Source organism: Artibeus jamaicensis, unplaced genomic scaffold (assembly GCF_021234435.1).
Source record: "Artibeus jamaicensis isolate MK-2021 breed Jamaican fruit bat unplaced genomic scaffold, CSHL_Jam_final contig_685, whole genome shotgun sequence".
NCBI classification, from domain to species: domain Eukaryota; kingdom Metazoa; phylum Chordata; class Mammalia; order Chiroptera; family Phyllostomidae; genus Artibeus; species Artibeus jamaicensis.
The window spans coordinates 22,376,174-22,952,889 of NW_026521924.1; the positions used below are offsets into that span (position 1 = coordinate 22,376,174).

At 46.7% G+C, this 576,716-nt stretch overlaps 7 protein-coding genes, 1 long non-coding RNA gene and 2 pseudogenes across 23 annotated transcripts; 4 read left to right on the plus strand and 6 right to left on the minus strand.

Annotated features, from left to right (window-relative positions):
* Positions 1-64,364: 64,364 nt before the first annotated feature.
* TOP1 (DNA topoisomerase I) lies at positions 64,365-150,317 on the plus strand. The gene is made up of 21 exons (XM_053671322.1): positions 64,365-64,656; positions 64,947-64,971; positions 95,628-95,730; positions 106,668-106,791; positions 107,831-107,886; positions 110,505-110,600; positions 111,574-111,649; positions 114,790-114,902; positions 121,346-121,461; positions 125,208-125,329; positions 125,897-126,019; positions 127,684-127,871; positions 128,154-128,298; positions 139,307-139,450; positions 140,546-140,731; positions 141,754-141,822; positions 142,365-142,479; positions 143,419-143,546; positions 146,892-146,986; positions 147,215-147,364; positions 148,433-150,317. Exons 1-21 carry the CDS (start codon positions 64,624-64,626, stop codon positions 148,533-148,535), a joined length of 2,310 nt encoding a protein of 769 aa, XP_053527297.1. The 5' UTR covers positions 64,365-64,623; the 3' UTR covers positions 148,536-150,317.
* Positions 143,542-159,944, minus strand: LOC119063201 (uncharacterized). Its single transcript, XR_005085115.2, has 5 exons — positions 159,642-159,944; positions 158,178-158,293; positions 156,178-156,302; positions 154,463-154,670; positions 143,542-143,611 (listed from the first exon to the last, which is right to left on the minus strand). It is a non-coding gene; the product is annotated as an uncharacterized LOC119063201 (long non-coding RNA).
* On the plus strand, positions 159,525-198,157 carry PLCG1 (phospholipase C gamma 1). Of its 5 annotated transcripts, none has more exons than XM_053671319.1 (33): positions 159,525-159,594; positions 160,068-160,410; positions 178,725-178,877; positions 178,975-179,068; positions 179,189-179,236; positions 181,194-181,278; positions 181,375-181,458; positions 181,686-181,720; positions 181,902-181,974; positions 182,070-182,171; positions 182,390-182,508; positions 182,593-182,678; positions 182,751-182,871; positions 183,585-183,753; positions 183,867-183,989; positions 184,066-184,167; positions 184,259-184,446; positions 184,641-184,841; positions 184,916-185,035; positions 185,116-185,296; positions 185,918-185,995; positions 186,808-186,911; positions 187,073-187,169; positions 187,372-187,441; positions 187,824-187,981; positions 189,208-189,304; positions 189,466-189,690; positions 189,769-189,917; positions 190,655-190,769; positions 190,868-191,029; positions 191,117-191,205; positions 191,295-191,482; positions 196,931-198,157. In XM_053671319.1, exons 2-33 carry the CDS (start codon positions 160,194-160,196, stop codon positions 196,998-197,000), a joined length of 3,903 nt encoding a protein of 1,300 aa, XP_053527294.1. In that variant the 5' UTR covers positions 159,525-159,594; positions 160,068-160,193; the 3' UTR covers positions 197,001-198,157. The 5 variants fall into 5 exon arrangements, with proteins under 5 accessions (XP_053527294.1, XP_053527296.1, XP_037020319.2 ...); XM_053671321.1 differs by having other exon boundaries at positions 191,298-191,482; XM_037164424.2 differs by lacking the exon at positions 196,931-198,157 and adding an exon at positions 191,679-193,972.
* A 6,230-nt stretch (positions 198,158-204,387) lies between these two features.
* ZHX3 (zinc fingers and homeoboxes 3) lies at positions 204,388-301,496 on the minus strand. 5 transcript variants are annotated; one of them, XM_037164510.2, is made up of 4 exons: positions 301,183-301,496; positions 260,011-260,116; positions 206,376-209,381; positions 204,388-204,505 (listed from the first exon to the last, which is right to left on the minus strand). In XM_037164510.2, the coding sequence occupies exons 3-4, from the start codon at positions 209,230-209,232 to the stop codon at positions 204,495-204,497; spliced, it is 2,868 nt and encodes a 955-aa protein (XP_037020405.2). In that variant the 5' UTR covers positions 209,233-209,381; positions 260,011-260,116; positions 301,183-301,496; the 3' UTR covers positions 204,388-204,494. The 5 variants fall into 5 exon arrangements, with proteins under 5 accessions (XP_037020405.2, XP_037020400.2, XP_037020403.2 ...); XM_037164505.2 differs by having other exon boundaries at positions 259,998-260,116; XM_037164508.2 differs by lacking the exon at positions 301,183-301,496 and adding an exon at positions 300,762-300,925 and having other exon boundaries at positions 259,998-260,116.
* LOC119063255 (N-acetylgalactosaminyltransferase 7-like) lies at positions 213,832-214,336 on the minus strand (annotated as a pseudogene).
* Positions 214,295-215,599, minus strand: LOC119063207 (N-acetylgalactosaminyltransferase 7-like; annotated as a pseudogene).
* Positions 221,874-222,338, plus strand: LOC119063254 (60S ribosomal protein L23a-like). Its single transcript, XM_053671323.1, has one exon. The coding sequence runs from the start codon at positions 221,874-221,876 to the stop codon at positions 222,336-222,338; it is 465 nt and encodes a 154-aa protein (XP_053527298.1).
* A 13,459-nt stretch (positions 301,497-314,955) lies between the features above and the next one.
* On the plus strand, positions 314,956-334,353 carry LPIN3 (lipin 3). Of its 6 annotated transcripts, none has more exons than XM_053671325.1 (21): positions 314,956-315,126; positions 322,809-322,951; positions 323,048-323,247; positions 324,299-324,394; positions 325,451-325,731; positions 325,914-325,997; positions 326,523-326,643; positions 326,815-327,091; positions 327,855-327,954; positions 328,105-328,265; positions 328,609-328,702; positions 328,805-328,874; positions 330,393-330,485; positions 330,564-330,607; positions 331,292-331,430; positions 332,369-332,517; positions 332,688-332,774; positions 333,188-333,340; positions 333,492-333,606; positions 333,683-333,786; positions 333,969-334,353. In XM_053671325.1, exons 3-21 carry the CDS (start codon positions 323,056-323,058, stop codon positions 334,111-334,113), a joined length of 2,505 nt encoding a protein of 834 aa, XP_053527300.1. In that variant the 5' UTR covers positions 314,956-315,126; positions 322,809-322,951; positions 323,048-323,055; the 3' UTR covers positions 334,114-334,353. The 6 variants fall into 6 exon arrangements, with proteins under 6 accessions (XP_053527300.1, XP_037020475.2, XP_037020473.2 ...); XM_037164580.2 differs by lacking the exon at positions 314,956-315,126 and adding an exon at positions 319,094-319,250; XM_037164578.2 differs by lacking the exon at positions 314,956-315,126 and adding an exon at positions 319,094-319,222.
* A 490-nt stretch (positions 334,354-334,843) lies between these two features.
* On the minus strand, positions 334,844-340,821 carry EMILIN3 (elastin microfibril interfacer 3). The gene is made up of 4 exons (XM_037164337.2): positions 340,655-340,821; positions 339,231-339,353; positions 338,045-338,268; positions 334,844-337,761 (listed from the first exon to the last, which is right to left on the minus strand). Exons 1-4 carry the CDS (start codon positions 340,819-340,821, stop codon positions 335,975-335,977), a joined length of 2,301 nt encoding a protein of 766 aa, XP_037020232.2. The 3' UTR covers positions 334,844-335,974.
* Positions 340,822-369,692: 28,871 nt separating this feature from the next.
* Positions 369,693-542,061, minus strand: CHD6 (chromodomain helicase DNA binding protein 6). Of its 3 annotated transcripts, XM_053671404.1 has the most exons (38): positions 541,945-542,061; positions 520,522-520,619; positions 490,622-490,677; positions 481,372-481,892; positions 467,285-467,432; positions 465,326-465,475; positions 457,562-457,624; positions 457,181-457,239; positions 456,332-456,449; positions 453,793-453,879; positions 453,407-453,541; positions 452,741-452,862; positions 451,271-451,514; positions 449,916-450,092; positions 448,943-449,086; positions 445,797-446,052; positions 444,790-445,000; positions 434,958-435,153; positions 425,527-425,691; positions 424,144-424,323; positions 423,109-423,219; positions 421,240-421,442; positions 420,377-420,576; positions 419,642-419,801; positions 414,501-414,590; positions 412,312-412,415; positions 407,862-407,991; positions 406,168-406,228; positions 392,813-392,873; positions 391,958-392,174; positions 390,306-390,514; positions 387,601-389,184; positions 384,349-384,500; positions 383,746-383,952; positions 382,286-382,738; positions 380,460-380,651; positions 379,393-379,512; positions 369,693-373,003 (listed from the first exon to the last, which is right to left on the minus strand). In XM_053671404.1, the coding sequence occupies exons 3-38, from the start codon at positions 490,652-490,654 to the stop codon at positions 372,107-372,109; spliced, it is 8,160 nt and encodes a 2,719-aa protein (XP_053527379.1). In that variant the 5' UTR covers positions 490,655-490,677; positions 520,522-520,619; positions 541,945-542,061; the 3' UTR covers positions 369,693-372,106. The 3 variants fall into 3 exon arrangements, with proteins under 3 accessions (XP_053527379.1, XP_037020446.2, XP_053527378.1); XM_037164551.2 differs by lacking the exon at positions 520,522-520,619; XM_053671403.1 differs by lacking the exons at positions 520,522-520,619; positions 541,945-542,061 and adding an exon at positions 520,487-520,509.
* Positions 542,062-576,716: the final 34,655 nt, after the last annotated feature.

Below are 576,716 nucleotides of genomic sequence, written 5' to 3' on the forward strand. Positions count from 1 at the left end.
CCCCAGTCTTTCTGTCCAAGAGGCCTCATTGCTTGCCCTGGAGCTTCAGCCTGAGGCAGGCTTTGCGTTTAGCACAGATCTAGAGGCCTACAGGTGTCAGATTATATTACAAAGCTACAGTAATCAGAATGGTATGATATTGGCATAAAAACAAGCATACAGATCAATGGGATAGAATAGAGAGCCCAGAAATAAACCCATGCCTATAAATTCAATTAACTTATAACAAAGATACAAAGAATATACAATGGGAATGGGAGGGTCTCTTCAATAAATGATGTTGACAAAACTGGATAATCTCTTCAAAACGTGGTGTCAGGAAAACTGGACACATGCAAAAGAATGAACCTGGGCCCCTATTTTACACCATACACAAAAATTAACTCAAAATGGATTAAAGACTTGAATGTAAGACCTGAAACCATAAAGTCCCTAGAAGAAAATATAGGTAGTAAGCTCTTTGACATTGTTCTTGACTATTCTTTTTTGGATTTGATACCAAAAGCAAAGGCAACCCAAGTAAAAATCAACAAGTGAAACTGTATCAAATGAAAGAGCTTTGCCACTGCAAGGAAAGCCATCCACAAAAAGAAAAGTCAACCTCTGGCTGGTGGATTGAGGCACGAGCCTGTGAACCAAAAGATCAAGGTTCAATTCCCAGTCAAGGCACATGCCTGGGTTGCAGGTCAATTCCCAGCAGGGGCCAGTTCCCAGCAGGGCACGCATGAAAAGCAACCATACATTGACATTTCTCTCCCTCTTTCCTTCCCTTCCCTTCTAAAGATAAATAAATAAAAATTTTAAAAGGTCAAGCTAATAAATAAGAGAAAGTATTTGCAAGTCATTTATCTGAAAAGAGATTAATATACAAATATCTAAAGAACTCACAATTCAATATCAATAAAAAATGGGCAAAGTATATGAAGAGACACTGTTCCAAAAACAGACATACCGATGGCCAAAAAGAACAGGAAAAGGTGCTCACCACCACTAATCACCAGGACAATGCAGATTAAAAGTTTAGGAGCTATCCATTCTAAAATAAAAGGCATTCCCACTGGTCATAAATCACTACACTTTACAAAACTTCATATTTAATGCTATCTATTACCCTCCATGTCTATGCCTATATTATTCATGTTTTGCAAACTAGTTTTACACTCAAGATAAATACAGAATTTTTTTATACTTTTAAACCCAATTTGCATGCACACTCTACTTTGTCATTCTCTTAAAGATATGGTGAGAATTGTTTAAAGTGGAAATAAAGGTTTCTCCTACGAAAAACCAGTCCCACTAAATTCACCAATTAAAAAAAAAGAGTGACCAAAATAAAAAAAAAAATTTAAAACAGTGACACCACCAAATAATGGCAAAGATGTGGAGATACTGGATGCCTCTTATATTACTGGTGGGGAGGTAAAATGGTACAGCCACCCTGAAAAGCTTTTGGCCGTTTGTTATAAAACTAAATACACAATTACCATATGACCCAGCAATTTGCACTCTTGAGTATTTATCCCAGAGAAATGACAGTTTATGCTCACACGTAAGTGAAACTGTCTGAAGACCTGTACGTGAATGTTCATAACAGCTTTATGGGTAATAGCTGGAAATTGGAAACAACCCGGATGTCTCTCAATGGATGAGCAGTTGGACACACTCTAGCACACCCACACCAAGGAGCACTACTTAGCAATAAAAAGGAAGGGATTATTGGTACCTGCAACCGCAATGAATCTCCAGGGAATTATGCTGAATTTTTTTAAAAGCCAAGCTCAAAAGGTTGCATCCTGTGTCATTTCATTTGTATAAGATTTTTGAAAAGACAGGGCTTAGAAATAACAGATCAGGGGTTGCCAGGAGTGGGAGACCGCAGTTGGAGGGAGGCAGGTTATTCAAGGGCAACAAAAAGGATCCCTGTGGTCAGAAACTATTTGTCTGCCTTGACTATGGTGGTGAAACATGAGCCTACATATGCAGTAAAATGGTATAGAACTAAATAAACACAAACACACACACAAGCACAAGTAAAAGTGGGGAAATATTAGTAACATCTATCTGTAGATTGTACCAACGTCAACACCCTGGTTGTGATATTGCACTATAGTTTACTGGCTAAAAGATACACAGATCTCTCTCTATCTCTCTCTCTCTCTCTTTCTCTCTCTCTATTGTGTCTTACAACTTCATGTGAATTAATCATTATCTCAAAATGAAAAGTTCCATTTTTTAAAAAAACACCCTATTCGATGTGTTGAGAGGAAAGGAGGAAGCCTGGGGGAGAAAGGGAAGAAAAGTAATGTTTGGTTGGATTTACCATGTTCTAGAATCTAGGCTCTTTTTCATGCCTGGCTGGAGGTAAATATTAGCATCCCCATTTTATGGATGAGGAAACTGAAGCTCAGGGGAAAACTATCCCCTTCTCAAAGACACACTTTGAGGAGCCAGGGGTCAAGCCCTGCTCTGACTCTCCCTCTACCCACCTCCACCCTTTGGGCAGACACAGCCATCCATCACACGTAGCCGATGACTGCCTTACTCCAGAGGAGATTGAAGCCAGACTGCAAGATGCAGTCCACAAAACTCATGATTTCCTCCCCCACCCCCACTCCTTCCCTCTGGTCCCTTTCTCATATGGGTGGGGGCTTTATTTCTGCATTTATTACACACACAAATTACACATGAGAGCTTCGACTACACAAGTCATTACTCAGAGTAGCATCTCCCCAACTGCCACCGGATTAGGACGGAACAGCTTGTGGTTAATTTGCTATATAATCACTGCCTGTGACAGGGGGGCAGGGCTGTTCCTGTGCTAATATTAGGTGACAGAGTGGGGGGCAGGGCTGTGTCTGTGCTAATATTAGGAGAGGGGAAGCTGAGCAGAGAGGCATGCGGAGAGCTCCTGGGACGTGGGGAAGTAGGGTAGAATTAGACCAGAAAGAAAAGAATCCTGGTAGGGAGCAGGGGGAGGGGACTCTGCCCCAGTCAGAGGCTTCTGGAAGGGTCTGTTCCTCTGCCAAGGAGTAGAATTGCTCGATTAGCCGTGTCTCCATGGGAGAGCTATTCCGAATCCCCACTCTTCCAACCTCCACCATTCCTGGTCACTGTCACTGCCGCCTCAGCCAGAGATGAGATATTTGCACGCACATGTTGTAACCACTGTAACATGCTTCCTCTATGGGCCGAAGGAAATTTACCAAGAGGCAAGAGTTAAATCACTGTACTAGTGTTGTAACAATTCAATAAGAAAAAAGGCCAATGAGACCTGACTGGTGTGGCTCAGTGGGTTAGGCATCGTCCTGCAAAGAAAAAGGTTGGGGCACATGCCTGGGTTGCAGGCCAGGTCCCTGAATGGGAGCGTGAGAGGCAACCAATCGATGTTTCTCTCCCTCTCTTTCTCTCTCCCTTCTCCTCTCTCTAAAATAAATAAATAAAATATTTTTTACAAAAAGAAGAAAGGCCAACGAAGCAATAAAAAATGGGCAAAGGATATGAACAAGCAGTTCTCAAATTAGAAAATTCGGCCTCTACACATAAAAAAGATGCTCCACCTTAGTCTTCATAAAGAGGAAACGTAGAGGAAAATGACGATGAGCTAGCCTTTCTTACCTATTGGACTGACAGAGATCAGAATGCTTGTTCACACACCCTGAACTCGTCGCCCTCTCAAAGGTAGGGGAGGGTGTAACTTGGCACAGCCTCCATGCATGGCAGTCCGACACTCTGTCTGGCACACATGCCCGTTGACCCGTAAAGTCTCCTGCTCTAGCATGTAATCCACAGATACCCTTGCACATATGTATGCAGGGTTGGGTGTACAAGGCTGTTCACTACAGCGCGCTTCATAATAACGGAAGATTGGAGACAGCCGGAACGTCCATCAACAGGGGACTGCTTAAATAAATTGCCGTACATGCATACAATGGAAATCTTTATGGCTGTTAAAAAAGAATGAGGCAGCTCTTTATGTGTGGATATGAAACCATCTCTAAGATATATTGTTAAGAGAAAAATAGCAAAGTGCTGAACAGTGCGATTAGAATGTTGCTATTCGGGAGGGTTTTTTAAGGATAGAGACATATACATCTATACTCTTAGGCACAGAGAATCTCTCTGGAGGGCTGAAAATCTGTAATATTTGGTTCTGTAGAGGGGAAAAGGATCTGGAAACTGGGAGCAAATTAGGAAGGAGGCTTATTGTCCACTGTTTGCTGTGTGCATGTATAACCCATTCTAACTGATTAGTGACCATTTTTTAAAGCCTCTGTTGGTTCCTCTTGCCCAGGAAGCAAACCTCATGGCCTGACACTCAAGGCTCCTCATCATCTGACTTGAGCTTGTGTCCCTTTGTTTCCTGACACATCACCCCCAGGACACTTCTTTTGAAGCACACTGAAATCATCACTTCTCCCTAGAACACCATGTTCTTTCATACCTTGGGCCCCTTGCACTTGCTGCTTTCTGTGTCCAGGATGCTCTCCAAGCCCTCATTGGCCTCATACAAGCATACTCAAGGTGAAGGCCCTGAACAAACCTGACTCCCTAAGTGTGGTTTTCCTGGACCTCCCCAGGGGGAGCTGACCCCTGCCCCTCTGTGCTCTCACAGCACCGTGAGCAGGCCTCTGTCCTGGTACAACTGGGATTGCACTTGGATAAGAATGAGCCTGCTTCTGGCCCATTTTCAAAAGGAGGCTGCTAATCTGTTCTGTCCCCACTGGACTCCAGGGTCTGCCAGCAAGGGTCCACCCCATGTGGATGCCCATCTCCCCAAAGAGTGGCCAACAACACAGAGCCCCCCAGTGGGGTCCAGGAAGAGAAAAGGTCCCATGAGCCCCAGAAGTGGAGACCTCAATGCATACTCACAGGTCAGTGCCACTGAGCAGTACTGCAAATATAAACCTGATTAAACCTACTTAACCAGCATGTCCATCACTGTTTAACCACAGAACTTGTCTCATTTAGAACACCAATTAACATCCTACAGCATTCTATGCTAGAAATCCTAAGCATGCTATGGCCGAAGAAAACATCATGAAACATTGACCTATAGCAATGCCTAGAGGTGTTTTTAAATTCAGAACTTTAAAGGACAATAAAGGAACATGAGGACCTATCTGAATAAGATCTCCATGAAGTCTGCCAACCAGTTAAATTATGAATTCTACAACTCTAATGAATCTTCAGATCACTTCTGGTTTTGTTGCCCAATTGCTCCTTGCTAAGGACTTGCTGACTTCCCAGTAAGTAGAGGAAAAAGTGTCTATCCTGCTTAAGGATTTCACCTGCACCTCAAGCACCATCATGGGGTCACCTGCACCTCAGGTGCCATCATGGGGTCACGTGTTCCTTGGATTTGTTTCAACCTTGTATGAAATCTTTTAACATCAACTGCACAAAATTCTCAGACTCAGTTGCAAATGCTCATTGTTCCCACTCTTCGAAGAGCCTTCATCACTATCTGCAGTTCCAGTCATTTCTACTGTCAATGGTAAAGAATCAAGAACAACCTTCTTTTCCATCAGATGATGAAACAGGAATTGCCTTCACTTACTTCTGCCCAAGAATGAGGTCTCTCTTCCTCTTTCCCACTGATCCATTCCCTGTGTCCACCAGCTGAGCTGTCACCAAGGGAAAAGGCTTGGTGTTCCAACCCTTGGGTGTTGGGGCAGATTAACCTCCAAACTGGATCCAACTTGAAAAGGATTCCTCACCATGCAGAGGGTGTGGACCTTTAGTGCTTCAAAGGTGTCTCTCACTATATACATACCTCTGACCTCGGCCTCCGCCAAGAACCACTCACCCAAACTACAATAAATGCAGCTGGATCTAGAAAATATTGTGCTGAGTGAAGGAAGTCAAATGCAAGAGAGTATATTCTATATGACTCAATTTACATGAAACTCAAGAACAGGCACAAGTAATCTGTGGAGATAAGAGTCAGAATGAATAGTTGGGGAGAGGTATTGTCTGGAAAATGGCAGAAGAGTACTTTCTGAGATGACAGAAACTTTCTGTTATGTTGATCAGAGATACACACATATAAAAATTATCAGTCTGGGAAGATATGTGATAAAGCAAATCAACAAATTATATGTAGTTGTAGAATGATGTCCCCTGTGCACTTCTCTCTTCCACATTTTAGGGATTTGACACAATAAATGTTTATTTTCTACTCTTATAAGAGCCCAGTGCAGGTTTCACTGGTCAATGGGCAGGGTTTGACCCCACGATGAATCATGGACCTGAGCTCCTTCCATCTCGTGGCCCCACCATCCTCTCCTACAGCAGGTCTCAACTGGAAGAGATTTTGTTCCCCCCACCCTAACCCCCAGGGACAGTTCCAATGCCAGAGAGACTTTGGGTTGTCACAACAAGGGAAGGTGGTGCTACTGGAGTCTAATGGGTAGAGGACAGAGACTCTGCTCAACATCCTACAATACATAGAACAGCTCCCAACAGCAAACATATATTCAGTCCAAAGATGAGTATTAGAGCTGCACAGAAACCCTGTTCTAGCCACCTGAACTTGGGGTCCACAAACCCCAAGGAGTCCTTAAAGAAAACCCTATTTCAATATCATTGAAGAGATCCAGCTAGAAAAAGTCATCACTACCTTCACTCTCAGTGGTCTCCTCTTCCAACAGCAAGAAACCACCAAATCATGGTTGTAACTATATATTTGTCCCTCTTTCTATAACTTATATCAGGGGAATGACTGCTGGGCCCATGTGTTCAAAGACCTGAATGCAAGTGGAGGTTTGGATTTATAATCAAAAGCAAGAGCTGGTCCCCATTTCTGAGTTCTCTGGGCCAGTGGTACCTGAAAATGTTATCCTTTTTTTACAGATGGAGGAACTAAGATCTGACTATGTTAAGTCAAGACCATGCAGTTAGGAAGCTGGGAGAGGTGGCTGAGCTCTTGATGGAGGTTCTCAAAGGACTTTGTGTGGATGTCCTGGGCTTCCTGCTCAGACCTATTGGGTACAGGAGCAACAACCCAGCCCTGGGCCTGGAGCCCTCTCCAGGCTGAGCCAGGGAAGCAGGGGAGTGGTCTGTAACCTAGAAGCAGCTGCACAGGCAACAGATGGCAACGGCTGCCTCTCAGATGTTTTGTTTTGCTTTTTTTAATCACATAGCTTTTTTTCTTTCACATTATGATTTTTTTCCCTAAAATCCTCTAAAAACATGAGTTTTATAGCAACGAAGGTGTTTGAGTGTTTCTGAGAGATCCAGAACCCAGGCTCAATCTGTCAGCCTGCTGGGGTCTTGGTTTCTGTGACACATGAATAGAATAAGTTCAAGTTCATTGCCTAGAAATGATCCCTGGAGGTGGGCTGCCTCCTCTTTGCCTGTAGCTAAGGCAGCCCTGGGATTCTGGAGAATCACGCCTCGTGACCGTCTTATCCCAAGCTGCAAGGATAGTGGGCAGCAAACCCAAGAGAACAAGGACTCAGGGCAACCAGCCCCTAGTGTGGGTGAGAGTTCTGGTCTCCAAACGTGTCAGTCTCCGTAGGAAGAAACCAAGAGCAGCATAACACAAAAAAAGTGACTTAACCTCTCTGAACCTCCTCTGTAACCTCAGTTTCCTCCTCTGTAAAATGGAGATAATAAAGCTGTCTACCTCCTGAGGCTCCTAGGAGAATTCAACTAGGCCTATAAAAGGGCCTAGCCCAGGGTGGGGACCCAAATACATTCCCAGTGCAAGTTAGCTTTGATGATTATTTTCAAGCCCCAGGAAAAAGAAAACATCATCAGTGGTGCAAAGGCCAGAGAAGATGGGACCTTGAAACCCAGACGGATGGGTCAGAGATGGACAGGCTGGGTCAGAGAGCCCCTTGACCTCACACAGCAGGAAGGAGGGGGCTAGCTAGGGCATACTCTCACGGCGACAGCTGACAGATAAGAGAACTAGCCTCATTGTGTAAGCATATTTCAAATTCCTCCTTATATCATGACTACTCACATTCCACTGGCCAAAGCAATGCGCACATTGGCCGAAACTCACAGATGGGAGGGACTACAGGATTACATGGTCAAGTCTCAATATGAGAGGGGCGGGGAATATGGGCCAACCATTCAACCTACCCTATATCTTTTCCTTAATCATGTTGAACAAGTAATCATGATTTATTTCATTATTTGGTTATTTGTTAGTTGTTTGTCTCCCCTAGGCTGTGTGCCCCGGGTAAGCAGGGCACTGCCTGGCCCATTGGCAGGTTGTGTGCCTCAGTGCCTGGCACCATTCCTGGCACTTATTGGGCGCTCAATTTTGCTCCTTCCGCAGGTGAGGCACAAGGTGTGCTTCCTGGTGCCTGAGGATGGGGTGTGCTGGGCCCGTGGAGGCAAGGCTGCCTGGATCAGGATGGGACCCTCAGTTGGAGATGGACCTTGAACTACCAAATCCTAAGGACCTCCCAGATGACAAAGCCTCACTTAAATGGAATCCTTCCTACAACTCAGTGACCTGAACATTACGATCCCCAGTTTACAGGTAAGGAAACGAAGCTGACATGAATGAAGTTGCTTCACTTATTACTATAACCTGTCAGGCGTCGCAAGAAGACAGTCTCCAGGGGAGATATACAAAGAGCCAATAAGCCCATGGAAAGATGCTCAACATCATTAGTCATCAGGAAAATGCAATTTAAAAGCACAATCAGAGGCCATTTTATACCCGCTAGGTAACTATGTCCAAAAAGATAAAGAATAGCAATTGTTGGTGAGGAAACTTAAAACATTTGGGAACCTCACACATTACTGGTAAATCTGCTTTGAAAAACAGCTTGGAAGTTCCTCGAAAAGTTAATAGCTCGGTTTGATGGATGTCATCCCGCAAAGAAAAAGGTCACCAGTCCGATGTGCAGTCAGGGCCCAGCCCTGGGTGTCAGGCATTGTCCCCAGTTGGGCCTTGTGTGAGGGGCAACCAATCGATGTTTCTCACATGGATGTTCCTCACCCTCTCTCCCCACCATTCTCCTCTTCCTAAAAATAAATAAATAAAATCTTGAAAATAAAAAAATAAACATATAGTTACCATATGACCCAGTAATTCTGTTCCTCGGTGTATATACACGAGAACAAACTAGTGACTCCTCACAAAAACTTGTGTGCGATGACTTATAATGGCATTATTTGTAACAGCCGAAACACGGGAAAAGCCCAAGCATTCACCGACTGATGGATGAGTAAACAAAACGTGGCACATCCATACAATGGAACGTGAGCAATAAAAAATGAAGTGTTGACACGCGACAACATGAATGAGCCCTGGGAAAATTATGCTGGGTAAAAGGAGCCAGTCACAAAAGACCACATATTACATGACTCCATTTATATGAAATGCCCAAAAGAGGAAAATTCATGCACAGAGAGTGGGTTAGTGGTTTCCCGGGCCTCGGGAAAGAGAGGGAATGGGAAGTGACTGCTAATGAGTATGAGATCTCTTTTCGGGGATAATGAAAATGTTCTGGAATTGGAAAGTGGTGATCACAAAACCCTGAATTTTCCACAACCCACTAAATTGTTGAGCACTGAACATGGGGGAATTGTATTTTGTTGAAATTTTATTTCCATAAAGCTGTTAACAAAAATAGAGAGAGAGAGAACTAAAACCAAAAACTATTAAGCTTCAGAAGAAAATATAAGAAAAAATCCCTGAACTTTGGAATTCGGCAAATATTTCTTATAAACGATACTAAAAGTATGAGTCATACAAGAAAAACAATTGACCAATTGTACCTTATTAAAACAAAAGTCTTTTGCTCTTTGAAAGACGCTGTTAAGAGAATGAAAAGACAAGCTACAAATTGGGGGGAGGGGATATTTGCAAATGACATATTTGATAAAGATTTTATATTACAAATATACTAAAGCCACCAAAATTCAGTTAAAATGGGGGGAAATTTGTGAACAGACACTACACCAAACAAGATATACAGAGCAAATAAGCACGTGGAAAAATAAGATCAATATTGTTACTCATTAGGGGAATGCAGATTAAAACCCCATGATATGCCATCCACTCCTGTCAACAGGGCTAACACTTAAACGGCTACCATATCGAACAGGGGCAAGGACGTGGAGTCACGAGACCTCTCATACAATTCTGGGCAAGTGTAAGACGATAGTGCCACTCGGGGAGAGTTTAACAGCTGCGTAAAAAGTTAAACATATGCCGAGATGCAGTCCAACTTTTCACTCCTATGCACTGAACCACGGAAACGAAAGCCCATGTCCATGCAAACACTTGTTCGGGGATGTGCACGGCAGCAGCCGAAACCTAGAAACGACCAAAATCTCCATCCACAGGTAAGTGAGTAAATAAAAATCGTGGCCCTGGCCAGGTGGCTCAATTGGTTATAACATCATCTCATACGTCAAAAGGTTGTGAATTCAATCCCCAGTCAGGGCACATACCTAGGTTTCAGGTTCAATTCCCTGTCTGGGCGTCCAGGTGTGGCATCCAATAGATGTCTCTCTCTCCCTCTCTCAAATCAATATACGCATCCTCAGGTGAGGAATTTCAAAAAATAAAATAAAAGTCGTGGCATATTCACACTATGGAATGCTGGTCAGCAATAAAAAGGCATGAATTATAACATGTGCAACAACATGAATGAATCTCCAAATAATTCATCTAAATGAAAAAAGTCAGAAAAAAGAAATGTGCCATGTGGTTCCTTGTATATAAAGTTCTAGAAAAGCAAAGCAATCTACAGTGGCAGAAAGCAGATCAGTGGCTGGCTGGGGGCAGAGGGGGAAGGGAGGGAGGAAGGGGCAGGAGGGAGGATGGCAAAGGAGCAATAAACTTTGGGGAGAGATGGATATGTTCCCGGTCTTATTGTGGTCATGGTTTCCCACGTGTGTACATATGTGAAAACTTTTCAAATTGTACACTTCAAATAAGAGCAGTTTATTGTATGTCAATTATGTCTCAAAAACAGTAAAAAATTTTAACAGGATGTGTGGATGAGTTGGATGTGGCAGGTGAAGGAGAGAGAACCGTCAAGCATGACCCCCAAGTTTTTGGCTGGGGCCACTGATGGAGGGAGGTGCCATTCTCTGACATGCGCTGCGGATACTCAAGAGAAAATGACTGGGGTGGGCAGGTCAGAGAAAATGAGGTCCAGAGCTCGGTTTTTGACATGTTAAAATTGATGTCACAGTGAGAATATAGAGAAGTTGGTTGTATACAAGAGTCTATAATTGAAAGAGAGGTCACAGTTCATGAGGGGAAAGGGTAGGCACTCCATGCAGGGAGAACAGTGAGCCAAGTATGGAGGATGGGAGCAAGAAGAGGAGAATCCTGGGACAAGAATCCTTCTGTGCTGGGGGAGGAAGGGCTGGGCAGGGCCGATGATGGCAGGGGCGGGGCCTTGCAGGCAGATGCAGAAAAGGGCAGACCAGTGGAGTGGAAAAGCAAGGTGGAGGTCACCTGAGGGAGAGACTTCTGCAAGGCAGGTTGGTGGGTGAGCCGGATTCACAGGCAAGGCAGGAAAGATGACAAAAATCAGGAGCCCTAGAGAAAAAACGGATTTGGGGTGTTAGGACAGGAGAAAATGGGGCAGCCAGCTTCAGAGCTGCTGCACCTGGTGGAGACGCGCCACGGCAGCTGGGTCCTTGGATCTGGATGGTGGGGTCTGAGCTGGACAGAGAGATTTAGCACTTTCTGGAGATTGAGTGCTTCTGCCCAGAGGGAGACTGTTAGGAGGGGCAGAGAGAGGGGGAGAAGGCCTTGGAGATAGCCCCCAGAGAGCAAGTAAGGATGGAGACAGCGTCAAGTAAGTCCCCAGTGGCCCTACAGGAGCATCTCAGGCTAAAGGTCCAGGGAGTGCCCAGGGCTGGCCACCAGGCCTGAAAAGGGAGACGTCCTTGGAAGGACACAGGATGGGAGGGAATGTCCTGCCCCTCCCAAGGACATGGCATACCTATCTGTACATTGAATGCTCACAATTCCCTCAGGAGATCAGTGTCATTGTCCCATGGGACAGACAAGAAAACTGAGGGTCAGAGAAGCTAGGAGATGTCTCCCGAGGTCACAGAGCTCATTTCTAACCCAGGTCTGGGGACTCAAGCACTCCTTTGGACTCGAGAGCAAACTTTGAACCAAGCACCCACGGATGCCCCCCAGGGCAGGAGCACATCGAAGACAGCAAGGAGGAGGGAGCGCAGCTAATTGCCTGTACAAATTAACTCTAATGTGGTTGGCATCGATGTACTTATCTTTCTTTAATTACATTAATCAATTAATGAAGAAGATGGCTTCCTCTCGTTATGATTTCCAAAGCCCATATGGTCTCTGGAGTCTAGCTGGAGAATGGGTTTCCCCTCTAGCCCTGGCTGCAACAGAGGACAGGACAGGTATCAATAGCAGAAACTGGCCCCAAACCTTCTCTGCCCTGAAGCTGAGCTCCAATAGGACAGCTCAAAAAGGCAATGATTCTAGAAGAGGTAAGCAGGGGAAGAAGTTCAAACTCCTAACCCCGGCATTCGAGGCCCGTCCAGCACTGTCCCCTCCTCCCTCGACCCAAGTTTATCAGCCTGAGCTAACTGATGTTCTAGGGGCTACCCTTGCATGCTGCAGCCTCCACACCCACAGAAAGTACCATCTCCTCCACCGGGAAGGCCAGCTCCCATTGGTCAGGAATCCAGGGCAGGCCAGTGGATTCCCCAGCACCCTATGGAAGGCTTGCCTATGACAGCCTGCTCTATTCATTCATTTTTAAGTCAACAAATATTTACAGTCCCTTTGGGACAGACAGACATTATTATTGGGAGCTTTGATTACATAGAACAATCGCTCTCATTCTTGGTCCATTAGAATCCCCAGGAGAGCTTTTAAAAGGATGATGCCCAAGGCTGCACCCCAGGCTCACAAAAGTGGAATCTCTGAGGATGAGGCCTGAGCATCTATTTTTTTTTAATTTCCCAGGTGATATTATGTGCAGGCCAGGCAGAGACCGTACCTGCAATACTGCTACCAGGGGCTGCTTTCCCTGGAGGTTTTTGAGAGTATGATCAGCCCATGTGCTTTTTATGGTTCTTTGTTTAAATGCGATGAGTTGCCGTCACTACTCTGTTTCCTGTGCGTAAAGAATCACACTCTTGGCAGAGAGAAAGAGAGCTCTGGTCTGTTCATCCCCTTATAAGGGCACTGATCTCACTCACGAGGGCTGCACCCTCATGGCCCAATTACCCCCAGAGGCCTCACCTCCTAACACCATCACGTTGGGGGTGTAGACATTGATAAATTTGGAGAGGTGGCAGGAGAGACACAAGCATTCAGTTCATAGCAGGGTACTTGGGGACAGACAGAAAACCAAGCAGTGACCTTGTCCCCTCCCTCAGATAAACTCAAGGAGAGATTTTCCTGGGATGACTCCGGGGCAGGAGCTCCACCGCAGGCCCAGGTGCCCTCTCTGAGTGTCAGTTTTCTCATCTGAAAAGTGAAAAGCAGAATCATCTCAACTGCAAAGAACCGTGGTGAGCAGTAAATGGAACTGGGACCCGGCATTGTCATTAAGTAGTAATCAGTGTCATTACTGTCATCCTCCCGGGCACCCAGCAAAGGCCAGGATGGCCCCGCCTCCTCCCTCAGCCGTGAAGCAGGAGACCCGAGTTTCGAATCCTACCTCTTCGTCCTCAGAACCAGCGCTGACTTCTCCACTGGGCTCGGGAGCACTGTGCCTAAGGCCAAATGTATTTTAGGGATGCCCCCCAAAGTCTTGATTTCTCCTTATCTTATTGGATTTTGGTAAGAACACTTAACAAGTGATCTAGCCTCTTAACAGGTGTTTAACTACACAGTACAGTATCCTTGACTAGAGGTACAATGCCGTGCCACGGATCTTTAGAGCTTATTCATCTCACTTCATTAAAACTTCTTATTGAAATAATAGTTGACATATAACATTGTGTACGTTTAAGGTATATTCAACTGAGATTTTATACTTGTTGGTCAGTAACTCCTCGCTCTCCCCCCAGCTGCTGACCCCCCCACCCCGTTCCACTCGTTCATTCTGTGAACTTGACTCTTTTCGATGCTTCATGCAAGTGCAATCACGCAGTGTTTGCGGTTCCACTTAGCACAATGTCCTTGAAGGTGGTCTGTGCTGTCTCATGTTGCAGAATTTCTTTTTTAAGGTTGAATAGTATTCTGTTGTGTATCTATGCCATACTTGTTATTTCTTTTAAAATCAGGGAAAAAAAAACTTTTAGAGTAGGCAAAAATGTTTGGATTTTTTTCTCTCATCAGAACAAATGAGATATTTAGGATCCACGACAATCTATTGTAGGGGGAGGGCTCACAAAGGCGGAGTGTGTGAGGTCCCCGGAAACCGCAAGGCAGCTTTGCTCAAACTCCCCTGGGCTGGCCTTTTTGCAGCCCGTGCTCATCCTGTTTGGGGCCACGTTCACCGCTCTCACAGACAGTGGGGTAAGTCTCCCATCAGGACTCCCAGCCTGCCATCTCCAATCCTCATACAAATCCTCCATAGACATCTATACCTGCAGACTGCACGATCCGTCCGAATCACAAATCTGACCGTGTGTCCCCCCTGTTGAAAGCCTTCCCTGGTTCCCCAGGCGCTCTGGACCGAGTCCAAACTGCCCGCCACCACACACCAGGCCTCGATCGGCAGTCACGTGCGCCCCTCCAGCACTCCCTCCGTGCACCCAGCTCTCCTGCCGTCACACCTCCACACCTTTGCACTCTCCCCAGGATGCCCTTTCCCCATCTGTTAAGGGTGCACTGACTGGGCTCAAGCCTCTACAGAAAGCATTTCCAACTCCAGCTGCAAACGCTGTTCCAGGGCCTCCCATCAGCCCGGGGCCTGGTTACCAACACAGAGGGAAGAGTGCCACCTACTGAGCCCCAGGCTCCCTCCAGAACACCCAGCCACCAGAGGAATCACCAGCAAAGCAGGCAAGTTGCAACGTGACCAATCGTCTGCTTTCTCTCTTCGCTTAGCCACAGCCCCTGCCCCTGTGCGGGGCTGAGGGGCACCCCTTCCAGCCTGGCCAAGGGGTTTTAGCTGCACTGCCCCGCACTGTCGCCGAGCCCCAAGGCCCAGGAAAGTCAGGAGCTCTGGTGCCATCCTGCCCCCACGCCAGGCCCAGTGCCAGGGCGGCCTGCAGCTGCCAGCCCCTCTCACACGGGCCGGCGGCTGGAGGTGGAGAACAATGACCCCTATTGTGACTAAATTTCCCCCTGAAGATCTCATTCAAGATGTTAGAGTGAGCGATCATAAAAGGAATTAATAGTTGATTCGCTGTATAATTTCCTAGTTCAATATACTTTAGTGCAGCGACTAAATGAGCCGTCCCGGCCGTTCGGAGGGGCCAGATAGCGGCTTTATCACTGGGATCTCAGGCTGAGGAATAAAAGCAATTCTTCTGAAGTAATTGCGTCTAATTAAAAGAAACATTTAAAAAGTGTAACCAAAAGGAATTCATTTCAAATGGAAAATTAATGCTGAAAAATAGCCCTGAGCTCTCTTGTCGCAGCTAATAGCCAGGCAGCCGCAGAATAATTAAACTGTTTTTGAAATGTCGATACCATCTTCCCCGGGAGATGGGCACGGCTGAACACGTCCCGGGCGTCAGTGACGGGGGCAGCTTCCAGTGTGGCGGCCAGCACTGGGACTCGGGGTGACATCCCGGCCACCTGGGACCAGGCTGGCAGAGGCTGGGGCCGTGGCACTTGTGAGAGGCATGCTGCTTAGTCACACGTCTCGAGAGCCCGAGTGTCCCATTGCATCCTCGGGACAGCCCTGTGAGTCAAATCGGATCGTTAATTATTACTAATATTACCACCTTCAGTTCATAAGGGGATTCCCAGTGACCAGATACCTTGGCTAGAGAATCGTGTCCCAGTACTAATATGTAGCAGAACCAACATGCGAACCCAGGTCCACCTGCTCTGGTGTCCACTGCACTATCGGTTAGGACTCAGCATCGGGAGAGAGGCCCTATGCTGGCTGATGCTGTGGTTCTCAGCTGACTCCCCCACAGCTGAAAGATTTGAAAAACCCTCCCAGGCTCTACTCCCAGAGTTGGTCTGGGGGCGGCCTGGGCATCAGCACTTTTTTAAGCTGCCCATGTGGCCCTACTGTGCATCCAGTAGGGCCTGACCCCCAGTTATTGGCACACTTCACCCTGTAGACATGCCCTGAAACCTTCCTGCCTGCTTTCCCTGGGGGGAGGGGGGACTACAGAATTACAGAGCACATAACTTTCTTTGCAAGGTTGCAGACAGGGTGAGATGGGCCATCGGACTATGTCAGAGCTGGGCACATAATAGATGCTAAATAAGTGTTAGCTTCCAAAGAGAGGACCGCAGGGAGTGAGAACCCAAGATGAGATGTCCAGCAAGCCTGAACAACAGCTTCTGACTCGGTTAAAATCTGGGAAGGAAACTGAGTCTGAACAGCTTCGCAGTAAAGACAACCTGGCCCCAAGTGCTGTCTGTGTTCCAACTTGAATTCAGAACGGAGAGGTCATGCTGGCTTGAGAAACAAACCTCCGTTATCGAACATACACAAAAACCCTCTTTTTTCTCAAGTGCTTATACTCCAACGAAGCTAGGGTTTGCCTGGGATCAGTGATTAGGGGACATGCTTTAATGAAGTAGAAGAATAATTTGTAATCCATGAGTTGTTTACGTGCTGACAAGCATTTCTAAAGACCTTGGGAACACTCGCAAAGTAGGTTTATAGAGGCACCTAAACTTTTTTTACACCTTGAAGATTCTCAGAAGACACCTTCCTTATACATATGCAAAGATCCCCAGCCCCTCCCACCCCGCTCTCTAAATTGCAAATAGATTTCAATTTTCAAAGATTATCAGCAAAGCACGCAACAGCTTTGTTAATAGCTAAACCTCTTAAAAGCAACCTGGGGTCTCTAAGCATGATGTCAGAAGCAGGAAGAGAGAAGCACCACCTCATCTTCTGAGGAAAGGAGGTCAGCTATGGTGACCCAGGATCTTTGCAAGTGTGAGGGACTTCCACGAGGTTTTGCTTTTGCTTGGCCTGAGGACTTGCAGTGGCCCTTGAGTCTACTTTGTCCATCTGCATGATAGGCCACAAGGGCCACCCACACGCTCAGAGCAGCTCTTAACCAAGCAACGGTGGGCAGTGAGCATTGGTGAACAGACACCCCAGCTCCCGCCCCCCTTGGGGGAAATGACTCCGTGGTGTCCTATGCAGGCTCCCACGGTCTCCTAGGGAATTAAGCCTCAGTCACCCTATGGGAACTAGCGCGATCACGCACCCTCTCTGACCTGCCTCTCCTCCCTATCTCACGTTCCAACTCCCATTGTCTTCAATTCCCAAATGAATGACTTGCATTTGATCATGTCTACTAAGTCAGAGAGGGAGAACAGCATCTTTAGGGGGATCAAGTTAGCAGTCGTAATGAAGATCCACCCCAGACCGGCCCCTGTGACTTAGGTGACTTAGGAGAGGCCGGTTTGCTGAGCCTCTCTCTCCTTTACTCTGAAGTGGGAATAACACTGGGCCCAGTACAGAGCGTTGCTGAGAAGAATCACTGACGTCCTACAGGTTAAGCCCTTGGCACTGGCAGATGTTGATCTGACCAGTGTTGAGGGGGGCTTAGCACCAGTGCGGGGTATGCAAAGTTGCTCCCAGGAAGACCAAAGCTGTAAGAGAACAGCTCAGCCTGACGTCTCCAGTCACAGGAACGCCACGGCCTGGGGCAGCTGCAGGGACGCACCAGCAGCTCCAAGGTGCAGCCCTGTGTCATCTGATCCAGTGGCCACCGAGCATGGGCTGTTTAAATTTACATTACTTAAAGTTAAACACAACTAAATTTACTTCCTCGGTCACACCAGCCACGGGTCAAGTGCTCAAGAGCCCCTCGTGGCTGGTGACTACCTGCTGTAGATTAAATGTTTGTATCCCCCCTACTGAAAAGTTCATATGTTGAAACCGAACCCCCAGTGTAGTGGTATGTGGAGCGGGGTGTTTGGGGGCCGTTGGGTCACAAAGGTGGGGCCCTCATGAGTGAGATTAGTGCCCTCATTGTAGAGGCCTCGGAGAGCTCCCTCGTCCTTCTGCCATGTGAGGGCACTAAGAAGGTGTCTGTCTGTGAGCCAGGAAGCGGGTCTTCATCACACAAGACCCACACCTGGATCTTGGACTTCTCAGCCTCCAGAACTGTGACCAAAAAAAAAAAAAAACATTCTGCTGTTCACAAGCCACTCAGTTCACGGTATTTTGTTACTGTAGCCCAAACAGACTACGACCACTACCACGCTGAGTGGCACGGGTACAAAATACTTCTATCATCACAGAAAATGCTGCCCCGGCCTGGAGTCAGACAGACCTGGGTCAACTTGGCACTGCCCTTGCTGCTGTGAGATTGGACAGGGCACCTGGCCTCCCGGAGCCTCAGGTTCTTCTCTTGCGAAATGGGCTGTATTAATTAACTCACCCTGGGCAGCAGGGTTATGCGAAGCACCAAATTAAAAGTTACCTGTGAAACCGCCCAGACCAGCATCGCGTCTGGCGGACCCCAGAAGCACAGGCCACGTTGTCCAGCACTTAGTCTGCCTTTCTTCCTCTCGGAGCCGTGGGCCCTGGCTACAGCCCATCCCCCCACCGGTCTGTCCTCCGTGATCTCTGCCACCTCTCTGCCCACACCTTCAAGCAATCCCAGGCGCCTGCAGAAACGTAACCAAGAACTCAGACATATGGGGGGGTCAGGTCTCAGAGAGAATAACTTTGCTGGGTTCTGGGGGGCGAGCCTGAAGAAGGAGTGGACTTAAGCGCATATTACTAAGTGAAAGAAGCCAGTCTGAAATGACTGCAGTCTGTATGACTCCAGCAATGCGACGTTCTAGAGACAGTAAAAAGATCAGTGGTTGCCCGGGGTTGGGGGGAAAGAGTGATGAGTACCTGGGGCGCAGGGGAATTTGAGGGCAGGGAGGTTCCTCCCTATGATACCGGGTGGGCCGAAACGTTCGTTCGGTTTATCTCTGTAAGATGGCCCTAGTCGTGCTTAGTTGTCTTTAACGACATTCAAAAAAAATTTGTTACATTGTATTGTGATAGCTGTCCTATCAGCATGCCTTTAAAAACTAATCAAAATCGGTGAATTCCTGTATAGCCATTTTAATATAGATGATGGAAAAATACGCAACATTTTCAGCACATTATGCTTTATTATTTCGAGAAGAGTAAAAATGCAACTGAAAAGCAAAAAGCAAAAAAAAATTTTGCACAATGTATGGAGAAGGTGCTGTGACTGATCAAACGTCAAAAGTGGTTCGTGAAGTTTTGTGCTGGAGATTTCTCGCTGGACGATGCCCCACAGGCCGGTGGACAGCAATCAAATCGAGACATTCACTGAGAACAACCAGTGTCCTACTGTGAGGGAGATAGCCCACATACTCAAATTTTCCAAATCAATAAAGTTATTGGTGAAAATGAAAAATGTGTCTTTTATTTCATGGAAAATACCATACAGACTTTGGGGCCAGCCCAACACTATAGTGATGGATACAAGTCATGACACATTTACCCAAACCCATAGAACGCAAACAGGGAGTCCACCTGAATGGGAACTGCAGACTCCCGGCGATAATGAAGTGTCCATGCTGGTTCATGAATTGCAACCAGCGTCCCACCCTGGTGGGGATGGTGACAGTGAGAGAGGCTCTTCTGGGCAGCGGATATGGGAATGCTGGACGTTCCACTCAATTTTGCCACGAGCCCAAAACCGCTCTTTAAAAAAAAAATTTACTTAAGGATGAAACAATCTTTTAGTGCCTCAGTCCAGACCAGATGCTGATAGCAAGAACCGGTTTAGAGGAAGGGCCACCATGTGATGGGGCCAAAGAAAAAGACACATTCCAAGGTTCCATCATAAAAAAATAAGGATGGAACAGAAAGTGTCCGGCCAGACCATGAAGAGAGCAGCACTTGGCTTACATGCATGGGCCCAGCCTGCCCTGAGGATTTTCTGTCCTTAGCCCCGGCCAGCCCTGGCTCAGGAGAGTCAAGCCTTTCAGGATGGGACATTCCTGATTGCCAGCCACCGCCCCCCCTCCCCGCCTCTGACCAACACCTTCATTTCTCTTTATTTGCTTTTTCTTTCCCTTTCACCACAATATAGTCAAATCACCCAAAACTTTCCCATCATCCCTGAGCCTCCCTCATTAAGCTAACGTTATTAGAAGGCTGGAAAAAAAGAGAGAGAAAAACCTCCCAAATTCTCTTTGCGTTTCACTAGCTCTTTAATATGCGAGGCAAGGAGAGATGAACTGCTCCTAATTGCCAGTCCCTGGAGTAGCCAGTCAGAAAATGAATTGATGTGTTTTTTTTTCCTTATGAACAATGCATGTAGCGCAAATTGCAGTGGCCGTCACCAGAGATTTAATTACAAAATATCATTACTTTCACACATCATTTCAGATTTGGCCTGATCAAATCAAAGTGAGGGCGAGAGGGAGGGAAAACTGCACTCTTAGCAGGGTCATTCATTCGGGGTGGCTGGAACTGGCGCTGTCGAGACGTCCCCCGGGCCACTGCTGGGAGAAGAGCTGCCGGAGACACGCACGAGAAGGGAGCTTCCCTGGGTTCAGCGATTCTGCAAAATGGAGGGTATGGGCCACAGGAGGGCCACCAGGGCACGAAAAGGACCCCCACAGGGCGGAATCAGGAACCGAGTTTCAGAGAGTGCGGGACCCTGCCACGTGTCTCCAGGTCATTCATTCTACAAATATTTGTCCAGCACCTACTGTGTACCAGACGCTGTGCTCTCCCCAAGGCTGCAGAATAATGAGAAAAATTGTGGTCCCGCCTGCATGGGGTTCGCACTGTGGTCCCCACAGAGTGAGAGAGACAGGAGGGGGAGGGGAGTCAGCCTTCCTGAGTTCGAGTCCCTGCTCACCTCTTAATCTCTGGGTGACCTTGGCCAAGTCATTCAACCTCGTCATGCCTGAGCTTCAGCGTCTGTCATACAGGGATGACACTAACACTTAACTCATAGTCGTGGTGAGGGTGAGATGATTTAGTATTTATAATGCCCTTGGCACAGAGCCTGGGACATGGCGATCCCCATGGAAGTGTGAAATAAATACAAATGTAAAACCGCAGCTGTAAGAAGCAGAGTGTATAATATTCCGAAAGCCTGTAATAGGAGGATTCAGCAGAGTCAGGAAAGTCAGGGAGGGCTTGAGCTGACAAGCAAAGGAAGGGGAGGCATTAATTAAGGGAAACACTGAAGCAAATGGTCTTAGCAAAGAAAGTGGCATGTGCGAAGGCCCTGTGGCAGGAGGAAGCGTTTTAAGGGCAAAGCACTCAACAAAAGCCATGTGGCCAGAGCGTAGTGCAAGATAAGGATGAGGAAGTTGGCAGGCCCAGTCCTTGCAGGTCCTGGTCAAGAGTTTGGACTATAAAAATCACCCACCTGCACAGGAGTCTTTGAAACATTCCTCTCTCCACTGGCTTCAGCTGTGATTGATTTATTGCAAAGGTGACCCCCATTTTTCTCCTCCCTGTTATCCACATCCCTTGCAATGTGAGTTGGCAGCTCCTCTCATCAACAGATGAAGTGTATTTCACCATCCCTTGAATGGAAGTCGGCCTTGCAACTTGTTTTGCCCAATAGAATGGGCTGGAAGAGATGTTGCACCAGTTCTGAGCCCAGGCCTCGAACAGCCTGGCATGTTCCTGCTTGTCCTCTTGGGACACTGCTCAGCCACCACTAAAACCAGTTTGGCCCGGCCTGCTGGGGGGTGAGACCACAGAGAGCAGAACTGAGTCATCCCGGCCCAGGCCATTCTAGACCCGCCAACCAGCAGTGGACGTGGGAGGGAGCCCCAACCCAGAGGAGTGGAACTGCTCAGCCAGGCCTGACCACCATCAGCAGAACCTTTCGCCAAGCCACAGAACTATGGGTCAGGCAGAGTGTTGTTGTTGTTTTAAGCCACTAAGTTGTGGAATGGTGTGTTACCCAGCAGTAGCTAACTGATACACAGCCTGGGCGGAGTCAGGGGGAGCATGGTGAGAAAGGAGGGGACCGCACACACTATACCACACAGTGATGCTGACGCATCCAAGATGTGCACAGAGGGATGACAGCACCGAGGAAAGAGGACGCATTCTGCAGGAGGAAAGAGGAGCCACGCTCAGAGGAGGCTTTCCAGAAGAGAGGAGATGAGCACCTGTTCCTCAGGCAAAGCAGGTGGGAGGAGCCCACCAGATGGAAGAAAGAACAGGGCAAAGGCATCAAGTCGTGGAAAGAGAGCGGGCTTGGTCAAGGGCAGGGAGCTCCAGGCTTCTCCAGCACATTGGAGGGGGCAGAGCTAGAGGTGGAGCTCCAGCTAAGGAGCACCTGCTAGGAGGAGACCAGGAGCCGAGGATGAACACCTAGGGTGGCTGCAGAGGATGAGCAAGGGGCTTGGACGGGGCGGGGCTCCTGGACAGATGGGGTGAAGGCAGGGGGGCCATGAAGGAAACAAAGTTCCTCCACTTGACCCTCCCGCCTTATGGAAGTGAGGTAGGTCCCAAAGGTGTCCTGGACCAACCACGGGACAAGACCATTTCCCAGGCAGGTCTGTCCTCTCTGAACCTGGCTCCTCCACAGCCAGGTGGGTGTAAGAGTCTCACCCTGGCTTCCCAGAGCTTCTAGCACAGAGATCATGAGAGAAGTCTGGGACGGTTCTCTGGGAGCTAGGGAGCCCAGGCAGGCACTCGAACGGGAGGGTGTTATTCTCATTCCTCCTTCTGTCTGTTTTCTCCAGTTTTCTGCAGGAAAGGGAGTTTTCCCAGCAAACCACACATCTGTTGGAATCCCACAGGAGACAGATGGCAATTGAGGAGCGTGTACATTTTTTTAAGTGATATAGGAAAACCCACCAGGACGAGGCTGCGTGCGCCCCAGGGATAGCTGCGGTGGGGGGCCTCACTACAATGAAGCCTGAGGGACAAAAAGAGAGGGGAACAGGTATGGGGACACGGGAAGAGACGGTCACTGACCGCAGCGGTGGCTCTGGTCGGTCACCAACCTCGTGGGCAGGGAGTTGGAGAAATCAGGGTCCCCAGTGTCACTCTCCTCCCAGCCTCCAGCCGTCAGCAAGGAATTCCCGCTGGCGAAGCGCATCCAGAAGGTGGAAGGCAGCGAAGTCCAAAGCCCACAGCACAGTCCTTCCAGGTCGGCCGCCCAAGGTCAGAGCAGCTCGGAGGGGAGACATCCAGTGCCACCTCCAGAGAGCACAGTGGGCTTCAGGAGGCGAGAGCGGATTCTCCAAGACCTGCCCCGATGTAGGCCAGAGTCTGGACCACCGGGCTGCATCCCAGCCCTTCTCTACATAGGTGTCCTTCCAGGGATTCTCCAGGTGTGGCTTGGGGTCCTTGCAGGGGGTCAAATGTCCAAACTATTGTCACAATAATACTGAGAAGCTATTTGCTCGTTTATTCGCCTGCTCTCGCAGGGAGTGCGCAGGGGGGAGGGGGGTTCGCAGGCTGCAGGAGAGGCCACAGTTACTTGAAAAGGCTACTAAAATGCTCCTCCTTCTTCCCACTGCCTGCCCACCCGAGCAAGGCCGGACTCCCGCATAGTTTGCACCAAAACACACCCACCCCCCCACAGTAGATCGACTGCAGACGCAGAGAGAAGCCAGCAGTCTCCCACGAAGCCAGAAATGTAAAAAGATTTGGGGAAATGTACAGCAATGCCATTCTTCTCCCGTTTTTCTTGTCTTGGAAAATATGGATACTTCCTGTTTCGGTAAAAGTGCTTTACATCGACCTGAGGTATATGTATTATTGTTATTTTAAATGAATTCATATTTCTTTTACTTTCTGTGTTAATTCCTCATACGATAAATAAATATTATGTGTGGCTAGAGCCCACATAAACCAAAGCTCTTTGGGGATCCTCAGTCATTTTCAGGTGTGGAAAGGGGTTCTAAGACGGGGAAGTTGGGCACCCAACTCTCTACCAGGCGCCCAGAGCAACTAGCTAGGAAGGTGCTTCCGTCTGCGTCCCGCGAGGGAGGAAGATGCTGAGGCTCCGACACAGGACGACAGCCCTCCAGGCTCACACGGCCGGCCAGCGGCACAGCTGGGATTCGATCTGGCCTGTCTGGCATCAGGGCACACTCACTGTCTCCCCCCACCGCCTGTGCAGCCAGAAGAAGCCAGGGCAGCATCGGATGATGGAGCAGCACCTGGCTCCTGCCACCTCCTCCAAGGAGGCAAAATGACAGGGATTGATTGATCTCAATGATCAGCTACAAATGGTCCCTACATGTGGCCATGTTAATCAGCTCCTACCAGCCAGGATCTGACCGGTTTGAAAGGTTTATAGCAACAATGTGATGCTGATTTATTTCTCCTTAATAAAAAAGTGATCAAGTGAAACCCACATCTATCATTCTATTTATCACTACGGGTGATTTATTAACTAATTACACTTGCAGCGGCCGCTGGTTCTAAGTAGGGGGAGGTGGGGTCGATGTGGTCGTCCGGAGGCTGCCCTGGACACGCCCACCGCCCTCCCCTTCCAGCCCTAGCCACTCCTGGAGGAGCAGGACCAAGCTCTCTGCGAGTGGGGGTCAAGGATCTCAGGGAGGGGGGAGGGGGGAGAAACAGAGGGGCTGCCCAGCCATCCCCGCCTTCCCCCTCCCCCACCACCTTGTCCCTGAAGCAAACAGTGCAGGGAGCCACTCTGCTTCCCCCAACTTCCTCCCAGTTCTCTGGAGGGAAAGGGGGCCTCAGGGCAAGATCAGAAAGATGTGGGTGGTTTGGGGAGAGGAAAGGTGAAGAGCCAACGGAGAACCTGCCAGAGGGCTCCCTCTTCTTCCTTGCTGCTGTGGGCTGAGTTGTGGTCAAACTGGTCACCCAGTTAAGTTTGAATCTCAGACCAACTACGAATAAATTCTTCATGTGACAATGTTCCAGATACTGCATGGGTCTCCTGCAGAATCTGGCAACCTCAGCCCGAGGACGGTGAGGGATCTGGGGGGTATTCAGCCACAGGCTGTCCTGGCCGTCCCGCAGCTCCCCCCTCCCCCCCATGAAGGTCGGGTTCCCTTTAGTCTTCTTGGAGACATAACACTCACAACTCCAAACTGTTTCTCACATTTCCTGACACCTTGGGTTCGTGGCGGGAAAAGTCAGGAGGGGAGCTGGCACCACCTTTGCAGGATGCGGGATGCAGGGTCTATTGAAATTGACAGTGAGTGTGCACTGAGCTTAAAATAGTGCCCAGCACACAGAGCCACTGGTCAATCAGCGGACCCACGACCCCCACTTCGATGCAGGGATCCCACTCCGGGGGTCATTGGAGGGAACCCTGGGGCTCCCACACCTGCTGTGGGATGAGGGTGTTCCCCAAAGTGCCTTTTCCATTAATCCAAAAAATCTGAAGCAACTTGAAATCTATTAAGAAAGAATTAGGTCAGTAGTTTGGGTTGCAATCAAAGTATACTTAAGTAAAAGGAATGGGGCAAAGATGTCTACTAACCTGCCAAGATTTTGAAGGTACATTTAAGGAAGTGAGTTGAGGAACATTCTAGACCGGGGTCTCTCAGCCTCTGCACTACTGACAATCTGGGCCCGATGAGCCTGTGTTGTGGGGATGTCCTGGGCACTGAAGGCTGTTTAGCCGGATCCCGGCCTCTCCCCACCGGATGCCAACAACGCCCCCCCCCACAGGTCCTGGTGACCGAAGGTGTGTCCGTCCAGGCATCGCCCAAAGTCCCTGAGGGGCAAAGTGGCCCCTGAGCGAGGACTGGTCTGGGCAGCCTCAGCGTGTTTCCATGAACACAAACAAACAGCAGAAGGAGTGTTTCTACAGGCACCTGGCTGAGTTTGGGCCTGCAGAAAAACAGTCTGGAAGACAGGAGGCCCTGGGGAGCTGTGGTGGCCTCTGGGAAGAGGGTGCGAGTCCAGAAAAGGTGGGAGGGGACAAGGGAGACTGTGGCCTGAAGGGTGTGATCTGCATGTTTGCCGGGGAAAATGACTGTGTCCGTGTAACAAGAAAGGGAAGAGCGGGAAGAGGAAAGAAACGGGAGGAGAGAAGGGAGAAGAGGGGCGCAGGGGAGGGCAGGGGAGAGGTGGGAGGGAAGCAGCAGCGAGAGGAGATGGGGAGAGTGGGAGGGGCAAGAGGAGGCGGGGGGGGGGGGGGGGCGGGTTGAGGGAGGGAGCCCAGCGGCCAAGTCTGGGCTGAGCCGCGGTGGGACCGCCCCGCTGCCTTCTCCCCTCTGAGCCCCGGTAACTGCAAACCCCTCCTGCCCTGTCCTCTGCCCAGGCGAGTCCCAAGGTGCCCCGGCCCCCTCGTCCATGGCCCCTCCCACCCAGCCCAGTTGTGACACAGAGAAGCCGGGCTGGGGCCCTTTGCACCCCCTCCCAGCTCTGACTGATTACTCCTCCTGGGGGGAGGGAGGCCGGGGCTGGTCAGCCGCCCGGCTCCACGCAGAGGATGTGGTCGGGCTGATTAAATAATTACACGGCACCTACTGAGTAATCACGCTGTCTCGAGAAGCCAGGAGCACCTTCAGAGGGAGGCCCCATTAGAGATTTGGGGGCGTGTGACTGAGTGTGTCTGTCTCCTGCCCGTGATAAAATTATCATCCTTAGGCTTCATTAGCATAACACATTCATCACCCCCATCCCATTCCATGCCTCCCTAACCTGGGTGGGGAACGCGATCCTCATTCTACAGCTGAGGAAACTGAGGCTCAGACAGGCTTGGGGCTGGTTCAAGGACCCAGCAGCGGGGTGGGGGCGAGTCCATCCCGGTCTGCCACCCCCAGGGCCTGGTGCAGAAGGTGGGCTCAGGACCGAAAGGCCCTAACAGAGATGTCTCCTTTTTCGCTTGCTGTTTTGGGGGGTTTGTTTCCCCACTGCGATGATTTCTTTTCCCTTTTGGAAAAGAAATCGAAAACTGGCCACATGAGCCTCCTTCCTAAGATCTGTTTCCTCCAAGAGAACAGCGCAGGGTGTGGGGTTCGAAGTGGAACCCACTGCCTTGTTCCCACGCCTCCCCCCGAGGCCCAGGGGGCTGCTGGAGGGTGGTGGATGCAGGCAGTCCCAGGGCAGGGGGGAGGGCTCTGCCCCAGGCTGGGGCCACCTGGTCTTCGGGGAGCTGGCCCCTCTCCGGGGAAAAGGCCACCAGCCTGGCCACAGAAGAACAGGAAGACTCCACACCCCTTCAAGCTGCACGTCTGGTTGAACTGGGAAGAGAAATAAACAGCGGACGAGAAGCTGTGGCTGGCTGTCTGTGGCCCAAAGGGAGCGAGAGGCCGCCGCCTGCTCCCTGCTCCGCCAGCTGCCCACCGGCAGGCCCCATTGGCTCATTTACACTGGAAGAGCCCAAATTCATTAATTATGATTAGTCTCTCCTTGAGAAGAGGTGTGCAATCAAGGGGCCATTAAAATTAAGTGCCAGAGGGGGCGGCGGGGCGAGGAGGGGGTGGGAGAGGGAGGGGAGGACACAGGATGGGCAGGCAGAGCCGGGGGCAATTCTGCCTGCCCCAGGGGACTCAGGCACTCCCTTGACTCAGGACCGTGGGTGAGTCACATCCGGTCCTGTTGCTGAGGCTCAGTGGCCCCATCTCTGAAATGGACGGGCAGGTGTGACTCCAGTGTCCGTGACAGTGTGCGTGGAAGCACCCAGACATGAGGAATAAGTGTACAGTGGCCCTCATATGCAGCTCTGGCAGTGTGGCCCTGGTGGGGAGTAAGTGGAAGGGGGTGACTTCTCAGGGCCCAGCTGCCCCCCTTTGGTCCCTGGGCACCCCACACTGCCCACCTCCCCCAGTCCCAGCACCCCACGGGCAGGGACACCGCTCTGCCCCCTGCTGGTCTCCAGGCAGGAACAGCGTGGGAAGGGGAGAAAAGGGCACCTCGGGAGAGGCCGGGCCAGGCAGGGCTGCCCAGCCATCGGCTCCCACCTGCCACCTGAGGTCTCTCAGGACACTCGAGCCAGAGAGGAAGGCCCAGGACCCCCACACCCATCAAATGACCCTCCAACTGCCCGAGGTGACAAAAGACCAAGACGTAGCCCTCTGCCTGGCCCCAGGACATCCCACACACAGAAAACTGTGAACGGCTTCCCCCCTTCCTCAAAGAACAAAATGCGAACAGGAACAAAGAAGGGAAGCAGAACAAGAAAACAGAATCCTGCAGCCTGCGGGGACCCCGCCTTCCTTGGAGAAGGGGAGACGCCCAAGGCCAGGTGTGCCGACCTCTGGGTTTTTGCAACCGTCGGACTCCTCTGGAGGACAGAAAATGAAATTCTACAAGGCCCCCTGTCATGTGCCAAGATCTCAACCAGGTTCCTTCCTCTACCAGGCCCAAGCACACCACGACATTGCTATTAGTCATTCCCATTTTCCAGGAAAAAAAAAAACAGTGAGGCCAGACGGCTTGCCTGAAACAGTCACAGTACCCAGCAAGATTCAGGGCCAGACGTGCCGGATGGATTTGCCTCTTGCCGGCCTCTCCCACTTGGCAGCCAGGCACCTGGCTCCCGGAGATCGGACGTCTGGACCCAGTGGGTCGGAAGGACCTTCCCAGGCCCAGCTCCGGCTCTCCGCAGGTCAGATCGATCACACCCATTTCCTGATGGAGATACTGAGGCACAGCCAAGTGCAGTGACTTGTCCTAGGTCACGAGATAAGGACGGGAGAGCCAGGGCCTCACCTGACGGACTGTCAATTCCACAGGGACCCGGCACAGTCCAGCCTGGCTCCCCACGGGCTCCTGCTGGCACAGTGCTTGGGACAGAGCGACTGAAGTGACTAAGTGTTGGACTGAAGTGGGGACTGGTAGAGAATGGTTAAAGAATGGTCAAAGGTGGTGTCCAGAGCCAAACCCCCGGGTTCAGCCCTCAGCTTTGCCACGTTTCACGTGCTAGCTTCTTAATTTGTCTCCGTGCCAATTGTCTTATCTGAACAATGGTTCTCATTCTAGAGCTTACCTACTGGGTCACTCCGGAGGAACCAGTGAGTACTGTCAGGCGCCAGGTGAGCACTCTCCACCTTGTGCACGAGTGGAAGGCTGGCAGCCCTGAAGCTTCGGACAAGCCCACAGCCTGGCCCCACGAGTCCCTCTCTGAGGCCACTCCCAGAGGCAGAGCCTTCACTTTTGCACCCTGGGCATCTCGTTTGCCTTACTGACCCTCTTATGCACACTGCTTTCCCTCTGGGTCCCCCTGGGGTCCTGCTGCCCCCACCCAAAGACTGGGGGCTCTCAGGCCAGCCCTGCACGGGTCTCCGGGCTTGGAACTGGGAGATCCCCGAGTGGGAGGGAGGCTGGAAATCACTTGGAAGTGATTTCAGCGAGTTAATGGGCAAAACCTCGCTCTTGCGAATGATTATAGCGCCACCTAGTGGCAATATGGGAGATGGCCCAGTTGGCCCCGGAGACCAGCCAGGTGCTTCTCTCGACAGGGGTATTTATTCATTTATTTATTTTTAATGCTTTTAAATCTTAAGTATAGTTATTATGTAACATTAGTTTCAAGTGCTACAATATAGTGGTTCAGCATTTATACACCTTTAGACATTCAGTAAAGATTAATGGAGGTCTTGATACCAAGTACTTTGATGGGTTATTTCATACGTTACATCACCGAATTCTAACAATACTCTGAAGAAGGTATCATTACCCTTCCTACAGACGAGGACACTGAGGCTCAGAGACACAAAGTTACTCGCCCAAGATCACACCATTAGCAAATGGCAGAGCCAGAACTTGAGCTCTGATGCCACAGCCTTCCCTCCAAACCGCTACCTAAGTCTCGGGGGGATTCCGTGAGGAAGACAACAGTCCCACCTTCATCCCTGTGAAGCTTACAGCCTCCCTGGGGAACAGAAATCACAGGTTCATTGGTCAGGCACTGCAGTTGCTGTGGTGAACGAGGTGGCCCCAATGGAGCCTGTGAGAGAAACAGACATGAATCAAACAACCAAAAAACACACAATCGTGACAAGAGACACCAAGGAAAGGTACGGGTTCTGAGGCAGCCTGCCTGGGGGCCTACCTGGCCTGGGGGTCAGGGACTCCCTGAAAAAGTGACAGACTGAGCTGAGGTCTGAAAGGTGGCCAGATCTTACCCAGGCAAGGAGGCGTTCGTCCACCAATGAAAACCATGCATCTGCCATCCCTGGTTTCACTTTTTGTTACAAAGATATAAATCCATAAACAATATACTGAGTATCTGCTCCTGTGACTTGCTTTCTAACAATACACTGTGCCTCGGATCGACCCCTGGCACCATGTGCTTTAACTAGAGAGCCCACGACACTGCCTCTCCCACCTGCACGCAGTGTGTTTATCCGCCGCCCTGCTGAAGGTGCTCGGGCCATTTACAGCTCTTCGCTCCTACACACAGGGCTGCAGCCCACACCCTCCAAACACAGGCACCTCACACAGGCACCTCAGAGTGTGTGCGTGCTCTAATTTCCCTGGGGCGTGTGCCACAGTCTTCTAAATCTTTTTTAACATCATTGTGGTGGGGGTGAGGAGAAAACAAGTTTCTACTTTAAAATGTATACAGAAACAACTTCATTTCCTTGTCCATTTACCCCTGGCTGAAGCCACATTAAGGCTGTAGAACATATTTGCCAAAATGTTTCCCACATTTCTGTGGACCTTGTTCTTTATTCCCTTTTCTTTTATAATTTTTCCAAGATGGTGGACTTCTCAGGACACATACTTAAAGGTTTTTTTTCTTTTAATCACTTGTTTCATAAACGGGACTACCTGTGCAAGCCTGATTTCGGGATTGCAGCTGAGTGAGTGCTCTGTGGCCTTCAGGTGGCTGGTCTCAGCCAGGCGGCAAACCCTGGTCCCCTACCCTGCCACCCTGGGAAGCTGCACCACGAGACTCACAGGTGCATAAAATCTAGAGAGGGCAGTCACCTGTCTGCACATGGTCCAGTCTGTGCCGCAAACCTGAGTGAGCCAGCTGCCCGCTCCCTGCGGGTCCTCATCACCCGGCACGTGGCCCCACACCCGGCTCTGGGTGCTGCGTAAACTCCACCTACATTCAAGGTTACCAGAGTGTCAGGTCTGAGGGAGACACCATGGACACGGACACTGAGGCCCATGAGGGTCCCTGTGTGTGTGTGTGTGTGTGTGTGTGTGTGTGTAGTGAGGGGTGACATCCTACTTCTCAGCAGTCCCTTTTCTGAAACGTTCCCTGACTTTCAGAACTATGGCGAAGCCTGGGAGATGCGAGAATAGTGAAGGGTGAAAGGGACTCTATGGCCAGGCCTTACCACTTTCGCTCTCAGACTCATTCGCTGGGCACTCTCCTTGGACAGCTCTGTCAGGGGCTGAGCTGATCCTAACAGGGCTTAACAGAAAATCACGCCCCAACAGACAGGACAGCCTATCTAACAGCAGTTCCAAAATATAGCACAGGCTCCGGACCTGGTCTCTCACCGGGTTGGCGGTCCACTCGGACTCCGAGATATGCATCCAGATCCCTGCTTGTGGTTCCTCTGCCTGGCTCAGCTTTGTGATTCCTTCTGGGCCCCCCTTCCGCAATCAGAAAACCCCTCCAGCTGGCTAGTGCAGTCAGCTGAGGCACAGAGAATCTTGTATTACCCAAAGAGCCCGTTGGTTCCATCACACTGGAGGCATAGGTCGGGGCTGCCAGACAGCCCTGGAGGCCAGTGTGCATCACAGAGAGGATTTCCAGAACCCAGTAAAGTAGCCGTTCTCCCTGTCCTAGCTTCTGTCCCTTCCCCACTGTGGCCCCAAGACTCTGAACCCAGATTCAGCTCCACTCCCTGAAGCTATGGTATCGGTTGGGCCCAGCCTGGCCTGGGGAGGTAGATGGAAGCCAGGGGCCAGTGGTCTGTGGCCACTTTCCAAGCTCTGACTTCTCTGCCCACCATTCCAGGTGGCTCCGACTTCCCTGGCCTCAGACCCCTGTGCCCTATGCACCAGCACAGGGGGTCCCCTGGGATACCCCAGATCACTGGACCAGCACCGATCCATAGGTTGTCTCCAGGATGCTGCTCTGACCTGGCCTCCAGCCCTCGGCTCCCCACTTTCTGGTCGGGACAGACCAGCTTATGTGGGAAAGTGAGCCATGACCTGGAGACACTGCCTGGCCTGGGCTCCGAAGCCTGACCTCCGAAGCCTGAGGCCGGGCAGGGTCCCAGCTCCACATACAATCCCTATGTCACAGGCATGGTGGCGATGTTTCCGTGTGCATGCATGTGTGACCTTTGAATGTCCTGCCACCGCCCCCTGCAACTGTAAATCTCATAAAAGAAGAGAGCATGTTCACCCCCATACCCCTTGCACTGAGCACAGTGCCTGGCTCATTGGAGGTGCTCTGAAAATAACCGTGCTGTCATCTTCCCGGAAGAGTCCTCAAAACACCTGTAAACTGTTTCATAGGGGACAAGGCACTGCTCACAGTGAGCTCATTTCGTTCTCCCGCCAACCTACACATTGCCCCCATTACTAATACACGTGGTGTATTAATTTCCCACCACCACAGCAGCAAATTACATAGTGCCTAAGTCAACAGAGCCGGCTTATCTTACAGTTCCAGAGGTCAGAACTCCAACACAGGTCCCACTGCCAACATCAGGGTGTCAGCAGGGTTGCACTCCTTCTGGGGCCTCTTCAGGAGAAACCATTTCCTTGCCTTCCCCTGGCGCCCCCAGAGGCTGATCACAGTCCTTGGCTCATGGCCTCTTCCTCCATCTTCAATGCTGGCAATGTCCCAGAGCTCCACCTACAGCCAGGAAGGGTTCTCTGCTTTCAAGGACTCGTGTGATTAGCCTGGGCTCACCGGGATAATCCAGGATAATCCCCCTATCTCAAGGTCTGTGACTTTAATCACATCTCCAATGTGTTCAGAGGTTCCAGGGACCGGGACATGGGCATCTTTGGGGGTGGGTGGTATCAAGCCAATACAGATTCGAAAGCAGAGGTGAATTTACTTGCCCACCCCTCCCCGCCTGCGGTTGGTGAAGGGGCTTCAATTCAAACCCAAGTCTTTCAAGCTGCAGAAACTGGGCTCCTTCTCCCCTCATTGTCCTTATGTGTAAATTCCCAGGTCGTGGGACCCCTTTACAGGAAACCAAAGGGCAGGACACACCAGCCTAGCCCCCTTAAATGAATTAACTTTTATTTAGCTTTTAAAGTTGTGCCTTATTGTCATTGTGTTAACATAAATACATCTTTCTCAACTAGGGGGAAAAAGGATTAACCCACCTCACTGGCTTGGGAGTGAAGGAAGTGGGCAGGCTTCTGCCCTCACTGAACGTAGTGCCGCTCCTCTATGTAATTAAATAAATGGCCAGCAGGTGGCGCGGCAGGCTCAGGGCCGGCTTTTCAGCCTCCTGGCAGTGCAGAGGTGACTAGTGTCAGGGTCTTTCCCTTCACTTCTTCAAAACCGGCTCTCCGAGGAAATGCCCTGAGGGTTCCCAGTCAGGGAAGGCAAGGGCATAAAGTCCAGCGGGTCACCCAGCCTCAAAGCAACCAGTCTGGGGACCTACACCACTGCATACCCCATCCTGAGCCAGGCCTAAGGACCGGAGGTCAAACCCGCCCGAGTTGAATGAAAAGGTCAGGCCTGGTTGCAGGGCATTTACCCGCATTTAGTGTTTCATCTCATCCTCCCAGTGGTTCAGAATGAGACCTGGCATCAGAAATAGTGACCTGGCTGGGCAGGTGGTAGCAAAGCATCATTTTTTAATCTCTCCCAATTTCCACATAAAAATAAGCTGGTAAAATGAGAAGAAGCAAAACCACAGACATTTGCTTCAAAATTAGGCAACACAGCCCTGACCGATGTGACTCAGCCGGTTGGGTGTCATCCCACAAAGCAAAAGCCTTGCCGGTTCAATTTCCAGATGCAACAGAAATCAGGAGGGGTCTTGCCCCGTCCCATAGTCCCATAGCCGGTGAGGTCACGAGTCCTGGGAAGAACTGAGGGGCTGGAGCACTCCAGCCTGGCAGCCTCTCCACACGGACCTGGCTGGGCTCCCTTCCAGGACAGCGCCCCCTACTGACTAAGGAGGAACTGCTTGGAGCTGGAGCGGGGTCAGAATGGGGGAGGCCGGTCAAGCCAATCAAGTGGAAGGAGGGAGAAGATCCAAATCAAAGTGGCAGGAGGAGGGGGAGTCGGCAGTCAGAAGACAGGCCACCACGTTGGTGCGAACCTCAGGAAAACAAGGGGAGAGAGCGCTTATGAGGCTGGAAAAGCCTTCCCAGACAGGTAACTCCAGCAACAGTAACTTCACACAAAAACCAGCCGCCGAGAAGTCTTCAAGTCAAATCCCATAGAGCAGGGGTGTCGAACTCATATTCACTGGGGGCCACATCAGCCTTGCGGTTGCCTTCCAAAGGCCGCATGTAATTTCAACTCCTTAACAGCTAAGGAGTCATTACATTTATTTATACAGTCCTAAAATCATTTCGGCCCTTCAAAGGCAACCGCGAGGCTGATGTGGCCCCTGGTGAAAATGAGTTTGACACACCTCTGGTCTACGACAGCAGAAAAGTCAACAGGCCAAGCAGCTGGGTCCTTCAACACACAGCTAGTGAGGAAAGAAAGGGCCGAGGGGGCCTATTGGTTAAAAGTGACTTTAAAGAGGTGTCTTTTTTTTTTTTTTAAGGAGCAAGTCTAAACCATAGTCGCTAGAGATACCTGCTTAGGTGATAAAGTGTTGCTAGAAAATGATTACAGTCGATTGCTGGGGCGGCGAGAGGGCTCAGATTGGAATGGGGCGCTTGCAGAAAGCTGGGGCGAGGCGTGCTGGGCAAGGTCTGTTTTATTAACTCCGGTCATGGTTACAAAAGTGGTTTGCCTTAAGATAGCTCATTAAAACACCCATTCGTCTCATGTGGTTTTCCGTTTCTGGTCACTTTGTAGCCAAGGTTTAAAAAATAAAAGGCTGAGATGACTGAATGGGTGAACAGCCCTGCTAGATCTCGCTTGGTCTCTTCTGACAGATGGGAAAGGGAAAGCTCAGAGAGAAAAGCAGTTCACCCGAGGCCACACAGCTGCTGAGCTGCCCAGCTGGGCTCAAAACCAGAGTGAGGCTCATCTGGTCATTTGACGGTTGCTGACACCTGCTGAGTTGATTGCAAACAGCTGAGATAAAACAGCCTGGCTTAGACCCACCTGCCCGGCCGGGGCATGGGGGTGGGGCGTGTGTCAGAGGCGTTTCTCGGTCTCGGTACCCAGCTGAGTTCAGCTGCAGCGGGGCCCCGGGCCCTTGTGCAGGGCGGGTATGGTGCTCTCAGAAGCTGTGCCCACACCCTCGTCCCCGACTCTGGACACGGAAATTCATTTGATGAAGTTTCACTTTTGTTTCTCGACACCTCCCATATTGTTCCGGAGGGAGGATCTGGGAAAGGGTCCTGTTCGGAGACTAAGAGGTCAGTTGACATCCACCTTGCAACCCCACCTGGGTTTGGGGGCACCAATGAGTTGGGCAAATGGGGAGAAGGCGAAACTGCGCCATCAGCCCTGCAGGCCGGGGCCCCTCTCTTACCTGCTGGGGTCTCTGGTATCCCCTCATCAAGAATTTGATCTCATAGAAAGCAGGGGCCCAATCCATGTTTATTAAATGAATGAATGAATTCTATATAGTGCTATATTTCACACAGAGTCCAAGGCTCCAACAATACTTTTAAAATATGTCATCTTCCACTCTAACACAGGAGTCATACTAATGTCTGCCCCTGGGGCACTAGGAGGATCGAACCCATTAATGAGTGTAACACCCTTAGACTAGTGTCTGGCACACCCTGCACCCTGAGTGAGTTATTCCTGGAAACTGAGAGAAGTTTGTCCAAAGTTAGGACTCAGTCAGTGTGGGATCAGGGGTCAGTCTGAGGTCAGGGTCAGAGGTCAGGCAGTGGAGAGAGCTAGTTTAGCGTAAGGTTAGGATGAGAGGACCAATTTGTGGCCAGTCCGCAGTCAGATATTTAAATCAACCCTCTGTTTGTTACTGTATTCCTGCATTGTTCCAGAAGGCAGATTTTAGTAATACCAACTGCAGAAACCAAAGAGGCAGATGGCACCCCGGGACCTCTCGGCACAGAGCCACCATTAAGGGACCAAGTTCCAGGGTCTGATGGCCACTCTGAGGCTCACGCTGACGGCCCAGGTGCGAGCAGAGCCAGCCTCACAGGGTCCTGGTGAGAATGTCGTGATCGAACCCACTAAATGTTGGCTGTTGTCACAGGACACGGGGCTGAGGTGGACCCACGGGGCTGTTCGGGACGTGCAGAGAGCGGTGGGCACCAGCATTCTCTCCACGGCCCAATCGGCACTCCCTTTCCCCGTGAGCAGAACCAGGGACGTGGGGGTTCGGGGGCATCAGGCTGGGGTGGCTGGACCCACTCCACTGGGGCTGCCTGACCGGCAGCTCCCAGGAACCTGAAATCCACTGGCTCCGACCCCCGTCCTCAGGACGTGTCTGACGGGCTCTGCCAGCCCAGCCCCAGCCCCCCGACACCTCTTTTCTTCCTGTTGCTGAATATGTTTGCCGGGTGAGGGAAAGTCCACAAGGCCTGTTTCAAATGAGGAATGTGTGTGTGTGTGTGTGTGTGTGTGTGTGTGTGTGTGTGTGTGTGTGTGTGTTGGGGGCTGTGTTAAATTCCTGTTGTTGCTGTAACAACAGAACCACTTCAGCAATGCATGGTATCTTATAGGTCGGGGTCAGCAGAGCTGTGCTCCTTCCAGAGGCTCCAAGGCAGAGTCTGTCCCCTGCCTCTTCCGGTGTCTAGTGTCCGCCTGCCTTCCAGGGCTCCTGACCCTTGTCCGTCAGCAACTGGGTCACAAGACTCTGCTGCTCCTTTTTCTTTTAGATTCAATTTCATTAGTTTCCAACATGATTTTATTGCTTTCTTTCTTCTATTCACTCTGAATTTGTGTGTTTTTTAGTTCCTTAAGTTGTAAGGTGAGGTTGTTTATGAGAAACTGGTTTTTTTTTTTTTTTTTTGCTTTTTGAGACAGGCCAGTATTGCTATGAATTTCTCTCTCAGAGCTCCTTTTGCTGCATCCCATAGATTTGGTGTTGTTGCATCTCCTTTTCTTGCTGATTTTGAGAGAGAAGAAGGAAGAGAAAGAGAGAGAGAACCACTGATTTGTTTTTCCACTTATTTACACATTCATTGGTTGATTCTTGTAGGTGCCCTGACCTGGGATCAAACCTGCAACCTTGACATGTCAGGACAACACTCTACCCAACTGAGCTACCCATCCAGGGCTGATGACTCTGCTTCTTATCACCCTATCTCTTTCTCTGACTCCGCCCCTGCTTCTCTCTTATCAGGACATTGGACCCACACTGATAATCCAGAATAATCTTCCCGTCTCAAGAGCCTTAACCTCACCAAATCTGGAAAGTCCCTTTTGCATGTGAGGGAACGAACTCAGGGTTCCTGGGATTAAAATGCAGACACCCCTGGGAGACCTGGTGCTGCCCAGCACGGGGGCCTGGCCTTGTAAACTCCCCGGTGCTGTGAGCGCCCTGCCCTCTGCTCCGCTGAGAGAAGAGCTCGTGAACCTGGGAAACAGCCCCGCCTCTCAGGACATAAAGACAAGAAGTAAAGCATCCCTTTCATTCCTTCTAACGTGTGCACAGGACATCATGCCCATCTCCCTGTGGTCCCAAGGGGCAGTGACCAGGATAAAGCTTGGCCTGCTGGGGGTAATGCAGGTTGTTAAAGACTTTGCTGGACCTTGTTACTCACTTAGGATTAAAAAGACCATTTTTTTAATCCACTGAGGTGGCCAGAGGATGCAATGGCCACCAGCTCTGCAGAACTTATTAAACAGACCGAAGGAGAAAAGCAATGGTGTCCTCGGGGACCCAGATCCATGTCCCCCACCCGGCCCTGCTTTATTTGAATATCTGGCTCGGGGTCCGGACTCCCGGCCACGGAGACCGTGCAGGAAGGACAAGGCAAAGCAACTCAGGAAACCTTCCCACCCCCAATCCATGGAAGCCTCCACAGCTAGTATTCCTCTAAAAAAAAGGGTTCTTTTAGCTGAAAGTCATAAATCTCCTCTTGTCTAACTGACAGGTTGATTGTTGCCTTTGATTGCAGGAGACACAATACATAGGGAGCAGTCAGCCTTCACAGTGGAAAGGGGAAGTCAGTCAAATACCAAGATCAGAACCTGATCTGTCAATCATCGGGCAGGAGAGCCAAGGGGGCAGCGTGTTGGGGGACAGAGAGCCTGTCAGGGACCTCACAAGCCCAGATTGTCCAGGAGCTGTCCTGTCCCCACCTGGAGTCTTTGCATGTCTCTGTTGCAACAGACTGGGCCGACTCCCTGCATTTAACTCTCAAAGGTGCCCTGTTTCTCGTTTTCATGTTCCTGAGGTGGCCACCTTACTGCAACCCCCAAAAAACTGACAATTCAAGAGTAAAAGTTTTAAAAAAAAGAAGGTGAAGAAATAGGGACAAGATTGAAACGGGAGAAGGAAAGCCAAGGGCAACCAGGAGTGATATTAGTGTAGGCAACACAGCTTCACAGAGTCCGAGGCACATGGGCCACAAACCTACCTCTGCGCTCCCCGGTAGCCATTGCAAAAAGGGAAACAGTGTCCACCACATGATTCATAAGGCCTGCCAGGTAAAAGCAAAACCATTCCTTCCCCACAAGGAAAACATCAGTTCCTGTTAGTAAAATGTGGAAGGAATTATTCTGGGGTTCTCATGGAGAGCCACTGTGGGCAGAAGAAATAGACCAGTCCTCAGCAAGATCCTCACAGTGACTCCCACAGCTGGCTTTCGGGGGCTGTATCCTACGACTGTTCCCGATGAAGGCCCAAAGCTTGTCACTGAAGCCCAGTTTGGTAAAAACAGCTCCCTCCTGGTGAGTCCTCTGTGGCTAAGTGCTGCAGAAGGACCCGCTCAGGTGAGGGTTACCATGGATAAGAAGGCGGGTGATCAAAGTCATCCTTTATGAGTTTTGGGGTTTGGGAGATGTATACATTTCTGCCTCTGTGCTTCCTGCAAGTTGGCAGCTGGATCCAGAGACTTGATCAAAGTCGAGTTCAACTCCTTTGCACAGATTCTCCATGAGCTGGTGGAAACACTAGACACCAGTGAACACTGGACACCAGTGAGTGTGAACTGTCCATAACTACACATGGAAGTATGGATAAATTTCACCAACACAGTGCAAAAGAAACCCGACACCAGAAGGTATGCACCGTATGATGTAAAATGAATAGAAGCAGACAAAACTAATATATTCTGCTAAGCAGTCAGGATAGCAGTTAACCTTCGAGGTTATGACCGTAAGAAAGAGTGAATGGGCCCTGAGTGCTGTGGCTCAGTTCATTGGGTGTCATCCCACAAATGAAAAGGTCACCAGTTCAATTCCCAGTCAGGGTAAATGCCTGGGTTTCGGGTCAGGGTGCTCACCCTGGTCGGGGTGTGGGTGAGAGGCAACCAATCAATGTTTCTCTCTCACATCCATGTCTCTCTCCCTCTCTGTCTCCCTCCCTTCCCCTCTCTCTAAAAATCTATAAATATTTTTTTAATAAAAAGAAAGTGTGGGAGGGCTTCTGGGGCGCTGGACATGAGTGTTGATGGTGTGATGTGCTCAGTTTGTGGGAAGTCTGGTGATACAGGCGCTTTTCTTGATGTGTGCTGCATTTGAATACAAAGGTTTTGAAACTGGTGTCGGGTCACTGTGATGCAGATTTTAAATTAGGCTGCTGTCTGAGGAGGCAGGACCTCGGTCTGTGACCGGAACTGGAGCTTATTCTAGGGCTGAAATCTGGGCTCAGCCAAGATCAGGGTCCGTGTGGACCCATCTGTGACATGAGGGTTATTGCAGTTTGACCACTGCCATTCCAGGGTCTGGCCACTTGATGTCTCCACTCAACAAATTGCTAAGCGAGGAACTGCCTGGACCATCCAAGGCCCTGCACTGGGAGAGGTGGGAGCTCACAGCTCACAGCCTGGGAAACTCCAGGACTGAAACTGAGTGGAGCAGAGCTGGCCAGTCTGGGTTTCAGGGTCCAGGCTCCGTGGTACAGTGGGCAGCAGAGGGGACCACAGAAGCAAGGCCAGCTCAGAAGCCCTCGGCCTTGGCCCCTATCTCAGTCAGCATTATTTTATTCATTCATCTTCATTCATTCATCCATTCATCCACTCACTATTTAATGAGCTCCTGCTCTGGGCTGGAAATTGAGGATTCAAGGGCGGCAAACGGGCCAGAGTCCCCATCTTCATGAGGCTCGAGTCATAGTCCCACCTCCTCGGTTCTCTCTACGCCCGCCCCCAGGCCTGCCATCCTCAGTGCCCTGCAAGCCCAGAAGAACCTCCAACATTCAAATCTACCTCCCAACCTCAGGCAAGACCCCCTTTTCCTTGTTTCTTATCTGTCTTTCCCACTAGGATGGGTGTCCAAAGGGAAGGGGTCTCATCTGTCCTCTAGACCCCGGTGTTCTCCAGGCTCCAAGGTAGATGACCAAAAAGTACTTGCTGAGTGGAAATGGGGTGATAGCAAGGTGGCCACGTCACCCCTGCAGAACCAAGAGAAACGAAGCAGGGGGACTGCCTCTGGGTCTGGAGCACCGGGTTCCCCAGACCTTGCGATTTGGGGGGAAGCCCCTGTTGGGGCTGTTGGTGAGGCGGGTATGTGTGGGCACCTGAGCAGGACTGAGCACCGGAAGTTTCAGGGCTCCGGGGCTGCTGCCAGCCCAGCTCGCAGACCCTGGGGCAGACCCACTTCCCCTTTTTCAAAAGTAAACACGGTGGGGGTTAGGAAGGACAGGGCAGGCTTCCGACCACAGCGACAGGCCCAGGGACCTGGCCACAGGAACAGGAAATAGGAGGCAGCAGAGATTAAGTAGGAACCAGCTGGGGCTGCCCTGCCTGGCTCCGCCAGCAGCTCCCTCAGTCCAACCTTGGCAGATGATGAAGGGCAAACAGAACAGCTGGGGTGAGAACTGCTAGGATCCTGGGAAAGAGACCTGGGCGTGACTTTGGGGGAAACAGGCGGGAGAGGAGGGGACAGAGAACCCCTTAGAGGAGGGAGAAGAGAGTAAGTGCCTGAGACATGGACTTGGATGGACACGTGGATGTGGGCAGCTACCCTGAACCTTCAGAGGCCCAGTTTGTCCCATTTCCTTGGACACCAGACATGGGGGACGAGGGTGGGCCTCCAGCACCAGGGTCTGCATTCTGCTGCCCCATGCATGTCCAGTCAACATCTCCATGTATGCTGGCCCATGGAGGGTTAGAGCAGCCCAGCCCTGCCCACTAGAACTTTCTGCAAGAATGACAAGGTTCTAGAGCAAGGCGTTCCAGTAAGACAGTCATTAGCCACGCAGGCCAGTAGCTGCCATACTGAGAGCACAGCTCTAGACCCGTGTGTCAGCTGATGGGCAAAGCCACCTGCCCTCCTTCCGGCCTCTCACATCCTCCTCTTCTTCGTGCGGCTCAAACTACCAGTCACAAACTATGTTGCAATGGTGTGAATTTCACAAGCCATAAACTCCAGTGAAACGAATCTATGAAATGCTTGATTTTTCTATAGTTGAGTATCATGTCTATCTCAGGTGCCCATCCCGACTACTGACAGAGATTTACTCCAAATAAGTTCAGGTTAAGAGCAGTCACGTGAGGATTTCCTCCTTCCTCTTCCTCAGAGTGCATCTAAGTCTCAGGCCAGGTCAGCCTACGTAGGCGGCACCCAAGCATTGGGAGGGGGGCATTCGGGGCCTGAGGGGCTACTGTCCACACTGGTGTCCACCTGTTAGTCCATGTCCTACCTATTCATTCTCTTCTTTTTTTCTTTATTGTTTTTTTTAAACTTATTTAGAGAGGGGGGGAGGGAGGAAGAAAGAGAGGGAGAGAAACATCAGTGTGAAAGAGAAACATCGATCGGTTGCTTCTCATATGTGCCCCAACTGGGGACCAAACCCACGACCCAGGCATGTGCCCTGACCAAGAATCAAACCAGTGACCTCTCACTTTGTGGGATGACATCCGACCAACTGAGCCACACCAGTCAGGGCTCAGTCTCTCCTTCAATCTCCAAACTTCATCTCTGGCTCCTCCTATTCCTACCACCCTGCAGGGTAGAAGGGGCAGGTACTGAAGCCTTTCTCAAAGACCCATCCCAGCATCTAACTCTATTGTCCCCACCTGCCACATACTACGGTATTGCCCACACCCCGCATACTCGTCAACGTCGTTAAACACATCCTACGTACCAGGCGTCTTCTGAACCCATTTAGTCTCCCCAACAACTCTCTGATATAAATACTATTTTGCAGATGAGAAACTGAGGCATAGAGATGTAGTGTGAATAAATTCACACAGAAAATATTCCTGGGTTAGGACTTTAAAAACCAATATTAAATATGCATCGCCCAGCGATACCATGTCTAGTAATCCATCCCCAAAACATGCTGGCAAAAGTCTGAGAGTAATTATGGCAACACCATTTGTTTTGGGTTGGGTTTTCTTTAAGACTTTATTTATTTATTTTAGACAAAGGGCAAGGGAGAGAGAAAGAGAAGGAGAGAAACATCAGTGTGTGGTGGCCTCTTACATACCCCCTATTGGGGCCCTGGCCTGCAACCCAGGCATGCGCCCTGACTGGGAATCAAACTGGCGACCCTTTGGTTTGCAGGTTGACACTCAACTCACTGAACCACACCAGCCAGGGTGACAATACCATTTGTTACAGGACTCTTTGTAGCAGCAAATGGCTAGAAACTATTCAACTGTCCACCAATAGGGCATTAAGTGAATAAATCATGGTACCTTCAGGGGTGTCCAGCCTTTTGTCATTTCTGGGCCACACTGGAAGAAGAGTCATCTGGGGCCACATGTTAAATACACAAACACTAATGAAAACTGATGAGCAAAAAAAAAAAGGTAAATTTATGATTTTGCATTGGGCCGCGTTCATAGCCGTCCTGGGATGCATGCGGCCCACAGGCCACAGGGTAGACGGCCCTGAATGGAGTACTATGCAGCCATAAAAAGGAATAGGTACTATCTCTCTAGACACTGTAATAGAGTGAACTTTGGACATAGTGTTAATGAAAAAAGTGTATGTGGCATGCTACCCTTTACGTAAGAAAAGGGGATATAAACACTATAAATATACATATATGGTTATATTTTTAATTTAAAAAAACTTATTAAAAATGATTACCTATTAGAGAGAAAGAGACTAAAGCAGAGGGAACAGGTATAGAAAGTACACTTACCTGAAAATACTTTATTTTGAAGATTTGACTAAGGAGCGATATAAAAGTTCTACATAATTATTAAAGCAAAATTGAATTTTAAATAAAGTAATTCTTAAAACCTGATAGCAAAATGAAACAGATCTATCAAGCTATGAATTAAATTGATAGTGTAACCATTCAGAGAAGAATTCTTTGAAATGACATTAGACACAGTAATTTGATTATATATTCCCATCAGGATATACTCAAAGGACAAGAGGAACAGAAAAAAAAAAAGGATTTTTAATCTTAAAGTGTTTTTGCTAATTTTATTTTATTTTTAAAATTATTTTATTATTGTTCAATTATAGTTGTCTGCATTTACCCCCCCCCATTCCCCTCACCCCAGCCAAACCCACCTCTCTCTCTTGCTTCCACCCTCCCCCTTGGTTTTGTCCATGTGTCCTTTATAGTTGTTCCTGATGGTAATTCTACTATTGGTAAAAATCATTATTTTATACATTATAGAATAAAGCAAATATATCTAAAGTTGTTTAATTGAGTTTATTGGGGTGACATTGGTTAACAAAACTACATGGGTTTCAGGTGCACAATTCCAAAAACAAATAAATCCAATGTTATTGTCATTAGACTCTTGGCCTCAGAGAAAAGAAATAAAAATATAAAACCAAAGAATTGAAAACTCTGTAACCTAAATTGAAGGTGAAAATATCAGTGTGAACTGAAGGCCTCGGGTCTTTTGATCTCTACCTGTTGGAAAGGCCTAGAAACAATTATCAGTGCAGTAGCTATGGGCACCCTAGAGATAAGATTTCGAAAGAGCTAAATACCATTTCCCATGATGCAATCAGGGCTCCTTGGAGAAATGGCTGATTCAAGATCTGGAGCAAAAAAATATCTGCTAGACAAACCTAGAACATCTTGCCATTCTAGAAAATAAGAAAGGTACAGAGTCAGCCCTAAAGGCTCAAAAGCGATTTGGAAGAGGCTGTAGTTGGCCAAAGATGAGACAATTTGAGCATCAGTAAGGTTTAAAATCAAACAGGTTTAAAATCCATAAGTTTATAATGATACTTAAAAAGAAAGGGAAAAAGAGAAAACCTCATTGGATTCCCTCTGAGCCTGTTAGGAAAGTGACTCAACATCTTGAAAATTGCTCAATAAAGAAAGAATTGCCCATTTTTTCCTGCTCGTTCTATATGAACTGGGTCTTGTAACTAAATAATTGGATAGAGAAAGTTTCTCGTGGTAAAGTATTTCTGCTAATAAATGAAAAAAAGACAAAAAGATCTTGCATTTTGTATTTTTATAACCTCTAACAAAACAATAAATTTAAGCCATGATCATCCATAGCTCCGAAAGAGAAATAAATATACATGATACGCCTCCCAGTACAGATGTACAGAGTTGCCTGGGAAACATTCTTGCTAAAAAAAAGTTTAACCTGACTATGAAGATACGAGTCACATAAAATAAAGCAGTAGGGGGCATATGTTAAATGACACCACAGAGATGCAATCAGCAGATCCAGGGGGCAGGAACCCCTACAAGACAGACGCTTCCTTTCTCAATAGAAAGGTTGAGGACAGTAAGGGAGACTCACTCCAGGTCCCGTCTGTTTCACCTCCATGCTCAGAAAGAGAGGGCAACAGAGGGAAAAACCTATAGATTACAAGAGGCTTCGGAGACATTAATCAGTGCAAAATATGGACCTTGTTTGGCTCTTCACTTAAAAAAAAACACAAATATGCATTTAAATTATGTAAAAATTGGGCATGTTCCAATACTGGATATGTGATAATATTAAGAATGTGTTGTTGCCCTGGCTGGTGTAGCTCAGTGGATTGAGCATGAGCCTGTGAACCAAAAGATCGCGGTTCGATTCACATGCCTAGGTTACAGGCCAGTTCCCAGCAGGGGATGTGCGAAAAGCAACCGCACACCTATATTTCTCCTCCTCTCGCCTTCCCTTCCCTTCTAAAGATTAATTAATTAATTAATTAATTTTAAGAAAAGAATTTGTTGTTGATTTGTTTTTACACAAAATAGTGGTATTGGGGTTACATGTTTAAAATTCTTATCTTTTAGAGAGACCTGAGGAAGTGTTTGCAGTTTAAATGGTATGATGCCTGATAATTGGGTCAGAATAACCCCACAGAGGAGGGAGAAACGTGGGCACATGAAAACTGAGTGATGGGCTTATGCAGGCTTGTTATACTATGCTCTCTACTTTTGTATATACTTAAAATGTTCTATAATAAAAAGTTTTAAGGGAAAAAAGCTAATAATTTTTTCTATATTTCTGGTATGAAAACTACCTCTGAGGCCAAAGGTGCTAGTCTAAACCCGAGAGAAATGATGGGATAAAAGTCTTCTTTTTTTTTTAAGATTTTATTTGTTTATTTTTTTAGGGAGGGGAAGGGAAGGAGAAAGAGAGGGAGAGAAACATCAGTATGTGGTTGCCTCTCATATGCCCCAGATCGAGGAACTGGCCCGCAACCCGGGCGTGTGCCCTGACTGGGAATTGAACTGGCTACCCTTTGGTTTACAGGCCCACGCTCAATCCACTGAGCTATACCAGCCAGGGTGGGATTAAAGCCTTCATACTGAAAAGGAAACACTACGAAGTATTTTGTAGTTGAGGCAACGCTCCCATAGTATGAAACCAACCATTTTAAAGGATACAGTTCAGTGGTGTTACATAGGTTCACAATTTTGTACAACCCCCACCATTCTCAAGGTCCAAAACGTTTTCATCCCCCCCAAAAGGAGACTCTGTGCCTATTAAGAAGTCACTCCTCATTCCCCCTCTCCCCAGCCTGTGACGACCACCTCTCTGCTTTCTCTTTGCATTTACTTGTTCTCGAGATTCCCTATAATAGCGCCATGCATGTGTGATCTTTTATTTCAAACTATCCCAACCATGGACTGACTGGACTCTGTTTTGAACCCGGCACTCGCTAAGTGGCAGAGATAAGATGGTGAAAAAGACAGACAGAATCACTGCCTTTATGGGCTTCTAAGACAGCCAATTATGCAAGCCAATACACGCAATTAACTGTCTAATTACAGGTGTGCAATGCTGCGGCGTTGAAGAACAGAATCTACAGGGAAGGGAAAAAAGGTAGGGTCTGGTCTACTTTAGGGACTGAGGCAAGGCTTCTCTAAAGAGGGGGTTTAAGCCAACCTTTAGAGAATGACTGGGGGGCGCAGCCACAGGAAGGAGGGACAACGCTTCCCAGCCAAGTTGGGTCCAGGGTATTGAAAGGTCTAAGCAGAGGACTCATGAAATTTGATCTGCTGTCGTTAGGGGTTTTTGGTTTTGATTTTGATTGTCTAAGGTCCATAGTTTACATTAGGGCTCATTTGTGTTGCATAGTTCATTGGGTGTTGAAAATACGTAATGACATGAATTCACCATTAGAGTGTCATACAGAATAATTTCACTGCCCTAAAGACACCCAGGGCTTCACCTCTTCTCCCACATCCCTTGACTGCTGGCAACCACTGATCTTTTTACTGTCTCCCATGATTTTGCCCATCCCAAAATGTCATATAGTTGGAAGCATTCAGTATGTAGCCTCTTCAGACTGGTTTTGCTCACTTAGCAATATGCATTTAAGGTTCTTCTGTGTCTTTAAGTCTTTTCATGCCTTATAGCTCATTCTTTGTGTGTGGGATAACATACATTTTATCTCTTTTACCAATATTGAATGTACGTTTCGGTGGAATTAAGTATGTTCGCACTGTTGGGCATCCACTGCCACCGTCCATCTTCGGAACTTAGCTCGGTTCTTTTTATTGCTGAATAATATTCCATTGTATGGATATACCATAGTTGCTTTACCCCTTCACTTCTCGAGAGATTATTTGTTTTTAAGTAAGAACATGGGCTGCCTTGACAGTGACTTCAAATGGGGTGGCCTGAGCGCAAGTGGAGGGAAGAGGACAAATGTGAGAGAGTGAGTGGGGGGGGCCTGGCGGAAAGTGAGGAGGGACTGAGTGTGGAGGGTGGGGGAGGGAGGAGTTAAGGTGAGGTCCGGCTTTGTGGTTTGGGTGACTAGGTAGGTAAATGGTCATGTCACTGATGGAGAGGGAGAAATAAAGAGGGAAGGACAGGTTTTGCAGAAGACCACAAGCTCAGCTTCGGATCTGATGTTTTGAGTTTCAAGTGTCTGAGAGACATCCAGTTGGAAATGTGAAGTACCCCATGGAACATACAGGTCTTTCCCCTCCCTTGCAAACAGTCCAGCCCTCTGACCTTAATTCTATCCTTGAATAGGCCAACTTTCTTCCAGCTCAGGTCTATGACATTGCTGTTCCCTCTGCCTGGAACACTTTCCACTCCAGGTGACCACAGAACTAGCTACGTTCAGATCTCAGGTCAAATATCGCTGAATCAGAGACTCCTTCCTGAGATCCAAACTAAAGACAGCATAAGGAGTGAGCTAGGGACCCGCTGTACATAGTTAAGTGTTTAATAATGTTAACAAGTATGTGGGATTTGAGCAATACGGTAGTATGTGGCAGGTAGGGACAATAGAGTTAGATGCTGGGATGGGTCTTTGAGAAAGGCTCCGGTACCTGCCCCTTCCGCCCTGCAGGAGTGGTAGGAATAGGAGGAGCCAGAGATGAAGTCTGGAGATTGAAGGAGAGACTGAGCCCTGAGTGGTGTGGCTCAGACTTTGCTGTGATAATGCTGCTCTTTAAAAAAAAACCACTCTTGGAAACAGTGTTTACAACAGTAAACATTCATTTCTCACCCAGAGGTCAGCGGGTCATCGAGGGTTCACCAGGGCTGGGCCGGGCTGCGCTCGGCTCCCGGCGCTGGGTGGAGTGCAAGGCTGCCTCCAGTGTCTTCCACTCTTGAGTCCAGGAACAAGTGGTTCTTGTGGCCGGGGACGGTTGCTCAAGAAGGATGAATAGAAACCGTCGGTGTCTTGGGACTGGCTTCTGTCGCTTCCAGCTTCCACACATATTCTTACAGCCAATTACATGGCTAAGTCCGGTGTGAACAAATTAGAGAAGTATATTCCTCCCACTATAACAAGGAGGGCTGGGGGAAGTAAACCTTTGCTGAACAATCTACCACAGCGCCCGACTCTTCCTAGATGTCCATATCAAGTAATCCCTGTCCACTCTTAGAGGATACTACCTTGTATGAATGAATGAATGAACGAATGAATGAATGAATGAATGATGTACCTGTCTTTTTAAAAGATTTTATTTATTTGTTTTTAGACAGAAGGGAAGGGAAGCAGAGAGGGAGAGAAACATCAATGGATGGTTGCCTCTCAGACACCCCCTACTAGGCACCTGGCCTGCAACCCAGGCATGTGCTCTCACTGGGAATTGAACCGCAACCCTCTGGTTTGCAGGCCAGCACTCAATCCACTGAGCCACACCAGCCAGGGCAGGGGTATGTACCTTTCAAGGCTGGAAGATACTCCTCACTTTTCAAATGAGGAACCTGAGGCTCAGAGAAGGGAAGTGACTCACCCAAGGTCACAGAAACCACCTGTGCTGAGCCCAGCCTGTCTGGTTCCTTTGGCTCAGTTCCCCACACACAGTGAGTGAGGTAGGAAAATGCCATTCTCTGGGAAGGGGGGGCTGTATCACCCATTGTGCCCTCTCTCTGAGGCTTGGTTGCCAGGCACATCATCAGGGAGCAAGGACACCAGAGGGTTTCCCCACTGATTCAATCTCAGGTCTCCCTCCTAAGCCAGGTAGGTCCTTGACGTGTCATTTCCGGGTCCCGAACCCAGAATGTTAAGTGCGTGCTGAGCAAATGAGTCACCGGTGCTATGGTGACTTTAACTGCTGACTCAGTATTTCCTGAAATTCTGCGTCCCAGCCCAACTGTGCCCGCCCCTAAGGCACAGACAGTCACCTCTGTGTCTGCAGAGGCTCTACATTGTCTAACACAGAGAGGAGCGCGTGGCAGAGCGCAAGGACTAGGGACAGGCACAGGGAAAGTCTGGAAGGACATGCTGCAGATAAACAGGGGCACTTCCTTCGAAACAGGCTTACTTAGGACTTCCGCTCTCCACTTTAAATCTCTGCGTAACTTTGGAACTGTTGGCAAGGAGCATAAGTTGCTTCTGTAGTCAGGGAGGAAAAAGCAGTCTGCAAACATCTCAACGTCTGCACTAGCGTGCAAAACGCAATCACTTGCCCGTTGATTGGGAAACTCCTGAAAATTATCTTCCTTCAGAATCCTACTCCCACGCGTTGTTAGAAGCCTGTTTTCAGGAACTGAGTCAATTCCCAGCCATCCCCGTGGTCAGCCAGCCAGTAAGCACCTACCGTGCGTCAGGGCTAAGAGAGCCGCCCTGGTGAGGAGTGTGACAGGCTGGGGAACAGGTGGCAATCAGAGTCAGTGAGGTCTGCGTTCACGGCATTGCTGACATGAATAGGGCTGGCCCCCGGGCCAGACACCGTGCTAAGTGTTCCACATGGATTAACACATTTAATCCGCGCAGCAAGTCGATGTGGTAGGAGCTAAAATTATCCTACTTTACAGCTGTGGACACTGAAGTGCAGAGAAGCGAAGGAACTTGCCCAAGGTCACAGACGAGCAGATGGTAGAACTGACATCGATCCCAGAGCGTGTTTTCTTCACCAGGGCCCCACACTGCCTCCCACGAGGAGTCTGCCGGAATTCCACAGGCAGGAAGTGGCAGAATCAGAATCCAGACCCATCAGCCTCCAGAGAGTATGCTCTTCACTGATGAGAGAGATGTCCTTTCATTTCTACCCCTCCCCATTTCTGGCTCCAACACCGAGATGCTGGGAGATTTGGGTCACCTCCCTGAGCCTCAGTTTCCATGGCTGAAAACACAAAGTACATTGCTTACCCCAGGGAGCTGAAGGGGCTTGTGTGAGAGGACTGTGACTCCCGTGGAATGAGACACTCAGTTGAGATACATGTGTTCTTCCTGCCTTCCAGGAGTCCGGTGCGGTTGGCCAAGTGGACGCAGGAGCAGTCCCATCTGGGAGCTCTGGCCTGAGGGGTGCCTTTGGTGGGGCCAGTGGCCGGGTGCAGGATGAAAAGTCAAGGTTTACTGTATATCCAGAAAGCTCAGCTGAGGGCCCACGGGAATAAACAACTCCTAGAAGTGGAGGGGGAGTTGGGTTTGTCATCTTTCCTGTTTTCCCAGCCTGGCCTCGTCCCAAAGCTCTTCTTAATCTTGTCAGGATTTTGGCCTTCTGCCCCAGGAAGGAGCCGCCAGGAGGCCCACAGTGAGCCAAGTCTTCAAGGAAGCGATGTCTTCTGTGGGTCAAGAGAAGGCAAGAGGCTTTCTGGGAGAAAGGAGAAGGCAGACACAGAACAAGGGGAGGGCCCAGCTGGCAGGCCCCTCCTCGAACCAGTGGAGGAACTGAGGCTTAGACCAGGCAAGGTTTATTAATTTGCTGATGGCAGGGGCGGGGCGAGTAGCCTACAGCGGGCCCTCAAATAACTTCATTTCAGGCAAAGTCTCTCGTTATCATGTCGATGAGATGCCCCAGGAACTCAACTCTTGTTTCTATCAGTCAGCATATGGTAAAATTGGTTTGTTCTAGGTCATTTTGCCACAGTTCCAAGAGCCCGTGGGAATATTAAGGGAGGACATACATGTACTCCTGCGTCCTCATCCTGAGCCTTCTCCAGGACGCAGAACCAAGTGCTCGCTCCCTTCCTACTCCAGGGCCACCCAGGTGGGCGGAGCTGCCGTCCCTCCCTTTCTTCCACAGATCTTCCCAGCGACTCCTCCCCATCACTGCAGGGGACACTAGTAAACACAGGTGTGGGGCCTGCAGGGACTGTGAAGATCTTGTTGGCTTTGACCACCTAGAAAATGGGGATGATTGACCCTCTGGAACAAAGAACCGATGCTTCCCGAGTGCCTGCGGTGTGCCTACACAGTGCCAGCCACATTCAGCCGCTACATCCTCCAACCATCTCACTGACTGGGGAAGCAGATCACGTCCCCATTTTGCATGTGAGGAACCCCTGGGCTGATAGGAGAGATGTTTTCTGCCAACTCTACCTTCTTCCTGCGACTCTCTTCTGAGCTCCAGACTCGGCTATCTACTTTGCCTAGCACCTCCCCATTTGTATACCCCAATACACTTCTCAAACTCAACTTGAATGAGGCCCTGTCCAGGTAGCTCAGTTGGTTAGAACATTGTTCCAACACACCAAGGTTGTGGATCTGATCCCCGGTCAGGACACATACAAGTATCAGCCAGTGAATGCACAAGTCAACATGTCTCTCTCTCTCTCTCTCTCTCTTTCTCTTTCTCTGCTTCTTCTCTCTAAAATAAATAAATTAATTAAGTTACAAGAACACTTAACTTGAATGAGCCTAAACTCATCACTTCCTTCTAACCACTGACCTCTGCTTTCCCATCACAGGCTCACTACTCAGCAACCAGGACATCAACCTTGACTCCACCCTCTCCCCTGGTCCCATCTCAGAGTAGCAGCCTGGACCAGTGGTCCCGCCTGGGACACTATTTCCTAGACAAGGGCTTTCCTTAATTCCAGGGTTTGGAGCGTGTCCAGACTTTCATTGTCTCACTTCTAGATGACTCCCATAGCTTTTTTTTTTCTTTTAGATTTTATTTATTTATTTTTAGAGGGAGGGGGAATGGAGAGAAGAAGAGAGAGAAACCTTTATGTGCAAGAGATATGCTGATCAGTTGCCTCTTGCACACCCCCAAGTGGGGCCCTGGCCTGCAACCCAGACATATGCCCTGACTGGGAATCGAACCGGCGACCTTTCACTTTGGGGGCAGTCACCCAATCCACTGAGCCACACCATCCAGAGGGCCCAGAACTTCTGAATAGGCCATTCTGACTCCAGATTAGCCCTATCCCCATCTAGCCCCACCCAAATGTTAGGGTAATTTTTTCTAAAATGCCCATCTTCCTGGTCTCACCCAACTGAAAATGTCTCAGTGGCTTCTCAGTGCCCCTAAGAGAAACCCCTTACCCGAGCTTAACAGTTCCCCCAAATCTTGGCCCTTGGTCTCAGGTTGGGTCCCTCCCTACTCCCTGTGCCTGCCTTTCCCAGCCTCAGATGTCCTGGATGCTCCCAGCTCCTCTTTGGCTTCAGGGCCTTGTCACATGCTGTGGTCTCTGCCTTCCCTGGTGAACTCCTTCTCATCTTTCAGGTCCCAGCTTAGTCAACGCTTCCTGACCACCCTCTGGTAGGCTTCCTGAGCTACCACTCCAGTGAATTCCCACAGTGCCCCTGCACCTCCTCCTGCCCCCTTTCTCTCACATGCCCCTGTATGGGCCAACAAAGCCTTCACAACCAGCACCAAATGTTGGGGCAACACTCGTCAAAGGAAAAGGAATGCATGCCACATGTGTGACCATAAAATTTCCAGCAGCCACGTTTTAAATAGTGAAAAGAAATAGATGAGGCCCTGGCCAGGTAGCTCAGTTGGTTAGAGCACTGCCCCAACACGTCAAGGGTGTAAGTTCAATCCCAGGTCTGGGCACATAACGAATCAATCAATGAATACGTAACTAAGTGGAGCAACAAATCGATGCTTCTCTGTCTCTCTCCCTTCCTCTCTCTTTCTAAAAGTTAATCAATAAAAATTACTTTTTAAAGAAATAGATGAAATGAATTTTAATAACATGTTTCCACCCAACATTAAAAATAGCATTACTTCAATACATGATCAATATAAAAATTCTTCATATTTTATTTTCTTCTTGTACTGAGACATCAAAACCTGGTGCCTGTTTTACAGTCACAGCACATCCCAGCTTGGACCCGCCACATGTGAGGGGTCAGTATCACCACGTGCGAGCACCTGTCAGAGGGGACAGTGTAGTTGCAGACGATGCTGAAAGCCCACTGGTCTGTATCCTGTTCTGGGAGACAGTAATTCTGAGAAATATCCATAGGCATTCTGTAGGAAAAAAGGGGTCCTGAGTCAGATCAGTCTTACAAACACTGACAACATGAAGCAAGGTTTTTATGCTTGAGAACCTCCCAGAGTTTTATCTGTGCTAATATACGATGTGATACTAGAAACTGACCACGGAACATGTGGCATTTACATAACTCATCTGAGCTCAGATTTCCCTTTTTATAAAGCATTGCTGGGGATTAGTGTCCAGTGGAATGTCCCCTGGTAAATGCTGGTTTAGCCCTGGCTGGGGTGGCTCAGTGGATTGAGTTGCCGGCCTGTGAACCAAAGGGTCACTGGTTCGATTCCCAGTCAGGGTACATGCCTGGGTTGCAGGCCAGGTCCCCAGCCAGGGGACACATGAGAGGCAACCACACACTGATGTTTCTCTCCTTCTCTTTCTCCCTCCCTTCCCCCCTCTCTAAAAATAAATAAATAAAATCTTTAAAAATAATAAATGCTGGTTTAGACACATCCCTCACTCAGTCCATCAGGGATGGACCCCCAGAGAAAGAATGTGGGGGTCGTGCAGCCTACCGTGCGTGCCTCTGAGCCCGGCACAGAGGAAGCACCCAAAACCTACTGAGTCCACTAATTCTGGGAGGATGCAGAGGGCAGGCCTGGAAGCAGCAAGTAAAAAGTGCAGCATATGTGAGTTCAAACAAGAAAGTGTTTTGGCCCTGGCTGGTATGGCTCAGTTGGTTGGAATGTTGCTCCTTAAAGTGAAAGGTCACGGGTTCAATTCTAGGTCAGGGCACATGCTTAGGTTGTGGATTCAGTCCTCGTTCGGGCCACGGATGAGAGCCAACCGATCAACGTTCGTCTCACATGCTGATGTTTCTCTCCTTCTCTCTCTCCCTCCCTTCCCCTCTTTCTGAAATCAATAAGCATGTCTTTGGGTGAGGATTAAAAAAGAAGAAGAAAGTTTTGGGGGTTTTGTGTGAGTTTTTAACAGTTTAAAGTAAACTTGCCAGATCTACCTGGAAAATGCAATTGGTAGCCCTATGAGATAATGATTTCTCCATCACTAGGAGTGATTAAGGCTGGAGTTCTGGGGGATGGAGGTGGGAAGCATCTTCCCCAGAGTCTCAAATTTCCTTTCTTCAGAACAAAAAGAAAGAAAGGAAAAAGCAAGCAGTGGGCATGAGAACTTGAACTTTAGAGGAAAGAGATCATTAAGAACACACTTTGGGATTCTGAGGGCCCAGCAGAGGGTCAGTTTATAGCCAAAGCCTCTCTGAGGCTACAGGTCCTTGGTTCAATTCAGAAGATTTTTAAAATCTATTTTATAAAAAGTCCACATCTGGTCAATGACTAATTGAATCCATTAATCATCAACCAATCAAAATGTATGTATATCTGGGCAGTGGACAAGAGAATGGTCTGCTTTAAAATTGTTTTTGTGGGACAAAGACAGACAAGACCAGTCTGTGCTGTTAGAGTCATCAGGACAGCGGTTACCCTGGGGGTAATGACAGGAAGGAAGCGGGGGGGGGGTTCAGGGGGGCTGGCAAATTCTGATTCTTGATTAGGTGCAGGTGACACAGATGTGTTCAGTTGGTGGAAATTCATAATCTGCAAATCTGCATGCTTTTGATATGCGCACACTTCTGTGTGTATATACCACTTCAGTGAACACATTTAGAAGTTGCTTTTGTAACGATTTATGACTTTATCACACCAAGAGCAAAAGCGAGATTGTGATTAACCCGACGAAAACTATCGGGCTGTTCTGAGATTTGAGCTGAGGAGGAAGAGGTTAACCAACCCCCAGGTGTTTCTCATCTGAGCAGGGTCTGAGCAGCAGTTTTGCTGGCTCAGGGGACAGCCGAAGGTTAGCCATGCCACAGAGAGCCCCCTAAGCATCCACGGACAGGCGATACATGACCTTGGATCCAATGTCTTAAAGCCTCCAGGTGCCTGCCCATCAGTAGCAAACTTGGAAGTATCTGGAAGCAGGAGACTTTAAAGGTTGGGTTCTGTGTCCCCATGCCATGCATGGGGCCTGGCACAAAGTAGGTGCTCAACTAGGTGTCCCCTCCCTTCCTCTTATCTGGATTTCGGGCATGGCAGTCCCAGAAGCACCAAAGCCTTCTGTCAGAAGAGGCTGGAGTACCCCATTTAGAGTTGGCAACAATCTCAGAGGCGGGCGCAGCTGGGCTGACAGTGGAAGGGGAAATGAAACCTTGCCTGGCCCACATGCGCTCAAGTAACTGCAAAGAAGCCACCTGTGGTCAGTTGAAGTCATGGATGGGGGCGAAAGAGGGGGCCTCAGAGAAGTGGAGGAGGTGATGAAGGGGGTGCATTTCAGGAGATAGAGAGTGGGGGAGGTTTAAAAAAAGCACAGTTAAGAATAACAGAAAACATACTATGGGTTTGGGGGCGGGAGGTTTCAGGGGGGAAACATCAAAGGAAACAGCAATTTGTAACAGGCAACACACCATGGTGCCGAGGAAAGAGACCCCGGACCGAGAGCCATGTGGTGTTGGCAAAACACCCAACAGAGCAGTTGTTTCATCCATGGAAATGGGACAATAGCAGTTCCACCTTCCGGAGGTTGTTGAGAGGGTGCGGTCTGTCGATGCGTGTGAAAAATGGTACAAATCTCGTAGCTACCGTTCATGACAAGGGCTCCGGCAACAACATGGTAGGGAGAAGCTCCTGCTTCTGAAAGACTGACCCGGGAATCAGAAACAACCAGAAGTCTAGAGGGGGGCAGAGAAGGAGAAGAAAGACCGCCAAGGGGAGAAGCTCTTAGTGCAGGTGCCCCTGAATTTCAATGCAAACTGCTGTGTTTATGAGCCTGTGGTTTTTTTGGAGGGAGAGAGCCTATAGCCCACATCAGTTTCTGAAAGGGGTCTATGACACTCCCCACACCCCAGCTGTTTGAGAATTATTGACCTAAAAATATTTTTTAAAAAGAAAGAAAGAAATTTAAAAATATATATATTTAAAAACAATTATTGATGTAGAGAAATGAAGGGCCAAGAGAGGGAAGCAGATGAGGCAAGAGGCCTGCTGTCATCCGTGGCGGGATGATGGGAGCCACCTCCGTGAACCGAAGACATGGGTTTGGGGGATGGAGGAGAGTCTGGAAAGGAGAGGCAAAGGAGAGACTGTTGGGATGAAGACTCAGAGAACCAAGCCCACTCACAGTGGGGCCGCGAGGGTGAGGGTGGGGGTTCATTTCAGTGACCACTGTGGCCCAGAGAAGGCTGGGTGAGTGGACGGATGGGTGGGCAGCCCAGCCCAGTAGCTGGGGATCGGGGAACTAGTGGGGTCAATTGCAGATGGGGAGGATGGGGGAAATTAAGAGACCTGGACTGTGTGTCTGGGGAACTGTGAAGGGACTGAGTGGCAAATTCTTTCCATTTGCCTGGTGCGATGGGGAAAAAAACTGTCAGCCGGTACACAGAGTTCTCCACCTGGAACACTTCTGGCTATGCGGGTGAGGACGTGCAGGAAGGCATTCTGCCTGGGGGAGAAACTCCTAACTGTTGTTCTGCAGCTGTCTCAGGAACACCTCGGGCGGAGTGGGGGGAGGTAGAGACTTTGCTCTTCAAGGATTGTGAGTTTGTGTCCTGATTTGACCATTTCATTCATTTTTTTTAAAGCAGCAAATATTTCTCAAGCACCAACTATGTGCCCAGCTTTCTATTGGGTGATGGAGATGCCACATGAGTAAGAGATGGTTCTTGAGCTGAAAAGTCTTGCATTTAGTTGAGGAAGTGGATGACGACGGTGCAGCGTGATAAGGACTGCACTGGTTGCTGTGGGAACAGAGAGGAAGGACACTCATACTTCTGCAATCTTCATTGTCATCTATAGTGTCACTCACTCTAAGGAGTTTCCTGGCACATCACAGGCCTCTGCTAACCCCTGCTAACACAGGCCCCTGCTAACACAGTGAGGAGCTCACTGCAGTCCATTACTATATTCAGAAAGTATTCTTTGAGCATCTGTGTGTGCTGGGCACTGCTACAGATGCTGAAAATTCAGCATTAAGCTAAACAGATTTTTTTTTTAAATCCCTACCTTTATCAAGCTTGTATTCTGGCATGAGGAATATAAACCACAAACAAGTACAATGTCCAGTAGTTTGTGACTGAATACTGAGGAGGTCTTCGGAAACCAGGCAAGCAGGGAGGAAAGGTGGGGAATTGATGAGGGAGGCGATTGTGATCTTAAATAGAGTGGTCAGAAACAGTCTCCCTGAGAGGGAGATATTTTAGGAAGGATCTGAAAGAAGTGAGAAAGTAGGCCATGGAGATGGGGCAGGCTGAGGACGTTCTAGGTAGAAAGGCCCTGAAAGGCAAAAGCACTGAGGCTGGAGGGTGAGTGATGCCTGGTGGCTGGAGTGGACTGAGTGCATTAGCAGATGAAGCTGGGGAACCAGAGACTGGGGGTGGGGGGAAAAGGTGGAGCCTGGGGGACTATTGTGAGGACTTCAACTTTTACTCTGGGTGAGATGGGAACCACGAGAGAAGTTTGAGCAGAGGAATGACCAGGTCTCACATTTTCAAAGGATCCCTTGTTCTGAGGATGCCCCATGGGAAGACAGCATGAAAACGGGGTGGCGGTGTCCATTGGGAGGCTCCTACGTTAAGCCAGGTGAAGAGGACGGAGACTTGGGCTAAAGTGGAAGCAGAGGGAATGTAAGAAATGTTTAGCATCTGGATATTTGAAGATGCTGTCCCCAGGATTTGCTGACAGACTGGATATGAGGGTAGGAAGGTGAGAGAAAAAGTCAAGGGTCACTCTAAAAAAAAATAAAGGATGACCCTGAGGCTTCACCTGAGCTATTTAATTGTGACACAGAACACCAAGGGTAAGGTGGGCAGGTTGGGAAAAAAGACAGAGGACTTGGTTTGAGGCTGTGGGTTTAAGAAACGCATTTGAAATCCAAATAGCTATGTTGGGGAGGTGGCTGGATATACAAGTCTGAGGCGAGGGGGCAAGGTACTGATTTACAGATATAAACTTAGGACTCCTCAGTGTGCAACGGGTATTTAAAGCAACGAGAGTGGATGAGATACTGAATTAAGAGAACAAACAGAAGAGATCTGAGATGGGCCCTGAGGCTCTCCACCAACCAGCAATGGTGGCCTCACCTGCTTTTCACTGGAGGATCCAAGGCTAGGTGTGGACATTCTGCCAGGTTTTGTGCAGATATTTTTTTTTTCAGTTTTCTGTCACCCAGTTCTGAACACACATGCTCACCAGGAAGGAAAGTCCCCAGAAGGGAAAAAAAAATCCATTTTAAATAGACCGTGCTGCCATTATCCCAAAATAACAGGAGGGCCAAGCTCTGGGTCTTGAGGAGGATTTGCAGCCTGCAGCTTTCTGCCAGCAAACTCTCGAGGCTGGGCTCCGGTGGACGAGACTGCCCAGTTTGCCAGGCCATGTCTTGTTATTGATGGTTTTCTTGCCTATCTGTTGCCTGGGACTGTGGGCTCCTCCAGGTGGAAGCCCTGTGTAACTCCTCAGAGTGCTACTACCAGGGCCTGGCACCAAACAGGCATCAGAACGTGTTAGTGGAACTTAACCACACTGAAGAATCTGAGAAGGGACACCCACCCACCGGGTTCTGCATGTGCTCTGGCTCATCGTCAGAGCTGGTGTCTGTTCTGAATTCCTTCCCAGGCACCCGAAGCTGAATCCTGAATCCTGCAAAGGTAGAGACAATTTCTGCAGGAGTGGGCTCTGCTCTTCGGGAGAATATCCCGGGATACGCCAGCCTGCAAACTGAGTTCTCTGCGTCGGTCCTCACCCTGAAGGCTTGAAGCAGCCTGTGGCCACTTAAAGGCCAGGAGGGCTGTCTCCTCCAAAGAGATCTCTCACCTTATCTGGAATTCCTGATACATTAGCCCGTTGTACTAGCACTTTGTCAGTGGTGTTGAGGTGATCCCAAAGGCCCTGAACTAGAGATTAACAGGCTCTCTTACTAGCATGTCCTGTCCATCATAGAACAAACAAGTAAGCAAGAAAGCAAACAAAAACTCTCTTGCCCCCAGGGTGCTCCAGTGACTGCTTCACGTTCTTCCCCTTGTTTATAGCTAAACCTTTGAACAGCTTGTCTAAACTTGCTATCCTCCACTTCCTCACTCAGGCCTATCCCTGAAATAAGGTCTTCTTTCCAAGCCTTCCCATGACCTCATCGAGTCTAATTACTTCAGGTGCCACTGGGTGCCAACAACTTCCAGTCGCTCTCCTGGGCTCCAAACACATGTATACAACTGCCAACTAGATCTCTTGACCTGGCTAATCCACACAGACACTTCAAACTGAAATACACAGAGCCGAACTTGCCTTTCTCCCAAAGCAGGGCAGGTCATCCAAAAGCAGGTTCCCTCCTTTGTGAATGACTTTCCATCCACATCCTTGATTCTTCCCATCTTCCTTTCTCTGACATATATAATCAATCACTAACACATTACCCACACCCCCATATCATGAATATCCCTCAAATGCATACACTGTTCTCCACCCTCACGGTTTTTGTGCCAATCAGGGCCATTGCCACCATCATTTTTGCCTAGATGACAACCTTCTTCGCTGTGCTCTAGCAAGCCTATAGTCTTGACCACTTCAAATTTATAGGTATAAATTCTACACTATAGGTAACATTTACCAAAAGGTGTATCATGTTCCTCCATTGCTCAAAACTCATGGGTTGCGCCCCATTGGTCTCAGGATGAATTCCAAATTCCGTGACCAGAAGACCCTGCATGAATTGGGGCTTGCTTACCCTCCCAGCCTCATCTCTCATCACCCCTTCTCACACCCTAACCCTCAGCCATACTGAATTACTAGTAGTTCCCCCAATGAACCACACTCTACCCAATTTCCAAGTCTTTGCCCTCGGCCTCTAGGGCTCTCCTTCGCTTGCCTTCTTCACCTGGCTAAGTTCTTGTTCCCACTTTCAGGCCTCAGTTTAAGTGTTATTTCTACTTGGAAGGCCTTGTCGGACTCCTTAATTCTGGCACCTCCTCTAAAAGGATCCTATAGCAAACACACTGTGCTTTATTCCCAAAACACTTATCATAATAAATGGCAATTACTTATTCTTGTGTCTGTCCCCCCTACTAGGTCCTTGAGGGCAGGCACCTTGTCTGTTGAGTTCACAGCTGAATCCTTAGCACCAGGCATGGCATCTGGCTCACAGGTGGTGCAGTGAGGACCCTGGGGAGAGATCATTACAGAAGAAGGTCTTGGCAAACTCTCAGAGGCAGTAGCCACAATGGGATGTGGAGGACAGGGTCAGCTGAAGAGGCTCCTAGGCACTGAGCCTGCATGACTGGAAGTAAGTAGAGCTATTTACCAAGCAGGGACTATAGAAGGGAAGGGTAGGTTCAGGGAAAAAGTTGAACTTTGGAGCAGAGGACTGTGGGGGGGTCATCAAATGGATACATACAATAGGCTGATTCTATAGCTCCAAAAGGAAGTCAAGGATAGAGACATCCACTTGAGAAGCTATCTACAGAAGTCAATATAAAATCTATAAAGCTTCCAAGGGGAGAGTGTGGAGAGAGAAGACTGATGACAGAAGCTTTGGGAATATTTCTATTCTGCTGGGAGAAGAGGAGGAGGCAGAAAAATGGCATTTGTGGAAGTAGAAGAAAAACCACGAGTATTTACCGTCATTTGGGTCCAGTGGAAAGCACCCAAAGAATGTGCCATCCACACCTGTAGTGCCTCCCCTTGTCTACCTCGGGCCCCTCCCTCCTCATCGTTCAACGTGCTGCAGAAAGGCTCAGGAAATATGGCTGCTCTCTTTGGAAACTGGGCAGTCTCTGATTAGCACGGAAGTCACATCAACAGCGTTCAAAAGGTGGGACATAAGGCCGAAAAGGTAGCAAGCATGAACTATCCTTTCCAAATATTTCAAACAAGGTAAGGGGGACTGACCTAAGGACAGTCTGGGAGGCAGCAGGGGGACGCAGAGACTGGGCTCCATAGTCAGACTACTTGGTTTCAAATCATAGCCCTGCCACTCAATAGCTGTGTAACTTTGGGTAAGTGAACTTAACCTTCTTAAGCCTCGGGTTTCAGGTCTGTCGAATGGTAGGATAACTAGCACCTGCTTCCTATGGTTAGTGAGAAATAATGTAGGTGAAGCACTTAGCACAGGGCAGAGCACATGGGCAAGACATCAGTTAATGTGAGATGTTATTTTTAACAAGGTCAAGGGGGGACACTGGGAGAGGAAGCACATGAAGTTGCTATGCAGGAGGAAGAGAAGATGCTGGGGTGAGTCAGGTTCTGAGAGGTGGTGGGGATAGGATTGGGGACTTGGTGGGGCTTGTTTGCGGCATGAGAAGGTAGATATTTTTAAAACTTGATCTTAGCTAAGCTGTCACCCGCTGGTTATTAAGTGAGGCTGCCACTTCTGTTCTATTTTCTTGGAGAGTCATGCTGAGTCAGCTTGGGGTTTCTCTCACTCTCAGAATTTTCCAGTATTTCCTGGAGCCTCAGTTCCTGCCTCTTTGTCTCTCCTGCCCACTGGTCTCGAAGTGGAGGTAGCTGGATCTGAGCAGTAACACAGCGTCCCAGCAGCATATACTGTGAGAGGGAGATTTAGAGAAAGCAGCTGTCTCCTTGGGCTGTACCCTGAACATAGGCCAATATCCTATGTCCTATCCCTTCACAGTCTGCATCCTCACAGTCATTCCATGGTTAACGATGCTTCTGAAACACTTTCAGTGGTCTCCATGGGCCTCCTGAGTGATTAATCTCCCATCTCCAGTGTCAGCTCTGCAGAACTGTCCCCATCCTCTGGATATTCTCAAGCGTGCTCAAAACCCTGGCATAGCTCACCCTACAGAATCTTGCTGACACTGGGGAGGAGTCTCCACCTTCCCAGCCTCCGGGAATTTCCCTCTGCTCTCTTCTGACCAAGGCTATTCATGACCCTGACTCTGCCTTCACATAGGATGCTCTTCTTGCTGCAATGCCTTCCCTCCTCTTCCAAGACCAGCCCCTCCTCATCTTTCAAGAATGACATCAAACTGCAAGCCTTTCCTAATATTGCCCACTGTCACCACTGGTGTGTTGGATGTGCCTACCTCACCCCAGTGTTCTCATAGCAACTGGTGGCTGGCCACCCTCTTGCCTGTTATTCCTTGCACCATATGGTAACAGTTGGGGAATGTCTCTCATTATCAGACCAGGAACTCCTCCAAAATGATGGTTAGGTCTCATTAATATCTGTATCCCCAGGGTAGCAGAGCAGGAGAGGCCCAAGGGACCAAAGGGAAAATAGAGACCTTGAGAGAGCCCAGGAATCAAGCCCAGGTTAGGACTGTATCACTTAGAGCTCTTGGTCTTAGTGACCCACCAGAGCTCCATCAAACAAAAGCAGGGGGGTGGGATTTATTTAGAGGTACAAGAACAGGAGTGAAGTAGGGCCTCAGGGGATATATGGTAAGAACCTGGGTCCTGAACTCTATCAGGCTCTTCTTTTCATTCATTTGTTGATTATACTTCTACATGCTCTGTTGCTGGGTGCTAAAGATTGAGTGCTAAGCAAGATAGGTCCCCACCCTTCGACAGGGAAGACAGACATAAAACCATTAACTGTCCCCTCTCGGTAACTTATTAACAATTGTGATAAATGTTGCAAATGAAAAGGACACCACCACAAGAGGCACTTGAGCTGGCTGGGGAAGAGGGAGTCAGAGAGTACTGTGAGTGTGGGGGTCACTTTGAGAACATGATAAGGTTGAGCTTTGAAGCATTCACAAGAATTAATCCCAAAGTATTTACCACTAGATGTGATAGAGATGATTTCAATGGTTCACAGATGAACACTTTTTGTATTTATTTGTAAATGATTTCATAGAAAATACTATTTTTTAGGACGAAGAGTATCATTTTAAATATTAAGTAATAATTGTGGAAGTGGTAATAGATATGACAAAATTCACAAAGGTCACACTTGAATTAAGTGGGTTATGCAGGGTCTTGCCAGCTACTTTAAGAATTTCGAGCTTTATATTAGGAGTGATGGAAAGTACTATGGGAAGGGGATGATCATTAAGTCTCTGAATGAAAACATTACTTCTGCTACTGTTGGTGAGCAGTTTGTGAGAGACCCAGGAATGAGGCAGGCACTGCTGTTAGGAGTCTATTTTAATAATACAAGCAAGAGATAATGCCCACTGGGCAGGTGTGTGGGAAGGGGAAAGAAATAGGTGGATTAAAGAAATGCAATCAGCGGGACTAATGAGAAATGAGGGACAGGATGGTGTCCAGGGTGGAGCTTTTCTAGCTGGGTGGAGGAGACAGATGGTGAGTTCAACCCTGGAGAAGCTTGCGAGGTGCCCAAGTGTAGATGTTAGGGAGGTCACTTATCTCTAACATAGTTTAACTTAAGTAAGATAAGCGATTTCACAGAGCTAGTCTGCATATTCAGAGCGGAGTACACAGTAAATGTTCCATAAACGGCAGCTCTGCTTGCTTCTGCCCTATAGTGAGCTAGTGATTCAGCGCCGGTCAGAGCCCGGTCGTGTTTACCCCAGGTCTAGTTCCCTCTGGTCTTTTGCGCCCGCCACCCCCTTTCTCAGCACAATTCCTGGCTCACAGTGTTTGTTCAAGTGTATGCAGAATGAACGAATGAAATTAGGTCTCTTGTGACCCAACGCTACATGTACCCGGCTGAAAACTGGACCTGAACCAGACCTTTGGCTGGTTGTAAAATTAAATTTTAAGAAGTGGGCATGAAATAATATACAAGTTGGAAAGCCTGGACAAAGGCTGGGGCGGGGGCTCCTCCCGCCAAGCGGCCTCGGGGTCTGGTTAGAGAGCGAGGAAGCAGCGGTGGGAGCTCTGGGGACCCCTGCCGCCGAGACACCCGCAGTTCTGGGAAGATGCAGAAGCGATGTCCAGCTCCGCCGGGGCTTGGCGCGGTCCCGCCGCGGTCTTTAAAGGCCCACCACGTGGCCCCGCTGCCGGCTTGGGTCCGGAGGCGGTGTCCAGGCTGCGCCTGCGCAATGCTTAGCAAGAGGGGCCCCAGGTTCCGAGAAAAAAAAGCGCTGGGAGAGGAAGGGTAGGTTGTTCGGAGTGGGCGGCCGTGGGAGGAGTCGGCTGCTCATGCAAATCACAGCGTCGCGCGTGGGCTGGGGCGGGGCTTGAGATGCAAAGCCCGGTCCTCTTTGGGTAGCGCGAGGGGGCGGGCCCCACAACCCCCGGCCTCTTTCCGCGAGTCTCTGACGTCGCCGACGTCTCGTTTAAAAGCGGCCGCGCAGGCGCAGTGAGCCGAAATGCGAACTTAGGCTGTTACACAACTGCTCGGGTCTGCTCTCTTCGCCTGCTCAGCAGCCCGTGAGCATCGCAGCCGCTGTTGCCGCCTCAGCGGTTCCGGGGGTGTAGACCCGCCGCCACCCCGCTGCCGCTTACCCGCGCCTTCGGGAGCCACTGAGAGCACCCGTCCGTCCGCACAGGCCGGCCCCGACCGTCTGTGTCTACTCGGCGCCCCTTGCCGCACGCCGCGCTCCGCCACTCCGGCCGAAATGAGTGGGGACCATCTGCACAATGATTCCCAGGTACAGCCCGACCTTCCGGTCTCGCGTCGGACCCCGCAGCCCCGGCTCTGACCCCGCCGCTTTGACAGGCCGGAGCTCCCCGGCCAGGGGCAGCCGGCCGGAGGGAATAGGATTTTTAGACCCCGGACGAAAGCCCCGAAGTTATAGTTTGGGGGAATGGTTGCCCTTTCGGGCCGTTCCCGGGGCCCCAATCCCTGGGGGCGCGCGGTGGGTTAGGCCCCTGGCCGCGCGCGGTCACCCGCGGGGTTCATGTGCCTCTTGTTTCATATTCCCTCCTTTTCTCTCTCCAGATCGAAGCGGATTTCCGATTGAATGGTGAGTGTAACCCCCGCCCCGACCTCGGGCCCCCCAGTCGCCCGCCGGCTACCCCCGCGCCGGGCCAGAGGACAGACATGGCGTCCCAGAGACTAAGTCCCGGCTCCTCGCTCACCGGCCCCATTGTTCCCATCGGGCCGCCTCTAAACCCCCTTTCCGGGGATCCCAGCCCCCCCACATCGCGGCCCTCCCAAGAGGGGGCAACGGAGACCCCGTGTCGCCTAACGCCGGCCCTGGGACAGCCTTTCCGCGCCCGGATTTCTCCCGGGAAAGTCGCCTTGTCGACAGTCGGGACTTAGTCTCTGCGCCATTTTCTTTTTCTCTCTCCTCTCCTTTCTGTGCCTGTGTCTCTTTCTCTTCCCTCCCTCGGCTCCTTCCTTGAGCTGCCCAGAAAGCTTTCTGCAGAGCAAAGCCATATAAATCACAGACCTCACCAGAGAGGGAAGGGTGGGAGACTGAATTGTTACTATTTTTTCCAAAGAGAACTTTATTTTGCCGGTTATTCCCTTTCTGCTTCGTTTGTTTCCTTTTCTGTTTCCAGAATGAAAGCTCTCCTTTGGCAACTGTTGATTTTTTTTTTTTTTTTGGTAAGATGTTTATGATAGGAATTACGGCTCTAAAATTAAAGTCACCCTTTGTAGAGTTCTTCATATTTTGGGATTGTTTTTCCCAAGTTGTGTTGTTTGCAAAGGTGGTAATACCTCCCTTCAGAAAGTTTGCAAGTTCTCTGTGGGGCATCCAGTGTAAATGTTGGACTCCAGCATACTGATTTATTTTAAAAAATTATAAAGTGTTATTGACTAGAACTTTTGGATGTGGCTAAGGTTCCTAAGGGCAGGGTTTTTTTTTTGTTTTTGTTTTTAAGAATTGCAGTTTAGTGTACTTGTCAGGGGGAAAAGGTTGTTGAGCATCTCATCATGGTCCTGGTGTATTGGCATTTTCTTTTGGACTGTGGAGAAGATTTTATTTATTGAAACAAAGAGTGGCCATTACCCATCCCTGCTTCCTGTTCATTCTTTTTCAAAAGCCGCTGTTTTTCAGGAATCCAGAGCGACTTACTTTTTCCAGATCTTTATGTTTTTGAACCTGGTTCAGCCAAATTAAGGCATTTATTCTTTGAATATTTCCACTTTAGTTATCCAGTGAAGATTCCTCCCCAATAAAAGGCTCACTCTTTGGGCTTTTCAACAATCCTAGTGAGAGAAGCACATCATAGGGAGAGAAGGTTCTCTCTCTGTGATGTGCTGGGAATTCCCACTGATTCTGTTGGTACATAATCCTGCTCGATTGAGTTTGGGTTCCGGGAACCTGTCCAGTGGAAGAAGCTGATGAGTAGCTTTTCTGATGTTGCAATCAGCAGTCCATCATGTTAGCCTGCTCTACTGAGAGCGGCCTTATGTTCAGATTTTGAAGTGGGGACATCCAGCAAGAGATGGTACTCTGCCAGGAGATATTCTGGTTAAGTTAAAGTATAGCATTTCTTGAGCACCTACTAGGTCAAGCACTGTGCTTACTGCTAGCAGCTGAACCTTTTGCCACAATGCTGCTCTTGCCCTCAATCCAGTCTATTGGGGGAGATGTAATTAGTTAATTATAAGGTAGATGCTAGGGTATATTATACCCAAATGCTCTGGGAAACTAGGGGACTTAATTTTGTCTGGGGGTGGGGAAAGTTTCTCAGGAGGTGACTTCTGAGCTGGGTCTTAGGCAAGACTAGATGGATGCTGAATGTCAGGGGCCAGAGTATTTCTTAACTGTTTAGCCAAAACCTATCAGGATTTTAAAAAGAGGGTATTGAGGCCCCTGCAGTTCAGAAAACTGCAAAGAATATAAATGTTTCTTTGGGATGTGGGAGCACAGAAAGGATGTGATGGGTGTAAGAGGTCCTTTTAACTTCTCTTGGAGGAAGGTAGGATCTTAATACAGAAAAAGTGTGTTCTTTTAACTTTCAGACTGGGTTGAGTGGGTAATATATTTAGTAGTGAAACAGGTTAGTCCCTTCTCAGAAAGTTAGTATGGTTCTCACCTAACTTATACAAAGGAAATATTGAGTATGTGAATGATTGTGGGCTGGGTAGGTTATTGATTTTTAGTGCCATTTTTGTACAGGCTGAAGTAAACTGAGTATATTAACTTACAGAGTGTGTTTGCTCACTTGTAATAACAGTTGTTGCTAGTATTTATTGAATACATCCTGTCTGCCAGGCATGAATAACAGCTCTTTCCATGGATCATCTAACTTAGTCCTCAGGAGGGCCCTTATGATTTAGGTACTGTCATCTCCGTTTAACAGATGAGGAAATCGAGGCTTAGGTTTATTTACCAGCTTGCCCGAGGGCAGTGATTTGGGGGCTTCAGAGGTCACAGGTTTAGCCACTGTGCTGTATATGGAATTCTGGTATGATTCTGCTAGAAGCGGCACGGCTCTACTTTCTTACAGAACAGAAAAGGGCAAGAGGGCAGAATTGGATAGTTGGTCATTTACTTACTTTCTAATCTGAACCTGCTCCTTCAAGGGAAAAAGCACCTCAGCTGCCCTCACACCAACCTGAGGGGCTGGCACTGGAGTGATTATCTTTGTAAGTAGTGCGTAGAAGTGAGATGTAGAATTAGTGACTGTGTGTTTGCTCTTGTAAGTAACACGCTGGTAATTAGAGATTGATTTATGTAACTCTTAGTAGTTCCAAGAAAGTAAAAGTCAATGTTTGATTATGCCCAAGACATGTCATTATTGAACTTTGTATTAAGAGTTTGCTTAAGTTTGATTTTAAGGGGACCTAACTTAAACCCATCTTACAGATTAATTGTGCAAGTTCATCATATTAAAACAAGCATCCCTCATTTTGCCTGACCCCATCCCTGAAGATCTAAAACATTTTTGCCCCTTGGAGCTCATTCTTTACAATAGTTAAAACTGTTGCCTGCGCTTAGTAGAATGTAGAACATCCTGACTGACATTCAGCTGCTGGGAAAATTTATTATCTGTGAAATGTATTTGTATTTAAAATATTGACTGAGCTGGGAGTTCAGGAGCAGAAACTATAACCTCTTTTCCCTAAATGAGAAAACTTCCTAAGTACTGGTAGCCCTAGTTGTAGTGGGGCCGAGTCATTGTCACAGTAGTGTGCAGACTGCCCAGCTGTCTGTAGAGTTGATCATGGTATCGTCAGGTTGGGGGTGTAGTGATCCTTTAGCTGGTTCAAGGACTTGAAGTTTTGCCTATCTATTTTGTAGAGTTGTGGGGTTCTTCCCTCCCCAGCTGAGCAAAGTATAATGCAGGATTCCATCAGTGATTCTGAGAGATGTTGTATGGGATCATCATTTGAAACCATCTTGTGTTGATTCTACTGAGTTTAATGGATTCAGATTGGATGGAGGAATGAAATATAAGTTGTTCCTGATGTTAACAGATAAGTTGTACTTTGGTACTGTTGGGTGTGGATTGGGGTGGGGGATGGGACGGCTAATGATGCAGCTATCTGAAAAGGCCCTTCACATTTTAAAAAAACTGCAAAAATGAGATTGGGCTCAATTTTTTCCTACATCTTCCTTCTTCAGTCCAAAAACACTGGAGCATGGGCTCCATTGTTGCCTTTCCTCGCACTGTAGCCCGCCAGACTTCTCAGGGCACCTCTACAGGTTTAGCAAGCTGCTGTAGAATCTTACACCTCACTTAGATATAAAGCAGAATTGCCTGCCTACATGTGTTTTTTGTATTACTAGCATATCAGAACTCAAACAAATTTCTGATTTCTGTATTCCCGGTAAAACAAGAAAATCCAGGAGAGTTAGTAAAGGAATCCGAAACACATCCTGGTTTGAAAGGTGAGCACTAGGTAATGCTGCTGTCTCTGATGCTTGCTTTTGTTTGGTAAGTAAAGTAAAAATGGAAAAGATGAACCCAGGGTCAGTCCCCAAATCTCATTTGAACCAGTAGCAGCAAAAAAAAAAAAAAAAAAGAATTGAGTCTGACTTTTTTCTTTAACATCAGCATAAAAATGGGGAATTGTGAGTTTGAAAAGGGATTTGTTAATTTGTTCTGGGTCTTAGTGAATTGTGAATTAGTATTCATTTATATGTTATACAGTGCCAGAGAGTCTTAACATGTCTTAAAGCTTATATTCCAAAATTAAGCTGTTGGGTTTTATTGTTTGTTTTTGGTATGTGGAGGAGTGTGTGTGTGCAAAAAGGTCTGCTTTTTGAGTCTGTAAATGTATTAGAGAAGGCTCTGTGCTGTGTATTATAATAACAGTTATCCTTTACTGTTATTGGTATGGGAAAGGATTCTGCTGTGCTGTCTAGATGTTATTATTTCATGTTAGGAGCCTTCGGGTTGTACTGAAATTATTTCATATTAGTTGGGTGTGAAATGAGTGTGTGTGTGTGTGTGTGTGTGTGAGAGAGAGAGAGAGAGAGAGAGACAGGTCTCTTAACAACTTCTGCCCCACTTTCAGTGCACGATAAAACTGGTTTGCCTCAAACCTATTTGTTTCCCCAAAAGTGTGTTTTGTGAGGGATTGCATCCTTTCCATATGAATCTATCTTGAAAGCTTTAGGTTCCCTTAGAAAAGTAGATGCAATTGTAATTATTTACATTTGAATGGGACTATGGAAAGGATTGAAATGAGTATTTGATGCGGGACCCTGGGTTAAAAAACCCTCTTGAAAGGTAGAGTCACTCATTGCATTTGGAGGTGGAAGAGAGCGAGTTGAGTGACTTTTCTGTGCCTTCTGTCTTAGATTATCTAGCTGCCCCTTAATTATCACAATAAAGGCATTGGGCAACAGTTGAGAATTTGGCTTCTTAAGGTAAAGAGTTTGGGATGGGAGACGTTCCTAACTGGTCCTTAAGAAGTGACTGAGGTATTGTGTTTAAAGGAAGCTTTCGATTGTGTTTAAACTTTGAGCAGTAATAATTGGAACAGGTCTTTCTATTTCCATGCCTAGTAAATCTGAACTTTGAGAAGCAGCCTTCCATCGCCATGGCTCCAAGTCAGTAGCTGCAGTAGGAAATCTGAAATAGAGGCAAATGGCATGGAATGATAAAGCAGTTTGCCAGCCCCAGCCCTTCCCTCACAACCTGCCTGTCTAGCTAAGGTGTGGGCAGTGTGCTCTGTTTTGAGAGCATGGGACGTGGGAACAGTGGAGCGGGATACAGAAGGGGGAGCAGGGAGTGCGGCGGCCTCGAGTATATTGGGTGGTAAAAGCTTTATTGCTTATAGTGGAGTATCTATCTATTCGATACTAATGGTATTTTTGGTAGTGTTACAGGAAGTGCCTGGTAGCTTGCTGAAATGATTTAATAGTAAATATTGTTTAACATGATATTTATTCTGTACGTTCAAGAGATTCTAATTTTTCAAACTGGGAGAGGAGTGACTTGGCTCATTATCTCAAGCATATTTCTATGGTTTCTAGGTTGTCATATTACCAAGCTCAACCAGCCATTATCAAAAATCTGTATCAGGTGTCTTTATCTGTCATTTAGGTCTCTAAATTTTAGTAAAGAAATAAACTCCAAGGAAGCTAGGCAGTTTAAGTTTTAAATTTCTTTTTGGGAGGTATTCATTTTTAATTCGTTGTCTTAAGTTTTTAGATCCACTCAGTTATCTCCCCGTCACCTTTACCTTATACCCTGTTCTTGAAGAACTTCTGAAATGTATTGCAGATACTTGTATTTACATTTCCTTTGGCCCTTCCCATTAGATTTGGGTTAAGGTGCATCTCTACTAGGCTGTTAATTCCTCTCTGAGCCTTTGAAGTTGACTAACTTTGTTTCTGTGGATTTAAGGGACCAAAGACCTCAGCTCATTAGCATTTCTGAGACACACCTAGATAAGCAACAACAGAGGGTGTTAACAAAAGCAATGAACAGTATTGGGGGCTTTACTCCTTTTTGTTGTTGAGAACAAGTTTAATAGATTCCTGGGTATTCTGATGCTTTCCAATATGCAATTTAAGAGCAAAAATCTGCCAACCCTTGAACCCAGTATTTGTACTTTTAGCACAGCCTAGCAAAGTTAGATGCTCGGGAGATTTATTGGAGGAGGTAACTGACTGTTTAGAATTTACCAAAACAATAAAATAAAATAAAACAAAATGTAAGTTGAAAGTATTACAGCAGAGTACACTAGAAATACACCTTTCTGCGGCTTAGTAAAATTCCAGATTTTAAGCTTACTACCATATATGAATGCCTAAACACATAGGCAAAGCTTCATAGACAAAATACTAGTTGGACAGAAGACTTATCAGCAGATGTGAGAATTGATGGATTAGGGGATCTCATTGGCTAAGATCCCTTACTGTACCCAAGTCCTATAACCCCTTTATTTCTTTGTACAATAGTTAGCTGTCTGGATGAAAAATAGCTGTCTGAGCTCTTGTATAGCAGCAGAGGGGGACGTGAGAGGAAGGGAACTAAGTTTGAGAGCTTAGTAAGCTCTACATTTTTGTATTCATTAAATCTGAATGTAATGCAAACAGTACAGATTGTATAGGTTTGTGGCAGAACCAGAGACAAAAGGAAATTTTTCATCTTCTATACCTTTTCCCCACCCCCTTTTTTAAAAAAATATTTTCTTTATTTATTTTTCGAGAGAGGGGAAGGGAAGGAGAAAGAGTGGGAGAGAAACATCAATGTGTGGTTGCCTTTCATGCATCCCCTGCCGGGAACTGGCCTGCAACCCAGGCATGTGCCCTGACTGGGAATCGAACCACAATACTCTGGTTCGCAGGCCCGCGCTCAATCCATGAGCTACGGCCAGCCAGGGCTCCCCACCCCTTTTTGGAAGTATACTGCCTTTCAGATTCCAGAAACCCCCACCCAGGCTGTAATTTGTCAGCATGTCGTAATTGCAGCTTGCCCTTAATTACCTGCTGGTAGAGAGAGCTCAGACCCCTCGCACCTGGAATGTTAGGTCTTCAAGAGATGCTTTGGTTTTAAGGCTGGAACTGGATTGATATTGAAGGGGGTAAGTGATGAAGAGAGAGCCTATTACACTCTGGAGTGGCTGTGGTAAAATAGAAAATTGGATTAGAAATCAGAAAAACCTCGATAAATCAGTCCTTCTTCTTACAATGAAACTTGCCCTGGCCACTATAGCTTGTTTTGTCGTGTATAAACAAGGATAATATTTCTATTTTCACAAACTATTGACAATTGAATGAGTATATGAACGTGCCTTTCTGCTCACATTTTAAAATTTAAGCTTTGGTCAGACAGCTTCTACATTCTCTGAAATGGACCTGTATTTGGAATGTTGGGTTTGAAGTGGTGATGTTGGTGGCTCCTTCCTTCACTGGTGTTCCCTGTTAATGCTTTCAGCCTTTCTGACCTACCTGTACAGAGTTAACAGTGGCATGCAGTGGGAGGTGGGTGACTCGACCTAACCGAACTGCGTGGCCTGAACTAATAATCGCTTCCAAGTAGGTGGTGTATATAATGGATTGGCCAACAGTCCGTATAGTTTTTTTCCATAGAATAAAGGACACATTTTTCATTTTTACCAATAACTTTATTGATTTGGATATTTTGTGTATATCAGCTATCTCCCGCTATTGGCTTCTAGTGGATAGAGGCCAGGGGTGCTGCTAAACATCTTCCAATGCATAGACAGCCCTACAGCAAAGAATTATTTGGCTAAAATGTCCGTAGTACCAAGAAACTTTGCAAATCGCATTTGACACATACAATCAATCACAGCACAAATCTTTTTTTGTGATTCACTTGCGTTTTTACCTTTCTTGAAATGATAAAGCATAATTCACCAAAAACGTTGCGTATTTTCTTTCATCTTCAATATTAAAATGCCTGCCCCCAAATTCACCAATTTTGGTTTTTATTTTAATGCACATTGATGTGACAGCTGTCATGATACAGTCTAACAAAATTGTTTTGAATGAAATTGAAGACAACTAAGCAGTACTAGAGCCATTGTATGGAAAAACCAAACTGACTTTTTAGCCATCCCAATATATCAGGTTCTTGTCTAAGACCAAGTCTGGGGCAAGATGGTTATTGCTAGAACTTCTTTCAGCTATAGAGAAGACAGGCTTAGAAATAAAAGAAGTATATTGATGTGGCTAATTTCTCAGTTCTTTAATAGAACTATAGATTTTCTATGAAGGGTACCCAGAGCTTTACCTTTTAGATGCATTTAATAAATGAACTGCCAAGATCGTTATTTGTGATTTTGTTTTTTAACCACAGAGCTCAATGTGTCTTGTGTTAGCATGTTTTTTTCCAAGGCCACTATTTTACTTCTCCCCAAAACATTTTTTTAATGCTCACCTGAGAACATACTGATTTTAGAGGGAGGGAGAGAGGGGAAGAGACAGAGAGAAACATCAGTCAGCTGCCTCTCAGTGTGCCTGATAGGGGACCGAACCCGTAGCCTAGGCATGTGCCCTGACAGGGGGCTGAACCCACAACATTTTCACTTATGGGACAACGCTCCAGTCAGTGGAGCCACACTGACCGGGGCGTCCCTAAACATTTTTAAACTGAGAAGACGTAAAGCACCTGAGTGACCTTAATTTTTCATTTATTCAGATGGTTGCTTAAAGTGACCAACTCAGCTATCTGTGAACTAGTCATGCTTGGGAACAAGAACCCCTTAGGTAATAAAGCTTAGGCAGGTATGCAGATTTAGTAGTAAACTCCATGTTAACACTTGTGTACGAGTCTAAGCATATGAGAGATGCCATGAAGAAGTTCTGTCTAGTCAGAGATTTCAGTAATGACTCTCTAAGTCTAGCTGGTGTTCATTATTGAATTGCCTTGAATTCGTTATTGTAGAAGTGCTACTTAAAGAAAATAAACTGCAGTCAGTTATGGGTGTGTTCACTAAGGTCCATTAGATTAAGCCAAATGAATCTTAGTCTCTTCTGAGAGTCATCAGAGGGTTATCGGGAAAGCATCACAGCAGAACAGACTTCAGAATTAATTAACATGCAGTTATAGGTAGGCCAGAGAAATGAACACTGCAGGATAGAAACTACAGAGTAGGGTCTAATTTTAAAGAGTCTTCAAAGGTAAAGTCTTCAAAAGGTAATCATCTTAGAAACGTGTGGTTCTTAAAGTCTATGGAAAAAACCTGTAGGAAAGTGATAGTTTATTAATGCCACATGGCTTGATTATTTATTAGTACTATATGGCTATATTGCCCTCAGTATGTGAGTGTCCAAGGTAGGATTGGACTCAAAAGTCTTAAGAACTTGGGCCTCTTTTGTTTTATATTATTTTTCTCTGATATGGAATGTGAATAGTTTGGAGGGGTACAGTGGAAGGGTGTCTGTCTCCTCTGTGCCCCAAATCAGGCAGCCATGACAGTGGAAAAAACAGAGCCTCTGAGTCAAGGGGAAGTTCATCTCTGAGCTTTAGTGCTTTGCCTGTGAACTAGGTCTAATAATCTCATAAGGTTGAAGGTTACAGACCATGCGAGGATCACTTTAGGAAAGGTAGAGTCTGGGAGAAAATTTTTAGTTCCTTGCCAGTCCTTTAAAAAAAAAAAAAAAAAAACCTTTCAGAGATTGTTTCATTAGTCTTTTGTATAAAGGGAACTTATTTAATTTCTTCAAATTTAGGTATTGTGAAATTTTACCCAAGTGGGAAGGTCACTAGGGAGCCTTGAATCTGATACTGTTGCTGTGAATCGGAGACAGGCTGGCGCAGGGGGGTGCAGGCTTGCTTGGCTTTGTGGCCGTGAAGAAACCACTTTTTACAAGTTAAATTAGTTTAAGAATCTTTGTCAGTGAATAACTTTCTCCCCTTTGCATTTGGGGTGGTGTGACATTTATATCTTACTTAGGAAGCTAAGAATTTCACATTTCATTGCAAGTGGAAAGTTGAAGTTGCCATATTCATTAATTAAAACATTCAAAAAATAAATACCAGTAACGACTAGACACAGATAAACGAGAGAAACCCATGTGGCTCTCTGAACACTTTGAAGTTGGTACGCTGTAGGTCTGTACAGGCACTGCCTCCATTGAGATTTCCATAGTTTTCTTTGGACTGCAGTGCAAAGGTCCATCATACCAGGGTGAATGGGGTAGAAGGTATCATACTTCCGACAGTTCATGCTCCACCATTAGTGAGAATGGTATCTCTGTGTACTTCCAATTCTAGGAGGGCTTTTTCCTTTTAAAAAAAATGGACACCTAAGTTCTTAATTTCCAAAGATGTTAAAACTTGTAGCTGTTCTAGAAAATGTTAGGGTTTTTTTTTTTTTTAAGATACCCGTAAACTTACTAAACCTTTTCACCTATAATAGAATAGTGTGAAGTTCTGTACTTATTTCTCAGTATCTTTTTGTGTCAAACACCCATGTTGAGTAAATTTTAGCATAGTTTTCAGGTTTCCCTGAACAGGTACATTTGTCAGTGACCAGAAATGTAATAAAGAGTGTGAAATCACTGTCTTTGTAAATTTGAGGAACTAGCTTAGAGATTAGACTCAGTACTTAAACTCCTGGGAAATTAATTTTATGAAACAGTTTGAATATTGTTACTCCTTCCGAATTATACAGTACCGGCAATACACTAAAGCCGTTGAACTCAGAGGAAGGATCATAGTACATAGTGATATTAGTGATATGAATAATGCGATTGTGACTGATTGTTAGACTTACTGTACCTATTCTTATCATCAGTGTGTTTTTGCAGGAATGAATGCAGTGCCCATAGTTCTTCCTATTTGACATCAGAAATAAAGAAACCAGAGCCTCTTGGGGATGCGCATACCTCAGGATCTGTTTCTTAATTTTTTGTGGTTCCAGTTAACCTGGAAAAAAACCACAAGGAGAGGATAAGCACAGATTGACTAGTCTTTGTAACCTCCAGCTTGTTACACTTCCAAACAAGAAGCTCTCCAAGGCCAGGTACCCCAGCTCTGCGCAGTCCCCCAGGGAGCTCCCTCAGCAGCACAGGAGTCCTGGGCACCTGCAGTGGGATCAGTGGGGGCGGGGCTTGTGATAGTTTCATGATGGTATTACTTTTTCCCCCTTAAAGATCAGGTTGCCTTCTTCCTCCCTTGAAGGCAGTATGATGCAAAAGCAGGCACTGCAGCAGAACTTCATGACCCTTTACCAATGTTAGCACCACCCAAATCTCAGGATGCCTGGGAAGTGGTCTGTTGGCAAAGGATGCTTGTTTTTTCTGTGGCAGAATGGATTCTAGTTGGATGAACAAGAAGTTCAAAATACTCTCCTTAGAGTCCTGAAAATGTTATAGAGCTCCGTCAAGACTGTAGCTACCCTCCAGAATTTAGATGTCAGATAGTGTGTGTTGAGCTTGTGTTTTTTGGGGAAGCAGTTTTAAAGTTATAATACAGTGTGATGAGATGTGTCCAAAAGTGACTGAAACAGTAAAATGTTTGCCTAAGTAAGACTAGAAGAATACCAATCAGGATCCATAATGATCGCACATATCTAACTAAGCATGCATGCCAGTGGGTGCTGTAGTGCAAAAGCGAAGGTACTTTGCTCAGTACTTTTATTGAAAACGTGACTTTTTCAAAAAAGGCCTTCTCCAGCAACCTTATTTTCTGGAAGTAAAGTTCAGTGTTTATTCTTTCACAACTCTGTGAGCCTGTTCTGTTCTGTTCAGGTGTTTCCAAACCCTGGAAATGACTCTTGGGTTTAAACAAGTACACCCCAAACTTCTCCATTTTACTACCTGTTTTTTAGGAAGGCAGTAGGTATCCTAAGCTCCTTGAGGGTTAGAAACATCTCAGAGCCTGTTTTGGTATTAAGCCATCATCAGAGATACTGTTTCCTTTCCAGCGAAGTCTATCTGTGGTCGCCACTGACCCCCCCAACCCCCAAGACAGAAGTGATCACTGTTCTCTCTGGCACTGAGCCCATGTCCTGTTCCAATTTGTCATTGTAGGCTGGAGAAATTTACATGTTTGCTTACTTTACTAGGAAGTGGCAAGAGGGCTGTCTCGTCCTATAGGGTCAATACAGGTGCTTCCAACGAATGTTACGAAATGGGAACCCCTTCCTCTCCTAGCTCACCAGCTGCTTGAAGATAAAGTGGGAAGCCCTGGCTGGTGTAGCTCAGTGGATTGAGCACGGGCCTGCGAACCAGAGTATCGCGGTTCGATTCCCAGTTGGGGCACATGCCTGGGTTGCAGGCCAGGTCCCCACTGGGGGACACATGAGTGGCAACCACACATTGATGTTTCTTTCCCACTCTTTCTCCTTCCCTTCCCCTCTCTCTAAAAATAAATAAATAAATAAAATATTTAAAAAAAAAAAAAGATAAAGTGGGAAACATTGAGAACTTTCCACCAAATTTTCCCCGTTCTCCAGCTAACATGTGTAAGAATCACCTGGGAATGGTTGGTAAAAATACATATTCCTAGTTCTGTGCCTCCGAGTTGGTTCTGTACTGAAGTGTACTGAGAAATCTGCATTTTAAAGATATCGTTAACAGTCCCAAATGATTCTGGTTAATGCAAGTGACCCATAAATCACCTTTGGGGATGTTTAACTGGACTCTATTGTCATAATGGCTAAGACATGTGTTTTGCCTCATTGATTAAGGTATTCCATTGGTTGAGCTATTAAGCTTAAGGGAATTTTTTTTATGAAGTAGCTGAAATTCTAATTTTTTTTAAAGATTTTATTTATTTATCTTTAGAGGGGAGGGGAAGAAGAGAGGAAGAGAAACATCAATGTATGGTTGCCTTTTGTGCGTCCCCTGCTGGGAACTGGCCTGCAGGGAACCAGCCTGCAACCCAGGCACGTGCCCTGACTGGGAATCGAACCACGATTGTCTGGTTCGCAGGCCCGAGCTCAATCCACTGAGCTACACCATGCAGGGCTGGAATTTTTTAAAAGGATCAGAACAGTGTTTTCCAAAATATGTTTAGTAAACTTGATCCTTATCTCACTCTAAATAAATATCTTCCATCTTTCAATGAGTATTTACTTTGCAGTTGTTTTAGTATGAGTCTTGTCAGAATCCTAATCCTTTAACAAGCCATTATTTGATTCTGAGGTCATCTTTTAGGATCCGCTGACTAAAGCAGCACGAAGTGAGAGGTTGTTTTCATGCTAATGTTCTTAGGGTGGTTAAGGCAGGGCTTTAGAAGGTAAGAGGAGGGGGATGGCATAGTGTAGTGGAATGCTGAGTATCTGATCTTTGAAGGTCACTACCTTTACATTAAATTAGGGGTCTTTAAGCTGCTGATGACAGTGATTGAAACAGTAGGCTTGGAATAGAGCACAGCTTCTTAAAGTGTGGTTTCCTTATCAGTAGCTCATTAGCATCGTCTGAGAATTTGTTGGAAATGCAAACAACTGAGCATCACCCAGACCTAGTGGCTCAAATTCTGGGAGTGGGAGGCCCAGCCATCTGGGTTTGAAGAGTCTGGCAGGTGACCTGATGCACACTAATGTTCCAGAACCAGTGGAACTGTAAGATGTGAAGTTCACTTTCTCTAGTCGAGCCTCACACTTTAGGAGGCATGAGAGACAGTTGCCAAAGTCCACATGCTTACCAGTGAAACACAGACTTTGGAGTTAGATAAACTTGGGTTCAGCTCTTGTTAGCTGGGTGGCCTTGAGCAAGTCACAGTTCTGATCTTAGTTTTGTCATCTGTCAAAGTGTAGGGGTAGCAGCTACCTCAGAGTCATATGAAAGAGCACTTAGTACCCGGTGCTGCTGTTTCCCCGAAGTCAGATAAGTGACACGAATAAGATAAGTTGACTGATTAAAATAAACTTCCGGTCAGATTCCTAGTCACGACATTTACATGACGCCTAAAACGAGTTTTATAGTGATTCAACCTCTTAAGCAGTGTTCCTTGTTTTTTTATAAGACTGATGGCTGAGGCATAGTTGTCCAGTACTTGTACTTCCTTATAATTGTGAAGTTGGAATCATTCATAATGGGAGGATTCTCTGGAGCATAAAAAGGAGCCAGTTACTAACAGCACCAGGAAGGCTTCTGAAGAATATGCATGTGTTCATGCGCAGTCTTGCTACACAGCTGGTCACCCAGAGACTGTCCTGTGCATTTCATTTCAAGCACCATCAATAGTGGGACGACCAGGGGTGTCCAGCCCGCAGCCCTTGGGCCTCATGTGGCTCAACACAAAATCATAAATTTACGTAAAACCTTTTTTTTGCTCATCAGTTTTCATTAGTCTGTATATTTAATGCGTGGCCCAAGGCAACTCCTCTTCTTCCAGTGTGGCCCAGAGACCCCCAAAACCCTGCCAGATGATGAAGGCCCAGTGATTGAATTGGTAGCAATAGGATGTATGAAGCAAGACATCAGTGGAACCTGCCACCTTCACAGCCAGACAAATTGTGGATGTGGGGGCATTTTGAGGCCCGGGCTGAGCTGTGGATTCCTGTGTAGTGTAGGCAGAAGGTTTGTACTCATTTCCACTACTTCACAGACGTTACAGGCTTACTTAATAGAAGCAAAGGAACACAGCCAGAAGGAATGGACTTGTCCCAATTGAGCTGGCCCGAGAAGGTACATTTTTCAGGTTAAACAAGTCCTTTTTCCTCTTCAAGTTCTGCCTCCTGGGAAGGAGAAGCATTTCAGTGCAGGGATGCCCTTTGACTCATTGCAGAGGAGTATATGACATGCAAAGTTACCTCGTGGGGGTCTTGTACTGGTTGATTACTTTTGGGGGCAATAGTAAAAAATTCCAACTTTGTCTTGTATTAGAGAACAAAGGTGAGTTAGTAAAAGGGGATTTGTTTGCCCTACTCCTGAAGCTTAAAGCACTCGCCCTGTCTGGGTTTGACTTCTGCCTTGGCGGACTAAGACCTTCATTGAAATGTTCTCTGGGCAGCACAGGACTCCATGCAGCAGTGGCCTGCTTTTGAGGTGGCCACTTTAATCAGGCAAACTTTTCTTTAAGTTTATTGGGGTGACATTGGTTAGTAGGATCACATAGGTTTCAAGTGTACATTTCTATGATATGTGTCTATACCTGATACTGTGTGCCTGACACCCAAAGTTAAACCATCTTCTGATAGCCAGGCAAAGTTCTGGCTGGCGCTAAGGGACTGCCCAGCATGCTGTGCCTTGCCATGTAGGCAGAAGGCCTCTGACTGGGTTCCAGCAGGGCGGTTGGGTCTGGAATGGAGAATGCAGGGCAAGGAGTTCAGGACAAGGGAGGTCTCAGTCTGACTTTGTCAGCTGTGTCCAGAGCAAATTATACTGCCTTATACCTCATCCTTCCTACCAGTGAAAGGAAGGTGTTGACCTGGACCCAAGATAACTTGTCTTTCTTTTTTTTGTTTTAAGTCTTCACCTGAGGATATGTCGATTTTAGAGAGAGGGCAAAGGGTGGGGAACAGAGAAAGAATGATCAGTTTGAGAGAGAAGCCTCGATTGGTTGCCTCCCAAATGCACCCTGACCAGGAATAGAACCTGCAACCTTTTTGGTGTATGGGACGAGGCGCCACCCAGTCAGGTCAAGATGCTTTTCACTCAGCACTGATTGAACTAGAACTGTCACTGAAGATGGAACTTTCTATTGTGATGGAAATGTTCTGATCTGTGGGATGTCCCATATGGTAGCGGATAGCCATGTGAGACTGTTGAGCCCTTGAAATGTGGCTAGTGTGGCCAAGGAGCTTAATGTTTAAATTGTATTTTACTTAAGATTAAAAAGCTACATGTAGGTAGCTAGTGGCTACCGTATTGCACAGCACAGGTCTAGATAAAATCTAGGTAGGAGCAAAGAGATTCTTTGGGCTTAGATTTTGCATGGAATATGGTAGCTGGGGCTCTTGGAATTTAAAAATTCAAAACAGGTGTAAATTGGGTGTGTTTTGAGTTTGAATAAGTCTTCCTTTTGTATGCATACATTGCCTTAGCCTGAGTGATATTCTAAGAGGACTTATGACTAGTAAGTGATGTTATGTTTACTAAAGCAGTTGGAATCTCAGTCCATTTTTAAAAATGAACTGACCCCTTTAGTAAAGTACTGACTCCTTTAAAGTACTACACAAGGTGTGAATATTTAAGGCCCTTTGGAGTGAATAAATTCTAATTTATCTCCAACTCTGTGAGGTAGGTCGTGTCTTTTGTGGGTGACAAAACAGATTAGGTTATATTTACATGCACCTTTAGCCTTTAAAATGGTTGATGTTAGTTAGCCTACAACTTCATTTGAAATTGCAAGTTTTAATATGTTGCTATAGTAAGAAGTTAAATATGTATTTGTTAAATTGTACTCAGTAGTAGGTGAATGACCATAGGGATAGAGAATCGAAGGTTGTACAGGCAACTCCCAGGGTGTTGCTGACAGTAAGACCAGGTCAGACCTCTGCTTTTATCCCCAAGGTTCGGTGGGGAGTCTTCCTCTCATTTGCATAGTCACAGTGAGGGTTAGGCTGCATGTCACTTACAGGTAATCGGGCCCACAGTTAGCTACACATAGTGGTCTGAAGGAACAAAACGAGACTGTATCCTTGGCCACTCACTGTGTCAGGGAGGACCACCGACACAGTGGACATACGAGGTCTCAGCACCTTGAGTAGATTGCTTAAATACCAGGAACAGATTCCGTTTCCTCCAGCTTTAACTTCAGATTATGATCAGTTATTTGAGGGGGTGGAAGAAGAAATGGAATAGGGATGAAGTAACCAATAATTTGAACATTTACTATCTTTACTTTATCTTTGAAGAATCGGAGGCTCAAGGCTGTGTAGTGTGTGAGGAACCCACAGAGCTGCAAGGCCAACCTAGGCCTGTCTGATGCCACAGCCTGAGTTCTTAAATGGGGCACAAAACAAGGGGAGGGGAGTCGAGGGGACTCAGTTGCTCCCTGGGAATTCCGGGCATTAGTGGAGCTGCTGCTCGTGTAGTGACAGACAAAAGGCTCTCGTTTCCTAGAGCACTTGCTTTATTTACAGTGGATTCTTACCAGATGACTGTCATTGACTAGTAGGCTCTGCTGCTCCTTAACGTGTAATCCTTTCCCTCTTAAGGGAGGCTCGCCTGCCTGTGTAGCAGAGACTGCTGAATAATTTATATTTTTAGCAGTTCAGCTTGTGCTTAGAGCCAGTTATTCCAGAAATCAGTAAAACTTTATCTGAGTACTCAAGAAAAAGGATCTTTTTGTTAAGCAAGGATTAACTAGAACCAGCCCACCTCCCCCATTTGAGAAGGATCTCCGAGGCCTATATATTTACTGAGGAATTTCTTTGGAGGTGGGTCACAGTATGTGAACAAGTGTGATGTTGTTTCTACCTCAAGGGGGGTAAGTAACAAACCTAACCCGCTTGCTGCTTAAGAAGCAGAATTAGTAGTGGGCTCGGCGTTGGCCTCCCCTTCAGAGTTCTCATTCATATGACTTATTTTCTCCAGTTTTGCAGAGCAGTAGAGTTTTAACCTTGTAGGTATAGCTGGTAGGATGTTTCTCCCTTGCACTGAGCTGAGAAAGGCACCTCTGTCCACAGGGTGTGGGGGATAGTTTCTAGTCACTACTAATTAGTGGAGCGTTCAGTAAACAATGCCTTCTTTTGTGTGGCCCACAAACTAAGAATGGTTTTTGTGTTTTTTAGTGGTTTGGGGGAATCAAAAAAGGATACTATTAAATATACCTGAAACTAATATAATGTTAATATGTCAGATATACCTCAGTTTTAAAAAAGAATATTATTTCCTGATACAGGACAGTTATGTGAAATTCAGATTCCAGTGCCCACAGATAATAGTGGAGTGGAGTACAGCCATGCTCATTCATTTCCACGTAACCCGGGGCCACCGTGGTGCCCCACTGGTGGAGTGGAGAGCCTGCGGAGGGGTTCAGATAGCCCACAGAGCCTGAGCTGTGGATTGTCCGGCCCTGTACAGCAGACCCTGCTGGCCCTGGGACCGGTCACTGGTGTCATTGCTCACCTGACCAGCAGTGCTTGTGTGCCTCACGGGAAGCGCACAGGACTCCTCGTGTTGCCTGGTAGCCTCTGGCTCCCAAAACAGTCTGTAGGCCAAGTGTCACAGTTTACTGTGAGCTCGCAGCTTCGTTAAGCCTGAATCCATCTTTTTTCTAGTCATTTTCCCAACTGAGTTACACTGGCAAGACTCACACTCACTGTTTCTAAGCGTGGCTCTACCCTCTGATGCCTGAACAACAAACATGATTTCTCTTCTAGGGAGCCTGACTACCCTATTCCTTAGCTCAGTTGGGGTGGCTATGTCACCCACCCCTCATGTGGCTCTTGATTCTCTTAAACAGGGGCTTCCAGAGTAGCAGGTGAAAATAGCCTCTTTTTCTCAAGAGTCTCAGCTGCAAATTAAAGATAAAATCCTCAAACTGACTCAGCACCTTGTGCCTGCCTTTTAAAGAACAGAGAGATATAATTGAACTAGAAGCATTAAAATAAAACCAGTAGCACATTTATTGTTGCAGGCAGCTGGTGTTTGATGTTACTTACTGGTCAGAGGATCAAGAAACAATCGGGCAAGGTTTTTCAAAATATGATTCTGGACCATGTGAACTCTAGTGACCTGGGGAACTTGTAGGAAAACACATACCTGGTAAGTCCCAGGTCTCATACACAGAAATGTTTGAGAACCACTGCTCTTAAGCATGAAACATTTTTCTTTTTACCGTAGTCCATTTGAACTAAAACAGTTTTTAAAGGCCATAGAATTCTTGTGATTGGAAGTGTCAAGGGCCTATAAGAGGTCATTTGATAGACTAGAAAACTGAGACCAGAGCAAAGAAATGCATAACCTAGGGTCTCCTCAGAATATCACATAAGAGACTTGGAGTTGCTTGCTCCGGGGATGCTGTCTTACTGTTAGACAGTGGAATTGACTTTTGAAATATGTCATTTAGTTCTTGGTAAAATTATATTGACAGTGAGCAGTTTGTTCTGACCTCTGATGGTGTCTAGAAACTTCAGCTCAGAAGACCTTACGGTTAATTATATTTTTGAAGACAGTTTGGTGGTCCCATCATTTGAATCTGAATTTTTAAAAACAAAACTTATTAGGTCCCTGGGAATAAGAAGCAAAGGAGGAGTGGAAGATGCACTTGAATTAAAGGAGAATAATGGAAGGAGTGGGATGGGAGAAAAAAAGGTTGTAAAGTAAGGTACACAGACCCAAAGGGGCCAAAAGGAAAGATTAAGGTACTTGCAGTGTTGTAAAAGTATAAAAGGGGCTAAAGAAATTTCAGTGTGGAAGTGGAATGGAAGTGAAAACACCCTCTGACCATTTAACCAGCCATTTAGCCCCCTTTTTGTGTGTGGGACTGGGGCCTGGAGCAAACCAGTTGGCTGCTTCACGTTGGGTCTAGCAGGGCAGGGCCCTCAGGAATACATCTGGCAGTTCGTCTCATAGAGCTGCAGGTGTTGAAGAACGAAGGTAGGTTCTTGAGTATTTTTAAGGCAGCTGGTGGCATTTCTTCTGAATATGTAGACACTTAGGAAAAGGTAACAGGTTTGAGAAATTTGAAGTTGTGCTGCAGAGCTGATAAAAACAAAATTGAACATGCTGGGCATGTTTTTGAGCAACTCTGAGTCCCTGTAATGTTGCAGTGTACTTCTAAATTTCTGGTGTTGAAATTTTACCAAGCATTGAGTATGGGGGAGAAAGACTTAAGGACTTTGCAAAATAAATGGCAACATTTATGTGCTTAAGTTTGACCCTTTCTTTGATTTTGAAAGTTCTTTTGAAGGTCTTTTCTAACTGTAACATTAAGTCTAATTCAGGTGCTTAATTGGGACCAGCTCCAAGGAAACGTGAGCAGTTATGGGAGACTCTCCCCCCTTTCCTCTCTTTTCCAAGGTCCTCACTGGACAGCTGCCGCCGAAGCCGGGGCTTCCGTGCCCACTGTGGGCCTTCTGAGGGTGCAGGCCTGGCGCTCAGCAAATATTTGAGTGAATGTTGCGAACCCCAACTTCCTTAAGGAGAGAAGAAATAGTTATAGTTCCAGTTGTCATCTTCTCAGCCAGAGGCTTTTGTTTGCTTTGTTTTATTAAGAGTACTGGGTCCCTGTGGGTGAAGCCCATTGGTTTCAGTGATGAACAAGTTGGTCCACGACAGAAGTCTTGTTACTGTACAGTGCACGTTTGGGAGAACGTGATCATTTAGACTAAAAATTAGAAATGTTACTAGTTCTTTCTCTCATTCTTGAGTTTGAAGATTTTTGTTTGCCAGTTTTAAGAGCTGAGTTCTCCCAGCATTTTTGTTTTAAATTCTAGAGCTCTTTGAGCTTTTAATAAAAACTGCCTGTCTTGCTTCTGGAAATGTTCTCATTGAAAATCGCTGTAAATTAGTGATAAGGGCTCTTACTCAGCTGCGGGTTACACGTTAAATTAAAGTCAGCCACCATTATGAGGGATCGCAGACTGGGTTTCCTGGATTCAACGTGGACCAGCATTGGTGAAGTCTGAGTTTAGACAGCTGTATAGGGGGAGAGGGAAGGGTAGAATTCTTCCTCAACCCATCCCCCTCCCAGTTAAGGGCTTTTAGGCTTCCTGGCTGCTTTTAGTTCGGCATTAAGTTCCTGGGGAGATTTGCACACCCCTGATACTGACCACACTCCGGGTGCCAGTCTTTATCACCAAGACCAGCTTGTTATCTGTCCTAGACAAAAACAGTCTTCTTTTAAGTGTGCAGCGTTGAGTAGAAATGGTGATTTTGTTTAAACTCCAGCTTCTGGGGATGTGTTAGCCGAGGGTTTGGAGGCTGGGGAAAGGAGGAGATGCAAGCATTTGTCCCAGGAGACGTGACTTAATAATGAGCAGGTATTGTCCTCTTTAGAACATCAGTTCCTTTACCCAGTGTTTTCACCCACATGGTCCCACTATTCACTTTCTAACGCACTGGTTGTGTATTTGTGGGTCAGATCAGCAGCAGATACCTCCTACAGAGTGGCATTGAGGACCTCTTTGAGAGAGGCAGCTGGGGTTGAATAATTCTGTTCTCGTCCCCCACACACGACTTGATGCCTGTCTTTGGGGGAGGAGCCCAGCCTGGCTGCTTTCAGTCTCAAAACCTGTGGACAAGAGTCAGTGTGGCGAGGTCCTTTACCCGCCGAAAACTCTCTCTCTCCTGGCATTTGTAAGAAAGCAAAGGACCTCTCTCGCTCTGATCTGATTGCCCCTAAACATTTAGAAGAATGGTGGAGTGGCAAAATGCCTTAAGATCATAGAATAGTTGGTAAAATAATCAGTAATCTTTGTCATTCCTTAGCCTTTCACTCTTAAGAAAATGTGAACGTTTATACTTGGGTTGAATTGTGATTGCATTAGAGACCCTGGGTGGAATAGGTTTGGCAACTTGTTAGCCACCTACTGATTGCAGCTAAACTAATGGAAGCGTGTCTCTACCTGGGGGGTGTAAACTGGTCATTGTGCTTCCCTAAAAACCTGTAGGTGTGTTAGGCTTCTGGGTGTAGGATTGTTAGGGCAGGCTAAAATTTTCTTGTACTGTCTTTGTCGTAGGTTGGTTGGGTGGGGTGAATTGGCGTGGTTGCTGCTTTAAATGCATGCATATAACTGGCCCCCATGTTATTTGGAGTGTTCAGGCAGGCTCCGTTTGGTCCTGTGTGCATTAACCATGAAGAGGGTTCAGTAATAATCACACTTCACTGACAGTTGTCAACACGTTTATCATTTTGTGGAGGTCAGTCAGGAATTGTGCAATGGTACACAAAGAATTTGACTTGAAGTAAAAATTTTTAAAGTCACTTAAATATTTGGAGCTCATTTCTTTATCTGTAGGAGAGGTCACAGCTATCAAATCAGTGAGCAGAGATTAGGAGATTAATCACTGATCTGTGCTGCCTTCTTATAGACCCAGTAGCTAAGTGACTTTTACCGAGGTCACACAGTAAGGGGTGAAACAAGGGTTTGAGTCAGGTGTTTTTCACTCTGGTGAACCGGTGGGCTCCCTTCAGAAGTCCCTTCGAGTCTCCTGTACTATTCCGTGATGTCTCTGATCGGCATTAGAGTTTAGCTGTAGTTTCTGTGCTAAACCACATCATTCTTGAACATACTTAATGAAGTGTTTTATGGACTTGACTTCCTGTATTTATGTGTCTGGTTCCCCTGTAGGGAGTGAACTCTCCATCTGATGCCTGATTTGACACTGAGTTTGGTGGCAACTTGAGGCCAAGTGTGCACCTGGTTTCCAAGCCTGCAGCTTCATGGTCATACTGGGATTATGCCAGCTTTCAGAGACTTTATCACGGTTGGATCAGATTTTACTGGGCTTATTTGATACTGAAGTTTCTTTTTCCTAGGTGTTTTATTTCTCTTCTCTCAAAGCAGAGGATTGGACTCCAAACTACAAAAAACATGAATTTATTTGTATTTTTTAAGGAACTGCTTTGGGGGTACATGCCTTTAGAGAGGTAAATATGATAAAACTCTGGGATTTCATTTTTTTGATATGCTGCCGACAAAAATTAACTCGACCATTTCCTAGCTGACAGGAAGTCGATCTCACTTAATTTTGCTCAATCATGACAAGATCAAATTTTCATCAACAATAGTAATAATAGGTAGTTGATTTTTATGGCTCATGTGCCAAGAATTCCTTCTTCTGTATTGCTGACTCCTTCTTAACCTCTAATAAGATGCAGCCCAAACACTGCCTCCTCCAAGGAGCCGATGTTGGCCCCTCACTGGCCTCTTAGATCCAGGCACTTTATTTTTTGTTCTCTGGTGGAATCAAGCTGTTTTCCCTTATTATATTACATTTCACTTGGAAACAAAGGAAGCAGTTAATCCAGATTAATTTTTTTACTCTTAAAGACTTTTTTTTCCCAAACTGCCCATAAATTAAGTAATCCTGCTACCTTCCTACTCTTACTGAGAAATAGCAGGGCAGGAAATTCTGCCATCTTGTAAGAGATGGAGGTAATGATACCCACATGTTCCATGTATAGAAATTTGTGAGAATGTCGATTACCTCCATAAAAAGTTTTTCATAGCTTCTAAATATAGGAGCATCAAGATGCAATAAAAACACTGTTACTTTAATGTCAGTCACTTGACATTTGAGATTTTGGGGGTAGGAAAGGAATTTTAATTCACTCCAGCAAGTCTAAAATTAAAGAAAGATTTCTTCTTCTGACTTAATTTCTCTGCTTTATGGATACATTAACCAGCTTAAATTTTCTGCCTTTGGAAGTGTATCTTCAACTTCAATGCCTACATATGAATTGCTGGGTCAAAAGAGAGTAATTTACATTTGTTTTTTTAAGATCTTGTTAAATTCCTCCTCCATTGGGGATTATATGAACTACATGGGCCTCTTCAGAGATGTTAAGGGGCGAAGATGTGTTACAGGTTTGATGAAATGGTGCCACCTGGAGAGGGGTAAAAGACCACCACCCAGACCGTCCACTCAGGGAGGAGTGGCTCTTAGTGTTACTTGGGTGAAATGGGGATGACATTTCTTCACCATTCGAGCAGGAAGAAAATGGAATGGGACAGTGTTTACTCAGTATTCCAGCGCGATTCTGGCACCACCCACGGAGTGCCCTTTTTATCTCCATGCCTTAATTATGACCTTCTGGGGCTGTAAATTCCTTAAGGGTCGAGTCAGTGTCTCATAAGTCTTCAGCAGGGTGCTTTGGATTTAGGAATATATTTTAAGTGTTTGTAAATGAATGAGACCTCCGAATATAATTCTGAGTCCAGTGTAGAAGGGTTCCTTTTCTTGCGCATGTTAATCATCAAGTCCTTGCATAATGCCAGCCAGCAACTATTTCGACAGTGAGGGAAAGGCACTGATACTGCCCTTTTATCATTTGGAAGTCTTTTTATTTCAAATTTTTGTTAACCTCAAGGAACACTCCAGTTAACAGTAACAGAAGATGCTGACTGCTATGCTGCCTGTTTAATTACTGATCTATTCTATGGTGTAACTTAAGTTAGAGTGGAAGGAATTGGTTGTTACCTGTCTCTGTCTTCTCAAAGCTGCCTTATTCCTCTCCCATGTCTTCATCTCAAATTGTTTAATCCTAGGATTTGAAACAGTTGTCGTCAGGTAATAGGTGACCTGAAATCACAATGAATGAGGTTTTCTGGTATAGATTTAACCAAGAATCTTGAAGTGGCAAGATTCTTCCTCCAAAACATTTGAACAGTAGCTATTGTTAGATGGATTGCAGTTAAGGGGGAAGGGTATGTACTAAAAGTAATCTTCAAGGCCATTAGTAAGCTGTCTATATTTTCACCATGAGGGATATAGATCAATATGCCTTTATTGGCTTCACTTTTTCACTTACTGGGTACTTTTCTGACCCTCATCTTTAGTCCGATATCTGACTGTTACCTGAAATACAATATGGCTTCAGTTGGTGTCGTCACTTCACCAGTCTTTCCTTCTTCCCACCTTTGTTTGCACAGCTTTGCTGTGTCTTCAGAGCCACTTCATTCTCCTAGGTGGGGGACCCAAAGTCTTTGAGTCTTCGACTCCCCTCAATACGTATTAATTATTATCACACACAGCCTGTGAGTTCCTGGAGCTGAGTTCTAATTCCACTCATCAGTGTGCTTTTATGTCTCTTCCTTTCTTTGCAGACCTGCTACGGTTCCTTTTTTCTGGACTGCTCTTTGTAGACTGGCTGGTTACTCTGCCTTTGCCTTTCTACACTGTCCTTCAGTTCATCTTAAGCACGGCTTTCCTTCTGTTCCTTTCCTGCTCAAAATGGCTCCCTGTTATGCTCACAGCAGGGCACCCTGACTCTTGGCTTAATTTTATCTCTTACTGCTCCTTAATACAAATACTCTCTTGGGTTCAGCTACTCCTCTTCTTGTTGTTCCATTATATAATAAGAAAAAATAAGGGATTGGAAGGGAAGAAGCTTAAACTTTTTATTATGAAAAGTTTCAAGCAAACAAGGCCTATGCAGAAGGTGTCCAGCTATGTAATATGAAAAAGAGACATTTACTGAGGAAGATACAAGAAACATTGTACATAGGACAATGATGCCTCAGTCCCCTTCAAAGAAGGCACTTTGAGACCTCACACAGTTCTCCCAATCACCATCAGCTGCCTCATCGTATTTTCCTGAATCTCATTGACAGTCTCAAATCTCCACCCTTTCAAAGGTGATTTTAGTTTTGGGAAAAGCCAGAAGTCCTAGGGCACCAAATGTGGGCTGTAGTGTGGCTGAGTCACCTGGGTAATTTGATGTTTTGACAAAAAAAACTCTGCACAAGACGTGATGCATAAGCAGGTGTGTTGTCGTGATGAAGCTGCCAATAACCAGTTGCCCAGAGCTGCAGCCTCTGAATCATGCAAATAGTTTCCGCAGAGGAATGTTTAAGCTTAATGCAAACTTTGATGCAGATCACTGCTCTGCTTGCTCAGTCATTTTCAGTGTGATGGCCACATAGTACACATGTTCACTCAATGGCTTCTGCCTCCCCCTATTGACTAGTAAGTACAGTGAAGTTGTCATTGTTCACACATTCGCATTCCAGTCCACACTCCTTGGCTGCAAGATTATATCAGTGTTGTGCAAATGGTTTTCATTATATTAACAATGGCTGGACTTTGACCTCCTATATAGTGGTAGAGGGAGCAGTATAATGAATGCTGCCATATCTGTCCACTTCAGTAACGCTCAGCCTTTTGCCAGTCTTGTTTTATCCATCTCCATATCTCTCCCCCACTCCTTTTTAAATTTTTTAATCCGAGGGCATTTTTTTCATTGCTTTTAGAGAAGAAAGAAGGTAGGTAGGGAGGGGTGTGGGGGGGGGAGGCATGTCCATGTGAGAGAGAAACATCAGTTGCTTGCCTCTTGTATGCCCCCAGCAGGGGATCGAACCCACGGCCTTTTTGGCGTGCTGGCAGCGCTCTAATCAAGCCAAAGCAGCCAGGCCTCCCCCACCTTGTTTTTTTACTTGAGGGTGTTTTAAAGCAAATTCCAGGCATCACTTACCTGGAAGTAGTTCATATACATCTTCAAAGATTATTTACCTGTCAGTTTACTAGTGCAGATCGTCTTTACAGTTTCCCTGTCAGTTGATAATTGCATTTGTTTACACATTACAATTTTTCTTGTAAGTGTCTGACAACCTTGGTGTATCAGGATGACCCTATGCCCCATTCAGCTACCCAGCCAGGGCCTCTCTACACACTTGGATTTCAGGAGGCACCCCATTTATTCTGTGTTGCCCCCCCCCCTCGTTTATCCTGAGAAGGCCCAACCTGACGTGTGGAGCTGTACCAGGGCCATTCAGACAACTGAAGGAGGTGTGTATTTCTGGTGTCTGTCAGAGCACATATATCACAGTTCGAACGTGTAGTAGACATGTAGTAACTTCTTTTAAAATTAGGCACACTTGGGGTTTAGATCTTTGACCTAGGTCTTACTTGCATCAATGGATTATAAAGCCTTAAGTTTCTTATTATGTACTTTGACTTTGCATTTTTAGATTAGCAGTTGTTTTAAAAGACTTGAAACCTGGCTTTAAAGTCAGTTTTGAAGTTTTGTGCATTCAGAGAGAGAATGTTATTGGCAGACCGGCTGTCTGAAATCTACCTGAATTACTTTCAATTTATCTTTTACATAGTTTTTTATTCTTTAAATTTAGTGCTTTTTAGTGAATCGAACTCCCCTTTTCCTTGTGTACACCAATACTTGTCAATGTAAATTCTTAAAGCATGGTAATTAAAAAAATAACATTTTTATTACAGAAGTGATTCACATGGGAAAAGATGGTGAAAGACGACGAAATACATACACAAGAAATCCAGTTGTGCATAAGTTCACCACCCGGAAATGACTACTTTTAACATTTTGGTTTCTGTCTCTAGTCTTTTTTGTAGCTGTTTGTTTTTGCATTTGTTGAATTATACACAAGAGTAATTAAAAAAAAAAAGTCCCTGCCATACTCTTGGACCACAATAACAGATCATAATGTTCTGTTTCTTTTTTGTTAAATACAGCCTGTAAACAACAAAAAAAACACTTCATTCCAGGTGGAATGTACTGCTGGTGGTGTATTTTGCCATTAAGATTTTAACCACAAGTGCTTAGTTTGGAGAAGTAATTGGAGGGTTTTATTACTGTCAAGTAATCTGGGGCCACCAACTTTGTACATTAGATTTACTCAGCATTTTAAAGTTTTAGACTTTAGACTTCTAGAAGTTGGACTCTGCATCTTCATGGAAGATTGGGTTCAAGTTCTACTTCCGATGCCTTATGATTTTATTTTTCCCATCTCCGTGGGATCAGAAATTCTTGTAGGTAGGGGTATGGTCATGTAAACTTCTGTTCCCATAGAGTTTGGCACAGAATAGATCATTTTAGTGGATTATGCCAAATGTGGCTTTACCGCATTTTGCGAGGAATGGGATGAACACATACACACCACCTATACATTATTACTAGTTACCTATTCCTATGAAATGTTACTTCAAAATGTAGTAGCTGCAAACAACAAACACTTGTTTTCTCATACAGTTTCTGTGAGCTGGGAATCCAGGAGCAGCTTAGCTGGGTGTTTTCAGCTCAGGGTCTCTGGGAGGTTGCAGTTATATGCAGGCCTGAGACTGGGGCCTGCTCCACCATGGTTGACCCCCGTGGCTGTTGTCAGTAAGTTTCAGTTCCCTGCCACATGGCTCCTCCAAAGGGCTGCTTAAGCTCCTGAGATTGTGGCAGGTGGCCTCTCTCAGAGCACGGAGAAACATCCAGTGCCTTCCATGACCTGGTGTCAGAAGTTACATACCAACATTTGCACTGTTTTTTTAGGAGTAAATCTCTAAGTCCAGTCCATAGTCAAGAAGGAAATGAATGAGGCCATCTCTCTTGAAAAGAGTAGTATCAGAGAATCTGCTGGACAGATTTTAAAATCACCACACTTGTTGCATACATAAACTTCCAATTGATGAATATTCAACTTTGGGATGACCTGATCCCATTGAACCTCATTTTTAATGGGCCCTTAGTGAATTCTTATACACCCTAAAATTTTGAGATTCACTAACTTAAATAAGTGGAGAAAGATAACTGTGTTCATGGATTAAAAGAAATGAGAATGTTTCCAAATTGTCCTATGAACATAATTCCCAGCTGACCTTTTTTCTTTTCTTTTTCCCTTTCCTTTCCCCTTTCCTTCCTCCCTCCTTCCCTCCCTTCCTGCTTTCTCTCCCTTCCTTTCTAAAAACAATAACAAGCAATGTAAAACTTAGGGAAATTCAGAAGCCATAGAATAGGCAAAACTATTTTGAAAAAGAATAAAGCCAAAGTGTTGTATTGGGTTGGCCAAAAAGTTCATTTAGTTCTTTCTGAAAGATGGCTCTGGTAGCCCTTAGTTGTCTTTCATTTCATTCAAAACAGTTTTGTTAGATTGTATTGTGACAGCTGTCATATCAGTGTGCATTTAAAAAAATATATCAAAATTGGTGAATTTTTGTGCAGCCATTTCAATATTGAAGATGGAAAAATAAGCAACACTTTTGGCATATTATACTTTATTATTTCAAGAAACGTAAAAATGCAACAAATGCAGAAAAGATTTGCACAGTATATGGGGAAGGTGTTGTGACTGATCAAACATGTCAGAAGTGGTTTGTGAAGTTTCTTGGTACTATGACCTTTTGGCTAAATAATTCTTTGCTGTGGGGCTGTCTTATGCATTGGAAGATGTTTAGCAGCACCCCTGGCCTCGACCCACTAGAAGCCAATAGCAGGGGATAGCTGACATACTCAGAATATCCTAATCAATAAACTTACTGGTAAAAGTGAAAAATGTGGCTTTTATTTTACAGAAAAAAAACACATGGACTTTTTGGCCAGCCTAGTACTTAATATTATCTGATTTTAGACTCGCTATGAAAAAGAACATCACTGTGCCGCTGTGGTAGTTCAGATGGTGTCCGTGTAAGGACAGAGTAGAGTTCAGAGAGAGACCGTGATTATATGGTCATTTCATTTTCAGTAAAGAGGTCAAAGCAATTCAGTTGGAAAGGGCTGTCTTTCAAAAACCAGTGATGGGACAACTGGACATCTTTATAGATTTAAAAATGTGCCCTGTCCCTTACCTCTGTAAGAGTCCTAGAAAAAAGGTATTCACAATACATACATCTAACAAAAGTAGTGTAATCCAGAGTGTACAGAGGATTCATAACTCAGTAATAACAAGACTAAAATATTTTTAAACTGAAGGAAAGATTTGAGGAGATGCTACATCAAAGAAGATATAAGTAGCCAATAAACACAGAAAAAGATACTCATTTAATTAGGAAAGTTACATTAAGACCATGATGAGAGAACCACTGCACACCTGCTAGGATGGTTCAAGTTAAAGGCCGGTGATACCTGGTGTCGGTGAGAATCTGTAGCATTTGGAACTCTTTTATTTTTAAATGTGATGTTGGTAGGAAGGTATGATGGTAGAGCCCGTTTGGTATGTAGTTCGGCAGTTGCCCATAAAATTCAACATACACTTACCACTTGACCCAATAATGTCTGCACTGTACATACCCCAGACAAATGAAAACATGTTTGTAGAAGGATTTGTGTATGAGTGTTCCTAGTAGGCTTATTCAGAATTAACTCGTGCCTGGAGACTGCTCACATGTCCATCGGTTGGAGAATGGATAAAAAAAATTGCAATACATCCATACGGTGAAGTACCACTCAGCAGTAAAACCCAACCAACTACTGATACATCCAGCATCATAAATGAATGCCAGAAATACTATGTTGAGTGGAAGAAGTCAGACACAAAAGAGGAAATCCTATGTGGTTTCATTCATATGAAATTCTAGTCATCTAGACACACGCACTTCATGGCACTGCCAGATCAGTGGTTGTGCGTCAGGTCAAGGGTGGAAGGTGGTGATAGGTTGGGAATGGGCATAAGGGAACTTTTCGGGGTGATGGTATTGCTGCGAATCTTAATTTTTTTTAAATTTTATTCTTTTGAGAGGGGGAGAGAGAAACATCGATTTGTTCCACTTACTTGCTCATTCATCGGTTGCATCTTTGTGTGTGCCCTGACTGGGAACCTTGGTGTACAACCTGCAACCTTGGTGCACAAGAATGATGCTCTTAACTAGCTGAGCTACCTGGCCAGGCCTTGTTCTTCATCTTGAGTGTGGTGGGTGTTATACCTGTGCATATTTTTGTTAGAGTTATATCACACTATCTTTGAAATGTGTATATTTCCTATATAGAAACTGTATACTTCATTAAAGTATAATGAAGATTATACTTTAGATTATACTTGATTTAGAACACATCTCTTGAGGTTTGAGTTTTCCAGACATTACATAGATAACCTTATATCTTGAGAGTTAGTGTTCATGTTTATTCCTTTGTATCATTTATAGCTTAGTCTTAATAGCACCAGAGCTAGCAGACAGATGCCAGACTCTTGCTTCCTTTTATTGTAGAGTTGTCTCCCCTTCCTGCCTGCATGTTTGTAACATGTGTCTTAGTTTTAGGGGCAGGGTAATGGGCTGCCTTGTCTGGACCTATTTGTGAAATCTTTTCTCCCACTGGAATCTCCCAGGAGAGATTTCACAAAGTGGTCCAGACAAGGCAGCCCATTACCCTGCCCCTAAAACCAAGACACGTGTTACAGATGCCATTTGAATCCTGTCACTGTGCTTCTTGACCAGCTTGTCAAGGTAGGTGGGCAGGAGACACCTCTGACCCCTCTTAACTGACTCATCTCTTATGGTTGCAGATTCTCACAAACACAAAGATAAACACAAAGATCGGGAACACCGGCACAAAGAGCACAAGAAGGACAAGGAGAAGGATCGAGAAAAGTCCAAGCATAGCAACAGGTAAGGGTTGAACCAGCAGCCCCTTCAGTCTGCAGTGGGTTGGCTGTGGCGTGGCTCACCCAGAATAGGCCTTGACTTGAGCTACAGGTGAACAGCTGGATAGCACAGTGAGCAGAGGCTGGATTTGATTGCCTCTGACTGACAGGATGGTCTTACCGGTGATGCCATTGTACAGATCAGGATGTGTGACGTGAGTGTGGTGAATTTTCCTTCAGTATACACCTCATTAAAGTGTGATTTTAAAGTAAGTCAGCTGTGGATTTATGGTGATATGATGGCCTTTAATCAGGTGTTCAGAGGGCTTGCCCTGACCAAAGGGGCCTAGACTAGAGACATGATGGGCATTTTTCTTTTTTCTGTACTTTTCTCCTGGAGAGGGCATTCCTAGCTTTCATCGGGTTAGAGGGGCTCAGCTCGCACAAAAACCAGTGGCTGCCAATATGGATGAAACTCGGTAGTGCTTCCCTCTGGGACGCAAGCCTCAGAAAGATGTTTTCTGGTTCACTTTGCTCCCCCCCCCCCACGTACTTGGCATGTGCGTGTGTGTGTGGGGGGGGGATGGTTAAGTCCAAAGGTTGTGTGTAAGGTATCTTTGGATATAGTACTGCTTTTTGAAAATGAGGACTGATGCTTCTGTTTTGAGTAAAGGCAGTTGGTGAGAAAGTTATATTCCCATGGTGGCTTAAGTCTTGTTAGAAAGGAATTTATGTAGAGATCAATCATTTATTAGAACAAGGGGCTGCAGCCTGGGTTCTCTTGGAACTGTACTTGACTCTTGGGTTTGAACTGAGCTGTTCGCTTGTGTGCAGATTTTTTTCAATAAATACTATAAATGTGTTTTCTTTGTAACATTTCCTTTTTTCTGGCTTAACTTTATTATACGAATACAGTATATAATGCATATAACATATAAAATATGTGTTAATTGACTGTTTATGTTATCAGTATGGTTTCCAGTCAACAGTAGGCAGTCAGTAGCTAAATTTTTGTGGAGTGAAAAGTTATACATGGAGTTTTGACTGTGCCTGGGCTTTTTGACTGTGCCTGGATGACTGTGCCTAACCTCCTCATTGTTCAAGGTCAGTTATACTTCATTAGCTTGGGTTACTGTCTGTAGACAAGTTAAAGTGAAAGTTGCTTTCTCTCTCTCTTTTTTAAATGAATAAGTCTTTCTGAACTATTAAAATAACCAGGTTAACTTTCTGTGGTGGGATTGACTTGTGATTTCTTCACAAGTCATTTACTATTTCGGTGGTCTTCCCCGCCCCTGAGCCGCCCCCATCCCTGCTACTCATTTCTTAACATGTGATCACCTAGTTTCTATTTTAGTTTATCCACTGAATTTAATTTCAGTAGGTGAATCTCCTAGACTCTCTTGGTCCTTGGAGCAGAGTTGGGGTCTGTTGTGTTCATTTTACATCCTCAAGGCTCAGTCGGTGACAGGACATGTTTATTGACTGAGCGAGTAGATCACCTATCAGTACACCAGTTTCCATCTTCTCTCCTCTTCTCACATATTTACAGTGTTCTACAAGGTAGTTCCCTTTGGCCATCCTAAATTTCAAACAAGCGTTTTTGTATTTATGGTGAGATACACATAACATGAAGTTCGCCATTGGAAGTGGCATTAAGTACATTCCCAATATTACAGAGCCATCAGCAGTGTCCATCTTGAGAACTTCTTCATCATCCCAAATAATCTCTGACCCCATCAGATAATGCCTCCCCATTCTCTTACCCTATCCTTGGCAACTTCTGTTTTATGGATTTGCCTATTCTCAATACCTCATGTAAGTGGAATCATAAAATATTATCTTTCTTGTGCCTGGCTTATCCCCCTTAGCACGATGCTTTCAAGGTTCATTGGTGCTGTTGCACATCAGAATTCTATTTATTTTCATGGCTGAATGATACTCCTTTGTATGTCATATTTTTAAAAGTTCATACATTTGGGAGCATTTCAGATCCTGCTTCCTGGCAACTGTAGTCAGTTTGGCTCAGATAAACCCAAATAAATTTATATAAAAATTTTAAAAATCCAGTCTTCTGTGAATGGACACTGGGGTTGTTTTTTACCTTCTGACTATTGTGAATAACGTTGCTGTGAACATAATGTACAGTGTCTGCTTGAGTCTGGGCTCTCGATTCTTTGTGTGTGTATTGAGGAGAAGAATCACAGGAGCGTGTCCAACAAGTATTTTTATCCTGCCTGCCATGTTTATGCTTTGCTAGACGTGTGAAGTGCCAAGAAAATGAGATAATCTTTGACCATGAAGAACTTTATGATCTGAAGAAAATGCCTGTAGATTAGATGAAGAAATGCTAATTTTCATGTTACCAGAAATTTGCCCAAAAATTTTTTAAAAGAGAGGTCGATACTGAAAACATGAGCGTTTGAACACCAACCCTGCTTCTCTGGTGCATTTACTTTGCCAGCTGTGATTTGCAGCCACCGTGGAGAGAAGGTTGGATAGAGTGGTGTGGAACCTTTTGGGACATGAGTTTGGTCCTGCCCTTTGTTACCAGAATCTCCTTTTTTAAAAATAAAGAGTGTGAGTTTGGTGTTACTTTTCTTGAAAAAGCCACAGTAGCTTAATTGCTTCTTTCTAGGAGAAGGCCTCTTGTCCTGGACCATCTGCTTTGGTCTCCTGCTTTGGTCTCGCGCGATCTTAGCTAGTTAAGTAACCTTTCTTCACTCAGCTTCCTCATCCTCCGTTTCCTCCTACTAATACATGCTTCAGAGGGGGCTACGTGGGAGTCCATAGGCATAAAAGCTCTACCAATGTGCTGGATACTTTGTGTATCCATCATAGCATACTTTCCAAGATGATAACGTAGGCAAATTCAGGAATTTGTCGTGTGATTTTTGTATCTTTTAATATTTTCTTATTTCCTTCATTTCTAATCAAAATGCTTAAGAAAATAACCTGTTTGCCAAGAGGCATTGGAAAAACCTGGCCTGAGTTTCTGTTTACACATGACTAAATCGAGCCATGGATCTCTGATTCACACATAAATAACTTTACAACAGTTTAAGCAGATGATGTGTTGTAAGCAGACTTTTAAATGCCTCCTAGTTGACCCCTATTTATGCACTACCTCTTTGCAACACAGGAACTGTCTTGGTTATAGTGCATTAAAATATCCTGGACACTGTGTTCTCTTTTTAAGTGACTTCTGATCTTTCGAATAGTTTTGGGTTCCTTCATTTTTCTTCCCTAGCAGATTAAGGAAACCTTGAAGCTTGTTTAGTCACCTCTGAAGCCCTGAATAATTAAGATCTAGCACGTTCAGTTTGAAAATACTTTATTCCAGCACTTCGCTGACTGGTGTGTGTCTGAGTTCCTTCCTTCTCCACTAGATATTAGCGTCAGTCATTTCTCCTTGGGCTGCACTGAAGACCCACATCCAGGAGGCACCTTTTTCCTGCAGAGTGATATCCACTGCATACCTGTAGTGTCCGACTGAGAATGGGAAACCAGCCTTTCTGCTGAGAGAATGGGGTGTGGACCCACCCTCAGAGGATCCCATCTCATTCTGCAGTTTCTCCTTTATTCTCACTGAAGGTGCAAACTAAGGGAGAGGGTGTTAAAGATTGTTCCACCTTCTCTCTTTGTATGCACTGGAGTCTTAGTGACATGCTCCGAGTCACGGGGCAGTAGGGTGGCAAACATGGATGAGGCCAGGGCCTGAGTTTTCTCCTGTTGTTCTTCTCTACGATACTCCTTCCAGTAAACACGCACGTGCACACGCGTGCACAGAAAAACAAGCCCCTTCCTGGGTAGGGTCAGTTGTACAGCTGAACTATCTGTGTTTCAGTACAAGCACCTCTTTCTCATATGCGCGCTGTGAGCAGCTCAGGGTTTAATGTGCCAGAACATTCAGGCACTGCCTTTTTCGTGCTGGACCCCAGATCTCTAAAGTCTTTGGCACTTGTATTAATTTCATTAAATTCTGACCCTGTGAAAACCTTATCTCTATCTTCTGTTTGATTTATAACATCACAGGAAGAGCTTATACCGAAGTCAAAGAAAAATAATTTCTTCTGTTTATCTCTGACACGGCTTCTTTCTGTTAGCATTACTATTAGCACTGTAGATCCTTGTAAAAAATACATAAATCCTCTTAAAAGAAACAAAAGGAATACTCTGATTGGATGCTAAGGAATTACTAGCCTTGAAGGATCTCACCAGATATTTCTTTGAAAGCTTACATTCGTAGCCATACATTATATTTAATACTTGACCTCTTCTGTAAACAACATTATTAAGAGTGATGGGGGTGGGGTGGTTTTGAAAATGCAGGACTGTCATATGTGTGAAAAACAAGATTTCCTCCTGCTGGTTTGTGGCTGCGTGCCTCTCTTGCTGGTTTCCAGCCTGGCACTTAGGCTGGGGTGACAAGTTCGTGGAAAGCCAGGGGAGACAGGAAGGCGCTGGTGAAGCAGCACGGAGGGTGCTTCTGCAGACACCCTGGCCGTGCTCTTCCGCACAGTCCGTGGGAGAGACCGCTGACGGCGGGGGTGCTGCTGGGTCCTGCTTCCCCTCCGTTCCAGGTCCTGCCTGAAGTAGAACTGGGGGGAATGTACTGGAAAAATTAAGCAATTGGTTCTCAGATTAGGGAGACTTTTTCTAAACATAATCAAATTTATTTTTTTGTGAGCTGTTTGCCGAAGCCCTTTATTTATCTCTACATCCCTGTATTAGCCTGCCTGGGGGAAACGGGCCATTAATTAACGTAGGGAGGTAGAGGAGAAGGCTGGATGGTTTAGGAGTGAGGGAACCGAGTACCACGACCATGCTCAGGAAAGGCAGTGTGATGTGGTGAACAGCGCACTAAAATAGGACTCAAGGCCAGATTCTGTCATTTTATTAGCCTGTGCGCCCCACATTTACCAGCTGTGTGTCCTAATACAAGCCATTTAACTTCTAGGTCTTGTTTTCCATTTTGGTCAAGGGTTGAGAGTAGCACCGACCCCGTCAGGTTTTCCAGTTGGTTCAGGCAGAATTCATTTGGAAACAATAATGTATAAAACAGCTGAGGTGGTGGTGGTGGCAGTGATGATGATCATCGTCACAAAGCTTGGTGAATAGCACTCAGATAAATTGGAGCAGTCATTGCTGATAGTGGGATCTAAAGTACTGATAACATCTAATTTGGAGTCCTAGATTTCAATTATATCTAGCTCTATTACAGTGAACTATAATTACTTTTTTAAAGCTCTCATGGTGGAAACAGCATTTGAGCCAGCCATTGAAAGATGGTTAAATCTTGACAAAGGACGGTGATGGCTAGAACAGGGGGCATTTCAGACAATGAGAAAGGCATAAACAAAACGTGGAAGTATTGTGTAATGAACTTTGCTCTGGGAGGACATCCGTTCAGTTGGGCGGGTGCCGGGATTCATGGGATGGGATAAGTAGAAAATGGAGCCAGAAAAGTGACTTTTGGGGGGAAAACTAGTAAAATCTATTTAAGAAGTTGGGAGAGAAAGCAGTAGTTGGGACTTGATTCTGAAGGGAGCAAGTGGCCATTGGAAGGAGCTGAGAAAGGGGGCAGAGAGTTTGGCCACACGTGGCATGAGGGACCTGAGAAAAGGGGCTCCCGGGCTGGGTAACTGGTGACTGTTTATCCTGTTAATGGAGGTAAGGAACTCAGAGACGGAGGACCGGCAGTTCAGGGGGTGTATTGGGTTTGGGCACATCCCTTTATCCTCTCTGGCCTGCCAGCAAAGCATTAAATAATTTCTGAGATGCCATTCAACTCAAAGTTCCAATAATTCTTGTGATTTTGAGCATGAAGCGAACAGCATTAAGAAATCTTGATTTCTTAGAATCTTTCTGCTACGTTCTTTTCCCAGAGGCAACTTTTGTTTTTACTTAGAATTTTTTACTTAGCAAACATTCAAGCTTGACTTGTCTGCCCTTCTTGAAGGGGCCATGGTTTCCTCCTTCCACAGCTCTGCCCTCACCGGGCTGTCCCGTAGGAGTCCCTGTGATTCTGTCGACTGCAGCCTGTAGTGGGGGGCGGGGAGTTGTCTTGGAGCAACCAGGTAGGTGGGGTGAGTCCGTTCCCTTAGCCATAGTGGCGAGGTCCTAGTCTCCGAAGATGAAGAGGCTCCTTCTGCCTTCAGCAGTGCTTCTTTCCCGCTTTGGGAGGTCCCTAACCAAGCGGTCCACTGAGGAGCCGGGCGGCGTGAGTTTAAATCCTGCTTATCCCTCATTAGATGTGTCTCTTTGGGTGAGTTATTTAACCTTACCTACCACCTCTCAGTTTGCACATCTGTAAAATGGGGAAGTTACAACTTAACCTCGGTTTTGTTATGGGGATTGAATTGCTTAAAAGAGTTTCAGGCACTTGGTGGTATTCAGGTATCTGTTAAACACTTTTATTGGTCGATGGTGGAGAAGCTGTTTTTGTGTGTTTTCTTTGACAGATTTAAATGGTTTCCCATAGCCAACATCCTACTTCTAGAGTATCAGACGCAGACTTTTTTTGGTTTGGTTTGGTTTTCCAAAGAGGTAGCCATGCCGTCACTGGGCAGAAGGAAAAAACTGCTTCCTCCTGGCATCTCCCTACTTCCTTCTTTTTGCCTGAGTGCCTTAGAGGAGCCCTGGCCAAAACTGTCCGCTTGGCTCCAACAAGGGTCACAGACCAAAGGTTTCACCGTCATCACTTTAAAAATAGTGTCGGTTACTTCTTTCCATAGTGGAATTTAGCTAATTGAAGCATAGGACAGGCATGAACACTGGAGAGGTGACTTTGACTCTGTCATTTGTTCTCTTTGGCATTGACTTCTGCATTCCCGACTACTGGTAACGGTGGATCTATTCCCAGACATACATGAGCTCTGAGTCCCAAAGAGTCGGCATGTGTGTGTAGCCACTAATTGGGTGTTTTCTCTCTCGGATTGCTGATGATGAAATTCCTGTTCCATCCAAAAATGTGACCATTGCGGAGGTTCTGGAACTGTCTGTGTTTCAACCTTCGATGTATCCTAGACTAAACTCATTCTTAAAATGTGTTTGTTCCTCACACCTTTTTGTTCCTCTTATCATCTGTTTTAAGCCTTTCTTCCAGTTTCTTTGTCTTCTTAGCCCTGCTGAAATTTTTCCAATATCTCACCTGTTCTGCAGCCTCTGAACTGGCAGTATTTGTAGCCTTCTGTGGTATTTAAAGCACTGTTTGTGACTTTGATATCTTGTATGAAAAAGCAGTGGGATTAGGATAGAGACAGCTGTAACTAACCTCTCTTAAAACTGGCAGTCAGCACACAGCTTCTCTTCTGCACCGGTCACACCTTCCATCACCTCCCTGTGAGCAAGGTGCTGCTCTTTAAGCCACCGTAAAAGCCAAACTAGTTCTAAACATTTTGAAAAAAGAAGTACATGTTAGAAACGGTGTGTGGTGATGAGTCAGCTTAACTGATCCCAGATTCCCTCCATTTGTACCACCAGCCAAATCCTGCTTCTGATTCCCACGGCACAGCCTTAGGTGTGCACCTGTATCACAGGACTCTGTCCCCAGGTGCGTTTGCCCTGTGCCGGCACTTCTGCCCGTGTAGGGGTTTCGGGCGAGGGGTAGGGCTCCAGCCCTCTCTGCTCTCTATTTCTTGAGGCAGGGACAGATGCTGCACCTGGCAGGTGGATAGGCTGTTTGCACTGTGTTGTGTTTAGAGGCCCAACAGGGCCCCTCACACTCGAATTTCTACAGTCCCCAATGGAATGCCTTGTGCACCACGAGATGTCCTTGCTCAGAATCTTCTGAGCTCGCTTAATATAAAAAGGTAGACCTGCTCTCTCACACCTAAAAGTTGGGTGAGAGTTTCCTTTGGAAAGGCAAGTTGGTAGTTTCTTCTTATTCTGTTCTTTGTGATTAACTTTGACCTACAAAGGGGTACTACTGTAGCAGGAACTTTGAATTTCCTGAATAGATTTCCCTCTGGTTAGTAGGCAGAGGAAGTACCTTTGACTTTTTTCACTTATCTGGGCTGGCCTGGGTTCTGTCTCATTCATTACTTTGTTGTTTGTTGACCTCTTTCTCCCTATCTCTGTTCCATGTGATAATGAGCAGCAGAGCTCAAAACTGGAGGGAGTTGGGGGTTACACCTACAGAGATTGCCCGCACTGTGATTGCCAAAAGGCCAGAAAACCAGTTTTGGAGTGAAATAGACTAATGTTGTAAGAATCGCCTTCATTGAGAAAAAGAGGACAAGGGGAGAAGGTGGAACGTGGAGGAGGATAGTTTTTCTCAACGTAGATTGCTGCCGAATCAGCCATTTGTAGCTTTGTGGGAAGACAAAGTGAGGAGCCATGATCCCAGAGGTTTTGTCATTTCAGTCATCCAAGATCTCTGTTCGAGAAAGTCTCTACTTGATGATAAAATGAAGTTTTCACCTTAACATCAAGTCTCAGAGTGGCCATGCATTTGTCTCTAACTCTGGTCTACCTTAAGGTATAGGTATCAATTTCATGGAATTGGAAAAGGATTGATTCAGTAGGAAATGATCTGAACTTGGAGATGGAAATGCTGAGTGTAAATCTTAACTTTGCTTGTTTCTAACATAACTTTAAGGTGGAACCACTGGCTTCTCTGTTTCCAAATCAGTCTAAGGGGACCGTACTCTGCTTAGAAATGCTTTTTTCCTCTTTCTTGGGAGAGGTTTATTCATTTATCAATATTATGGATATAATTGTTCCTCTTTTTTTTTTTTTTGCCTTTAGGCAAAGACTTGTGTAGAAAAACATCAATATTTCTTAAAGTTAATGTTAAAAACCAACTAAAGCTTACAATGCTTGTATAATAGAATAGTGATCTGAGCATACATTTTGCTGGTGGTATCAGAACCACTTGTAAGCTCTTGAAGGATCAGTTGCAGTCTTGGCAACTTTGCTGTTTTACTTGTCATTCTAAAGCTGGGGTGTTAGCAATTGAGAGCCATTTTTGTACAAAGTGAAGGATAAACTTTTTGATAAGACATTGCATTTTGGAAAAAACCTTAGGCGAACACATTGCATAGAGAGTGACGGCATACTGATGCCGAGAGGAAACTCGGTGGGAAAACTCGATCCCACGTGCCTCCAGCTAGGGCTGCAGCGGGGCTCAGCCACCACGGGTTCAGAAGAAAACGTTGTCCATGTAGAAACTTGTTATTTCGGTATGTAGTGCCTCTAAATAACCTAACAAGGGAAGATTATGTGAACAAGGGCAAGTGGACGTTTTTCCCCAGACATCCCCGGATCTTCCCTCACCTACAGTCCTGTTTCTTCTAGTCCCCATATTCTCTGGCTAGACTTCAAAGAGTGTCTGCTATTCCCCACCCCCTGGACTCAGTTGGGGCTCCTTTTGTGTGTGTGCAGAGATGTCTGTGACGGCGCATGTGCTCCCGATCCGGGGTCTGCCTGGCACCTGACTGGTTGCTCTCCTTTGTTTATGTTTTTGGCCTTCAATGCAGCCAAGTTTAGCCAAATCTTTCTAGGACAGACTTCATGGGATGGACATGGCTCAGTGAGCTCATTGCTGATAAAATCCTATTTTTTGTGGGCTGAAGGTGTGAAATGTGACAAATGGTAAATACAGTCTGTGGTGGGAAAGGCAAGAGCCCATGCTGCCCATAGGCCTGAGTGTCCCCTTCAGGTGTTTTGTGTCTGTGATGAGCTCCTCCCCACCCCTCCCCAGTTCCAAGCATCGCGTTCAGGCTTCCTTTCGTTGCCTTGTGGGATGTACTGGTGAAGTGTGCCGGGTCCCTACAGGGTCTGCCAGACACACTGACCAAAACAGTCACGCGGTGTTCTGCCACCTTCAGAACATGTAACATGCGATCGTTGCCTATTGCCTCTTTAGTCTTTGTCCACACACACGTTTTTATGTAGTTGCAGTCATGTTATACACGTATGCATTGTTCTGTACAGTTTTATATAAGGGACTGGAGCATCCGCAGATTTTGGTATCTGTGCTGGGGGGAGGTGGTGTTCCTGCAACCAGTCCCCTCAGGTGCAGAGGGACATCTGCACTCCTTTTTTTCCATTTGTCATAAGCATTTTCCATGTATATTTATAGGACTTATAAATTACAGCATATTAGTTACCTAATATTGAATACATCACAGTTTCTTTCTCTGTTACTAACTCGTATGTAGTTTTCGGTGGTTTCTTTTTGTTTGCTTCTTGGTGTGGGAAGCATCAGAGGGAACATCTCTGTGTAATGTTATTTCCCAAAGAGAAATATCCAGGAGCTAGATGTCAGGGTGTGAACATTTTAATGGCTCTTGCTTTGAATGTCAGATTTTGTTTTCCAGAGGAACAGTGCCTTTTTACAGTGCTACCAGTGTGTCCACAAACCCTTTTAAAAGCAGTGCTTTTGTAAACACTTAGCACAGGACATGCCTTTGCTTTCAGATGGGTCTGTGAGCTCCATCTAGCAGTAGCTCGCTTTCCCAGTAAAATCTAGCTGGAAACACCCACGGTGTCGGGCTGCACCAGAGCCCTGGCCGGGCCGGCGTCGTGTACCATCTGTTTCGGGCCTGGCGCAGAGCTGCCTGACGCATTTTCGGGGAATTGCCTTCACCCCTCTCATCAGATGTGAATGCTCACGTGGATGTTTCCATTATAGTTTTTTGCTGGTAGAATGTCGTAGAAGTACAGTGGAGCCTGCTCCATATTCTTATACTTTAAAATAAAATGTCCTGGTTTGTTTAGAATGACTGCGTTTTTCTCTGCGTCGTTCCTTTGTTCCTTTGAAAAAACAAAAGCATCCAACAGGATGAAGACCAGTGTAGGCAAAAGCCTCTACCTGAACCTTCTGTCAGGACTGTTTATTGAAAGCCTTGTAAGTTTCCACAGTTGCTGTTATCTTAGTGGATCTTGTGAGTTGATCTTGTGAATTGAACCCCTGTGGTCCCTGGTCTGGCCTAACCCTGTGTGTTTTACTTTTCACAGTGAACATAAAGATTCTGAGAAGAAACACAAAGAGAAGGAGAAAACCAAACACAAAGATGGAAGTTCAGAAAAACATAAAGACAAGCATAAAGACAGAGATAAGGAGAAACGAAAGGAGGAAAAGGTACAGGACTTCCAGTGGGGCGGACCTCTTCCTCAGTTTACCTTTTAAAGCAAGTACGAAAGCCCCTTCATTGCAGAGTAGACCCCTTGGCCGTTGAGGGGAAAGGTCTCTGTCAGGACGCTCGAGAGTCAGCTGCAGTCTTAAACTGTGAGAACCAGAGCCCTTTGCCGCTGCATTTACAATATCTTGTCTGTTCATAATTTCATATGGCAGATGGGTAGGCTGAGGATGTAGTGTTTCTGGAAATGTCTGTTTTCTTTCACGAGGAAAATGAATGCTGTTTTAGGGGAAAGACTGTGTCGGATCTCTGCTGAGTGAAGGCTCTTCTTGAGGGAGCGGTGGGTGGTACTGGCGCCTCCCCCAACTGTATAGCCGCCTCGGAGTGGCTGGCGCCTCCGGCTGCAAACGAGTCGAGCTGGGCACACACTTTGAAAAAACTGTTTTAATTGAAGTTTTTGAAGAAGTAACCTTTGTACTCAGTAAACTCAGACGATATGAAATAGGGAATACATCTCCTTTTTATCCCTGCAGCCACTCTATCGTTTTTGGTATTCTTCCGGGGACACTCAGTGTAGACACGTCTGTGTGTGTCCCCCTCCCTGTGTGCATTTGTCCGAACAGCCAGAGTGTGACGAGGTGGAACATGGGCAGTTGAAGGAGAGGACTAGGAACATACTTTCACAGGAAATTGACTATTCCTTTTTGTTTTGTTTTGCTTTTCTTTCCTCTCTGCACTGCCAAGGGCAAATGCTTGGGAGGTGGAGTATATTTACTGAGGGAGAGGACCTGCCATAATTTAAAGGTAAAAAGCTACCAGTTTAGGGAAACTTTTCTCAGTGAATTGGAAAATTCACCCCCAAGAATTGTAAAAACAAGTCTTAGAAAAATAGGAAAACCGTCAGTTCACCTGCTCAACAAAAAGAGTCTGTGGGATCAGAATGCCCCAAGAGTTGAGACCAAATACTATCAAATAAGAGAGGCTTCTTCAGACGTGGTCCTTTCAAGGTACTAACCAGTTAATTGCTGTCTTACCTTTCAGATTAGAGCCTCTGGGGATGCAAAGATAAAGAAGGAGAAGGAGAATGGCTTCTCAAGGTAAGGCCCCCCCTGCTTCTCTCCACCGGTGCCCAGCAGGCCAGCTGCCCCGGCTGTGCTGTTGCCGAGCGCACCTAACACCCACTGACCTGGCGGCCTCTGGGTTTCCAGGGAAGTTGGCAGGGAGAGGACTTGGCCGAGCCAACCTGAGCAGTCCTGCAGTGCCGCTCAGTGAGACTGAGCAGCACGTTTTCCAGGAGTTATTTTGAGTGGGGGTGGCAGACAGTAAGAAAAATTTTTTTAATTGAGATATAATTCACATGCCACAAAATTCACCCCTTTAAAGTGTATGGTTTGGCTTTTAGTGTATTCACCAGGCTGTGTATCCTCCCCACGACCGCGCTGATTTGAGAACATTTCATCACCCAGAAAGGAGCTCCACACTCAGTAGTAATTGTTAGTAGTATTCTGAGGCTCCAGTACAGACTCTCCTGTTCGGTCCACATTTTAGGGAAGGGTGTAGGTTTGAGTAGAAATGTGTCTCTCCTCTGGAAGGAAAGGAAAATACGCACAGCTTTCCTGTACTGTTTTCACTGTCACGATTCTGTTTTCCTCATCAGCCTCAACTTTTCAAAATAAGCCCACGAGTCCCCTCTAGTTTCAAAAACCTGGAAGTTTATGGTCATGTATTCTCACTCGCCTCCACAGAATGACAGAACGGACTTACTAGGAACTGTTGGAATTGTTTGCGTTACTGACTAGGACAAAGTGTTTTGAAAGTTTTGCTGCCTTGAAACTTTGAACTCTCAGTTTCCTTTGAGAACAGTTTTGAAAGCTGTGGGTCCCACCAGGTCCCTGAGACTAGGGGAAGCAGGAGCCCTCTTCAGGCGAGTTGCGTAACCATTCTAGGAATGCCGAGTAATAAAATTCATTGGAAGCTGCCCTCGACAGTCTGGCTTCTTCGATAAAGTACTGAGCATAAGGAGGCTATTTTTTGCCAAGCCACTGACTGCCTGGGATTTTTATTAAACTGAGTCATTAATAGACTCTTTGGGCATGGTAAGGTCCTGGGTTCAGTTTCAGACTTTCTGGGTTAGAGCATTCAGAATGCACCTTTCGAGGCAGTGTCTCTGCATTCGCTTTGCTGGGCTGCTTGTCAGCTCGTGTGTGTGTGTCATCGCAGAGAATCCAGGTGCTCCGCTGGGTAGAACCCAGTGTTCTGGTCAGCTGTTGAGAGCACCTTCAGGCCTGGTAACCTTTCCACTTGTTTTCCCTCCACCTGCAGCGATGGCAGGATCTAGCATTTACTGGGTGGGTGAATGGCGGTGTTCCTTTCTTTCTGGCTTTTGGGGATTTTGGACCCTTGAGTCTGTGTTACTCATATTTATGCTTGTGCCCGGGGACAGCTTTAGAGGCTGGCATTTGGAAAGTGTGCAGAAATAAGGAAGAAAGGTCAATTTCTGTAAACATTCCAATTCTGTCACAAGCAAGGTGATCCAGTATGCCTGAAGGGGTGGGGTGGCATTGTCTACCTTTAAAACCATGGGGCTCTCTGTACTTCCTTCACAGCTGAATCTGCAAGCTTATCCCTTGGGTCTCAGATGGGAATCTTCGTGTCCAGAGACCATTCCGTGTACTGAGCTACTTCCGTACATGCTTCTGGCTGTCAGCACTGGGGGTCTGATGAGATGTGCCAAACCAGGGACCATCCCAAGGCTGTGGTGATGGTTGATCCTATGGTTTTCTCACTTTTTCCTCCCTCTTTTTGGTTCAGGGTAGTTGTCCAACAGAATTATCTTTTTTTTAATCCTCACCCTAGGATATCTTTATTGATTTGAGAGAGGGAGGGAGAGAGAGAGAGAGAAAAGCATTGATGTGAGAGAGAAACAGATCAGTCGCCTTCTGTGTATGCACCCTGGCCTGGGATTGAACCTGCAACCTGGGTATGTGCCCTGACCAGGGATTGAAGTAATGCTCCAACCAACTGAGCTGCCTGGCCTGGCCTGGGCCAAGAGAATTATTTTTAAGGCAAGGCACTCTTCTGTGTATCAAGTAAATAAACCTAAGGAGGACATTGAACAAAGACTAGATGTGGCTTAGAATGAACTGGATCTGCCCAGAGCCTCTCACTGAGCACGTGCCCTTCTGCTGTGATGCAGCTTTTTTATCTTCCCTTGTAATTAGGTTTTTTTCGCTTAGACCCTTAAGGTGCCAAGTTTGGGGAATAAATTTTTATTCCTTTTCTTGTAAAAACTAAATTTTAGCTTTTGATGTACTTAGAATAATCAGTTTGGATCATTCCTGGGGTCAGATACACGGTATATTCCTCACGTGAGGTAAGGAAAACAGTTCAGTTTGTTCCCGTCGTAGTTTGGGTCATTCTGGCAAAGGCAGCTAAGTCATGGTGGAAAAGAATACTGGCTTAGAGTAAGGAGTCCTAGTTCCGAACCTCGATGTGCCTGTTCATCTACAGAGTGAGGGCGATACTGCCTGCCTCGCAGGGTTAAAGTGAGGATGGAGTGAGAGAAAGTGCTCGTGGAAGACCTTTGTGATTAGCACGTACAAATGTGCATTGTCGTCCTCCTGGCAGCTCCTTCTCAGTGAGATGCTCTACCCCTCCTTGAGCTACTTCATGTAGATGTCCCGGCGCTCAGTAACTCACATTTTTTTCTTTTTAGTCCACTACGAATTAAAGATGAACCTGAAGATGACAGCTATTTTGCTTCTCCTAAAGAAGATATAAAACCATTAAAGAGGCCTCGAGATGAGGATGAGTGAGTCTTTCTTACTGTGACTTTGAAAATGAACAGGAGTTGTTTAAAGAATGAATGTGATGTATGTCTCTGCGATCCATGGAACAACAGCGCTGACTTTCTCTTGCTTGGGATTTGTGACCGATGGACTGGGCGACTTGATTTCTCTTTGAATTAAGAGAAGTAGGGTTTGCTAAGCAAATAAGTAGTGCACCTGAGGCTTAAATGGAGACTTTATATTTCCATTTTTGTTATTAAAAGGTAACGCATCTTAGTAGGAATTTCACATTAAGCAGAATTCACGAAGACTATTTTAATTAGCTAAGTTACTTTAAGTATATCATCACTTTCAACAGATAAGTTTCCACTGTTAAAGCAATTTCTGCTAGGATCTGTGCCTGTCAGGCCATTGTAAGTGACGTTTCACTGTATAGAAGATGTAATAAAATTGTTCCTGATTAAAGCAGTTATTTGAGGCTTGCATGTACCTCTTTCTCAGATTCAGTCAGCAAGGTTAAACTCTTCATTATTTTCAATCTTGTATAGCTTATTACAAAGCATTTATGGTAGTGGTGGGCGGAGAGGGAGCAGGAATGTACTTGGTGAACTCACTGTGTTCATTCAAAATTCATACAGAATTTCTCTCCTCCCCCTTGGAGCCAGCCATTACTTTGTGGCAGCCATTGTCACACTGTAGGTTCCCAGGTTTCCGTCTTCCAGTGGTGTCCTTCATGTATATGTCCCTTCATTCCACGTCCCCCCAGGCCTGCGTGTAGTGCAGAGTGGTTGGTTTTGTTCTCTGTAGAGCCGTAATGATTGGGCTTTGGTCTGGCCTTCTTTCTCTGTGCCATTCTTGACTAGAACGCTCAGCCTAGGAAGATAGCAGCCACGCCTGCCTCAGAAGCCTGCAGTAGGGTTAGGGGGTCCTAGTCCTGTTGGTGAGAACTGCTGAGTCACGGTTGTGTTAACTGCATATTCATGTTCCCCTTTCTAGTGCTGATTATAAACCTAAGAAAATTAAAACAGAAGATATCAAGAAAGAGAAGAAACGAAAACTAGAGGAAGAAGAGGTTAGTAAAGAGACTTAGGCCCTCTGGGGCTTGAGTTCGGAATAGGGAGTTTTCCATAAAACAACTTCGAAGGCGAGTGGGTTTAGGGATTCAGTTGGTCTGCTGGAGGAAAAAAACCCGCACACGTGTGCAGTGGTGGCGGTGCTGTTCGTGTGACCGCCCCTCCGAGGCTTCCTGGGTGTCTGCCCGTGGCTGTGCTGCCAAATGAGGCTCTTAGAGAAGCTCCACCCTCTTCATACATGCAGAGGACGTGTCAACAAGAAACCGTATATGCCTCATAATTCCAGAAGAGGGGTGTTTTCTGAGCTCTCACCTAACAAAGCTTGCTCATCCCTCACTTTGGGTAACCCTTCTTTCTTAACACCCTTAATGGGAGCCCCTGGGACACAGGGTGAAATCCGAGCTCTAGCCCAGCTCCGCCCCGTCTGGCCCCACATCCTGTGCTTCTCTTCACCTTGTGCCTCTTTTCTAACTTGCTGTGTTCCAGTCACACTGACCTCCTGTGTCTCTTCTCTACACGGTTCTTCTGTGCTCTGGAGCTTTCTGGAGCGCACCCTGCGCGCGCACTGCTCCCTCCCTCCTCCTCCCGATTATGCGCCTCCCTTAAAAATCTCAGTTCAGTCTAAGCACTTTCTTCAGGCTTCTGTTTGATGTTTTTGGTAGATTGAACATACAATACTAAGGTTCCTCCTTCTGACACTTTGTATTTCTTATACTGGAGACTTGTTAGCAAATAATTCAAGTAAAACCTGTTAGAAATTCACAGGGGTCTCAGTCCTGCGCTCTCCTAAGAGAAGAAGGGGGTTGAGTGCTGCCTTTGAGGGTAGCCACTGCCTTGGGCACAGGGGACTCACAAGCATGAAGGCCACAGCTGGAGGTCCCACCAGTAGAGAGAGTGATGGTGAGGGGCAGTGAGTCTGAGAGTGTAGTCTGTCGTAGCATGAAAACGATAGTAACAATTAAAATGCCATGTAATAGGTGCTTACTGTGTGCCAGGCACTGTTCTTAACACTACCATTTCATTTAATCCATAAATCAACCCTTAGAGACAAATAATTGCTACTTCATCTCCATTTTACAGATGCAGAATCAGTATAGAGAGGTCAAGTCATTTGTCTAAGGTCACGCAGCTACTAAGTGGTGAAGCTGGGCTTTGATCCCATGAGCCAGCATAATAGCTGCTGTTGTCCTGCCCCCTAGGGGGCTTTGCCAACCCTTCAACTCCATGAGGAGAGAGGAGTGTGTCTGTAATGAATCATACAAAAATATTAATGGGTAGGTGAGCCCTCGAGAGAGGATTGGGTCCTGGATTTAAAAAATTATTATTTTTCTGACACACTGTTCTTGGCACAAGTTCAAGTTTATGAGAGCCAACTCAAGGAATTGGTAGTACGGTGCTGAGTGGTGGCTACGGTAGTCAGTCACTCTGCTGTCATGTAGATCATCAGACTAGTCAACAAAGAAGTGCAGAACTTGGCTCTCCGCACTTTCTAGGTCGCCTTTGTGCTTCTGCTGCATTTAGCATAGTACTGCCTTTCCTGGGTCTCGGAAGAGGTTAGTCGTAACTGTTAAGACTATTTTGAAAAAAGAACAGTTGACTACCATTTTTTAAATGATTCTGTTTAGTGCCTCTCTCTACAGGGGGAGGAAAAAAGTTCAGGCTAAAAGACTGAATTAACTCAGTGTTAATTGTGGCAAGGACCCTAGATGGCGGGTTCGGTCATTAAACCTCACACGCTAGCTATGTTTTTTTCATTTCTGGGAATTGTTCCGCAGTCTTTCAGTGACTGATTATTCCATTTTAAGGTTTGAAAGTATACAGTGTAGCCAGTAGTTTCCTGATGGGACCATCTGCAGGCCTGTTCGGAAGCTATTCAGAGAATGTCTTAACTGAAAAACACTTCCCCTTCCTGTGGTGTGTTTCAGCCTAAATAGTAAACGTTCTCAGATTCATGTGACCCTTCAGTGCTTTCTCCTCACAAACATACTTAGACATTTGTATTCTCCATCCTTAGTTTTAAATATGTGTGATACTGTAGTCTTTCCTCTTTCTTGTACCCTCAAGGTCATTTGCTTAAAGATCCTGAGTTTGACTTAATTGCCATCCTATCAATTAGTTGGGGAATGTTTGTCTTATTCCAGTCATTCCCATGAGTCACATTCTTTTATTTTTCTGGTAAACTTGGACTTCCATCACGGTCAATATCAGTGATGTGACTTTGAGGAAGTAACAAATCCTCTGATTCAGAGTTTCCTCGAACTGGAAGGGGTCAGACCAAACTGTCTGTACAGTTCTTTCAAGCTCTGCTATTCTGTAACTGATTTTAATGTAATTCAAAACCACCTGTCATAGCTGTCTAAAACTTGTTGAATAAAGACTGAAGTTTTCTTGAGTCATTAGGACAAAGGACAATATCTTCAAAAGAGTTCCAGCTCTCTTGAGAGGGACCCCCACCTGTTGAAGAACACATTTTTGCCCAGACGCGTATATGTTTTGAGATTTATCTCTTGTACTGGTGAATTGCTCTTGTTTATGTTGGATAGTCTCTTTCTGTGCCGTTGTGACAGCTTACCTAGGGTTGGAGCCACAAAGAAACACCCCCACAAGGAGCAGCCGTCACTCTGGGGCCTCCCCAATACTTGCTCACTGTTTGGTGACTGCACGCAAACAACAGCAATAGAAAGGACCCCCAGACTCGGTCAGGGGTTTCCTTTCACATTTGTATAGTAAGCATCTAAGGGAAAGCCTCGCCTACCCAGTGTTTGCTGGTGCTGGAAGAGGTTAAAGATGCGTAGATTTGAAAATGAGTGAGGCCAGTCCCCTGGGCTCCTCTGTACAGCACTGGGGCTTCCCCAGACCTGCCTGGGCTTAACACGAGTGCCGTTTCCCGGGCTCTTCCTCTGCAGGGGGAGTGTTTTAACTTGAGTGATTATTTGTCAGGGAGTTTTGGGAACTGCTGCTCCAGAGAAAAGCACAAGTACATTTTTACTCATCTGTCGAATGGGGAAGGTTGAACCTAAGAAGATCTCTAGTTCTGCTGTTGTGTGATTCCAGGTTTTCTTCTGACGGGCCCCCAGAACCACTTGTAGAAAGGCAACTAGTCCTTATTTAAGTGCTTTCTCCCCATGTTTCTTTGTAGGATGGTAAATTGAAAAAACCCAAGAATAAAGATAAAGATAAAGATAAAAAAGTTCCTGAGCCAGATAGCAAGAAAAAGAAGCCGAAGAAGGAAGAGGAGCAGAAGTGGAAATGGTAACAACATCTCAGCACTGGGTTAAAGTGTCAGCTCTTTGATGCCACAGCCTAATGAAGCAGTAATGTTGAGTTACTAAAATTAATGCCCTGGTATTTGGGGGAGGAGGGAAGTACTCACAGGAACCTCTCTAGAATAACACTTTGAAATAAGTTTCCCAGGTCCTAGTGAAAGCATTAACTAGCTCTTAACCTATTGGATTTCAAAACTAGTCCCCAGCCTATGGAACAGAGTGAATTGTAAAAGTAGAACTGTGTATATAGGAGTTTATCATGTGAAGAACATTGCATTCAAAATGATAGGGATTATCTTAAATAAGATGGATTATTCCATAAGTAATGTTTGGAAAACTGCCTGTTTAAAAAAAAAACCTCCCCAAGAAAAACTCGGCAAATATTTTTATAATTGTAGAATAGCAAAGTCTCTTTGAAGCATGGCATACATATAACCAGAACCATAAGGAAAAGATTCATACATTTGATACATCCAAGTTAAATCTTCTGCATGGCAAGCAAACTCGTGCCATTTAAAAAACACCTCAAGGGAAAGTACTTGCGATACACAAGGCTGAGATTCCTACTATGAGAAAAGGTCTTTTAAAACAAATATGAAAGGAGTGATAGGACAGAAAAGTGAGGAGCAATTCATTAAAGAAAACAAACTGTTAGTAAACAGCTTAAAATATGGTCAACCTCATAGATAACAAAGGCTCAAAGAAAAGTAATAAATGATAAGCCTGTTTGTTCAATGTCTCAGACTGGGAAAAATTAGTAAGGACCAAAATCTGGGGCTGTGATTGTGAGAAAGTAGGCCTTCGGGTGGTTGTATGACGGCTGTTTAGCAATAATAGAGGATCCTTTTGCAAAATGTGTTTAGGTAGGAAATTTTATTTTCTGCTTAATAGATTTTGCAGAAATCTATTTTGACATTTAGACATTTAGAATTTTGAAATAAACAAACATGCATTTTTTTCCTAATGCTGATTTACTTAAAACTGTATTACTTAACTACTACACCAGTAATACATGATTTGTATTTATGTTGAAAAATTCAAAGGGTCCAGAAGTGTAGGGGCTAGAAAAAAATGAGTTTTCCTTCCCTCCTGTTCCCGTTTTTCCTTTCCCTCTTCGTGGCAACCACTGTTCGTACTTTGGCAGTGCTTACTCTGTGGATTTGGTAATGGAGAAAAACAGTCTCCCCAGCACCAGGGGCAAGGGGGCCGGTCTGTGACCAGGGAGGTGACCAAGAGGAGCCGAGCTGCAGCGGCGGTGGCAGCAGTGCTCAGCACAGCCCTGGGACTGGTGCTGCTGGTGTGAGCGCGCAGGGGTGAAAAAGGAGAGAAAAAGGAGAGCAGAGGCAGAAGTCACAGAGCTGAGGACCCTGGGCCTTTCCAGAGACCAGAGTCAGGGAACGAAAGATGTATTTTTCCTTTCTTCATTTCATTTTTTCTTTGTAACTAATAGAAGTTTTTCAGTGATGGAGTATTGAAAGGCTTTTAGGACCTTTAATAAAATGATTTTTTTTTAATAAAATGAAGTGATTGTGTAAATCATGGGTTATTATTGGCACTTGTGAGAATGGTTAGTAATTCATCAGTCCATTGTTTCTCTGGGTTCTATGGTGGGAGCTCATTGTTCTGTTTCGTTTTTTAACTGATTTTAGAGAGAGAAAGATTGATTTGTTGTTCCCATTACTTACGTATTCATTGGTTGCTTCTTGTCTGTGCCTAACACACCTTGGGGTGTCAGGATGACGCTCTAACGAGCTGAGCTGCCCATACGCCAGGGTTTGTGTTTTTGAATGAACAAATTCATTTCCCCGTCATCACCAGCCCCTTGCTGTCTTCCTCCTTCCTTTGAAGCCTTGGCTCTTGCTGGGTCCTGAAGTCATCTTTTTCCTGGCCTGGCTGTGCATGTGGAGGGGGGCAGCAGGGGGAGGGCATTAGGCACTCTGGAAGGGTCTAATAGCCCAGTTTGCTTCTGTGGTTGAAGTCCTTATTGGTGTTGCCACACAGTAATTCTGAGAACCAGCCTTTGTTGTGGTTGTTGCTGTTGCTTTGTGTTTGGTCTGAGTGGGCCTGGTCAGTCTTTAACTGAAGGTGGTTGGTTTGGGGGTCAGCAGTCTTTGCTGTAGCCTCGTGGCGTGCTTCCCTCCAGTCTGATCGTTCAGCACGGTGCTTTGGGGTACAGTGTAAGTTGTAGAGGTAGGGAACAGGAACGATCAGCCTCTTAACTGAGAGCTTGCCCTTTCCCCCATCACCATCCGATGCCTGCTGTACTCTGAAGTCAGTGGTCTGGCCTCAGTGACTGCCACTGACAGTATGATCGGGACTTGAAGGGCAGATGCTCTCGTTTGTACTGTTCCTCTTGCTATTTCACTAAAAGAATTACACACTTTACCAGCTTAGCCAATGTACAGATCTTTGCTCCCTCCTAGGGTCCTGAGACTTGTTCATCCTGCCAAAAACAGACTTTGGTTCCCTGCCTCCCTCTCTCTAGTAATTGTGGGGATGGGGAAACGCTCAGGATCCCTCCCGGTTTCTTCCCCGTATCTTGGGTTTCGCACACAAACAACATGACAAGTGCTGGCAGTATGCTCAGGCTGAGTCCCATGAAAACCTCTGTGACCGAGATCCCCTGTTTTAACTGGAACCCGGGGTAGCTGTTTAGGGTTCCCTCGGATCCTCCAGTCAAATACACCTTGTGTCAGGGCTGACCTGTTGGGACACGGGTGCTGTGTTTATTCTCTACAGGTGACTCCAGTCAAATACACCTTGAGGTGACTCAAGGTCTTTCAAAAGACCTTGAAAGTAGGCAGTTTGTCGTAGATGTTAGGGGTGACCTCAAATGGAGTTTGGGGTCTTTTTTTATAGCCAAGAGCCTCAAAGGATTATAATGCAGGGAGTTGGTGTTGAACGAGCAGGACTCAACGAATACGACCAGTAATGGTGATAAGACACGGTATTGATGCACACTCCTCACACCAGAGAAACTGTCCTCGAGTCCCCAGATCAGCTTCCAGAAAACTGTAGTGTGTGACGTTTATTTCCGAAACTTCAAAAATTAAATGTATATATTACAGTGTCCTGCGAAGTGTTTGTTAACTGCAGGGGAATTTGATTTCAGAGAGCATGTGGATGCTTACTGTCTTACACACATTTCTAGCATTTCCCCACCTTTCTTTCTTCAAGCCCATTTTACTGTCTCTTAGAGCTAATTTGAATTAGCAAGTCAAACCAGCCATAGAGGTCATTTTGATGTCCACGTGTTTCCTTAATCCTGCTGTGAACCATTGATGGGGCCTGGGAGGGCGAGCATCTGTCAGAGACGCTCCCACAGGGAGGGTTGCCGATGCAGGAGTGTCAGCCCGTTGGAGGGTGTGTCCTGTTTAAACTGATTTGAAGAAGAGTAGACTTAGACGTTTGAATGGGTTCCTGTGTCCAGGCCTTTTTAAGATCATGTACTTATTTAGAGGGGAAGGGAGGGAGAAAGAGTGAGAGGAACATCTATGTGAGAACAGAGCATCAGTCGGTTGCCTTTTGTGCGTGCCTCAACAGGTACCAAACCCACAACCAGGCATGTACGTACTCTGACCAGGAATTGAACTGGCAGCCTTTTATCTTGCTGGACGATGCCCAGCTAACTGACCACACTGGACAGGGCATGCTTACTGATCTTGGAGAGAGGGGGAAGGAAGGAGAGAAAAACATTGAAGGGTTGCCTCTCGGTGTGCACGCTGCTCACACACACCCCACCGCACAAGCCCCGACTGCGGTTGAATCCGCAGCCCAGGCATGTGCCCTGACCGGGAATCGGTGACCTGACAGTTTATGGGATGACACTGCGACCAGCTGAGCCATGCAGGCCAGGGCCTGCCTGCATCTGGGCCTTTTTGTGCTCACGTGCAGTCAGGAGGTCCTGCCGGTTTCGTTTCTGTAAAGTGGTAGGGTGGTCATAGGGGGTGTTTACATTCTTTCTAAGATTTTATGAATATCTTGACCTGGAAGTTTATTTTTCAAGTTATTTTTAGTTGTGGTGAAATAACATAGAAGTCGTCATCTTTGCCGTTCTAAGTGCTCAGGTGGTGGTGGTACGAAGTGCGCTCATGCTACCCTCACCCCCACCTGTCTCCACGGCTTCCTCTTCAAAAGCTGGAGCGCTGTTCAGTAGCTCTTCCTCATCCAACCCTGTCCTCCCCCTTTCCACCATTCTGCTGTCTCTCTTCGATTACTCTAGGTGCCTTATGTAAGTGGAGTCCTACCGTAGCTCCCCTTTTGTGACACTTACTTCACTGAGCATAATGTCTTCAGAGTTCATCCGTATTGTACATGGGTCAGCATCTCCTTCCTTTATGAGGCTGAGTGATAGACCACGTTTTGTCATCCATTCGTCTACCCTGGTCTGTACCTTTTGGTGGTGGTGAGTAGTGCTGCTGAGAACATTAGTGTGCCAGTGTTGGTCTGAATGCTTGCTTTCAGTTCTCCTGGTGATCCTCTTCGTAATGAAACCGCTGGATCACCGGGTAAGTCCGTGTCTGACTCTTGAGGACCTGCCGTGCTGTTTGCCACGGCAGCTGCTCCCGCTCACGTGCAAACCAACAGGGCGCAGGAGTTTCAGTTCCCCGCATCCTCACCAGCACTGACTTCCAGTCTGTTTCTGTTTGTAATAGTAGCCGTCATGATGGGTATGACTTATATCTCCTAGTTATAGGTGACGTTGAGCACTCTTCCAAATGTTCACTGGTCGTTTGTGTATCTTTGGAGAAATGTCTGTTCCAGTCCTCTGCCTGTTTCTTAATTGGGTTATTATTTTGTTTTGAGTTTGTGGTTCTTTACATAGTCTGGATATTAATCCCTTATCAAAATATTTGCTTTGCAGATACTTCTGTCATTCCTTGGGCTGTTTTTTTCTTCTCTGTTGGTTAATGCAGCTTTAAATTTTGTAGTCCAGTTTCATTTTTCTTGTTCCCTGTATTTTTGGTGTCACGTCCAAGAAGTCATTACTAAATTCAGTGTTTTAAAGCTTTTGCATTATGTTTTTTAAAAAGAGAATTACATAATTTTAGCTTTTATGTTTGGGTCTTTGATACATTTTGAGTTTATTTTTGTATATAGTGTAAAATAAAAGGCCAACTTTATTCCTTTGTGTGTGACTATCCAGTTTTCAACAAACTTATTTGTTGGAAACACTGTCCTTTTTCCATTGAATGATCTTGGCACCCTGTCAGAAATCATTTGACAATATGTATGGACTTCGATTTTTATAATGTACTATTACAACACACAGTGGGGTACATGCTATTTTTATTTGGTGTTTCTGAACTTTGTTTAAAACATTGAAGTTGGAAGATAATGTGGGGTAATAGAATGTGGGGAATTGGCATTTGGAATTATTCTGCAGAACCATAGGACTTTCTATTTTAAGGTAGAAATAGTGAAGATTGAAATCTGTGAAGTTTTAAGTCTCTCCAGGAGACCTGACTGACTCTTAAGAACAAGCTGCCGGTGGTGGTGAGACAGTCTGTCTGAGTCTAGAGAAAGACTTTGAGACACCAGCCAATGGCAGTCTGTGGTCCTTAATTAGATTCGAGTTTATAAAATACATTTTGGATATAATTGGAAAGTTTATAATACGGTCTGGGTACTAGAAAGCTACCAGGACATTACTAATTTTGTTACATGTGATTATTTTATAGCTAAGTAAGAGAATATTTTTATTTTTATAGAGATATTTGCTGAAATATTTAAGGGTGCAGTATTATAGCTTCCATTTACTTTGAATGATTCACCAAAAAAATAGGAAGTTTAGTAAAATAGTAACAATTTTGTGTATAGGTAATGGTATATATGTTCTATACTATTTGTTTTCCTGTATTTAATGATTTTTAAAATAAAAAGCATTTTAAAAAGCTCTTTCTACTGAAATTTACGTTCACTTACCATTGTCTGCTAGGTAGCTCTCGGTAACCCATAAGCACCCTAAACTCAGCATAACCCAGCTGAACTGCTACTTCCAGTCTTCTGCCCGTTGTGTACTTTCTCACAGGGCTGTTTCCCTCTGTACCTTGGACTGGCGTCACTCCCAGGAGGCCTTTTCTTGTGTATCTGCAGCATAAATGTCCTGTGCTCCATTGTGGCTTGCTGTCCCACCGCTGAGAAAATAGCTGTGTCCATCCCCACATCTCCACTTGTTGCTGGGCTCCTTGAATGACGACCTCTTGTGTGCAGCATCTTTGAACTGGACTGCTGAAATGTGTTTCTCTCCATTTTCATCTTATTTGCCGTGAAAGACACTGGTTATTTTGACGCAGGCCTTGAATATGGGGCTCTGAGTCATTCTAAAGCATCAGTCAATTGAACAGATAATAATTTTGGCATCTAATAGGTGATAATCTATAACAGGTAAAGCAATCACTAAATGAGATTGTACCTTGTCTTCTAAAGGTGGGAAGAAGAGCGTTATCCTGAGGGCATCAAGTGGAAATTCCTAGAACATAAAGGCCCTGTATTTGCTCCACCATATGAACCTCTGCCAGAGAGTGTCAAGTTTTACTATGATGGTGAGTTGTTCCAAGGTTGTCCATTTCTTGGCCAAGAAGAGAGTCTGATTCTATTTTAGGAATAGAAAGTGAGGAAGGATTCTATGCTTTATAATCCTTTTTATTTATTTCAATTTTGTTTTATTGTCATGTGGTTTGGGGAAAGGGTCATTAGGTACTTACTTAACTCTCAAAGGTCCATTTCATGCTGAAAAGGTGCCATAAGAAAGGGGCTGTTAGTGTACCTGTGTGGTCTCAAAACAGTTCCTCTACATAACGCACAGCACTGTGTCCGCAGGCTGAATGCTTTTATCTGAACTTTATTTTTAAGGAGCTGTTCTTTGTAAGAGTTACTAGAGAATCCTTACTTGGAACAACAGTGTTTTATTTTAGCAATATAATGCACATTTGACAAGCTGCTCATCGTTAGAAGTAGTACTAGTATTTGGTTGAGGATCGCCATCAGCCTCGAAGTAGTGCTAGTGGCTGTCTTGTCATTCACTGCACATAGCAGAACACTGTGCCTTTGCTATACTTGCAGCCTGGTCTGATGGGCTGTTTTGAAGACCAACCTAATTCTCATAGAACCCTTAGAATTGTCCATTAACTCTCTAGCTCTTTCTGCCCTTGGGTTGAAGAGTTTGAGAGTATCTTTGACACTCCTCTTGGCAGTGAGACAGTATGCAGATAGTAATGCTCAGCTGATTTCCTTTATTCCGAGATTTCTATCCAGAAGTAGCTAGACCATTATTCCTCAAACTCCTGTGTGATTAACCCCAGGTGAATCTGGGCCAATTTAATAGGTGTGGAGTGGTATCGGGTGCTTCTGAAACTGGTCTGCTGACCAAACTTTGAGAAATGTTCAGCAGGAGAATAGCCAAAAGTATCAGGGTGAACACTCAGAGTTCTGATGCACATCTGTCCACTGGCAGTGGCCTCAGGGCCACACGTGCCTGTGGGTCAAGGCAGTAAGTTTGTACTGAAGGTTTGGGTCTTTCAAGTGGGTGACTTGGCAAACTGGAATTTGTTTTTTAAAACTGTGTTCGTTCAAGGCCCAGCAGTGGTCAGTCTTGATTGATCCTTGGTCTCGAGGTGTCTGTAGTCCAGCAGGACTGCAGAGCCACAGTGACAAACGCCTGCGCCAAGTAGACGTGCTGCCTCGTGTTCACCAGGGAGCACAGGGCAGAGTTCCATCCGCCCTCATGGTGAGTTGTTCCTGGAGATTCTCAAATGTGACTGAGAGCCAAAACTCCACAGTTTAGGGAAGAGCGAGCCTAGGACCTTGAAGAAGACAGTCATAAAATACAGTTATTCTGTAGCCATAGTCTAGGTTTACTGAGAGTTTAGAAAGGTCAGCTGGTAAAGCCTCACTTTGGAGATTCAGAGTGATTTGTGGGGAAACTAGATTCCCTAGTCTGTGTGGGTTTCTCTTCTGAGGACAGGGAGCCATGGCCTGACCTGGTCGCCATGGTGCCTCACCCCATTCCTGCCCAGTCCTCCCTCACAAGCTAGGAGCTCCAGCTCCAGCTCCAGGGCTGTAGTACTTTCTCTGGAATTGATTGCCTTTGATTAGGTAAGCGCGCACTCTGCAGTGAGTCGGGAAGTCGCATTTGTCTTACTAGTTCCTATTGGTTCTGTGAGTCCTGCCTACTCTCCAGGGAAGAGGATTCTCAGACTCCTGTAGAAACCTGCCAAGGAGGTGGGGCACGGGCTGGCTGCCGCAGGGACTCGCCTCTGAGAACCTCCAGTTTTCAGCTCTGACTCAGCAGTTTTCTTCTTTCTGAGCTCAGTCTTTTCCACAGAGCACTGTCACTGCCAGGAACCTTCGAGTCATCCTCTCACCACCGGCTGCAGGGAGCTGTCATTTCATCTTTTGATGGCTCATCTAAAACAGGAGATGTCAAAATTGCTTCCTCTATGGGGACAGAGTTCAGTAAAATTGCCCAATGAGTCTCCATTTAAAAGAAAATACCAAACAAACCTGAGAACAGTGTCACGTTCTTTCTTGCCATTTATTTTATTTCATTTCTTTTATTCTTGGTGATTTAATGGTTTTCTTTATATTGGGAGCATGTTACAACTTTTCTGGCAACTCTGGGTGGGGGAGATCTGCAGAAGTGCAGAAGACCCTTGAAAGCCGGTAGTTCATCCTCCTCCCCAGTGTCTTCTCCCAAAGGCTGGAGCTTGGGAGGTTGGGAGGGGGGAGCAGCGCCACCTGTTGGCCTTTCACGTTACTTGGGTTCCAAGCAGGTTGTGTGTACCATAACAGCTTGAGTTTTGTGCTGCAGTTCTCATCACCCTACAGTCAGGGACGGTAACCTCCCGGCCATGAGATGAGGTGTCTTCTGAGTTGATTTTTTTTTTAGATTTTATTTATTTTTAGAGAGAGGGGAAGGAGGGAAAAAGGGAGGGGGAGAACCATCTTTGTGCGAGAGATACATCGATCAGTTGCCTCTTGCACACCCCCAACTGGGGGGTCTGGCCCACAACCCAGGCATGTGCCCTGACTGGGAATTGAATTGGTGACCTTTGGGTTCGCAGGCTCGGACTCAGTCCACTGAGCCACACCAGCCAGGGCTGTCCTCTGAGTTTTGAAATGAATGGGTTTCTAATTAAGTTTTAGTTTTCTATAGTAAATGTGGACATCCTTGGTGAATTAGTAGTACCTATGTAATAACAAAGTAGTGGTATATTATTTAACCTGATTTTAATATAGCCGAATTATTTTGCCAAGGGTGGTATTGTAAAGTTGGATTTTTGAGAAATAAATGGAAGCAGACCCTAAGAGTACTGTCAAATGCATTCTATTTGAAAAGTAGATTCAACTCCCAAGTACTTTCCCTTATTAACTACTTAAGGTACACACAACCCCAAGGCCCCATTCAGGTCCACTTAACGTGGTGTAACATCAGGATTCCTTCAGAAGAGTTTTTACTAAACATGGGCACCGTGCCAGGGACTCTGGGGACCCGTCGTCCCCTGTGTTCCAGAGCAGTCTTGATTGATTCCCCAAGTGAGGCCACCTCTCAGTGTGGTGTGCCCCAACCCTGGTGTGCCTACCAGCTGCTGGGAGCTCATTTGGATGCACTTGCTGATGCAGCAAGTCGGGGTGGGGCTTGAGAGTCTGCGCTTCCGACAAACTGAACTTCCACTTGATGTCGACGCCATTGGCCTATGAGCCGCGCTCTGAGTAGCAAGGTTGCAGGGGAAGTCTTACTTGACACTTTTCATATGGGGTAGCTGGGCTTGCCTGCTGTGGATATATTTTTTATTCGTATTCCACCCACTTACCTTGAAAGAAGAAAGATGCCTATTTCTTTCCCCCACAATTCCTTTCTTCCACTCCCTGCCCTATCCTTTCCTCCCCTTCTTGAACAGAAGCTGCTTAGCTTAGCAGTGGCAGGAGTCCCTCTGAGGATTTGATTTTTAAAAACCAGTGAAGAGGTGTAAAGGACCCTGCTTGCTGAAAGGAAAAGGAAGAGTGACTGGGCCTCCCCTGGGTCATCCCTGTCCTGAGCAGGCACCTGGGAACAATTTACTGACATAGCCTCCAGAGAATGACCCAGGTAAATATCTGCGGAAGAGAAGGGACGTTTGTACAAGTGGATGTAAATCAGAGCACTGTCTTTGTTGTTGTTGTTGCCGCCAGACCTTTCCATGCCTCGGGCAGGTGAACCGTCACTGAAGCAGATTGCTCCAGAGCCATGTTTGACTCAGAACATGAATACTGTACCTCATGTTTTTGGAACCACTTTTTTTTTTTCTAGGTAAAGTCATGAAGTTGAGCCCCAAAGCGGAGGAAGTAGCTACGTTCTTTGCAAAAATGCTCGACCATGAATATACTACTAAGGAAATATTTAGGAAAAATTTCTTTAAAGACTGGAGAAAGGTATATGTATTAATCTTCTAGCACCTTGCAAAAATATTGATCAACTACTAAGTAATAAACTCCTTAATTTTACAAGAAGTCCCTGGATATAAATTCTGAGTTTATGAATGGTACTATGTTAATTTTTTCCTGCTCGTTTACCGTATTACATAGGGTTTCTATCCAGTGAGAATGCTTACGTTTCTTTCCTCCCGCCTGTCATAGGCTGCGGGAGGGAGTGTCTTGTTACTCTCATTCTGGATCATGTAGACAGGCTGAGCTGAAGTTTACATTCTGAATAGTTTTGGAAATAAGATGTAATAAATGAACAGAGAGACTGAGAATGGGACAATTTTTCTTGTTACTAAAATGAATGACATTTGCACCTCTCCAGTTTTGGCATTCGTGTGTCTGGGGGATTGCGGCAACGGGCCAAATACCTTTTTTTTTTAACTCATTAATTTAGATTAACTTACCTATTAACACCTTTGACTTTAAAAAAAAAAAAAAAGGTTTTTGCTATAATTGCAAGGAAGCCTGAGGGCTTATTAGTGTATGTACCTTATTCTCCTATTTTCTTTTGACTAGGAAATGACTAATGAAGAGAAGAATACGATCACCAACCTAAGTAAATGTGATTTTACCCAGATGAGCCAGTATTTCAAAGCCCAGTCGGAAGCTCGGAAACAGATGAGCAAGGAGGAGAAACTGGTACTATTTCTTAAGCCTCTGTGGGAGTTTGGAATATTGATTAGTTCATCCGGTTTTCTTCTCATTCTTACAAGACAGCTTTGACTTTCGTACTCAACTCACGGTCCTGTTCTAAAGATTTAGGGTTCTCAAGCCAGTGGAGTCTAAATTTTCAGGGTTTTGTGTAGACTGAAAATTATGAATAAGCACTTTGTTAAATGTCTCAGTTTAAGAACTTTGGTGCTGCTGACCTAAAAACCAGACAGCCCAATAATACAGTTTTAAGGATGGACAGATCTGCCCCACAGTAACTCCTGGATATTAGGGACTTCTGACAGATAAAACAGGGCTGGTCATGCACCTGCCCATGGTTTGATCTGTTTACCGTGGACCCCAGCCACGCCCGTTTCTAACCATCCTTATTTAGCCTTGACCGCCCCGCTTCCTGAAGGGTCTTTTCAGTATCTGGCTGGGATGTGGTTTTCTACTGGAGCCCCAGGAACCTACCTGCCTTTGTTACAGAGTTGCGTTGGAACACAGGCACCTCTGCTCATGTGCTGTCTGCAGGTGCACTCATGTGACAGAGTTGAGTACCAGGGACCCTGTGGCCCTCCAAGCTGAAGTATTTTTCATCCAGAAAAAGCTTACCAACCCCCAGTCTAGAGGAGTGCAGGCTGGAATTTCATTCTTTCAACTTGGAGGTCCAGAAGTTAAGAATTTAAGAAATTTTTGCACTTCAAAGCCCTGTAGTTTCAATATTTTAAAACACCTGCATGTTTCTAAACTTTATGCCATTGTATTTCTGTAACTCACTGATTTATCGTGCCTGTTTGACCTTTGGCTTTAATGGTGAATTACTATAAAGAATGATAACTGCATTAGATTTTTCAGCATTGGCTTAGTCTTCTCCCCAGTGCTCCAGACTCATGAAGTTTGGTTTGTTACTCACTTCAGCGGTGTTTTTAAAGTCGAAAACCACCTTGGTGTTTCATCCTTGGAATGTTGATCCAAAGATAGGAAGATTTCGTGAGTCTTACCCTCTCAGAGTCCAAGGACACCTGCTGCCCGCTGGTTTTGAGTCTCGTCCCATGCAGGGCAGTGGGACTTCATTAAACCGGATTGCTGAGTATAGTAGTGAAAGAAGAGGTAGCAGATGGTCAGGGGGCTTCACATCCTGTCCCACACCTTTTTGGAGCAAGGGTCCCAGTGTGCCTCACAGCATGTCTTGGCAAGACTCTGTAGCAGGTTGGTTTGAGCCGGAGAACCCGTGGGCAGTGCCATCCGACCAGATGTCTCTGGAGTCTGTTGGAGAAGGTGGAGCTGTTGCGTGGGAGGCCCTGCCGCCGAGGCCCTTCTCCATCCCCCACTTTGACCCTACTGAGCAAAACCGTTCATTTTTAAAGTTACGTTTTAAAATACCTAGGTAAAGTGTTCATAGTCATATATCCTTAAGGATGAGAGAATCAGTTTTAAATTTATAATGGAAGTAAATCCTTGTAGGTAGATCTTTAGGGGACTTTTATTGCATTTAAGTTTGAAAACTCTGTCAGAGATTTTCCCTTACTGAATTTATTTCTTAGGGATTTTTAGACTTTTCTTGACCTTGACTTCTTACACAAAGATAAGAATAGGAGTAGAGAACAGACATTTGGATCCATTTTGACTTGTTCCTTGCTATCTTCCAGAAAATCAAAGAGGAGAATGAAAAATTACTAAAAGAATATGGCTTCTGCATTATGGATAACCACAGAGAAAGGATTGCCAACTTCAAGATCGAACCCCCTGGGCTTTTCCGTGGCCGTGGCAACCACCCCAAGATGGGCATGTTGAAGAGGCGGATCATGCCCGAGGACATCATCATCAACTGCAGCAAGTGAGCGCCGCCTGCCCCCGCCCTCTGTTCCCCCTTGGGGCCGGAAATGGAGTCGGGGCTTCCTTTGTTGCTAGTAGTTGGGCACATGTTGTACAGTAGAGAGAGCCAGTCGGGGCAGTATGGTGTTCCCACACGAAGATCCCCACGTGTTTTCCGTGTGTCGACCGGGGGAGGAAACCTGGAGGTCGAAGCTCAGCGGTTTGTCCGTGTCAGGTCACGGAAGGTGAAACTGTTCCTCGCCTGTCCTCATTTCACGGCCCTCCCATTTGGTTATCTCCACAGAGATTCCAAGATTCCTTCTCCTCCTCCAGGACATAAATGGAAAGAAGTCCGACATGACAACAAGGTCACTTGGCTGGTCTCCTGGACAGAGAACATCCAAGGTTCCATTAAATACATTATGTTGAACCCCAGCTCACGAATCAAGGTAAGGGGCGGCTCAGAGCTGCCCTCAGTAGTGGGGCTGATAGTCTCTCGTTACTGAAATGTAATGTTCTCAGCCTGTAGAGTCACTCTGACAAGTTAAAAACCTTTTCCACAAAAAGAAGGCAGGCACTTTCATGGTTAGCATGATGTGGTGGCCTCCGTAAGATGCACCTGTTTTCTGCGTCTCGTTGCATCTTACTCATGCACAAGTAGTTTCTGAAATCCCAGAATGTTCCTGGCACAGTGTATGCATGATGCTAGGAACTGGGTCAGTAAACACAACAGAGGCACTCTCCACCTTCATGCTGCTTACTATCCAGTAGTCAGAACGTGATGAAGAATGCGGTAAATGAACACGTGTTTCCTCTCCTCACCTTTCCTGGCTCTGAGGAGGGGAATGTAATTACTGTGACTCCAGAAAGAAGCTGTAAAATCTTACATACTCTGACTTCCCAAGGTTTCATCTGGGCAGGTCCCACCAGGACCACGTGAGATAATGCATGTGAAAGCATGTCACGAACGGCTGTGTATCTGCATGTTGTTATTTGTCAGCACTGTGATTGAAAGGAGAACATGGTTTCGGAAGGTCAGTCATTTCTTGTTGGCCTGCTAGGCGCACCCTGCTGGGGAGAGACCAGGGACTTCCTCCCTCTGATACACTGCAAAAATGAAAAAGCCAGAAATTTCAGCAGCCTGAAAGGGAGATGAGCTGCACAAGAAAACAGTCACGGAATCAGATCTGCTTAGACGGTCACTGCTGACATGCAAGGGACTGGGATGGAAGACCTGCTTAACCTTGGTTTACAGGTCACTAAGCATTCGTTAAAACGGGCAGGCCACCGAGTGCAGAGGCTACGTGTCTTAGACTAAACTGCACATTTTCTAGTGTACAGTCCTGTGTTCTAATGAAAACTGCCTATCTCTGTGTCTCCTTCAATTCAAAAACGTCACTTTTTCTAGTTTAGAGTAAGTATAGAGTCAGAAAGAGAAACCTCGTAGTGATGAGCAAAAATCACCCGTATAAAGAAACATGTTGTATTCCCCTCTGAAATACCACAAGGTAAGAATTCAGTTGTGTTAGAAGAAAGGTAAATGTCAGATGGTTCAGGTAAATAAATCAGTTACATCTCCTAGCAGTTAAAGATCAGAAACAACTTCATGAAGGGAAGTCAAGGGAGGACAGGGAAGGATTCAGGCCAGATCTTCAGGCATTTTCTTAAAGTTTTTTCTATTATCTCAAATAGGAGGCCACTGGGTTTGAAAGAGGCTGGATTACACCAGGTTTGTTTTAGAAACCCGTGACATAGCTGATCATGGTGTCTGCTGCTCCACGGAGACTGGGTTAGACCAGACAAGAAGTAGGGAGACCAGTAGGAGGCTGGTCCTTTGCAGACCATTGCAGGCAAGAAATGGTGATGGCTAGAACAAGGTGAAGGCAGCAGGGAGGGGGAGGGGCGAACAGATTCCAAATACGTGTGCACTGTGTACTCTTACTCTCGGAGTGTGCTTGTGGGACCATCTCTGAGCATCACGGCCCTTGCTGGGAAAGCCAAGTGGACTACCCCAAGGGCAGAGCGCCGGCCAACTTACTGCAGACGATGTCCACATGACTCCTAGGCACTGTAGGGACTTGTGATGGTTTCTCTGCCATCACAGGCACTGTGAGGGACAGGTTTCTGGGTGGTGGTTAGTGGTTGTGACCCTAGAAGTCGCTCAGCGTCAGCCCTGTCTAGAACTTTGCACCCAGGACAGAGCGGCTGACTCTACTCAGCTGGGTTGGGATCCTAGGAGCCAAGAAGAGAGTCAAAGGCGTGGCAGGTGGTTCTGTTGAGGGAAAATGAAATGTGATTCCTTCAGCTTTCTATCATTCCTCCCGGCTCTCTCCCGCTCGGCAGAACGGGAGAGCTTCAGGGTCTGGGAGTGACAGTCTGCGAGGAGTTTCTGCTGCACAGCCAGCGAGAGGGGCACACTTTTTTTTTTTTTTTTTTTAGATAAAATAGAAAGAGACAAGCATCACATGTTTTGTTTTCAATAAAGTATTTCAGACATACAAGAACAGGTAATGTAGTGAACATTTGTGCCCACCGTCTGGATGTCTCACACCTGAACCTTGTGTCCTGTTCAACTCCTCCCTTGGGGAAAAAGGATTCAAATGAACAGCTGCAACCCCCATGTAACATTTACCTCCTTCCCTGGAGATTACTGTAATGAATTCAGTGTTCTCACTCTTGCGTGTAGTTTCTTGTTTTTGCAGTACATTTACGTGTGCGTAAACAATATGTATGTAGTATTGCTTTTAAGGTTTGAGTTCAAAATAGGCACATCATTAAGATAATTCTGAAACTTGTTTATTTCACCCAGCTTTGGTTTTGAGATTTCATTATCTTGACATACATTCTAATTTATCCATTTTTCTTCTGTAAAAAGTATCCGATTATATAAAAACTATCCACTGGTCAGACAGGTAGGGTTGTTTATAATCGTTTGCTGTTGTGAACTGTGCTGAAATAAACACATCTTCCATGTGTATGTGGGTGAAAACTCCCCTCGGAGAGCCTGTACATTCCGGATTGTTCTCTAAAGTCCTGGAGCCAGGTCACATCCCCACCGTCCCCATAGAGGGGTGTGCAGGTTCCTTCTCCACAACCTGGCCAGCACCTCTGGGCTTTTGCTATATCTTTGGTCTGTAATCCATCAGCATGTATTTATTTTCAGGTGTGGTGAGAGGTTGGGATCTAATGTTTTTTCAGATGAATGAGCATTGTCCTGGAAGTATTCAGTCGTGACGGCCCCTGTGCCGCGTTGCTGCACTCACGTTGGACGGCCTCTGAGCTCAGTTCTGTTTGGTTTGTTTCACTTACTACTCCTCTGCCAGTGCGCTGTCTGACCGCCGTGCTTTGTCAGGTTCCACTACTGAGTGGACAGCTTCTCCTCACCCCATTCATTCCTCAGGGTTGTCTCAGCTCTTTGCAGCTCTTTGCTCTTTCATATTAATTTTGAGCTAAATTTGTCAAGTCGAACGAAGACTTGGGATTTTTTTTTAACCCTTACCTGAGGCTATAGTTACTGATTTGTAGAGCAAGAGGAAGGGAGAGAAACACTGACTTTTATTTATTGATTTGGAGGGGGGTTGGAGCCGGGAGAGAAAGAGCAATCTGTTGTTCCACGTGTTCCTGCATTGTTGGCTGACACTGGTATGTGCTCGGACTGGGACGGAGGCCTCAGCCCTGGCGTGTGAGGCGGCGGGTCCAGCCTGCTGAGCAACCCAGTCGGGGCTCGGCTGGCTTTGTTCCAGGACATTGACAGAGGAGCGTCCTCTGAGTCTTAAGTCCTTATTTAGTCCCAGTTCTTATACCTCATACTTCTTTTGCTTAGGTTATTCTTTTTTTATTCTTTTTTAAAATTCTCAAGCCAAGTATGTATTTTTATTGATTTGAGAGAGAAAAACATCCATCGGTTGCCTCTCATATGCGCCCTGACTGGGGATCAAAGCTGCAGCCTTTTAGTGTACAGGTAATGCTCCAACCAACTGAGCCACCTGGGCAGGGCTACTTTTTATTTAAAAAAACAAATAAAAATAAAAACCCTGCATGGATCTATAAAACTCCAACCATCTCTTTAGTTGACAAATATTTGATTAATTTCTATACTTAGTAATTTCCCTCTGGGTTTACGTTTTTTGTTGAAATACACTTTACTGTTTCTTTAGTGAGGATCCATAGGTGGCATATTCTTCCTTTGTTTACCTGAAAGTTTGTTTTCATACTCATGACTGTCTCTTGTCAAATAAAGAATGCATCTTTATGATTGGTGGTCCGTGGTTTCACAGTGCTGTGTCTGACTATAGACACGCTGTTACAGACATCAGACTAAACTTTCAAACTGAGGACTAACATCTTTCTTTAGTTACATTCCACCCAGCAGCCCCCACTCTCTCAGACAGTCCCCCCACCATTGTTCATGTCCGTGGGTCATGCGTATAAGTTCTTTGGCTGTTCCACTTCCTATACTGAACTTTACATCCCCATGAATATTCTGTAACTACCTGTTTGTACTACTTTTTTTTAAAACATTTTTTATTGATTATGCCATTACATTTGTTCTATTCCCCCCCATTCCCCTCCACCCTGCACACCCCTCCCCCACCATTCCCCCCCTTTAGTTTATGACCATGTGTCTCAAGTTCTTTAGATTCTGTATTTCCCCTACTATTCTTACCCTCCCCCCTATCTATTTTCTATCTACTGTCTGTGCTACTTATTTTCTGTACCTTCTCCCCCCTTCTCCTTCTCCCACTCCTCTGTTGCTAATCCTCCATGTGATCTTCATTTTTATGATTCACTCCTGATCTAGCTGTCCTCTTAATTTGCTTTTGTTTTAGGTGTGGTTGTTGATAACTGTGAGTTTGCTGTCCTTTCACTATTCATCTTTTTTATCTTCTTTTTCTTAGGTAAGTCCCTTTAACATTTCATATAATAAGGGCTTGGTGATGGTGAACTCCTTGAATTTGATCTTAGAAGCACTTTATCTGTCTTTCCATTCTAAATGAAAACTTTGCTGGATAGAGCAATCTTGGTTGTAGGTCTTTGGTTTTCATGACTTGGAATACTTCTCTTTCCAGCCCCTTGTTGCCTGTAAGGTCTCTTTTGAGAAATCTGCTGACAGTCTGATTGGAACTCCTTTGTAGGTGACAATCCCCTTATTTCTTGCTGCTTCTAGGATTTTCTCTTTCATTTTAATCTTGGCTAATGTAATCATGATGGGCCTTGGTGTGTTCCTTCTTGGGTCCAACTTCTTCGGGACTCTGAGCTTCCTGGATTTCCTGGAAGTCTATTTCCTTTGCCAGATTGGGGAAGTTCTCCTTTATTATTTGTTCAAATAAGGTTTCCACTCATGACTGTTCCTTTTCCCCTTCTGGTACCCCTATAATTCGAATGTTGGAACATTTAAAGATGACCTGGAGGTTCCTTAGCCTCTCCTCATTTTTTTGAATTCTTGTTTCTTCATGTTTTTCTGTTTGGTCATTTTTTCCTTCCTTCTGGTCTACTCCCTTGATTTGAGTCCCAGTCTCCTTTCCATTACTATTGGTTTCCTGTGCATTACCATTCATTTCAATTCGTTTAGCTTTCATATGTTTCTCTAATTTGTGACTAAAATCAACCAGTTCTGTGAGGATCCTGATCACCAGTGTTTTGAACTGTGCATCCGAAAGTTTGGCTATTTCTTCATCGCTTAGATTTATCGGCTCTGGGGCTCTGAGTTGTTCTTGAGCCATTTTTGTGGTCTGTTCGCACCCGTTAAGTATGAGGAGCGGAGCCTTAGTTGTTTACCAAGGTGGGACCACCCAGGTCGCTGGTATGTGGGGGCGGGGTCAGAAAGGGAGCGATGTCGGTCCTCTCCGATAGCCCACTCCGTCCCACCACTTGCCCCGGCCTGTTTATCCCAGCGGAAATGTGCGAGCCCACCGTCCTGCGTGGTGCGGTCTCAATGCTCGCCTCTTCACTGGTTTATCTGCACGCAAATGCGGGACCGACTGCAGACAGCCAGCTGGCCTCTTCCCTGTGTCTGCTGGTAGCTAGCCCGCACCTGGGATCTGCACCTTCGGCTGCTTGCGCACCACCCGGTTGGGGATTTTTTTGGCCAACCCGCTCCGCTGCTGGCTTCACCCCTCTTACCAGTTTAGCTGAGTATTTTGTTGTTTTTGGACTTCGTATTGTCGATTTTCTGTGTGGTTTGGTTGCGTTTATTGTTGTTAAAATTTGTTGTTTTTAAGATTTGGTTGTGCGTGGACACAAGGTGTTTCCACCTACGCCTCCATCTTGGCGGAAGTCCCGGTTCGTACTTCTTAATCCCCTTGAGTCTTCACCCATTCTTCCACACCCCTCCCATGTGTCAGCCTCTGGTAACTAACTTTTCTCTTGCTTTGAAGAGTCTCTCTTTAACCTTTTGGCCTTTTAATAAATGGTGTATCTTGGAGTAGGCCTCTTTGCATCCATCATAATTGGCACTCTTGGACTTACATGTCTATTTTCTTCACCAAATGAGGGAAGTTTTCTTTCATTCTTTTTCCAGATAGATTTCCAATTTCTTGCCCTTCTCCTTCTGGCAACCCTATGAATTAAATGTTGGACTTCTTGAAGTTGTCCCAGAGGCTGTGTGTACTATCCTTACTTTTGGGGGATTCTTTCTTTCTTTTTTTTTTTTTTTTTTTGTCGTTCTGATTGGTTGTCTTTATTCTTTATGTTCCAAATCACTGATTTGATTCTTGACTTCATCCATTCTACTGTTGTTTCCCGATAAATTGTTCTTTATTTCAATTAGTATGTCCTTCATATCTGACAAGATCTTTTTTATGCTGTTAAGGTCCTCGCTAAGGTTCCTTGAGCATCCTAATAACCAGTGTTTTGAATTCTGCATCTGATCTATTGCTTATCGTTATTTCACTTAGCTCTTTTTCTGGAATTGTGATCTGTTCTTTCATTTGGGCCATGTTTCTTTGTCCCCTCATTTTGGCAGCCTCCCTGTTTTTGTTTTTACGTATTAGGTAGAGCTGCTTTGATGCCATATCTTGCAGTGTGGCCTAATGTAGTAGGCATCCTGTAGGGTCCAGTGGCACAGCCTTCCGTATCTCCCAAGCTGGGTACTCAAGGTGTGCCCTTCATGTGGGCTGAGTACACCCTCCTCTTGCAATTGAGCCTTGGTTGCTGTTGGCAGGTCAGTGGGAGGGATTTATTCAGGCCAGTCAGCTGCAAGGACTGACTGGAACCACTGACCACCAGCCTCCACCCTCCATGGAGGATCAGTTGTGCAGGGGCAGGGTGGTGTTGCTCTGACGTGGTCTTGTAGCTGACCCCTGATTGCTCTTGGTAGATCAATGGGAGGGATTTACCCAGCCAGTCAGCTGCAAGGACTGGCTATGAGTGTGACCACTGACCACCATCCTCCACCCTCCATGGAGGATCAGTTGTGCAGGGGTGGGGTGGTGTTGCTCTGACGTGGTCTGTAGCTGTCCACTGGGTGCACTGGCCCTGGGGTTTCCTGGGTGGTGCAGGCCAACGTCAGCCTCCACCTGTGTTTTGCCTGGGGCACCCTGCCTGAGCTGTAAAGCAATCTGAGATGGCTGCTACTTGTGCTGGGCTTGGAGATTCCCAGGTGAAGGCAAGCTTTGACTCTAACCTGGCTGTGGCTGGGGCTCATTGAACCTAGCTGTTGCTTGTGTGGTAGGATTTAGGAGCCAAGACCAGTCATTCTTAAGGAAAAGCAGCTTGGGTGGGCCCATAGGTTGGGCAGGTAGACCCTCTGAGGATCTCCAAGGTGGTTCACACAGTGTTAGCCAGGTTGATGGAGTCTCAGATTTGGCACTGGCCTACCAGCTCTGTGGTGGGAGGGCTCAGCAAAGGGACGATGGCCTGTGCTCACCCTGATGCCAGACACTTCAGTCTTTCCCTGCATGCCACTGGTTCCTTTCCAGTTGCTACCCCAGTGCTGAAGCTCAGAGGGAATGAATCTGAGTAGGTGAGTCTATGTGTGGGTTCTTTAAAAGGAACTGCTTGGGGCTCCAGCAGCCTCCTCCATCAACTCAGTCCCCACTGGTTTTCCCAGCCAGAAGGTGTAGGGCCTTATCTTCCTGGCACTGGAATGCTGAGCTGGGGGGCCTGATGTGGGTCTGGGACAGTACTTCCGAGATGTCCCTCCGAAATTTTTACCCACACATGTGTGGGGCAGCCTGTTCTGTGTCCCTCCTACCAGTCTGGGTGGATGTGGTTTCTTCAGTTCTGTGGTTGTCAGACTTCCATTCAACTCAATTTCTGACCATCCTGAGTGATGGCTGTTCTATATTTTACTTGTAATTTTGAGTGGTTGTGCGAAGAGGCAAGCCATGTCTGTCTGCATCACCATCTTGACCAGAAGCCTGAGGACTAATGTATTTTTATTCTAGAAAACTCTTAGCCATTGTTTGTCCCACAGCTTCTAGACCCTTCCTTCCATTTGCTTCTTTTAGATTCATATTAGATGAGAGTCCAAAACTAGAAACCTCCCAGGGGTCCATCAACAAAATAGAGAAACACATTACGGTATAGTCAAACACATTAGGGGTAGTCTTGGAGTAGACCATATTACCAGCAATTAAAAGAAGTGAGCTACTGATAAATGGAACAACACGGATGAGTCTTAAAAACACATTGTGAAGGCAGACATGAGTCTGTACTGTGTGATAACCATTTCTATAATATTATGGATTAGGCTAAGCTGATTTATGATGATAGCAATCAGATGAAAGGATCAGTAGTTGCTTATTTGGTGATTAACTGGGAAGGGGCATGAGGGAACTTATCTGAAAAAAAAATATTCTGTCATGATGGGCAGGTGTAGTGGGCCAAAACTAATTAAGCTGTACACTTAAATATGTATAACATAAAAGCTTTTAAAGTAGAACAGATTGGAAGAAAGTAACGTTTATATCTTGAAAAAGTATTTGAATAAAATACAAATTCTCTACAAACCCATAATGAAAGGGTAAATATGGTTTCAAATGGGGACATACGGACAGGAGGTTGTATTACATCTTCAGACCACAGTTTGCGTGTCTTTTGTTGAAATGATACGTGTTTGGGGTTCAGAAGGCCATTCACTTTTTCTCTGGTGCCCTGTGCAGTGGCAGACTCACATAGGCTGCACCAGGAAAGTGAGAAGTAACGAGAGAGCCACCTGGGAATATTGGCAGATGTCATTGTTCCCCAGCACAAATCTGAGAACAGGGTCCACTCACCTCCCACTTTGCCCTCCTGAACCCAAATCCTGACCCCCCTGACCCGCTGTGCTTAATGGGCAAGCGGTTATATTAGAAGGGGAGAGAAAATGTGGTGGGCCCACGGGTTTAAAATTAAAAAGTTACCCAAAGGATGCTTTGTATAACTAATTCAGTTGGATTCTTGTCCACCGTAGAGGGTTGGCTGAGTTAGGGGAGGAAGACCAAGGGTTAAAGGCAGCCGCTCTGCAGTGGACACCTTGTTTTACTGAGATGGTTTGGATAAAGACCTTGCTTGGAAGATCGAAACATACTTTACCTTTTAGAAGTATTCTGAAAGAACTATTCAGGCGCACTTTATTCTGGGTTCTGTTCAGGGACCTGAAGGCAGCAAGGGTCAACACACCTCCTGGAGGCCGCCCTCCCCTGCTAGGACTCTGTAGGCAAGCTGGCTCCTGCCCCTGCCTCATCCCTGTGTCCTGTTCGCGAGAATCCTGGGGCCTCGTGCCAGGTGCTTGATCCACACAGGAAGGAAAGTTGGTCTTGGGACGTCCTCTGTGAACAAACTGTTTGTAGGTTTATAAGCTTGTTTCGGTGGCATGACTAAGGGACTATGGAAATAAATTCCGCAAGTCTTTGAAGAGTCAGAGTCCAGCTTTGGTGGGCCTGTGTGCTCTAGATAGAGCAGGGGTCCCCAGCCTCAGAGCCTGTTAGGGACTGGGCTGCACAGCAGGTGGTGAGCCTGCATGTAATGCACTTGAATCATCCCAAAACCATCCCCCCTATCCCATCCCTGGAAAAATTATCTTGCACAAAACCGGTCCCTGGTCCCATAAAGATTGGGGACTGTGCCTTAGAGTAAAAGGAGAGATCCCACTCGTGAACCGGAGACTGTGTTGTTGAAGATGAGCCTTTTGTGCCCCGTCTCATGTGTGATGTTGTGAAGATGTATTGCCGACTAGCATGTAAAGACAGCTGGTATCACACCTTTTCTTAGTCTTAAATGTCAAAATGCACTTTGGAAAACCACTAAGAAGTTGTCAGCTTCTCATCGTGAGGAAACAGAACTTAGATCCTTCTGGGTCACCAAACCACTGCTGCACACCACCCACCCACAACGGGGAGCCACTGGACATAAAGCCAAACAGGCACGTAAAGCCAGCCCCCTCCCAGCTGTGGGACAGTGCTGATGGCCCCTGGCATTCCTGGGTGAGCCCTCCTCCTTGAGCGTTTGTTTGCTAGGGCGTAGAGGACATTCTTGTTCCACATACCCCGCACGCCTTTGTGCTCAGGAGGACAGTGGCCGTAACCACAGTCCTCAGGCCTCAAGGACCATGTGTCTGTGTCATAGGCAGACACTGGTCAAATCGCTGCTCCTCCTCTTCATGTGAGGTGGAGGAATTAAGAGCAGGGATTCTTGGGTTCTTGAATTTCACCCCTGTGTTCATGTCATATGGTCTGTTTTAGGCCTTGTAATACTCCCTGGCCTTTTTAGGGATCTAGGATAGTGTTTTTCTTCCTTAACCTTTCTCACTTAATACTATGAGTCCTTGCTAGCAGAAATCTCCCATCCCTGCTGACTGCAGCCTTGTCACACTCTTCTAAAACCCTTCGTTGGCTTTAGGAGTCGGTTTTAAAACCTTCCACAGAAAGCTCTAATGTTTAAAAAGAAAAGGCTTCCCTGGAACATTGTTTCCGCTCATCAAGAATACTTCTAAATGCAGGAGTTTGAAAACGGTGAATAATTATGGCTGTTCCTAGAAATCATTGTGTTCTCTTACAGTTACACACTGTAACATTTTTAAACTCCTCCTTCGGTTCTGCTTCCGTGACAGTTCCCTCCATCACACTGTAAGGGGTGGCCTTGAATTTAACAAGCATCAGCTCGAGCAGGAAACTGCTCTTGGGTCACAGATTCGGCACCAAAGCTGCGACGGGGGTCTTACACCCTTTGTGGTGACAGAAGTCAGCATCTCGGGCTGCTCGGTGGGCTTTTCCCAAGGACATAAACACGTTCCAGAATGAAGGCCAGAGGCTGTCTTAGTCATTGGACTGAGCCAGGTGTGCTTGACAGTGAATGGAGCAACCTGATTCTCACTAGGTTCAGTGTCCTAAAATTTCTCTTCAATACTCTGTTTTTCTACCTTGCTTTAAGCTCAAGTTCCTTCTCTTTGGTTCAGAGTGCTGAACTTGGATATTTAGAGTCTGTCTTTACCCCACCATCCCTAAGCAGTCCACCTTTGGGTTTGGGTTTTTGCAGGGTGAGAAAGACTGGCAGAAATATGAGACAGCCCGGCGGCTGAAGAAGTGTGTGGACAAGATCCGCAACCAGTATCGGGAAGACTGGAAGTCCAAAGAGATGAAGGTGCGGCAGAGAGCGGTGGCCCTGTACTTCATCGACAAGGTGAGAATGTCCTGTCTCATTTTGTTCAGATTCACACTGTGTAGGGAGCGTTTTCTCCTTTGGGCCCCATGCTGAGTTCTAGGGAGGTGGGGGCAGCACCCACTCGGTGTCTGGCCCAGTGGGGAAGGGGGAGGTGTGGTCAGTCAGCACCCGCTGCTGTCTGAATACAGCCTGCCTCAGAAGTAGGGTTTGCCTGCGTCTGCATGTGCCAGAAATGCTGTGACATTTTTAATCTCTTCTGTGAGCTACCAAAAATGATTTGACATCCTGACCCAACACACAAGTATATTTATGATTGTGTAACTGAAACAGGTTGCACAGAACAATGCTTTGGCTTTCCTGTGAGCAGTGAATTCTGATATTTTTCTGCTTCATGTTTAAAAAAAAAGATTGTGACACTTAAAGTTGGCTAAACAATCTGCTGGTGTATCATAGCTGCAGTTTGAATGGCAGTGCTCTGTACAGATTGTGTGTGTGTGTGGTTTTTAGAAATTTTTTTTTTACCAGTTTTGCACTGCTTATATTTGAGCACAAATTCTGAGTTGTCTCAAAAATTAAGGAAAGTTAAGAGACTGGTTTTTTGAGTCTAATTGCCAAGACTAGAAACACTCCCTCAGTTGCTGCTTTTAAAAAAAGAAAACGCAGCCCTGGCTGGTGTGGCTCAGTGGATTGAGCACGGGCCTGTGAAGCAAAAGGTCACCAGTTCGATTCCCAGGCAGGGCACATGCCTGGGTTGGGGGCCAGGTCCCCAGTAGGGGACACACTGATGTTTCTCTCCTATTCTCCTTCCCTTCCCCTTTCTCTAAAAATAAATAAAATATTTTTAAAAAACACACAGTAAGTTTCCTCTTTTCCTGCGTTCCCATCTGAAAAGACAGAATGAAGAGAAACTTGGATTTGTAGGGCAGTTCAATGTCCTGTGAGTCTCCATCCAACAGTGCAGATTTCACAGTTCCCGGGCCCTGCAGACTTGTGCTCTGCTCCCCGGGAGGACTGGACGGCTTCTGGTTTGGGTTTCCTAACAATCCTATGAGGTTCAAGTTTCTTCATTTATGGTTCTCTTTCTCCCCTTCTCTCTCTCTCTTCCCTGGACAGCTTGCTCTGAGAGCAGGCAATGAGAAGGAGGAAGGGGAGACCGCAGACACTGTGGGGTGCTGCTCGCTGCGCGTGGAGCACATCAATTTGCACCCAGAGTTGGATGGCCAGGAGTACGTGGTGGAGTTTGACTTCCTCGGGAAGGACTCGATCAGATACTATAACAAAGTCCCTGTTGAAAAACGAGTAAGTTAAGGTGGCCTCTTTTTTCATCCATCCACCCATTCATTCATTCATTCATTCAGCCAGCAAGTGTTTGTTGAGTGCTTTTTGTGTGCTCTGTGTGTGCTGGGCACTAGAAAAAATGACCCAAAAGAGAGGGGGGAGGTGTTCATTGGTGTCCTGTGCACCTCCTTTCAGTTCTTGCCCTCGCCTCCAACCCTGGCGCTACCTTCTTGAGGATGAGGGCCATCTCGCATAGCAGTATTCAACAGAGGATGCTGTAGAGGTGTGCCCTCATGAAAAACAGTGTAAGACTTAATCCACCACGTTGTGGTGGTTTAATTGCATTTCTGTACTCCCTGGTCCTGCTGCACATCTGTCACCTGTAGCTTTGCTCTACCTCTCCCTAGCTTCTGACTGAATGAAAAGGTAGCCCTTTGGCCCTTAGATCTCTGAGCTTGGTGCTAAAGAGGGTGTTGGAGCTTGATGGTTCCCCCCAAATAATGGGCTTGAACCAGAGACTTACAGAGTACTGGACCCCCGTAATCCAGCCCTTTAGTCTGATGCGTAATGAGTACTTAGGCTTGGCTGGCTGTGGGCATACTCCAGATGAAACAGAGCTAAAGGGACCTGACAGTTAAATGCAGTGCCTGAGCTTAGATTGGACTCCACACTGGCTTGGGGCACGGGACATCATTAGGTCAGCCGACAGAATTGGAATGTGTACAGTAGGTTGGATAAACATAGGTATCAGTGTGAATTTATGAAGCCGATGAGTACTGTGTATGTAGGGAACACCTGCACCCTATGTGAGTACCACTGGTGGTGCAGAACAAGTAACTAATGCACGCACGCGTGTGCAGAGAGGGGAGCGGGCAGACAGGCACACTGCAGGGGGGTAAATCAGGTCCTGTGCTACGGTGGGTGCGTTCGGGTGAAGGACGTGAGTGTTCCTTGTGCTTTGGGTTTTCTTTAAAAGTTGCAGTTGTTTCCAAAGTATAGGTTTTAAAAATAATGATAACTGGGCTCTGCTTATTTTTTTTCAGGTTTTTAAGAACTTGCAATTATTTATGGAGAACAAACAGCCTGAGGATGACCTTTTTGATAGACTCAATGTGAGTGGACACAGTGTACACTGGACTGAAGAGGGGTCCAGCCAGCACATCACAAGCTCCTAAAGGAGGGGTTTGCCTGGGGGTGACTTGGGCTCTCCCTGCGGTGTGTGCTGCGGCATCCTGTGTGCTCTTCTTCCCCCGGCACACAGTGAATCCAGGGCCACAGCCCTGAGACCGAGGCAGACAAACCCTGCCTTTATCTTCGCCTGACTTCTGCAGAGCCTTCCCTTCCCTTGGCTGGATGCCAGCCGTCTCTGCTGGAGACCCAAGACCTGTCCTTGATATCTGATCGGGGAGGATGCTAACAGGGAAGAACCAATTTGCTTTATCAGCCTGCTTAAGATTGAAGTACTTAGGGAGGTGTCATGAAACCCTAGGTTCTGGAATTCTCTTCCCCCCTTTCTCAGCCCCCTCTGGCAGAGCAGGAAATGTGGCAAGTCGTAATCGCATGGGCATCAGGGGCCTGGAGCTTGCCAGAAGGGGCCAGGTGTATGGCTTCTACCTGAATCCCAACATCCTCTTTGTTGCTTTATCTCGTCCAGACTGCTATTTTAAATAAGCATCTCCAGGACCTCATGGAGGGCTTGACAGCCAAGGTGTTCCGTACGTACAACGCCTCCATCACGCTACAGCAGCAGCTCAAAGAACTCACAGCCCGTAAGTACCACTTGGCCACACAGGGCCCACGTCCTACAGATACAGTCCACTGTCCTCGTTCAGCTGAGTCCTAGATCTGTTCCACTTTCCTCCTTAACTTGGGAGGAGGAAACTTCCCCTGCATACCTCGAATAGAGAGGGAAGGCTCAGTTTGTATAAACAAAATCCAGCGCCATTTCCCCATTCCCACCCCAGCTTCTAGATTCTACTTTTGGAGTGCTGACAGGGGCTTGCATTCTGTTTTGAAAACACCTGCATTTTGTGTTTTGTATGTGTGTGTTTTGTATGTGTGCAGCACATAGTGCTGCAATGTCCTGTTAAGTTGGGGAGAGTAAGGTTGTCATGGTTACTAAAAAAATAGCAGAGCAAATCTTTTCCTTGAGGTTTCTGTCATTTTTTTCCTCCTTAAGAGTAGGTCGTAGTCTAAACAGCTGCAGGAGGTACCACCAGATCTGCATGCTTTTCCCCTGGAACCCTGTTACTGCTGCATTCCCACTGTCCTCTATAAATAGGTCAAATGGCTTTAGAATGTAAGCCAGAGAAGCCAGAGATGGGCATACGGAAGGTCAGTATTTTAGCATAGGATAAAGAATGTCACAGTAAGAACATTCCTTGAATACTTTTTATTTTATTTTTTACATTGTATTACCCTGGGATTTTAAAATGTAAAGCTCACGGTCCCTTTGTCTTATCCTCCGCTGCAGGCCTCGTCTGTCCCAATTCCCTGCTGTCCTCAGGTGCACTTGCTGGGGAGGTTGCAGAGGCAGGCACTGCAGCGGGCAGATGAGTGTTTAGATTTGACCTTGTGGCCTGGGGAAACTTAAATTGCTCATCCAAGGACACAAGGGGCAGTGACGTCGTGAGGGTGCAGCACTGAGGGAGGCACGTTGTGCGTTCGCTCGTACAGACTGACTCTGCTGTCACGTTCTTTCTGTACAGCGGACGAGAACATCCCAGCGAAGATCCTGTCTTACAACCGTGCCAACCGAGCTGTCGCAATTCTGTGTAACCATCAGAGAGCGCCACCAAAAACTTTTGAGAAGTCCATGATGAACTTGCAAACTAAGGTATCTTGGATCTGAATAGTAGGGTGGCCAAATGAAGAGAACGGTGTCTGCCGTAGGCTGATCACCTGAAAACGAGAGGCACTTAAAATCCAGCCGTCCAGGCAGGGATATCAGACGGCCATTTCTGAGTCTGTTCTGGAAGAAAAAGCCACACTAAAGCTAAACAAGTAGAACTAGGGTAGTAGTTCCCCTGATCAAGATACTGAGTATCAGGTGCCCATTGTTCAGATGTTCACTCTGTGGACAGGTCTTCGTTGGTCCTTTTGAAAAGCTTAAGTTTGATACACCCTCTTTGAAATACTGCTGATAGTTGTCCTTATTATACAAGAGGATAATGGATATAAATAGTCTTCATGGATCCTTGCCACAGCCCCAAAATAAAACTGTTTCCAAATTAGATTGTTTGAAATTGAAAAGATGAAGAAACTGATCATTCCCCCCCAATTCTAGCACAACTGTTTTTATTTTTACACATTCCACATGAATCCTGTCTTCTGCAGTTCTTCATCAGACATCTTTTGAATACTAGGGAGAAACTGACGTACAAATAGTTGTGCCTTTTTTTCCTCCCTCCAGCTCTGCCTGGTATTGAGCTTTTAAGCCACAAGACACTTAACATTTGATGGGGGACATTTTTATGTGAGCAGTGGCTAACCCATTGTCTCATAATGGATTGGCCAAAAAGTCCATGATGTTTTTCCATAAAATAAAAGAGACATTTTTCATTTTCACCAATAACTTCATTGATTTGGGTGTTTTAAGCATTTGGCTAACTCCCGCTATTGGCTTTAGGTATGAAGAGAGGCCAGGGGGTACTGCTAAACATCTTCCAATGCATAAGACAGCCCCACAGCAAAGAAATATTTGGCCCAAATCAGTAGTACCATGAAACTTTGCAAACCATTTTTGACACAGTCAGTCACAGCACCTTTTCCATATACTGCACAAATCTTTTTTCTATTTCAGTCAGATTTTTACCTTTCTGGAAATAATAATGCATAATATGCCAAGAATGTTGCATATTTTCTTCCTTCTTCAATTTTTAAGTGGCTGCACAGAAATTTACCAATTTTGATGTTTTTTTAATGCACGCTGATATGACAGCTGTCACAATACAACCTAACAAAATTGTTTTAAATGAAGTTCACTGCTAGAGCCATAGTATGGAAAATAACTAAACGAGCTTTATGGCCAACCCCCTACTAACCCACAATGAGAATTTGCAGGTACTCATTACAGACCAGACACATAAGAGTTACAAAGGAAACCAACGATCTTAAAATATACTTGTCAAACATATTTTAAAGTCTGTACATCAGATGTACTTCCTTATTAACTTACTTACCAAGATCTTAAGGTTGTTCTAATGATCTCTGTAAATTCTAAGATAGTGATAAGTATGAGTGATACTTCACTATTTCTGCAATAATTATGATATGAAAATGTCTGTACTGTCCGTTGCTGATAATAGAGGTAATACTGACCTTACTATAGTTTATTACCCACATAATTGAAGGAGAAGTGATGAATTTCAACTTGAGGTTAATGAAATCACAGATGTGATTTCTTTTTTACCCTTTGTACTGGGACAGCTGGGGTTAACAGCCGCTATAGAGTGAGACCACATACATGTTTTCAGGCACATGTTGATGTTTCATTCTGTTGAAACGTCTTCAAGGTAAATACACAGGAGTAGTACGTTTGGGTCAGAAGCTACACACAGCCCACAGTGCTATCCTGCTGACGGGATGCACACGGCCACAGCAAACCAGTGTGCGTCCATAAAGCTCCTGAGTACTTGTGGTCGGCAAACAGAGAACCCTACAGACCACCCTTCCTGGCTGCCCCCATTTGCTGTCACTCTGTTAAATGGTGGTCATCTGGTGTCGTTTACACTCATCGCATTCTGAGCCCAAAATAAAAGCATGAATATTCAGGGGGTGTTTACCTGATTCAAGAGATCCTGCCCTGGGGCATGAGGAGGTCTTTGTTGCCCTCACTCTGGAACCACGGTCTGGGCAGCCCAGGCTGCCTGCCAGACGAGACCTCTGAGCCCAAGGACGCTCCCCTGTGTGCCCACAGAGCACACACACGCCCCTGTTTGCCAAGTGAATCAATGGAGTCTTTGACGCTTTGGGAGCATTGACGTAGCCTGCCAGTTTAGTGTTCGCGGAAATGGTTAAGAGACTGTGGTGTGTTGCATTTCTAGACGAAGAAGAATCTGGCTAGTGGTGTCTGTGATGCTGTATAGAACCGGTTCCTTCAGCTTGCCTTCAGACAACATAAATGTTGGGAGTAAGCCATTCATAGCAGAATGCATTTAATGATTGTCTCACAGTAGTAGCCTCTGTTTCCAATATGGGGCTGTGTGTGTATATCTCTAACAGACAGTTCTAGGCTGAGCGCAGCAACCCAGTGTGTTTGAGTCAGGCTCATGTGTACTCTACAGAGGTTCCCTCGACCTCACAGGTTAGCAGAGTGAGCAGGCCAGGGGCGCCCCTGCTCTCAGCAGCACCAGCTCCCAGGTGTGGGCTCTGGTTCCATAGCGCTGCCTGCTGCCGTCCTCCAGCAGGAACTCAGAGGAGACATGGGTTCTCAAGGGGTGCTTCCAGGGCTCGGTCAGGCAAGAAAGGCTGCGACTCCATGAGCTCTATTTGGAAAAAGAGCTCCAAATTTCTGTTTTCGAGGAAAAACGAATTTTCTTCCCATCTCAGCTCCCTGTCCTTTTGAAAACAATGCCAAAGGCAGGCCAGGCCATGTACCAGCTTGGAACAGACTAGCTGACCTTTTCATTGCCACGTCTGAGTTCCTTGGCTAGTCTCTTCAAGCATCCTTTTTCTTGAGAAGCTGGCAGCTCCTTCCCAGAGTGCTGGCAGAGTCTGAGGAGCGAGTGGAGCTCAGCGGATGTAAGGACCCTGTCTCAGCCTTGTAGGGTGCCTTCTGCGGCATTCTCGGAATGAAGGCTACAGCCTGGCATCAGTTCCGTTTGGTAAACAGCTGTCATCTGTAGCCCTCCGAGGTGTCTAAAGCCAGAGGGATCTGTGAAAGATTAGCGCCCACATTCCCAGGCCCAGCGGGTCCTTTTCCCTGAGCATCTGGCTTATTTCCTGATGGGTCACGAAAGAACATAAATGGCCAAACGGCAGCTGAATTGAGCAGTCCCTGTGCACCTACTCTGTGCTCTCACAAAGCTACCCCTGGTTGTTTCACCTGCCAGATCACCAAGAGAACAGGCCTGCCGGCCTGGTGGAGACAACATCCAGGCTTCATCTTCTCGAATGTGGCCATTCTTTTCTTTTGGGGGGGCTTTTTTAATTCCTAAAACTGATGTTCTTCCCCACCCAGATCGATGCCAAGAAGGAACAGCTAGCAGATGCTCGGAGAGACCTGAAAAGTGCTAAAGCCGATGCCAAGGTCATGAAGGACGCCAAGACCAGGAAGTATGTGTTGGTGGTGTGCGAAGCCGGGGTGGCTGGGGGTGTGCAGTGTGAGCCAGGTGCCCCAGGACCCCACTCCTCTGGGGTTTCTCAGTGATGTCTTTTGGAAGTCTCTGTCTCGGGGCTCTCTGCTTTTACTGGCCCCTCAGTGGCGAGTGGGTGGCTGGGGTCGTGTGGCAGTGTTCTTGTCTGGAGGCCAGGCCTGGTCCTTGATGACATCTGTTCTCCCAGGGTGGTAGAGTCAAAGAAGAAGGCTGTGCAGAGACTGGAGGAACAGTTGATGAAGCTCGAAGTTCAGGCCACGGACAGGGAGGAGAATAAGCAAATCGCTTTGGGAACCTCCAAACTCAACTATCTGGACCCGCGGATCTCGGTGGCTTGGTAAGCACTGAGCCCTTTGCTGTGAGGTGGGTGGGGGGGGGCAGGGTCGTGACAGCACCATGCACTTCCCGTCCTCTGGGAAACCTCTGCCAGAATTCGGATGTGCATGCTTCAAAGGCGTTGGAACATTCTGGATGGTCCTCAACAGGCAAGGCTGTTACCCCACCTTTGAGTGTGTTTATGTTTGTTTTTAAAAGGCAGGTACAGTCCCCATTCCTTAGGGAACTTTAAGAATGGAAACTTTGCTCATACTGAAGGAAAATATATAAAAGAGCCCTTCACTTTAACAAAAAAAATTAAGATTTTATTTATTTTTGGAGAGAGGGGAAGTGAGGAAGAGAAATATCTGTGTGTGTGGTCGCCTCTCCTGGGAACATGGCCCGCAACCCAGGCATGTGCCCTGACTAGGAATCAAACTGGTGACCATTTGGTTCCTTAGCTGGCATGCAATCCACTGAGCCACACCAGCCAGGGCTAACAAAATGTTTTAATGTTTTTTGTTTTTTTTAACAAGTGAAGGAAGACAGGAACAAGGAGGAAAAAACAAAAATGAGAACAAAAGCAGATACATTTTCTATTGTTTGCTCACTCCTCTGTCTCCTGCCACACACCCACACCATCATAAAAAAAATCTTAAAATAAGTAGGTTTTTGAAGATGCTTATTAATTACCTTGAGTTGCTAAGTCCTGGACCTAAGTGGAGGAATCATCCCCTGTGGCACCTGCTACTCTGGGCTGAGGTTTCCACACCTGCCTTGTGCCCACTTTGGTGCTAGGGGATTGGATAGCTTGAAAGGCAGTGGACTGTGGAGCCAGACTGCTTGGGTTCAGTTTTCAGCTCCATGCTCACTCTGCTTGAGAACGCAACCTTTCTGCCTTAGTCTTTACATTTGTACATCTGTAGTAGTGCCTGCTTTAGAGGTCATTGCCAAGGTTAAATGAGTTGAGCACCTGCATTCTCGTTCTCACCAGGCGGATGTGGAGGAGAAGGCATCCAAGCCCCTGGCCCAGGTCTGGGCCGCTGTTGTTCCTGGAGACACTGATCCTTCTTTTCCTCGCTTGTTGCAGGTGCAAGAAGTGGGGGGTCCCAATTGAGAAAATTTACAACAAAACCCAGCGGGAGAAGTTTGCCTGGGCCATCGACATGGCTGATGAGGACTACGAGTTCTAGCCAGTCTCAAGGAGCAGCTTTCTATGAAAAGGAACAGTGTGGTTTGGGGAAGATGGATAAACTGTGAGCCTCGCTTGCCCTCACACCTGAGGGAGAGAGGCGGCAAGTCTTAACCAACCAACACCTTTGAGAAAAGAGAAACCTGAAGATATTATAAGGGAGAGCTGAGCCAGTTGTCCTATGGACAACTTATTTAAAACTATTTCAGATATCAAAGTTCTAGCTGTATGATTTGTTTTGAATTTTGTTTTTATTTTCAAGAGGGCAAGTGGATGGGAATTTGTCAGAGTTCTGCCAGGCAAATTCACTGTTTCACTGGAGCATTTGGATTCTCGTAGCTACTGTATGCGAAGTCCGATTATACTGGTGCGTTTTTACAGTTAGGGTTTTGCAATAACTTCTATATTTTAATAGAAATGAATTCCTAAACTCCCTCCCCTCTCCCCCATTTCAGGAATTTAAAACCAAGTAGAACAAAAACCCAGCGCACCTGTTAGAGTCGTCAATATCTATTGTCATGGGAATCAATTTTCATTAAACTTGAAGCAGTTGTGACATCCGCAGTGTTTTGGTTCAGACACCTGTTCACAGAAAAGCATGATGGGAAAATATTTCCTGACTTGAGTGTTCCTTTTTAAATGTGAATTTTTATTTCTTTTTAATTATTTTAAAATATTTAAACATTTTTCTTGATCTTAAAGATCGTGTAGATTGGGGTCGGGGCGGGGGTGAGGGGTGAGTGAGTCTAAGGATAATGAAATAATCAGTGACTGAAACCATTTTCCCATCATTCTTTGTTCTGAGCATTTTCTTACTCTTCCAGATAGCCATCTTTTTTTCATTTTAAACCCCAGTCTTTCACTTGAAAGATTTTATTGTATAAAAAGTTCCACAGGTCAATAAATCTAGAGGAAAATGAGTATTTGGTCCAAAAAAGAAAAATAATCAAGATTTTAGGGCTATTATTTTTTCTTTTGTAATTGTGTAAAAAAATGGGGAAAAACATAAAAAGCAGAATTTTAATGTGAAAACATTTTTTGCTATAATCATTAGTTTTAGAGGCATTGTTAGTTTAGTGTGTGTGTGCAGAGTCCATTTCCCACATCTTTCCTCAAGTATCTTCTATTTTTATCATGAACTCCCTTTTAATCAACTGTAGGTTATTTAAAATAAATTCCTACAACCTAACGGAAACTTAGTGTCTGCCTCTTTGTTACCCTGGGCCCCAGGCCAGAGTGGGGCTCGGGGCCTGGACTTGGTGTGGGCAGTGGTCTGGCTGCCCAGCTCCCTGCCCAGTGTGGGTCCCAGGGAGCTGGAGTCCACACCCTCAGATAAAGGCAGGCCCGGGGAGTGAGGGGTGGTGCAGAAAGTCTACAAGAACAGACCGGGTGCGGGGACTACATTGGGTTGGCCAGGGAGTCTGTTTCGTTTTTTTCCATAAAAGGAACACTTTAAATTTTTACCACTAAGTTTATTGATTTTGGTATTTCGAATATGTTGGCTGTCTCCTGACATAATCAATTGATTGTTTTCAATTAATGTCTCGATCACTATCGACTTCAACTGGCCTGACTACGGAGCATCCAGCAAGGAACCTTCAGCACGAAACTTTGCAGACCACTTTTGACACGTTCGATCAGTCACAGCACCTTCTCCACACACTGCACGAATCTTTTTGCATTTCAGTTGCATTTTTACCTTTCTTGAAATAATAAAGCATATGCTAAAAACGTTGCAAGTTTTTTCCATCTTCAATATTAAAATGGCTACACAAAATTTCAATTTTGATGTGTGTTGTTTAAATATTTTTAGGGAGGAAGGGAGGGAGAAAGGCAAAGAAACATAAATGTGTGGTTTGCCTCTTGTGCACCCCCTACTGGGGACCGGAACTGCAACTCAGGCATGTGCCCTGACTGGGAACAGAACTGGCAACCCTTTGGTTCACAAGCCAGTGCTCAATCCACTGAGCTATGCTAGCTAGGGTTGGGGTTTTTTTTTTCACATGAAATTCAAGACATCTCAGTGCTACTATAGCCATCTTATGGGGGGAAAAAAAACTTTGGCCAACCCAGAAGCCCAGTATGGGTGATGTTTATGGAGTAAGTATATGAGGGTGGAGTCCCTTGTAGTACAGGTTCCCCTGTTAGGTGAGTGTTCTAGGAACCCATCTGTACCAGTGTATCCGCTGGTAGTCTGAGAGGCTGCATTTGGCTTCAGTGGATTTTTTTTAAGATGGCGAGTTTGTTCACTTTATGGTGGGTGATTTATGAGCACATCTTATCACACAGTGATGAGTGTTCAGCAGTTTTTGACCAAAAACAGCATGACCCCAATGCCCCATGCTCCCTATTCACTTCATCTCATCCCAAGCGATTTTTTTCCCCTGGATGAAAAAAGGTCCTCTGAGGGAAACCAATGGGTAAGAGGTGAAACCAAAATGGCAGAAGCACTAAAAGGCATCAAAGTCTTGTTCGAAAAGTGTTCTGAGCAGTGGAGAAAATGATAGGTGTATTACATCAAATGGTGAGTACGTTGGAGGTGAATGACATTCAAACATGTAAAAGTAAATATACAACTTTGTAAATCAATTCTGGGATTTCTGAGCCCCCCCTTGAGAGGCAGATTTCAGGAGCACTTCCCACGAGTGCGGGCCAGCCAGAAGCAGCAGGGCGCTTGTCTGGGTTGCTTGTGTGGCGGTGCCTCACAGGGTGGCAGGAACTTGGCACTAGGCCGGTCGGGACCCTGGGTCTCAGCAGCCCTCTCCCAGGTAGAATGCCGACTCTGCCCTGCATCGATTGGTTGATTGAAAGAGTGATCTGGGACCACTTTGAGGTGCTTTGGTACCCAGGCTGGCCAGGGACTCGACAAAAAACTGTTCCTTTCCTCACCCTAGGTTACAGCTAAGTTCTGGCATTCAGGATGAAGAGTGAGATCTCATGGTCAAGTGGAGCAGGAAGGCTAGAGTGGCCAGAATTGGTCACTTAGCCGTAGGCCTTCTAGCTGGCTAGCATGTGCATGTTAGGAGAACCATCTCCTTGACGGTCTCTGACCTCCCTGGGGCTGGGAGCTGGGCAAGGATTGGGGCCACAGCAGACAACAAGCCTGGGGGAGACATTTTTGGCAGCCTGCATTGCATTGGCCAGTGAGGGAGGTAGCATCCACTCCAGGGAATAAAAGGATGTTTCGTAGCCATCGTGACTTTGGAGCAAGAAACTGCAGCCATGTATTTCTCAATTGACTTCCGTGGTGGTGTAGCTAGACCACTGTGAGGAACGGCATTCAAGCTTTACGGCTGGCAGGGGGCTGATGGTAAGTGGACCTCAGGTTTGGGATTAGAGCAGGGCATGCCACAACTAGCAATTAGGGACAGGAGGCTTTGCAGGCAGAAGACTGTATTAATGTGCAAGAACTTGTGCTACCTTTTCCAGCAAGGACCTCACCGCAAGTCTGAGGGCAGGTGCAGGCAGCTAGATGTGGGAAAAGAATGACTGCAAAGGGTGTATCCTGGATGGTGGCGGCAACCCTTGGAGAGGGAGCCAGAGAGTGGGAAGCTGACCTGGCCACTGGGCGTGAGGGAAAGGGCTGACAGGGAGGTGAGGGCCCTAGAGGATGCTTGAGCATGGAGTCGGGAGGCCACGCCCTTGCCTACTCACCCACTGGTTGGGCCGCTCCTCCCAGCCATGGCCAGGAAAGGCCAGATGTGCGGGGTCTGGCAACTCCTCCTCGTCGGGCCTTTCTGTGATGCCGAGTCCCGCTGTGGGCAAAGGGAGACTGCCTCCCCCTGCCACCCACACCAGGCAGCTCGGTGCCCCCGTGGCTCCTCTCTCCTCACCCCCCACATCTAGTCAGCAGGTCTTGCCCGTTCTCCCTGCCCAATCCACCTGAGGCCTCTTACACATTTAAAACATGAAAAAAGAAACCACAACTCCCAGCCCTTTCTAGCCACCACCTCCTCCCTCTTCATTGCACAAACAAGCCCCTGGAATGAGTCACGGGCACAACCCTGTCACTCCACCACCCACGGCAACTAGCTGCCGCCCCACGCTGCCCCCAGTTCTCCCCTCTCCATCCTGACCGGCGAACCCACCAGTGAGAGAGGGACCAACCCAGTCCATGGGCTCTGCATCCTACTTAAGCTCTTTGTGGCACCGGACAGTTGACCGCTTTTTTTTTTTTTAACAGTTCTACTAAAGTGTATTTTACAGACCATAAAATCTACCTATTGAAGTAGGTACAGTGATATTTAGTAACCAGAGTGGTGCAGCCATCACCATCACCATCAGTCTAAAGTACCACCCACCCGGTAAGATCCCTCTTGCCCCTTCTACCCCCTCCTCCGTCACGAATCGACTCTCTCTAGAAATTCCCTTCACGGGACTTCAGGCACACACAGTCACACAGTGCACGACCTCTCCCTTCTCAAAGCCCTTCTCTCTGGCTTCCACAGCGCCGCCTCCTGCTTTTCCTCCCCCTCTCAGGCCCTGGCCTCCCCTCGCACCTGAACGCGATGACTCCCCTGTCTCCGTCTCCAGCCTGGACCCCTTCACTGAGCTCTAGGCTCATCTCTGCAAGGGTGTCCACGGGCTGCTCGGCCTCAGCTCGCTGGCAGCGAGCTCCATGGGCTGGGCTCCACATCTCATCCCTCAGCTGGAGCTGAGGGCGGCCATCACCTTCACGCCTTTCTCTCACTGCCGCCTCCAGTGAATCGGTGACCCTGAGGTCACCGCCGAAACACCATATGCACCAAGCACAAGAAGTTCCCCACAGAAAATGTAAAGTATTTTCTTCTTCTGAGAAAAGAGTTGACTTATATTTTGGTTCTTACAAAATCCCTCACATAATGGGAAGCTTTCTAAACTTGTTTTGAACCAAAAATCCCTTTTTGGAGAAAACACATTACCCTGAAATGACCTCAGTCGAGCTAGTTTTGGATGCTTATAAGTAGTCCCCTGACAAAATCAATAAACAAGGAGGCAAAGAAACTGACCACAGGCTTAGTAATTATTTCTCACAATCCTAAGTATTACACGTAAACAAGCCTCTTTATGATCACTGTAAACAGCAACGCAGTGTTGATTTTTGAGGTTTGATAATGGTACTGTAGTTCCGTATGTATTTTTTAAGACTCTTAGAAAAACACTGAAGTATTTATAGATAACATCATAGAGTTAAGTTTTGTGTCAAAACATCATGGAAGGGTCTGTGAGTAGCCTGACCCACTGAATACTGAAATATAGTTACAGGAGAATGGAAAAGAGAGAATGTTTTCATGTTACACAAAAAGGTATTCGTGCTTAGGTTAAAGTTTCCAGTGATAGCATCACACAGTGTTTCAAAAAGTATTCTCTCTGTTAGCCACGTGGAAGAATCTCAACAACACGCCGAACTCAGACGCAACGGTGCAGACACTAACGATTTCACTTACATGAAATTCTAGAATGGGCAGAACTAGTCTGTAGTAACAGACAGTGGGTTAGTGACTGCCAGGTGGGTGCGGGAGACTGGCTGCCAAGGGCCCCAGTCTTGGGGGCTGATGGAAATGTTCTACATACTGACTGGGTGGTTTACGTTTGTCAAAGCCTACCAAACTTTACCCTTCCCTTACATGTAAGTTACTCCTCAATAAAGTTGGTTTTCCCAAAGTGTACTCTCTCAGACAACTTAGAAGGCAGTGAGTGTGCTTTCAGGAATTGTATTAGATGACTCAAAAAGTGACTCCAGTGATTTCTACAAAGATTTATGTAAAGAGTTTGAATGTTACTGCAAAGGTAAGAGTAGGAAAAGTCAACATTCATAAATTAATGTATTGTTTTAAATAACATGGGATTTTGAGTATGTAACGTGTAACTAAACTGTTATATGTGGACATTTGGATCACGCATCTCTAAAAATGTTTATATTTTAGTTGGAAAAAAGCCACAGAATACCTGGACTGATTCTGGACCTGCCGTATCTTCAAGCACACAGGACACCGCTTCTCACTTGGCTCCATCCCCATAGCCGCCAGAGGTCTAAGGTCGGTCTGTGTCCCTTCTCAGGGACCCAGGGCCCTCATCACACTGATCAGTCCTCCGTTGTCATTTCTGTATCCACTGCTGGAGTGGGAACTTGGTCTGATTCCTCTCTGCTGTGTTACTGCAACAAAGGAGGTGTATTTGTTGGAATAAAGGGAGAGAAAGCGAAAAACTTACTCTGCCCTGGCCTACGCCAGAGGCTGACAAGGTCTCAACCCTCCTTCCCTGTAATACAGCAGTGACATACCCCTGCCGCCTTCCTCCGAAGGTGCGCCTAGGGCCCAGCTCTCCCACCTCTCTGGGCCCAGTATATAGACCCCTCGGCAAAGAGAAGGCAGAGTCTGCAGAGAGCGCAGCACCTCTGCAAGTGGCTGGGGCAGGCCTTCTTCTGCCCTGATAGGGAACATGAGGCTCTTCATGGGCTGAGAGTACATCCCCGGTGAGGAGGAAAGCAGGCGGACATCACCGAAGCCTGAAACCCAGCAACTAAGCGGGAGGCATGGATAGATAATGGGGCCAGCCGTCAGGGAGCCTGGACGGAAGGTCTAAGGGTGGAGCTGCAGGTGCACCGCAGTGCAGTCTTATTAAGTGCCAGCTGTATGCTGAGGTGCAGGCTGGCTGGCTCAGAAACCCTTGAGAAGGGCTGACCGGATGCCTAACAAAAGAAACTACTGAGTCAAAATTAAAGAATAGCATAAAGAAAAGGGATAAAGTTTTATGTATGGATCAGGTTAGTTACTGCCAATCTATAAATATGCTTGCTTACCTTCAAATGCAGAAAGGGCTTCACTGAGCTATGCTTTTATATCACACCTTACATTATATAAACACTCGAGGTTATTACCAGGAACAAATAAACTGTCAGCATTTGCTGTTAATTTGCGGAGAACATTTTCTACTATTTCAGTCGAATAAGTGTCCATATGAGAAGCTTCTTTTATAATCTCTCCCCAGGAAAATTTTTCTCCCCAGGAAAATTTTTCTCCCCAGGAAAATTTTTCTCCCCTAAATCTTATCTAAGAGTTTTTGCTTTGGCTACCAGGAAGCTCGGCCACAACTGACTCTCAGTCACAGCGGCTATGATAACCCATACCGACCACGTTATATTCCTCCTCTTATAACTGCAAATCCCATTTCTGTACTATGACGTTTTTGGCCTTGGTTTTCAGTACCCTAGACTTCTTTAAAGGACCAGAAAAGAATACAGAATACATCTGTGGTGGGCACAGTGATGTCTGCCACCCAGGTCTCCTTCAAGGAAGTACTCGTTGCCCCAGCTGCTAGGAGAGCTGCCAGCCCCCAAGGTCACCAGGGTGGCAGAGAGCCATTTGGGTGGGGCTGTGCCCTCCCCAGGGCCAGCCGCTTCCTACAGCTGACTGAGGTGGGGCTCGCCAGGGCCTGGCCTGCCCCACGGCCTGACTTCTCCCCCTGCCTGCTCCTTGCACAGTGCTGATCCCAGCCAAGGGCACTCCCTCATGAACATTCTGCGCTCTAACCTCTGCAGAGTCTGCTTCCCAAGGAACCCAACTTGTGACAACATTTAACCAAATAGCTGAAAAACAGAACATATATCAGGTATGGGTATTGTGGAAAGGGGTAAGGATACACAATATAATGTTTATACTTACCTGTGGAGGAAGGAACACAGCATTGATTCGAGCCAGGCCCTCTGGGTTGGAATCCCATCTCTGCCACCTCTTAGCTGTGTGTCCATGAACATGCCCCTTAATCTCTCTGTGCCTCAGTTTTGCATCTGTAGAATGGGATAATAAGAATACTTACCTTGGTGCTGTAATGAGGAGTAAATGAGCCAACGTGGGTAAAGCAGTTATACTAGGCCTACTATATGCCAAGTGCTATTCCAAGGGTTTGTAAACGAACAGCTGTGTGGACAGGCCCACAGGGCCAGAGGGTCACATGGGCTGAGACTCCTCCCCAGACTTCAGCACAGGTATCGGTGTGGGCCAGGGCATGTTGGAGCATGAGTATTGGCAGAAATAGGCCCAACCAGAACTAGCCTGGGTGATGCACTGGCATGTGCTTTGTGTGGGTGCTAGGCTGCTCCCTCCAATCCAGTGCAGCTGCACGCATTGCCAGTGACACCCACATACCCATATATATGCTGAGCTGAGGGAAGCCCATCCCAGCCACACCCTTTGCACGTCCTGATTTTCCTGAACCTCCTTTGGTGGAGGGAGGCCCTGGAGGCTTGAGATGCTAGCTCAGAAGTCCCAGGAAGATATGGGGCCCTGCTTCCTGATGAAGCACCTGGCAGCAGACTGAAAATATGAGCTCCTGTTGGCAGACATTTCTGGAGCCCTCTAGGGGCCCAGTCTCAGAGGCAAAAACACAAGCAAAAGCAAGGAGGCACGGGCTACATATTGGAGAGCTTCAGAAAATGGAATAAATGGCTTTAAAAGTGCATCGCAGCCCACAGGCTGCCCAAGTTGACATGAGAAGCTCAAGAAGAGCTGAAGCACTTAGGAGGGCCCCTCCTAGAAAAATGGACAAGATCAGATAGGCAGGCAGGGTCTCCATTCAGCCCCCAGCTCTCTTCCTTACTTCATCACCCTGAATGCTCCACCACACTTAGTAAACTCTAATCTTCTTTCTATTCCTAAATTCCCTAAGCTCCTTCTGGCCTCAGGGCCTTTGTACATGCTGTCACCTCTGCCTGGAAAGTACTTTCCTCCAGCCCACCCCTAATAATGCACCTGGCCATCTACTCGCGCCCTCTGGGCCTCCGAGGAGTCCTAGAGAGGTGCTTCTTGTCTCCTAAGTCTAACTAGGACTCCCTAATGTTTGTCTCATAACCCTCTGTTCTTTTCCTCTGTAGCTCTCATCACAATTTGCCTTACATACTAGTGTTTATCTGTTTAATGCCTAAGATTTCCTGGAGGGCACACACTGGGTTTCTCATTTTCCCAGCTCACGCCTCCTGGCTGCAGACAGGGGCAGCACCATTTTAAACCCAAGCCAGCCCAAGCCACACTTTATGAACACTCCTGTTCTGTGAGTTCCATGTGCCCCGGGCCAGCCATTCCCAAGACCTCCCCTCACCCATACCAGTTACGCAGCTAGCCTCCATTCCCACTGACCTACTTAAGCCGGTGACTGCTGTAGCCAGACAGGCTTGGGTTCAAATCCTCACTTGTTAGTTCCATGACCTTGGGACAAGTTACAGAACTTCCCTGAATCTCAGTTTCCTCATCAGTAACTTGGGGACAACAACCTCTAATGAGAGGGTAATTATGAGGATTAGGTGTGCGATGCATAATCGCTGTGGCGCTGGGCCAGGTATTAGGTCAGCTTTGGTTCTCTCTTTCCCATTTAAAGGCCTGTCACTAGATGGCAGTCCATCTCAGCCACTTCACCTCCCCGCAGGCAGCTGAAGCCTCCTTAGCACCAGGGACTAGACCTCAGTTTCTTAGGGGCTGCATTTGAGGGGATCAAAACATACCAACACACACACACGTTACCACTACAGCAAGACAGAGTCAGAGGCAGCTCCAGACACTAGTCAGCACCCTGCTGAGTAGGTTGCTGAGCACACTGCTATACACTCATGAATTCCAGGAAACCTGGATCCTTCTCTGGCATCTGCTGGGTGCTCCGCAGGGCACCTCACCTCTGAAATGTGGTAAGTTGTCCTGACTGGTTCAACATCTGTCTGACCGGCTCCACTGTGACCACAGGTGTCTTCAGTTTGGGCGGTTCTCTGTGACGGGTGAATCTAGAGAATGACTTCAGGAAGACGAAGAGTGTGAATTATTCAAATATGGGCATATCTCAGAGATACTGCGGGTTTGGGTCCAGACCATCATTATGAAGCTGGTATCGAGATAAAGTGAGTTGTAATTTTTTTGCTGGTGGAGAGTGTCACCTTCAGTTTGTAAAAAACACACCACTTGTGAAACACAATAATACCAAGCACACTAAAATGAGGTCCACCTGTAACCACAAAAAGGCCTTGGGACTGGAGGACAGTGAAGGGGAGGTGGGGAGAGATGAAGTGGGAGAGAAAGGGGCCAGGCCAAACTGGACCTGCGGTGGGGCCAAGTAGGGAGTGTGGATTTTACCTGCAGTGGGAGGTCAAGGAGGGTTTGAGGCTGAAGGAAAGGAATCATGATTTAATTTCCTTTTAAAGATGAAAGAAAGCAAGAACAAGGAGGGTAAAGTCTGGATGAGAAAAGATGGGCCTTGGGCTTGTGGGTCGGTGGAGCTATTTAAGGGCAGAATGAACTGAACTTGGTGAATTGCTGTGGGGTTGATACAGAGAGAGGAATCAAAGATAACTCCAGGGGCTTTGGACCAAGCGCCTTAGCATTTAAGTGCGGTGTTCTAAGAAAGTGAAGACTGTGGGAGGAGCAGTTTGAGGAGGGAATGAGATGTCTGCGTCAAGTGGGGACGCAGAGCAGGCAGTGGGATGCAGGGGAGATACAGACTCAGTGCTGTGGATGCCTGGGGTGGGGCAGGTGTGAAGCCAAGGGGCAGGGCAGGTCGCCTCAGGAACTGGCCCAGGACCCGGCCCAGAGGGAGAGAAGCTTCTGAGGTCGAAAGGCAGCGGCCAGAGCAGGAGGAGGAAAACCAGGGGAGCGAGGCCAGGAAAACCAAAGCTTAGAAGAGCATATACAGGAGGGGCACCGTGAAGTAGAACCTCAACATGTCCTAGTGCGTGGACGCGGAGGGCAAGGTGGGGCGGGCAGTGCCATATGCGAAGGCCTGGGACGAGGGCCACTGGGGACCACGAGTCTAAAGATCCTGTAGGCGATGCTCAGGCCTGGGGGTGTTTATCCAAATGACGGGACCCATAAAGGGAACACTGGCCACAGGGGACAGGACAAACGCGGGTCTGCGGCCTGCGGGCCAGCCCGGCGCGGCCAGAACGAGGGGGCGAGACAAGCCTGCTGTCTATCAGAACCCAGCGGCCAATCCGAAGGCAACCCCGCCCCCGCCCCTCCCCGGAGAGGGCGCGCAGAGGACCCGCCGCTGCCGCCGGGGTGAGGCGGCCGGGCCTGGCTCCCTCCGCCGGGCAGCCCGCCCAGGTAACTGGGTTTGGCCGGCGGGCCTCGGGGGCGCTGAGCGCCCTCACCTCTCTTTCCAGTTGCTGCGCTGGTGGCGTTTGGGGAGTGGGGGTGAGGAAACAGCTGCGGCTGGGCCTGTACGGGACAGTGGGCTGGGCATCAGCCTGTGCGACTGACTGCTGGGCCGGCGCGCGGCTCCGCGCGTGACGAGCTCGGCCGTGGCCACCAAGCTGTGTCCAGGGCCGCGTGAGGAAGCTTTGCGGGATGGAGGAATGGGGCTTGACCGCAGGAGGCGCGCGTCTTCCTGCCGCCATTGCGCCCTGCGCCCCGGCCCGGGGCCTGGCCGGGGGTCGCGGGGCGCAGGCGCAGCGGGCGGCGAACGGGGGTCCTCCCCACGGGCGCGCGGGCGTCTTTGTTCCCGGCTCGCGGGCCGGGGAGGGGCCTGCAGAACCGACCCGCCCCCCACTCAGGCCCCGCCCCGTCTCCGCCCGCAGGAGCTGCCGCCGCGGCCCACTCGCCGGCCGCCTTAGCCGCCGCAGCTGCCGCCTACTCCCGCCCGCGGATCTTGCGCCGCCGTCGCCGCCTCTGCCGCTGCTTCTGCCGCCCCCAGCGCCGAAGCCATGGCGGGTGTCTCTTCCCCGTGCGCCAATGGCTGCGGGCCTGGCGCGCCCTCAGACGCCGAGGTGCTGAACCTCTGCCGCAGCCTTGAGGTGGGCACCGTCATGACTTTGTTCTACTCCAAGAAGTCTCAGCGGCCCGAGCGGAAGACCTTCCAGGTCAAGCTGGAGACTCGGCAGATCACGTGGAGCCGCGGCGCCGACAAGATCGAGGGGGCCAGTAAGTGTACCCCTGCCCGGGGCCCGCTGTGCGCGCGCGGGGTCGACCGGCTCCTCGGCGCCCGGGCCCGCTGCCGGAGCGACTTGGGCAAACTTTCCTGCCCTTCCCTCCGGGCTCCGCCCCCGCCTCGGCCCTGGTGGTCACCCCAGGCGGGGGGCATCCGGGTCCTCAGTCACCTGACAGGACACCCCCTCCCCCAGCCAGGGGGAATGTTCTGGCGCTTTGCCCAGAGGCCTAAAAATCCTAGCGGGTTAGAGACCCGCGGAGCAGGCATCGGGTCCCCCACACTCCGGTGTCCGTGGAGGTGAGGTGAGCCAAAGGCAGCACCCACACCCAGCTTCTGAACTTGTCTGGGGTCGGGCAAGATGGTCGCCACCCACCACCCTTTATCCAAAAAGAGCAGTTTTGATGAAACTCTTTGGGCCCGAAGGCTGGGCTCTTATTTGCAAAAGAACCTTTTGGGTTCTCTCAGCAGAACTTCAGCAGATGTTGGGGAAGGGCTGCGTTTGGAGCACAGCTGAGCCTACTCATCTCCCTCTTGGGAGACGGTGGAAGGGGTCTTGTTTGGTTTGGAAAAGCCTGTGAGAACGCAGTGGCTGCTTTTCCCCCCACTGCTGCTTTTGTCCTGAAACTGAATTTTGGAGCCGTGGGTGGGCTGACACCCGAAGTCGAGAAGGGACTCTTGGTAAAGAGCCAGGCACCCCCTGCCCTCAGGAGCACGTTCAAAAAGCTTGGCCCCAGTGCCTTAGAGTCGGGTACTCTTTTCAAGAACGGACAGCCACTTTGGGGTCTAGCGCTTTGTGTTCTGCATCCTGTGGCTGCAGAGAGCCAGGAGCAGCTACTCCTGATTTCCTGCCTCCTTGCCCTCCCAGTGCTGTGCGTGGCTGCTTTTGCACAGGTCTCAGTTGGGAGGAGGGGGGAGGGGGATTTTGAAAAACCCCAGATCTATCAGAATGTCATTCCACTTAGCATGTGCCTGTGCTGTGGCCGGATGGGAGCCCAGCTCTCCTTCCCCCGCCTTCAAGTGTGAGAGATGATGTGTGCTGTGTGTTGCTTCCTGCAAGGACCCCCAGAGACTCATGTTAGAGAGAGCCAGGCTCCAAACTAGGTTCAGGGGACTCCCAGGGGAAGGTCCTACAGACGTCTTTGGGCATGGTGTACATGGGCGAGGAGCCTGGAGGAAGGGAGATCTTGTGGTGAGGCGGCCATCCTCAACTACAAACTCCAGATCTGATACAGCTGCCGAACTCAGAAATGGCAGCTGCCTTCCTCTGTGCCCCCATGGGCCCTGTCAGCCACTGGGAGGAAATATTATTGATTCAAGAGACAGGATTCTAAAGTGGAGGAAGGGCAGATGATGCAGAGAGCCGATCTAGTCCTGGGAGCATCACCCAGGTGTCCCCTTGATTGCTTCTTGATGCTCCCTGTGAATCTGTGGCACTGGCTGGAGCTTCCCAGATAGAAATCTCCTGGGTAACAGGCTCATTTCAAACCATTCATGTGACCAGCAGGGGCGATAAGTACAGCACAGTGGTTGAAGGCAAGGCTCGGTTTGAACCTCCCCCCACCCCCCTGGCCTGAGTATTAGCTGTGTGATACTAGCCTTAATTTTCCTCAGCTGTAAAATGGGAGTAATGATATGTCTGCTGTATGCTGTGTGGTTGTTTTGGAGATTAAATGAGAAAATTGATGTAAAACATCTAGCACGGTGTCTGGCACATGCATGTTTAATAAATATGAGCTGTTATTAATAATAAGAATAGACTGTGACTGTGAGTGGTGTAGAGGCAGAGTGGCTGGAGGAGAGGGTGAGGGTGCGGGAAGGGAGGAGGATGGGGACCGAGTTCACGTTTCACTTAGATTACCACCCGGAAAAGGGGAGGAAGTGGTTTTTTTTTCTTTTTCTCTTTTTTTTGCCCCAACCCGTCTATTCACTCACTTGCTTACCATGTAGAACAGTGTGTAAAATATATGGAGATTTACACAAACGATGCCTGACTTTCTTGTTTGTAAGTTGGGGCCTGAACAGAAGGAAGGGGTGTGGAAAGGAATGACTCTAGTCCATGGTCTCAGGTCTTTGGAGGGTGGAGGCCCGAATGCAGAAGGCCTGCTAACCCCAGCCCCCAAGGGTGGGTCAACCAGAGGGGTCCGTGTTCAATGACCTCATTAATTAGCTGGGATTTGAGAAGCCTGGAGCAAATGTAAAGGGTGTCAAAGGGGCCCTGGCCCTGTGATTTTGGAGGCCTGGGTTGAAGGAGTCTGGGTAAAAACGCTAGTGAGACACTTGTGTGGATTTCAGGTCTTGTAAATGCAGCCCCCTGCTGAAGCTGGCCCACTTCTGCCCATTCATGGGTGCACCTCGTCGGTGGGTCCTCATCCCTGCAGCCCCGCTCCACAAACTCGAAGGAAGGTTGGGCTGCCAGCTGGGGTCCCCTGCCACCTGGCCTCTTGCCCAGGTGCCTCAGGTGTCTGGCCTTCCCTGCTGGCCTTGTCAGAGTACCGTGCGCAGTGCCTGCGGCATGGCCAAAGGGACAGAAAGACATCATTACCCTCAGGGCGTCTTTGACCCCCAAGGAGAGAGGGTGTGGGTCAGGGAAAGGGCGCAGCAGTCCTGTGTGTGACCTCGCTCTGGCCCAGCTGTGCCCTCTCACTTCATCACTGGTGAAGTAGGGCTGGCACCTGCTGGTCTCTAGGATGGTAGTTTGGCTCAAAAGGGGTGGAGAAGTGCTTTGGTGCCTGGTTTCATGGTGGTACAACAGGAACCAGGGTGATGTTTAGCTTTTTTTTTTTTTTTTGCAGATACTGACATAAGTGAAAAGCAATTACAGACTTCCTGCTGAGTGCTACAGAGACTTTTCATTATGCTTTCTTGGCTAATCCTTACTTACAAAGGCCCAAGGGGGTGGACTGGAGTACCACTCCTTTTACAGATAAGGAAATGGAAATACTCGAGTGAATTATGCCAGGATGACAGTGCTGGCTGGGACAGTCTCAGCCAGGCCCAGCTCTCCAGGCAGCGGCCGGCTGGCCCATCCCTGGAGGACCCAGCCCCGGGGCGGTGGGCTTCGGGCCCCTGTCCCTGTGGTCTGCGCCGCTCCTCTGAGGAGAGATCTTTGTGCTCTGGTCTTACATCAGACGGCCTCCGCCTCCCTGATGCTGCCCCACATGGTTCCTTCTGGTGTCTTCTGGGGTGAGATGGTTCAGTCAAGGGACATTGTGGGCAAGGGGCCCAGGTGGAGAATTCTGCGTGCCAGCCAAGCATGTCTGTGGGGATTTTGGAGCCCTAGGCTTTTGTCTTTGATTCTTCTGCAGATAATCTTCTAGATGCTGGGCTCCCTTGGGTGGTGAATGAAAACAGGTCCTCGCCCCAGGGGAACTAAAATGGGCAATGGCAGTGTTGAGTGGTATCTTTGACGACGGGGTGGGGGGTAGCAGAAGAAAGCAAAGAGCCGGGACCAGGCAGTCAGGCTTGGAGAGGAGATGATGTTGGTACATCTGGCTGGGGCTTGACCCCTGTCAGACTGGGGAGGAGACGGACCACGCGGCTGCTCAGGCTGGTGTCAGCCGGGGTTTTCGGGGTTTTCTCTGTCCTGGCTGGCTGCTCCCCCTGGGAGAGGGGCAGCAGCACGAGTCCCGATCCCCAGAGCCGGCCGTGCCTGCCTGTGTGTTTCCGGTCTGACTGGAGTTTTTCCAGGGGAAGTCAGGCCTCTTAGTGTTTGTTTAGTGCCCCAGGCCGGCGGTGATGTGTGGGCTTCAGACCAGCCCTGCTAGGCCCCCCACCATCTGGGGCTGTCTTTCCTGTGAACCTAGGAAGGGGGCCTGCTGCACAGATGGCTGGAGGAGCGAGCACATGGGCACCCCCAGCACCTCCAGCCCAGCTTCCCCTGTGTGTGCTGCACAGGTGCGCGGGCTCGAGTCACCGGTTAGAGAGCTAGGCCACCAGCCTGGTTTGGGGTCGCCCCTTGGAATGAGGAACCTTTATTTGTTCAATAAGTATTATTTGAACACCTTTTAGTTCACTAAGGGTTCAGAAGATGCATAAGACATGGTCTATGTCATTGAGGAACTCCCAGACTCTTGGAGGAGACAGACTTGGGAATGTGTAATTATAATGTACTGTGACAAAGGTCTGTAAAGAGAGCTTCTCTTAGCGAGCCGGGGGTTGAGGGGGGAGAGCCAGGGGAAGTGACCTGTGACTGAGCCTTGAGTGACTGGGGAACTTGCCCGTGCCCTGGCTGGGGCACGAGGGTCACTGCAGGGGTCAGCAATGCATTAGGTGTGTTAGACATGAGGCCACCTTCCCGGGTTTTATATATATATATATGTATATATATATAGTGTCACTCCTCTGTATCCCTGGGTCCTGGGTTTCACATCTACAGATTCAACCAGCTTCAGATAAAAACAGTACTTCCAGTCCTGGCTGGTGTAGCTCAGCGAATTGAGCGCAGGCTGGGAACCAAAGGGTTGCCAGTTCAATTCCCAGTCAGGACACATGCCTGGGTTGCAGCCTAGGTCCCCAGTGGGGACCACGTGAGTGGCAACCACACATGGATGTTTTTTTCCCTGTCTCCTTCCCTTCCCCTCTCTCTAAAAATAAATTAGACACACAAAAAAGATCATGGTTTAAGAACAACAAAACAGTACTCCCTGCCGTGCATTTGCAGGGCAGACTCTATACGTTGTTCTGTGCCGTGCAGTGCAGGGGCCTGAGCAATCCGCGGATTTGGGTGTCTGCTGGGGGTTCCGGAACATTCAGCCCCATAGCTATTGAGGGATGACCGGGGAGTCAGAGTTACACACGTATTTTCACTGTGTGGGGTGGGGTGGGGGCCAGGGGTCAACTGTAGTTTGGCATTTGGGCTCTGAACTCAAACTGCCCAGGATAAAAATCCTGTCCGCCACTCGCTTTGTGACCTGGAGCACGAGACTTCGCTTTTCTGGACTCCTCATCTATAAAGGGGGATACTAAACTGCATTTATCTCATACGGTTTTTGTGAGAATTTGATGAAAATATGTGTGGAGTGCTTCGCACGGAGTGTGGCCCGGTGCTTAGTGTTTGATGTGTGGGAACCCTGACGAGGGGGAAGATGAGGGAGAGGGTTGGTGCCTGGCCGCCGAGCCCTTTGATTCGGAACCGGGGAGGCCCCCCACCTCCTCCAGGCTTGCAGCAGCCCTCTGCCGTCAGGGCGGTTTCCTGCCGCTGACTTCTGCGGGCTGATCCGGCACTTGGCCGGGAGCAGCTGCCTTGGTAACACGGGAAGGTGTCGGATTGGCCTGTGTTTAAGTGCCTGGCCCAGGGCAAAGCTATCAGCACATCGGTGTGAGAGCCCTGCGTTCCAGCAAGTGCCTTAATGCCACCCCCTCGGGGGTAGGGCCTGCCTGTGCCTCTGCTGCCACTGTCCCTCTCCATTAACTCACAGCATCCCTTGCCACTCTGTGCCCCTTCCTCTGGGACATGGCTTCAGGGAAGCCAGAGATGGATAATGTTGCAAGGCCCGATATGAGAGGATAGGAGAGACCGTCTTTTCTCTCTCCACCCCCTCTCATAGAGCTGGAGAAGTCTGTAGGGACTTTGAGGAGTCTCCTGGGAGCAGTGGGTGTGGGGTGGGAGGGGGATGTTCTGGTTCTCCTTGCAGAATGTTCTGTTCGAGGAGGCGTGGCACCGTGCTTCCCTGGGGAGTGCGGGGGGGGGGGGCTTTGTGAGCAGCGTGGAGGTAACTGGTGACGGATGACAAGGCTTGGGGCAGAGCAGTGACCAGAGGTTTGTGGCTAGAACCAGTTAGATTTAGGGTCGGGTCTCAGCTGTTCCTATGACCTTGGGCAAGCTACTTTAAACCATCCAAAATGGATCGTTAGCTGTAAAAGTGTTTCCTTCCTCACAGAACTGCACATGAACAGTAGGATGAGAGCGTATAGGAGAGTAAGAGGTTTCATGTGGAAGTGCTCCGCACAGCATTTGGCACCTAACGAGAACCCGTTTCCTTGCTTTCACTTTAACTGGTGACAGAGCTCTAGCTCCGTCACCAGGCTTGGCCACCAGTGCTGCCCTGAGAACCTCAGCTGAATGCTCGTTTCCTACTAATTTTCTTGTTCCCTCTGTGAGTCTGTGCAGACTCCTGGGGCATGAGGAAAATCAGGGGTTTTTGAATAGCGCATGAGAGTTCTGGGCCACTTTCCCAACTTGTTGTGTTGTTTGAGTTCCAGCGAGGCTCCAGGAACTGAGGGAGGCAGGAGTGAAACCAAGGCCGCGAGGGTGAGGTCGCACAATGCAGCATTCAGTTGATTCTCCCACCCTTGAGAAAACGAGACCAAGGCGGACTGTTCTGTAGGACCAGAGTTGCTTTTGTTTTCTTAATGTGGACAGAACCGATGTCTGCTCTGCCCTTTAGCCAGATGGGTTTTACCAGCTCTGACTTCTCTGTGGACAAACTAGACTCCGTGCTTCCATCTAGACCCTCCGCCACCCTCATCTCCGCCGCGCCCCCACGGAGGTGCTCTCCCAGTGCTGCAGGGGGAGAGGAAGCAGCTGATGGGAGGTGGGGGCCAGAAGAGCCTTGCTCTGGCTCTCTCTTCCTGGCTGGTGGGGACAGCTGTCCCTGAGCCTCTGCCAGGGAAATGGGGACGGGGGCTCCAAGCTCCGGGTGCTCTGAGAAGGGCCTCCCGGGACCCCTGACAACGAGCTTGCACACAGGCCTTCATCCGTGTGTTCCTGGGTTCGCCTCACGCATATGGTGGCTCCAGCGGCTATGTGTTAGATGTGCCGAACTGGACGGGATTACTCCACCTTCTGACTTGTTCACAGTGGTTGGAGCTCTGTCGCCTGGCAAGCTTTCCATGTCACCCATCATAGCTATTCTTTCCTTAAAAAAGCAAAAAAGGAGAAAGCCCAGCTCTCTCGGGCACCTGTGGCACACTGAACAAGCAAGACTCCGCTTGTGCTCCCCCAGCCCTGTACTGTGGCATTTGCTGACATGCCAGGCACCGCGAAATCCGGTCGTGGCCATAAAGGTGGACAGAGCCAGAAAGGACAAACAGCCAGGTGGGAAACAGTGACCCCAGGGTCTGGGGAGTGCGGTGCAGGAAACAGCCCAGGCGCCTCTCTGTCAGTCAGGAGAGGGACGGTGCGCTGCTGTAGCACATGACCCTGAACCCCAGAGGCTGGCAATAGCCGAGGCTCTTTTCTCCCCTTCACTGCATGTGCATGTCTGTGACAAGCTGTCCCTGGAGAGTGGCCTCAGTAGCTCTGGGTCAGCCCCGTGGTGCAGAGCCTGAACACTCTGGGCAAACTAGGCTGAAGAGGGTTCAGAGAAAGGGGGCCGGGAAGGAGGGACTTTCTGTGACACGGGCCAGGGTTCAGGTGAGGGCAGCTGCGCTGCTGTCGCTGAGGGCGGGGCTGCCCGAGGGGGTCGGAGGCTGTTTTGGCTCGTGTCTCTGAGACAGGGGGCTTGTATTTAGATTTTTAGGCGTTACAGCTGTGCCTTTGCCCGCCTCCCTGCATTTACCCCCAACACACGTGCCCCTCGTCAAGTTGCCCCTGAGCCTAGTCAGCTGTGGCCACGGCTCCCTGGAGCACCTTTGCTGGTGTTCTGGGGCCTCGGAGGGAGTAGCGAGTGCCCTCAGCCCCCCAGACGAGATGGGAAGACGGCAGAGAAGGCCTGCTCCTTGAATCCTTTGGGGCTGGGAGCGGGGGAGGTGGAGTTAGTCGCTTTGGGGGAGGCTGTGGTCCCAGGAGACCTGGCTCCGGGAATCTCTGCCTGGATTCCTGGCTCAGGTCTTAATGTTCTCCCTCCCTCGGTGTAAGATTCCTTCCTTTCGAGGTGGTGCCTGGCCAGCCTTTGAGAGGCTGTGGTGGCTCTGTGCCCAGGCACAGGCGCTCGCTCTCTCCTCACTCGTCACCTCCTAGGAACTGGGCCCATCCTGGGGGAAGCAGGGAGGGCTCCTTTTTATATCCCACATGCAGGCTTTGTGTATAGGCTCTGCTGCTTCCTTCCGGGCCCTTCCCGGTGTTGGCGGGTGGCCCTGGCTTCAGCCAGACTCAGGATGCAGAGTAAATGGGGTGGGGCTTTATTCTCGCAGAAGACTGGCACCTCCTTTGCGGAGACCAGGCCTGGCACAGAGGAGGCTGGGGTTAGGAAGCAGGGAAAAGGAGGTGACCCAGTCCTTGATCCTGGGAAGCTTGTGACCTGGAACAGGCAGAAAACCAGGACAGCCCAGGGCTGGCAGGAGGCAGTTGTGCCTCAAGTGGCTGTGGGCTGAAGTGGGGTCCAGGCAGAGTCTGTCCTCCTGTGGCAGCCCAGCCTGCCCCTGGGCTCCCTCCCCTACTGGCTGGCTCGCCCCTGTTGATTAGAGGATCTTTGTGAAGGTCAGGAGGGGTCTGGGAGCAAGGCCTGGGTACTTGGAAGAATGGGCAGTCTGACCGAAGCCCAGGGCCTGGCCACAGACAACCGACCGGGCTGGCAAGGGGTTGGGCCACGGTGAGTTTGGCCACGGCGAGTTCGACCACTTGTTTGTGTGAGATCTGATTGTAAGTCAGGGTGGGCTGCTCACTTTGGGGTTGGCTTCCTGTTTTCTCGGACACCTGGGGTTATGGGCTGAGCCGAAATGTCCTGAGGGAAGTGGTTGTTTAAGGGATGCTCTCAGGTCACCGTGTCCTTGGCTTGGCCTTGCCCACACTGGAACTGGTGGTTTGGGTGTGTGGTGGGGGAACTCTAACTCTGTGGGACTGACGGACTCCAGCCTCAGGCCCAGAGAGTGCTCACAGAGTAACCAGCCTCAGAAAGGAGGGGAGGAGTGGGCCACAGGTCCGGAAGGCGTCTCCTCAGCCTGCTTGGGGGCCGGAGGTCAGCTGGGAGGTTGGCCGATGACAAGGACGGGGGTGGGAAGGTGACCGACCGGTCTCTGCGTCCCTGCGGCCCACTTCCCCTTGTAGCACCCGACAGTCCAGCTGTTTGGAGGCAGTCTCCTTCCTGCCCCAGTCATGTCCTCCACCCACCGTGGCATCTGAACGTGAGATGCTGTGTCTGCCCGTGGGTTCCCAGCTGGGCCTGGGCCTTTCCTTGGGAGCTCCGAGCAGAACCACCAAGGAGATTAGAAAAGGGAACAGATGTCCCTCGGTGTGGGATTTTCCTCAGGGCCTCTCACGGGCCGGCAGTGAAATACAGGGAGCCCCCCTTCCCGTGAGAACAGGGTGCCCGGTGCCTGGCCCAGTGCCGGCCCACCCTGGAAGGGTGAGGCGCTGCCGGTGGGAGGTGGCGCAGCAGCTCTCCCGGGATGCGTGCTAGTGGGGTTGAGGCTGCGGGGGGTCTCGGAAGGCTAGAGTGAGGCGTTCAGATCAGGAAGGGGAGGCTGCCTCTAAGAATCAGAGCTGGGCTTCCTGGGGACGGAGGCGGAGAGTGGGTGAGTCCCTGTCCCCTGGGAGTGAGGGCAGAGGCTAGATGTGGGCCTTGCCTCCCTGGGAAGCAGGAGGAGGGCGAGGAAGCGGCCTGACTTGGGCTGGCATGGCCCAGAGGGGGTGTGGCCGGACGCTGAGGACAGGCTGGGCCGAGCAGCTCTGAAATGGGGGGGCTAGTGGGGCGGCTGCAGAGGCGTTCTGGCGAGCAGGCCTGTGAGGATGACCCCAGCACTTAGAACGTCCCCAGTGTCCTAGTCAGGACTGACTCTGTAGAGGCTTAGGGGCCAGCACCCCACCTCCTGCAGGAAGGCTTGTGGAGGTGGGTCAGGGCGAAGGCGTGCCTGGTGCTCGGCGGGCTCCGCCGGGAGGCCTCTGGCCCCGACCGCAGCCCCCGCCGCTGAGACCTCCAGTCAGAGGCCCCGATGTCTCCTTGACATGGGGGGCCTGGGCATTTCTTTCTTCTCCCAACTCATCTCACGTCTTGCGAGGTGCGGGGCACTGACGCCAGCAGACATGGCCCCTGCCCTCGGGGAGCTCACATGCCAGTGCTGACCCCTGGTCTTACAGGACGTGCGCGGTTACCACTCTCTGGGTGCTCAGGAGGCCTGCCTGGGTGGGTAGTATGTAAGGCTGGTAGGAGTTGCTCAGGGGTTAGATTGGGGGGTGAGAGAAAAGGAGACGTTAACAGGGATTCCGAAGTGTTTAGATTATGTACCGTTTGTTGGTGATGCCGTCAGACCAGAGGCGTGGCGAGAGAAACCAGTGTGTGCGTTCGAGGGCCTGTCTCTGGGTGAACAGGTGGCGATGGCAAGTGGGAAGTTAGGGGAGAGCCCTGAAGCTCCGAGGCAAGGACGAGGGCAGAGCCATGTTTGCGAGTGGTCTGTGGTAGGGGTCCTTAAAGCCGTTACTGTGGGGGGCACTGACTGGGGAGCAGAGGGCCTGGGCCCGGGCCTCGGTGAGAGGCAGCCTGTGTGGGGGAGAAACAGGGAAGCCAGGGGAGCTTGCGAGGGATAGAGAGGGCAAGGGTGGAGCTTCAGTCTGGATGGAAGGCATTGTCAGCCACGTGGATTGTTGTGAGTTTCTGGAAAGAGGAGAGTAGGAAAGTGACTTCAGCTGAGCACTCTGTCCCCCAGGTGGCCTGAATATACTGGGGGTATTTCATTGGGCTTTGAGATCCTGGCCCGCTCTGGGACCTGGCCTTGCTCAGCCCTCAGCCTCCGTCCTGTGGCTGTGGCCTAGCAGACCGGCCAGCTAGAGTTTGGGCAGCATCGGCCTCTGGGGGAGGCAGAGGTCAGAGTGCATAGGACCCCTGCCCCCAGGCTTACCCATGGGCCGCCTGGGGAGTCACTTACTCTCAGGCAGGAAAATTGGGACAAGCCCCTTCTCCTTGCTGCGACCTTCCTGCTGTGGTGTTGCAAGCTGCTGAAGACCCTCCTTCCTCCCCCACAAAACCCTGAAAAAGTGCCCTGTTCCCTGAACAGCCACACTGCTGCGTAGCTGCTTTGGCTTCCTTGGCTTCTGTGGTGTGGGCAGGTCAGCCCTCCAGCCCTGCCCTCTGTGGAGCGGTCTGAGACTTTGCAGCAGAACTGCTCACGTTCGGCTGGGGCTCTCAGCACTGCAGACGTGTGTCTCCCTTTTGTTCACTCTTGGCAGGACTCACAGTTATCTGCTTCCCCATCTGTTTCCTCCACCAGGCAGGGCCTCTCTAGGGGGCAGGAACTCCAATGCTTTATTGATTTCCATTTAGCCAGGACCCAACCCAGGGCCTGACACAGAGCAGGTAGGCATTTGATTGGATGATGGAGTTCGTGAATAATCTCTCCCAGCTTTGGGTTATCTGGGTGGGGCCTCCTTTCCCTTAGTTCTTTGGGGCCTGGGCATGCTGCGCCCACCTCCAAAATGGGTAGGCTCCTAGTGTCCTGGGGAAGAGGGCTGCCCGCCTGGAGGGTGCGAAGGCTGCCTGGGGCTGCCCTGCTGCTTCTCCACACACGCACGTCGGGTGGCGGCTGCTGTGGGGCCACTGGGAGGCTCCCAGCTCTGCCATAAACTGCCACGTGACCCTGTGGAGCCTCCATTGCCCCATTGCTCCAAAGGGGAGCTCCATCCAGAATCTAGACTCTGTGTGACTCATCGTGTACAGGTGGGCCCCCTACAGCTGTGCCCTGAAGCAGTTAGTACCTAGGGGTGTGGAGTTCCCTGCAGGAGGACCCACTCTGTCCAACGGACTGAATGGCCTTTTCCTGTTTATCAAGGTGGGAGAGGGCCGGATGCTGAGTCAGGCCTGGATGCTCTTCTCGGTCAGGTGTTTGGGGAATAGTGACTGAAGAAACCCCAGCCAGGGGCAGGTGCCGACCTCTGCCCTTGGTATTCCTAGGACTCCAGGGTTCCGTATGGTCTCCCTTTATGCATCCTGGGAAAGGTGCTCTGTCCCTCTCTCCCCGGCTGGTCTGGTTTGAAGGCAGATGTACAGGAATGGGAAGGAGATCGTTCATAAAATCGAGATGGCTACCCACCCCTCTGCTTTTGCTTTCCTTTGTTGGGAGCTGGGAGCTGCTCCTGACTGTTTCTGTTGGAAGGCAGGCGGGGGAAGGTCAAAGCCTCGGAAGAGAGGGGAATGCAGGGGGAGGGGACCCCCCACTCCTTCCAGAGGCCGTGGTGTTCATTGGGCAGCCATTGTTAACAGTGATTGCTGGCCATCCCGTGCACCCGGCTCCTGCAGCATCAGGTTCTTTCCCCATCTGAGCCCAGGTTCTCTCTGTGTCTCTTCGGCCACCGCCATCATTTGCCCTCAGGGCTTTGAAGGCTCTGTCGAAGCCATGTGTTCCTGGCTAGGACAGGCATCCTGGGACACGGGGCCCCTCTGCCGCTGGCCCTCAGTAAAGGAGGCTGCAGGGGTGCAGGGCCAGGACTTGGTCTGGAGGGCAGTCAGTTCCCCTTGAGGCATCTTTTCTGTATCTCAGCATCCTTTAGGGGAGGAGGCCAAGTTCATCTGTGCTTCCTCCTCCCTGGGCATGCCGTTTCTTTGGAGGCTGATGAAGTGGCAGGCTGATTTGAAGGGTGGGGACTGGGAACGGCCCATCTGTGCATAGGCTGTGCACGGAGAGGGTGATTGATTAGAGAGCACTTCTGGCAGGTGTGCCCACCTCCCCTGCCCCCTGGGGCCCACTCTTCTGAATCTCCTGGTGTCCTTGGCTTGGATCGAAGAAGGGCGTGGGACCCAGAGAGCCTTGCAGCTTTTGCTGTCCCGCTTCCCCAAAGCTCCAGGCTCCCCGTGGCTCCCACCGGCTGCAGGAGCCTCTGTGCGGGGACCCCCTGTGGTTTCCAGATTGCACGGGTTTCTGGGGCCACGTCCCCCCAGCTGTGCGTGGTCTTTCTTTTTCTGGTCCTCAGAGTCACCTCACCGACCACTGCATTGGCATATTTGGTGTGTCTCCTCAGCCTTTTGGTTCCTGGCACGGCCTCTTCATCCCTCATACCGTCTTTGAGCACCCGGGGTCTCTGCTGCCTCTTTTAGATCGTTAGTTCCAGGGTCTGGCCTCCCATGTGTTCATTCCTAAGCACTCTGCAAACTTTTCGAGGCCTCCCCAGGATCTGGGTTTGGGGAATGGAGAGGAGTCCAAAGTGGTTTCTTCCTTGGGGAGTTCACAGGCCGGTGGCCTAGACACCAGGAAGCACTAGATGGTGGGACAAAGTCATGGTGCACCAGGTGTGCCACCGACCTGGGCCTGGCAGACTTCTAGGTGGGGAGGGGGCCCTGGCATGGGCAGAGGCTTAGCAGTGAGAAGGAGGGCTGGGGACCGATGTGGGGCTGGGCTCTGTGGGTCTCCTTGCCCTGATTGGCCTGGCACCCTTTGGAGGAGGGCTGGGCAGGGCTCACATCCCACGGGAGGCAGCGGGGACAGCACTGACAGCCCCGGGGAGAAGGGGCCTGTCTGGGGAATACTCACCTCTGTCGACTGTCAGATCTTAAGAAGGCCTTTCACACTTACTTATCAGGAGTTGCAGTTTTTCCTAAGTTGCAAAATGTATTTACATGAATTTTTATGCAAATAATTTCTATTGTAGTTTATATCAGTTAACTTACTGTTACAGTTGCTTTACTTTGTAAAGGGAAAATTCTCAAAAAAATATTTCATTAAAAGCATGTTTTATGTCCACAAGTTGGTGTTGTATACCTTTTCCATCTGCTTTTTGTTGTGGTGGCCTGCTTGGCCATATCCTCATTTGGGGAGGGGAGTTCAGTTTGGTTGTGTCCTGCTGTCCCTTTCTGGTAAAATCACTCTGTGTTTTTCACCTTACCAGCATCTCCCAGCAGCTTGAGAAGGAGGTGCCAGGAGCGGTGATCCCGTTTTGCAGATGAGGGAAGAGGCTCAGCGGTGGCGCCTCTTGCTCACCAGCTGGTGCTTTTGCAGGTGCCTCTCTGCTCTTTCTTGCCCAGCCAGGATTTTACTGGGCCAGTGGGTTTGGAGGACCTCTTCCAGGGCGGGGCCATTTGGGAAGTGGCTTCATGGAGGAGAAGGGACGTAGGACACGGGTTCCTGACCAAGAAGCTTGGGTCTGGTTTAGAGTCTTGGATTCAGTTCTTAGACTCACCCTTCTACTTCCAGAGCCGACGTGGCATGTTGAGGGTAAAGCTAAGCTTCTACCCCTGTGGCAGGGTGGGCTGGCTTTCTGGGACCATGCCCATTGAGGAACCTGAAAAGTCTTGGTACCCCCTTGAACCTCCCCTTTCTCTTCCAGGGGATTCTGCTTGTCTTGGGACTCTGCCTGGTCAGCAGGAGTGCTGCCCCTATGCACGCCCCTGGGTCACCGTCCAGATGCCCGTCCAGATGCCTTGGGTGCAAAGGGCAGTGGGGGCCTTGTGGCTTGGCCTAATGTCTGGGAGGGGCCTCGGGGCAGGATTCCAAGGCGGAAACAGCCCTGCCTCCAGGGGGCTGAGCACAGGCAGGTCCTCTGTGCTTGCTGTCCTCCACCCCTCCCAGGCTCCGGCCTGGCTGCCTGCCAGTTAGGGTGTCCCCATCCTGGCACCCTCCTCCCCAGCCGGGACAGCAGGTACTGCCCTGGGAGTGGAGGCCGGCTCTCCTGCAGAGGCAGGTTCTAAGCCAGCCCTGCGAGCAGCAGTACCCTTTGCTGCCGTTTAGCCGTGTGGCTCCCAGAGTGCCTGAGATCAGTTCTGCGGCTCAGAAAGATCAAAGAACTTGATCTTTCTCTTAAAGAGAAAGTGACTGCCATTACTTGTACACCCAGAAGGCAGTGGCTGTTCAGATCTGTGTGACCTGGCACTTGGCTTTGAGCAACCAGCCGCTGGCCTCTAGTCTGTGGTTTCAGGCAAGGAGCCTGTCTCTGGGCCGGGCGAGGACAGGAGGGAGCATCTGCCGCCTGATCCCCGAGCGCAGTCAGTCCTGTGCGCTGGGCTGCCGTGCGCAGAGCCCCTGCCGCCAGGCCACAAGCGTTTCCTTCTCCATAAAGACCACAGCAGAGACCAGTCCAGGTGGGGGCGGTCAGGGCAGGCCAGCTGACTCTCCCACATGGCTCCCTCTCCAAAAGTAGCCTGTCTGCATGTGGAAGGTTCTGGTGGGCCCATCCCCTCTACAACCTTCACTTTATCCAGGGCCTACCAGTGAGGAGAGTGGGCTTGCCTAAGGCCCCAGCTAGGAGCTTGGAAATAGAACTTGAAACCTGTTTTTTGTGATTTCACGTTTTAGTCTCCCGCTCTAGCATCCCACTCTGTGCAAGGTGGTGGGGTGCACATGCCTCAGACTGCCCGCAAGCTTGCGGGCCAAGGTGCTGTGGCTGCTGCAGGCTCAGGAAGCGGCCTCTGGCCTGGAGCACGTCTGCATGCACTGGTTTGAGCTCAGTGCCCTTGTCTTCAGAGATCCCTCGTCTTACCCTCCAGTCCCAGCCTGGTGGGACCTCTCAGTGCCTTTGGCTCCTCTTCGCCCAGATGTTCCCCTGAGCATCGTTTGTGGGTCTGAGCAGGGCTGAGTGCCAGGCAAGGGTCTGTGGGAGTAGGGTGCTGCCGCTGTCCTGCTTCTCCAAGCAGTTCCTCTTCTGTCCCCTGGGAGGGGCTCTCATCTGCCCTTCCTGTCCCACTGTGGGTCTGACCCAGACTGTGCTGGGGTGGCCCAGCCCCCTCTCTGGCCCCCAAACCAGGGCCAAGGTCACACTTGCCTAAAGAATCTCCTCCCCGTGATGACAGTCCCTGGGGGACCAGGCCTGGTTCTCTTGGGAAAGGGGACCTAGCTTTCTTTGTTCCAGGAGGCAGAAGGATGGGGGGAGGTCACACAGGATGTGGCTTTTAAGAACCTAGAAGAGTGCCTCACCTTGGTGTCATGTCTTTTCAGCCTGCTGTTAGCTTGGTGGACTTGGAGGGAGGGCATCAGGGCCGGGCTGGCACCTCCTTATGGGGGAAGTGCAAGGGACCAGGTATGGCCAGCAGGAACTTGGGAGGCTTGGATGCCTGGCTGCAGCTGCTCTGTGCCTGCCTGTCGTGGGCAGGAGCCTGTCCTGCCTCCTGCCTCCTGCCTGGGCTCAGTGGAAATGTGCCCAGGAGCACAGCGCATGGCGGGGGCTGCCATCTGTCAGTGTGTTGCGTACATATGCATATGCACACATGTGGGATGGTTGCATGTGGTCTGGCAGCGGGCTTCGGACTGACCCTCCAGCTGCCACGCCTTGGACTGCCTCTAATGATGGGGAGTGAGGGCAGGGGGAGGCTGAGAGGAAGGGCCCAGGCCGTGCACCACGCAGGCCTTGACCTACATGCACTTACTCGTGCATGTGAGGTTGTGTGCGGTACCAAAGGTGTGGGAGGGGTGACAGCAGCTTTGCACCGGAAAAGCCTGCTGGTTTCTGTTTCAAAGGGCAGATTCTGTGGTGGTTCTGCAGCTTCTCATCTGGGCATTTCCCCTGTTCGGCTCCTCCTTCCATCCATGGAAACTCGGTCTTTCCGGGCCAGGTCTTTGTGACTCAGTTTTCCCCTCCCTGCTTCCACCTGAGCGTAACTCATTTTTAAAGCTCCACTCCCATTTTGCTGCCCCTCTTTCACTTGCTCACTCAGTCGTTGAGCAGGCACGGCCCGGCCTCAGGGCAAGTAAGGCATGTGTGTGCATAGTGCCACTAGAGGTCAAGGGTATGGCCACTGCAGGAAGGTGCTTCCACGTTGAGTCTTGGTAGAATTGGAGTCTGGGAGGTAGATAGTCCCTGGCTGGGAACCGAGACAAAACGGGGGACAGGAAGATACTGGCTATTCTTGCCGTTGGTTCAGTTTAGTGTGGGTGGAGCAGAAAAGATAGGAGACAGAAGCTGGGGGTAAATCAGTGCACCAGGAAGGTCCTGGAAGGCCAGAAAAGAGGCCTGTTCTCCTTAGTGAGCAACCTGGGGAGCAACCAGAACAATGTTCTGTGAAGAGTCAGAAGATTCGGGAAGGATGCTCATTGGTCAGAACGGGAGGGCAGGACAGCTGGCAGGAGTGGGGGCTTTCGGCTGGAGAACCAGGTGCGTGGGGTTTGCTGAGGGTGTTGGAACAGACCCCGTAGGACCAGTCACGTCTGGAGGGGGCGTCGGGGCCAGAAGCCTTGCCACTCTTCACAGTGGGATGGATGGACCCCAGCTGTGGCTAGAGGGCCAGGGAGGAAGCCTGGGGATTTGACCCTGGAGGACATTCGGGCCGGGGTGGTGCGCAGTCTGGGCTAGGAGGGCTCCCGGGGCGGAGGCCAGCCGGGCAGCGTGCTGGCACTGCCCTGGTCCCGCATCTTCCGGGCCAGTCTGGGTGAGAGCGTTTGGGAAGAGGCTCTGGAGATGAGGGAGTGCTTGGAGAGGGCTGCCTCTGGTGGCTTCTTCCGTTTGACGCGGTCCTCCCTACGTGCCTGGAAGGTCTGCATTCTGTCCAGGCCCCAGCCCGCACCAGGGGAGAGTAGCCTGTGGCCAGGGTGGCCCCCTCCGGGCCTGGGGTCGGAACTCCTGTGCCTGACCTCTCTTTGGTGAAGGGGAGGGCACTGAGTGAGCCCCTGCCGCGCCGCCTGCAGGCCTGGGCACTTTGGCTCTGAGGACATTCACCCTTACCAAAACCTCACGCCGCTGCCCTTGGTCACCTAGGTTCCCAGACAACAAAGTAGTGGGGGTCAGAGTCGTTGTCACTCTGCTTTGGTCACACAGCAATGGGACTTAAGCTGGGGTTCATGTCCGGAGCCCATGTGGGTTTTTCTACCACCCTGCCTTCTAGAGAACTTCAGTCTGGCCCTTTGCTTCACAGATGGTAAAACCGAGACTGAAAAGTCCCACGAGTCCCTGAGTGTCAACTCCGGAGCTAACGGCCCAGGCAGGTGCCTGCTGTTCAGGCCCGTGTGCCCCTGTCTGGGCCTAGGTGGCAGCATGCGCCGGCCTTGGGAGCCAGGACCGGACACACCCCGTGGCTGCCGCTGCCTCAGGGGACGAGGCCTCCCTCTGACACTTGCTGTGGATGACTTTGGGGGTGGGCCGTTTCAGGGGTGCACGGTTCTTTGGGCCTGATTCGCTTCCTCCCGTGGGTCCTGAGACGCGGCTGCCTTCCTGGCACCACCGACCCCTGGGGCTGTACGCCTCGGTCTGAGTCCTCAGTTCATGTCAGGAGACAGTCCTCACAGAACAGCCGGGGGTCCCTGTTTCTCTGGCTCTTCCCAGTCCGGCTTCTTCCCAGTCAGGCGACCTGCCTGGGTTCTCGTCGACAGACGTTCAGACTGGCAGCTGCCTGTGCTCGGGGGCGGCCCTGCTCTCTTGTCAGCCGAGGGGCTGCGGGGAGTCTTGGCCCGCGGCCCCTCGAAGGGGTCTCTCTGTGGTCCCTTCCTGAGGGAGAGCGTGGGGATAAGTGAGGAGACCAGGCTGCCCTTGTTTGGGTGTTGAGACCCCAGCCTGACCTTGGCCTCTTCTCTGCCTTCCTAGTTGACATTCGAGAAATCAAGGAGATCCGTCCAGGGAAGACCTCACGGGACTTTGACCGCTACCAAGAGGACCCTGCTTTCCGACCAGACCAGTCACACTGCTTTGTCATCCTGTATGGGATGGAATTCCGCCTGAAGACCCTGAGCCTGCAAGGTGGGAGTCGAGGGGCCGGAGGAGGCAGGAGAGGCGTAAAGGGGAATGTCCCCAGGTCCCCGGGTCTTCAGCTCAGCTGCCCCTCCCTCCCTCACAGCTACATCCGAGGACGAAGTGAACATGTGGATCAAGGGCTTGACGTGGCTGACTGAGGACACACTACAGGCAGCCACACCCCTGCAGATCGAGAGGTAAGAGCTGCCCTGACCCTGTGGCTCTAGGAAGCAGGGGCAGAGAGGCAGGGACACCGCCTGCTCATCGCCCTGGGCCTGGTCAGAGAAGTGGCCCTCACTGCAGGCATCTCCCCGCAGGTGGCTGCGGAAGCAGTTCTACTCGGTGGACCGGAATCGGGAGGACCGGTAGGTGCTGCGCTGCCGCTCCCACAGCAGCAGCCTGGCCTCCGAGAAGCAGAGGCCCGGGGCACCTGTCTCAAGCAGGGATCGGGGTGGGCAGGTGGTTCTGGCACAAGCAGCTTCCTGCTGAAAGCCCTCTGGTGGCCGTGGTGCGACTTGGCGAGAGAGGCCAGGGACAGTGAGCTGTGTGCCCTGCCCTGGCAGGCAGAGACAGGAAGTGCCGAACCGGCTCTGGGTGTCCGGGAAGAGGTCAGGGCAGCTTGCATTGTGCGGAAGGGGGCCTTGAAGCTCCTGTGTTTGAGGCCATGGTGCGGTAGCCAGAGGGCCCAAAGAGAGATGGGGACACAGACCAGGTTGTGGTAAGGACCTTCGACTGTTGCTGGGAAAGAGTTGGAAAACCACGGAGGGTTTGGAAGAGGGGTGTGGCCCAACCTGACCTCGGTGACTGGGACTGTGGCTGCTGGTAGAGAGGCCAGGGCAGCTTCGGTGCTCCAGCGGGGAGAGGACAGGGCTTGGGTCAGGGTAGAGGCGGGAGGAAGCAGTGGATTTGGGGGTGTGAGGGGAGGAGGAGGAGAGGATGGCAGTCACGCAGGAGGGGGCACGGATGGGAGACTCGGCGGTTTATTTGGCAGGTGTTAAGTTTCAAGACGCCCTCAGATGTCCAGGTAGAGATATCAGTGGGCAGATGGGCAGACCAAGTGTCGGGGGAGAGGCTGGGATGGAGGTGTTACCTGGGGAACATTACAATGATATGGAAGGCGGTGAGGCCAGATTCATCTGGGGGTCAGGGTGACCAGAACGGGGAGGAGGGCCAGTGGCTGATCCTGGGCCGTTTGGTTGTTGGGGATTGGAGAGGTCAGAAGGAACTCACCAAGCAACGTAGCAGCTCATGAGGGAAGAGGAGAGCCTGGGGGCTCACTGTTCTGGAAGCCTGGGGAGAGGGGCCGTGTCAAGTGTGGGGAAGACAGGTGCCCCCTGGACTTAATAGCACAGAGGTGGCAACTTTGAGCCAGGCAGTGGAGGGGCTCAGGGAATGGGCGGGGGCCTGGATGGCCCCTTCAAGGCATTGCTGTGGAGGGGAGTGGAGAAGGGGGTGAGGTAGAAGAGGTATGTGGGGGCGAGACAGATGTTTCGGTGGCAGAGACAGCAGCCTGCTTGTAATGCTGATGGCAGAGTCCCCAGAGGGAAAGCTTAGTGATGCAGCAAGTTCGTGCTCACAAAGCGAGGACCCTGGTGGCCCACCTCCCAGTGACTGAGGGCCAGACAGCTGGTGCCCACACAGGGCTGGCGTTTCTGAACAGCACTTGCTGGTGGCAGCCCCTCGGCAGTTTTTGTGCTGACTGCCAGGCTCCTGAGTGGGTGGAGGATGGGCTCCTGTCCCCCGTCCCTGACGCCCCTTTCCAGGAGAGAAAGCCTCTTGCCCACACGCTGTTGCTAGGCCCAGCAGTGTCCACTCGCCCCATATTCCAGCAGGGCACCCCTGAAGGGCAGGGACGCTTCCAGCTGAGAGGGGCCTTCCCTCTCCTCCCCCTCCTGGCATCCCGGGGCGGGGAGAGGCTCATTGCTGGGCGTCCCCTCCATGGAGGTTGTGGGTGAGCCCTGGCTGAGCCCTGGCTGAGCTGCACCTGCAGCAGTAGCCGCCTCCATCTGCCAACATGGGCCAGCTGCCACCTGGAGGGTCGAGGGGCCAGTGGTGCTGGTGGGGACAGGGCTTTACGGAGCCTGGTCACTCCTGTCTTGCCAGAATCCTGGGCTTTTCTTTACTCAGATGAGGAAACTGAGGCTCAGAGAAAAGAAGGGACTTCCCTTGGTCACACCCCAGGGCTCTGATCCAGCCTCACCCTCTGGACTCCAGGTTCCAGAGTAGTGTTACTTACCTGACCAGCCCCAGGTGGGCTCAGTCCACAGGTCAGAGGTCATGAGAGGTTAGGTGATGCCACTGGAGATGTTCTTGTTTTCTTAGCATCTCAGCCAAGGACCTGAAGAATATGCTGTCCCAGGTCAACTACCGGGTCCCCAACATGCGCTTCCTTCGAGAGCGGCTGACGGTATGGGCCTCCCAGCCGCCTGTGGGTGGGTGGGCGGGGAGGCCGGAGCTCCTGGCCAGCATGCCTGACCGGGAAGTCTCACTGTGTGCCGCGCAGGACCTGGAGCAGCGCAGCAGCGACATCACCTACGGGCAGTTTGCTCAGCTGTACCGCAGCCTCATGTACAGCGCCCAGAAGACGGTGCCTGAGCCACCCGCCTTCCCGTGGCCCTTGCCCCTGCTCTCCTGCCCCAGCCCTGCTTGCTTCAGCCCTGCTGCCCTCCTTGGGGGCTTTTGGGGTGCCATCCCTCCAGCTCTCCTCCTCTTGAGGCCTACCCCCACCTGTCACCCCAGCCTTTCTTCCTGAGAGCCCCTTTCCCACATGGCCTCCCAGGGCCTCTCGCTCTGACCAGGTTCTGTCTCCTGCAGATGGACCTCCCCTTCTTGGAAGCCAGCGCCCTGAGGTTTGGTTTGAAGTGGGGAGGCAGGGTTCCCCCGGGCGATACCTTCTGCGGGTGGGAGGGGTGAACCGTGCGGGATCATTCTGGGCAGTTCTGGCTGGGAGCTGAGCTCTGTCTTCAAGGGTCCCCTTACTGTCTGTGGACCACGCCAGCCAGCTGGCTACCAGGCACTTCTCCCCTGCAGGGCAGGGGAACGACCGGAGCTCTGCCGAGTGTCCCTCCCTGAGTTCCAGCAGTTCCTCCTCGAGTACCAGGGGGTATGGCTGGGCCGGGGTGCCCGGCTGAGGGAGGGGGCTGGGCTCATCACTGGCTGGAACCTCTCACGTGCCCCCACCCTGCCCACCCCCATCAGGAGCTGTGGGCTGTCGACCGGTTCCAGGTGCAGGAGTTCATGCTCGACTTCCTCCAAGACCCCTTGCGAGAGATTGAAGAGCCATACTTCTCCCTGGATGAGGTGAGGCCTGCCTCCACCTCTCCTGTCAGACAGAGTGGGCGGGGCTGGCCAGGGTGCCGCTGGGTCTCCGGGAGCCGACCTGCCAGGGGTGCCACCCTGTGCCCACCTTAGCTGCCCTAGTTGAGACTGAGCACCCTCTCTCCTTCCCACAACCCCCGTGCTGGTGGGCCAGGGCAGCAGCCCCGTTTCTCTTCTCTTCCACATGTGTTCCCGGGCAGTTCGTCACCTTCCTGTTCTCCAAAGAGAACAGCATGTGGAATGCAAAGCTGGACGCCGTGTGCCCAGACTCCATGAACAACCCTCTCTCCCACTACTGGATCTCCTCCTCGCACAACACGTGAGTGGCTGCCTGGGTCCCACCCAGCCTGACCTGGGGAGTGAGGGGCTTGCCTGACCACCCTGCCTGTCCTTCGCCATCCAGGTACCTGACTGGGGACCAGTTCTCCAGCGAGTCCTCTCTGGAAGCCTACGCCCGCTGCCTGCGGATGGGCTGCCGCTGCATCGAGTGTGCGTTGGGGCTGGGGTTGGGGGAGGAGGGCGGGAGGCCTGCCCGCTGACCGCAGTCATGTGGCTCTTCAGTGGACTGCTGGGACGGCCCCGACGGGATGCCGGTCATTTACCACGGACACACCCTCACCACCAAGATCAAGTTTTCAGATGTTCTGCACACCATCAAGGAGCATGCCTTTGTGGCCTCAGAGTGAGTGGGGTGGGGGACCCAGGGTGAGCTAGGCTCCAGTTCTCTCCTGCGACAGAGGCAGAGGGTCCCCTCGAATGTCTTGCCCCCATTCCACTTGACTCTCGTCGCCATCCTTCCTCCTGCTGCTCGAGTTGCTTCCCGTGTTGCTCCGTCTCCCGCATCCCTGTTTCCCTTCCGCGGGTCCTTCTCTTTAGCCTGTGGAACACGGTCAAATTCTTTCTGTCCGTGCGAGGTCCTTCCTTAGTTCTGACCTCTTCAGGCCATTGTCCTGCCAGCTCTTCCTGCACAGCCCAGGGAACTGTCTGTGTCCCGTGTGCCAGTTTACAACTCCTCTTCACCCCTAACCTGCAGTCACGGTGGGACGGGCTCTGAGATCCCGGCAGGGCCAGGTTGCTGGTCTCTCCTGCCTCGCTGAAGGGGTCAAGAGGGCCCCCTCTGAAGGCTGTGTCTCATCTCTCCTGACCTGTCTGGTGGTGGGATCTCTCTTGCCCTGCTGGGGCGGCCTCCGTAATGGGGCCAATCTGGGACTCAGGTCTGTAGCAGTCCCAGAGGTATGCCTGCAGCACCCAGCCACCCCTCTGGTGGCCAGGGCTCACATCCTCTCCGGGACTGCTTCCTGTAGACAGGCCCCGGGCCCTGCTGTTGGGACTGAGTGTTGACCCCACAGAACCAACCGCAGGACCTGTGTCAGCGCACGGTCCCTGACCCTGCAGGTACCCGGTCATCCTGTCCATTGAGGACCACTGCAGCATCGCCCAGCAGAGGAACATGGCCCAGTACTTCAAGAGGGTCCTCGGGGACACACTCCTCACCAAGCCCGTGGACATCGCCGCTGATGGGCTCCCTTCGCCCAACCAGCTCAAGAGGAAGATCCTTATCAAGGTAGGGGTGATGGGCCATGGGGACCGCCACGCCAGCCACCGGTCCGGGCGGGGTGAGGATGGGGGCTCCAGGACCTGGGCAGCGCTGTCACGTCCTGCACTTCCCCGCCACAGCACAAGAAGCTGGCCGAGGGCAGCGCCTATGAGGAGGTGCCCACGTCCGTGATGTACTCCGAGAACGACATCAGCAACTCCATCAAGAACGGCATCCTCTATCTGGAGGACCCCGTGAACCACGTGAGGGCCGGGCCGGGCCGGGCTGAGGGCAGGTGGTGGGAGGGCCTTGTCACAGGTCCCGCTTCGTCTCTCCCAGGAGTGGTATCCGCACTACTTCGTCCTGACCAGCAGCAAGATCTACTACTCAGAGGAGACCAGCAACGACCAGGGCAATGAGGACGAGGAAGAGCCCAAGGAGGTGAGGGGCCAGCCCGGGGGTGGGGGCTGGGGGCTGGGGGCTGGGCCCCCAGAGTCACCCAGTGCCTTTGCTGTCGCCCTCCCCTGCCCAGGCCAGCGGCAGCACAGAGCTGCACTCCAATGAGAAGTGGTTCCACGGGAAGCTCGGGGCGGGACGGGACGGCCGGCACATCGCCGAGCGCCTGCTGACCGAGTACTGCATCGAGACCGGGGCCCCCGACGGCTCCTTCCTCGTGCGCGAGAGCGAGACCTTTGTGGGCGACTACACCCTCTCTTTCTGGTAACGCACTCCCTGGGCTGTGCACGCGGGCAGGGAACCACCCAGAGACAGCCGCGGTCCACGGTCTGTCTTTGTTCCCGGCTCTCGGGTGACATCACACCTGTCTGGTTCGTGTGGCCGCCCTCTCACAGGGTGCCCTGGGCCTGAGACTCCCGCTGGCCCCCTCAGATTCACTGCCTCCCCTCTTCCTTCAGGCGGAACGGGAAAGTCCAGCACTGCCGGATCCACTCCCGGCAGGATGCCGGGACCCCCAAGTTCTTCTTGACAGACAACCTTGTCTTCGACTCGCTCTATGACCTCATCACGCACTACCAGCAGGTGCCCCTGCGCTGCAACGAGTTTGAGATGCGTCTCTCAGAGCCTGTCCCACAGACGAATGCCCACGAGAGCAAAGAGTGAGGGCAGGGATGGGGGTGCGGGTGGGGGCCTGGGTGGTGGTGGCGGAGTCCTCACTCAGGCCCGTCCTCAGGTGGTACCACGCCAGCCTGACCAGAGCTCAGGCCGAGCACATGCTGATGCGTGTTCCCCGTGACGGGGCCTTCCTGGTGCGGAAACGGAATGAGCCCAACTCCTACGCCATCTCCTTCCGGTGAGGGGTGTGGCCTGGGGTGCTGGAGGTGGGGTGGGGCTGCGGCGGGGCCCCTGGGTGACTGTTTGGTCTCTGTCAAGGGCGGAAGGCAAGATCAAGCATTGCCGCGTGCAGCAGGAGGGCCAGACGGTGATGCTGGGCAACTCGGAGTTCGACAGCCTCGTCGACCTCATCAGCTATTACGAGAAGCATCCACTGTACCGCAAGATGAAGCTGCGCTACCCCATCAATGAGGAGGCGCTGGAGAAGATCGGCACAGCTGTGAGGACTGGTGGTTGAGGGGGTGCTGCAGGCAGTGGGGACCCTTCTGAAACTCCTGGCTCACTGCTGGGCAGGCCCTCTGAATCCACCACTCATGGGAAGATCCAGCTGTGGGGGGCAGGCGTTCAGGCAGAGGGGTGCCCCTGTGGAGCCCACACAGGGAGAGTGGCCTGAGGCTCCTCCAGCTGGGTGTGGACTGGACTCTGTCCCTGGGTCTGGAGAGAGTGGGCTGCAGAGGTGGGGCTGTGGGGGCAGGACCTGATGGAGCGGAGGGTGGCAGCGGGGGTGGGGGGGTTTCTGGACCAGGATCATGGCCTTGGGTAGAAGGAGCGAGTCTGGCACAGGAAGTGCCCTTGAGACTCTTGTCATCAGTGGGCAGGGGTGGCGAGAGAGGACTGCCATCTGCTGGGGACAGGCTCAGCGGTGAGGGGCCTGCGCTGAGCAGAGCCCTGAGGGCGTGGTGCCTGTGGGGCTGTGCTGTAGAAACCCCGCTGGGGTGGGCCATCCCTACCAAGGTCGGGGGACCCTGGTGGACCAGGCGCCAGTGAGGGGGGCCCGTGGCTGTCAGTGCCCTTTCCATCTCTGGGCGTTAATGTATCCTCCTTCCGTCCCCTTTCTTAGGAGCCTGACTATGGGGCCTTGTATGAAGGACGCAACCCTGGCTTTTATGTGGAGGCAAACCCTATGCCGACTTTCAAGGTACAGCCTCAGGCCTCTGGGCACAGGAAGCTGGGGACAGTCCCCAGCTGCTCGGGGCTTGCACTTCTCAGCTCAGGGCCCATCTGTGGTCTTTGTGGAGAAGTGGTGTCTGTGGTTTTCCGCGGCCTGAGAGGTGGTGAGAGATGTGTGGTTGTCGAGTGGCCGCAGCGCACTCGGGGCCAGCTCCTCCCCAGCCCCCGTCCCTGGGGGTCGGCGGGGACCCTGCAGACTGCTCCCTGGGGTAACCCTGGTTTCTCCCTCGGGCTGCAGTGGGGCAGGGGCGGGGCCCACTTGCTAGAAAACCTTGTTTTGGCTCCGTGCTCCCTCACTTGGTAAAGATCTGTCAGACCTTCCTCTTTTTGCCTTTTTCTCTAAGAAGTAAGAGCTGTGCCCTGTTTGGTCCCCACTTTTCCTTCAGCTGCCATGGAGCCTGGGAGAAGGGTCCTTCTCCTTTTTCCAGTGAGGAAGGGTGGGGTCCCAGCCTGGCCAGAGCTGGCCGGGTCCCGAGGTGGCACTCAGGCGCTGCCGGCCCACCAGCCCTGACTCCTCCGGCACGTTCACGTGTTCCCTGTGGCCCAGGCGGGGCTTACGAGGTTCTGCCTGGACCCCGAGGGGCTTCCTTGGCAGAGGCTTGGCTCTGACCCCAGTGACATCTGTCCTAAGTCTCCTGCAGGGTAGTGATGAGGACCGAGTGCCACCTGCTGCTGCCTGAGCCCCAGCTGGGAAGCCCAGGTGCATGTGTGTGCACACGCGGCCTGGTCAGGACCCTGGGGGGTAGGGGCTGCTCTCCCAGGGGTGCTTCTCCTCTGCAGTGCGCGGTCAAAGCCCTCTTCGACTACAAGGCCCAGAGAGACGATGAGCTGACTTTCACCAAGAGTGCCATCATCCAGAATGTGGAGAAGCAGGATGGAGGCTGGTGAGCTGCGTCCCCGGGGCCCTGCACGGGCCTGTCTGTCCCACGTGTCTGCCCGCAGTGCCTGCCTTGGTCAGGCTCAGATGTGGGGGCCCCTGACAACAGATGCCCTCCTCGTGGGGTTTGGGTGGTTGCTGGGGGTCAGCGCCCCCTGGCTCTTACAGGTGGCGCGGAGACTATGGTGGGAAGAAGCAGCTCTGGTTCCCGTCAAACTACGTGGAGGAGATGGTCAGCCCAGCAGCCCTGGAGCCTGAGAGGGAGGTGAGGCGAGAGCCATTGGTGGGACACGGTTCTCACCTCCGTCACAGAGTCAGGTCTCATGGCCGCCCACACACGTGGCCATCACACCCCGTGCTGTCTGTGGTCTCCAGCACATGGGCGGGTGTGTGCACATCTGTAAGATGTCCTCTCACACACGCATACAGGACATGTGTGACGAGCCCTCGGGCTTTGCTTCCCACAGCACCTGGATGACAACAGCCCCCTGGGGGACTTGCTTCGGGGGGTCTTGGATGTGCCATCATGTCAGATTGGTGAGCCCCTGTCCCCTTCTCTTGACCACTGTCCCTAAGGGCCAGACTCTCTTGGTGCTGTCTCTGTGCTCCAGTGGTGGGCCTCAAAGGCTGCCCTCACTCTCCTTCCCCCCCGTGCTTGGGCACCCCCTTGACCACCACCCCAGGTGCCCTTCTGCACCCAGTTTGACCCTGCATGCTCCCCTTGGGCCAGCACTGTGGCTGGTACTGACAGCCACAGTCCTAATGGGTTGGGTTCCAGGGTGTGACAGAGGCTTGGAGGTGGGATGGGGGAGGCCCAGAGTTCAAGGTAGAGGTCTGCATCAGCCAGGGCTCAAGCCCTGGCCGGGCAGTGCCCGGAATGTAGAGGTGACTGATCCCAGCTCTTGTCTCGTTCCCTCAGCCATCCGCCCCGAGGGCAAGAACAACCGGCTCTTCGTCTTCTCCATCAGTATGGCGTCGGTGGCACAGTGGTCCCTGGATGTAGCTGCCGACTCACAGGAGGAGCTGCAGGACTGGGTGAAAAAGATCCGAGAAGTGGCTCAGACTGCAGACGCCAGGGTGAGAGCCTGCAGCCAGGGATCAGGGGAAGCAGACATGTGGCCAGCGGCATGGCATGTTTAGCATGTGTTGAAATACACGTGGGACATCCAGGTGGGCCTGCTTAGTGGGCAGTTGGCTCCACGGGGCAGCGGTAAGAGGCATCCTGGACAGGGGGCAGGTGTGGGTGCCCAGGAGGGCTGAGGGCTGCAGGGTAGGAGGAGCAGCCTGGGGAAGGGCTTGCGGGGAGGATGCACAGGCACAATGAGAAGTTCTCATTGGCTGGCGGTGGGCTTCGGGGAGGGGCCAGGCTCTGGGAGAGTGCGGAGGGCACACAGGTCTGGCGTTAACATCAGCAGCAGAAGGAGCTGGTGGGAGATGAAGCAGGAGCTCGGTCGGAAGGGCCAGCCTTCCGGAGGAGGGAGGCCCCTTCCACTGAGCCTGGGGGATGGAGAGGAGGAAGTACTTACAAGGGTAAGGGAATTACTACTAGTGGCCCTTTCCCTGGTCATTTGGGGCGGGGTTTGAGGGACTACAAAACAGACCTGTGGCTGCTTTGGACAATGGGCATCTGTGAGTCAAGCAGAGAGGGGACAGGTACCGAGGACTGTGCCCGAGGTGTGGCCTGGAAGGAGAAGGCACCGGCAGACCCGGTGGGTGAAGGAGGGGTCCAGAGTGTAGGCTGAAAGCGGAAGAGTCTGTGAGTGTAGGAGGGGCCCCTGGTGGGAGTGGCCCTCCAGAGATGAGAGGACCGTGTGGTGGAGACCGTGGAGAGTGGGCTTCTGTCACCGAGATGTGCGTGGTTGTGTTGGAGTGGGAGGAGCTGAGGTGGGAAAGCTTTTGGCCAGGGTGGCGGATGGTCCTTGGGGTGCAGAAGACTATGCCGGAGTCCCAAGTCCCCAGTGAAGTCACAGGGGAACCAGTAGGTGGCCTTTATACCTCAGAGAGGTTTGCTACCAAGTGGTGGCAGCATTACTGGGTAGTGCAGCCAACCCCAGGGCCCCGAGTGGGCACTAGGGTCTGGGCTGTGGTGAGGCTCCCTCCCCCTCGAGTGTGTCCTGGGGTAGAGAAGCGTGGTTCTGGGTGAGGATGAGGACGGAGGGCTGCTGCTTATGGTTCAGTGGGGTCTGGAAGACGGTGGGGAGGGACCCAGAGCACCTGTGGAGCCGACTGCCCAAGGCAGGCAGGCTGCGTTCCCCTGGGCGGGGCCCCAGCCGGGGGCTACAGGCCCTTGTGTGTGTCACCAGCTCACGGAGGGGAAGATGATGGAGCGGAGGAAGAAGATCGCCCTGGAGCTCTCCGAGCTGGTCGTCTACTGCCGCCCTGTCCCCTTCGACGAAGAGAGTAAGTGCCAAGGCCCAGCGGGTGTGCACGTGTGGGGGTGCTCTCCATGGGGGTGCAAGAGGAGAGTGTAGTCCCTCTGTGCGGGGGGGGGGTGTTGGGAGCTGGCCCCCAGCACTGCCTGGGGGCTGGGGCTCTGAAAGTGTTCTCCCTGTTCGGCTCAGAGATTGGCACAGAGCGCGCCTGCTACCGGGACATGTCGTCCTTCCCGGAAACCAAGGCCGAGAAGTATGTGAACAAGGCCAAAGGCAAGAAGTTTCTCCAGTACAACCGCCTGCAGCTCTCCCGCATCTACCCCAAGGGCCAGCGGCTGGACTCCTCCAATTACGACCCCCTGCCCATGTGGATCTGTGGCAGTCAGCTGGTGGCCCTCAACTTCCAGACCCCAGGTGAGGAGGTGCCCTGGGGGGGCGGGGGAGGGCACCTCCGGGCCGTGGGGCTGGAGGCCACTAACCTGGTTCTTGCAGACAAACCGATGCAGATGAACCAGGCCCTTTTCATGACCGGTGGGCACTGTGGCTACGTGCTGCAGCCCAGCACCATGCGGGATGAGGCCTTTGACCCCTTTGACAAGAGCAGCCTTCGAGGGCTGGAGCCCTGCGCCATCTGCATCGAGGTAGGTTTCCGGAGGGGAAGGGGCTGCTCCCCTGGGCCTCATTTCGGGAGTCAGGAATGTGGTGCTGGTTAATGGACTGGGGAGGGACCCTGGACTGTCCTCAAGCTTGAGGAAGACAGCTATGAGTCTCCATAGTGGGGCCAGCTCTTGAGTGGCTCTGGCCAGGGGCTGAATGTGGCTGGTCTTGGCACTAAGGAATCAGACTGCCCGTGCGTCCAAGCCAAGGGTCGCCCCTGCCTGGAAGGAGTAGGCAGAAGATGGGCAAGAAGCTAGTGCTGAGCCAGGGGCCGGAGCAAGCTAGGTAGTACTGCACTCAGGAGAACAGGCTGCAGCAGAAGAACACCTTTGTAGCAGTTGGAGAGCACCCCTGAGGCCCCCAGTGATGTGGGGTTCAGGATTGCTTGGGGCCTGGGCAGAGACTTGAAGGAGTGGGGAGGGCAGCATGGGGTGAGCACCCACCTGAGAGAAGAGATTCCTTTTTTCCCAGGGGGAAGTAATTTGAAAGATTTCTATGTTAAAACAGACATGGGCTTAATGGGAAGTAGATGGCAGAAACTCACATGAAAATTTCGGTTAAAGCTAAGACATTGTCAGTTGAATTTTTGCTGTTGGAGCTGCTTGCTCTTAGGGACTTAACAGACAGTGTCCTTGGAGCCCAGCAGAGGGCGCACTGCCTCCACTGCATAGTGGGGAACTTGGTGGGAGCAGGAAGAACCCATCTCTGCCTGCCCTTACAGGTGTTAGGTGCCCGGCATTTGCCAAAGAATGGCCGGGGCATTGTGTGTCCCTTTGTGGAGATCGAGGTGGCAGGAGCTGAGTACGACAGCACCAAGCAGAAGACAGAGTTTGTGGGTGAGCTCTCCTTCCCCACTCACTCCTCCTCCCCTCTGCCCCAGTGACCCCATCTTCTCCCGATGGTGGCCTAAGGCCTTTCACCCTTGCTTTCACAGTGGACAATGGCCTGAATCCCGTGTGGCCGGCGAAGCCATTCCACTTCCAGATCAGTAACCCTGAATTCGCTTTCCTGCGCTTTGTGGTATATGAGGAAGACATGTTTAGTGACCAGAACTTCCTGGCTCAGGCTACTTTCCCGGTGAAAGGCCTGAAGACAGGTGAGGACCCTGCCCGTGACCCGGGGCTGGAGGGTGGGGGCCTGGGCTCAGCTCCCTCCCAAGCTGAGGGCCAGGCTTTCCTCCCAGGGTACAGAGCGGTGCCTTTGAAGAACAACTACAGTGAAGACCTGGAGCTGGCTTCCCTGTTGGTCAAGGTCGACGTCTTCCCTGCCAAGGTAACTGCAGCGCCTAGGGTGCTGACCGGGCTGCAGTCTCATGAGGTGCAGGGGGGTCACTGACCTGGTGTGCTTTCCCTTCGCTGAAGCAGGAGAATGGTGACCTCAGTCCCTTCAGTGGTACATCCCTGCGGGAGCGGGGTTCCGATGCCTCGGGCCAGCTGTTCCACGGCCGGGCCCGCGAAGGCTCCTTTGAAGCGCGCTACCAGCAGCCATTTGAGGACTTTCGCATCTCCCAGGAGCATCTTGCAGACCATTTTGACAGCCGGGAACGAAGGTGAGGGGGCAGGGAGGTAGGTGGCCAGTGTGTAGCTTGGCAGAGGGGGTGCCAGCGAGACGGAAAGGAGCGGCTCCATCACCCTCTGGTACCCTTCTTCTGGGTACCGGAGTTACACAGTAATTATCTGGCTTGAGGCTGTGCCCTGGGGCTGGAAGGCCCCACTGCCAGTAAGGACACCCATCCCTCTGTCCAGGGCCCCACGAAGGACTCGGGTCAATGGAGACAACCGCCTCTAGCTGTGCCCCAGCCCCGTGGACAGCAGCAGATGGCTGCATACCTCTTGGAATGCCGTGAACTGGGTTTGCTGGAAGCAGCCTGCGTGGCAGCCTTCCTGGTCCTGGAGCCTGGGTTCCAGCAGTGAATGCCAGACAAAAACCAAGCCATCAGTGAGATGTATTACTGTTCGGGGCCTCCACACCCAGCCGGGGTGGGGGCAGAAACTGTACTGTGTCTCGCATTAAGCACACACATCTGGCCCTGACTTCTGGAGGTAGATCCTTCCATCTTGTGGGGCCAGGACCTCGGCTGCAGCCCCTTGGAGAGGTTGCCTCAGCCGGCAGCACAGGAGGCTCTGAGGAGCCGCTGACATTCCTGAGAATGGAGGAGCAGCAGCAGCACCCTTGCTGGGCCAGGGAAACAAAGTTTACATTGTCCTGCAGCTTTAAAACCACAGCCGGGCAGGGTGGGAGGGTAGATGCCCGCAGTTTGGCCCTGGAGCCAGGGCCTAGGAGCACAGTGCCTGCCCGAGGGGACACAGCACAAGGGCATACTGCCCAGGGTGGGGAACATGACCCAGCCTGAAAGATACAGGGGATCACGTTAAAAGTAGCAGTGTTGGGCATCGCAGGTGATGGAGGGTGGGCCTGAGAGGGGCCACCTGAAGCAGGGATGGGGCAGCTGCCCCAGAGCCACAGCAATGCCTTGGCTGTGGAAGGATGAGGGACCAGAATTGGACGTGCCATGCCTCTGTGGGCCGCGCTATCTGCCACTGCCCACTGCCGGGGCCCTGGACGCAAGCCTGGAGGGCCCGCTTCCCAGGGTAGAGGAGTCTGTGGACATACTCAAGGCCTTCGTCGGGACGGTCGGTGCCAGTGTGGCCAGAGTGGAGCAGCGAGTCACCAAGGCAGAAGCCAAGCGGAGGACTTGGCCCCGTGCGTCCAGGAAACGCCTGCACACAGTTCACATGCCTCCTTCACAAGGCTCCCCCCCGCGAGGCCCTGGCAGAGCAGCTGCAAAACCCCATCCCGTCTCGACCGAAGACCACTCTCCCTGTCGCAGCGCAAGACCTGGGGTCTCAGTCTGCAAGAAGACGCCTCTGAGATTATCTCAAGTACTGACTCAGTTGAAAACCCTATTACTAGACATACATGATGTGGGCGCATAGAATTTTAAAGTTTATTTTTTGCACACTATCTCTATCTCCATTAGTTCACGTAGGATGTATGATTTTCTGTGTCTTCCATTCTAACCTGAAGCTGCTTGGTGAGGGGCTGGGGCAGCAGGATGAAAGGACTTGTCTGTGTGCTGCGGCAGAACGGTTACTTTCCTGGACGTTCCAGCTCAGCTGACGGTGTTGCCTTTTCGAGATTTATACGTACTCTTAAGAAAAACCACTGAGCCGTTAAAGCCTTGTTAGTATTCGGTCCTAATAGTGATTCGGTTTTCTATAGCTTTTACAGTAGGGAGTAAATTATTTAACGTTATATTAAACTTTCCATATCATGAATTGTAAACTGAAGGAAATCATACAATTTCTGAGGAAATGTATTGATTTAAACTAATTCTGAAGCTGTATTTGAAAGTATGACCTCACAATCTTAATTTGTCCATAGCAAACATGTCTACGTATGGTTGCCAACATTTGGTTTATAATTTAAGAATTAAAACATTTAAATTTTATTGGAAAACCTTTCCTTCTAAAAAGGACTTTAAAAAGCCGTGTTTTTTCTCAATGGTATAACTTTTACCCCTCCTGCCCCTCACCTTGAGGAGCAGCCTCTGAGGTAGGCAGCTGCCCCTTTTGGGGGGGTTCAGTTTGGGGTGTTAAGGCACAGTCGGGAATGGCTTGGGAAGAGATAAAACAGCAAAGCTTATTCTGGTGAGGTGGTTTTTTTTAAGGCAAAAAAAAAAAAGACTATGCTTTCCCTTAGGAATGGAAGAGGGATTAAGGAGCCGCCTGCCCTGGCGAGGGCGGGTTGGGGGAGTGGACACGGGAGAGGCACAGGCAGTCGGTGCTGAACAAAGCCACTGTGCGGATGGCAGCTTCTGTCTGTCCAGCTGGGGGACAGATCAAGGAAGGAGGTGGGAGGCTGGGAAGGCAGCCCCACCTGGAAGGACAGGTGGGAGCCCAGGCCCGTGGGTGCACAGCACCCGGCACGTGCAAACCCAGTGCCTGCATTTGGGCTCACAGCTCGCTACTTGCTAGTTCTGCTGCCCTCTTAAGATCTGACTGCCAAATAAATTACCCTTGTCTCCTTTTTCCTTTAACTTGTGTGTCCGTGTGTCCGTTTGTGGGCTTGGGAAAGCCTGTTGTCTGGCATCATGGCACCTGCCTGTGGTTTTTCTGCAGTAGAAGCAGGCAGGAAGTTCTGGTAACTTCCTTGCTCAAGCAGATCTCGTTGCCTCCTCCAGCTTGTCCACCAAGGGTGTGGCTGGATGGAGAGGTCGCCGGCGGTGGGCAGCTCCACCGGAACTTTGAACATGTAGCAGTTCAAACGTAGGGTGCCGGGTGCCTGTGTTGCTTGCAACCAAAATCTCTGCTCAGAATATGGTTGAAAGGGCCTGACCTTCCCTTCCTGCTGAGAAGGTCTGTCATTGAAGAGACACAGGTAAGAAGTGTCATTAATTAGTTGGTTCTTAGGATGGTAAGCAGCAACCCCTGGTCCAGTTATGCACATTCTAAGGCATAGTTGGAGGCTCTGGACCAAGGTTGTTTTAAGTCCAGCCCAAGGTGATTTAGAGTTGCAGGCTCTGAGTATCCCTTTGCTATGTGATAAGGCAGACCAGACGCTTCCCAAGTTCACAGACGTGGGGCCAGGCCTCTCTGGGCACTGCCCACTTGGAGGACTGGGGTTACCATTTAAAACCTTGCCTGTCATTCAAGGAAGTAGGTATGACAGCCAGTGTTACACTGCCATACCGTCCCAGGCTTTCCTCCTAGAGCGTCCCAGTGCTTTTCACAGGTGTGACAATGGTCCCTGTCCTCAGATAAGCGGCGGTGGGGGGGTGGGGTTTGACAGCCCGGGAATAGACCCATGCCTCTGTGGTCAACTGATTGACAAAGGAGGCAAGGTCATACACTGAGGTAAAGACGGTCTAATCCAGTGATTTTCAACTGGCATGCCACAGAATTTTTAAAACATGCAATACCTTACTATTAGTCAGGGGCACTGACTTCTTTTCCCTTAGATTGTCAGATAAAAAAAAATGACAACCTCCAATACAGTAGCAGCCACCTGGTGTGAATGCCCAATCTTGCACCATAAATATATAGGTCATATAATAAGTTGCATCTTACTGGTCACGTGGTATATAAAGTTCTGTTTGATTGGTTCATTGTTGGTATCAGAAATCCTTACTAGTATAGGCACCCAATCTTTTAAAAATCACTTTCAAGCAAAAAGTAGGCAATCACTTTTTTTGGTAAAAGTATGCCTGTTTTGGTTCAGATAGGCAAAAAATATATTTTTTGGTGTGCTGCTGAATTTTAATTGGTTTACATGTGCCGTGAGATGAAGAAGGTTGAAAATCACTGCTGTTTACTGAATGGTGTTGGGAAGATTGGACTGACCGCCTTACATCATGCACAAGAATAAACTCAAAAGGGCTTAAAGGCTTAAATGTAAGACTCAAAACCATAAAACTAGATGAAAACTGGCAGTGAAATTTCTGGTGTTTCTATTAGCAATATTTTTTCTGAAATATCTCCCTGGGCAAGGAACACCAAAAAACATGGAACTACATCAAGTTAAAAACATTTTGCACAGCAAAGGAAACCAACAAAATGAATCTGGGAGTGAGTGGGAGAAAATATTCTCCAGTGATACTTCCATTAACGGGGTAATATCCAAGATTTATAAGTAACACATACAAGTCAACATGCAAAAAAAAAACAATTAAAAGTTGGGCAGAGGACCTGAATAGACACTTCTCCAAAGAGGACATACAGATGGCCAATAAACCTATGAAAAGACTCTCAATGTCACTAATTGAAGAATTACAAACTAAAACCACAGTGGAGTATCTCACACCTGTCAATCTGGGCTATCAATAAATCAACAAGCGGCAAGAATTTGGAGAAAAGGGAACCCTTGTGCACTATTGGTGGGAATGAAGGTTGGTGCAGCCACTGTGGAAAGCAGTATGGAGTTAGTTACTCCCCAGAATTAACAATTAACTCCCCAAAATTCTACTCAGTGATTCCACTCCTAAGTATGTATCTTAAGAAACTCAACACTAATTCCAAAGAAAATATGCACCTGTATGTTCATTGCAGTGTTAGGTACAATAGCCAAGATACGGAAGCAACGCAAGTGCCCATCAGTTGACAAGTGGGGAGAACTGGTTGGCATGTACAATGGAATATGACTCGACTGGGAAAAAGAAGGAAATCTTAACCTTTACGACCACACGGGACCTACAGCAGGGGTCCCCAACCCTGGGGCCCGTCTGGCCTGCTAGGAACCAGGCCTTGAGCTTGGAGGCACGCTCGCCTGAGCTCCACCTCCTGTGTCATCCCCCCTTCCACGAAACCAGTCCCTGACCCCAAAAAGGTTGGGGATCACTGACCTAGAGAGTATTACACTCAGTGAAATTAGAGAAAGACATGCACCATATGATTCCATTTATATGTGGTGGAACCCAAAGAACAAAATAAACCAACAAAACAGGCTCGTAGACACAGGAAATGGTTGCTGGGTGGGGGGCGGGAGAGAGAGGAGGGGCCGGAGAAGTGCAAACTGGCAGTCACAAAGCGGCCCCTGGGATGTGAGGTGCAGCATAGGGGATACAGGGGTTACTGCAGTGACTACATGCAGTGGGTACCTGAAACACCAGGCAGGCACTTTGTGAAATACAAGATTGTCCAACCACTGTGCTGTACACCTGAAACAATACTGAATGGAGACTTAATTGGGGCAAAAAGTGGGGGTGGGCCTGAACCTGGGCTCTCTGGACCCGTTTTCCAGCTCCAGACTCCTGCGGCCAGGAGAGAGCTTGTCTAACCAGTGAGGGGAGAGTCTGCGGGCTGTTGGGGGCTTTGTCCTTGTGTGACCCAACCCCCTTGCTGGTGGTGACCACTTTCATTTCTGTCGTGACGTACCTCCATTTCCTGATCACGTGTCTTCGTGGCACACGACGTGGGAGGAGCAGCTCCAGAGGCTGGAGGCACCCGTCCTGGGCTCTCCTTTCAACCACGCCTCTCCCTTCCTCTGCCTTCCCCTGCAGGTGTCGACCGTGCTTCTGCCAAGGAAACTCACACATCAGTCTCACCTCTGATCCTTCCGGACAGACCTGATGATCCTTGGCTGCCCCGGGAGTCTCCCCAGCAGATCTGAATGAGTGGTCAGGGCTGAGGGTTGAGCAGGGAGAGGAAGTCAGTGGTACCAGGGTCAACAGCAGGGAGTACACTGGCTCCCTTGCAAGGTCATGTGCTCTTACCCAGTGGGCACAGGCACACACACAGCACTGCCTCCAAGGCCAGTGTGAACAGCCTGAGTACAGGACTCAGGTCACAACCCCTCCCTGGAAAGGCTGCCCTGTGGGGAGAAGGCAGGAGCAGTTTCTGCCTCAGCTGACAACACTGTCACTGATAAGGATCTGTGGCCACCAGCTGAGGCAGGGCCTCCCCTGCAGACCAAGCACATCCTGAACATGGCCTGAGGGCTGAGCCTGGTTCTAGATACTCACTTGTCTTTCAACTTGAGCCTATCACTTCTCACCATTTCAGTTCTGTCGAGGAAAAGCAACTGTAAGTTGCTCCAGGTTACCCCAGCCAGCCAGCTCACGGAACAAATGAGGTCATGCTTCCTCCACATTTCAGTTGCACGAGGAGGCCCTGACAGCCCGAGAATTGTCCCCACCAAGCATCCTCTGATAATCCCCAGAGTGTGTGTGCCCAGGGGTCCATCCAGTTCTGTTTCCTGCCTGGAGCCCCTCAGCCACCCCTTGGTGGACCACATCTGCCAACTCTGTCCACACCTGTGTCCTGAGTGAGCCACTGCCTGAGTCTGCACCTGTCCTGCGGGTCAAGTGAGTGGCTTCGTGTTCCACACCCGTGTGGTCCAGCTCCCAGGGACTCCCTCAACACAAAGCTGTTCCTGTTCCTTTGGGTCCCCTGGGTCCTTAGACATGTTCACCTCCCCCCCCCCCCCAACAAATGACAAGCTATACTTAGTACTTTTCTGAGGAAAGACTTGATGATGTCCTCTTACCAGATACCTGAAGACTCCTGGCTTGACTCATTTGGTCTTTATTCGGTGAAATTCCTAGAAACGTCGCATTTCTGTCCAGAAAGAACCCTTTACCATGTACCGAGCAGCGCGGGAGAAACGTTTCTGAACTGGGTCCAGGGCAGGTGCCCTGCTCATCCGTTCCAGTTAACCCTCAGTCTTGCCCACAAAATCAATCAGCAGGTGGGAAGTGTTTTGAGCTTTTTTTTTCTGACTCCCCCATAAAATAAAGTTGGCAGGTGTGAAATGTATTTATGTTTTTATTTAGGAACAATCAAAACACTCGAAGTACCATTCCGACCCACTTCAAACTGTACAGGCAGTGTGTCCTGGTTGCCCCTTGTCCACACCCTCAGATACAAAGTCTAGGAAATGTGCAATGTGCATCTTAGAAATAGCAGCATCCCCACAGGGGACCTGGTGAGGCCCGGAAGCCGCCCAGAGAGCAGCCCTTCCGCCCACCTCAGCACAGCCGTGGTCCAAAGGCAAGTTCCACCCTTCGGCTGAAACCATTTCCCCACCACAGAATCCGCATTCCGCCCAGACCCGAAGGGCAAAGTAGGCCTCTCTTGTGTGCGCTCTCACACTTGGCAACTGCGGCAGACGGGACCCTCTTACACAGTTTGGTAATGTTTTCGTTGGCCTCTGGCTGAACAGAAACAGGGCAGCTGCCTCCTAGCACCAAGATGATCACTTCTTCAGCCGTCTCTGGGAGATGGGAAGCCCCCAACTCCAGTCAGTCCCCTCCTGGCTTCTCAGCAGCTGCCCTCCGGAACAAAGGGTTTGCCCTGAAACCAGAATCTACTTGGTGGCAGAAAACCAGGCGTCAGGACTGTTGGGAAGGAATCTGCAGGACTTTGGCAGCTTCTCTGACTTCCACAAAGACTGCACTCAGTAAACTCTCAAAGAACAATGGCCGGCAGGGCAGAGGGGAAGGTTGGCGTGTTTTCTCTTTTTAATAACAATTATGGCACAGTCTGGCCCTCCTGACACAGCTGAACAAAGCACTGCCTAGCGGCTCGGCGGGAACTCCTCCACACAGGGGCGACCACCTCTCCCCTGGCACTGGCCCACTGTCACCAATCAGCCGGATTTCGGAGCTGGGTCCCTGCTCAGGGGAGGGGTGGGTGCTGGTTCTCCCTGCATCGCTGGGCTCCAGCCAGGCCTACATTTCAAGTGAACTGCTAGAACGAGACAGCTGCATGGGCAGGAGCCAGGGGTGAGCAACATCATCTGTCTTTAAACACAAGTTACAGGACTAACAGGTACCACGTGGGTAGATTCTCACCCTAACAGTGTATCTAGGCTGGGGTTTGGCTTGGGAAAGAAAGACCATGCACTTGTAGCTCTTTATATTCAGTGACTGAGCAACTTTTATCATCCTAGACATCTCGCCTTCGGCTCCAGTCACACTGAGTACTTTTAAACCCTCTGTTAATCAGGAAAGGGAACAGAAGGCATAAAGCATTTGCTGAGAAAAGCTCCTCATTAACACACTCAAGTGCTCACATGTGCGCAGGCACGCAACAGAGCCCCTCTCCTGATGCAAGTGACCCCTCTCCAGAACCCTGGCTGGCCACTCACCCGGAGTGCACAGCAGGAGAGACAACAAAACAGCCGGAAGGGATGATGCCCCCAGCCCCCCATCCAGCAGCCAGCCCTCCGCGCTCCCCCCCCCCGCAGGGCCAACTCAGGCCTATGCGGCAGTGAGGACCCGAGGACCAAGGACTGGTGCTGAGGGCTGCGAGAGCCTCGGGGCTGGTGACAGCAAAGCAGACACTGTGCCTACTGGTGAATCCTTGTATTCCTGCAAACCAAAAGGTCTGATTTTAAAAAAGGCCACCGGAGCTTGCCCTGTCCCTGTCCATGCGGTAACCAGGGCCGCCTAGTCCATCCCAGACTATGGGTCTCCCCGGATCTGGATTTGGGCGCAGGTAGAATGCTCACTGCTGTTGGCTCCAGGCTGTCGTGTCCCAGTCTGGGGAAGGACTAGGGTCCCATTCACAGGAGAGGCCAGATGGGCTGCAGGTCACGGAACGGCCAGTTTTGACAAGCACACTCAAGACTAAGAAACCAAAACAGCAGACTGGGGTCAAACACTGCTGGTCACAGTTACGTGCAGATGCGGGGCCACCTCAGGGAGGAAGGGGCTCAGCCCCACCCCCTTTCCCATGTGACCCAGCACTGCACTTCCAGCTGAGCTGGGAGCAAGCCAAGCAGCACCCACCATGGCCACTTGCCTCCAGTCCCTTGGCCCAAATCCAAATCCACCACTTTGTTGAGAGGTTGCCCCAGGCTCCGAAGGCCTGGAGTCACAGCACTCGGCCACCGCGAATGGGCCAGAGAACACAGCATGGCAGCACCTCAGACTGAAGCCAGGTTTGAGGAGGGGACTACTTGGGAGAAGGTTCGGGCTCCACACCCCCTTCCCCAGCTGTTGGAGCATTACTGAGGGCAGGTGCGCCCCCAGCCACATGGAAATGGCCCCCAAGGTCTGACCAGAAAGGCTGGGAAGGCCTGTGCTCCTAAGGGAAGGCTGCAAGGGAAGCCAATATAGGGGACCCCGCAGAGGGAGCACTCCTGTCTGGAGTGGGGAGCACCGAGCCCCGTTACCCTCCTGAGCCAAGTGGGCTGCTGGCTGCACAGACCCTCACACGTCTAAGGACTCACCCCCTCCAGAGCACAACCGAGCCTTGCAAATCTATGGGATACACAAACATTTAAACTTCATCCAAAAGGTGAGTCAAACTGATAACCTACCCCACGTAAACTCTGAGCAAGGGAAAAGGAGGAAAAATGACGAAAAGCCCAAACTCCAGGTTTGGTTTTATTTCAGATTTTCTTCTTGGCTGGTTCTCCTCTCCGGCAAAGTGCCTTTACCCGCTTGGGCTGCAGTGCTCGGACGGACAGAGCTGCGCCAGTCCCCACATTTTGGTCCGAGAAGAAAACAGGAAGACAAGGCAACGGGGCCCCGAGAGGGCAGCACAAGCGGGGAGCTGGGGGGTGGATGTGCAGAGAACGTGAGCACCCAACCAGAAAGGCTGACGCCCACCCTGCATGGCGGGCAGCCTGGCGCCGACCTCCCAGAGTCAGAGGGAGGTGACACTGGCCTGTCCTTGGACCACTGGCCAAGCAGGAGCAAACCCACAAGAGCCACATCTCAACCTGGAGAACACACGGACACTTCCTGCTGGGACAGCTTCCCACGGCCGGCTGGCATTAGGCCACTTGTACAGGTGGGAGCCCACCAGCCTCCACCCAACACTCAGCCGAGCTCCCACCTTTTGTTTCTGAGGAGCAGGGTGTGGAGGCGCTTTGGGCCACCTGAGCAGCTGTCGTCACTGGCCAAGAAAGGGGCCGGAGCCAGAGTGCTGCAGGGGCTCCAAGTGCTGGCGGTCCTCCCACTGTGGCGGTGCAGCCCAGGAGCCCGCAGCTCCCGGTGACAAGGACCTCCCTCCAATCAAAAGGCCCTTCATGAGTCAATTAAGCAAGTAATCAAAATATGCAGAGTATATGTATCATGAACCCAGCTTTCCTGTATCAGAATGATTATCTGGTTTCACCTCTTAAACCTGGATCTACAACCCCCTGTAGAAAAATTAACCAAACACGGATAAGACACAGGCAACAAGAAACAGAAATATTTTGCTGTCTCGATGAGTCCAAGTGCACACTGAGGAGCAGGGAGCTCTGTCACCTTGCAGAACAGGCTGCTGCTTCCCGAGAAACTTGCCCCCTCCCCACCCCTCAACTCTGCAGCCGGTGCACTGCCTTCTACTGTAGCGACATCGCAGAGCCCACCCCTTTGGTGGCGCGCAAAACCGCAGTGATCTGTGTTGTGACGGGGCCTCGAGGCTGGCTGCTGCCGTCCCAGCGCCCGTGACACTGGGGCTGCAGTCCCAATTTCTGGGCTTGCGGGGCCATTTCTCTATGCCTGGCTGTGTTCCGGTTCTGCACCCACACCAAAGCCCTGGGTACCTGCAATGTCCCTTTAAGCACCAGCTTGATGACCTGCTGTCTCTGACCGTCACATTCGATCTATTCTCTCAAGCCTGATGCCCATCCCCACTTATTTGCTCCAGTCCAAGGGCACAGGGAGGAAGAGGGTTTGTCCACCCGCTGGCCCTTTGCCTGGGCAGTCTTGTCACTCGCTGCATGGCCCTGGCTGGTGGGCAGGGCTAACAATGTGAGAAAAACCTGCCAACTTTTCCACCTTCTAAAGCCGAGTTGGTGCCAAGGTTGGGTCACTCTCTCTGTCCTGCAGAAGCGTGCCCACCATGTAATTTATGTTTTCTGTATTGCTGTTTGGGTTGTATATAAAAGGTGCATACAAATAACCAAGACAGCCATCTCTAAAGACACACCCCTTCGGCCAGAGCATGCAGGGCGACGCGGTGACGTCACAGGGTGCGTCTCAGACACTGGAGATGGCTTCTCGCTGGGCCACCCAGTGCACCCATAGGACCGACCAGCACTCCCTCAACGCAGGCTACTTTCCCCAACACCCACGTGCCACTGAGCTCCTCGAGTGCACACGTCAGATGTCCATTTCACGAGCAAAGTATCAATTGAGTATTGTACTGTATATGTGTATATATAAATTAATCTGCATGTACATAAACCCTAAAGAAAAAATTCCAGGTGTCTTTCTGAAGGAAGGCATTAACTTGACATTCTTGGCAATTCTGCAAAGAGGCCTTTGGGGCTAAATAGCTTCACACCCCCAAATGGAAAAGATACAAAAACAGGGGCAAAAGTTGCAAAGAACTCACAAGTCACCTGTTTGAAATACAAAAGAGGTGGTCCCCAATGGGACAGAGAGGGCAGGAGGAGACCCTTCTGAGGAGCACCAGTCTAGGGCTTTTGATTTGCGCAACGAGCCCTCTCCTGGCGGTGGGGAGGCGCTGCCACCAGCATCTGCGTCCTCGGAGGAAGGCCAGTAAAGGGCCCTGCACAGTCCACTTCCCCTGGCGGGTGGGGGAAGGGCCGCGCCTGATCCAGCACCAGTATCTCTTGCCTAAAGCTCTGCCCTCTCTCTGGGGTCTCCTTCTGCTGCCCACCAGCCTGGGCTGGGAGGGGCGTGCCCGCAAGGCCCCGGTGCCTTGGGAAGCAGCAGGCGGCGTCCAGGTGAGCAGCACTGCAGCGGAGCCTTGGTTCTGCCTGCCTCACGGCCTCACTGCTGCTCTCAAAGCAGCCAGTTCTGGGGAAACGGAGTTACCATCCAGTTTAGCTTTGTAAGCAAGTTTCCCGATGTTTCAAAGGCACCTTTTCCTGTGATTTTTCTCAGTTAAAAAAATGGATACGAGGGTTAGGCTAAGGTAGACAGACATCTTGTTTCCAAGTTTGCAGCTATAAATATAGACCTTTGAAACTAAACATCCTCACAAAGAGCTGTCCAGTTATGCCCAGCAACCCTGGGGTGAGTGCCCAGCACACCAGCCAGGCCCTTGGTGCGGGGGCCAGGGATACTCTGGGTGTTCTGCCAGGAACCCCCACTTGCAGGTCTTTGTGTGGATAATTCCAGAAACTCACGAACCCCATCAGTTCTCACTCTCGCTACTGGGCAGGGGTGGGTCTTCCTCCCCAAACCGCAGGTGGCCTCGCAGGGGGTCAGGGCGAAGGTCTCCGACACCCTGTCTCTGACGCCCCCATCTGCTGGCTGTGGTCCTGCATCTTCACCGTGTCCCCACCCTAGTTCTGTTTTCAATTTTCCTCTCACTCTAAACAAGTCTAGTTTTTTTTTTAAATGTGGGCACATAGGTCAGAACATGAGGCTTAACAGCAAACGTTTCTTAGTTGATCTGATAACTGAAAAGCAATGGTCCATGATTCGGATTTCCATGAAAAAAGCAGAGTTACTGAAACACGAGAGGGGTAAGCATCAAACGCCAATCACATAACCAGTCCACCTTTAAACGCGGTAGCAGCAGGTTCCGCACTGATTGTCCCATCAGGCAAGGCCAGCCCGGCAGGACATTTTACTGGTCACCACTTAATGGAGCAGAGAGCTCCTCAAAAGTACTGCCTTCCCTGGGGAAGAGAAAGGGGGCACAGGGCTCTGGGTGTGGTCTGAGCGTGCTGAGGACCCCGGCCTGACCCTGGAAGGTGAGGCACTGTGGCCCCAGGAGTGTCCGGAGAGCAGACACAAGGCATTTTTAGAGATGATGTACAAGAGGATGCACTGTTTGCTAACCAAGATTTCTATGTAATGAAAGTGTTTACAATCCAACATTTCATTAAATGTGTATAGGCGGACTTACATGTTAAAAACGTGATTCTGTATCTATGAATATGAAATCCGAACTACTTTATCCACTGGAAGGCAAAGGAAAGGTCCTACACTGTGGAGGAAAAACTGATGAGAACTCTGCTCTCCCTTCTTGCTCGGTGGTGGCCGCAGGTGACAGGGTGGGTCTGGGCCGTCTGCAAGGCTCCCGGAAACTCTGTGCGCACCCAGAGGCCGGGGTTGGAACCGCTGTGGCAGCAGAGGTGGGTTGGGCCCTTCCGTGTGGCAGGTGGCATCCCAGACTGGCCAGTCCTTCACAGTGATCGGTTCAAGTTCAGTCTGTTTCTGAGGAGAAAGCACAGGCCTGTCACCTTCATGTCAGCTGCCACCAGTGTAGCCCCCAGGACAGCATCACTGGCTTCTGGGACCTCTTAATTCCATGGGCAATGGCTTCCTGCCAGCCACCTCCCAACTCCACAGCCTGAGGGAAGGTGAAGAAGGCCTGTGAGTTAAGGGTTCAATGCCGGCTAAAGCTGGCACGGGACCAGCGCCAAGGCCCAGGCCTCGCAGCTGTGCGGGAGCGTGTCTTCTCTGGGCCCCCTGCCTTGCCCCCTCGGCTCAGCTCCCAGGCCGCCGCCACCTCTGGAGTCCTGTCCGAACCCGCCCCGTCCTGCCCTCTCTCCTGCCGGTTCTCCAGAACACACAGTTCTAAAATAACAGCAGCTGGGGCTACTTCCTGATGTGTGTCCTACTGACGTCTTCACTTCGTTTCTAAGTCCCCACCCCGAAGTCGAAGGCAGTGGGGCTGCTCACAGACGGGATCTTGCGCGGAGGCTGCTGACGAGGCCGTGGGCACTCAGGTGCAAGCACAGAGACAGGCCCTGCCCGCACCCTGTGACCCGTGTGGGGAAAGGAGGACGCGGCCACGGGGCCGGGCCGCCCCTGCGTTCCTGCCCAGTCCCGCCCAGGACACAGCTCTTCACTCTCTGGTGGACTGAGCACCTCAGGGGAGCAAATACTTGCGATTCACACCCACTCACCCCAATTCCGGGTTAGCTTTCTTTAAAACTGTGGCACAGTATACAGAACATAAATCCTACCATTTGTGAGTGTACATTAAATGGCATTAAGTACATTTAATTTACAATGTTGTGTAACTACCACCCTATTTCCAGCTGCCCAAGAATATAATTTAGTCAAGTTTTAACTTAAAAAGTAAAAAAAAAAAACCTCAAAAACCAAAACTAGTTTGTTCTATTCCCAGCAACCTACGCTGCTTTGCTGGCAAAGCCGAAGCCCAGGTGGACGTCCCCAGGCAGCAGGCCCAGTGCGATGGCCACACCTGCCCCCGGTGCCCAGGACGCTCCCTGGGAGGCCCTCACTCACTCACAGGGGCCTGGAGGAAACCAAGGTCAAGCCTGGAAATACCGGGTCCAGGAACCAACTCCTCAAGGCCCACAGACCAGAGCCTCTGGGAGCCCAGACACTTGCTCGGTTTGCAGAGGCTCCTGGCTGACCTGGGAGGGGCCTCTAACCAGGGGGCAGCACCAGTCCGGGAACTCAGGGCCCGAGACCCTGGAAACTCCACACCCGATCATGTGACTTGTTCTGGCTTCAAGAAAACCATCTTTAACAAAATAATCATGTCGAGTGTGTTCTGTCAAGTACTAATACTATGTATGACCCAGCTTTTACTCCTTAGACATCTAAGAGGGAAGAGGATTTTGCATCATTTCTTCATTAGGGAGAACAAATGAAATGCAAATTATAGGATTTTCACCATTAAAAATCCTCTTCACATATCTGAGGACAAGTAAAGACTCTCTTTCCTTTTTGTTCACCAGTCTGAGTTGAATTTCCTCCAAAGTCCTATCGCTCTCTCCTGCCCAGTGTGTGTGGCTCTGCCTGGCTCAGGAGACATTCTCGTCTGTTCTCCTGTTGCCGAGAAATGGCCAGAGAAGTTTGGGGCTTGAAGCCTCACTGTGCTCCTTCTCCTGCACAAGATTTTTTTTTTTTTTTAAAGGACATGAAATGAACAACTCTCAACCCGTTATCATGTTGTTCTCTGATGACGTCTTCTGCCAGTTGCCCCAAAGCTGCTGGGCAGCCTTCGAAACAGCAGATGCTCCCATGCAGGAAGCACAGTGCCCACCCACCCACAGGGGCCCCTCCCCATCCCCACAGAGGACCACCATGGCTTCTGCAGGCTGCTTACCCAGCTGATGTCCAGCCTGGGGACTTGGTGTGCCACAGGGCTCTGAGCCGGCCTCAGGGGCACTGGGCCCCCACGGCCCACTGCCCTCGGACACCTCCGAACAGGTTTCCCCTGGACCTCTGTGAGCAGCTGCGGGGTCGCCGGTGCCCTGGTCCTCACTGCCTGTGTCTGCCACGGCCCGTGTCTCCTCACCCATTTTCTCAGCAAACCACTGCTTGACCTGCTGGGGGCTCATCTGGGTCTTGTCACAGAGGCTCTGCAGGTCCTCCTCATGGAGCACCTTGCGTGTCACGTAATAGTCTTGCAGCAGCTCCCGGTTGCCAGGGGCGACGACCAGCAGCCCTGGTGGGAAGTTGCCCCGCTTGTAGTCTTCGTACCACTTGAGCTGGCCGTTCTTCAGGGCGTACCTGCTGTCGCCAAACCAGCGCACTACCTCTGGCCGCGGCAGGCCGGTCTGGGCCATGATGGTGTCGTAGTCCTGGGTGCTCGGCCACTGCGTCTGCACGAAGAGCTGGCGCAGCAAGTGCCGCTGCTGCGCTGTCTTCTTGAGGCTCACCTTGCCCGGGGGCTGCGCGGCCAGCTTGTTCGGCCCCTCCTCCTCGGGCTCGCACGCGACCAGCCCCGGCAGCTCGCTCTTGCCATTGGCTTCGGTGACCCGCAGGTTTTTGAGGTTGATTTTGATGGGGCTGACCTTGCGTTCAGCCAAGGTGTGGCTGCCGGGCACTTCTGGGGAGCCATTCTCCCCAGGGACTCTCAGGTCACAGGGGGACTCCTCTGCTCCACCCCCGTCCTCGGCGACCTCCTCCTCCTCCTCCTGACAGGCACTCCCATCGGCCTTCGTGGTCTCCTCGGCGTTCACTTTTTTCCGTCTCTCAGAAAACCAGCTGTCAATCTCTCTTCGGGTCATTTTGGTTTCGGTCCTCAGGCGGTCCAGTTCCTCGTCGAGAGGAAGGGGGTTTTGTGCAAAACTATTCTCCAGGGCTCGGAGCTGCTCGGGGGCTCGCTCCTTGTATTTGGTTGGTGTAAAGTCAGGAGTCTGGTGCCAGGACTGTCGTTTGGCACAAGGGTGGGTGGCCAGGGTGGCTGCTGTCGGGAGGCAGGTCACCTCGGGCGTCTTGGACGCTGGGGAGAAGGGCACCTCTGGCACGGAGTCCATGAGAATGGAGCCGGGCTCTCCGGGCACCATGGGCCGGGAGCCCTTCAGGTTCCGGCAGTGGTATCTCCGGTCGCTGAACCACTTCCGCACCTCCCTGGTGCTGAGGCCGGTCACTTTGGTCAGGTGCTCAACTTCACTCTGTCCTGGGAACTGGTTTCGACAGAAGCTACCTTTCAGAGCTGACAGCTGCTCGTGAGATTTCTTATTTTTGTAGATGCTGGCATCGAGGAAGGCCTGGGAGGTTATGCTGGGGCAGGCAGTGAGCAGCGACTGGGCCGCGTTGACCACCTTCACCGCCGACGTCGTGTTCGAACACACGGTGTTGATGGGCGCCACGGCCGGCTGCTTGGCCACGGAAGTAACTGCCAGGGGGAGAGATGAGCTTGCTGCCTGCAGCCCATTGGCCATCAGTGGTTGAGTGACCAGAAGCCCCCCTGCTGTGCCCTCTGGCTGCCCCACGACATGGCCTGGGAGGGCAGCCTGGATGAGATGCTGGACGTTGCCAGCATTGGCAACCAGAGGAGTATTCAGAACGGTGATTGTGGGCTGAGGGACGGACTGAATGACCGTGTTAAACATCTTTTTCCGAGCGTCCTCGATCTCTTCGGGGGACCAGCTGATCCCCTGTTTCAGCCTCTGGGCCGTGAACCAGATCTTGAGCTGCTCCTCTGGATACTTGGTGACCACAGTCAAATAGCAGAGCTCAGCTTTGGTCGGGTAGGGGAACTTGTGGAAAGAGTTCTTCAGAAAGCTGTTGGAGTCCATGGCCGCATTGTACGTCGGAATGCTGCTCAGGGGGATCATCACTTTGGGGAGGGACTTGGCGGTGGGCATGGGCTGGTGGACGTGGTGCTGGCCGTGCGCCGGGGGCTGCTGCTGCAGGGACAGGAGCTGTGCTATACCCGCCGGCAGCACCGGCACTGTCCCTGGCAGGGGCCCGTTGGCCGTGTGGGGAGGCTTGGTGGAGCTGGTAGATGCCTGGGCAACCGGAATAGCCCCATTGACAAAGGAGTGGTCCCCCTCTTTCATGCCCATTTCCCCAGCTGGCGTGTTTGGTAAGGCCTCGCCAGCGGGCTGATTGGGGGCGTTTTCCTTGAGTGTGTGAATTTTTTTGGCTTCAGCTTTGCCTTTCATTATCTTCATGATTGGAGTTTTGGTGATGATGATTTCGGCTTGCCCATCGGTCCCATCGGCGCTGGGCTCGCCCGGCGGGTCAGGAGTGCTGGTGCTCTCGGGGACGCTCTGTTCCACGACAACATGATTGTCTGGCTTGGCCACACTCCACACAAAGCTGGCTTCCTCCAAGTGACACTTGGCGTTGTGCAGAGAAAGCCCCTCAGGGGTTTTCGCCAGAAAACTGCACTCAGTGCATACAAAACTGGGGTCTTTATTGAAGTCTGTGTGCTTGGAGTTCATGTGCCCCACAAAGTCAGTTATGTCCTGGGACTTGAAATCGCAGTACTTGCAAGAATATGAATAGCCGTCCAAAGTGCTCCGATGCCCGTTGGCCAGAGTGGCGCCATCAGCGCTGCTGGCAGTCTGGGCAACCTCACTGCTGGTGGCAGGCACTTCTGGGGGCAGGTCCTGCGGGGGGCCCTCGGGCAAAGCCGCAGCGGGCTGGGCCTCTGCACTGGTGTCCTGCAGCAGCACGGTCTTCACAGGGATCATGCACGGGGTGGTGGACTTCCTCTTGCTGGCCATGGCGACGATCACTCTGGGTGGTCACTTGGTGAGATATTGTCCCTCAAAGGCCTCACAGTCCACGTCCCAGCTGCTCCATGAGGGCCAAAGAAAGTTTCCAAGGGCAGCTTTTCCAACTGTTTGCAGAAAGCAGGTTTTCTGTATTGAACCTGAGGGAGACAAGCGTGATTACTATCTCTTAAGCTCTGTGTGTTCCTCAGATACCCAGCCCCCTCCACCACCTGACTTCAGGCACTGGGACCTTTTCACGGGGAGTTCAGCAGCAGCTCGGGCGTCAAGTTTGAGTCAGGAGCCCCCCAAACACTAACAAAACAGTGCCCTGAAGAACGACCTGGGATGTCCCAACACCGTTTGACAGACTTCAGCCATGTGTTTTTATTTCATATTTCCCTCTGCATCCTTGTGTTAAGTAACTCAAATTCAAAATAGAAAACACTAACAACAAAATAATCCTCCTTTGAAACACCAAATTAATTCTGACCACGTCCAGAGGAGAACCAAAGACCCCAGTGTGACTCTTGTTAAGTGTTCGGGCCAACCAGGGTTTTATTTTCACAGCCTTCCCACACAGGACAACACAAGGACGCCTCAGCCTCGGCCCGGCCCGGCCAGGCCAGGCCGGCGGGAGGGGCGGCGGGGGCACAAGCTGGCCGGAGGAGATGGGCCTCTCTCTGTGGCCCTTCCCTGTCTGCTGCCCGATCAAAACACACTCCAGGCCACAGAGGAGGGGCCCCCTCACAGTCGCTGGCTGTGCCCCAGACCCCTGTCACTCAGGTGAAGGCAAAGGCTACAGGGTCTTGGGACCCATGGACCCAGTTTGTGGTCCAGCCAGCTGTGTGTTCTCTCTCTGGGTTCAACAGTTCAAAGCGTGGTCTCACTTCGGTGAGCAAAATGCACGTGACCTTGTATCGTGCTTACTTTTTATTTCTTTCGATGTCTTCCTTAAAAATAAAAATCTTAAGTCTTTGATACATCTGAATTTTATTTCAAAAGCTGGAGTGATTGATTAAAATAATTATTATTATAATTCTTTCTTGAGATGCCTGAGAAAGTGTTACTGTGATCCCTATTATTAACACAATATCACCATAATCATTACCTTTCATTTAGCAAATTGCCATGCTTATAATGATTACAATAATAGTAATTCTAATACCAAAATCATGTTATCATCTCTGTTTGGATTTAATACAAAAATGTACAAAAAAATTAAACTATCTTTATTCAAATTCTTAGTGAATAAACAGCAAACTATTTTTCTGTTTATAAGTCTAATGCCAATGATCATGATAATAAAAATAATTACTATTAAAAAAAATAGGGTGAGAAAAGAATAAACATGGTCAGGATCTAACCACCTGCACCCCTTCCCCCACCAACTGGATGTGTCAGCACATTTTTTTTACTTAATCTTTAATTCTAAAGATAAAATATCAATATTAAATAAAACTTGAGAGAATAAAACCACCTATAATTTTGTATAGCCTTCCATCTAGTGCAAATATTTCATACATATTTTTAATCATGATGGACACACACTTGTATTTCTTTTCACTGAGCATGACATCATAACCATTTCTGTTGAATAAGCTTGATAATTGTAGCTTTCAATGGCTGCTTCCTAATGAATCACGATGGACTTAACTCACCCTCTGCTACTGAACAGGCCCCCAGCATCCCTCCCTCGCAGATGACAGGGAAATGACCTCTGGGTGTACGGCTTTCTCCTGTTAAACTATTTCTGGAGGCTAAGTTCACAAGAACGTATTTATCAGCTCAATGAGGACCAACATTTCTGAGTTCCTCTGCACACTACTGACAAATACTTTAAGTCAAGGGCTTTATAATTCCAAACCAGGAAAACTAAGAATAATGCAGGTGTGTTTCCAGTGAGCAAATCAGATTCCAGATAAATCACTGAAGACATAAAATAGAGTATCTGAAAGCACGAGTGACATCATAAAAAAAAGTATGAATTAGATTTAATTAAAACTAAAGGCGTTTGCATTCTAATAGGGTCACCATCAAGAAAGTGAAAAAGACAACCTGGAAAATCAGAGAAATGTTGCAAATCATGTATCTAATATGGGGCTTGTATCCAGAATAAAGAACTCTTACAAGTCAACACTAAAAATTTTTTTTAAAAATTAAAAATTAGATAAAGGATTTGAAAAGACATTTCTCCAAAGAATATATACGAATGACCAGTAAGTACGTAACAAAGTGCTCAACATCACTTAGTCACTAGGGAAATGTGGATAAAAACCACTGTGCCACCTCGCACCCAGGAGGAGGGCCGCCATCGAAAACATGAGCGGGTGAGGGCGAGAGGAATGGGACCTCGCCGTGGTGCTGGGGCTGGAATGCGGAACGGCCTCTGCACACCCCCGTTTCCCTCTGATGCACGAAGGTTTTAAGTTTGATGTAGTCCCATTTGTCTATTTTTTGCATTTGTTGTCAGATCCAAGAAATCATTGGCAAACCAGTGTCATAAAGCTTTTTCCACGTGGTTCTTCTTTCTTATGAGTTTTACAGTTTCAGGTCTCACTCAGGTAATTTTCAGCTCGTGTGCCGCAAGAGTCGGGGCACGGCACCTGACTATGCAGTCAGGGGCCTGACCTCTTTTCCTTTAGATGGTCAAATTAAAAAATGACAACGGCCGTCTGGTGTGAATCAAAATTATATGCATTTTTGTCAGATGGGCAAAAAATATATTTTTTAGTGTGCCACAGCATTTTAGTAATTAGTCTACGTATGTCATGAGATGAAAAAGGTTGAAGGTCGCTGGCTTAGGTCTTTGAGTTAAATTCTGCATACGGCATAAAGTAATGGCCCACCTTCACTCTTTCCCATGTGGATACGCAGTTTCCAGCACCGTTTACTGAAGAGACTGTTCCTTCTCTGTTGGGTGGCCGTGGCACCCTGGTCAGATCATTGACTGAACATGAAAGAGTTTATCTCTGGGCTCCATTCTGTTCCATTGGTCTGTACCTGTCTTTCTGCCTGTATCACACAGTTTTGATCACTGTACCTTTGTAATACAGGTTTGGCAAAAGGAGGTTTACAGCTGTGATTACAGAAAACAGTTTATTCTTGGATTGTTATTTATTAATTATTGTATTATTTTCCATATGAACAACTGTAAACCTACTTTGTCCCACCCTGTGTGTGTGTATATTTGATTGTTAGTTAGGGCCCTCTGAGATTCCATATGCATTTTAGAATTTTTTTTCTATTTCGGAAAAAAAACACACAAAAGTGTCAATGGAATTCTGATAGGGATTACACGTAATCTGTAGATTGCTTTGCATAGTATGGACATTTTAACAATATTAAGTCCTCCAATTAATGGACATGAGATATCTTTTACATGTTCTTTAATTTTTCAGTATTATGTTTTAGTTTTTTTATATAAGTCTTTTGACCCCTTTAAGTTTATTATTCAGTATTTTATTCTTTATGATGCTATTATAAATGAGATCATTTTCCTAATTTCCTTTTTTGATTTTCCACTGTTAATAAATAGAAAAAAAATGATTTTTACATGTTGATTTTGTGTCCTGCAGCTGTGTTAAATTATTTTTTCTTACATTTGTGTGTGTGTGTAATCTTCAGGGCTTTCTATATACATGATCAGTTCATCTGTGACCAGAAATAATTTTATTCTTTTTATTTCTTTTTTTTACTTTCTTTTTCTCTATTTATTTTGCAATTATATAAGCATATAAAGGTATTCCTTTTCAAACATTCCTAGAGATGAATGAAAGTTAAAGTGGTTGCTCACACATCAGTAGCAAAATACAAATTGACAATTCCAAATTATAAATAAAATTGTTTAGGATATTTAATTGACTCTCTGAATTTGAGGACTAAGCTTGGAAGAAACAAATTTGTAGGTTTTTACTTTAAACAAAAGTTGATATTTTTTTCTTTTTTTAAGTTTTACTTAAAAATATTTCCCTCTGGCAGGAGTTTGTGAATTCCTTGAACTATAATGGTTACAGGATCAAAAATTCTTAACTTACCATTCCACACCTCATGTTATATCTCCCCCTTGCTTGACATAGTATTTTGCTATTTTAAGTAGTAAAAGACCATTTATTTAGAAATTAAACTCTAATTGACCATTCGCAGTATTTAGTTTTCTTACACAGTGGTAATAAATGTTTGAATCCAAACAACTCTTATTCAAAATAGGCAGATAATCACCAAGTTATGTATGGAAGTCTGGTTACTCCATCCTTTTTTCAAATGTGTTAAAAAATAATCAAACTGCCTCTTAGACCCCTGAGTGTAATCCCAAAGAAGGCGACAATGCTTTTAACTGTTCTAAACAGAGGTAAATGGACAAATTACCAACATCATCTTAAAACAAAACAAAAAAAGACATAAACGTCTATGAAGTTTAAGGTAAAAGCAGTTTTGTAAACAGTAACTGCAGATGACAAGGTTATTGTAAAATCACAGTTTATCAACGTCCTTCAAACTGATCAGGAAGTCTGTCCGGGTTGGGAGCTGAAGAGAGTTCACAATAGTTACAGCAGGTTTCAGGCAGTTTCTAGTTTCGTGAAAATTTGTGTGTCAGTAGCTGGGTTTCTTCTATTCCTTCCAAACACTGTGGGTGTTGTTCATTTCCCACTCTGAGTCATTTTACTGGAGTCACAGTGGGAGAGGAGCCCTCGGCACGGGACCCTGGAGCGGGCTCAGCACACCCCTGAAGGAGTGCGAGTGAACCGGTGCAGGTTTCTGAAGCTCTGCCGTTCCTCATGTCCATTTAGACTGCAAGTCGTGTTGTCATGACTTTTGATGCATCAGCCCCTTCATCAAGCACTGGTCACACTGCATGAGTTAACTGGCTTTGCTGATTTGGGGAAGCCAATTCCCTCCCACTGGGGAGCAGGGTCCCACTTTGACAAAGCCCCCATTTGTCTTTCCCATGCGGTCAAGTATGGTAAACAATTTCAAAGCCTTGGATTTTCCCCCAGTCAACATTTTTGAGTGGCAAAGGGTAGTGGGAGGTAGTATCACATGCAATTTCTTCCATGAACCATTTGAAACTTTTGCAGTTGTGATCTTCTCAATTTTTTTTCAGCTGAGATATCCCCCCAAACTAATGCCTTTGATTCAGAATGACTACACAGAACAATCTAACACTCATCCATCCCACCAAACCTCTACAACTCTACCATAAGTCTTCCAAGTCAGAGAAGACCTAAATGAGCAGAAGATTCCCTTGCCAGCCTTCAAGACGGTAGATATGCCCCACATAAGAACAAGGGACAAACAGTAATTTCCCACCACACTGCCATACCTCATAAGACATCTCCAAATCTCCACCACCTCAACTCTGGAGACCTGAATCATACAGACCCAATTCAAAGAAAAACTCTCACTCAATGACAAATAACCCACCAGCCGCGGCTAGGGACCAAGGTGGTTGCTTTGGCCTCTCTCACTCTCTTCTCTTGAGTCGGACGCACCCGTTTCCAGGGCACACTCCGAGCGCATGCTCCTTGGGCATACCCTTCTCCATCACCACCCCCTGGGGTACAATTTCACATGTGTTGTCTTTTATGACATCTACAATCAGCATAATGCAAATGGTTCTATCCTTAGAAATGGGAGCTACAAGTGGTACATACCAGTTAACTGCCACCTCCCAGTGGGCATCAAGGTATATCAAAACCTGTCCAAGTTTAGCCTTCAGCGCACCAATATTTTGTACTTGATATAAACCTCTCATTTTGAAACATCTTCCCTAGGCTATTCCACAGCTTGATATAGTCATCTAGTTTTTCTTTTAAGTGTTCTTTATTGTTAAATCATCAGTTAACACAATTTCTGCTAAATATATCCTTGGAGGCCTTTTCATTACACTGGACTGTTCTCATGAGGGTTGACCATCCTTCATTACGGAGGACAATGACAGTGCTGGAAGTGAGCAGGTCTGTACCATAATGCCTGTACTTGCATCCTCATCCTGCTCAGCAGGCAGGGTCACCCAGCCATGGGGACATGAAGACCAGAGGACCACTAGCCACAGGAAGCTTCCCACCACCAATGCACTGCATAAGATAAATCTGGTCTTCAATCTCATTTTCCTCCAGTGGCTAAAGACACATACCCAGGCATAGCTGCTACCACAGCTCTCCCCTCTTTGTTTTCTTGAATAATTGCTCCTCTAAGATTTCCAGTGGTATGTTGAATACAAGTGGTGAGAATGGGAATCTTTGCCTTGTTCCTGATCTTAGAGGAAAAGCTTTCAGTTTATCACAGTTAAGCATAAGGTTAGTTGTGGGTTTTTCATCTATAGCACTTATTATGTTGAGGTGATACCTTCTATTCCTGCTTTGTTGAGTGTTCTCATCATGAAAGGATGCTTAATTTTATCAAGTGCTTCTTACGCATCAATTGAGATGATCATATGGTTTCTGTCCATTAATCTGGTGTATTACATTACACTGATTGATTTTCATTGTTGAACCAGCCTTGCATTCCAAGGATAATCTCACTTGGTCATGATATATAATCCTTTTAATGTGCTGCTGAATTCAATTTGCTAGAATTTTGTTGAGCATTTTTGTATTAATATTCATGAGGGATATAGTTTTCCTGTAGTATCTTTGTCTGGTTTTGGTATTAGGGTAATGCTAACCTCATAGAATGAGTTTGGAAGTATTCCTCCTTTTCGATTTTTGGAAAAGTTTGAGAAGATTTGGTGTTAATAATTCTTAAAATATTTGCTAGATATTTTCAGTGAAGCCATCTGGTCCCGATTTTTTCTTTGTTGGGAGTTTGTGATTATTGATTCAATCTCCTTGCTAGTTATATGTCCGGCCAAAATTTTTCTTCATGATTCAGTCTTAGTAGGTTGTATGTTTCCAGGAATTTATCCAGTTCTTCTAGGTTATCCAATTTGTTGATGTATAACTGTTCATAATAGTCTTCATGATCCTTTTTATTTTTGTGACATCAGTTCTATTGTTGCCTTCTTCATTTCTTATTTTTAATGGGTCTTCTCTCTTTTTTCTTAGTTTGAGTAAGAGTTTCTCAATTTTGTTGATCTTTTCAAAAAGCCAACTCTTGTTGAATTTGTCTACTGTTTTCATATTGTTTTTTAATTTTTTCAGTTACAGTTTACATTCAACATTATTTTATATTAGTTTAAGGTGTATAACACAGTGGTTAGACAACCATATACTTTACAAAATATTCCATCCCCCTGATATTTCCTGTAGCCACCTGGCAATATATCTATTTATTATAATGTTTTTTTATTTATTATAATGTTATTGACTATATTCCCTATACTGTACTTTACATGCCTGTGGCTATTTTGCACTTGTTTTGTTTATTTTTGCTATAATATTTATTATTTATTTCCTCTGATCCTTGGGGTTTAGTTTGTTCTTTTTCTAGTTCCTTGAAGTGTAAAGTAAGGTTTTTGAGATTTTTCTCCTTTTTAAAATGTAGGCATTTACTTAAAGCTATAAATGTCCTTCTTAGTACTGCTTTTGCTGTATCCATAAGTTTTGGTATGTTGTGTTTTTTAGTTTTCAAGATGTTTTCTGATCTCCCACTGATTGTTCAAGAGTATATTGCTTTATTTCCACATATTTGTGAATTTTCCAGTTTTCCTTTTGCTATTAATTTCTAGTTTTGTTCAACTGTAGCTGGAAAGGTTCTTTGTATGATTTCAGTCTTCTTAAATTGGTTAAGACTTGTGTTGTGTCCTAACATGTGATCTCTCCTAGAGACGTTCCATATGCACTTGAGAAGAAGTTATATATTCTGTTGGTGGGCGGAATGTTCTGTATATGTCTGTAAGGTCCAACTGTTCTTTGCTGTTGCTCAAGTCTAAGCTCTTATTCTTGAAAAAAAATAGCAAACAAAAGCAATGAAGGGAAAAAGAAAACAATGTTTTTGGATAAAGAATCTCTAGTAGAAAACACAGCAAACACCACACCTAATAGTGACACATTCAAGTCAGGAACAAGATAAAGAGTTCCACTATTGTTATTTATCAGTAAAATATAAGAAAAAGGAATATGAGGAACGGACATTTAAAAAAGGTGAGACAAACCAGTGTTATTTGCATATGAGATTATCCCCTGAACAATGATAACAGGAGAACGAAGATGATGAGGTACATTTGCCGCACAGAAGCCATTAAGTTTCCAACATGTCAAGAACAATCAATTAGAGAAGTTAATGGGGTTCTGAGGGGGGAGGAGCTCATTCACGTCAACCACCAAACCTGGAAAAGATCTCAGAATAAACCTTGTGAGACAAGTGCTAGATCTACAGGACAAGAATTACAAAACTTCAACAAAAACAAAAAGACCTGGATACATGAAGAGGCATAGCATACTCCTGCAGTTTAAAATTCAAATTATACGAATGTCAATTTTCTCTAGATTAATTTCTAAATTCAGTACAATTATAATTACAGTAAAATGTTAATGGTAAAATCTAGATAGTGAGTAGATGGATGTTTACTAAAAATATTTTGAATTGTTCTGTATGTTGAAACTTTTATATTTAAAAAATGTTGAGGAAAATGACAGCAGAAGGTTTTATGGAATTTGAAAAGCCAAACTGAAAGTCCTCTAGATGGGAAAAGGTACAAAATAGCTTTAAAAGTTTTAAAACAGAACTATTTAGAGGAATTTGCTTTACCAGATATCAAAACATAATTTAAAGGTTGAATAATTAAAATAATGTATTATTAGCATAGAAATTGATACATGTATGAATGAATCATCTAAATACACTTTGCAGATTTGGGATTTTCAGAATATGAAAGCTGTGCTGGCATCGAGTCAGCTGGGAAAGAGAGACAAACGATGATGTATTAAGACAACCGAGTTCAATGCCTTTCACATTTTAAAGAACAAGAATTTCCAAGTGAATTTGAGAACTTTAACAACCAAGTTGTAAACGTATTAGAAAAATATAGGAGAATGTTTTAGGGTGTGCAAGTTCTTCCTACATAAGACTCAAAATTTAGAAATTTAAAGAGAAAAGGTTGATTGATTTGACTACATAAATACTACAAACGTTACTAAAGGCAACTGTACGTGAGGTTTAAACAAAGTGATGCCCTGGGAGAAAACCTATAAAACGTGTTATGAGTAATGTTTATGACTGAGCAAAAAAGAAAAAGGACTCACGGACATCGATGACAGGGTGGTGATTGCTGCGGGGAGGTGGGTATAAGGGGACTAAATGGTAATGGAAGAAAATATAATAAAGATTATACATTAAAAAAAACAATAAGACAAAATATTAGAAAAAAGGGCAAAGGAAATGAACAAGCAAAATATACAAGTCATAAACTACTTTAACCCCTCTAGTAACTGGGGAAATTAAAATTTAATTAAAATAAGATCTCCCCCCTCTTTCTCACAGACGGGCAGAAATCAGAAAGACAGACTGTGCAGCATTCATAAACCACCGGTGACAGTGCAAATTAAAATAGTTATGAAAGACAATTTAGCGATTGCCGTCACAATTTAAAAAGGCATGTTGTTTTGTTTAGCCATTCGCGTCTAAGAACCCACAGAGTCTGATGAAGTACAAACATACGTGCACATGATCATGAAGACGTCAAGCTTGTTCATTCCATCATCTGTTAGCATGGTGTCCATTGGTAAGGTAGTGATAAAACAAAAAAATAGAACATGTGTACTAATGACTGAAGTGCAACCATTGAAAAGGAACCAGACCTAAGTGTACTTATGTAAATACATCTCCTCACGTACTTATATAATAAAATATGTAATATGCTGCATAATAAAATGAGATGTCATTTTACTAAGAACAAGCTATGTATGCTCGTTTTGTGTGAGTATGAACAGAATTGAAAAGAACAAAGGATGGTCTTGACTGGTGTGGCTCAGTGGGTTTGGTGTTGTCTGGCAAACCAAACAGTCATGGTTTCCATTCCCGGTCAGGGCACATGCCCAGGTTGCTGGCCAGGCCCCCAGTTGGAGGTATGCGAGGGGCAGCCAATTGATGTTCCTCTCACATCGACGTTCCTCTACCTCTCTCTCTACTTCCCTTCCCCGCTCTAAAAATAAAAATAAAATCTTACAGAAAAAAATAATTCACTGACAAGAAACAAGAATGAAGGGTAAATACAAATCCATTAAATAATAAGTGACTTTGTTAGGAAGGAGAAGTACATTTACTTTTTTTAACTTTATGCTTTCTATATTGTTTGAATTGTCACGGCCATGTGTTGCTTTTAATGTTAAAGTAGCGGTAAGATTAAAATAAATAAAATTAACAGTGCAAAGTGGGTGGCCAGGAATGTGGCGTGGCGGAGAGTTGCTCATTTGGAGTTGGGGGGTTTCGGTGTGACATGACCCAGCTTGTACGTGAGGGTGGCAGGAGAAGGCTCTTGATACACCCCCAGATGCCAACCAAGGCTTTGTCAGATGGAGGCCTAACTGGTATCACTATCTTATTTACTTGGCAACCCGTCTTGTTGAGGGAATTCAATGGGAACAATGAATGATAACTGTTATAGATTTACCTATACTGGGGAGGTGGAGGGAATCTGAGCACTCACGACTTTCAAAGACTACATTCAGATGTGTGTGTGAGGCTTCTGTATCCACAGATTGAACCAACTGGGGATGGAAAATATTTTTAAAAAGTTACATTGTTGCTCACCCTAGAGTTAGGCTGACCATAGATGCATCCATACTGAACATGGACAGACTTTTTTCTTGTCATTATTCCCCAAATGATATAGTTTAACAACTATTTACACAGCATTAGGTGTTATAAGTAATCTAGAGGTGATTTAAAGTATGTGGGAGAATGTGTGCAGGTTGCATGCAAATGCTACACTATTACACAAGGGACTTGAACATCTGCAGATTTTGGTGTCCGTAGAAGGTCTTGGACCCAATCCCCCATGGATACCAAGGGACAACAGTATCAATTTCAAACCATCAACAAACTGGATCATTTCAGTGGACCCTCAACACCCTGAAATCCACAGGGGCACAATTTAATTGAGGCAGAACCCTCAGGAAATGCAGAGTTTTGACACTTGAAAAGAGCCCTAGTTACAAACATCCTGAAAAATGCATATTTGGGTGAAGTTGCACACAATAGCTGAGACAAATAGTGGACGCCATGTACTGGAAGTGTCAAAAAGTTGTGCCGGGGCCAGATGTGCAAACAAACCAAAACAAAGAACCCAGCAGATTCTCATGTGAGTCGAATCCAGGCTAAAAGTGACAGAGCCCGTGGACCTTTCAGAGTTGGTGTTTGGCATGGACCAAGAGATCCCAACAGTGGTAGTAGGTGGTACTGCAAACCACTGCCCTCAACTCTGAATTCAATCAGTGGGTTCCTCCATCTCAGAAGACTTCTGCTGTATAGCACCACACACTGGTGGGCCGACTTGCACTGACGGCGCCACTGCTATGGTAGAAAGAAAGTCTGAGAAATTCCCGTGGCCAGCCAGGACACCGGATGTTCTTAGTTCCATCTCTCAGACAGCTTTCATCTCCTTTGATCCATCTGCAGAGCCTCCAGAGTTGGTTATTATCGCTCCCCTCCCCCCCATCCTCTTCTTGCTCCAAGGAGCTACTGAGCAAGAAGAGGGAGATGATATGACCAAAGTCACACCGCAGATTTGTATGTGAGCCGTTTTCCGACTCTAAACCCCGCGTTCTTTTTCAGGCCACATTCACTCTGAATGCCAACTGAATAATAAACTCACCACCTTTCATTATTTTTACATTATTTACATTAGTAATTATATTATTTTCAGCCTTCCTACAGAGGACTCTAAGTTCTTAAACCTCAGTTATTCCAGTGTTGTTGTTTTTTAATTAAAAGGTCTAGGCAGGGCTTTCACGAACCTTATTATTTAGAACATTTTCGCAGTCAGAAGGGGGAATGTGCTGTTTACTCTCACGTCTCACTAGAGAACTCTATTACAGTGGGGCGCAGTGATCAGCCCAAAGTGAGTCAGCAGGAATCGATAACAAAACAAACACAAGGAAAACGGGCCATCCTCAGGAATGTGTGTGGGCAGGACATGGGCTGTCCAGCGAGGCCGCGGGCTAGAATCTTCAGATTTCTGCTGAAACCCAGGAGTTACAAAGAATTCAAGTCTGTTTCTAAGCCCAAATCCTCAAGTGTGGATGCAGCATCCAGTCCAGAGCCACCTTTGTTTTGCTGTCTGGACACATAAGGGTCACAGTACTTTCTGCACTTAATAAAAACCACCTAGCTGAGGGTCAGGGCCGGGGCCTCTGCTTGCTTTCACCACAAACCGTCCAGTTTCTATGAAGGCACCAACAGAAACAGCCTGCTCCTGTCAGATGCTATCACCTTTGCAGCAAACACTAATTTATTCTCTTTCAAGCTCAGAGAGGTATTTATGATATAAATAGAGGCCTCAGAATTAAAGGGACTTTAGAGACCACATATTTCAACCACTCATCTTTGCATAACTCATCTTGAAAGTGTCACTAGGTGGTTACGAGAGCCTGTACTTTAAATTGCTAAAGACAGCAAAGTCAGCACTTTCTGAGGTTGAAAAAATGTTGAAAATGATTCCTTATACAAGCATTCAAAAAATTACCAAAAAAAAAAAATTTTTTTTCACAAAGATGGCGCCCAAAGCGAAGAAGGAAGCCCCTGCATCTCCCAAAGCCGAAGCCAAGGCAAAGGCGTTGAAGGTGAAGAAAGCAGTGCTAAAAGGCGTCCACGGCCACAAAAAGAAGATCTGCACATCACCCACCTCCAGGAGGCCTAAGACACTGCGGCTCCGAAGGCAGCCTAAATATCCTCGGAAGAGCGCCCCCCTGAGAGAGAAGCTTGATCACTATGCCATCATCAAGTTCCCCCTGACTGCTGAGTCAGCCATGAAGCAGATAGAAGACAACAATATACTTGTGTTCATTGTGGAGGTCAAGGCCAACAAGCACCAGATCAAACAGGCTGTGAAGAAGCTCTATGACATTGATGTGGCCAAGGTCAACACGCTGATCAGGCCTGATGGGGAGAGGAAGGCATGTGTTCGACTGGCTCCAGACTATGATGCTTTGGATGTTGCCAACAAAATTGGGATCTAAACTGCGTCCAGCTGGCTAATTCTAAATATAAAAATTTCATACTAAAAAAATTACCAAAAAATTAATTTTACTGAATTAATTTCTGGCTCAAAAAGAGTTGAGGACTTACTATTCGCTAAGTACTGCAGGCCAGGTACTGAATATGCAAAGATTTTTGAACAGATGCCACCCTATAGTCAAGAAGCTAACAGCCTGTTGTGGACATGAGGCCATTCATCAACACCCTGGGGCAGGCACTCCTTCTAGACACATTGATTTCCCTGTCCACCGGAGTAAGGTATAACCAATGAAATGTAAGCAAATGTGTCATCTCCAGGAGAAGGCTTTAGCAGAAAGCACATGCTTTGGTTTACAATTTACTCTCTGGCCCAGCAATTGGCAACATTCCAGACTGTGACTACTCTGTTAGCCTGGGTCCTGAAAAGGGAGCAAAGCTGACCAACAATGCACACACAGTGTGAACAAGAAACAGCCTTTGTTGTTTCAAGCTACTGAGGTTTTTGGAGTTGCTTGTTACTACAGTGTGTTCAGCCCATCCTGACTGATACACAGAGTAAGGACAGCAGACAAATTCACCAAACTCCAACACTGAGCCGAGGGTTGTAGTGGAGACATGCTCGAGATTCATGAGGGTGCAGGAAAAGATTTACCACCCACCTAAGTTTCCTGAGGACTGGGGGAGGGCCAACAGAGGGGGAAGACTTTGAATTGGAGGGTGAGGGACGAGCAGATGCTGCCAAGTAGACATGCTGAGAAAAGGGTGCTCTGGACAAAAGGAACTTCATGCAAAGCCAGAAGGAAGAGAGAACAGGTTTGGAGAGCTAGAGGAGTTCAGTGTTGCTGACACAGGAATTCTAAACCTGGTAGATTTATCATGGAGCTAATGAAGCTGAAGCTTCAAGGACCCTCACTTGCATGGGCGCCTTCCAAGGCCTGTATCTATATTTTTCTAAATTTATACTTTTTTTTTTTTTACCTTAAGAGGAATTCCCTCCCAATGTTTAGATTCCACAAACGCTAGATCCATAGGGCGGAGGACAATAATGACATGACTCCAGACCTACGGAGCAAATCTGCTGACCTTCTGACCTTCCACATGACACCCTTTTCAACATTTGCAAAAAGGAATCATGTTCCCCAACAGTCTCCTCCCCCAGCAAGCCTGCCACCCTCGCTCCTGCACTGGGGGTCCCGGCCTGGAAGGTCCACACCATTCCCGCTGCTCTTCTCTGTGCCTGCTCTTCCCTGCCGACGGCCTCTTAGAAGTGGGGCCTACGTCTGAATCTATGTCTCCGGATGTAGTCTGAGTGTGTTATCACTTTCCTTAGTGAAGTTTCTCGTGTTAGACTTAATCCGTCTGTAAGAGTTGTGACCACAGGATGCCAGATTAGGCATGCCGTGATATTCCCCAGAATATGGGTGAGTACACTAGGGTTTAGTTCACATAACCAGTACCAGTATCAAAACACAACATGTGTTGTTTCAGCTTACGTTTGGCAGACTTCAAGGACTAAGTTGGTAGAGAAAAGAAAGATCATTTATTTAACAAATGTTTACTAAGCACCCACCCTGTGCCAGGCACTGTTCTATATGCTGAATATGGGTGAGAAAAAAGAGCTATAAAAACCCTGCCTTCCTGGAGTTTACACTTTAGTTTGAGGGAGAGACAATAAACCAAATAAGTAAATGAAACTGTGTTAAAGAGTAGTAAGTGGAATGGAGAAAAATAAAACAGGAAGGAGGGCCTGGAGCAGAGAGCTGACATGCCCCCGTCTGTGGCCTGCAGCAGGCCTCTCCTGGCTATGTTGAGAACAGACTGCAGGGGAAATAAGTGGAGAAGCAGAGAATCTGTCAGAAGGTTATGGCAGCGATCCGGGCAGATGACAGCAGCTTGGACCACAGTGGCAGACATGTGGGTAATGAGAAGTGGCTGGGGTCTGGATCCATTTCGGAAGTAGGGCCGACAAGATTTCCTAAGGGACCGATGGAGCGTGTGATCGGCTTATTGGTAGGAATCAGGAACGACTCGGACAGTTCTGATCTAAGCATCTGAAAGGATGGCATTGCCACCAACCAAGACAGGTCTGAACCTGTGAACTTACTGCAGAAAGCAAAGGCAGGTCTGTGCCGCCGAGACTGGACGGTCCCTGTCTAGGTGGAAACTGGACTGAGCTTTGGTCAGAAGCATCTCAGAGAACTGAGGGCTCAGGCTGCTAATGAGCGGGGCGGCTGCGCAATACCAATGTGCCCAGTGAAAAGACTCTGGTCTCTGCCAAAATCGGCTTGAACCAACAGAGAAACTATAGCAAAGGGGTGGGAGGGTGGAGAGGGTGAGGGGGTGAAGACTGGGAGCCTAGGAGGAAACCCAGGACACCTGGAGAGCCAACTAGTGAGAAGCGATGTGCTCAGAGGTGTAGAACGGCTCCTTCCCAAGTTAAATCTGTTCTGTTAAAATGTACTTGCATCCTAATCTTATTCCAAGTACAAAAGCAAATTACTTCATTTAATTAAAAATAAGATTTTTAACAGTACGTTTGATTGATTATGCTATTAGAGCTGTCCCAATTTTTTCTCCCCTTGATCCCCTACCTCCCTGCATCTCTACTCCTCCCAGCATCCCCTGCCTTAGTTCATGTCCACGGGTTGCACATATAAGTTCTTTGACTTCTGCATGTCCTATACTATTCTAAACCTCCCCCTCTTTTGTGCCTACCATTTATGCTTCTTGTTCCATGTACCTTTTCCCCCATTCTCCCCATTCTGCCTCCCCACTGATGACCCTCCACGTGATCTCCATTTCTGTGATTCTGTTCCTGTTCTAGTTGTTTGCTTTTTTTTTTTTAGTTTCAGTTGTTGATAGTTGTGAGTATCTTGTTTAAAACTAATTTTTTTTTAAAAGCAGTATAAGTGGTTTGTTCTAGATGTGGTTTTACTTCTGAACTACATTTGTTTTGTTTTCATTGAATTTTTCCAGTGGGCCAGAGAGTTTACAGGCTGAATAGCTTGAAGGCTGGTGGGCCTGCATGTACCTCCCAAGAACATTCATTGCAAAAGGAGCTCTCTGGCTCTCCCTGGTGAACACAGCGCTCTTCCCCTCCTTCCAGGCTCCATCTGCATTGATGACCTTCTTCAATGGCCTCACTACAAAGCCCATCAAGATCTCAGGCAGGAGAAAGGATGCTCAATTTCCCTCACAGTAAGGGAAATACTAATTAAAATCACTCCGATTCTCTTTCACTTACTTGGGAAAAGCGGGAAAGATCTGACAATATACTTGGTTGCCAAGGGTTTGAGGAAGTAAGGTATGCTCACACACTGCTTGCATGAGTGAAAATTGATAAAACCTCTATTGAGAACTATGCAGTAATAGCTAACAACATTATAAATGCCCATTCCCTTTGATTCAGCAAGTCTGCTCCTAGGGATGGAGCCTACAGAGATGCTTGTGCGTGTGTGCGTTAAAGCAGATATAAGGTCATCTACTGTCAGCACTGTGATAGCAAAGGACTGGAAATAACCTAATCGCCCACAGACAACCTAACTGTCCCCAAATGGGAATGGAACAGTATGCACCTGTGGAAAACGGGCCAGCACTTTTTATATTGCTACGGATTGGTCTTCAAGATACCTTGACATTTGTTACTTTTGAAAAGCGACATATACTTGTGCTTATACACACTTAAAATATCTCTAGACAAATACATGAGAAATGAGTGACCGCCTTGGGGAGGGGAACAGGGAGATGGGAAAGCTTTCCCCTGTGAACCTCTTACAATTCTGAGCAACATGCAGGTGCTATGTTTTCAAAAACAAAAACGTAAAATTTGAATACATAAATGGAAAAAACATTAGCACGTTTTCCAAAGAGTGTGGACTGTTACAAAGAGCAACAAGTGAAAAGGTGCATGGCTAAATGGGGTTGAAGCAGAGGTCCTTAAAGGATCTGTGGCCAGGGTCGAACACCAGTAGAACTTGACATTCAAACTTCTAACAAATACAGGCTTTGGGTTTAACTTCTGTGTAACTTTAGGTACACATGGGCACTTCACCTACATCTAAATATAATACCTGCAACTAAATATACTCCATCTGCCTCCAGCTTACATACAGAGCACTGAAAAAGCTCAGAAACATCCAAGACAGTGGAAAGGGACAGTCACCCCTGCAGAACAACCTCTTTCCCAATGAAAACACCCTACAGCGACATGTTATCCGGCCTCCATTTGAGTATCTCCATGGTCTGAGACTCGGCATCACATACAACCACTTAAAAGTTCCTTTCTCAGCTGGACCGATCCCCAGGTTTTAGAGCTGCCCTTTGAACTGACACAAAACAAGTCAACGCTGTTCAGCGTGATCAGCCAGCCCACTCTCCTTCTACGTATCAGCTTGTTGCAGTCCCTGGTCGTCATTTCATCCCTGTCACCTCTGCAGTGTAACCATCTGAATTCACTCCACACTCTCTAGTGACCTGCTCTTTGAATACATTTTAATTTGTTCACGGCGCTTTTAAAACGTGGCAATTAGAACTGAACCAGCATTCAAAGGTAGCCCAACCAGAGAATTCAACAGAAACCGTGTTTTAATCATTCTATGACCACAGCTAACAATACGAGAAATCTGTCTGAGTAGCAGTTCTGTTTTCTTTCCTCCCCAGACGAGAAATTTGAGACCCAGCGGGACAAGGCAGCCCTGCAGGAATTTGGCAGCACTGGGGTTCTTTCATCACGAGGCCATGTGAGGACACACTTTCACACACTCATTTACAATTCTGATGGAGGAGTTCTGGGCTTTCTTCTCTTTTGCCTCTCTGAAGCCTACCTTCTTGTTCAAGGAGGAACTGTTTGAGTTTCTTGTTCTTTATTATAGCCATGCCACCCGGGATCACAGCTTGTGGCCAATTAGGCTCTTGCAGACGCCCAGGGGCCTCAGTGGTGAGGGCACCTGAGACACTGCCACGTCTGTAACACCTTCCTCCCTAAGAATCACAGCCCTTGAGAGATCTGCTCTGAACACCCACGTTAAATATCTAAGTCAGTCCCCAACCTCCACGCTGATTAGTCGTCTTCTATAACAGCACCCTAAGTGTTTCTCTGTGACATTTATCCAAACTCATCACGGATCTTTATTTTCTGCTTCTTCTGCTTAATGTTGCTCACCTTGGCTAGAGCTGTAAAGTCAGGGCCTATGTCCCCAGCATCCTCAGCATCTGTCACAGTGCCTGGCACACAATGTAATTTTCACTGAATGAATGGATGAACACATGGGAGCCGAGCATGCGGTTCAGAACTCTAATATCAGACAGAGTTGGGTTTGTATCCGAGAGCCCTACTATCACAAGCTGTGTATTCCATCCTGGGCAGATGACTTCATTCCTCATGATCTGATTCCTCAATGGTAAAAGGGAGACAATAGTGCCCACCTCACAGAGTGGCCGTGACATTCAGTGCACAGAAAGGTCCAGTGTGCCACCTGGTGCACAGGGAGCACACAGTAAGTCACAGCTGCTGCTGCTGCTCTCCTCCCAACCAGAGGCTGGTCACTGGGGAAGGACAACTAACAGTAATAGCCAAAGGTACACCGGCTACTTTATCCCATTCACTTTTTTTTTTTGAACTGTGGTAAAAAACACATACAAAATTTACCATTTTAACCATTAAGAAAATTTTTTTATCCTCACCCGAGGACATTTTTTTCCATTGATTGTAGAGAGAAAGGAAGGGAGAGAGAGAAACATCAGTGCATAAGAGAGGCATTGGCTGTTTGCCTCCCATACACACCTGGCCCTGTATGCACCTGGATGGGGGACTGAACCCACAACCCAGGCATGCGCCCTGACAGGGAATTGAACTGGCAACTGTACGCTGGCAACCCTCTGTCCTATGGGACAACGCCCCAGCAAACTAAGCCCCCCTACCCAGGGCCACTTTAACCATTGTTAAGTGTCCAGTACAATAGTGTTAAGTGCGTGCACACTGTTATACAACCCGTCTCCAGAACTCTATTCACCTTGCAAAACTGAAACTCTATATCTATCGTACAATAATTCCCTTTTCCCCTTCCCTCCCCGCTGGCAACCACAATTCTACTTTCCGTGTCTAAGAGGAGTTTGACTGCTTTACCATCTCATATAAGTGGAATCAGACAGCATTTGTTTATGTGACTGGTTTTATATCACTTATAATAATGGCTCCAAGGTTCATCTGTGTTGTACCATGTGACAGAATGCCCTTCCTTTTTTAAGGCTGAATAATATTCCATTGTATAAGCTACACCTTCTTTATCAACTCATCCACTGGTGAACATTTAGGCTGCTTTCATCTGTTGGCCACTGTGAGTAGTGCTATGAACATGGGTGTGCAAATATCTCTTTAAGACCCTGCTTTCCATTTTGGGGGTATATGTTGCTTTTTTGTTAAGTTTCCCAACATCCAATGTTGCCAGGAGAGCCCTACCAGTCTTCACCTTTTTGCTCTTGGCACAAAATTATCTCCCTCTCAAGCTTGCTCCCTAGTCCCTTCAAATGTCCTCCAGGGTTTATTTTTATTTTTATTTTTTTAAATCTTCACCCAGGATATGTTTGCTGATCTGGGAGAGAGAAGGAGGAAGGGAGAGAGAGAGCAACACTGGTGTGAGAGAGAAACACCAATCAGCTGTCTCCAGTACGTGCCCTGACCAAACTAACAACCTTTCGATGTACGGAATGGTGCTCCACTCAACTGAGCCACCTGGCCAGGACAGGTCCTCTATTTTTAGATGAATTCCACAGGTCAAATTTTGAATTTATTTCCCTGCAGAGAAGGGCAGGAAGCTATTAAGCCTTTCCACTGCTCTCTGTCAGAAAATCTCCAGGTCCCTGACCCAGAGTGGCCACTGGCCCGGACCTGAGCGGAACTGAGCTGCAGAAAACTAGGGCCCGGCGCCCCAGACGATGCAGGGCTGCGGCACTTCCTCAGCCAGCCCGTGACAACTGTAATAATGTTCACTTTGTGAGTAATGCTTTGAATGCTGTTAGTACTTCATCAAGAAGTTATTAGTTTCCCTTGACAAGTAAGATAACAAACATTCATTGGGTTTATCAGCCTTGTGACTTAAAGCCAGGATATTTCTATGCAAATCCACTTCCAATCTAATGAAGCCCAACCAAAGGGACCAACTGGATTCAATCCGAAGAAGTTCCACATCTTCCCAGAACTCTTTAGGATCATGGCACCTTCACACCATTGTCCTGAGGGGCAGCAGAACAGATGGAAGATGCAATGGGAGCCTCTGGGGGGTGCTTGGCTATGTCCTGAGGGACCTTAGGGTGCCACGGTCACCCAGGGGTAGAGAGGAACAATAGGGCTCAGCACTTGAGCCTTCTCTAGTCTATAAAGCAGTGAAGTCGATCACTTTGGGAAAGAGTGACTATGATTGTGCAAAATATAAAATTCCATAACTATTTCTTCACAACCACTGTCAAACCAGGAATAAAGAACGTGCCCCCCTCCCATCTCCACCCTCTTCCTAGATATGTGAGGGCACAACACAGGCATGCATGTGCACACACACACGCTCACCACTGACACCCTTAGGAGAGTGTGGGGAGGTGTAACTTCTGGTGCAAACTAGCAAGTGTATTTATTGTCTTTCCATGAGATTTCAGGAGCCTAAATATAAAAGTTTCTAAGGGCTTCTCTTGATGGCATATATGGAGCTTCAGTGTGCCAAAGGCTGATGTTAACTGATGTGACCTGCTTGCCATCATAAATTTGGTAAGAGTTACATTTATCTGTTTTTAAACCAAAGATCTGCTTTAATATTATGCACTGATTTTCTGGTGGTGGTGGTGGTTCTATGATAACCTAGGACAATAAAATTTCATCTGACTTTACTTAAAATACCACTTATTTTCCTGAGAATAGAAATCATTCCTCTCATGGGCCCTCTCCCACAGAGCCAGCCTCCACTGGGCCACTTATTTAACTTCCTTGCTCCATCAGCCTTTGGCACACTGAAGCTCCATTCCATCCTCCCATTCTGCCCAAACTACTTGCACCAAGGTCAACAGTCAAGTGTCTCTCTCCAACTCCTTGGCAGGTCTCAAAGTCATTTAGGCCCCAAAGAAGGTCAAGACTCATGCCTCTCAAAGCTCTCCACAAATGAGCAAACTCACCCCTGCCCAGCACTTTGCAATCTCCTGTACCCAGATGACCTCCAAGTCACCCTCGCTAAGCTTGAATTGTCTGCCAAGCTCCAAATGCATCACTTCTAACTGCCATTGTAGGCAAAAATCCCTGTAGGTTTTTTTAAGCTGTGCACATAGTTTCTGCGTTCCCTTACCTTGGCATTTACCCCTCAAAAAAAAAAAAAAACCCACAATCAAACTGAAACAAAATAAGCAAACAAAAAACAGAACTCAGGCATCCTGTTCCACTGCCTAGATTTCCATCTCACTTCTCACCGTCTGCACACATTTCCAAGCAAGAGATCCGATCCCCCTCATCCCTGCATCCTTTATGCAGCCTTCCCATGTCTTCCCCTGACCCAGCTGCCATCACATCCTATTAATCTAAGAATATTTCAGATCTGACCTACTGTCTCCATCCTTGTGAGACACCGTCCAGTGGTTAAGGGCTTAAGCTCTGGAGCCACACAGGCCTGGTTTATACCCTGATTCTGCTACCTATGGGCTTTGGGACCCCAGGCACGGCGCTTGTGCCTCCTGTCTCCATTTCTTCCCTGGAAGTGGCGATAACAGGCTTCATCTCTCAGAGCTGTTGCGGGAATTAAGGTAGCGATGTGAGGAGTGCACCGCCATGCCTGACACATAGCGAGTACACCACGGTAGTCCTTACTACAGGCGTTATCCTTGGGTCTTTTACCATAATTCGGTCCTTCGTCAGTTCTGGCTTGGAGTCCTGTAACAACCCTTCAACCCCCACTCCTAACATTGCCATTGGAGTCAACATACTGAAAAACAAATCTGTTTGTGTCACCCCTTGATTTAAAGAATTCCAGCTGGCTTCCTACTCCAATCAGAAGAGTCTACACATAAGCTGTTTGATGCAATAGCCACCAGCCACATGTGGCTATGCAGCAATTTAAGTGTGGCTTGTCCAAATTGAGATGTACAACATGGATAAAAGACACGCTAGGTTGAAGACATACTATGAAAAGGAATGTAAAATAGCTCAATAATTTTTTACAGATTTTATTTATTTTTAGAGAGAGGGGAAAGGAGGTGAAACGAGAAGCAGAGAAATATCAGTGTGTGAGAGATACATCAATAGGCTGCCTCTCACATGCCTCCAACTGGGGACCTGGCCTGCAAGCCAGGCATGTGCCCTGACAGGGAATTGAAACAGGGACATTTGGTTCACAGGCCGGCACTCAATCCATTGAGTCACACCAGCCAGGGCTCAATAATGTTTTAATAGGAAAGAGTTCTTTATTTAAAGAGGAACGGAGCAAATGTTGGTCTAAATCTTTTTTTAAATTCTTTTAGCATTCTGCACACTAACAGAGGTCAAAGAAAATAACAAACTTAAATATGATAAAATTCATTACAATTACATCCACAATTCTATACATTTATTTTATTCATGTTAGTGAAAAATCACCAGTTTCTGAAATATGACAAATTATATCAAAAAGAACCAAAACATCTCATAAAATATATATCCGAGTATGAACAGTACTGTACTTCTGATGTCTTCACATCCTTCTCTTCTGTGTGCTTATGTGTAACACATTGTTTCCCTCAACAAACGCACCCATTTACACTTGCTGCTGTCTGCTCCAAGGCTATATTCCTGTAACTATCCAGGCAAGCCAGGACCCCTCAATAATCCGGTCCAGAATTTAATTTTAGCACAGCTGGTCATCCAATAATTTGCTTTAAGCAGTCACGGGGGGTTGCTTCTGAAGCCTCATTTTCACAATCCCGATGGGAAATCTCTTGCCTGGGACCCAGAATGCTCACTCTAGGTGGCCCACAAGCCTGGCTTCTGCTGACAGTGGGATGAAACCCTGATCTAGTACCTTTTAAATCACCTTTAAATTATCTTTTCAAATCAACATACTCATAGTTTTTTGGCAGTTTCTCATTGTTTCTTAGTCCGTTTCCTCAGGGCTCCTTTTCTTGTCTCTTTTCCCATCTGAAATTTTACGGTCTCAGAAGTACTCACATCTTTTTTGGAAGGAGGGGGTTTTAAACATATATTATGGTAAAATACCCATAACCTGCAATTGACCTTGCTAGCCATTTTTAAGTGCCCAGTTCAGTGGCATTAAGCACATTCCCATTGTTATGTGATCATCACCACCTGCCATCTCCAGGCCTCTTTTCATCTTGCGAAACAGCAATTCTGTACACATTGAACGAGAACTCATTCCCTTCCCCCCAGCCCCTGGAAACCGCCACTTTGCTTTCTGTCTGTGAATGGGACCGCTCTAGGTGCCTCGTATTAAGTGGAAGCACACAGTATGTTTGTCCTTTAGTGACTGGTCTGTTTTACTTAGCACAGTGTCTTCAGGGTTCATTCATGTTGTGCCAATTTCCTCCCTTTGTAAGGATGAATAATGTTCCATTGTGTTGTATCTGCCACATTTTATTTATTTGTTCATTCATCCCTCAACGGACACTTGCTTCCATGTTCTGGCTATTGTGAAAAATGCTGCTGTGAACCGTGTGTACAAATATCTCCTTGAGCCCTTGCTTTAAATTCTTTAGGGTATATATCCAGAAGTAAAATTTTACCCAGAAAGCTAAATGGTAATGGGAAAAATACAACAAAAAATAATAGATAAATTTTACATAGCAGTGGAATTGCTGGATCGAATAGTAATTCTATGTTCAACTTTTTTAATAACTGCCATACTATTTTTCATAAAAGTTGCACCATTTTATAGGCCTACCAACAGTGCTAATTTCTCCACATCCATGCCAACATAAGTTATTTTCTGGTGTTTTGTTTTTTTTTAATAGTAGCCATACTAATGAATGTGAGGCAGTACCTTGTTGTGGATTTGATTTACATTTCCCTAATAATTAGTGATAGTGAACATCTTTTTATGTGCTTATTTGCTATTTGTAGAACTTCTTTTGAGAAATGTGTATTCAAGTCCTTTGCCTATTTTTAACAAGTTGTGTTTTAGGAATTCTTTATATATTCTGGATATTAATCTATTAGATATATGATTTGTAAATAATTTCTTCCATTCCATGGGTTGGCTTTCCACGCTACTGAATGTGTCCTTTGAACATAAGAAGCACAGAAGTTTTTAATTCTAATGTAATATAATTTATCTATTTTTCCTTTTGTTGCCTTGCTTTGGTATTATGGCCAAAAAAATAATTGCTAAATCAAATGTCATGAAGCTGCCCTAGCCGAGTGGCTCAGTTGGTTAGAGCAATGTCCCATACACCAAAAAGACTGCAGATTCAATTCTCGGTCAGGGCACATATCTAGGCTGTGGGTTCAATCCCCAGTTGGGGTGCGTACAAGAGGCAACCAATCAATGTTTCTCTCTCTCTCTCTCTCTCTCTCTCTCTGTCTCTCTCCCCCTAAATATCAATAAACATATCTTTGGGTGAAGATTTTTTTAAATGTCATGAAGCTTTTCCCTCTTCTTTTGTTTTATAGTTTTAGCTTTTACATTTAGGTCTTTTATCTATTTTAAGTTAATTTTCGTATATGGTGTAAGGGAAAGATTTAACACCATTCTTTTGCATCTGGTCCAGTTTCCCCAGCACAAGCTGTTGAAAAGACTGTCCTTTTTCTGTCTTGGCTGGTGTGGCTCAGTGGACTGAGTGCCAACCTGGGAACCAAAGAGTCGCCAGTTTGATTCCCAGTCAAGGCACATGCTGAGGTTGTGGGCCAGGTCCCCAGGGGGGCGTCCACGAGGCAACCACGCTTCGATGCTTCTCTCCTTCTCTTTCTCCCTCCCTTCCCCTCTCTCTAAAAATAAATAAATAAAATTTTAAAAAAAAGAAAAGACAAGAATATGCTTTTCCCATTGAATCTTCTCAAAGCATTTGACCATATGTGTGAAGGTTTATATCTGGGCTTTCTATTAGATTTCACTGGTCTATATGTCTTCATTAATAATTTTTAATATCAAACATATGTTGAGATAATATTTTGGATATTTTGGGTTGAATACATTCTTCAAATTAACTTCATCTGCTTCTTTTTATTTTTTTAATGTGTTTCCTAAAACATTTTCAATCACACATGTGGCCTGCATCACGTTTCTGCTGGACAGTGGTATCTGGATGCTCTGAACTTGGACCATCAGGCAGTGTGGAGAGCAAGAGCTGACACCACAGAACTGAGTGAGTGTCTGTGAGCTCCCTTCCTTCTGTATTACTTACTACAGAGCTCAGAGAGCAGGAGAGCCCTGTGGTCAACAACTGAGGGTTTTGAATCAGGCCGGCTCAGGTTTCAGTCTTCAAGACGTGCTCTGTCTAATACAGCAGCCACTCGCCACATAAGCCTACTGAGTACTTGAAATGTAGCTAGTGCAAATTGAGATGTGCCGTAAGTATAAAATTCAGATGAGATTTCAAAAACTTGCTATAAGAAGGTGATGTAAACTATCTCACTAATAATCTTTATCACATGTTGAAATATTAACATTTTTGAAAGATTGAGTTAAATAAAATGTATTAAAATTAGGCTAGTTTATTTTGAATAGATCTTTTTAGAGCAGTTTTAGGTTTACGGCAAAATTGAGCATAAGGTATAGAGATTCCCCACAGGCCCCTGCTCCTACACACGCACGGCTGCTCCCGTTACCAACCCGCACCAGCGTGCCGCGTGTGTGACAGCCGATGAACCCACATGGACACATCATCGGCACCCAAAGTCTGTGGTTTACATTACAATTTGTTCTTGACGTTGTATATTCTAGGGGTTTGGCCAAATTCATAATGACATGGGTCTGCCACTACAGTATCACATAGAGTAGTTTCAGTGCCCTAAACACCCTCTGTGCTCCACACAGTCGCCCCTCCCTCCCTCTTGACCCCTGGCAGCCACGATCTTTCTTACTGTCTGCCTCTTTCAGAATGTCAGACAGTTCGAATCACGGAGTACACAGCCTTTTTGGATTGGCTTCTTTCACTTAGCAATATGCATTTAATATTCCTCCATGTCTTTTCAAGGCTTGATAGCTCATTTCCTGTTTATTTTTGTTTTAAAAAATGTTGCTCTGAGAATTTTAAAATGATGCCTGCGGCTCACATCGTATTTCTGTTGGACACCTATTGGCTCAACACGGGCAGAGTTTCAGTCTGGCACCGTCTGCCTCTCCAACCATTCAAGTTCATGCTCAGCTACACCTCGTCCACTGCATGCACCCTGGTACACCAGCCACCTTGCCTGCATGGGGGACCAGAGTCCCCCACTAGAGACTTCCTTAACTCCCTTATCCCTGAAGGCTAATTCATGTTCAGAACCAGCTCAAATATGACATTTTCAGTGAAGCCTTTCTAAACTTCCACTGCACTTAAGTCACCTTTCACAGTACTTTGTAATTTTTCCTTTTCGATTTTGTGTTTGACTTTCCCCTGTAAATTGTGGATTGTGACCTCCTTGAAGTAAGAAACTGTGTTTTGTTCATCTTTGGGTCCTCAATCCCTAGCACAGAGTCTGACACTGAGTAGGCACTCACATATGTTGAGTGAATAAATGAATGAAGGAAACACAACAAAATCCACATTATCCCACAACAAGAGACAACATACCCACTTAACAATCACACAGCTCAGGAAAGTATCCTAAATGCAACACACCAGCTACAAAAGTGTATCCATCAAAAGCTAGCTTTATTCACAAGCTAAAATTTGTGTTTTATAATCAACACCTTAGTAACATTTATAAAGCACGTCACAATTTAGTGATGGCAATCAGCCCTTTCATTGTAGGCGGATTCTGATCGCCTTGGAAATGTGGGCACTGGCTATGGACACCGGATGGTTAAACAACCACATTCCATACCCATTAGCTGACAGCCTGGACCCCACCAGAATGGAGGCACTGAACCGAGCCTTTGATGTAGTTTCCAAAGAAAGCCACCAAGATGATTAAAGAGTTGGAACACGAGATTTATGGGGAATGGCCACAGGAACAGAGACAATTCTGCCTAGACAAGAGAAAAGGCCGAAGGGTGACTTAATAACCATCTTCAATCATTGTTATTACACAGATGATGGTGACCAGATGGTCTTCGTTTCCACCAAAGAGAATATTGAAAATGGACTTAAGCTGCACCATAAGAAAACTCTAGTTTTAAAGAAAGGACTTAATGGCTAAGCACTGTGTAAAGCAGCAAAGCAGACCCAAGGCACGTGTGGTAGCCACTTCCAAGTGCCTTTATCATGCTACAAAAGCAGCAAATTGGTAGTATGGTCGGGCCTTCACAACCCCTGCTTGAGGGCATACCCTCAACTGGCTCATCTTCAGATGAATCAAGTAACATACAGCTATAGGAATGGAAAGACCTAAAGATACGAAAATTGAAACACAGCACCCTCTGGTGTACATAACTGTATTTCAGTCAAGCGAGATTCTTGACATGTATCAGTATTTCTCAAAATAGAAGGTCCAAACCATGATAGAATTGAGAGAAATGTACACCAGGCTGATTCTAGTATTCATTTAGTCGCTATATCCAACTTTATCAAGCACCTACTATGCATTTCCTCCTTTGGTGCCAGATGGCTCTTACACAGGCAAGCTCAACTTCCATAAACATTAAACAGGGCTACTTCAACCATTTTTGAATGCTGAATTCACACTTGGATACATCAGCTCGCACATGACCATCTCATGCTGAGGCATGACAATGCTGTTGACCAGATCACTTCACTTTTGCTCTGCATCAAGGAGTACACTATACACACAAGTTGGGGAAAGCCTGAATGGGGCACTCTTCCGACAGGTCCCCCTCCCTGTCGTGGTATGCACAGCCCTTATCAGCTCGGATCTTTCTGCACCCTGAATGCCAATGGGACATCCTCCTAGGCTATAGGCTTGAACACTTCCTCCCTCTACTCTCCTCTTATTTTTAAGTACAAGAGGCATTCCACCAGCTAAAAGAATCTGAGAACCAATTGAGAATGTTTTGAGCTCCTCCCCACGTCTTTAGTCATCTTGGTGCTGGGTGGGAACTTCATTTAAGTGACACACATACTTTATTCATATGACTCACTACTGCTAAGCAGCTGGTGTGTCCTAGATAAACACAACTCGGGCCCTTTGTCTGAGATTCACAGTCCAATGGGGGAGACAGAGATATAGGTAAAAATGGTAAGTTGAAGCTCAAAGCTGTAAGTACTAACAGGAGAGACGAAAGGCAGTGAAAACGCCAGAGAAGAACTGCCTGGGCATTCCTCGGGACATCGGAGCGGAACTTGAATCCTGTGGGAGCAGGTCTTAAAGGGTGAGAAGGTGTTGTTCAGGCGGAGGACACAGGAGCACATACCATTCCAAGTGTAAAGACCTCAAGGCCTAAACAATAAAGATGCCCCCCCACCACCAGCACATCCCCATTTGGAGGATGGAGCCATATAACACACTTCCTCTTGTTCCAAAGGTCTCCTTGAAGAGATGTGAACACCTGAACAAACTGACCCCTACACGTTATACGCAGCACATACCTAAGTGGCAACAAGCAAACGAAACCCAAGCGTACCAGGCACTGGTCTGATAGAGGAGAGGACGGGCTGACGTGGAGAGCACCGGGAGGCCGGCCGGTTGGACTGGGAAGCTCCAGCAGGAATTCCTCTGACATCAGCAGCCTTGCTCCTTGCCCATCTCCCTGGTAGCACTGGAGATGATGCACTGTAACGCAGGTACAAGCTTCCCCTCCCACCAAGATGATGGGCTGAAGCAAAAGCTGTATCTTTTTATCACCATGCCTTTATCACTCAGTGAATGTGGAGCTCAAACAAAATTTAATGAATATGCTAAGTGCTCGGTTCATACGCATAACCAGGATTTAAAAGAGCAGAGCTCTGGACCAGCAATCCCGAACACCTTGTTCTATCTACTTCCCCTTGTTTTGTTCTTCCTTATAAGCTAGCCTTCCTCATCCCATTCATGCTTCCCTATCTTTTCACTTTCTCCTAAATCAACTCTTACCCTCTGACTGGGAAAAAGGGCAGATATTCTTGTCCCCAGTTAAGAGTGACCTATGTCAAAATGAAACCACCAAGCCAAAGAGGTAACAAGGAACTGGCTTCTCGCACACTCAGAAGAATGTGAGATTACTGCCTCGCGAGGAAAACAGAGAAACTCAACCCGATTGCTGGGTAAAAATAGGTCACTGCTTGAGTACCGCCCTTTGGGTTACTGGCAGCTAGTGCCTTTTGCTTGACTCCAGTGTCACAAGAAAGTGGCAGCACAGTCTTAGAATAAGGGCTCCAGAGCCAGCTGGCCACCTCGGCCTGGCCCTCCTGTGGCATTCTAGAAGCAAACGTGAAATACCAGAGTTTGTATGTTTTGTTTTGAACCAACTGGGACATAATTCAAGGCTGTCCTTGTAAGAAGTCTCTCTCCCTTGCGTTCAGCTGTACTTTATTTAGTGGGAAAGAAATGAATAGAGTTCAGCTAGCTTGCTTATACCTATGTAGAGCCAGCAGCAGCCTCTTTTTCATGAGCTATAATTATGAGTTGTTATTATTACTCCAATGCTTTTAGAGAGAGAAAAAGGAAGAGAAACATCGACTGGTTACCTCCAGTATGCGTCCAGACCAAGGATCGAATCTGTAAACTACATGTTTGTTCTCAACAGGAATCAAACCTGCAACCCTTTTCAACTTGATTTCTGACAGTTCTGAATGATGGTTGTTCTATATTTTAGTTGTAATCTTGATGTGGTTGTGCAAAGAGGCAAGTAATGTCTGCCTATGCTGCCACCTTGACCAGAAGATGTAAACAAACACTGTCTGCTATGGAAGGGAGTAGGGAGGTAGAAGGGATGTTGGGATGGGGACCATTACAATGTCCTCCGTATCTCACCTGGTACTGACTTTGACTCTGAGGTCCCAGAATCAAGGGCAAACCCGGAAGTGCATTTTGAGCAACACTTGATCACTTAACAAAGACTAATATTTATTCTTACATAGACACAAATTCTCTTGGAGGTAAACTCAAGGAGAATCATGTCTTGGAACTCTATGTAAGGGAAAATCAGTAAAGGCGAGGAGAGCAGGCCCAGTTTGGAAAGATATATTGAAACACACTCAAAAAGGCCATCCTTTTATATTGATCCCCCAGAAGGTGGAGGAGGTGACAGTAAATCTTAACCAAATGAAATGATCTCAGCACAGGGCTGAGATGAAATGGTCCAGATGCTTTCCTTTCAAATGATCTAATTTACTGCAAAGAATAGGGACTGACTTATCTTCGACTCCTTCTTATGTATTAAATTTCTAAAAATGAGCTCATTCTCACATGATGAGTTAGTGGTGTGAGCCCTGTGGATGCCGATGTCCAATGGATCAGTTACCATCTGTCCCTCGGCCTCTGACCCACGACTTACTCATGTAGTATTTCTTCATTCATTAGCTGCTGATAAAAAAGGGAGGCCAATTACATTTCTGCAGGCCTTAGGACACTGCACAGCTATCCCAGGGATGGAATCAGTTTTCTTTGATGTGCACAGACTTCCTCTCTGTTCTAAAAATAAGGCCATATGTAGAGGAAGTAAGTGCAATTCTCTGGGCAAAGCCAGGCTGGTTATTTGTGCTCTTGAATATTTATATGGTTTTTATAACCCCGGGTCTAGGAGTAGTGAACACTGCCTTTGCCCACAGGGCCAACTGTCACTAACCTCCTACACTGTGGAAAAAGGTGAATGTAATATAATGTCTGAACAAAATGCAACACCATTTCCTCTGGCTTGGTCTCCGTGTACCAGAAAGCCGTGACAGTGAATGGATGCAGAGTCCCTCTCATGCCTCAGCAGCCCCCTTCCTTACAAAACAGCTGACTTTTGGTGACTTGGGTCCGTGCAGCTCTCCCGAACTTCAGGACACTGTTCTAGGGCCTCAGCGACCCAAGAGGGGTGGACACCCCTCCTTATCAAGCAGCAGGCAGTCAGGAGCGTACGGGATCGCCTCTGCTTCGTGGGACTAGGGAAGTCTCGGCACTCCAGCACTTCCCCAGGGGGCAGGATGTGCTGCTGGCCTGGTGCTGGTGGGGCCCTGCTCATTCTCATGAGGTGTCAAGGTGAAGTGCTGCCTGGAATTGAGGTCGCCACCAACAAGGCAACGGGAAACCATTCTGTTTTCAGGGTCACATCTGGGACCCTGGATTCATTCCTCGGTTTCAATCCACATTTGATTGACCACTGTGTATAGGGGTCTGTGCTAACATCTCCTCATAGCTTCAAACAATCCTGGGAAATGAATATGATTACCTCTACCTCACCTACATGGAAGCCAAAGCTCGGGGAGTTATGTCTGTTGTCACAGAGCTGGGACATTATAGGTGGGTGCCAGAGTAAATTTCCTGCTGCCATGTCTCGTGTTCATTCTACACAGTGCCATTGACTCTCCTAGTCCAAGAATTGGGGCCTTGGAACATTATCATATAAACTGGGGTGTGGTCATCCTCATTATAACCAAGCTCTTACTCTGCTCTCACAAGATAAAGAGGAAATCATGTTAAAGGCGGTTACCAGGAGGCAGAAGGTGGTAAGTACTGCAGTGAATGGACACAAGCAGTTTGGAAACCCTGGGGAGGGACCAAATATGCCTGGAATCGGGATGAGGATGACCTCAGAAGGTAAGGCCACGCCCTCCCTGGGCAGGAGGAGCTTTTGACGTTAACGAAAGCCCCTAACACAGACACGGAGGCAGGCAAGCACAAAGAAAGGGATGTGTGGGAAACCCCTTGGATCAGGGTTTCTCAGCCTTAGAGGGGCTGTCCTGTACACTGTACGGGACAATTTAGCAGTAACCTCCTACCCACTCCTTTATTGTGACAATTTAAAAATTCTCAAGACATTACCATATGTCCCCTGTTGAGAACCACTGCCTTAGATGAAAAACTGGGGTCTGGCTGGATGTGGGGGCTGGGGAAGAGCAGTGTAAGAGGGAGATACGGTGACCAGATGGGAGAGGGAAAACCATGTGTCCCAAGGGTCTTCAGATCAACCCCCTCAGCTGTGGGCCCTGATGACTTAGGACAAATGCAGCCAAAGGTGATCCCACACCAAGGTCCCTTTGAAGAATGCCCAGCAAAAGCCTGGATGGGGGTAAAACGTCTACAGGAGGAGAGGAAGATCCTAGGCCTAGGCCATTTGGAAAGGGCAAACCCTTACTTACTTTTCTCCTTCCAGTAAACAGGAGCCAGACAGGAAGACATGCTGAGTGCTACCGGAGCCCGGAACTCCCAAACCTATCTGGGGAGACTTGCGGGGGCCTGGATTAGAACACTGAGCTGTGGTACATCTGGGATTGCAATGTCATCCTTTCCTTCGCAGGCCACGTTCAAAGTCTGCACCTCGCACCCTCAGACTGCGTGCTGCTGCCTCGAAAAGTAGAAAGGAATCAAGATACTTATTCCCGGGGCTGGGGTGGGAAGGAAAAAGGAGAAGGGGGTAAAGTGAGGAAATTTTGAAGTTCAAGAGAGATGTGCTGGTGGAGTTTACAATGGGGACCTTGCTGATCAGTAAAGAGGAGGAGGAGGAGTAGAACTGGGCCTGGGGGGTTGAGGAGAGGAAAGAGGCAAAGAAATGCATCTTTACAAAACGCTCAGTGCCAGTTCTGGGAAAGGAGCCTTGCACGGACATTCTACTTCAGAGCTTCATATTGATTATCTATGAATGGTGTGGGCACTCTCATCTTTTTATAGCGGAGGCATAGGAGGTACACGGAGGCAAGTGGTTTCTCCTTGTTGACAGACAGAGGGGCCTTCCCGTGTGACCACAGGCCCCGGGCCTGGTTGGCAGGTTCCTCCGTGCTGAGAGTCCTCTGGGTTCCAGAGTCCACAGCTTCTCGCTCCACGTGAGCTGTGGCTGCTTGCTCGTGTGTCTGCTCCACCAGACCAAATGGTCAGGGGCTGTGTTTTGGATTCTGTGTCTCTCCATTTCCAGGCACAGGCCCCACAGCCACGGAGGAAGCAAGCCAGCACTAACTCTGAGGGGAACAAAGGACGGGCCGAGGCCCGGCCGTGTGGATCTCCAGCAGGAGTGACGAGCACACCCGGTTACATAAGTGTCCCTCGCTGTGCTCCGCAGCCACTTGAGGAAAGCAGGCTGCCTTTCCTTTCCTGTGCTATATATACTCTGCTCTGGCAGGGCGGCGGGCCACAGTTCCACGGCTCTGTCACATTAGATACTAATTTCTTCTTAAAAGCCCAGCAATTGATTTTTTAAACTACTGATGCCACAAAATAATAATTCAAACTTAGCTTAAGATTTAAATACTTTCCCCACATTTCCAGCATTTTTCTACCTCAAAAATGGCCTTTTCCCCCCAGCTCCGCTTTGAGAAGCAAAGGAAGGGCGCAATGAGATGCTGAAGAGACAGCTTGCCCACTCCGTAATTACAGACTCTGATGCTGGAACCCAAGGCTCCAGTCCCCAGTGGGACAGTGTTTCCCTTTGGTAACTAAACAGGGGCTGACCCATTAACCAAAAATCTATTGTTGATACACAGTAGGTCAGGTTTGTTTTTGCCTCATTCCCATCTGCCTCCTAGGCCCTAACCCTGGAATTCATGGCCCCATGACCATAGATAGAATGAATATTTCATAGAAAGAAACATCCATTTGTCCTGGGACTTGATTGAAGATAGTGGTTGCTTAATAAATCTCTTCTTTAGCTTTAGTGCAGTTATATGAAGAATGTTTTCTGAGGCCTTTAAAAGCACACATTTACTAAAAATGACCATATTAACTGCATGCCGATCCTCAAAGCTTCTCTGATTACTGAAAGGCATAGTTTGTTATCCTAATATAAATCATTACATATACACACCACTTGAACATTAAAAATTATATTTCTTTAAGTATATTCAATCATTTATACTTTTTGCTAATTTGGTTTTTTCTCCCACACCAGTTTTTCCAAAATGGTGAGCTATTAAGAAATAAAATCATGTGTTTGATGTTTCCATGGGATGGCAGATTAAGAAGAAGAAAATTAGGCTTTAAAAATATTAGCTGTACCAGCATTCACACCAAAGTATAAGTACTAGTAGGTTGGTACGAGCGGTACTCATAGGCGCAGCTCGTGCAGAGTGTGGAAGGCACTGGGAGACTTGCTGACACTGGAGGCTCCGTCACAGCAAGTACTGTTCAAAGGTGGCTGGTCCCTACCGCTGGGTCAGAGAAACCTGAGTTCCAGCCCTGACCTGGCAACTTCCTACTGCAGGTCACTGGGTCTCAGATGAAGAATTTAACTTCCCAACCTTTTAAAAAATGGGAATGCTATCCCTGTATAGAGTGTAAGGTTCCCTCTGAAAATTAAGTAAGAGAGTACACATGAAAGCACCCTTGTGGGGCACGCCGAGGGTTTAGCAGAAGTCTTGGGCTTCCTGCCTCCTTCCTGGCTCCCTGCAATCCCCACTCACCGAGGTGGCCCCTGTGCAAGGTTTCTGAGCACTGTCCTCCCCCTCTCACATGTAGACAGCACAGTGACTTCCGTGACCTAAACTGCCTGCAAGCACACACGCCATTCCCTGTACAGTCCTCTGCATCACAACCACATCTGCCTTTTCAAAACACATAGATCACTGTCTTCAGTGGTTCCCTGCAGGACAAAGTCTGCCCCCTTGAGCCTGGTGTCATGGTCCTCAGTCTGGTCCTTTCTGAGCCCCTGGTTCTGTATGCACCCTCGTCTTCCCACTCCACCTTGCCCAGGCCACCCCGTTTCAAGCCCTAACAAAGCCCCCACAGCCTCCAGTATGAACTTCAAACTGCTTCAAGTGGCATTTGACACACACAGTATCCAGTGCCTGTCCCTCCCCAGTTTCACTGTCCACCACTCCTTTCCCTACTTACTTTAGACCAAGCAGTTACACTTAGAGTGCCTGGAGCCCCCCGTGCGGTCTCCTCGCCCTTCAACCTCACACATACTCCTCTCTTGCCCAGAACAGCCTCTCCTCTCACCTAGCTGACAAACTCCTAGACGGTCTTTACACTTCACTCTGACGTCTCCCCTTCATGACTAGATAAAGTACTGACTCTGTGCCTGTACATTTTTCTGTGACTCTACCTGCCACACTGTCATGGGTTTTGCACCTCACTAGACCATATAAATACATGTCTTCTTTGTGGGGTGGACCCAGGACTCAGTCTTGCACAGAAAAGTCACTCAGGAAGTATTTGTACTGTGGACCAGAAGGAGCTTCCAACCCAGTGGGAAGATCACCTGACATGCAGGTGTACCTGCTGCAGCGCAGTCTGTGACTGTGAGAGTAGGCAGAGGGCAAGCTCAACAGCCTCCCACTTAAAATGTCAAAATGCCAGGGCTGCCAGCATTCGGAAAAAGAAACCCTTTTCTAGAAGTTACATGGCTGCAACTCTAACAAGTCAATTACATTTACCTAAAGCCTGTGGAACTGAAAACTGGATTTTTCTCCCCAAAGCCTCATTCTTTTATAAAGTTCCCTGTTCTGTGGAATGATCATGGGCAATCACTTTTGCAGTTTTTGGCGATGCCAGTTTATGGCTATGTTTTTCTGTTCACTGAACTGGCTCATTTCTTCAGGAGAACAAACTGTTCTGCACTGAAGCAGGAATTGGCTGGGTTCTAACAAAAAGATTTTCCCCCCCGACAAGTGTTTTTGCAAAAGACCCAAGTCAATTTATAGCCAAGTAACAAAAGGTCAAAAGGGTTAGTCAAGCAATGGGCGTAATTCCTGTGTGTCACAGCCAATAAAGGAAATGGGTGGGAATAAATAGTATGCAATAGTAACCTGAAATCATTTGTGCAAAACTATTATTGTAAATTACACAAAGGGACCCATGACTTCCAATATAAAGCGTTTCCCACTCTAATGTTTTTAAGGCGCATTTACTGTGGAAGAACTCAGATGACCTCGAATTTCTCATTCACAAATGGAAAATGTCAAAAACCTTTCCACACTAATTTATGAAAAATCTTGGTTATTGTTTTACAGCCCTGAGACAGAAATGGTCACACAAAAAAATTAAATAGCTCATAGTTAAATAATACAATTTACATGGCTGAATTTAATTAAGAACTTTTGCCAAAAGACAGAGAAAACTGAACAAAAGGACAGGCCCAGAGAAGTCTCTACAAAGGAGATAGTTAATCTATTTTAATCATGCTAGAAGTGTGACAAACTACTGCATTATTCAATGAGCATAAGAACAACAAGAAATGCCTGCCCTGAAAGCAGACATGAAGAACTGACATCACCAGCCAAGCAAGCAGATGAATAACAGCCTGTACTGGGCAGCCAACCAGGCCCAAGCCCATGGGTCTGTGCAGTCAGGAAGCCTTTCAGATTCCGAGACTGTTGGAAGCAACCCTAGCCAGCGCCCCCCACCCCCCAGCCGCTATCATGATGTCTACAGTACTCACCATTTAAAACCACCTAATCATCCAAAAGACGAATGGTTAAGTAGAACACTGTCATGTTTCAGACAAGATGATGTAACTTGTTTCTCCCCGAGCCTCCTTGCTGAGTACAACTCTAAACCCTGGAACTAAAACAAGTGGCAACCAAAGAAGAAGTCTGAATGGTAGAAAAAGGAAGGTGAACAGGTTAGGGACCCCAGGGCTGCAGGAACGACAAAGCAGCAGTTCCATCCTACTAACGAGGTAGCCCAGGCCCGAAGTTCCTCAAGCCCCGGCCCAGCAACAGAAGGTAACCCGGGTAGGCTCATCCTCCCTGTGGCAGAACTGGAGTTCTGCTGACAGTACCAGGCCAGCTGGAAACGCCAACAAAGAGGACAGATGGGGAGACCACTGATAATAAACCAGGCTGAGAAAGGACTCTCTGTCCCCGCAGAGCCCCCAGAAAGCACTCTTCACCCCTGCAGGATGGAGGCTCCTGTCTCTCCCCTACAGGCACCAGGCAGCACTGCCTTGGGGAAACTCCTCTTCCCACTAGAGGAGCAACAGCAGGGACTGGCTGGAGTCTGCTGCACCAGAGAGCCAAGCAGACCAAAAAAATAAGATCAAAGACTCTGACAAGTAAGTTGTCATTAGGACCACAGCCTACAAGAAGAGATACAACCTGTATGTTCACTTAATCAGGGTGACTTCCCGGTAAAAATAAAACATTTAAATAGGACCCAGAGTCTCCTAACACAACAAATGTCCAGAACAGAACCGAAAATCATCTGATATACCAAGAAATAGGATAACCATTACTTGAATGAGAAAACATAATCAACTGATATCACCACCTGGATAAATCTGATGTTGAAATTAGCTTACAAAGGAATTTAAAGCAAACGGCCTAAAAATGCTGCAACAAGTAATTACAAATTCTCTCAAAACAAATGAAAAACAGAAAATTTTACCAAAAAAACAGAAGTTATTAAAAAAACCAAGTGAAAATTATAGAACTGAAAGATACAATAACAGAAATAGAAACTTGCTAGATGGAGTGGAGATGACAGGATAGAATCAGTGAACTTGAAGGTACATCAGTAATACTCATCCAATATGAACAAGAGAGAGTAGCCTGGAAACAAATGAACAGAGTCTCAGGCACCGAGACAATAATAAAAAATGAAATGTGCGTAGCACTGGAGTCCCAGAAAGAAAGGAGAAAGGGAGGGGCTGAAAGAGCACTTAAAAAAGGTGGCTGAGAATTTCCCAAACCTGGTAAAAAACATAACCTGCAGATTCAAGAAGCTGGGCAAATTTCAGAAAGGATAAACCCAAAGAAATTTATGCCAAGACACATGATTAAGTTTCTGATCATTAAATACAAAGAAAAATCCTTGAAAGCAGAGAAAAACAACACATTGCCTATAAGGACAAACCAATTCAAATGACAAGAGATTTCTCATTTGAAACCATGGAGACCAGAAAAAAGTAGCACAACATTTTCAATGTGGAAATAAAAGAACTGTCAGCCATGAATTCTGTATGTGGGGAAACTGTATTTAGGGAAACGAGAGGAGAAAAGACATTTTTCAGTTTAAGAAAAACTAAAAGAATGTGTCTCTAGACAATATACCCTTAAAGAATGGCTAAAGGAAGTTCTTCAAATACAAAGGAAGTGATAAAAGAAATTTTTGAGCAATAGGAGGGAATAAAGAACAGAAAAAAGCCTTGGATGGGTAGCTCAGTTGGTTAGAACATTGTCCTGATACACCAAGGTTGCAGGTTCAATCCTGGGTCAGGGCACATGCTAAAATCAACCAATGAATGCATAAATAAGTGGAACAACAAACTGATGTTTTTCGCTCTTTAAAATCAATAAATAAAATTTTTAAAAAGAACAGAAAAAGGATATGAATATATACAATAGTCTATCCTTCTTGAGTTTTATAAGTTATATTTAATGACTTAAAAAGTCAAAATACCATATGATACTCAAGATAATTATATTTAAAAGAAGGGAGGAAAAGGGACACCTAGATAGAAGTAAATTTTCTACATTTCACTCAAAGTGGTAAAATACTGAAAGCAGTAAGACTATTATAAGTCAGTTATGCACACCATAATACCCACAGGAACCACTAAGAAAACGATACCAAGAGATACACTCAAAAACACTACCAACTAAATCAAGATAAAATACTAAAAAACTATTCAAGCAACCCAGAGAAAAACAACAAAGAGAAACAGGAAACAAAACAAATAATAAATTCACAGATTCAAGACTGAATACATCAATAATTACCTTAAATATAAATGGTCTAAATAGCCCAATTAAAAAAGAGAGATGGGCAGAGTACATAAAAACACAACCCGACTATAGGCTGTTCACAATAAACTCACAATTCAATAAAATAAGTAGGCAAAAAATAGAGAACCATCCATACTATAGATAAAATGTCAATAGCAATTTAAAATTATACTTATCAATAATTTTAATAATACAGGAAAATATTTAGACTATTACACTGTATAAGACATGGTCATTGAATAAATAAATATGTAAATATTTTCAAAGCTAGATACAAAATGCATATATAGAGTCGCTTCAACTCTATGGAAACAATTTTTAAACAAATGCCTAAAAAGAATGCTATCAAGATATCTCTAACAGGAATCTCAATTATCTTCATTATGCTTTCCCATATTTTTCAGATGGAAAAATAAGAATGGATGGTGATGACCAGAGGGAAAGGGGGTTGAGGGAGGTAGAAGAGAGTAAAGGGGAGATAAATGGTGATGGACGGAGACGGACTTGGGATAGAGAACACAGAATGCAATACACAGATGATGTATTATAGAATTGCATACCTGAAACCTATATAATTTTATTAACCAGTGTTACCCCCAATAAATTCAATAAAATTTTTTAAAAGAATGAATATCCTAGTTGGTGCGGCTCAGTGGTTTAAGCCCTGGCCTGTGAACCTAAAGGTCAACGGTTTGGTTCCTTGTCAGGGCACATGCCTGGGCTGCAGGCCAGGTCCTCAGTGAGGGGCGTGCCAGGGGCAGCCAATTGATGTTTCTCTCCCTCCTTTTCCTTCCCTCTAAAAATAAATATATAAAATCTTTAAAAAATGAATGAATGGCTTTTACAATCAGAAAACAATGTAATTTTTTTAAAATTCTGTTCAATTAAAGCAGTCCATTAGAGAAAACTGTGTTGCTGCCTGGGGAGGAGAAATAATATTTATTGTTGGTTTCCACCATTAACGGGGATCTTTCTATGGCAATCTTTTTACCTGGCTGTCCACCTCTTCCCTGCTCCCCAGAGGACCAGAGGCACAGGCAGAAGGCCTGGAATGTCCAGAAAATGTTCTCAGAAAACTGCAAGCTTTGGGCATGGTATTCAGGGCACAGGGATAGGGAGTAATAAGGAAACAGACAAACTGGGGTGCAGACAAATGGGACCCCAGAGTCACTACTCCAGGTCTCCACAGGTCTGACCACTGAGCTGGCTCCCGTGTTCCCTCACTCCATCACCCAAGGCCACTTAACACAACTAACAAATGAGTTCAATTAAAGCCACGTTGAAAGCTCTGACCAAGATTCTTTCATGCATCAGATGCCTCCTTGTTGATGCTGCTACAGCCCTATTTAACAGTCAGTGGGGTCATTCCAAGACTTCCCACTTTTATCATCAAGTTTCTATTTTAGTGAAGACGTGGAGTTCTAGGGCCATATGAGATGACTCAAAGCCAAACTTGACCTTCAGGTGCAAATACTGCAGGACTATTTTAGTGCCCCCACCTTTTGCTGTCTCTCATTGCTAAACTACCAACAAAATGAGGTAGCACAATTTTACAAATACTTGAGCAAATATTAGAGACCATATGAACTCTCAAAATAAACTTTATTTCAACTGTTGTCTTATTTTTGGGGTGCTAGAGTAGAAAAATCATGGACTTTGGAGTCAAAGAGTATCCCCATTACTTATTAGCTACACAACTTTGCAGCTTCTTCATCTATAAACTGGAAATAACTATGCGCATCTCTTGTGAGGATTAAATAATATATTACTTATAAAAGTGCCTGGCATATCACAGGTGCTCTCCTGGCCCCATTTCATATTCCTAACTTAGTTTCTTCTCTCCACTTGCTTCTCATTTATGTTTTCTTGCTGTATTTTATGGACCTGAATGAGTCACCTTAAATTCCTCCAGAATAAAAAAAGACATATAAACATACAACATAAAAATAGTAGACACTCCTCTGGGAAGCAGAAGTGGGCATTTACTGGGAAGGAACATGAGGCAACTTTCTGGGTAATGATACCTTGGTAAGTGTTTGGTTACACAGGTGTATGCATTTGTCAAAACTCAGCAAATGTGCAGTTAAAATTTAACTACAAATATACAAAATTACCTCAAAAGAAAAAACTACAAAACAAATAGTGACCTCTACTTAGTGACACACACGCTGAGGTACTGAGGGGGAACACGTTAAAAAAATGATGAACAGATGGCCAGGCAGAGAGAGGGTTAGGAAGCCCATGGAGTAAAATGTTAACAGCCAAAATCTGGTAGTGGGCCTGTTGCTACTCATTGTAAAATTCTCTCAACTTTGCGGCGTGTTTAAATTTTTCATAATAAAATGTTGGAGAAGAATTTCCTACAGAAAAAAACCGAAAAGCACTCAATATAGGTTAGTTCTCTCCCTGTTACACACCCACTTGTTCATCTACCTGGAAATACCAGACACAGACTGCGGTGTTGCCTAGTACACATTGCTTAACTTCAAGGCCACTGAATCTGTGCCCTCATCCACAGAAGAGTAACTGTGTGCCTCGCGGGATTTCTGTGAGGATTGAGAGGATACACGTATAACACTTAGCCCAGTTCCTGCCACGTAGCTGGTGTTGGATACGTGCTGGCTGCCATTATGCCAGCACAGCATGCAGTACAGATCAGGGACCTTACGGCACATTATTGCACTATTGGGTGCTAGTTAGAAGCCCTGGCTCTCCTGACTGAGTGCCTGGGTTCAAATCCCAACTCCACCATTTTGTAGCTTTGGGCACATTGCTTACCCTTTCTGTGCCTTAGTTTCCTCATCTGAAAAAAAGAGGATGATAAATGTCTCTCACAATTATTTAACTGATGACAGTTAAACATGATAATACAGATAAAGTACTTAGACAGTGGCTGACAAACAATTAATGTTAGCAAATTCACTACGCTGGACGCTCAGAGGATGTCAAGATAAATTTGTTAAGTCCCCGACACCTCAAGGCGCTGATAATCCACAAGAGGAGAAAGCCGTGTCAACAGAAGCATCACAAAGTGGATGTGATGGGAGCCGTAGGAGACATGCTAGCACAGGCTCGGGGCACCGGAAAAATAGACTGTGACTGAGGAAGACCGAAGACGGCTTCCAGGGGTGGCACTGATGACCTGGGCCTTGTCAGCAGAGCAGGGGGAGAGAAAGCTTGATCATGTGAAAGTGCACGGCACAGCCTAACCTTAACAGAAGGCAGGTAGGGGCAGGGTGCACGATTGTGGCTGGAAAGGGATGGGGATACAATGGTGGAAAGAAAGCTCTGCTGATACATGTGGACCTTGTTCTGAAAAAATGATCGTTCATTCATATACTCCACTGGGGTACATAGAGCCGAGTCTTCCAAATTGTCAACCATTAACTTATCCTTGATTTTTCTCTCTGAGAAATAACAAATACTGCTCATCATTTATCCACTGTACTCTTTATATAAAATAACTAAAAATTCATAATCATAGCCATTTTACCAACTGAATGCATAAACATGTATCTCTACTCAATTAAAATACCCGGAATCTCTGGGGGGAAGTCTTACTAACAATGTCATAAAGTCAAGTTAGTTAGCACCACTTCAGCTGCTTCAGTTGCTGTGAGGTGCAACTTGGAATCTGACCCAAGAGATTGAATTCAGGAAGGGAAACACAGCCACACGGCAGCAGCAGAGAAGAGCCCCCTCTGGATGCCCCCAGCTGGCCATGCAGCCCCTCTGAGTTCACTGTGCCTTGGTAAACACATTTGTGAGTGTCAAAAGCACTGAGCGAAGCCACTAAGCCTTACCAAAATGTCTTCAACACCAGAGCCTGAAAGGGTGGCCGGGGAAGAAACAGATTTTAGGATTTAAAGGCATCAAACACTGCTTCAAAATTATGTAAATTCAGCATATGAAGTACACATTGACACACTTTTGCCGCACAGCTGCAAGGAAACTAACATATGTATTGAGGTTTAAAAAGTTCTGGATTATATACAGGTAGACTTTTATCTTGGTGTAAACCAAGCCCTTTTGGCAGCCCTTGGAGTGAGGCAGGTGGGCTGACTCAGGCTCAAAGGAACAACCCTGGTCTGCGGGCTCCATGAGAGCAGGACCGTGACCATCTTGCTCACTGCTCTACTCTCAGAGCCCAGCGCACTGCCTGGCAGGCAATGGGTGCTCATGAGAGATTTGTTGACTGAATAAGTAAATGGTCTGGTTCCCAGCTTTCTAAGTTCAGAAATACACTTTATTTTTAGTCTACTGAAATTAATTTTTTTAAATCCTCACCAGAGTACATTTTTCTCTTTGCTTTTAGAGAGAGGAAGGGAAGGAGGAAGAGAAGGAAGAAGAGAGAGAAACACGATGTGAGAAAGAAGCATCGATCGGTCGTTTCCCATACGCACAGACTGAGGATGTCAGGTTCACATGCGCCTGCAACTGGGGGGTTGAACCGACCCCAACTTCCAACTTTCCAACTTCCAACCTTCCAACCTTTTGGTTAAGGGACGATGCTCCAACCAACTGAGCAGTGATGCTGTCCAGAGTGAGATTAAATTTTTGTTGGGTGGGGTAGAACTGATTTAATACCAACCCAATCCCCTGGAGAATCCTGGTCAGGTTGCGCCTAAGGAACACAGTTAGAGCTTCTGAGATGGTCTGTGGTCTCTGTATGTAGCAAACCCAGCTCCGTAGCCACCAGAATGTGTGTCCCAGGCCAGTGTGGTCTCTCCCCTCCTGGGCACAGAGCAAGACGCACTCTGAGCTTCACCCTCCAAACCCTCCTGGACTCCATGCAGACTCACATTTCCTGTGCAGCATTCTTCTTCTGAACATGTTATAAAACCTTAGCTTTTAAGATTTTTTTTCTGTGTTTCAGGCTCTAACTTGGCTGCTCCCTAACGACTAAGAAGGGACTTTCATTTACATGTGCCTGCAGAGGACAGCTTGGGTCTGATCCTCTCTGCATGGATGCACCCCAGTTTTTAAGCCATTTTGCCCTCAGCAGCAAACACTGTGGCAGTATCTTCAGTGAATTCCAAGGCACTAAATGATATCTTTGGATCCATGATTCTGCATAAGTCTCACTTGGGATTTCCTTTTTTCTTTTTCTTCCTTCCTTCCTTCCTTCCTTCCTTCCTTCCTTCCTTCCTTCCTTCCTTCCTTCCTTCCTTCCTTCCTTCCTTCCTTCCTTTCATTTAAGTGCAGTATCTTGCATTGATGAATTTTCTGTCCACTTGGTCTCATAAAATTTTCAGAACATCTCCCATCAACCTAGCTTTTTCACTAGTATATCCTTTAGGAAGGTCTAGGAAATTCAACATATGAAATGAGCAACACTGTGGAAGGTCATCATGAATATTTACCTCCTCAAAGAAGGAGACTTAACTCTAAGTGTTCCTTCCTGTTCTTAAACCAGTTTCTACTCAGAATTGAATAGTTTCTCTAATACATGATGGCTTTTTACTTAACAAAAAAATGAGACAGAGAAAACAAAATGTGTGTGTGGAATCTTGTCAAAAGTTTCTTTTTAAACAAATTTTAAAATTTGAGCTAATTTTAGACTCATAAAAAAGTTGCAAAAACAAGAGAGCTCCCATATACCCGTGACGCAGCCTCCCCTAATGTTGCCATCTTATGGCAATATTACATGGAGCAGAGCTGGGATAGCGGTACAATACTATTACCTAAACCAACACACTTACTCACATTTCACCAGTTTTTCCTACTACTGTCTTTTTCTGTCCCAGGATCCTAACCAGGACCCCCACTGTACTTGGTCACTTTATCGTAGTATCCTGCAGTTTGTAACAGTTCTTCAGTCTTTCTTTGTCATTCATGTTCTTGACACCTTTAAGAGTATTAACCAATTATTTTGTTGGATGTCCCTCGGTTTGGGTTTTCCCAGTGTTTTCTCACGTCACCCCAGGGCTAGGCATCGCTGGCACACCACCGCGTAACGATGCTGCTCTGGCTCGTCACTGGAAATGTGGACCTGGACCACCTGATTAAGGTGGTTTCTCCACTGCCAGGTACTGCTTTTCCCTTCCTTTATCATTAATAAATGATAAATATGTTAAAGGAGTTTATCTGAAACCATGCCAATTCCATCAAGGGTTTCTTAAAGGACTCCTGGCTCCCTCATTCACAAGCCTCTTCACTTTCCTTAAAAACGCTAAGAGATTAGATGACATGATTTTCCTTTACTATTTCTGTCATGCAAGCTGTTAATGACTGTGTTCATGAGCTTTATTTTTCTTCTGTTTATAAAAATAGCATATCTTCGTGGTCAAAAACAGTTGTGAAGAGCTCATAACCGCACCTTTAGAGATTGGTCCCTGGGCCTCTGGGAGGTTATTAGATCATGAGGGTGGAGCCCTTACAGAAGGGACCCCAGGCGGGGGCTCTCCCTCCCTCCCATCCCTCCCATCCCTCCCCACCAGATGAGGATACAGAACAAAGGCCATCTGCAACTCCGAAGAAGGCCCTCACCAGAACCTAACCACGCTGGCACCCGGATTTCAGCTCCCAACCACCGGAACTGTGAGAAACAACCATCTGTTGTTAATAAGCCACCCAGGCCATGGTATTTGGCCACAGTAGCTTGAACCAAGGCAGTGCTACAGGTAGCCCGATGTAAATACATCCCAGGGAGCCGCCTCTCCTCTTTTCAATACTACTGGAGTCAGACACCACAGGCTTCATTAAACCCCAGCCTCGCCACAGACTTCAGGCAAGTACTTAATTTTGTGTGCTGAGTGGTCAGCAGCTATTGTTTGCAGACAGGATGAGCAAAATTAACATTTTTTTGAAAGAACTATTCAGTGAGGTAGAAATAAAAATGTTATGGCCTGTGTTTAATAAAGTCAATGGAATGCTGCCACGGGGAAGGCGAGGTCACACAGTGGACACCTGCAATGCCAGACGCCGCATTGGGACCAAGGCTAAGATTGTTCACTGCTGAACTTAAAAACGCCTTAAAAAATGCTACCTGGTTCCCAGGATTTGTCCATTTCTAGTTTATCAAGCAAAGCTCCAATGGTCTGTAAATGTATCACTTATCTGTGTGGTCCAAACAACATTCTGGCAAAGGTCACCTCTCCTACTATCTTCCCCCTGGACGGCAACAGCCAACAGCGGTGAAGCGCATGCACTGGACTCTGTTCGTTCTCAGCATTTCCCATGCAGTTCATTTAACCCTCTTCTCAACCCTGGCTAATAGGTATTATTATTACCTCGTTTACAGATGAGACACTGAGGCACAAAGAAGCTAAGCAACTTTCCCAAGGTCACTCAGCTAGTAGCTGGCAGACCTCGGATTTGAACCCAGGCAGCTCAGTTCCAGAGCGCATGCTCTTACCATCTCACTCGCCTATTGTCAAGGAGTTCAAGAACAAGTTCTTGCACTGTATCATTGGGAGAAAACACAATTTGTGAATAAGAGTTCTGGAGGAAGCTGCACAGAGGGTTCATATGACAGAAGAAAACCACTTCCAGCAAGGAAAAACCTGACAGGAGAAACCTGGAGGGGCTAGTGTCTCTCACACAATGAGCAATCAAAGAAAGTCACTAAGACAGAGCCTGGAAACATAGGAAAACAATGTGCTGTAAGAAAAGAGGAAAAAAAACAACTCCGAATAAACAAGTTAAACAAGCAGAGTACCTGAAAAGGAGTCCAGCAGTTACTCTGATTTTTACTATGATTTTTTTTCTTAGTAACAGAAGTCCAGAAACAATATAATATTATATCTAAGAAAGAAAGGATGAGCAAATCGGAATAGTTCAAGCTGTCTTCCGTAAATAAACAAAATGAAGCCACTGCCCCATACACCAAGACCGGTGCCCTTGTCATCCCTCCGCCATCAAGCTGTCCCAGGAGCTGCAAATCAGCAGCTTTTTCCCGCGCTCCCTCAGCTCCTCTAATTTCCGTGCCAGCGGAGTAGGCACAGAGTGGGCACTGAGCATGCTGGGATCGCTAGCAGTTCTCCAGTTGCCAAAAACACTGGCTCAGTTCCTCCTTATCCACCTGGACCTGTGGGTGTGCGGCCGCTGCTGGCCACTGCTGGCCACCGCCCCTTGTAGTAAGTAAGTCATCTCTTCTCCACCACACTGTTCTGCTTCTGCCTCACCTCTTCCCCTAGCACTTACATGCATCCAGGCCTGGTGTGCAATTCCACTTACTAGCTACGTACCTTGGAGTCTCAGTTTCCTGGCTAAAAGGAGGATAGTAATAACACCCATACACAGGACCGCTGAGATGATAAAATAAGCCATTTGAAAAAGCTCTCACCACCCCATACTGGACATGTATTCCAGTGCTCAGTACGTTTTTATTTCCCACACGTAAAGACTCATTTTTGCCAAGAGTTCTTGGCAAAACTCTTTTACTGAGTTCTTTTACTTTCTGTCTACATGCTCTGCCTGGGGTCAGCAGAGGACTTTATATCTACTCATGGCTTAGACATCCTCCTTGGGGCAAGTGCATCTCACACCTTTATTTCCAGCCCCCACGTCTCACATGTTTCTGGCCCTATTACTAACTGCTCCTAGACATGTTTTCCTAGATCTCTTGAGGGTTTCTTAAATTCACCAAGTCATAAAATAAACTCTTCTCTCTCTCTCTTCAAGTCAGTTTCTGCCCCCTCTTCACATACTTTACCCCCCTCCGTAATTTGGTTATTTCCACCATCTTTTATTACTTCCCTAAAACAAACGGAAAACCCTCTGAGTCACCCTTGCATTCCCAATCTCTCCTGAATCAAACACTAGAATTTTCACACTGCCTCAAAACACCTCATCTTCTCTTCTCCATCACCGTTGCTACCACTTCGTTCAAGTTCTACCACCCCTCGCCTAGATGACTGCCCCAGCCCCTTGACTGACTTCCTCCCTGCAGTGCTTCACATGGCAGAATTTGCTCTCTAAAATCAAAGTTAAGCATGTTACTACCCTGCTTTAAATTCTTTGTGGTGCAGCCCACAGGATACAAACTGAAACTTGTTGGCCAGGCATCCAAGATGCTTGACCACCTGGCCCCAACATCCCTTTGTCCAGTCTCATTTCCAGTCACTTGGTAGCTTGAGGCTTTGATGAACTTTGGTACTTTCAGCCTTATCCATTATCTCACAAAGCCCTACAAGTACAGTAGCACTCAGCTCCCAGGATGCCTTTGCTGACTCAACAAACTTCACTCCCCCTTTCCCCCACTCTGTGTCTCCAGGTCACCTGACACGTCACACCTTTTGCTACTGTTGATCAGCATGCATGCCACCTCCTCAACCAGAAAGGGGGCCTGAAGGCAGGAACAGACTGCATTTACCTTTGTAGTTGCAGCACCGAGCTCAGTGTTAGTCCAGCTCAGAGTGAGGCCTCTGTGCTTGTTCACTAAATCAAGAATAGCAAAATGCTTACAAATAACAGGCTGATGCTGAGAAGAATTAGCACATCTCACTGAACCAATGTAAAAGGTAAAAGGAAATAGTAATGAGAGTAGATATTGAATAGGAAGAGGAGATGTGAAAACGGAGAAATTGAGTTTCCTTGTATGAAAGGAAAGGGAAGTTCTATTTTTCCTTTAATGATAGTAAATAGATATAGAAACAAATGTTATTTTTAGCAATAGGAGAATTCAAAAGTTTGTTCACCTTTAAAATTTTTTAAGCTGAAAAGGAGGGAAGAAAACACTTCATATAACAGAACAGAAAAGAGACAAGAAATATAAAAATTAAGAAACAGATTGTATACAGAAAACATAACCAATGTACTATTAACCATAAATTAAAGATGATAAATTCACACATAAGTTATAGAATCTTCAAGGTTAGCCAAATAAAAGACGAAAATCCAACACTATTCAGCTTGCAAGATACAAGGAGTTAGAAAATGTACCAAAATCTCTACATAAAAAAACTACAGCCTATGGGGAAGAAAAAAGAATACAGAAAAATTTAAGTATTGGCAAAAAAATAATAAATAGCCCTGGCTGGTGTGTCTCAGTGGACTGAGTGCCAGCCTGTGAACTAGGGAGGCGCTGGTTCAGTTCCCAGTCAGGGCACGTGCCTGGGTTGCAGGCCAGGTCCGAGGTGGAGGGCACGTGGGAGGCAACCACACATTGACATTTCTCTCCATCTCTTTCCCTCTCCCGTCCCACCTGTCTAAAAATAAATAAAATCTTTTAAAATATATAAATAAATAATAAACATACAACTAAATAATCTTGAGAAACAACCAACAAAAACAACTCAAGAGAACTTTTTTTAAAAGGAAGGAATTAGCTATTTTGAAAAGAAAACCCAAAATACTTTGGAAGGACCACAAGACACTGGCAGAAGCTGCTACCTATGGAGGCAGACACGGCCTATAAACCAGAAACCGTCTCTGTCCAAGTGCAGGGAGATAGGAAGATTGCACGAGGCTGAGGAGCTACAGAGTTATCTGCATACCTGTGTGAGCTCATATGTGAGATAAATTCCTAGAAATGCAATTGCTGAGTTAAACGGTATGTGCCCTGAAGAGTGACAGGTTAATATGAAAAGATCTTAAAGGTGAAAAACAGAAAAGGCATGATGTGTAGAATAAGTACAACATCATACCTGGCAGGTAGGAGTGGAATGGGAAAAGTAAGGTAAGTTGGAGCCAGGCAAGGCAGCCCCACGTTGCCAGGTACTGGCTAAAGACACGGATATCACAGAAAACTGGCTTTGGCCTTCCCATCAACTTCAGCCCCACACAGAAACCTGACGAAGGAGGAGGGCGGGCTGGCTGTCTGGGAGGAGATCTGAGGCAGGAGTCAACGTAATGACGAGCATCAGAAAATGTGTACGCAAGTTCACTTGCAAATAAACTTGTCTTATGCCGTTTTTAATTTGGAGGACTGATATACAAGAGGACTAAATAGTTTTTACTCAGCTTGATGACTCAGTTAAAGAAAGAGCTAGCTGGAATTCACCATATGTCCAACAGTAAACCCTCCCGAAATCCACCATGAGGCAGGAAGTTCCAGAAGCTACAGCTTCCCTTGGGCTGGGTGGCCCCAGGCTTGTGGAGAAGGAGCGATGTTGCCATGTCTAAGTGAGAATGTGTGCACGGAACTTCCAGCACTACTGCCACGGGTGACTCTGACTTAATTTCCTCTGCTTTTTCCCCAAAATTTCTACTCAGCAGCCTGGAAAGGGGCTCTTGACTTTATAATGAAAAGTAAGGCAGTAGATTTCCTTTATTTAAAAAATGTTTGGTTGTGGTTGTTGATGACAACCACAACCAAAACCCCCAAGATCTAATTTTGTAAATAGCTGAATAACAGAATAAACTGAGTTCCCAACTAAAGTGAATATAATAAAACTTTACTAGGACACGTCTATTCCATCAAGTGAAGGCACTGAAAAATGTCTCCTGTTTCTGAAAGCAGTGCCACCCATCTTGCAGAATGTAGCTTGGAAACTGAGAACTCAGACTAGTGCTCTGGTTTTTTAAGGCAGTAATTCAATAAAGCGGAAGTGTAAGTTCTTCACTCAAACAAAAAGTTGACCTTGGACTAAACCCGCACATCACAGAGACACAACACGTACCTCTGCTTTTATAACACACAGTGGTCAACCTAAGATACAACAGGTCCCTAAATGACCTAAGAAATAACATAAATTCCATGTTCAATACAGATTTTTTAGATTAACTTTAAAAAAAATCATGCGATCAAAGAGCTCAGCAATTAAAAACTGAAGGAGAAAATTAAAAACAGTTTAACAACAATACAAGGAGTAAATTACAACAATTATGGTAATTGTTATAGCAGGAAACTTGCTAAAATTCAGGAGCATACTATTTACCTGGGAAACATACTTTTTTCTTACTTCATCAGTTTCTCCAGTTTGTCTCTTTACTTTATGCAGCCCGTGTACATCTTTAAAGGTTCACTTGTTGTTGCTTCTGCAGTTGTAATTCAGTCCTATAAAAGAAGCAGCACATCATCACTTCATGAGAAAAAAGATCAAGTATATTCTGGAGAGCTGAGTTATCCAATCGCATCAGTCTGCTTTCCTAATTCATTTTCACCAGAACTATATACACGCATAGAAAAGCCACTGTGGTGGGGAGAGTCGAAAGAGGTCATTAAAATACAAACTAGCCATTTTAAACTACTTAAAATGCTAGTAGAAAATGAAAAATATAAATGGAAGAAAGGCAAACTCAATTGTCTCTGATAATAGATCAGAACAAGATGATTCATTAAAAGTTGTAATTTTAACCTTCTTTTACCAATGAATTTCCATTTCTCCCTCCTAGCTAAGTTTGAGGTAGCTTAGCAGAAATGATAAAAATTAACTGGCCCGTGGCCTTACAGCTCCAAGGACGCACACCATCAAGGATGCACTATTTTCTGACGCTCTTCTGTTCAGAGCCCTGGGGTTTTCCTACCATGGAATCTAGAGGTACCGAAATGGTCTAAGCTGTGAGTTCCAGCCCCCAAACTAGGTTATGTTCATCTTTGTTTCTGACCAAGTACCCCAGTGTCATCCCATTCTGCCCAGTGCCAATGATGAGCGCACAGTAACTTTTGGTGAAAAAGTTAGACAATCACTATGTATTCAACAAACCACCAGAGATGCTTCATGCGATCTTAAAATTCCTTCCTTCCCAAAGCATTTTGTTGGATGAGATGTCCATTAGCAGTAAAACAGCCCTAAAGAGAGCTATGCCAGAGGGTCTCGGAACCTCATCGGAACCGTGCATCTTGCACTAGAGGGCTGGGACTACGGGTATCCGTGAATGTAAACAAGTCTGCCCCTCAAAAGGCACCCCTCAGCAAAGGAGCTCCTGCTTATCTTTCACCATCGTTCTTATGTCTTTAACGTGCACTGAGCCAGTCTAACTCTGGGTCAGGCACTGTTCTAAGAGCTTTATCCACATCAACTAATTCCATCTTTATAACAACTCTGTGAGGTGGATTCTAGTATTCAGTTGCCCAATGGGGAAACTACAGCACAGAAAGATTAAGTAAATTGGGCAAGAAGTGCACTAATCACTGTTCATAGGCAGAGGTTCCTGGGCAAATGTAATCTCGCGTGAGTCTCATCCACCTAGTTCACTTCCTTCTACAGCTGTCGTGGTATAGTAGTTCAGTGTCTGGTTAAATTAGCTCTTTTTGGATTAACACTTTATTGAAAAACTTAACTTTTCAAAAAAATTTTTTAATTTATTTTTTAGAGAGGGGAAGGGAGAGAGAAAGAGAGGGAGAGAAACATCAATGTCTGGTTGCCTCTCATGTGCCCCCTACTGAGGACCCGGCCCGAAACCCAGGCATGTGCCCTGACTGAGAATCAAACCGGTGACCCTTTGGTTCACAGACCAGTACTCAACCACTGAGCCACACCAGCCAGGGCGAGAAACTTAGCTTTTAATTCTCCATAACTTAAAGACTAAGCTTTTCTTATTTAAAAAAATTATCCAGTGCACATCACAAAAAGGAAATCTTAATTTTATGGAAGTCAGAAGCAATAATTATTTTAAGCTGAATACACACATTCACCCACTACTTCAGCTTATTCGATTTATTCCAGATAGTCTACTGTGCTTACCAGATTCTAACTGTAAAATCACAAAGCTCTGACTCAACAAGGCACCGATTATTTCACTCTCTAGTTCTGTTCACTGGGACACGATGCTAATGATGCCAAAAGCTGTGGGTTCGATCTACCACAAACCAGTTAGCTCTGTTTGCTCTATGTCTGTGAACTCTTAGCCTGAGTGGCATATTTTGGATCATAACAGGAATCAAGTGCGAGTGTGCAAGACAACTGGCAGGAACACATCTGCTGGAGAAACAAGTCCACGGAGAACAGGGGCAGAAGCAGGGCTGTGGGGCAGACGCATCCACTTCAGTCAAAAAGACAAGCTTCCTTATCACCGGCAAGGCATTTCTACCTTTCTCAGTAAGAAGCGCTTTGCAATCTCAGGCTTTTTGCCAGAACCTAATCTAAAGTCCCTCCTTCAAAAAACAACAAGTGTAAGATAAAAATAAGAAACTAAGGTTTTTAGTTTTTGCATAAGCTCTGCTTGATTGATCTAAAACAGAAATTTCTTATTCCTGACATCAATTCCACTGACAATAAAAAGCACTTGTGACTGTTCTAGATAAAGTGCCACAAAAATCTCCAGCAGTGAAAACAGCAAACCATCAGAAAAATCTTACCGCAACTCCACAGGTATATCCTGGATTCTTTTTTAAAAATTACTCTTAATTTTTATAAAACCAGAAGCTGCTCCATCTCTAAATAATATAAAGTTATTTTAAATGTGCTTTTTCAAAGTAAAGAAACCAACCAATATCAGACTAGGTTACATTTTAAAACCTAGGGCTCATTCAAGATAGAAGTTTTACTAGCTTCTACAAATAAAAGTGAAAAAGCAAAACCATATTCCTTAACTGTTATATTAAAAAGAAACCCACTTGGGATAATCCATCTTCAAGTTTTCCTGCCCACAGTGGAAAGACCTTTCCCAATGTACTAATGCTATAAAGCACCTGGGTTCCAACAGTCACAAGGTAACTATGACAGCAAAGCCACTGTTATTTATGAGATCACAAAAACCATATGATGCAATTTTTTAAAAAGTGAGGTGAAATTGATCTAACATAAAGTGAACTATTTTGAAGTACACAGTTCAGTGGCATTCACAATGTTGTAAAACTATCACCTCTACCTGGTTCCAAAACGTTTTCAGTCATCCCAAAATGGAACCTCGAACTCGTGAAGCAGTCACTACCATTCCCCTGCTCCAGCCCCGCCAACGACTGATATGCTTGATTGTGCCTATGATTTACCTTCCTGGATATTTCATATAAATGCAATCACACACTATGTGATCTTTTGTGTCTGCCTTCTTTTACTTAGCATGATGTTTTCAGGTTCTTCTACATTGCCAATGGTTATTCCTTTTTATGGCTGAAAAACCTTCCATTTTATGGATATACCACATTTTGTTCATCCTTTCATCCACTGTTAGACGTCTGGGGGGTTCCTGTATTTTGGCAACTGTGAATAGTGCTGCTATGAACATTTGAGTGCAAGTATTTGTTTGAATACCTGTCCTCAATTATTCTGGGTATGTACCTAGAAGTAGAATTGCTGCATCATATGGTAATTCTATATTTAACTTTTTAAAAAATTGCGGAACTTTTCTACAATGGCTACACCAGTTTACTCTTTCACTAACAAAAATATGAGAGTTCTGATTTTTGTGCATCCTTACCACCACTTATTTTCTGTATGTTTGGGGTTTAAAAAACTACAGCCGCTCTTATGCGTGTGAAGAGGTACCTATTGCATTGTGATTCTAAATTGCATTTACTTAATGACCAATGATGCTGACCATCTTTTCACATGTTTGTGGCCCATATTTTGACTGAATTGTCTTTTGAATGTTGAGTTGTAAGAGTTTTTTTAAATATATATTATGCATACTAGGTCCTTATCAGATTTGAAAATCATTTTCTTCCATTCTGTTGCCTGTCTTTCTATTTTCTTAATAGTTTCCTTTGCTGCACGAAAGTTTTAAACTTTGATGAAGTCCAGGTTACCTATTTTTCCTTTAGTTGCTTAAGCCTTTGATGTCGTTTCTAAGCAACCACTAACAAAACTTAGAGCATGAATATTTAGCCTTTTGTTTTCTTCTAAGAGTTTGGCTCTTACACTTGGGTCTTTGATCTATTTTGAGTTCATTTTAGTATATGGTGTGAGGTTAGGATCCAACTTCCTTTTGCATGTGGCTATCCCGTTTTCTCAGCACCATGTATCGAAGAAATTCTCCTTCTCCCATTGAGTGATCTCCATGTCCTTGTCAAACATCGATTGACTATAGATGTGTGGGTTTATTTCTGGGTTCTCTATTCCACTCTATTGGTCCATATGCCTACCCTTATGTCAGTACCACACTGTTTTAATTACTGTAGATTTTTAAAATTGGGAAACATGAATCCTCCAGCTTTATCCTTCTTTTTCAAGATCATTTTGACTATTCAGAGTCCTATGCAATTCCTCATGAATTTTAAGATCAACTTTTTCATTTCTGCAAAAAAGGCTGCCAGGATTTTGGTGAAGGTTGGGTTTCCCTGGCTCATAGTTTATTTTCGTGATCTTGCGTTCCTAATAGAGGAATTGATACTCCTGAGCCTCATATGTTCACTGATAAGAGTAAGCTGTTTAACAGACTTTGTGGAATGGTATCATGAATTCTCTCTGCTATAGTTCAAATCCCCAAAATTGATTATGAAACATGAACTACTTTACCAAAGACTGTGCTTGAACACACTTGCTGCAGCTTAAATTGTCAACTGTAATTGGGAAGCTGGGGAGAAGGCTTGAAAAGTCTTTTCTCTATAAATTTTTTTTTTTGCTAAAGTCTGTAAGAGAACAATTGTTTGAAGTTATAAATGTAACTGGGGCTGGACACAATCTGTTCTTTGCTCTCACATCAAACTTAGAACTGAAGACAACATAGTAACCCGGGAAAAATAACTGTGGCTTTTTCTAAGACTAGCAATTTCAAGGAAATTATACATTCCCCCAAACTAAAAGTCATTTTAAGACCGATAGATTATTAGTCTGAGGGGCAGGGATTGCTTCACTTCCTGTGTTTGGTGTCAACTTTTCTTTTTTTTTTTTTGTAAAGATTTTATTTATTTATCTTTAGAGGGGAAGGGGGAAGGAGAGAGGGAGAGAAACATCAATGTATGGTTGCCTTTTTGTGTGTCCCCTGCTGGGAACTGGCCTGCAACCCAGGCATGTGCCCTGACTGGGAATCGAACTGCAATCGCGTGGTTCACAGGCCTACACTCAATCCACTGAGCTACACCAGCCAGGGCCTGGTGTCAACTTTTCAAAGCTTCAGTTTATATCTCTTCTCAATACAGGGCACATTGGATTCAGGGTCCAAAGTGATCCAGTAATATCAAACAGGGTTTTAAGAATCAAATCACTTTTAAATAATTTTAATCAGAAAATACCACCTGGCTGGTGTAGCTCAGTGGATTGAGCTCAGGCCTGCGAACCAGAGTATCGCGGTTCGATTCCTAGTCAGGGCACATGCCTGGGTTGCAGGCCAGTTCCCGTCAGGGGACACACAAGAGGCAACCATACATTGATATTTCTCTCCCTCTCTCCTTCCCTTCCCCTCTAAAGATAAATAAAATATTTTTAAAAATACCATCTGGTGTTGAAGTAAACAACTCACAACCAAATCATGGGAAAAAGAAATCTAATTCCATGTATTTTGTCATCTGCAATGAGACTAAAGGCAATAAAAATATCTTCTGGAAGGTGCTCAGGGTCAGTGCCTTGGCAGGAAATGTTACCTATATTTTGTTCTTACCAGAAAGTTTAAGTTGAAGAGAGCAAGAAAAAGGGGGGCAAGGGGAAAAAGTTGAGAAGTGGGGGCCAGAAGGTGAGAAGGTAAGAAGCTGACGCATCGAGGTAACAAACAGCAGTGCAGGCTGGGGGAAGCCGGCCCAGAGTGCACGCGGAGTGGGCCGCTTGTCGGCTGTCTGCCTCCAAGCACCGAAAGACTCTTTCAGTTCAGTTACCAGCAAAGCTGGTCAGCATAACACGGGTGGTAGGCTTACTGTTGGCATGAGTTTTGCCATAAATTTGAGAACTGCATAGCCCTTACAGCATGGCAGGTGCAGAGGGTACCCCCTCCTTTGATCCTGCCACTGACTGATGAGCACCCTGCCTTCAGGGCCCACACAATTCCCCATCTTCCAAGAGTGTTTTCGACATACTAATTGAGTAACTATACTTCTCCCTCCATACTTCCTCAGCGCTGTCTGCACCAAGGTAACCTGCACTCTGTGTCAAGATTCAGGTGACAGGTGGGATAATGGGGCAGTGCCCGGGGAAGTGGGGTGAAGGCCCTATTCTCCTTGGCTGGTGGTAGCACAAAGGGCAGCGCACTCTACAAGGAGTGAGATGGGTGTGCAGGGGATGCTGTGCCCGGTTCTGTCACAGAGAGACACATTCTGGGCCTCTTTAACCCAGAACTCACAATTCCTGCTTTTGGGTAACACACTGAATATCTGAACGGATGACAACCACTTAGTCTAGGGAGAGTTCTTTTCCAGTTACCGAACCATCTGCCCCAAGAGGCCATGTTTTCTATGTAGCTTGTCTTGTAAGAGCAGTGAGGGGCTGCGTTGCAACCGCTTCCTGTCCCCTGCCACTCCTTTCCCCAGCAGCCCCTCAGGCAGATCGGACGGAGCCTGGAAGGGCACTCAGTGACACCTGCTGCAGGGCCAGCTGGGCTGGGGAAGCACCCCACCCCACCCTGCTATTTTTTCTTTCTGTAAAAGGAGCTCTCAGTTCATTTGCAGGCCTGCTACTCCGTGCCCAGGAGCTGAACTCCTGAGGCGTCTGTCCCGGATTTGGCGGAGCCACTTTCGTTTTGTTCTCTGCTCTCTAGCTTTGTGGTGGTCTTGGACACAAGCTCTTGGAAACGAGCCCTTCGCTATCCGGTAAATGCCTCATTTGTAAGCACTGCTATACAGGAAAAGAGAAGCCGGGGGCATGCTGGGATTTACCACACAGCTACAAGCCAACCATCCCTGATTTTAAAATAGTCCAAACCCAGGCACGTCCCACATGTCTGCCATCATGAGAATGGATAAACAAATGGCAGTATTCATACAATGGAATACCACTCGGCAATTAAAAAGAAAGAGTAAGTTTCTGATATATACAATGTTGATGAATCTCAAAATCAGGTTGAGCAAAAGAAGCTAGACATAAAAGATTATATGATTCTGTTTATATAACATTCTAGAAAAATATCAAAATTAGTCTATGTTGGTAAAAATCAGATTATCTTTAGGTGGTATTAACATGGGTATAAACGCTTGTTAAAACTTACTGAACTATACATTTAAAAGCTGTACATTTTTCTATATACAAATTATATCTCAATTTTTAGAAATAAAGTTTAAAGTCTTTGTAAAAGTGGCAAAAAGACAGTTTTCCGCATGTTGCATCTATTTGTCCAACATTTTGAGAAAGGGGCAAGATATTTGAACTACTCAAATATACTTAAAAAAAAACCTTTATTGATTTTTAGAGAGGGAGAGAAACATGGATGTGCGGTGGAAGCATTGACTGGCTGCCTCTCGTGTGCGGCCAGCTGGGGGCCTGGCCCCCCGGGCATTTGCTCTGACAGGGAACCAGTGACCTTTGGGTTCCCAGGGCAACAGCCACACCAGTCACACCGACCAGGGCTCAAACATGCTTCTTGGACAAAGCGAGGATAAACCTCTTCAAAATAGTATAGAAATTTATATCAGTGTATTCATTTAATTTTTAAGACTGAATTACATAAAGAATTCTCTCAGATTTCTCCTACTCCAACATCTAAGTTAAAATATTTAAAGCACATTTTAAGAGCAGAAAAGCATAGTGTAGAGGTTGGGAAAAGTAACTTTTTTTTTAATGTATGAAAAAAATTTTCCCCTGATTTTAAGAGCAATAGACATTTACTGCAGGAAAACTGGAAGATGCAGAAGAGCAGATAGACTGTAGGGGAGAAGACTGACATAGTCCAAATCATAGTCCATGTCTATGTCCAATCATAAGTCCAAATCATAGTCCATGTCTCCAATTAGACTGGAGACAATCTAATTGTCCATTGATGGATGAATAGATAAAGGAAATGTGGTCTGCAGTGGAATATTATTCAGCCATACAAAAGAATGAAATCTTACCATTTGCAACAACATGGATGGACCTCAAAGGCATTAAAATGAAAGTTTCCCTAGCTGGATGTCTCAGTTGGTTGGAACATCATCCCATACACCAAAAGACTGCAAGTTCGGTTCCCAGTTTAATAAAGAAAATTAAAAGCACCTGAAAAATATCTACTACCTAGAGATAAGCACAGTCAACATTTTGATACATACACACAATTTTAACTAAATTGGGACCATAGTGTACGCAGTTACTTTTTTCACATATATATGTAACATTTTCTGTGTTCCTGAGCATTCTTTGCACTTTTATTACTGATATTAAATATTTTCATGTAATTGTTCGCCATTCTTATTTCTCCATGAGACAGCTTGGCAATTCAGAAATAACAGCGAATTATGATATTTCCTGATTATAATATACTTATTGCAGAAATGTAGAAAATACAGAAAAGTATAAAACTATAGGGGGGAAACTCACATAATCCAATTTATAAAAATAACCACTACTATTAAATTTTACTTTTCTTTGAATACACATTTTTCTTATAGAATTGGTATTCTGGATAAATCGGTTTTCAAATATGTTTTTTCCACCTAGCATCATTAAAAGCTACATGAGCGTTTTCCCTTTGTTATTAAAATCTCTCTAAACATTTATTTTTGTTAGTTTCCTTTTGCTTGTGGAATTTTGTTAGTCACATAAATGTCCCATAATTTCACAACTACTCAGTGTCAGGCACTTGAACATGTTCATTTTGTTTTTGTTTTTATTTACTTTATAATGTGGAGATAAACATTTCTATATATAAATCATTGCTTAACCTATGATTATTTCCTTGGGATTGGCTGCCAGTATGTGAATCCCTAGGTCAAAGAATATGAACATTTTCAAGGCCCATATTGCCCAACTGCATTGAGAGTTACATCAATTTTCAATCTACAAGCAGCATATAAGAATGTCTGTACTTCTCTCCCTTTCCAGCCTTAAAGGTTCTCTCTCTGTCTCTCACATACACATACTCCCCATCCCACACTACATCACCCACTATAACTCCCCCAAACACTCTCTGCTAGTTTGATTTGTGAAAATGGTATCTAACAACTTTAAATTCATTTTTCACTAATGGAATGAAACAATTTTTCATTTGATGTAACCACTTCTATCAACAGTCTATGCTAAATTCCTTGGCTATCTGACACTTTTCGAAGGTAACCAAAAAGTGTTTGGGGACTTCTGGTTCAGGACAAATGATGGAGCATTAGAATGTAGTTCTCCCTTTTCTTGAATATGACAACTTAAAAGACTAATTATTTATTATAACAGTAAAAATATATATTATAAAAACATAACACTAAGAATAAATTCACAATATCACAAGATCAACAGGAAGTATGCCATCAGGAGAATGGTGAAGAATTCTGGGCAAAAACAAACAAAAAGCCATCAGAACTGAACTATAGGGCAGTTGTAAGAGGAACCTTCAACTTGAACCAAGCAAAAGAAGAGATTTCTAAAACTGTACATGTGCCCAAGAGATTCTTGGGGGGAAATACATCCAAATTCAGAGAGAGTGGAAGCTGGATATGGAAGTGGGCCAGAGATTGCCAGGAGGATAATTAAGGTCTGTCTCCTCCAATGTTCTGAGAAAGCTAAGGTATGAGAACAGCTCTCTAATAAAGTGGGGGATCAGCAACAAGGGACCAGCCACACGAGAGCCAAAACTAGAGGACAAAGAAATGGCAGCACACATGACAAGGCACACACTCACCCAGAACCCCGAGGAATAAATATCCCAACCACTGAGCAGGACCAGGGATCCTGTACCCTGGAAGAATAATCCCCACTTATGCTGAGGGAACCCACTACATTACCACTCTGATCACACAACCAGGGTTCTCAACAGGTTGCATGCACATCAGAACCACCTGGAGAGGTTTTGAAAAATACCAGTTATTATACAAATGGCCAAGAGGTCCAGGAAAAGATGCTCAACAGCACTAATCATCAGGGTAATGCAAATCAAAACCACAATGAATTATCACCTCATACCTGTAAGAATGGCTGTTATCAAAAACAACAACAACTAATAAGAACTGTCAAGGATGTGGAGAAAAGGTAACCCTCGGGCATTATTGGTGGGAGTGTAAACTGGTGCAGCCACTATGGAAAGCAGTATGGAAACCAAAAATTAAAAACAGAACTACCATATACGGTCCAGCAAGTCCATTTCTGTGCCTTTACCCTAAGAAAATGAAAACACTAACTCAAAAAGACATACCTACCACCCCGTTTGTTATAGCATTACTTACAATAACCAAAATATGGAGACAATCTAATTGCCCATCGATGGATGAATAGATAAAGAAAATGTGGTCTGCAGTGGAATATTATTCAGCCATACAAAAGAATGAAATCTTACCATTTGCAACAACATGGGTGGACCTCAAAGGCATTAAGAAATGAAAGTCTCCCTAGCTGGATGTCTCAGCTGGTTGGAACATCATCCCATACACCAAAAGACTGCAAGTTCGGTTCCCAGTCAGGGCATACACTTAGGTTGAGGGTATGATCCCTGGTCTGAGTGCATGTGGAAGGCAACCAATCGATGTTTCTGTCTCACATCAGTGTTTCTTTCTCAGATCGATGTCTGTCTGTCTGTTTTTCCCCTCCCCTCCCCTCCCCTTTCTTCTCTCACTTATCTCTCTTTAAGGTCAATAAACATACACTGTATCCTGGGGTGAGGATTTTTAAAAAGTAGGAGGAAAAATTCAATTTGGGATACAGGAAGCAGTGTTGATCAAAGAAATTAGTAAAACTTACAGTTAAATCTTGACAGTGCAATGCAACTGCTAATAAGAATTCTTGAAAGAAAACAGGCATAGAAATACAAAAAATTAACCAGAACCTTTGGAAAAAGTCACAGAACTAAAGGGTATGCTGCCAACACCAAGGGCAATCATGTAATTGCTCTTCTCATTAGACAGAATCAGGCTTTCGATGCCTCTAATGAGGCCCACCTCTAAATGATGGCCACGCATTAACTCTAGAAGTCTAGGTCCATTACATAAAGTAAAACCGGGCAAACAGCAAGCTAACAAAATGTCTCATGACTGCTTCTCACTAACATTCCCTGATGATAATTATTTTAACTAGCTAGACAGTGTTACAGGTAATCACACTCAAAACCAAGTGCGTCGCTGAAGATACTTCACAATTCTTTAAATGTCCCATTTGTGTGTGTGTGTGTGTGTGTGTGTATGTGTTTGTGCTCGCACATGCGCATGCACACACGATTCACATGCCAATGACATTCTATACTCTGGAAATGAGATCTCCCACCCTCACCTGCACCTGTGCAGCTACTGTACAGCTTGCAAAAGTCCATAATCGGGAGCTTCAGCTGTCTACTAACTATGCAGTTGAATGACTTCCTCTAAAAAGCAAGGTCACCCACCACTAAGGGCGAAGGCCAAGTACATCCCCTGGAGAGGCCATCAGTGAGCATCATGGGCACTGAGAGTCAAAGACAAACACGAACAACAGCATTCTCCAGTCACCAACCCAGACTGTTCGGAGCACAGTTTCTCTTAGAAAAGCAGTACGTGGAAAGTCGTAACAGAAAACGAAGTCTTGGGTGGGAGAAGGGTGAGAAGAGAGGTAAAAAGCACAAACTGTACTCTCGATACTTGCATATATTTGGGCTGTTAATAACTGTATATACATGTTTGTATATTATTTACATAATTTTAAAAAGAAAAGTGATCTCACAAAAACCTCCACTTCTCAAACCTCTGTCATAGAAAAGAGTTCCACCAAAGTAATGAGAAAATGGCACTTGCTTCGTAATGTTACAATTACCAAATAAAGAATGCTTTTCACATAATTACTTACAAAGGAATACAGCTGTTGATCAAATGAATGAATTCGTAACATGTATTTGCTACTAACACGGCACCAAGACTCAGGCCGTTGGAGACTCTCCTGCTCTCAGACGGCTCCGGTTCCCACGTTGACTTCCTCGGCTCCGACTGCTTCAAAACCCACCTTGCACGCCAACAACGCCCAAAGCCGGCTTTCTCTCGACCACAGAGGCAGCTGCCCACACAACATGTGCTCCTGAACGGCCCACTGCCTCCCAAGCTCGACTGGTCCCAAACCAGAATCATCATCTCCCTCAGACCTGATTCATTTCCTTTCTTTCCTGTTTGACTGCAACTTGAGAGCCACTCATTCACGAACTTGAAATCTTCACCATGGTAGTGACTTTGTGCTCAGTGCTATCGTCCCTTTTGCCCAGAACAGTGACTGCACACAATAGACACTTATCAAATATTTGCTAAATAAATACATGGTTAGAATTGTGTGCTCTAAGTAAGTACACATTTAGAAGACTAAAAAGAATTTGGGGTATTTACCCAACCAATGCCAAATTTTACCAGAAGGATGACAGACTGAAGGTCCACAGGCAGAAAAGCTGGACTGCAGAAGACAAGTCTTAGTTGAGCAGAATGACATTTTGAGAGAAAAAACAAACTGTATTTACAGATAGGGCCCAAAAGTTTCCCATAGTTAACTACCACTCCCGTCTCATAGCGGACAAATTCCACCTTTATATTATATGCACACGACCTGTGGCCTTTAGTTAGACATTCTCCATCACCAGAGGTGTTGGGCATAGCCTGGGGGCAATTCTGCACTGGAAAGGCAACTATCCTGAATTATCTTTAAAGCCCCTTTGAATTTCAGCACTCTATAATTTTGTTTAGTTAACTCTATGTACTTCACAATTATTTAATATTAAGGTGTTAAGTTGAATGGACACAAACATTTGCAAAGTTTTAAAAATTAATCAACACACTTTTTAGACCTGCTAACTAATAAACCTAAATACTACTGAATATATAACCATTTCCAATAATTACTAGGCATCTGGTGAATGATAACTTAGTTTCAATTGTATTGTTCAATGTAATTGGGCTTCATATTTCAGGTTCATAAATAACTCCATAGTCACAAACAGAAAGAAAATAAAAGAGATCTGGTTTTATTCCAAATTTGAATATAAAGGGCTGATTATATCATTGAACTGGATACGGACTGATGTCTCCCTTGGTACACCTCATGTTGTTCATAAAGAAGGCATCTGTCTTCCTTTGGGTTAGATACCAGAGATGTGGTCTTGTACCAATAGAAGTACTGGATATAACTGTAAAACACTCCAAACTTGCATTTTTCTCTTTCAGCACTTTCGACAATGTTATTTAGTATGTCACATACTTGACAAAATCCACGGTGCTGATGAAAGCTTTTTGCCCCTAGATTACGAATGCCATGGAGAAATGACCTTTACTTGTTTGCTGCTATATTCCTAGTGCCTAATCGTATGTCTGACAAATAGTGGGTGGTCAATAAAAGTTTGTTGAGTAAACATCTACATTTAATGATGTACATGTTCACCTTTATCCTAGTTGTAATTTTATCAAAAACACACCTATATCCCTGGCTAGTGTGGCTCAGTGGATTGAGTACTGGCCCAAGAACCAAAGGGTCGCCAGTTCAATTCCCAATCAGGGCACATGCCTGGGTTGCTGGCCAGGTCCTCAGTAGGGGGCGTGCGAGAGGCAACCACACATTGATGTTTCTCTCCCTCTTTCTCCCTCCCTTCCCTTCTCTCTAAAAATAAATAATTTTTAAAAACACTATAAACTATAAACTAGTAATAAGAAGTCCAAACACATTTTGAGCAAAGGCAACAATGGAATAAAACCATTTTAAGAGGGCCAGTTTGAAAGGAGAGCACTCATATGTTTGATCAAGTTCTGTTATGGTTGTTGGAATATCTGCTAACTCTGTCATCACAATTCTGTTATTAAGCTACTAAAACTCCACAGCCTTCCTTTAAAAAGACTAAGTCTAAAAAGAAGTTATGGATAAATAACAGTTTGCTTTACTGGATGGTGATTGCATACTAGGTACTGTGTTTGGCACTTGTCATTTATTTCATGTAATTTTCACAAATACCCTATGAAGCAAATGCTTGTCATCTCCATGTTACTGACACGGAATCAGACACAGAGAGGCGGAGGCACCTGTCCTAGGTCACACAGTGACAAGGCAGGGATTCCAACCCAGACTGCTGCTCTTGACCACTCAGCTACATTGGCAGAGCCAAAGTTTCTCCACTCATAATATTGCCAGGGTAGTTGTGAGGTCTAAATGAGCACGTAAAAAAGCAGTTACAGGCGCTCGGTAAATATTAGCTATCTCCCTTCCTGTGTCTTCTCTCCCACTTTCTTCATCTACGGCCTCCTGTCCCGGCTCCCCGGGCAGTGCTTCCAAAATTGTAATTTGGGAAAATAAGCAGTGACCCAATAATTTGCTTCCTCCCTGTCTATGAGTTTGGAAAGCTTTAGGATATTCTGAACAATCTGTGGTATTGTTTGATGCAGGCCACTGAAAAGCAATTAAACATATTACTCATAATTGGGGAAGTTAACTACACTGCCTCAGGCTGGGCGTTTAAGTGGGTGGTGGAGCTGAGGTCTGAACTCCGGCCTTTTTTCCCCCACGTAGTGCCCCCTTTCACCGCTGGAAGGGGAGTGACATCACCTCAAGGTGGGTTACCCACACGAAGAAGGAAGATCAGAGAATGGAATCCACGTAAAACTTTACGGATGTGTGGAGACAGATGAGAGACGCTGCCAGGGAGGCAAATCCGGAATAATACAAATGACTTCCCGAAAGTCTGGCATAGCAGTGTCTGTAGGTAGGTTCTGTACTAGAGCAGGTTAGTACGGGTTTGGGAAGGTTGACAGGATCAGTCTTTAAAATACCTTCTCTTCTAACCAAAAATGCAGTCAGTATGACAGAAATGACTATATTTTCTTAACACTTAGCAAGCACAGAACACAGGTACTACATGAAAGCTGTGGTTATGTAAAAACAATAAAAGATAGGTTAAAATATATATATTCTAAGCCTATAATTTCTATATGGACCAATTAAAACTAAAACATGAACTTGTTAAACAGACATTTTGAGCAATCAGAAAATTTTTAATGTACTGAATATTAGACGATATTAAAGAACTTATTGCTTTTTTAGATATATTAATGGAACTGTAGTTACGGGATTTTTCTTTAAGGTCCATTGTTCATTGTTAACACATCCAAGTCATTCCTTTTAACCTGAATTGAGTGTGGGCATTATTAGTCACTGAAACTAAAACAGCCTTACTATTTTCAATGTCAAGGCTTCATTTTTGCTGCTGTTGCATTTCTCCTCTGACTGGGATTTCCGAGTTTAATGTCTACTTACAGGATTCAATTTTGTGACATATATGGAGAACACAGTCTGTAGTATCTAGGAGTTGGAATTATCTAAACATATTAGTGAACAAAGGTGAAGTATTCAACTCATTGAGGCTAATAATACGTGGTCTGGTTTTTTTTTCAACACAAATTGTGTTGTATATATTTGAAATGCAAACATACATACGGTATATTTGCCTAATTAAACTGCAGACATACCTGGTGATGACCAGAGGGAGGGAGAGAGGGAAGGAGATGGATGAAGGCTGGGGGGCAAGGCAGCTGGGGGGAAGGTTGGGGGTGGGGAGGGTTATGGGCACATCTGTATTTTGCCAACAATAAAAATAAAGAAAAAAGAACAAGGTCAGCATAGTATATATGGCTCTTGAAAAAACTGCAGACATACCCTAAAACCTTTATTTATGCACCAGAATAGGTTCGGATATTCAGTAAAGGATAAATTGCAGATTAACATTGAATTCACCCAGAAAAGTCCACTGTGTAGTGCTGGCAATATTCTGTTTCTTGACCTGGGTGCTGGTCATGTAAGTCCATCCAGTCTGTAAGAATTCACCAGCCTCTACACTTATGTTCATTGTTCTTCCCAAGTCCAGTCCCCTTCCATCACCATGTAACCCCCTTTACCCTCTTCTCCCTCCCCGGGCCCCTTTCCCTCTGGTCATCACCGTACTGCTGCTTGTGTCTATGATGTTGTTTTATTTTTTTCTTTAATCCTTTCACCTTTTCATTTTTCCTTATGTATCATTCAATAAAAAAATTAAAATACTTATGCTAAGTTATATACTGAAGTATTACAGGTGAAATGATAGGCTTTCTGAAATATTTGCTTTAAAAGCCCAGAAGATGAGGGGTTGGGAGCGGGGATCAGGTGCTCATGACCTCCCCATCCTGTGTTGGACAGGGCTCACTTGCTCAGCTGTTGTTGACAGGCTTCCAGCTGCAAGAGTATCTTTCAGTTTAGGAATGTAATTTCAACAATGAGCCCATTTTCTCCAAATTCCAATAGAGTGAAAAAAAAATTGGATGCGCCATAACATTTCTTACAAAAAGAATTTTATCAGTAACACTGTACTTTCCAACCAATGTTTAAAAAAAAAACTATTTAGTTTCTCTTTGGGTAACTTTCTGGCATTTAAAAAGTGCTCAATATACATGAGCATTTTATCAATTGTCCAGATAACAAGAAACGTGAAAAAGCACCAATTGCACTGGATAACAGCTCATTGGGCTGGAACAAAGAGCCAGCCAAGCGTGCCCAGAGAGGTCCGCAACCACATGGACACGGGTGAAACTGCGCCACTCTGGTCTGCTCCATTCACCTAGCTCCCAGTGCCTGCATCAGACAGTATTTGCTGGGGGTTCTAATGGGCCAGGACAGCTTCCCAAACCTGCAAGGATTTGCTCTCATGAACAACGCCACCAAAAACTGTGCCTTCCTGCTCAAAGTATGCGCTGAGAGACCCCACAGCATCAGCATCACCTGGGAACTTGTTAGAAGGATGGAATCTCAGGCTTCACTCAGTCCTATTAAACCAGAACTGCAGTTTAACCAATCTCCCAGGTAATCTGCATGCATATCACATCCGAAAAGCATTAGATTAGAGAATTACTGTCAATTTGGAGGGAGATTTCCACAGGGCTCATCCAGAGGCCTCCCCTGTTCCTTAGTTTTACTGAGACTCACAAAAGCATATTGAAGAGCCCTCATCAAACCCAAGTGCCATTAATCTAGAAGGAAAGAATTACACAAGCATCTCTTTGGAAGAGACCAGCTTGACAGCAGATCATGTGAAAAGATAGAAGCAACCAGGGATTTGCTACGGAAAGAAAAGTAATGCACACCTGAATGTGTCCCTGCAAATCAGACCACTTCTGCAGAACTGGATGTAAATCTGGCCACATTTCTAACACAGTGACTGGCAGCCACAGACAACAGTGAGAAAGTGACTGTGAGGGAAAGGGAGTTGGAGATTCTACCATGACAAATGGCCAAACTGGAGGACATTATCTCCAAAGAAAAGGCAACTAAGTGGGAACACTGTGCCTGTATTCACACATTTGAAGGACTGTCTCAAGACATTTCATTCTGAACATGAATTTTTGAGCATCTGCTATGTGCCAGGCACTATGCCAGGAGTTAAGGACACAGAGAATGAAAACCAGAACTGATCTCTGATTCTCTGAAGATTCATAACTAGTGAAAGAAGCTTCTCTGTCACTTCAGAAAGCAGAACTGTGGCCACTGGAAGGCAAATGGAAGAGCAAGACCACCATACCAGGCAACTCTGCTCGCCAGAGGGCTCAAGCTTCATAAAGGAGTGAACAGAGCAGAGGGGCCAGGACCACCAGGGCTGAGCAGAATGGATCTGGGAGGGGACGACCACCTCCCAGGGAGTAGCCCAGGGAACTACGAGGCCAATGCTAATATTACAGGGTTGCAAGATAACTGGGGCCAATATCGTAAATCAAAAGCAAGATCTGTTCAGAATTACACTACTTTCGATTTAGCCAAGAACACATTTTTTAAACCTTAATCACAATTTAGGGTTTCAGCTAAATTTCTTGTGCAGATTATAAGTGATGTCCAACTTTTCTTTCAACAATAATTTTTAAAACCTAGGGTTTAATTAAAAAATCAACATCAACATTTTAAGCAATAACTCTGCTTAATGAATCATTTTAATTATAATCTTGCTTCTCTCAGCAACCTCCACAGCTACTATTTCAATGTTCTTTGATAAACCTTCAGAGATGCTCATCCTATTTTTGAGAAATTATCCTTAAAACATAACAATTCCTTTCCCTTTGCCAGAAAGAATAGAAGAGGGAGAGGAGAAACTAAATACATGATGATGCAAATGAACAATGTTTATAAAGAAAAATAATAAATAAACCATTTAAATTCTCAACAAAACCACCAGTCTTTTTCATGGCACGAAGCAGAATAAATAAATAAAAATATTCAACGAGTCAGAGAATGGTTATGGTAAACTGACAAACTATCCTCAATAATTATGAAGGTTATAGGCAACATGGAAAATACTCAAAATGAAAAGATAATATAAACTTGTACAATCCTAGCTATGTAAAATGTATACATACATATAAAAAAAACTAGAACAAAGAAAATTTTAATATTTATTTTCTAGAGTGTTATTGATTCCTCTCTGTTTTATTTAAAATTTTTACTTCACTATTGATGTTTCAATAATACTTTTACAAAAAATGTATCAGGAACCAAAATAATTTTAACTCACAAGTGTAATGATTTGTACATTAGCAAGAAGTGAAATAAAGGAACACATAGTTTGATCTTAACATTCAATTAGTTCTTTGTCTATTATGAAAATATTTAAGTTCATAAACAACCCAAAGTAAAAGGTAATGAGATTCATGCTATGAAAAGTACTTAACATTTGTGGAAAGTAAAAAGGACTTTGTACAGCAACCGCCCATGAACTTTGGGTGAAAGCAAAACTAAATTTCTGGATTCTATTTTGCTTTTCACCTTATTTGATCTCACTTAACATTATTCATGCCAAGTTGAGTTTTTTTTCCTCCTCTTCTCCTTCTCTTCAAGTTCATAGATGATGAAAAAAAATACACAGCAGCTCTGAACAGTCCCTCCCTGTTCTCCCGGCCATGCCATGAACTTCGGCTCTCCGGCAGGGGCTCCGGAGAGAGTCAGACGTGAGGCTATCTGGCTACCATCTGTCACCACGGGGATCGCCAGGGCTAAGCTGACTTAAGGCCAAGAGATTTAGATTCAAGTTTGCCACATCTATAACATGGAAATACTTCTTCTTACCCCAAAATGTGATTGTATCATGGGAAAGTTCCTAGGTGGTGCTCAAGAAATGCTTATCTCATCCTTTTTTCCTACTGTCCACCCCCCCACACACACACACAGAGTTCTGCCCATTATGAAACTGCATAGCCCTCATATCTAATGTCTTCGTGTTGCTCCTCCAGATGCACCCTTCACCCTGCCCCGCTCTCCGCCCCAGCAGGCGGATCCTTATGGATCACATCAACAGGCTCCACTGCCTTTGACGTCCACGTTTGTCCAAAGCCAAGTCCCAGGAAGAGATCAGAGGAAGCAAACAGTGGCGGTGGGGGTGAGGTTGGGAGTTCATTCCACTTAGGCTGGGCATTTCCCTCAGAGTCTGCTCCTCTCAAGGTGGCCTCTTCTACAGGACAGTCCCTTCTGGTTCCTGACAACCACTTCGCCCACTTGTCCTGTTGGGGCTAGGAATGGTATTAGCTAGTACCATAACTCTGGATTCCTGCTCTGTTCCTACATCCTACACACCTCTCTAAGTGAACTCTCTAAGTACCGATTCACCTCTTTCAGTAAACTCTCCTGGAATGATCCTAAATTAGAATACCAGCTCTTCCGGTTGGGACTCTGATAAAGCCCCATCTATAGCATTCCAGAATTCGGTATGCCTTGAATCACAGGGAGAGTGGGAAGTTCTAGAGTTCAACTCAGGAGGAGGTGTGCACACAGGTAGGACCAGATGCTTCTAAAATACCAGACTTGAAAGACAAGACTTTGCTTCCCCAATAGGCCTGAAGCCATCCCACAAGTGAGCCTCTCTCCTCGAACCACAGGGAAATTAAGGTTGGTTCCTAAACCCTCAGAGGAGGAGTTCTAGGCAGTCCCATATTTTAATTCTTCAGTCCAGGCTCAGTTACAAAGTCCCAGTTTTACCCCGAACTGAGAATGGTGTCCAACTCACCAATCTCTTAGGGACGGAGGAGGAGGAAACAGCAGCCTCCCAAAGACCCAAACTTGCGACTGTGTGACTGTTCCAAGTGTGGAGTTGGGAAACAGGGCACACGAACTGACCCCCCCCACCACCAAAAGGGCCATTTTAGCCTCTGAAAGAGGAGGGAAAGAACAAGGAATGGCCGACTGCCCCCACCCTCATACCTTTCTCTCCCTCCCACCTCCCAGGAAGAGAGGACGCTGAGGTCCCCAGAGGGTCAGTGTGCAGGGCAGAGCTAGGGCTGGACACGGGGATCTGGCTACCAGTCCAGCTTCAACTACAACAGCCACCATCTCTCCCATGTGCTCTGTGCTGGCCAGTTGCCCAAAAGCATATCAAAGGTTTAGTCCTAGCCCACTATGATGGCAGTAGACTTTGGTTTAAGATTGACTTGCGGGGTCTGGAGTGGCCCCAGCCATCCCAAGACTAAATAACTCACAGGGTACAATATCTTTACACTGGGTCTGGAGACACAGAAGCAAGGACCTCAGTTCTACTGTCAGCACCCGAAATGTGAAGAGCAATCTTCCAGGCACCATGGTGAGTTGCAAAAATCATCCAATTCTTTCTTTCTTAATCTACATTCTAACCAAAAGTACCAGAGAGCTAAATATGAGGCACAAGAGAAGGGAGCTGTACAGAGCCTCAGCCAGGTGTCAGAGCAGCAGCACAGTGGTGTACTAGGTGTAGGTCACACTGCCACCAGTGAAACACGGGGCGAGTCCCAACCTTCCTGAGCCTCACTTTCTTCATCATTAAGACGAGGTCCCTAGCGGTGTCCTACTAGTAGAGACATCGTTATTAACCAGGTTGTTCTGAGCACTGGAGGATGTGGTATGAGTCGCAGTCCTTGGCACAGCAGCCAACATGCTGTGAGGGCTCAGTCAATGCTGCCTCTTAGTATCAAACCCAGTTGAATTCGCTGGGTCTCCTCTGGCTAGAAATCAAATTGTGTGCCTTACTGGCATTTCACCTGCACTCCGGGACTTAAAAGCCTTTGTTTTCTTTTAGAGAGAAGTAGATTGCAATATTATTGAATGTAACAAAATGCTCTACTGGTAAGTAAGACCACTGAGATAAAAATATTCCATTAAATAAGACATTTTAGAACCTCCACTCAGAGGTGGGTTCCATGAGGAAAGTTCAAAACGAGATTAAGCCACCAAAAAAAAACTAACAAAGATGATATTGGGATCATCTCTTAGGGTCACAAAATATAGAACAAGGAAGGAGGCTCTGTCTGAACAAACCCAGGACCTGGAGTCTGGAGAAAAGGGTGCTGGGGGATGAAAGGGAAGGTGGTGGCTGCCTTCAAGTACAGGAAAGGATGCAGGTGCTGCATACGGTAAAGACTCACTTAGTGAACAGGTCAAAGGTCACCAGGCACAGACTGTAGCTTCCTGTGAGAAAGAATGTGCTCAGGCTAACAAAGAGGCCCCCCACATAAGAAAAAGAGCTGGCATCACGCTGGTGGGCACGCTGTGAAACCCTATGTCGTTTCCCATCTGTCTGAAATCCTAATGTTTTGTAGATCTGGCTAACCATAAGAAGCAGCAAACACCAGAAGCAAACAAGGTGGAATCGACAGAGTACGGCTCCTGTACATAAGCACTTCTCACCCTCGTAGCAATAAACCCTTGAGGGATTAATATGGGACCACGTGGAGTCCACTGTTATACATACTGAGGCAGTCTTATTTCACTAGCAAGATGTCTATAGTTAAAAAATAAGTAACCCCACGGTGTTTCTTCTTAAAAATAATCATCCCAACACTACAGCGAAAAGGCACAAGGACCACAAAACAAACAACAAAGGCACAAGTACAATCCATAGCATTATTTTGATTAATGAAGCTAAGAGTTTTGTTTAGTCAAAGGCCTCTCTGCTTTTCACTCTGTTAAGCTCAGAAAACTAAACACTAAAAAAAAAAAATCAAGAAAGATTCTAAAAATCAAGCCACTTGGAAGAAAGTAATTCAACATTTTATTTTCTTTGTTCCACCTGCCAAAAAAGATAAAGTGGGTTTGGAACTGTGAGAAAGACAAAAATAAAGAATTCAAAAGGGCAGAAAAAGACATCTGAAAGAGAAACATGAGAGTCTAGTGACATTAACCACCCAGAACCTCACTGAGATCCCAGATGTGTGACTTGTACACCCAAGTGTACGTATACTGCACTGCAGGGCTCCTACCCAGTTCTTTTTTCGTGCACGCACTGAGCTGGTTAATAGGAGGGAGGGCTATAAAGGCAGAAGCTCATCTTTCATTCAGCCTATTTGCTGCCTTCCACGGCTATCACAGTTCAGCCCAGGAGAACATTAGTGCTCATCACCATGGAGGCAATTGTAATGTCAACCCCAGAACTGTGGGATCACAAAATGAGGGACATGTAATATGTTTTAAGGTCAGAGCAAGGGAGGTGAGAACCAATCTCCCAGGCAATACAGGTCTTTGGAAGCTTTTCTGAAGCAATTAATATTCTTAAATTCAGGTTTTTTTCCTTGTACAAGATAGAGACAATTACTAATTCTTTCGAGTTAAATTAATTCCTTTGTTTGCAGGAGATATTATACCAGAATTCATGGCCCTCAGACTCTGAGAAATGAATGGTCTACCACAGGACATACAATCGGGTGTAGATACCTTCATTATAAAGTGTGGCTTTCATCTGAACTAGAGAAAGCAATCTTTGACCTAGATCACTGGTACTTTGTTGTAACCCTATCCTTCAAGTACCATTAGTCTGGGGAGACAAATAAGCAAGCAGGGCACTACCTCGCAAATCCACTTTACGCTCCAGGAGAAATGGAAAAGGAGGAGGAGCAGTGCTTAATCCGGTCTGAGGGGTTAGAGAAAGCTTCCTGGAAGAGGGGGCACCTAAAATGAAGCTGGAAAGGCAAGTAGACATTGGATTGATGATGGAGGGAGGGGCTCTTTCTATTCAGAGAGGCACAGAGGAAACCCTGGAGGCCCAAGGTTAGAAGCCTGGAGATGCTATCGTTTCAGGACTGGCCAGAGGACTTGGAGACCACAAAAGGGCCACAGGATAAAGAAGCAGAGACAGAGGGCTAAGGAGGAGAGCACTGCAAGGCAAGGAGGGGCTCATATGACCGGATGCCAGTCAAGCCGGGTGAGGGCCAAAGGCCTAGATCTGGCTAAGCATAAAGGGCCCCAGGTGCCCTTTGCCTGAGACGTTTCAGAGAAGTGGCCAATGCAGACGCCAGGGCTCAGAGTTGGGTTCAGGAAGCAGAGACTATGGATAAGGCTACTCACAGAAAGCTTGGCTAAGAACAGGGAGTGAGCTGGAAGTAGAGGATCAAATTTTCTCCACTAACCTGAACCTCTCCACTAACCTGAACCTCTCCGCTCTGAGCTCCAGACCCACTTCTCCTATTGAATTCCTTCTTTTCCTTTACCACTACATTCAGTACACACTTTGGCCTTCCTTCCATCACCCATTCTCCATACAATAGCCGAGTGGTCTTTTTAAATGGTAAGTGGGACCATCTTAGCCCCTACTCAAAATGTACAATGGTTTCCTGCTGCCCTTAGAAAAATTAACTCCTTGCCTTGACCTGTATGTTCTTCTGTGACCTGGGCCCTGTTCTCCTCCCCAGCATCTTCTCATGCGCCTTTCCCTCCTGCTGGTCTTGGACCAATCTTTCAGCCCACAAACCCTTTAAGCACATTTCTGCCTTAGGAGCTTTGCTCAGGCCGCAGTGCTCTGAGCAAAGAGCACTCCAGCATTCTGCCTGGAATGCTCCTTCCTCTCTTGCCCTCCCTCCTCCAACCAAAGCTGCCAAAGGGTGAGTCACTTATAAAGGGGCAGCCACCACAGTTCTTCCCCTGCCCTGTGCTCAGGGGTTCACCTCAAAGCAACTTTGGAGTCCAGGTTTCCCAGCTCTCCAGGTGGGGTCCAGGCTCTTACCAGCAGGGGCTTTGACAGCAAGAGACTCAAGACCTAGCTCATGTCTCTGCTGCCTATTAGTGGTGTGGCTTTTGTCAAGGCACCACCTTATCAGTTTTCTCATCTTAGAAAAGATAAACAGTGTCTAGTTCCCTGGATGTTAGAAAGCTCCTCTCAGAAGGAATGTCAACACCCTAGTTTTCATCCACTATCTCCCATGACCCGAGGGCCTCTTTCCCACATTTGTAGCACCTGCCTTCACTGGAGACCAGCCCTAAGCCCCGTAGCCTTTCCCAGTCTCTGTCTATCAAGGCAGGAGGAGTGGCCTCTCTGCTCTGTCCTAGGGCTGCACAGGTCCTGCCTCACTCTTCTCAGCTCTGCCCCCCACCATGCTATGCCCAGTAAAACCCACACACCCCAAACGCACCTCCCAGAGGGTGAATGCCTCCTCTCAACTACCTCTCCTGTGGCCTTAGCCAACAGCTCCCATCCTAGGTTTGGTGCATAAAAGCCTCTCAGGCAATTCTCCACTCTTTTTCTCTTCCCTGACTCTGCTGGCTGGACACTGACACTCAGGGCAACCTTGGAAGCCATGGTTTGAAGATGGCACAGCATCCACCAGCTGAATCCCTTCCACCCTCACTGCTGACTGGATTTGAAGTACGCTGCTGTTTTTAAGCCACTGGGATTTCAGCAAGAAAAGCTAAAGGAGTTCATCAACACCAAACCAGTATTACATGAAATGTTAAAGGGTCTTCTTTAAGAAGAAGAAGAAAACAGCATTATCAAAAGTATCAACAAAATGGCAATAATTACCTATCTATCAACAATTGATCTCATTCAACAAAATGAATGAGAACAGAAACATTCATAGATACAGAGAACATTTTGACAGTTGCCATATAGCAGGGGGTTGGGTGGAAAAGGTGAAAGGATTAATAAGTAAAATTGGTAGTTACAGAACAGTCACGGGATGTAAAGCACAGCATGGGGAATACAGTCAATAATATTCTAGTAACTACGTGTGTGTCAGATGGGTGCGAAGCTTATCCAGGTGATCACTGAGTAAGTCGTGTTTAATCACTGGGGTGTATGCCTGAAACTAATATAATAATGTATGCAACTATAATTTAAAAAATATATATATATAAATGGGACCTTAGAGATCCTCTGTAACTAACTACTCTATGAAGAAACTAAAAATAAAAAAGGTTAAAAATAAAAGATTTCAGCAGAGTTTATCAGTTATAGAAGCTAGCATTTCTCTACGTAATACGGGCTGAATTTAGATCTCTGGAGAGCAGGGGGAGGACTCTAGTGGTAAAGAAGAAAGTTCACACAAAAGCCTGGAGCCAGGATTACTCATGGCTGACGACACCAGCTCCATTTATATACTTACTTATCACTTTCAAAGTACTTTAAAATACATCTCATCAGTCACAGCCATCATCAGCATCAATTTTGTTGTTTTTGATATAACTAACAGTTTACAAATGAAAAAAAGAAACAGAGAAGTTAAGGTATGTCCAAGGTCCCATAGCTTAGAAATGGAGGTGGCAAGATGGGACCTCAGCTCTCCTGGCTCACTGTCCAATGGCATTCTCACTACAGCCTCCAGTCTCTCAAAGCCGCATTCTAGTGCTACAGCAGAGATACCCTTGGCTGAAGTACAAGGGTGCTGGAATGAAACAAAGAAGATCGGTAGTCTAACAGAATTGGTTAAAGGCAGATCGCGGAGGGCTCTATAAACATCAGACTGGAGAGTATAACTTACATTCCATGGACAATGAGAACAATCAGCGACCTCCACTTTCAAGCCCCACAGCAGTAATTTTATACCCACTTCTGTCTTCAAAGACCGGACTGCACCATCTCCTCTTGGCTATCAGCTGTTGCCAAAGGTTCACTTCGCAAAGAAAATAGAAGCTTCTGTGATGGCAAATTTTCCAGAACCCTACTTTCTATAAACATTGCTCTATCCCCAAATAGCCTTCTTCTTGCCATGCCAAGTAGAAAAGGCATCCCTTCTCTGGCCATGTTACTGGCCATCCCTGGGCACGTCCCTCTCCCCATGGAGGACACCTAGATCAATCACCGTCCTTTTTCCCTCTTGCATCTCTGCCTCCTTCCTTTCTTCCAGCCCCATCTCTTCAGCCTCTGATGTGCTATAGTCACATCGTCCCTTTTATCCTAAAAAGCATCCCTTCCTCAGGAATCCCCAGCCCCACTCATCCTACTTCATAATGGAGCTCCTTCAAGAAACAGCAGCAGCAAACACGCATTTCCACTTCATCACCACTGGTTCTCTATTCCACCCTCTGAAATGTACCATGACACTGAAATAGTGACCTCTAACACCACCACCTAGGACCTTAAGTTCAATGGGCATAAACCAACATTTCTGTCAACCTTTTTGTGGCTGCACTCTTTCCTTCCCGAGATCCTCTCCTGCCTTGATTTCTAACACCCACTCTCTCCTGATCCTCCTCTCTCTGTCTACTCCTTTTTGGTCTCCTATTGGCCTCTCTCCCTCCACCTCTCCCCTTAATGTTAGTGTTTCCTGGGGTTCCATCTGGATACCTCCCCTTACCTTACATACTCTCTGTCCTGTTTCAAATCACCCACAAATAACAGCTTCAACTGACAGCTACACACTGGTGACTTGAAAACTCATATATCCGCAGTCCAGACCACTCACATGAGCTCCCCATCCCCGGGCTACAGTTGGTCACCAGTAAGCATTTCCATGTGGATTCCGCAGCAGCACAAACTCAACATGCTGAAAATCACCTAAGCAGATTGCTTACCATATTTGTTTCCCTTCGTTCTGCACTGAGTATGAGAGCATTTGTTGAGTACTGTCAGCCGGGGTTCTGCAGAGAAACAGGGCCAGTGGGATATATGTGTGCAGGTGGGTGTGTGTGCGTGCACGTATGCACACACAAATGAAATTTAAGAATTTCATTTCAAGGAATTGTCTCACCTAATGATGAGGGACTGGCAAGTCTGAAATCTATAGGAAGGCTAGCAGGCTGAACACTCAGGCAAGAAATTGACATTGGGGTTTTGAGCTCATATACTACCCAAAAGGACACTCTGGAGACAGGGTCTGGCCCTTTCACCGCTATCTCCCCAGCAGCTTACAAAATGCCTGACACACAGCAGAAGCTCAAATATTACACAACGGTCAGCCAGGTAGGAAGTGAAATGCTATTAAGTGAGAATGAAACAAAAAGCTGTGGAAGGCACTGAGTCATGACGAGGAAGAACTGGGAAACCTGAACAAGGGCTCTAAACCCAGACACATGCTATAAACCCAGACACAGCCCCACTGTGGCGTGCCTTTGCCAGAATGACCTGACCACTACAACTCTGACTGAAGGACCACCACGCAGCTAGAAGCACATCCATTCCCATACTTCATCTGAATGTCTTACCAATCCTGTGAAGTTGACGTGGTAAAGAAAAGGCCACATTTTATGAGTAAACTGAGGCTCAAAAAGACTCAAGGGTCTTGTCTAGGTTGCTAGAGAAAATGTCTCCAAGGAAAGGTCCTAGTTCCTCAGTGATATGACCAAGAGAGGGACCATAAAAAACAGATGGTCAGAACCACAAGGGAAGCATGGAATAAATTCAAAGCTCCTTATGCACCTAAATCTGCAAAAACTGAAGATATCTTCTACTATTTACAAAGGATACTTTTTATTTTAATTATGGTTCAGATCATTTTTTGTCTTACTGCACTATAATTCCAGGTGCATATTAGATCATTAGCATCACCATATATCCACTATTGTAGTAATAAATTTCTGGTTATAAAATAAATATCTAGAAGCATTGTTTTCTGAAATAATGCCAATATGTATTAAACCTACAGTTCTTTTTAAATATATTTTATTGATTATGCCATTACAGTTGTTCTGTTCCGCCCCCCCTTCATTCTCCTCCACCCTGCATAAACCTATAGCTCTTTAGGGATGACTAAGTAGCCTACATTAATCAAGCCACCCCAAAACAGCAGGTTGTCTTATTTATTAGTAACCATTAGAACTAGTGAAAATTAAAATATTTAGGCCAAGTATTGCACTTGGTAATTCTCTGAGGCTACATGGCATTCTCTGAAGCCATGAAGTACTAGAAACCCCCATTAGCTATTCCAGTTAAACAAAGCAAGGCTGATTACCCCCACTTACATTTGCACCTATAGTAACTTGACCTTTTTCAAAGTTCTTTCTATGTAGTGTCATTTCAGTATTATAAAACTCATATAAATCTTTTTAAAAGGTGTCTTATCCCAGGTGACAGAAAATAGAGGCAAATGCATGAGGTCATGTGATGGATAAAAGGTGAACGCAGGACCAGAGGCCGGGCCTTTCTGCCCCCGGGATGACAGCTATACTGTGAATCCGTCACGGCCCTGGCCGTGGGGCCGCCAGACAGTAAGTGGCATGAGGCCGGAGAGCCATGTCCAACTTCCTCCCCAACGGTGTCTAGCACAGTACCAGACACACACTACACACAGTAAGTGCGCTATGGGCGAGAAACTGAATTTGTTTTCTTAGAGCTGCTTTGGTCACCTGCATGGTAAAATGGGCCACGCAGCTTTGCCGAATATGCTGGATTTAAAACGCTGTTGGCATGCCCAGGACACAGAAGGAAAAATACTGTCTTTCAAACCCATATGTAATGATTCCCAAGGAGATCAGAATTCTGAGCCACAGCCCCATTTCAGCACAACATGTACAGGTGACGTGCTTTTCAGCTTCCTGGAAAATTAAGTATTGAACTAATAGGGCAAATGGAAAGTTGAAAATAGAACCTTGCTCTGGCCAGGTGGCTCAGTTGGTTGGAGCATCGTCTCATGCATTGAAAAGATTGTGGGTTTGATCCTGGTCAAGGCACATACATAGGTTTCAGGTTCAATTCCCCATCCCCAGTCAGGGCATGTACGAGAGGCAACTAATCTATGTTTCTCTCAGTTTCTCTCTCTATCCCCTCTGTCACTCTCACTGAAATCAATCAACACATCTTCAGGTGAGAAGGAAGGGAAGGAGGGAGAGAGGGGTGGAGGGAGAGAGAGAGGAAGGGGAGGGGAGGGGAGGGGAGGGGAGGGGAGGGGAGGGGAGGGGAGGGGAGGGGAGGGGAGGGGAGGGGAGGGGAGGGGAGGGGAGGGGAGGGGAGGGGAGGGGAGGGGAAATAGAGCCTTAACAGGGGAAAGGAAAAAATTGCCAGATTTCAGGCATAACAACTATTTGCAAAACCTGCAAACTGCACAATGGTCCAGCTGTAGCTAACTTACCATGGCAAGAAATGGGATTGCTAAAGGAGAGGAACCACCCAGAGGGGCACACGTCAGCGAGAGAGAATCTGCTCTGCGGTAAGGAGACACAGCTTTGAGGCACGACAAGCCCAGAAACAAGGCGCACAGAGGCTTAGGGGCAGGAAGAGAAATACTGGGCAGGGCTTCGTTGCCTTGCCGTGAACGCCTTGCTCAGCTAGAGTAAGGGAGAACGAGGAGGAGCTGGCTCCCTTCCACTTAGTACGGCCCCAGCCCACAGTGCTCTCCTGTCCTCACTGCCAACCACCCCTGAGAAAGACATTCAGAAGTGGGGTGGTGAGGGTTCAAGAGGCCTCCTGCCTGGCAGACTCTTCCTTTCCCACGAAGGCCTCACCATCGTCGCTTAGAGCTCCATCTTCCCGCAAATCCCAAACCATGTATCAAGACACATGCCTTTCATTATCATTCTGATTTTCTATTCGCCACCACTTGAGACATTCACTATGATCCCAAATTATTTTTAAGGACTTTCATAAAAGCTCTTCCCCACCATACTTGCCTTATTTTATTATTTCATATATTAATTGCAAAGATAAGTTATCCAAAATAATTGAGAAATGAGGCATTCTGGATGAGTGAAAACTAATTCATTAAGCACCAAAATATTTCTGTAGTCTTAATAAAATAAAGGATGCCTTAGTAAACAGAGAATATCAAATACAATCGTTCAATATTCTACCCAGCCTTCAAGATGCAATCTAACCACAAACGCTCCTACTCAAAGCACCCGCTGATCCCCTCTCACCACTTCCACCCACCACTAGAAGTAACCTCTTTTGTCTGTGATCCTACATTTTGACTGTACCTCCTTGTAGCACACAGCATGTTCTGCCTGAGGTTAGAGATTTAAATGTACCTTGTCTAACTTAAAAAAAATAAGTTCCTTGAGACCAGGGACCTTCTTTTTTAACCCTAAAGGGCCTAGTTCATAGCAGGCACATAACCACTTCACAAAAGGAATACTCGAACATTATAAAGAACAGTGCAATAAAGCAGAAACTTCAAGGGTTCCTGAGCTCTGTAGGGTAGGAAAGTGTGGTATCAAAGAACATGTTACTATCATTAAAATACTCATTGGCCTCTGGTTCAGTATTTCCCAGCTTTAGAAGAAAATGTTTTTCTAACAGGGAAAAAATACTCTGAATTCCAATTAAAAAAATAGAATTATTTTTTAAAACTCTCAACTTGCAAACTGAAAGCTCTGGTTGAGTAGGCACTGCTGACGCTGTGCAGCCACAGTTTCTAGGTCTCAAGACGGGCATTCAAGTGGCTCCTGCACTTCACCGGGGAGATGAGTCGACGAGTGGAAGGATGCGGTAAGTGACAGGAATATAAGCGAGATGCCACGCCATGTTTGGCGTCCCATTCACCAGTTTGAGAGCCAGGCTTCACGGGGCCAGCAGTGCTCAGAGGAAATTACAAATGGAACACATGCTGGAGCAAATCAAGTTTGAGGCTCAAAATCCACAGCAACCACTTCTAGCAGGGCTGACAACATTTTTTTTCCCAAAGCTTTACTTCGTGTTTGGGTGGAACCCTGCACCTCAAACTCAGACCCCCTTACTAGCAATAGGGGTTCTAACTGGTCTGCTGAGAAGGGCGAACTCCCAGCTTCTCTCCCCAGCAGCTACTGTTTTGCAGGATTCCTCTTCCTTGTCATGAAAAGGAACAGAAGTTTCTTGGTGAAAACAGGGAGAATGGGAGGGTAGTGCTACTGGTATCGTGATACTAAGTATCTAATCATGTCCACTGCCTCTTAGGGAAAACTGCTTGTGTTTGGCTCGTCATTGAGTAAAGATGTTTTTTTAATAAAGATAATTTTCAAAGTTTATTTAAAAATCCACAATTATAATGGATTTTATAATGGAACATTTTAACATATTTTTCTCAGGAAATGAAAGACAATATTTGTTGGCATACAACAGCTTAGAAACAGTTAATAAATTTTTTTTAATGAAACACCTAGAGAAGTGTTCATTTGGTCAACAAAAAAACACCCCCCACACTTTTAATCACGATCAAACATAATTAAACACAAAATGAGGGATTACATTCGGCTATAAGTAACAGGCAACACCCACCGCCTTCCCTACAGAAGGAAGGTCTAGGTCAAGGCGGCCACTGCCCCTGCAGTGGAGAAACAAACTCCCCGGCCTCCTCTCTCACTGCACCGCTGGACGGCTCGGCCAAGCAGGAAGCACACTCACTCACACTGCTGAGTGCGTAAGATGTTTCCTATGCAAGTTAGGCCTTACATAGATACAATCAGAGAAGAGAGGATTCAGATATAAGCATGAAAGTCTGAATCAGGTTCCTGGTGGACACAAGAGGGCTTGCAGGAAAATCCAAACTCTGATGGGTTTTTGGTGTGGATCTTGTGAAGAAACCAATGTAAAGTGGTAATATCAGATACCTGGTGGTGGTTTCAATCGGAAGGTCAAAGAATACAGGTTACAGGTTGGAAGATGGTGTTCCGATAGCCACTGTGTATGTGTGTCTGTCTGTCTGTCTGTCTGTATTGTATGATGGCTCCAAAATCTGACTAATGCCTTCTTCATTTTTGCCTTCCAATCTCATGCAGGGGTGGCTACTCATGAATTCTAACCTGGAAGCACAACCACGGTGGATGTTGGAAAACCAAGTTTTCTAACGTTATCCCCCGGGGAGAATGTCTCCAACTCTAGATTTTGCTCACCTATCACAGATCCCTCATCTCAAGTCAAAATTTATTCACCAAATACCAGCAAAAAAAAAAAAAAAAAGACAAAAGCAAAGGGCCCAAAATTAAATTGTTTTGTATGAAACTATATCCTTTCATGAACATGGCATACAGAGAATTTATTCCAATTATTTATTAGTATGGAAACAGAAAAAGGCTCCTATTCCCAATCCCCCCCAAAAGGAGCTCTGTCAGAGGGGAAGGCAGAATGTACATAATGGACGAGGGATGTGAAGGACCGTCTCAAGGTCACTAGGAAAACCCAAATACCAAACAGTCCCTTTTCAGTGGCCCCTTACCACAGAACAAATAAAGCATTATAAAGAGACACCTAACCTAACTGCGTATAAAAATACACTTCAATTCACCTATAAATCTAACCGGCTTCAAAGTGGAGAGAAAATACTATTAAGTATTTTAAGGGAAAAGCACTACTTATTAATCTACATACTATTGTTGAAAGAAAACTTTCTGAATTATCTCACATGGTCACTCATGAAATTGGTAGAATTTCCCAGCCCAGTGATGTACTTCTACACAGAGATTCAATACACACAAAATATTTACAGCATCCATTAAGAACTTCCATGTTGCAAGTTCTATTTCTTTTCCATGGGCATCTTTGCAAATAATGGTGTGTGTCAAATGAAGTCTTTCTCAGACTGTTTACACTCAAGAGGTTTTACCCAGTGAGTCCTTTCATGTGTTGGAAAGGAACTAGGGTAAATGAAGGCTTTCCCAAATTCTGCAATTCTGCAAGGCTTCCCTCTAGAAGGCATTGTTACATGTCTTCAAAAATCTGTGTGATAAATGAAGGCTTTTCCACGTTCCTTACGTTCACAGGGTTCCTCTCCGATGAGTCCTCTCCTGTGTTTGCAAGGCACTGGGATTGCAGTAGGCTGTACCAGTGTTTGCATTCAAATGGTTGGTCTCCAGTGAGATTTCTTTCATGGTTTTGAAGAGAACTGAGATACCTAACTGCTTCACTACATTTTTACATTCAGAGGTTTCTCTCCAGTGTGATTCTTTCATGGTTTTGGAGAGAACTGAGACAAGTGAATGCTTCACCACATCATTCACATACGCAGGGGACATGAGGATTCTCTCTCCAGCTTGAGCTGTGTTTTCAAAGACCTGTGATCTCTGTTGGCTTCAGCACATCACCTACCTCCACGGGCTCCTCTCCAGTGTGAGTCCCTCTGCGCCTCTGCCTGGTGCTGCACTGTCTCCAGGCTGTCCCACACGGCTCACATTCCCGGGGTTTCTGCCTGGGGGTTTCTTCTGTGTTTGAAACCTTTGATAACACCTCAAGGCTTTCCCACATGCTTTATTCTTACAGGGCTCCTCTCCAGGGAATTTTCTTTCATATCTTCAAAAGTGACGATAACAGGTGAAGGCTTTTCCACACTCCTTACACGCACAGGGCTTCTCTCCAGGGTGACTTCTTCCATGTTTTTGGAAACCTAGATGGAACTCACAGTTTCAGCACATCACTTACATTACAGGGTATCTTGCCTGCGTGAGTTCTTTGGTGTGTTTGTAAGGCATTCTGATATATGTAGGTTTCACCGTGCTGTTTACATTCACAGTGAATTTACACTCACTACACTGTGAGTTCATGGATGCGTTCAAAGAAAACTAAGGCAACTTTGCCACGTTTTTTACATTCACAGGGTCTGTCTCCTGTGTGAGTCCTTTTGCATGTTTGAAAGTTTGATGGCATCTATAGGCTTCTGTATTGTTCACGTGGATTGAGTTTCTCTCCATGGGTGTTCTCTCATGTATCTGAAGGGACGGTGACAAACTAAAGGTTTCACCACATTCCTTACACCCACAGGTTTTCTATCATGACTTCTTTCATGTTTTTCAAAACCACTGGAGAAAACTGAAAGCTCTCCAAATACGTTACATACATATGGCTTCTCTCCATGATTCTGATACTCGTTTGGCTTGTGTCCAGTTTGACATCCGATGTGCATATTACGAGATGAATAATGAATAAAGACACTGTCCTGCTGCTCACCCCTTGCAAATCCCAACCCTGGCTTAATCCAACTATACATCTTCTTTGCTCCTAAAATCAGGCAGTTGCCTGCTACTGGTGTCCCGATTAATCCAGGGTCTCCTACCTCAACAGAGCACTACATACTGCCTGGAGGTCATGGACATTGCCCCAAGGTTACTCTTCTTCCTGACCTCAACTGTATGTCAAATCTCCTCGTTTTTCCTCTGACCTCTTCTGACTTTTAGCAGAAAACCTCACCCTGTTTCACAGAGATAATGGAAGCCACCAGTCTGGCACTTGCTTATAAGCTCAGAAAATACAACTGTGTCCACATAGTCCATCATAAGGTCTGTGGAACCCACTGCATCTACACCAGGCCTACTGTTTGTTTGGGTATAGGAAGGAAGCCCCTGGTGATAACCCTTACTGAAGTACGCAGCAATGGTGATGAGTGCCTTTCTGCCGAAAGTACAAAACCAACCAGCCTCTCAACAATGGCCGGCTTCTCTAAAGATCTCTCTACCCTGAGAATCTTTCTTAAGATAGGAAGGAGTTGAAAAAAAAAAAAAAGAAAGCTGTCCTGCCTACAGGTACTTAACAAGTTTAAATCCAAACAGAAAGTTGCTATACAACAATAGAGTAATTATAAATCCCAAGCCAAATACTTGATTTTCTGATAGTTTTTATAAATTCAAAACCGGAGTCAGTGAAACAAATACCATTATGATCTGTTTTTCACTCTTACCAAAACTCTAATTTGTTGATGGAGCTACAAGTCTTTGCCTGGGGCCTTTTTCCCCCTCCTTATAATATTAAGCTAATATTGATTTGTGTGTGTGTGTGTGTGTGTGTGTGTGTGTGTGATTATGTTCCTCACAATGACCCTGTGAGATAAGAACTGTTATTTTTCTCTATTTACAGATGAAGAAACAGACCTAGACGTGTTAAGTAATTTGCCCAAGGGCTAACAGCTGAAAGTAGCAAAGGTAAAATTAAAACACAGAGTCTGGACATAAATTAATCTATGTGCTTTGGCATAGTGGTTATTACCAGAAACTTCCCAGGAAATACAAAATCCAAACCCAAGCATTCTGATTTTTTATACTCCAATATATGCTTAGAAATAAAAACCTGAGGAATCATAAATATTATTATTCCACATTTCATATTCATGCATTCCTACAGGTATATCAGAAGGCAGTAATGCACAAGAGGGACATTTCTATGGTCATACCACGTAGATTCCAATCTTAGCTCCAACACTTCCTTAGCTGTTTAACTTTAAAATTATGTAACTTTTGTGGCTGGTGTGGTTCACTGGATTGAGTGCTGGCCTGTGAACCAAAAGGTTGTCAGTTCGATTCCCAGTCAGAGCACATGCCTGGGTTGCAGGCCAGGTCCCTAGTAGGGGGAGTGCAAAATGCAACCACGCACTGATGTTTCTTTCCCTTTCTCCCTCCCTTCCCCTCCCTCTAAAAACAAATAAGTAAAATCTTTAAAAAAACATAAAATTAAAAATAAATGAATAAAACTTACTTAACTTCTCTAAGCTCAATTTTCTCAACGAAAAATAGAAATCTTGTAATAACTATCACCACCTTAGTTAAGAGCTCTCTCAGATATTTGTTTATTTTTAAATATTTTTCTTTCTTTTCCTTTTGTTTATCTTTTTCTTTTAAATTTTTTTCTCCCCAATATTTAGAGATATGTGTGAACACACTTAGCAAGGGACCTGGCGCAAAGTGAGTCTCCAAACGCCCCTGCCGGGTCGCGCTGTCTCATACACCAAAAGGCTGTGGGTTGGACCTGCCCTGCCCCCTTCCCTGTCGGGGCTTGTGCAGGAAGCAACTGAGCCGATTGATGTTTCTCTCTCCCATTCTCTTTTTCTCTTCCCCTTCCTCTCTCCCTAAAATCAACAGAAACATAACCTTGGATGAGAATTTTTTTTAAAAGTAAGTCTCAAAACAAGTTAGCTGTTATAATAATAGTTATTCAAAATGCACCAAGGCCCTACATCTACTGGATTGTAAGAAGGGTACCAGGACCGTACAATAAACAGGACAAGGCTTCCCCTGCCTTCACAGATCTTGCCGTCTACTGGGGGGTGTAGACAATAAAGAAGAATACAAATGTGAAGAAGGATACAAAAGAAGAATATAGATGAAATACTTGGAATGTTGGCTAAGCAGGAGATTTACATGTACCATAGAAGGGCTGAACAGGACGGCCCCTCCACGGAGTATTTTGGCTGAGATGGATATTTGAGAAGGATCCTTCTATGAGAAGAATGGGGCAGGGGGCTGGTGAGCAGAGAGAAGGTCTACCAAGGGGCACTTGGCATGTCTGAGGAACTGATGGGGCTCCAACCTGACAGAAGCATGATGAGCAAGGACAGGAGGTTGGAGAGGATGACAAGGGCCGGCCGGGCACCTCAGAGTAAGAAGTGCCAACGTGGACTAAGTGCAGCGGGAAGCCACTAAGCAAGGGGCTGACGTGACCTGGTTTATGTTTTTGGTAGGGTCTCTCTGGCTGTACAGGGGAGAATGGGTTAGGAGAGGGTAGTGGAAGCTAGGTATGGTAATAAAAGGTAGGGGCAGTCATCCAGTTGAGGACGGTGGGTGCATTAGGAGTGGGGAGGGGACGGAGGACCTCTGGTGTCTTGCCAGATAGGCCAACAGGCCACACTGATGGATTGAACGTGGGGTGAGGGATCGGGAAGAATCACCTGAAAAGATGATCACCTGAAAAGATGATCACCTGATCATCTTTCAGTCACCTGAAAGATGACTTTCAGGTGTCTGGCCTGAACAATGAGTGAGTAGTCGTGACAATAAGACAGGGAAGGCTGGAGGAGAGGGGAGGAAGGGGTCAGAAATGAGAATACTAATTTGGAAGTGGTTGATTCTGGATGTGTGGACCTGGAGATCACTATGAGGCCAATAAGTCAGGTAACAGGAGGGCTGTAGCTGGAAATGCAAGTCTGGAACCAGAAGAAGGCCCAGGCGGGAGGTGTAACTGAGGGAGTCATCTGTATCTAGAGGATATGGAAGTCCTGGGAATAAATGAGATCATTTAGGGAGAAAGGATGGTGAGAGAAGGGAGGTAATCGAACGACAGAGGCATGGTAAAAATCACTTGGTGATCTGAAACTGAACACGGTGCTGTAACCCACATAAACACACACGGAAGTGCTCCAAATATGCTCCAATGAAGCCTCTAGGAAAGTTAAAAACAAATTCTTAACACATTCCCTCTAGGCCTTTAAAAGAATAAAATGTTCATTTAGGGTTTTTTTCCACAAGTTCTTGTATATTTGGGTCCTAAGAAAAATAATCGAGCCCTGGCTGGTGTAGCTCAGTGGATTGAGTGATGGCCCTGCACCAAAGGGTTGCTGGTTCAATTCCCAGTCAGGGCACATGCCTGGGTTGTGGGCCAGGTCCCCCCGCAAGCAGGGGACTTGCAAGAAGCAACCACACGTTGATGTTTCTCTCCCTCTCTTACTCCCTCCCTTCCCTTCTTCCTAAAATAAATAAATAAATAAAATCATAAGAAAAGAAAAGAAAAACAATCTGGCCCTGACTGGTGTGGACTCAGTTGGGTGTTGTCCCACAGAGCACAGGTTGCCAGTTCAATTCCCAGTCAGGGCACATGCCTGAGTTGTGGGTTCGGTCCTCAAGTAAGGGTGCCTATGAGAGGCAACTGATTGATGTTTCTCTCTCGCATTGATGTTTCTCTCCCTCCCTTCCTCTCAAAAATTAATAGACAAAATATTTTTAAAGAAAATGTTCTGACCCTGGCTGGTGTAGCTCAGTGGATTGAGCACAGGCCTGCATACCAAAAGGTTGCCAGCTCAATTCCCAGTCAGGGCACATGCCTGGGTTGCAGGCTCGGTCCCCAGTGGGGGGCGTTTGAAAGGCAACCACGTACTGATGTTTCTCTCCCTCTCCCTCTCTTTCCCTTTCCCTCTCTCTAAAAATAAATAAAATGTTTTTTAATGTTTTGAAAATGAAAAAATATTTGAAGTTCTCTGTTTGAATTGTTTTCAGAGGGATCCTTTTCCTTAAGAGCAAAAGCGAGGATTTTTTTCAAAAATGCACTAAAATTACAAGTAACCTACTTGAAATTCAAGGCTTTAAAAAGCTTACTCTCATTCTATGTCCTCTCTGTAAACATTCTACCTTAAGACTCAGTTTTTCCCATCCTTATAATAAAAATGCAATGATATGTTTTATTACTGATGTCATTTTGTCCTGAAAGATGAAACTGGTCCTTTCAAACAGTTCAGGAGTCACATGGGAGATGTGAAATGCCCAAGAGATCAAGGATTTATTTTAAAATGTTGAAAAACAAGAACAAAAACCTTAAGTATACCTGCTAGCCATCCAAAAAAACTGATAAGCAAAGAAGTGAAAAGGGGAGAATTGCCAGGAAAAAAATATGTAAGTGTAACAGTTACTCCTCAAATGAAAATACACCAAAGCTGTAATTACATCTCTGGGTATCTGTTGACCCAAAAAACTCACTACGTTCTTGAGGCTTATACTCTCGCTCAAGAACCACCCAACTGAAATCACAGTTGTAAACATCACTGGGGTACTTTATACGTCTCAGAGATTTCCATTGTGACAGAAAGGTTGGTGTATTAGAAGGCAAGTCAGTAATGTTTGCCAAAAATGTTCCTTACCTCAATTGTGAAGTGAAATCAACACTAATTCTTTTTTAAAATCGAGGCTCACTTTGTAAAATTCTTCTCAGATATGTAAAGGACAGGGCTATGCTGACTTTGAAGGGACTGTTATCCCATTTCATTATCTAGCTATGTAAAAGCCTGGGAGGCCACCAGGAAGGTCATGTGAATAGGTGGATAATGAATATTCATTCATTTATTTATTCCACAAATACTGATTAAGCACCCAGGATGTGTCCGGGCCCTTGGGTTGTATCAGTGGAAAAGTCTCCCGTTTCTGGGTTAACAGAGGAAGAGACAACAAAATAACAAATAACCACGTATGTATTTTCCAAGTGGAGATAAGTGCTATGAAGACGAGTGAGGTGGGTTAAGGAGGACTGGAGAATGGAATGTATTTTACACACAATAGTCAGGGAAAGGCTGATGGTTATACCTGAGCAGAAACCTCCAGCCAGAACTCTGATGCCCAGGAAACGGAGTTCCAGGCAGAGGGAAGAGCAAGTAAAAGGGCACTGCATATTTTAAGGCATAGCAAAGAGATCTGTCCAGCAGGGCTGAAAGTGAGGGCAGGGAGGCAGCCCAGCAGGCAAGGGCTTCAGGGTATACAATAAAATGAGAAGCTATTCAGTACTCTAAGCAGAGTTCTAACTTTTTAAAAAGATAGCACAGGGAATGTAAGTTCTTACTCATAAAAACAAACCAAATAGATATCTCTCATAATCTATTTGTAAGTAAAAAAAAAACAACATACAATAAAACAATCTTAAAGTATGGTTGCATTTTTTGTAAGAAAAAAATACTTACACATGGGGACAAATGACTAAAAAGATCAATACCAAACTGGATTACTTATGGTTTGTGGGATTGTGAATTTTTTCTTAGGCTTTTCTGCCTTACACATGAATCACTTTTGTAACTTTTAATGTTATCTTAAGGGGGGGGGGGTGAACCACTCCCACTGTGAGACTGCCTCAGTCTGAAATCTTAAGTATTAAAAACTGAAAAACAAAACACAGGAGAACATTTCTCCCAAAATTACCCGACTGCCCCTGCAATGTTTGCCTGTTGTGGAGCATTGCACAGATCAAGCACTGCTCCATGTATCAAGGTCACAAAACCCACTTGGTTAATATGTTTATCATTACATAGTAGCTCTGTCCTCTAAAGCAACTTTGATTACCATCTTTCCAGGGCAGCAATAGAAAGCCCTTTTCATTAATTTCCTAAGACTCTTTGATACTACTTTGCTCTTCTGGATTTTTCCACTGTATGTCTCTTAGAAACAAATTAAGCCCAAATAAGTTGTTCCAGCTAATGAAGTGCGCTTTTGGTTCTCAACCCCGTGGTTGAGAATAATCCGGCAAAATACCAAATTGCTTTGGGACGCATTTTCTCTTAGTTTTGAAATACTGCAATACTAAGTTACTACAAATAAAGAACATCAAGATAACCACCTAGAAGCGCATGTATATAAATGGAAGCTACAGTAATCTTTTTAAAGTGAGAATGTGTAGAGGTCTCACGAATAAGTATACTATGTGTTCGCGTAACACAGATAAAAACAGAAAGTAGTTTGGCCTCCCTCCTCGCCTGCCTAACACCCCCCCCCCCACCCGGCCATCACAGAACAGCTTCTCCCAGGGCGCAAGCCCAAGGCAATCACTGCTCAGAAATGCAAACCACTCCAGCTCTCACACAGGCACCTGAGCGCCACATCCCACCCGCTCCTCGATCACTTCCAACAAGGTTCTCCGAATGAAAATCCCAAGCCCGGAAGGTTTCACTAGCCCCAAACTCCGCTCACACTCCACTCGCGGGATCCGGGAACCTGGCGCCCGGGTCTTCTGTTCCCGCGTGGCCAAATGAGAGTCCCAGGATTCAGGATCCTACTGTACCCCAACGGGTCGAGTCTGGGTTCACTCGCCTCCCAGAGGCAGGGGCCAGCCCATCTCCGCAGGACAAACGGGCTGGCGGGAGTTGCAGCAAGTGACTCTGGCCTCCCAGCATCTCCGCCTCACGTCCATCAGGCCGTCCCCCGCGCTCCCCTCCCTGCTCTCGGGCGCACACGCAGCGCCCACCCGGCACACCCACGGACACGCACCCTCACATGGCAGGCGGGCATCTGCAGACCCCCACTCGCCCTCCATAACCCCCCGGTTGCTCTTTACGCAGCTGTCTGCCTGATGGGAGCCAGGGTAACCCCCAGGAGCGGGGGCACCCCACGCCCCCAGGACGCCCTAGACTTGAGCTGGGGGAGGGGGTGATGACAGATGGGCGAGGGGCGGGGCTTCGGGGGGAAGGGGCGGAGCCTCCCAGCAAGGGGGTGCTGGCGGCTGACAGAAAGACCCGGGGCAGCCGCGGGCGGGAGGGGCTGGCGGGCACTACGGGCAGGGCTGAGGGTCAGGCGTGGCGGGAAGGAGCTCGCGCAGACACAGAGGGCTGACAGGCAGAGAGACACACAGACACGGGAACTGACACTCGCGGGGAGCACACGGGGCCGGCGGGCCACGGCAGGCGCTCACCTGGCAGCTGCAGCGGCGGCGCCCGCGGCCGGGCCGCTCTTGCGCGCTCCGGGCCTCCCTCCTGGCGGCCGGCCTGCGGGCCGGCGCAGGCCCCGCTGAGGCGACGCCGGCGACGCCGGAGCCGCAGACTGCTGAGCGGCGGGGACGCAGCTGCACCAACCGACTCCCGGCCACTCGGCTGGGCTCGGCCGTGCTCGGAGACACTCGGCTCCGTTCGGCCCCTGCTCGTCTCGGCTGGGGGCGTGGTCCGAGGCCCCGCCCCTGGCGCCCTTGGCTCCTGGTGGGCGGGCCTTTCTTGGGGCGCTAGCCCCCTGACGTGGTGTTGAGCGGACCTTGTCCTGGGCGCATGCGCGGGCTTCGGTCCGCTCTTCCCGGGCAGGCAACCTGCAGCGGGTGGGTGAGAAGGGGGCATGGGCGGATGCCGCGGCCCCAGAGGTTCCCGGCTTTTGTACTCCATATCCTGGTCTTTCCAGAGGAACAGCGAAGAAAGGCCAGGCCAGGTTACACTTTCAAAAGGATGTGGGCAGGGCAAGGGTTAGAGGCCGACCCGGACCCCTCCCCCAGTCCAGCGTTTCCCAACGTGCGTCACCTTGGGAGTCGGCCTTTCTTTTATCCCATCAACTAGCACGTCACTGCAGTTTTGAAACTCTCCAGTTTCCTAAACAGATCAGCAACTTCTGATAACTGCTTTCCTTAACATTCAATCTTAAGGCACTTGAGAACTTTAAAGCATCAATTAGCCCCTTCAGGTGCGATGACCCCCGTCCTTTATTCACAGCTTCTATTGTGTAACCTCTACCCTGGGGTGGGAGTGGGCCCTTTTCCGAGGTTTTGTCACAAGCTCCAGGCCCCATCTTTTGTCACAGAGCCCAAGTCTATAGCAAGTGTGCTCCGAAAGTGGCCCCCACCTGTAGAATCTAGTGATTAATCTAGTGATTAATAAAGAGCTCTGCAGTCTGATGGAACCAGAGCTGGAATCCTGAACCTACTTGACATGAGCAGATTAGCAGCTGTCTGGGCAGACATTCGGCTGGACGTGAAGAGAGAGTAAGCACAAGACTCCAAGCAGAGAAAACAGCATGCACTTCATACCAGTTTGGGGAGGTGCGTGACGGTCATGTTTATTAACGAGGCACATTTTTCTTTAAAAAGATTTAAGCAAATTCCAGGTGGTCCCTATAATGTCACCTGTACTCACTTATATTCTGATGAATTTTCTCAAGCTGGGGAAAAAACTGTCAGATGTATAATTGATGCAACAGAGTTACAACCTGAGTTCAATTTTATTGGAATGAGCTACACCTGTGACTGTTTGATGTCAGGGTCCAGAGGCAAAGCATGTATCAGTTCAGAGTTTGCTGGCTGCAAGGTCCAGTTACCCATCAGGCCAGTTAAAGGAAAATAAAAGGAGAAATCAAAGTGTTTCGGGGGGAGAAGGAGAAGGTCCTCTCAGGTCAAGGGCAAGAACCCAGCTGGACTTCTGGATGAATTGGAAGCAAAGCAAGTTTTACCAGAAGGAACCTCTCTCTCTGCAAACTTGTTTTCTGTTTCCAGATAATAAAATGAGGCGTATGTCTGCCAGCCACTCCCAAGTCCTGTCCTGTGACAATTCCAAATTCCCCAGAGACTAAAAAATTCCTAATCATTTGAATTTCCAAATCCCAGAGAAAAGGCTCTCATTGGCCCAGCTTGAGTCGGGTTCCCCTTCCTCCAGAACAATGACGACCACCATACAAGTGATGTAGTTCACCAGGAACCCACCTCTGTGGATCATGACCACACACACAAAAAAGGGATTGTTTTGAGTAGAGGAGATATTTTAATAGATGTCCCTCAAAGAACCATTGATGTCACTTTATGAGCAAACATCTGGGAGACATTTGACTGTGACATAAGAGATGATTATTGAGTTTCTGATTTCTGCATAGTAGGGAGGTCTCTTTTTTTTTATTTATCTTTAGAGAGGAAGGGAAGGAGAGAAGGAGAGAAATACAATGTATGCTTCCCCTCATGTGTCCCCTGCTGGGAACTGGCCTGCAACCCAGGCATGTGCCCTGACTGGGAAGCGAACCGCGATCCTTTGGTTTGCAGGCCCGAGCTCAATTCACTGAGCTACAGAAGCCAAGGCAGGAGGCCTCTTTTTAGGTAGTAATCAAAACGAGAAGCTTTTTATCCCCCCAGCAAAACGTGGACAAGCACTGGGGTGGTCTTCAGAAGCCATCTGTAGTGGGTGTTCTGATGGCCTCATGTGGTAATTGACATTAATGCTAGGCCACCAAAGATTCTGAGTTTGCTTCCCAGGCCCATGATAGGATTGTACTTCACACCTTGGTGTCAGGAGTGGCCCTGTCACTTGCTTTTATTGTGGTCAATAAAGTAGGAGTAAAAGTATGTCACTCCCGGGTCCAAATTTTAAGAGCTAGTGGGCAATTTTTAATTTCTTCATTCCCTCAGTAACAACAATAGACAATGCTTGAGACAGTAATAGTTCCATCAGTCTGGGTCCTGGAGTGAGAAATCATGGAATAACGCCCCTAGGTGACTCACAGTGGACATGTTGTATAAGCAAGAAATAAACCTTTGCCATTATGGAACAAGATTGGTGCTTGCTTGTTACCACAGCAAAACCCAGCCTATCCTGACAGGTGCATCTTCTTAACTTCCAGTCTCTCTCACTCCCCACTGTACAGCGTTGAGTCAATTTGAGTGGGATGGACCCCCATCTTCCAAATGTGGGTGTGGACTGTGGTCTAAGCCAGTTGAAGTAATCTCATGCACCTTGTATTGATTGCTTCAGGGGTAGCCCTGTTACCCTGGCCTACATCTATCAGTACCCAATATTCACCTCATCACAATAATTGCATAAGACCCTCGCTGTCTCCCTGCATTTCAGTAAGGAACCTTTTACCACTGGCAGCTATTTTGTAACTAGGAGGAGAACCAGCCTAAAGATGAAGCCAAAACACAGACTAAGGAAAGACAGAAAGAACTGAACAGAAACAGAGTTGGAGTTTCCGATCAAGGCCTACCTGAATCCTTCTACCAAATAAAGTTAAGCTAAGTCAATCAATTCCCTTTGTTGTTGACTCTCATTTGCGCTGCAGTCTGTATTATACTTGAAACCCAAAGTGTGCCGACTGTGACTGTTCACTGCATGGCTCTGAGTTGTAACCAGTGCTATAAACTCATGGGTGGAAAGAGTCTGAGCTCTGAACAATGGCAGGAAGAGAAGCTGAAAATGCTACTTGATGTACATGCCAGTTCCTTTTCACAAAAGAGTATATCACAATGCAGGCAGAGCACAGGGAAGGACCAGGATGAGGTCAGAGCTCTGATGTCAGAGCGTGTCTTCTGCCAGCCCCCACAGCTGGGGTTCTGCTACCTCCACAGGCAGCCCAGCCAGCCCCGCCCAGGACCTGAGCCAGGCATGATGGGCAGGAGCCCCGGTCCTATCACAGGTTGGGACCTGGAGTCACATGTTTTTTTTCTGAACATGCAGTTTCAATCTGCGTATCAGCTAGCTATTGGATGATGTCACATAGCTGCAGATGTGAAGGCAGCTTCATTTAGATACGGTTCTTAATGTTAATATCCTCAGATTGTTTAATAAATATATACCCAGATGTTAAAAACATATCTATGTGCAGTTTCTGCTGGAGCAGAGATGAGCTTGCATATCCAGGAAGTCTCCAAGTTCAAGGCACTGTCTGTCCCTACCCACCACTCTCCAAAACATATGTACTGTGCCCCTACCATGTACCTGGGCCTCTGTTAGGTTCTGGATATGCAACAGTGAATTAAAACATAGACCTTCACGGAGCTTACAGTTGAGTAAGTAAGCAGACATTGGTCAAGCAATCAACAACATAAATCTTCCATGGTGTCTGGTACCAGGAGGTACTGAAACAGGAGGCTTTGGCTTGGGTATGTTTAGGGAAACATTAGGTATGAGATCTACAGGGAAAACATCAGGGTTAAATTAGATGCATTAGTCTGCTTGGCTGCCATAACAAAATAGCATCCACCAGGTGGCTTAAACAACAGGAATTAATTTTCAAACCGTTTTTGAGGCTGCACATCCAAGATCAAGGTTCCAGCCACTTTGGTTTCTGGTAAGGCCACCTTCTTGCTATGTCCTCATATGGCCTTTCCTTGATAGGTGTGTGGGGGGAGACAGGGAGAGTGAGCTCCCTGGTACCTCTTTTTAGAAAAACACTAATCATACTGGAACAGGGCCCCACTCTTATCACTTCATTTAACCTTAATTACTTGCTCCAGAATAGCCCCACAGTGGGTTGGGGCTTCAACATATGAAGTCCTTGGAGACACGTACATTTAGTCCATAACACTAGACACACAGTAAAAAGGAGGGTGCTCCCTGTACAAGGGGTAACACATGCCTAGGCCCTGTGGCCTATTCACAGACTCAAGAGGCTCGGCTAATAAAGAATACAATGATAAATACAAAGAAAACCACATCTTAGATACAATATAATCAAACTACTAAAAGCCAGAGATTTAAAACAGCAGGCAGAACTAAAAACAAAACATATTTCAGAGGAACAACAATTAGAATACCAGCCTGCTTCTCATGAGAAAGAAGACAGAAGACTAAAATGGTATCTTTAAAGTCTACAGGGAGATGAAAACTGCCAAATAAGAAATCCTGTACTCAGTGGAAATAGCCTTTGCAAACTGAGGTGAAATAAAGACATTTTCAGCCCAGGAAATAAAAATTGGAGAATTCAATTCCAGAAAGCCTGCACTACAAGTTTTTCAAGCTCAAGAAAAACAATTCCAGATGGACATACAGAACTATAGGACAAAATGACAATCACCGGAAAAGTGTATACGTGGATAAATAGGAGAACTGCTTTGAAATAAGTTGCTATGTAAAGCAACAACAACAATGTATCATGAGATTTGTGAAGTGTAAAAGTAAATCACGTGACAGAAAGCACAGAGGGGGTAGGAGCAGTAAAGGGAATTACGCTATTTTGAGGCTCTCATGATATTCAGGAAACTGAAATTGCTAATTCAAGTCATGCTGTAATAGAGTAAGGACGTCTCTCATAGCCTCTACAGCAAGCATTTATCTAAAATTCCAATATAAATCATTTATCTAAAATTCAAATGGGAGAAAAATTGAAAGCAGGGTTTTGAACAGATACTTATTCACTCATGTTCACAGCAGCATTATTCACAATAACCAAAAGGTAGAAGGAGCCCAAATGCCCATCAATAGGTGAATGGAAAAACAAAATGTAACATATCCATACAGCAGAATATTATTCAGCCTTAAAGTAAGAAAGTGCTGATGCATGCTACCACACAGAGGAACCTTGAACACATAACTTAAGTGAAACAAGCCAGTCACGAAATACAAATATTCCATGGCTCCATTAATATGAAGTACAGGCAACCTCAGAGATATGATGGGTTCAATTCCAGGCCACTGCAATAAAGTGAATATAGCACTGAAGTTTTGGGTTTCCCAGTGCATGTAAAGGTTATGTTTCTACTAAACTGTAATCTATGAAGTGTGCAATAGGATTACTTCTTTAAAAAAGTAAGGTATATATCTTAATTTTAAAATACTGTATTGTTTAAAAATGCTCATCATCATCTGAGACTTCAGTGAGTCATAATCTTTTTGCTGGTGGAGGGTCTTACCTTTCATTTGTAAAAGAAATGCAGTATCTGCAAAGCACAATAAAGCATGGTGAGCTAAAGCAAGGTATACCTCTAATAAAGCAGTCAAGTTCATGGAGACAGAAAATAAAACGGTGCTTTCCAAGAAGGAAGGGGAGGGGAGAATTGGGAGTTACTGTTTAATGGAGATAGAATGTCAGTGTTGCAAGATGAAAACTATTCTGGAGATCGATGCACTTAAATAGGAATTACCAGAAGATACTGTATAGTGCACTTTAGTGATACATTTGAAAATGGCTACAGCCCTGGCCAGGGGTCTCAGTTGGATGGAGCACCATCTCATACACATAAAGGCCGTGGATTCCATCCCCAGTTGGGTTCCATACAGGAGGCAACTAGTGGACGTTTCTCTCTCACATCTATGTCTCTCTCTCTCTCTCTCCCTTCCTCTCTAACATCAATAAACATATCCTCAGGTGAGGAATTAAAACAAAGTTAATTGCTATAGTGGTACATTTTATTATGTGTATTTTACAACCGTTTTTTTAAAAAAATATCAAGTGGATAAAACAAAGTGAAGTAACAAAATACCCCAAAGAAGGGAGAAAAAGAGAAATACAGGAACAAAAGCCAGGTAGGACAAACAGAAGACAAGATTACAGAAGTAAATGACTTGGTGCCATACCTGTAATTACGTTAAGTGTAAGTGGACTAAATATTTTAATAAAAAGAAAAAGTTCTACAGGCTGAATTAAACAAAAAGACCCAACTGTACAATGTTTATATGAGACACACTTTAAGGACATATAGGTTAAAAGATTTAAGAAAATGGAAAGAATGAGGGGAAAGGCGGGTAGAGGTGGAAGAGAGGGTATGGGGGGGTAAATGATGATTAAAAATATATAAGTAAATACTGTACAGTCACTAAAAAAGAGATAAAAGAATGGAAATTTAGCTAATATTTAAATGAGAAATGATACCTACCTTATACAAATTCTTTTTAAAAAAGATTTTATTCATTTATCTTTAGAGAGGAAGGGAAGGAGAGAGGAAGAGAAATGTCAATGTATGGTTGCCTCTCGTGTGTCCCCCCACTGGGAATTGGCCTGCAACCCAGGCACATGACCTGACTGGAATCGAACCACGATGCCTTAGTTTGCAGGCCTGAGCTCAATCCACTGAGCTACACCAGCCAGGGCTATACAAATTCTTTAAGATCATAGGGGGAACACTTCCCCAGTTGTAAGGTCAGCATAATCCTACTATCAAAGCCTGACAAGAGCATGAGAAGAGTAAATATCACAGGCCACTCTCTCTCTCGTGACTGTAAATACAACCCTGAACAAAATGCTAGCAAATCAAATCCAGCAATAAATAAAAAGGGTAATAAATCATAACCAAATGCAGTTTGTCCCAGAAATGCAAAATGACTTAACATTTTATTTTTTTAGGATATTATTTGTTTATTTTTAGAGAGAGGGGAAGGGAGGGAGAAAGAGAGGGAGAGAAACAAAGAGCCTATCGCTTTTCCCCTGCTGTGGACCTGACCTGCAACCCAGGCACATGCCCGGACTAGGAAGCGAACCAGCGATGCTTTGGTTCACAGGACAGCACCCAATCTACTGGGCTACACCACCCAGGGCTGGTTTAACATTCTAAAATCAACCAAAATCTGAACAGATGATGAAAATGCATTTGCTAAAATACAATACCTATTCGCAGTAAAAACTCTTAGCAACCTAGGGATGGAACTTCCTCAATCGGGTCCAGGGTATATAGGGGAAGACCCCTGGAGCTAACATCATCCTCAATGGCAAAATATTGAACATTTTCTGCCCTAAGTTCAGGAACAGAGCGAGTGTCAGCTGTCACCACCTCTAGTCAACATTTTACTGCCTGTTCTAGCCAGGACTGCAAGGCAAGAAAAAAAAAAAAGTGATAAAGATAGGGACGAAAAAAAAAAACACCTCTCTTTATTCAAAGATAACATGATTGTATAGATAGACAATCCTAAGGAATCTTAAACTTTTAGGACAAATAAATGATTGTCTTAGTCTGGTTGCTCTCATGAAATACCACAGACTGGGTCTAATCGACAATAGAAATGTATTTCTCACACTTCTGGAGGCTGGAAGTCTGAGATCCAGGGCGCCCGCGTGGTCAGGGTCTGAGGAAGGCCCTTTTCCGGGTTGCAAAAGCAACACTATACCAAAATCAACTTGATTTCAGCCAATGTCAGAAAAGCTTTTTAAAGAATAGTCAAAATCGTTTTGAAATAACAAAAGAAGGTACCTAAAAATGAATGTAACAAAATTCACGTAAGACCTCTGTAGAGGAAACCATAAACATTTTAATTGATATCAAAGAATGAATGATGGAGACACCGAGTTCATAAAGATTGAAGAGTCACTACTGTAAAGCTAGTATTCTCTCCAGTTGCTATAGAGTCAAAGCAATCCCAACTGATTTCTCATAGGGAACCTGATGAGATGATTCTAATGTAAAATTTATATGAAACTACAGAAGGCCAAGAACAGCCAAGGTACTCTGGAAGAAGTACGAGATGGGAGACGTTGCTCGAGCAGCTAATAAGACTTGTACTAAAGCTCTAAAAATCAAGACAGTCTGATACTAGCACAAGAGCAGACAAAATCCAACAGGCAGAAAGGAGCTCCAAGACAGATTAATAATAAAGAAAGCATTACAGGACACTGTTGGAAAATGGTCTTTTGAATAAATGGTATTGAGTTGATTGACTATCCATATGGGGAAAATAACACTGGAACTCTTTCACACCAGACTCAAAAACCAATCTCTGATGGATTATGAACCTAAATATGAAAAGGAAAATAATAAATGTGGGCTGACACACAAAAGATAATAAATATTTCTTGAATGAATGGGTGTATAGATGGGATGTGCTGTTCCAATTCAACTTCATTTGTTGTACAAAGAACAAAACCAATTTCCGTTGGATTATGGACTTACATGTGAAAGTCAAAACAATAACACTTTAGGAGATAACGTGCAGTATCTTCATGACCTCAGGTAGAAAACGTTTCCTTAAACAAGACAGAAAATGCACTAACCACAAAGGAAAGATTGATAAATTGGACTTCAAGAAACATCATTCACAGAGTGAAGAGGCGAGCCTCATATGAGGAAGATTCACAATACACATAACTGACAAACAGTTTACATCCAGAATATACTACTACTACTACTACTAATAATAATAATAATGGAAAGACAGACCAATAGAAAAATGGGCAAGAACAGGCTCTTTACTTCCCACAGAGAAAATCCAAATGGCCAATAAATATATGAAATGTGCTGAGCCTCGCTAGTAATCAAGGAAATGAACCAGAGTGAGCAACTACTACAGACCCACGAGACAGCTGAAAGTGCAAAGTCTGGCAGTCCCAACTGCTGGAGGGAACAGTTGGTGAAAGTACAGGGTAGCTCTTACCCACTGGCAGGGGGTGTGCTTCTGTAATCACTTCAGAAAGCCATTGGCATTATTTTCTTTAAGTTAAGCATAGGCATACCTATAACCCAGGAATTCTGCTCCAAAGTATATACCTAAGAGAAATACATGCCCAGGTAGAGCAGTAGAGGTCTATAAGAATGTTCATGGCACCGTTATTCATAATAGCTCCAAGCTGGAAAGCACCCAGATGTCGGTCATTAGCAGAAGAGATAAATTGCGGTATATTCACTCAACAGACTGCTGCACAGCACTGAGTGCAAATGGACTACAGTTTCATGCAATGCTTGTCGATAATGTGAAGTGAAAAAAAAAGCCCGACACAAAAGAACCCACATTCAATGATGCCTTTATATAAAACTCATAACCAAGCAAAAGTAAGCAGGCCCCTGCTCCCACAATCTTCCACCACTCCTGCACTTCCGAGCTACGTGAAGAGTAGCAATAAAAGACTGCAATCATAGTCTGTAGCATGAAAGTTTCCTGTCTGGACAGTTATGTCTACTTTGTAGCTTCTCACTGCTGTGTAGAAACAAGCTGTAAAATAAGCAGATGGTTCTCAGTGAAAGGAGGTCTGCACAGGGCACGTTGTCCGATCACCTCGTCCTCGCCTCCTGCCACAGGCAATGCCATCATCAGTAACTTCCTGCTGGTCACCTTAGGTAGCCAACCAAACTTTCTTCAACACGTATTTCAAGGAGATGGCTGAACGATGCACCCTGGGCAGGCTTCACTTTACTGAAAACTGCCTGCTGATTTACAGAAGGGCTGAGCAAGGGTTTCCACTGTGGCCAGCTGGGCACCAGAGTTCCCCGTCTCTTCACTGGAGCTTCTGACCCGCGACAAGACAGAGGGCAAGGACTTGGGCCCCGGGCCCCCTCCTTCAATTGGGGGTCCACTTCAATTGGACCCCAAATTGTTTTTGACAAACAATTGTTTCTGACCAATCAATTGTTTCTGACAAATAATTCTTCAAGCTGCAGCACCTGGCTGGGGCCATTCTGTAAGTACTTAACACATGAAATTTCTTCTTTTTTTTTTTAACTTGGTTTTTAATCCTATTTTGAGGGGAACGAGTGCAGGTTAGAGACAGGAGCTCTGTTGCCTGTCTTTCCCAGGCACTCCCTGGCCGCCTTCGAAGGTCCCACCTCCACAAGGGAGCTGGGTCCCCACACTCAGGCTCAGCGGGTGCTTTAAGCGGCAAGGAATGCAGTGACTCAGCTGGCCACTCAGGAACACCTCGCTGAGCACGGCAGAGGGGAAGGAAGTCATTACACAGACAGCTGGGCTGTAAAAAACAAAAATACTCCACACACCACGCTCCACAAAGCAGGGTGGCTGGGTGCCCCATGACTCAACGGGACGCTTCTGCCATGTGGCACTCACCCCTCACGGGGCACTCACCCCTCACGCACTGCTGGCCACTCCTCTGAGCAGCTTGGAGAGCTGACTGGGTGGGACCCCGGGAAAGTCCGAGACTGTCTCTACTTTTCCTAACACTTCCCTCAGCATCTCCCTTCATTCTCCTTGCTCCTTCCTCTTTAACTCCCTTGCCCTTACAACAGCAAACAAACACACAAACAAAAAAGGCTGGAATTTAGCATTTCACACCTGCTGGACACTTGGTGGGGACACCATGAGGTCAAAACACGGGTAACCTAGTGAATCAGGCAGATACCAGCAACAAGTCATATCACTGGTGTGGGGTCCAGAGTCCTGGAGAGGGAGACCCAGAGGAAGACAGACAGACAGCAGCAAGGGATGGAAATTTCAAGGAAGAGGCAAGACCATCAAAGGTGAAGACCTTCACTCCCTAATCTTGACTGGAGACCTACTCTGTACCAGATGCCATTCTTGGGGTAGATCAGTGAAGACAGACCGGATGTCTTGCCCTTGGGGGCTACATTCTCGTGGGGGGAGACAGACCAACACCAAACACCATATGTAAGTAAGTTGGATAGCCTATGGAAAGGTGATTGGGGCTTCTAGAAAGGATTAGCGCTGGGAAGCTGGATGGGAGGGGTCAGGGTAGACAGGTGACATCTGAGTCATCTGGAGGTGGTGAGGGAGTGAGCCATGTGGGTGTCTGGGGAAAGAGCATTTGGGGGCAGAGGAAACCGCCAGGACAAAGGGGACAGTGTCCCTGGCAAGCCTGAGGACCAACCAGGGGTGAATGTGGCAGCTGCAGTGAGTGAGGGAGACCTGCGTGGGAGGCCAGAGAAGAGGGAGGTGTCAGACAGGGCGCCGGTGAGGGTTTGCACAGAGATCACACCAGACTTGACTTTGGTTTTAACAGCATCCCACTGCCAGATGGCTCTGTCTTCTGAGACTGAGATGCAAGAGGAAAACGAAATGAAGCTATGGGATGGTGGTGATGGTTTCATGGGTATCTTCACCTGTCAGAACTCAAAGGTACACTTTAAACACATGCGGTTTACTGTATGCCAGTCCGGACTGCAATAAAACTGGAAAAATACTGCGCTTTAAATCTTTTACTGTTTTCCCCACTTAACACTGGAAGTTCCATCCAGGCTGCTGTGTGTACAGCTACTTCATGGCCTCTCACTGCTGTGCAGAAAGAAGTCTTGCCACAGATGTAGAATGTTAGGAAGTCATTAAGAGGGATGCTGGGAAGAGCTGGAATCGCACACAGCATTGGCGGACGAGGGTCTGGCAGCGTTAGGACAGTCACAGGGCAGGACTTTCGGAAGAATGATTTCAGTAGGAGGTGAGATAAGCATTTGGGGAATCCAAAGGAGGCCAGGATAATTTTTGGACGGTTGTGCTTTCTGGTAAAATACAATACTATATAAAGGATGTCATACTAAGCAATCATGCAATCTACCCTCTGCTACCAAATTACTTAAATAATTCTTGGGCACTGGCTGGTGCGGCTCAGTGGATTGAATGCTGGCCTGCAAATCAAGGGGTCACCAGTTCGAGTACCCTTCTAGGGCACATGCCTGGGTTGCAGACCAGGTCCCCCAGTAGGGGGTGCACATGAAGCAACCACACATTGATGTTTCTCTCCCTTTGTCCTTCTCTTCCCTTCTCTAAAAATAAGTAAATAAAATCTTTTTTTAAAAAGTATACAAAAATAATTCTTGGTTCACACCAAAAATTAGGATAGGGTGGCATGCATAGCCAAAATTTTGTTGAATACAGGGTAAGATTTTGTTCAGTATACTTTAAAGTTAATAACTGGCTTCCTTTTCTTCATATGTAACAATGGTTTCTCCTTCACCAGCTTGTTATAAAGACCAAATAAGAGCATTCACTCACTAACACATGCAACTAATGGTTTTTTGTACCAGGCACTAAGTGAGATTCTAGGATACAGCGATGAGCAGGTGCCACCTAAAACACCAAGATGAGAAGACACATAATGCTATGAGAGTCTATGTGAGGGAAAGTCGACCTAGCCAGAAGATGTATTAGATAGTTACTGCTGTGTAACGAGTCACCGCAAACTTTGAGGCTTTGAACAGCAAATGCATTATCTCATTATTTCTGTGAGTCAGGAGTCTGATCACGACTAGTTGGGTCTTCTGCTTTGGGACTCCCAAGGCCACAATCAAGCTGGGCCATGTTCTCATTTGGCTGAACTGGGGAAGAACTGCTTCCGAGCTGCGCAGGTTGTTGGCAGGATTATTTCCTTGTGGCTGTAGGACTAAGGACTCCTGGAAAAACTGGAGTCTGGAGGCTGCCACAGCGCCTGGAGACCGCTCACAGCTCCTTGCCCTGTGAGCTTCCTCAGCGGGGATGTTTACTTCACTGAGTCAGCAAGGAGAATCTGCAGCAGCCAGTCTGTAACGTAATCTTGGGAGGGACAGCCCAGCACCTCTGCCGCATTCTATTGGTTTACATCAAGTCACAGGTCCCGCCCACCCCCAAGAGGAAGGGATAACAAAGGCGTAAACACCAGGAGGTGGGGATACAGAGGGTCATTTTAGAGTCCGCCTGCCACTGAAGGCTTCCCTGAGGAAGTAACAATGGAGCTGGGATCTTAGTACACGGACAGCAATACTGTGCACTGTCCTGCTCAGCAACCATCAGTTGTCCCTCAGTTCCCACGGTTTTGCCCCATATTCCAGGCCAGACAGGCCATCTCCCTGAGCTCACTCCCTCTCTCCCCAGCAGCCATCCATGCCTCACTCACCACTTCCACCCACGGAGGCAGCCCCTGCCTCTCCTTTATACACTCCAAAATCTACACATGATCCAGGTTGAGCTGCCTTGTATTACAATACATGTATTGATCTTCCCTAAATAACATTTTTAAACATTTATTTAAAGGAAGAGCACCATGCTAGGCCCTCCTTGAACTGCAAAAGCATTATAAGACATGATCCTGAATGCCAGACACAGAGTAGGGAGCAGGAGGTATACTCAAAAAGAGGAAGAATAAAAGGTTCCTTTGCTGAAGGTCAAGTTCCTGGGGCAGTCGGCACATCCTACAAGGATTGTGGACACACAAAAAGCTCGCCTTCATACAATGTTCCCTGGTCTCTGCGTAGTGTCCCCTAGGCTGGAAATCACAAGCGGGTTCCAAGAGAGTTCGGTCAAACTGACGTTTTTCCAGGAAGGGCAGTTGGGGCGGGAACTGCCCAGCGGCGGCCCACACTGCCAGGCAGCCTGGCCTGGCGGGTCAGTCCTGGGCTGGCCCAAAGGCCTCGTCGGAAGGGGTAGGGAACAGCAACAGCAGTCTCCTTCCCTCCGGCCGAGGAATCTGATCACAACCAGGGATAGTCCCTGAAAGGCTAGAAGAGACTCCAGTAGCTGCACAGCTTTAGCCACATCAACAGGTAAAGGGTACAGGCAAGGGAAAAGGGAAAAAAAAAAAAACAAAAACGGCCAGCGGACAGCCGCCCAGTCCGGCTTCCTGCGGCCTGTGGGAGTGGGCGGGGCCAGCAGGGTGGGGGGATGGGGCGGGGCCGGCGGGGCCTGCACTGCTTCCCCAGCCCCACCTCATTAGCCCCAGAACACACTAGCCTTGGCCTAGAGACTACAGCCTTGGGCCCGTGCACCTGCCCACTGCTGCTATAGAAAGTTGAATCTCTGCAGATCTCTTGGAGGGCAGAAGCCTGGATCTAGGGGCGGGGGAAGGCCTGGCTCCCTCTCAGTCTCTCCTTCCTGCCCCTATCTTCCCAAGTGCCTGCTCCCCCAGAAGCCAGGGGGCTTTTTCCCTATACCCACTTATCATTTGCTCTGAGGACTTTGACACTATCAGATTCCTTCCCCCACCCCACCCCATCCCCATAACCTCACCTCACCTCACTTTCCATCCTCCACAGTGAACGACCCCCAGGACCGTGTACAAACTAGTCTCTCTACACCTGCAACATTGTTCCCACCCTTCCTCAGCTAACAAATCCCAACTTCCTTTCCAGGCTTAGTCAGGAAGCTCTCCTTGACCCCTCCCACCCTGCAATGGGCTCCAGGGACTGGCGCACCTCAGCCCTCGTCATTTCACTTTGTAGTGGCCTGCCTGTCTGTTCTTGTCTCCCACCCCCTTCCTCCCCTCCCCCTCCCCCCAAGACTGCGGTGGCTGCAGCATCTCCAGTGTCTGGCCCAGGCAAGGTCTTCCATACCTCTGTCTGGGTGGAAGATTCCTACAGCTGCTTCATGTCTTAGATCAGCGATCTCCAAGTAGAGAGTGTACACCAGAATCACCTGGTTGGGGTAGGGGTATAAAATACAGATGGCTGGGCTTTACCCCTGGAGTTTCTGGTTCAGTTTGGCCTGGGTTTTCATTTCTAATGAATCCCCAGGTGCTGCTGGCCCAGAGACCAACTTTAAGAATCAATTAGAGTGTCAGTTTCTTCATTGCTAAAACAACTGCCGTTCCTACCATACTAGGTTTTGTGAGAATCCAAAGAAACGATGCAAACGAAGAACTCAGCTTTGTGCCTGCACCCAGTAGGTGCCCCATAAGTGTTTGCAGTTGCTGCCGGGAGTGGGCGGGAGACCTGCCAGGCAGAGAAAACATGAGCAGGAGCAGAGGAGGGAAGGAGATCAAGCAGCACAGCTGGGTGGATCAAAGAGCCAAGGCTGACAGCAGCAGCCAGGCAGTCCAAGTTGCGCTGTGCAAGCAGCTGGGAGCCACGTAGAGTTCTGGGGCAGGGCAGGGACAGGTGGGAGGCAAATGTGGCAGCCCTGGGCAGGAGGACGTTGCTGGCAGTAAATGCCACATGCTAGGTTCTCCTTGGCTCTTTGGTCAGGCACTGGGTTGCCAGATTTAGCAAATAAAAATAAAGTCTATCTAGCTAAATTTGAATTTCAGATACATAAATAATTTTAGTATAAGTACATTCCAAATATTGCATGAGATGGACACTTAAAAAAAAACCCTTTTAAAAAAATCAGACATTCCAATTTAACTGGGCATCTTTTATTTTTATTTGCCAAATCTGACAACTCTAGCCAGATACCAACTGCCTACCCATCAACCCCCAAGTCTGCATGCTGGAGAAAAAAGGTCTCAGGTTCCTCAGCCTCCCTTCCCCCCTTCAATGAGGCCAGCAGGAGTGGTCGAAGTTGCAGGCCTGGGTGAGCGGGTCTCTTCCACTTCTTGCCAGCAAGAAAGCACTGGGACACAGTAACTGATCATTGGGTCTGTGACTTAACAAAGCACAGAAGACTACATAGGTCCATAAAGAAGGAAGTACCACCTGCATTCACAAGTTGATCAAGAAACCAACAGTTGCCAGTGGTACAGGCCCATCTGGTGAGTGTACCCTGGCAGGGGAGAAAATAGCCACTACCTTTAACCCCACAAAGGGGCAAACACAAGCACCCATGCTGCTTGTAGGCTAAATGGATGCATTGGAGATGGTGATGCAAACCGCAGGCTAGAACAGGGTGGGACCTGCCTCGTGCGGCTCAGTGGGGCATTAGGGGGTTATACTACCAGAGGCTGCCTCCCCCCTGCCCTGACCTCCATAGTCACCAAATCTCTCATGATTCGTAGTTCCAGAAACAAGCCTGTCAGAAATTCAATTTCTGCAACAAACTTTACATAAACACTTTCCCCCCCTCTAACAAAGAATAATGAAAACAATTTGTGCTCCATCTTTAAAAAATTCGATAAACATTATGGAACGCGTAGTGTATGCCCTGTGCCATGTTTGGCATTTTATTTAGCTCAGTGTTCACAGCCTTGGCCACACATTACAATCACCTGGAGAGGTTTTTTGTCAGTTTGTTTTAATTCTAGTAACCCAGATATCAGTATTTGCCACAGACACAATGATTCCAACGTGCAGCCACAGTTAAGAGCCCCTGCCTTAGTTCATTCTGTGTAATCCTCACAGTGCAATCCTGAAAGGGAGGTTTTATCGCCATTTTGCAGGTGAGGAAATTGAGGCTCAAAGAGGAGGAACTGTGGCACAACCTCTGACGTCTCCTTCCTCCCTTCCCAGGCTCACTGGAGGGATTGCCCGTGTTTTCAGGGTTTCACTGTTATTTATGACAGTAATAGATTATGCTTCCACAGAAATGCTTGTGGTGTGGCACCGCCCTCTGGCCACCTTGAGATAGCGCTGCTCCCAACGGGACTTCTGGGAGACCAGCCGGACATGCCTGGGTTCAGGGCTGACACCAAATGACTTTTGCTAACACAAAGACAACTGAGGTTCCAGCCAGGTCCTGTCTTCTTGGGTCACAGAACAATGGCGGCCATTTCTCCCTCCCCACTGCCCGGTACTTTCTAAGTCTGGCTCTTTGCCATTGCCCCCCAACCCTCCAAGCCTTTGCCCAGTGCAGACAAATTCCCTGTTGTAAGCAAATTCCCTCACCTCTGAGCCTTCTCAGCGAATCTTTGCAGAGGCCACATCTCCACACACTGTCAGGGGTCTTTGATACAGGAAAGGCCGCGAATCACAGATCCAAAGGGGAAAAAATGTTCCCTGGCAAAAGCCTCGCCCGTGGCTCCACGACCTTTTAAGAAGTGCGCTCACCTGTGCTCACCTGTAGCCTTCCCGTGGCGCGTGGCCGCCCTGGAGAAGAGGCTCAGCTGGGGGAGAAGGCTGGTCACCGCCTGCCCTCTGCTGGCCAATGCTGGTATCGAGCCTGCTGACGCTCCACCAGTGCGTCGAATGAGGAGCAAACACTTCCTGAGCTCCGGCTGTATAGTCAGGCACTGAACTGGGCGTTGGAGTGTTAAGAATAAACGCGACATGCTCTCATGGAGTTCAAATTCAAATGAAGAGGCAGACAATGATCATATAGTCATTCAAACAAATATGAAATTACAACTGTGGGCTATGTGAGCGTATGACAGATATGAGGGTCCTGTCCAGTTTGGGGAGTGTGGTAGTATAGAGGGGTCGGGGGAAGCTGCCCCGAGGAGGGGACGTTTGAGTACCAGGTGCCTCACAAAGCCATTTCATGTAATGTCGAAAACCATGCAAGGTGGCTATTCCCTTTGACAGAGCAGAAAACAGCCGAGATTGGGGAAAATTTATCCGAAGTCACACGGCGAGCTGCAAGCAAAGTCAGGAGGATCTAGATCCACCGGATTCGAAGGGCCCCGCTTTCCCGGGGACTCTGGCAGTGCAGCAGGTGCGGGATATCCGCACGTGGCTCCTAACTGCTCTACGGCGCGGGGCGGGGCAAGGGTAAAATCGACATGGGGCGGAGCCTGAAGTCTGACCCCGCCCAAACTCTATAGGTGAAAGGGCGGCCATGGGCGTGTAGGCTGGGAGGGGGCGGGGCCTTTTCGGGGTTGGGGTGGAGCCCTCCCTTGACTCGTGGAAGGGGCGGAGCTGGGATCTCACCACGTCCAAAAGGAGCCGGAAGCGCCCAGTGAATGTGGGGCCTAGGGTACTTGACGGCTGACCCTGTGCACTCAGGTAGAGGCGGCGGCTCCGGGTCCCGGAGGTCCACTGGGCAGCTTCAAAGGTAGGGCCCAACCCGGGCCTGCGAGGAGGTACCTCTCTCCCCGTCCTGCTTTGCCCCGCCCACCCGTCTTGCCTTTCCACCCTCATTCCTTCCTGTTCTTGGGCCTGAGTCCATCTCCAGCCATCAAAAGGGAACTCTCAGAGGTTGTGGAACTCACTTCGCCATTGTTCCCGGCCCGGTGGCTGCGGGGGCAGCGCCAGACATCCAGAATGTGGAATTAGGAGTTAAGGAGATGTAAAAACCTTTCAGGAGAGGCCGGCCAACATTATCCCAGACTGTCTCACTGTCCTTGGGGAGGACACCCACCTTTTCTGGTCCTGGGTGTTCTCAGTTGCAAAACAGGGTTTGACTCTTGCCATGTGTGCCCTGAGACTGGCGTGGTCGGAAGGGGCAGCTGTGAAGGCCCCTGGGAACTGGGGTTGGTTTTCTCTCTTCCACAGCTATAGGAATTCTTATCCTCCTGTTCCCTCTGACCCTAGGTGGAGAGCCCTGCCCCAAATCTAGGAGCCCAGAAAAGCTGTAAGCTCCCACCCAGGGAAGCTCGTTCTGGCTTCCCTGAGTGGAGTTGTGTGCTGGCTTGGGAGGCCTGTGGATGTTCCCAGAGTGGGCTCTGAGGTTTGGGCACCCTGTGAGGCCTGCCTGGAGCCCACCTGCTCCCTTTGTAAACAGTGGGGCTACCATCAGGCAGGGCCTGAGTTAAGAAGTCTAAACTCTTAACTGTGGGTGGGACAGTGCATTGGAGTCTGACCTGTAGGGCTGTCAGGACCAGCCTGGGTAAGTGGGGTGTCACAATGCCAAAAAAGAAGCTGCTGCTGATAGGTGACTTGTATGGGCATTTGCTGCATGCTGGCGCTTTACACAAATTATGTCATTAATTACTCATGCATCCCTTCTGTCACCCCCATTTCGGGGGCTGAAACTGAGGCTCAGAGAGATGAAGAGACTTGCCCAAAGTCACAGCTAGTACATGTCAGGGAGGGATTAGAATCCAGACAGTCTGGTGCCTAACCCACAGTTAGACCCATCCAGGAACTAGGCATCCAGTAATAAAGCTTTCACCTAGGACCACAAGAGGAGAAAGGAGCCGCTGGATGAGCAGGAGATTGGGGAGTAAGATTCAGAGGGTTTGGGTGGGGTACTCATGGGGCCTGACTGAGGTTTTGGTGTGGGGGTGGGGAGGTGAAGTGTTTGATTTTAGACATGTTAGTTTGGGGTGCAGGGTGGCATAGGGGAGCCGTGCAGAGCTCCCCTCCATCTGGAGAAGAACAAGGAGGCAGAGCTGGGTTCTGGGGAGAGGAGATGCCTTCAGGGATGGGTGCAGGCAGAGGAGGGAAGTCCAGGGCCTGACTGGCAGGAGTCCCTCCAAATGCTGAGCAGGCAGATGTGGGGGCCCGCACTCGGGTGGGGGAACAGATTGAGGAGTGGATTCTAGGCTGAGAAGGGTTTGACAAATTGAGGCTTTGTTTTACAGAGGGGAAACTGAGGCCAGCAAGGTCCTTTGCCTGAGGACACCCCATGGGTGGATCAGCGTAGGACCCAGGGCCTCCAGGGGTGACACCTCTGTCATTAAGCTCCTTCTGTTACCTCAGTGGCTCTCAACCAAGGCCAATTTTGACAATGTTTGGGGACAATCTGATTGTCACAACTGGAGGGAGGGTACCATTGGTATCTGAGGGGTAGAGAGCAGGAAAGCTGCTAAACATTTTACATTCCCCCCCCAACAAAGAATGGTCCAGCCTCAAATGCCACTGATGTCCAAGCTGAGAGACCCTGTACTAAGTGGAGCTGAGTGTGACATGCCTCCACCTCCCACCCCCTTCCTCTGCCCACCCCACCCCCCTTTGTCCTCAACAAGGCTGGTCGCTCAGGCTTGGGCCTCCAACTGGACAGACCTTTGCTCCCATCTCTGGCCTGCCCCTCCCAGGATTGCTCCTTTATTCCTGGAAGCTTGTAGAGTCCTCTCTGCTTTTTCCTGGGCACAGTGGTCTAGAGTCCTACCCACCACATGTCTGCCCTTGTTGGTCTGTCTGTCTCCCCAGACCTATATTCACAGAGTCTGGTGTTAGGCAGGAGGAAACCAAAGTGGAAATATTCACATAGCATAGAGTAGGTGCCTTGCAGATAAAATATCTATTAAATTGGAGTGATGTGTTGAGGGTCCAGAGAGCTTCACTGTATCCCAGTTTTCTCTTTAGCAATTGAAATTGTACCTTATGTGTTTGAAGCTCCACACTGCCCACGAGCTCCCAGGTGACTCTGGGGCTGCTGGGCGGGGACTGCCCATCGAAGGCAAGATGCTGCCAGGCTGTGTGAAGAGGGCCTGGGCTGGGCTGCCCTCTCTGCAGACAACTGTGTTGTCGCTGGGGACTGTGGAGTGGAAGGAACCATGGTACCGAGTCAGGAAACCAGGGTATGAGTCATCACTCCCTCCCCCCATCGACGGCTTCTTAGCTTACTAGAGTTTGGAGAAGTCACTTAACTTCTTTGAGGGGTGGTCTTACATGGCAGGCGGTCTTCCAGGGATTCTGATTCAGGGCCCTAGAGAGGAAAGTGCCCTGGGGAGGTGGGTGGCCTGTGTCCTGGCATCCAGAGGGGCCATGGGCCATGGGCCTGGCCAGCAGGGAGGACAGTGAGCTGAAGCCGGCAGGCGGGCACCATGCCAGTGTGGAGGCGGCTCCCACTTGGGCTCTGGCTTTTCTCTGTGGCTGCCATGGCCTCCTGTTTCTGGCTCACCCAGCTGCACCTGGCGTGGGAAAGCTGGAGAGACCAGTCTGGCTGGGAGGAGGAGGAGCCAGCCCAAGGCCTGAATGTGGGTCTGAGGACGACGGGGGGGGGGGGGGGGGGGGGGGGGTCAGGCTGAGAATAATGGCCTGGAGACACTGGGGTCAGCTGTGGGCCGTGGACGGACTTCCCACCCCTGGAAGGAAACTGGGAAGGACTCTGGAGTTTGAAGTCTTAAACTGGGAGCTCCCCCCACCCAGAGCTATAAGAGATGCCCTGCCTCAAGCCTCTGACCCCAGGAGTAGAGCTAGGCAGAGCCTTGGGTACCTGGGGTCCTCCCATCCCTGGTTCCTCACAAATCAGCCATAATGGACCAGCAAGACCCCTTCCAACTCCTAGGACCAAGAGGCAGCAAGACGGCTGAACCCATTTCTCAGACGGACAAATTGAAACTCCTGCCTCCCCATTTCCTTGGAAGATACCAGTCTTTAGGGCTGTTGCCTCTTCCCCAGAATGGGCAAGGGCCTGATACATCATGAGGCTGCCCACCCCTGACCCCAGGGAGGGGTGCCCACCTCCTCTTCCTTCTCCTGTTCCCACAGCTGGGCCTTCCTGGTGGCTCACACCAGGGTTCTGCGACCCCAGGCTCCAACCCAGGTTCCTTTCCTTCCTGGTCAGGAGATCCTAGGCCAGTCCCTCCACCACTCCTGTTTGTCAACAGGAATAATGACACCTGTTCGGCCAGCCTTGTAGGTTGTTGTGAAGAGAAAATGTGCCATCATTGAACGCTGCGGCCCTTATTACTCATGGCATTTAGAGGCTCAGGGAACCCCGGACTGCCTTACCCTGTGCCCTCATTTGACAGATGTGGGCACCTGGAGCAGGGACGCAGCTGTCCAGGCATCCCCTGGCCCGTCAGTGGGTGAGCCAGAGCTAGGACCCACGTCTACAGGCGCCTCCCGTCCCGACTGCTGCCTGTCTCCGAAGGTGTTCCGAGGGCAACACATCGTAAGTCTGGGAGCCCTGGGGTCCGGCTGCAAAGCCTCTCTGCAGAGGGAGGGGGACCGGGCCTTGGTCCCAGCACCGCCTGCCTCCCTTTGCCAGCCCCAGCCATGAACTACGTGGGTCAGCTTGCGGGGACCGTGTTTGGGACAGTGAAGGAGCTGTACCAGGGCCTGAACCCAGCCACACTGAGTGGTTGCATCGATGTGCTGGTGGTGGAGCAGGTGGACGGCTCCTTCCGGTGCTCGCCCTTCCACGTGCGCTTCGGCAAGCTGGGTGTCCTGCGGTCACGGGAGAAGGTGGTGAGTGCTGGCGGCCACTGCTGGGCAGGCTTTTGAAGCCAGGGTGGCCACTGCAGTCCTGGGAGAAAGTCCAGGTCTCCTGTAGGTGAGGCTCTGTCCTCTGGACAGGCCTCCCTTCTTTTGTATTTTCTTGGATGGCTTGGGGTTGGTTTGGGGTTTGGGACCGAGAGGATCCCTGTTTTCCCCCTGGAAGCAGCGCAGTGGAGTCCGACCTGGCTCTAGCTTACTGAGAGCCTACCTGTGGGGCCTTGGTAAGTTGCTCCACCGGCGCAAATGGACACGCTTTCAACTGTCTGGTGATTGAACAGGTAGGAGCCGATGACACCATCCCTGGGCCAGGCCTGTGGGTGACACTCAGGCGTCATTCCTCCCCCAGGAAAACTGCGCTGTGGTCCCTGAGCTCAGGCAAATAGGACAGAGTTTTCAGTTAGCACTGAGGTCTGGTGTGTGACGGGGTTTGACACACTGAGGTGGCCGCGAACTTCCAGAATCCAAACAGGACAGCGTAACCGTGTGGGAGGCAGTGCAGCTGAGCAATTAAGAGCTTGAGTTGTGAACCCGGACTCTGGGTTTATAGCCTCATTTGGCTACTTCCCAGAGAGTTACTTAACCCCTCCCAGCCTCAGTGTCCTCACCTGTAAAGTGGGGCCAACAACAGGAGCTCCTACAAGGGAAGGTTGTGAAGAATAACCAGGACAGTCCAGATAAAAGGCAATTCTACGTGCCCAGGAGATGGTAATTCCTACCGCGGTCAGTGCACTCACCAAGTATTTGTGCCCTGTCCTGGGCTGGGGACTCAGCAGTGACAAGAGGAATCACATCCTTGTCCTTACGGGGAGAGAGAGGAACACAGAAACCAAGGCACAAACAAGACCACCGCGGCCATGATCGTGCAGCGGAGCCTGGGGCACCGGGACATGGGGAAGGCAGTTCTAGCACACGCAGGGCTGGGGGGCAGCAGGGGGCCTGTGCACCCCAGTGGACCGGAGTGCGGCAGCGAGAGCAGGTGGTGGGGGTCACACACCCCTTTCCCCATCATGCCTCATTGCAGGTAGACATCGAGATCAATGGGGAGCCCGTGGACTTGCACATGAAGCTGGGGGACAGTGGGGAGGCCTTCTTTGTCCAGGAACTGGAGAGTGATGAGGTAGGTGCCTGCCCCTTCACTAGTACCCCCTCCGGGCAGGGCCTTGGGGTTCGTCACTGTCCCCGGCCCTGGGAGTACCCCATCAGTGAGGGTCTGAGTTGCTGCTGGCATTCACGATATGCTGTTGGATATCATATTCATGATATGCTGGGTAGAATTTGATGGGGGGGGATTGGAAGGGGCAAGGGCTTTCTTCCCAGGGAGGAAGTTGGGGGAAGTGTCTCAGAAGAGGATACTCGAGCTGGTCCCCTGAAGGGTGAGATGGAGATCTCGGAGGGGAGGGGTGCTGAGCAGCCTGGGGCTGGAAAACATAAGAAGGCTTGTTCAGGATCGGAAGCCAGCTCCGTGCAGCTGGAATGTGGAAGTGTGTGGGTGGGGGGTGAAAAGAGGGGTGTTTGCAGGAGGGAGGCAGGCCCCGCACAAACAGCAGCGGTATTTAAATAGTTGACCGAGCCCCTACTGTATACCAGACAGTGCGGTAGACTCGGATGAGGGGTGACACCTGCCTTCAAAGACGGTTCCCAGTCTCGTCTGAGAGTCAGACACATAAACAGCAGTGGGTGATGAAACTCTTTGATCGCTGCAGCGAAGGGGGTTGGACTGACGCTCACGATGGTCAGGGTAAACTTCCTGGAGGAGGTGACGCCTGAGTCTTAAAAGAGAAGTAGGTGTCGACTGAGGTGGGTGTGGGCAGAGAAAATGGGAGGCCGATGGCCAGATTTCTGCCCAGTGTGGTTCACGCAGCTCCTGGGGCTGAGGCTGCTTCATCTCTGAGGGAGCTCGGAGGCCAGCAGCAGGCACCTCTGTCCGGCCTCCGGGCCTCTTTTCCTGACCCCAGTGGGCCTGGAGATTCGGGCGGGGCCAGAACTAGACAGGGATTAGTTCCCGAGCTGCCAGGCACATAGAACTGCCTTTTATCTGGACTGTCCTGTTTAATCTTCACAACCTCCCCCTGTAGGAGCTCCTGTCTAGTTCAGCCTGAGCCGCCAGGCGTGGGGAGCAGCCCTCCCAAGCTGGGGCCCCGCAGGCCTGCCATCCCCCCGGTTTTCTCCACAGGAACAGGTGCCTCCCCGCCTGTGCACATCGCCCTTACCCTGGGGGGGGCTGTCTGGCTTTCCCTCGGACTCCCAGCTGGGTACAGCCAGCGAGCCCGAGCCCATCGTCTTGCACCTGGCCTCCACGGGGAGGAAAAAGAAGCTTCGGAGGAGGAAAGCGAGGCGGAAGGAGGACACCGTGGCCGACGATTCCAGTTCTGAGGACCTGGAGGCAGGCGCTGAGAGTGAGCCGTCCCCGCTGGAAAAGCCGAGGCCGGAGCCCCCAGGGTGTGTGGGGACCAGGTGGGGGCCGAGGGTGGGAGGATGCCAGTGGGGTTCAAGCACTGATTGCCATACTGGGGCTGAGTGACCCTGGGCAGGGGGCTTAACCTCTCTGGGCTTTAGTTGCTTCACCTCCCCAAGCCCCTGATGTCCAGGGCCCCACGCCCCGTCCACTGAACATTCATTTCAATGTGGCCCCTCAGCAGTATCCAGTCGGAGGGGGAGTGCCCGTCACAGCCCGCAGACATCCACCCCTACTCCGATGGCGAGTGGCCCTCCCAGGCCAGGTGAGAGTCCCAGTGGGCTGCAGGCGGGGCCTCGAGGCCAAGGTCTCAGAGGAGTTTCCATTCACAGTTTTCTAATAAATAATGACTTAGGACACCACCTAATGTCTCTACCAGCCACTCGTATATCTCCTTTGTAAGGTGTTGAAATCTTTTGCCCAATTAAAAAAAAAAGAGGAGGTAAAATGCACATAGCATGAAATTTACCATTTTAACCGTTGTGAACGTGTGCCATTCAGTGCGTTTAACACATGCCCAGCACTGTGCCACCGTGGAGCACAATCCCTGTCTAGTTCTAGAACTTCTCCATCCCCCAGACGGAAACCCTACACCCACGAAGCATCACAGACTTGCCCCTCCCCCCGTTTTTAACTGGACTGCCTTCTCATAGTTGATTCGTAGGTGTTCTTTGTATGTTTGTGTATTCTGGATCCAACACAGACGTAAATATGTGTTGCGAACATTGTTTCCCGGACTGGGGTGGGCAGCGGGCTGGCTTGGGGGCGTCTGAGTTCCTGCTTCCTGCAGCCTTTCGTCAGGCGGGCTGACGTCCCCCAAGAGTGACTCGGAGCTGGAGGTGAAGACCCCCGAGCCCAGCTCCCTGAGAGCTGAGTCCCACATGCAGTGGTCCTGGGGGAGACTGCCCAAGGTGAGTGCCTGCACGTCACCCCCCATCCCTGCCTTTCAGGGGCCCTGTGGCCCCTGCGGGGAAGGACTGGAGTAACTGAGACTTGGGCCACTTCCCCAAGGCCTTGTGGGGTGTGGGAGGCAGGCCCTGCATCGGCCTGGCCCCCAACCTTCCCCATTTGTTTGACTAAAGGTGGCCAAAGCTGAGTGGCCCATGTCCTCGATGGCCCCTGATGACAGCACCCGGGCAGCCTCACCTCCTCCGGGAGAGCCCAGCACCCCTGACCTCCGGCCTGACACAGAGGTGCCCGCTCCGGTGGGCCCCCCTCTCCTTGCCCCCGAGGGGGAAAAAACCAACGCGCAGAGGTCCAGGGAGGCAGGCCTCTCTCCTGCCTCAAAGTCATGGAGCTGGGCCGGTGTGGAGGGGCTGGCCCCCACAGCGCAGCCAGAGGGGGTCTCGAGCAGGAAAGGTGAGTGACGGCTGGATGCCCCCCAGTGCTTCCCTGGGCTTGCGCTACCTCCTGGGTGGGCTCTGGCACATCAGGCATGTTTGGAGCATCTACTGTGTGCCAGGCGCTGTGTTTGGCACCAGACCCACAGGGCTCGAAACCCAGTGGGGCAGACAGATGGTGCATGCACAGCCAGGAAGCGGGGTGACAGGGGACAGAACACTGGGTGGGGTGGGGGCGGTTTACACCATGTGTAAAACAGGTATGGTACGGCGAGGTCAGGTTAGGCCTCTGTGAGTGGGCGATGTTCGAGCTGAGACGTGAACAATGAAGACCTACCAAGTGAGGATCAGGGAAGGAGAATTCTAGACAGAGGGATGGCATGTGTCAAGGCTGTGAGGAAGGAGAATTTCACGTCTGGGAACGGAGGCAGCTGGTGTGTCTTGAGCAGGACAGGAGGGAGAGGGTAGGAGAGGGAGATGGAGACACAAGTTCCTGGTCCCCTAGCTGGGCTTTGTCCTGAGCGCCGTACCACCCCAATCAGTAGCCACGAGCTACTTGTGGCTATTGAAAGTTAAAATCAAGCCACCTCTAAAACCATATTTCCCCATCACACCACATTTCAAGTGCGCCCATGCTGGACGTGCAGACCGAGGGCATTTCTATCACTGTAGAAAGTCTACCAGAGAGCAGTGCTTTTGGGCGTTCACAGGCAAGGGGCCACGTACTGCCCACGCTACTGAGTGTGTGTCAGGTCTACAGATGCGCCCCCCTCTGTCCCCAGGCTCCGTGAAGAGAAGCCAGCATCTGGGCCCCAGTGACATCTACCTGGAAGACTTATCCTCCCTGGATTCTGAGAACGCGGCCCTTTACTTCCCCCAGAGGTGCCTGTGCTCTGGGTGCCAGGTGTCTCGGGATGGGGCCCATCGGGCCAGGGGTTGGCTCTCAGGGGCTCGGGAGGGGGCAGGCCCCTCCTGCCAGCCTCCTGGTATTCATGTCATTGTTGGCCCTTCCCCCTGCCCCCCGCCCTCCAGTGACTGTGGGCTGGGAGCCAGGAGGTGGAGTGAACCCAGCAGCCAGAAGATGCTGGGGGACCCCAACCCTGAACAGGAGCCAGAACTCACCCTGGACGCAGTGGGTGCGATAGCACTGTCCCTCTGTGGTGGACTGGCTGACAGCCGGGGCATTTCCCAAGGTATGTCCGACCACGAGCCCTTCTGCAGACGGGAGCCTGGGGCCGGGCGGGCAGCAGAGGCATGAGGCCGGCCAGGCGCCCCCGCCTGTGGAGCCCATGCTCAGCCAGCAAGCGTGGGCATTCCCAAGGCCTCATGAATCAAAGCTTGATTCTTAGCTGTGACTTACCCTGTGGATCCAGGATGGCCAGTGCCCGGGGTGGGAGCAGCAGGTGCAAAACCACAGGAAGGGAGGGGCCCCATGGGAGGCCTGAGGGGTAGGGGCGTGGAGGTACCAGGAGAGGCGGGGCGGTGGGTCACCCGTGAGGTGTCGGCCTACCCCCTCACACTCTGCCCTGTGCCCAGAGAAGTTCAACAAGCACATAGTCTCCTACCAGGACCTCGCCCACAACCCTGGCCTCCTAGACGACCCTAACCTGGTGGTGAAAGTCAACGAGAAGTAAGTACCAGGGCCGGGCTGCTGGCCACCACAGAGGGTCACCCTGCCCCCTCCATGGCCCTGCAGCTCCTGCAGCACTGACGCCGTGCTCTGTCCCTCCAGGCACTACAACTGGGCTGTAGCCGCCCCCATGGTCCTCTCCCTGCAAGCCTTCCAGAAGAACTTGCCCAAGGTAATGGTTTGAGCATCAGTGGGCCTCCTGTGGGAAGTGGCCACAGCCTTAGGAGGCCCTCAGCCAGAAAGTGGAGGGTGGGCAGTGATGGGCCTGGGGCTGACTGGCTGCAAGACCCACTCTGGGAGAGGAGACCACGGTCCCCCTGAAGCCTCCCCCATGCCGTGTGGACAAAGCCACACCCTTCCCTGGCTTCCTGGCTTAATCAGATCCCACTGGATCAGGACTTTACTCCAAAGGAGCTCAGGACAAACCAGGTGGGGACACACGTTCGCCAGGGACATGCCTTCAACGGGAGGCTGCAACCTGGGAGACGAGGCTTGGGAGGCGGGGTCCCAGTCCTCACCTGACCCTGCGAACCTCTCCGGGCTGGGCTGCGGGTGCTCTTGCTTTGTCAGCACATGTGTCGTGCGCCTCCTGTGTGTCAGGGACAGTCGTGCCCTCAAGGAAAGCCAGTTAATCAAAGACTCCGCCAGGTGAATGTAAAGTTCACCGCAGGCATTGGGACGGGGAGGTCTGGGATGCTGCGAGAGCCTGTGGCGGGGAGGCTGGCTGAGCAAGTGCCGACTAGGCAGAGATCGTAAGGGTGAGGGAGCCTTAAGCAATCGGGAGGCAGGAACAGCCTGTACAGGTGCTCAGAGGTGGGAAGGAATCCAGCCTCTTCAGTCCCTCCCAGAACCTCCACCCAGCGCTGACCTGCCCCTGCCCCTTCTGCCCTTCTGGAAGTGGTCCAGGGCCCTGCCCTGGTCTGTTGTTCTCCACTTGACTAGAGTTGCCCAAAGGACATCACTAACCAGATGTAGACCGCTGGTGCCTGCCTTTGGTGATGCCCAGCTCCGTCCTCTGGCTGGCTCTGGGTCTGAGCTGGGACCACAGCCTGTGGGAAGGAAGGGGGTCACTCTTCTGCCTGGCTGTCCTCACCTGGACAGACACACCACTGAGGCCCCTGGGAGATACATCTGGCCTGTTCCCAACCCAAGTGGGTGCCCTGGCCAACCCACCCCAAGCCTATGTCCTCCTGACTAGGGGGCACCATTCTGTGTGTGTAGGAAGCACAAATCTAGTCAGTATTTCTCACCAGGTCATGCTGCCCCCACCGGGCAGTAATGGTAACACATAGAGGCAGCTGTTCATGGGAATCACCGACCTCAGGAGTTGCCCGTGTTGGTCTCAGAGGTTGAGGGGAGTGCTAGCTATCGATTGTCCTTCCTGCTGCCACTTGGTGGCCTCATGCAGGGAGTACGAGATCTTGAGAAACTCCCACTCACAAGATTGGGAGGCCAGGCCCAGGTTGGGCAGAGGTCAGGGGTCGGGGTCAGGGCTGGGATGGAGCGGGGCTGGGCAGGAGTGGGCCTTGGTGTCCCGTGTGAGTCACGGGAACCCCAGGATGGAGGTGGACATGCTTCCTTAGCCTCCAGAGGTGGGCAGCGCCTTGCTGGTGGTCAGCCTGAGACTCTGGGCTCATGGTGGCCCCGAGGGCAATCGGAGGTGAATGCCATGGCCTTTCTCTGCCCCCAGAGCACTGTGGACAAGCTGGAGAAGGAGAAGATGCCCAGGAAGGGTGGGCGGTGGTGGTTTTCCTGGCGACGCAGGGACTTCCCGGCTGAGGAGGTGGGTGGTTTTGGTCACAGGGCGGGGCCGGCCCAGACAGGAGCTGGTTGTTCACTAGATGAAATGTTCATCCCGCAGCAAAGTGCCCAGAGCGAGAAGAGCATGGCCAGGGAGCCGAGGGGGTGAGTTGATCTCCTGGCTGGGAGCCGGGGAGGCCTGCCCTCGGAGGGTAGGGCGGAGCCAGCACCCCACCCCAGCTGTGGTTCGTGGTCACTGCCCAGTCACTTCTACAGCCTTCCTTTTCCCTGAGAAATGCCCCCATTTCACAGATGGGGAAGCTGAGACTTGGAGATACACCAAAGGTCCCACAGCCAAGAAATGGCAGAGCTGGGAGGCCCAGACAGGGGGCTTCCTCACAAAGGGCAGCAGGGCCCCCCCCTCTGCCTGGGGCCTGCGGACCGTGCTTCCTTTTTACTTATGAACTGACCCAGAATGGCCAAGGTTGGGGTTGAGGGGACATGGGTGATCAAGGATGAGTCGGCGGAAGCCAAGGCAGGTGAGGTTGGGAATAATCCTAAAATACATTTCTAGGTTTTCTGGTAAACATCTCCAAGTCAGGCGCTGGCACCTTGGCTGTAGAGCGATGCCAAGGGCTGACAGCTCGGGAGCCTCAGCACCGGCTCTGCCGTGGTCTTTCTGGGTGTAGACCACCAGCCCGAACCCTGCCTGCTACCACCTAGAGGGTGGTACCTAGAGCGGGGGGCAGGGACAGGCCTGGGCTCCGTGTGGCCTGGGATGAGGGGTGTCTGCTGCAAGTGCGGGGTCTGTGGTGGGAAGAGGGCTCCTGAGAGCTGGGCTGCCCGCAGGGAGAAGGCGGATGTCCTGAGCAGTGAGGATGATGCGCCAGACAGCCCTGTGATCCTTGAGGCTCCCTCCCTGCCACCCTTGCCTCCAGCCTACACGCCTGCCTACAAGAAGTCCCTCCGCCTCTCCTCCGACCAGATCGTAAGTGTGTGCGCAGATGTGTTTGTGTGCAGATGAGGGTGAGGGGGTGCATGGTGATAACTCTGTCCCAGAGCCCTACAGGGCCCGGAGAAGGAATGGCCCCATAGAGCCAGGCATTCACCAAAGCCCAGGATCCATCCCCTTTGTCCACCTCCGTAACAGCCCCTGCTTGAATACCTCCAGGGGCAGGGGGCTCACTTCTTTACATGCCAGCCCACTTCTCTCTATCCAGTGCTCTCACTGGAAAAGCCCTCTCTATGCCTGAAATACTGACCTGCAGTGGGTCGGCTGGCCCTGGGCCTGTCCTGGAAAGCCACATGAAAGGACTCCAGTGTTGAGGACAGGCCTTCAGACTGGCCTGAGTCACGTCTTCGCACTCAGTAACTGGTGGCCCATCAGAAGAATGCTTTCTCCCCAAGTGTGACCCCCTGAGTGTGGTCAGGGAGGTGCCCGAGGGACCCGGCCAGCCTGGTGCCGAGCAGCTGCCCCGTGCGGGACGCCAGGGCTCACCCCAGCCATGGCCAAGTGCTGCCCTGATCCGTCTCTGTGGACCACGGGCAGGGCCAGGGTCTCTTTCTGCAGGACGCCACAGCTACACAGCTACCCCAGCCCCTGTGATGGCCCCTACAGGACCCCTGCCATGTGGTGGGGTGTCTCCCTGCCTAGGGCAATGCCAACCCCAGGGCTGATCTGAGAAATGTCAGCAGGAGCCACAGGCCAGGGCTTGGGCCCCGCAGCACCCCTCCCTCCCTCCTTGTGGACACCCTCTGCCCACATGGGTGTGTCTGTGTGTGGCTCTCTCTGCTGGGTTGGCAGGTACTCTGAGTCGGGAGGGAGGGGAGAGCGAGGGGCCCAGCTGGGGGCTGAAGGCCACTGTGTGGGGTGGCAGGGGGCCCGGCTGCGGCAGATCACAGCTCCCCATCTCTGCCCGGCCCCAGCGACAGCTGAACCTGCAAGAAGGTGCCAACGAGGTGGTCTTCAGCGTGACAACCCAGTACCAGGGCACCTGCCGCTGCAGGGCCACCATCTACCTATGGAGGTGGGATGACAAGGTGGTCATCTCGGACATCGATGGCACCATCACCAAGTGAGGCTGGTTGGTGGGGGAGGGGAGGCCTGGAAACTTGCCTCCCTCTGTGCTAGGGGACAGGGGAGAGGCCCTCCCGGTGCACCTTGCTGGGGCTGGGAGTGGGCCCCGTATGTGGAATGTGAGGGCCACATGCAGCTGCCTTGGAGTGACCTCCCCCTGGGATCCAGGTCCGATGCTCTGGGCCACATCCTGCCCCAGCTGGGGAAAGACTGGACACACCAGGGCATCACGAGCCTCTACCACAGAATCCACCTGTGAGTGCCAGGGCTGTGGCTGGGCAGGGCCCTGGGGGGCGGTGCCAGGACACCTGAAGTTACCATAGCCTTGGCCCTGGGAAGCCAGGCTTGGGGACCAGTGGGTCCCACAAGGGAAGCAACCAGGCCATGGCCAGGAGAGGAGACCCGCCTACTGGGCCTCGGCTTGTGGTCTGGGATCAGAGTCTAAACGCTGACCTTCAGGCGGCAGAGGAAGTCTACAGACTTGCTCAGGTCCTTACCCACCTCGGTCCAGCCTGGCCCAGTGGTTCTCCCTACGTCCCCTCCCTGCAAAGGCTTCTGGGTTTGGAGGCTAGAGCCCCTGGCTTGGGCTGAGCTGGCTGAAACCAAGGGGACAGGATGGGTGATGGCTGGTCCCTCATGGCTCTGTGCCACCTGTCCCCCACCCCCAGAAACGGATACAAGTTCCTGTACTGCTCAGCACGGGCCATTGGCATGGCAGACCTCACCAAGGGGTACCTGCAGTGGGTGAGCGAGCGGGGCTGCGGCCTCCCCAAGGGCCCCATCCTGCTATCTCCCAGCAGCCTCTTCTCCGCCCTGCACAGGTAATCCCCCTACAGGATACGAGCCCACACCTGTGGGGGCATTGCGGGCCCAGTGCCAGCCCAGCACAAGGCCTGTGTCCCCTGACCCTGCCATCCACTGATGGCTGCCCCTCCTCGGCTGCCTTCCCTGACCGTGGCCCTGGCTCCCCAGGGAGGTGATTGAGAAGAAGCCAGAGGTGTTCAAGATCGCCTGCCTGAGCGACATCCAGCAATTGTTCCTGCCTCAGGGACAGCCCTTCTATGCCGCCTTTGGGAACAGGCCCAACGTGAGTGTCCCCTCCCCAGGGCTGAGGCACCCTCTCCCTGCCGTCCAGCCCACCAGCCTCTCCCTGTCTCCCAAAGGATGTCACTGCCTACCGGCAGGTGGGCCTCCCAGAATCTCGAATCTTCACAGTCAACCCCCGGGGAGAGCTCATCCGGGAGCCCATGAAGAACCACAAATCCACGTGAGGCCAAACCCTGCCATGTCCCCACGCTGCAGCCTCCCCTGGGCCCCCATTCCACTGCCCCACCAGGGACTCTATTCCTTGCCCACGGCTCCCCGCACTGTGCAGTCCCTGCCGATGTGACTGAGGCCGTGGCCTGGTGGTGGCTCAGGCTCTCAGTACTGGCCCTGCCCTGCTCATAGGTACGAGCGGCTCGGCGAGGTGGTCGAGCTCCTCTTCCCGCCCGTGGCCCGTGGCCCCAGCACAGATCTGGCCAACCCTGAATACAGCAACTTCTGCTACTGGCGGGAGCCACTGACCACTGTGGACCTTGACGCCCTGGCCTGAACCTGCCCTGGCTGCCCCCTCCTCCCTGGCCTGGCCCAGAACCAACTGGGTGTCCCAGAGCACAGGGGTCAGCAGCTGGGCGCTGCGGGAGCAGCCTGACAGGGAGGACGGGGCTGAGGGCTGGCTGGCAGTCTCTCTCCTCCCTGCTGTTGCCTCTGCCAGCTGAGCTGCAGGGCTGGGGCAGCTGCTCCAGGATTCAGTGTGGCCCTGGCCTGTGGCCATTAAATGATCGTCACCTAGGCTCTTGTGGTGTTCTTCATGCCGTGACATCTCTGTCCCTGTCACTGTGGGACTTCACCTCAACTCCTGACAGGACAGAGAGAAGAGGGAGGCCCCACTGGGGCTTGAGAGCTACAGGCTCGGGGAAGGCTGGTGGCGGCGTGAGGAGTGAGCACATTAGCATCTGGGAAGAACGCGATGCTCCCCCCGCCCCCTTCGGGGAGCCTGGACCGTCCGTGCCCTCTGCGGCCAGACCCTTACGTAGCCCTGGCCCCTTCCCGAAGCTCGTGAGCCAGACGCCTCAGCACGTCCCCTGAGGATGCAGCCCCAAACCCTGCCAGACAGGTGGAGGTTGGCCTGCTGCCCTCTCCTCGCCTTTGCTGGTCAGTTCAGTGTCCACACAGCTGCTGAGCCAGCTCCTGCCCAAGGAGCTGCGGGAAGCAGGGCTGACACCCCGTGGCAGCCTCCCCGCCCCCAGCAGCACCACTGGAGAGGGCAGATACCCTTTGGAGAGGCTAAAAGCTTTAATGCACGCCTGCCCTCCCCCAGTAGCACCGCAGTGGAGGGCAGAATACCAGATGTCGAGAAACGAGAAGGCAGGGCTACAGGGACCTGCAAGACAGCAGGGCAGGGCCTGTGCTGCTGCAGGGAAACTGAGGCCAGGAGCCTCGGCAGAGAATCGTGTCTGGGTCTCTGGGACTGCACAGGCCAGACGAACACCTGCATCTGTAGACTGTCCTTGGCAGTGTCCTACCTGCACTTCTCGTGACCTCGCGGTCACCCGGTTTGCAAGGATGTTTGAAACCAGGCCGGGAGCCCTCTCCTTCCAGTCGTGGCCTCCAGCCCAGGGCCTGGCCTCATTCAGACCGTGAGGCCTAACGATTTCCCCTGAATGGGAAGGAGAGGACTGTGGGGACCAGAGTGCCCTGAAAACATCTTTGGGGAAGAGAAGGAAAAGCATCAGTTGGCAGGGAGGGGATTCTCCAAACAGATTGCCTGGACCCACTGCCCTCCTCTGGGAATGTACAGCTGCCTGAGCCCTCACCTTGAGGGAGGACCAACCATAAGGAATACAGAGGACGCTGGGCTGACCTGTGTTTCTGCACCGTCCTGAGGGTCTTTGGGGCGGTGGAGACCTCTGGTCCTTGGTTCAGAAACAGCACCTGTGAAACTGCCACGTGTGAGGACAGTGCCACTGGTGGCACCGTCCTGCAGGCACTGAGCCCAAGTGGCTGGGGAGAAAAGCTGAGGGGACAAAGGACCAGAGGCCTCCATGGGGCCCACCTATGGCCTGTGGGCAGGGGGAGCCGTGGGCAGGCCGGTGTCTGAGTCGGCACAGGCGCCGACTCGTGTGTCCGCAGAAGAGCAATCGGTAAACCGGATCGTGAGGTCTCTTGGGTCTACCCTGGCCTTCAGGCTTGTCATACCCACCTTGACCGCTATCCTGAACTGTCCAGCTGGTGCAGCACTGAGCACATGGGTATTAATGTCAGATAGTCACATGGAGCTGGACCAAGACGGTGCCTTCAGTGGCCTCTGAAGAGGCATCTATGCTGACCAGAGGCTGGGAGGCGTGGTCTGGGATCTGGGGTAATATCCCCAGGATTAGTGGGATCTGGGGCTTGGGTCCTGTCCAGCCCACCTAGTTGGCCTGCCGGGGCCGCGCCTGCTCGGCCAGCTGGGCCCGGCAGTCTAGAAGGTCATCCCGGAGACGGGCGATGTCCTGTGCGTGCTGGGCCAGTGTGCGGTTCAGCTGGTCCACGTGGCCCCATAGGCCTTCCCTGGGCCTGAGCGACTCCGTGGGCAAGCTGTCCAGGTCAGCAGCCATCAGGCCCAGCTTCCCACACACACCCTCCACATGTGCCACCCTCTGGTCAAAGTGGCCCACTGCGTGCTGGAGTTTCTGGGCAGTGTCCTGGCAGCGGCTCAGCCCGCCAGCCACATCGGCCACACCGGCCTTGAGCTGCTCCAGCTCTCCCCGAAGGCTCAGGACCTGCCGGTGGCCAGCGCGGAGCCGTGAGCCTTGGCTGCTGACCTGCTCCTGGATAGCGTGGACCTCAGCCTCCACCTTGCGTTCCCGTTCATCCAGGGACATATTGGTGGCCAAGAAGGCGTCAGAGTACTGGCTGACGGAGTCACTGAGGCCTGTGAGTGACTTGCTCACTGAGTTCAGGTTGACCTTGAGCAGGGTGATCTCGCCCTGGAGTGAACTGCCCGTCGCTTCTGCCAGCTGCCCCTGGACCTCGGCCACGGTGCCATTGAGCTGCTGGAGCAAGGCCGTGTGGCTGGTCACCTGGTGCAGAAGGGCCTCAGTCTGGCTCTGCCAGGCCCTCACCTCTGCCACGAGGTTCTTCAGGACGGCCGAGGTGGTGCTGGGGGTGCATGAGGTCTCCAGCGAGACCAGCCGTTGCTCCAGCACGGCCAGCTCCGTCTGCACCAGGGGCCGTGCAGACCTGCCTGGTGGGGTGCCGTCGTGGCTCAGCTCCCTGGCCAGCGTCAGCAGGCGCTCCTCCAGGCTCTGCACACGCTCCTCCAGCGTGGTCCTGAAGCTGCCCGCACCCCATTCCCCCTCCTTCATCCCCAGACAGCAGCCCCTCCCTCCACTCTCTGTCCCATTGAGGGTCTCCAGACCCTCGAGAAATCCATCCACACCCCCCTGCAGCATGGCAGCAGAGAGCCGAGTGAGCTCATCCCTGGTGGTGGGTCCGTGGCCCCTTTGGGCCTCAGTGACGGCCTGCAGGCTCCTCTCGAGGCCGTCTACACGGGCACTGATCAACGCTAGCTGGCTGCAGCAGCTGCCCCCGCCAGCCACACTCAGGCCCTGCAGCCGGGTCCCCAGCTGTGAGAGCTCCCGACGCAGGGCCAGCTCCCGGCCATCCAGGCTCTGGTGCAGCCTCCGGCTGGCTGCCTGGCCTTCCTCACACTGCTGCCGCACCTCCTGTACCCGCAGGTCGCATGCATCCTGGACACCCTGCAGCTTCTGCTCGAAGCCATCCAGCAGGCTCCCCCAGAGTCGCTGCAGCCGCTGGTCCATATAGTCGTCCAGCAGGGCCAGGGAGGTCAGCGGAGATGGGGGCGTCTCTCGCAGCCGCTGCAGGTGGGCCTCATGGCCGAGGGCCATCCCGTGCACCTCGTCCAGCAGCTGCACCTTGGTCCGTAGCGTGTTGCTCACCTCTGTCACCTTGCTCAAGATCTCATCCAGGGGAGGTGAGAACGGCCCTCCAGTTCTGTCTCCAGGGCTCACAAACCCCTCAGGGATGACTCCAAAGCCCACAGGGGTAACAGGAACTCTGGGGCCACCGGCCATCCTGTTGGGGTCCTCGTGGCTGGCCACCAGGCCCCTGAGGGTACCATATGCTTGTGCCAGGCGCTGGACCTCACCTTCCAGGCGTTCCAGCCGCTCACCAAACAACCCTGGGCCTTTCCTTCCTGGGAAAGAGGAGGAGAGAACCCCAGAGGTGTCACTGGCCTGGCTCTCTCTTTGGCAATGTTCTGTTGCCAAGCCACTCAGAGATGTCCTGTTCTAAGCCAGCCTTGCTGGGCATAGTTCTGTCAGCTCTGGGTGGGGCCTGGGTGGCTCCACTCATCCTTTTGCCCAGCATGGGATGCACCCTCCCTAGCCCTGCCCAAGCTCTGCTGGCCTGGGTCAGTGGCCTTCCCTGCTCCTCCCAAAAGCCAACCACGCTGGGGAGGTCCCCATGGACAAACTCACCGTAGGGGCTGGGGACTGCTCTGTTGGAAGGAAGGGGCCTGTGGCCTGGGCCCAGTTGCCCAGAGGGAATCTGAGGCTCAGGCTCCGGCTGGGGTGGGGCAGGCCTGTGGTCTGTGAGGTGCTCAGGGCAGCCTTCTCCACTGAGCCCAGGGCAGCAGCGCCAGGAGAGCTCCGTCACCATCTTGTAGCCGACCTTGTATTTGGGTCTGAGCAGCGTGCGGTACCTGGGCCAGGGGTGGGCAGAGGGCAGAGCTCTGTATCCATGGGCTGAGGCACCCGCCTGCTGGCAGGTGGCCTTGCCCCCTGACTGGTGTTCAGGGCCACTCTCAGACACGTGGATACGGTCTCGATGTCTTCCCACCTCTATAACACCCCCAAGAGCCTCCTTTTTCTGTGCTTAAAGTGACAGGGCCATGGGGTGGAAGCAAGCCTAGCCGTGGCTTGGAGATGGGTCAGGGCAGAAGGCCCACAGGACCACCTGGACCCCCTTGAGCTCATACTGCCACCAGAAATCTCACTCTGGCTTTGGTGGTGCCTACTCTGGAAACAGCTCTGGCCACAGAAGCTGGTGAGAGGGTGCCTTGGATTTTGAACACATAGGCGAAGGGCCCAGGGGAGAAGGCAGACCAGGGGCCACTCCCTCACCTGTTCAGCATGTACCTGTGCACCTACTGAAGGCAGGCCTGGGCATGTGCCCAGGCATCCTGTGCAAACGGGTTTGTTTTCAGACCTGCGTCTGAACCTCTTCAAGCACAGAGCTGTGCCTCCCACCCGTGTGCAACACCACGCGTCCTCTCTCAGCCCCCACTGTCCAGCCCGACCGAGCCCCACTGGCCGGCTCCCACTGCCTTCTCCCCGGTCCTCACAGCTCCACTTGGGTCTGCACCGCCAGTGTGGCCCTCTGCTCCCCCCTGTCCCTCGCACCCCTTGCCACAGCTTCTTCCTTGCTTGGTGCTGCCTCTTTCCTAGAAACCCTCCCCTGGTCCCCCTGCAGGTGGGGCTCTGAGCAGAGCCTGCCCTTGACTCCTCCCTGGGTCCCTCCTTTCCACTAGTGTGGGGGCCCGAGTCACCTCCCTTATAGTCCAAGGAGTTACAGCCCTTGAAGAGCTGGCTGCTGCTCTCAGCTGAGGGCAGGGCTGGGGGGTGTGCCAAGGGATCCTGAGTGGGTGGATGGGGGTGCACTCACGTGACCGTCCCGGGGCACTTGGGCCCCCATCCACACTGCCGGTACTCAGCCTTTATGTAGCTCTCTGCTCCCTCCTGTAGGACACAGGTCACATTCCTGTGCACCACGTAGGCACAGAGGGCCCTGCAGGGAAGAAGTGCATCCTTGGAGTACCTGGCCGGGGCCTGGCCCACTGGAGCTCCTACCCCCCCACCTCCATCTGCAGGCCTCAGTAGGAGATGGGACCGCCCACCTTTCCTCTACACTTCTCCTCCCGCCTGGCAGCCAGGGTCCTCTGCCTGGGGCTCAGCCCAGCCACTGGTCTCTCCAACCCCAGCCTCCCCCAGTGGGCGCTGGGCTAAGCCCATACTGAACCAGGAGCCTGGTGCAGCTGCCCTTCCTCGGTCTGACCTCTGCCCTCCCTGCCTGGAGGAGAAGCTCACCCTGGATTCCCCACCAAGAGCCTTGCCACATTCCTCACCCTTTCCCGGCTCCACACCGGCTCTCAACTTCTCATCTCAGCATTCAAGGCTTCTGAGGTCTCAATTTAGTGCCTCAGCGCCTTCGAGACCACACTTCGCTCTTCCTCCCCTGACTGACCCCTGCCTCTGTTCCTGGTTCCTCCTTCTCAGATCTCTTCTTCCACCGTGTCCTTCAGGGAGCCTGCTCAGCTGTGCCCAGGCCCCACTAAGTGTCAGCTATGGACTGGACACTCTCCTCCTACAGAACCTCTCCAACACAGCCAGCGTTCAAACTGAGCCAACACCCCAGACAGAGCCCCCGTTTCACCTGGTGGAGGCGGCTGGCAAGCCACTGCTTACTAAGGAGCAGAAGCTGAGCCAGGACACAGGGGTTGGCGTGGCGGTTGCCCGGCATAAACCAGCCACCTGTGGACAGCTCTTGGGCTCTGGAGCCACAACATGAACCCAGGACCCAGGACCCCCAGCAGCTCACGTTGGGGCTACCAAGGAGTTGCTGGGGCCAGGCTCACTGAGGGAGAGGGCGGGCCGCTGGGCGCAGGGTTCCATCTCCTATCTGGCGGGGCAGCGGAGCAATGGGAGGCCCAGGCACCGTGTGTGCAGAGCCCGGCGTGCTCGTGTGTGGACCGCCCTCCCTCCTCCCTCCACCTGGTCTGCTGCGCCCGGGGTTTGCACACAGCGCAGCTGGAAAATGTTACTTCGCTGGAAAGGTTTCCGCGGGCACTGCCAGGATCCCCGCTGCCGCGCCAGGCCCCCTCAGCTTATTTTTCTTCGCCAGCCCCGCAGCCTCCCGAGGCGTGGGGCGCCCGGCCGGCAGAGGCTTGGCCTCCGGGAGCCGCCGCCTCCGAACCGAGGCCTCGGTGGCCAGCACCCTGCCTCCCCCACACGCGCGCGATCGAGGCAGGTGGGAGCTGCGTCGCGGGCCCATCCCTCTCACTTCCCGCCCACCGCGCGGCCCGCGCTTACTTGTGTGGCCCCGGGCGCAGTCGCGGGCGCCATCCCGTCGTGTATAAGCTGTAGCGGTTTGCACCAGGCTGCGCAGGCCGGGCGAGGAGAGGGGTGCCCTTGGCCTGCGCCCCCGAGAGCAGCGCGGCGAAGGCACACAGCCAGACCGGCAGGCGGCGGCGGCCCATCACCGCCCCCGGGTCCCCACCTGGCCCCGCGTGGGCCCCCGCCGGTGTCCGTCCGCCGCGGCGCCCCGCCGCTCGCTGCCGGGGTCCCACCGCTGCTCGCGGCTCCCGGAGCTTGCTGGCCCCGCCGCCTGGCGCTCCGCAGAGGCTGCGTCCCGCGGAGTGGCCGGCGCTGGAGGCGGGAGGCGGGCTCTGCGAGGATTAGCATAAACTTGGGGCCGCACCACTCTCCTCCGCCGGCCCCCTCTCTGCCGCCAGCCCCCCGCCCCGGCTCCGAGCTGATTTGCGAGGGGCCGCCTGAAAGCAAGAGGTTAAGAAGGGAGGAGCCCCTGGGTGGTGGGGGCGCGGACCACCGCGCCCTGGGCGACTCCCCAAACACACCCATCCACGGCCAGGCCGGCATCCAGAGGGCACTGCCGAGAAGCCAAACCCTGGGGGCCGGCCTGGATGCGGGGCTATACAGGAACCACCCACCCACCGTCTGGACACACTGGTCTTAAAACCTGGTGTACACCTGGGGACCGTGGTCCAGGGCCCCGAAGCTAAGAGGACGGTATTTTGAGGTGTGCCAGCAACACCTTGGCAGCCACCTACTTGTAATAGGGCCCAGACCTTCCCCGTTGGCTAACTTTGGTTTCCTCTGGTTTCCTGGTGCGGTCCCATGTTGTCTCTGTCTCCTAGGTACGGCTACCCTGAGCCCCAAACTCACCTCACCTTGCCAGCTCAGCCAAGCATGCTCTGCCGCTTTCTGTGCGGCTAAGCTCTTAGCTAGCTGGACCACAGCACTGGCTCATTGCGTCTGGCCAAAGACACGCTTTAGGTGTTTCTCACAAAGAGCCGCTGTTAAGCCAGGCTTCCTCCAGATTTATTTCCCTTGAGAAACTGTCTCCGGAAACCCAAGCAGGGCCTTTGCAGTCGTCCTTCCACACAGCATCATCTTGTTGACATTCCGACCTGCAGGAACGGTTTTGAGTCCTGATGCAGGGTCCAAGGGAGTGGCACTTCTTCCTGTCTTTGTCTCATCCTCACAGGTGACCACAGCCTTCTGTGTCTTCACCCAAGTCGCTGGTAGGTGTGCAGAAGGCAAGGGACTCTGAAGCACACCCGGAGAGAACTTGCACCAACCTGACTTTCAGATGAAAGTCTGCACCCTCTGGGTAAAGCGATGATATCAAAGGTGCCGGAATGGGGCAGTTCTGAAGCCCACATCCACGCCTCTGTCCTCTCCCAGCCTCAGTGGAATGTGGGTCCGCCTCCGGGGCTTGGAAATGGAGACACAGAGGCTGAGGGATCCAGCTGCAAGGTGGGCGCTGTGTCAGCTTCCTAGGGCTGCCACGACAAATCACCACAAACTTCGTGGCTTAGAACAACACCAATCTATTCTTCCCCACTCCTGGAGACTAGAGACCTGAAATCAAGGGGTGCACGGGGCCTTACTCCTTGCAGAGACTCTAGGGAAGGACCCTGCCTTTCCTCGTCCAGCTTCTGGGGGCTCCTGGCCATCGCTGGCATTCTTTGGCTTGCAGCTGCATCACGCCAGCGCCCACGTCTGTCTTCACATGTGCTCTCCCCTGCACATGGGCCTTCTGCACCCGGCCTTTTCTCTGTCTCTTCTCTTCTTAGAAGGACACCAGTCATTGAACTGAGGGCCCAGGCTAATCCAGTATGACCTCATCTGAAGTAATCGCTCTGCAAAGATGCTGTTTCCACATAAGGTCACACTATAAGGTTCCCCTCCCCTAAAAGAGGGGAAGAGACTCTGTCTGACCCACTGCAGGGGCCCCGAGGGGCGGTGAGAGGACAGAGTCATGGCATGCTGCAGCCACAGTGCTGCGGGCCAGCAGGGAACCGAGGGAGGGAACTGCACAGAGTGGGGAGGAGTCAAGAGGCTCCGGCACTCAGAGGAGCCCAGGGAGTGGCCATCTCCTGACCCCCAACCCCTGCCTGCTTCCTATAACCCACTGCACTAGAACTGGCTCCAATGGGCTTCCGACCCTGGCAGCCGAATGGTGCCTGTGTAAGACAGTCTTTCGCCCTCTGCCACACATCCACCGAGTGTGCTAGCATGATCTCCAGCCTTTAACAGGGCTGTCACAAGTCATTTTGCTGAGGGCAGGGAAAAAAAGTGTCCCAAACACACTCTTGATCCTGTCACTGCTGAATTTCCGCTTCTTGGAAAGTGAGAGGCGCCTGAGCGGGCAATGAGCAGAGCCCTGCTGCTCGGCCCAGGCTGGGTTCTGACTGCCAGGCAGCACACTGCCCAGCCAGCTCTGGAAGGGACCCCCTCCCGAGCCCAGAAACCATGATCCTTTTCCAAGGGGTCCCGCCCCTTCCTCTCACTTCCTTTCCCCAGCCCGGATGTGGGGCCCACGACTCACAGGGAGGAGGGCTCCCCAGATCCTGTCTGAACATGGAAAAGTCCACGTAGCAAGGGGCTGGGAGGACAGTCGGACCCGCTTCCCCCTCTCCCAGGTGGCTGACATCAAACACCATGTTCCCTCTTTAATTAGAACAGTTTCAGGAGCCAGCACCGGGCCCCTTCCTGGTGGAGGCAGAGGACGTCGTGGGGGAGACGCTCAGGGTCTTGGCTGGATCCAGCCAGAGGTTGGGGTCTCCCCCACAGACGATGAGGCCACTTTGAATCTGCCAGACAGAAAACCTCTGCAGGCCAGAGGCAGAGGAGGGCAGCAGCCAATCATGCCCCCTCCCACACACACACTCAGACTGGACTTTCCACACCTGGGTGGAGGCGGGCTGAGGGGCCACATACAGGCTCATGCTTTCTGTTCACGGGGACGCGCACAGCCACATCCAGCACACTCGGTCCACGCCACCCCAACCCCTATGCACTTACGCAGAGGCCGGCTTTCCCAACCCCACGGGGCCCTGGTGACAGACGTGCCCCTTCTCTCTTCAAGAAGAACAGGGGATGCTGTCAGGACGACAAGATGACCCTGGACAGGGAGTGTAACCGCTTGTATTTAGGGCCCTCAGTAAGTGGCACCGTGGGGGGCCTGAGTGGGAGCCTCTACCAGACCCTGCACCATCCCTCCTTCCTCCAGGGGCTGCTGGGGGCCGAGGCAGGCTGGCTCGCCGGGTGCCCGGCTCACCTGGCAGAGCCCTTGCAGGCCTCCATGGATTTCTCGGACTCCCAGGTTCCTGTCCCCTCTCCAGGCTCCTTCCACCTCACCCAGGATGTTCTCTGCTTTTTGCGGAGACCAGTGAAAGCCTCGCAGAGTTTTACGGAATGTAGTTCCCCTACAAGAGACAGAGGCAGACAGCGCTGACCCTGCTGGCTTTCTGGCACAAGTCTCTCCCACCACAGATGAGCCCGCTGCCCCTGGGGGAGAGTCCCCCAGAGCCAGCTGGCGGTGGCACCCACCCCAGGATATGGCCCCAAGCCCCACCAGCCCTTTGTCCCAGCCCACCACCCCCACCCTATTTCCTTTCTTCTGAGCCTGCGCAGTCCACCTCCCTGCACACAGGGCCACCTTGGAAAGTTCTGTGCAGCGAGGCTCTTTGCCTGGCTCACTCTCCTCAACGTAAACATCAGCGTGCTCAAAGCCCAGCCGGCATTTTGATTACACCCCCACCGCTTCAAAAAACGTTACTGTCAAATCCACACGCGTTTCTGGGGGCAGCGGTTGGGAGTGATCCCTTCCAACGGGGCAGGAGGAGCATGGCCTCTCCAGGTCCCTGGGGGTGTGTAGATGTATGCCCCAAGGTGAGTGCGGGAGAGAGTCTGGAAATCGTGGACCTGGCCTCTGTAAAGCCAGGATGGACTGCCATCGAGAGCTGCTTAGAAGGCGCTTAAAAATTGTGCAGTGCTGCCCTGGCTGGTGTAGCTCAGTGGATTGAGCGCGGGCCTGGGAATCAAGCAACCACGGTTCGATTCCCAGTCAGGGCACATACCTGGGTTGCAGACCAGTTCCCAGCAGGGGGACACACAAGAGGCAACCATACATTGATATTTCTCTCCCTCTCTCCTTCCCTTCCCCTCTAAAGATAAATAAATAAAATCTTTAAAAAAAAAAATTGTGCAGTGCTGATGGGCCCTCCATGTGGACACATGCAAACCAGATGCCACCATTATGCAAATGGCATGCAAAACATATGCATGGGCCTCCCAACTTTTGCAAATGCCAGATGTGGCCCTTGGGGACCCTGAGTTTAGCTGAGCTCTGTTGTGGGGCACAGAGATGACCTTCAACTCTCCAGTCTCTCATGATGGGCAAGAAGGGCTTCGCCCTGGGGCCATTCACACACTGGGGAAAGGAACCAGAGAGGGAGTTCATTGGACCTGGGTTTGAATCCCCCCTCTTCCACCTGCGTGACCTTCCTGCAGTCACGTCCCCACTCTGAGCCTCTGTCTTCCTGTCTGTAAAATGGCTGCCGTGAGGACTAAATGAGGACTCGGGCTTATGCTCCCATCTGCACGGCTGGGCCCAAAAGGGACTCTCGGTGAGCAGGTGGGGCTTGGAGTGCTTCTCAGAGGAGTGGACGCCTGGGCTTCTTTCCGCTCACTTAAGTGCTGACTGCCATGGGCGGGGCCTTCTCCAGGGGCAGCCGCCCAGCTGTGGGCTTGGGAAAGGCCCTCGCCGATGAACAGAGTATCCACACACACCTGGATCATTCGGGAATCTGCCTGAGAACCACTCAGCGGGGGTGTGGCGGATGTTGCTGGGGCCCTGCCAGGCCCCCGAAACCAGACAGCCCGCCCACTCCCCCCACCGTGGGGTGATGGCTGTGGATGCTCAGGGCGGCCCTTCCTGTGAGCCACCTCCCCTGGGAAGCTCCAAACCACCCCCCCCGCCCCTGCCCCATGGCCAGCAACTGGCTGATAGGGGAGACCAAAGGCTGGCCTCCTCACTTTGGGAGGGGGCGTGTTTGAGGCTCCTCTGGGTCAGGCCACGTCTAGACTCCGCTGGAAATCAGAGGGGGACAATACATGTGACACTCGCTAAGGTCCAGGAGGCGTGGGCTCGCAGAGGAAGAGGTGCAAGGGGTTGAGCCAGAAATGTCCCTGCAGCCCCCCTGAAGGAAGCAAACATCCCTGGGGGCGGGCACAGTCCACTGCGCATGGGGAACCCTGCAGAGCTCTGGGGGGTCGGGCCCCATGAAGAGGGGCCTGAATACCCTGGTGAAGAGCCCAATTGCACAGCAGAGGATCGATGCATCCAGAACTGTCTTGAAAAATGTCCCCTGGCTGTCACTGCACAGAGCACTGGGGGAAGGTGCCAGGGAGGCAGCAGCTGCTTACAGGGATAGGGCGGGCAGTTGGGGGCGGGGACCCAGGGGTAGATCCCAGAGGCTTTTAGGACAGAGAGCTGACAGGCCTTGCTGGCTGACTTGGGAACTGTGAGTGTGGGAAAGATTCTGGGAGGTGCCAGGCGGAAGAGAGACAAAACATCAGGTCAGGGGAGACCACGTGTGCGGAGAGAGGAGCGCTCAGCGAGCCAGGCGGGCAGGGCCTGTGCTCCCCGTACCAGCCGCAGGGCAGCCAGAGCCAGGCTGAGGAGGCTGTCGCAAGCAAGTCGGGGCCTCGGGAAGGCGGCTGCTGACAAGAGTGGGTGGCACAGCCGCCCGATTCCAGGGGGAAGGGGGGCTGCTCCATAGTGGAGGGGAGGGGCATAAGGCCCCGGGAAGGGCTCATGCCTGCCCTCCTCTAACTCATCTATTCATGGGCAGCGGAGTAAAAACCACACAGGATTACCGCTGGTGGCAGAGGAGGCAGGCATGCAAGGGGTGGGGGCGGACGAGCCAAGCCAGGCTGGGGAGAGGGCTACCGTCCACTGGGGTGGGGGTGGGGCAGGTGGTTGCTATGGCAACTCATGCTAGGATAGGCAGGACCTGACCTCCGCCCAGACGCTGCCCTCATCTCAGACCTGCTCTGCCTTAGTTCCTTAATTTCCCCAGGACAGTTGCTGGGCACCTGCTCGGTGCTAGGAGCACAGGGGCAGGCAGAGGCGGCTGCAAGTTGGGAGACAGCCCAGGAGGGGTCAGGAGACTCCCTGGTGGGGGCCCTGCTCCAGCGACAGTGAGGGGCTAAGGAGAGGGTGTAGCCGGATGTGGGGAGAACATGTGCAGGCTGAGGCCTCGGGAGGTGGTACACAGAGGCACTTGGTCTTCCGCCCTGAGAATCCACTCACCTGCCACTTCTATGTCACCATCATGGTCTTTCCACACGGAGCCCTCCTCCTGACTGACAGTCCTTGCTTGATGCACGGCCCACTCCACTGCCTGTGTTTGCTGTGCTGGCGAACTGTGGGTGTGGACGGGTCACTCTGTGGTCAAGAGGACAGTGCACTGTGGAGGCTGGTGCCGGGGTCCGGGCATGAGATGCTGAAAATGAGACAGGGCAGGCGTTAGAGGGCAGGGCTGCCAGGCTTCCACGAGCTGGCTGGAGAGATGGGTCAGGGCCAAGGTCAGGGTTGTGGGTCCCACACCATGGCAGGGCCCCAGGCCTCTGTCTCCCCCACCCATCTCGCGCTGAGGGCTAGATGATATATTTGGCATCTATTCCAAGGGCTCTCTGCCAGGGCCCAACCACTCTGACCCCCCGGAGCAGCCCACCCGCTTGCTCTCGCCACATACCGTCTGCCCAACGGGGCCCTCCCCAGGCTGAGTCTCTGCACCCAGTGACTCCCGCAGTCCCGGCTATACTGGCGTTGCACGGCAGGCGCCCCAGTTCCTTTGGGAAAGGGCAGGCAGGAGGCTCCCACGGTAGGACTGTATTCCGCCCCCCTCCCCCGCCTGGGGGGGGAGCGTTGCTGCACAGGGATTAGGGCATCCTGCCCCCACCCCCGGTGTGTCTCATCCCTACCCCGCCCCTGACTGCATCTGCAATCTCAGCTCCTCCTTCCCTCACACCCCTGCCCTGCCCCCTCTGTGAGGGCCCATTGTCCCCTTAGCCACCCACAGCACAGCGCCTGGGTGTGTGTTGGGAGGGGGGCAGGGAAAGGGCAGCTGAGCTGGTTGGGAGGCCAGACTGCTGCCCCGCAGGTACGGGTGGGGGGAGGTGGGAAGCATCTGATGGCTCAGGGGAACCGGTAAGCCCTGGTAACTTTGGAGGGGCTCCAGGTGACTCCAGGTTTCTTGCTTGGGGGTCATTTTCTCTGTGACAAGGAAAGAGGGGAGGCACACATGTGTCACACACATGCACACATGTGTCGGGAAGCCATGTGAAACCGGAGGTGCCCGCAGATACCCTGGAGGAGGTGGGTGGCCAGGATATGGAGGGAGCTGAGGGGTCCCGTTTATCCACTGCCCCTTCCCCCCCACATTCAGCCCACTGGTAGCCAGAGTTCCCGTCAAAGCCATGGGGAAGTGGCCAACCTGGGGTCCTGGCGACCTCACTCCTCTGAGACAGCTGGCCAAGGCCACCTGTTCAGAGGGCGAGAGGACTCTACCTGGACAGTTGTGTGAGGCACTGGGACCCCGGCTGGCCTGCGGTGGTCCTCCCCTCATTCTACTGGCCGGGCACCTCCCAGGCAGCTGCTCCACCACCGGCCACCTCTCAGCTTTGGGTCCTCAAGGTGTCCCATCCTGTCCCCTACCTCGCCAGGCTCTCCAGCCTTCCTGCCCAGGCACCCCCCTCTCTTCCCCCAAACCTCACCCTCCTCCTTTCCCCATAATCAGGGGATCAACCATTGCATCCAGAGCCCAAACTGTCAGCAACAGAAGTGGTTTCCCCACCTGGAGGGCTCTGAGGCTGGACATCCAGGGGCCAGTCACGTGGCCCTCACGGCAGGAGCAGGGATCTGTCCACTCCGCCCTGGAGAGGGCCACCCACCTCAGAACGCGCTGACGACTCCTGATGCAGGGGGAAATAAAGACCCGAAAAAGAGTTAGCGTAACAAAAATAAGTTGGTTTAAAACCTGCCCCATCTGGCGGATCTGCGATTGGAGAGAAGTTGACTCACTGGCAAAAGTTCAGACCATGGGAATGAAGAGACCTCCCAAGGGGCCTGCGCGGTGTGAAAGGAAAGCTGGGGATGTTCAAAGTGACAAGGAAGAAGAGTCGGTGGAGGAGAGGTGGTCGGAGGAGGCCATGGGGGGTGGGCAGTGAAGAGAGTGGGAGAGAGAGGACTCGGAGAAGCGGAAAGTGAGGGAGGGTGTGGGTTTCCCAACCCAGAGAGAAAGCAGTGAGGACCTTTGCCTGGACCAAGCTAGGCCCAAACAGGGCGAAGGATGCTGAAGGGGGTGGGGAGTGGAGACAGACTGGGGCAGCGAGGAGCAGTGGCCGGGAGACAAGGGCAGATGAGTGGATGATGCCCACAGAAAGCTGGGGTTCTGAGAGGGAGGAGCCAAGCACGGTTCTTAGCAGAGGGGATGGAGCAGAGAAGGAGAGGCTGGAGACATGGAGAGAGGGGAACCCTCCCTCCACACCCGCCCCCCCAAAGGGACTACACTCAGGCCAGAGGGAGGAGGGAGGGAGGAGGGGGAGGCAGGAGGAAGGAAGAACTTCTGATTAATGGCCAGGGCTTCTTGTGGTAAAAGGCAGCGAGGTTTTCTCCCCAGGTCTGGGGCCAAGGGCTGGTCTGCGGGAAGGCTGTAGGGAAAGGGCCTCGGAGAGACTGGGCCACAAGGTGGTGGTAGCTGGGAGTGTGGTGGCTGCCGGGCCCCAGGGACTTCCCACTGACCAGAGCCCTGGCTGGACAGCTTGAGGCTGGGGACAAAACAAGGCGTCCGGGGCTTCTCCAGGGCTGTAAGTGTGGATCTGGGGAGAGTGGGAGGAGGTTCCCGGAGAAAGACGGACTCAGGGCCGGCAGAAACACGACGGCACCTTAAAATAAATGACCTGAAACCCAGGCATGTGAATGATTCCACGGGGCTCCAGTGTCAGCTGTGTGGAGACAGAACGAGTCACACATTCGCAGTGAGAAAGGAAAGAAAACGTGATGGAAACTGTGAGTGTTTGGGACCAGCCCGACAAAGGCTGGCATTGCTGGGTGCCCTTTCTTGCTGGCTGCTGTCACCAGCCTGCCCTCCTGCGAACATTTCCTACGGGGGGGGGGGTTCCCACGTCTTGAACAAAGGTGGCTGTAGTTTCTCAGTAATGGTGAGTATTTAAGCGCACTCTATTGCCATTTTTTTTTCACCAAGAATCTAGAGGCTTCCCAGGGAATTAAATGATGGTGCAGAGTTTTCCACACTCGTTAACAGCTGGCACCAAAATGGAGTGACTGATACCGTCCAAGTCAGGTGAAATGGAGAGAAGGTGGGCTGGTCGACATGGCCCATTAAGAAGCACAGAGATCTGTGAAAACTGTGGGATTTTAAACAGTCTCTGGCCGGTGTGGCTCAGTGGACTGAGTGCCGGCCTGAGAAACAAAGGGTCGCTGGTTTGATTCTCACTCAAGGGCACCTGCCAGGATTGTGGGCCAGAATCCCAGTTGGGGTCGTGAGAGAGGCAACTAACTAATCCATGAATCTCCTGCACATCAATGTTTCTCTCCCTCTCTCCCCGTCTTTCTAAAGGTAAATAAATAAAACCTAAATAAAAAAAAAGGTCTTGGTAATCAGAAAGAGTTAGCATTCTGTGACTTTTTCCCAGTTGCCTGCCATAAAAAAGTCAACCACGGGGAAGCTAAAATGCTCGCCAGGAAAACAGCATAACTTGTGAATCAATTTACAAACGTGTATTTTTGGAGTTGCTGGAGATCAGAATAACAACTAAAGGAGAAGAGCTCTTTTGATCAATGCGGACGAGGGTCGGTTTCTACAAAAGTGTGTCAATTCTAAATGAATTGCTGGGCAAAAGAGAACATGGAAATGCTGCAGCATTTTGAAACGATCAATGTTTTTTTCCAGCATTAACAAAAAAAAAATAGGAAGGAATCCTGGCCTCGGTTCCGCGGAGATTCCTTGCGCTATTCCCCCTCTTGTAGTGTGTACTGAGAAGTTTCCATAATGCAAGGTTTTTTACATTAGAAAAAGAGAGGGAAAAGGGCGGAACAACTGAAGGGCCCTGCTGGTCATCCCTCCTCATCCCTTCCCATTTTGGAAGCTCTCCTCTCTGTCGTCTTCCACTCGAGCTGACCTGCCCCTTCCCGGTTTTCATCGCGAAAAGACTTTCTATTCCTTCTCGACAAGGTCTCAACCACTTCCTCCCGCTGAGGGGCTCCCTCCCCTGCTCCCTTCTCCCCCCACCCAACAGACATGTTTAAAATGCTTTTGCTGGCCCCCCTTCCCCTCCTCAACGCCTGCCTTTTGCCAAGCTCATTTAGCACTTTTAGTTGTAGGCTAGCAATAGGTCTGATGGCACAGCCTCAGTTTAAGAAAATCATTTAGTGTTTATGTTACAAATTCCACCTAATCTGTCACTGTCCATGTGGAGCTAACTACATATGAATGGTAGGTTCTCTTCCTCTTTCCATGGTCTGCCTTGTTCGGTTCCTTTCTCAGGTGGTCCCTTGTACAGGGAAGTTCACTGGACCCTTGTGTTTTTTTCTTTCCTGGGCAGGTGAGTAACACCTTGGCTGGCACAGGATGCTTTGCTCTTTGCTGGCAAATGAGATGTGCAGTTCTAGTCTTATTTTCCACTCCCCCCCCATCTCTCTTTTTTTTCCCATGTAACTTGTTCATTTGGGAAGCTTGTAAGAATTTTCCTTTTAATCATGGAATTCAGGAATCTTCCCAGGCTTCGCCTGGATGTTTGTTTTTTTCCATTATTCCTGCCTAGAAATCAATGAACCCTTTCAAACCCAAGTCTGTCTTCAAACTATGGGGATTTTTCTGTCTCGTTTTCTTGTTTTCAAGTTACTGCTTCTCCTCCATTCATTGCTTTTTTCCTTCTAGGTTTATTATTCACATATTACGTCTCCTGGGTCTCTCCCCTCCTGGGCTGTTCTTTTCTCCACACAATTTCTGTATTCTATTTTTGCTCAGGGTTTTGCATTATCTCTTCTACTTGGTTTCCCAGTTCCCCACCCTCTCCTCCAATTTATTTTAAATTTAAAATCTCATTTCCTAGTTCAGGAAAGGATTTCCTGTTTGCATCGGATTTTTTAAAAGCGCTCTTTCGCCTGGCCGGGTGGCTCAGTTGGTTGGAGCATCGTCCCATACACCAAACGGCTGCGGTTTGATTCTGGTCAGGGCAGGTATCTAGGCTTTGGGTTCGATCCCCGGTCAGGGCACCTAGGGGAGGCAACCAGTTGATGTTTCTCTCTCTTTCTCTCTCCAAAATCAATAAATACATCCTCGGGTGAGGATACAATGTAAAGTGCTCTCTCGTATTGTTTTGTTTTCTTTCTCCTGTGGCTGTGCAGGCTGTGGTTTGTCTCCTGCAGTTCAGAGTGAACTTCAGTCTCTCTCCTGACTGCTGAGTTCCCTCAGGTGCTTACTGTCTTCGCTTTGCCTTTTTTTCCTTTGGAACTCAATGTAAATTTTATTATTAGGTTCTAATTTTTCCAGGTTTACTGAGGTATAATTAACAGGTAAAATTATATCTATTTAAGGTGTACATGCCCTGGCTGGTGTAGCTCAGTGGTTTGAGTACCAGACTGCAAACCAAAGGATCGCTGGTTTGATTCCGAGTCAGGGTACGTGCCTGGGTTACTGGCCGAGTCCCCAGTTCGGGGGGTGAGAGAGGCAACCACACATTGATGTTTCCCTCTCTTTCTCCCTCCCTTCCTTTCTCTCTAAAAACAAATAAAATAAAATCTTAAAAAAAAAAAAAGCATGTACAACATGATGTTTACACTGACGGATTGTGAAGGGATTACCAAAATCAAGCTAATTAACGCATCCATCACCTCACAGTTAATTTTTTTGTGTGACAACAAGAAAACCTGTCTTAACAAATTTCAGGCATATAACAGGCATTACTCACTGCAGCCACCTTGCCGTACGTTACAGCTCCAGGGCCTGCTCACCCTCCATCACCCAGACGCTGTGCCCCTAGATCAACGTCTCCCCCCACGCCCACCCCCCGGCCCCCTTGGCCAGCACCGTTCTATTCTCTGCTTCTATGAATTCAACTCTTTTAGATCCCACATATCAGTGAGAGCAGACAGCGTCTGCCTTTCTGTCTCTTAGCATGCTGTTTTCTGGGTCCGTTCACATTGTTGCAAACAGCAAGATTTCCTTCCTTTTACAGGCTGGGTGATACTCCAGTGTGTGCACAGATATACCACATTTTCTTCAATTGTTCATCTGAAATCACTCCAAGTATCTTCTCTGACCGCAGTGAAGTGACATTGGAAATCAGTAACAGTGAAGGAAGCGGGCAAACTCACAAAGACGTGGAACGTAAACAGCACACGTCTGGAACAACTTCTGGGTCAAACAGTACATCAAAAGGAAAATGAAACATATCTCGAGACAGACAAAAATGCAAACGCAGCCTATCAACACGGATGGGATGCAGCGGGAGCGGTGCTGGGAGAGAAGCGGATCCTTTCGCCTTCTCTCGGCTTTTATTCCCAAGGCTCAGGTCCAACGGGCAGGCCGGCTTGTGCCTTGTGGTACCCCAGGAGGGAGCGCTCTGGGTCCCCATCTTTCAGGGACAGGAATGGGTTCTGGGGGTCCTCCCAGCAGCTCCAAAGGCTGCTAGCCCAGCTCTCTGATAAGTTCCTGCACCAAGCTCTCTCCTGAAACCGAGCATCTGATTGTCACCCAAAGCTCTCTGCTGCTGGTCCCCAATGTCTGGCAGGGAGGGAGCCAGCCCTCTTGGTCTAGAGGCCCTGCCTGTGCGTGCGGCCAGGCCTGCTGCTGGCTGACCCCAGAGCTCTAAAGCAGGGCAGCCCTCACCCAGAGGTTCAATTGAGGAGAGGTTCTCGGGCTTCACAGATGTCGAAGAGGTGAATGGGATCAATCATCTCATGTGGGGTTATAAAAACATATCAGCAAACAAAAAAACAAAAACCAAAACCCCCAGCAAAGTGGAACTGATTTGACTACGACTGACAGGAGTGAGAGGAACCTGCATGTCTTTTGGTTCTGATGATGGAGTTCTGTGAGGGAAAGCAAGACCCCCAAGGCTCCCAGTTCTGTTCTTGGCACGACACGATGCACCCACTAAGAGAGATTCCCAAACCTTCAGAAGTGGGGTGCAGAGGACTTGCGTAGGAGGCAAGGTGACCTCCTGAAAACACCTGCAGCTGTGAGGGAGTGGCTGGGTGCGCCTGGGCCTCGGGAATAGCGGAGGACGTTCTTCTCCTCCTGCTGGTGGTCGGTGGCCCGCCCGATAGCCCTGTTTCCAAATGTGAACTTATCTTTTGTTTGAAATTTCTTTACCACATGGTAAGTGTCATGGGAATTTTTTCTAAAGAGCTTCAAAGTGAAACTATAGACATTTTCTTTGCCTTTAAAAGCCAACAGGGATCGTCATCTGAGAGAAATTATGAACATTGCAAAGCCACTTGGGACAGAGTGGGTGAACTGTGCCAGAAAACAATTCCTAAGGACTTCAAAGTTGAAAAATATTTCTTTCCAAAGAAAAGAACTTCTGAAATAAAACAAGTGATGGCAATTTGGATTAGGCATTTCTTCTGCTCTGTCAGAAGAAAAGTTCTAAGTAACTGGTCTATAGGATGGGCTCCTAGGTTATCCGAGTTACATGTACACTTTTCTAGAAACAGTCACGACAAAGTGAAGCAAATGATTCAACTGCCCCGTGCAGATGGAATGAAATAATAAATAGAAATAAATAAATAAATGAGATAAATGGTCACACGAGCAACCTCAGATCCCATAAAGCAGAGCGAGCGCTATGAAACATCACCAGCACTTCTGGGACGGCCTCGGTCTAATGGGCCGTGGTGGCCCCTTGACCTGGCGCGGTCCTCGCCACCCCGCTCCTCCAGCTCAGCTGTGACAGACGGCGGGGCAGAAAGCTCATTTCCTCCCCTTTGTGGTCTGCATGTCCACTTTCGCTGCCCTGTCAGGCAGGAGGTTCTGGTCCTGAGGGCTGCCAACCAGGACAAATCACAACAGCGAACACTACCTGTGCTCTTACTTCTCCGCGGGAACGCCCTGAACTCAATAGTCCCTTCAGTCTTCAAGTAACTCTTGGGGAAGGGATTATTAATGAGGCTCGGAGAGGTTAAGTGACTTGCCGAAGGTTACAGAGCACGTTAGCCTCAAGCCCAGAGCCTCAGACACCAAAGCCAGCAGAATCACTATGTTATTTGTGAGCAAACAGAGGAAGAGCCAGGGCCCCGGTGACACCGTGGAGTCTTCTGCCTCAGCGGAGATAAAACGATGCCACTACTTACATCTCATCTCTAAGAACTTTTCCCTCCGGGAGGTATCATGGGTTTTATATTCATTTCTGGGCGATGAGACATTCGTGTGGAGTTCTGAAGCTCTCTGCCGAGTGGCGCTGGCTGTGGAACATCTTCTCTGTTGCTGGGATATCATAAAAGACATACATTAGAGTGAAATAATATGAAAAAATTCCTCTGTCGTTAAAAAACAAATTGCCCTGGTTAAACAAACGGTGGAATCTACATCTAGCGGAGTAGTACTTGGCCACGGAAAGGGGCGCAGTGCTGATCCACAGAAGGCCATACAGACGAAGCCCAGAAACTCTGTGTAACAAAGTAACACAAAACAGACACAAAAGTAGTGTATGGTTCTGCCTGTGTAGAGTTTTGGGAACTGAACACCTAGTGTATGAGTGTGCTAGCACTGGCTGACACGGACCGGGGAGCGGGGGCGGGTGTGGAGCGTGAGCGACAGAAATGAGTTTTCCCGCCGGTCCGGAGACTGGCAGGTCGCGGTCACGACAAGGGCAGGGCTGGTTTCTTCGGGGGCCTCTCTCTTGGCTTGTAGGTGACTGTCTTCTCCGTGCTTTCACACGGTCTTTCCCCTGGGCACCCACACGTCTGTGCCCTAATCCAGGTAGTGTCAGACTCATTTTCCCTGGGGGCCACATCAGCACCTTGGTGGCCTTCCAAGGGCAGAAATAATTTTAGGACTGTATCAACGTAACCAGTCCTTAACTGTTAAGGAATTGAAATTACATTTGACCCTTTGAAGGCAACCGTGAGGAGACTGATGTGGCCCCGGGGGCAAATGAGTTTGACACCCCTGATCTAATCTCTTTTTATGAGGACACGGGCTCTGCTAGATTAGGGCCCACCATATGACCTCATTTTACCTTAATGACCTCTTTAAAGAGCCTGTCTCCCAGTACAGTCACGATCTGAGGTCCTGGGGTTAGGGCTTCACCACGGAGCTTTGGTAGCACACGATTCAGCCCGTAAGGCCTAGTCCATGGTGAGCACAACCTGAAGAGGGGTCGCCTCTGGGACCACTGAGGGGTAGAGGCTGATGGGCAAGGACCACGGTGAACTCTCTGGGGTGGATGGAAAATTGTACACGGTGATGTCCTGTGGGTTACACGGGCATCTGTGCTGGTCAGACTTACTGGAATAGCACACTTAAGACCTGTGCCTCTCACTGGATGTCAGTTTCTCCTCCAAGAACACCAGAAGCAAACTGTGAACTCCGGTTAGTGCTGGGTGTGCACAGTGTTTAGGGGTGAAGTGCAGTGATGTCTGAAAATGGCCTTGGACTTGCTCAGGGAGCGACTGGATGGACGGACACAGCGGCATGTCGACAGCTACAGAATTTAGGAGGTAAGTTTAGGTGGGTATTCACTGTACAAGTCTTTCAACTTTTCGTATGTTCAGGATTTTTCATCATAAAATGTTAGGGGGAAAAGACTTAACAAACTGAAATTTCCACTTAAGAGTATCAGCCAGACATTTTTCGCAGAGCGTCTTCATTGTTCGCTCCAGGCCCATCCTGGAGGGAAGGGCCACGGCCCATGCCAATCATCTGTGGGTCAGCGCCCCCCAGTGCTCAGTCCCGGGATGCCTGTGTCTGGGGCAGGAGGCTAGGAGGGGGACTCAGGAGAGGTCAGAGGGGTCCGGGGGTTCTAGGGTGGAGCGAAGGTGTGCAGGCCCAGTCGGAGGACGCCGCGGGGCAGAACTGTTTGAACACTGAGGTTTGGAGTCCGGGCAGTCCAAAAGCCAGAATGACTCCATTTAGGCTCAGATGGGGGTTTGGGGGGCACACGTGAGAGACACGGAGCTGGCAGTCAGTGCGTGGTAGGCACACGAGCGCTGAATTAATGGGGTTGGAAGGGTCCTTCCCAGGACGGAATCCTCAGGAGACAGTGAAGCTGTCCATCCAGGGGTGGGTTTGGGGGGAGTCTGCCTCTGCCCCTGCCTGGCCCGCCTCTGGCCTGGCCCGAGACACCTTAAGAAACGAGCCCAGGAGAGGCTGCCTGGTCTCCGGGTTCCTGGAGAGCCAGGGTGAGGGTGCCTTGCCACATTTTTAGGAGAGTGTACATCCAAAACCATTCCTTTTTCTAAAAACTCCACGCTAATGGGTTCCAGATGTCCGTTTGTTATATAATGGGGTTTGTTTTAATAGCGTCAACTTCCAGATGTGCAGCCTGGAATCAAGAAGCCCATTGGCCCCCTGGGGACACTGTGAGCCAAGCCGAGCACGGCCTGGGGGAGAGAGCAGACGTACATGCAGACCAGGCCTGGGAGAGGAGCCGGTGGGGTCTCCCTGCTGCCCCCTGGGCCACTCACCTGTCCAGCGGCTGTCCTCTGACTGGGGCAGTGGCGGGGGTTGTCCTGGCCTCCTGCCGGTCAGTCCTGGCTCTGAGGAAGGCCTCCCAGGGGACAATCACAGAAAGGACGTGTGCTTGGGCATCCAGTTGCTTCAGTGCTGCTGGGTGACCTCAGTTAGGCCTCCCGGCCTTGCTGACCCTCACTGTCCTCAGAGGTGGAGCGGATCAACATCATTCTTCTCCAAGGGTCACTGTAAAGAGTGAAGTGAGGGTCACAGAGGAGGTATTGGGATGCCTTGGACCTTTCCCCTTGGTCAGTGGTATGACTGGGCCCTTGTAACCTATCACACCCCCACTGTCCCCACCGGGCCGGGGAATCCCTGGGAAGCAGAGGCCACATTTTCCCTGGATCACAGGAAAGGCACCAGCGGTGGCATGCTCTGCCCCTGGGTGACCCCCAGCTGGTCGGAGTCCTGCTTTCTGCCCCCTTGCTTATGCGAGTCCGCTCCCTCTCCTACCTGCTGGCCCTTGGGGGCGGGGCACAGTGACCAAGTCTCCTCATCCTTTTCCTCAGCTGGCTGCAGCTACAACCTCCAACAGATTCAGATGATGGAGCCCTGAAGAGGATGTTCAGCGTCCCGAATGCAAAACACCACGGAGCCTAAATGTAGCCCCAGGAGACAGACATGCCCTTACCCACAACAGGAACGTTCCCTAGGGTAAGGAAGATAACGTCCCCAAATTAATGCATAAAAACAATGCAATCCCAACAAACTCCCAATCAAACGGGGGGGGCACCATATAAAGGTGACATGAAAAGTAAGTATAGAATAGTCAGTGTGAAGGACTGAATGCCCCCCCCCCCCAAACTCCTATGCTCCAATTCTGCCACCCAGCGTGATGGTATCAGGAGGTGAGGCCCCGGGGAGGCGATTAGAGCAGACTCGGGAATGGGACTGCTGCCCCCGTGGCAGAGGCCCCCAGAGAGCTCTCCCCCCTCCCCTGCCACGTGAGGACACAGGGAGAGGCTGGCTGTCGGCCACCTGGACGAGAGCCCTTACCAGAGCCCGTGCCACCACCCTGATCTCAGATTTCCAGCCTCCAGAACTGCAGGGCATGAATTTCTGTTGTTTAGGTCACCTGGTCTGTGGTGCTTTGTTACAGCAACGCAAAGGGACTACGAGGGTCATGATATCTCTTCGAATGAAGAATAACAAGGGAGGGCTTACCCTCCCAGCTGTTCAAACATATGGGAAAACTCTAATAGTTTAAACAGTATGGTACTAGCACTAGAATAGCAGAGAAATAAAAGGCACATAAAAATGAAGGTCCCGGAAATAGACCCATCTACAGATGAGAATGTGAAATGTGGTACAGAAATTCATTTCAAACTAAAGCAAATAGCAATGTCAGCTGGTTGCCTTTGGGACAAAGGACTAGATGGGGGAGGGTAGTGAGGGAGATGGTTCATTTTTCATTTTGTATCTTTCGGAATGTTTGACTTTTCCAACCTCGTATGTTTTACCCTTTTTAAAATTTATTTTTATTTTTATTTTAAATAAAATTTATTTATGTATTTCTAGAGAGAGGGGAAGGGAGGGAGACAGACAGGGAGAAAAAGAGGGAGAGAAACATCAATGTGTGGTTGCCTCTCACGCGCCCCCACCTGGGGACATGGCCCACAATCCGGGCATGTGCCCTGACTGGGAGTCGAACCTATGACCCTCTGGTTCGCAGTCCAGCACTCAATCCACTGAGGCATACCAGCCAGGTTTATTCTTTTTCTTTAATATCAACATATTTTTATGGCAATATATTACCTAGAGATTTTGATTGCCTTTGGCTTTTCCCCTTTGTACTTCTCTGTATTTAAGAGAAACCTATTAGGTGTTACAACATTAATGATAAAGCCTACACAGCAACCTGGTGACGGCCATTACCTCGGGGAGGTGGGCCCCAGGGAGGGTTCTCACCTTGTATGCGTGTATTTCCGTGACGTCTGGACCACTGCTCATTCTCTCCATCTCTGTCTCGCTCCCTTTCTGATTCCAAGTATGACTTTAAAAACCAAAATGGGGAGGAATGAATTTTGAACAAAATAAACAAACGAGTGCGGAGATGATGGATTACTCACCAAATGGGCTGGACAACTGACTAACAATTTTGTTCAAAATAAACTTAGATTCCTACCTTCCACCGAAATAACCTCTGATGGCTTAAAGATTTCAGTGTCAGAAGCAAAACCATGAAAGAATCCTGAAATGTATACAATTTCGGGGCAGGAAACAATCTTCTAAGAAGACCTCAGATGAACAGATCAATGGATTTGATAACAAAAATACATAAGGCTCCCCCTTTCCACCAAAACAAAATAAAGGTCAAACTGAAAAAAGAAAAGGACAGAGAAGAGACCTGTGTAAGGAAGAACCAAGAACTTCGATATATAAAGAGCTTTTACAAAAATCCCTGCTAATTTCTTTTCTAAGCCAAGGACAGAGAGCCCTGCATTTCCTAGTACAGCTGCGGTTGGGGGTGGGGCCATCCAGAGGGCTCAGAGTGGGAGCGGAGAGTCCAGTGGGGCAGCTCCAGGGCCAGGCTGGGTGCCCTGCGCATGGCAGGGGTTCCCCGGTCTCCCTGGCATCCCCAGTCCTATGTGGTGCCAGCTTCTCCAGCCCAGCCCGACACACGCCCGGCCAAGCACATCTGACATTTTCCCACTCCCTCACACACATCAGGCACTTCCCATTTCCATGACTTCTGCAGACGTTGTTCTCTCTGCCTGGCTCACTCTCTCATCTTTACCAGAAAAAGATCCAACTGCTCCTTGAAGGCTTTGCTCAAATGTCCCCTGTTCTGCAACACCCAGCTTTGACCCACCCAGCCCCCTAAGGAAGGAAGCCCCCGCAGTGCCCGCCCAACATTCCATCACCCAGTTGTGCTTTTTGCTTACCTGGTTCCCAGCTAGTCAGGGTCTTCCGTGGGCTGCCCTTCCCCACTCAGGTCTGGTGCAGGGCAAGAATTTGTTCAATTCTTCACAAACAAATAAATTGTACTGTGGGTAACAGAGCAGGGCAGGTGAAATGACACTTGGCTGTTTAAGCTTCAGAGTCAATCAAGTTATCTCTGAAAGCCGTACAATCTCATTAACTATTGGACACAGGTTTGGCTATTGCATCACTCTGAGAAATACATTAAAAGAGAGGTGGCAAGTGACAGTGAGAACGAAAGACAGGAACACAGCAAGAGGCTGTGGTCTGTGAATGCACTTGACCTGTGGACAGCTATGGTGAGTCTGACACTCGTGGCCTCAAACTGGGCTCCATGCCAGCACACGCCTGCCCTTGAGATACTCCTCCTCTCTGGGGGCAGAAAGCGCTGTGATGGCGACCTTCCCAAGTTTTGTGGCGACACAAAGAAGGAAGTGATGTGTTTACAGGACAACGAGCCCTTGGGGCAGATGTGGGGGAATGTGTGACACACAAGACCCCCAGCCACGCCGCCAGGACGTGAGCCCACAGGGTGGGGGCTTTGTCTCTTCCTTCATTCCTCAGTGTCCAGCCTCTGGAAAAGCGTCTGGTACATAGTAGGCCTTCAGTAAGTATGTGTTCACTGAGTGACTGCAACCAGTCTGAGCGCAGTGCGCAGAGACAAACCTGAAGTCGCCTCTGCAGGGTATCTCTGGGCTGAAAAACTCTTGTGTTAGAAAACAGAGCAGAGTTCAGGCCGGGCCTGGGGCAGGGAGGAGGGCCAGGTGCCACCAGCTGGTGACGAGGAGGTGCAGAGGGCACCGAGCACCTGTGGGGCCGAGGCCAGAACCACGAGGTACGGGGAAAGGGCAAAAGGGAGGAGGAAGCTCCGGACGTGGCAGCCCTGGATGAGGCCTGGGCATGGCCCTCCTCCCCAGACAGCAAGGCCTGTGGGCCAGGCCTGGGTGATGCTGCACAGAGGTGGCCTCGGCGCACTGAGCTCAGTAAGGAGGGTGTGTCTACAACCTTTGAGCTCCGTGTCATGCACTCGAATGCAAGGCTCCAAAAGGTCAGGTCCATTCTCAAAGTCACCCCGCTAGTGACTGGCAGGCAGGGCTCCATCTCGCATCTCTGACTCCAGAGCCTGACCTTTTGTCACTCTGCTAAAGACAGCAAGGCCACTGGCATGAGGCAGGCGTGGAGCCTGAGGTGAGAGCCGGGCCTCAGTCTGGGTCAGTGCAGCACCAGGGCCGGGGGTCAGTCTGAGGACAGGGCCAGACTGCAGCCAGGGGGCCGAGGGGCTGGGAACAGCTGGCTTCCTGGTCTCTCCACAGCCAGCCAGAGACAGTGTCCCGGGGGTGGTGACAGGGCCTGCCAGGGCCCCCAGCTCCCTGACTCCCTATCCCTGGCCTCACTTGACCCTCCTCCCCGGGGTGAGGAACTGGCCTGGCTCTTGTCCTGGAGGAGGCTGCAGCTGCCCCCGCAGCCCTGGTCCCAGCAGACAAAGGCACTTTCTTTCCCAGCACAAGGTCCCGATTGCATGTTGCCCTGGATCCAGAGGCTCCTATGAAAGTAGTTCCCTTCCAGGGTGTGTGAGTGTGTGTCACACGTGTGTGCACGAACCGTGGGTCCCGAGGAGCTGGGTCATTGGGGCAGTCAAGCCCTCTTCCTGCCTCCTGGGCCTGGCCCAGCATTTCTGAGTCTGCACCCTTGGTATGTATGTCTTTGGGTGTGTATGCATGCGCACACGTCAGTGGGCCTGTATGTGTGGGCATGTTTGAGCACGCCTCTCCAGCTGTGTGTGTGACTGCCTAGGTATACGTATAAATCTGAGCATATCTGTGTGTACACCAGCACACACCTACACATTTGCACACCTGTGTATCTGTGCAGCTGCCTCTGTACCTAAGTGCTTTTGGGTGTGTGTGTGTATGTTTCCTGGGTGTCCACACGAGACACCAGGCACCAGGCACCACCTCTGCGGCCTCTGGCTGTTCCTTCTCCCACTTCGCCACCCCCGGCTGCTGCTGGGCAGTGTGTGAGGCCTCCTGAGGTTGTCCCTTTCTTCTCGAACCCCACCCCCACTTCTGCATGCGTCTGGGAACAACCTGGCCCCTGTCAGCCCGGGCAGGAACACAGGTTTGCACAGCTTGGCTCAGCCCGTACACTTTTCAAAAGTTCCCTGGCTCTTAGCCGAGCTCTTTACAAAAAGGCTTGTGGGGGATAGCCTAACGGGAAGGTGGGGACCCTGTTGAGGGGGTTCAGGACCCCCGTTCCAAGCCCCAAGATGACATGGGAGCATCAGTCAGCAGAGCTTCCCCAGGAAAGGACTCTAAACCCTCAGGCTGAGCTCAGTCTGAGGAGCCCCCACCCCTGAGGAGGGGACATAATATCTCAGGGTCTCATGCCCAGGGTGGCAGTGCTGGGAGGGACTGAGCACAAAGAAAATGAGGCCCAGAGGTGCTTCAGGCCATTCAAGGAGCCCCTCTGGGGCACCCTGCAGTTCTTGGCCCCGGCGACCAGGCCCGCTGGTGGGTTGCCCTGGGCGTGGCCACCCACAGGGAGGTGAGTGCTGCTCCTACACACAGCCTCACATGAGGCTCCTGGCCTGCTCAGAGCCAAGCCTCCAGACTCTGGAGCAGAAAGTCAGCGTTGGAGTGGCACTGATGTCGCCGGTTGGGCTTTGTCCAGCACCCACCTACTTTGGGATTGCAGGGCCCTCTGGCTGGTTTCTCCCAGCCCCCGCTTCCCAAAGCTCAGGGGTTGGGGCTTTCCACACTGCTCTCTCTCCTCACTGATGTCCAGGGCTCTGCCCCTAATGGCACAGGGGTCTGGCAGGTGTTCTAGGCTGTTCCAAGGAGGGCTGCCCCATGGGGTAAGATCTGACCTCAAGTGAAGCCCAGGGCACAGATGGCAGCCATTGGAACTGGCCCGCCCACAGGACCAGGGAGCTGCTCTGAAGGAGGTGCTGCCGCCACGTGAGAAGGGAAGCCCGTGGCCCTGTGGGCGCCAGAGCCGGGCAGGATGTGCTCCAGGGGGCTGGCCCCCTCTCCTCTTCCCTCCAGGAGCCCTTTTCTAGGTGGGGGAGGGCTGGTACTGGAAAACTTTGCTCTTACCTGTCACGTGTGTCCTGCCCATGGGCTTCTCTTGAAACTCCAAAGCCAGGCAGAAAATCTCGTCTTTTTCCAGTGTTCCCTGTCCCTGAGAAATGAGCCCAGCCTGGCTGACAGCACGGTGTGAAAGGGAGAGTGGCACCAAGGGCACGAGGAGTAACTGAGAACCGAACGCAGGGGCCAGGGTTTCCCGAACGCCGTGCTAGCACAGTGGACTCCCCAGAGAGAACACCCCTCTGAGTGGATGTTTAATTGCTTCCAACTCCTACTCCTGATAGAGGCTGGATGCCTGGGCTGCTGGGGTCTGGCCGTAGAACGCGGCCCCTGCCCCTTGGGCCTGTGTCAGGTGCTGGGTTGTGTGCTGAGGGTGCTGTTGCAGGGCCTCCAAACCCAGGCCAGTGGGTGCCTCTCCATCCCCTCCCTGAACAGGGTGCTGATTATCTCTAACTGATCTGGGGAGAGGGAGGAAGTGGTTGCAGGAGCTTAGCCAGTGAGAGCACCCACTTTTCTGGCCCACCATCCCCCCCCTCTCTCAGATGCACACCATACTAGAAGTATCCGAATCGAGGGCCCTGTTCCTTATATACAAACACCCTGCTTCCAGTTGGGGAAATTCCACAGGGGACCGGGGAGGAGAGCAGGAGGGTCTTCCAACTGCAGGCCCCAGGGGCTGGGGTTGGGGGGGCTCTCCTCAGGCCCTAGTAACCCACCCAACGGGCCTGCATGTTCCCTAGCCCCTGCTGAAGGCATTTCCCCAGGCCTTGGCAGCCCCTCTGGCTCTTCGCTGGCCTGGAAAGTTTGGGATCTGTGGATGGAAAGGCCTGGATCAGAGCTGGAGTTGGGATGGGGGTAAAAGGGGTGTGGGTGGGAGTGGAGTCTTGAGTTTTCCTGGTCTGGCCTCCTCTTGGTCCGAGCCAGGAAAGAGGCTAAATACCTTGGTGGCCCCAAGCCACTGCCTGCCCTGCTCAGCCCAGACCCCTCTCAGATCCTGATCTCCTCCCCACACTCACACCTGCAGAGGGGCTGAAGGTGTGCTCACTCACACCCAGAGGTGCTGGGAACAGAGAAGGGCGAGGCCCAAGTGCTCTTCCAAGGGGTGCAACAGGCACACACACTCAGCAAGGACCACTGGGCCAAGGGGTCTAATGGTTAGGCCAGGGTGTGATTTTGCAAAGCTGCTCTGGTTCCACCTTCCGCCTGATACTGGTAAGTGCCCAGCTCGTGCCCTGTGTGGGGCTGCAACCGAACTCTGGACACCCCCTCCTGGGGTGCAGGGCTCACTCCTGTGGGGGACACTGGCTGTCTTGCTGCACTGACCTGAACCTCTCCTAGTGTTCCGTTTCTGAGAGCGGGGTGAACATCTGGAGGGGCATGTGGGGCACAGGATTCTGTGTTCTCCCATCTCACCTGCTGGTTGCATCAGGAGCCTGCCACGGCTCACAGCTCTCCAGTCACTCAGGTAACAACTGGATGCTCTGTGGGCCAGGTCCAACCTGCAGACGTGTGTCTGCTCAGAGGACTTCTGGAGAATTTGGATTGATTGCATACATTCAAAAATCAGGGGATTTTACATAAATACCTGAATTTCCATCCTCTGTTGGAAAAAACATCAGGGCATCAGGCAACACAGGGCCACATTCCTGCACAGCCCCAGCTGGCTGTAGCTGGTGGCAGCTGACCCTTTCAGCGAGGGCAAGAGGTTTCCAGCTTCTGTTGTCCCCACCTCTTCTTAATACTTTAAATCCGTCCCGTGTCACTCCTCTACGTCACCTGCCTTACCTGGCAGGCGTGGGAGTTTACAAACATTGCTCTATCCTGAGAACAGGGGCCATGAGCCACTGAGGTGGGCCCAGGTGGGCACAGACCCATTTCTTAGTTCCCGGCGGGGGTATGGCCATGCAGGCAGGGACGAAACCCCACAGCTCTCTGCTTTGTCCGCCGCCATAAAAAACACCTGGACTGCCCTCTTCCCCACCCACAGTCGCTGCAAAGGTGGATGGAGGCAAGTCTGGCTTGACTTGTTCTTGGTAAACCCCTGGCAGTCTTTTAAAAGATCAGTCCTACCATTTCATCCTCTAGGGTCGATGTCAAGTTTACAGGGCTGTAGTTAGCTGAATCGCCCATCTTCTTTTCCTGAACATGGCGGCACTTCCTCCTGCCTGTCTCCTACCCCTCGGTTCTCACCCACGGCTGCTAGAAGACCCACATAGGTTCTGTTACAGCAGCCGTCACTACCTGTGCATAATCCACACTGGCTGCTGGTGACTTGAATGTGGAACCGCAACCCCTGCAACGTCCGGTGTTGAGTCAGGAGAGGGTAATATCCAGCAGATATTGTGGTCTCGTGGGTTGGTCATATCCCTCTACTGGACTCTGAGGTCCCCGATAGCAGGAGGGAGTTTCTAAGGGCCCAGTGCCTCAGGGAGGCCATGGGTAGGGACCTGATGGTGCAGCTGCTGCCCTCAGGTACAGGATGCGATGGGAGCTCACTTCTCCCTACACAGACTTGGTCCCAGCTGCTCTTTCCTGTCTTCCTTTGAACTCTGCCTCCAGGATGTGGCCGTCAGCAAGCCTGGGCCAGGGCACCTGTCTTGGGCTCTGGTCAATGCTTCCTTGCACTCAGCTCCCCCACATCTGGCCTTCCTGTTGCTGGAGCTCCAGGTGGGAAAGCAACCAACAGGTGCTCATCCTCTGGGCCCATGTCCTGGGAGGCCCCCTTTGGCTCATCAGCAGGTAGTCAGCACGCAGTCCCTGCCTAGTGGGGACTGTCCCTCTGGCCCGTTACCAGGGTGTGGGCGGTTTTGCCTGCTGGTCCCTCAACCACGTCCTGCACCGCTCCTGTCTGGGTCCTCCAGGTTCTCCTTCTGCCCCTTTTGGGTCTTCTTTCTAAAAACTGTCCCCTTTCACCAGCAGCTTCCAACCTGTCTTCTGGCTCCCCTTCCTCACCCCAAACAAGTTGTCTGAGGAGAAGAGGGCAGGGCAGCTCCGACCCCAGAAGGATGCCCTGGGGCCCTGGGGGCGGACCCTCAAGGGGACGCCTGAAGTGCAGGGCATTCTGAACTTTGTTTCTTCTTAACAACAGACGTCACTCTTAATATCTTAGCGCATGATTCCTATTTCTACAAAACCATGTTTAACATGATAGTATTTTAAATAACTTAATTTTTGCACTGAATCTATGAATAAAATTGATGCTGGAAAGCAGGGGTCGGCGAGCGTTTTCTGTGAAGGGCGGGACAGTGACTGTTTCCGGCTTTGCAGGCAGGCCACGTGGCTCTGTGACAATGATGCAGCCCTGCTGTTCGGGTGTGGAAGCAGCCACGCACAACACACACAGGAATGTGTGTGGCTGGCCTCCAACACAGCTTTGTTTGTGAAAGCTCTGAAATTTGAATTTGGTATGATACTCATGTGTCACAAGACCTTCTTCTCTTGATTTTCCCATTATCTGAAAATGTGAAGTCCATTCCTGGCTTGCAGGCTGCACCAAGGCAGGCGGCGCGCCGTGCTTTGCCCACACCACTCTAGGAAGACGGTGCTGGGCCTGAGCTTTGGGGGTCGGAATTCCCTGTACATCTTTGTTCTCCTCACTAACTGTGGCACTGAAGGCAGGTGACAACCTGCCGGAGCCTCGCCTCCCCTGGAGGGCACGTTGTGGGAGGAGCTCCTGCCTGCTGGGGCCGGGCACAGTGAGCTGGGGCCCCGTGGCTGGCAGCAGGACGGGAAGGAACACCTCCTCTCCCGGGTGCCTTCTCCTCTTGGTCGTCATCCGATGACTATTGTATGAACCTCCATCTCACAGGGGCAGCCAGCCCCAGGCCTCAGACTAGACATCCCGTCCTGACCGCCCTACCGGTCAGCAGTTTATGGCTCTGAAAACAGTCTTTCCAGGTCCCCAAACCCCCCTGCACCATTTAGCAGCTAGGAGACTGGGAGAGTCATTCAGCCCCTTTGTGCCTTGGTCCTGTCACCTGTAAGGTGGCGATAACCTCGTGCAGTTATGGTGGGGACCAAGAACATGGCCACGGGACACTCAGAACAAGTCCATCCGAGGAACTGTCTAGTAAATGTGTCCGTGCACCGACTAAGGCCACCAGAGAAAAGTCCTGAACGCACTCATTTAAATTCTAGACAAAATAACTTTTTTTGAGTAAAACTATCTACCAAATATTGCACGGATATACTTATACCAACAAGTTAGTTTATGTGAAATTCAAATCTAACTAGGTGTCAGTCCTTCAACCCCCCCAAATCTGGCACCCCACACACCAAGGAAGGCCTCACAGTCTGGGGCCTCCCTCCCTCCAGCCCCGAGAGTCTCCTCACCCCTCAGTTCACTCCAGGCCAATGGGCTCGTGTGGAAAGGGCAGTGGGGACGGAGCCAGGCCAGAATGCCTGTGTCTTGCAGCACTTTGATGCCCCACGCCCACCCTGTACTTACCTCAGTGAAGGAAGGGACAGCTTCCTGGTCCTCTCTTGCTAGGAAATTGGCTCGGTTACCTTATCTTTCCAGGAGACAGGGAATCCTCACCTCCCCAGCTACTCAAAAGGAGTAAAGACAGACAAATCACACATGCCAGGCACGACTTTAAACACCTGACACTGATCACTTCAATAGACCCCACACCGCCCTGTAGGTACAAGTGATAATGACCCCTGTTCTACAGACGAGGGAACGGAGGCTTGTGGAAGTAGTGCTTCCCCCACACCCAGGGTTCCACCACCCATCCCCCTCCTCCCGGGTCTATCGCCCCCTCTGTCCTCTGGTTCTTGGGCAAGGGCCAAGCCAGAGTGCAGACCACTTCGGTCACCACCATCCTTGGGTCTTCATTTCCAAACCGATCTCATGGAACATCCCCCTTGTAGGAACCCGTACTCAATGTACCCCTTTCCCTTCTCTCCTATCTTATCCCACTGGAAGACAAGGCCCAAAGCCACACACGCCACCTGTGCTGCGGACCTGCCCTCTTGCTCCTGGACCTTAGAGACTGCATCCTGAGAAGCCAAGGTGCTGGTCGAGGGGCTGGGTGAAGTCCTCCCTGGCTGGCCTGAGAGATCCTTCTGGGATTTGCAGACCAGATGCAGTCATTCTTGCAAGAAACCATTTTAAGAAATCTGGTGTTAAGTGAATGAGGTATAAACTTTTCCAGAGGGTGTGACCTGTTTTGCTTTTCCCAACGCCAGTATTTCCTAGTGTGATTCTGCCAGAGCTGGGTTCGGAGGTTGAGGGGGCCCAGCTGGCCATCACAAAAGCTAAAGTGTTGCAGCCTCGGGCTGGTGGGACAGAGGGGACTAGCCCCAGCTCTGTTCTCCGTGATTGATGAGAGCACTTTGTGGCCTTCTGTTGGCTTTCATTAGGCAAACTGCATGCCAGGGTCTCTCTACCCGGCAACCAAGATGCTGAGAGGACAAAGGTCACTTAGGGAGCACACACACAAAACACTGAACACTGACCCAATGTACTGGGCTACCTGGCCTCCTCCGTCCCTGTCCAAGGAGGTAGCATTTATTGGAGCAGGCTTTGAGGTCACGAGTGAAACCAAGACTCTTTCCTACTTATTCTGCATAAATTACTCCCCTACTCAGGACAGCTTTCCAAGTCTCAACCTGAGATCTACAAAGCCTATACTACATACTTTGAAAATGGTGGCAGGTCACTCAGGCCTTATAAAACAATGTCCTGCCCATCCTCTAAGCTATTCATCCACCACCTATTGGTACTGAGGAGGACCCAGCAAGGGAGGGGGCGGGTCATCGCTTGCTCTCAGCCTCACGGAGATTTGGCACTTTCCTCCCAGCCTTGTTAATAATTTCTCACATAGCCTTTCTGGGGCTGGAGAGGCGATGCTTCCCAAAACTAGGACTGTAAAGTTCTCAACAAGCTTCAGCTACCGCGGCATCCCTGCGTGTCATGCACCTGATCCAGTCCAGATGTGCCCTGAATCCCAGCTACACGACTGGACTGGAGGTGGGGCTTCTGGGACGGGCTGAGGGGAGCAGCGTCGCCCAGGCACTCGGGTCGAGTCTGGGGAGCCGTGCCGAGCCCCTTCCAACCGGTGCTCTGGGGATGGCCAGTCAAGTCAGCCCTCCTGAATGGATACCAGCAAGCCCCCTATGGGGTGCACCTGGGACAGACTGAGGTCCTGTCCTGTGTGCAGGTGACTCATTCAGAAAGAGCCCAGGCAGCAAGAGACACCCAGTGCCACTGAAGTCCTCACATACAAATTTGACTTTTCGACTTTTTTTTTTTAAAATCCAGGGTCAAGACCACAGACAATTTATTATGTAAGACAGACGGTGAAGAACGACCAAGGAAGTTATGGCTGTGTGTGACATGGAACTTGATGAAAAGGCTCAAGTTGGCTGAGGAGAGTTTAAATTTGGCTTTTGTTCTTGAAAACGTCAAAATAATCATAAGAAGCACTTATGCCTTACAGAGAAAGTAATCCACAAAGTGTCATTTTCATTTTGCAAACAGGGACACAACAGCAGTCAAATATAAGCCTAAACACCCAGAGTTAACATACAGGTTTGATAAGCTGTAACAAGGGACCGAGCATGCTGGTGGCTTTTTAAGTCAAATCCATATTGAACCCTGTGACCTGCTGGAGGTTCTACGTGGAACCTGGGGAAGCAGCTTTTCCACACAAACGACAAGGAGGAGGAGGAGGAGGAGGAGGAGGACGACGACAGAGAACACCCAGCCCCCGCTGGGTGTCTACAATACTCATTTGCAGTAAGGCTTTCAAGATACAGGAATTTTTATAGCATTTGTATTTTAAGGATTTAGGGCAAATACATTTTTTTCTACTTGATAAAAAGAAAATTAGTACTTAAAAGGTTCAAAAATATATTGATTGAGTGATTTTTTTACATAAATAAATTATATTGATTTTTAAGGATTTAACAGCTGAAAAAACCCTTTCTGCTTCCACTGGAGGCAAAACTGAACAAAATGTTAGTTAAATAGAGAGAGCAGCATTTCCAAGAAATCTGTTGTCAGCACTACAGACCATCTATGCTATAAAGATGTCATTAAACAGGATTTGTTCAATTACTGGATTCTTTCTTCTTACATGATCAGTTATAGATTTCCTGATTTATAGCTCTGATTCACAAAACCGGGACTCCACTTTTTGAAAACACACTTGACTGATTTTCCGGTCACGATTTAACAGACTTCTTTGAGATGCTCATTTTAACATTTACATAATTTATAATCCCAAATGTATAAAAGACAATGACAAAACCATCATAAATAAATAATGCAAACTGAAATAGTTATGTCAAACTTTTGGACCTTCTGATAAATTAGCAAAAAACGGTAACAGAAAAAAGTAAAAAATACAGTAAATGTGACAACAAACATGTGAACCGGGTACTAGTAACACTTCCGACATCCCCGGCGGTCCGGCACGGCACGGCCCGGCTCCCCCAGAGGACTGGACCACGAGCTCCCTTCAAGTCTCAGAGTGTGGACTGCCGACAAAGAGTGGGATGTCGGGGGTGGGGGGTGGAACATGAGTGGGAAGGCCAAAGGAAATGGGCCTACGTGCTGCTCGGGCAGGAAAAAGGAAAATGAAGTCAATTTGCAACAGTCTCGACTAACCTGATGATTTGGAATCTGGGTCCAACTGCAGTATATATAAAACCGAATAGAGAAAAAATGGAGGAAAACAAACTTTTCACAGTCATGTAAAAGGTGGTACACCCGTGTTTTGACAACCTCAAATAACTTTGACAAAAGGACCTAGGCAAGTGCCAAGTGACTGTTTCTCACAGGCTCCTGATTCCTGGTGAGTGAGCGCGCAGAGGAAAGACCCGCCAGGCCCAGCAGTGGCTGGGGTCGCTCTGCAGAGCGGGGGGTGGAGTGCTAGTCACGTGCTCGTGAGCGGCGTGCAGCTCCACGGAGGGCGCCCCTCGCCCGCCCCAGTCACCGGCGACCACTCAGGTGTGCCAAGCTTCCTCATACTGAGAATCATCCTTTACCTTGGGAGAGAACGTACGTCTATAAAGTAATGCCTTAGTCAGTATTTCTTCTCGCTGCAAGCGTCTGAAAAACCCAAAGGGGGAAGTTAATTTACTACCAGTAAGGTTTCTGTTTCATAAAGAAATGAATATATGCATTTTCAGCCATTAGTTATATACTTCTGTCTATACTACTCATTTAGTAATCATAAAATAGGGAAATATTTTAACTAAAAAATGTGCACCGGCACTTCCTTTTCCTGTGCTTTTTGGTTCCCCATTACATCCCTCTCATTCAGTCCGGCTCACAGAAGAAAAGAGCTGCTGCCTCCGCCCCTCAGCCCTTCATCGGGAGCCCCTGGACGGCTTCCTTATGCCACGTTCCTCCTCAGATCGGCGGGAAACTCGGAGAGAAGGGGTAGGGCATGTCACCAGGTACTGCGTCACTAGGACCGCTGGAATGGACGACGGGACCACAGAGTGCGGATTCTGTGCCTCCTAGACTAGGTCGACGACACTCAGCTAACGAAGTGGCAAGACCCTGCAACTACGAACATCTGTTACCGTAGTTCTCGGACAGGAAATCAGGTAGGTAAATATTACTTATGGAAACACAGGTTCTTATGAAGGTGAAGGGAGGGAAGTAACAAACCTTTATGGGATAAGAAACTTACACGTCACATCATTTCTTAAATGAAAGAGCAGTTCTAATTGGTGTCACTGTTGGAGTCTTTGAGGCCCGCGTCCCCAGACGGCGCCGTGTGTTCACCGTCTGGGGGCACAGGTGCCCTGGGTTCGGGGAAGTTCTGATCGCTGCCTGGCCCCCTGTCCGACCCAGGAGCAGACTCAGGGGTGGGGTTCGGGTGGTCCCCTTTTGTTTTCTTCTTCTTCCTCTTCTGGCTCTCCAGCCCTGCCATTTCTGAGTGTCTGCCCTGCTGCATGGTGGGCAGAGCCATGCCCATGCCAGGGGAGAGGAACATGGATGGGTAAATGAGTCCAGGAGACACTCCTGGGATGAGAAATGGGTTAAAAGCCACAGGACTACTCGTAGTTATTGCGGGCTCGGACTGATCAGAGTATGGACTAGGACCAGGCCTGTCTTCAGCTAAAGTGTCCGTTTTCACATCATGGCTAATTGGCTTGTCTTCTACAGTCTGTTCGGTCACCGACGTACCACTTTTCGTTGTGCTGGACAGAGGCGCTGGAGCAGTCGAAGTGCAGGCAGTCGCCATAGGGGGGTTGAGGAGTCCCCCAACCCCAAACATCTGGGGCACAGCAGCCATTCCCGGCAGCATCATGGGCAGCATGCTCAAGGTGCTTTTGACCTCTTCGCCCGTGGGCATTGTCGCGAAGCCAGCCGGGAACCCCAGCAGCCCTGTGAGGGGGATGCCCGGCACATTCCTCATGTTCTGGAGCCCCACCAGGTCCATCCCAGCAATCAGTCCATTCATGAACAGCGGCCCCATTCCAGAGGGAGAGTCCGCCACCATGGCGGGAGCTTTCAGGAGCTCGCTCCGAGGTCGCCTCCCCCTCCTGCGGGGGCCTGCGTCTCGAAGAACAGGCTCAGCCAGGGTGTGATTGAACTTGTTTTCTGGGAGAAAGCCCTAGAAAAGGACAAGGAAACACAAGATGCTGAAGGTCACTGGATGATGGGAGGTCACCTGGGGCTCTGCCCAGGCCATCCTGCCCAGCGCCTCGAAGGGTCCCCCAAGGGCACTGCCTCCTGTGCACCTGCTCCTGGAGCTGCCTCCCTTGGAGGCCGACAGCCTGTCGCCGTCAGGCACCGCCTCCCACTTGCTCACTGTGCAAAAGCAGGGTCCGGCCTGTGGCGGAGCTGTCAGGATGCTGGGAGCTAGAGATGAGCACTAAAGATGCCCAGGTCTTGGTCAAGACTTTAAAAAACTTCCTGAGGTATAGCTGACACAACATTGTGTTAGTTTGGTTGTACCACATAAAAACCATACGGAAGGCTTCAGGAATTCGTGCATTGTTCTTGTGCAGGGGCCATGCTATCGCCTCGGAATCATCCCAATTTCAGTGCACGTGCTGCTGAAGTGAACACGGTCAAGACTCTTGTGGCTGCAACCCCTTGTCCCGATCACTACATTTGTCTTCCTTATGACACAGGAAGGTTTTCAATGACAGCCACAGAACAGAGTAGGTAAGACGGGGCTTTGGAGCAGACTGACCTGACTTCCCACCCTAGCTCTGGGACCCGGGCCGAGTCCGTTCAAGTCAGAATTCTGGTGAGAAAGGACGATGACGCCCATCTTGCAGGGTTACTGAAGGCGAAGTGCTTAATACCTCGCCCAACCCACGGAAGAAGCCCTGCTAAGAGGGCACTGCTGGCTACGTGTGTGCCCCATGCCCCTCCGGATCGAGAGCTCCTGGAGGACAGCGACTCTCACACGCCCACGTGTCTGTTGAGAAAACAAAAGCGTTCTTGATGGTCACTGGTGAGCTGTGTCAAAATGCAGCAACACTCTGGTCTCCCTTAAGGGAGACGATCTATTTTCCTGTTCAGAGGTTTGCCCTCCCATTTCCTTACTGGTGGGGAGCACCCCGAGGACTCAGCTGTGACCACGTCTGGGACTCAGCTATGCCAGCACACCAGACACCTGCTACACGCATCGGAACACTTCACCACGACACGCCTGGGTGATTAGCCATGGAGAAGCACAGAGGAGGGCCCGCTGCCCTAACGCACCGGTGCACTGTAGGCTGATGGGGGAAGAAAGTACCTGCTTGAGAAGGGGCGCGGTCACATGCCCCTTCCCAGGACCACGGCCCAGTAGCTCTGCGGGAAAGAGGATGCAAGGACCTGCCTGAGAACCTGCTCTCTCAGCTCAAGGTTCACTTGCAGAGACTTAAACCAACCACTGCCATTCCAATGTAACTAACTATGAATGTGTTTCAAATACGGCCAAATCAATCCCCAGCAAAAGGAGAGAACTGTTTTCCCCACACAGAAAGAGAGACATTTTTTCCAGGACGCAGTATCTGAAATGCCTAGACCCCCCCCTGGGTCTATATCACCACTCCTCACTGCCATCTTTACATTCATCAAGGTGGTGCACGCCCACCCTTTTAAAGGCCAACTGTACTTCTGTGGTCAAGCAGTCTGGGTCTTCTTTGCTCAGAGGAGTGTAAAGGAAAAGCCCTTCCCCTGGGGGTCCACAGGGAGCCGTGGTTCCTGTCACAAAGCTGGTGTTCTTCTACAGCCTCCTCTTTGACCACAGTGAAGGGGAGGCTAAAAACGTTCAGCGTGGCCTCCAGAGATCTATGACCCTGGCTTCACCCCAAGGACAACAGGTCACAGGGCTGAAGTGTGGAGACAGGGTGGGAGGTGGGTGGGCTCAACAGCGAGGCTTCTGGGCTTGGCCCTGGGGATGCTGGAGGAGCCCACGCTTCTCTATGGCTGCCTCTGCTGCCTTCACCGGATTCTCCAGTTTGTGGGTGTAAATGCCTCCCCTTCCTCCAAGTCTGGAGTAAGTGGGGAGCAGCGATCTGGCGAGGAGCAGCTGGGACCACCAGCCCACAGCTGTACCTCCTTATCTTTGAGGCTCAAAGGCAGGGACGCAGCTGCCTTCCTAAGCGGAGCCTACCCAGAGCAAGGAGGGAGGTCCAGGCCTCACCAAGAGACACCAAACAGGCCAGGAGAACCTTCTGTGATAGCCAGGAGTCCTAGGCAGCGTGGAGAAGGAAGTCGGGGAAGCTAATGCCATCGAAGGGCTGAGACTGGTGACCGGCCTGAAAGCAGCTGACCACTTTGAACTCTGATGCAGTTGCTCTGGCATTTCCCTCTGGCTCACTGCCTCTCTTCTCCCCTAACTGTTAAAGACAAACCCTCAGAAAAACCGACAGATCTTTGCGTAAGGGGCAGCCGTGGAGACAGGGCGAGTGAGCGACAATGGTTCAGGTTCTCAGTGAGCTGCGGGGACACGCGTGTGCGGCGGCTCCAAAATGAGAAGCAGCAGAGATGCACTGACTCCCATGCAGTGAGGACTGTCAGCGGCACAGGGCACTGGCCACCAGGGTGCTGTGCAGGGCGTGCTGGTGTGACGGGAGGAGCAGTAAGAGCACTGATGGCACCTCAAACGAGCACTTGACTGGAGGCAGGTGTGTGCTAAGGGCTCCATCTGCACGAGCGCAGTTACCCATCACAGCAACCCCCTGGCGTCAGTGCTGTCACCACAGCCACTCCACGGGGCGTCTGCGAACTCACAGGCACGTGGAAGTCCCCACGCCTCCCCACACAACGTTAGTTTTGAAGTCCCACATCTGTTTCCCTATGAATATTAAAGAAGAACCAGATCACCATAAGCCACGGGCAAAATGCATTAAATGGTAAACTTTGACTGAGGAGAAAATTCTCCTGAAAAGCCTTGGTTTGTAACAGTGGAAGAGGGAGAAACCTCTGGTACCGTCACGCTTGGTCCCTCTTCTTTCTTACACATCGAGAGGGGCAGGGATTTGGCCCTGGGGGCAGAGCTGGTCCAGCCCTGGGACCCAGCCCAGGGCTCTTTGCTTGAACCACACCACATCTGTATCTTGTCTCCAAAGGTGGCTACCTGTGATCTGCCAGTCCGCTTTGTCCTGGGTATGCCGGGCAGCTGCTCACTCTGGTGCTGGGGCCGCCTGCTCAGGGAACACCACCTGTCTGGTTCCTGCTTCTGAACAAAGCTCATAGGACTCACTGGACTGGGGCTAGGCCACAAGCATCCTTTCTTAACCAGTCTGTTTTGAGACCATTAAGGAAAATCGCCTTGCTCTGGACGACACCGTAGTCGCAGGTCCCTTTTGGGGACAGCCCAGGGTCCTGGCCAGGGCAACCACAGCCCACCCACGGCAAGAGCCAGGGAAAGGCACTGGGGTGTGTCTTCTTCCTTCATACCCACAAGCGTTCCCTCGTAACTCTCCGGAGGGAAGCCTTTCTATGGGGAAGAAAACAAACCCAGCCCCCCAAAATTATGCCTCCATCTTATTTTCAAACAGCCTGCTATAAACCAGACGCACTTTCACACACTTGGTTTTGAGCTCATCCGGGCTTATGTAGGACCAGACAGCGCCCTTAAGACAGCCTGCATCCCGTGGGCCCTGTGGTCTCTCTGGCCCTGCCCGTTAAGTTCATGTCGCACTCCTCGGGCATCCAGATGTCCAAAAATGTCTCTTCCCTGACCTTGTAACAAACCACTGACGCCGAGAGAATGCTGGGCCCTTTCAGAACTGGGAACCTGCCAACAAGACACACGGGCTGGCCTGGCCACCTTCTCCCCTTCAGACTGGAGAGCAGCAGCAGGAAGTTCTTCACCTACAGCAAAGCAAGAGGCGTGCTGGCAGAGGAAGTCAGCTCTCACCACTTCCTGTGGGAGAGAGAGTCACTCCCGCCACCCAGCTGCTGCCCACCCTCCCCAGATGCCCCTCCCAGCAGCTCTGCGACCACACACAGCGGCCAAGCCGGCTTTGGCAGCGCTCCCTCCTGGTAATTATACCCTGGGAGCAAACCTGCTTCCTCTTCCAGGGGAGGCCCGGGGAGAGGGCAAGAGGAGCAAGGAGGAGGCAGACATGAGGCAACACCAAAGGCAAAGCTGCAGTGCAGACGGCCGCACGGGCGCTACAACCCAGGAGGAACATCCTTCTTCGTTAGGACCTGGTAGTGTTTATTCCAAAGCCTGCATGTGCCCACGCTAAACTGAACTTCTGGGAAGGGGGGTACCCCAAACTTCCCTACTCCTCCCAGGAAGGACTTTGCCTAGTAGGTTTGCCGACAAACACCCACTGGGGGGAAAGAGGCCTAACAATCAAACACAGTGCATGGATCCCAATTTTAAAACTTGGACAAACAACACAACATAAAACAAAACAAAAACAAGCTCTAAAAAATATTTTTGGGACAGCTGGAAAAATCTGAATCTGGACTGGATATTAGATATTGATATTCACATGCGTGATAATGGACATAGCTACACAGGAAACCAGTCTTAGGGGGTGCGCGCTGAAGTGTTTAGGGGCAATGTGTCATGTCGAATGGCTCAGCAAGAAATGAACATTAAAAACCACACAGATTGTGTGTAACATGGAATAAATGCACCCAGCACATAAAGTACACGAAGCACGTGTGTGCGCACACATACATCTAACGAGCAGCCACTGTGCACGGAGCCCTTCTGAGAGCTGAGCTCCTGGCCCCACAACAGCGTGTGCCGTGCTCAGTCTGGTGCAGCCGCATCGCCCGGAGCAGGAGGGGCTGAAGGAAGGGAGAAGTCCTTGTGGGGTCTGAGCCTGTTTCTAGAAGGGCTGGTGTCCCCATGGGAGAGAAAGTGCAGCAAACCCCAGAGGGCTCCAGTCCCGGAGGAGCCGTGGGTGACAGCTGAGAGACGGGCTGTCCCGGAGCCGAGCAGAGTGCTGCTGCCAGGGCCCAGGTGGCTCTGCCTCACCGGGGAGGCCGCGCAGCCCCGAGGACCAGGTGGACGAGGGCTTCCTGTTCCCACCTTACTGCAGGAAAAGGGCCTCCGAAGCAGGGACTGTGTTTATTTAACAAAGGAGCGAAAGTGCATCTCTGGTAAGAGGCTGGCTTAGAGAAACAGCTTAGAAATGGGTTTTCTGGCAAGAGGTCAGTGTCTGCAGGAAGTTATGAACATTAATTTCCAGAGAACATGAGGGAAATTGTCAGACATGTAGAAAGACATGAGAGGGCCAAGGGGGAAACCACATGGTTTTTCTGACAAGTCTCTTAACCAAGAGCTCCAAGCTACAGCAAAGCAAGAACTGGAGGTCTCCAGGGGACCATGCTGTGCCGAGAGCAGAACAGAGTGGGGCTGGGGGGGCACTGTGAGGACTGGAGAGAGGCAGATAGGTTAAGAATTGAAGCAGAATCAGCTCGCATAACACAAGCAGGTCTAAGAAAAGGGGTGGGAGGGACGTTTTCTGGGGAGAAAGCAAGAGAGCTGGAAAAAGGGTTGCTTTTCCAATGAGACAGACTTCCTAACAAGCAGGGCCCCAGGGACTGGGCCAGGCCTCCCACCCAGAGGGGCTGCAGTGGGGGAAGATGAGCCAGAACGTTTATGTATGTAAGAGCTGCTAGAAAGGAAGCGTGCAGGTGACAAATCAATAACAAGCTCCTTGAGAATATTTAGTCACAATGTCTTTCTGCACAAGGAAGAGGAAATGACTAGGGTGGGTGGTCTTTTGGAGCTAAAAAAGGAAATCACATCCAGGCAACTTCACTAAGGCAGGAATCTGGACCCCAGGAGGGCTGCAGCTGGCAGAGCCCTGCAGAGGAGGCACTCGGGGAAGCCGGCGAGCTCCGGGGACACCAAGGAAGAGCAGAGCCCTACGAGGATCTTCAGAGGCTCCCCATCTGAGCAGAATGTGCTTCACAAAGTTAACACGTTTATGTATAATCTGCCCAAGTTCAATGCATTTTCAGGTTGAAATGATATTGCCGCCCTCTAGAGGTTATAAGTGTTCTATTCCAAATCTACTCATCTGTAAACTATAATTAACTCATATTTGTTATACTAGAAGTATTTTGCAGATGTCTTTGAAGTCTCTTCCAGGCTCATGATTCCATAACGGGAAAAGGGCCATGCTTACAGTCAGCTGTTTCTCATTGCCAGGGAGGACCGACCAGGAGGAAGTGTCTTAAATGGTAGCCAGAAAGGCTTAGATTAGCAAATGAAAATTTCCAATAATGAAGTTTGTGAAACACTGGAAAAGAGGCTCCTGACGAGTCCAGGTGTGTTTTCCCTGAACTCTACACGTAACAAACACCAAGCTTTGGTAAAAGTTTAAGGACGAAAGCAAACCAAAAGTTCTATGGTTGAAAACAAATGACCCCAGCACCACCTGTTACTACCTACAAACTTTCTGTGCTGGCCCCGAGTCCTCTGGGACAATGTCTGGGACGTCTGTGGGACACCCACTTCCCAGGAGAGCTTTCTCTCCACGTCCACAAGGCTGGGTTCCACAGGGATGTGTCCCTCTTCCTTACCCGCAGTCCTGGCTCCTTGGGGACAGCAGGAACCCTCTCTTCTCCGCTCAGAGAATTGGCATCTAATTTTCCAGGTTCCTTACAGCGTGGCCTCCTCTGCTTTGGTTTGTCTGAAAAATTCTAGGAGACAAGTGGAAATCAGCATTACAAAATGTTGTCACAGATTCTTCTGATGAGGGTGGTGCTTGTCACTGGTTTTGCTATTTTCTCATTAATGGCTCTCTGCCAAGAACTCAGCCAGGTTATGCTGAAGGAAGCGGCCACCTGGATCTCACCTAGGCTCTTCCTGAAGCAGCAGCAAGCTGGCAAACAGGCCGTGTGAGCCGCCTGGCCCTGCAGACCAGAACACCTGGGCTGCCCAGGCAGTGTCTCAGGCGCTGCTTAATCTCTGGCCCTTTCCTCCTCATCACTTTCTCAGATTCTCTCCACTGCTACCCACCCGGGAGGCGTTGTCTGTTTTTGGAAGGTGTGCCTCTGAGAATGTACTCCCTGCCTTTTCTCGTGAGCTCTCCACCTCCGTTTCTTATTAGCTAGATGTACCCAAAGCAAAGATGGTGGTGGTTAAATGAGCATGCAAGAAAAAACAAGAAAAGACATCTGTGCTCAGTAACCCTCCCTTACAGATTCCTAATGCAGAGGACTGAGGGCAAAGGCAGCAAGGGGACTTGAAGAAAAGCCGCCAGGCAGTAACTGTATAACTAAGAACAGACACACCTTCTACAAAGTGGAAATGTATTAACTTGAAAGGAATAGACAGGAACATTTTTACGAACTGGCAATGTTTATGCAACCTGAAGATTTCTCTGTGAGCTTACGATAATGTGTGGTCATTCCAGAGGGAAGGGGGGCAAAGCTCAGATGAATTCCGTCCCTGTAAGACAGTGCATGCCTATCTTGGTCCAGTATTCTGCCATGGGTTGTAATGTTTTTGACTTTGAAAGGGTGTTCTCAGTTGACAGAGATTTCTCCCAAAACCTCCTGGTCTTCCTTAGCAAACTCCTTATCAAAACAGCACCAGGTTAGCAGGAAATAAACAGCAACCTCAGGCAGTAGCAACAAACACTCACTGCTCCAAAGCTGGGGATGTCTAAGGAGTAGTCAGCCTGCTGCCTCAGCCAGTCAAGCAGACTCTTGCTGGGAATGGCCTTCTCAGCCTGGCTGGCGGCTGGTGGGGCTGGCTCAGGGGGCGAAGTGGTGGGTGCTGGACCTTCGGGGTGTGAGGTGCTCAGAGGGGCCTGCCCCAGCTCTTCATGGACTTCCTGGATGAAGGGAACACAAGTATGTCCAGTTAATTATGGCAGAATAAAAACTAGTACCTAAAATGAAAATTCATGAGGTGTTCTTTGAATCTTTCAATCTATTTCCACCTGAATATTACTCTGCTGGGTGCCTGAGTAAGAACCCTAAACACTACTGACCCACATAGAAGCTCTTGCCTACATGGGATGTTCTCTCCACTTAAATACACCTCTCCGTGTCTTGTCTACTTGGTTAAGTTTAATTCCCTCCTATCTGCTCAGGATCAGTGTGACCTCCCCGGTCATGGTCACTGGCAGTCCCAGACACCACTGGCCACTCCATGTCCTGTATCCCTTCGGCACTCTTCACAGGTTTTTCATGTAACAGAAAATGCCTCATTGCAATTTACTTATCGATTTCTCCCTGTCATTCAAATGCCTGTCTTACTCATCTCTGTATTCCCAATGCCTGTAATTGGATTTGCTAATAAAGTACAATGTCGATGCTAAATAAATGTTTGTTTAATACATTTTAAAAATATTCTGAAGTCAAGGAAAAAACTTTATCAGTCATTCCATTGGAATTCTACTATCACTACAAAGAAACTATGACTTTGCACCTCTTAAAAAAAAAAAGATAACCATACTAAAAGTTTGTAGGATCTGTCAGGCAAAGAACCTGCCACTTCCCCTCACTAAATTATATAGAAAGTCTAAGAGAAAGATTTATCCCAAACAATACAGCTTAGTAACAAATCTCTCGCACTCTGGAGAATGAAGTCTTTGGCTTGGCTCCCTGACCTGCACATACCTAGCTGAATAATCTTAGGCGGTTTTCCCACCTATAAAATGGGAATAACACAACCTTTACTGGGTTGCTGTGAGGATCACATAGGACAATCATGTGAAACCGTGAACACAGTGCCTGACACACAGTAAGCTCTCAACAAATACTGGTTATTATTGTTCCTCTTAAAATAAGAAAACATGAAAGGTGATTCCTGTTTTGGAGCTCAAAAAGCAATAAATAGGAAAAACCAAAATAGCAAGAGAAGCCGGTGGTCTCTGTCACACTAAACAAAGTCTAGCGGGATCGCCCTTGGCTGTTGTACCTCTCTGCTGTCTACCATGATCTCCTCTGAGTTTAGAGTGTCTCAGTGCCATCTTGGTGACCCCTCACAGTGACCCTCTGCCAGAGGTGCTACGGCCCCTGCCTTACAGGGGGCAAAGTGAGCCTGACTGATGGCCCAATGTCGCCCAGTAAGTCATGGAGGAGTGCCAGGGTCAACATGCAGCAGGTCTGACCCCTGATCCTTCTTCCAGTCCCAGCTCCCGCTGACCTGGAGCCACCCTGCCACAAACTCCACCCTGTCTGGCTCTGCTCCACCAGGGGCTCTTCTAAACCACTGGAAGATCTGGCTGGTTTCTATATGAAATGGCAAGACCTCCTGGCTCATTTCTACAGGTTGCCTGCAAGTTAAGGGCCCTATTTCTAGAAAAGACCAAGGGTAACTTATAATGATGACATAATGGCAATTGGAGGACAACTGAAATAGGGAGAAGAGACACAAGCCTAAAATTTTGTGTTTGGGGAAGAAGGATTTATCACTCAGCGTAGAAAGGTCCATTTTCATTTCATGGCCTCGTATACCCACCAAGATTCCTGCCTGAAGCGTCTGCTCCTTCAGAAAGATGAGGTCCATCCCGCCCTCAACATGTTTCCGCCTCCCTCTCCGCCTCCTCGTGGCAGGGTCGTCTCTTCTGAGGCTTCCGTTGACGATCTGCCCAGTCACTGGATGGATCAGGCCGGCTTGTAGAATTCCAGACAAGTCCATGCCGAGGGCTCCTTGAAGTGAACTGAGAGCTCCAATCTTAGGGGTGCTGGCACTCACTGGAAAAGGGGATGTGGCTCCTGGAGACCCCTCAGATGCACAGGAGAGGTCTATTGCTGACTCCCCATGCCAGCCGTTGAGGACAATCGAGGGGTGCCCATGGGGGGCAGAGAACTGGTCCAGGTTCCGAGCCTTTGCATCCCTCTCCAGCTCAAACTCATAAGGACGTCTGTGCTTCTGCTCATCCTTTGTGAATACTGGAGCCAGGAAGCTGTCCTGTGAACACACACGTGTGGAAAGAGAGGTCTGAATGCCACTTCCGTGGCTGAACGCCAGCTGCGTCTCCAGGCCCAATTTCCATGGGCCCAGTATTATGTTTAATCATCTTCTCGGAAGTTCATCGAACTCGAACTTCTCAAACTTTGGAGCCAAATCACCTGGACAACCCGTTAAAATGCAGATTACCCTTCAGTGGGCCTAAGATTCTGCATTTCTAAAGGGCTTACAGATGCTGCTAAAGCTGCTTGTCCATGAGTGACAGTTGCAAGATTACAATTTAGGGAACCTCAATTTTGGGTGTAAATCAAAATCAATTGGGAAGTTGCAAAAAAATTCAATATTCAGTCCATACCACAGACCAATTAAATCAGAATCAGCAGCTTTTCAAAATCCCTAATGGATTCCACTAGAGATCAAGAGTGAGGGCCAGTGAGACTGTTAGTGTAGCTCAAACTCAACTTGACTTTCATGTTTGAGTTCATAAAACTCAAACACAACTCACTCCTGCTTTGATTTCCCTGATTCCTATCAGGTGCATCATTCTCTCAGTGCTCCAGGTGTTGAACACATGCCTCCATCCATGCTGCCCTCTCCTTATGTGCCTGCCGATTTCCTCACCTATTTTAGTCCACTCTGTCGCCAGCCTAGTGCAGAACCTCATCTCTTCTTCAGACACCCACGTGCCCCCTGCCCCGGCTTCTGAGGCCCTCCTCTTTCCTGACCCTTGCCACCCATGAACCTGCACACCACTCTGGCTGAGCTGCACAACCCTGCTTTCATCACCCATGCCCTAAGACTTCTAATAGCTCTTCACTGCCTACAGGACAAAATCCAAATTCCTCAACCTACACTAATGGCTCTACCAGAAAAAAAAATAAAACAAAGCAAAACAACAAGACCTCTGCCCACCCATTCAGTAAATATTTGTTGAATGAATGACTCAGCTGATAAGTGCAGCATCCCTGCTCTTTGTCTCATGGTTGACACCTGTCTCGTGGCCTCACCTTATGGATCTGGGCCACCAGTGCCGCGCCACTGCTGAAGCTGTGCTCCGCGGCTTCAGGCTCTGAGAGGCTGCTCCGAGAGCCAGCGCTGCTGGTTACAACGGGGGCGGGCAGTGTGCCCGAGGGCTCGTACTGCTGGCTGGAGGGCCACTTCCCATTTAACACCACGTGGCAGATGTTATCTAGGCGATTGATTATCACCCGATCCTGTTAAAAAAAAAAAAAAAAAGGACAAAATCTCTGAGGCACAGGTACCGACTTACCCAAAATCACAAAAGTCCGTGGAGATCGAGTTTTCTAGACAGAATGAGCTAATTAGAAAAAAAAAGTATTCACTTTATAAGCCTTAAAATAAACTTCACAGTCTGGACTATAAAAATTAAAGCCACAGTGTTGTAAATATGAAGACAATTTGGCACTTTTGCCTTATGGTCTAATTCATCGAGTGCATATACTTTTCATGTTCAAACATTACGATATTAATACCTTTTAAAGATATTAAACATTTCTCTGAATCTTCTACTCAGAAATACTCTGAAATGTAAAAATAAAGGATTTAGAGCTGAGAAGTTTGGGGTGAAAAAGGCGAGCACTGGGAGATACCTTCGGCCACTCAGAGAAGGAATAGAGGGTTTTCTCCTGGAGCAGCTGAGCGATGGTGGGAGCCCGAGCTTCCTGAAGGTCATCCCCAGTGTCTCCTGTGACGCCTGACGTGGAACTCTTGCTCTCCTCTTCAGAGGATTTCCCTGGATAATCTGGGCAGAACAGTTTAAAAAAATTAATTAGATACCTTGGAGATAAGAGTGATCGGAAAGATCAGGAAATCTGATCTGTCTTTTAAAAATCCCCATTCTGGTCCTGGCTGGTGTAGCTCAGTGGACTGAGCGCAGGCCTGTAAACCAAGAGGTTGCTGGTTCAATTCCCAGTCAGGGCACATGCCTCGGTTGTGGGCCAGGTTCCCAGTGGGGGCCACCTGAGAGGCAGCCACATATTGATCTTTTTCTCTTTTTCCTTCCCTTCCTCTCTCTAGAAATAAATAAAAATCTTAAAACCCAAATTTCCATTCTATGCTATTTTATTCTTTAAATTTAATCTTTATTGTATTTTTTCCATTACTATTTAGTCCCTTATACCTCCCTCCTACCAGCAATCACCACACTATTTGCCCATGTCTATGAGTCCTTTTTATGATTTTGCTTAAGCCCTCCTTGATTAACCACCATACCTTCTATCTCCAGAAAAACCAAGTAAATCAAGCCATAAAGGTAGATGCTGCTGCCCTAGAGCTACCTATACAGGTCACCTGGTAAGAGCTGTATCCATTACCTGAACAAAACCAACAAGAAAATAAAGAGGAAGGATGTTTTCCTGTGTTACCAAGAGTGAGAGAAGATAAACCACACAGAGGCTTTCACGTTTGGTGTAGTGGTAAAAGGAAACTAAACATAATACTTTTGATGCATTTCAAGGGACAGAATATATTAGCAAAAAGGATAAAAAGTCATGGAACAAAGGTAAACAGACATGATTCGTGTAAAAATGATGCAAAGAAACCTAGAACACTTATTTCATGTGTAGAAAGAAGTGGAAATGCAACTCATTCACTCAAGCTTCAGTGGATGTTCAAAGTAACAACAGGAGTGAATGAGGGTAGCGAGGTGCCCAGGGCAGAAGCCACAAAACTCTTGTCTTGGTGAGATGACAAGGAATGTCTATCCTCTCATGGGTGGAGATTTCACTTTTTAAAACATGTTATCTTTTAATTACAGTTTACATTCAGTATTATTTTGTACCAGTTTCAGGTGAACAGAATAGTGGTGAGGCAGTCACATGCTTTACAAGTGGTTCCCCAGATGTTTCAAGTACCCACCTGGCACCACGCCGATTTCACTTTTAACTGGATGAGTCTCTGGGGAGCTGCAGAGCCCCCTAACCATGAATACGCCCTTGCTAGGCCAGTGTGTAGAAGGAACCACAAGAGAGATGTGGCCCTGGCCTGCAAGGATCTTACAGCTCCCCAAAGAAAGGAAAACAGCAAATACAAAAAGGTAGCAATAATAAATGAGTAACAATTATGAACTGTATGTGCCAAGCGCTCTAAAGGGGAAGGAACCAGGCACCATGACAGCAGTAAGAGGGAAGGACCTACTGGGGAAGGGCGGGAGCGAGAACACGCAAGAGGATGAGGCGGCAACAGGAAGGGCACTCTGGACATGCTGGGGAACTAAAAGGCGTCCAGGGAAAAGGTACAAAGATGAGGCCAGAGGGGCAGAATCCAATAGATCATGCTGAGTCCTATACACCATGAAAAAAAATGTGGCTGTTAATCTAGATTCCATGGGGAGGACCGCTGAATGGTTTTAAGAAGAGGAGCTGGATTTTTAAGTTTTCAGAAAAAGCAAAATGATGTGAGAGGCAACCCTAGAAAAGAAGCCAAGAGTTGTGGGGCTGGTTCCCACAGCCATGCCAATTACTGCTCCTTCAGCTGTGACTTCCAGTCTCAGAAACAGGGCTAATTTTCCCTGCCTCACCTACTCCATCCCACGTAGCACGTGTGTGGACATCTCCTGCCAAGGGCTGCAGAAGCACTTTCTAAAGCACTGGTGCAAGGGACTCCCACTCGCGAATATGCACAAGCTCACCAGAGCTCACCAAGTTCACTGCCACCTTCTACCTCAACTCAGCAAGGCTGACACTACCTCAAAGAACATCAGTGCGTGGCAGCTCTCCTGTAAACCACACACTTCCAAACGCTGTCCTCGTTTGACTGGGTTTCCAAGCACTGATTACTTCTTGATCTTCTCCAATCCAGGGTTCAAAAAGCAAGGTGGGTAATTTTTTTTTACAATTTTATTTACTTTTAGAGAGGGGGAAGGGAAGGAGAAAGAGAGGGAGAGAAACATCAATGTGTGGTTGCCTTTCGTGCACCCCCCACTGGGGACCCAGCCCACAACCCAGGCATGTGCCCTGACTGGGGATGGAACCAACAAGCAACCCTCTGGATCCCAAGCTAGCGTTCAACCTACTGAACTACACCAGCCAGGAATCAAATAGCAAAGTGGGTTTTATTATTCAACACATGGCAGCCATTCTTCGTGGCCTGGGGTGAGGAGGATGGGCAGGGTCACAGACTGGCTCCTCCCGTGTCAACTGAGGCAAAAGCTGCTTTCAGTTCAGCTCCTCTGGTCTTAACCTCACTGGTGCATCGAGTGTAATTTGGGTTCAGCAGACTTCCCAGTCATCACTCATCACAGTGATTAAAACCAAAGGTTGGGTAGATTCTTAAAGTTTTAAAATTTCTTCTAACTTGAACCCTTATCTAAGATTTCCCTATTTAAAAAGATCACATCTATTCTATATTTGTTGAGGTACTTACACTTTTATTTTAATTTCTGCTGACTTACTAAAACGACCCTAAATCAAACGCACCAACATTAAGTCACAGGGTTTTGACAAGGACATGAGTAAATGATGCTATCTTTCTTCATCTCAGTAAAGATCACATTTATTTGTTTCTGAGGCGTTCCTAAGGTTCCCCAGCTGTTCTGCTCATAGTCCGAAGCGCTGTGTCTAGAGGCATTTCTAGCACCTGTGGTGTAAAAAGCACACGGTCCGCCCCGATCACATGGCTGACGCAGCAGTGGTCGTCTACAACCCTCCTCACTTTTCTGGGATGACCAAAGCTACTCTGCCTCATTTCCAGACCAACGCCTGGACCTTCGGTTTTAAACACACGGTGAGTGTAAGCACATCTGTTTCAGAAGCCATAAAACTCTCAGCACTGCCCCCTCATTTCCCCTCCCTGCCATGTGAGAACTGGTTTATCCAAAACATACAACATCCCCCATACTGCACCTTGACCATGGCAGTTTCCATCTCTATCGTAATCATCTTTACTCTCAAAATCCATGTCTTCTGACTTGAGCTCGCTTCCTTCAGGAGGATGTGTAAGGAAACCCTTCTTCCCTTCTGCACTTTCTTTCCAAGGTTCTTTTAAAAGTTCATGCTTCACTTGAAACGGCTCTGATGGAAGAGCGGTGAGCTCCCGCTCCACTGTGATGTTATTAGTTTTGCTTCTGTACAGATCTGGGTTATAACCCTTGGGCTTTTCCATTTCAAATTCATCATTCTCAAGGCCACGGGTCCACCTCTCCAAGTGTTTGCAGTGACACTGGCAGGCTGCTTGAGGAAAAGCCCCCTGCAGTCTAGCATTCTGGCTCACAGCCTCCAGGCTGCCTTTCTTGGCTTCGTCTACACAGAAGCCTCGGCTCCTTTCACTTGGCATATGAGCAGTGGGCTGGGTCAGAGGCAAAACCCCTGGCCTTCCCCTCATGCCTGCTACCATGTCCAAGTTTTCCTCTTCGTTTTCCTCCTCTTCTTCCTCCTCATCACTGTGGTTCTGACTCAAAATCAAATTACTTTCTAAACTTTTGTTTTCTAATAAATCAATTAATTGCTGCTCTGACGACAGGTTTCTTTTGGAGTCATAGACACTGAGGTTACACATATCGACAAACCCACTTTCATTTCCTTGATCCAAGGAAGGGGAAGCCAAGCACTTGGCTTCTAACTGCCCGATGCTCTCAGGTCTCTGGGCTGCCTCCCTGCAGCAGAGGTCCTCTTCTCTCGTAAGAGACATCAACAGATGATTTCCATTTTTAATGTTCATCTGAGCTACTCCTGCTTCTAAACTATCCATGAGGGAGGAGCCCGAAGCGCCTTCTGCCTCATGGCCACCAGGCTGGCAGTTCGCATCTTCGCTGGCTGAGATAGTAATGGCATCTGTTCTGGATTCTGTGTTGGCACCTGGGCTCTCCTGCAGAGAGCCTGGCCCTCCGCTAAACACCTTCTTACCGTACATCATGCTCTCCAAGGACTCAGGCAGCAGACTTTCATCATGGCTGATAGAGATGACATCCTGAACTTTGGAAACAAAGTTCTCACAAGTCATGTCAGGTAAGCTGCCCCTAGGTGCACCGAGGGAATCCTCTCTGCCTTCTATTTTTCCTAGATTCTCGGGTTCATTTTCAAGGGACTCTGAAGTCCTGCTCATTTGTGTGTATGTAAGAGACTCGTACAGTTTGGAGTTGGTCTGGTAAAGGCAACAGAGACTTTCTGGAGACTGGGCGTCAGGCCTTTTATGCTGGGCATAGTTTCTGTAGGCATCCAGGAAGGACAGCTGGGGGTCGGTCATGATGTAATAGTCAGTGCGGTTCAGCCCATGCTTGGCGGTGCCGATGAGCAGGTCCCGATCGTGCTTCCCACACTCCCACCACACTGGAAGGTAGAGGCTGGGCCTGCAGAGCTGGAGGCGCTCGTGAAGCTGAGGACACGTCAGCACCTGCTCTCGGACCTTCCGCAGCAGTTCAATGCGGTACAGGGTTTTGGCGGCCCGTTCCTCAGTGATAGGCTCAACATAGATGGCGGGGTCTGGGGGACCTGAAAAAGCAAACAGAGAGCCCATCACTTCAGGTGGCCCTCAGACACTGGCTACCCCCGAGTCCTTGCCCTCTGGTCTAACAGCTTAGCTCCCTGACTCCTCAGCATGGCAGTACCAGGTGTGCGTGCCCCTGCTGAACTGAAAAGCTGAGAGAATGGTCTAAGTTTCTGTGAAACAAGGACAGACCCAGTGAGGGTCAAAGAAGAGCACGAGAACTTCAGTTGTGGAAATCAGATGAGCTCCCCGTGGATAAGCACGCACTATGTGCCTCTACACTAGGTACTATTTACACATGTTATTTAGTTCTCACAACAATTCTGTGATGTACCAACACTGTCCTGTTATAAGGATAAGGGAAGATACCAGATAAGCTAGCCTGCTCTAGTGGCAGAAGTGGGATTCAAATCCAGGTCTTGTCAATGGGACTCCAAGGTCAGATCTTCCCAATTTAGCCAGTGCTCTGGCTTTAATGAAAACACACCAACTGTGCCACATGGGGGCAAAAGCTGGGGCATCTGTGATGCTGCCAACAGCCTGGCACCGAAGCTGGGTGGGTTCAACGTGTGGTTTAGCTTTTCTCAAACAAAGTTACATGGCCCAGGACAAGTCTATCTATAAGCAGGAAGCTGAAGAGGGCCCTGAAGGGCGTTGCTGCCGAGAATTCCAACCAGGAAGAAATCTTTCAGAACAGGCCCCCATCTGATCAGGGGATGTCTCAACAACAGCCGCCCCCTTTCTCTGGCTACAAGTCAACACGTGAGCAAACACAGTTATTCAGACTGCATCTATGGAAGGTGCAAATCTCCGTGAGACTTAAAAAATGTAAAATAAAACAAAATGATACTTTGGAAGAGGTATTTCATAGTAGTCCCAAAAGTTCTGTGAGGTTTTACTCTGAATTCCAATTTCTGTTGGAGTTAAGTCATTTTGGGAGAGGGCTTTTATTTTATGAAGGTGGACCCAATTTGGAGCTCATAAATTTGTGGAAACTCACGTGCCTTCACCTGAAATTTTCAGCTAGACTCCACTTTTATAATTATGCCAAAAATAATTCTAAACCTTGAAAACAAGTGTGTTCCTTCCTCATCTCAGCTGGGCTATCAAGACAGAGGGTTCTCACCGCCATCTCTCCACGCGGGCAGACGACAGACGTGCCGGCACATGGCCACGAAACTGTGGAAATAGTGCTCCAGGCTCTCGTCGGATTTCTTGTCCAGACGGGAGATGATGCGGAACTGTGTCCAGTCAAAGGCTTTCTTCTCTTGATCAAAAACAACACCAAAGGAAGACACCGTCCTGTAGAAGTCTGCCTGCTCCCTCCTTGTCCACCTGAGATGTAATCAGAAAGGGAAGGGGAGCTGTTTTTCCTTCTTTTTGAAAACACCAACAGCTAACTTTTTAAATACCTAGTAGAAGTGCCTGTGAAGTTAGGAAGCAGGAAGCACTAGTTTGTCTGTTTTATCATTTATTTTTATTTAAGTTAAATTGGGCTGAAAGGCTTATAGTGAAAACAGCCTATCGTCCAACCAGCAGTTCAAACCTTTCAGCTCTCCTGGTATTTACCTCACAATTTCTAAACCATATCTGCACACTTGTGATCTCTTGATTCTTCAACTTGATAAAGTTACTAGTTTATTTCCTCTTGTGGGAGATATTTTTATAATACTTTTTACGGTTAAACATTTTACGTTATTTTTCCTCCCCTGTATGACATCCTAGAATTACAGAATCCTGGAGGAACCTTCCAGACCATTGAATTCACCTGCTTCATTTTACAGACAAGGAAACTGGGCCAGAGGAGGGAAGGGCCTACCTCAGCCACACACCTCCCTGGACCCCCATCGCACATGGGCTTTCTTCCTGCTTCGGTAGACTGGTTGTCCATATCAATTATTGTCTCTAGAATGCAAAGGTTCTCTAGTGTTTAGACCCTGTAGGACTAAGGTAATGACTTAAGGGAGTGGAGTGATTACACTCCACTAGTCTTTATGGGGGGCTTTGGGCAGCACATGCTTCACCCCCGAGGGAGTGAGATAAGCAGTGTGACAAGGAGGTCGGAGGAAGAGTGAGAAGCAGGCAGGATGGGGCTCTGGCTCTTCTCTTTGGAGCTGTGAAAGAGGGAAGAAATATTTCCTGAGTCACCAAATTTCATAAAGCCAGAAGGCGTGCAGAGAATAAGTGAATGTGCTGTGTGATGTGTTGATTCACTGGATACCACACCAGAGCCATGGAGAGATAGAGAGACTCAGAACTGAGCTTTGTTAATTTTTCTGGTGGTATCAATCTAGCCTGTGCTGGCCTTTTGAGCCATTTTTAGCTTAATTCTCACACAGGAAAGTGATTCCTGGCAATTTGCATCTTCCTCCTAGGCTGGCATTTTATGGTACTGATTGTTCTCAGAGGCTTGACAAGGACTGGTAACTGTAAGAAGACAGCTTCAACACACACTACTCACCCTGCTGCTGAAAGAGCAGGGTCTGATATACGCCTTTTGATCTTTTTACCCAGCAATGGGGCTCCTAAACCCCACCCTCAGAGATGGGGTCCAACTAAGGAAAGGGGGTCAAGCTGCAAAATCATAAAAGTCTGAGTACGGTGAACAGAGGGAGCCCTAGATCTCATAGGACGCCCTAGCAATCAGAGGAAACAATAACATTCAGAGGCCGGCTCTAGTTAACCCTGGAGTACGCGTGTCCTCCAGCTACTGGCTTTCCCCTTTGTCCCCTTCAACCAGAGGGCAGCTTAGCACGCCGTCTCGGCCACTGGCTTTACCTCTTTTGGGCTTCCTTGTTGATGAGGTCCATTTCTGAGGTTCTCCTGAACATCTCTTCCTGGACCCAGTATCCTTGGTTACCTGGGCCCAGAATCTCAGGCCGGCAGAGTTCCTTGCGGTTGCAGCGCTGATAAATAGTGACCAGCCGCCTGAGCCGAGCTGTGAGTGCAGATGACACTGGCCAGGGCGATTTGTCTGGGTCGGAGCCATCCTGGGCTTCAAACATCAGTGAGGACATTAGTATTTACAAACAAGCAAAACACAGGTGACTCAAGAAGTCAATCAGCTCAGGAGCTGGGCATAGCTGGTGAGGCTGCAGTTTCGCTCTAGAAACTACTTGGCCGCAGCTGGCTGCAGCCTCTCAAACACAAACGTGTCTGTCTGCAGAACTGCTTCAAGGACCCTGCTCTAGCCCAGATACGAGCAGACCCTCTGTGGCCTTCTCCATAGAGGACGACTATGGGCTTTTGTAGCCAGGCCTTCCAATTGCCAAAGACTCAATTAAACGTGAAATCAGAAAACCAAACCAGAAACCCAAATCCCCCAGCTTTTCTCCTTCACCAAATATTACATTTAAAAAATCAACCAAACTATGACTCCCTTGTTTCTCTCAGACTCCATCCTGACTTCAAACATTACCATGGACTCCACTTCTGCACTGCAATGCCAGGTGGAGAAAGCTCGCCAGAGCCATGTCATGGCCCCACGTATGACGCCAGAAGAGCTCGATGCAGGCCAACTTACTTGGCTTTTTACAAGAGCCTCCTTAAAAAACAACATCTGAATACACATGAACTCCAGAGCTACGAACTGGGACCTTACTCTTCTTTGCCTTCAGAAGGACCCAGTCTCACCTGCCTGGCTGTCTTCCTTCTTTTCACCAAAAACGCCGTCACCTCCATCGCTGGAACTCTCCTAGGAATAAATGAAGTCACGCCATCAGCAGAACTGCAGCCAAAACTACCTCCGACAGTCCTGTATGGAGGGGGTCAGCACGCACAAGAGATATCTCCTGTCCCCGAGCGTCTCAAAGACTGAAATGGTCCCTGAGAAATAAAGGTCACTTAGGCACAGTTTTAGAAGAGCCAGAAAGCACTTTATTCAAAGTAAGCATGGTTTCCGGGAACTGTGTGGAATGATTCTGCCTGTAGAGAATTATAGCTTAAAGAATGATGAACTTGAACATTCTCCCTGGCAATGACATTTTACACGAGCTACTGTAGCTGTGCATTTACATACTTGCTTTCCCGCCATCACTCGCAATCTAGCAGCCATTTCGCATGGCTGTGCCTGCACCTTGGTTGTGGTGGAGAACCGTGCTCCCGTTCATGACTGTCAGCTTACTTCACAGCACCAGAAGCACTTCCCCAAAACACCACTGCTCCGGGCTCGGGACCTGATGGTGCAAAATCCCGGGAACTTAAGATTAAAATCACGATCCGAGGCTCCAGATGAATCTGGAGGAGTATCACAGGCACGGGTTTATCCAGGTTGGAGCATCTGTCAAACCGGCTCTAGTCTAACGGGTTCCTTCACGACCCCCTTCTTGGTCTGAGGAATGGAACTTTAAAAGAAGAATGTGAGCCAGAGTATGTGTGGCCCCCAGCCCAGGTCAGTCACTCTGGTCCCTCACAGAAAACGCCTGCAGCCTCCTGGACAAGCACACAGCACAGGGACCAGTCCCCCAGGGACGGTAGGAATGGATGGACACCTACAACGGGCAACAGTTAAAATTCCAACCACTCTCTTGGACCCCTCATACCATGGGAGGATCTGAAGGAGGAAACTCTGAAAAGGCAAAGAGGAGCGAGGCCCGTGTTCTGAATGTGTTTCTTTCTTACTAGAACAGCTGACGTTACTGAGAACCATGTGTTACTTAAGCACCACACGAAACCCTGTATGTGACATCTCGCTTATTTCTCATGACTGCTTCATGAGGTAGGAACTACCACCCCCCCCACTTTAGAGCCCACAAGCCACAGAAAGGCTCTGCAGCTTGCCCAAGGGCACAGAGCTAGTAAGTGGCAGAGCTGGGTGTCAAACACAGCAGTTGGACGAGAGCCTGCACTTTCAACCCCCGCCTATGAAAAGAGGAGAGACGGGACAGGCCTGTCCTGGGGAGAGAAACGCACTTAGAATCGGAGAACGCCAGTTTAACCTCTCTGCCTTGGCCCACCTGTTTCCTACCATCTAACGTCTGTGAGGAGTGGGAACCGCAGGACGGTTCGCTGCACCATTTTGAAGGCACACTTAAATATGCCATCTCACCCCCTTCCATTGTTTAGAGGTGGTTAGGAAATGAGCAAAACATAACTGACCACTGCCATACCTTATATCCTTTCTGGCCACAGAACATTTTTCCATATCCCTATAGTGTCTATAGAGATCCTTTGGATGCCAAAATTTGTAATTTCAGATCTGCTCAGACTGAAGATGCCCTGCTGCCTATAAAATGCAGGAGTCAGGCACCAGGGCCGTCATGCCCCTGTGACGACACACGGGACGCTGCCATGCGCATCGCCATGCCCCAGGCCCCAGGGCCGGCTTCCAGCTTGCTCTTCCGGTCCATCTAACCGTTCCTACGGGTGCCCAGTGAGTACACGTCAAGCGCCTTTTCCTGAACCCTGCCCTCGCACTGAGGCACCTCCTCTCTCTAGAAAGGACAGAATGGAGAAGAACTAGCTGGCTTACCAGGAGCCCAAGTGAAAAAGACGTCCTAAGCTTAGTGAATGACGACTTCATGGGGGTGAGCGGGGGCAGACTGGGGCCATAGAAGCACACCGAAGGCTGGGGTGGGAGTATGCAGTTCGACACTTGGCATCTCAGGTTCTGTCTAGGTCAAGCAGTCCGGAAGAAATGTCACCTTCAAAGAGGTGTGAACCAGCTATTTCAGAGGCAAGGGTCCCAAACAGTGTGACAACAAGAACGTCACAACAAAGGAAACGGACTATAACAGGCAATTTCTCCATCTTGAGCACACATGTGGTTTGGAATCTGACAGCCCGCTGCTCCCTGGCCTGGGACAAGACATTTCGATCTCTCTCAAGCTCATTTCTTTATTTCTAAAGTGGAGATAATAATACTTTTTAGGGTGACTGTGGAGTGCAAATGAGTCAATCATGTAAAGTGTTTAATTTGCTGGCACAAAGCCAATGTCCGATAAATGGGAGCTGGGACTGAGGAAATACTAATGAGCAGCCCCTGATCCTAGATAATCACACAGTATCTCCATCTTTCAGCTTCGGGGTTGGCTAAAAGTTCACTTGTTTTTCTTCTGTAAGATGGCTCTTAGTAGCACTTAGTCATCTTTAACTTCATTGGAAATACTTTTGTTAGATTATATTGTGACAGCTGCCATATCAGCATGCATTTAAAAAACCTGTCAAAATCGATAAAGTTTTATTTAGTCATTATAATATTGAAGATGGAAGAAAATATGTAATGTTTTCAGCTATGCTTTATTATTTCAAGAAAGGTAAAAATGTAACTGAAACGCAAAACATGATTTGTGCAGTGTATGGAGAAGGTGCTGTGAAAGATGGAACACATCAAAAGTGGCTGGTAGAAACTATTTAAACCCTGGCTGTGTGGCTCAGTTGGTTGGAGAATCATCCTGTACACCAAAAGGTTGTGGGTTTGATTCCTAGTCAGGGAGCATACCTAGGTTGTAGGTTCGATCCCCAGTGGGGGTGTGCATGGGAGGCAACAGACTGATGCTGTCTGTCTCTCAAATCAATAAAAACATATCCTTGGGTGAGGATTAAAAAAATAAAATAACTATTTGAGCTTCCTCTTTTCTAGTACAGGGATCAGAATAATGGCTAACTGATGGGGAAACATGCTTTGTAAGCTTGTAAGTACTCCACATTAAAAAACCACTGAGTCCAGAGAAGCCTCAAACTCTTAACTCGTAAGAGTGATTTCTCAGTTCCTAACTGAAATTTCTTCTCAACGGGATTGGACCATTTCAGGCCTATTTCTCCATAAGAGTCTTCCCCAAGCTCACTGTGCAGGTGACAACAGCCCCACTCACAGACCCTGTTTCAGAGGCACCCGGAGGAGGAACATCTATGGAGCAAGGACAACACACACCATTACAACAAGACTGTACGAGTGCAAGTTGTGCCAGTACTTGCTCCTACTTCTGTTCAAAGAGATGATAACCTCGCAACATACAAGGTGGTAGAGTGAGACTTCATTTATAACCCTAGGCTCCAAACCATCCCAAACACAAGTATAAACTTTTAGACTCTGCTTTGGAGGTTTCTGTAGTTCATGAACTCCAGCTGCACCTGAAATCTGTTTGCCGAAGTTCTTTTGGTATTGACACAGAGAGAGGCTGGGGAAAGGGAGGAGACTAGATCTTCTCAAATGCCCCTTTAACTCTAACATTCTGTGATCCTCTGCCCACCATGTTTTAAGGGGACAACTGTCACAGTGTGCTCTGGAAGGCTCCAGAGTAGTGAGGGGTCTGGAGATGACGAGACATGAAGAAAGGCAGAGAACTAGGGATACTTTACCTGCAAAGAGATTTAACGAGATTAAGGTTGCTACCAGGCCTCAAGAATTTAAAATATTATCAGAGAGGAAAGAAAGAAGAGTTTTGCTTCTTTGCAGTACCAAAGAAAACTAGACACAATCTATGGAATCAATTGGCAGTCAGCTATCTGGGTCAACATAAAGAACTATCACCCACCAATGAAATGGGCTTCCTTGGAAGGCAGCACATTCCTCCTGGAGTACCTGACTCCCTGCCAGCAGAGCTGTGGCGGCGCTAGGACACTCAGAGGCTACTCAGACGTGTGCTGGGGCTCCTTGCAATGCTGAGGCTCTTCTGCTGTTAGCTGTTAATCCTTCCATGCCCAGGTCCGTGTGATTCAGACAGATTACCCTAGTCATGGGTGACAGGCTCTTTGGGCTTCTTTGACCTGCTTGCCGATCTGCCCAAGGACAGAAATGGGAGAAGGAAACACCCGACCAGTGTCTTCAGCACAGGAGGTACGGGCTGAGAGGGCAACAGGCCTGCTCCTGACATCGGCTGTGCTTCTATGGAAGTTGAGCTTATTCTGTTACATAATCTGTCCACCTCAAAATCTGGGGAAGCCATTCTCCATTTAATCTGCTTTTGATTATATTCTATATATAGCCCAGGTTTTAGGGGTTTGATGAGCAAAATAAATAATACAGGCATTAATTTTATAAGTGAACCAAAATGATGGTTCCAGAGGAGTTTTACCTTACTGTAAGAAAACAAGTTATTTTATCAGCTCTGCTACACAACCCCATGCCCGGAGCTCTCCAAGATCAAGACCAAGTGCTTCAGCAGCTAGACTTTATTGGGACCAGCTCTCGGCAGGGCCTGGCCTGCAGCTGGCCCATCAGCTGCCTTTTCATAGGAGCTGCTGCTGGGGGGAGGCACATGCATGTGCCGCTGCAATGCTTTGTACTTCCGTGGCTGCGAAAAGAATGCTTGATTGGGAAAAAGAATGCCAGAACGTTGAGGCCACATCTAGTTTAAATTCTAACATCTAGTAGCTGTGAGCACTTGGCAAGTCCTTTAACTTCCTGGGCCTAAATGTGCTCAGCTCTCAGAGGAGGACGGTGACGTCTGAAGTGTTTATCTCACACAGCTGAGATGACAATCAAATGAAACAAGTGGAAAAAGGGCTTTGGAAAGAGTCAAGTTCTACACGAGTACAAGGTATTATTTTCATTTCTTCGGTGCTAAAGTTATTTTCCATGGGAAAACATATCCCAAATTCCAGACGAAAAAAGTAACAGTGTCAGCTGGGGTCCAAATGGCAGAATTCGGGATGTTAACTGTCAAGAGCAGAACCCAATTTCCTTCAGGCCTGGGGTCTGAACCTTCATGCTCATTTGCCTCATCCCACTGCTTCTCAGACCTCTGGGGAGACATGGAAACACAGCTTTGAAAATTAATTATTTCCTATTTTGGGAGAAGTGATGTAATTATTGCTATTACAGGAATCAAACTTGATGGAAGCCAAAGTAAATATCCCACGATCGCTGAACGAGAACCAAAGGAAAAGAGTGATGAGTTTCAGGCGGTGATCAGGAGAGGAACAAAGATGACTCTGGTAATGGAGTAAGCCAGGCACAATGCAATAGTAACCTCTGCGGTCCAGGATCTGTGAAATTCTTTTTTTAAAAAATTATTTTATTATCTTATTTTCAGAGAGGGGGAAGGGAAGGAGAGAGGAAGAGAAATATCAATGTGTGGTTGCCTCTCACATGTCCCCCACTGGGCACTGGCCTGCAACCCAAGCATGTGCCCTGACTGGGAATCAAACAGCGATCCTTTGCTTCACAGGCCCACACTCAGTCCACTGAGCTATACCAGCCAGGGCCCAGGATCTGTGAAATTCTAATAGACCGATTCACTCCACTCCTCCAAGTAAGAGAAAATAGTGCTTGAGGCCTGGTAAGGTTTCAGTCCTCTTATGTAAATGCAATGCAGACTTATGCTTCTGGGAAGATGCGCATTTCTTCATTCCTCACTCTAAGCACAACTACCCACCTCTGAGCACTATATAACACTAGTCATAAAACATCCTAAGAAAACTCTGAAGGGTAAAGAGAAGGCAGATCATCTAGGGAGCTTGGAACACAAGGAACGACAGAGTGGTGAGTTCTCTGGGTCTTCTTCATTGCATTGTATATCCATGATTTGGAGGTAAAGAAGCTGGCTACCTGAAAATGACAAATGGTGCAGACAAAACCAAAAAACGAATGAAAACAAATAAACAAACAAAAAACCAAAAAAACACACCTTCCAAAAATGCCTGCTTTTGCAAAGGACCAGGGAAAGGGGAAGTTGAAAATACACAAAGTGTATGACAATACCCACTACATTCCAGTCCAATGACAAAGAAAAAGCTGTGGCTCAGGATGCCTACACCAGCAAAGGCTGAGTGAGGGATCTAGACTTCTACCTGCACCAGGGTGTAATAAGGAACCCCAGTCTCCTACTGGGGTGGTGTCAAAGAGCCAACAGGGAATGGGGCTTTCATCCCTGATAGGGCCCACCCCCACTCATGATGCCAGCAAAGACTACATGGAGGCCCTGGCTGGTGTAGCTCAGTGGATTGAGCGTGGGCCTGGGAACCAAGCAACCACGGTTTGATTCCCAGTCAGGGCACATGCCTGGGTTGCAGGCCAGTTCCCAGCAGGGGACACACAAGAGGCAACCATACATTGATATTTCTATCCCTCTCTCCTTCCCTTCCCCTCTAAAGATATTAAAAAAAAAAAAAAAAAAAAAAGACTACATGGAGAGCTGAACTTCCATTCCTGCCCAGCAGTAATGAGGAAACGCCACCCCCCCCCCCCGCCCGGGCATCATCAGGGGCTGACTGGGAACACAAACTTTTTTACTCCCACCTGGTGGTAACAAGGTGGGGTGGTACCCACTCACTGTTCCCCTGAAAGAGACATCAGAGGTAGTCAGCCAAAACAAGTTTTAAATAAGATTTTGAGTCTCACAATATAATAACCAAAATGTCCAGGTTTCTCTCAAAAATCACCATACCAAGAAACAGGATGATCTCAAACTAAGTTAAAAAAGATAATCAACAAATGCTAACACTGAAATGACAGAGATTTTATAGTTATCTGACAGAAGTACTGAGAGCGGTCATCGATGAGTAATCCCGAGCACACTCACCACTAATGAAAACAAAAAGCTCCAGCAGAGACACAAAATCCAAAAAACTAAAGGAAGTTTTACATAGGAAAAATACAATAACCAAAAATATATAAATAAAAAATAAAGAACCCTCAACAGATAGTCTTGACAGCAGAATGGAGAAAGAAAAGAACCAGCGCCAAGACAGAGAAACAGGAAGTACCTAATTCGAATTCGAAGAGAGACAAAGACTGAAGATAATTAAATAGCGCCCTGAGGGGCCCGAAGGACGGTAACAGGAGGTCTAACACTGGTATCGTCAGAGACCTAGAGGGGAAGGAAAAGGGCTTGAAGAAACAACGGCTAAAAACTCCCCAAATTGGACAAAAGACACACACCTACAGATTCAAGAAGCCGAGGAAACCCAAATAAGATGAATTCAAAGAAATCTACACAAAAACATCACAGTTAAACTTCTTGAAAACTAAAGACTGAAAAAATCTTGCGAGCATCAAGAGAGAAGACGCCTTACCAATGGGAGAAAAATAATTTGAATGACAGTGGATTTCTCATCAGAAACCACGCAGGCCAGAAGGAGGTGGCCCAACGTCTCTCAAGAGTAGAAAAACCACAACCACCCACCTACATCCAGTGACAATCCTGGGTTGGCCAGAAAGTCCATGTGGTGTTTTCCATAAAACAAAAGACACATTTTTAATTTTCACCAATAACTTTACTGATTTGGATATTCTGAGTATGTCAGCCATCTCCCGTGTGGGATAACATGGATTGTTTTCAATTAATGGCTCAATTTGATCGCTATCAACTTCAATTGGTCAACCTGACCATGGAACATTGTCCAGTGAAAAATCTCTGGCACGAAACTTCTCGAACTACTGATGACACATTCCATTAATCATAGTACCTTCTCCATACATTGCACAAACCTTTTTATGCATTTCAGCTGCACCAAAAATGTTGCATATTTTCAGCATATTATGCTGAAATTTCTTCCATCTTCAATATTAAAATGAGCACAGAAAAATTTACCAATTTTTATTATTATTATTTTTTTACATTTTTATTTATTTTATTTTTCGAGAGAGGGGAAAGGAAGGAGAAAGAGTGGGAGAGAAACATCAATGTATGGTTGCTTCTCATGCGCCCCCTGCTGGGAACTGGCCTACCCAGGCATGTGCCCTGACTGGGAATCGAACCTCGATACTCAATTTTGATTTTTTTAAATGCATGCTGATATGACAGTTGTCACAACACAATCTAACAAAATTGTTTCAAATAAAGTTAAAGACAACTTGCCCTGGCTGGTGTAGCTCAGTAGATTGAGCACGGGCCTGAGAACCACGATTGCGGTTTGATTCCCAGTCAGGGCACATGCCTGGGTTGCAAGCCAGTTCCCAGCAGGGGACTCAAGAGAGGCAACCATACATTGATATTTCTCTCCTTCTCTTTCCCTCCAAAGATAAATTTTAAAAATCTAAAAAAAAAAAAAGAGATAACTAAGTACTACTAGAACTACCTCATAGAAAAAAAACACGAACTTTTGGCCAACCCAATACCTTCAGTATGGAAGGGAATATTAAGACATCTCAGATAAAGAAAGACTAAGAGAACTGTCACCAGTAGAAATACCGTAAAAGAATGGCTACAGAAATTTCTCTGAACAGAATGGTTGGAACATCATGAAGAACAAAGAACATACTACAAAAATATGGGTAAATAAAGTAGCCTTTACTTGTCTTGCATTTTCTAAATTATATTTGACAGTTGTTACAAAAATTAAAACAATGTCTGATATGATCCTAAATATATACAGAAGAAATATTTAACAGTTATATTATAAATTGGGAAGGATGAAAGACAGAAACTACAATAAGGTGCTACACTTCACGTGAACTGGTAAAATGAAGATACTAGTGGACTGTGACATATTATGTATATATAATAAAATACTTAGAATAACCACTAAAAAGCTATAAAGATATAGCCAAGTAAAAAAATATTCAGGTAACCCAGAGGAAGGCAGGGAAAAAAAAATTTAAAAGCAGAGAAAACAATAAAATGTCAGACTTCAGCCTGTAGGTATCAATTTACATTAACTGCAAATGGCCCAACATACCGACCAGAAGACAGAGACTGGCAGAGTGCATTAAAAAATGTGACATTTTATATGCTGCTTATAAAAAACTGACTTCAAATATAACGATAAAAGTAGGTTTAAAGTAAAGAGACAGATAAAGATATCTTATGAACATTAATCAAGGAAACCAGAAGTAGCTCTAATAATATCAGATAAAGTAACTTCAGAGCATATAAAACTATCAGAGACGTTATATATAATTATAGCAGAGTCAATCTGCCAACAAGACATAAATCCTGGATGTGTACATACCAAACAGAGCTGCAAAATATGTGAATCAAAATCTGACAGAATTGAAGGGAGAAACGGACAAGTCCATAATTACAGTTGGAGACTTCAATACTCTGGTCTCAAAAACCAATGAAACAACTAGGCAGAAAATCAGCCAGGACACACAACTCAACAACAGTACCAACCAATAGAATCTAAAGTGACATTTATATAACACACCACTGAACAACAGCACAATACGCATTTTTTCAAGTGTCCATAGAACACACTAAATAGACCATATCCTAGGCCACAAAACAAACCTTAACAAATTTAAAACAACTGAAATAATACAGAGCATGCTCCCGAACACAATGCAATCAACCTAGAAATCAAAACCAGAAAATCAATGGGTAAGTCTCCACTGGAAACTAAGTTATACATGTCTAATAATCCATGGTTCAAAAAGGAAGTCTCAACAGAAAAATTTTGAAATACATAAACTGGAAATGCTACTACAACACAGTAAAACTTGTGGGACACAACTAGAGCAATGCCGAGAGGGAGCAGCACTGAACACACACATTACACAAGCGAGACAGTCTCCAATCAGTAATCTACGTGCCCACCCCAGAAATCTAGATAAGGAGGAAAACAAAACCAAAGCAAGTAGAAGGAAGGGAATAATAAAGAGCAGAAATCAGTGCCATTAAAAACAGAAAAATAGCCCTGGCTGGTATGGCTCAGCGGGCTGAGTGCTGGCCTGTGAATGAAAGGGCTGCCAGTTCGATTCCTAGTCAGGGCACAGGTACATGCCTGGGTTGCAGGCTGGGTCCCCAGTCGGGGGCGTGAAGAGGCAACCTATTAATGTATCTCTCATATGTCTATGTTTCTCTTCCTCTCTCCCCCCCTCTAAAAATTAGTAAGTAGAATCTTTTACAAATAACAAAAACAAGAGAGCAAATTAAATGCAATGAAGAGTTGGTTCTTTTAAAAGATAAAGTAGACAAATCTCTGGCAAGGCAAATGAAGGAAACTGCCAATATCAGGAATGAAATAAAAAATTTTACCACAAATTCTGCAGATATAAAAAGGAAAAGAGGCATTCCTGCAAGACTTGTGATAGCAGAGACTTCCGGCCAAGATGGAGGCATAGGTGGAACTACTGTACCTCCTCGCACAACCAAGTTTACGAACAACAAAGATTTAGAAACCAGAATGCAACCAAAACAGAGAGAAAATTGAATTGTTCCAAAGTCCAACAACAAAAAACCATTCATCCAGACCGGTAAGAGGGGCAGAATCTGCGGCTGGCGGAGAGGGGTCACGGCAGGAAAAAGATGCTGGACCAACCCAGGCACGCAGGTGGCGGCTGTCAGATCCCGAATGCGGGGTGGCAACAGGCAGACCCAGTGAGGGCGCAAAGTGGCTGGCTGACTGTGGCCACTCATTCACATGTAGATAAACCAAGCAAAGAAGCTAGCAGTGAGACAGACTGCTCAGGCTAGGGCCCCAGCGACAGGTATTAGAGCCTGAAAGCACCAATTAGAAAGACTTTTGAGGCTGAGGTGCCGGGAGAGGCTCCCAGGCTCACAGAGAGTTTGTTGGAGAGACCCACAGGGTCCTGGAGGGTACACAGGCCCACACACCCAGGAGCCGGCACCAGGGGGGGACTGGTTTGCTTGGAGGAAGCTGCAGAGGGGACTGAAATCCGAGAGCGGAAAAAACGCCATTGCCTCTCTCTGACCCCGCCCCCACATACAGCGTCAACCCAGCGACTGGGTTGCCCGGCCCTGGTGAACACCAAGGGTTCCACCCTTCATACGTAACAGGCACAAACAGACCAAAACATTATGGCTCAAGAACAGCTCAAAGCCCCAGAGCCAATAATTCTAAGCGACCAAGAGATAGCCAACTTTTCAGATGCACAATTCAAAACACTGGTGATCAGGATGCTCACAGAACTGGTTGATTTTAGTCACAAATTAGATGAAAAAATGAAGGCTACACTAAGTGAAATGAAGCAAAATGCATAGGGAACCCATAGTGATGGGAAGGAAACTGGGACTAAACAAGTGGACCAGAAAGAAGAAAAAAAATGACTGAACAGAAAAGAATAAAGAAACAACAATTCAAAAAAAAAAAAAAAAGAGGAGAGGCTTAGGAACCTCCAGGACATCTTTTAACGTTCCAACATCTGAATTATAGGGGTACCAGGAGGGGAAGAGGAACAGCCACCAGTGGAACATTTATTTGAACAAATAATAAAGGAGAATTTCCCCAATCTGGCAAAGGAAATAGACTTTCAGGAAGTCCAGGAAGCTCAGAGAGTCCCAAAAAAGTTGGGCCCAAGGAGGAACACACCAAGGCACATCATAGCTACATTAGCAAAGATGAAAATGAAGGAGAGAATCCTAGAAGCAGCAAGCGCTAAGGGGACAGTCACCTACGAAGGAGTTCCCATCAGACTGTCAGTGGATTTCTCAAAAGAGACCTTACAGGCAAGAAGGGGCTGGAAAGAAGTATTCCAAGTCATGAAATCCAAAGACCTACATCCAAGATTGCTCTACCCAGCAAAGCTTTCATTTAGAATGAAAGGACAAACAAAGTGCTTCTCAGATAAGGTCAAGTTCAAGGAGTTTATCATCACCAAGCCCTTAGTATATGAAATGTTAAAAGGGCTTATCTAAAAAAAAGATAAAAAATATGAACAGTGAAAGAACAGCAAACTCGGTTATTAAACAACCACACCTAAAACAAAAGCAAACTAAGTAGACAGCTAGATCAGGAGCGGAACCATTGAAATGGAGATCACATGGAGGGTTAGCAACAAGGGAGTGTGTGTGGGGGGGAAGGTACAGAGAATAAGTAGCATAGACGATAGGTAGAAAATAGAAAGGGGGGAAGGACAAGAATAGCATGGGAAATATAGAAGGTAAAGAACTTGTGACTCATGGACATGAACTAAAGGGGGGGAATGTACAGGGTGGAGGGGAATGAAGGGGGGAAAATAGAACAACTGAAATGGCATAATCAATAAGACATATTTTTTTAAAAAAGGAAAAGAGAATATTATGAAGAACTCAACACATATACATTTGAAAACTCAGATGAAACAGATCAATTTCTTGAAAAACACAAATTATCACAACTTATCTAATATAAACAGACAACTGGATTTATAATTTAAAAACTCCCCCAAAGGGGCTGTCCAGGTCCAGCTGTTTTCACTGGAGAATGTTACTTAACATTTAAATAATTAATACCAATTCTAGACAACCTCCATCAAAAGACAGGAGGAAAGGGCATGTCCACTTCACTCATGAGGCTAACATTAGCTCGATCAAACCCAGACAAAGACAGTACCAAAAGACAACCATAGACCAATGCCCCTCATGAACAGAGATGCAAAAATCCTTAAGAATATAGTAGCAAATAGAATTTAACAACAAAAACCATGCACCATGACCAAGTGGCGTTTATCCAGGGATGTAAAGCTAGTTTGGTAAAGCTGGTTTGATATTTGAAAATCAATCAAAGTAAAGTACTATATTAATAGGCTAAATAAGAAAAATCATACAACTCTATTAATTGGTACAAAAAAATCTATCTAACAAAATTCAACATACATTCATGATACCAGAAAATCAGGAATACAGCAGAGTATCTTCATCTTCAATAAAGGACATCTACAAAACCCTACAACTACCATTCTATTTAATGATGAAAAACTGAATGCCTAACTCCTAATACCAGAAACAAGGCAAGGATGTCTGCTCTCATCCCTCTCGTTCAACACCATGCTGATGGCAGGGGGAGCGGAGGTGGTGCTAAAAGGACAACATGAGGGACCTCGGTGGCTGTGGCAATGTCAGGGCTGTCGTCAATGTCAGCATCCCAGTTGTGATAGTGAACGCTAGTCTCAACGAGAGGTTCCCAGGTGGGGAAATGCATATAAAAGGTACAGGGATCACTCCATGTTGTCTCTTACAATCACCTAGAATCTACAGTTACCTCAAAGGTAAAAGTTTCTTTAGAATGAAAGCACAACGCAGTCTGTATGTTGACAATCTGTATAATAAAATGCTGCAAAAAATGCAATGCAGTCAGATTCCACATGGCCACTGCTGAGGATGGGGACCTGTCCCTTTACACTACAGATGGCGGAGACAACCCAGACAGCGCATGCGACTCACCGTCTGTTTCTGAAGGCTGTCTACTTTTTCTTCAGTGTTGTCTTCTTTATCCACATTGCCTCTAAATAAAAGTAAAAGCAAATAAATAAAAAGGCTTCACACACCACCTAGGAGCTCTTTGGCAACCAGGATGCATGTAAGAAACCTCCCTAAACCACAGAGCATAAAGAGTATTAGTAATTCCCTTTCCTCACAGGCCTCAAAGTCTTGGTTTTTCCAGCATCCTAACTTCCATGGGCAAGGACCTCCACTCAACTGAGACTTCAGCATGAACTCAGTTGTTGAGAAGTTCATCAACAATGATTCCATTCTAGAGAAGTAATCACCATCCACCAAAGGTTATCGGAGTATGTGGCTCTGATAAAAAGAAGAGTCTACCGAAGGCTGTGCAAACCGAGCCAGTCCTGAAGTGCCAACCCCCAAAATGCAGTAGGATGAATCTTCTCACAGAATCACTTACTTTGGGCAGTGGTCACTTCCTCAAAAGGGAACTCTGCCAAAACTTCCAAGAAAGGACATTGTGCCCTCAGGACCAACTATCACATGTCTCTAGGTCAAATGCCTAATGTCTTCTCTCTTGTGAGATTCTTAACTACTGCTGATGTCTACCTGCTTTTCACAACTCCTAAAATTGCCTTAGAGTATTCCTGTCTCGAATACTCTTATCTTTGCTGCTCAGATCATGGGGGCAGGAGAATCTCCTACTCTCACTGCCTGACCACAGAAAGAACAGCCATTCCATAAAAAAATGAACCCTATGCCACATTCAGGTACCTCACACTCAGGCATATTTTCCCTGACCTGGGGAATGGAACAACAATAATGCTGGTCACTGGACATTTGTTAACATCTCTCGGCTGCATCTTTATTCTCTGCCCATGAGAGACACCTCTGGGATAGAGAATGTTAGCACAGCCAAAGTGTTAAGCAGGGGCTAAGAACAGATGCAAAATACATTTCACTCTTTTCTCAGCCTTAGCAGGTAGTAAAAGGCCCCTGGAAATGTCACACTCTCACACCCAGGCCCGGCCAAAGCCCCAGGCAATGAAAAGCAATATATGCCACTTTGGGGGAGAAGATCAGGTCAACAGCTTACCACACGCAAAGTGAAAGAACCAGTTTTTGGCTGTTCATTTAGCTTTCCTATGACTTTACACATTTGGAGGTTATGCCAACAGTAAGTAAAACTCAGGCAAAGAGGAGGCTCCCGTACTTTTTCACACACAATTCAGGGATAAGGCTTAATTGCCGTGGCTGTCAGGCAGTGGCTCCCAACCCCACCTTAGCCACGGACCATGCAACCCTTACAAAGTGCTGGGGTTTCAGCTGAGGAATTCCAGAGTCAGGAAGCCTGTGCTTGTGACTCTTCTTCGCTTTCTGCCAGGCCCGAGAGGTCTCAGTTCTCCTTCAAGAATCCTCTGACCAGGCAAGAGACAAGGATGGGGAGCAGCTTGGGGAACCCAGGAAGGACAGGAACTGATTCCTGGTTCAAAGTGCTTCAGGTCAAAGAAAAGGCCTGGGGTGTAACAGGGTGTAACCAAAGCAGCCACTTGGGAAGGCTGCTCCAGAATGGCAAGGTTCCAGGGAGAAGCCAGACTGTGAGAGAGACTGTCAGTGTGCTAGACACGTGGGAGGGGTCACAGAGTTGTGGCATGACATGTACATCCCGGTGGGCCTGTGATGCAGCCTCTCACCTCTCGGGAATGTCTGAGGTCCCATCCGCAACACCCTGTTCTGCAGAGAGCGACTTCTCATCCGGCATCCCGACCTTCTCCAGGAAGCAAAGTGCCGGGTCGGCCCGCATGGCATTGTACCGCTCGTACCCTGCTCAGGAGCAAAGGGAAATGTCCGCAGTCAGGTCAGAACGCACAGAATCGCACGGCCTGGGGCCCTGCACAGTCATTCTGTTTCTCTTACTAAGTAAAAACAAAACAAAACAAAAGTACTTATTTAAGGTGAACTAGATCTAAGATCCTTGAGTTACAGTAGATCCTTCTGAGTAGTGCTTGACCAAAAGTGAAAGCCTGTATCAATCCTGTGTGTCTGACACACAGGTATAGACAGAATTCTCACTCGCTTGCTTCTCTGGTCAGACAGAAAGGGAATCAGGAAAGTTGGTTTTACAATTTCTTCCTCTCACCCCCCCAACTCTGGACACTTTGTTGTTTCCTGCATAGGCCTTGTTTGCTTACAGTCTAATTTTATCACATGTGCGAAAAAGGGAGGCCAAACATAGTGATGGATGCAAGGGATGAAATATAAAGAGGACTGTGGTTGTTAAGCAAATTAAAATGGGTTTGTTGCCTCTGTATTCACCTAAGTATAAAATCCTAAATCCATTGGCCAGGGCTTTGGAATTGCCCCTCATCACATCCTCAAAGTCAACGCAGATGGAAAGTTTTTGAGAGAGAGCTCAAAAGGGAGGCAAAACAATGAAAAAAAATAACACCTTTACTCTGATAAAGCCCCTGCACGATAATTTATTTCACTGAATCCAATGTATGTAACCTTACGCTGAGACACGATTTGGTCACGGAAAAGATTCAAATCTACTTCATCACACTGGCCTGGGTGGGAACTCCTTCCTGGGCATCAAAGACCTGCCCGTTGCTCCTAGCAAACAGAGTCAATTTCTAGCTCCGTTGTATGCACAGAAAGACCCATCACACGTGATGGAAGATGCTGTATCTCACAAGAGAACCAGCCGGGGTGAGCAGAAGTAACAGACTTGATTTTACTTTGTTGGATGTCATTGTTATATTGTTTTTTGCTCTATCACTGTTGACACAGCTCTATCCTTCACCATGTAGGCAGCACCTGGTACTTTTTCTCTGCAGAGTTACAGTGCTCATCTTTTAATCCAAGTGACTGTTCTATCTCGATGATAGATGCTGCCCACATGAGACACATGACAGGAGGCACTGAGGTGCTTTATGTACTTTAGTCACTTATTCCATAGGGTGATGACAGACATATGATCACAGGCAGCCCGAAGGGCAACAATCCAGCCAGGAGAGGGTCTGATTTAGGCTCTAGAGGAGACGGCCCATGAAGCCGACCACAGCTGTCTGTCTGTAACAAAGTCTAGGCTGATTCGATGTTACCACCCAACTAAACGGGCCCAGTCCTATCCAAGAGGGAGCTAGTGTGCATGTGTGGCTCAGCACCAGTCCCCCAGCACCGGGTTCTCCCCATCTTCATAGGGTGTCCACTTAACTCATTATATGCTACAATGTGCACTGAGGGCACTGCACACAGCACCTTCCTGGCATCTGCCCCTCGGCCTTGACTTTGAATACCAAGTTCACCTCAACTAGCAGTCTGGGAGAGTATGAATGAAATGAGCAATGTATCATCTAAAGGTCTCACAGGTGTGCTCAGGTAGTCCTAGGAATTAACTTATACTCCCTCCTACCTCCCCCAAACCCCTGCTTTGTAGAGCAGAAGAGTTTTAAATCTGAATTGGCCTCAGACATCACCTAGTTGACCCTTCACCATTTTTGATATGAGACTAAGAGGTAAGAGAGGTAAACAGATTAATCTCACTACCCTACACTCTGATCAGGGACATGAAACTCACAGGTGTGGTGCCAATATTAACCTGACTTTCCTAGGACAGAAAGGGTCTTCGGCCTCCTTGGAGTGCTGCCCACTTTTACATCTTCCTGCCAAATTGTACCTGTCATTACTGTGTACTGACCCTGTGTCCCAAGTTATGCGTTTTACCTTAAAGACTTACCGTATGACAGTGGCTTTGCCGTACCAGGTTTTCCCTTCTTTGGTTGTTGGTATTTGCCTGAAATACCTGGTTTCACCCTCTGACCTCAATCTCATTCTACCTCCCACAACATCTCCTTTTTGGGGTCCCCACTGCTTCATCTCTCAGGAGCACGCTCTTCTAGTCTGCTTCCCCGGGCCAGTCAGAGAGCCCCTCCTCGCCCTCCTTCCTGTGGGGGCTTGTTTCCTGTTTTAGTGTGGGCGTTAAACGCCCAGACCCTCTGTTCTGCTGTCCTATCAACTCCTGAGCTTTTGTCTCTCGCTCTAAGTGACCTCTCCATTTGGGGATTTCCTTCATCTCTTTCAGGTTCAGCCAGGTAGTACAACCCTGTCACAGTTCACCGAGGCTTTCTGTACGTCTGCAGTCAGGGTGCTGGGTTGGGGGAGAGAGGGGAGGCATCTAAATTCTGTCTGCCCTACTGCTGGGACTACAGGTGAGTCCTTTGACACCACATTGTCTCAATCAGGGATTTGACGACATGCTCCAAAGCCATCACTAAAACAAGACGCAGGCTCGGTGGACTTTCCTGCACACACCAAGTGCAGATGTTCCGGAACATGGTTGCCTCCAACAGCCTGTGTACTTCTAGGTTCTTTCCAAAATTAGATTAAACCAGGTTTCAACTACACTGTGGTCCCTTGTGCTTAGTAGGGAGGTCACATGCTTCTTCTTCCCACTTCAGAGTTGAGTTCTAGCCCTGTACTACCCAACAGAGGAGCCACACATGGCCATTTTATTTAAAATTACATAAAGTAAAAAAATACATCACTCATTTCTATTAGTTGCATTTCAAGCACCGAACGGCCACCGTCCCCTCTGTAGCAGACTTCCAGGGCAGAAAAAGGGCTTTCCCACGACCACAGGTAGCTCGGTGGCAGCACTGTTCTAGCCCAGCCCCAGTCTGACAAAAAGTTCTCGGCAGCACCAGGCCGGGATCCCGAAGCCCGCGCTTGAAACGCCAGCATCCAAGTTTTGGGGGGAATTCCTCATTAAAGTATCCCTCAGTATCCAGGGATACCCCCTGGATACCCCCAAGGACACCAAAATCCGCAGACACTCAAGTCCCTTATTTAAAATGGCATGGTATTTGCACATAATTGATACTTGCACAGATGCTACAGCAGTATTAAGCATAGTGCTTGGCATATGGCAAATTCAAGTTTTGCTTTTTGGAACTTTCTGGGTCTTTAAAAAAATATTCTTTATCTGTATTTGGTTGAATTCGTGAATGTGAAGCCCGAAGATATGGAGGAAATGCAACTGGTGAGCCTGTAAGAGCTGAAGAATTCTCCTCACAGGGCATGCGTTAGAAAGTTTACATTCCAAAGGCGAGTGACAAGCGACAGTGGAACAGCATCAAGTGTCTATTATGCACCAAGCACTGTTCTAGGCAGGTAACCTACAGTGTCTTATTTAACCTTCCAACGACTCTCCCGGCCAGTTGTTTTGATGCATTACTTACCCCAGTGCAGGTAAGTAATTTGATCACAGATGTTTATTAAGTTGCCCAAGGCCAGACAGTAAGTGGCAGAACTGGAAGCAAAAGCCAGGTGTAACGAACCCTTCCCACTGTAAACCCTGCTACCCAGTTTAAAATTCCAGTTAATTCGCCAGGCAGAGAAGGTGCACACCAAGCACACAACAGTGACTGTCACCTGGCACTTTCATTATTCGTCTAACCATCAGCTGAACGGTTAGACAAATAAGGCCCTGAGCAAGGGCAGGTGCTCAGAGCAGGGCCGGAAGTGACAGACAGGGGCACTTATTTCAGCTTCAAAGCTGCTCAGAAACCTCTCAGTCCCCTAGTCTCCTGCTTACCACATTAAAAAAGAAGGAAAAGGATGACCACGCCATCTTCAAGTCTCAAATTTTACACCCAACAGGGCAAACCAGAAATATGGAGGTTATCTGGAATGACCTTAGAATTCTGTGTACATATGAAATATTAAGACCTTAACATTTCCCTCATTTATTCCTTTCTGCAAAAAAAACGAGGTGCAAGTGAGAAAAAGGAGGGACAACTGTAATAGTACAAACAAGAAGACACCATTTTAAAAAAGAAGAAAAAAACAATAGGTGCCACTACGCGCTGGGCACCTTGCCAGAAGCTGGGATGCCAGGAGCAAAGGAACACAGGGCAGTCCCATGCCCCAGGGTGCAGACCTGTGTGAGGAAGACACAAGGTCTCCACGGCCACAGCCACCTTCACAAAGCTACCCACTGACCTTATCATTCACTGTTATTTCGTGGCTCACATTCACTGGTTGAAATTCCAAGAGGGCAGAGGTAAGGCTCTACTTTCTAAGAGACTTGCAACAGGACTGTGGCGTTTTCAAGAAAGGGGAGACGTTCCCTGAAATACACACCATGTTTGAACACGCCAATCAGAAGAGACTTATCGGCCTCAGCATCCCACCAATCCACCGGGATCTCCACATAGTCGATGTCAGGCAGAGGCACCTCCAGCTCCCTGTGGAAGGAAGGGTGTAAACTCAGGGTTCCTTGAACACAGACAGAAAACAACATAAGAGCTACTGGCTGGACCCTAGCATTAAACCCCATGCCTAGTTACATGCTTAGATGCAAAGTAACAAGGAGGCAGAAAGCTGTGGGCCAAGGTTTCTTAAACAGGGCTTTCTGTTGGGCTCACCCAGCAAGCTATCCTCGTATGTGTACTTGACTTCTAGGCTCCACCTTAGACTACCTGACATACCTCTTGGAGAACTCAGTAGGTCTGGGGTAGGGCCTTGGGACCTGCGTGTACAAGGTAATTCTGATGTGCGCCTTCAGCTGAGAACCACCGCAAAATCCATCTACATATTGTTTATCTGAAGGGAGAACACCCCTCGAATGGTTTAATTTATCCACGATCAAGTGCTGAGAAGACAACTGTCCGAATCATCTTGGTACAACATGTAGAGATGTCAGGCACGATCTGGGAGTGGGACTGTGGGTTTGGTACATGCAGGGATGTGAGGAGAGCCGTTCAGAAGACAGGGGCCACAGGTCTGCAGGGTCAAGAGAGATCGCACACTGCACTGCGCCTAGCTGAGGCGAGGCTAATAACTCACCCTACAGAGCAGACACGGAAAGATTAGCAGGCCTGTACCATCAGCCCCTCTCTGAATTCTGTCCATGTTCTGAGAGCTCACACAGACCCTCAGCTCACTGTCTTCATTTGTCTGGACACAGGGGAGACACAAGGCTCCTCTCTCCCAGCTCCCAGCCCCTGGGATGCTTCCTCTATAGCACTTGAAGGTTCTTGTTCCATCAGGTTCTGCTTACTGTGACACAGGACTGACTGTCCCTTACCAGGCCCAGCTCCCTCTATGGGACAGTATCCTGCGGCCCCACCTCTCCAGGCAGTGGTCCCTATCTGGCTCCATGGCAGGGCCCACTGCATTGCTGCATGGTGCCATGGCCTGAATGACTTCCTGGGGTGAACTATTATTCATTCCTATTGGCAACTTCTCTACAGTAAGACATTTAACTGAATGAGACCAGGGAGAGCTAGGATCGAGGAAAGCAGACAAGAGAGGAGGGAAGAGTGTGTGCAATGGACTCCACTCTCCATGCTCTGCCTAGCTTCCAGCTCTGTCTACATGTCTGGGGACTTGTGCCAGGTAACACATAATACAAACAATATGACTGAATCCTGCTGCATTTATGACCCACACATTGAACCTTTTTACCAAAACACTCAACCTCCCTACCTTTCCTACAAGTGACTACAGTAGCTACAGAAAGCAGAGCAGGTCCTACCAGTCACTGTGATGATGGTTCTGGATTACAAACTGCCCCATGGACAGGACGGTCAGTGTCCAGAAACCGCAGCCCCACCCAGGTAATCTCAAGGCAGAGTTCAGTCACAACACTTCCAGTGTCCTTTGGGAATGACGGGCACTGCACAGGGCTGGGGCAAACTGCACACTGGGGGCGGGTGAAGGAGGCTGCCTGGCCATCCCACCTATGGACTGGGACTATCAGACAGCTTCACCAAGCGGAAGCTGGGAGTCTGGCAGCCTTATTCCCCCAAATGCTGGGAGGTTCTACAGCTCTGCAAACACTACTTTACAAGACCAAGGTGCAAGAGATCAAAACAGGTTGGGGGTGAGAGATCAGCAAATAAAGGCGAAGCATCACATGCAGAAGAGTACTCAGGCCAAGAATGGGATTCCAAGCAGAACTTCCGGTGTACACGTATCAGATCAAGCATATCAAAATAATTAATAGTCATTCTACAATTAGTTAAGGTAGTGAAATGACTGTTCTGAAAAAGATTTTACAACAAATGCTGGGACAAAAAATCAACTTAAAAAAAATCAACTTAAAACCTCCCCAAAAGCTGTTTCCAAGGAAGTGTTTCCTCCCTGGTTTCCTGCAGCTGACCTGACTGAACTGTCCTTGCTCCATCTCTGCCTGCTCCCCAGCCTGGGTAACTATGGGCCGGGTGGGAACCCAGGCCTCCAGAAGCACAGGCATATTTGCCCATTTCCAGGAATGTGCACTTTATGGCAACATTTTACCACTGAGAGCTAGGACTGACTTGTCTTACCTGGCGGAAGTCCCTTCAAACGCTTTATCAGCTGCTTCTCCCAGTATTTCTGCTTTTAGGTAGTAGAGCATCCGGACTCGCAAAAGTACCCTATGAAAAGTTAACACATTACAATGCAAACACATTAGAACACAGGAGCTGTCTGTGAACTGTCATCCACCCCCCGGCTGAAACAGGGAAGCTCTGGGCTTTCTCATGTCATTAGTGATATGATTTCCCCATTTTACACAAGAAAATTATGTTACCAGTCATCTGTTATCAGTGGTCCCCCAGCCTTTTGGCACCAGGACTGGTTTTGTGGAAGACAATTTCTCCACGGACCAGGTAGGGGGGATGGATTCGCGATGAGTCCGATGCCCTACTTTCAAGCTCACCTCCTGCTGTGTGGCCTGCTTCCTAACAGGCCCGGACCGGTGCCAGTCTGTGGCCCAGAGGTTGGGGACCCCTGTGTTAAGTCACCCTGTGAGCCATGTGAGGTACAGGGACAGCAAAAATACCACTCCTCCTGGTCCTTAAAAAGAGTACTCACCACTTCTTCATGGCTGCAATGGCCACGTAGGCAGAGTTGCCTCCCAAGAGGCGAGTTACCAGTTTACTAGCTTATGGAAGGAAGTCGAGGCATGCTGAGTGATGATGCTTTTAAACAGTTTCACTCATACATGGTTAGAGGAACATTTTAAAGCCCTTCTCATGGCAACAGTATCAGAGAGTAATGTCTCTTCTCCTGAGATGCTCAGCTCACTGATTCTGCATGGGCCACACTCAGGCACCAAACACATCTGAGGCAAGGCCATCGGGGAAGTATCTGCTGGGAATCTACTGTGTACCCTGCACCATGCTGGGTCCTGAGAAGCACGTAACAGAAGCAAATGGTTTAACCCTGTCCTTGAGGAGCCCACAGCAGCCTAGCTGTGAAATGACACCACCGAGGAAGGATCGGAGCACGGAGGACGACAGTGGGGTCAAGGGAGGGAAAGGCTCACTGATGCGAAATCAGGGTGGAAGTAAAGGTGGGCACAGAAAAGCTGACCACCTTCCAGGACATGCTCCATATTCACAGGTGAGCTGCAAAGAGGTTTGGAAGAAAACCGTAACTTGCTCGATACAGGCAAGAATGAAGGCTAGCTACTAAAAATACAAAATAAGCCAATTTACATGGACTGATACAGGAACTGATCTCTACATAAGTTGTTCAAAATGAGAAAGAAAAAAAGAAAGGAAGAAAGAAAGAAAAGAGAAAGGAAGAAAGAAAGAAAAGAGAAAGGAAGGAAGGAAACGGGAAGCGTGCCATTTTCAGGAATACACACTATGCACAGGGTACTGCGCGTTTTCGGGAAGACAAAGACGGCGACTCTCACCTGTGCTACCCCATGCACAGTGTCTCTCGACGAGTCGGGTTAACAGTGGCTGCCTTTGGAGAGGGGAAGGGGCACTGGAGGTAGGAGAAAACCTACCATTTGAAAAGAATTTGAACACATCTGTTTACTACCTATTCAAAAGGTGTTAATAATAAAGGACTGAGGCCTCTAAAAAGTGTAATTTCTGCCTTGACTGATGTGGCTCAGCTAGGCGTTACTCTGCAAAGCGACAGGTTGCCAGTTCGATTCCCAGTCAGGGCACATGCCGGGTCTGCAGGCCAGTCCTTGGTTGAGGCGCGTGCGTGCGGCAGCTGATTGATGTTTCTCTCTCTTTCTACCTCCCTTCCCTTTTCTCTAAAAATAAATAAATAAAATCTAAAAAAAAAAAAACACTACAAGCCCTGGCTGGTGTAGCTCAGTGGATTGAGCACGGGCCTGTGAACCAGAGGATCACGGTTCGATTCCCAGTCAGGGCACATGCCTGGGTTGCAGGCAGGTTCCCTGCAGGCCAGTTCCCTGCAGGGGATGCACTAGAGGCAACCATACATTGATGTTTCTCTGCACCTCTCCTTCCCCTCTCTCCTCCCTCTCTCCTTCCCCTCTAAAGATAAATAAAATCTAAACAACAACAACAACAACAACAACAACAACAACAAAAACCTACAAAGCATAAGTTCTTAGACACAGGCAGAAAGTGCCACTGTGGGCTCAAGTTGTAGGTGGCAACACACAAAGTGTGAGCTTTTATATGGGAAAAAACCTTGCTTTTTCTCGTACACCATTCCTTACCCTCAACTGGCAATCAACTCAAATACTTTTGAATTTTCTTCTTTCTTAAAAAACTCAGAGAATATAAGAATTCACAACCATCACTGATCTTTCCACCTGGCCGGCAGCCTTAGCAGGAACCAGAACGAGGGTGTTAGGTAGAGAGTTCTGTCTGCTGAGATCTAGCTCAGTCCTAGTATGGCTTTCCTGAAGACCTGAGATACACAGACCTGTCCCTATTGAAGTAAAGAGAAGCCACGGTGTTAACATTCGGTAGTATCTACAGCACGGAAGAAGAGAATATAAAGCCAATACTATTCACCTCTTATGAGAAGCAATTCAATTCAGTGGACAGACGGACACCTCCTCTTGGAGAGCCACCCCTTCCCAGAGCGAGATGACCATCCCAGCTGGAGCTGGTTTGGAACACCCTTACTCTAGCCAAATGAAACCCTTTAATATTTTGGGGGCACTATTGCTTTTTCTTTCATCTCTTTATTTAAACAAAAACTTGTTGATGGGAAATATGCTTCCCAAAAGTGCACTCTGCACAAACTTGAATCTCGATGGGACTCTGACAAACCAAACACACGTGTGCATGTAGTATCCAGATCAGGAAGCAGAACATTTCCCCTGAAGGCCCCTGGGAACCCCTCCAGTCACTGCCCCTGGCCCCAAACGAATCATCACTGTCCTGACTTAGCTTAGATTTGAAGCAGCTGCTTTTTAACTTTTTATACAGTTCTTTAGATGATAAACTCATGGCCCTAAATACCATACTATTAATAACAAACAATGCTTTGAGTACTTACTATGTGCCAACAAGTATTAGCTCACTTCATCCTCACAATAATGCAAAGAGGTAGGAACTACTATTAATCCCATTTTCTAGGTGAAGAAAAGGCACACAGAGGTTAAAGAATTCACCAGCTGGTCAGCAATGGGGTGAGGACTTACATCCAGGCAGCCCTGACCCCAGAGCCTGTCTTAACCCTTTTCTGCTGTTGGGGAGGCAAACACCCCAACACCTTAGTTAGTAAACTCGCTAATTAATTAGCACCTTAATTAGTAAGCTTGTAATTAGTAATTAATTACTAATTAAGTAAACTTAATTAGTAAACTTGCTAATTAAGACAAATCATAATCTAGAAACTCAGGGGCCAGTTATGTTGCAGAAATTCTGCCTGTTTTCCATTGCATCTCAGGATAGAACCAAGAACCAAGATCAAGGGGTGGAAGTTTCAAGGAAGCAGATTTTAGATTTAATACACAGAAGGACAATTAATTAGAATCATCTGGTAATTAAATGAGCCTTGTTGAGAAAGGGCAAACTCCCATCAGGAGGAAGGCTCCCGAGAGGCTGGAAGAGATCCTGCCAGGACACAGCCGACGGAACTCCCGCACTGAGTCTGAGTCTCTAGGTCTTGTTGGGCCAGAACTAAAGAGGATAGTGGCCCCCATTAGACTCACAAAAGTGCACAGCAGCCAGCATCTTCAAACTGGAACTGGGAGAAGTGCTTTACTACATTATTCAGGCATGCACTCAGGAAAGGTTTTGGGAGTTGTGGTGAGAAATGTTAAGAAATTCCTTGAAGGCCCATACTGGTTCTGGTTGTCACCTGTGATCACCTCTGTAGGTGCAGAGGCAAGTTCAGTGCCAGCCTCTCCAACTCAGCCTATTTTCAGTGCTCCTGACCCAAATCTACAGCTGTGGATGGAAGAGCCAAGTGCTGCTGCTGTAACTTAACAAGGCAAAGTCTGGGTCCTTCATTTTGCACTTCATCTTTTAGTGAATAAAATGATTCTCATTACATCGTGGCTACACACATTGCCAGTCTCCCAGCCTATGAGGCTGACACTCTATGGAGTTAGCTGCTTTTTGAATTCCTCCCCACACACTATGGATTCTTCCTTAGTCATGTGTCTCATTTTGACCCCTTCTCCCCAATTCTATAGTAAGCACCCTAATCTAGGTCCTTATGAGCAATACTTAAGTTATCACAGAACTCTTCTAGTTGGCCATTCAGCTCTAGGTTTACCTACTCCATCTTGCAAATTATTGCCAAATTAATTTTTCTCCCCAAATACCATATATTTATATCAGACATCTCACTTGGTCAAGAAATAACAGGTGCCTAATATTTACAACAGAATCCTCAGGTGGCCTGCCACTCCAGGTCTGTCATCAGCAAGTCCTCTTGGTCAGCCAGCCTCCTCTCTCCCACGTGGTGACTCTGACTCAGTCACATCGATGTGACAGGGGGCCCTGCACCAGTCAGGCTCTGCTGTCAATGGCATGTGACCTCTACGTCTGAGATTGAGACCGACTGCCCCAAAGAGCTTGAACTTTTGTGTACAATAGTTTTATTACAGTATTGAGCAGGAAACCTATCTTCAAATATTTGGAAGAATGAAGGGAAAGGATTGGATCTCATCTATTGTAAGAAAAAAACCACAACGAACAACAACTACAGAACCATGCATTAGGTTGGTATCATGGTACAGGGAAGAAGGAAAAACCAAGCAAACCTCTTATCATAAGGTATCAAACTCTTTTTAAACAAGGTTTTATTTATTTATTTTTGGAGAGAGGCGAACGGAGGGAGAGAGAAACATCGATCAGTTGCCCCTTGTACATGCCCTGGCGGGGGGCCCAAACCCGCCGCCATCCGGGCATGTGCCCTGACCAGGAATTGAACTAGCCACCTTTCACTTTGCAGGGTGATGTTCAACCAACTGAGCCACACTGGTCAGGGCTAAGGTACGAAACTCTTTATAATCAGGGGTATGTAAGCTGAGGCCTTCTCACTGCCTTTGGAATGCCAAGGATATAATTCTTGCATGACCTAGGAAGCTGGATAAGGTTTCCAAGGGTCCTTTTAATTCTAACAGATACATGTTCAGTGATGCAAACATCCATGTGCAAACCTGTCACTGTTTTTGTGGCTGAGTGCTGTAACTCCTCCTGGGCAGTAGGTACAGCTGCCAGAAGCAGGTGCATAGGGAAACACTCACTTGTTGCAGTGTTGTTTGAGGTGTTTCTTGTAGCCATCATCATGCAAGACAACCTCAGGGTTGCAGGTGGCCAGCCAGTCTGCATTCTTTAACTCTGGGAGCAGCAGCTGGTTCTTCGTCTTCTTCCCCTTCCTCCCTCTGGGGACCGGAGCAGACAACCCTGAAACAGAAAGGCAGGTCGATGAGGCAAGGCAGCTTAAACATGGGCGTTAGAACGGAGCTGCACTGGGCTTGCAAAGAGGCAGCTAGGCTGTGTGTGGCAGCCTCAACAACAGCCCCTGCCCCCAACAGTGCACCACACAATGCTGGTACCTGGAGATGTGCCGGTCCCCACTTGAAACCCCAGGACCATTCAGTCGGGCAGTAAGATTTTACCAAACACCCTGTGAAGGTCAAGAAGGGTGCACCAGAACCTGTGCCCTTGGGGAACTTACAACCTAGCCAGGGATCAGGAACAGTTGGTCTGAAACCTGAACATGAGCCATGGCCAAGCACAGGGAAGGAGAAGCACAGCAAAAGAAGAGCACAGGCAGAGGTGGAGTGGAGACAGCACTGTGAAATGCGAAAACAAACCACGGACACACAGCTGAGCCCCCGATTCAGAGGAGGAACCCCTGTGATGCACACTCTGAAACATATCTGAGAAAGAGGCCCCTCACAGCACAGTAACATGGACCAACACAGGAAGAGGGAGGGGGGTGCAGGGGAGTCCGTGCTTCTCAGCCCACCTCTCACCTGAGTGGTTCTGGAGCGTCTGGGCCTGCCCATCTTTGGTGGGTGTGATCAATTCCCAAATGAAACTCTTGATCTTCTCATCCCCCTTGTAATGCTTGACACAGTATACCAGCAGGGCACGGCAAATCATCTCCATGTCCTTTTCATTCAGATGCCACTTGAATCGCCCGTGCGTCAGGATGTCCTTCCACCGGCCCCAGCTGAGAGTGGAAATACAGCAGGTGTTGGAGAGAACAAGGGCCACGCATGCCCTCAACACTGCAGGACAAACGGGCCAGGAGAGCTCCTCGTCCTCTGCTGGGTGTTTTAATTACCCAGAGGGCTTTGCCCTGAAAGCCCTTGGAGGACTGCATGCTATAGCATACTAAGTGTCACCAAGGTGGCCTGGATGCTGGACACAAAGAGCTTTATAGGGTCACTAGGTTGTTAGGAAGAGAGGAACAAAAATATTTGGAGCAGGGAGTGAAACTTTGGAATTAAAACAGAGTCCAGCTGCAGTATTCAAAAACAATGGTGAGCTCCTAGAAACTAAATCTCCTATTTCTACCAGAGCCAGAGAGTCTCAGCAGTAACATCTGTTGCACTGACTACTTATATATCCTTGGGGTCAAAAAGCAGGAAATTGGTACCAGGCAGCAAGTAAGTAGCACAGAGAGAAAATCAGGGCATGTCTACAATACGGCAGCAGAGCATACAATGTGCTGGGGTTGGGGGCGGGGCGGGCAGGGTCACGGGCAGAAAGCACAGTTCACTCTTGCTCTAACGGAGCCTCCACCAGCCCACAACTGGAGGTATTTGGAGAGATACACACTGGACAAATCTCAGGGACTGAAAAACAACACGCGGGCAAAGCCAACACCCACCCGAAGATGAGCAGGTTCTTCTCTACCCGGAAGCATTCAGCTCGGAGGTAGCGTCTGGTTTTGTCGTTGAGGCGCCTGGACCTTGTGGGTCTTTCGTCAGAGTCACTGTCTAACTCTGAAAATTCCATGAGTTCATCCTCCTCAAAGGAATTGTAGTGTTTGGTCTGCTTTCTCACGCGAGGCCTGTCGATCACTAAGCTTTCCTAGAAACAGAGAGACGCTGAGGAGAAAGCCCTGCTTCTCTCTGCCCGCATCGCAAGGCATCAGTGCAACCTGTCGACACCACTCAGGACTCACTGGGGAAAGAACCACACCCGGTCCCATGCTCCAGTAGGAAGGGCTCTCCCCACCACACCTGCTGTGTCCACAACAAGCAGAGGGGGTCCTCTGGGACTTGCTGAAGTTGACATGCTCCCCAGCCCTCAAAGCTGTCTGCCACCATCTGCTGGTCCCTGTGGTCACTGAATGGGCATGGGCAGGCAAGGCCCCCGGCGCCCAGAGCGGCAGTCCACTGTTGACAGCAAAGGCTAGAGTGGTGCCCCCCAGCTGTTCTGTCCAGCAGGCGGAGGCAGTCCACGCTCTGGAGACAGGGCGAGTGGGAGAATTCCATCTGCTCAGCAACTTTCTGAAGACAAACACCCATCCCTGCTGCTCCACTTTCTGCCTTCCACTGACATGACACACCGAAAACATATTCAGGAGTCTCGGTCATGCAGGTGGCTCCCCTGGCCACAAGCATCGCTTTTCTCCAGTTTCCATCACTTCATGCTTCTCACCCCTTCCCCTTATACCTTATACTCGAAGGTAGGCTGAGCTCCTGAATACTTATCTATGCAGCCCAGATAAAGTTCTGTCATTCCTGCTTCAATCACCTTCCTTCCCACCTTGGAACGCTCCTACTGCTTCTTCCTGCCTATAGGGCACAAGCCTTTTCTTCCCCCCTTTGCCATCTGTCCTGCATAAAGTGTGACTTCTTGATTGTGACCTTGCAAAACACAGGTGACAAAGGACTGTTGGATCTTCCTATCTGGAGAAAGCCTGTGGTGACCCTACAGAAGAAGCATTAATGTCAGGTGCTGGCTACTGAACCAGCGAGGCACCAGCAGGACCTGCCTCTGGGGTTTGTGGGTCCAAAGAGCTCAATACTCACTTGAGAAGACAAGGAAAAAGTGATGCTTACTCATCCTCAAGTGAGGCAACAGGGTCAGAGGTGGAGGGAGGGAGACTAACAAGTGAGAGGTGCCTCACAACGGGCTAGGCAGTTCTACTGCCCAGCCCTGCAGAGTGGGCATTACCAGCTCCTTTCCTCGCCCGTTTCAGTGAGGGCAGGTCCTGTGCCCACAGGCACACGTCCAGTAAGGGGCAGAGCCAGTATTCCAACTGTGGTTTTATTTCAAGACCATTCTCTCTCTTATGCACAGAAATAGAAAAAGTCAAAATACTGAGAGAAAGGAAGTGAAGCCAACACCCTGCCTTATCACACTCTCTTCCTCTTCCTGGGCTTCATGAGAGGTGGTCTCTTCCACAGGAATGGTGAAACGGAGGTAAAACGGAGGTCGCGTGCCAGGGATGGGGTGCTGGCTTGTGCCCGAGGGCTAACTCTGACCCGTGTGGCCAGTTCCAGTTCTGCCTGCCCTGGCCCGATTTCCCAGGTGCCTGGCATGTCCCACTAGGTCGTTTCACGTTCTAACAGTTAACATTTATGGAGCTCGGCCCACATGCCAGGCGTGTTTTCAGTGCATCACATCTAGCATCTCATCCAAGAATTAAGGCTCAGGGGTGAATCATGACTTGAGCTGCATGGGGGTTTATAGTTCTGTAAGACACCACTGAAATGTTCAACAGAATAAAACATTCTTAATGCTGTACCTTCTCATTCTTTGCTTCGGTGTCCAGTTCAGCTATTTTAGCCCATTTCTGCCAAAAATTTGGGTCATCTAAGGAAATATCTGTTCTATTTCCTGAAGCCACAAAGCTAGCCTGTGAAGAAGACATCAGTTAAAACACTGTGCTTGGACAAAGTACAAATTAATAAGAGTATGATGTGATTTTAAATGCAGCAGAAACTCAAAAACAGCCTCCAAAATGAACGTGAGCGAAAATCTCAAAGTTGCTATTCCTCTTTTAAACGATTTAAAACTTGGGAGATGGAAGACAATGGAAATGTGTTACCTGATGCCTAGTTCCCTGTGAAAGAATTAATTCTTAAAACTTCCCTCAGTTCAGCAGTGACCAAACGTTGGCTACAGAAAAGGCACTGGGTGGGCAGTATGAGGTGGACAGAGATAAGCCAAGGCTAGAAAGCACAAAACGTCCTGCCGACGACCCACAGTAGTGACCAAACAGAAGATTTAATCAGACAGGTCAGCAAGCTCGAGGAGCCCATGGTCAGGGAAACCTGAGAGCAATCTGATAAGCAGTCTGAGGAGCTGATTCTAGATCCAGCACCCTGCAGGGCACAGGAAAGATGCGCCTAGACTGGAAGCTGGGATTCCTCGTAAAATCTCATTTTCTCGTGAAATGAACAAAACACTTGCTGGAGTTTGAGGACTGGAGTGTTCACTGGAATACGGATCAGAGAGTGCTCTGCAAAGGAGCCAAGGCCTGGGGTTCAGAGCAGCCTTCGTGCACAGTGAACAGTGCGCACTGCAAGATAAGAAGCCCAGCTGCCCACCGGGCACCAGCTCCCCAAGGTGAGGGGCGGTGCTTTCTTTCTGTAGCTTCTGACTCATTACTGACACCCTCTCTAAGAACTTGTATCTTCAGTCCCACAAAATAAATGTGCAGCCAGACAATCTCAATGGTCTGTATTTAGAGAATCAGAAGCCCGGATCACGAGGTCAGGGCATAAACAATCTTCTTCTCGCTCCCCCCAACACAAACTCTGGAGAGAAGGTCCTATACCTTGGCAAAAGTGGACCCCTTCCCTTCAGACTGGATGGTGATAGTGTGCGTTCGCCTCTGCAGAATCTGGTCTATGTCTTCTTCACAGAACTTGGAGCCTTCATCTTCCTCATCCATCAAGGCTCCATAAGCACCTTTCCGGAGCAAGTCCTCTACCTCCATTTTTGAAAGCTGTTGTACCTGGACAGGTCACCAAAGGCTACTCAAAAAGTAGAAAATGCATAGGAAAAAAACAGCCTCAAATCCAGCCGTTGTGACTCAGAACACAGCTCCTTGACTAACTGCACATGTCAGAAGAATAAAGACATGGACAATAAGTTTTAGAAAATGAAGACCCAGAAAAAGACACTAGAGAGAACTATGGAGAGGGCGGGCAGACGGTCCTGTACAGGGAGCTCCAGAAGAAAACCCAGCACGTGGTCCAACGGCCTAACATTCTTTGGGACATTGGTTATTATCAAATGTCATAAGCCATTAAAACTATGCCCCATTGAAGAGGATGCACTTAATGTTTATTTTATATTTTAGTTTGAGTCTGTATCTGTAAAAACCTCCAGATGTAGCAAACAAGCTAAAGAATAATGATTTCTTCGTTATTAAATAAATACATTCATACTGGAAATGATGTCATTTCTTAACTGAAGAAAGGATGCTGTGCCAAGTGCGATCTTCCCAATTGCTTGTTGAAAACAGGAAATGGGAGTTCAAAACACCCTTCCCTGGTTCTAATTAAGAATCTGGTTCTCTTTACATCAATCACAAGAGGGAATTCCATGACTCACAGCACTGGTGACGTGAAGTATTACACTTAGCAACATATGCACAGCTAAGAGGACACAGACCATCTGGACCAAAGACGACTCATTTAGACGGTTTCAATTCCCAACCTTTGATGCCCCGAGCCCAGAGATTCAGGAGATGTTCCACCTTGTCTGCCTATACTTCAATACAATTTAAGAATCTTAACTGCAATTTTTATCCCTCAGAGGGGAAAAAAGATTTTAGTAACAGCTGTATTTGAAGCTGCTAAGCTATTCATTCATTTACTCACTGACTATCACACATTGAATATCTTTAATATGCCAAGGGCTGTTAGGGACCTTGGGGATATAGATAAAATTCATTCCATCACCCCCCCACCCCCCCACCCCCCGCGGAGCACAAATTCTGGAGTATGAGATAAAGTGTGGTGACAATCGATTGAATTCAAGAGTTAAGAGTGTTAAGATCTCTTGACTTCTAATGTGCACTGTAAAAAGTGGTGTGACCTGACTCAGTTCAGTGAAAGTCAATCTCAAAACAGCTGCAGAAAGGAAGAATCTAGAGAGGCCCCAGCTGTGTGACGACTGCTGAAGTCCCCAGAGCAGGCGCCGCCATACTCACCCCGTTGGTGCCGCCCTTTCGGTTGATGTCCTGAAGAACAGCCTTGTCCAGACCCAGCTTCAGGCTGGCCTTGTCAAACATTTCTCGCTCATAGGAGTTCCGGGTAATGAGGCGATACACCTTCACGGCCTTGCTCTGGCCTATCCGGTGACAACGGGCCTGAGCCTGAGAAGGAAGGAGGGTCATGTACATCATGTCACCAGACACAATGGCAGTGGCCCAAAGATTAGGGAAATGCCTAAATTCCATTGCTATACGTGGTCAGATCTCACAGTTATGAATCACGGGACTGATTTAGGAACAGAATTCACCCAAATGTCAGCTGTCCCTTCAAGGTCACTTATTGCGTCACCCACTATTTATTGAGTGACTGCCCTGGGCCAGGGTAAAGTGGTGAGAAGAACACGGTTCACTCCCTTCCCTGGCCTGTGACCTTCATGGAGGCACTCAATCCCGGGCACTGTCCTGCTCTTTTGGGAAATGCCTCAGAGTTGGTAGCACCACTTTTTAATTTTCTGTCATTTTACTATAGAAAATGTCACACACAAATGTAGAAAAAAGTATAATAACCTCTTAGGGACAATCCTGTTTCATTTTTATTATGCCTCCACCCTCCAAGACGGTTATGAAGCAAATCTGAGGCAGCTCATTGTTTCTTCCTTACACATTTCGATACGCATTTCTGAAGATAAGGACTTCTACAAAACATATTACCATCGCCACACTGCAAAACATTAAGACTCAGTCTGTTCCAATTTCCCCGCGCATCTCATAAAGCTTGCTTGTTGGGAGGATCCAGATAAACACCATATGTTGTAAGTGGTTGATACTCCCTGCCTTTGACTTTTTTTTTTTTTTTAACAAATGCAACTAATTTTTTGAAGAGATCAGATACCTGCCTTACAGTTTTTCAAAGTCTACATTGTGCCTTCTCCATTCTGGCTGTGTCATGGATTAGGTCCTTCAGTTCCTTACCTTGAATCTCCATTAAACCAGAAATTATATCTTGAGACTTACTCAGGCTAAGATCTCATTTTTTGGCAAGTGTGTTTTATAGGTAGTGTTAAATTTCCATCAAGAGGCACATGATGTCTGACTGTCTTTATTTTGAACTGATGGTCACTGCCTAGATTAATTCATTAGGGGTTACAATTCCCCTCATCAAATTTTTGGTTTACCCTGACTTACAGTTCATATAGGACAGACAAGCTAAATGTTCAATTCTTTCCCTTTATTTAATCGGTTTCCAAAATAATACCCTCTAAAAGTGACCAAGGAAGATTTTTATTATTACTTTTCAAAGGAATACAATAAAGCTGCATTTAAATATATACGCAATGTTTTACTGCACTGCTCTATTTTTATTGCTGTTCAAAAAGGGCCTCGGAGACCTCGTCAAGTTGCCTCCTGAATTCTTTTGACACGACCTAGTCAACTACAGGAAGGAGGAAAACTAGAATAAACTCTGGTGTTAGGACAGGATGAGCTCATGGTTAGAATGTCTGCACGTATAAACATACAAAGGAAGAGACACGGGCATGTCTGTTTATGTTTGCACGTCACATCCAGGGCTGGTGGTCTCTGAGAGCTCCCTTGCTTTCTCATATGACAATGTGTATCACGCTCCTCTTGGACATTTCCTATCCAGAACTGGACTCAGCACGTTTTTCAAGGAGTCCTCGTTCCTTTCACTGGGAAATGGTAGGTAGAGACAACAATCTGGATGCTCTAGAGGTGTTTGCTGCTACGAGGTTAGTCATTGTTTCTAGGCCTTTTCAATGAGCAAAAACAGAAGTGTTTGTGTGTATACAGTACATAAAGCTATATGCACATATAAGACAAAATACATCAGAAGGCCACAGTAATATTTTAAATTCAAATTTAGAACTATGAGATTTAAATTTAATTTGCCATATATCCATATCGCTTTTTAACAATGTTTAAAAGCTCAGTTCTTGATCACAACAATGTCATTACTCTTTAGGTTTACCTCACAATATAGGCAACGGTCTCAGAGAAACAGCACCATTATAATCTTCCCCAAACACAATTACCAAAAACCACATAAAATTTTTGTTTTCTCCCATTTAGGGTTATATCCCACTAAGCATGCACACCCAAATTACAGTGTTTTAAACACACACTTGCAAGTAGGTTTCTTTTTCACAGTGGTACAGTCAGCAATTTCAAGACTACTTTCTGGGTACACTAGGATTGAGCAAATTAGTACATATATTAACATTAATAGGAATTAGTGTTTTCACTGTTGAAAAGGAAATTATGAATATGAAATGAAGAAGAACTAGAATAACTTTGGTGTTAAAATGGATTTGGAGGTATCAGTATTAACTCAAGGTTAGGTGTGTGCATGTGTGTATAAACATGCATATAGACAGACATAGAGACAGGTGTGGATATATGTGTATATTCATGCTTAAGTTTCTGTACACACATACATGTATGAAAGCATGTTGTGTATGTGTGTACATTTATATTCTGTGTGCACGTGTTCTAGCCTTGTTCACTGAGAGGGTCAAGAAGCGGTGGCGTACCAGTGGCAAAGAACACAACTAACTCTCAGATCTTGGTTTCTAAATACCATTGTTCATAAGACAGAACAAAGGCATGTTAGAGAAATGGTTAATTCTGGGGCTGGAGTAGACAAAGTACATGATGAGGCTGAAACATTACTGCGTCAGAATGCAAGGAAGTGCTCAAAGAATGATGGACACATATCAAAGTAACACTGAAACTCAAGAAGACTACCCCTGGCCAAGTCTAGGACTATTTCGACATCGAAAGAAATACACATTGCAATGGAATATAACTCACTGAATAAAAATGAACCCATGAGAGCATACTGACATAAATAAGTGCAAGGAAAGGGAAAACTCTATTTACAGTGGAATGTAACCAACAAAATGTAGGGTGACAGAAAACACCACTCTGTAACCATCATAGTGATGACTGATTCAGGAGTCTAAAATAATGGATGAAATTTTGATGAAGAACAGGACATTTCCATAGTCTCAAAGTATCTGTCCAAAATTGATTATTAGTTTTTAGGGGGGAAAAAAAGCAACTTATGTGGAGAAATCTGGCAGACACCACTTAACTAAGAAACCAAAGCCTGTGTTACTGGACGACATCAAGTTTCTCTCACTGTGATAGACTGAGAAGGGCATGTCACTTCACTGGTATCACTATACCTGAATCCAGTCCGGAGGGGACACAAACATAAACTGCGGGACAATCTATGAAACAACAGGCCTGTATACTCTTCAAAAACATCAAGGTCATAAAAACAAAAGAAAAATCGAGGAACTGATTCACAATAAAGGAAACTAAAGAGACATGAGAACTTTATGCAATGGGTGATCCTGGATTGGATCTTAGAGGGAATAAAAAGGATAGTGAGTGAAATGGCAAAATTTGAATATAGACTATGGACTGAGGACAGTATTCTCATTTCCTGATTCTGAGAACTGAACTGTGTTTACATAAGAGAATGTCCTAGCACTTGGGAAATACACACCAAAGCACTTAAGAGGCACCTTACCCTCAATGGTTCATACAACAAATGGTGTGTGCACGCGCGCGTGTGCATGTCTGTGTATGCACTCAGACAGAGGAGAGGGCCCGAAAGGGCAGAACTAGGAAAGCCAACAGGGCGAGCTGTGAACAGTTGGTGAATATGGACAAAGGGTATACAGGAGTTGCAAACTAAAATTATATCAAAATGACAATATAAAAATTATTAAATATAAACATTTGAAATACCTTCTCTCTTGAGATTATGCTGTTTACTTGATATACAGACAGATTCAACTGTTTCGTTCTGCTTTAGAATTTCAGGAATTTACTTCAACCTACATTAATTTAACCACAATGAAGGGGGTGGAAAAGAAAAAAAGCAGACCCAGTAACTTTGGAAAATGGTGTTTTGATTAGGTACTCTAAGACTAATTACCACAAAAAACACTCAAGTCTGATATTATAGGTTGGTAAATTTCCTTTCCACAGAATGTGGGTGAGCAATTCTGAAACTAGTATTCTTATGTGTTTACTAGGATTGAACACGATAAATATAGTTTGTTATAATAATGAGATCCAGGCTTCTCACAGCCAGGGAAACGAGTTACAAGTAAAGAAGACAGGAAGACTACAAAGAATTCTGTGGTGTTGGACTGGAATCAGAAACCTCACGATGGATGGACACAAACGGATTAAATATAGATGTGTGGTATGAGTGTTTGTGTTAGGACACATACATGTATTTCCTAGGTCTGTCTGCTCGAAGAATCTAGAAGCAATAATACTCCAGGTAGCAATAGGCATGCCTAGTAGCTAAAACTTAGTTTCTACATGCCTTTTTTAAATAAAAGGAATCAGGGACCCTTGGAGAAATGGTCGATTCCATGGCTATGGCAGGAAAAATGGAACATGAACATGAACATCTTGTAGTGCTAGAAAGTAAGAAAAGTGCTCAAAAACCAATGGGAACCTCTAAAACGACACAGGAGCCAATCTGAAGGACCAGACCTCCAAATGACCAAATATGAGCATGAAAAAAAATGAGAGGAATAAATCATGACCCACAAAATAAAATGAACATCCTTGAGTCCATACTGCTATAAAGAAATGATGGGCAAAGGTCAACTGCTCTTTATAGTAGACTCCCAGTTATAAGTACAGAAGGAATGACTGAAACAGAAAACTACCATTAGCCAAACACCATAATAATTATGAAGGCAAAACTATTGATGGATGCTAATAAAATCAACAGGCAAACATACGAGAAATGGGTTTAGAATCTCAAATTATCTCCGCCCAAGACATTAATTTTACAGGTAAAACGAGGTACTTTACAGTGGAGAAACCTAGCAGATCCCACTCAAGCAGTAATCAAGGTTAACATCACAAATAAGACAAACTGATATCATGTTCCTCCATATACACAGAAAAGGTCATAACATCACTTCTATGATAGTCTTGCCCAAAATGCATAACTTCAAAATGTGATCAGAAGAAAACATCAAGCAAACACAATTTGAGACAGTCTAAAAAAGGGCTAGTCAGTATCCTTCAAAAGTGTCAAGGTCATGAAAGATAAGGAAAGACAGAAGCTGTTACAGATGGGAGCAGGCCAAGGAGTCATGACTTCCAAAGGAAATGTAAGATCCTAGAGAGAATCCCAGACCAGACAAAGAAAACTCGTAGGAAACCGAAGGAATATGAAGGTCTATAGATTATCAATGATAACTTCCTGGTTTCAATAAATATTATGTTTTTATAAAATGTTCATATTAAAGTGTTACTCTGCAACACTTTTAAAGTTTAAGATGATTACAGACCTAATTTTAAATAATGCTATAAAATACTTAAGATGGTTTGTTCCAAAGGCAAATAGACGAAAAGACATATTTGGAAAACTAGCTTCTATCCCTGTTACTTCCATCCTGTTCCCTCACTCCCTTTACATGTAGCCACTTAAAAATAAAGTTCTGATTGATTGTTTTATTTCTCCATTGGCGGGAAGTGGGAAGAGACAGCCTATTTAGATAAATGCTAGCATGCCATGCACACTTTTTCCACCTTATTTTTTCCCATCCAACACTACATTCAGAAGTCTGCAGCAATATTTCCCATTCTTTTATATTATGGTTTAATCAATCAGTCTTCTATCATTGAACCACTAAGTTGCTTAGTCTTTGGCTATGGCAATTAGTTGCCATGCTTTCTTTCTGTATCTTTAGTGGTAGTAAATCTTTAGTCTTAGGGGAAGATCTGATGGATAACTCTGGTAAATAAAGGAAGGGATCAAGGTAAGTAGTTTATGGTATGAAATCCTTAAAGCAGCAACAACATGTGGCCATAAATGCTGACAATGATTTTCTTTTTCTGGCTCATCTACTACTGAGAGTAAATTACAAGACGAAATTTAAGAAATGTTCTGAGCAAAGGTCTAATAAGGGGAGCTCTGCAGACATTATTAATTACCTCTTTGGTATCCAAATTCCCTTTCTTCCTCACTACCAGAACCCTGATTCTTGCAGGGGGCAGCAGTGTGTTCAATTGAAACCACTTCCGGCCTCCCAGGGATGGCAATGTAATACAGCTGTAGACAGCGAGATGTAGAAGAAGTCTACTGGGGATATCTGGGAAGGTTTTGCTCTCCTGGAAAAAGCGTTGTACCTTCCCGCCTAGGACATAAAAGGTCCATTTTGGAACCAAGAGGATGTAAACCACATTCACTGAGGATGGTGGAGCAGAAAGACAGAAGGAACCTGGGATTCTGATGACACTATGAAGTCACCTCAATAGTTCTGGACTACACAACTCTAAACTCCTTGTTAACTGAAGAAAACAAACCTTTGTTTTGGGGCCACTGTCACAAGCAGCTAAATGATATCAGGAGACAGACATACTCACTACTAAAGGTAACTTACCTGAAAAGTATCAAGATGAGTCCTGTCACATTTGGAAGACTTGTCATTTTGCAGTCAAGTTTTAAACAGTTAATCACATATTCCTAATTTTTCTAATCAGAACTCACAAAAAAATGTGGTCAAGAGAGAAACATTCAGAACTAGGGCAGCAACTGAGATGAAGTCCAATAAAACCCACGAACAGGGTACAAATACGGAACCTCGGAGTGTAAGCAAGCAGGGGCAGTGGAGCTTCTCTCGCACACAGGGAAAATTATAGCGCTCTAACGCGCCAGCATGACTTGCGGGCCCAGTTTATTTAGTTTTTAATATGTTTGAGGTGAACAAAGGCCCATGAGAGACAAGAAGTAGTGTTCGGACCCGTGACTGCAGAGGGAAGACAGGGGGAGGAGAGCACGTAGTTGCCCCAACAGTGAGAGATTTCTAATTCAGGCCTTTAATTTACCACCGTCACTTTCAAGTCCGGAACTTGGCAAAACCTTACACTGTATCTTCACAATTGTGTGAAAATCAAGTAGCTGGTACAAACAACCAAGCATAATGTTGATTCCTCTCTTGACCCTTACGCTGCTTTTTCACATCACTAGCTCTACTACATTTAAAAAAGTACATTTTCTTTAATGCTTTAAAATACTACTTGTTTCTTAATGAAAAATCCGCATAATCTGGGAGGTTAAAAAGAACTACTTCAGAGCCACCAGAACCCAACCACTTTTGGCGTGCTGGTATAATGCCTGAACCCAGCTTCTATGCACAAGCATTTTATTTCAGGCCCGGCACTTTTACACTTCTCCTGCCGATCTACAAGTCTGCGTATGCAGGCCACCTCCTCACGCAGAAGAGGAAGGGGGCTCTCTGCAGCATGAGTCAGGGAGCACTGGGAAGTGAAGTGGCCTTGCATTTTGCAGACCTACACTGGGAATCTGAAATTTCTACCACCAGATTTATTCCTTGGGGAAAGGTACCATCCCCTCTTAAAATGTAAAATGTCTTTGAGAAATGGGATGGATATGCGCCCGCAAACATAAAATCACTATTTCAACTTTGTGATTCAGTGTAATCACCCAAACCAAACTCCTGAGCACCTCTGCTTTCCAGGGCCTGACCTGCTGTCTAGGGCTCGGGAAGTGCATCAATATGTCAGCCAACAGCTGGCTGAGAACAGGAGAGAGGAGATGCTTTTGCATCCATGGAAAAGGATGCTTTTGGGCAGCATAAGATAAGGAGTGGGGAGTGAAAAAGAGAGGACGTTGAAAAGAGAGGCAGGAGAGTACTCCAAAGACACCTGACTCACTTTCTGTGGGACTGATGCTGCCCAGCAAGTGCCTGGCCCACCTGTGGCAGGGGTGTGCTTAGGCTCATGCCTGCCCTAAGTGGTTATACCTTTTATTCGCTGTGTCTGAAACATTACTCCGCTGACATTACTTAAGATCCTTCCCCATCATTTAGGTCTCTGCTCAGATGTCATTATCTTCAAGAAGGCTTCCTAGCCCTGACCGGTATAGCTAAGTTGGTTGGGCATCAGCCCACCAAGCAAAAGATCACCAGTTCAATTCCCAGTCAGGATGCTTAGGAGAGGCAATGGATCAATGTTTCTCTTTCACATTGATGTTTCTCTTCCTCTCTTTCTCCCTCCCTTCCCTTCTAAGAATCTTGAACAACAACAACAAAGTCTTTCCAGATGACTTTCTAAATCAGGGCACCCAATGCCCATCATGCAGATCCTCTTACTCTGGTTTATTTCTTTGCACTAAGTGCAAAGAAAACATACACTTTTCCTTGTTTACAGATACAATGCCACACAATTTGGTTTACAATGAATGACTCCCCCCCAAGTTTTAGTCAATTATCACCAATTTAATAATTTAAAGGGCTGGTTTTTAAACTAGTAGAGTGCTTTCTTCAAATAAAATGTTAGTTGGAAACTTACTAAATGAAAAAGACAAAGCAGAATGGCTCCTGTAAGGTGGTGGCCAGGGAAGAAGCCCCCACCCTCACTGACCTGGCTCCCTCTGCCTGCTCCCCCCCCCTGGGGCACCTGCTCAGTTTTGTGAACTAGCAGCCTCCAAACTACCTTCATCAGTCTCTGTGTCATGAAAAAGGTTGGGAGGCAGCTATGACTCTCCTGACCCTCTACTCACACTTGAGTATCAGCACATATTCCAAGATACACGTAGCATGAAGTTCATTGTTAATGGTAATGGATATAAAGCTATATTCCAGATGATCTTCTTGACAAGTTAGAATCTCTTTGGCTGACTTACTGTCCAATCTGGTCATTGTTTCTTACTTGCAGAGTTGATGAAGACCTCTAAACTCTAAGTTGATGGCAGAAATGTTAGCTCTCCCATTTTCTTGTTTGTTTATGTTTTTGCTTTTGAACTGTGTTAACTTCAATCTCTGTAATAACTTTGGTCTTTGCAATTATCTTTTAAAGCCACCATTATTTAATTTGGTTAAAAGTAGATCATATAATCTGCAAATCCACTGAAAAGGGCATAGAGAAACTCTGCATTAAGTGCAGAGCAAATGTACCGGTGAGGATGCCTCTGTCACCAGGGAGCCTACCCACCCCTTTGAGTTATCTCCCCAACTGTATATGACATATGACCATTTCATGAACAAGCCAAATGTTGAAAATTCCAGAATCCAGGATTAGTCAAGCTTACTAACTTTATGTCTGATGATGATGATGATGATAATAATAATAAGAAAGAAGCAGCTCTATTCTGTATTTGGAGGCTACGACTATGAAATACCATTTGATTTAAAGTAAAAGGAAAGAACCAATCTCTGATTAATGGGAAGGGGCGACATTTACTTTTCATTCAGTTGCCCCCCTGCACTGAGGCCCTAAGCCTGCCACCTGGCTGACACCAAAGCATGGGGCATGGCAGACACTCTATAGACAAGCCAGGCCCAGTCATGATGTTCTTGGATTCAGGGGTGGCTAAGGCAAACAGCAATCATCCTAATGGTTACCTGCAAGTCATTTTGTGGGTTCCAGTCTGAATCAAATATGATGCAGGTATCAGCAGCTGTGAGATTGATCCCCAGGCCTCCCGCTCGGGTGCACAGAAGAAAGACAAAGCGGTCTGAGTCTGGCTTACAGAACCGGTCGATGGCTGCCTGGCGCAGGTTTCCCCGTACTCGCCCATCAATTCGCTCATAGGTGTATCTGAGGGGACCCAAACGAACGAAAGCCCAGGTGTTAATCATGACTTCAATGGAGAACAGCAAACAACGCAGGAAGCTGCTGACTGATGGCCTTAAATCCCTCACTTCTAAATTTGGACCAAATATCAGCAGTCTACAAGGAGTACCCAGCCTCTACATAGGCAGCAGGGCAGACACCTAAAACTAGGTATTATAAAATGCACCCCCCCAAACAAACAAAAATCAAACCAAAACAAAAAAAACAGCCACAAACTAAGGAGGGCTAGAAGAACTGTAAACATAAAAAATATCAATCCCCACTGCCCAAGCAATTTCTCAAGTTACTTCCTACTTTTTACTTGCATTGAATCTAATCATAAGACCAGGAAAAGCAAGTAAAACCCTCAACCACCTACTTTCAGCAGTGCTCATAACAAGGAATCAAGTTCAAATCAGTCTGTAGCTGCTGTCTGGTGAAGTGAAAATGGGAAGAAGACTACCTGCCAGGCAGGCCCTTTATATCTGGGCTGTAACAGTTCATTTCTGGCTCAACAGTTCCTCAAAGCTTTAGAGGTACAGAGCAAAACCTCCAAGTTTATAGCTGAAACCAAGGTCTTCTGGGAAGTTTACTGCCAAACAAGTGGGGATAAATCACAGAAAAGGTTTTGTGTTGTGTTGGGGGTGGGAAGGAACTAAAGAAATTTGAAAAGAAAGTGAGGAAGTAAAGCTGAATATCCTTCTGGAGGCATACACTTGCATGGAAAGTTAAGAAACAATGGTGGAAAGCTGGTGGAGAAGAGAGGGGAGAAGGAAAGACAATAAGAAATGAAACTGCTGTGAGATCACATTGCTGTCTATCTAATTAGAAAACACAGCCAGTACAGTACCTTTATGATGGCGATCATGTAATTAACAGAGTTAAAAGCTGCAGCACCCTAGACAGCTGCTGAGAGTGTTATTCTTTTCTTATTTACCCCCTGACAACTCAAATTAACAAGGGAGTGCACAACCTGGGACCAATTTGACATCCAAGTAAGAACTGGTTGGTAAAGTAGAAGTAACAACCTTGTGAGAAAAGGACAATGTCAAACAGCCAAGAAGGTGAATCCTGATGACAATCTTACTGGAAGCCCAGAGTTGGAAATCTGATCTCTAAAACTTCAGATAAATAACTTGCAAGAGAATAAGGATAGGCCGTCTAGGGGTAGATGACTCTGTGTGGGAATGACTCCAGAAGAACAAATTTGGCAACATGACCCTGACTTCCCCGAGGAAAAGGAAAATTCACATAAAGAAACTACCCAAGGAAATCCACGTAAAGAAACCAGACCCACTCAGGCTCATATGGGATATGCCAGACAGCAAAGAACCATGTCCGAAAATATGTGTACCTTTTGTAAAGTTACAGTGAACTAACAGCAAGTTAAAATACTGTAGCAACCTGGACAGCTGCTCTCCTGGATTTACAGGTGTAGATTTTCCCTTTCTTCTTCTAACGTAACAAATTTAAGAATAACATATGAAACTACAGTAGGAAAAAACCAAAAGACTGATGAAGACAGGATTGCCATGAAGGCAGACTAAGAAGATCTTGTGTCATGAGATAAAAGCTAAGGTTATATTCTGAATTCTACAAAACTATGAAGCAATTAGATATAACTATCATTATTATTAATAACAGCCACAGCAACAATATTAACAGCAACTTAAGTGTCCACCTCTGTGCCAGGCACTGCAGTCATCACATTTAACTCTCACAATAATCCTATGAGACAGTTTTGCTACTATTGTCCCCATTTCATAGTTGGGGAGACAACAACAACAAGTACAACTAAACCCGTACAAGCGAAATAACTTGCTTAGTCACCAGCTGGTAAACCAGTTGAACTCAGATCCATTCGACTCAAATCCACACTCTTAACCAGTTTGCTGTGTGGCCTTCATACTGTACCCTGCATTTCAGGGCAGCAGGACAGAAAGATTTCCGTAAGAACTTAAAAGAGAAAGTTAAATAAGAGACACCAGTAAACTTAGAAAACCTATAGCTCTGGTGGAAGATGAAAGAAGAAACTACAGGTATCAAAGTGATTTCAATAAATCAAGGCACTGAGGCCTGACCTGGGTGGGTTCGCACAGCAGCTGGCCATTTATTTACATGATATGGTGGAGGAAACATGGAATTTGGACTCAGGAGACAGGGCTGATACAATGAAACAATTGCTGCTACCACCCCCACTATCACACATGCCAGCGATTAACACTACAGGCACAGAGGATTCAATGTTCTTTGACAAGACACCCCCAGCCCTCAGAGAGGAGTGAGATGTCCTTGGATCTGAGTGAGGCAGGGAATTAGCATAGCTCTGGGAGGGAGGGAAAAAAAAGTCAATGAATAGCGATGCTACAGCTCAGCCATCAACCAGGGGAAAAAAAACCATAAAATTAAGATGGTGTACTGCCAGCTATGACATAACAACGGTTTTGGAAATTGTGCAGGATGATTGGAACATCGATTCTCATTTCCATCACTTGTTCAGTTTTGAGGGAGTACTCTCGAAGAACACAAAACTAAAATAAAAATCCAATTATTTGAGTTCTTTTAAAATTGTTTCTTACCCCCCTCACTTCTGAGCCAGACCCTTTGGCTAGGCCCTCACCCCTGGATGAGAGTATGGCATGAAATTAAATGGGAAGAAAACCAAAATGACAGCTGGAGAGGCAACAGGGCTCAAGAACAAAGGAAGTCCTGAGGGCAAGTAAGTTTGAATGAAGAAATCGGACATCATAAAATTTTCCACACCAAACACCACTGTAGCAATTAACCCCTCTGCGTCAACTATATTTTGAACAAAAAAGCCCTCGGAGTTAATGTAGTTCACCAATCTGTAATTCTGAGTCACTGCCAAATATCAACAAGAAGCAGGTGGCACTCTGGAACACCTCTGTGTGCTTTGCCTGGGGCGCAGGGAGGGGTGCCATGATATGTTCTGGCTCAACAAGAAATGTTCTCACCAAGCCTAAAGGAAAATGGATGGCTTTCTCATCTCCCAGCAATAACCAGCTGGCAAACAAAGCGAACAAACTCCCACTCACAATAGCCATAAACACATGAAATACTTAGGATTCAACTCAGTAAGAAATATGAAGGACTTGACAATATGACACCAGGGCCCGTGCTGGTTTGACCACCATTGCCCTAATACCTACAGAGGTTCTAGCCCAAGGTAGGTGCTTTATAAACATTCACTCAATCAACAGTGCATATAAAAGATCTCAATAAATGTTCTTCAACTTTGCAAAGACATCAATCCTACTTTACTAAATGTGTAAAAGCCAATCAAAATCCCAACAAATGGACACATGTATATATAGATAAAACACAGGTGGGCAAGTGTGTGTATGTGTGTGTGATTACACACACAACATATATATATACACTTTTCATAGTGAGAGACCAAAGTAGTCAGAAAGAGATTAAAAAAGAATAATTATGAAGTTCATCTGCAATAATATATGAGCAACAGGATAGAAATATTGATCAAAAGAATAAAGGTTCGAGATACACCCAACATATATTGTATCTCAGTATATTTTATGGATAGTGTTTTAGATGAGTAGGGGAAAAGATGAACTATTTAATAAACAGAAAATTAGACATACTTGGAAATAAACTAAATTAGATGCCCATTATATACTATTTATCAAAATTATAGGATTGTTGACCTACATGTTACAAACCCCTCCTCCACAAAAACCCAAAGCAACCCAATTAAAGATTATGAATTAACATGCACATTTAATTCTTCTGTCTTCCTAAACCTCTAGTAAAATGAGAGTAAAAGGAGTTTTTTTTATTGTGTAATAATGCCCTCCCCCAAATAAACCCACAAGCAGAACAGAAGACATCATAACAAAATTCTGGAAGCTGGAAAATCAGCAAAATGGTCTTTAATTTAAAGAAAGCGGAATCCCAAGTGAGCAGCAACCTGATTCAACACTGCAGAACACCGACAGGGATCAGATGCTGGTGGCACCGGGGACTCCTGAAAATGGGGATGCAAAGAGTCTAAAAACCCGGGAACTGGTTGAGTATCAGCCTATAGATTACCCACCCCAGTCTTGGGGGGTTAAAACAAAAGCCCTGTACCTCTCTCTACCCTGGGGGGGGGGTACCAATCACAGTTAAAGATAGAAGTACTAGTCTGAAAAAAAGGGAAAAGACAGATACTGAGACCTCCCTACCTCTCTCCAACTTGCTTTCCCATAGTCAGCTCCAGGGACAATCCCATCCTTTAGGCTGGAGAGAGGAAGAGAAACATCCAAAAGTACTGACACAGGAGATTCCCAAGGACATGGTCCATCCAGAAGGATAGTGTTTACACAAGAAGAGTGAGGCCCAGAGCCGGCAAGCCTGGCCCACATACACAGAGCTTCCGATCAGCTGGATGGTGCCCACCATCTGATCGCTCAGGCCAGGCACTGGAGGAAAGCCTTGGATCTGAAACAGAGGCTCTGCTTCTGGTATGGAGGGGCAAGGTGCTAACACAGCAACCCTCAGCAAATAACACCACAGAGCCCAGACGAAATACAGAAAACAAAACAAATGAACAGAAAAACTTCTTGTAGGGCACTAGAGAGTTAAGGAAAGCAGGCAGACTTTGGAGAGGAACAGAAACTTGTGGTTTTGATCAAAGGAGAAGCCACCACAGTCATGGTGGCAGAGGAGCAGGGCAGCGACCCATCTGATTAAAAAAGCTGCTGTCTTTCTAACCAGAGGCACAAGGGGGAGGGATCTGGGGCAACCAGGACTGCCAGAAGGTGAGCGACAACTCCACAAAATAAAGACAGAGAGAGTGCACCCCAAACTCTGGTGTAAACTCTTCCTACATCCCTGTTCGACCCCTGACTCGCCACGCTTAGAGCAGACTGGAAGCAGTCTGAGCTGAGACTGGAGCTGCTACCCACCAGAGACACGGACAGAATCTGTGCTTTTTGAGTCACGGCTCCTATAATGCCTCCCAAAACCCTATCAACGTTACCTACACAGCAATATAACAGAATCCTGAATCTTCACAACAAAATATTCATGATGTCCAGGGAAAAAACCCACAATTATGTAACATGAAGAAACAGGAAAAGTGTGACCCATTCTCAAGGGGGAAAAAAATCAACAGATGTCAAGTCCAAAATGTTGTAATTATCAGACATGAACTTCAAAACAGCTATTATAATTATGCTCAGGAAAGTGAAGAAATGAATGCAGTGAATGCATATACAGGAAATCACAGCAGAGAAACATCAAACTAAGGAACAAATGAAAATCTCAGAACTAAAATTACAATCTCTATAAAGGATGGGGGCTTAATAAGCATGAAGGAAAGAACAGAGAAAAGAGTCAGAGAACCTGAAAACAGATAAATCAAAACAAGAGCAAAGAAAAAGGACTGGGGGGAAAGAGGAAGATGACCTAAGGACCTGTGGGGCAGTATCATGAGGTCAAACATACAGGTAATTGGGGTCTTAAAAAGAAACAGGTTGTAGAAAAAGGAAAAAAGAAATAGAAGAAATAGTGACCCAAATGTTCTAAAATTTGAAGATGTTTGTTTACATATTCAAGAAGCTCAGCGAACTCTGCACAGGATGAATTCGGCACATCACGGTCAAACTGCTGAGAATCAAAAATCAAGAGTATCTCACCAGATAGAGCAAATCAACACATTATATACAAAAAAACCCCAGCAACTCAGGACCACAGAACTTCCCATCAAAAACCATGGGGGTCAGAACACAGTGGAGTAACACTTTAAAGTGTTGAAAAAAAGAGAAAGCCAACCCATAATATAAAGAATAGAGATATAAACAAACAAAAACGAAAATTCTGACTGGAAGAAAACTGCAAGAAGAAAAAAAACCGAATCTACCATGATTAATTTCAGAAAGACAAAAGAAAACACTACATCTATGAAACACAAGTAACCATTTAAATGCTATAAAAGCTGAAAATTTGAGAAGAAAATGGTCTGGGAAACTAAAAATATAGAAAGAAAAACTAGGATTAAAGTTGGAAGAGAGTAAAAAACTTCTATCAGAAGATACAGCAAAATATAACGAGATGAATAAAGAGAAAATAGAAAATCAGGTTATCAATTCAGAAGTTCCACAAAGATAAAACAAAACAAAATAATGAAAGATAAAATTCAAGAAAATTCCCCAGAGCTGAAGAAATTAGATTTCAGATGTGAAAAAACTACATAGCATCCAATTGGATCAACGCCATACAAAAAAACTAGTTCACTGTAAAACTTCACAGCACTGGGCCAGAGGATACATCAAAGCTTCTAAACAGGAAAAGTAAGTCACATATACAGACTGGGAATCAGAAAAACTTTGAACTTCTAAACAGCAAACCTGGAGACTAGACGACAACAGACTAACCCTTCAAAATTCTGTGGGAAAATGATTTCTAACTTAGAATCTCAAACCTAGCCAAAGTATGATAGTAGACTACAAACATTTCAAAGTCTCAAAATTCATTCATCATTCACCCTTTCTCAGAAGCTCCTAGAAGAAGTACATGGGGTCCACCAAAAAGGAGACTTGATTCAAGTGGAAAGAAACTTGTCAGCAGCATGATGAAGGGTGGGAGATCACAGATGACAGCTGGGTGCTAGGCGGGAAGGGCAACTGGACGGAGAGGAGCACGTTAGAAGACCTCAGGAGAGACGAACCCTGGGAAATGGAAATGATGTGCCTGAACGCAACAAGGGGAGATTTAGACAACCAGGGTAAACTCTGCAGGTGAATTATAACCACTATACAGAAAAATAAGCAATTCAGTGAAAAGATAATTTTTAGTTTCAGGGAAAATAAAAACCCTGCAATAAAGAAATGACAGGATACTACATGACTAAGCTAGAATTTAGCATTTACAGAGGCCATACTGAACACTACACATTAATTTAATCGTAAGTATTATGTGGCACAGTGGGAAGACAGGACAGGAGGTGGCACATGGGTGTTTATGATGGGCACTGAGAGATAAATACTCATTTTACACAGTGAAAACAGATACCTAAAACTGGAAAAATAAATAAATTATAACTACTAACATTATTTAGATATAGCTACAAGTACCAAATGAAATAACTAAGGAGTTTAAACTGTTTCTGGGAGTGGGAAAACTCAGGGGCCGGGGGGGGGGGGAAGTAAATTAGAAAATGCAATTTTTCATAAGTCTAATAGAATAATTTGGCTGCTTAAGTTATGTGCATGCGTAACTTTAATGAAAATAAAACACTGAAAAGTAATGATGATAATCAGGCCCAGAAGAACTATGTTATATGCTATGGGGGTAAAGAAACCATAAAAAAAAAACAACTTCATAATATTTATATGATTGCAATGGTTAGGTGAGAGAAGCCTTTTTAATCATATTAATTTAAGCACTTAAATTTATTTAAATGATGTTTTAAGACTGAGATATTTGACTACTATAAAATTAAAAACTTCTAAAAATAAAATAAACATACAAAAACCCACAACCATAAGCAAAAAGTCAAAAATAATACTGGGGAAGTAAATGCACCATATTCTTAAGTAATGAAACAATTCTTACAAAGTAATAGACAAAAAAGACAAAGAGCAACAGAAAGTGGAGAAAGAACTGGATACACAAACCACAAAAAAAAGAAATATGAATAGATAATATAATACGAAGAAAATTAACTCTCATTAATCTGAAATATAAACTAAAATAAGGGACCATAATTTAAATATCTTTCTACAGGGATTTTAAAAATATGTACCAAATGCTTTAAAAAATGTACATTAGAATTTATTCTAAGGAAATAACTGGTAACATTCACAATGGATATAAAGAGATATTCAGAGTTCCTTGAAATGCTGCAAAACTGAAAACAAATTATAAGACAGAATGTCACATAGTTCACCAAAACTGTGTTGTAGGAAAATAATTATAAAGAAAAGTGTCACAATATGTTAAATAAAAATGTGAGTTACAAAGCAGAACGTAGAATATTTAAATAAATAAAAAACAAAACTAAATATATGCACGAACAAAGAATAAAAGACTAAAAAGATAAACGCCCAAGTCTGCAGCTGATGGTGCTATATGTGCCCATATTTACAAAAGAAACCATTAACACCTCAGTAATTTGAAGACAAAATAAGCAATAAATAATAAATAAAAACATCATAAAGGGAACTAAATAAAGATACCTGTACTTAGTCAAAGTGTGTTAATTATACTGTTAGTCATTTTGGGGGGGGTTCTTTAGAAAAAAAACAAACAGCCAATTAGGAGCTGTTGTATAGTTCGAAGAGAAAGATAATACATCTGTGAGAAGCAACTGTTCCAGCCCTGGCTGGTGCAGCTCAGTGGATTGAGCGCGGGTCTGCGAACCAAAGGATCATGGTTTGATTCCCAGTCAGGGCACATGCCTGGGTCACAGGCCAGGCCCCCAGTGGGGGCGCGCAAGAGGCAACCACACATGATGTTTCTCTCCCTCTTTCTCCTTCCCTTCCCCCCTATAAATAAATAAATAAATAATGTCTTTTTTTTTTTTTTAAAGGCAAGTGCTCTGACAGTGGGTTCCTAGTCCAAAGTGAATTATAAAATATGAAACTACTAGTTTTGATTTATTTGTTACAACTTCCTCAAAGGAAAATTATACATCTTAATTCTTTACCTAAAAAACCTAGGGCTCAGAGAGAAAATTTTTTATTGTGTAATCTGATTTCAGAGAATTATTTATGTAACATTAAATGTCAGCATATCCCATAGCTAAATTTGTTATTTAATACTTTCTACAGGTTTACATGTTGTAAGAGCAAACAGAATCTTTAAGGACTAAGAACATTTAAGACAACTAAGATGGCTATAACTTTATGAACATAAAAATTTCCTTTAAACTTAGCAATAACTAGGCTAAAAGTTTCTATGATCTTGAAAAGTCTTCTATCATTAAGAGTTTTTAAAATCCATTTATCATCTTCGGATCACTGCTGTATCCCAAGGGCTGGAAATGTAAGGCAGAGCACGTAATGTATAATAAATGCAGTACCCACACGGAACCCAAGTAACACTGCAGGCCTTTCACCTTCATGAGTAATGGATTTAAGTTCAAGAAATTACAGGAGTGTGAACAAGAAAATAAATAGCTAGTGTTTCATAATACCTTGGAGGGTTTGCTGGAAAAGGACGTAAAACAACCCCCAATTATTTTTCTGTGAGTTGTCAGACCATGCTCTTTTAGTAACCTGATACACAGGGAAGCTTTCCAAGAAGTATCTGTCTCATCATTAAGCAAAACAAAAAAAGTAAACACATTATTTTCTTAACCTTGTCTAATGATGTTTGAATTGTTTCTTCCAACTAGGGAGAATATAAGTAAGCATGTAGAATATTCATTTTAAGCAAAGCAAAGGCTCTACATTATAGGCTATGAGATTCATACTGGAGTTAAACTTGGATATACTTGGTCATATATTTAGTTTAGTGAATCTTTAAGAAGAGATTCCTTTTCTCCCTTTTTAAATACTTTGTTGTTGTAAAAGCACAGTCTTTGAATGAGTCACAAAAGTACCAAAGAAAAGGAGGTGTCCACAGCACTGGACACACAGCCTTGACATGTCTCACCTTCTCTGGATGAGATAATCTTCCAGGATATCAAGGCAGCGCACCATCTGGGAGAAGATGAGCACTTTGTGGCCACCTGCAATCAGCTTAGGGAGCAGTTTATCAATCAGCACCAGCTTCCCTGCTGCCTGAATCATGGCCTGCAGCTGGAAGTCAGGGGCATCAGAGCTGTGGGTTTTCCGGAAATCTTCCAAAATCTTCTCCTCTGCCCCTGGGGGGAAAAAAGGAACAAATCTATTCCTTGAACAAACTGTAAGGCTGAAAGCTGCTCTCTGCATTGCAGATCCTAGGAGAAATGAAGTGAGTTCTCCAGTCCCAGCCCCACAGCCCTTCCGGCGAGGCAGTGCTGTGTGTGCACCCCGGTCCATGCCCTCAGCAGACAGCTCCGCAGTGGCAACAGGCACTTTGCGCTCCTGAGAAGTCTTCCCAGGTAGAAAGCATCTGAGATACAAAGCTGACTTGTGCAAGTAAACAAAGCTCCACAGAGAGTTGACAAAAAACCACATCCTTTAATGTCATAAAAACTTAGCTATAAGCAAATAAAAGCCACATATTAATCTAAAACGTTACCAAAATATTTTACTGTAGGAGAAAAAAGGTTCCAACATGTTCTCTTATTAATACAGGCAACTTCTCATTTATTTAGAGTTTTAATGTCATTGTATCAAGACCACTTACTCAACAAGGTAATGCATGTCCCTGTTCCCAAGTGGAAAGTGCAGGCTAAACCATGAGTAGGTTAGCGGTCAGCAGACTGATGAGTAGTAACATCCCTATCTTCTGATAGGCAGATGGGATCAAAACTCAGGGCTCTGTGTACACATACATAGTAAGACTGCTGACGAAGATCCATCAAACTCTTTGAACCTCAGTTAAACACCCGGTAAAAAGGCGAGAACACATATATCCTAGCATCTCACGGGAACAATACTAAGATGTCTGGTTATGGTGAGCTCGTGGCAGAGCCCCACGGCAGGCCTGAGGTGCCCCCAGGTTCCCCCACTCACCGTTGATCAGGTAGGGATGGTTGCAGCACTTTCTCAGCTCCATCATGGTGTTGATGAGATTGGGCATGTTGTGCTGATTTGCCCCCTTGGTCAGGAAGGAAAAGTTCTTCTCCAGGATGGCACGGTAGTACTTTTTCTGGATATTGGTGAGCTCTACTTCAATAATCGTCTCTTGTTTGGGGGCAAGGTTCTTCTCCACGTCATCTTTCAGCCGACGAAGCATCATTGGTTTTAAGATAGACTGCAGTTTCTTCACCTGTCCAGGAAAATCCTGATTTAATGATTACTGGAGTATTCCAACCTTCACTGCAATCTCTTGGGCACAGTACTGTGGTAACAGACTAAATAAAAGACCGTGACTGATCCCTGAACATGAGGCTGAAAGGAAAAAGGGATCTGGTTTTTGTTCACTTTTATTTACTCAGAAACTATGTGGCAACCTTATAAGATATAAGGAAAAATACAAAAGACAGTCCCTCTTCTCTAGCACGGAGAAAACAAACCTCTCTCTCCCCAACATTCACATATGCAACAATTAACTGAGGGATATTTAAGCCATGTTAAGAGGTACAAGTGACATAAAGGGATGATTTAGATGCTGAAAGAACAAAGTAAGAAGCAGAGGCCATCTGGGATGGGTGAAAGGGATGAAGGTGGTCAAAAGTACAAATTTCCAGTTATAAACTAAGCGAGTCCTGAGGATATCCAGCACAGTTAATAATACTGTATTGTGTATCTGAAAGTTGCCGAGAATAGATTTTAAAAGTTCTCATCACTAGGAAAGAATTTTGTAACTATGTGCAGTGATGTTAACTAGACTTACTGTGGTGATCATTTCATAATATGTACACACACTGAATCATTGTGATGTACCTCTGAAACGACTAGGTCAATTACATCTCAATGTAAAAAAAGGCAGAGGCAATCTGGAAACTGATTCTTTGCACATCTTGTACACAACGACAGCAAACACATTTGGGGAGCGGTACACAGAAAGCTAATGCTGTAGGAGGACTGTGCCATTCAATCACGCGGCTGCCACACCAGGGGCACTTGGAGCCTGACAGTGTTCTTTGCTCTACTTCTCTGCTCTTCAAACAGCCTAGGCCAGGGACAGCAGCGCCCCACTCACTGGTCTGCACTGGCCAGGACACTTGCTCCCTTTCCCAAGAAGACAATGACAGAGAAGGGATTCAGGGATTCCTAGTCACAGCACCTGAGTTCACCTTGAGCTAAAACATTATAGCAGTAAGACTAATCCTGGTGGGACAGTAAAGTAAGGACAAATGAAAGTGCAAAAGTTCAAGTTTCAAGTCATACAGGTTTGCTAACAAAATTTAGAAGAGGTAGATTCTGCATAAGCAAGTTGTGAACTGTGCCAGCGCTTCCTGAAGACAGAGTGCTTTGGGAGACTTACGGAGGCAGATTTTAAACAATGATAAATATGCTTTAATTTGGAAGCAGATGCTTTCTAGAAGTTTTATTTACTATGATTTAAAATAATAGACATTTGACGTAATTTTTGTGGTTTTTCTCCTAGCCAACCCCAATCTTAAATCTAACCCATTTATGAGACTTTCATTTTATCAACCAAGGTACTCAGGAATCTAATCCCCCAAATGGATATAGAATTACTGTGTAAGAACCCAAAGAGAAAAGACACAGCAAGATCACTGTTAAGGACAGGCACAAATGCCAGTCTGCCACATGCTGCATCCAACTTCTGCCCTTCACTCGGTGCATACCTGGGATCATTTAGAGTATACTATGTGCCAGACACTGTGCTGGTCAATACAACAAACACAACTTTGGAGAAGATGTGGGCCTTTTCCTCAAGGAGGTCATACTGTAGGAAGAAGAAAACAATGTATACCACAAAATAAGTGCAATGGGAGAAAAGGATGCATTTCTAAGGGTCCAAAAATGGAGAAGGTTGGTGCTGGCTTTTAAAGGATCAATAGATACTACACATGTTCAGATGCGGAATTCAGTTTGATTAGTCATTGCTCTCAAAGCCTGACTTACCACAGAAGTAGAAACAAGCAGATTGGAACCACAGAGTGTACCCTTGACATCTGTTAATGAAATTCCCAAGCCTTCTCAGTCTCCAGATTCTCTGCCCCAACCCACTCTCACACCACTGTGAGATCAGTTTAGCAGGACTAATTACATCGCTCCTGCCATCAAAGCCCTGCACTGCTTCCCTAATACTTACTGAATTCTCCATCCTGTCTTTCCAGATCTTCCCACAGTAGAACCCTAAACCGCTCTGCCCCATACTCCAACCTTCCATCCTGTTTCCAGCTTACTCTGATGATTCACTACTCCCAAATAAATTCCATTTAATCAGTAATAGATTTCAGTTTTTCCTATGCAAAGAAGTCACCATCTCTCTTTTTTCCACCTACTGAAAACTTAGCCACTCTCCCAAGTTTACTTTCAAATTATAATCTCTTCATGAAGTCTTTCCTGAGTCTCAGACAGATGTGACCTTTCTCTCCTACAAAGTCCCCAGTTCTATTATTTGTTTCTTTTGGGGCATTTAAACTTGTCTGGCTTATTTCTGTAATCCCTAGTAGAGATTTCTACCCACAGTAGATGGCTATTTATTAATGTCAGTTGTTCTGAATCAGCTTTGAGTCCAATAAGCCAGGCTCAGGACCAGACCCTTGAAAACTGTGGAAATTTAGTTGATATGGACAAAGCTACACTTACCAACTACTCTAGTATACGACTGCCTTCTTTTCCTAACTGCTTATTAATATTCTGTTGTACTCAAAAAATAAACCTGGGAATTATGTTGCAGATTATAAAGGAGGAAGGATGAAGAATGAGGGAAGCAGAAGAAAGAAAGCACCACGGCCCTAAAATCAGAGCTACGAGCAAAATCATCGATGTTACGTATGAGATCACTGATGGCTAGAGAACTGATACGTTAACGTAAGATATTTGAGATGCTGGTTCATTTATTCCTTGGAGTAATACAAATTGCTAATAATGGGCTCACCCTCCTCAACATAAACAAACAAATACATCAACTAAAGGCAGCCAGAACTTGCTAACTCCCGGACCCACAGTAGCTTCGTCTTTCCACATGCTGAAGGTAATCACCACAACGGACCCTTAATACTTCAGGCCCCATTTACCTGTTCCTCTGTTTTCAGATCCCCAAACTCCTCCAAGAAAGCAGTCTCTGAGGGAAACTGTGAAGGCTCCAGAAAATTGAGCAAACTGAACAGCTCCTCCACCGAGTTCTGCAAGGGCGTCCCAGTGAGCAGCACTTTGTGTTCCTGCGCAAGGGAACACAACGTGATGAGTGGCGGGGGGCTCCCCACACAGTGTGTGTTGGTGGAAAAATGCAGCCAGGGCATTCTACGCTCAATGTGAGCAATTCTACTTTGCTTTAATGGGAATACAGTCAAAAGAGAGATCAAACTTCCTTTCATATTACTAAGAATCAACAGCATTTCATGTTAATTAAACAACCATTCATCATTCACTCATTCATTTATTCAATATTATTGAGTGCCTTTCCACCACATACTGGACACTGTGCCAAAACAGTAATGTAAAAGGCCATCATCTCTGGCACCAGGGCATTCAGGGACCTACAAACAAACCAGAACACCTTACATTTCCAGGTCACAGATAAATGGTATTTAAGATTCCCCTAAGTCCCTCTGGAAATCAATCTGTGGCAACCGTCAAACTGTTAACCCAGTTCATAAGTAAAAAACATTTGGTTCTGCCCTGGCTGGTGTGGCTCAGTGGATTGAGCATGGGCCTGCGAACCACACAATTGCGGTTCGATTCCCAGTCAGGGCACATGCCTGGGTTGCGGGCCAGTTCCCAGCGGGGGACTCACGAGAGGCAACCACACATCGATCTATCCTCTCCTTCTCTTCCTCTCTAAAACAAACAAACAAACAAACAAACAAACAAACAAACAAACAAACAAACAAAAACATTTGGTTCCTACACTGTCAGCTATGAAGGGCAAAAAGAAAGTCTAAAGTAAACAGACTGCACAGGTAAGCTACCTGCAGAATGCCTAAAGCAGGCTTCCTCCACAGTGAAGAGAAGCAACCGCTGTTCATATAAAGAGCTTGCAATTCTCACCAGGGCCATGAGCTTGAGACCTTCCAGAAGTTTGCAGTTCCTATTCTTCAGTCTGTGGGCTTCATCAATGATCACACAGCTCCAGTGAATCTTCTTCAGCTCTGGGCAGTCTGCCAGGATCATCTCAAATGTTGTGATGACGACATGGAACTTGAAGACTCCTGAAAGGGGGTTTCCCTGAGGATGATACAACAGCAGGCAAAGCTTTACACCATGGCTCTAGAATTCAGCTAATGGGCACCAGCTGGACCAGAGGAGACAGCACTATAAATGCTAGGACCTAGGTGAGAAGCCAATAAGCATTGCTCTTCCTCATTTGAGAAAAGAGACCATAAGAATGAACCAACTATTTAGACAAGAGACAGATCTCATTATATCGATGAAACAGAAGCAAGAGAGCATGTGCCCGCACAAAGGTGAGACAGATGAGCAGTGCAGAAGGCACAGCAAGGGAGGTTTTCATTTATTAATTGCCAAGATAAGGAAAGCAGATGGGTGTTGATTCACACATTCCCAGTCATGAGTCTGTCTAAACCATGTGCAGCTTGAAAGCCCAAGGAACCTTCTTTGCTACTTTTCAGACATAATTAATTTCAACTTTTAAACTTGGGTTCCAGTACATATTCAAAGTAATAATCTCCATTCACCTGGGACAAGTGCTACGGGGCAGGGCACACCTTGGTCTTTCAGCCTCTCAGTGCTGCCGTCACAGTTAAAGAGCAGAGCTGCGTCATGTTAGACAGAGCACGCTGTCAGTTTCTTCCAGGTGTCTCCTGTCCCTGAAGCTCCTGGCTGGCTTTCCTCTGATTAGATTCATTTAATTTTCACCCTGATTAATTATAAAACCAAGTGACCAAGACCAGCATACAGGTATACTCGGCAAAGTGCCTATATTTAATAAAAGCTTTTTAAAAATTCTATTGTGCTTTTAACAACTTGAATCCTGTTTTCTCTTTATCTTTCCCTGTCGGATCTGTTAACCTTTTCTCCAAACTCCCTGGCTGGATACCCATTCTCTATACCTGACTTTTCTGCTTACTTTCTTCACCGAGCACATAACAATACTGATAAATTTTTGTTATGTAAAAGCAACTTCATAAGCCAACCAAGAAGCCAAGTTTTCAGAGTCCTAAAAAAGAACCTCTGGAATATCTCCGAGAGTGGAAAGCATGCCCTATAAATTTGTGTTTTCTCATAAATTAAACTACCAGGGAAGAAAGAAAAGTCTGCTTCAGTACAGATACCAGTCAGTCAACAGCAACCCAAGGCATAAGATACTTTGTATCTGGAGTTGTATCCCAACTCCAGAAGACATCAGGGTGTCGCTGGGTCTTCGTGGCTCGTGCGAGGCTCACCTGGGCATCTCTGTACACCATTTCGTACTGCTGGATCATCTGCCTGCTGATCTGGCTGCCGTGGTACACGATGGCGTTCATCTCTGTCCACGTCCGGAACTCCCGCTCCCAGTTAGTGATAGTGGAGAGGGGGGCGATGATGAGAAAAGGGCCGTGCACCCCTCGAAGGAATATTTCTGAAAGGAATGTGATGGACTGGATGGTCTTCCCTAGGCCCATCTCATCAGCCAAAATACAGTTTTTTCTGCAGAGAGTAAGAAATAAATACAGGTAATTCATCATCACTGTAGAAAAGAGGTAGAGGTTGATTACAACTAAAAAGATAATTCAGAAGCATACCCTGACATGTAAGATAGTCAAGAAAGGCATTATCGATATTTTCCAGACATGCAACTGAGGCAAATTTTTATTATGATTACTGTTCATACCCTACCTTCTCCCAAAATGGAACTATATAGCAACTTGTGAGAAAATACAGGAAATGGGTCAATTTAAATATAAACTAAAAATACTACAAATTAAAATATCAGAGAACAAAAATATGCCTTAAACCAAAGCCAGCTTCTGTACCTAACAAACTTCACGGAAACCAAAGCAAAATAAAGGGGTAAGTTACATGATTCTCACTGTTCATCATTTGTATTATCGAAGGTCAAACATAACACAAATAAATTCCCAATCAGAGTAAAATTATTGGTGTCTTCCAGTGACGCAGGATCACAGACTGCCCAGAGCTGGGACATTTAAAAGGGTGTGGCCCCCATCTGGTCTCACCCTCCATGACACAGATGGCACCCTAAGACTTGGAAAGCCACACTGAGCGCTGTGCTCGGAGTGACACTGTGACAGAGTGGCAGAGACTACACTAGAACACCCATCTCCAGGATCTCCTCTTGGTGCGTTTTCCATGACAACATGCTGTCTTTAAAATCAATACTAGGGACATTCTAGAATGTTAAGAAAATGTCAACCCATCTTTCTCGAATTTCATCCGTTTCATCAAATTCTGATAGGAACTAAAGCACAAAGAGTACAAACTGAGAATTACGGTACAAGTCCAGAACTTTTGTGACTCACAAACGAGTAGCGGAGTTGGGGCTGGAATCCAGATCTATGCCCCTTTAAAGCCTGTTTTTGCTAAAGACTTAGAGATAGAAAACATGTTTAAAGGATCTTCTGAGCATAACCTCTTATGATAGAGCCTAACCTTTTGGATGCACCAACAAGAAAAACAAAGAGCACAAAGTCTATGCTATATAAAGATGGTTTCTTTTGGTTGGAGAAATACCGGCATAAAAATACAGTCCTGGTATGACTGACATGTGAGACTCTGGCCGAAATCACTGGCTGCACTGCACGCTCCCAGCTGCTGCTGCTACTCTACACTGACCAAGGCAGCTGCCCACTTTCAGGTACAAGCATTTTGTAGGAAGTTCACCCATGAAGGGAGGAATGGTTCTGGATCCTCACCTGTTATACCAGTTAAAAAGAAGCCAGTTCATTCCCTCCAGCTGGTACTCCCGGAGCTGATTACTGTTCTTATACTCGCGAGACTTCTCTAGTTTCTGCCAGGAGTCTGAAGCAGGCCGCTCCTAGTGGGAAAAAGCAGAGAGCTCAATACGTAGAGAATGACCTTCTAGAAGCATAACAAGACTGGGGAAGGTGGTAAATCCAAAAACACTATCCTAAAGCTGGCTTCAAACTGCAGTGACTCTTTTCTGACGAACGTGCAGGCCCTCTGTGTTCTAGGTTTCATTGGATTAAACTGAGAATGCCTCTCTAAAATTTGTATGCAATCAATGAAGAGAAACAGACCCTCCTAGACCTTGCATTATACTGTTTTACTGAAACTTAGCTGTCACTCCCACCTACATCTTAATTTCCCCTCAATCCAACATCAGTCAAGTTTCTGTTTTCTATAGACAGAATTCTTTTATTTCTTTGTGCCTGTAGTATCAGCTCAGGAAAATACAGTGGGTCCAATATTTTGATTAGTTTCTAGAGTCAGAACATCAGACAAAACCTTTGTATAATCAAAATGGCAAATTCCTTAAACTCTCTGTAAACACAGTAACAGTCTTACTACACCATCTTTCTGTATGGAACATCAGTTTCTACATGTAACTGACAGATTACCACATGCTTCATTTCAGGGAGGACTTGGAGAGATTCGAACTCTTTAACTTTGGCAGGGTCCACGTCTTCCTCCAGCTCCCACGTGCTTTCCTCGTAAGGCAGGGAGCACCACTTCACCAGATAGTGCGTCACCTCCTGGGGGGGGGGGAGCAGGAGAGAGATCTATGTGCTTTCCCCTAGAGTAAAGGGGTCCATCATTCTCTGGCCAACCCTTGGAAAACCACCCTACAACACAACACAACACAACACAACACAACACAACACAACACAATACAACGCAATACAATACACAGATGCCATTGAAACAGAGACCACATGTTAACAAACAAGTAAAATACGACGTAAGAAGGGAAGATACTTTCGGGGAGTCCACAGTGAACACCCACCTCGCCTGTTTCTGCATCTTTGGTGTGGGCCACCTCCAAGATGCGATCGACCTCTACGTAGTCTGGATTGAACAAGTCTTCGTCAGGCTAATGCAAATAGAGGAGAGGAGTTTAAAAGCTGCCTCGTGCCCTCAATCCCATGTCCAGTGTTTTATTTCTAAGTGACCCCCTATTCTGGGCCCAATCAGTAAACATGGGAAACGGTTCACCTGAGAACAGAAGTCACCTACAGACATTCTTCATGGTCCCTAAACCCTGACCGCCATGGCTAAATTGAAAGGAGCCAGCCACGCCGCACGGGATGCACCTCAGCCAAGGTGAGGCTTCCCTGTTGATTGCTGTGGTGCGTGCAAAAATCAGCACAAAGAGGGCGCTCTTTTCCACTGCTCCCTGTTCCAAAAAGCACCTGTGAAAACTCAGAATTACGGTTTCTTCTTCTTAATACAACAGCAATGAACAGCCAACACTGGCAGGAGGCATGAGGGTGCTTCTGGGGCAGAGATAATGTTCTATTTCCTGGTCCGGGCAGTGCTTACGCCGGTGTGTTTATTCTGTGAGAGTTCGCTGAGCTGTACATGCCCTTGGATTTATCTTTATGGACATTATGCTTCAAAAAAGGGTACTTGCAAAACAATAATAAACAGCACTTAGATATACTTAACATGTGTCTGGAGTTACACTAAACGCTTCCATTTAAGTCTCAAAACTATTTTCTAGAGTAGGTGCTATAATTACAGATGAGAAAACTGACTCAGAGAGGCTAGGTAACGTATCCAAGGTCACAGAGCTGCAAGAACGGGAATGTTTACCAGGTCTTTCTTACCCAGAGGCCCTCTTCCTTGTCTGCTGGAATGTTCTTACTGCCCCTTGTTCGAAGGCATGTTACGTGCTATCCAGTTTCATCTTCTACTTAATGTATAAGTACTTTTTACAGCATTCCTGGCAAATCCACACTTGGTTTCAACTATCCCATGCTCAAAAACATACCGCCTTCTAAGATCTGACCCACTGCCAAGACAGTTTTACCTCTGTCTGTTCAGCAGTAGCGGCATGATCTTTATCGTTGTTACTATTAAATTACAGCCTAATTTCTATCCTGTAACTGTGACTCACTGGTCTGAACTGTTTCCTCTACAGCAGCGGTAACCAAGTTGACTCCCTCCTGTGTTGGCTCTTCAACAATCCCCTCCCTATCTGGGTTAAGTAGCCGCAGGTGTCCAACTGTTCTTCAGGTGCCATGTTTCCAGATCCCTTAAGGACACATGTGGAATAGTGACCATGAGCCAGGCACTGCGCTAAGCACTTCTGTAAACACTGTCATTCACTCCTCCAAGGTATTCTGTGAGGTTGATACTATTAGGAATTCTGGTTTTAGTACAGATGAGGACACTGAGTCTGCCAGAGGCTCTGTAAGCCCACCCAGCTGTGTGTGTGGGGGTGGAGAGGGGGGGTCTTGCTCCAGAGCCCAGGTTCTAAGCAGTCCTCCTCCCACTTTTGTTCTCAATCTCTCTGCTATGCTGCTCAGACTTGCAGCACCCCTCACTGACTCCTGGTACCCCCAAATAAACATAACACTTAGGAATGAAAACAGCAAGGCAGAGCATGACTGTGCCATTGGTGCAGTGTAGGATTAATGTTCCTTTTTAAGCAGACACACCCTACTCTTGACTCATAGTAAACTTGCAACTGCACTGGCAATAAATATCGTTTCTCCCCAGGACTGCTATCCAGTCGTTCTCCCCGTTCTACTTGTAGAAAAAAATCTTTAATGCAAATGCATGACATTACATTTTATTGCCATTTTATTTCATTGATCCCAACCTGTCTAGGCAAACCTGAACTTTGATTTTGTTGTTTATCCTGCCAGAGTTGGGTCTGGTCTCTGGAAAGAATTTGGGTTTCAGTTAGAAGGCCTCCACCCCTATGGAGCGTGGGAACTTGACGTCCCTTGAGCCAGAGTCTCCTTCACACTGCTACCCCTTCCCCTGGCAACCTCATAAAGTGCCAGGAAATAATGGATATGAAGAAAGACGTTCTCCCCAAAGCTAAGTTATTATGTACTTTGTAAGGATATCAATTATCCAAATTATTAATAAAAACATTAAATAGGTCAAGACCAAAGACAGTGTTACAGGAACTACACCCCGCTATCAGTCCTTAATTTTGTGATGTCCCCCAGTCTTCTCAAAGCCTTTCCTTCCCACAATAGTGCTGTTGCATTATTTCTTTAAGTCCTGACACAATTTCTTCTCCCTATTCCCAATCAAAGAAAACTCATTCCCTTAGAAATAAATCAGAAAACAGACACACAGAGCTTTGTAAGCTATATTAAGAAGCAAGATTTGCTCCTCATACCTTAGTGGATAATTTGTTTTCTTTAGCTTAAGTCTGGACTAGTTTTGTGACAAATCTAATGCATACTTAGCAATTCAACTACAGCAACAGATCTGCTCAAAACTTCAATTTTAAGAAACTTACACCCGCTATTTAATACTGCAAGAAAAGCTGTGCTCAAATTAGCCAGTAAATATTGCTTCACCTCAGTGAAAATGTGCTTCATCTGGGCTTGTTTATTCCTGAATCGCTTTATCTTCTGTGCGATGCGAGGGTCCTTTTCGAGCTCTTCCATTGTGGCCCATTTACAGTGTAAGTAGGAGCTGTCCAACAACACAAATTGTGACATAAGCACAGGACTGGCATATCACTAAACATTAAAGTGTTTCAATATACGATGACCATCTAACACAGAAGCAACTGAATGGTCCATTGTGAAACTGCTGGAGATTGGGCCTGGAAGGGCTTTGCCCTTAAGGGCAAAAAGAGAAGACACAACGCAGCAATTCCAGGCAATGGAGCACTCTGTGGCCTCCACAGAAATTGGCTCAGACTACTGGCCCAGTTGCTCAGCTGGTTAGAGCATCGTCCTAATAAGCCAAGGTTGCAGATATGATTCCCAGTCAAGGAACATACAACAGTCAAGCGATGACTGTGTAATACACGTTAGTGAAAGTGAGCACACAGCAGAGGACTAGAGAAAAATGAAGGGGAAAAGGTATAGGCTATAAGAATAGCGGTTCTCTACCCTGGGTGCAAATGAGAATCACACAGAAAGTAAAAAAAAAAAACAACAAAACAATTCTGGGGACTACTCTCAGATCTGAGTCAACAGATCTTGAGTGGAGCAAGGACTTTAGTTGTTTTAAAGTTTGTGGGTGGTTCTGTGTGCAGCCAAAGTTGAGCACCACCACCTAAGGTGAATCTGAGTCAACTAAATCCATGAGTCATGCCTTAGGGGCCATTCTGGGAAAACATGGATGATGCTGTGATAGGGAAAGAAAGTTTTATGCATATAAAATTTAAATACAAATAATACATTAAATAGACGTACAAATTTCTATACTTAACGTAGAATAGCTCCAAGTCGAATGGGGGTTCTCCTGGGTGAACCTGTAACCAAGAGCAAGCAAGTTAATTAACCCACATAAAGGTGATCCCTGCAGATCACCTTTACATGCTAAAAAAACAGGTAAATCAACACCTCAGCCTGGTTCTAATACAGATTTCTCAAGGCCCAATTTTGGGCTTTCTCACATATTTGAAAATTTTATGTCCTAAAAATCTTCTGGGGGGTGTAAAACTAAGTACTGACTAGCCAGATAATGCTCATGCCTAGCTCTCACTCCAGCCAGGAATGACCATTCCAGGTTCTCTAACCAAATATGTCTCCACAGAGAGGATCATCAGTGCTGGTGATATAAAAGCCACCAACCTCCTGGACAGTCTTGGATGCCAGAATCTTCTCAATGATATTTGCGTCATCTTCTGGAGGCTCCTGGAGATGGAAGTTAAAAAGAAAGAAAATTACTGGCACCACAGAATCCAAGAAATAATTCTGTTAAGAACTACTACAATAGGCACTACTGCATCAGAAGTTCACCTTTGAATACCAAGGCCTCCCTCCTATCACAGAGGGAGACCACGGAGTGATAAAAAGAGAAAATCTTCTAACTTCTGGGCACAACCCTATTCCCCCTACTCTCCAACACACATGTGCTCAGAAGGTATTCTGCTTTTCGGATCTGCCTTTAGCAACACTAAAATCGGTCCTAGGGCTTCCCTCCTCTGCCAAAACTGTCTACACATTGCCTCGATCTTTCTTCACCAAGGTGTTACATGAAAGAATCTGGGGGCTTTAGAATCAGAAGGTCCAAATTTTAATACCTATTGACATTGGGCAAGTCAATTAACACCTCATGGTTTCCAAATCTATTAATATAGGAGTTAAAAATTCATATCTCACTGAGTTACTGAGAGGATAAAATGGCACAGGAAAACATTTTTGGAGAGTAAGCACTATACAAACGATGGTGTAATTATTCTCTTCTAAACTGTACCATCTTTCCCCTCTGTACCTAGAAAAGACTGTTTCACTGATGAACCTTGACTACAAATTCCAATTGAAAACAAATTAATTCCTTCCTTTCCTTCCCTATATACACATTGCCATCACTAGGCTTTTAATCTCCATGATATATGTTTCTACAGAGTATGTGATTTTTAAAAATCTGCATGAAAAATGACAAACTTAAAGAAAGAATGCATTGAGTCACAACACACTGGCATTTAACATTCTTTCTAGTGCTTTAAGTAGTTTTATTTCAGTGGTTTTCTATGCACAATATGACCTTTCTAGATCTATTACTTACCATGATATGAGACTTAGAATTGTATGCAAAAAGAATGTTCATCACAACAATCCTTACTTTCAAAATAACTATATGGGTGCCTGATCAGAACTTCCCAAAAGGATGGTTTATTCTGCACATTACTGTCTTCAGTCTACCCATTTTGGGCTCAACTGTCACAAAGCCATACCACTAGAGAAAACATTATGTCTTCTAGGATCTTAAATCAAGCTTTTCTCTGAAAAGTGATAGTTAAAAAAAAATTGAGGAGGGCAGATGACAGATGGTAGAAAAGAAGTAAGGAAATCAGCAGGCACTGACAGATGTCCCCAAAGGTTACAAATGGTTATTACATTCCCCTAGACACATGGCACTGTGCTAGGTGCCATGCCGAAGTTAATCCAGAATGACAAGTCTTTCCCCACAGCTCAACAAGGGATGGGTGAACTGTGCCTACCATACATTAGGAGAAAGCTTTTGTTTTTCTGTTTAAGTATTTGTTCTGCCTGATTCTTTAGCACAAGTTAGCAAAGGAAGAGGGAGTTGACTGTTCACTACTTGTCTTCTTCCACTTGAGACAAACCTGTTGGATGTAGCTAGATGCCTTGAAAAGGCTACGTAAAAGTGGGTAATCAACAACTATTTGTTGAATGCTAAATAACAAGTGGAAGAGAAAGAGAAGGAAATACATACAGAAATAAAGCACCAAACTCACCAGGACCACAGACTGGAGACAGTTATTATTATTCTTAATCTGCATCACTTAACTAAAAAGTCTCCCCCTTCTCCATATACTTGGACCTATCCTACACTATCAGAATGGCCAACAGCAAAGGGCCAAAGCTCAGTGTACTTTCTTGATCAGTAAAGATCACTACTGCAAACTTGTAGCCAATCAACAGCGTTCTATGGGAAGTGGAAAGTGAGCAAAGGAACAGGTGGGTTCAGAGAAACTAGACTAATTAACCAATTTCCTTCCTTCCTACTTCCCTCCTAATTTTCTTCCATACTATTTACTGTGTCTTAAGTTTATGCACTGGTCTGACAGAAATAATGAGCTATGGTCTTCATCATCAAGGAACGACCAGACATGCCAACATAATGCTTTACATCCAGTATGCAGAGGCCTCAAGTGTACAACTGCTGGCCTCAAGTGTATAATGGATGGATTTCTACATAAACAAATACACATTTGTATAAGTACCAGATCAAATTATATAACATTTCTAACAGTTTGGAAGACCCTCAGCCCTCATGAGAAGTAACTACTATTCAGACTTCTACCACTACTGATTAGTTTTGACTATTACTAAACTTTGTATAAACTGAGTCATATATTATGTAGTTCATTCTTCTGTGTTGTAGTTTGTTGTATTAATACACTACCACTTATTTATCCATTGTACTGTCAAGGAATATTTCAGTTGCTTCCGATGTTAACATACGTCTTTTGTTACACAAATGCACTCATTTACCCTGAATACACACAGAGTGGAACTGCTAGACTATGAGTTTGATTATATGTTGGGTATTAATGCATCTTGTCAAAGCTTTTTCCTAAAGTGACTGTAGCAATTATTATACCCACCAGCAACGCATGGGTGGTTCAGTTGACTTGATACTGTCAGTCTTTAAAACTTGAACAATTCCAGTCACTGTGTAGTATTCTCTCTTTAATTCACATTTCCTTGATAACTGGGGATGCTAAAAACCATTTCCTGTGCCTACCGGCCATGTAGCCATCATCTTTGTGAAGCTCCTATTCAAGTCATTTACCTACTTTTTAAATTACCCTCCATTTAGATTTGCAAGAGATCTTTATATACTTCTATATAAGAGTTCTCTGTCAGGTATATAGATTATAAACATTTTCTACCAATCTATGGGTCTTTTCAATCTGTAAATGTGTCTTTTGATGGACAAAGGCTCTATATAATCCACCTTACTGATCTTCTCTCTTATGTATTTTTATGTCCTGTTTAAGGAATACTTGCTGCCACTGCAGCCACTTGTTAAGCCACATGTGATTCAAAACATTCTTGTCACCACATTGAAAAAGAAATAAACAGATGAAACGGATTTTAACGTAGTTTATTTAAACAATATATCCAAAATATTATCACTTCAATATGTAATCATATTGAATTCTTAAGATATTATATATATGTATATATATTTTTTTCATCCCAAGTCTTTAAAACCCAGTGTATACTTCACACTCACAGCAAGCACGCCTCCTTTGGACCGGCCACGTGTCAAGTACTTAACAGCCACAGACGGCTGGGCGCAGCTGCACCAGGCAGCACAGATTTGTTTGGTCCCGTCGGCCTATCTGTTCTATAACAACACTACCCTGACTTCACACTGTAGCTTCATTACAAAGTGTGGATGACAGTAAGTCTTCCAACTTCGTTCTTTTTCACCACTGCTTTGGATATTCTAGGTCTTTCGCATTTCCATGATCGATTTCCACCCAAATACACCCTACTTAGATTTTGACTGGGACTGAATTGTAGACATCTTAACAATTATGAATACATGTATGTCACATATTATTTCATTTATTTATGTCTTCTCTAATTTTTCAGCAATGTTTTTCCCATAGAGAGCCTGTGTATATTGAGAGTTATTCCAGAGTATCTAATAACACTGATGTTATTATAAATGACATTTTACAATTTTCGTTTCCTGATTTCATCTTGCTAGTTTATAAAAATAGATTTTTTTGTCTTCCTGACCAACAAGTTAGATAAATTCACATTTACTAATTCTAATGGTTTCTCCATTTTGTTGAATTTGCTACACACAATCATGTCATCTGCAACTAACAGTCTTACTTCTTCCTTTCCATCTTTTAACTTTTTATTTCTCCTTTTTCCTTACTGCAGTAGCCAGAACCTCTAGAACATTTCTAAATATAGGTGATACTAGTGGAATCTTCTCCTTCATCCCAAATTCAAAGGGAAAATATTCAATTACCCAGTTAATATAACATTAGCTGTCAGTTTTTACGTAGAGGTTTTTAAGATGTTCTTTCTGTCTTTGGTTTCCCACAGTTTAAGATATATGCCTAGGTGTGGTTTTCCTTTTTGTATTTTTCCTACTTGGGAGTGACCTGATGTTGCATCTACTAGTTGGTATCTCCCGTATCAAAATAGGAAGGGAAATTGACTTTTTCCCCCCCTAAACAAAACAGAGATTGTGCATAAAAGTATGATCATATGTGTATAAACACTCAGTGTATACAGATACACACAGATATAAACTAAATCTGCTCACCAAACACACTTCCATAACAACCATCTGTTCTCAACTGCTTGGAATTTTCTCAAATTATCCTTCAAAGACGACCATTTTAATTCATTCACGTTCATGTCAGAGACTTACATAACTAAACATTTTTTCTTAGGGGGGGACAAAAGGGAGTGATATTCAGAGGCACCGACAAATCGGAATAGTTGCAGGCTCTGAACACACAGGATGTGGAGTTCCTGAGGACTCCTGACTTTGAGAATAACTAATATCGACACAACAGTCTTAACAGTACAAAACAGAGGATGGAAAAGTGTGATAACCGAGTTTTTGTCTGAGTAGTTCCTAGGAGTTGCTGTTAATTTTACTTTATTAAAACTCTATCATGCCTGAGAGAGTGAATAAGAAAAAAAAGATGCAAGGCCTATCCTAAAATAGCTCATGGTTTAGAAGGAAACAAAACAAAACAAAACAAAACAAAAAAACAAGGATAATGAGAAAGTTAATCACAGTAGAGGGCTATGGAACACAGGAGAGGGGCACTTATCCCCCCCCCCTCAGGGGGAATGAGTAGGGAGCTTCTTGGGGGAGGTAATAACTGAGCTCAGCCTGCCAGGCACAGGAAAAGGCCACACAAAGCAGAGGGTTCTATCTACAAAGACATAGCAGCATGTCACAAGAGAGCACCAGAGGTTGAATCTCATTCAAATTCAACTCGTGTTCCAAAAGATAAAATCATACACACCACACTAATCATAGGAGGCAAAAACTGAGACAACCTTGTAAAAACCTATACATTATAAATGTGCAACTGTGAAAGTTGCCTCTGTTCCAGGTACCAACACAGTGTGACAAAGAAGAGCTAAGCAAGGAGTCAGCATCAGAAAAGAAACACTTCCAGTCCCCAAATCCTACCTCGCTCCTAGTCAGGGGACTGGCCTCTGGATTCTAAAGCAGGCTGAGTGAGATAATCTGCCAGTCTTGAGCTAGAATGAATCATGCATAAAGATGTTTTTAGCAACTCACCACTAGGTAACCAATGCTGAGATTGCAATTTGGGGCTGGGACAGGGGCCAGCAGTCACAGCATTGGGTTGGGCATGCTGATAAGACAGTGCTCAGAACTGCAAAGAGGTACCAGCAGGGCCTTTTCTTATGCCTATTTCAGACTCTTCTCTGCCCCAACCTAAAGCCAGCCAGCAAGCAGACACCCACCCCAAGGGCCTCAGGAGAAAGGTGGAAAAAAGCTTCCCCTACTTCAACTGACTTTCTGTGCCACTGCATGCTTTGAGGATTGCCTGGAATCCAAGATGAGATCCAAGGCTTTCAAGCTTCACATCAGCCTGGGAAATCTTTGTTCACAACTCACCAGGAAGCCCAACAGATGAAAGTGAAGCTGTTTTGCTCTGCAGCAGCTAGGGCTCCATCGAGCACTGAATCTGAAACCCATTCAGCCCCTCACAAGCTGTCTGCCCTGCATGCTGGGCAGACCTGTGGCCCAGTTGCTTTCCTGAATATCAGCAGCACCAAAACCACATTATCAAGCCTCCTTCCTGCTTAAATTTAGTAACAATATTTGAGGCATGATTAAAGGAACTTCAGATTCTATCTTGTATTTCACCACATATAAGTATATGTGTGTATGATCTGTACACACACACACAAACACACATGGCCCTCTCTTTGCGGTCCCCTTAAGAGAGTAACAAGAGTCTTAAGGTACATAAAATGTCCTCAATCGTTTCTGTCAGATCAGCTAGTTCTGCCCTCTAGGTGCCAGGGGAGAAGTCTTAACAACAATTGAAATATGGCTAATGACTCAGGCTAAATGGCTAGTAGAAGGAAATAGAATCCCTTGCAGTTTTTAAAACACCAAGCCAACCATAAAATCTCAAAGAAAAGAAAGCCCATTAGAAAGCAATATAATCCTATCAACTCAGTCTGAGAAGGCTACTCTTAACTATTTGCTAGAAGAGCACGGCAATGACAATAGATGACTTACTATTCCTCTAAGTCTTATATGCATCATTTGGATAACCCTTAGCACAGAGACATGAAATCAACTCCTAGTGCTAGTCACTAATCAACCACTACTATGTACCCATGACCTGGATCATTCTGTGCCTGTTTCTTTATTGTTAAAAAAGGGACAACGACCCCTGCTCCTAGTTCCCTTCCATGCCAACAGAGTGAAAGGCCAGGTAATGTTACGTAAAAATACTTCAAGTTGGAGGTCAGGTGGTTTAAACAGATAAAGTACTGTCGGCCTCAGTAAGCCGTGCTGGTCTCCAGGAGAAAGGACAGGTATTTGTGCTGCTGCCGCACATGCAGAGCCCTGGATTCTGCCAAGTCAGCAACGGTGACTCGGTAACAACAGGCGCCCGCGTCCCACAATATGCTGCTGGCAGTGATGCCCCTCCTACATGCTCAGCCTGCCTCTCCTTTTGCTTCTCATTTCTCCTTGGTGAGCTCCTTGGCACAGACCTCCTCCTTTTAATCATTTACCACTCTTCCTTTCTAGCGTCTGGGCGTCAAGTCCTAATGCTGTCCTTTCCTTCCGTGATCCTGCTGCCAGTGGAAAGCCCTAAAATGTAAATATGGCCATCCTGCTTCTCTGCTTGAACTCATCAAGGCCTCCTACCTGTCTCTGATCTACATACAGTACTAAGGGCCAAATACCTTAGCTGACATTCAAGAATCTACATTATGTGACTTCCTACCACCCAGGGCTTATCTCCCACTGCTCCTTAAATTAGACCCTAACACCCCACCAGGTTCATCCACCTGGCATACCACAACTTGTGGGACCACTCGGGCTCTGGGGCTTTAGTTCATGTTGGAAATTACTCCTCCTAAAACCCCGACCGACGTCCCTTTCCTGACCAGGCCTCCTCTGTGTAGCTACAGTCCCTAGCACACACATGTAGCGCTGCACTCAACATAGTAGTAGTATAGCCACATGCTCCTTCTCCTACATACAGCTCCTGAGAGGCGGGGACCTACCCTTGCAGTGGACTCTCAGTACTGGAATCACTAGTTCATGTAATTTTATTCATGGAACGACTATTTACCATGTATTAGGCTGTTCTAATGAGAACAACAAACATACAAATGAAATGAGGTCATAAATCCAAATTACGAGTTGTTGTAACTGCTGTGAAGGAAACACAAAGGAGTGAAACAGAATCATTAGCCTGAGGGGCGGGGACCGACTCTGGAAGATGGGGAACCACGCATGTAAAACGTGAAGCGCTCTGAGAGATGGTGAAGTGCATTCCAGGAAGAAGGAACAACACATACGAAGGCCTGCGGGTGGGGAAGAACTGCTCGTTCAGGCATTAAAAGACGGCAAGTCTTTTGGCTGAAGAGTCCTGAGAGAGACAAGGAAAAATTGTTCATCTGAAAATGTTTTTGGGGAAATAGAGAGCGCAGTGGTCGAGGATCCTGCTTGGCACAGTAAGAGGCTGAATTTTATTCTAAATGCAACAGGAAGCCATCTGAAGGTTATAAGCAGTAGTTAAATGATGTACCTTAAGCTTTAGCAAACAGCCACAGAACAACTCCATCACAGGCCAGCACCCCACCCAAAGGCTGTACCTCTGCCTGCCAAGCCAGGGTAGAAGCAGAGAGGGCGGACGTTCGGCCTGCTCCGAGAACAGCGATTGTTTCCCCATCATCATCCACCACCTTGAAATCCAGGTCCTCATTGTATTTCCTGCGCTTCACCTGCCGTCCAGAGCGTCGTTTCTGCAGGACAAAGACACCGTCAGAGAGAGAAGCTCTGTGCATCACAGGTAGAAGTCTGTACAAGAACACCCTCAACCATACTCACTAACATGCAAAGGAGACCTTTCTTACTTTACGAAAGGAATCTTCCTCAAACACAACTCTTTTAAGAACTAAATTCACTCAAAACGGGACCCAGATGAGGGAGGGAATCCAAACTGCCAGGAACTGAGAAGGCACAGTCTGAGAATCCAGTGAGATGTGTTTTATTCATCAAAGGCAGTAACTTCTCACCTCCTTTCTAGCACTGGTTCCTACTTCAGTAAAACAGAGATGGGAGGAAAACTCCATCATCTTTGAGGTCCCTTCTAGCATAGCTGGCAGCTCTGATTTTATGACAATGGTACGAGAGTTGACTTCGGTTTTGCTTGAGTTCATGATACCTGCCATATAATGCCTAAAAACCTAAGTAATATCAATTTAATTACAATCTGGTAGTACCCCCTGAAATGCAAGGAGACATCTTAAGGGTGACAAAACAAGACTCATGAGTCACCATCTGAGGACTCATCTATAATTAAGAAGCTTATGACCTTTTACAGATAACATTCTGCAACAAAGCAGCCCAGTGGCTCTCTTCCAACAGAAAACACACAGTCCGTCTCCATGTACACATCACATCCAAGCAGCAGAAACACACCGGGAGCCAGTCACCAGCTGGCTCACTCTCAAATACTTAAAAAAAAACAAAAGCAAAACCCCATCTCCCTTATTTTTTAAAAGACATCTCCTGGGCCTCTCTCGGTGTTCCTAGCATTTCTTTATTATGTCACCTCTGTAACATTCAGTTTTATGTGAGGGATCAAGCCTATATAAAAAACCTCCTACCCAATCTCACATAAAGATCTCCATCCTAGAAACACTTACCCCCCCCCCACTGCCATCAACCAGCAACCTGATGTGCCTCTGCCTCTGCCAATCAGGACATCTAGTAGTCACAAGCCCAAATTTACAGGCAGTGAGGGGGTCTTGGCTCTGACACCCCCACACTACTACTTATTACCACTATGACATGAGGAGCCGACACCTTCCAGCAATGACTACCACCCAGACATCTCTGAGGATCCAGCTGATAAGTGACATTGTAGTGCATTGGTCTTATTCTAAGTGGTCCCCGTGCAGCCACACAGCCCAGATAAACTGCTGTGGATGTCACAGAAGCGAATGCTTTCAAATCCCAGAACTCACACCCAAGAGAGGCTGCTTCAACTCAGGGAGAACATTCCTACCAATGTCGTAGGCACACTCTGGCACATTTTTAGGAATCCCATTTAGGGGGGCAACTCCTTTTGTTCACATTTAGTCAAACTTTCCTTCCTGTTTTTGGCACAATAAAGACACCCCTGGTTTTTCCAGCACCTGAGATTATGAAAATGCCCTTATGCAAAGACTGGCCCATCTCTGAGTCCTTCCCAAATACATTAACTACATGGCAAAACAGGGCCCCAAGCCTTAACTAGCATAGCTCACGATTCCACTTGCCCCATTCACTCTCTCACTGCTGAATATGCTGCTTTCCAAGAAGGAAGCAAGCTCCACTAAAAAACTGGAGATTGTTTTATACTAATAACCTTATACTAAAATCCAGGGTGCTAGGGAAAAGGCCTGTGGTCTTTTGGTGCTCACCCACCAGAACCGTGAAAGCCCAGCCCAGATCTGTGCACAAGGGGTGCAGGCTTGAGAGAGGGACAGAGGAGCAACAGGATCAGCATCTGCAAGATCCCACCTGGCAAGCGCAACCTCCACCAGGGCTCCCGGCCACAGCTGTACCTGGCTGTCTGTAGACTCAGTGGATTCCTCAGGACTCCGCAGGGATGGGTTCGACAGGCCCTGATCCAGCTCTAAACTCTCCACTGTGGTTTCACTTTTCCTTTTTCCTTTCTTCTTTTTCTCCACTGGGGTTGGTCCTTGCTCCTTGCTACAAGGAGAAATTCAGAATTAAAACTGTTGGGCAGTTTTTAAAACTAAGATTTCTCAAGTTATGATATCACACCCTGGAATTCCTGGACCAGGGAAGGCTTTAAAGGAGAATCTACAGTAGTTTCTTCCCAGAAATATGCAAAAAAAGGGGAAGAAACAGCTACACGAATTGATGTACAACTCACTTTTTACACCCCTACCATGACAACTATGGCTATGATTAATGTGGTAAGAAATAAAACAGCATGAACACCGTCAAAACACTTACAGTTAATAGAAATGCCTTCTCTAGGAGATGTAATTGCTTTGCAGATACTGAAAATCATCAAATTTCAGTCTCCTTTTAAGTTACGTGGGAGGTGACAGCTCTCTAATCTGTCATCATCCTCTATTGAGAATGGTCTATGTATAAGACTTGAAGTAAGTACCAAAAACTCAAAAATGAAGACAACACTGTCCCTGCCCTTGAAGTTACAATTATGAAAATTCCAAAGACCATGCAGAGCCACAGCCCAAAGAAGTAGATGGAAGCTTCCTGAGAGGTGGAGATGGGCTCAGTGCATCCATCCCACCACCCTGCTAAGACTGCCGTTTTCACGGCTAGTGTTTCCAACATCTCCTCTGAAAACCCTTTCCTGACCCCCCTAGCTGATGGAATCTCTTTCCTACACTCCCAAAGCGTTTCAACTTTTCTTTAAGGTACCCAAACTCTGATCTGTCACCAAAGTTAGTCATTAAACTATGACACCAGCCTCAGAACAATATAGTGCCTGGTTCCTCTGCAGTTGCTCGATAAACATTTGCTGAATGAATGCTGACTATTTTACATTGTGCTTTTCCTAGAGGACAATATATGCTTAATTAAGTTTGATATTTCTCACAGTGATCAATCTTACATCTTATAGAGTAAGTTCTCAATAAATACTGACTAAATCTAGACATGGATATACCAACTGGTGAATTACTTATCATAAGGGAGATACGGGAAAACGCCCAAGTGGAGATATACATACAACTCTGACAGAAAGAAGACAGGAAGGGCTATCGCCATTCTCGTCATTAACACTTCTATGACCACACAGGCAGGCACAGTTCTCTAAGTCCTCTACATGGATTACCTCCTTTACACCTCACAACTGCCTTATAAGGCAGACAGTCTTATTATTCTCATTGTATTAATAGGCATAGTGAGGTTCAGTTAGATTTCCAGGGTAACATGGCGAGTGATCAGTGGAGAAAGGACTTGAACCCAGGAATGCTTTTAACCACAACAGTCCTGGGGAATGGAAGAGTGTTAAGGGCACATTTAGTAAAAGACAGTCTGTGCAGCTGTGTGACAAGGAAATGAACAGAAGCATTAAGGGACAGGCTGGAAAGAAATCAGGCGCACACCAGCCCAGAGTTCAGACCTCGTTCCGTGTGAGAGGGCTACCACGGCACATCCGCACCAGAAGGAATGAAGGCTAGACATAATCAATGGAAACTCAAAGGTGAAAATGATTTTAAAGATCCAGCTGAAGCAGAACCAGTAACTCCTGGCAAGTGACAGAAGGTGGAGGATGAGGAAGGGCCAAAATTATTAGTATTTCCCATCAGGTGAGTTACTGGAAGGTGTGGGGGGAAGGAAAAGCGAAACCCAGCACAATGAGCTTGTGGCAGGAATACCAGCCTGTGATGAACCGGCCTGCTCCTCTTCAACACTCTTCACCCATCACAAAAGTTCTTTATGAAAATGATTTTGGTCCAACGTGAGGCAATGAAATTTAAGGGTTCCTGCCACGTTAGAGAACTTACATTTTAATAGAGGCTTGCACTCTCAAGCAGGGGTAAAAAGCAAAACTTCTCCCACTTACCAGTTCAGGACGGGAGACTCAAGTGAAACAGTTTTAAACATTGATCAATTTTCACAGGAATATTTATCTCATGTTATATGACTTCTCACTAAGAAAACTATAAAGCAATTTATATTCTACAAAGCACTTTTGCATTCCAAGTCTCTTCTGACTGTTAAAACCTCGACTCTGTGAGGGAGCCAGAGCAGATGAGTCTTGTATTTCCAGAGGAAGAAACAGGTTCAAAAGCAGCAAAGGCCCCGAAGCTGGCAGCAGGCAGGGCCGCCCTCCGCGCACCAGACCGACGCCCACAGCCTGCTGCCTTCCAGACCGCGCCAGGTCTCCTGACGCCCCTTTTAAACTCGGCTCCCTTTCATAAATGTAAAACTTCAAATTTCCTTTAATACTATTTGAATCTCAAAATAATGACCGAAATAATCAGCTACAAACATTTCAATGACCCCAAATGCACAAATCTATAGCTGTTGATGGATTTTATGGACCTCTTAACAAAAGCAAGTTTGTACTTAAATTGTGGACACAAGTTTCAAGATAGCTGATCAATATGCCAAAAGTTATAATGATCACGTGCTCAGGGTTCCATTTAACTGTAAAATCTTAAATCCTTCCTCACAGCATTTGAAATCAATTCCATCTATCTAATAAATATAACTTCATCGTATTAAAAAGCTTTGACCGTGTATGTTTCATCTTCATATGCTAGACATATGTGCTTCACCATGAAACATCATACCCAACAGTAAATAAGCTCAAGCCACAATTAAGGAATAGAACCTCCTGAAAATATGAAACTTTACTACCAGACTTGTATATATTTACCTTTCATGTTTTCAGAAATCCATTAAGTAATGGACATAAGCAGCAGCCATTAAGAGAGGCACTTCCAAGGTCAAGTCTGAGGCATGACTATATTTTTCTAGCCAGGGGCTGGGGACAGGATGGAGCAGAGAAAACACCTTCTCAAATATATGTCAGTAAAATAGGAAAATGACTGGTGAAACTGCTCACTTATTTGGGGATAAATAAGAAGATACTCCACCTGGGAAATCTCCAAAGTGATTTTCTGGAGGTTACTTTTGGCAACAAAATCAATTTTGAGTTCCAAAAGTTCTTCCTGGAACTCTTCTGATAAAGATAAATATCAGGAAGAAAAAAATTCCATGTAAAGCTTATAGATAGGATTTTCAAACAGGACATCAGTAAAATATCACCTAAATTCATCCTCCAGAACTAGATAAAACATGTTTTTTTCCCCTCTTTGGAATAAGTTTTAAAAACTTATGCTTGAGAGTTTTACCAAATGAAGATATTTTAACCTCAAAATTGCTACACCCACAGATAGATTTGGTCCATGAATGCTTGTTTGATCCTTAAAGCTCCAAGTTTTTCAAAAATAGTGGCTAAGTAATGTGTAACAAAATGGTGTATGCATATACATTTTCATCCAGCAATTCCGTTTATGGAAATATACTCTAAAGACACCCCCCAAAATATTAATCTACACATACATGAGGTTATTCACTGTAGCATAATTTGGTTATTGCAAAACAATGGAAACTATCTAAATGTCCAAATGTATGTGACTGAATAAGTTAGGATACATATTATGGAGTGCTAGGCAGCCATAAAAACAATGAAGAAAGAATTCTATGAACTGATACAGAACAGTTTCAGAGATAGTGTTAAGTAAAAAATGAAACATGCAAAAAAGTATGTGACTTTTTGTGAAAGAATAAAGGGAAAATAAAATATGCACATGTCAATTTATATTACAAAAGGAAGCTCAGGAAAGATAAACCAAAACACAGTGACCGTCCACAGGGACAGGTGCAGAGAAGGGGTGGAAAGAATCCATACAGGGAAGTGACACTTCTCTGAGGATATCTTTTTACATGAATTTGACTTTTGGAATCATGTTAAAATTCTCCATACTAAAATTTGTTTAAAACTAAGGTGAAAACAACCTGAAATAAAATGAATCTAAGTGTGGTTCAAACAAATAATGTAACAACATTGAATCAAGGGAAAAAATACCTAATTTATGAACATAATATTTGATTAAATACACTCAGCTTTTGGGAACTGTGGGGAGAACAGCAAACAAATCCTGGCCTCTTTTTGGAAGACACACAGATAAAGCAATTCTGAAGTCACTTTAGATGTGGTCCAGGATTCCACAAATGTGTAAATGTGCCGACACTGGGAGCAGGGCTCCCCCTGAGGAAGGGGGAAGATGTAAGTACGAAATGTTATAGGGCCCGGGCAATACTGTGGGATGTGTCTAAGTCGGAGGCATCTGTGTGAACTCAGGTTTTCTAAAATAAGTGTATGGATTGACATGTGCATATAAATGTGCACACATATCATGAATGTATTGTGTGTACATATGTGCATACACACATACATAAATCTCACTCCTCCTAGGTTATAAAGCCGTTAAGCTGTGAGTCTATTGTTGTACGCAGCTAAGATTCAACGTAGTTGTGAAGGATGGAACCGATACCCCCAGAGACACAGGAAGGGCAGCAGGTAAAGAACTCTGGGGGGCTCCTCAACTATAACTCCCGGTCCTGATTCCTTAGGCCAGGAAAACCCCTCTTACCATTTTTTAAAAACTTAATTTATGTCACTTGTAACCAAGAGAGTTCTGAATACAACAAAGGCCTAAACCCTTACCACATAATGGCACTTGATGCTGAATCAAAGCAATCTTATTTTTATAATTCTCTTTTGTAGCTTTCAGAGTTAGAACTGACTAACTTGCAGGACAGAAAACGTGGCAGACTAGATTTTTTAGGCTCCAAGTATTTTCTTTTTGGCAACAAAATCAAACTTGACTTTATAATAAAACAAATATATGCTTTAAAGAAAGCATGTATTTATGACATGCAAGAAACTTCTGACACATGAACTACACCCTCCCAGCAGGACGACTATCAGGCACGAGCAATGTCGACTTACTTGTCTCCTCCAGTCTTCACATTGCTTCATTAACCAAGATTCTGTGCAGATTTCACTCTCTGCAGTTTTGACTAGGTAAATAAGTACCTTTTTTGACTTCCAAATGAGAAATTACATAATGGTATTAAAGCATTAGCTAGATGGACTTCCCCAAACTGTCCTCCCAGCCTACCTCCAGTTCTGCCTCGGGTTTCCTGTCTGGGACTGACAGGCAGAAGCTGGGCGCCGGATCCAGGCATGAGCAGAATGGCTTGTGTGTGTCAGAGCACCGCACCACAACAATGATTTTTTAATTACTTCCCCCCATGGAGCCCAGGTACTGATAATACTTACCAAACTGCATTATTTCAAAAAGACTCATCTTCCCACTTTAAAATTAAATCTTATAACATATCCATCAAAGTCTGAGCAGGGAAGAATCAGCCACTGCCACAGTGAGCTGCCATAATCCCCAAATTCAGAATGACCGAAAATAGCACAAGATGCCAACCACTGCCTGTGCACACATGCACAGGTCTGGGGGGTCCAGCCCGAGAGCCCAGGAGCTTCCAGTCCAGGCCTCGCCACAGGCTCTGATCCTCTACCCAGGAAACGTGGATACTGAAAACATACTGAAAACATGGATATTGCCCCCAAAGAGTTCATGCGCACACTTAATTCAACTTTTTTTAATGTCCAGATTAGTTCAGCCTATACCCTATACCCAGGAACTGAGTTGGGCTGCACAGATTTTAAAGATACTGGTTAAAATGTAAAATGCAAGCCCTCTCCCCAAAAGACCCAAATTATTTTGGTGCAGATATAGTCAGCTGTAGACAAAATGAGAACCAAATCTCCCTGTCCTCAGTCCCTTTAAAACCATCAAAACACACCCTGGCTGGTGTGGTTCAGTCAATTGAGTGCCAGCCTGAGAACCAAATGGTTGCCCGTTTGATTCCCAGTCAGGGCACATGCCTGGGTTGCAGGCCAGGTCCCTCGTTGGGGGCATGCAAGAAGAAATCACACAGTGATGTTTCTTTCCCTCTTTCTCCCTCCCTACTCCTCTCTCTAAAAATAAATATATAAAATCTTTTTACAAACCCATCAAAACAAGAATTATAAAGTTCATGATATTATCCTGGTAAAAAAATTGAAGCAAAGACATTATGTACTTACAAAATGAAAAAGGAGAGTTTTAACAGATGTTATTGTAAGTGATAAAAGCAAATGAAAATAAAAATTAAAAAATACAGAAAGGTTTCAAATGAAACATACAGGTTATCCCTGCTTGCACCAAACCCCACTTTCCAGACAGAATCGCCTTTCACTGATACCTCCCGAACTCCGAATATGTTCATGCCTCTAGTTCTTTATTTATCCACGTTAAGCAATAGCTACTGACATCCTGATATGAAAGTTAATGAATTTAGATCTTATTTATCTCTCTGCTCTTTCCTCTACTAGTATTTTTGTTGAATTTTTTTTTAGTCAAGGCAACTGTGTTTTAAATTTTCATTAAATTTTTTCTTGTTCCTTTCCAAGGACTATTCCTTTTCCATGACCCATTCCTGTTTTGCAGACAAAGTTACATCTTGAATCTGAGCATTCTAACTTAAAATCTTCTATTAAGTTCTACTTCTTGACTTGTTTCTTCTGAAGACAGCTGTTCTGCTCACTCCTCTCTTTCCTCTTCTCTGCTGCTTGTCTTCCTCCACAGTCTTGTGATCTTTGGTGGATCATCCCTATTTAAAATGAATAAGGTTGGCAATGCAGGTGGCTAGTGAGGCTCTCTGCTGCCTAATAAGTCGCTTTCTCCAACAAGCCTCACCCCTGAATGGGAGGCATGGCCTGGGACTCTGCACTGAATACACAGGTGGCTGTCCCCATTTTAGGCTAAGGGCAGGGAAAAGGCAGAGAAGCTAGTGTCCCTGGGCTCTCTTCTTGCGGATGTCAGTCTCCACCTGGAGCCCCAGATCCTCCCCCAGAGCAACCCGCTCAGTATCACCTGAGCAAAGGCCTGACTACAGCCTGGGGCCGACAAACCACACAGCCACTGTGCAGACAGGTAAAGCCCCCTCCACTTCCGGCCTGCCTCCAGTTCTTTCCCGAGGCTTCCAGGTCCACTGCGAAGAGGAAGCATTTCCACCTCAGCTGCAAACACAGCTGCTGCAAACACAGCTGCTGCTTGCACTCTGGGCCGGGGCTCCCCCCACAGCATTTACCCAACCAGCATGACGCCACCGGCCATCCTTGTCCCCAAAGTTCAGTAGCGCGCGGCTCATCTTAGGAGAATGTGTTCCCTCCCCTCTGTTCTTCCAGTCATTTCAGTAAGATTTGATGAAGGGAAAATAAAAGTATGCTCAGTCTGTCATCTTAAAACTGAAAATGCCCCCCAAAGAACGTTTATTTAAATGTATTTTGGTCTTCTCATTTGTCTTTTCTCATATATTAATTCCTTTAATACCTGGCTCAATATTCACCTCTTCCAAGGGACTCCCAGGGCCAGAATCCTGTAAATCCTTTTAGCTATTCTGTATACAGTTACACTAGAATCTTTTGTTTGCTTCTATCTTTGCCTGTTTTTTTTTTTTTTTAAATTTGAACACTTGCAAGGCTGTTAGACTCTAACTCCTGACAGCCCCTCAAAGGTAGGGCCCACAGATGATACTTCCGTGACACCTTCCTTCCTCCACCACCCCACTCCCAACACACCCCACTCCCAACACACCCCACTCCCCACAAAAGCAGGGCTCACAGGAGACACTACAGATGCCCTGGACAAATAAATCAAGCGGTATTACTTAGTAACTGTTTTCCTACAGATTAGGTACAACCCCGCTGTATACCAGACCCTAATTTAGAAAGCTCTGGGGGTAGCAGAGCAAGCAGTCCAGCTGCTCTTAGAAAACTGGAGTGGAGACTTAGTTGGAAGCCTCAGAGGTGGGCCTCGGCTATTGTCATTTAGATTTATTCCCTACTTAACATAAAACCCAGTGGGTTCAAAGCAAAGGGTCTCCATTCACTGTCTTCTGTCTTCCAATAGACAAGTCTCCCAGCAGGAAGAATCTGGTCAATGGATGCTCTGGAGCCTGAGGCCACCTCAGCAGAGACCTGGCTCTAAACAAGGAAGGCTGACCGGCCTTCCAACAGGGGGCAGAGCTGAAGTCTAGTAGAAGCCAGACTTTTACTCCTGCATCACAGTCACCAGCTGACTCACAGCTTAGGTGGGTCTACAATCAGGTCTGGGGCTTAACTTTCTAAGCAACCATCAAAGAAGAAAATCAGAAAAGGGAAAACCTTTCTTTCCGGATGTTACTAAATTTACTAGATTTGGGAGAAAAATCTGCTCTGAGCTGACAAATCAAAACAAATGGGAGTAAAAGCTGAGGCACAGATATCTGTGCTTGTATTGGGAAAAAGTCAGTTTTCCACCTTCCCGTGTAGGAAAAACCCAGTTCTTTCTGTTTCTCTCCTATGAGTCTCCTGTACTACTCCCACAAAACAACTGACTTCCGGCACTTCTGATCACCAAACATATGGGGGTTCCCCTGTCAGGATGGGCGGGTAGGACACAATGGCGACTGAATTACAACCCAAAATGGCGGATGAACTACAACCCGGAAAAGACAGCTGACGTCAAACCAGAGAGCTGAAAGGGCGGGCCTTGCCAAAGCGGATATCCGCATAGCAACCTGAGCCCGAGGAGAACCACCAATGATATATTGCCGCTTTGTTCAAAGGGGACCAATCCCCAGCTCCTACGAAGAGAGCCAACCAAATAAAACCCCGCCATATTCCCTGCTTGGACACAACTTCTCAGGCCCCACTCTGCTGACTGGAGAACCTCACCCAGGTGTGCAAACCCCAATAAAGCTCTATACTGCCTGACTTTGTGGCTGGTTGGCATTTCTTCCTTGGTGGAGCCTAAGAAAACCTTTCACCCTCCCACACCAACAAGCAATTCTCAGACACCAGCACTGAACTCAATTCTGACACTATCTACCCAGAGATACCATCAGATTCCATAGGTTGAGGGGTCAGTCCCACAAAATGGCTTGTCCCCACCCCACTTCAAATGCCATTCACAAGCCAAGCTTGTCACCCATGCTTCTGACCAACAAGCTATAAATCAGAATTCCAACGATACCCTCCTTGGGTTCAATTACTTTGCGAGAACAGCTCACAGAACTCAGAGAAACGTGTATTACCAAGCAGATGTGTATCAGTTTGCCAAAGGGTATGATTCAGGATACAGATGAACGGTCAGATGGAAGGGAGGTCTAGGAGGATCCCAAGCACAGGAGCTTCTCTGTCCCCGTGGCACTGGGGTGCGTCACCCTCCTGGCACATTAATGTGTTCACCAACCAAACAGCTCTCCTGACCCCCTACCACTGGGATTTCATGGAGGCTTCATCACGTAGGCATGATCAATTATTAAGTCTGTTTCCAGCCCTTCTCCCTTCTCTGAAGGATGGGGTAGGGGGCAGGGCTGAAACCAAGCTTCTAATCATGGCTTGGCCTTTGATACCAGCCCCCACCCAGGAGCCACCCAGGAACCCACTCAGAGTCGCCTCATTAGAACAAAAGATGCTCCCGATGCTCTCATGACTTAGGAAATTACAAAGGCTTTAGGGGCCTGGTACAAGGGACAGGGCCAGATCAGAGACAAGTATCAGAACAAGAGATGCTCCTAGTGTTCTTATCACTTAAGTATTCACAGGGATTTCAGGGACTTTGTGCATATATTTCTTATTGTTTCACAGGGCTAATTACACCACTCATTTCTTTTCCTCTTTTTGGCTTTTCATTCCTAGCAGCTGTTAACTATGAAAACATAAATATGCTCCATATTCCCAGTGAGCTTTCATCTGTTTCTCAAAGGCCAGACTGAGAACCAGCTACACTCTAAATTTTAATCTGGCAGACTTTTGAACTGCAGTTTCCTGGGCTCCACCTCAAACCTAATGGGCAAGTGGTCAGGGCATCTGCTTTTCTAACAAGCTATCCAGGTGAGTCATTAGACAGAGAAAAGTCTAAGAACCAGAGATTCTCAAGTCACTTGTCACTCAATCTCAAGTCACTGCTCCGTGCGTCTGCATCCTGGCTTCAGCACAACAGGGTTAGACGATGCCTCCTTCAGTCTAGTAGAAGCCCCTGACTGACAGAGCAAAGTGAGGCTCCAAGTGCCAAGGAAGACGACACGGGACTTGCAGGCACACTGGTTTGGGGGAGCTCTGGAACTGGGACTTGCACTGAGAGCTGAAGAATGGAGAGGACTTGGGGTGCTGGGAGAAGGACAAAGGCCCCAAGGTTGGGACAAGGACCAAGAGCAATTTAAAGGAGGAGTGGCTCAAGTACCTAGCTGGCAAGGTCTGCGGTCAGAGGCAGGAAGGCAGAGAGAGGTCAGACCCCAAAGGGTTTAAACAGCAAAGAGAGGGGTCCAGATTTTGTCCTGGAGGTAGCAGACACAATCAGAAGTTTCCAGGCAGGTGTAAATGGTTAGAGGGAATCCCCATCTTCCTGTTCCCATGTTTCCATGAGAAAAGTCATGTTCAATTCCCAAGGAGGAAACAATATTGGAAACACATGTCCTGCCCTTCTTCAAACTCCTCGCACTTCTCTGACTGGGGACCTACCAGACCAGTGAGACCGGAAACAGGGACGGAGCACATGCAAACCGGCCCGCGCCCTCTCCGCCCTGGTGGGTAAACTCAGCTGAGGGAGCAACCTGCAAGAAGCCTGATTCTGGCCACAAGCCAATGGAAGTTCTTCGACCCAATGTACCAATAATAAAGCTGACAATTCCACCTCTGTCTTTACAATTTCCTAACTGGTGTGAATGAAGAGCGGGAAAGCAGGGGGTTGATTTCTACCACCAACTACTAATGTAAATAAGAAAACAGCAGTGCTTCAGAAAGATTAGCCAGGTGGCAGCTGCCAGGATGGACCGAAAAAGGAAAAGACTGGAAGCCCTCGAATCATCTGTGGAGTAACTACAACAGCCCAAGTACTCGATGAGCCATTGGTAACAACCACCGAGCACCATCCGGGGGCTAATCAAGTACATGCTCACGTCAAAACATCTACTTGAGCCAATCTGCGAGAGAATAAATCAAAAAGCTAAAAAAACTGAGACTTAATTACCAACATATATTTTTGTATCCATTAATGTCACCCTGTCATAATTAAAATTGCTTCCACTGATCAGTAGGGTCATTAATTAAAGAAACCATAGCAATTTTATAACTATATAAAGGACAGGAAATAAAAGGCTTGCCAGTCCAGAACCCTATTTGGGCTACACAGGAGAATTCTACTATGTTACAAGTCACTCTTACATAGTCCAAAAATCAGACCATGTCACTCGCCCACATTTCTAAAGGAATAACTAGCCCTATCCATCCGTCAGCACCCTCTCAAAGGAGGTCTTTTGAATTTCTAAACCTCAAAAGATTCTGTTTCCTTTCTTTTATTATTTATGTATTTTACAGAGAGGAGAAAAGAAGGAGAAAGAGAGGAAGCAAAACATCCATGTGTGAGAGAAACATCGAGTGGTTGCCTCTTGTACACCCCCAACTGGGGACCGAACCACAACCCAGGTGTGTGCCCTGACCAGGAATCGAACCAGCAACCTTTCACGTTGTGAGACAATGCCCAACCAACTGAGCCACACCAGTCAGGCCAAAAAGTTATGTTTTCTAAGTGAGTAGGCCTTGAAAACACTACCAAGCACTATCAACTCACTTACATTTTGTTGAGACTAATCAGATCAAAATCAGGTTCCTCCAATATCGCTAAACATGCATTTAACCCCCAACTTTGTTCAGGGAAATGCCTCCTCTTGCCCCAAAGTAGACTTTCTGGCAATGTCTGTATACTCATCACCTTGTTTCACATCACACACAAAGTAAATGTGAATTCCTTTCAGAAAGAGAAGGAAATTGCAAGTACCAGTGACCAGTGGCTAAAATGAGCTGAACTGTCTATCTATGGCTTTCTACTGCCTTCTCGCACACAGACCAAACACCTTCCAAGAGCTGTGAAACTCTCCTCCAATTACCCTAACTCTAAAGCATTATCCTCAAGGATTCCTCTTTGTTTTCTGTAATAAAAATAAGTCACTTCAGCCTGGCTGGTATGGCTCAGTTGGCTGGAGCACTGTCCCATAAATCAAAAGGTCACAGGTTTGATTCCAGGTCACGGCATATGCCTAGGTTGCAGGTTTGGTCCCGTGGTCAGAGAGCATATTAAGAGGCAACTGACAGATGTCTGTCTCCCTCTGTCTTCCCCTCTATTCCCCACTCTCTAAAATCAATTAACACGTCTTTGGGTGAGGATAAAAAGAGTAAGTCGTGCCCTGGCTGGGGTGGCTCAGCAGATTGAGTGTCAGACTGAGAACCAAAAGGTCACCGGTTTGATTCCCAGTCAGGGCACATGCCGGGGTTGCAGGTCGGGTCCCCGGTTGGCAGCATGAAAGAGGCAATTAATCGATGCATCTCTTACACACCAATGCTTCTCTCCCCTCTTTTTCACTCCCTTCCTTCTCGACAAATAAATAAATAAAATCTTTAAAAAAATAATAAATCACTCCACTAGCCCACATCTGATTCTCCTTCTTCACATACGACATTACCCTCCGAACCACTGCAGCTTCTCTGAAGTAATTTCAAGAGGGAAGCTACTGGCGGAGACAGAAACTCGCTCTGCCACCCTCTGCGCACACCAGAGGCCAGAGTGCACTCACTGGGTTTACTGGGAAGCAGAGCCCACACATTTCTCACTAGTCGGAATCCTGGTTTTACTTCTTTCTCTTGATCTTCTGCAAGGTAATTTAGGCCCTACATTCCTAGGATCCCACCCAAGCCTCTGTGATAGACAAAAGATGAAATCTCCCACCAGGCAGAAGGGAGTGAACATGATAAGACAGTTTTAACTTGGATTAGGGCATTATCCATCTGGTCTCAACCAACTATCCCTCTGAGAATGAACTGAACCACAGAGTAAATTCTGAGTCGCAGCAGACAACGCCTACAATGCTGTCTCTGCCTACAATGCTGTCTCTACGTAAAGCTTACGTCTTCCACCCTGGCTGGTGTAGCTCAGTGGATTGAGAGAAGGCTGTGAACCAAAGGGTTGCTGGTTCGATTCCCAGTCAGGGCACATGCCTGGGTTGCAGGCCAGTTCCCAGTGGGGGCCACATGAGAGGCAACCACACATTGATGTTTAACTCTTTCTCCTTCCCTTCCCCTCTTTCTAAAAATAAATAAAATATTAAAAAAACAAAAACAAAAAACTTACCTCTTCCATGCCTCACCCCACTGATGGCCTCATTACTATATGTTCTGTTAGTGTTCACATCTCTGTACTTCGTAGGGGTGCCCCTGGTCTATATTCTGCCTCTGCACTTAGATTTTAGAAACTTAAACTCCTCTTAAATATACATAAGAAGATATATATTTTTTGTTTTGTATGTCTTCAAAATGTTCTGCACAAAAAATTGAGAAAGACACAAATTGTAAAACACTGCACGTACACACAGCTCACAGATGAACTCCCTGAGCAGAGCGCCTCTGGATGCTGATAGGATCTACGGCCAGGGCCCTCGGTTGTCACTCCCTCTGCAACCACTGTGGTCCTCTGGTCTCATTTACTCACCGTGTCCTGAGCACCTACAGACATGTCAGGCACTGTGTCAATCACTGAACAAGAGAAGAGACCGGAGCGAACACTCACGTACTAGAGAACTCACAGCCTCGGGAAGCCCGGCAGTCCTTTCCTGTCTGCAACGTGTGCTCACCCCTGGCTCTCCCAGGCCACCTGCACCACTGAATCCAGGACTGCACACCCTCCTCTGCCACTGTCCACTGCTGCTGTTCCAAAAACCACTGCCCTCCCTGAATCACACCTACAGCGACCCTTCCCTCATACCCTGTGCATGCCAACATACTTTAATTCTTAATTCAAAAGGAATGGCAAGAAATTGCAGAGTCAGCACTAGGTTATCTTTCTCTCATCAGGAGGTGAGAAAGTGGTTCATTTCGGCTGAAAGTAGTACAGTTGTGTCCAGGGCTGGAGTAAGCCCAAAGGCAAACTGCTCAGTGGAGACAGAGCCAAGTGCTCGGAGTGGGGAGAGAGGGACGCACCTGGCCTTCTTGGACTTCGTCCTGGCTGTGGAGTCGGCACTGCTCCTCTTCTCTTTGGCCTCCTTGGTGCCCGAGGCCTCCCGGGGCTTCCGCACTTTCTTCGCTCCGTCCTTCTGCTTGGGCTCCTTGGGCTCCTTGGCCCTCCTGGGCTCCTTGGCCTTCCTGGGTTCCTTTGGCTCTCTAGGTTCTCGCTTCCTCTTTGGCTTGGGCTCCCTGTCCTTGCTTCCCTTGGCTGCCCGCCCTTGCTCTCCTGGATCCTTTTTCTTCCGTTTCTTCTTCACCCCAGTGCCTCCTCCTCCACTGTCCTCCATCCCATTATAAGATGTCATTTTCCTTGGAAAAAGGGTCTCAGCTTCCTCTTCAGCAGCGTACAGTTCCTTCTGGGGCAGACAGTGACTAGCAGCATCTTCAATTCTCTCTTCCTGATCAGTGCTGTGCTCAAATGGGGAGGGGGATTTGCAGTCACAGTTGACAGAGGCATCAGACATTGGGGAGTGATTCAGAACTTTTAAATGTGACAACTGTAAAAGAGAAACAATAGTATTACTCTTCTGCATGCTTCATGAAAAGAGCATTATTAAGTTTGAAGGTATGGATTTGTTCAACGTTTTACTGAGTTCCTACTATGTGTTAGTTCCTCTTGGGCTAGACCTTAGGGATATGGTAGGAAAAAGGACACACATCTGTGTTTCCCCTTGCCCTGCTGGAGCTATACCAAATTGTTGTTGTTACATCATGTAAGACACTCATACGTAAAAACCTCAAGGATTTCCCACATTATGTGCAGAAATCTGAAACACCTTTTAAGCTCCACGTCTAGAACAGGTAACGACAGTTTCCCACAAAATACCTTTAGATGTCACTAACAGACACAAAATCCTAGGCACACTGTTCTCACCCAGAATGCACTCATCATATTAATAATCAAAAGTTCTGTTCAAATGTCTTCACAAATAAAGATGATATCACTGGGGCGATAAGGACACAGGGTCAAACTCGGTCTGTTGCTTTATGTCCCCCAAATATTTGCTCTTACATATCATCAAGCAGCATCAAAATTCAGCTGGTTTGACTTCAACAAGAAAATCTGATTCACTCAGAACTACACCTTTTATTCTTAACTAAAAATGGTGTTCTGCTATATGACCACCTAACTTATTCACCAGACTGAGCACCAAATGGCCTTCAGTCACTTATAAAAAACCAGCTACCGGTATAAAAGGAAGCTCTATTGTGATGGATGCCATTAGAAAGAATGTGTCACAGGTGCTGAAGGCAACCCTAAAAGGGAAGCTTCTAAGCTGTTTTTTGAGCACCATCAGATAAAGGTGAAGTCTCCTAAAGTGACACTTTTAAGGAAAACATCCCCTTGGAAGTGTTAGTTACAGCTCATACTCTCAGGTCTGGCATGACAGAGTACACTTGTCATTTCATAACCAGGCTAAGGTTGGCAATGATCTCAAAATAACGGGGATGCTAGTTTCACAGAGGAGCACACTCTCCTATAATACAAAGTAAGTCACTTATTTTAGGCCAGGAACAAAGAAACTATCTAAGGAGAGTCTGGGAGGGGCAAGCCGGCTTCCCAGAGATATGGTTACAGTGATCTTTGGTGGCTCAGGAACAGCGCCCCGTGTGAGCAGCCTGCTCCCCCAACAAGAGGCCTGGCTGGTGTGAAAGGGCGCAGACACTTGCCCAGGCAGTGAGGTACGCCTGCAGTGTTCTGGTTACCCAGTCTGTGCTCAGACTTCCTGGCCTACCCCAGGAATGATGGAGAGTACAAACTTCAGCTGCATATTTCTCCCTCTGCTGTTTACAGTTCCCTCCCCTCATCTGATACTCCCAAACATAACACTGAGAATCCCAGGAGAAAAAAGATGAAAAAAAAAAAAAGAAGGATTTAGGGGGGAATCTTTAGTATAACTGAAGCCCAGCCTTATAAACAAATAAATCCAGAGGAAACTGGTCATTCTGGCAGGACCACTACTTTACAAAAAGAGAAAAACAATTCAGTTTGACTACCTTATTGCTGATTTCAGTTCTTGGAATGGCTTAGGAAAAGGAGGAGCTAAGTAAACTTAAAAGGAATTTAGACACCGAAGACAAGAAAAAGCTTAAAATGGTAAATTTTGTCGTGTCTTTTACCACATGAAGAAAATACAAGGCTACAAGAAACCCAACAGTGCAGAAACAGGTGCCCAGCTACAGCTCGCATCCTTTGAGTGTGTAACCGTCCCTGGTATATTACTAAATTCTGGGCCTGTGACACTTGGCCCTCAGGAAGGGAGTTTTTGCTTAGCATGCAAGAGATACAGATTTGTTTATTCAGGGAGCTTTCAAAAACATCGCACTCTAAACACTTAATTCCAATGAGGCAGCTCTCTGAAGGTGCAAGTGGAACCCTCTCTTCGACCCATACCTCCTGGCTAGGTCTCCTCATGAAGCACAGGGCTCTCCAGCAGAGGCAACTGGATAGTCAGTTCAAGGGAAATGGCAGTAACAGTAGCAGCGGCTAACACTTTCTGGACACATTATTATTATGGATTATAATTCAAAGCATGTTTCATGCTCTCTCTAATCTTTCAACAGTCCTATAGGGTTGGTGTAAAGATGCTATTTTGTACACAGAGAACTGGAAGATTCCTGATGTTAAGTGATGTGTCCAAGGCCATACACTATCATCAGTGAGTGAGTGAGCCTGGACCTGAATCCTCTGGCCAAAAGCTAATGTTCATTTCATTGAGCATTTTACACCATCCCAGGAATCATTAATGATGGCTGGACCACCAGACCCACATGATGAGACCTGGTTAGAAATGTTGTATGCGATGGCTTATACAGCCACTTTGGGAAAAGGTCAGAGACTTCCTTGTAAAACTAAACATATGAGGTCTGTCCAGAAAGTAACCAGCCGGGCGCTAAGAAAAAGAGACATTTATTGAAGATACAAAATACAAGAAACACTGTACACAGGACAGTGATGCCTCAGTCCCCTTCAAAGTTATGAATGTCCTGAGGAAATCTGGTTCGTTGGTAGTGGTTTCAATCAGGTCATTAGCAACTGCAGCACCATGTCCCTTCTGTTCCTGTAGGAGAAGCCGCGGAATAAATTTTGCCACAACACGTTTTGTGCCAAGATCCTACATCAAAATCTCAGACACAGTAGTTTTTGGAATCCCCAGATCAGCTGCTAGTTCTCGCACTGCCAGTCTTTAATCTTTGTGAATTGCAGCCCATACAAGTTCAACACTCTCAGGGGTTCTGCTTGTCGCAGGCTGTTCAATACGTGGATCACTTTCAACAGGTTCTTGACCACCTTTGAAGCGTTTGTGCCACACATTTAATTGTGCTGCATTCATTGCATTGCCCCGGAAAGCCTTCTGAATCATCCAAATAGTTTCCGAGGAGGAATGTTCGAGCTTAACTCAAAATTTGATGCAGATTCGTCGCTCTACTCACTCAGTCATTTTGAATGCGATGGCCACACAGTACACATGTTCACTCAATGGCATCTACCACCCCCAGTGACAAGTACAATGAAGTTATCATTGAACCATTCTCATTTTATTAACAATGGCCTGTCTTCTGAACAGACCTCATATACCTAACTGAGGTCCCAGCAATTCCGCTCCCAGGAATCAGCAATAGTGGTCTAGTTTACTCCCTCATTCCATAGATAAGACCAAGAGTTCAGAGAGATAAAGTGGTTGTCAAGGTGACATTCCTAAGGAATGCAGAACTGGCGCATCCCATAAAGAGAAGGAAAACTCAAGAAGCGAAGCACAATTTCAGCACAGTCAGTGATGAAAAGAGAATTTTCCTCAAAAGGATATTAGTAGTAAAAAATATAAAATTATAATCTGTCAATAACCAACAAGAAATTTTTATTATTTATTTGTTTGTCTGTTTGTTTATTGTTAAGCCATCTTGCTGGGAGCTTGAAAAAGCTATCTGTAGAGGATTAAAAATATAAGACAAAAATATTCCTTCCATGTGCCTCAAAGTAAGTGGGGGGGGGGGGGAGCAAAGAGCCTAAATAGTCTTTGTTTCCACTTCTACCAAAAGGGCCACTAAATCACCATGTTGAAAACGGTGATCCTGATACGGCTCCTCACTGAGCTTCCCTGGGTGAGAACCAGGAAGAGGGCAGTCCAGTTTCAGGTTTCTGAGGGTAATGAGTCTACCTATAGACCATAACCCTTATCATACATCTCATAAAAGTCATCACATTTTGTATTTCTCTCAGTAACCAGAAAGGAGTTGGGATAAATAAAAATCAGTATTTCCCTATCACAAGTAGGTTCCATTGGTAACATCAGGATATTATTTTTAGCTGTATTATATACCTGCAGTGCTATAGGTTTTTCACTTACTGTGGTTCATATTTTATCTCTAGCTAATTTTTTTCTGCCCAATACTACTAGGTCATCTTAGAGATTAAAATTTCATATATATATATATATATATATTTGAAGTAGTTTATTTAATATAGATAAAAGGCTATCACCAGTGATTCATTTTTAAATGTTTTAGTAAAGTCCATTTTTCTTGCAATACTTTTATTTATATTTTTGATTATGCCATTACAGTTTTTCTATTCCCCCCTTCATTCCCCTCCACCCTACCCCCCCGTCCCCACCATTACCCTCCTTTAGTTTATGACCATGTGTCTCAAGTTCTTTGGATTCTATATTTCCCATATTATTCTTGCCCCCCCCCTCTATTTTCTATCTACTGTCTATGCTTATTTTCTGTACCTTCTCCCCCCTTCTCCTCCTCCCACTCCCCTGTTGCTAACCCTCCTTGAGATCTTCATTTCTATGTTTCCACTCCTGATCTAGCTGTCCTTTTAGTTTGCTTTTGTTTTAGGTGTGGTTGTTAATAACTGTGAGTTTGTTGTCCTTTCACTGTTCATGTTTTTTTAACTTCTTAGATAAGTCCCTTTAACATTTCATATAATAAGGGCTTGGTGATGATGAACTCCTTGAATTTGATCTTATCTGAGAAGCACCTTATCTGTCCTTCCATTCTAAATGAAAGTTTTGCTGGATAGAGCAATCTTGGTTGTAGGTCTTTGGATTTCATGAGTTGGAATACCTCTTTCCAGCCCCTTCTTGCCTGTAAGGTCTCTTTTGAGTAATCTGCTGACAGTCTGATGGAAACTCCTTTGTAGGTGACTGTCCCCTTAGCTCTTGCTGCTTCTAGGATTCTCTCCTTCATTTTAATCTTGGCTAATATAATTATAATGTGCCTTGGTGTGTTTCTTCTTGGGTCCAACTTCTTTGGGACTCTCTGAGCTTCCTGGATTTCCTGGAAGTCTATTTCCTGTGCCAGATTGGGGAAATTCTCCTTTACTATTTGTTCAAATAAGTTTTCCACTAGTGGCTGTGCCTTTCCCCCTTCTGGTACCCCTATAATTCGGATGTTGGAGCATTTAAAGATGTCCTGGAGGTTCCTAAGACTCTCCTCATTTTTTTTTGAATTCTTGCTTCTTCACTCTTTTCTATTTGGCCATTATTTGCTTTCTTCTGGTCCACTCCATTGATTTGAGTCCCAGTTTCCTTTTCATCGCTATTGGTTTCCTGTGCAATTCCATTCACTTCAATTAGTTTCGCCTTCATGTTTGTCTAATTTGTGGCTATAATCAACCAGTTCTGTGAGCATCCTGATCACCAGTGTTTTAAACTATACGTCTATGAGTTTTGCTATTTCTTCATCGCTTAGATTTATAGGCTCTTGGACTTTGAGATCTTGAGCCATTTTTGGTCTGTTTGCACCCGTTAAGTATGAGGAGTAGAGCCTTGGACTCCCAGGTCGCTGTTTTGTGACGCCGTATGTGGGGGCGTGGTCAGAGCGGGGAAATGGCGGCCCCCTCTGCTGTTTCCGGCAGCTGGGTGAAGAGCAGAGCCTTAGGTTGTTCACCGGGGAGGGGCCACTTAGGTCGCTGGATTATGACGCTGTATGTGGAGGCGGGGTCAGCGCAGGTAAATGGCGACGCCCTCCACCCCGGCTTGCCGCTGGGGCTGCTGGCTCTTGTCCAATCACCCACTCCCTCGCTTGTCTATCCACACACGAATGCACGACCACAGTGAACCCACAGCCCTGCTCCCTCGCTGTTTCCCTGCGATTGCTTGCTGAGTTGCCCACCAGGTCCAACCCTGCGCCTGCATTCCGTGAGCCTGAGTCCATCTGACCGAGTTTTCCTGTGCAACCCCGCTCTGCCAGCTGCTGGTTTCGTCCCTCTTACCGGTCAGGCTGAAGAATTTGTTGTTATCAGACTTCCGAAAAGTTCAATTTTCTATGTTCTGGCTGTATTTTCTGTTGCTATTATTTAGTTGTCTCTAAACTTGGTTGTGTGAGGAAGCACGGTGTCTCCACCTATGTCTCCATCTTGGCAGAAGTCCCCTTGCAATACTTCTTTAGGCAATACAAAGCCAATTTCTAAACTCTCTGTTATTGGCACACTACTCTGTTATGCTCTTTCTGGTAAATAAGAAGCATAGTTATTTATTCGTGAGTTTTGATTAACTTGTAAAACTTGTCATCTTAGTTTAATTTAGCTTGATAAAATTTTAGACAAGGAAATGATGACTTTTTAAGATAAGAATGTACTTAAATGTCATTCTCTCCAAAGAAGAGAAAAAATATTAATATTTTGGGGTAACGAGGGTTTTTAAAGAATGGATATTTTGTTTGCTGCTACTTCTAACACCTTATAATTGTGGTACAGTAAGAGAACAAAGTTTGATGGTTAATTTTATTGTTATACTGAAAGATTTCCTGCCACTGACATATTGAATGCCAAGTACTTGATGAATTACCTTACTTAATCTTTATCAATATCTTATGAGGCATGTATGACTACTCCCATTTAAGTGATAAAAAGTGAAGCTAAACTTGTCCAAAGCGACAAAGCTGAGTGGCAGAGTTAGAGTTACAATTCTGTTCTACTGGAATCGAAGTCCAAGTTCGCTCCAGAACATGGGCTTCCACCCCTCAGGCAATGAGCTCTCTACACACATGCTCAGTCCTGAAGTTTACAGAATGCTTTAGTATGACCATAATTTTCTGTTTTCATGCTCTGCAACTTCTCATGGGTCAGTCATCAATACAGCCTATCATCAGTACTACAGAAGAGGAGGATCAATTTCTCCTGAAAATGTTATCCCTTAATTAACTTGCTCCTCTTTAGCTTTTAAATAAAAACTCTGCCCTGTTCATCAACGTTACTGTGAGGTCTAAAATGAAAACCCCTTTGCCCTGGCTGGTGTGGCTCTGTGGACTGAGTGCCAGCCTTCTAACCAAAGGGTCTCAGGTTTGATTCCCTGTTGGGGTACACGCCTTTGTTGTGGGCTAGGTCCCCAAGTAGGGGGTGCTCAAGAGGCAACCAGACATTGATATTTCTTTCCCTTTCTCCCTCCCCTCCCCTCTCAACATAAAATCTTTGAGAAAAAGAAAAAGGAAACACCTTTAACTGAGGCTACTTAACAGCTGGCTGACACACCAAGGGTCTTAATATGAACCTCTAAAATCTCAAAAGAAAGAAATTTGAATTCATTTTGGGATAATTTGTATAAAGAATGTTTCTATTAAAATAAAAGCTTACCTTAAAGAATGTCTTAAAAATCAAATATGCAGACGGTTTTGAGAATTTGGGGTTCTCTTCAGTAATGTGATCTTTTTAACAACAGCATAATATTCCACTAGGTGGATATGTGGTGATTTAAAGAGTTCCCTTTTCAATGGACATGTGATTCTTTCTCAGTCTTGCTATTCTAAACAAAGCATGAAAGCCACATACGTACAGTTCTGTACACCTGTCTAAGCACCTTATTTTGCCACGTGTAATGCACACCCACATTTTTGTCCCAAACTCTCAGGAAAAAAAATCTTTCGTTTTAACCTTTTCATTCATTCATTCATTCATTCATTCATTCATTCATTTATTGATGTTTAGAAACAAAACCAATCGTATTCCAGGGTATTACTTTGCATACAGGTATCATTATTGCTTTCTAGAATTACGCTTTAAACACATAAGCATAAATAAAAGAATTAAAAACATCTATACAGATACAGAATTAAACTACCCATGTATAATATGCATCCTTATTCTTCCCTCAAAAATTTGAACAAAAAAGTACATGTTATACATAGCAATATCCATACCATAGGACAGATGGAACTGTGTTCTCTATAGGGTTTGTTTACCAGCTGATGCCTTTTTAGGGCCAAGACAGGAAGAAATCAGTGTGTAGAAAGTATTTAATCACTGCTTTTCCTGTTAAGAACTGTCAGCAGATGAGTCCATTAATTTCCCAAAACAGGTTGTTCTGGATTCAAAGGACCTATCTATCCACTGGGGACAAACCAGAGGGTAGTCCTTGTAACCAAATCCCTAAGTCACTCTTTATCTAACTGGTCAATGCTGCCCCTAGGAGCAGAGTGGAGAGGAAACTTGGCTGGTCCCACCCAACACATTTGCACTGGGGGCCAGTTGAGGGCAGGGATTCAGATCTCCCTGGTAACCAGGGTGTCATTCCAGTCTATAAAAGGAAAACCGGCCCATCAGAAATAGCCTGTTTCCAGGAGACAGAGGCAGATCTCCCATCTCACCCCGAGCCACACTGGTTGGGGTCTCCGGGTTCCCCGGAACATGTTACCACCTAGTGTGAAGAAGAACCACCTAAAGAAAAAGATCCTGGAGGATGTGTCCGTCAACAAGCCAAATGTTTCTATCAACTCCCCTCCCTGTTGCAGAAACAGTTAATGTTCACATCCTTTCAATTAGTTCACTATTTTCTCTAAGAGGAACTTTCTACAGACCATCATAAATAAGAATTTTATAAGTGAGAATCCTTTTATTTTAACCAAACATCCAAAATGGTAATTATATAAATGATAAAGAATCGATCACCTTGCTCTATAAAAACACAGAAAACTGTTCAGAGGTGGGTGGGGAGTGTGTTTCTTTTCCACAGAGTTAATTTTGAATAATATTCTGATTTATAATTTTCATTACATTTATGCCAATAGGGCTGACCTGAACATACGTAAAAATCTGTGTATTAAGTCATTCAGAACTAACCTCTCAGTTACCACATGGAGAACGGACAGCAGAGGCAGGCAGCAGGGGAACTACCCGAGGCTACTGAGTAAGAGATGAGCCCAGACCGCCGGCTCTGCTCTCATAAGAGAAGTGCCAGTGTATGCTGCATGCATTCATTTAAAAAGTATGTAGGACACTCACCTGCTTCTCTTTCTTCTGTATTTTCATTATCATCTATTGAAGGAAGATATTTATTTCTGTAAAACATAAAAAAGGCAAAGATTCTGATAAAATCCAAAATAAAATATTTTACATTATCTCAGGATTAGCTGTAACACGTGAAAAAAAAACCCACACAAAATAAAGGATGACTTCGACAGAACATCTATCATCAGTGCTCTTCCAGCCCGACAACTCCAGAGCCCTGATCCTCCTACCCCTATCTCAAACCCTAATTTATTGCTATGGATGGAGTATAGTCCAAAAGACACCGTCTCTGTAGATGAGTTAAAAAAGATGCTGGGATATTAAATTACAAGGGAAACCAGAAGAGAAACCAAAAATCATGGCATGACTTAAGAGCAGTGGAGGAAAGGGTATAGAAGTAAGCTAAGCCCTTGTTTCCTTTGGAAAAAATCAATAAACTGATGTCAGCAATCGATAAATCAAGAAACACAAATATACACAATATAAAAGAGTGCTGAAAGAGTTAAAATAATGAGAGAGGAACTGGTGTGAGATAGACAAGTCACTCCTGCATTTCATCATATGCTTTCCTGAATTTGATGTTTAAAATCATGTATATATATTACTTGCCAAAAGAAATTCCATCCCAGTGTTTCATGACTTTTTAAATGACTGATTTTATGCTATCCAGGACTTAAGACCCCACTTCCAATTACAATGCCCTCGATGACAATGACCCTTTCATCACAAATGACTTTTGGAGCACCACAGAAATAAGAGTCCAGCAATGGCTCCAGAGGTCTCAGAAGTACACTGAGCGACTTCCGCCAAGATGGAGGCATAGGTGGAGACACCGTACTTTCTCACACAACCAAGTTTAGAGATAACAAAGTATTAGCAACAGAAAACACAGCCAAAACACAGAAAATTGAACTTTTCGGAAGTCCGACAACAACGAATTCTTCAGCCTGACTGGTAATAGGGGCGAAACCAACAGCTGGCGGAGTGGGATTGCACAGGAAAACTCGGTCAGACAGACTCAGGCACGCAGATCCCAGGAGTGGGGTTGCAAAGGGTGGACCCAGTGAGTGACCTAGTGAGCGCAACCCAGTGAGCAACCGGTGGATCCGGTGAGGGTGAACGGCAGTGGGTTGACTGTGCTGGTGCATTCCCGCACAGATAGACCGGTGAGGGAGTGGGCAGTGAGACGAGACCGAGCAGGTCCCAGTGACAGGCGGCAGCAGAGACCAGCGGCAGCAGAGACAGCCCCCATTCCCCGGCTCTGACCCCGCCCCCACATACAGCGTCACAACCCAGCAACCTGAGCGGCCCTACCCTGGTGAACACCTAAGGCTTTGCTCCTCACCCAGCAGCAGGAAGCAGGAGAGGGAGACGCCATTTCCCCACTCTGACCCCGCCACCACATACTGGGTCACAACCCAGCAACCCCGCCCTGGAGGCCCCACCCTGCCCCTAAGGCTCTGCTCCTCATACTTAATGGGCAAGAACAGACCAAAAATGGCTCAAGAAGAACTCAAAGCCCCAGAGCCCATAAACCTAAGTGATGAAGAAATGCAAAACTTTCAGATGCACAGTTCAAAACACTGGTCATCAGGATGCTCACAGAACTGGTTGATTTTAGTCACAAATTAGAGGGACATATGAAGGCTAAACTAATTAAAATGAATGGCAATGCACAGGAAATCAATAGTGATGGAAAGGAAACTGGGACTCAAATCAAAGGAGTGGACCAGAAGGAGGAAAAAAATGACCAACCAGAAAAGAATGAAGAAACAAGAATTCAAAAAAAATGAGAAGAGACTTAGGAACCTCCAGGACATCTTTAAATGCTCCAACATCCGAATTATAGGGGTACCAGAAGGGGGAAAGGAACAGCCACCAGTGGAAAACTTATTTGAACAAATAATAAAGGAGAATTTCCCCAATCTGGCAAAGGAAATAGACTTCCAGGAAATCCAGGAAGCTCAGAGAGTCCCAAAGAAGTTGGACCCAAGAAGGAACACACCAAGGCACATCATCATTACATTAGCCAAGATTAAAATGGAGAGAATCCTAGAAGCAGCAAGAGCTAAGGGGACAGTCGCCTACAAAGGAGTCCCCATCAGACTGTCAGTGGATTTCTCAAAAGAGACCTTACAGGCAAGAAGGGGCTGGAAAGAGGTATTCCAACTCATGAAATCCAAAGACCTACAACCAAGATTGCTCTATCCAGCAAAACTTTCATTTAGAATGGAAGGACAGATAAAGTGCTCCTCAGATAAGATCAAATTCAAGGAGTTCATCATCGCCAAGCCCTTATTATATGAAATGTTAAAGGGACTTACCTAAGAAAAAGAAGATAAAAAATATGAACAGTGCAAGGACAGCAAACACACAGTTATTAACAACCACACCTAAAAGAAAAGCAAGCTAAAAGGATAGCTAGATCAGGAGCAGAACCATAGAAATGAAGATCTCATAGAGGGTTAGCAACAGGGGAGTGGGAGGAGGAAAAGGGGGGAGAAGGTACAGAGAATAAGTAGCATAGACAGTAGGTAGAAAATAGATAGGGGGAGGGCAAGAATAGTAGGGGAAATATAGAATCTAAAGAACTTGAGACACGTGGTCATAAACTAAAGGGGGGGGCTGGTAAGATTGGGGGGTGCAGGGTGGAGGGGAATGAAGGGGGGGAATAGACCAACTGTAATGGCATGATTAATAAAATGAAAACTTAAAAAAAAAGAAGTACACCGAGCATCCCAGGGAACAGAAAGAACCCTTGTCTTGGAAACCAGGGATCCGGGGCTGCAAGAATCACTAGCTAGTGGTACTGACTTGTTCTGAAGCTCTCACCTTCCCCGTGTACAAGCAAAGGAGGGATGGTAGCATCCCAGCGGCCCATTCAAGCCCAGACACACACTGATGACTTACTTTGACTTCCTAGAGATCCCAGAGCTATGGATCACCGCACTCTCAGGACGCCATCACAGAGACACACAATTATCCTTGTGTTCATAATTATTTTTCATATCCAAATGAATGTGCCATGTGGGCAATTGAGAAGAACTTTAAGATTAAGTAAGATGGTCCTATTTTCTCCATTTATAGTGTGTTGAATGCAAACTTAAAAAAAAAAATGAAGGACGTGTGATTCCAATAACCCTTGGGGCTGCATTCACAGTTTGTCAGTTTAATGTCTATCAATTTAGGGTTTTTTCCTCCAAGAGTTAGAGGCTTTTCTGTAAAAAGGACCCTAAAATGCTGCCAGGATACTGCTCCTCACTAGTAGCAAAGCATCCAGAGAGGTACTAACAAGCTTCAAGTGGGCACAGTCACAGCCTAGACCAGGGAAGAGGAGGAGGGCGGAGAAGAACCTGGAAAAGGAAAGTCAGGTTAGTAAGCGAGGCTTCTAATTATCACGGTGAGGATTAGTGATTGATGGAACAATTTATTCACCTCTAGAAAACTATAAATACCAGAGAAATGGTAAGTGATATAAATCGGGGCCATTAAATGAATTTTACCCCCAATCTTCTCTATAGTAGAGTAAGTTCTAGATAAAATATGTCAATACAAGTTTATCTCCTTTATTTCCCAAATTTTAAGTTGTCAGACCCCGGAAAACCAACACTCTCAACAAACTGTCACAAATTCTGAAATGAAGAAAGTTTGAGAAATAAATCCAGCTAATAAAAAGGGATATATATTTTCAATAATCAGACACATATACTCAAAATTCTGCCCAACAAAATGAAATCAATCAATTAAAAAACAAAGAAATATTCCATCGATGTTAATAAAAACTTACTCTATAATTATAAAAGAAGAAGTATAATGCTGTAAAGACATCAAAACATTTTTTCAGCTTCCAATGAAGTACCACAAACCAGCATGTAAACCAGCAGGGCCACAACACCAACAGGAATATGGGGAAACCGGGTCCAATTTGTCACTGCTAGTGGCACTTTAATGACTTCCAGATTTCCGAAGAGCACTTGGGCAACACGCCCCGGACTGCAGACTGCTGCGGTGCTTTTCTCTGCCAGCTCCACAAGTCAGGAGGAAGTGAACCTGGACCTCAGAGGGAGCGGGGGTGAGGCAGGGGAAGCGTGAAGACACCTTACCAGCAGAGCGTGGACACTGGAGATGGCCACAGAGATCACTAGGTCCACAGAGATCACTCAGGCCCACCCCTCCCAGGACCTGCGTCATCAGAGGGCCTGAAAGGATCAGAGACGGCAGACAGACACAGACTGAAAACACAGGGAAAGGGGTGGGGATGACTCAAGTATGGCTTGAATTCGACTACTCAGCAAAGAGAGAAGGCTTGCAGGGAAAGAGATGGGTAAAAACAAATACCTTCCCCCAAATTTGTTCACATGTAAGAGGCAATATTCATGCTGCATAGATAACCCTACCCCATAATCTGAGAGACAGAGAGAATTCCAAGTGAGAGTGACGCTACTGTAAGAGTAACTGCTCCAGTTCACTGACAGCAATCTTGGGCAAACCTCACATTATGACTGTGAAATCACTTATAGCAGCACCTGGACGGACTGTCCCGCACCAGCAGGCTGCCACCCCACAGGGTACGAGATGGCATCAACATCAGTAGGTGTTGAATATGCATTTATTGACTTTTCTCTCTCCAAATAGTACCTAATAATTTACAAAGTACTGTTAAATTACCTTGAACTTTTAAATCTTTTATGGCACACATTTAAAAAAATACCAAACTATGTAATCTTTTCATAAGGCTGCATTTTGTACAGCAGGCGTAGATGAACAGACGCACCTTAAAGCACGTGCTTCTGAACGACTTGGGAGGTGGTTTTACAGCCTCTGCTGCTGCACTGCCATCACTCAAAAGTTGTGATTAAATCTTTTTGGCTCAATAAAGAAAAAATTAAACAGTAATTTCGACATCCCACAACTGAATTAAAAACCCAATACAGACATATTCTGAAACCCTTAACTGTGTGGGCGAACCAAGAAACCCGTCAGCAGGGGCAGATGTGCGTAGCCTCTGAACTACATGAAGACTGACTAGCAGGCCTCCTGCTCTCCTCCCCGCTCCATTTCAGAGCTCACGTTCAGATACAGCACTTAATCACCTTCACAGGAAGGCAAGCAAATAACATAAAAAGAAAACAGTATGAAATTCCCATTCCTTTCTACTCCCACCCACCTCATGATGCTTCCACTAATAAAAACGGGTGTCACATTTCAAACTGAACACTTTGAAAGTTATTTTTATCCCTATCTCTCTCCATTTCAAAAATTCTGCAGCAGTGCATGTGCCATTTCAAGTTCCTCACTGCTGTTACGGACACTTAAAAATAATAGAACACCAGGTACAGACTGCTCCACCATTCGTCCACAGAAACATCCATTTACCATGCACCTCGAGGACTCTGCCACCCTAACAATGCCTGCTTGGGCCAAGGGAGCCGTCTCACAGTGAGTGTCTGTACACACACACAGGGAAGTACACACAACACAGCAGACCACCACCGATGTCCTTTATATTCAAAGGCAGAGGACACAGCTGAAGGCGGGAAGAATGGAGACCTTAACTGTTAACAGGCCCCGTCTCTTCCACTCTGGCAGGCCTTTTGGGACAAAGAGTATGTGTCAAGCAACTGTAAAAATCAGATACATCTAAAATTTTCCACAATGAACGTGTATTTTTTTTATAATCTATTTATGCCCACCCTCAACCTCAAGGTTGGTTCCTAGAACTACTCTAATTATCAGCAGGCACAAATAAGGCAATCCCTTATTATTACAGGGCGGGATGTCACAAAAGAATAGGAAAGGGACATGGGGAATAGTGTCTCATTTGGGAAGTTACTCTAGAAGGCAGTGAGGTCTTGGGGAATGCCGCCTATTACCAAGCCTCTACTCTTCATGCCTCCTACCCTCATCCTAAAGTATAGACAAAATCTGAAATGCTCAGAGCACAGACCCTGCATGAGCAACACTCTGGCCGCTGGTCCTTGTCTACGGCTCTAACATTACCTTCCACCAGTCACCATCCCACCACGTAGAACACTGCAGGCTCTGAAACCAGCGCTGTTCACTCAGGTCTTAGTTGAGGCTATGCCTCCACCTGGGAAATGCTTCCATGGCCCTTCTCCCATCTCTCATCCTTCAATGCTGAGCTCCGGTGTTCTGTTCTCATTTAAACAATGGCCCTTCTGGGCTGTACCTCCAATTTTCTCTCATTCAAAAAAATGATTTTATCTCTTCATGTTCTACTTTCTGGAAGACTTCCCAACTTTATCATCTAGCCCTTCTTTATTTTTATGACTAACATTTTTAACATTCAATAGTTCTTTTTGGGGGGGGGGTACTCCGATGTTTTATTTTTTAGTTTCCTAAGCTCATGCCGACTAACCAACAATGGAAGGTCATTCAAATGCTGAGTGGCCACTCCTGCCTTTCAAAGACCGTGATCTAGTGGAAACACTAGAAGGCGACTAGAACATTCAAACTGGTGTGAGAAAAATGTGTCTGTAATACTTTTAAGGATTTTCTGCATTTTTAAGGCTCTGGAGAAGAAGTTTTCCACTACAGACGGCAAAGCACCAAAATACATTGAGGATTAAGATAGATAGATGGATGATAAATTCTTTTTGGCACTTGAAAGTTCCTTTTGGAATGTAAAGAATTTGTAAATTAGATCAACTTCTATGAAAAGTTATCTTTTCTGTGTAGTTTAGCCTGAGCAAAATCTGCATAGGCTCATCTCTGTCACTCTCTACTACAAGCTCGAGATAACACACCATCTTCATGTCAGGACACACGTCAAAAGCATTTACATCTGCAAGACCAAGAGGGCCATGAGGACAGGGACCTATTTATTTTGACTACCACTACACAGCTAGTTTCTGGTACAATTTTTGATGAATAAATTCAACATATTAACATTACACATACACAGTTATCAATGGGGGGGGGGTCTACAAGAGAAGGATCACACTGGCGTAAGGGAAATATACCAGGCCTGAACTAAACACCCTTCTCTCCAAAAATGTAAATTCCTGCACTGAAACACCTGCCAAACATCACCAGTGAGAAGGCACAGCACTGGCAACTTCCAAACGGAGGCAGCTCTGCTTTGCTGGCTGGAAAGTACACTACCACCAGCAACTTTAACTTAAACACTTTGCTCCTCAACAGATAAGTGTTTTAAACATTTAATGTATGATAATAAAAGCTTTGTTACCCTGTATGTGGGTGATGCAAGCCAAAAGACAAATCAAGAGCAGTGACTTAATTCTTGTCTGTGAAAAGACCTATAAGCAGTAGAGTAATAACCTTCTAGTGAATGTATTATTGGATCAAGAATTTCAGAACAATCCATTTTGAAAGGCTGCCTATTGGTCAACCGCATAATAACAAGGCTTTTATTAACTAAATGAACCTCCTCTGGTTACTTAAACTAATTACTACTGACTACACTGTCTTGTGTCGTTACAATTCCTTACTATAATCGGGTGTGCCTGAGATGGTGTAAAGGTGTAAACTCCGGAAGTTCTCTATTGACTAGAAACATTTCAACAATGCTGCATTCACAGAATCAGAAATAAATAGGACCTTCGGGCTCCTGCAGCCAAACACCTTAATTTTAATAATGAATGAGACACATTTGCACAATACAAGAAATATCAACTCTAAATCCCAGTTCATCTTTTCAATCAGAGAAAATCATTTTAACTCTTAACCTGGTGATAAAAATCAACTTGCTTGATAAGAATCACTATTAAAGGTAGTAGAAGCAAGCAGCCAGGAACTACTACCAGAGCATTGTAAAGTAAAATCTGACTGTACTTTAAAAAAATTGTCACTAGATCCTACACACCACAATGTCAACTGATCCAGAACAGGGTGATCACATCTGTGAACACAGGACTGAAGAAACCAATCTCCTGACAGTCCAGCCCACTCAAGATCAGACCAGAGCCCTGAAAACACAGCTCCAACAGTTCGTGGGAAGACAGAAGGTCTACAAGGGACACTCCGTCTTCAACCTCACCAGTAACGCACAACTTTCTGACTTGTTACACTTGAATGCCTTCGTGGAGAAAGAGTAAGACTGCAGAGTAAGACTGAAAGAGTAAGACCTGTAGACTTTGGGAGTGAGGATATCTAAGTTCTGCACACTCTGGTAGTACTACTTATACAATTCATTCCAGCTCCCTGGATCTGTTTCTTCATTTGTAGGATAGGGGCAAAAACCATCTTTTGGGTGAGGAGATGGAAGAGTTCTATTTTGGACAGGCTAAGTTTAAAGAAACAATTAATACTGCAACATAGTGAAGGGAAAGAATTTAAAGTTCAGGTGATGTAATCTGTTTATCTTAAGATAATGATGCCCTGGCTGGTGTGGCTCAGTAGATTGAGCACCATCCTGCCAATCAAAAGGTCTCTGGTTCGATTCCCAGCCAGGGTATGTGCCTGGGTTGCGGGCCAGGTCCCAGTTGGGGATATGTGAGAGGCAACCTATTGCATGTGTCTTTCCCTCACTCTCACCCATTTCCCTCTAAATAGAAGGAAAAGAAGGAAAGGAAGGAAAGAAGGAAGGAGTAACAAAGCCCAAAGAATACAATTAGATTTAAAATGCGATTTCCTGGGTTCCAGTTCTGCCCTCTCAGCGCTACATCAAGCTGCCTGGTAGCAAATGAAAATAGAGAGAGAGAGAGGCCAGGATTTGGAGATGCTCTATTTGAACCACTCAGAGAGTGGGTGGAGCTCAGAAAGCTACTCTGTAGGTAAATTACATTATTTATCTCCTCTGCAGATAAATTACAACCGGTGTAAAAATAAAAATACCCTTATGAGGGTTAAAAAACAACAACAAGCAGGCTGTAGCAGAGGGAGGATTTGATTCATCCACAGGGTGAACAGGAAGCAATTAAAACAGCTTCATTCACAGCAGGCCTTCTAAGCCCGTTTTAGACAAGATGGATGAACCCTTCAAATATTACAAACAAGAGAACAAAATATACAAATTACTCATGTAATAAACACAGACAAAACCTTTAGGGATATAATTGCAAGTACTTCTGTTTAAATTATCTGCTTTCCATTTGAAGGGAATTATCTGCTTTCAAAGTTTTCCATTTGAATTCTGAATTGTTAGAACAAAATTGTTTGAGGGCAATTGACAAGAACAAAGTCCATCTGACAGCCATCCAAGACAGCAGGAAAAGTCAACAAAGTCAACACGTCAATAGAATCGGAATAAGGGCATCGCTCAGCAGTCTTTACTTTGGGATAAATGGTAAAAGAAAAAAGCCATTTACTGTCCCCCAGACTCTGCACTCTTCCTCCTGCAGGAAACGGAACAGCCAGCCCACGTGCAGCCACTGTACGACCTGAAGATACCCCTGAACCTGTGGCATTCCCAGCACTAAGAAGATGGGATTGCCCCGCAGTTCTACAACTCTGTTTTGCTCAAGTAAAATAAAAGCCAGGATTTTTCCAAAAAAATTTTCCCCTATTGTTTAAAGACAAGACGAATAATGGATTCTGAGTCTGACACAAATCTCCTTCCAATCAAGTTTTTAGGCGAAATCCTGAAACCTAACTTCCACATCTAACGAATCACTTGCTGCAAACCCAGGAGGATGCTGCACCCTGATGGACTCCCCAGTCATTTCAGCCTCCAGCCTCCTAAAAGCCGTTCAACTCTAGCACCTCCTGTATTTTCCTTTGGGTCTAGGACATTTTGTTTAACAGAAATTGAGAAAGATTTTTTTAAGCTCTGGATTTTTAAAAAAATGAAACAGTTCTTAATCCTCCCTCACCCTCAATTCCCCCTTCCCTGGAAACCTAAAAGGAAGAGAATGCTTTGACAAATGCAGAACCTGCCAGCGGGGGGAGAACCTAAAGCGAGATGCTGCAGGATGCGGCTGAGAAGTAGAATGTTCTCCTCACAGAAGCCCGCTGAATACTGAGAAATCTCCTGGTTCTCTGACTCTGGTTGTACCACACCAAGAGCAGAAACTGCAGGCAATAAACAGAATACTTAAGAGGCCACCACTGGCAAATGTATGCCAACTGGCTAAAATCTGTTAACACCATTTACATTGTATGTGGTCCATCTAACATGCCTACTTTAAATTAACATATTAACAAACACCATATTATTAAAACGGACTTCTAACAGCTAAATAAATACTTAACTAGAAGTAAAACTCAGCAAGGTTTCAGATTGGCACGTGGCACTATTTTAGAAAGACTGGTGTAACAGATGACACAATTCAAGCCCACAACGAGCAAGAGAACCCCAGGGAAGAGCTAGGTAGTTTACTTGGTAATTAGTATCAATTCTCAGATGAATACACCACCATTTTGAAATATAAGCTTAACTTAATACCTATAATCTCCAGTTTATATTACATCACATTTATATTACCTGCTTCAATGCTCCTTCCCAGCATCAGCACAAGCACTGAGAACCAGCACAGTGATGTAATTTAAGACTGTTCTAGTTAGAGATGACCAGTTTGGAAGACGGCAAATTTCCAAACTGCTACTCTGGAATACAGACAGAGGATGAGATTCATGCCTTCAATCACAGGAACCCTTTCCTTAAGATGCTCCATTTGCAAATGAAGGCCTTTGTTGGTGGCCCAGTGTAAACCCACGCTAGTAGTAATAACAGGAAGTAGATAAAGTCAGGAAACTCCTTAGCCTGGTTATAAAATCCAAAGACCAGTTCTTGAAGTCTCAATAGAATCCTAAAGGAGTTGGTAACAAAACTGCATGTCACAGAAAAGTACAATAATAGCAGTCCTCAATGAGAAGAATACAAAATAACCCTCCAGAGGGCCAAGGGATGGCATCAGACTCACCTTGGGGTCCCCAATGCCCGGGACAGGGCCTACTATGTAATAAATAACCCATTTCTGCTGTGTGAGCACATGGATTGAACGTATAAATGAAAAGCCCACTTGCTGGTTTCACCACTCATACTATTTTCTTCCCTTTACTCTCAAATAGCTTAAGGGTCAAAAAATATAAGGAAACAACTTCTGCGAGGAGGAACTCGCTCTAGGTTCTAAGCCTTCTGTGTTAATGTTTGTGGTAACTTTTGCCCTGGCCAAAGTCACCAGCCATTCAAAGTTCAAAAGCAACCTTGTATCCTGTAGATGTGGAGATGTTAAGCTCTCTACATTTACATTTACAAATGTAGGTAATTACAAATCTATTACTGCCATTCACTTCAATTTGACTTAACAACAGTTGGGCTTTCCATAGCTGGCTCCACTTTTAAATTCGCCCTTGATTCTATCTACAGTGTAAAGCCAGTGTTTTAACAACCCTTGCTTACTGGAAATGAGTGAGACTCCTATCTGGATTTCATATTCATCTCCCAGGTCCAAGTTCAACTCCCAACATGGTGAATTCCTTAGATTCTGCATCCAGAGTTACCTACTGAACAAATGTCAGTACTGACCACGTGCTTCAGCTCACAGCTTTTTCAAACCACACACTTTGTTTCTCCTAGCACTCCCAATTCCTGAACCAAATGTCCGGGTTCCCATTATCGCTAACCCCTTACAAGGCATTACCATTGTGAGCTCCTCTCTCTCCTAGCCAGAAAAAAAGAGATGTGGTGATTAGTCAGCTGATACAAGAAGGGTACATCATGATGAAGATAAAATGCTTGCACAGGGCAGTGATATTTTATTTAGACTAAGAAAAAAGGTATCTGAAAGGCCATTAAAAATAAAAAACAATCTGGTCCCAAATGAAAAGATAGTCTGGCAATTAATAATTTTGCTGAATGAATGAGATACTTGTTTTCTGACATTAAGCTGGACAGCTCTCAAACAGGTTTCAAAAAATAAAAAAAAGGTTTAAGATATCAGAGATTATTTTGTATGCCCCTTAATACAGACAGAATCTTGTTTTTCAGTTTTACTTTTGGTATCATACTGCACCACATTCTAACTTTTACTGAAGTGTAATATGCATTTACAAAGAAAGTACAGGTCTTCACAAACTGACCATATCCGTGTAACCAGCACCCACACCCAGAAACGGAACATTATTAGTGTGATGAAAGCCCTGTTCACTCTCCTTATTAGTCACTACCACTCTTCTCCGAGGGTAACCACTAGCCTGACTTCTAATAGTACAGATTTGCTTTGCTTTTTTTCTGTACCTTATAAAAATGGAATTACATATTATGTACTCTTGTTTGGCTTCTATGCCAGTTGTCAATTTATTGCCTCAACTCCAAATTCACCCTTCAGGCCCTTGCTGGGTAACTCAGCTGTTCAGAGCATCATCCTGATATGCCAAGGCTGTGGGTTCGATCCTTGGTCAAGACACGTACAAGAATCAACCAATGAATGCATCAATAAGTGGAACAACAAATCGATGTTTCTCTCCCTCTCACTCTCTCCCTCCCACCCCCACCCTGTCTCTAAAATCAATAAATAAAAAATTTTAAACCTATCTACAAATTCACCCTTCAGTACCTGCTCTGTGGATAAAGCACTGGGCTCTCCAAGCACAAGGGTATGATGTTAAGCTTGGTCAGCAGAGGGCACTGGAGAGACACTGCAGGAGGAAGGAAGCTTGTCTTTCAGGTTTGAGAGTGCAGTGCTTTGGCTTGGTGTTGCCCCTGCTCCATTGTTACCAGTGGGAAGTATGTAGAGACATATCTGGTGGTGCTCTGGTCCAGTCACAAGCCCAGGGCATTAAACTTTACCATGCTCAAAGATGACCTGAAAGCTTTAATTTGCCAACATAGGTCCTCCCTATACTTGAGGACAATGAAATCATCCCACAGGTTTTTTTTTTCCTTCTCTAGGATAAATATTCCAAGATATTTAATATTATTTAATACTCCAAATATTTTCTGCTCTCTCTTGAACCTTCTATGTTTAGTACCCTCCTTAATCTGCAAAGTTGAGACCTGAACTAAGACACTCTATCTGGTTAAAGTGGTATCAACCCTTATACATAACCAACTAAAACCTAGTCAAATCTTATGTTCAGGTGCTAAAGGCACTCCTATTAAGAAGTCTGGAAAAACAAGGACCACATCCATCAATCATTGCTGGACATCCTAGAGAATATAGGAAGAAATTTTGAAAAGTATAAACTGAAAAGAAAGGTACAAAATGATTATGTATATATGATGCAACTGTTCCTCTTCTAAGCCCTTAAGAAACAACTGAGAACTGTAAGAATCAAGAAAGAATTCAGAGATGGCCAGTAAAAATATATATACTGTATTTTGCTATGTATAATATATACCTTTTTGCCCAATTTTTTGAGGAATAAATAAGGATGTGTATTATATATACATGGGTAGTACTAATTCCCAATCTATATAAATGTTTATAATTCTTTTATTTATGCTTATGCATTAAAAGTGTGACTCTAGAAAGCAATAATGACAAGCGTATGCAAAATAATATCTTAGAATACAGTAATTGTCTTTGTTTTTAAATGTAAACAAAAAGTTGAATTAAAAAATTAAAATGAGCCCTGGCTGGTATGACTCAGTGTACTGAGTGCCGGCCTGTCAACTAAAGGGTCACCAGTTCAATTCTCAGCCAGGGCACGTGCCTGGGTTGTGGTCCAGGTCCCCAGCAGGGGCCATGTGAGAGGCAACCTGTCAATGTATCTCTCACCCATCCATGTTTCTCTCCCTCTCTTTCTCCCTCCCTTCCCCTCTCTCTAAAAATAAATAAATAAAATCTTTGAAAAAATTAAAATGAAACATTTTTCCTGAAAGTCTGGGCCAAAAACATGCTTGTGCATTATACACGGGAGCACGTTGTACCAGCCAAATACGGTATTTATGTAAACATCAATCACTCTGTGGAAAGAAACCTTCTGGAGAACTGTCAGTATGTGCCCAACAAGTATTCATCTAGAATTTCTATTACACCAAACTCACCCAGTTTTCACATTTCTCCATCTCAATTTATGGTTTATCATGTATATACATCTGAGGAGCCGGCCACCTCCACAGTCAACAAGAGAACACATGCAGAACCACTGAAACCAGAGAACTGTTTCTTCAACTATAACATGAGGGTGTTTGACCTAAGATTTTAAAAATCCTTTCCCAAAGATCCCATGCCCTAAAATTCTATAATTCTATGACTCCAGTACAAAAAAACAAACAAACTAGGAATTCTGTAAAAATATGAGTATGTTCCCTACTTTACTGAGTTCTCCATTCTCTAGGTAAATAAGAAAACTTTTTTTTAATATAGAAGGGTAATCAATTCCATTTTTTTCTTCAAAAAAACTTACTAAAGCAGAAGGGCTGTACAGAAGTCAGGAAGATGATTCACAAAATCTGTTTCTGTTAGAAGGCATGAACAGCTTTCCTTTATTAAAAAAAAGTTCTAAGTATTTTAACAAATTCTCTAAAATTGAAAAAAAAAATTAACCATGCAATAATGATTACCAAATTATATAGTGTGAATATTTAAATCTGTAAACAGAATAAAGAAACGTGCTGTCCTTTAATCCACTACCTAGAGAATCAATCCCTTCAAGGACTTGCCTGTTAAATTTTACCTCCAGTACAACAGGACAGCCCAACTAAAAGACAACTAGATAAATCCATCTCACCAGCTCCTCACCAAGGAAGCTTCCTTTTATCCCTATCAATGATATCCAAGTGTTCAAAACAAACCATCAGATTATTGCAACAATGTTCACACTCTGGAGAACCTAGTCATTTTCTAATCCGCACATCTTAACCTCTTACCAGAACAGTACAAAACAAACAAAACTCAAATATGAAAACAGAAAGAAACGGAGAGATTTTTTAATGAAAGAACATGACCACTCAAATTACTCAATATTCTCATCTGAGCTGACATTTGGTGGAAGTAATAAATTCACTTGCTAAAATAAATACAGAATGATGGGAAGAGGAAGAGAATAACTTAATAGTTAAAATGAGACATTATACCTCAATTTTTAAAAATCACTTAGCAAAGAGACAGCACAGATAAATCAGACAAGATTATACTGCCTCCCAACTCCTGGTTCTTTAACTGAAACCTACGGCTGCTATTGACCATGATTTGGAGAATTCGAAATTTTGTTTTTATGGTATTGTCATACCATAAGCTAGTATGGTAAAGGCATACTAGCTGTATGACTTTCTGCTCCAAAAATAACCTGAAATTGTATAGCTTAGGTCTGGGCAGCTGTTTAGGAGAGCAAGCAGCTTGATCTTCAAGGTAAAAAGGGTCCACAGCCCAGAATACTGTTCTGTGCCTATGTGAGCGAATCTGTGACCTCTAGCTGTCTGCTAGGTTTCCTTTGTGACCTTTCAATCTAGTCTGTTCACATAAATGTCACTACACAAGATGTTATTAGTAGAGTCTAGTCTGGGGGCTGTTTCTGCCTCTATCTAAGGTCAAGTTACTCTTAATTCCAAAAAAAGGTTTTAGAATAAGAAGGACCTTTCCTAAAGGGAAAACCCTACATACTTACTCCTCATGCAGACATACTATATTTGCCTATGTCGCTCTTTGTATACAGATACAGAAGCAAACAGAATACATGTATATGTAGATTATTTACATACAAATATAAATAGATTAACCCCCAGGGCTAAAGAACAGTACACTTGAGGTATCTTTTAGTAACACAGAAACTACATAACTCACTCTGTCCTTCTGCTGAGAGTAGAAATTTTGCAACTAAATTAGTGTCCAAATCCCAGTGCTTGACATTTATTAGCTGTGTGGTTAAGGCAAATCACTTAACCTCTCTACCTCAGTTTCCTCATATGGAGAACAAGAATGATAATCATGTGAGGGTTAAATAGATAAGTGCATGCAAATGACAAAGCCCAGTGTTTGGCACACAGAAGTACTATATAAGGTTAAATATTACTTCTGACATATATACAGCAACCACCTAGGTAGGAAGGATTACAGGAAAAATGTGATCACAGCAGTGAAAATAAATGACCAACATGGATTCAAGTGACTTATATGAATTCATGATCCATAATCCCCAACCAAAGTAATCTTAGAACTTTATTAACCTTAAAGGAAGCCCCACAGTAGATTAAAAAAAATTTCACAAGTGGGTGATAATTCCAAATCTGTTCCAACAAAACCTTTTGAAGACAACTCACTAAAAAAAAGACATTTAATTTAGCAAAACATAATTTTTAAACACCCTTTTCTACATGATACTTCTTTTACCAGACACAGAGAAAAAATACTCTGCATAAATGAATTTTCCAGACACCTCAGAGCTTACATGTAATAATTTAAAAGAATTCTTAATAAAAAAATTTTATTTCATTTTTCTAAAATCTTAAAATGCAACGGTAGTGAAATAAATGATTCAGGCAACAAGTGGATGTTAAATTAATACCATTACATGAAAGGTAGACGGACCTGGAAATCCACAGGTTGTCAGGATGTCCATGATTTAGCTGGTCAAACAGGGGAAACACTACTTCACAACAAAGGGCTATGTCAAAATAAACCCACCAATCATTCTTGGATACAAAGTGGGATAATCAAGCATTATGGTCTTCTAATGTGAACAGAAGTACAATATACCACCAATGAGTAACAAAATATGAATGATTACAAAAACAGTTAAGCCTCTAATTCCCAGTTTACAAGTAATATGGAAAGAGAGTAACATTATACAGCCCAGCAAAATCAATAATGTGGGCTCACCCAGTTTCTTCAAAAACCAGAAGAAGGTAAGCCCTGGCTGGTATAGTTCAGTGAATTGAGTGTGGGCCTATGAACCAAAAGATCGTGGTTCAATTCCCAGTCAGGGCACATGCCTGGGTTGCAGGCCAGTTCCCAGCAGAGGACACATGAGAGGCAACCATACACTGATATTTCTCTCTCTCTCACTTTCCCTTCCCTTCTAAGGATAAATAATTTTTTTTAAAGGGAGAACTCACCTTTATTAAACTATTTTCTAGTGGTTCTTCTTCTTTTTTTTTTTAAGATTTTATTTATCTTTAGAGGGGAAGGGAAGGAGAGAGGGAGAGAAACATCAATGTATGGTTGCCTTTCGTGCCTCCCCTGCTGGGAACTGGCCTGCAGGGAACCAGCCTGCAACCCAGGTATGTGCCCTGACTGAGAATTGAACCGCGATTGTCTGGTTCGCAGGCCCGCGCTCAATCCACTGAGCTACGCCAGCCAGGGCAGGATAAATAAATTAAAAAAAAAATTTTTTTAAAGGGTTCAAACAATTCTCTTCTATTAAAAAAAAAACCAAACATATGGTATAACATGCCCCCACAAAAAAGGACGGAAATTATCATTGATTAAAAGAGATTAAAGAGATATACCAATCAAATGCATTAAGTGTACATGAGTTAAATAATTAACTACAGAAAGCTACTTTTGAAAAAAAAATAAACAAGAGGTTCAGTATTAGATAATATGAAGGAATACAGTTGTAAGGAACCTACTGGGTACGATAATGTACTTTATAAAGTCCATATCTGCTAGACATGCACGCTAAAATATTTATAGGTGAAACAACAGGCTGCCTGGAATTTTCTTTAAAATACTCCAGCTCAAAAAGAAAGTGAGTAGAGATACACAAAACAAGAATGGCATGAGGATGTGTCATTATTCTTTCTACTTTTGTGTATGTTTGAAATTTTCTATAATAAAAGAAAAAATTAAGGCTAAGGGAAAGGAGAGACCAGGATTCATGGCCATCATCCATTAGGCATAAAAAAGTGCAGAAACTTGTATGTAAAAAAACACACATACACAAAAAGCTAACAGCAGTAACCTCTAAAGACTGTATGTGAGACACTTCGGGCAGAGTTCTTTGTTCAGCAGAAGAATTCTTCCTGCAACATTCCTGTGGAAGTTTGCTTCCCATCAGGCCATGTTCTATTACCAAGATGTAAACTTGATGACTTGATACCAAACTGAACCATTCTAGCACAAGGAAAAGTTAGTCAAGGAAACTGACTACCAAACATATTTTTTAACTGGTTGTATATATTTCTAAGTCTTTAGTAATTTGCCTCTATACTTTTTTATTTCTCCAACATTTGTAAGTAAACAGTTTTGTGCAAGTTCAAGAAATAATTTTTAGCACCACAAAAAAAAAATGTGGTTAAAAAGAAGTTTATTTAGCCTTGGCTGGTACGGCTCAGTGAATTGAGTGCTGGCCTGTGAACCAAGGAGTTGCTGCTTTGATTCCCACTTAGAGCACATGCCTGGGTTGCAGGCCAGGTCCCCAGTAGGGGGCTCATGAGAGGCAACCACATACTGATGTTTCTCTCCCTCCTTTTCTCCCTCCTTTCTCCTCTCTCAAAAAATAAATAAATAAAACCTTTTAAAAAATAAAAATAAAAAATAATCATTTAAACTTCCCTTCTAATCCTCTCCATTCCCATGGCTCCTAAAATAATTCGTGCTATGATATTACCACCTTATACTTGGTATCAAAGTATTTAAAACATTAACTGATTATACCACAGATTTATAGATCAAACATATTACCTGCTTCTTTCCAAAACTTAAAAAAAATATGAATAATTATCCCTGTCCCACATTTACAGAAGAGGGAACTATTCAAATGTCATAACCACTAATCTAACAAAGAGGGGGATCAGTAACACATACATCACAGCTATGCAAGACACAATTCTGTTTAATCTGTCACTGTGTTTTGTATCCTTTCTTCTTAGGTAAGAAAAACAGTGAATCCAGAATACTGCACCTTAGAAGTCTTAACAACATTTTCCCAACAGCTGCCTGCCAAATATTTTGAATAACTCTTACCAGACCATCACCACCTTTCCACGATTTCCTCTGGGTTTTATCTACCTGTGAACATGGTTTGGTCAATGTGGCGGTAAGAAAAAGAAGCGACACTACAGAAACAAACGCCTAGAGGTAAGGAGGAATACAGAGTTAACATACAATTGAAAAGGACTGTAAGAGTACGCGCGCCTTTGGTCCTAAGGAAATCTGACCTGGGAAATCTACTTCTGTATTGATCTTAGTCCCCTGGCAATAGTGCACATGGCTCCCAGGGTATGAGAGAAGGTACATTATATTGTTGCTAGCAAGGTAGAAATTAATTAGCCCTGCTCCTTTTTTTCTGTCAATATTCCAAGCACAGATTACTTCCTTAATTAATATAGAAGTAGTTATATTTATCCACACTGAGATAGATGGTTTTGGGATATTAAAAGTTTTCCTATTGAAAGAACTTAGCTTCTCAAAACTTTTAATTGACTTTACCTTTGTAAAATGTACCATTAATAATAAACTGAAATGCAGCAACTAACACTTATTGTACTATTTTTCTAAATCACCTAAATAATAATGTCATATGACATGTCCCATTAGTATTCCCATCGTATAGATGAAGCCACCAAAGCCCAGGGATGTTAAGTAATTTGCCAAAGAAAACAGAGCTAGCAAGCAATGGAGTATCACCACCATCCCTACTTGACATTTTTTAGGGATAAACAGAAGAAGGAAAGCTATCAGTGACTTATTCCAAAATCCATTCAGTATCATTAAACCTCGTGAAGAAACACTTGCTGAGCATCTACTGTGCGCTCAACACTGTGCTAATAATTACTAACAGACACTAGAAAAGCAGAAAACAGCTATTCTCTCTTAAAAACCTTCCTTTCAAGGTAGGGAGACAAAAATGTACATATTAAACTAGAAGGGAAAACGCGCGTATTCCCTGTGTAAGTTACCTCTTCATAAACTCATCCGCCACCAGCCCTCACTCCCCCCCGCCCCCCCCGTGTGTCTTTTAGGTATGTCACAGCCGACTTCGGAAAAACAAAGACAGTCTTCCAACTAACCAGTGGGTTAGAGGGGGACGCAGTGTGGATTCATGGCTCAGGAATAAAAAGTCATTCAATGATCTCAATTCAATTCTAACCACAAAAAGACCTGTCTCAAATGCAATTAAAAGACCATAGAGATCCAAATACGAATAAGACACTTTACCTAATTTTTTTTCCCCAAAGATTTATTTTATTTTTAGAAGACAGGGGAAGGGTGGGAGAAAGATAAGGAGAGAAATATCAACATGAAGTTGACAACTCTTGCATGCACCCTCCCCCCTGCCACTGGGAACCTGGCCCACAACCCAGGCATGTGCTCTGACTGGGAATCAAACCTGTGACCCCTTGGTTCGCAGGCCAGCACTCAACCCCTCAGCCATGGCAGCCAGGGCTACCTACTTTTAAGAAATCCATCTATTCAAGAAAAGACAAACCTGCTAACAAGTGTCATTTGGTATGAAAGACAATGGAAACTAATGAAAAGTTTCAGATACAGAAGGAACAGAAATTAAGGTGGAAGCAACCACAAGGAGTTCTGATAAAGTAACTTCTAGGGATGCTATAAGAAGACAAGATACATAAATGAAAACTTTGAGGCCTAGCTGGTGTGGCTCAGGGGGTTGAGTGCCAAAAATGAGAGGCCACTGGGTTCAATTCCCAGTCAGGACACATGCCTAAGTTGCGGGCCAGGTCCCCAACTGGGAGCACACAAGAGGCAACCTATTGATGTATTTCTCTCACATGGATGTTTCTCTCCCTCCCTTACCCTCTTCATAAAAGTAAATAAATAAAATCCTTAAGAAAGAAAAATTTCATAACTGAATACAGTAAAACCATAGTCCTAGTTCTATATTCTGTATGCACGATATGACTTCCCTCCCCACTAAACCTACCTCTAATGCAACAGTAGTCTCAACATCAGTATTTAATGTCTACCTCAGTCTCTACTATTCTACAATAATGTCTAGCAGTTGATCAAAAATTATAAAACATACAAAAAAAGCAAAGGGGTGTGGCAGGGCATGACAAAACAATCAATAGCACCAGACTGAGAAGATAACCCAGATGCTGTAACAATTAGTTAGGGAATTTAAAATAACAGTGAGCACTATGTAAAAAACAATTAGTAGACTATATGCATGAAGAGGAAATTTCAACAGAAAGATGGAATATACAATAGAGTCAAACAGAAATGCTATCTCTTGTTTAAGGTATCAGATCAGAGATTTAAAAATATCTGGTGATGGGGTGGGGAGTGGGTGAAGATGGAAGAGGTTCTAAAGGGGATAAATGGTAATGGAAAAAAATAAAATAAAAAATAAATTATTAAAGAAATAAAATCAGGATGTAACCTGGGTGGGGAGGGGAAGAGTCCTTTGATGGACTCACCAGATCACTCAACACAATCAAGGAAGGAATCAATGAACTGGAGGGTAGTTCACTAGAAATCACCCAATGGAAACACAAAGAGAGTGGAAAAAAAGGGGGCGGGGGGGCAGCAGGGATGACAGAAAGAATACTGAAGAGCTGTGGGATGTGATCTAACGGCATCACAGACCCATAACTGGAGTCCCAGGAAGGGGAGGGGGAGGAGGGGAGCAAGGCAGAAAAATATATGTGATGAAAAAATAGCTGAGAACTTTCCAGAACTAAAGTCTTCAAACCACAGATCCAAAACACTCAGAGAATGCTATGTAATAAATATAAACAAATAAGGAAACAAATAAATACAATAAAGAACATACACCTAGACTCTTAATAGTTACACAGCTAAAACTTAAAGAAAAATCTTAAAAACCACCAGAGAAAAAAAAGACATTATCTTCTGAGTCAAAAAATAAATAAAAATTTCAACAGAATTTATGCAGTCCAAAAGATAATGGAGTGACATCTTTTAAGTACTGAAAGGGAGAGGAGAGACTCCATGACCCAGAACTCTATAGAGTCAGCAAAACTATCTTGCAAAAATGAAGGCAAAGTAATGGCTTTTCAGACAAACACAAGCTGAAGTAATTCAATGTCAGCACACCAGTCCTACAAAAATGGTAAAGTTCTTAAGGTAGAATGCAGATAACACAAGACAAAAATGATGATCTACACAAAGAAATTAACAGCTCAAGAAATGATAAAAATGGAAGTATGAAAGACCTTCCGCGTGGATGAACAGCACCAGCCCCTGAGCTCACCGCTGCTCAGCCTGAGGTTGCAGACTGGCATGAAGCCGTGCAGGTGCCCTCTGTGCCTATTCAGCAGCTTCCCACTGAAGGCTGGAGCACTCAGCCTGCCACTGAATTGAAGTCTGCAGCGCCCACTGCGCAGGCCTCTGGATGGGCAGGGACCACCACTGAGTAGCCTTGAGCTGTTCTTCCACAGCTTAATGGAAACAAGGTTGACCAAAAATAACGCTTCTAAAAAAATAGTAATATTAATCTTTCTAAAAGATAACTATCAAAAGCAGAACTATAAGTATAGTAAAATACATTAAACTATATCCCAGGATAGAAGGGAAAAACTAGAAATATACATACTACGTTATTAGAATCTTATAGAGTATGTGAAATGTAAAGTATATTATTACGTGAAGGTAGACTGGTGTATAGTGTATAAGTACTAAAGCTACCATTAAATATTTTTTAAAGAGGTGTAACTAATACACCAATGGAGATAAAAAGGAATTTTTAACCCCCTCAATCTAAAAGGAATAAAAAGAAGAAAGGGAAAGCAAACCAAATGTATAAATAGAAATTAACTAGCAAAATAATAGATGTAAACCCAACCATATCAATAATTACACTTAATAAAAGTAGTCTAACCATCCCAACTAAATGAACATTTTATCACAAGACCCAGTTGTATGTTTTCTATAAGATATCCACTTCAACCCTGGCTGGCATGGCTCAGCTGGTTGAGCACTGTATCACAAGGCAAAAGGTCACAGTTTGGTTCCCGGTCAGGGCACATGCCTGGGCTGCAAATGTGGTCCCCAGCTGAAAGCATGTAAGAGGCAACCAACTGATGTTTCTCTTCCTCTCTTTCTCCCTACCTTCCCCTCTCTCAATAAATAAATAAACAAACAAATAAATAAAATATTTAAAATTTAAAAAGAAATCCTTGAAAACATAGATTAAAAGTAAAATGATGGTCCTGGCTGGTGTACCTCAGTGGATTGAGTGCTAGCCTGTGAACAGAAAGGTTACTGGTTCGATTCCCAATCAGGGCACATGCCTGGGTTGCAGGCCAGATCCCCAGTCAGAGGAGTGCAAAAGGCAACTAATCAATTTACCTCTCACACATCAATGTTTCTCTCCCTCTCTTCCTCTCTTCTCCTCTCTCTAAATATAAATGAAGTCTTTTTTTAAAAACATAAAAGTAAAATGATGGAAAAGATATACCACACAAATATTAATAGAAAGAAAGGCACATAGGCTTCATTGTATTGGACAAAGTAGATGTCAGAAGAAATACTAAGAGGGATAAAGAGAACCATTCACATAATGGTAAAAGGGTAATTCACTAAGAAGATATAATAAACTTTAATATGTATACACCTGACAAGAGAGCCTCAAAGAAAATGAACCAAAAACAGATAGAAATCAAAATAAAATATATATTTACATATAATTAATATAATGTATAGTGAATTAGTTGAAGACTTAACACTCCTCTTTTAGTAATCCATAAAACAAAGACAAAAAGCCTGTAAGGATGAAGAAGATATAAATAACACTATCAACCAACTCGATATAGTCAACACTTACAGAACACTCCACCCAGTAACAGCAGATTACACAGTGTTCAAGTGCACGTGGGATGTGCACCGAGACAGAAACGAAATCACACCAAAGTATATTCTCTGATCAGAAAGTAATTAAATTTGAAATCATTAATAAAATATGCAGAAAATCCACAATATTTGGAAATAAAACACACTTATAAACAAACTTGGATCAAAAAGGAAGTAACAAGGAGAATTAGAAAATATTTTTAATTGAATGGACATTGAAACACAACATATGAAAATGTATGGAATGCAGCTTCATTCCATACACTTCATTCGATGCAGCTTCATTCCTCAGCGGTGCTTAGAGGAATGTTTATAGAATTAAAAGTTTGTTATTAGTGCTCTGGCTGGTGTGACTCAGTGGATTGAGTGCTGGCCTGCAAAATGAGACGTCGCTGATTCAATTCCCAGTCTAGGCACATGCCTGGGTCGTGGGCTAGGCCCCCAGTTGGGGGCATGCAAGAGGCAGCCAAGAGGCAACCAATCAATGTATCTCTCACACATTGATGTTTCTCTCCCTGTCTTTCCCCCTCCTTTCTCCTCTCCCTAAATTAAAAAAAGATTTTTTAAGTTTATTATTAGAAAATAAGAAAAAGTCCTCCTTATGAATTAAGCTTCCACTTTAAGACACTAGAAAGTAAGAACATATTAAATCCAAAGCAAGTACAGGGGTAAAAATCATATGGAACAAAAATCGATGAAATCAAGAACAAAAAATAGTAAGACAAAAATTGATAAAACTGAAAGATAGAATTTTTAAAAGATGAATAAAAGTGATAAACCTCTGTCCAGAGTTATCAAGAAAAAAAAAGAAAACACACACATTACCAATATCATAGCTCAAAAAGACATCTCTAGGAATTCTACTATACACACATTAAAAAGACAATATCAACTTTATGCCTGTAATTCTACACAACTTAGATGAATTGGGTAAATTCCTCAAAAAACACAAAGTAGCAAAGCTCCCATAAGAGAACCTGAACGGCCCCTCATTTATTAAAGATGGTGACTGTGGAGTTAAAAACCTTCCAACAAAGAAAACTCCAGGTGCAGACAAGTTTCATCAAATTAGTTATGGAAAAAATTATACCAATTTTGCATATACTCTCCCAGAAAACAGAAGAGAAGGGAACACTGCCCATCTCATTTCACGAGGCCAGTATTAGCCCAATACCAAATCCAGGAATGGCAATACAAGAAGAAACCAAGGTTTAAAGACAAAGATCAAAACACAAACACTAAAATCCTTAACAAAATACCCTTGAATGATGCGGGTATTAGTGGTACCAACCCCATGCAGTCAAAAACCTGCACCTAACTTTTGACTGTCCCCAAACTCAACTACAGTTGGGCCCCACTACCTGCTGAGGATTGATTCTAGGAACCCTGTGAATGCCAAAATCTGCATGCTCAAGCCCCTTATATAAAATGGCATAGAATAATGCAGACAGTAGGTCTCCCCATCCACAGATTCCCAACTGCAGACTGAAAATACTGTTTTTGATCTGTGGTTGGTTTAATCTGTGGATGCAAAACCCACAAAAGGCCAACTGTATTTATTGAAGGAAAAAAAGTCTGTGTGTAAGTGGACCTTGGCAGTTCAAGCCCATGTTGTTCAAGGGTCAACTATACTGTCACACTGAATTCAGCAACATATAAAAATAATAATATATCAAAACCAAGTGGGGTTTATCTTGGGTATGCAAAAGGGAGTCAACATTCAAAAACCAATTAATGTAATGCAACAAACTAATGGAAAAACCCCACATGCATCATCTCAATAGATACACAGAAAGTATATGACAAATAAGGTCCATTTACAATAAAAACTCTCGGCGAACTTGGAATAAAAGGGAACTTCCTCAACCTGATAAAAGGCACAGATAAAAAAAAAATGTGTCTATATATACAGTTTAATGGGGCTATTATTTTCCCCTACATTCAGGGATGAGGCAAGCATGTCTAATCTCATCACATTTATGCAACACCCAACTGAAGTTCTAACCAGTGTAGTAAGACAAGAAAAAGAAATAGAAGGCCCACCTGTTAAACAGGAAGAAATAAAACTGTCTCTGTTTGACATAACTACCAATGTAGAAAAATCACAAAGAATCTACAAAAGAAAGCTTCTAAACCAGTAAATTATTTTAATAAGATCATAGGATATAAGATCAATATACACAAGTCAATTATATTTCTACATACTAGCAAGGAACAAGTATAATGCACAGTTTTTAAAGTACTATTTACAACAGTACCCTAAAACATGAAATACTTAAGAGATAAATCAAAATTAAGCACAACCTTGTAAGCCTACATAGCCTAAATCTTCAGAGTAAGCTAACTTATTTTCTTCTCAAGTCACTGGAAGGTTTTGCATGAGTAAGCTTTCCTCCCAGTAGATGGTACCTTCTCTGACATTTTCCCTCAGAAGAGACTCATCCTGAGAATTCATGCTGTGAGGCTGGTATCTTGGAACTAGGTAACAGAAAAATGGAATGCAGCCCCAGAAAATTGAAAGCTTGCAAAAGCCAAGTTAACAGCTTCCCTTCTAGTTAACTGATAAAGCCAGACACTGACAACCTTTAATACTAAAATCCCTGGATGAAATACAACACTGTGTATAAAACTTGTCTCATCACTAAGCCTTCCACACATTCACAGCCTCTATTAATAAGGCTATGCACTCATGGGCTTCGAGACACGCCCCTCCTCCCAGCATACCCCCAGACACCTCAAACTGGACCCGAGGTGGGCCCCTAACCCAAGGGCAGCCAATACCTAAAAAAAGGCCAACAACTAACGACATGACATTTCTGGGGTTTGGGTGGGGGGAACCCCGCCTGGCGAAATCCATTTTCTCAGAAATCTGAAATGGAAAGAACCAGAAGAATGGCATTAAGCAACAAGAGTAGACACTGAGAAGTCATGAGGTTGAGAATGCCTGAAGGAGCTTTACGGGGCCTTGGACATGGAGAAGTTAAGAAAAAATGTGCTATGTAAGTATGCAGAAACTATAAAGTAGAAAGCAATACGCTGGGTGAGGAAGCTAGTGGGTGAGAAGAGAAGGATGGGGCCGATGCCACTGGGCATCATGTAAATGATGGCAAAGTACTGGTACAGACCATCCAAGAAAGCCTGCTACTAAAGGCCTAGAGCTGTCCTGGACCCAGCAGGATGACTGTTAGTCATCTACTGCCACAATAATACTACACAACAACAGACCCAAAAACCTCCATGGCATTCAACAATGAGCATTTAATTTTCCCTCAGGCATCTGAGTTAGACTGGCTCTACTTTAAGCCATATATCTGCTGTGGTGGCCTCACTCTGAGGCCCACCCTGAAAAGGCTGCAGCCACTCAGGGTCCTTCTCAAGGTTAACGCAAAAGCACAGGAAGACATGGCCATCAGCCCAAGCACGCTGCAAACATCTTCCTTCATCATGTCCACTATTATCCTACCGGGCCAAAGCAAGTTATAGGGCCAAAGCAAGTTATAGGGCCAAGCTCCAAATTAAGGGGTAGGGACATAACACCATCTACCATGAGATCATGGCAAGGGTATGGACGTGAAACACTGCTACAGGGCAGTCAAGAATTGGGGCCAATCACTCAATCTACTATACTACTCTATACCACTTTTCTGAACTAACTTGGCTTAAATTTCTGTTTCTTGCAACTCAAAGACTCTTAACGAAAACACGAGATTAGAAACGTCTCTAGGAGCAAAGGCACACCACACTGGGGGCATCCACTCTCCAATGCCATATGACCTGTGCATCCTATCCCTCCCTTCTCCACTCAAGAGGGAGAATACTATCTGAATCATTTTGTTGAAATATTTCTAATGAAATAAAAGGGGGGGGATTCATGAAAGTCAGAAGACATGTCTAAAAAATATGGCAGCAGTTGCTCAAGGATCTCCCTAGATAGAAGGTGGCAATAAACGCCAGACCACTCTTCCAAGGCACACAGAATTTCAGATCGGTCTGCTGCAGGCCCAGACACTGCAGGTTTCTACATCCAAAGCTTTGGAGCTCTGTCAGCATATTTTCAGCTAAACCACTGTTTTCTAAAGCAATATTATCTACCTAGTTTATAAAAAAGAAGAAAGCAATGATTTACAAAAAAAAAGGTGAATAAAGTCAAATGAAAGGCAGAATAGAACAAAATGGCAGAAAACAAAATAAACCAAAACAAATATTTAGAAAGTTAAAACATTTAATTTGCTGGAGGTCTAAGAAATGCTGTTGTCCTAAACAGAACTTTGAAAATGACAGTTTTGTTTCTTTAAAAATTAAGTAAAATTCTGGAGACTTCCGCCAAGATCGAGGCGTAGGTGGAAGCACTGTGCCTTCTCGCACAACCAGGTTTAAAAACAAAAAGGTTTTAGCAACAAAAACACAGCCAAACCACAGAAAATTGAACTATACGGAAGTCTGACAACAACGAACCCTTCAGCCAAACCGGTAAGAGGGGCACAGCCAGCCGTAGAGTGGGGTCGGGCAGGAAAGATCCACCAGACTGACCTGGGCGTGGGACCCAGGTGCACCGGCAGCCATGGGCGGATCCCAGGTGTGGAGTAGCAGGTGGGCCCACTGAGGGCTGACTGGGGTCACACATTCATGTGCAGATAAAGCGGTGAAGGAGCGAGCAGTGAGACGGACCTCACAGGCCCGAGCAGCGGGAAGCGGCAGAGGGGACCACCATTTTCCTTCTCTGACGCCGTCCCCACATACAGCGTCACAAACCAGCAACCTGGGTGGCCCCGCCCTGGTGAACACCTAAGGCTCTGCTCCTCATACCTAACAGGTACAAACAGATCAAAACATGGCTCAAGAACAACTCAGAGCCCCAGAGCCAATAACTCTAAGCGATGCCAGAGCCAATAACTCTAAGCGATGAAGAAATAGCCAAACTTTCAGATGCACAGTTCAAAACACTGGTGATCAGGATGCTCACAGAACTGGTTGATTTTAGTCACAAATTAGAGGAACATATGAAGGCTAAACTAATTGAAATGAAAGGAAATGCACAGGAAACCAATAGTAATGGAAAGAAAACTGGGACTCAAATCAAAGGAGTGGACCAGAAGGAGGAAAAAAATGACCAAACAGAAAAGGATGAAGAAACAAGAATTCAAAAAAATGAGGAGAGGCTTAGGAACCTCCAGGACATCTTTAAACGTCCCAACATCCGAATTATAGGGGTACCAGAAGGGGAAGAGGAACACCCACGAGTGGAAAACTTATTTGAACAAATAATAAAGGAGAATTTCCCCAATCTGGCAAAGGAAATAGACTTCCAGGAAATCCAGGAAGCTCAGAGAGTCCCAAAGAAGTTGGACCCAAGAAGAAACACACCAAGGCACATCATAACTACATTACCCAAGATTAAAATGAAGGAGAGAATTCTACAAGCAGCAAGAGATAAGGGGACAGTCACCTACAAAGGAGTTCCCATCAGACTGTCAGCTGATTTCTCAAGAGACCCTACAGGCAAGAAGGGGCTGGAAAGAAGTATTCCAAGTCATGAAATCCAAAGACCTACATCCAAGATTGATCTATCCAGCAAAGCTCTCATTTAGAATAGAAGGACAGAAAAAGTGCTTCTCAGATAAGATCAAATTCAAGGAGTTCATCATCACCAAGCCCTTATTATATGAAATGTTAAAGGGACTTACCTAAGAAAAAGAAGATAAAAAAGATGAACAGTGAAAGGGCAGCAAACTCACAGTTATTAACAACCACACCTAAAACAAAAGCAAACTTAAGAGGACAGCTAGATCAGGAGCAGAACCATAGAAATGAAGATCACATGGAGGGTTAGCAACAGGGGAGTGGGAAAAAGAGAAGGGGGGAGAAGGTACAGAAAATAAGTAGTATAGATGGTAGGTAGAAAATAGATAGGGGGGAGGGCAAGAATAGTATGGGAAATATAGAATGTAAAGAACTTGGGACATGTGGTCATAAACTAAAGGGGGGGAATGGTGGGGGAGAGGGTGTGCAGGGTGGGAGGGAATGAAGGGGGAAATAGAACAACTGTAATGGCATAATCAATAAAATGTATTAAAAAATTAAGTAAAATTCTGGGTGTGCTTTTGAACTGTGACCATTTCAAACAAAGAACTTACCTCTTGTTAAAAGAATTTATAATGACTCCATAGTTATTTGTTAAAAGAACTTCATCCCTCAGCAAACAGCCAGGCAAGTTAAAGGTAACACAAGTATTATTAATTTAGACAGAAATTAGAGCCACAGCACACACTACCTGTGACTGTTGTTCAAAGATTTTTAAATGCTTACTTCTGACCCAGACCATCCTCGCAAGTTCATAGCCAACCAGCCCGCAGTTGAGAGGAACAAGGAGGCAAGGGAACTGCATTGGCAATTGTACAGATGCACTGTGAAAACAAATGGGCATGCCGTGACTTTCTGAGATCCTCTGTTCACAGTAGGCTGGGTCTAATACGAGTGGGTGAAAGCTAATGCCATCTAACTCAACTCTGCATGAGTTCTGCATGTTAATAGCCAAGAAGCTTTAAAGTTCTAATTCTGGGAAAGGGCCTTAAAGTGACTCTAGGATATACACCATTAGAATAAACACCATGACACTGAAAACCAAAGTTTTCCAGTTCCCGGTACCTATACAAGCCGTATCTGCTGCCACAGAATTCCAGTGCAGATTAAACAAAAGCAGCCCCTCAGAAATTCATCCTCATGAGATTTCTGTCTGCAATGAAACAAGTTTAAAACAATCTAAAATCACTTCCTTAAAAAAGACTCCCTTAAAAGAAAGAAAAATCCCCACCCTCTACCCACTAGGTGGCCATCGTAATAGAAAAGCCAAAATAAAATCCTCCTCGAGAAAACAGTTGCCTACCCACACAGAGGAGGAAGGTTGATGTGATCTGACTTAGAAACAGCTCTTTGGTATTCAAATGTTTTGATAAGCAGAATGTCAAGGCTGTTTGACTCTGCCCCAATCAAACAAAAGGGTTAAATGGCAAGAGAGGTGGGTACAGTTTGTTAGGCACTGGAACAGGTTATTAAGAGTTAGGAAATTATCTCCTTTGTGATGTGTTTATGGTTTAGGTACTTCTTATTCCTTATTTTCAATCTTTATTAATTGATAAAACATCACACAGTCTTAACAGTGGCAGAGAGATCACCCAAGGCTCGAGGGTGTGTGTGCACAGACCAGAACTGTAAACTCAGAGAATGCACTTAAGGAGCAAGCCCCGGCCCCACAGGGTCACACCAGACTTGGGTCTACAACACTGCCACCTGCTTGTCCTGACCCTGTTCTGACCGCTGCTTTTTTCCAGTAGCACCCCTCAGACAGCCCAATAAGGTCAGAGCAGGTTTGAAACCTGGCTATTTGAACTGAACTGTGCCCACCTCACCACCCCCAAATTCACAGGCTGAAGTGAAGCTCCAAGTCCCAGTAGTTCAGCACATGACTATATTTGGAGACAGGGCCTTTAGAGAGGTGACTAAGTTAAAATGGGGTCTTCACGGGTGAACCCTAATCCAGTATGGTTGGTAACCTTTTATGAAGAGATTAGGACACAGAAAACGCCAAGTGAGAGGACGGTGAGGAAGAGGACTGCAAGCCAAGGCGAGAGGCTTCAGAAGAAACCACACCTGCCACCTTGATCTAAACTTCTAGCTTCTGAAATTGTGAGAAAATAAATACCTATGTAAGCCACCCAGTCCCTAGTATTTTATTATAGCAGCCTCAGCAAACCGATACAACCAGAAACACATTTTGCTACAAAATCCCCTGATTAAGGAAGAGATGCTGCATCTAAAGCTACCCTTAGGGAATTTTTGATGGCTTAATGAGACATCTGAAATCATCTCAATTATCGGGGAAAAAATGCCACAGTCATAATAAGCATCTCTATAGTTTCATCTAACCTCATAAAAGTCTTCTACAACATCAACAGTTACGTACCGCTGGCTGCTTTTTCCTTAGCTCCACAACCACCGCCAAAATTCGCTCCCATCCCTTGCCTTCTCCACAATGATACATTACAACCACTCGCCCAAGTGGTTGTCTCCCATGGCTCCAGCCTAAGACTGCAAACTTACACACCAACATTTTCCTCCTCAAAGCTTCTTCCCAAAGTGATGTTTCCTTCATAAGTCTGAAAGCTTTTTGGTGGCAGAAACTTACTAATCTTTGAGCCCCAGGCCCTTGCAAAGCACCTGGTATACGGTACTTGCAGATGTGTACTGAGTAAGTGAATGCCACCAATAAATGCACGCTGAATTTCAATGGCATAACTGATACGGGGTCAGTCTGGGTCTCTTTCTAACAGTGTGTCTGGCAATCACTGCTCCCTGGCAATCTGGATGAATCTCATAATCACAAAGTTGAGTAAAGAAGCCAGATATAAAACATACGTGCTGTATGATTTCATTTAAATAAAGTTCAAGAACAGGCAAAACTAATCTTGAATGACAGAAGTCAGAATAGTGCAGGGGGAGGGAAGGAAGGGAGTATGGGTATTATCGGAGAAGGGACACAAGAGAACCTTCTGGGATGCTGGAAATGTTCCCTATCTTAATCTTGAAGGTAGTGGTTACACAGGTATATACACACATGTAAAAAAATCCATCAAGCAGCACACTTGAAACCTCTCCACTTCACTGAACGCATGTTATATTGAAAAACCCTATTTCTATGTATGGTCCTAACATACTCTCCATCCAAAAAAGTCAGTGCTCAATTAATGTTGTGGTTGAATGCCTAAACAATTTTTGAATAACAATAATCAGTGTACTATTTTCACACAAGAAAAGTCTCGGCAAGCAATTGTAATCCAAGTCTTAAACTGAAGCTGGGTTAGGGAACACCATCATTCCCTCACATAAGCAGAAAACTCACTTCTGCCCCAAGTTGCAGCGTGCCTGCAAGTGCTAAATGGGGAGGACTTCCCTCCTAAAACTGGCCCCAAGCGTAATCCCTAGGTGAGCAGCTCTACTGCTGAGGCTCAGGAACCCAATGGCATTTTAAGGTACTAGGAGAAATCGAGGTTCGATTCCCAGTCAGGGCATATTCCTGGGTTGCAGACCGGTCCCCTGAAGGCCAGTTCCCAGCAGAGGATGCACAAGAGGCAACCATACATTGATGTTTCTCTCCCTCTCTTCTTCCCCTCTAAAGATAAATAAATAAATAAATAAAATCTTTAAAAAAAAAGATACTAGGAGAAAAAAGGAAATTTTGCAACTGGAAGCTCTTTCTACTACATTAAGAATCTAGAAACACTGACAACAATATCAGAAAGAAGCCTCTGTCAAGTATCACTTAATTATTCTGCAACTGTCTACCTACCTGGCAAGCTCCTATTCATCCTTCAAAACCAAAATCAGATGTTAACTCTTCTGGGAACTTCGAAACCTTCCCACCCTCCTCTATGTTCCTTTGACCGTTCTACTTACTTTGTTTCACTGCAGTTTAAATACTGGTCACATCTATTTTGACATTATTACACTTCTAGACTGATCGCATTTCTCCCCCCAGCACCTAGTGCATGGCAGGGTACTGGGGAGGCATGCAAATGTCTGTTGAACTGACTTGAAATATGACTACCAGCAAACAAGCCCTACCATTTGAATGTCCAATTACAGAGTCCTAAAATAAGTGGTATTCCCAGATAAGGCACAGTCTGTACTCAAAAGAGGGAGTGAAAAAAACTATAAATATTCTCTAGGACAACGTTATTTTTAGTATGGTAGTCACCAGCCTCTAAGAGTGAACTTCAGAGGCAAGCTGGAGACTAAATGACTTAAATGAAGAGGGTGAAGAGTATGGGACTGCTAGGTGGCCTGTGCTCCTGGAGAGAGAGGTACAGTACAGCAGACATGGTCCCAGAAGCAGCAGGTTCATCCACTTCAAGGCAGAGTCTCCAAGGTCCTACATGACATTACATGTAAGAAGAAGTAACTGTGTGACCCTAAACAAGTTCATTACCTCCCTGCACCTTAATTTCAGTTTTCTCATCAGTAAAATGAACAGGGGGAGTAATAACACAACCTACAATCTCACAGAGTTTTAAAGGATTAAATGAGACTAAATATAAAATGCTTAGTACCTAGCATACAGTAACCACTCAATAAATGTTTGCTCTAATTATTCTGCTGCTCTGGGATGGGATGGGGATGCCTGGGCTTTACCTGGTCCATCATATTCCTGTCCTGCCTGGCACTCTGAGCCTTTTTACACTTCCATTTGCACACGGCTAATTCCCCTAGCTATATGCAGGGATTCCCTCTCACCATGAATACACCCCAACAAAACAAAGCTGCACCTCATTTTTAAAACCCTCTCCTCTTCCAGTTTTCCTAATGAAAACGTAGTTTCCTATTTCATTTCCTCAGTGCTCTTTCACCTTTGAACAGATTAATGACAGTAAATTGATCATATACACAGATCTCTACAGTCACTTTCAAATATTTTTATAGAGAAACCCAGTTAAGCAATGAAGATTTCAAAAATTTCCAGCTCCACTATCTAACATTAGACCAACCTTCCCTCCCCCCACCCCACCCCTCTTCTAATCTCTTCCTTATTTGAAAAGGGAGAGGGGATGCTGGCACTAAAATCAGAGGATGAGGATGTCCATTTCACCTTCCTGGAAGGCGCACCCTTCCACAGTCACCAGAGAAGTTTTACTTGTGGTCTTAAAAAGCCCACTGCAGCCCTGGCTGATATGGCTCAGTGGACTGAGCACTAGACTGCAAAGCAAAGGGTCACCAGTTCGATTCTCGGTCAGAGCACATGTCTGGGTTGTGGGCCAGGTACCCAGGAGGGGGCATGTGACAGGCAACCACACATTGATGTTTCTCTCCCTCCCTTCCTCTCTCTGTAAAAATAAATAAATAAAATATTTAAAAATATTAAAAAAAAAAAAAAGCTCATCACAGACCTTCCCTGCCATGAGCCCCCCATCCTTTATTCCATCCCAAAGAGCAAAACTGCCAGTATGGTCGAGATTCAAGGGTATTCCTGAAACCAAGGCCAATGACTACAGTGAGTACAGTGGTTCAAGATGAGGACCCTGCCTACCTCTTTCTTTTCACCCCTCAGGTGGACAATGGGTAGTCTCTAGACCAGCTACACCTAAGGCAGCGCTCTTCTTGCTGGCTGTCCAGCTTTTACAAGTCAGTTAGTCATGACCAGCATTTCTTTTTAAATTAAAAATATATATACAATAAAACAGGTAAATGTTACGAATATGTATTATCTCAATAGCTATTTTTTAAAAACAGAATAAAACAAGTACAAGTAGGAGAATGAACGTTGAGTATGAAACCCTTGCACCACATATGTGTGTATACTGCACACAACCTATTATGGCCACACAAGATTAAAAACCTCTAGTTTAGCAGTCAGATATGCGTCTTCAGTAAACTACCTGTGACTAAGAGGGATAGCAAGCAGACTCTGGCCTGCTTCGTCTCTAGGTTAAAACACGCATTTTCAAAGGGGCAATATAACCCCAAGGAGACGAAAATGGTTCTTGGGGGTTAAAAGATCTTATCTCATTTATGTGTTAAGCAGATATACACTCATAAACACTGTATTATCGGTATTAAAACTTCATGGGTAAAAGGTCAATAATGCAAAAATATAGTCTAAAGAGGTTCCTCAGGGGAATATATAATAATTGGGGAAAAAAGTAGAGGAAAAAAACTCCTTTCATGAAGCCTAACTTCCAAAGACTCCATATTTAGCCAGAAAAGCTGTTGCTGGCAGGGCCTCACTGCCTTGGGTTCACCTTGGCAGATGTGGGAGGGGTCGTCTGGAAGGGCGGGAACTGGCAAAGGACAGGAGCCAATGCTCCTAGACCCCGGTAGAACGCGGTCTCATTTGCACCCCACCCAATACTCAAACCAGTGCTCAGGTCTACACTAAAAGGTAAGTTTTACACACGGGACAGGCAGGTAAAGCTGCTGAGCATGCAGCTAGAAATGAGGGTTTGGAGCACAGAAGAGGGTGGAGATAGAAACAAAGATTTTAGACCCATCGAGAGTTGAAACAACAGGAAAGAAGTCATTTGCGAAGGAAGGAATGTAAAGCAAGAAGGGTAAAGGCCCAAAAGGACATAGCCACTGGAATGTTAAAGAGGTAGGGAGGTTCTTAATAGTGTTTTTAAAAAGTAAAATCCATGAACTAGCCCTGGCTGCGTGGTTCAGTTGTTTGGAGCATCATCGTGTGCACCTAAAAGGTAAGGCCACGTGACGACTTTATACAACGTGTGATCCTTGACTGAATTCTAGATCAGGAAAAATAAAAAAGCTGACTTTAAGTATGGACTACACGTTTCATGTGGTTTCGTATCAAGTTTCCTGAGTAATATAAACTGTAGCAGAGTTACGTGTCTTTCCTCACAGGATAAAGATTCAACTGTATTTAGTATTTAGTGTGAAGTGTGACAACGTCCAAGAGGAACTCTCAAAGGATATGGCTTAAAAAAAAACCCAGTATATGTATATGGACAGAGAAAGCTATCAAGCAAGTTGGCAAAATGTTAATTGGTGAATCTAGGTTAAAGAAGAGATGGGTGTAGGGTGGTATTCTCATAACTTTCTGCAGGTTTGGTGCTTTTTAAGATACAAAATGGCTGGGGGGGTGCATAGAAATGCCTTCAAATACAAAAAGTTTTAAATTTCTCTACATTCCAACTCTTCTTCATTAGAATAGAGACTGAAGAGTTGACACACAAAAAGCTTCGCAGCATTTTTAAATACTATCTTCATTCACAAATAAACTTAACTGGCAGAAAGAAATTATTTCAAGTACACAAACCAAGTCAGTCTCTACGCCACTCTAACAAATTCCTGAGCAGTACTACATAGATTAACAAGTTAAAGAATCCAGGTGTTATTTTTAAGGTTCACCTTCCACATGTTATGGAAGGTGAACCTTAAAAATACTTTAAGAATCTAGATACTTAATCTGGATTCTTACTTATCAACTGTGCATTAGCACTAATGGGTTTTACACAAATGCTATGAGTAACACTTACTTAGGAGAGACAATATTGATAAACCAAATTCATATGCAGACTTACTGTTTTAATTACTCAATTTTTAACTTCCTAAATCTTTAATCAGGATTATGAAGAAGACCAAAAAGTTTCACCTCAGTCTACATCATCCCTAGAGGAATTTCTATTTAATAACAAAAAGGAAAGAAGCAAATGAAATAAAAATGCCCTAAGTATGCAACTAAGTACTTGAACAAAAGAAAACTGACTTTAATCGAGACAAATATTTGAGAACCTATGTACAAATCCCTATGAGGAATTGTACAAAGACTAAACTTTGCGCCCATGGGGGTCGCAATTCTGTTGGAAACAACAAACATACAGAATACGAAAGAAAAATAAGAATGGCTGGTTCCATCTTCCCTTGTCCCCAGTCCCAATGCCTCCATTCAAAAATTTAAATCCCAGTCAGGCCATTGCAATAGACATCATTAACCCATCATCGGGCCTCTCCGTCCTCAGACTTGGGTGCACACTGGAATCACGTCAGGAGGTTATCAAAAAATCCAAAGCCTGCCCCTCTCTCCTCCAGAGTTTCTGACTTTATTGTGTGCAGCCTGGGCACTGGTGTTTTTTGAAAACTCTCCAGGTAATTCTGACACGCAGCAAAGTTTGAGCACTACTGCTGTAATCCAACCCCTGCGGGCTAAGTGTAGAATACAAGCTGCTCTCCTACACTAAAACCTCAGATGAATCCTCACTGGCAGAAACAACTCTAGACTCCTTCCCCTGATCTTCAGAGCTCTGCAGTGTCTCCCACCAAGCCCTCCAGCACCACCGCCCACCATCACCCCATACATCTGCACTGCACTCCAGCACCCGAGGAACTACCACTCGCCCCCATCTCTTCGCGGACACTCTCTACATATAAAAGACTCTCCAACTCTGACACCAATCCCAGTCTCTAAATATTAAACTCCAAATCAACTTTCAAAAAAATTTTTTTAAAGCTTCTTCCTCTCCAAAGCCTTAAGCAACACTCCCCCCAGGTAGATGTCTGCTCCTTCTTACATTCGAACAAAACTTTGGACATAGCTCTAATGTGGCATTTATCATGACGTTTGTAGTAGCAGTTTACATTTTTATCCCTTCTAATAAACTGTGCATTCCTCACGGACAGAGACCTTGTGCATTTATCTTCAAGTTTTCAGTGCCTAGTAATGGCTGAAACAAAATAAAAGTTCAAAAATTACTTACTAAATAAATGGCCATCATTTACTGTGGAGTAAACAAGTAACAACATGAGAAGAGAAAGGCACTTCAGCACGAAACGCCGAATTAGTTAATATAGGCAAGATCTGACCCCAGGAGTGCAGAGCGGAAAGAGTGTTTCCGGCAGGTATGGGGGGAAGGCCTCATGAAGACACTGGGACTTGTTCTCAAGTCTCAAAAGAAGGAAAATATCCAGATAAGCCAAGAGCAAGAGTCAGAGAACCCTGAGCCTGGATAACAGCTCAGATAGGGCCCTTTGCCGAGGAAAAGCCATTTAGCTTTGCCTTGAGTTTCCTCAAAAGACACCCTAAAAAACACTTAGAAGTTAATCGTGCTTTTCTTAGTTTTATAAATCCATTTTGTCTCATTATCCTACTTTATCACCTCTTGTTACATTATGGTTCTGCATATTCAAATACTCACCAGAACATAAGCTCCATGACAGCAGAAACTTTGCTTTTGTTTCTTAAAATTTCCATTTATTTATTTTTAGAGAGAGGGTAGGGAGAGACAAAGGAGACAAACACCCATCAGTGCCCTCTTGCACACAACCCTACTGGGGAATAAACCCGCAATCCAGGCATGTGACCAGACCCTGAATCAAACCTGCGACCTTTCACTTTGCAGGATGACACACACCAACTGAGCCACACTGGTCAGGGCAAAACTTCATTTTGTTTACTGTGTGTGCTCAGGGTTTGTATCAGTGCCTAGCACTTAGTAAATGTCCAATCTATTTGCTGAACAGGTAAATGAACATCTTTTTTAAAGGTTCCTGCTGTAATGCTTCCTTTCACCTATTCCTGCCCACCTCACCCAGTCTTTACACATCCAAACGCTGCCTATCCTTCCAAACCCTAATACATGTCCTGTCTGACTCTAAGCCTTTTCTGACTCCCCCTCTCTCCCTTTTCTGAACTCCCTTTATCTTTCTTGTCTTGTAACACCTTTTACAGGCTACACTGTAATGGCACAATTATCTGTGTACAAGTGTATCTTATCTCCCTTCTTACTGTAAACTCTTTGAGGGCAAGCTCCAGGTCACCCCCCAACCCCCAGCCCTGCCCACAGTTTCCAGGCTTATAGAGCATTGCACGTTGTAGAGTTTTGTAGTAATCCCTGTTGAATAGAAGGACAAAATAATTAAAGGCAGTAGTAAACCTTTAATATCTTAATATTAATCAGAAAGATTAAGATCAATAATGACCTATCTCCATTCATCTTGGCTCTATAACACCTGATTCTTTAAAATAAAGAAGCCCTGGCCAGGTGGCTCAGTTGGTTGGGGCATCGTCCCACACACCAAAAGGCTGAGGGTTCAATTCCCCATCAGGGCACATACCTAGGTTGCAGGTTCAATCTGGTCAGGGTATGTATAGGAGGCAACTAGTTGATGTTTCTCTCTCACACTGATGTCTCTCTCTCCCGCCTTCTCTCAGATTAGTAAGTATATCCTCAGGTGAGGATTAAAAAAATACACATGCATGCACACACACATATCCAACACTTAAAAATAGATAAACAAAATAAAATATCCAACACTTAAACCATGCTTGTAATGTGCCAGGTATGTTCCAAGGCTTTACATAAACGAACCAATTTAATACTTGAAACAACCATCTGAGATAGGTATTACTCTTTATCTCCATTTTGCAGATGAGCAAACTGAGGCATGGAGAAGTTCACACAGTTAGTGAGTGGCCAATCTAGGGTTCAAACCCAAGTGGTCTGGCTGTAGAACCTGTGCATTTAACCACTGGCTGTAATGCCTTTATGATTGCTGGACAGCCTCCTATTCATAAACCTAAAAGTGGCTTTCTGAGAAATTTGCTTAGAAAATATTACAGATGTGCAAATATTTAAAGCAAAAACCTTCCCTTATCACGTGAAAGACGGAATTCCAGAGTGGGGTAAATGCAGATAATAGATGACAGAAAAGGAAGGAAGATTTTTTCAGTACCACAGTGGGAAGGACAAATCAAGAGACAAGCACCCATGGAGCTACAACTTCAGTGGCAGCTGTAGGAAGGGATAAAACAGAGGTAAACATAAGCTTTGGCACGAAGTTACCATGGGCACAGCCCACAGTCTGTATTTAAAAGTGGGTACTGAGACAGCACCAAATAGAGGATGGCAGCAAACTACAGTGCTTGAGAATGCAGGGCTCAAACTTCCTGGGTCACGAGTCCTGCAATTATAGACAACTTGATTCCTCTGTCTCATTTTCTAAACTGTACAATGGGCTTAGTATCATCACTTAGCCATGAGCAGAACCAATACTAATCCATGTATATTCATCAGGATGGCTTGGCTATGCTACAGTTAAAACTCCATTTAAAAAACTCAGTCATTTAAAGCACTGACTTACTTGCTTACACTATGTAACCGTAAGTGTCTCATATCACTTCCATTCAAACTTCCAAAGCAAGTCATACAGCCGGCCATGCTCAACTTCAAGATGACGGACAAACACAATCACTCAATGCCCCCAGAATATTGGTGAACAGCCCTAATGACCACCACAGCAGGGAAGAGCCTAGGATCACACCTGGCACATAATAAGCACTTGGTGACTGACAGCTGCTGTTATTATTATCATGCTTATTGAAGGGTCTGGGAAAAACCTATTCTAATAACTCTATGTCATAAAGCTAAAGTGAAAGTGTAGATGTGAAAAAAATCTATCATGCTTGTTATTTGCAATGAAGCAAAGGTGAATTTACAAGCATTTCACCATGACATAACACAGGGACATGCCAAAAAGTTTCCAGTAAGCAAAAAATAGTAAACAGAGTTACCAAAAGGGAAGGACATGCCAAATGTTTCTAGTAAACAAGAGCTACCAAAATAGTATACCATTCATTCTTACTCATTCAAGACACATAAAATTTCACTGATAATTATCTTTATTTTATTTTGGAGAACATAAGAAAAAAAAAGTATGCAGACTTCCCTAAATTTACTTCTAACCTCAAATCCCCATCTTTTTTCCCCAAAAGTTCTCAAGGGAAATTCTTCTACATGGGTTCTGAGGACCCTAACCATCAGTAGGGCAAGAATCGTATTTGGTAAGATAGGAAGTGAATTCTAATCCTAACTTGGCCATAGACCAGCTCTATGGCCTCAAAACATATTTACATAACTAGGACTCTGTTCTATCATCCATAAGATGACAAAATTGGACTAGATGGCCTCTGGAGTCCCAACTCTACTCTTCTGCAATTCTGAGATGCCAGAAAGAGGCCTTGGTTTAGAAGAACCTACTTAATATGCTGAATTGTGTGAAATCTGATAATGCTTAAGTCTTGAACTAGAAATAACTGCCATGACCACAGCTATAATAGTAGCAACAAAGCTTAGTTCAAGAGTGAACATGGACAACAAAACAAACAAGCAAGCAGAAAAAAAAACAAAGACACTGAAATAGAGAACAAGGGGATAGTGACCAAAGGGGAGAAGGAAGGGAAGTTAAGGGGAAAAAGGGGGAGGGATTTGGAGGAACAAATAGGAAGGACACAGGGACGAGAACTTAAGGGGGTAGAAATGGGAGGGGGGTGGGGAGCAAGGGGCGGGAGAGGCTGGGATGGGAAAAATGGACAAAAAACTGTACTTGAAAAATAACTAAATAAAATTAATTATTAAAAAAAAAAGAGTGAACATGGAAGAAAGTCGGGAGTACCCAGGGAGAGCTTGCTAACATGAAATGTTGCAGTTAGAGGGGTGAGTGTGAACAGAGCATGACTCCCATGCACAAATAAGGAGTCGGGTATTGGGGCACGGCTATGAAATCAGTCTTTCAGTAACACCTCTTACCCATGCCAGTCACAGCTGTGGGAACCAGTGACAGTGATGGGTACAAACCTGAAGCAAGGAACTTCCACATCTTCTAAGCTTGGGATCTGTCAACTATCAGATTTCGATTCCAACAGACAGGGTTTTCTAAGCCCTTAAGACTCCAAAACAGTAATCCAAACAGATGCCTATAAATCAGTAACTTGAAATCCCTCAGAGAAAGACAAAGGAGCCCAAAGCATGAGCCCCTCAATCAGTGCTGGCTGTGGCATTTTCAGCTAAACAGAAGCCCCTGCTCACAAGCTCACACAACCTACCAAAACAGCTTTCCTCCCTCTGCCTGAGCACCATAGACACTCTTCATGGTGTCTGTCAAATAAGTGTCTTGGTTCAAACGGTGTCTGAACACCGTTTTTCAATGGACACCAAGAAAAGACAATATAACATTAATTCATGCCATAAACAAAGCAATGGACACTGCAGCATTGATAACTTTGTTATTCCATTCTGGCCAGGTGGCTCAGTTGGGTCAGGACATAGGACAAAAAGGTTGCAATGCAGGTTCGATTCCCGGTTAGGGCACATGCCTACGTTGTGGGTTGAATCCCCAGTAAAGGAGGCAACCAATCACTGTTTCTCCCCCCGCCCTGCCCTCTCTGTCTAAAATCATTAAACATTATCTTGGGTGAGGATTAAAATAATAATAACAATAATTAATAACAATTCTGTTATTCCTGCAGCCCTATCCACAATCTTTAACACTTGTGACTCATTCTACGAGTGTATAAAGCACACGGGACCCCTCACTGCCACTGCTGAAATGACTAACAATCTCCTGCTTGAAAACCTAAAACCTGGCAAATAATAAAATTACAGCACGATTAGAAAGATTCATTTTATTATGCATTTTATAAAGCTAAGATTCTATCAACACATGTGGATACTTCTATAGCCATAGTCCTTCTACTTGTCAATTACAAAATAACTTCCCATTCTGTTATCCTTGATTTAGAGTTTAAAATCTGAAGTACAAGTAGAAAGGGCTGGAGGCAGGGAAGCATATACAACCCTGAGGGAGTAAAAGAAATCCTTTCCTTTATCAAATCAATTTTTAAATATATTGGGGACAGAAAATAGGTCTCAATCTTTCAAGGACACTTCGTGATTATTGTTAAAAACAAAGATTACCTTTATAAACGGAAGAGTCATCTTCTAAGTAAGCTGAAGAATCGAAAATACTTTACATAGAAAAGTCTCCATTAACTGAAGAAACGAGGACCCTCAAAACCTAGTGTTTGACACTGAGAACTGAAAAACTACAGCACTGCCCTGAAAACCTGCCTGTCTTCTACCTGGAGGAACACAGCCTCAGAAGTCACGCTGAAAGACATCATGCACATCAGTCATGGCCATGAAGGGTCATAAGGCCTCTCACTGGACAAGCTACCTTGTAGTTTCCACACCTTACAAGACACAGATCTAAATTTATCTTCTGATCATACCATTTTCGTAACATCAAATTAACTTTCTGATATAAATATAAGCAGGTAAGTATATAAATATGCAAACAATGCTGAATTTTATTAAATGATTTGCTCAGTCTCATTTTAGGCTAAGTGGTAGTCGTGTCCCATAACATATTTTCCTTTCTAAACGAAGAAAGAGATTGGGGCAGCTAAACCGTCTAAAATGTTGCTGGCAAAGGCCAACGCTACTAGCCATATGTGGCTATTTAAATGTAACTAACAGTAAATAAAATGAAAATTCTGTCCTGCACTCACACTGGCCACCTTTTAGGGGCTCGACAGCCACATGTGACTAAGAGGTCCTGCACAGACACACGACATCTCCCACCACAGCACAAAGTTCTGCCGGACAATGATAATCTAGAAGAACACTCTCTCAAATTTTAACGTGCACAGAAATCACCAGGATAGCTTGTTATAACACAGATTACTGGGTCCCCACCCAAGGGAGTTTATTTCAGTCAGTCTGGGATGGGGGCCAAAAATGTCTGTGTCTCACAAGCTCCAGGATAACAATGATGTTGCCCATCATCCTGAGTAGCGCTCTCTATGGTAAAGGACTAGCTTCTGCTTTCTCCCATTCTATCACAGACCAACACTTTTATAAAATACCAGAAAAATGGATTACCAGGAAAAAAATTTAAACAAGAATGAAAATAAAGATGAGACAAGGATCACTACAAACTTATATTTTTTATTATTAAATTCAACAGAAAAATCACTTTTCTAAAAAAAAATCTCCAAAAGCACCTAAGTGCTTCCTTTCCAGTTCTGGACTTACCCTGTCACAGACAGGTCACGACAGTGCCCAGACCTGCACGGATCTGCAGACTGACTCGGAGCAGCCCTGGAGCTGGTCATTACCGATCTCTTTCATATCCTCTATCATTTCCTCAGAGGACTTTTACAACTCAAGGCAAAACTGTTATTTCCATTATGCGGAATACCCCCGAGTCCCTTAAAAGGACACTATACAGGATTTGCTTAAAAAAGCAATCTGATGGTGTCGTCAGTTATTAGGTGGTCCAATTCTGTCACACAGTAAACAAGCACAATAGCCTGACTTTTTCATGCTAACCCATGGTGGAATTTAGGCTGCTGACACTGCAAGGGGTGTCATGCCAAAATACACAATGAACATTAATAAATTCTCTGTGTTAAATTATGTAAAATGTATTTCAGTAAGTAAAATCTAAGATCTGGACCAAGCTTACTGGACATAATCTTGCGAAAGATTTCTTAGAATACTGATGGTTTCCTTGAACTCAAAGTAAAGAGTCCTTTTCTTTTCATACTTAGGGAAGGAACTGCCTAAAGCTGAAGTGTTCCCCCCAATTTACATCTCAAACCAAAGAGATTTTCGACTTCCCTTCTAGCCCCACAAATGGACTTCTATGAAAATCTCCAGGGTAACTTCAAGTTCAGCCACTTCCTAGAGACACCACTCTTAGCATTTTCTTGTCTCTCTAGAATTTGTTTTACCAATTTGCTTGCCTTTTACCCGAGTAAATTGGAAAATGTGGCTCCAACAAATTTAATATCTGATCCTTTTTCCTATAGTAACACCTGGTTCAGTAGAACTTGACATATGCATGTAAAATAAGGTTACACATTCAACTAAACTTTATTTTAAGATAAATTCCCTTAAAATGCACAACACTGACAGAAAAGTTACAAGGCATCTTATACAAAGTCTGGAAAATATAAAAATGGAAGGATTCTTTTTCATTGTTCCTCTTATAATGTATTACAGAAAACCCTTTTCCTCCTAACATACTGAATGAAGCAGTAGCAATAAATAAGAAGTAGTGTTCAAAGCAAGGAGATGCCAGGAGCTTTTGCCATGGCCATCCCTCCAGTCCCATCTGCAGAGGCAGATGGCTGAAACTGAGGCCCAGGACCCTCTAAGACTGTCTTGCAATTGCCCTCATGCCTCCCACTCCAACCTTTACTCATCAGGCTGCCCAGGCAAGGGTGTGGAACAGCTTGCCAAGTATACCCAAGGCAAGACAATGGGGGGGGGGGGCGGCAGAGGGCACTCTTGCCTGTATGCTCCCAGCAAGGCTGCAGAAGTACTGCCCAAGCCCAGGCAACACGGATCCAGGCTGAAACCCTAGAACCTGCTAAAGGGCAAAATGAAGCCCAAAAGTCAGCCTCCAGGCAAGACTTTGCTCATACAGAATAAGTGTTTGGAACGACCTAATCAAGGATCCTTAATATTGTTTTTGCATGCAAATGAGAAGAGATGGTGGGGAGAAGAGAGGAAAGTGGAGTCACACATCCCTCTAAAAGTCTTACAAGGATCTGCTTTCCATAAAAACGTGCACAAAAGCAAAACGCTGCATACTGTTTGGAAGAGTTCACATACCAGAGACTCCCTAGGAGTCCATGAAGCACAGGATAAAGCCTCAACCTAAACAGGTAGGAACTAACGGTCAATGTCACCACAGTTGTTACACTTTCTTTTGATCTGAAGCCTAACCTTTTACATAGAGAATTTTAGAATTAAAAAATACAGAGATTCCAAAAATAAAATACCTTGGTCACATGGTACACAAGATAATTCAAAACATACTAAAAATTTACTGATAGAATAATATATTAGATCAGTGAATACTCTCTAAAAGAATCTTTTCAAGATTTTATTTATTTTTTAAAGAGATGGGAAGGGAGGGATAAAGACAGGGAGAGAAATATCAATGTGCAAGAGAAACATCAATCAGTTGCCTCTTGCACACCCCCAAATGGGGACCTGGCCTGCAACCCAGGCATATGTTCTCTCTGGGAATTAAACTGGCGACCTTTCAGTTCGCAGGCTGGTGCTCAACCCACTGAACCACACCAGCCAAGGGTTGAAACATCTTTAATAAAGGAGTAGAAAAGTTTAAAAAAGTCTCCCTTTACTTACTTAAAAAGTCCAAATATGTATCCATCACTCTGTACTTATGTTTGATTTGTTTCCTGAAGTTATCTTAAAATTCTATTTTTCAATTTTCTTGAAATTACATCCTAGTATGTTAAGTTCTTCTGAAATAGCTAGCAGATAAATGCCACATGGAAGTCTACTGAAAAATCAAGCCTTTTTCATTGCTAAAAATTTTAAGTCCTCCATCGTGACTGTGAAAGAAAAAGGGTTCAGCAATATTTAAAAATTCCTCAAAACAGGAGCTATTTAGGCCATACACATTATCGAAGATTCTAAAAGTCTCAAAAATGGCAAGTGACATAAGAAATAAATGCAGGATGATGTAAAGAATCCCTGTTACAAACTATAAAACCAACTAATATAGGTACTATAAGCAAGAATAAATATTTTTCTCTGGATTTTATGCAATAATTTAATTCAGAAATGAGAACAGGGATGGATATTTTAAAATTACCAGTTTACTACCTTTGGGACTTTTATGGAAGTAACAGAATTTCTCACGAGGGTATCAATACCTCCACAAAGTGAACCAGAATAAGTTGGTAAGAACAAGTGACAGCACTCTCCCTCTGCACTTTATCACCATACCAAGCTATGCCTGAACTCCACGTCCTGGGAAGACCATTCTGCCCTAGAGAGACAAGGAAAGAAGAGGGTACCCTCACTCTACTCCAATATGCCTCTTCAGTGACAAATTATTAAAATCAAGGAGAAATGGACGTGTGTGCAGAAGAATATACACAAAGTGTGTTAGTTAACGTAGCGCCATGCCCCTAAAACATGACCACATACCCAGCTTTGGGAAAAAAAAAAATCTTTATAGTGAGGGTTGTTTGTAAAAAGAATATTCCCTTTGCATCCTGATAATCTGGGTTCAAATTTTGACTCTAACATTTACTAGCTTTATGGCTTTGAGTAAGTTACTTCATTTCTCTGAGCTGCACTGGAAACAGGAATAGGTTTTCATCTCCAGCCCCAGTACCTGGCTGAGTGCTGCACACACACCAGGTATTCATTTAATGCTCCTCCTTTTTACATTCCTCACAAGTATTCCATCACATTCTGTTGCAAAGATGTTCTCTAGAGAACAGGTATCTAAGCCCTAGCTATTGTTTTACATATTTCAAAGAGTTTGCAATATATCAGTCCCTCCTTATCCACGGTTTCACTTCCTGTGGTTTCAAGTTACCTGTAGTCAATCACAGTCCAAAATATTAAATGGAAAATTCCAGAAATAAACAATTCATAAGTTTAAATTGCACACCATTTTCAGTAGGGTGATAAAAATCTCGCACTGTTCCGCTGTCCCACCTGGGATACGAATCATCCTTTTATTCAACATAAAAGCTCTACACGCTACCCTCCTATGCTGCCCACCTGCAGTCACTTAGTAGCCGTCCGTATTGCAAACGCAGTGCTTATGTTCAAGTAACCCTTATAGTAGCCTCACACTGTCACAATGCCTACATCATTCAACTCACTTCATCTCATCACGTGGGCGCTGTATCATCGCACATCATCAAGAATAAAAAAAAAAGCTCTGGCTGGTGTGGCTCAGTGCACTGAGTGCCAGCCTGCAAAATCAAGCGGTCAGTGGTTTGAATCCCTGTCTGGGGCACAAGCCTGGGTTGTGGGCCAGGTCCCCAGTAGAGGGAGCATGAGAGGCAACCACACACCACACATTGAAGTTTCTCTCTTTCTCCCTCCCTTCCCCTCTCTAAAATAAATAAATAAAATCTTTTTTTTTTAAAAAGCAAGGAAAGGGATGAGTACAGTACAATGAAGTATTTTTGAAAGACCACATTCACATAACTTTTATTGCAGTATATTGCTACAATTGCTCTACTGTAGTACTGTTGTCAAGCTCTTACTACGCCAGTTTCATCAAACTGAACTACCATAGGTATGTATGTATAAGGAAAAACAGTAAAGCTGACTCGAACAACACGGATTTGAACTGCACTGTTCTACTTATACAGATTTTTTTCAGAAATACCGTATAGGTATTTTCTCATGATTTTAACATTTCTTTTTCTCTAGCTTATTTTATTGTAAGAATACATTGTATGATACATATAACATACAAAATATGTGTTAACAGGCTATGTTATCAGTAAGTCTTCTGGTCAACAGTAGGCTATTAAGTTTAGGGGGAGTCCAGTGTTACGTGCACTTTCAACTGCGTAGGGGGTAAGCACCCCTAACCCCTGTGTTGCTCAAGGGTCAACTGTATACACAGGGTTTGGTACTACTTGAGGTGCCAGGCATCCACTGGGGGTCTTGGATTATAACCCCCACGGATGGGGGGGGAACTACCAGAGTAACCTGCTACAGGGGAATTCAGGCATTTCCATGAAATTCACAGCAGCTCTTCAGCTAAATTAAACTAACGCTTCATACAAGGAATGAAAGTATAAAGAGAACCACTTTATACTTTAAATATTATTAAAAATATAACTATTTGAAACCTTGCTATACTGGGGAGGAAAGGAGAAGAGAAGACAGTCTCCTCAATCAATTTAGATACCGTCCTGTCCTAGATGGTGTCGCTGTCATATACCAAAGATACTTTTGCAGACAGAATCCTTGAATCCTAAAACCTGTCCGAAAGAGTTCAGAACATGAGTGGTCCACATGGGGCCCCACCTGGTCATAACCAGTCTTTCTACAACAGCTGAAAAACACAGGCACCTGCAGTGAGAATGGAGCTGAGGGTGTGAAACCCCTTTCCCTCAGGGTTTACCACAGGAGGGCACAACCATAAACTCTGCTTGGGGGCAAAGCTCTACTTCCAAGAAAATCAAAAACCTCCAGTGAAACTTCTATAAATCAGAGAACTCCAGAACACAGTAGCCCAAGGGCCTGTTTTTCCTATAGGTTTCTTGTAATAGAATGGCACCAGTCACAAATGAGATCTGGTTTCTAAAGAGATGCAATTCTGCTTCAGATTTTCTTTGGTATTTAAGTAGTTATGAGAAAAGTAAATCACTAAATACAAAAAACTAACTGCCGAAGGATTTTCCAGGAATGCAGCAGTGTTAGTCACAGTTTCCCCATTTCACTTCCAATTGGTCTTTCAACTTCTTGTGTGGTTCCCACACACTGAAGAGTTCAGGGCACTTCCAGCTATATTAATAATAAATATTGAAAATAAAGACACAGAATATTAAAAACTTGTGGTAAAAGTGATTCTATTGAAAGAGTTCTCAGTGCTATCACAAAAAAGAGGCAAATGTAAAAAGCAAAGAAATCACTGCAGTATAAAAGATGTGACTCCAGGTAGACTGTGTTACCACAATGAGACACAGCTAACTTCACACAAGCTCTGGATCTACTTTGCCCATGGCCAAACTACAGCAAGAACTGTGTCACAGTCTGGTTACTACAAGGGACATCCCAAAGTTAGCAAAACGGAGAAAAAAATTATACAGGATAGCTTTTAATAATCCATTAATCAAGAAAAATGTTTAAATAATTCATCATAATTCATCTTGAAAACTGCCCTGGTACAGAAAGAAGTCCAAAACTAATAATTTTATCACTACACATTTTCCCAGGCCTGCAGTTACAGCCACGCATGGCTTACATGAAACCACCTGTTCTGGTTGGCATAAACCATGTTACTTGACAATTCATGCCTAATCATTTTATCATACATGGATCTCAAACTTTCCTTTTATTGCCAGGGAGCCACAAAGTTCACAAAAACTACCTCCCTGAGGTTGCCAACCTGATTTTCCAATCTGGCTTACCAACAAACTCAACGCGCCATTAATGACTCTACATCCTCAGTAAGAAAGACAACTCACACTCAGCTTTAGGGCCACAGACGAGTGGTTGCTGTCCAGACTTTTCTAAGGGTCACAAGTGTATCTCCATAAGGTATGTCAAAACCTGGGGCCTACTAGGATGCTGTTCCTCTATGATACTTGGGAAACAAGGAAATCTCAGGCAGTAGTGCAAACGTTCTGAAAATTGTAAAAAATTTTTAGATGTGTATTTTCCTCTGATCATGGATGTTTACGCCAGAAATGGGCAGTTTTGAGGGGGTGAGGAATAATGCATACAGCCTCAAAGATACCTGGAGATGCCAAGGATTCTCTAAAAACCTTGGCCAGATTACTAATGGTCCATAAACCCTAATTCGGAGTACACAGGCCTATAAATTCACAATTGAATCGTACTGACTTATTAGATTCCACACCATCGAAACCACAGCCCCATCAGTCATAACTGAAACTAGGAATACTTTAGGTACACAAATGTTAAGTGCCTGCTTATGTATTTTTAATTGGATCAAATAAAACTGAAGCTGCAAACAAACTCAAATTTCAATTATCTCACTAGTGAGGGGATTTCCTAATAGCGTCTTTTTAAAATCCAAGTCGCTGCCAACCCTCTGCAAATCTGATAGGCATGTCCCTGGAAATTTGGGAGCAAAAGACTCGTTACTTCTCAACAGCAAAGGAAATAAATAGCCTGAACGGAACACATTCCTTTTTTTTTTTTAAAGCTCAAACATGCAATCTAATAATGCATAAAACTTGGCTGTAGGGTTGCTGGGCACCTCCAGGGTTCCAATTTTGGGGGCCAGTGCGCGTGAGTGCGTAAGAAGGGGGCGGAGGGGTGCGCGCTCCGAGGACGCGCCGGGGCTCCCGCCCCCTCCCGGAGCAGCAGCCTGGCACCAGCCCACCCTCCTCCACCCCTGCAAACCGACGCAGGACGCCAATAGAGCAACTTCTGCGCGGGGGCGGCGGCAGAATAGCGGTCACCCCCTCCCAAAGTGCGGCGCGGCCGGGCTGGGGGTTCCCTCCCCGACCCGTCCCGTGGGGTCCTCCCCACGCCCCGCCCCCGCCCGTCAGGCCTAGGGTTGGGGGCTGCCAGGACCCCCCGCCCCTCCGCGCGGTCCGCAGCGGCGCACTCCCAAGGACGGCCGCCAAGCCGGAGCGCGGCCTGAGCGCGAGCGAGGCGCGGCGGCGCCCGGCCCCCTCTCCTCAGGCCTCAGGCCGCCGCCTGCCCTCCGCCAGGCCGCCCGCCGCCGGCCCCGCTCGGACCCCGGCCCGGTCGGGCCTCGGCGCCACCACAGCCCCTCATCCCGACTTCATTCATAGGGGCACCCCAGCCCGGCCGGCGGGGCGGGGCCGAGGACCCGCGGACAAGGCCAGCCCCCCAAGGCCGGGGAGGAAAATAAAAAGTTAAGAGAAGAACTTACCTAAAATGGCTCCTGCAGCAGCCAAAATACAAACAGCTATTATTTGGTGAAGTTTAGCTCAGACACCCTGCAAGGACACCCTAACCCGGCTCAGGCCCGCCTTCCTTGCCAAATCATTGGGCTTCGCCAGCCCAAAACATAGAGTCATTGGTCAGTCTGGCTGCCGCTCAGGTAGAAGCCCATTTCAAGCTTGCTTGCAGGGGCGAGTGATGGGCTCGCTCCATTGTGCTCATATTTGCATGGTTGTGAGCGCTGCGTGGATTGGCCGACGCTGAGGACGCCCCGCCCCCTGCCTCGCGCCCCCTGCCTAAGAGACGCTGCTGCGCGCGGCCCCGCCCCCCGGGACACCGCGGCGGGGCCAAGGGGGAGGGGCGGGGCTGGGGTCCAGGGGACCTAGGGGGCGGGGCGGGGTCCTGCACACTATAGATCGCAGGCGGGGGGCGGGAACCTGGAGAGCGCGCGAGGCGGGCCAGGGTTCACCCAGCAGGTGGAGGTCGGTAGCGGGCTAGCCATCTGGGAGACCCGAGGCTAGTGTCTCCGGGGAACGGGAAGGATGTGGCTGGGGTTCCTCGATAGAGAGATTCTGCTGGGACCGAGGTCCCGCAGACCGAATCGAGAAGAGGCAAGGGTCGCTCAGAGCAAGGAAAGGTGTCCAGAAGCCAAGCGAAGAGCCAACGAGTCCTACGCTGAGTCTCCTGCCGCATGTTCTGCCGCTCCGTCTGGGTCCCTGGCACTCCTGATATTCGACCGGCTTCTTTCTAAGCCCCTCGCACACCCCTGGAGTTTTCCAGTCCCGGGGATCCTGTAGCGCCTTGGATATGTCTCCGTAAAACCCGGTGTCGATCTATGATGTATGTATTTTCAGGCCTCTTTCCCGAACCATCCTTTTAGCATCCTCAAGGACAGGGCCCAGTATATGGCAGAGTTTCAGCTAAATGTTTAACATTTTTTTAATTCCTTCGTTAGCAGCTAATTTTTGAGTGTCCACTAAATGCCACGCATTAATCTAAGACAGGGAATACAACAGTCAGTAGAACAAAGACAACAAGGAGAAGGGGAGCTAATGGGAAAGAAAGACAGTAAATAAATACAAGAGGCAGACAGTGAAAAATGTTATAAAGAAAACAGAAGGAGGCAGGGAGGGAAGGGGTTTGTCCGGTGTGGCTGATACTGTGAATCCCATGAATGCCCCTCTGCCAGGACCTAACTCCTCACCCCTGCCTACCCTTACCATGAGTGTCTCCTTAGCACCCACTTAAAAAATGGTTGGATTCTGACTGTAGAGGCTCAATTTATCTTAATTAAAGTAGCAATGATCTGAGTCCTGATGATTTCAGGAGCAGTTTGTCAGATACATTTAAAATGAACATGGTTTGCCTTCGTCAGGGGTAGCTATAAACACTTCAGCAGAGCCTTACTGCACCCCCAGAGAGAGGATATTTTTGGTGTCTTTGAAACCTCAGTGTTCCTGTGGTTTTCAGCCTGTTCTCCTAACTCTCTTCTAAGGACCACTTCTCTTCTTGGCAGAGACCAAAGATTTCACCAGTTTGAAAATGCCGAGATAGCAGCCCCCTACCACCTGTCTACCTCATCTGTGCACGTGTCTGTCTCTCATTGGACTCAAGGCTGGCCAAGAAGGCTCATGATCCTTCCTTCCTCTTCTTTCTTCCTTAAATATTTACTAAGCACCAACTGTGTTCCAGGTATTGTTCTAGACACAAGGGATATAGCATGAAATAATGCAGACAACAGTCCATTCCTTAGGGAACTCATAAGCTAGTTGAGGATAAGATGGAGATTTACACAGAGGTCCTGTGGCTGTTGGTGAGTTGGTGAGTGAGTATGCAGAGCTGCTTGTCCCTCCCTGCCTCACAGGGTAAACATACTTGCCCTTCCAAACCAGCTGCTGCAGGGGCTGAAGCAGGACCAGGCAGCTAGTAGCCACAGCCTCTCCAATTTGACATCAGGATCAAGGAATCTAAATTTCTCAAGAGTGATCATGTGGCTCAGGTCTGTGCAATTTTGTTTCTGGAAAGGGGCTAGGTGCAGAGTTATATCAGAGACAGTGTCCTATATTAGGAGTCCTACATGGCCCTCCCTTTGCACAATCAAGTCCCTTGCCCACAAAAGATGAAATAAATTGGCTGAAGAGGAATAGGATCCAGACATAGGGAGCACAATGTGTATGCAAAGGCATAGAGGCAAGAAACAGCAGGATGTGTGGCAGCTGGAGGGAGGGAGAAGGTAGACTTGTCAGTAATTCCTGTTCTTATACTTAACAAAAGTCAGTAGCATGTAATAAGTTACACAAACATGGAGATACAAACATTATGTCACTAAGTAAATCAATAGAAGTACATGATTCTCAAATGAATGGAACAGGTACAAGTGAAGGAAAGATCTGGAAGCTGTGCTGGGGAGAGGTAGCAGGCTTAAAGAGTCAAGACAGCAGAGCTGAGCAGGGTTAGTGGAATCTGTCCCTTAAAATACTTCTATGCCTCTCAGGGACCTGTGGGTAGGCACTGGAGGGGAAATAGAGACAGCCAAGTGGCTTCTAGCTGTACGCATTCATGGAGGTGTCTTGGCCTGGGTTCACCAGAATGCAGAGCCTGATTCAGGCAGACCTGAGAGGCAAAAGTCCAAGGACAGGGGCATTACTCATCTGGCCTCCACGAAGTGTGGCTACTTGCTTCTGAGAAGCCACATAAAATGAGTCTCAGCATACAGCCTGTGAGAGGGGGAAGGGAAGGAAATTTATCCACCAGCTCATTTCCCATTGGCTAAAGATTTATTCCAGTCGTTCACAGCATAGGTGTCAAGTGGGGTTCTGTGGTGTCCCCAGACTCAGGACCATGAGCTAAAGCATTATTAGAATGCCATTTGTGTCAGAGCACAAGCAGAGCTGGATGTCACAGCAACTGCTGGAATAAGAGATGGTTGGCACTAAGAGGCTCTGGCGGTCGGGCAGGTGACACCAGTGGTGCACAACTTTCTGTACCATATGGTGTGTCCATGTTTAGAAAAGACCCCAGGAGAGCAAATCCTTAAGAGCTCTGAAGGAGAGCCACAGAAGGGCTTCCAGCAGTTCTAACACATTCTGATGGTAACTCCATAAACACAAGTTACCTTCTGCCTGACCACATTGCCTTCCTGCCCCTGTTCACTTGTCTGTTTCCTCCATTAGACAGTGAGCTTCTTACTTGTTCTTATTTATTTTATTTATCTGAGGCAGAGAAAAGGCTCTCTTCATCAGCAGCCCATTTCATTTTCCTCCTAGGCTCCTAGCAAAACTCTATTTCTCAGTAATCAGGTATGCCCACGTGACCCAGCTCTGGGTAATGAAATTTGGACAGAAGTGATAGGTGTATTCCATTTCTGGGCATCCCCTAAGACCTCTTGTGTAATCCTCAAACTTTCCTCCATTCTCTGTCTGCTGGCCAGATGCAAAGATACCCAGCAGAGTACTTAGAGGACCCAGACAATGGCAGTGGAGCGAGCCTAGGTCCCTGGCAGACTGCACGGAGCAGAACCCTGTACTCCCCTGCAGTGGACTGTGCTGTGAGGGATAAAGTGTCAGTGTCGAGTCACTGAAATCTGAAGGTTGTTTGCCACAGCTCTTAGCACACTGACGAATACAGTGCTTGTCTAACTTCATTTATTTCTGTGTCCCTCAGGGGCAGGAGGGATCATGTTTATGTGGCTTTGTAACCCAAGTCTTGGTGTGATGCCCAACACATAGTAGGCATGGCTCAAAGTGTATGAGCTGATAATGTGAGCCTGGTCTTAAAGGATCAGGGGGAGGAGGTCAAGCAAGGGGGCAGGCAGAAAGTGGTGTATTCAGAGGGGCGTGGAGTGTGAAGACTGAAGAGACTAGGGAGGGCCTACATAGTTCTCAATAGTGCAAATGATTGATGATGTGAGAGGGAGATGCCTGGTGAGGCTGGAGAGAAGACAAGAGCAAGATCACAAAAGGTCTTACTCACTACAGGAAGGAGTTTGAACTATATCCTACAGGACTCATTCAAGGATTTCAAGCAAGGATGTGATGTCAGCTTTGTGTTTAAGAAAAATCTTTTTACCAGCCTGGAAGAAGGATGGATTAAAAAGGAGGAAGCAAAAATATGGATTTTTTGAAAGCAACATTTTCCTTTGCCCCAAATCATTCCATGAGATACTCCATTAAAAAGAGGTTTGGGGGTCAAGTTGGTTAGGTAAGTTGTACATGCTCTAGCCCCTTTCCTATTGCTCAGTAGCATATTAAAAACTGAGAATTAATGAAATCTATTAAAGTGTAACATAATAGTTCTCAGTGAAATCTATTAAATGTTAGGAGTTCTCAAAATTATTTGACCACAGAACCCCCTTTTCATTTAATACCTATTAAAACTGTTACTTGAATTAGATTTGCCTACATAGAACAGAAAAAAAGAAATACAAGGACATAATACGATCGAAGTGTACTTTTGTCTTGCATTAAAGAAAACTGGGAAGCAAGTAATTCAAGAGTGGTTTGGCAGCTCTGTGGTATTGTGAATCCAGGCTTCAGTATTTTTGCTCTGCCATCCTTTCTTTTCTATGGTCCAGGATGGCTGCTGAAGCACCGGTCCATATACCCTTGGAAGGAAAAATGGAAAGGCAAAATGAAAAAGTACAGCTGAGTCATATCCCTTAAGCTGCCTTTGTGGAAATATTACACAGCACTTCTACTTATGTCTCATTGGCCAAAACTCAGTCACATGGCCACACCAAGCTGCAAAGGAGGCTGGGAAATATGCTATTTTATTTTGATAGGCTATGTGCCAAGTTGAAAATTGAGGTTCTGTCATTAAAGAGTTGAGAAATTCAACTAGCAGCCTGGTACAAGTTCCCACAGAAATAATGTTCCATAGAACATACGTTGGGACAAAATTAACTAAGGAGATGGATTTTTTTAAAACATTTTACAGCTTTATTGAGGTGTAAGTCATATGCCATACAATTCACCTATTGCAACTGTATAGTTTGATGGTTTTTAGTAAATTTATACAGCTTTGCAACCACCGCTCAGTTTTAGAACATTTGCATCACCCCAAATAGTTCTCTTCTTCACATTTGTAGTCAACCCTCCTTTCACCCCAGGCTTAGGCAACCATTGATGTGCTTTCTTCTCTGTGCTCTTGCCTTTTCTAGAAATTCCATGTATACACTATAGTGGAATATGTAGTCATTTGTGTCTGGATTATTTCATCTCACATAACATCTTTGTGGTTTATCCATGCAGTAGAATGTATTGTCAGTTCATTCTTTTTTTTAATGCTGAACGGTCTTCCATTGTATGGATATGCCACTTCTGTTTATCCGCTCAACAACTTCTGGACAGTTGGACCATTTCCACTTTGGGGCTATTATGAACATTGCTGCTATGACATTCACGTGCACATCTTTGAGGGGACATATGTTTTCATTACTTGTGGGTAAGTGCCTGAAGAGATTGATGCTTCGAACTGAACACATTCATTGAAAGGATTTTTATTAAATGTCTATGACTGACAAGGGTTCTAGGAATACAACAGTGAATAAAATTCAGCACAAACCCTGCCCGAACCTAGTAGTCTTTGAAGGAGACAGGCATTAGTCAAATAATCATTCAAACCACGATAGCAAGCAAACATCACAGCAGTTAAGTGTCATAAAGGAGGGGTACTGGCACTGTGTCAGCCCATGCTGGAAGAATCTGCCTTGGCCATGGAGGTCCGGAAAGTTGTGCATGAGCTGAGATCTGAAGTGCGATATGAATTCACATCACCCCAGTGAATTTTGTCCTTCCGAGTAATGTCTTATGAAGCCATACACTTATTTCCCATAATGCTGCCCTCACAAACAGTTCTCAGATAGTTTATTGGTGTGCTGATCCCAGGCGTATTTGTCCTCAATCTTTTGTGTTTTAACCTCGCAGAGTGTTTTGTTTTCTGATTAGACCATGACTCATATAACAAGCCACATAAGAAAATCAACCACATCGCTTTTGAATCACATCTCATTTACTGCCCAAAATGGAATTCATCTGCTTGATCATGGACCTTATTCCCCAGAGCTGGTGGAGAGGGGTGCATGGCAATTTGCAAAATAAACTTATAGATATAAAAAAAGGAGAGTGGACAATATCAGCTCTATTCTTCCTTACAGCTCAAAAATCATGTGTCTATGATTTGCCACTGAGAAGATTCCAAACTGTGACCCATGATGTATTGATGTAACTCTCAAAGAATAAATAAACGAGTGTGTGTAGCCAGTGGCCTGTCAAAAGCACCCTTCCCCAGAAAAAAAACTAGATAAGAACAGTCAAACCCACAGGCTCTGGGACCTGAGCAATCTGGTTCGAATCCCAGCTCTACCACTAGTGACCTTAGGAAAGTCACTTAATTCACAGTTTCTTGATTCCCATAATAGTGTTGCTGTATGGATTAAATGATTCACACAAACTACTACTTAGCACATGGTAACTATTCAACAAATGGTTCACTCCTCCAGGATTATTACATCCTTTCCTCTGGCTCCCTTTCCCCATATTCTGTTGTTGACTTGTTCTTTTGGAAATATATTAATTCCATTAACTCAACTAAAGTCGATCTCTGTTTTCTTGTCTTTGGTCTGAAGACCTGTCTTTTAAAATGCCTTCTGCTGATACACAGTCTCCATCTCTTAGTTGTTAATCTAATTGATTTAACTCTTAGAGTGCTGCAGAGCTCTCCTACCCATGTATATAATACTACAATTTTGATTTTTAAAAATCTGAGATGCTGCCAGTAACTATGATTTATGGAAAGTCACACCTCAAATGTTCTTGGACAAGATTTTTTTTTTTAAATCACTGGTTATCTTGCCCTGAAACAGCTCCATAAATCCTTCATTCTCACTCAGCAGTGTACTTTCCTGCAGCGACAGTTAGGCAATTTTAGCCATAAAAACTTGCATAAGCTGAGGCTTTTTACCAAGCCCCAAAATGCTTTGGAATGCTTCCCCTTACGTGCAATTCTACCATCAGCATTATCGTGCAAGTTAGAGGGGCTACCACCTGCAAACTGACAATAAAAGAAGCAATGCTGTTTTACATTCTAGGAAGAAAGCATTACATTTTTAAAAATTAAGTAACTAATTTCCATGTTTTTCCTGAGGTAAAGCATGGTAGCTGTCCTCCAAGATAGGGCTCCATGATCTCCACGGTGAGGTCTCCTATACTGAAGAGGGCCAGCTTGCAGTGTAAAACCTATTTGCCATCTCTCTCTTTTTCCTTTAACCCTCACCGAGGAAATTACAAGGGTTTTAGGAGACCTGCGCCAGAAACTGGGGGTAGGGACCAAACATATTTCTTATTATGTCACAGAGAGATACATGAATAAATGGGCTCGTGAATAAATAACTTAATGGATGGACATATGGGTAAATGAATAGACAAATAGGTGGGTGGAGGAGGATGGACAGATAAGTTGATATATAAACACATGGAGAGATAGAATGTGGATAGATGTATAGATACGTGGATAGATTAATGGTTGTCTGGTGTGTGGGTAGACCATACATGGATTGATATTTTATTCTTAATGACAGAAGCAGTATCTTTGATAAGAAATATGGGCTGTTGGCCAATAGGGAAGTTCCCAATTAGAAAGGGAGACTTCCAAATAGACTGTAAAGTGAGCACAAAGCTGGATGGTGTCTCTATCTGGAATGCAATGCTCTTCTTTCGAGTAATTCTCTTCAACTCATTTCCTGCATCACAGCACAAGCACTGCTTTCTCAGGGAAGCCTTACTTAAAACATGCTTTCACGTGTACCTTCCCTTTGGAGCACTTGTTAAACTTTAACTTTATATTTATTTGTATGAGCACGTAATGAGTATATGTCTGTTCCACTGGATGGTGGCTGCACAAGGGCAGGGGTCCAAGTTTGGTGTACCATTTTATCCCCATTTTTTAAGTCAGGCTTGGCACATAGAGAGTGGGTTGGTTTTTTTTTAAGTGCTTTTTTGAATGAATTGGAACCTTTCTGTGGCATTCCTATTCAAGTCATCAGGAAAGCTTTTGATGGGTTGCTGGGGCATTATTGATACCCTGGCAACTAAGTCTGGCTTTACTGATGGCAGACTTTAGCCGGACAGTACTCCCATGAAAGGGAAGGGCCATCCACTGAGTTCAAGTCTCCCACCACCCTAGAGGGGACCAGAGCCCTGGTCTCTGGGCCAGGTCAACTACCTCTTTGCCTTAACTCAGATCCTCCGCACTCAATGGTCCTGGAACCAGCAGCCTCACTGACCCGGTGAGGCTCGCTAGCCATCTCCCACCCTGATCTCCATCAGTGCCAGCTCCAGCCACTTGCCCCTGCCCTGCTCCAGGCTGACAGATCCAGAAACCACACCTCTGATGAACAGCTATCACAACCTTTTCTGTCACTCTGATCATCCTTCTTCCCTCTCATCCCCAGGTAGTTTCACTTTGACCTTTGCAGTTATCTGCTAGGCTTCAGTTTGAGTTTTGTGATCTCGTCTTCCTTTCTGTACCTGAGAGCTGCACCAAAGTCCCAGCTCTGGGTCAACTAGCTGTGTGCCTTTGTCAGGTTACTTAACCTTTCTGAGTCTGTTTTCTGGTCGGTGAAATGGATGCAGTAAGTGTGTGTCCCAGAGTGGTTGTGGCGATTAAGCATGATGATATATAAATGAAGCATCCAGCATGATGACTGGTAACAGCAAATGATGATCAATTATTAATTTCCCTTCTTTCTTTCCAGGTTTCTCTCTTTTGTTTCTTTCTGAGGCACAATGCAGTATCCCTTCTATTTTCCACTTTTCTCTCTACAGACCACGTTCTAGCCATAAAAATAGCACTACCTAAGACAAATTTGCACAGTATTTTTGTATCCTCCAAATAACTCCATTCAATTATAGACTGGTCAATTTTAGTTATTTGAGCATTAATAAACCATCTGAAACTGGTAAATAAAGTTCTATATTCACATTCAGAAAACAAAGAGCTAAATCAACACTTTGGAAACCGGTTAAGGAAAGACATTTTCCTGGAAGCCCAAGACCTCATTGTGGAATGTGTCAGCCTATTGCTGCTGCCTCTGGCTATAAGACAATGCACAAGAAACCCTTTATATTTTAAATTGGACACAGAAGTCATGAAGCTAATGGAAGAATGGAGGCCTACATTTCCTGGGAAGAGAGATTTGGCAGGAGGTCCCTGTGAATTACCCACAGGGTACTCGTGTGCATAATTTCATGCTGAAGAGCTGAAAGTTCAGAAAGAAATGAAGAAATTAGTGGGAAAAGGGTTTTCAACTTATTTTTGGGATAGTGAGATAACAGCGGAGATCTGTAAGCTATAGAGAGTTGTCAAGAGGGGGTCACGATCAGCTCTTACAAACACAAGTGCAAAGGAAAGCAGATGGTCCAGGGTTCCAATACTGACAGCACCACATTCTGATTTCGTAACTTTGGTCAAGTTACTTCATCTCTCTGGGCTTCCTTTTCTGAGTCTGTAAATTAGAAAGTAAGATTGTTTTTATCACATAAATTGTCTATTAATCCATTAAAAGCGCTAAGAACAGTTGCAGGCTTCTAAAAATGCTTCATTAGGAGATAGGTATAACGTATTAATTATTATTAGTTATGGGCATAGTCACCTCCACTACTCATTATTGAGAAGGATACATGCCCAGCCATGGCAATGTTGGGGTTTATCTCTAAGAAAATGGGATAAGACTGACATTTCTTGAAAAGGTCTGGGTGAATGAACACAGCCCAGAGTCCAACTCTCAAACTTAACAGCTTTGAAACCTGATTTTGTTAGTGCTGAGAACAGATTCACCTCTAGGGCAGATTCGCACTAAACAAACTCATTATACGAATGTATTGAGTCAGATCACAGTCAATTAATTTTCAATAAGAAATAGGGCTTTTGAAAGGATTAGAATACTCGGGTCTGTGTGATCAGTGTATTTTCTCCCTGGGCTCACATGTATGTGGAAGCCAAGTCTTCATAGGAAGACACATAACAAGAAACTTGGAGCAGTGAGACTCAGAAGATCAAAATGTAAAGTGGTTTCAGCCCATGCTACCCCAAGCCAGCAATTTGACATTAGGGATAGCCTTTCCCATGCTGTATGTTATGAAACTTTATCCTCCTTGCCAAGCTATAAAGGAAAACACTCTTTGGTGACTTTGACCACTTAAATTGTAAATCTGGGTTCCCCACCAAACTCGGACAGGGGTCTCCTCCAGGGCAGAGAGCACGCTCAGTCATCTCTGCATCTCCAGTGCCCAGTGCGGAGACCTGCGTTAGGTCTCACCTACATTCATTTCTTTGAGTAATTTGCTGTCTTCTCCAACTTTCTATAAAGATCCGTTCCCATGTCAATCTTGCCATGAGGATCTAATATAACTCTTGCTTTGCATTGCCTGCCAGCTGTACCCTCACCACTAATTCTGGCTGCCTGGTGGAAGAGTCTGAGAGCCTGGACTTTACTGAGAACCCTGCAACCTCTTAAACCCTACCTGAGTGGGCAGAGTTTCCTCAGCCTGGCCATATTCCCAGGGTAAGTTCAGGACCAGGTCCTAAGCCTCCGGCTATCACCATGGTCCTATAAACATAAGGCCAAGCCTCCTCATGACCATAATACTCAAACTCTAGATCCAACTTGATCCCCTACTGTTCTGCCTGCCTCCTACACCACCTCAAGCATGTTAGACAACAAATCAGCAAGTCACTCTTGGGCCAAGATTCCTGCAGCATCATCATCATGAGCAAAATCAACAGAACAAGAGGAAATGAGCTCATTCCACAGAGAAGCACTTGGAGCAGCCAGGCAGCCTAAAGTCCCAGGCAGGCCAGGCAAAGGAGCACCTACATCACAACTGTGTCCTCTTAGCTGTGACTACTCTTTGGGCAGAAGTGTTCTCGGAGCCAATCTCACAAACCCATTCTCAAGAAGTCTCTGGCACAGGGGAAGGACCAGGAGACCCCACTGGGCTATCTTCAGGACCCTCATTTTTGCCTACCTGGGCCAGGTAATAATAAGCTGGACCAGGATGAGCTGCTGGACCAGTTAAGGGATGTGTGTTCTGTGCTCTAGGATAAGGATCTTTGAAGGCCATTGCTGAGTTGACCCTCACTCTAGACCAGCCCCAAAGATGACTAAGTCTTACCCCACAGGGTTCCTGGTCCAGCAGAAGAGGATGTTAAAGCGTTCCAGACTGGGCTCTGTAGAGCAAAGAAAATACAAGGAGAGACAAAGCAGTTGAAACAAAGCTCCCTTGTGTGGACTGTGGTTGAAAGGAGACAGCACTAGCCAGAGGGTTGGGAGAGCAGACTTCACTTTAAGAATTACCGATCGGGAAGTTTAAGAGGCTGTGGTACAGAGGTGGTGAAGGGAGATGAAGCTGGAAAGGTAGGTTAAAGGAGAAGACTTCATTTTGAAGACTAGATCTCTATAGCAGAACAGTAGAACATTCACTGAGTTCAGGAACACGGGAGAAGGAGCACACCTAGGAGTGGAGAGGACACACTAGGTGTGTACAAGGAGAGTCTGAAATCCTGGTTTAGAGTGGAATCCATGAGCTCTGTGTGCTTGCCATATCTTTAGCCTCTCTGAGCAAAGTGGCCACAGATCCTACCCCTTGTGCAGAACTCTTTATATGAGTCATGATCAACAGATCTAATGACACCATCTTTGGGGAAGTTGGGATCTAAGAGAATGACTTAAACAGCAGAGCAGCTTCAAGTTTTGAGAACCCACAGAGAAAAAGCAGCTCGCAGAAGAAGTGGGGCAGCCAAGTCACCAGGCTGAAGAGACCACAAGGCAGACAGAAGGAGCCTGGCAAGGAGCTATGATCCTGTGAGAGTAACTGATTGGGAGAGGGAAGAAAAACCAATACAGAAGGAGAAGCCATGAGCTAGAAGGAGCGAGAGAAAGGAGGCATGAAGTCATGAGCATGGTGAAGTGACAAAGCCAGAGAGCAATGGTGCCCGTTTCTCAGGGAACCACGAGATGCCCGGAAAAACAGCAAACATTTTCTGTCCATCCCACAGCCGCTGGGCTCCAGGGAGAGGTGCAGCTCCTCTCTCCCCAAATCTTCCTCTAAGCAGGGGGCCTGCCAATAACAATGGGCCCAGGGACAGGAGACTAAAGGGGCCCCGTGGCTAAGGGGTTAATCTCCCTCTTTTACTTTGAGCTTGTTTTTGAAATTCTCCCTTTCTTCCTCTCATGTGGCTAAGAAGGCAAATAGCCTGGGTCTGTTCCCACTTTGGACCTGTGTTTTCAGGCCATCGGGGAAAGACTGGTTTGGGCGGGTAAGTTGAGATCTGCTACAGAACTCAAAATCTCGATCCTGCTCAGTTTATTTGTCCTTAGGCGCTCCACTCTGCACCATTGGAGTGGGGAGTGAGGATGGGGCCCATGGTGGGAAGAGAAAAACAAATTAAACCGTATGGGGTCTCTGGTTTCCAACAACAGCACCATAGCCAGTGACCCTAAAGAGAAAGGGATTTCTTGGAAGAATCTTAAGTAGCTCATATAACTAATAGGAAGGCTAGAAAACTGGCCTCAGAGAAGACAACTAAGGTCCTACTACAGGGACAGTCTGGTTAGGTCATTTCTGCCAGTTCTGCTGCTGCTGGAAAAACACCTCCATTGTCCTGGGCTCTGGTTTCCTCCCAACAGAATGGGTGCTCAGGTGCTGAGCAGCCAAAAATAGTCAATGTCCTCTTCTCGGGCCAGTCTGTTCTCCCTCCCGGCCAGGTGAAAGAGTTCCTCACGTTGTTCATCCAGCGCAACAAAAGGCCACAACCTCAGAGAAAGGATCCCTGGCCTTGTTCTCTGTCAGAGACGTGGGGAGAAGGGATGGGGGGCAGTGGCTGTGGCAGGATGGTCTCAGGTCTCGGGAAATCGTGGGCATCCTTCAGATTCTGTTATCCCCCAAGTGACTTACCTCATTGCGGGTGGCAATTCTGGCCAAGAGAGCTCCAAAGGGTGAGTAGGAAATGGGGAGGGGTATTCAAAGGCTTGCTGCAGGGTGTGCAATGCTTCGGTGCACTTAAATAACTGAAATGTATCCCTTGTGGCTGGGAAGATAAGCCAAGGGGATGGTGGGGTGAGGGGAGCCATAGGAGAAGGAATATTAGAAAGTCTGGATTTTATGCTGAGGGCAGTGGGATGCCATTGACAGATTTTTAAGTTGGGAACAGACACGACAATATTTGTCCTTTAGGAAGGACAACTGGCTTCTGTAAGAATGTTAGCTCCATGAGGACAAGGACTTTGTTTTGCTCACCAGCACATGAGCAGCACCTAACACATGGTAGGAGCTGTAAACAATTGTAAAATGAATGAATGAATGACCCCTCGGTGGGAAGTCATCAGGAAGTCTAAACATTAAATAATAGGTGGCTTGTGATGGCTGTGGGGATGGAGAGAAGCAGCCAGGTTCATGGAATGTTTGGGTGACAGGAGAAATTAGATGCTACTGGGGGTGTAGAGATGCTGGCAGAGGGAGCAAGGGATCAAGGGCAATATCTTGGTTCCTTTCACAGACTGATGAATGGCTAGGGGTGCCATCACCTGAGAAAAAGAACCACCTGGGGAGTAGGTCTGGGGTAGAGATGAACACACTCATGTGTTGACACATGGTTTTAGGCATCTAAGGAGCATTCAGGTGGAGATTTCCATGGGCAAGTTCATTACAAGAAATGTGATGTGGAAACCCACCCGCACCCAGATGGATTACAGGTGGAGATTTAGCGCTCCCTCTGGAGAGTGGTGCCAGCCTGTGTGCCAGCTCGGACACCGGAGCCCTGGACGCTGGGACTCTGGGAAGTCCCGTGGCCTAGACTCCGGCCCCGTCTCTGTCATTAAACTCGTATGTGATAAACATTAAGGGCCTATTTTGTGCCTGTCCTGATGTCTTTCCTTCTCCCTCCCATTCCCAGGCTCACTGTTTCATCACAGCTGCAGGAAGACAGGCCATCACTGCTCTTTGGGAGGCTGAGCCTACACACTGCACCAGAACCTCTGTCTCGGAGTTACATAAGCTACTACAGAATGCTGGAGACTCGATTTCATCCAGCACAGGCAGACGAGATGGAGTGCTCAAATCGCAGAGCGCTGGCATCGCTTTTGTAGTTAAAATTAAAAACTGAATTAAAACCATTCACCCAACAAAATGTGTACATCTACATAGCCTAACGACTCCTTATGTATACAGGGGGAAAAATCCTGTCTTGTCATTGTGCCGTTTTCCAGTCATTGCGCCGCTCCCGTTTCCGCGGCTCTGATGTGAGGCCAGCCTGTCTCGCAGTCACTGGAGCCGGAAATGAGCCTGGAGAAGGCTGGGGAGGGTGGGGAGCAGTGGAGTGATTTGTGTTACTAAGTCGCCAAATGGTGACTGCCCTGCTCTCTGCTTCTCCGGGGCCTGCGGTGTGGGGACTTTGGGAGGCTGCTGTTGAGGGCTTACTGCATCCTTTTACCCCACAGGCTCGTGAGTCAGAGGAAGTCTTGTCGATATGAACAGTGAAGAAAGGAACAGGTTCATTGATGATGGCAAGAGCATAATCAAGATACAGGGCTTTTTCTAGTAGAAAAGACTTTCCTATTTCTTTCTATGATCACTTATGTTTCTGTATACATTTCAGAGTTTGGTTGTCAATTTATGCACAAATTCAGGCTGATATTTTGATTGGGATTGCATTGACTCTGCAGACCAATTTGGAGAGAACAATCATCTTAATGATACCAACTCTTCCTATATATAAAAAAGACTTTCTTGTTTAGTGTGCTAATAACTGTACTCAATAAGGAATTAAAAGGGCATACATTTTGAACATCGACATATATTCATTAAGTGCTCTTTAAATGCTAAATTAATATACTGCTAAAAATTAAATAATACTCTAACAAATGTAACTCAAATATGGAAGTGTGTGCTGCCCGAGGTCTGTTCGCCCTCAGACCCATTTCTGGTCCTTCCCCTGCTTTGCTGGGTGTCACAGTGGGGCTGGCCCTGCAGGCTCCTTTCCAAGGCTCCTCTGCCAGCTGGGTTACAGCTGGTTGAGCACGGGAGGCACTGACAGGAGACTGGAGAGCAGAGGAAAGGAGAGCCCGGGGTGTTTCTTGTCCTCTCTGCCACGGGCAGCATTTTCAGCAGCAGCTGTCTCTTCGGTGACTCCAGCTCCCATCAGACATGCCTGTTGTGGTCCCAGCCTCCCCTAGTGACCCCTAAACCCTGCACTGCCGTATGACCGACCACCTCCTTCTTTTTTCCCTCCAGTGTAGGCGTGGTAGTGCCTTCCTCTTGTTGCTAATCTCTGTGTTGCTGCTTCTCTTCTATTTGGCTTATCAGTTCTTCCATCACTTATATAACCAATTCTCTGAGTTGATTTCCTTCTCCTTTAAATCCTTAGCCTGGTTCTGTTTTCCTGGTTGAGCACTGCCTGATAACTGTAATGTTAAGGGAGAGGAATCATGGATGGAACATTTTGTTGTTGTTGTTGTTGTTGTTGTTGTTTGCTTTTTAAATTGAGGATGGCCACTTTCTGAAAGATAACAAAGAACCAGAAGCTGAAGTTTGCCTGGGAGTTGTGGGCATGTGGTCAGGAGACGAGCCCTGCAGTGAATGGGTTCAGGGCAAGGACATTGAGGTGACAGTGGGCGGTGGAGAGAGGGCCATCCCTGTGGAATCAAGCAAGAGATGCAGACTTGGGCTAACTTAAGGATGAAAAGCATTTAGTGAGAGACTAGGAAAAGTCACAGAATTCTGTAAAGAAAGCAGAAGAGTTAGCTTTTGGAAAGATCAGGAACAAGGGTCTAGGGAGCGGAAATCAGCCATCCCTTTAAAAAGCTTAGTTGGAGTAGCTTGGTCCTTGGATCATCCTGCTGGAGATTCATAATCCAGGGAGGAAGGGAAAGGGTCCAACTGGCTCAGCATGAGTTAAGTGCTCAGCGGGACTCCAAGGCCAAATGCAATGCAGGCAGAGCTTCCCCCTTAAAGAGAGAGCAGGTGGAAAGCTGTGTTACTTGCACACTGGGGCGACAGTAAAAATAAAGAGTAAGGCACAAAGAAGTGGTCCTAAAAGGACACAGGAGAATCTTCTTCACCAGCCGAGATACTGATCAAGAACCAATATGAACGCCAGCCTGAGCATGGATGTAGCCAGAGACACTGACTGGGGACCAGATGATCCTTATGGACTTGCTTCCTCCTTTGAGCCAAAGACAGCTGCCTGCTTCCACGTCGTCACTCAGGGCCTGGCAGGGTGATCCCCAAACCAGTTGCTTCTAGGGGTGGATGTGATGCAGTGGAAGCTGATTCCCAAACAGGTGCCCACAGCATAGGGCAGGAATAGAGTCCACTTACTTTCTTCCTAAGGTGTGTTAGAACAGCTATTGTTTGCACTTAGAGCTTAGCACAGAGTTATTTAGCATGAGGTATCATTGTCCCTGGAAGCTAAGCCCTGGAGAAGCACTCAAAGCATCCTCGTTAATAGAAGAATCATCACATCCTCACTTTTTAAGGAGTTCTTGGTGGGTGAGAGCAGAGGCTCATGAGAGGGAATAAAGATTTACTGGGATCAACAGGGAGGCAGGGAAGCTGGCTTGCCTTGCTGTGAGCTGTGTCCACGCGTGGGGTGCAGGCCCATTTGGCTATGTCTTAATAAAACTGTCGAGTTTAGCAAGCAGACATCTCTTGGCCTGAGTGTATGAGGAGCTATCTGGGATGAAGTTCACCCTGAACAAGGAGGAAACCCAAGAACACGATGAGAGAGTGGGTGATGCCCTCATCCTGGGTAATTCTGAGTTCAGAGTGGTGGCTTCTACCGAGACTTGGGTCCAATGGGCATGTATCTGAATGCTAAGGTGGGGTGAGGGGAGAGAGAAAGAGGGAAATACTGAACTTTACAAAGTGAAGCCACACTGTAAATGATGCTGATACAGGGTGCAGCCGGGGGGGGGGGGGGGGGGGCAAAAAAAAGATTTGGAATGGTGTCCAGAATTCAAAGTGTATAGGAATAATGGAGAGACATATAAGATGTCCTCACCCCTTCCCCCACCACAGGTGTGAGTTGGGGGGAAGGGACACATGGAGCAGGAACATGCAGGGCTGTTTTGTACAGCCACAGCCTTGCAGCTAATCCATGGCAGGGTCATTTAACATATCTACAGCCTTTGGCGGTCACTTGGATATGTTAAATGGCTGTGGCCAGGCTTGGAGCTAGGGGGATGAAGTCACTTCCCCCAAGATGTAACTGGGGGCAGGTCCCCCAAGTTACAGCGCCTGCGTAGGGGCTTGGAGAAGATTGGCTCAAGGACATGGGATGATTACTGCCCAGACTAACGATGGCAGTCCAGTAAACTTGTATTAATACAGAAATACTGGCAGGTGTAACTGATCTTGGGAGGCGTCAGAAATAGGGGTACAGAGGAAGATGGGTGTGAGGATTTAAAAGCCAGACACAGCAGCCATTGAGAGAGAGAGCCACACGGTTTCAGCAGAGTGAGGACCCCCTCTTGGTGAGGTGAAAGAGGGAGCCACGTGGTTTTGGCAAGGTGTGGACCCACTCTTTCCCAGGTGAAAGGGAAAAACCACGCAGCTTTGCCAGAATGGAGATCCCCGCAGCAAGGTGAAGAAGAAAGCCACATGCTTTTGGTGGAGTGCGAACCCCTGCAGCTTTGGTAGAAGAGGCCCACGCGGCTTTGAGATGCCCCCTTTGGCCACGTGGCCTGGAAAAGCAGGAGAGACTTTGACTGGAACTGGGTACAAAGAACTCTTGCCAGTGGACCGTGAGAAGGTGCCACATGATTTTTGGATTAATTCAAGAGATCCTGCTTACATGGTGACACAGCTGATGGTGCCAGCGGCCTGAAACACAGACGTGTGTTCTTTTCCTGATTTACGGTACCCGGAGTTGGGACAGTGGGAGAAGGGAGCTGTGTGGGTGTAGGTGTATACCCTAAAAAACTTTGCTATTTTAGTGGAGGCATTAAGCCTAAATAGCATTACATAAACATTTTGTTTCCTTTTCACAAATCTCTGGCATTGAGAGATGTCTTTCCAATTGGCGGCGGACAGAAGAGCCCAGTAGATATTAGTATTTTGTCCTTGGGAGGGGCCCCTGTTGTGTAGCAATATTTGGCATCCCTAGGTGGACCAAATATTGTATTGCCCCTCCCTCGGACCTCTTGTTCGGTAACAGTGCTACACCAGAGACTTTGTGAAGCCCTGTCCTCAAGCGCAGAACAGCTGCTGGTCTTCTGTTGCTTCCCACGCATGAGAGCACATCTCGGCACCATCAGTGGCAGTGTCTGCAGGAGGAGAGTGTCGCCCAGCGATATAGCTGTACCCACGGAGAGTGGCAGGAGCCAAAGAAGGCTACACCTGCAGATGTTTCACGATAACCTCCCCAGCTTGTCAATACGTGTAAGACGCCCCTGGGCCCCTGAATGATCTGGTGTGAGAGTCTTCCCTGGAAGTGGGAATTTTGTATCTGAAGCTGGGAGACCATTCCAAGCAGAGGGAGTGGGAGGCGTGGAAACAATAATAACCTGAATCACTGCATCTTTGAGAACTGGCCCAGCTGCTATCACTTTAAAAAAATGTCTAGTCATCCTCAGCCTGGTACTGAATCTGCAGTGGAAATACTTTGGCTGGTATACACATTCAAGTTAGAAAAGGACTGTTTCTTAAGGGTGGAGTCCACAGTTCTACCTGGGGTCTGGCTGGCCTTCCCCCCTCTCAGTCTCTCTCCCTTCTTCCCTCTCTCCACGATTCTCTTCTACCCTCTCTTTCTCTCTCTTTCCCTCTTCAATCTTCTCCAACACATTTTCAAGACCTTATAGCAGCTACTTTCGCAAAGGCTGATGGCTTATCCCTTCCAGGAGGGAAAGTTCACAAATGGCAACATTTTTTTTTTTGTTTTATTTTGTTTTGGTTATAAAGCTGTGCAGCAGGATTACAGAACCTGCAGGTTTGCTGCCTGCTCAGTGGGACAGAGAGAGGAGGGGGGAAGATGAAAAGCCAGGCCGACCCAAAGAAAGGGAACACCGGGGGAGCTCGTTGAAAGGGGGAGGAGACTTTGCTGAAGCCGTTGGGGTGGGAGGGAGACACTGCCCTAAGCATGTGCTGTTTCCATTGTCCAGATGGTATCATTTGCCCTGCAGAACAGGCACCAGACAACATGCTTTGAATGCTCAGAAATAAATGTGTGAGTCAGTCATTTGGAAAATGATGCCCGTAACATTATACTTAAATAGAAGAAATTCAACCATGTTTGAAAACAACTGCTCTGTGTCCCTGGCCTCCAATGCATCTGAATACTCTATTTACATTGTTACCAGATATATTTGCACAACTAGAACTTTCATCTGCTTGTAATTTACTTAGGCCACATACTGTATTTACATGGTATAGATCAGAGTGAGAAAACTGGTCATACCAGTTTGGGGCTGGAAAGAGCAGGCTTTAAGGGGGAATGTTCCTCTTGGTTTCGTCAGACCCCGCTGTTCTTGCCACAGGTACTGACACATAGTAAACACACTATAGTAATGATAATAATAACACTAATTTGCATAGAATGGTTTACTCTGTGCTGGGCACTATTCTAAGAGCTCAGTAGTCAAATGAAGTGTGTACTATTATCCCCATTTTAGATGAGGAAACTGAGGCATAGAGAGTCTCTTAGCCATGGTTAAGAGGTATTATGTGCTAGAGCCAGGATGCTAAACCCAAGCAGATTTTCATTTCCGTCCTGGATGCACATTTCCATCCTGGTTGTTAATTAGCATGAAGGCTTCTGGCTCTGGATGGAAGGTTGAATAAGTGTGCTTGATTACTTAACTCCTTTCCCAAAGTCCTACTAAAATAATAGTGCAGTAAGGTTTTAATCTGCGAAGACAAAGGTGGGGAACGAGACAGTATCTCCAAGCAGCAATAAAATACTAGAAGCCGGAAGACAGGTGAATGAATGGTGACTGGCGTAGGAGACCCAGAAAGCTGAATCCTAGACTGGCTGTGGAAAAAGCCAGGAACAGCAGCCTGTTTTCACAGCCGAACCTCCTAAAGCTCAGGGATTGGGATCGCATTTGGACGCAGCTAAAACAGGAAGGTCAGTTTAAAGTTGTCAACGTGTGGTCGCTGGTGCCCATTTAACACCAACAGAATTCCCCAATTTGGGGTGAGGCTAAAAACAAAACTATATTCAGTGTAAAACAACTGCATTGTAATGGCTGTGAAAACAGCACCGCTGTGAGGCTGCACTGCTCCTTCTCTTCTGGCTACACAGCTCTGATCCAACCCAGTATGCTCTGCAGTCTTTGGTAGGAAGGGAAAGTAGCTTCCCAGAGCCGGATGCCAGCTGAGCTGACTTACATAGACAGAAGTCCCTGCCTCTGGTCCCTGATTGGCCCATTCTCATGCAAATGAGGCCTCCAAATTCTTGAACTTTGAGTGGCCCAAAAGGCACTGTCCTGATTGCCCACAATGGAGCTGCTTTGATTGATCGGTGAAGAAGCTGATGAGGATATAACTATCCCACTCCAATTGGATGGGGAAAGCCTCAGTCCTATTGGTTGAAAGGGGATTCCAGGAACTCCTTTATAAGGAGTCAGATGGCACAAACAAAGTGCAGGTAGACAGTTCAGTGCAGTATTCTTCTTAAAGTGTAGTTTGCATGAGAGGTGTCTGTGTACAAGTAGCTGCTCGGCTCTGTTTCTGCTGTTGTTGGTTTTGTTTTGAATTTGAGCCCAGTTAGCTACTGGTAGCCCTTTATAGTAGGTGTTTTCTTTCTCATGGTTCACAGGTCTAAGATGCAGACCCCTTCCCCCCAGTTCTCGACAACACCAGCAGAAGATTGCAGGTTTATTTTCTGGAGCAGGTAAAAGACAGCTTTCGGAATTTGGGAATGCCAGGTACAACTAATGAAAATAGGAAAATTAGATATAAATTTGCATACTGAAAGTTGAAACTTCTGTCATTTTCTTCTCTCACCCCTGCTAGCATGTTGGTAGCCAGGATCATTCCCTCTAGGGAGGGGAGTGGACAACACTTTATCCTGGGGAATCTAAGCCATCAAAGAAGAAGAATCTAACAAATGGATTCTAGGGAATTACTTTAAAGTGAAATTCACAAACTACATGCCCAAGCCAATTGCAAAGAGCTTCTGATCAGTTTTTGGTGTTTTACTGTGAGGTGTGATCAGGCAATCTAAATTTCTAAACCTAGACTTCCGGTCAAGATGGAGGCGTAGGTAGACATGCTTCATCTCCTCACCCAACCACAGAGAGATTTACAACTATCTCTCAAAACAAATAACAACCAGAACCATCAGAAAATTGAGCTGTATGGAAGTTCAACAACCAAGGATTTAAAGAAGCCACATTCATCTAGACAGGTGCCTTTTACTGGGATTCAAAGCAGCCCTACCTAATACAAAGAAACAAACACAGGGAGGCTGCCATATTGAGGAGACAAAGAAATGTGGCCCAAATAAAGGAACAGAACAAAACCCCAGAAAACAAACTAAACGAACCAAAGATACCGATCTATCAAATGCAGAGCTCAAAACAATGGTGATCAGGAGGCTCAAAGAAATCATTGAGTATGGCAAACACATAAGGGAAGAAATGAAGGTTACACTAAGTGAAATAAAGAAAAATCTTCAGGGAACTAACAGTAGAAAGAATGAAGCCAAGACTCAAATCAACAATTTAGAACACAAGGAAGAAAAAAGCATTCAATCAGAACAGCAGGAAGAAAAAAGAATTCAAAACCATGAGGAAAGCTTAGGAATCTCTGGGATAACTTTAAATGTACCAACCTCCAAATCATAGCGGTGCCGAAAGGAGAAAAGAAAGAGCAAAAAATTGAAAACTTATTTGCAAAAATAATGAAAGAAAACTTCCCTAAATTGGCAAAGGAAAGAGATATATATAACTTCAGGAAGCACAGAGTTCCAAACAAGTTGGACCCAAAAAGGATAACACCAAGACATATCATAATTAAAATGCTAAAGGTTAAAGATAAAGATTCCTGGCTGGTGTAGCTCAGTGGATTGAGCGAGGGCCTGTGAAGCAAAGGATCGCAGTTCGGTTCCCAGTTGGGGCACATGTCTGGGTTGCAGGCCAGTTCCCAGTGGGGGACGAGTGGGAGGTGGCCACACATTGATGTTTCTCTCCCTCTCTTCTTCCCTTCCCCTCTCTCTGAAAATAAATAATAAAATATTTAATAAAAGATAAAGAGAGAATCCTAAAAGCAGCAAGAGAAAAGTGAGAGTTACCTACAAAGGAGTTCCCATAAGACTATCATCTGGTTTCTCAAAAGAAACTTTGCAGGCAAGAAGGGACTGGCAAGAAGTATTCAAAGTGATGAAAAGCAAGGACCTACAACCTAGGTTATTCTGTCCAGCAAAGCTATCATTTAGAATAAAAGGGCAGATAAACTGCTTGCCAGACAAGGTAAAGCTAAAGGAGGTTACCATCACTAAGCCATTATTGCATGAAATGTTAAAGGGCTTCAAGGAAAAGGAGAGGATCAGAACTATGAACATTAAAAGGGCTACAAATTCGCAACTGTCAGCAACTGAATCTAAAAAAAAAACCAAACTAAGCAAACTATAAGAACAGGAATAGAATCATAGATATGGAGATCACTTGGAGGGTTATCAGCTGGGAGAGGAAAGGGGGGAAATGGGGAAAAAGTTACAGAGATTAAGAAGCATAATTGCTAGGTTTAAAATAGACAGGGGGAGGTCAAGAATAGTATAGGAAATAGAGAAGCCAAAGAACTTATATGCATGATCCATGCACACAAACTAAGCGGGGAGACTGCTGTAGGGAAGTGGGTGCCTGGCAGAGAGGGGCAAAGGAGGAAAAAGCCGGACAACTGTAATAGTATAATCAATAAAATATATTTAAAAAATTTTAATCCTAAACCTAATCTAAACATCCAAACAACCACTAAACATCCTCAAACATTTGAGGAAGACCTCTGTTGTAAATAGAGACACAAACTCACAGGTGTAATTTGAAGAAATTTGAGATGACAGAGAGAAGATTAGATATGCACCCATGAAAATATAAGTGTTATAAAAATGAGATCAATCGAATCAATAAAGAAGTCTTGTAAATGAAAGCGGCTATAACAGAAAGGATGAAATTATTTTCCTTGAACATTTAGAGGATATTGCTGCATGGTCTTCTATCTTCTTGAAAAGTCTGACACCAATATGATTTTTGAAACAAATTTTGACTCTCTGGAAGCTTTTAGGGTCTTCTCTTTGTCTCCAGAGATCTGATGCTTCCCAAAGATGTGACTTAGGGTAGAAATATTTTCAGTATTTATTTAGGCCACTCTTTGGCATCTTTGAATCTGGAAACTCATGCCTATCTTTCCTGGGATAGTCCAGTGATTTTCATTATATTTCTATTATTTGTTTGATGATTTACTTCCATCTGTTCTCTCCATTCTTTATTTTTGGGATTCATATTATTCATTCATTCCATCTTATTAGTGCTAAAATTCTCTCATATTTCTTCTCCTGTTTTCCATCTCTTTATCATTCTGTCCTTCACCTCATTTCTGGCCAGTCCTGTGTAGGGAGCTCTAAGAAGTCTGGATTGGAGAAGCCAAGGAGGCCAGCTCTCCAGGGAGACTCCCACCCCCTGATGTGGCTCCCGTCCTCCTGCAGGGTTTGAGCTCTGGGTGAGGGAGGTGGTACTGGGGACAGATCCCTTTTTAGCTCTCCTGCTGGTATAAAACTGGGACTCTGCTACGACCCTCTTGTCCACAGCCCCTCAACAGTTTTTCCACCCTCCAATCCCAATATTTTCCACCTGCCTCTACAGCTGAGTCTATGGATAAAGAGTGGAGAGACTGGGGAGTGTAAGATCACCTTCTGAACCCTGGCGTATTAATGCATCCTTCTGTTGCCAGTCTTACTACTGACTTCCCCCAAAGAACTGGTCTCCAGGACTCCCACGTGAGTGACCAAGGCTCCAGTATAGGCACAGCCTGCTAAGAGCCAGCGTTGGGGTAAGCGACAAGGACCAACCTGATAGTCCCTTATAGAAGTTAGGGACTCACAACTTGTCAGGAGCATGGGACAGAAAGATTTTTGTTAGGCCTCAGGTAACACACCACTGCCTAGGCCTTGCTGTGTCCTGGGATGCCAGGGGACTTGTTTCCTTAGCAACAATGATCATGTGACAGGAACACACAGAGATCCAGAGATGTTGCTTAGCAACTACGCTGCACCTGCTGGGGCTCTGGGCCTGCTGCTTGGGCCAGGGAGCATGGCTTTAAACTTGGAAACCCCCATAAGGGCTGGCAAAAGGAGAGAGACCTAATTTGGGCATGCCCAGTTTGGGCTGTAATGGGATGTAGGAAGTAATAGCAGATGTAGGAAGCACAGAGCTGGACCAGAGTTCAGAGAGATGGGTCTCCAGCGGAGGGTCTTCAGAGAAGCATCCTGGCTTGGGATCCAACTCCTCAGAATTTCTCAGGACTTGAATTAAGTCAGAGCATCTAGTGTCTGGGAGTCCGTCCAAGGAGAATTTCTCTCTGCAAGAAAGCAGAGCTCTTCGTGATAGGTGGACGTTGGTGGTAGTCAGAAGATTTAACAAACCAGCCTCTGGAACCTGCTGTCCATGATTTTGGGTGGCCTCCCCACCAGCTCTCTCTTTGAACCTCTGCTAAGGCCCAGGTGACCATGAGGTAAGCTTGGGGTCAGACTATTAGGATTTGAATTCAGCTTCCTAACCCAAGGGCAAGGGACTAACATTTGTGTTTCAGATTATCTGTTCAATAAGAATGATGAGAATGACCACCTCATGGATCATTGTAAGGATTAAATGAGTTAACCCATGTAAAAGTGATTAGCACACTTGCTGGCATATAGTAAGTGCTCAGCAAAACGATCATCGTCATAATTCCCACCTGACCCTTAACCCCAGCAACTGGCCCAGGATACAGACTCTATGGCCAGGTCTTCTCTAATCTCTCTTGATGCCCCCAGAGCACATGGGAGTAGACAGCGGCAAGAATCCTTCCTAGGCTTTCTGCTTTGGCAGATGCAAGGACCATGTCTCCTTCCCCTGAGAAGCTTGTTGAGGATTTGAATATCCTTGACCGCTTAACTTTGTTTAGTGAACCAAGTTCTCTTCCAACCTTTGCTGCCCCAAATATTCCAATTCTTCTCTTTGTGTTGCCCAGAAAACTGAACAAGTAGCACATCACTTCAAGAGGCAGAGAGAGTACGCATTCGGGAGTTGAGTTTGAATCGTAGCTTCCGCCATGTCTTAATCACGAGATCTTGAATAACTTCCATTACCTCCCTGAGCCTCAATTTTCTCACCTGTAGTATAGAAAAGTGATAGTACTTAACCTCCTTGGTAGGCAGATGCCACAAAGCTGGCAACGGCAATGGCAGCTTTGCCCTCTGCGGCCTAGGACTCTGACTCTGCTGCTTCGTGGTGATGAGGGAGTCCCTCCCAGCCTGCCTTCTGCCTGCTTCTCCCTGCCCTCCCCTCCAGCCAGCCCGAGGCTTCTCAACTCTCCCTGCTCCCTCCAAGCCACCACGGGAGACTGGTGCCCGTGTTTCTGCCTTTCTCCACTGAGCTTGGTCCCCAGATGACCCTACAGCTGCATCTTTCTAAAATTAGCTGGATCCTGCATTTGACTCTGATAATTAATTACCCAAATGGAGAAAATTGAATAGTCAACTGGTTCACGGGAAGATAATTAGCTTTTCTGAGCCCCTGTTACAGAGAAAATAAAGAGGAGGATTGTTTCTCAATTGCCTTCATTAAAGGGAGTCCCTCTCACCCAGGGGCCCTGCCCGGAGGCCCTCAGGGCCCTGTAGGGTTCCTCAGTGCTCCTGGGCTTCATCCCCAAACTGAGGCAGCTGATACAGCGTAGCCAGGGCAGGCTTCTGACAAATCTCACAGGCTGGGGCTCAAGCCCTAGCTCTACTACCTACTACCCAGCAACCTTGAACATGTGATCCAACCTTTCTGAATCTCCTTATCTGAAAATGGAGTCATGCTGTGTCCATCACAGGGGTATTACAAGCATCGAATGATATAGTGTCAATAAATGCTGGCTTCTTTGCTTATTGATGGATTTTTCATTGATAAAGTTCTTCCTGAAGTTCGTTGTTCACTGATGAAGTGTTCATTGATTAGGGACTATTTTACTATCTCATCATTATTTTTGCTACCATCACAGCCCCACGTGTCCTTGTTTTGCAAACACAACAGATTCTGTCAGCCAGTGAAACACATGTGGGAGCCAGGGGTAAGCTAAATCAAGGTTATTAAATCCAGCATTACATGGTGACTGGTGCAGAGCCTACCTAGGAAGGGGAAGACACCAGAGTCTACTCCGACCTTCTCACCTTGGCCCTGTGCTCCTGATACTGGCTCTGCCTTTTGGTCCTAGGCTCTCTGAGTTACCACGTGGCCACCCCTCTCTCAGCAGCAAGCCCCCACCAACCCTCTCCTAAAGTGCAGTATCTCATCCTCACCTACACAGCCACAGCCCTTTGACCCTTTATGATTTCCTTTGCGCCCCCAAGCCCAGACCCTGCTAGTATTTCTCATTCTGACACTCCTAACATGCACAGATAGATTCATAGAAGTCAAGAGCAAGGGTCTTGGGCCAAACTGCCCAAGTTTGAATTCGGCTCACACTTCTGCTATATTAACTACCTGTGCTTTGGGTTCCTCACTATAAAATGGGGTTGATGATAGTGGTAGCCAGTTATGGTGACAGAAGGAGATTTGGATCTGGGTGGTAGGTGCACAATCCTACACAGATAATGCATCATAGAATTGTACACTTGAAACCCATGTAATTTTATTAACCAAAGTTAGCCCACTACCCCAATAAATTTAATAAAAGTAAATAAAATAAAAATAGTAGACCTACTTAGAGTTATTATGACTAAATACATGTGTTGAGAGCCATGCTTGGAACTAGCAGGTGCTCAGAAAGTGCTATTTATTTTTACTAACCAGTTCTGACACCGGATTAGGGCAAGAAGAGGTCCACAAATAGTGGAGAGAGGCAGGGCCAGAGGATTTCGCCTGTGTGAATGCAGAGGAGAACATCGCAGAGACAATTGGACCACTTCCATTGGGAAGGTTAACTTCTGGGTACAATTTCTCACATTCTCTTAGGTAGCTATGTCATTCTGTCTCATTTCTGCTGAAACCCCCAGGTCCTCCTCCAGACTCACAGTCAGCTGATAATCTTGCTTGTCGTTTCACCGAGAAACTACAGGTAACCGGAAAACAGCTTCAACAAGCTCCCTGCCCCTGAATTTACTCCCTACCGGGACTCTGTCCATAGAATCTCCTCACTGTTCCTGTACAGATGAACTGCCTGTATTCCTTTCCAAGGCCAATCCCCCCTGCTTATCACTAGATTCCATGCCTTTTTTTTACTCAAGGGCATCCTTCCGGCAACATTCCCTCTTTTTCCTGCATCATCAATTTTTTCTCTCCACTGGAACATTCCCATCAGCATAAAAACATGCTTGTAGTTCTTCATTGTAAAAACAAAGCAAAACCCACTTGATCTCACAGACTTCCAGCTACTGCCTTTTTTGCTCATCTTCCCTTTACAGCAGCCTTATTGAAAGAAGTTGTTGTTAACAATTGCTCCGATTATCGTCCTCCCATTTTCTCTTGAATTATCCACCTCCCATTTAGCCTCCTCCCATTTTCTCCTCTCATTTTCTCTTGAATCCACTCCAATAACGCTTTTCATATCCAGTACTCTACCAAGATTGGATTATCACGATTATCAACAGCCTCTGTATTGCTAAATTAAATGTCAATTCTCAGTTGTCTTGCTTGACCATGAGGTAGAGAGGGATTGGCTGTTCACCTCTTCTCCCACCGGGGCACCAGCTGGACCATATTCCCCAAACTTATCTGTGGTTAGATGTGACTGTATAACAGGTGTGGCCATTGGAATGTGAGTGGAAGGGATGTATGCAACTTCCAAGCCTGATTCACAGAAATGTCTTGCGCTAGATATCTGCTTCTTCAGATCCACTCTTCACCTTTCTCCACCCTGCTTCTGTGCCTTCGGAGCCTAACTATCAGAACTTGATCAGTGAGACTTCTGGATTCTGGTTGGGTTGAGTCCATGGGAAGTAGTGCAAGAGACTGGAGGGAGGAAGAAGAGTGAGGTCAGGGTATTTGTTCCCTGGCTCCCTCCTGTGAGGTTGCTTTGAGTCAACTGTTTTCCTCCACCAAAGATTCACCCAGGTATGCCTCCCCAGATGGTTCTTTCTCCCAGTTCCACTAACCATTACCTTCTCTTGTCTCTTCACATCTGGGGTGATAACAGCTCCTACTATCAAAAATCTCAAGGTTGTGGAACTCCCTCCATAGTCTACCTGCCCCTGCTCACATCTTTATAGATAGTCTCTTTGTTAAACCTTTCTCAAGTTGCCCAGCTTGAGTGTGGCCTCTATTTCCTGCCAGACTCTTTCCAGTACATCTCCCATGAACTATCCTTACATCCCACCCCCGTTTACTGGGGCCAGGGGGGATGATACCCTGAGCAACCTTGGAAGCCACACATTGAAAATGACTCAGCTTCTGTCAACATGGGACCTTGATTATCACCATGGAACAGAGAACTGCTTCTCGCCTCCTTTAACCTTTCCCTCTGCTGCTACATATACTTTACATGAGTGAGAAATAAACTCACATTGCCTATACCACTTATATATGTGGATGTCTCCATTACAGCAGCTAGTTGTGCTGGTACTAATACAATCTATCTGCAGCATTTGGCACGAGTGATGGTTCTCTGCTTCTGGAAATCCTTTCCGTGCTTAGTGCCCAGGACATTGGATTCTCCTAGCTTTCCTTCTACTTCAGTGGCTGCTCTTCCTTAGTCTTTTTGTTGGTTCTTGCTCATTTCCCCATCTAGATGTTGGATTTCCCCAGACTCGGTCCTTGATCCTCTTCTTTATTTCCACTTACTTCCTGTTGACCTCTTCCAGTCTCATGGTTTTCAACATTCCCAAATTTACATCTCCAACCTAGGCTTCTCCCAAAACTCTTGGCTTGTATATTCACCTATTTGCTTGATATCCTCCTTTAGTTAGTTGTCTAATAGCATCTCAAACATAACATGTCTAAAACTAAATTCCAGACCTTTTCAAAACTTTCTCACCTTCTAGTTTCTTCCATGTCAATAAGTAGCAACTCCATGTTTCCAATTGCCCAGGCAAAAACCCTTGGAGTCATCTCTCTTTTTTTTTTTTTACATTTTCATTTTTGATCCATCTCTTTTTCTCCTGCTTACATTCAGATTGTCAGCAAATCCCATCAGCTCTGTCTTCATGGTATATTTAGAATCTGACCAAGTCTCATTATCCTACTGTCTTGGCCTCCAGCGATGCCAGACTTTGAGGAGAAGGGACAAATTTATGGCAGCTAAGCTACCTGCCACATTATTGTCACCATTATTATCACTGAATCCTAGTGTTGAGCTGGTTTGAATGTGAAGTCTTCCAGGAAGAACTTTCCCCCAAATCCCTTCCAAACCCTCCTGGTTCTCTCCTCACTCACAGATCTGCAGAGCAGACTATTCCCAGAGAAGTCAGTCTCCCGCCTCTGCAGGCATACAGGCATCAGGACCTCCTGCAGGCAATAGTCAGCGGAAGAGTAGGATAAGCTGAGCTTTTAGCACAATTTTAACTAACTCTAGGGTGATCGAATAAACAGGTGTGAAGAAATCTGCACCCCAATTCCTTAACAAATGGCCACTAAGTCCTCATTGAGTTTTGTTTCCCTAGAGTGGAAACTAACTGACTTTCTCTGTCGGGGTCCCAAGAATAGGTCCTTCCCCAGATAAAGATTCCACCAACTGAAGGATGGATGTTGGCTCCCTCAGCAGCTCACCTGGGAACACTGCATCCCCTAGAAACCAAGGTGGTGCTCTACAACCCCCCAGTTACGTATTTTAAGCAGAAATATGGCACAATTAAATTTGTAATCTATAGAAGATTGCTCTGAAAACCAAAACAAAAGGATTCCCTTGGAAGCTGGTGTGAAGCCTGAATTGATGAGGAGACAGAATGAATGGAAAGAAACCAGGTAGTTGTTGCAGCAACTCACACGTGGGGAGAAGCGGGGTGGGGGGGTGACCCAAGAAAAGGCAACGCAAGTAAAAATGAAGAGAAATGGGTGACTTCACAAAAATAGTACTCCATTTTCTTTAGAAAGAGCGATCTTTCTAAAAAGCCCATGTGACATTATGACTCTTTAAAGTCCTTCCACAGCTACCCACAGCCCCCAAGCTAAAGTATGGCTTTTGGGGTCAACAGCATGGCTCTCACACATCTCCTAGCTCTCTGTGCACCGCAAGCTCTGCCGTCCTGAAATGTTTTCAGTGCTCCATAGCATAAGAGGGGCTCAGACCCCCAGTGTGTGTACAAAGATCTCCCTCTCTCTCTCTCTCTCCCTGGCGTGCCTTACTTCCAAAATTTGTCCTGTAGCTTCTGCTCCCAACATTAAAATACTAACATTAAATTCATCCATGACCTTCCTGTTGTCAAATCTGAAGTACATTTTGAATTCTTATTTGAGCTTAGTGAATTCACCATTTGGCTACTTCCTCCTTCTTGAAATAACAAATAATTTTTTTTTCATTTTTATAGTATGTGTTAGGCCTTATTCTGGGTGCTAAGGATGGAGCTTTGGGAAAATCAGACATTATTCTTGCCCTCAGGTAAGAGGTTAAGGGGTTTAGCCAAGGTTAGAAGTAGAAGAACACTAGCAATTGAAGAAGAGGAATTTAAAGACTAAGAAACTTGGCCTGGCATTATTAATCATAGTCTTGGAGGTTCTTGAAAATGCTTCCCCCCCAAAAAAATCCAAAATGAAATAATCAGCATAAGCACTAGAAATAAAGCGCCAAAACTATCTTTTTTTCCTGATGGTATTATTTAACAAGAAAATGCAAGCGGTTCCAGTAAAAACAGATTCTATGAGAAAAATAATTTGATAAGGTAAGATAAATATACAAAAAAATCCATAGTGTTTCTCTATGTTACCAATAAATACCTATAAATGGAAATGGGAAAATAGTTATAATAGCTTCAAAAACTAAGAATATTTAAGAATAAATTTAACAAGAAAGGCATCAGAAAGCTATATAAAAATCATAAAGCTTATTGAAAGGCATAAAAGAACTGAACCAATGAAAAGTTTACCATGTTCTTGGGCGAAAAAGTTTAATACACAAAATTTAAATTTTCTCAAAATGTATGTATCGATTTATTGTAATTCCATTTAGAATGCCATCAGGTGTGGTTTGATTGCGTGAAATGATCTTGTGTGAAAGAACTGTGAAAAGAAGACATAGGACTCTTAGATTATCAGGTATTGATCGAACGTCTGGGAAAAACAACCAGAGGTAACATTTCACATCCACTAGATGGCTGAAAACATAAAGAGGAGCCATTGCTGGTGGGGGTGTGGAGAAGTGATCCTCTCACAGGCTGCTGATGGACACGTGAGTGTTGCAGGCTTTCTGGAAAGCAATCTAGTAACATCTACTAAAACTTAAAACACACCCTTCATCTACTGGCTTATTCCTAGGATTCTGTCCCTTAGAAACAAGAGCACCAGTGCACAAGAACATAGGTTGATTACTCCATTGTTAATTGTGAGAGAAAAACCAGGAACAGGGCAAATGCCCAATAATGGGAGGGGAGGATAGAAGAATAAATTTTGGTCCTTTTTCAAAGCCATCAAAAGCCAGGAAGCAGGGCGCTCATTCTCTTGGGAGCACCCTGTACCTTTCCCTGCCCCCTCCCCTTTCTGGGGGCAAAGCTTTTGCCTTTCTTTCTCCTCGGCTCCAAAGGACCTCCTTTTGCTTTTGTAACTTTTTTCCTGAAGCTTAAGCGGTCCAGCTGGCTCACTTCTACCACCTCTATAACTTTCTAAATAAACTTTCTCTTACAATTTGAAGAAAAATGAGGTAGAGCTATATTAATGGACATGAATAACATTTCACAAGGTTGTATGGACTGAGGAAAACAAGATGAAAATAGTTTGTTTCTCCCTCAGTGATAAAAATCTAGGTAAAGCTTATGCGTGCGTGCATTAAATAGGTCTGAATATACTTACATAAACATGGAGAGAATACGAAAGGTTACTATAATAGCATTAGATTCACCTATGGATGAAGAAAACCTAAAATCTCTGTGGCTTACATAAGATAGTTCCTACTGTTTAGGGCCAGATGTAGGCACTCTGGAGCTGATACAGTTTCTCTCTTTCATGAAAACAGATACCGATTCACTGGAAACTGGGTTTCTCTCAGCTTTCTCCTCCACCAGCACTAAAATATGACCTTCTTCCTTCAAGTCCAGCCTATGCGTCCTTATCCGTGGACTTCATGTTCCACGCAGCAGGACGGATAAAGGGGTGAGAGAAGGGGAAATGAAGCGCGTAAGTTCTTTCTTAAAAGATGTGTCTAAAGCCCTGGCTCTTGTAGCTCAGTGGATTGAGCGTGGGCCTGCGAACCAGACAATCGCGGTTCGATTCCCAGTCAGGGCACATACCGGGGTTGCAGGCCAGTTCCCTGCAAGCCAGTTCCCTGCAAGCCAGTTCCCAGCAGGGCATGCACAAAAGGCAACCATACATTGATGTTTCTCTCCCTCTCTCCTTCCCTTCCCCTCTAAAGATAAATAAATAAAATCTAAAAAAAAAACTATTAAAAAAAGAGGTGTCTAGATGCAGCAACAAGACACTTCCACCGGATGAAACTTAGTCTCACAAATGCGTCATAGCTGCAAGAATGAATGGGAAATGTAGTCTTCATTCTGTGAGGCTAGGAGCCTGTCCGAAATCTCTTGGCTTTATGCAGATCTTCTTTTGGACCCCTGTAGAATCAATCTTTCAAGTTCCAAAAATAATCCCATAGGGAATTTGATTAGAACTCTATTAAATTCATAAAATAATTCAGGGAAAACAAATATCTTTATACCATGAAATGTGGTGTCTCCAACTCTTTTCCTCTTTAGGAATGTTTTATAGTTATCTTCATATAAGACATATCTTTTTGGTCAGTCATATACAGGTATTTTATAGTTGTTGCGATTATGAAGGAACGCTCCTTTTTTTTCCATTACATTTATTAACTGCTTATTGCTGGTATGTAAGAAAGTCATAGATTTGTCTATGTATTTCTTATATCGAACCACTTCATTGACCTCTCTTACTAGTTTCAACAATATTTTCGGTTGGTTTTCATGGATTTTCTAGGAAGAAAATACTATAATCAGGTAATAAAAGTCACTTGCTACTTCTTTTTCTATCCATCCCTTTTCTTAACTGATGGCATTGTCCTGAGATGTCGGAAACATTTTGACTGATACAAATCATAGCGAGCATGTAATTGAGTGGAAACACTTCCAATGTTTAAAGTTTTAAGATGAAGGTTGCTGCTTGTGGCTTCTGATTTAAAAAACAAAACAAAACAAAACAAAAGGTATCCTTGGCCCTTCTGTTATTTGCTAACTAATGTATTTGACGGCTGATTTAAAAAACAAAACAAAACAAAACAAAAGGTATCCTTGGCCCTTCTGTTATTTGCTAACTAATGTATTTGACGTCACTGTGGTCACCACTGTCACTGTCATCGTTAGCTGAAATAAATGTTCTGCTTTAATCGATGCATTTCTGGCATATATTGAGATGATCGTATGCTTTTTGCCTTCTCCATATGATGCATTACAGAATGCTAGATTCAACACAGATTTCTTCACGCTGAGCCAACCGTTCCTCCCGGAATAAACACCACTTGATCACAGAGCACAATTCTTTTAATACACTGCTGGGTATAACTTACTAATATCTCATTGAAGATATTCATATCTGTAAGTGCCTAGTTAGGCTTCTGTATTATAAAATGCATTGCATTTTTGTATTATAAATGACATCTTTTCCCATGCTCGTTTAAATATCCAGTTTAAATAACACACAGGAATGATATTTTAAAATGAAATTTCCTAGAACTCATTCATAAAGCCATCTGGGGTGCTGTCACTTGGGGGCATAAATTATTTACAACCTTTCCCATTTTACCAATGAATTCTGGTATATTCTAATATAAGATTCTGTAGAATCCGTTTTAGGAACTTATATTTTCAAGGGAAACCAGTCATTTCAGATAAAACTTCAAGTGTATTAACATCAACACTAACATAGAGTTTCCTTATACTTGGCACTGTGTTTTTTGCTATCTCTTTCTTTTTTTTGCTTGTGCTTGACAGTAATTTTTCCTTTTCTTCTCCTCCTCCCCCTTTCTTTTTAAAAGAAAAATCTCTTAGTTTTATTTATTGGGTCTATTTATTTTTTGCTTTCTAATTTATTAATTTCTGCTTCTGTCTTTAATAACGCCCCTCTCCTATAATATCTGTATTCTATCTTCCCATTGGTTGATAGGTCTGCTGTGAGAATTCTAGTTCAAAAAAGTTTTTTTTCACAAATAAATCATTGCTCCATTATAACACTGAGATAAAATTGCTTGTGTCACCGATGTGTAAAATACCCAGCATCATCAAATGTGTGAAAAGTCACTTTCATACACTGCTACTAGAAGTTTTCCGGCAGGCTATGTGATAACATGTAGGAAAGGTTAAGTGGGTATGCATTGGAACAAACTATTCTACTTCCAGCAATGTATTCTTAGAAAAAGAACTAGACCAGTAAGCAAG

Bases quoted from the DNA above. Each gene is read 5' to 3' on its own strand.
- ZHX3 (XM_037164510.2), bottom strand. From the start codon at position 209,232: ATGGCCAGCAAGAGGAAGTCCACCACCCCGTGCATGATCCCTGTGAAG.
- EMILIN3 (XM_037164337.2), bottom strand. From the start codon at position 340,821: ATGGGCCGCCGCCGCCTGCCGGTCTGGCTGTGTGCCTTCGCCGCGCTG. The intron at 339,354-340,654 runs GTAAGCGCGGGC...TCTTCCCTGCAG, and splicing joins CTGCGCCCGGGGCCACACAA to GGCCCTCTGTGCCTACGTGG. The intron at 337,762-338,044 runs GTGAGTTTGTCC...CCTCTTTCCCAG, and splicing joins AGCAGTCCCCAGCCCCTACG to GAAGGAAAGGCCCAGGGTTG.
- LPIN3 (XM_053671325.1), top strand. From the start codon at position 323,056: ATGAACTACGTGGGTCAGCTTGCGGGGACCGTGTTTGGGACAGTGAAG. The intron at 325,732-325,913 runs GTGGGGGCCGAG...GTGGCCCCTCAG, and splicing joins CCAGGGTGTGTGGGGACCAG to CAGTATCCAGTCGGAGGGGG. The intron at 331,431-332,368 runs GTAAGTGTGTGC...GCCCGGCCCCAG, and splicing joins GCCTCTCCTCCGACCAGATC to CGACAGCTGAACCTGCAAGA.
- LOC119063254 (XM_053671323.1), top strand. From the start codon at position 221,874: ATGGCGCCCAAAGCGAAGAAGGAAGCCCCTGCATCTCCCAAAGCCGAA.
- PLCG1 (XM_053671319.1), top strand. From the start codon at position 160,194: ATGGCGGGTGTCTCTTCCCCGTGCGCCAATGGCTGCGGGCCTGGCGCG. The intron at 160,411-178,724 runs GTAAGTGTACCC...CTGCCTTCCTAG, and splicing joins CGACAAGATCGAGGGGGCCA to TTGACATTCGAGAAATCAAG. The intron at 184,842-184,915 runs GTGAGGGCAGGG...GCCCGTCCTCAG, and splicing joins AATGCCCACGAGAGCAAAGA to GTGGTACCACGCCAGCCTGA.
- TOP1 (XM_053671322.1), top strand. From the start codon at position 64,624: ATGAGTGGGGACCATCTGCACAATGATTCCCAG. The intron at 125,330-125,896 runs GTATATGTATTA...TCTTTTGACTAG, and splicing joins TCTTTAAAGACTGGAGAAAG to GAAATGACTAATGAAGAGAA. The intron at 140,732-141,753 runs GTAAGTTAAGGT...ATTTTTTTTCAG, and splicing joins AAGTCCCTGTTGAAAAACGA to GTTTTTAAGAACTTGCAATT.
- CHD6 (XM_037164551.2), bottom strand. From the start codon at position 490,654: ATGATAATGAAAATACAGAAGAAAGAGAAGCAG. The intron at 421,443-423,108 runs GTACAGCATTAA...CTCTGTTTCTAG, and splicing joins CCGAAGCAAAGAATGAGAAG to GAAAGCTTAGTGATCGACAG. The intron at 390,515-391,957 runs GTAAAGCCAGTG...ATTACATCTCAG, and splicing joins AACAAGGAAGCCCAAAAGAG to GTGGACAAGGAGGGAGCAGG.